At 37.0% G+C, this 520131-nt stretch overlaps 1 protein-coding gene and 1 long non-coding RNA gene across 2 annotated transcripts; one reads left to right on the forward strand and one right to left on the reverse strand.

Annotated features, from left to right (window-relative positions):
- Positions 1-12844: 12844 nt before the first annotated feature.
- Positions 12845-486108, reverse strand: LOC5569106 (gamma-aminobutyric acid type B receptor subunit 1). The gene is given in 21 exon segments (XM_021844473.1): positions 12845-13699; positions 32819-32972; positions 33039-33176; positions 33233-33489; positions 39175-39382; positions 39472-39588; positions 50598-50721; positions 69217-69359; positions 73068-73217; positions 102390-102639; positions 129340-129505; positions 207800-207863; positions 207865-207924; positions 207926-208018; positions 208215-208307; positions 208309-208386; positions 237359-237493; positions 394046-394282; positions 458822-459798; positions 485872-485966; positions 486061-486108. Coding segments are annotated over 19 exon segments (2538 nt in total). The 5' UTR covers positions 458870-459798; positions 485872-485966; positions 486061-486108; the 3' UTR covers positions 12845-13676.
- LOC110676471 lies at positions 25708-31972 on the forward strand. Its single transcript, XR_002500420.1, has 2 exons — positions 25708-26734; positions 31073-31972. It is a non-coding gene; the product is annotated as an uncharacterized LOC110676471 (long non-coding RNA).
- Positions 486109-520131: the final 34023 nt, after the last annotated feature.

Genomic DNA, 520131 nt, shown 5'->3' on the forward strand with positions numbered 1-520131 from the left:
TTTTTAATAATTGACCCCGGAAGCGGTTCCTCGGAACCCGGATACCGGTTTCAAAGTGGCCAAATGGGTTCTGAACTGTGCAGCTCAGTCATAGAATGCAATTATTTGAAAAATCATGAAGTTTGATGTGTCGCATGATAGTATTTACTCGCTTCCAAAAATGGCCCCGGAACCGGTTCCCTGGAACATCCGGAAATTGTGATCCGCGGCATGCAATGACCATGATGGCCTTGCAGACATCCGTCCTCACCGTTATAGAGCTAATCATTGTAAAAAATCAGCTGATTTCATATTGCAAATTCACTTTTTCGAAGGTGGCCATTTCGAAACACCCATTTTGATTCCGGAATAACTCCGGCACCAGGCGACCAATCCTAAAATTCTGTCCAAGCCCTCAAACTAGAAGGATATGCGCTTCTTGTGTCAAAATTTGGTTTAAAAATATCAAAAAACAAAAAAGATACAGCCCAAAACGTGTTTTTTCCAACACTCGTTTAGGGGGGTTGGTAATGGAAGGGTTAATTAAGTAAATAGAGGTATTTTGACACTAGAGACAAAAACGTGTTCCGCAGTGTAATCATTACACCTTTGCGGTTGTTCTTATTTCATTTAATTTAACAAGTTCCATGAAATTTACACGTACACATATAGTCTAGATTGACATTAGAAAAGGGCCAAAGTATAATTGAAATATATACACATCAATATAGCTGAACATCAAAGTTGATCGCAACATTCGAACATAACAGATCTGTATCTACTAGAGTGTCCATTTCCCGGCCATTTCGCTCGTCCCGGGATTCGGGACAAAAATCCAAGCTTATCCCGGGAAATCCCGGGATCCCGGGATTTCTAAAATTTTCAATAAACTAGTATTTCGGATGTTTTTCAATGAAATAAAAAGATAATGTAACTTTAATTATAACAATTCACATTTCATATAAAACTTTCTTATTCTGATTAAGCAACTAAACAAAAAACAAAATTTAGCTTGACTAATTAGGGTTTTGGTAGGGGTTTCTACAAATTTCTTTAACACTTATGAATAGAAGCATGGTAAAAAAATAATTCATAATATTAAAGCAATTTGCTTCAGACATTTAAAACTCATTAAAACTATAGAACAAAAGAAACGATCAAAGATCATTGAAGGTATTGTGGAATATCATACTAAAAGTTAATTACTGAAAATTATTGGTTAAATGCGTAAGTCTCAATTCATTTTTTAACAACTTTCGCAATATGCAATTTGCAAATGCTGAACAATAAATTGAAATTCGTTTGCTTCCTTTGGATGGGAAACGTATGAAAAATTGGCTCAATCTCATCACTTCGAAGGGGTGACATTAGGCCAAACAAACTAAAATTGATACACAATAAGAACGAATCAAAAAAAATCGTCATCCTTTTAAGTTTTCTATAACAATTTACATGATCGACATGAATGTGAGATTTGAAAATAGTTTTCATCCGCCTCAAAGTGAAATTTTCTAAGAAACCTTGAAAGCGACAATTTAAAAAGGCTTTGTTTTCAAACTATTTCAATGATTTATTAAAAATATATTACTAGCGCCAGGAATCTATTTTTTATGGTGGCTGTAGATAACTTCAAGCAATATTGAATAGAAAGTTTATACTAGTATGTAACCAAACGGTGATTACTTAGTAGCTAGCCGACCCTGGGATTGCCGGAGTCTCTTGTGTCCTGAGTTGGCCTGGCACTGTATGATTTACCCGCTTAGTTTCAAGTATTCTCAATACTGGCTAAGATATTTCAGTTTATGCTTTGGCCAAATGTAACCCCCTAGGCCTAATGTTACCCCCGACTACGGTACTTTCAAACTTGCTTTCTTAGCCTTCGACTACATAATTGTATATTCTAATATTCTACTCAATTCTATTTAATTCTTTCTATTCTAATCTGTTCTATTCTATTCAATTCTACTCTACTGAAATTTATTCTATTCTGATCCACCCTACTTGTTCTTATACATTTTTTTACAAAAGCCAATATTGTAATCAACAACTGCGCGCAAAAGAAGTGAACGGTAACATTTTCGATGTTTGTTCGACTTTATAGCGTTGACAGGTCTGTGAAACAGCGCGATGCCCAGACTCCGACGCCAGCTCATTATGTCAGCCTAGTCCTCGATCAGTCGAATTGCAGAAGTCTTTTACATGAAACTTGGTGATATGATATTTCGAAGATTTTGTCAGACTCTGCTCTTCCCAGCTCTCAACAAACTTGTTCAAATTACCTTTAAAACAAGGATCCAGCTCAAATGAAAAGTATTTTATACAAAATGCTTCCTTAAAATACATACAAACTATCATATATAAGTTGAAACCCTTATTTGGACTTACTGTGAAATAACAATTCAAATCTTCCTTTTTATGGATCATATGAGAAGCATGCATTAGGAGTCAGAATCTGTGCATAGCAATTTTTTATAGAGTTGGGAGCGCTAAGAAGCCGAACAAATATCGAAAGTGTACCGTTCAAATCTTTTGCGCGCAGTTGTTAATTAATACAGTGTCCATTTGTAAAAATATGTATAAGAACAAGTAGGGTGGATCAGAATAGAATAAATTTAAGTAGAATATAATTGAATAGAATAGAACAGATTAGAATAGAAAAGAACTAAATAGAATGGAATAGAATACAGATGTATAATATAGATACAGATATGTGATGTTCGAGTGTTTCGGTCAACTTTGATACAGTCATTGTTCAGCTATATTGAAATGTGTATATTTCAATTATACTTTTCAATATCAGTATAGACAATATGTGTACGTGTTAATTTTGAATCGTTCAAACATTACGTAACGAGGGCGTTCGGTAGTGTTACGGTTCATACATTTTCCATATAAAAGCTGTAACGTGGGGGAGGAAAGGGAGTCTTAAATTGGAAAATTCTGCGTTACATATATTTGAATCATTCCTTCTATGCAACTTGCTAAATTGAATGAAATAAGAATAACCGCTAAAGTGTAATAATTATGTATGCACCTAGCTAACCGTTAATTAAAGATGGAGCAGAATCCACCATATTCCATATTCCATATTCTTTCCATACATTTCAAAAGGGCGTATCTCCATATCCTGTCCAAGAGTTTTTCATACAAATTTGAATTCTTTAGACAATTTCCTAAAATCACTACCAGGCGTTAATTTGGTAGATATCATTTCTCGTGTATTGGCTTATTAGTAATAACTAAACATAGTATTGGCCCTTTTCAAATGTCGGTCGAGAAAAAATTTAGAAAAATGTGTTTTTTAATATCTCAAACCATATAGAAAATCAAAACTACAATATTTTTATTTTATCTCTTTGTTTAAACAAGTTAAAGTGGCATATTTCGTGTGATTCCTATCATATAAACTTCAAAAGGGCGTAACTCAAAATTTTGACAAAGGATTTTTTTCAAATTCGGCCCAGAGGTGCAGAAGAACGTCAGTAATCAACTGCCGACTGCCGTTTGGATGGTATATTTTATTTGATAATAACGGTAATTGGGGCACCGTGGTTCCATGACTCGATATTTCTATGAGTCGATGGTCCCTTCAATATCGACTCATGGAGGTTTCACTGTACATTACTTTTGGCGTGAAATTTGTTACTTATTGAAAGATCTACGATTGAAAAAAGGAAAAAAATATGTGTGGCTCGAAATTTGTTTTTGAAAGCTATCACACTTTTTGTAAAAATATGCATAAATTTTTGTGTGTCCTCTATGCCCGGACACTAAATTTAGTTAACTCGTACATGTGAACTAGTTGATGAAAATTCAAACCAATTCCATAGAATGAAGATATAACATGTGTTTTTATGGTTCATATAAATTGATTAGTGTTGAAGGCTCTTTAATCGACAAAATCAGTGTTTTCCGGGGGTCCAAAATCAAGCTAAAAACTTCCATATAAGTGTTCGGTGAAAACAGAAACATCATATTCTGTGTAACCTAATAACTTCCCAATAGGTATTATATTATGGTGTTAAACTTTTGAAATCACTCTTGGTTTCTGAAAAACGATTAGTGTCCGGACATAGAGGCTGTCCGGCCATACAGGACTCTCCCCTAAGAAAAAATATCCAAGCTTTTTTGCAATATACTACAGATGACACGCAGGCTTCGTCCTTTGACGGAGAGGCCTGTGTCATCAGCAAACAAAGATCTTTGACATCCCTGAGGTAACTCAGGTAAGTCAGATGTGAAAATATTGTATAATATTGGTCCCAAAATCCTGCCTTGAGGAACACCAGCTCTACCAGGATTATTCTAACAATATATGTTGGAAAATTCAAGTGTTTTGATTTTACAATCAAGCCTGCATGCCAAATATTGTCGAATGCTTTTTCTATGTCTAGAAGAGCATGACCAGTATAATTTCAGATTTGTTGGAACGAAGCATAATTGTTACACGTAAAAGTTGATGATTTGTCCAATGTCCAAGTCGGAATCCAAACTATTCATTGGCAAAAATTCAATTTTCGTTGATGTGGACCATCATTCTGCTCAAAATGACCTTTTCAAAAAGTTCGCTGATGGAGAAAAGCAAACTGATTAGACGATAGCTAGAAACTTCTGCAGGAGCTTATCATTTTTCCATTTGTCAGGAAAATATGCCAACTCAAAACATTTGTAAAATATTTCAACCACTACTTTCTGGAAGTTTCTTAATGATGATGTAAAAAATACCAACATCTCCAGGGGTTTTAATATTTTTCATATTTTTATTTTTCTCACTTCTTCCAAATCAGTCTCCCATGAATGTTCTATAACGTTCTCTTGATTGACAATGCTTTCAAAATCCTAAGTAACTTAAATTGAACTAATTTTTTTTTTTTTTTTTTTTTTTGTATGGTATTCAGTTGGAGCTGCCTGACAGCTTAACTTGTCAAGGCTGAACCCTCGGTCTGGCTTTTGCCAAGTTTCCCCTCTACCAGGACCAATACTCAGACGGACTAGGCAATGGCGCCCACTTGAACACTGTTTTTTATTAGTATTGTGACGTGGTAGTTTTTGAAAAGTACCCATATTCCCTTGCTTCTGAGAAAAGGAAGCATTGTGAAAATCAGCAGCTCCATTAGAATTTGTTTGAAATAATAGTGTAGAATTTGTTTTAAAAAGTAGTGGTGTACTAATACTGTCTAGTCGAAATGATTTTGAATAATTTGTCATTCAAGTGCTATTCTGATTACTCCTGTCTTTTACGTAAGATTAGAGTCTTAAATGTCAAGTGCCGTCAAGTCTTAACAAAATTAGGCTGTTCAGTAGTAGTTCTAGTGAATTTCATTTTTGTTGTTAAAAGTATTTATTGGTCATTACGTTCATATATCCTTAAAGAACAAAGTCGCTTTCCTTGTCTGTTCAACAATTTTTCAAAACTAGCAAGTGTACCCTAATGATCGATCTCAGCGTCTTACTTTCCATAGTCATTTTTATAGTGAATATTGACGAGTAAAGTTACCTTAGGCTTCTATTACAGTCTCCTACAAGCTTCACTTTTCGGTGGCAAATGCAATGCTTCACAACGCCTACTTTCTACTTGTAAATTTTGCGAAAATGAAGCTGGAATTAGATTATTTATACCGCTGTTACAAAAGAGGTATTTCTTATTATGGCAATGTAAAAACCATATTAAAATAAGATTGTCGCCACTTATTTCTACTCAGTGAATCTACTAGTCATTTTTCTAAGAGTTCCTAAGTATTCCCTACGTCGTATATGATAACGATGTATCTAGCTAGCTAATAGTAAGAGTGGCTACGGATCATTCTGGTTAGCAAAAGGCAAACTGAACGTCACCAATAGTATTAATGTCCACTTCGAATAGATTAATTATTTGAAATGGGCATCAATTCTATCAATGACGCAGAATGTCCGTTGGATCACATCCGAGATATTATTGCGTCTATGCCATATGAATTATGACGCGGCTTTAAGCAAAAATGCCAAAATGTGATACCACCACTACAGGTTACGCCTTTGGTTTCCATCATATGGGCTAATGGATTATGCCCTCCCATCGCGGCAAGGTCGCATAACCAAGGGGAAGGAAGTAACTTGAATTGAACTAATGAGTCCTAAATTAAAATTTTGAGCGCTTTCAAACTGCATAGCAAGTTTTTGAGCTTTTTTGCAGTTAGGGTAAGTGTTCCCTTAGTTATGGGTGTTCCAATAGTTGCGGTAGTGCCGTTTTCACTGATTTTAATACATTATCCACAGAACCGACCCTGCCAATCGTCGTTTTGGCTTGTTGATACTCGGAATAGTTGAAAAGAGCGTTCAAATTGCTTCAAAACTGATGAAATATCACTAAAATTGCTAAAACTTTTCTTGCTTGTACCAATAGTTGCGGTAAAGTGTTCCTATAGTGGAGGATTCCATAAGAAAACAACGGATACCGCAATTATAGGAACACAAATTGAAAATTTACCACCACTAAAGGAACAGTGTATCAATAGTGGAGGTATTAGTTTTCACTGACATGCCGTGGATTACTGCGATGAAATCATTTTTCTCATTAAGTCAAAGGTCGTTACTTCCCGTTGCAATATTAACATGTACATTAATTGTGCTTCTTGAATTTAGGCGGTTAAACGAAGTTCAATCGTGCTTAGTACCACTATTGGTCCATCTACCCTAGTTAGTAATTATTTGTTTTCCTCTTTCAATGCTAGAATTGGCTTCTGAGGTTTTTATTTTTAAATTTTAGACAATTCCCAAATGAGCTTAGAGTCATAATCGTTCTCATAATGCATTTCAAATTTCATCCATGTCTTTGTTTACTTTTAGGGGTCTATTTTGTAAATCGAGCAGATTCATGTGACTCGTCTGTAATCACTGTCGATCAAAGTAAGCATGCGTATTACAGATGTCACCCATCGACTCCCATAGTAATCATGTCACATAGAGTGACAACTGTCGAGAAACTCGAGTGACAGAGCCGAGTCGAGCGAATTTTTTGGTCGACAGTGACTTAAGTCGAGTCATTTTGGTCGACTCGACTTATAAAATAGACCCCTTAAATTCATATTTAAAAAATAAACAACAAAAAAAATATAGAAATATTAGACATTGTCTCACCCTTTTAAACAATTACGTAATTAAAGATGGATCTGTTTTGGTAAAAATCATTGGTTGAAATGTGCTACAATTTTCGGGATCCATATACGATTAAAACTTTGTAAATTGCTTATATAAGATATTTCTAGAATATTGTGGTCTTCACATATGAAACCAAATGAGGATAGAATCTAATCAGTACAAAAGCTATTTCTCTTACATGCCTTACGCAAATTAAGCTGGACATCACTGCCATCATATAAGGCTCGATGCATGCTTATTGATAGTCAGATCGCTTCAGCTGACTTATTAACCAAATAACCGAACGGGGTTCACTCTATCATCGCAACGCGACTATACAATCAAGAAGGCACTTAGAGATTCCGGTAAGGGAATCACTCATTCTCAATATTGTAAGTTCGGTCAATCGTCAGAAAATGCTATTTCGCATAGGGTATTTGCTATTTCGCATAGGGTATTTTACCCTACTTCGGAAGTAGAGCGCATCCGAATGCCAATCGAATGCAACACTTCCGAAGTTGGGTATTTCGCATAGATTCTGAGAACTCGACGAGTGTAGTACACGACACTGAAGACGGCCTTACAGTTGAGGTCGAAATACGCGTATCTGTCAAACGATACAAACTCTGGTATATGGTATAGTACTAAATTCGGGTTTTCATTTACTTAAATTTCCTTGTTCGAACACGGCGTGAGGATTTTAACAATGGAAAAGTTCGGATATTTTCCCTAAAACTATTACAACAGAAATTATCAAAGTATCAACTTTATTCGCTTAAATGAAATGAGTTCACCTTTCTCGGAACAACCAATCATAAAGTACATTTGTATTAAAATTCAACAATCATCCAGCATTTTAACTAGTACATTAACTGTTGTGGACATCCTTTGACAACATTTTTGCGTGAGTTCGTGGATTTGTGAATGCATCTTACTGGCTACCAAACGTAAATATAAATCAATAGCAGTGAATCCTATCGTTGTGACATTCGATTTCTTAAATACACCTATTTCAACAAACTTGCCATGAATCACGTAATACATATTTCTCTGTGTAAAGCCAAGTAATTGAAAAGGTTTATTTTCCATTGAAAATATTTAAAATTCAACAATTATAATCCCTAAGAGCAATTTGCATCCATTGTCATATAAACAGGTTTGAATATTTTTTGGCATTATTTGAAATATCGTTTACTTGCTTTTTTCTAGATCTTTCGTCGTTTCTTACACAATTTTAAAAAGATCGTGATTATAACGAAATCATATATTGGATTTAAAGTAAAGTCACATGCTTAAACCATTGTCTTAAAACATTACCAATTATGAAAAATCACATGGCGTTTGATACGGGCTCAAATTATCAAGCACCTTTTATTATACTCAATTCTACCCTGGATAACTATGAAACTTACACACAATTCATTTAATTTAATGTTGTGATACTCATGATAATAAATATATAATACTGTTTTCAACTTGCCTGATCGAACATTGAATCTATAACTAAAACAGTGTTTAGCCATGTAAACAATCCAATCGAATGCTTTTCATTCGGCAATGAAATAATAAAACTTGCAGTTTTTCAAGTTATTGAACGTATAAAATCGTAGTTGATTGATATTCGGTGGGATTTTAGAGAATGACAGTCATGGTTGCATGAAGAACAAGCTATACAAAGAAGCAAATATTGTCATATTAGAAACTCAGTTATCCCAGAGACGGCCGATAGCTTTCACAAAATTGTTCTCTTTGACAACCATTTCCTAAGATATATATGTTCTTATATGTCCACTAGCGCTGCCTAGTGACAGAATGTCCCAAAGTAACATACATAGCTGAACATCAGTTAATATAACTGGAATATGCATAAGAGTAATTTTTTTGGGTCTTATTCCGCAAAAATGTTTGTTAGAAGTGTTCTTCTCTGTCAAAAAAGGAATCGATGTTTGAAATGAAGATGAGGGGTAAATAGAAACCACCACACTTAAATTTAGAAATCGAGCTTGGTAATGAGTATCTGAGAATCCGGAGAACACAACAAACTCCAATTTATAATCTGGAGAACATTCATTTTAATTAAATTTCGATCGATTGGGTACTAAATTTTTAGCGCAGAGCATTTCTTGATTCTATTGATTTGTGCTATTGAAAATTTCCAGTTTTTACGTAAATACAATTTACGTCACTTTTTTACGAGTTAACACCATTCAATTCAATGGCTCAATGGTCTGTTGATGATTACTTAAATGACATGGTGAAAACTGGGCTAGCGTATTGGTATAATTATAAGAAAGCTTTGCACACACTGAATCATAAACGAAAACGACCAATGAGTCTTAATTGATCTGCCACCTCCAAGAATATGACCATTTTAGTATTCATTTTCAGCATCGACCATGCTTTAATTGGTGGAAGGCACTTCTCGTAGTGCTAGCATCGATTCACACCATTTGTTAGATATACAGTCAATAATCGATATCTGATGAGACCATCGATTCACGAAAATATCGAGTCATGGAACAGCAATGCTTAGGAAGCTGTAGTAATAATCATGAAATTTTGTTTTTAGTATGGTGCTACGAGTCGATATCGAGTCATGGAACATCGACCCATGGAGGTTTTCTCTGTAGTTAAATTGCGCTAAAAACATTCATCAACAGCGCATCAGAAGTAGCCATCGGATTCGTGAAAAGTAATCGACGAAACGATTGGTTTGACAAGAAGAACCAATCGTTGCTGCAGCAGGGTTGTCGTCAAAATGTGGAGCGATACAAACAGATGAGGAGAGTTCAAATCCATCTCTTCCTAGATAAGAAGAATTGCTTAGAGGAGATAGAATGTGAAGAAATTAAGCACAACTATGTCACTCTCTGGAACGTCGCACCTTTGTCGCGCAAATATTAGTACGACGAGAGTGATGTGTCGACTTCCACGAAAAATAAATTCAAGAATGCTACAAAACAGGTCTGAAAAAAGGTCTACACAACGGTCTAACAGAAGTCTTCACAGATGCAGAGATTTCCACTGGGGTCTTGTAGACCTTTGCGGTTTTTGTGGACCACAACGAGGTTGCGCGAATTGTCACGGGATTTCGTAGACCTTGACAGATCTTCGTGGACCTTCACGAATTTTCGTGAACTTTTGTGGACCTTTGCCGATTTTCGAGAAATATTATACACCATCAAGAACTTCTACAGGAATTCAAACCTTTAAAGGCTTTTACCGTCTGTAGATCTTTATAGATCTTTGCGGAACTTCTAGGGCCTAGAACATTGGTAATGAAAAAGTTGGAAACCATCAATAGACCACTATTTAGGTCGAATAAGGGTATGTGCCATATTGAAAAACAGATTCATAGACCATTGTTCAAAAGTCAGACTCCATACATAGAAGCGGCCAAAATTATCAAAAATGATTTGGTGCATTGATTAGGTTTACGGTTCTTAGGCCTTCATTAGATGGTGTTCTTCGAGGTCCTTAAACATCCGGAAAGCCCAATATATATTATTCTATTTTCTTGTAGGGTTAAGGCTAAGTAGCCCGACATTCGTTTTAGCAACAATAATGACTTTTCAGCTTGCAATTTCAAAGTGATAAAACTCAATCTTGATACAGTCATCTCGCCCTTACTCGATATTGAAGGACCCATCGAGTTAGGGAGGTATCGAGTTACAGAACACAAAACCAGTGTAACTGCGATTCAAGGGACCATCGAGGTAGCCATGAAAACCAACTTTTACTGTGGTTCTCTAACTCGATATCGAGATACGGAATATCGAGTAAGGGAGAGTTAACTGTAGTTTATATTAACTTGAAAAAAGTATCTCTATACGCGCTGACATGTATAAAGTATGCGGATACATTTTCAACCAACTGATTTTATAAGATTCGAAATCGTGAGATGGATTAGCAACAATCATCAACGACGCGTGCAAATTTCAATGACGGCCTACTTCGCCTTAAGGCTCTTCGTCACATTTAGCAGCTGTCAATAGATTAGTGCCCTTGAAGTTTTTAAGGCCTATTATCGATAGAGTTGTTGAAGGTCCTAGACCATTTGTACAACCTATCATGTAATTGAAAAAAGATTACAGGTCTGTGACATATTTGAAAACCATCTAAAAATCACTGATCACGCTTGTAGATCTTAAAGCCTACATTCGATGGATTCATTGAAAGCTCTAGAACAGCGGTAGAACCCAATACAGTATTTCGTTTATTTGTATGAATGGTTAAAAGTTTATGTCATTGTATGAATGGTTGATTGTTATGTCCTATGGCCTACATTCAATGAAGTCCTTTCGAATCATAAAGATCAATATAGTAGTCCACTTTCTTGTTTGAGGGATAAAGGCTCTGTTCCATATTAATAAGCTTTTAGTCCACATTAGTTACGCATGAAGATCTTAATACCTATACTCCATGTTGCTCTGTATCTGAGTACTAATGTTTGCAGATATGAAGAACTCTATTTCCTGATGTTATGGCACGTTTTGAAAATTATATGATTATCAATTTTTTATAGGCGATATTTGAAAAACAAATACAATGTATTACAAATTGTGAACAGATTTCCTATATTTCAAAGAATTCTTAGATTGAAATTTGCACAAATTATTAATCACAATACGAAGAATACATGAACTTGACTACTTATTTGTTCCAAAGAAGCACAATTTATTAAAAAAATCAGATAAATTACAATAAATAAATTACAAAATTAAGGGGTCAATTTTGTAAATCGAGCGGATTCATGTGACTCGTCTGAAGTCATTGTCGATCATAGCAAGCATGCATATTTCAGATGTCACCCGTCGACTACCATAGTAATCCAGTCACATAGAGTGACAACTGTCGATAAACTCGAGTGACAGAGCCGAGTCGAGCAAAAACTTTGGTCGACAGTGACTCCAGTCGAGTTGTTTTTGGTCGACTCGACTTATAATATAGGGCCCTAAAACCCCTTCTTACAAATTAAACTCTCTCTCTTTGTCTGTGATTGTTCCTGCGTATCTATATAGAATAGGACGGCAGTGTATGAATGGCCTTTTTATGCCTAGTGGCAACGTCCGCGGCTACATACCAAAGCCATGCTAAAGGTGTCTGTGTTCGATACCCAGTCGGTTCAGGATTATTTCGAATGGGATATTTCCTTGTCTTCCCTGGGCATAATTTACCATCGTACCTGCCACAATATACGAATGTAAAAATTACAACTCTGGCAAAAAGCTCTTAGTTAATAACTGTGGAAGTGATCGTAAAGAACAATAAGCTAAGCAGATGCCCCAGTGGGGCACAGAAAAGAAGAAGAATTGTGTGATATATATACCCTCAAAATCCATTATAAAAAACATGAATATCGGGCAATAGAAGATTATTATATTGGATACATTTCAGACGAACAAAATTATATTTTATTAAATTGGTCAAACAAGTTGGAAAAACGTGTTACTTCAACATGGAACACATGTTAAAAAAACATGTTTGAAAAAAAAAACGCCAATTCGCCTGGTTTTTTTCGCACAATGTGTTCAAATTCCTAGATTCATGTTCAATCAGGCAATACTTTTTTTTTGTTTAAAAATCTATTTGATAGCTATAAATTATAATAAGATTATACTGTGCGTTGCTTCTTTCCAACGAAATGTAGTCGTTACAACAACAATGTATATATGTTACAAAATTACACTTAGAAAGATCTGGCAGAGAAAAATATTTTACATTGTAGCTCAAATTGACTTTTACTCTGAAAAAATAAATTCCATTTTATGAGCAAAATATAGGTGGTATGACAACCACCGAATTTATTGTATTTTTTATTTGACTTAACAACTTCGGAGCTACTGTTATGGTTCGTTGAATTTCCCACATGTTGATTGTTTTAGTTCGATAATTTGTTTTCTCCGTCTTTACTTTCTTTTTACTTGTCTATATATGTACACGGCTCTCGTCCGGTTGCGCAAGTAATTCAATAAACTCCTCTTATCAATTACTATACAATTATTAATGATATTTTTTTCTAAATTTCATTCTATCTATTTTGTTTGCTACTAAACCTAATTTGTTTCTATAAACTTTCACAAGCCAATATTAGTTCATTTGCACTACTCTGCCGATTTCGCTCTCTGGTATAAAATAAGTTCCACATTTTTTTTTACAAACTTGTCCTTATATTTTCAAAACGAAACTTATAAATCTATTTCACTTCTTTTGTAGTTAGTGAAACACCATCATTAAAATTTCTATTTACAAAAGATCATCTAAATATCTGCAGAAATAATTTGCTTTCATATCTGTCACTAGGACTCGTTTGGTTTTTCCAAACAGTTTTCGAATTATTTCTCAAATACGCTAAAATACAATTGTACAAAACTTTAACATTTCGTAGAAAAAACAGGACGAAAATGATGTACAACAATCCGATGAGTGATGCGTTACTATCTATGCAGTACGTCGAACATTTGAGTTATGAGATTTTGTCTCCGGTGTCCTCCGCGCTAATGGTTGTTCGATGACTTTATTTATAAAAAATGGTAAAGTCTTACTAGTAACTATCACGTGGTTGTGAATTGACTTAATTTTCATATCCTTTCATCACGAAGGTCTGCAATGATAGTTGAAAAATAGAAAAACAGATTTACTTATTACTACTTTAAATCAAGCGGCTTGGATTAGTTGCGTATGGCACTCAGACCCTTTGATACATCATAAAATAATTATATTATTTTATATTTAATGACCCATTTAATAATCTATCACTATCACGACTTACTATTCTAACATGTCTGGAAAAACGTAAAACTTGTTAATCCGACTAAAGCCTGGAAGAATGGAAGATGGATCGAGGAGGCAGCACCTGCTAGTAAAATGGACAAGTTCTTCAAATACGGTCGCGAAATGATAAGTTCGATCACTTAAACGATAAGTTCTTTGAAAGTCTTTCTCTATGGAGAGTGCCCAAAATTGGATGTTAATAGTGAAAAAAATTAGATGAAAATAGCGAGCACATAATAGGTAGTTTCATTAGACGCGGTAGCTTTGGAGTAAAGATATTTGACTTATGGACATTTGGCCGAATTAACTTCGACTTAGTTTTGCCCTCTTAGAATAATAGGCTGTTCTTTTACATTGTTTCGCATTATTACGCAAATATGCCTTATTTGGCTAAACGTCCTTATAGGTTAAATGTTATTTTATTATACTCAGCGACAGTGAGATCAATATAAGTTTTCCAGGATAAAAATCTTTTTTAATTCTTGGACAGAAACAATTTTGCCGAACGTCAATTTTTCCAAAACATACCTAAATAGGTTATCTAGTCAAAAACTTCAAATACAGTAAGCATGTTAGTAATGAAAAATGAAAATGCTAATAATCACTAATTAAATAGAAACAAATGTCTATTTGAAAAAAAAAACCTAATTGAGAGTAAATCGAAAGCATTGAAAATGTTGGATCAAAACATTAGAATCTGTAGTATTCATTTTTACAATGACATTTGAAGTAATAGCATATAATAACCAGAAAAAAAAGACGGATTAAATTTTTAGTAGCTCTGGTAATTTTTATTGAGACATTTATCTATCTAAGAACAGCCTTCTAATAGAAGAAGGGCGAATTTCTGATAGAATCAGTAGCAGCTGCAAGCAGAACAATAAGGTTGAGGTACGCCAAAGCTGACTAAAATAACGACTTACCTAGGTGCCAAAGCTAGGTTATCAGCCATAAAAGCTCATAAGCTCTGAAACGTCCCTGAAGGAGTTCTCCAAAGGTCAAGTAAATTTGGAATCTCCGAAGAAATTCAGGGAAAGAATGAGTCGCGGCCAAAGCCAAGCTTGAGTGAGCATTCAACATAAACCGTGGCACTCCCAAATTATTTCGAAGAAGTTCGTGGGAAATATCGAACTTCCGTTGAGTTCGGTCGATGGCACCTTCCCTAATCTGAGGATCACGGTTTCATCTCACTTTCGTTCGATCCGTAGATTAGTGTAGAAGTGCCGTGGTTTATCTGTCGAAGAAGCCGTTGAATGTGAATTAAAGTAACGTGGTTATATTTCATAATTGTAAATTGTCCTTTATTCCTTTGTTGTTGTGTAGTACAAAGTCCAAGCTAGGGAAGTGCTATATGGTTGTCATTTTGTTCGCCTTAAGGAAATCCATGCATGTACTAATTGTTGCGTGGACAGCTGCGGCTATCTTCTTCTCTACCAGCGACGCTTTTCTGCCGTTCGAGTTGGAAAGTTCTGGCGATCCAAAACCCTCCAAAGGAAACGGTCCGCCATTACACCGTTTTGAGCCACCGCCGTAGTCGTCAAGTGCCACTGCACACTGGTCCAGGAAGCTAATTTAGACGGACATGAGGTTTTCGTCAAGATTTATTGATTTTAGAGCCATAGTTTCTTCTGAGAATATGTTCAGAATTTTCAGTACTTCAAAATGTAAGGATCAAAAATTTTTTTACGGTGATCGCAAGAGTGACGTATACGCCAACTTTTTTATTTTAACGAATCATAAGTTGGTATGTTCAGCAAAGTTGTAGCAAATGATCATAAAAACCCTTTTGCCGAATAAACTTTTTCTCGGTTTTGCTTATGAGCCGATATAATTAGGTATTTTTAATAAAAAAAATCATTTTTTGCTCTTAAGCGTTTTATTTTTTAGTTTTTTTAGCCTACTATGTTCTACAAAGTTTTTATACTTATCATTTGCTACAACTTTGCTGAACATACCAAAGTTGTATTTTTCATGGTTTTCATGTTATTTGAGTTTTTCATCTTAAAATTAGCTATTTTGTATGCCTTGTATCTCAACTATGAGCACCTCAAAAAAATATATCTTTCCACCAAATGATTTTGCAGTCTTTCAAGTACCTGTGAGCAAAATTTGGAGAAGACGATATTTTTCTATCTCGTTTAAAATCGATTTTACTAATAGACGATATGAGATAAATCCATATTTATTGAATATTCATATATCTTCAACTCACAAAAGTCATGGCTACCTAAGCACATCAAACCAAAGGTAACACGTGTATTTATATAGAAATATCAAGTACATCGTTTTTCAGTTGTTTTCGATTAACTTGGAAGCTTCTGCAAGAAATTCATCATTTTTTTCCTATACCAGTATTTAATCTATTCCTAAGCAAGATCATCGAGTTGGAAGTCGAGTGAGGACGCCTCAGAGTCGTTTTTTGCCGACCAAAGGGCGAGGATAATTTGGGCGTCTGGCCAGTAAAGCGTCCGTAAAATGTTGAGGTTGGGTGGTTGTTACCCAGACAACCAGAAGTCGCATAACAGTTTACGAACCTAGTCGCTCACTCATACGAATGGCATCACACCCGCACTGAATGGTGTATAAAATCGTTTGATTGATGAGTTTCATCGCATAAAACGCTATTATATGAGTTCACACGTGCATTTCATTTCGTCCCGTATACTCGTAAAAAGTAAGTCGGATCAATCCGTAGCAGCTGTCAAATCAACTTTGTTATCATAAATTAAATCGCATAAGAGTACATATTAGTTCGCAATAAAATCAACACATTCGTATTGCATGATGATTTTCATCATATAAAATATGCACGCATATCGCCATAACTTTTGTACGTAATAGTAGTGTACGGAACAAGTTGCAGAATGATGATTTGTACAGCACGAGTCTTAAATTTATCCTACGAGGCTAGACTACTTGAGGGTATCAGAAATGATATCGGAATGCATTAACTATCATTTTACATTTTCTGAAAAAATGTTGTGTAATGGTTCATTATGCAACTCAAAACAGTTGCGTAATGAGGAAGCGTTGCGTAATGAATCATTACAGCACTGGTTTCAGTTGCGTAATGACTATTCCCGCACTGCATACTTCAGTGCAGGAAAGTAGGCCGTTTCATGACAGATTGTCATGATGAAAAACAGCCTATTACGATTAGAAATTGCAAAAAGGCCTTTTTGCGACATCTTATATAGGAAACTTTGCACATAACAGCATCGCATAACGCAAAACGTGATTTCGTTATGCGTACAATCTGGTTGCCTGGGTAGAAAACCAAAACGTGCGCACGTATTTTATGACCGGCCCACCCAACCCCTTGGTGAAATAAGCTCACGAAGCTTCCGACGAATCGGATGATACAGCACGGATATAGCGCATGTATAGCGCGGTAGAGAGAATAAATAGAGAGCAGATAGAGATAGTAAACCCCAGAAGAGTAGAACGATAGAGTAGGAGAAAAAATACATGTAAATAATACAAATCAATACACCAAAATTAGCATGCAATGGATTACCTGCTTTGCTCTTGTCCACAGTTGACCAGCAGAAGTTTTACCATTTTGTTTTGTATGGGGAAAGGCATCTAACATCAAATATATTGTGATTGGAAGCTTTAATAGAAAAAAAAATTGGTAGGCGTGATAGCTATCATCATCACGCATAACCGGTCCCAAATAATTTTTCGAAAATAATTCCCAATTTTGAGAAATAATTCGTTAGATGCATTTCGCCATACAAATATTTTTCGCGTTACCTTATACCTTACCTTACCTGTTACCTTTTACGTTACCGTTTTGTACGGTTTTTCGTGCATAGATACTAGCGCATGTGCGTTATTATTTGGTGAGTAGCGAATCAGGTCACGCATGTAACCCATTATAATAAAATTATTCTTTAAATGATTTTTTCTTTGAACTTTTTGTTTGTAGGGTAGGTGTACCAGTTATGGACATAGTGGTTCCCTATTTCGCCATATGGTATTACTTGAATGTTTTCACATTTTGAAAGATTTTTTGTCTTGTAGTAGTAAGATTTGTAGAAAAGAAATGAGGTTGTTACGCCTTTTTGAGCAAGTCGCGTGTTGTTGGTCTACTCAAATCGGCTTTTCCTCATCAAACGCTTCATTAAGCAAAAGCAGATGAAGCTAGAAACCAAATAAACAAATAAACAAATAAACAAATTTAAGATATATCTCTATGTTTGAACAGTCAAAGAGATTTAAAATGTGAAAGTTATCGAAATTTCTCGTATGGCCAAACAGGGAACCACTATGGCCATAACTGCTACACTTTCCCTAGTTATGAATTAGTCCTGAGAATGACTTTGTAGAGTACGAAAATGTTGTCCTGTTATTTCGTGTGAGTTGAATGTTGTTTGCTTGACGCAATAGATAACCTGCTTTTCTCTTGCTCACAGTTGATCAGCAGAAGTTTTCTCGTTTAATTTTGTATGGGGAAAGGCATCTAACTTCAAATTTCTCGTAAATGAAAGCAATAACCTAAAAAGTATTTGGTTGGCGTGATAGTCATTTTCATTACAAACATATTTTGAAAATTGAAATATCCTCTATATTTTGTAAAGATTATTTGTATACATGAATGTTTGCAGCAGGTGTGCAAGCAACAAATAACGTCTCATTTTTGTAGATTTTCTGGATAATAGCTCCTACGGATTAGATTTTTTTGAATTGAAATTATAGCTACAAGTTTAACAGATATCTTTAGATTATAGATTTTTTCTCAAGAAATTTCGAAATTGATCTGTAAGAATAGAGTGCTTTACAAGCATGACACAAATTCAAGCTGAACTAAAGTTTGTTTGTATACAACAATTGTTATCAATCTGGAAAAATATAAAAAAAATCTTAATTATAATGTCATTAAATCATTCAATGTGCGTTTGATGAGATTATTATAAAGACCATTTATCAAGGATGGAATAAAATCTCTAGCGATAAACAACACGGTATTTGAACGGTCTAAGAGGGCCGTCGTTCTTGCAGCAGCATGATTTGAACACTTCACTACGCGCGCATTGTACCGACATATGGAGCATCCGATGCACTGTTTGCCGTGGGACAAAGAGTTTATCGGATGTTGTTACAAGTAGCGATCAACTTGAATCATGGCGCATTCGTTCGATTATTTCTTACTAAAAAACCATGCCTGAATGATTTTAGAATTACAAGCAATATATCTGAAGGGAAATCAACAGATAAAAATATAATTTGTTTTTTCTCGGTAACCACCCCTGTTCATTTTACCACCACTTCTCCTATTTGGAATTGAAACGTAAAACATTACTGCAAATACAAGAAGTTATAAAAATGCGATTGTCTGAAGTTTGATTAAATAATGAATGACAAGGATGGAAATCTAGTGATCATGACAAAATCCGTTTAACATTTTGTCGTTAGGATATCACAACAAACTACGCTCCGCGATTAAAGGCTCCCCCAGATCTAAGCAACTTTTTACGGCGACAGCGACAAAAAATCGTCGCGATTTCGCTGCATGCACTGTTTGATAAGTGCATCTAAGCCACAGCGACGCGATTTCGCAGCGATTCGCGTCGTGTCAGTCAAGATGGTTTTATAGAAGAGTGCTTGCAGCGACACAACAACGAAATCGCGACGATTTTTTGTCGCTGTCGCCGTAAAAAGTCGCGTAGATTTGGGGGAGCCTTTAATCGCGGAGCGTAGTTTGTTGTGATATCCTAACGACAAAAGGTTAATCGGATTTTGTCATGATCACTAGATTTCCATCCTTGTCATTTATTATTTACCGTTTTGACTCATATTCCGAACACTTAAGGCCAGCTGTGACTTCAAATGCATCTGAGGGGCACAAATTAGTCGATATTTGTGAAAATTTTAATTTCTTCGCAAAGCCTAACTGTTAGCTGTTGGGTGTGCCGTTAATAATGTTTATTTTAACTTATTTAGTATTGTTTTAACGCAGAAGTATGGAACAACATTTTGATTCAAATGCCGAACACTGTGTTCATTCTGTCTCATATTCCGAACACCTTGATTCAAATTCCAAACAGCACAAATAAATTGTATTCAAATGAATAATTTCGCAAATAAATTTATCTGAGCTAGTTCTACTGACCTCGAACTAGAGAATCATCACTACTCCTGAGGTCTTAAATAGATTGGAATATGTTTAAATTGAATTGCAATTGACTGCCATTTCGTAGTAATTTGATGACATATTTCAGCGAAACATTTTAACCTTGTCGCCATACAAAAACCAAGTGTTCGGAATATGAGTCTGTTCGGAATTTGAGACAAAACGGTAATCAAACTTCAGACAATCGCATTTTTATAACTTCTTGTATTTGTTTTACGTTTCATTTCCAAATAGGGGAAGTGGTGGTAAAATGAACAGGGGTGGTTACCGAGAAAAAACAAATTTCAATAAATGTTTATCACGCACGGACGATTCAGAGCATAAATCATAGTGTTCGGGTTGATACGGAGGTCAGTTGGAGTGAGCATATCAACTAAAACTAAGGTTTTAGAAAAACACGTTTGAAAACAAGAGCTAACGTAACTTTTAGCTCGAATGTCTTGAGGTTTTTTAGTGATGCAAATATCGTTGTGATATGATGTCAAATCTGAAACTTTTAGATTTCTTTTTGAATGGGTTACAAGCATTTATAGATATATTTTCGGGAATGCAATGAAAATTTTAAAAATATTAGTTTTGCTCGGGTTTTTTGCATGATGTTCATTTTGCCACCAACAGCTGTTCATGTTACCCACATAGTGCAGGTAAAATGAACATTTCAAACAAGCCAAACCTCGAATATTCAACAGCACAAATCTGAAGAACCAGACAACCGTTTGTGCTGAAAATTTAACTCACTGGCCACTCGCCATCATTCATTCATCAAAAGTCACCGAGACCATAGACAAAATTGGATAAAACACATATCTAAGAACCCGAGCAGGAACGAATAACTCACACCTATCTTATCAAAATATTGTGTAAAACAACTCACAATACCTCATTAAGGTATTCTAGAGCTAATCAGGACTGATTGAGGTTTCGAACTACTATTGAGAATTTTCACATTTAAACGATTTTTTTAAGTATTGCAATACTGCTGTGAATCGCAAGTCAGTTCAGTTTTCAGTATATTTTCCAATGCTCGTTCAACTGCACTAATGATCTGTTCGAAAAAAAAAATGGAAAAAAACGGCAAGTAAAATAATACAAAGCAATCGCATATGTGTTACTGATACAAATTTCCACACCGTGTAAATGTAAATGTAAATGAACCGTGTTTTGATCATCATTATATTTTTCTCGGAGAGATATTGTATCGAAAAGCAAATTGTGAAAGTTTCATAAGATTTAAACATGTTCCAATCGTCTGGAATTTTTTGAATATTTGTAAGGAAAACGAGTTTGGAAACTTCACAGCCCGTTCACTCAATGTCTACTTTTTACAGATGGGACTGACTTGCGATTTACGACAGAATACCTGATGCTATTATCTTGTAGAACAGTGATTCCCAAAGTGGGCGAATTCGCTCTCTGGGAGCGATTTTCAGGCTCAAGGGGGCGAAAACTTGTAAAATAGATTTTAGGGGGCGAAAATCCGGAAAGGGGTCGAAAAATCTAACAAGTGAGTAGGTAGATGTACCAATAGTGGAGGTACTAAGCACGATTGAACTTCATTTAACCGCCTAAACTTAAGAAGCGCAATTGATGTACATGTTAATGTTGTAACGGGAATTAACGACCAATGTCTTAATGAGAAAAATGATTTCATCGCAGTAATCCACGGCATGTCAATTAAAAATCCTCCACCTCCACTATTGGTACACTGTTCTTTTAGTTGCGGTATATTTTTAATTGGTGTTCCTATAGTTGCGGTATCCGTTGTTTTCTTATGGGATCCTCCACTATAGGAACACTTTACCGCAACTATTGGTACAAGTAAGAAAAGATTTTGCAATTTTAGTGACATTTCATCAGTTTTATAGCAATTTGAACATTCTTTTCAACTATTCCGTGTATCAACAAGATAATACGTCGATTGACAGTGTCGATTCTGTGGCTAATGCAATAAAATCAGTGAAAACGGCACTAACGCAACTATAGGAACACCCACAACTAAGGGAACACTTACCCTATTTGAAAATAATTACTCATAACCTTTGAAGGACACACATCTGAAGGTTAATCAATTCCAAACTTAACTATTTCTAGGACTATTTTACCTTAGATCGCTATATCTCTAATCATGGTTGTTTTAAAATAATATGTTGCCTGTTAATGATTGTCAAACACAAGAATGGTCGGTATATGAGATTATCGCTAGGTCGGAGTGATTAGTTACAGATAACATGTAAAACACACAACATATTTTGAAGTACAAAATATGTATCAGAGAATTTTTAGAAATTTGCAAAAATATAAAATGTAAAATATTTTAAATAAGGAACTTTTATTGTATTGGAACTTTGAGGTTGAGAAGCTTATATTTCTTTTATCAGTATCCAGCTCTTTACGAAAAAAAAACTCTCGGTACCGATTTTAATATTTTGTTAGGTATTATATTATTGTTCAGTTTCCAACTTCTCTTCCAATGCTCTTTCAGCTACACTAATGAAATAATATAATTTGTTCGGAAAAATTATGAAAAAAACAGCAAGTCAAATTGTCCCATAATGAAAAGTAATAGCATAACAGTCCCACTACAGACCTTCGCATCGTGGAACAGAAAAATGTAACTTGTTTTGATCATCTTTATATTTTTCTCAAAAAGATATCGTAGTGAAAAGCAGGTTGTGAAAGTTTCATTAAGATTGGAACATATTCCAATCCTCTGGAATTTTTTGAATATTCGTATGGAAAACGAGTTTGAGAACTTCACAGCCCATTTTCTCAATGCCTACTTTTTACAGATGGGACTGACTTGCGATTCACGGAAGTATATTACATTGAAAAATGAGTTGAAAAACATTCAAGATTTTCATATATTTTTTCAGGGTTTTTCCGTTGGATAAAAAAAGCGTTCCCAGAAACGTCGAACATTTATTATTTACAATTTCTGAAAATTATTGCAAATTTTTTTGAAATAGCTAGATAAAACAGCATGAAAACACAATTAACGAATCATATTACATATAGTTGTGACGGAACCTTCCAAAAACGCACTTCAATCAATACAGTTCACCCAAATATAACATATTCATGTAAAAAGGAGCACAAAAGGAAAACTTTGCAGTTGGTCCTGTTTTGAAGAGATTCGCCTTAAACTACGTCACAGGTTGGCGCCTATGCATACACTACATTTGAAAAAGTTGTCAGGGGGGCGATTTCAGATAAATATTGGCCTGAAGGGGGTGAAAGTAGAAAAAGTTTGGTAAGCACTGTTGTAGATTATGCGAGATGTTATTTGAGGTATTTTATTCATTATGCAGGGCTCTTTCATACATAATTATGCTGGTAAGTAGCTGGTAAGTATTGAGACTTATCTGGTAGAGTGTACCTTACTTTGGTATTCGGGAAGACAAAAATGTTTGCACCTGAACCGTTAATGACTTCGAGAAAGTTGTTAAATATTTTTAGACATTATTTTAAGTGATATAAAACAAGGATAGCTCTTTTATTGTGGGCATATGTGCCAGTTGAATTATTAACATTGTACTAACCATTATGAATGATGAAACTTGCATATAAATTATGATAAGTCCTCTGGAGCAATCGATTGTTGCTTCCGGAAAGTATTTTTTTCGATTATTGATTACTTATTTTTCCATAGATGAAACGCGAAACAAATATGTTAGAATGGCAGTGACGTCGTGCATATTAGAAAAAATACAACATACAAACCTTTGTCGAAAACCATTCGAATGAACTTTCGGAAAGTTTTTAGTCATTGATTTAGAGTACAGTTGAATAATGCGTCAAATAAATTTATTAATCTTTTTTTTAAATGAGTACAACAATGTTTCCACAAACAAGTTTAATTCGATATGTATTATTTTACGTCTCAAATATTTTCATTTGGGTTTTAATAACTTATTCACTAGTTTGTATCATATCACAAAAACAAACGATTAAGGGGGTTTGGAATAGGTGCCCGTTATGAAAAACTTAAAAGTGCATTATTCCAAAAATAGTCGTGCATTTTTTATACAAACATTTTTGAAAAGAGTCGTGCACTGTAAATTTCAGATATTTTGTTTGGATATTTTCTTTTACACCTAATAATCCATGAAATCGAAAAATTTCATCATTAAACTGAACGGTCTATTAAAACTAATCCCTGCACAACAAATATATAGGAATGATTTTATGCTTAGATAAGGCTAGGATTAGGCGCTTACGCGACCTAAGAGATTCTTGTGCAACGAATTGCTTCAATAAGTTGGTAGGAAAGTGATTGATTTTGTTTTAAATATCATACAATATGTTCGTTGTATAACATTCTGTTTTGTTTCAATGAATGATGGATTCAGCATAAACATTTTTATTGAGAAACGATTTCAATTTGATATATCTAATTCGATCAAATGCAACATGCATGAACCTTGCCATTACGGTTCGTACAAGAAAAATTGCGCTCTGAGATATTATTTTGAATTAAATCATTGAATTTATAAGAACATTACGGCAGGTCAAGTTTCACGTGGAATTCAGAAGAACAACTGAAATGAGCTACATAGTTCTGTTATCTCGGTAAAAATGTGTGCCTGTTAGTAAAAGCAAGGTGGTTGTTTTTAAAGGCACTAATTGGCAAAAGTTCCTTAAAGTTTTAGGATTAGATTTTCCATTGTGATTTGATAAAATGACTTAGCACAAAAATAGCATTCAGTCCAACTCTGTGATAAAATAATCCCAATTTTGCTAAAATAAAATGATGAACTTTTTAATTCTCTGGTGAAACATTGTCCACCTCAATAAATATTCATGTTGTTACCACTCTTGAGCTCTCATATGGTGTGCGAAAAACATATAAAGACAAACAAAATGAACTTCTCACAGATTCACACGCACGGGAATCATACACGACATAGCTATCGTTTATTGAATCTCTGTCTGGGCTCATGTAGATAGGCTCTTCACAAGAACAAGGTCGGTTTATAAATATTTAACTTTCGTATTTTCCATAAGAGTACTGCTGGATGGAAACGAAGGAAACAGCTTAACTGAAAGGATACACATTTCCAGATTACAGTTTTGACATCGGGAGTGCATTCCAGGTAGAAAAAAATGTAATACAGAAGCTAGTTTTGCCATTTAAATAAAATGACAGGACGGTAAGATTTAACCAGAGCTGCCAGATGATTTGATAGAAAATCTGTATCCACGAGGTTAGAAAATCTGTGTCCATACAAAATTTGTTGAAAGAAAATCTGTGTTCCATACGAATCAAACCTGTGTCAGAATAAAAAAAATCTGTGTAATACAGATAAATCTGTACATGGGGCAGCCCTGGATTTAACACATTAAATATACACACACATATTCCAGCTGCTTTTTTAGTATTTTTTAGTATTTACTGAGTTCTCAACAATAGAAGTATACTCGGTAAGCTTAGTTACCTATAATTTCTGTCCAATTCACAACCGAGCATACTAAGTAAATTTTGTTGCTGACAAAATAAAAAAAATGTTAGGTTAAATTAATTGTAATACAGTAATGACCCGATTTTGTCCACCCCCGATTTTAGCATCCTTTTTTGCCCGATTTTATCAGCCTAAAATTGATATTTATTTTAATCAGAGTAAGCACGTCTATACTGGCAATATTGGGTGCATAAAGTCAATTATGACCTTGGCCACGTCTATACAATAATTTAAAGACCAACATTTTTAAATTTGAAATTTTTAATAACCATCCAAGAAAATGATCAATGTTACCTTGGATTACGGTCCATAGAAAATGAAAGTACCAAGAACAATGTATATATTAATAGAATCGTTAAACTAAGTCCTAAAGTTAAAATAAAACTTGAAACCAGTCGATTTTTTCCCTATTTGAGCTCTTTCCCGATTTTATCAACCCTAAATGCAGCATGGGGCTAACAAAATTGGGACATTACTGTATACAAAATTGAGTGTAATAATTATAAACAGCTTCATACAAAAGTATTTTTTTTTCAACTTATGTTTAGCTGTTGGTGATGTTAGAAGAAATTTGCCGAATATTTGAAAAATAGTTTTTGAAATGTCCACGTAGACATTTAGGGAAGGGTCTAAAGCGAGGTTGTTGTGTTCACGGTTCCAAAGGTTTTAATAATTTTGAAAAATCTCAATGATTCTTTTTCACAACTTAGAGGATGACATAAATTTAATCGAATGCATAACCTAACCTAAAATTCTCTTTTGCAAGATGTTCTTCTAAAGTTTGAATTGTTTTAAAATATATAGGATGGGGACGTTTGATCCATCAACTAATAAACAGATATTTTATTTGATATGCAATAGTAATTCTTTTGGAAACACCTTATTTCTTAAAATTGTGATATCGCTGGTGAAACAATGTGTTAAATATAATTTATTCACTTAGCTTCATTAAACAGCAAAAAAAAGTTAGATTAAGTCTTTCCAATTTCATAGAGCATTATTTTGTAGCACTTCTAGAACTTGAAATTTGAAAAAATATGGATAAGTACGTATTTGTGTGTGCAAAAAATTGTACAAAATTTAAAAAAAATCGTTTTTTTTATACCGCCTACTTTATTTACGTTGCAGCAATGGTTTGACCATGAAAACACGAAATTCGATGAAAAAAAAATGCAAAGTTTAGCATATTTTTAAAGAAATCTGTTAAACGTGAGCGGAAATAGTAACAGTTAGATGCAGAAAGAAATGCAATTAAATAATTTTAATGAATGTTGCTTACCCTATTCAGGCAGCACGCATCTCTACTGTCCAGAGCGAGCCCTCTAGCAAATTGGTCACACTGAGAGAACGGGAGATGACAGCGTGAGCAAACTGCCAATGCAGATGAGTAGGTATGAGAAAAACATCTACGAATTGTCATTCTACTGGATAAACGTGTTCTGGATTCCTCAAACTATTTTCTCTTAAAATACTACATAAAACAATTAATAATTAGTGAATTTTTGCCTATACCGTAAACGAAAATTATAATTTGTTGTCAAACAGCAACAATTATACGGAAATGGGGATTTCTTCCCTGGGGCCCTACGAAGGTTCTTCTGTCTCGAGAAACGAATGGAAAAGGATTTGGAGCTGGCATCCACACTGAAGCAGAAAATGGACGAATATTTGCAAAAAGGCTATATCCGGAAACTTCAACCCCTCGAGCTGAAGCAGGACTACCAGTGTACTTGGTATTTACCCGTTTTTCCTGTCTACAACCCAAATAAACCAGGAAAAATCCGTATCGTGTGGGACGGGGCGGCGAAGAGCTTTGGAACTTCTCTCAACTCGGCACTCATAACAGGTCCCGATCAGCTGTGTTCGTTGTTTGCTATATTGCTTCAGTTCCGCGAACATGCTGTTGGTGTAACTGGAGATATAAGAGAGATGTTTCACCAGGTGCTAATTCGGAAGGAGGACCAACAAAGCCAGCGGTTTTTATGGAGAGACGAGAGCAACGAAATCCAAACCTATGTTATGAATGTCATGACATTTGGGGCTAGCTGTTCGCCAGCATGTGCGCAATATGTTAAAAACATTAATGCTGATCGATTTGCTGTGGATTATCCCGAAGCGGTAGATATTATCAAACGTAAGCACTACGTCGATGATGCGATGTTCAGCACTGAAACGCCAATTCAAGCTATTCGGTTAGCTCGGGAGATTCGTCAAATACACTACGCAGGTGGCTTTGAGATACGAAATTGGGTGAGCAATTCAGATCAGGTGTTGTCTGCCTTACATGAAGATAGCACGAATGAAAGAAGTTTGGACTTGTCCGTGAGCCCGATGGCTACCGAGAAGGTATTAGGAATGTGGTGGTGTACTGCATCGGACGAATTCACCTACAAAATCAAATGGAACCGTTATGAACCTGATCTCCTCACGGGCAAGCTGCGTCCCACAAAACGCCAAATGCTGCAGATCCTTATGTCCATTTTTGATCCCCTTGGGCTTATTTCAAACTTCCTCATGTATTTGAAAGTACTCCTGCAAGATGTTTGGCGATCCGGTATCCAATGGGATGAGCAAGTGGATGATACACTCTATGAAAAGTGGTGCAGATGGCTTAAGGTACTACCAAAGGTAGAAGCGGTTAAGATTCCTCGATGGTTCCAGTCGTCGACCCACAATCGCCCCTGTACAATACAACTGCACACGTTCGTGGATGCAAGCGAGAATGGAATGGCTGCATTGATATTTCTCCGATTTGTACATAAAGATGCTGTTGTATGTACACTCGCAGCAGCAAAAACAAGAGTTGCTCCCTTAAAGTTCCATTCGATTCCCAGATTAGAACTTCAGGCCGCACTAGTTGGAGTTAGACTTGCGCAATCTGTTTCGGAATCTCTTTCTTATTTGATTGCTCAGCGATTCTTCTGGACCGATTCTCGCGATGTCCTCAGCTGGATAAACTCCGACCATCGAAGATACAGCACCTTCGTCGCATTTCGGGTCAGCGAGATTCTTGACATTTCGGAATCAAAGGATTGGCGATGGGTACCATCGAAGCAAAATGTAGCAGACGATGGCACTAAATGGGAAGCTCAACCTGATTTATCTTCAGAATCACGGTGGTTCACCGGACCTGCTTTCTTGCGCCTTGGTGAATCAGAATGGCCTACCACTCCTACAAAAAAGTCAAATACGAACAATGAACTACGGCCTTGCTTTCTTGCTCATCATGAGATACGCCCAACTCTGGTTGATGCATCTCGCTTCTCAAGCTGGAAGCGACTCAACAACGTGGTTGGTTTGGTTTACCGATTTGTAACCAATTGCCGTTTAAAAGCGAGTAAACAGCCTACAATCTCCGGACCGCTAACCATGAGAGAACTTCAACAGTCGGAGAGTCTTCTGTTCCGACAAGCTCAATACGGGGAGTATAGTGACGAAATAGTGTTACTATCAAAAAACCGCGACCAAGCTCAAACAAACCCTCTTCCAAAAAGCAGCCGACTGCACAAATTATCACCGTGGATGGACAACGATGGTGTTTTGCGTATGCGAAGTCGCTTATCAGCTTGTCAGTATATTACCGAAGAAACAAAAAAACCCATTATCCTGCCGAAAGATCACCCTGTAACCACCTTGCTAATAACCCACTATCATAGAAAATTTAATCACCAAAACCACGAAGCCATAATAAATGAATTACGTCAGAAATTCGTAATACCGCGCCTTCGCAGTCGCTACAGAACCATACGAACGAAATGTCAAAGATGCATGAATGAAAAATCTGTTCCACTACCTCCAATGATGGCGGATCTTCCACCGGAAAGGCTTGCAGCCTATTCACGCCCATTTACACACGTAGGAATTGATTTCTTTGGTCCCATGGAGGTAGTTATTGGGAGAAGAAGAGAAAAGAGATGGGGAATGATTGCTATTTGCCTAACGACACGAGCAGTACATGTGGAGTTGGCGAACTCCTTGAGCACCGACTCATGTATAATCGCAGTGCGAAATTTTATCTCAAGACGTGGAACTCCGAGAACCATTCGAAGTGATCGTGGGACCAACTTCATCGGAGCCAGTCGCATACTTGACAAATTGCAACAAATGACTTCGGACGATCAAGTATTCAAGGAATTTGTGAGTGCAGAGACAGATTGGACTTTCAACCCTCCTTTGTCACCCCACATGGGTGGCAGTTGGGAACGTCTTATTCGTAGTTTAAAGAGGAATCTGATGGCAATTTGCCCGACTAAAACACCATCAGAAGAGGTTTTACGGAATACGCTAACGGAAGTTGAAAATACCTTAAATTCGCGCCCTTTAACTCACGTTCCAATCGACGACGACGAATCCCCGGCCCTCACACCCAATCACTTTCTACTGGGGTCTTCTAATGGCGTTAAACCTTTGGTACCGTTGAACGATAGTGGAGCATTTCTGAAGCAGAACTGGCGGATGTCACAGGCTTTAGCAGGACAATTTTGGAAACGGTGGTTATCTGAATATCTTCCGGAGATAACTCGTCGAACCAAATGGTACGTGGACACTAAACCGATCAGTTTGAATGACGTCGTCATCATTGTAGACCCTAGTTTACCACGAAACTGCTGGCCAAAGGGTAGGATCATTGCTACCCACGTCAGCAAGGATGGCCGCATCAGGTCAGCTACAGTCAAGACAGCAAACGGAGTATACAAAAGACCGGTAACTAAATTGGCGGTTCTGGACGTGCGACGCGATGGAGAGTAAGTCAACTTGTAATAGGTTGCCATACCCCGGGGGACTGTTGCTTACCCTATTCAGGCAGCACGCATCTCTACTGTCCAGAGCGAGCCCTCTAGCAAATTGGTCACACTGAGAGAACGGGAGATGACAGCGTGAGCAAACTGCCAATGCAGATGAGTAGGTATGAGAAAAACATCTACGAATTGTCATTCTACTGGATAAACGTGTTCTGGATTCCTCAAACTATTTTCTCTTAAAATACTACATAAAACAATTAATAATTAGTGAATTTTTGCCTATACCGTAAGTTAAAACTATAATTTATTGTGCCATGCAATCATGCCTTACATTTGATCTATCCTTATAGTGAATTATCGTGAATTTGATACCCCACTTAACCTCCTACGTAAAAATCCCATTATAATTAGCAATCACGATTGGTAAGTGGAATTAAACAAATAGAGTTTCTTCGTAAAGCTAATTAACTACGTTTACAGCTCTAGTTTATCGCATTGCAACCTTAAGGAAATCACAGGCATACTAAGGGAAACTAAACGTGAGTACAAGATGATCATAAATTTAATGTTAAGTAAACTCACATCTATAACTAAAACATCGCACAGAATTAAATGCACTCAAGAAAGAGAATTACACAAACCTACATATATATACAATTCAAATCTAAGAGTCATGCAAAATATCATGCAAACTTAAATCTATAGTATGAATCAAAATTGTATATCTAATACTAGCTTATTGTGAATGAATTCGCAGGAAAATTATAACTCTCAGTATCCCAAAGACTCTACGTGTCGGATTGAGTTCATAATTTTGGAAGAAATCCCCATTTCCGTATAATTGTTGCTGTTTGACAACAATGAAGGTTTTTCAAATTCACTAAAAAGAATACAAATTGACTCAATAGCTATTTTTGAATAACCCTTTGAACACATACTTGTCTTAAATGAGCGGAATATGGTGCAATGAAGGTAAATCTAAGTCGAAAATTTTGCCCACCTCAGAAACACTTGAGAATTTATTTTTGCAAAGCATTACACAGGGGTGAAACACTATAGCCATAACTGGTACACTTTCACTAATTAATGATAATTTTCTTCGATCTTTGATTTTGTGTTTTTGTGGATTCATGGGTAACACTATGCTTCGACTGAGGACATGCCCTATCCGTTCCATCCTTGTGTCTCGTATTTCTCAAGCATCTCTTCAGAAAATATTCGATTGGAAACTGATTAGAAAAATAAAGAATTCCTCCCGTTCTTGAAGGTATTCTTCAACTTCCTCCGTTCTGAAAGCGTTTTATCATGTATACGTACAACTTTTCTTCCCGAAATAATAGACACAGACAAACGGGAAATATAAACTTTGCTCTGCGTGAACCACGATGGAAAGCGAAAAGTCAGTTGACGTGTGGTTCTGCGGTGGAATATTCCGAAAAGTTACTCGTTATGAGAAATTTGCCACTGTTGAATTTTGTTGTCACTTTGTAACGAGAAAAACTTTTAACAATATAAAAAACGGGGCGCTGAAGTGTGGGAGAAAAATTGAATTTTTCTTTTCTGGACACTTGTTTCGTTTGTCTGACATTCGCTAAATATGGTTAGGCAGTAATACGTGTCGACGGTCGGTAGTGACCATGGAATACTTGGTGAACGTGATTCGATATCCGTCAAACAATCTAAAAGAGCTCAATAAAATTGTTGGTTTAGTTGTATGTCGGTTGGTGTTTTTTTCGAGCATGTACTGTACTTTTAACAGTAACAAATAAACAACATGAATGTAAAGAAAAAGTTTTGCGAAACAATTTAAAATACTATCACAATTATTTGAAATTAATGTTCAAAGAATGAATAATTTGAATGAAATCTTGATTAACAATGTGTATAAATACGATTTTTTCCGAACAGGAAATATTCATGGTTTCGTTAAGCATAAAATTGTACTTTTAAAAAAATAAATGATTTTTTTTACACGAAACAACGCAAATTAAATTTTATGGACAGTTCATCAACATGACAACGAACGTTGACGATGAAAAAAAAGCATTGTTGTTTTCGTTTAAGTCGTCAATAAAATTGGTATTCCAAAATGTTCTAAGTTTGCAGAATTTGTACTGTTAAGGATGCACTTGCTGATTTCATTAAAGGCCGTCCATTTAGTACGTCATGCTTGTAGAGGGATGGTTTTTATCAAAGTATTGTCGGAACCTTTAAAACTCTGAACCAAACGGGCGGGGTGGGGTGGTGTTTGTTTTAATTTTGCCAGAAATATTTAGTTGATTCGTCCTGATACAGGTACAAACATTAAGTACAAAATAATTTGTTAGGCTGTGTTTATATATGAAGTGGTTTTGAACTACTCTTAATAAATACCCATATAAAAACATCTTTTTGAAAGAACTTTCAATCTACACTACTCTACACTAACAGCATAATTATATTCTAATTAAGCATATTCTATTTGTACTACAAATAACTACCAGAAAAATCGTTTTCAGAATGGCTAACTTTTGAAGAATTGGTAATTATTGAAACACCTCCTCCGATGGCACTATCGTAGTCAGAAGAAGTCGTGAAATCTGTCTGTATCATGACCATTAAAGAATCCTTACCTTGCGTTAAACCGCTCGCGGCCGCTACAGTCAGCTGATTGTTGTTAAATTGAGCATTTGCAGTGTGTGGATCACTGAGCTGAGTATGTCCACTTTTCACTGTCGATTCCTTCTCAGTTAGTCGTTGTTTCAGTATTCGAATTTTTTCTTCTTTCTGGAAATACAAAGAAATAAAACAGCTGAAACCCATCTTAAAATAGCTAATTTGGCAATGTCGTACTTGAGCAATCAATTTTTGGAGATCATCGTTCTCCGTTACAAGTTTCTGATATCGTTCCTCGTCCTCTTTAGAAATACCAGTTTCGTTGCTAAATTTCGATTCTACTTTGTCTTTTGGATGCCTCAGGACTTCGATTACCTGAAATGAATTCAGTTTATTACGAAAAGTGTATATTTAAGGTCTCTATTTAATACCTTTGGCACAAATATTAGTAACATGCTAAGAAAACAGCAGAAGAGGACAGCTAGTGCAACAAACGCAAAAGATGCATCCTGCTGGGAGGCGATGACCATTGCCACCGGGGCAGTAATTAGACATAGTACAACAACGTTATAGATGCTCATACCCACGTATCGTGAGTCGTTGATCTGTTTTACTTTTAGTGAACGGGTTTCGTAGGCGAGAAACAGGCCAAACACAAGTATTAGTCCTTTGAAGCCGTAAATTACACCTATAAAAGAAATATAGAAGTTAGCAGAATGATTGAAAGCTTTAATAAAAGTGAAATAATACTAATAATTAATTTCCATATGATTTGAGACCAGTATTAAGTTGCAATGTTGCCCAAGGAACAAAAGCTTAAAATTTATATTTTGCAATAAAAGTAACAGATTTGTTTATTTTGTTAAAATAGATAATAATGTACTAAAGTAACAACTTGCGAACTGAATACAGTCAACTCTACACAGCTTCTATAACTCGATGGATTTTTCGGTCCCTTCAATATCCCATACATGATGCTCTTCATAAGTCGATATTTCTATCGAGTTCTATTCGACACCGAGTCTCTACTAGTCGATGTCATGTATGAGGAAAATTTCTCTCCATACCTCGATGTCCAGCTAAAAATCCTGTTTATACAAAAAACATGGTTTGGAAGTGAATAACGACTTGGTACAACTTGAACTAAGATATGAAAGAAAAAAAAAACATGAAAAAATATTGATTTTCAGTAAAATAAGTGATTTAAATGAGTAATTTTGAGAATTTCGACCATTTTTTTTAATATATTTTTTGAAATGCTATCAACTAAATAATATTGCTTTCATACAAAAGTGATTATAAAACTATTGGAAATATAGAAATTTGATCCTTTGATTTTATCATTTTTCGTGTCGGTGTGTTCTACAACTCGATAATTCTATAAGTCGATGGTCCCTTGAATATCGAGTTATGGAGAGTCGACTGTAGTTGAACTGGCAATTATGTTGCAATGGTTTATTATTTCGAATGCTTGTATTGTTTATTCCAGAATACGTTGTTTTATTATTACAGGGTGATTGCTATTTGCTGTCAGTAACATAAATGATCATAGAAAAACGATGCTTAAATAAATTTTATTTTTCAGTGTATATGCCGTTAAACATGTTATAGTTTAATCAAAAATATAATTAATTTTGTTTTATATCAAAGAAAAATATAATTCATTTTGTTATTTTCCATCCTAGAATTTTTTTTTTGTGTGGTGTTCAGTTGGAGCTGCCTGACAGCTTAACTTGTCAAGGCTGAACGCTCGGTCTGGCTTTTGCCAAGTTTCCCCTCTACCAGGACCAATACTCAGACGGACTAGGCAATGGCGCCCACATGAACACTGTTTTTTTATTAGTATTGTGACGTGGTAGTTTTTGAAAAGTACCCATATTCCTATGCTTCTGAGAAAAAAAAGCATTGTGAAAATCAGCCATCAGCAGCTCCATCAGAATTTTTTGTTTGAAATAGTAGTGTAGTAGTGTCATTACTAATACTGTCTAGTCGAAATGGTTTTGAATAATTTGTCAATCAAGTGCTATTCTGATTACTTCTGTCTTTTACGTAAGATTAGAGTCTTAAATGTCAATTGTCGTCAATTAGGCTGTTTAGTAGTAGTTCCAGTTAATTTCTTTTTATTGTTAAAAGTATTAATTGGTCATTACGTTCATATATCCTTAAAGAAAAAAGTCATTTTTAGTCAAGTCATTTTTATAGTGAATAAAGTACCTTAGACTTCTATTACGGTCTCCTACAAGATTCACTTTTCGGTGGCAAATGCATTGCTTCACAACGCCTACTTTCTACTTGTAAATTTTGCGAAAATGAAGCTGGAATTAGATTATTTATACCGTTGTTACAAAAGAGGTATTTCTTATTATGGCAATGTAAAAACCATATTAAAATAAGATTGTCGCCACTTATTTCTACTCAGTGAATCTACTAGTCATTTTCCTCAGAATAATATTCCCTACGTCGTATATGATAACGATGTATCTAGCTAGCTAATAGTAAGAGTGGCTACGGATCATTCTGGTTAGCAAAAGGCAAGCTTATCGTCACCAATAGTATTAATGTCCACTTCGAATAGATTAATTATTTAAAATGGGCATCAATTCTATCAATAACGCAGAATGTCCGTTGGATCACATCCAAGATATTATTGCGTCTATGCCATATGAATTATGACGCGGCTTTAAGCAAAAAGTGCCAAAATGTGATACCACCACTACAGGTTACGCTTTGGTTTCCATCATATGAGCTAATGGATTATGCCCTCCCATCGCGGCAAGGTCACATAACCAAGGGGAGGGACAAACCGATTGACTCGGTGAACAATTACGGGTTCTCCGACATAGCCGGAAAACCATTACCCGGAATGCAAGTTACCGGAAGACCATTTACCGGAAAACTATTTTCCGGAATGGACCATTTACCGGAAATTATATTTCTACAATGTTGACTTTTTTTATTTGCGAACCTTCAACCGTCATTCAGGTCAGTATGTTGACTGAAAAATATTTGGATTGATCATCAAAGATAATGGACAAGGAAGATCCTTCTTTCGAAATATATAAGAATCGAAGATGAGTCTAAGCTATCTACATTCTTGATCATATTTATATGTACCACCTTCAAATATTTGTATTTCATTGATGATTTACCCTTCTATTTAAAATAAGCTGTTCTTTCAACATATCTCTGAAGCTAGAATTATAATACGTTTGGTTGTGCTCCTTTTCTTCGAGTGTCAGTTCACCGAATGTCATTTCAGCAAACGTCAATCACCCGAATACAAATCCCTCGAAAAACCCTTTTCCTCGAATTGCCCATTTTGGGTCATCTGATATTCCTCCTTCTTTATTTGGTTGGCGGTTCTTTCGAGTTACGCCGATTTCGGCATTTTTGGCAATATGTGTTTAGTCGAAAATGACCAAATATCTTCTTCTTATGATCGTTTATTGTTCTTTCTAGCTAAAATGAGATTTGCACTTTTGTGAGTCGCTTCTCTCGCAAGATTAGTATGTTTTATATTTTGATATATTAAAATTGGACTCTAAACTGTTTTAGCTTAAGCAAATAAAAAAACTTCAAAACCCCAAACATTTTTAAATGCTGACATGTTCCATTCACTCAAATGTACCCCACCTTGTTTGATAGTCGATTTTTACGATTTATGTTTACGTCGTTATTATTTGGCAGCACATATGTACAAACAAAACAATTCTTCTCATTTATTCTATCCTTGCCTGTAATGTTTCGTTTTATGGCCTAAATTTTAAGGCATAGTTTTCCGATCTAAATCAGGCGATTCTTTTCCAAATTATATCACAAACAAATTACACCTGCAATCAGATTTTCGTATCGTAATATTTGTTCATAATCCATAGCACACATATACGTAGCAGTAAAGTTTAGTTATACAGCAAGATCAAGCTGGTGGGACTGAATGTCTCCGATTCATATGGTCGGTGTTCAGACCGGGCTAGATGACATGTTAGCGTTCTAAAGATACGCCAATGGCAAGGTCAATTCCGATTTTTCTGATAATATTTTGAGGCAGATGCATAAGCAAATAGATAAGTTCCAGTACTACAGCAAACAATGCAAATATTTTGATATTTCGAAAGATCCCGTAAAAAGACCGTAAAAAAAGAAGAGGCGATGTATGTGCCTATTTTATGTGATGAAAGTTAACATACTACGCGAATGTGTAGATTTTATTACGAACTATTCTGTAATCTTATCAGAATTAATTTATGATAACGAAGTCAATTTGACAGCTGTTACGAATTGATTCGATTTGCTTTGTACGAACGAAACGAAACAAAATACACAGATGAAGTCAAAACACAGCGTTTTATGATAGGAATCTCGTTCCTCAAACGATTTTCGTCAACGTTTTGTGCCGATATGATGTTATTGCCTAGAATAATCACTGTGTAATATCCTTCCAAATGAATTCCTTGAAGAAATTCAATTAGGTATCCTATAATCGTGAGAAATTTAAAAACAAATCACTGGAATACTGTCGACATAATCTTTGAAAATAAAACTTTGATGAATCATTGAAAAATTCCATAAGCTATCTGTATATGATGGCAAATAATTGGCTAGGATTGATATAGAGTCCAACAAATGTTTGACACTGTTAACATTTGGTCAGAGCTGAAACCTATGGTAGTCTGAAGATTCATGCCTAGCCAAATATTTGCACTTTTGGCAATGGGTGTACCAATAGCTTTAAAGTAATTTCTGAATGATTCCCTAAAGCAATGACTAGAGGGATTCTTGCAGTGGTTTGTAGATAAATGCTCGGAAAAATGGCTGAAGAAATTTTCAAAAAAAAAAAAAAAAAGTGAATATATCAGCAGTATTTTTAAGCGAACCTCAAAAGAAATTCTTATTTCTGGAATTTGATGATTGTTTCATGATAGTTTCTTTAAAAAAAACCTGCAAGAATTAATGGAAGAATCCGGCAAAAATCCCAAAAATAAATTTGAAGGATTCCTTGGCGGAGTTTCAAAGGAATCAATTCAAAAATCACTGGAGGAATCCCTGAGACAACAAATATATCTTTGAAGAGAATTTAATTGAAATACTTTTGCTAACACACTTGGTGGAATTCATGGTTGAAATTCTGGATTGTTGTCTTGGAGAAACTTTTAGTTATATTCCTCGAGGATTGTAGGAAGAATTGATGTAGGTAGGATGTGGAAGAATACCTGATCTAATCTAATCTAATCTAATCCCTAAATTAATTTGTAACATTAAGTTCATGAAGGAAACCTCGTAGATATTGTAGGATGATACCCTGAATTTTTTGTGAGAAATTCCTGGGAAGCGAGTTAAATTTTAGTTTTCCAATAGAATCATCTCGACTTACGCAAATAATCAGCTTGTATGTTTGCAAATAACCCTGTTTCTCAAATGACATGATAATGATAAATTTATTAATTTGTATGCAAAACCAATAGCCAGACAATATATGGCACTTGAAAATTGAGTTATCTAGGTGGCACTATAATCAACTTTAAAAATCTTTCCAAATGTAAATCAAATTTATTCAGCTTACCCTTTTCAGTTTTGCACATTTGTGTTCATCCCCGAGTTGTTGTTTTTCAAATGTTTAAAATTTATTGAGAGATCGGCGGAAGTTGCTGCATAATTTCTTACCTCAGGGAAATTGCAAATGGCAAAAGTTCAAACTGCACATGAATACCCAAAACTGCCATAACTAAACCAATGGGGATAAACCGTAACCACAATGCATGTAAAACGATTATTAATTGAATAAAAAAGTTGAAGCGGGACAAGTGTGACGAACGGGAGATGGTCAATGTATAGCAGGAATGGAATTCGTTGTAACCAACCGACACCGACACCACATAAAAGGTCAAAAATTACGATATGTTTGCCAAGCAAGTGCTATTGGCTAACGGCCAACACGTATCAACACCTCGCAGTGCTGAAAGCATGATAACCGGTGTATAATGACTCTACGGTATGAACATAAATCCATTGCTCTACGTTTGTTTATAAGCCTGGCACATCCTTGATGAGAAAAAAATGCCGCCTCATCATATCAACAATGTGTAGCACATCAAATTTAATGACGCATTAAATTCATGTTTTATCATACGGCTATGATTTATGCTATTTAAAAAAATGAACATCCTTTAAATTCGACTGTATATTTAAGCGAAATAATACTCACACAGTGTTTCAAATTATCAATTATTCGAACAACATTTCAACTATCGTCTTTTTTATCGTTATCTGTTTCCGGTTTGTTATCGTGCTAATTAAAACGATACTGCAGTGCTTCCGGCAAATCAATGGTAAAAACAAACATCAATCAACTATCAATATCAATTAACGCTCTTACCTAGCCAAACCGAGTTGTTATGGCTTTCGCAATGTTCAAGCTCCGGTCGAATTTTCACATCATCATTGCTGGAGATGGGGTCCTCCAGGGGAAACGTTTCCAAGCGCCGTTGCAATGGATCCTGAATCTGCCACGTCAGCAATATAACCAAGTCCACTGCTAGCAGGCCTGTCACCATCGTGTAGAGTTTCCAGGGTTCCACTTTTTTCTATAAAATCATGTCACGAATAAAAATATAATGTTTGCTGGGTAGTTGGGTAATAACCAAAAGGGAGGAAAGGGGACAATTTATCTTACTTTTGGATCGGTTTTTGTTTTCGTTGTGAATCTGTGTACACGCCACACTTTGCTGAACATTGCTCCGTATGCCAACGTGAAGCCCATCGACAAGATCCAGGTTCTTGCCTGACAAATCTGTGGAAAACAATGAAATAATAATTATCTTTTGAGGTGTAGTCAGTTGTCAAATTAAAATTGATTTATACATCATTCGCGATTATTTTATTTTATGTTGAAGAATACTCTTTAAATTATTATTGTTTTACTCGTTTCTTCATCCAAGTATTTTTCCATGAATGAAAGTTATAAGCACATCATACCTAAACTACCGTGATTCGCAAGTCAGTCCCATCTGCATTTTCGTCAAAATTGAGTTGAGTTCAGTTTTCAACATATCTTCCAATGCTCTTTCAGCTGCCCAAATGAGATAATAAGATTTGTTCGGAAAAAGTAGGAAAAAACAGCACGAAACGCGACGTGAAACAAGACATAACACTTATAGTTCTTACTATCGTCAAAAAAGCTAAATTTTTAAACTTTTTTGACGATAGTAAGTACTATAAGTGTTATGTCTTGTCTGACGACGCGTTTTCGTGAATGTCGTGTTGTTCTTACGTTAGCACAAATCACATAAATTTATAGTCAAATTGTCCCATAATGTAAAGTAACCGCATATCAGTCATAGTCATAGTCATAGAGCATCTTCGTGCTAGCTACACGATATACATATGCAAACAGGTTGTTGACAACGAAATTTCTTAGTTAATAACTATGGAAGTGCAGCTTTACTATGAGCAAAAGTTGAAAAGCAGGCTCTGTTCGGTCAGGACGTGAAGCCAGAAAGCAGACGGGCAACAAAACAAATCTTAAGCTATCAGTACACACTTTGCCAAGTGTGCAAATATTTGGCTATTTGACGTTTCAGACGTATGCCTAATGTTTGTTGTTTGCCTATGGACAAATATTTGACAAACTCTTAACTAAACTTAACTCGAAAACTGAACATACTTCCAAAGTATATATATTGCCGTATCTGCAAGTATTGTCATTTACAAAATTAGACAAATATTTGTACAATAATATTTTGCAAATATATTTGGTCAGTACACACATGACAAATAAATTTGGCAAATATTTGCACATATGGCAAAGTGTGACTGATAGCTTTACTAAAAGAGAAAACCTTGAATTGGTCAGATTTTTTCAAGAAAAGAATATAGGAGTTCTTGGCCTGTATTCAAAAACTTCAAAATTTTAATTTCAAATCTCAAAGGATCATCCCAGAAATCTTTAAAAATTCGACCAATAACACAGCGTAACAAAAAATATATTTTTGCGTGTCTCAAGGATCAAATTATGTGTATCTAGTAGATTTGTGGTTGCTGTATCTGATGCCGTTCTCAGAAACGATCCAGCACGTCACAATTTTTGGCTACAGGTCGCCAAAGTTGTATATAACAATGGTTTCATTTATGTTTACATGACATGTAAGGTATGATTCATCAAACTTTTTTGTGATCTAATCCAACAAGCATGCATAATTGGACTTCAAATTCCATTTCAGATATAAATTTGTTGAAACTGTATGGTTAATTTCAGATTAAATCGATTTTTCAACATGCTTGCAGTTTCCATACGAAATTCTTATTATTTTCTCATATGATAAAATACAATACTTTTTAAAACCATCAAAAAATAACTTTTGAACATCGAGAGTACTATGTTCTTTGTTTAAAAGTATTTTTACACACATGAAGTTTAAATTTTATGGCAAATTAAGCAAATTTATTGCCATACAAGCTGTTAAGCTTACATGCGAGTTGGCTGAAAAAGTCAAATTTTGTATCTGTCAATAGGTCAAAAACTAGACGTGCTATGCTATTATTTAAGACGGCAATGGTGCTTGAAACATAAACGTGTTCCGCAGTGTATTTCATTGACGAAGCCCTAAATTATTATTGTTGGCCGGGATTGCCCAGTAGTGTGGCCCATAATCATTGAAATATAAAACTTTTGAGCTTCCTAAACTTCATTCGTACCCCATTAAGCTATTGCGAGAATTTTAATGAATTGCACCAAGTCTAACAAAAGCTCAACGAGCTTGACGTTTGTATAAGAAAATGGAAAATTGTAATGATACAACCAGGGCTGGGAATGGTAATAGTAGGTAGGCTTGAATTTTGCGAAAGTCACGTGGCTTTCCTGACTACAGTAGTTTGAAAGCACGAATCTCATCAAGTCTCGATTACTTTTTCAAATCGACGTAAGTAACTTTTATACGGTTTGGAGAAAATTATTTAGGAAAAATCACAACCTGTCTTCTAAAACTGTTTTAAAATAAATCACCCTTTTAACATTTTTTTGCCGAGTACATCGCTCAAATTTTGCATACACTCAGCTCGCGTCCAAAAACTAGGTAGTTTCTATTATTTCCCACAAAAATAATTATAAGAAAATGATAAGCCGTTTCATTCAGTTACTTTCGACGTTTTTCTACCAGTATAAAATCGGCTCAAGTAGTGTTTTGTTTTGATTCGTGGTTAAGTCACTTTGTTTCTCCATACAGCGGGCGGCGAAAGTAGTGATTAGGTTGCGAAAGTTGAAAATCTTACTTTCGTCGTTTTGTAAATCCGGAAATTAAACGTTCAAAAAGTGAAAAATCGAGGTTGGCTCAGAGTGGTACGTGTAGAATTCCGCCTGCGAAACACGTAGGATCGATAAAGTAAGTTTGTTATCTTTTCTGACTTGAGACTATTTGAATAAGTTTTCGAGAAGTAGCCTATTTTGGGTGCATGAGTTTTCTAAATCTAAAGTGTCATTAGAAGATGGAAATGCGGGAAATAGAACATTTTTCTTCAGTAATTTTGGGTTGCCCTTAGCAACGGGTGTTTTGCTGCTCTCAAGGCAATTTGCCTACAGCAACGATAGGCGTGAATTTCACTGGCTTCGCTGACTGTGATTGGCTTTGCTTGGCTACTGTAATGTGAATCTCAGAATTTTTCCCAACTCTGGATACAACAATTATATTGTTGGCCGTATTTGGCGCTGTATTAGAAGAATTTCTTTTGTCAGTTGCTTGAAAAAGATTAACTTGATGAATTCCGCTCAAACTTTCACAGTAGCTTCAGGAGGTCCAAATGAATCAATTTGGGGTGTGTAACTTGAGATTTTTCAGTTAAATTGCATATAAGAATGGGCTACTAAATTTTCTTACTAGTAATACTCTAGGTTAGTTAGTATTTCGAAGGAGCATCTAAAGTAATTCTCTAAGGAATGGCAAGAAAGATGTTTGAAGAAATTTTAAAATTCGTTGAGTAGTTGCTCACCGTGAAAAAATACTCGAAGATATGGATTTACATTTTTTGACGCAACCACAGATTCTTAGAGATGTTCTCAAAAATATTTTTAGACGAACTTTTGGTGGATTTTTTCGATATTTTGCATTAAATATGAGGCGTAACTCCTGATAAAATCCTAGGAGAATTACTCGGATCAATGTCTATAAAAATATTTTGAGGTATTGAGGTATTGTTTATTGACAAAACTTCTGTAAGTAATAGGTAGTTGATGTTGAGTTATAAAAGAAACATGTCAAGCAAAAACAAAACTTTTATTGACCAGTTTTTGATTCCTAATTGAACATCATGTGATGGCCACAACTGATTGATCTGAATGACATGCTTGAATAAGTGACCCGACCTTTATTAGCAGAATGACAATATCTTACCACCGCAGCAAACAAGAGAAAATTGAAATATGTCAATGGATGCTTGCTGTCCAACAGACGGAATAATTTCACCTCGGGGCCGAAATTGCACCAGATTGATACCGTTTATTCGAGCGGAAAATTAATTGAACAACACCTACGCAAAATGCAAATCCGGTGTACGTATATCGCTTTGCAGCATCCCATGGCCACCACAAAACGCAGTCCACAGATGGATTCGGTTGAGTAGCTCTTCATTTAACATACTGACACATAAAGGTGTCTGTCGAGTTTGAGAACAACAGCTCCTCTACTCTATTCTGGTCGGTGCCACTATCGATATTCAGCCAGAGAATCGAATAATCTCGTTTGCACTGCATTTGAATACCTGCTGATGTGGTTTATCTACTTTGGTCGATGATTTAATCGGCAGTGATTTAATTGAAATTTATTTTCGTCAATATTGATATTTGTGGGCGGTCAAATAAATTTGAAGTATATGGCAGTGAAATGAAGGGGGAGAATGGGTTCGAAATTGATATGTTCAAGTTGAGTTATCGAATAAATTTCGTGATCGAAGATGAGTTCACTTAATTTAACGCTCTTTTAAAAAAATTGTTTTCTTTAGTATTGAGATTCTCATCTCAAAAAGATATTACTGTCTAGTCTAGTCGTCACATACCCAGCCAGTCAACAAATCCCAGAAAATCTAACATTTATTTGTCATTATAAATAATCGGGAGTCATCAAATTATCAAAGTGGCTAGGCCTGCAATGCTGTGATGGTTTAATTTTATGTAAAATACAGTGTTTTCCTCTCTTATAAACATATCCGGACAAACAGTCTGTAGTAGATTTTCTTTTACAATTTTTCATCGTAATTGGATGTTTTTTCATCACGTATCTTTGTTATGGAACGGCCTACTTTCTTGTACTGAATTATTTGGTGTCGTAAGAGCCAGAGTAAGAGTTTCAGAAATAGTTTTCAAAACTTGTTGAAGAATGGTAAACGCATCTCGATATAATTTCTGATACCCCTGATATGATGATATGATATCTTACGAAATTGCAAAAAAAAAAAAAATGTTATATGCAAGTCGTTGCCGACTCGGTAAGTATAGTTGGAACTAGAGAGTCTTGTTTCCCTGACTCAAAAAAATCCCGGGATTTTATTTTTGAAAATCCCTGGATTTCCCGGGATCCCGGGACAAAAAATAAATGCTTCCGAAACGACTGTAGAACAACCGGAGCGGGTATTGAAGCTATTTTTAATTTTAGCAGGTTCATAATAACCGAACCTATTTTCAAAGTTTAAGTTGAATTATAATAGACAAAAACAATGCTGTCTTAGATTTCATTAATCAATATTTCAGTTGAAGTCAATGGGCATTTCTTCGTCTTCTTCGTCTTCTTCTTCTTCTTCTTCTTCTTGGCATTAACGTCCCCACTGGGACAGAGCCGGCTTCTCAGCTTAGTGTTCTTATGAGCGCTTCCACAGTTATTAACTGAGAGCTTTCTTTACCAAAGTTGCTATTTTCGCATTGGTATATCGTGCGGCAGGTACGATGATACTTTATGCCCAGGGAAGTCCAGAAAATTTCCATTACGAAAAGATCCTGGACCAACCGGGAAACGAACCCAGACACATTCAGCATGCACGCTCAAAAAAGAGTTCTGGAAAACGTGAACTGTCAAAAATACACCTTGAACTACCACCAACGTTCACATAAACATGATCTAGTTCACGGTGTATTTTTGCTTGTTGACGAGTTCACGTCTGCTGTTCACGGATATGAGAACGGATTTTTTTCTGTGTGGCTTTGCTTTGTAGCCGCGGACTCTAACCACTCGGCTAAGGAGGGGAGGCCAAAGGGGCCGGGCATTTATTATAGTTAATTTAAAACGAAAAACAATCGTGATGCAAAAATAAATGCAAAAAAGATAACAAACGTTTTAAGTCCCGATTGTAAAACTATGTAAGAGAATTAACGGTCGTTTTAAATGGCAACACAAGTAGCAACATCGTCCCCATGACTATAGGCCTTTTCACATGACGTTTCAAATCAGCTGATCCGGAACCTCTTTGACAGTTCTTCTATGAAAATGACAGGCCCGTGTTAGCACCGGTACTCCACCGATGTAAACAAATACATAGACGGACCTGTCACATGAAAAGGCCTATGTCCCCATGAAATATTTCAAGATACTGATATCTACCACTTATTGACGCAATACGCTGCAATGTGATGGATTTTACTAAGGTGGCGCAGATCACTGATGCGTGCCACTAGTCCTCTCTTTTATTCTCTCGCTGTTCTTATGCAGCGCAAATAGTGACGTCACTATTTGCGCTGCATAAGAACAGCGGGAGAATAAAAGAGAGGACTAGTGGCACGCATCAATGATCTGCGCCACCTTAGTAAAATCCATCACATTGAATACGCTGTGTGTCGGCGCTAGTGGTTTCAACGTGCTTCAGTTTGAATATTTACATATGCTTGCAGAAGATTTTTGTTATAGCATAAACATTTTTTATCTGTGGTATAGGTATAGGTGATACCAATCACTCTCAAATTTCACCATATCTTTTAAATTTTACTCTTATGATTACGCAACTTTTTTACATTGTTGTGTCATATGGAATCTTCATGCTTTTAAATTATTGGATTGATAGCCACCGGCATGTAACTCCTGGTAAAAAGGAAGGTTCATCGGGCAAACTAAAACTGTTACGGGAAGATAAAACGGCATCGATAAAATTTTAATATGATGACAAATTTAACCATCAAAGAATTTGTCAAATTTTGACAAATGGAACGTACCGCAGAGAAACCTGCTATAGTTTATTGAGAATTACGTTACTAATATACTAGAAAAAAAAAAACAAGTTCGAGCACAAGTGGCCTTAAACCTAAAAAAACGCTTATTGACTAGGCTGAAAAAACTAAAATACATTATCAGAAAAGCATGCTGCTTGTTTTGTGCCATTATTTGAAAATATTACAACAATACTTTCTAGTTCAACATGTTGTTTCGGGAAAACCCGGGATTTTTGAAAATATCCCGGGTTTCGGGATTTTTTAGATCCCGGGATTCCCGGGACAAGACCCTCTAGTTGGAACTGTACGACTCGTAAAAATAATTATTCTGCAGAAATCGTAACTTATGTGCTCCAATCCACTACTATTCTATGATGTTATGAAAATATAAGATCTTACAAAGTGCGTTTGGTTGAAAAATGAATAGTATTTCCGAAAACTCATAACGAAAGCTCTTTTTTTTTCATAATAAAAATCCTCATTTTTCATGTACAAATTATATGTTGGAATTTTTTACTATTCTTCTGAAGACAGAGGTTTAAAAACACCAATAATATTCCACTAATCTCTGACACTTGGTCACTCTAGTAATTTATCATTTTATACACATATTTGCTGAAATACCACCCTTTTACTTCCAGCATAAAAGTAACGTGAAAAGCATGCTTAACGTTGCACAATGGTCGAAAAATAAATGAAGTTTGGCCAAAATTAGTTTTATCGCCTTAATCGATGAAATATGTAATCTTAATACGTTAATTGGCGTTTTTATTGTTTCAGAAGGGGTTATTCACATATTACGTAATTTTTCTAAAAAAGATTTTTTTTATTAAAATTGTTATCAAACTTGGCTGAAAGCACAAATTTTGTTTGTATTTGACCAAGTTTGATCAAAATGTATATGAAATAAATATATTTTAAATAAACTTTGTATGAAAAATATCGTCAAAATAATTGTAAAATATTGACTTATTCAAATAGCACTAACTTGCAAATCAGCTAATTTCTGCAAAAAATTTAAACGTTTTTTGTAAGATCTAAGGATGCATTTTGATGTACAACATTCGAAATGGCGGCGACATGACGCGACAAGAGTTGTTTTTCATGTTCAAAATCATCAAAATTACTAAAGTGTAATATTCAATAGTATTACCCAAGTAACAATGAAAGCTGAACAGCAAGAGTATTTGCTGAATATTGGCTGATCAATGGTGTACAAGTGACACCGTGACAGCTGAACAATAATTTGAAGAAAAGCTTATTAAACACTCTTATTCAACAGTATACTCAAAGCTGAATATTGAGTTGAACAAACTATTTTTCATCTACAGTTTTAACTTTTGTTCAGCCAACCTGAATGATATTGATTAAAGGTTATTTAAAGCTTTAATCAAATCAACAGCCATTGTCGAAAAATTGTTCACCTGTAGGTTGACAAAAAATATACATACCGAAATATATACCTACATTGGGTCGAACACCAAATTAATTATTATAAAACTGTTTCATCGAACAACAAAATTTTCACATCCCGAAGCTGACATGCTGTAAACGCACACGGGCCTATCATTTGTCGAAAAAAAATCCTGAATCGATGACCTTGTGTAACAAAAAGATAGAACACTACATTCTATGACGCAGATTTCTTCGTAACATTTTTAATTAACTGTACGAAATCGAAATCATTACCAACTTGCGTTGACAATAATTGAATAGCAGTAATTAAAAATTACCGAGGATTATATTTTGAAACAAAAATCACAACACACTTTGACAGCTAACTCAAGTGTTTTTGCATAGCGCTGTTATCACTTCTTCAGCCTCAATGCAGCCTTTAACAAAGCCCTTATTCAGACAAGTCAATAAGTTATTCCCTTGCTGTCTCATGTGGAGCAGATGTCAAGGTAAGTGGTTATAAATCAGCGAATCCCAGTTCAAATCTCAATGGCACATATTTACTAATCTTCATCTTTGAATTCCAGCACTTTTCTACACTATTAGCGGTAAGCTCCATCGAAGTTAATACCCCAATCGCGTATTATCCTCGATTTTACCATAGTAAAATCGAGGATAATACGCGATTGGTGTATTAACTTCGATGGAGCTTACCACCATATGTGTTTGAAATTGTTAGTTGCGTTGATAAAACCCAAAACTAATATGAACCTGTAAATACTTTTTAATTTTTTTTTGGTTAATTGTTGAATAATAGATGAATAAGCGATCGTTAAGCTTTCGAAGGTTGCCATCTGTTCTAAAAATAGAATTATCGTTATTGAAAGAGGCCTGAATAAGCGCATGCTAGACCTTTATTCAGCCTTCCATATAGCTTCAATTAAGCTTGAGGCTGAATATAATCACCAGAATTAGATGTTTAACAGCTGAACAACAGTGAATGCAGGCTATTAACAGCTTTTGTTCAAACAAAGGCTGAATTGAATTGGCTATAAAAGCGTTTGAGCAGCTTCAAATTGTTACCTGGGTAAAACTTCAACTAAATATTTTTCAACTTAATAGCCTGACCATTGTGCATTGGTTGAGATGGATAAATAAACTATATTTCTTTAATAGAGAACTAAATTCCCAGTCAACATTTTGGTTGGTATATTTTTTGCTATACATCATTATATATGAATCAAATCACTCGTATAAAATGCATGAAATCGCTATATACACACCACAGTGGAGGCCATATACGCACTTCCCACGACTTTTTCAGACTTTCCATGGTCAGCAATACGATGCCACAAAATTCGGATAAAAATAAAAAAAAGTCTCCAGTGAGACTCGAACACCGGACCTTTAGAACCCTATACCTGTACTATACCACTACACCACAGACCGCTACAAGAATAAGATGTGATTATTTGCCAACATGAAAAGAAGTTTGCTATACAGCCCACCGCCAGAAGATACCAACCTCGGGTGGCAAATTTTGCTAAGTTATTGCGATTTCATTTGATGCTAATCTGCATTGCACATTGGTCCCAGAGCCATATCTAGGAAGACAATAATGATTGCGCCTAAACCGTCAATTTTAGATATATGGTGTCTTCGGCAAAGTTTCTCCATATTTTTCAGACATTTTTTTCACTGATGTGAAACTAGGGTGACCCACATGGTTTACGAGATCAGCACATAAACTTTTTTGCTGACGCATTTAGGCCTACATAATGTTCTACAATGTTTTAGAACAACCGATTTGGAGCAACTTTGCTGAAGAACCCAAATTTCTATCTCTTATGGTTCGCGAGTTATGACTTTTTTTAAACAAGAAAGTTAGGGTGGTACTGAAAAATCAGTTTTTTCTTAATAACTTTTTATACGATAATTTCTCACAAAAACATTTTTGCGAGCACTTTTAGAACTTTTGATTGCGCAACTTTTTGCCGAAGAAACTACTGTTCTATCTCTTATGGTTACAGAGTTATAAGAAATTTTCTTCGAAAAAATGGTTGTTTTCAAATGCCGTTATCTCCGAAAGGCGCAAACGGATTTTCAATCTTTTATCGTCATTAGAAAGATTATCTCTTTCTCTGTTTATAGTGAAAAAAACTGTGAGGAAGTTTTTTGTTTGAAAAGATTGACAAAATTTTGAAAATAATGTGTTTTTAAACGAAAAGTGTTTATAACTTGAAAAATAATCGAGATAGCTCTTTGGTGCCTTCAGCAAAAATGTGCAAAATTGAAAGTTTTGAAAGTGTTTCATACAAAGTATTCATAAGAAATCAACGCTTTACGATATATTCACCATAAGCCGAATATTATATGGTAAAGAAGGCGAAAAAAAATATTTGCTAGAATAATCGATTACAGCCAATCTGTCATAAAACGGCCTACTTTCCTGCACAGAAGTATGTATAAAGTGCGGGAATAGTCATTACGCAACTGAAACCAGTGCTGTAATGATTCATTACGCAACGCTTTTTCATTACGCAACTGTTTTGAGTTGCGTAATGAATAATAACACAACATTTTTTCAGAAATTGTAAAATAATGGTGAATTCATTCCGATATAATTTCTGACACCCTCAAGTGGTCTTCTACGAAATTGCAAAAAATGTTGTACGTTACTCGTTACAGAACTCGATTTTCACAGCACTCGTCGTTATTATCCTACTCGGCAAGCCTCGTAGGATAAGTTTACGACTCGTGCTGTACAGATCATCATTCTGCAACTTGTTCCGTAAACTACTATTTTCGAACAACCCTTTTCGTACCTGCTTCCAAAACTGCTAAACCATAAATATTGAATATTGCAATACTAAATTATATCAAAATTATACATAAAAACTGATATACAAGAGTATCAAAAATATATTCCAGATAATCGAGTCTAAAATTCCGGATAGTCGAATCCCGGATAATCGAGTCACCGGATAATCGAGTCCGACCTGCATTTAAGCTGTTTATTGTTCACATATATGACTGAGTTCTACAATATGCAGCAGTATTGGACTATGCTAAATCTTTTCATATTATTTAAATATGGTGATAAAGTACACGATGTGTCTGCTCTTAGATTAATCTAAAATATATACTCTTTGTTATGGATACTCAAGTCAGAGATTAATTGAAAGCAAACATTCAAGTGTTATTACTACTACAGTGCACCTTACCTTGGGATAGTTGTCGGCAGTGACAAACTGTCCATCGATTCCGAGTAGTATCACCGAGACTAGACAGATGATGACTCCAAACAGCATTATCGTGTTGCATACTGGATGTGATGACTGGATGACTCTGCGGAAGATAGAAAATGGACATTTCAATAATGTAATGATTTCGATGTTGCACTATTGGATGTTTGCGTCTAAAAAATGGTCAATAATATTGGGTTTTCCATTTTTGTCAAAGACACCAACACGTTAATGCTACCATTGGACGATTTGCCTTAGACAGCCAGTGGACGAGCACCACACTAGACAACGGACTAGCATGCATCGCCCAGTGGCACAGTCGGAAAACGTTCCTGACGAATTGTTTTTCGGACTGTAGCGGGAATCGAACCCATACTGCTTGGGTCGATGCGGTTAAACGCTTGGTAACTCTAAACGCACAGCCACGAAGTCCACAATTTGCAGATGATTAATTAAATAATTATTTTTCAATGTTGTATGTTGTATGATTTCGAAAAAATTCTTGCTCGGAGTTATGTAGGAATAAATAATGTTGTAAACATGATTTGAGTTAAATTTGGCAATGTAATATAATACCAATTGTGTCTGTTATTGGATTTTTGTCAGTTTCTGATGTTTCCAAGAATACTAGAAATTGCTTGCCGATAGTAACTAATGTGGTCTAAGGTCATATTCGCATTCACTATCCAATATGTGGAGAATGAAACTTAAATGGATTTGTCACATTATTATTTTTTGTACAGATTCTAATTGGACATATCTTCGAAGGTACTTCACCGTAAATGGTAATCATGTGCGATCATAAACATATTTACCATTCATGACATCGAGAAGATGCATTTTTGTGTTTTATTCAGTATTCAATTTGGCCACTAGGATGTGGCACATGCAATACCTCGCTCCAATTGTACACCCAAAAGTTGAATCCGTCATTATAGGCGTTTTCTGCGTCTATTGATGGCGGAAAAGTGTTCTTCTGAGCGACATGACGTTTTTGAGCGTCTATTGATAGGCAGATAATCCGGTCATTGAGTCGAGCAGTTTTTGCGGTACAAATGGGGAAGTACAACTTGATATGCTTTTTGCACCCCACATACCAACAAACGGGTTTAGTGCTGTGGTGTGGTGTGCGATCCTCACGCCCATGACCAGGGATCGATTCTGGGTGTAATCGCATCTGTATATTTTTATTCATGTGCGTGCATCACCAACACATGTATTAAAAATAAAACTTCCCACACATATTCCCTTTTGGTGCATGTATTGGTAGTATGGAAATACGCAAAAAACCGAAAGGGTGCAAACCAGATTTGAACCATGAACATCGGATTGACTAGCACACTCTTTATCTACTGCTCCAAACTTACTACTGAAATAAGTTGTAACCGAAGTCGATCTGGTTTTATGTTTCATGTGCATCGTATGATTGGTCATGCTATTGATAAACATGTGAACATGTGTTATCCCCAGCAAAATAAAGATATACAGTCAAGTCTCCTGTAAAGCGTTAATCATCGTATGTTGAACATGTTTAATGTATATTCCTATTAATTTGTCACCAACCAGAGTAGCCACATTCTCTATGGACCGATGCACGAGTTCACTAATTTGACGTTTGAGCGGTGCCGAGTTCACTGGTTTCCATGGTCACATAAATAACACGGCACCGCTCAAACGTCAAATAGTGAACTCGTGCATTGATCCATTGTAGAACTTACTTAAGGACTGTTCATTTTATAAAGTGGACATTAGGGTGCGGCTTGTTTTTCAAAAGTTCTCAAAACCAAAAATTCGTGTGCTCTACTGAATTCATATCACACTAAAAGAGAAACCTCAAAATCTGAGCCAAAAATATTAACATTTAGAGGTGGCGCAAGCGTGTTGGAGGTGAATTTTCAAGTTATAAAAAATGACCTACAGTGAAGTAAACATAACTTTTTTATTTTTCAACCGATTTCAAAACTTTTAGCACAATTTTCTTTCAAATTAAATTTATTAAATTTTTGTATAACATCGAATTTGTCTAAAATCAAACCTTGTCTTCGTTAAAAATACTTTTATCCAAATTTTTCCTCTATTTGCTAAAAAAATCTTTTTTGTATGACCATAACTTCATTAAAACTCAATCGATTCCGAATCTTTTTACATACTTTTGAAGCAAATTTATTTGTTTTCAAACTGTACATACAACATTTTTTCTAAAAAATATGTTTGTCTTAGGTATTCAACAAAAACTACCCAAAAACATGATTTTTCAATGAAAATATCAAATTTCTTTGGATTATTTAAGTTTTTTGCCGGAAATAACATTTTTTCTATAAAACTTAAATATATAAAGCATCTTACCTTAATTACGAGTTGAATAGTGCATATATTTTCTAACATATGCAAACATAATTTTGTTTCAAAATTATTTAAAAATTGTTGCAAAGTCCTTCCCAAAGGTTTAACAAATAAGAAAAATCAGTTTCAGCTTAAGAGACAATATTTAACTGCTAAAGATTTGACAAAACTGGCATTTTTCATTGAAAAATAATGTTTTTGTGCAGTTTTTGCTGAATAACTTGGTCAAGACGTTTTTTTAGTGAAATGTGATAAATGAAAGGTTTGAAAACAATTAAATTAGCTTCAAAAGCATGTAAAAAGATTTGGAATCGGTTGAGTAATCATGAAGTTATGGTCAAACAAAGTTGAAATTTTTAGTAAAATGAGGAAAAATTTGGAATAAATTACTTTTAACTAAAACTTGTTTTGATTTTAGACAAATTTGGTGTTCAACAAAGTTTTTACAAATTTAATTTTGAAGGTATTGATGCTAAAAGTTTTAAAATCGGTTGAAAAATAACAAAGTAATGTGTTCTTCACTGAAGGTCATTTTTCTAACCTGAAAATTCAACTTCAAGACGCTTGCGCCACCTCTAAATGTTAATATTTTTGGCTCAGATTTTGAGGTTTCTCTTTTAATGTGATTTGATTTCAGTAGAGCATACAAATTTTTGGTTTTGAGAACATTTAAAAAATAAGCCGCACCCTAGTGGACATCTTGTGCATGCTATATCTTTAAAATTTATCAATAAAATCGTAATCGGTTTTCTGTATACAGTATCGTTCGACTATTATATTATTGCACGATGGTGTTATAACAAAAAAGCCATCAAAATAATTATAATTCACACGAATAAGGAACAATGTTTAGAATGGTCAACCTTGTCAGAGATTGGTAGGTCTGGAGCCAAGTATAATAGTTGAGTATAGCAAAACACAATTCATTCATAAAAATTCGGATTTTTGGTATGTGAAAAATATTGTTTAAGTTTGAAGAACATCTCTTCTAGGAAGTTTTTGTAGAAACTTCTTTGTTCTTCTTTGTAAGATCTTATATTTCCATATAAGAGGAAAATAATAGTTTTACGATGCACAGACAACCGATTATGATTTCATTGATAAACTAGCTAACCCAGCGTGGCTAGTCACGTTCCATCAGAATTTTCAAGCAAAAACCTCTTTCAAAGAATAATTATGTTTATGTTCAATTGCAAAATTATGACATGGACAGAGAAATTTCTCTGTTGATAAATATTCCATTGGTGTATGAATAATAAGCTGAGACACGCATGATATTAATGAACGCAAAATCGCCCAAATTTAGGCTCTAACCATACTCCATTAGACTGATGCAAATTTTGAAGTTTTTGCTCCCCTATGCTTAAACGATGTCAATTATGATAAAAATGATCCTCCCAAAATTTGAAGTGATCCGGAAAAAATTTGATAGTGCACACGCTATTTGAAGTTTATATGGAAATTACTATGGAAAAGACAAACCTTTTGTGTTTAGTCCTCTAACTGCTCGTCATAATAATCTATGGAAAAGTGAACACACTCATCTCAAGTGAAATCTTCCCAGCTACAACTTTGCCGAAGACCACATTTTGTTGGGACGTAAGGATAATTTGTTATTCTTGATTCCAAAGTCTAAACCATGCTGAGATGATCATTCAATTACTTACTCCCGCCAGGAGCACCACTGTTGCCTGCCGAACAGTGGGAGAAGCTTACTGAAGGCAAACCCACTCCATGATGATGAATAACAATTTTTCCTGACGTCCAATCAAAATGTGGTCTTCGGCAAAGTTGTAGCTGGAAGAATTTCACTTGAGAAGAGTGTGTTCACTTTTCCATAAAATATTATGACGAAAAGATAGAGGGCTGAACACAAAAGGTTGGCGTTTTCCATAGTAATGTCATTAGGCTTATTTTAGAGTCAGTTGATATAAAAAAGGCACTTAATGCAACAATGATATGCTCTTGAATAAACTAAAACATATTGGGAAAGTTATTGCCAAAACTATTTCATTACTTATCCAGAAATCCCTTCCTTCAAATATTTATTCTTCTTATTTTTCGCGTTATGAAATTTATGAACATACCTTTTGGAGTTGCGTTATTGGAATATTTTTTTGCACTGAAGATCTTGATATATTAATAAATAAATAAATAAAATATTTAGTACAAATTTACCCTTCCTTCAAACATTTCAAAATAAAATGTAACCATAAATATAAAAACTGAAGATTTAAAATTTAAATGAATTTCGCCTTCTTTTATGCATAGGCTGTTCTTTGGAGCTATATTGTTTTTAGATATTGTTTTTTGTTTCCAACTGATATAAAAGCAACAATCGATAACATTGATCTGCTCAAGTTATCAGCGAAAAGAGAAATCGATTACTGCAGTTACTCCGATGATTCTGAACGCAATTTTTTATGTACTTTCGTTTTATTATGTCACAATAATTTTTGGCGTCCAATAACCTAATGTTTTAATAATAAATTTTGCCTTCTTTTAAAAATAGGTTGTTCTTCATATAAGATTATAAGATAAAATTTAGTAAAGCTAAAACAAAAACATTTTTTTATATTACTGTTTTATCAATTCTTGCAAGCAACGCATTTAGAATGATCATTCTTTCGATAATGTTTTGATGTACACTTTCAAAATTTCAAAATTTTCCCTTCTTTTACTAAGTAATTTTCTTCAAGTGTTTCGTTCCAACTGGGACAGAGCTTGATCCACGGCGGAATGTTCTATGAGCGTCCCCTTTATTATTAATTACGAACATTCTTTGCCTATTTACTATTTTCAAATATGTATATCACAACAAGCTCAAAGACACCCTATTTTCTGGGATGTAGAAAAAATATTGTTCGGAAAAGATCTTCACGAGTTTTATTTAGTTATGCGGCTTGGCAAACCTCTGAATGAACACCAACACCAAAAAAACCACTTAAGGGTATAAGAAATCATTTCGTGACGCGTTCACCATTATTTTGCGATTATGTTGTGCACATAAGTTTTTTGAGAAGTATTATTTATGTATATCAATTCCAAATATATAGAAAATCTGGCTTTGGTGTAAAATTTTGAGTGCGATAATTAAGCCTTATTGTAATTTCTGTAAATTCCAGTTAGGTACTATTGCATCTTCTTTACAAAAAAATATAACGGTAAATGTAAATGACTGCTAATAAGGGCGGTTTAAAATTTAAAAAAGTTTGAAATTCCAATCCTCATATTTTTCTTAGGGGTCGTCCATAAACCACGTAAACATTTTTCCTGACTTTTCAGTCACCTCCTCCCCCCTCGTGCTTTTGTGTGGTTTTGACGAATAACTCCAGCTCTCCCAATGATTATGTGTTTCTTTTGTTCATGAATGAAACGGAAATTTGAAAAATGGGAGAAGAGATATTTATGAATTGGTTTGCTATTATTAAGCGAAATGTGAGATTATAGTGTGGCAAACTTCTGCAAAAATCCCTAACAAAATTAGCTCAAAAAAGATTTGTTTCTACTGCAGTGTTCCTTATTATTGTTTGAGGAATTAGTTTTCACTTAGAGATAATTTTGTATTAACATTACAGTACTATCATGTGGGGAACATTTTTTTTTCAAATTTTGTCATAGTAATTTCCGTAGAAATCTTAATCGTCTTCAAATCGTTGTTGGTAAAGAAGATATGAAATATTGAATTTTAAAACTTTTTTTAAAATTTTAAACCATCCGACTGCTAATGAAACCTTTCAGGTTTAGTTGATTGTGGAATTTTCTTTGAAACACAAATGGGTGGACCGTGGTCTTTGGCTAGATACCCCCTCCCCGCTAAATGATCACATGGTTTATCAACGGCCTTTATTTTGATAAGTAATTGTTAAAAGATACATAAAACATCCATGTCATGATAATTGTTCCACTTCTAATATTGCGAAAGAATTACGGTAATCCAGTTTGCTGTATGCACACTTAGATGTTTGATAACATCGTCAAATGAATCAAATCCCACATATCCTGGGTCTCCTACTTCGAGGAGTCTCATACCGTCCCCAACCATGCGACTAATGGGAGACCAAAATGTAAATAAATGAAAAGTTAATCAATCAGCAAACGTCAACGATAAAATTCTGCTTATGAAGTGCCCGACTGTTATAGTCAAGTGTGTTTATTTGTATCTCCCTAATATATTACCCAATCCAACACGCACGGCATGAAATTCTATTTCCACTGCAAATGTATAAGTCATTGCCGATAATATAGATATACAAACATATAGATTTTGACTCTGGTATAAGTAAGGAATTCCGGCAGCACCGCGTTGGTCCTTTAAATATATTTATAGAACGTATCATCTCACCCCCTCTCGCACTTGGCTATCCAACGGGTGTTGTATTTTGCTCCTCTTGCAGGTTGTCCTCCGTGACAAGATGGTTCCATTTTGTCTGATGTACAACACTCTGTACATGAGAAACTGTGCTAGGCATGTGGTGAGGGTTTAAGTTAGTGGATCCGAAGGTTGCGGTTTCGAATCCCAGTCTTCATTGATTTTTTTTTGTTTTTCATATTTTGGTGTCAAGGCAAATTTCTTGTGGCGGAGCCTTGGGGCAATCGGGTATATGGGGTAGCTAAGTGGAATCAACATGTACATCGCCACGATTAATGCGTTATATATTTAGGGTAAGTTAGGTTAATGAAATTGAAAACGTGTTCTTTTTTCTCTTATAAGCAGGTGAAATCAACTCACCTGTAAAAAATCTGAACTGCCGTAGCAGTTGAATGAAATGTAATATGTTGTTAACAAAATGTTAATAAAATCTTAAATGTGTTTTACCAAATTAGGATGATAGTGTTGTCTAACACAAAACACCTAGATATAAGAAATGAATGTAATGTTTGGAATGATACTAATAAAGAAATAAAAAAACATGTACATCGTAATGTTCTGAATGGCTTCAACGGATGACGCATGAGTTTGGATACTAAGTTCAAATAATGACTTATTCAGTAGGTACAAGAATTTTGACACTTTTGACCTATTGAGCGGATTAAAACCGCTCGATAAAGGCAATAAATACATTATTTAGAAAAGAGATAAATTAACTTTATATAAAATGAGTAGTAGAAAATCGGTAAAATAGAATGGTGTTTGATTTTCGATGATGTTAACTGCCCATACTCGCAAAACAGTCCCATATTAAATGGGATTTCATATATAAATGGGACTGTTATGCGAGTATGGGCAGTTAAAAGTAACATTGTTACTTAACTTCAATAATAACTTAGCTAAAGAAAATTGTTTTAAAAAGAACAAAATGTTTATGATTTATGTGTGGTTTTTTGTGTATTCATACACTAACAAAAAAGGCCATTTGAAATCACAGATCTGACCGTTATTTTTTTAGTTTCAGTTCAGTCATTTAAAACGACAATATTTTCACTTGTCCCACTAGTTTCTAAAATTTTCAATATTTACCCTGAACTTTGGCACAAAAATAAAATTTAAATATAGCATAGATTTAGTAGGAAACAATCTGAAAAATATAGTAGATCTTATTCATTTTATTTTTTTAAGAACCCTCTCTATACGATTTCCTTTACCCATTTGTCACACGGTACCTTAATTCGATAGTCACTCAAGCAAATGGACTATCGAAATACAGGGACCGGAATCTATTATGATAATTCGTCACAAGAAATCGGGTTGAATTTCATAAATTTGCCTGAAGAACCAAAAAATAAAAACAAAATATATAATCCGCGCCTATCCGAACTCGAACCAAGGACCTCCCGATTCTCAGACCAGTGCTAACTCCACGTAGCCATCGACGGCTTGATGGGAGAAGTGACAAAAGCAATATATAAAGCGTTTTATATTGCAATATTCATTCCATTCCTCTGACATGTCCACCATCCATTTGCCGCGTGACCATTTGCCTAAGTGTGCGTTTCCGATGCCATCATTCGTCTTCGGATTGGTTGTGCAATTGTGTGGGTCGGGCGTACACATTTAGATTGCTCGAATTTTCAAGTCCAATGTGCTCGATTTCAATTGACGGGTTTGCCCGTCTACGCTTAGGAGGCGAATCTTACCATCAATAGGTGGATTTAGCACCTAAAACGCTAGGAGGGAAATCCGCCATCCGATTTATTTTGGGTGTATAGCTTGTTCATTTTTTTCATGGAGCCACTATTATTAATACTCAAACCGCTTTTTTTTTTGCTGACTCATGGCTCACTTTGCCAGAAAACTTACTTAAACATTGAATAATTCTCGATAACTTTTTCAAATCGACGTAAGTAACTTCTATACGGTTTTGAGAAAATTCATTCAGAAGAATCAAAACCTGTCTTCTGAAACTATTTTAAAATGAATCACCTTTTTAACATTTTTTCCCCGTGTGCTTAAATTTTGCACACAATGAGCTCGCGTTCAAAAACTAGAGAGTTCTTATTATTTCCTACAACAATTTTTATAACAAAATGATAAGCCGTTTTATGCAGTTACTTGCGACGTTTTTTTACCAGTGTAAAATCAACTCAAGTAGTGTTTTGTTTTGATTTGTGATTAAGTCACTTTGTCTCTCCATACAGCGGAGCGACAAAAGTAGTGGTTAGGTTACGAAAGTTGAAAATTTTACTTTCGTCGTTTTGTAAATCAGGAAATTAAACGTTCTAAAAGTGAAACATCGAGTTTGTTCAAAGCGAAACGTGTAGAATTTCGCCTGTGAAACACGTAGAATCGATAAAGTAAGTTTGTATACTTTTTTGACTTGAGTCTGGTTGAATAAGTTTTCGAGAATTGTTAGTGACACTTTTGCATGGCTGACACACTTGCCTTATGAACTGTTATGTACATTCGAAAAATAATTGGCTACGAGAAGTCAATTTTCAGCTATTTTCGTCACTCTGTATTCACAATGCTTCTGTCGCTATTCATTGCTTTCCGGATCCATCAGAAAGGCCGTATGTCAAAAAGTTGATACTGTTGTGGAAGCTGAAATGAAATCTAATCAGGATTGAAAAGCACATGACAGTTTCCGCATAGCGACCGAAATGGACAATACGGTTCACGTACATAGAAGCAAACTGAGGGTAGATGTACCAGTATTCGCCTTACCGAAGTTTATGCCATTTTATGACACAAATAGACATAAAACTTGTAGTTTTTTTAATTACTTTAAAATAATGTGGCAGCATCCTTAGAAACCTCAATATTTGTTGAAAATCATTTTCCTTAAATTTTTTGCCTTTCATTGTTGCTACCCTCCATAAAAAATCAATGTAGGTGGCGAATTTGGAAACCGAAATTAAAACAACGAATACGGATGCAGGTAATTCAGTATGTGCTATCCCAATTTTCAATATGAAAACAAAATGTCTAAAGAGTTCTCATATTTTTCCTGCGAAACATGGATTGGAAGCTTTCGTTTAACGTATCGACAATATGCAAAAGACTTGATTGATTTAAATATTTTTCTAAGGGTGGCGAATATGGATACATCAACCCTACTGATACTGACTATTTTGTGTCTGCTGCAGTTGAAAATTGTACTATACTGAATGGAAGCTCAAGTGTATATAATATCTGATCCAGGAGATTATTGGATTGGACGGCAGACTGACGTTGCTAATCAGATGCACAAAGCCACTGAGCAGATCTTTGTTGCAATTCCACAGCGAGACAGCTGCAAATGCTGGGGAAGGTATGAATATTAAATTGTCATTTTAATTAAAACAACTTTCCTTGACGTTAAGAAACAGAAGTGATGAAATTTTCATTAGGTTGACGAAGCTAATGTATGCATTTAGTAACTTAAAGGGAGTTGCATTCAATTCTATTAGATTTACACCTTATCAATTAAGCGAATATTGTTTGTCCTCGTATTTATCATTTGTATGGTGAAATTTATTCTTTGAAAATAAAAAATATATACACTGTCCCCTTGGCTAATCTATCCCATGCTCTATGCAAACTTATATAGGAGCGTAATACAGATATGTTTAGTTAGACAGTACTATTAAAATTAAACATGTATTTGTAGAAATCTATGCTATGCCGGATCGGTGCATTACAGTGACAACGTCTAACTAATACAGAAAATTAGTATGATACTTAAATTTTTGTTTGAAATATATTTTTCTAATATTTTTGCAATGTTATAGTCGAAAAGTTCTTATAATTCAAATAGTTTTTGTTAAATAGCCATAGAGCACCAAAATAAACTGATATGTCAACGATCAATTTCTTATTTTTACTTTAAATTTACTCTATCATGTAAAATTCAGGCATCTCTAGTTGAAAATTCAACGAGGTGCTGTAATAATATATGAGTTTAATTCAAGTTTACTTTGTTTTTCAGTGTACCGTGATGAATCAATACCCGGACGCTTAAGCAGTGAAAAATGATCTTACACCGATTTCAATCCATTTTTGTTTGATTTTATGAATGTACCACCATGTCGCATATCGTTTGGACATTATTCTTCATGATAATGACAAGTATTGTTGTTCAAATAAAGAAATAAATACTAAAATGATTATATTTGTTACACAAGTCTTGTTTTTAAATCCGGACATATGAATCGAAAAGCCGGACACTTTTGAATCAATTTCCGGACACTCGTACTCTAGCTAGCTAAATTGAAATAAATTTCCAAGAAATGTATTCAAATGCGGTCATTAGACTACATTTAATTAAACTTATCACATAGAAACACATATAAATGCTCTCAAAAATTAACTGTGAGAAAATTTATTATTTCGGTTACTTACTCTCTTTGGCTGCAGTTAGCATCAGATGACCTGCACTAATAATTATCATTGAAGCATTTTTTCCGCAATTATCTAATTTTCATTTAAACATACACTTTTCCAAGCTTTCCTTTAGATTTAATTCGCATTTTTCTTTTTAAATAGTTATTTACTAACGTAAAATATAACTCGAATGCGTAGCGTCCGGATTTAAAATCATGGTTCACTGACCCGGACACTCATTTTTCGCTCGAAAAATATCCTTATACACTACTTTCTGCCGCTTCGACAATTGTTCATCTACTAGTTTGTACACTCTTTTGTTATCACAAATCCACAAACAATTCACTTTTCAATTATTTTTCGTTCACACAACGTTTCTCTTCTTTTGCTGGCGAGGTAAACCCACAAAACTGCACCACGAAGATACGTTGTCAAACTGGGGTCACAATTATATTTTTATTATTTTCAATTTTCTTTCAATGATTACTAGATGAAAAATCATAGTATAGTGTCAAGCAATGTTACACAAATCAGATGTAAATAATTAAAAGCACATTTTAAATCAAATCTATATGGAAATTATTGAATGTTATTGGAGTGTCCGGATATTGGTAACGTCCGGATTTTGATTCATCACGGTAACTACAATGGAATTTAAATATTTTTATCTGTCTGGAAATCGAACCCATACCTGTTTGACGACACTAATCGTACGGTCCCGAAGCCTACACTATAGGATTTGCTTCCAAAATTCATGCACAATTTCTTCAGCATTTGAGATGCTTCTCAAAGATTTTGATATTCAATACTTTACAGATTAATTGTTGGGCCTTTTAACAATTTCATCTGCTAATCACAGAAAGGTTCAGTTGTAAAAAGATGCAGAGGTCCTTTATACAATTTTTCGAAATATTCCTTTAGTATTTACTCCACGGATTCATTCTTACATTTATAAATACTATCTTCTAGATAATATACACTACCCGTCATAAATACGGACTCACTAAAATAAGTATTGCAACACTCAGCTGAATATTGAATCACCCTGAAAAGTTTAGCATCACCTCATAACAGGTAAATTCACATTGCTATATCTCGAGATCCTTACGACTTGCAAAGAAGCGATCTTCAGCAAAGTTGTTCAGGGGATCAAGGACATCCGGAAGGCAAATAGTTTAGTTCGCGATTTTGCCGCTAGGTGGCGGTATTGAGCATGTAAAATTGAGCATTTTAAACTAGTTCTAGCATGTGTTTCACAAGAGATAGAAAATTCTGGTCTTCGGCAAAGTTGTTCAGAAGATCAAGGACATCCGGAAGACAAGCAGTTTGGTTCGCGATTTTGCCGCTAGGTGGCGGTAGTGAGCATGTAAAATTGAGCATTTTAAACTAGATCTAGCTTGTGATTCACAAGAGATAGAAAGTTCGGGTCTTCGAGAAAGTTGTTCAGAAGATCAAGGACATCCGGAAGACAAATAGTTTAGTTCGCGCCGCTAGGTGGCGGTAGTGAGCATGTAAAATTGAGCATTTTAAACTACTTCTAGCTTGTGATTCACAAGAGATAGAAAGTTTGGGTCTTCGGCAAAGTTGTTCAGAAGATCAAGGACATCCGGAAGACAATTAGTTTAGTTCGCGATTTTGCCGCTAGGTGGCGATAGTGAACATGTAAAATTGAGTATTTCAAATAAGTTCTAGCTTGTGATCCACAAGAGATAGAAAGTTCGAGTCTTCGGCAAAATTATTCAGAAGGCCAAGGACATCCGGACGACAAACGGTTTGGTTCGAGATTTTGCCGCTAGGTGGCGGTAGTGAGCATGTAAAATTAAGTATTTCAAACTAGTTCCATCTTTTAATCCACAAGAGATAGAAAGTTCGAGTCTTCCAGTTCAATCCAGATTGATTCGAAGTTTTGCGTCTTCAGCAAAGTTGTTCAGAAAGTCAAGGGTAAGAAGTGAAACACTTGAATATCAATAAAATTGGACATGAGTCACTTGGATATGGAGCTTATCAAATCTGAAACACTTGAATATAAAGTGAATGAGACCTGAATGCCTTAAATTTATTTCAAAAATCAAACATTAATCACTTTGATATTGAACTAATCAAACATGATGAATCACTTGAAAATGAAGTGAATCAGCCCTAACCAGCTTGAGCATGGAGTCATATCTGAAAAAGTGGAAAATGCACATACATTCTAGATGAATCAAACCTGAACAACTTGAATATCAAGTAATTCGTACTTGAAATAGGTGAATATGAAGTGATTCAGACTTGCAGCACTTGAATATAAAGCGAATCAAACCTGAAGCACTTGAATATGGAGCGAGTCCGACATGAATCACTTGGATATGAAGTGAATCAAACATAAATCACTGTAATAATCCTAAATCGCTTTAATATGAAATAAATCAGACCTGGAACTCTTGTACATGAAGTGAATCAAACTTGAACCATTTGAAAATGAAGTGAATCAAGCATGAATCACTTGAAATCATTTGAACATTAAGTGAATCAAACCTAAAACAGTCGTATATGAGTGAATCAGGTAAGAATCACTTGGATATGGAGCGAACTGAATCACTTGAATATGAAAGTGAATCTATTCTGAATCACTTAATTATAAAGTGATTCTGATGTAAAACACTTGCGGGTATGGAGCGAACAAAACTTGAACCTTTTGAATACAAAACGAATCTATCCAGAGTCACTTGAACATGGAGTGAATTTGACATGATTTTTCAATTCAAACCTGAATTACTTGAATATAGAGTGAATCAAACTCGAAGGACATGAATATAGAGAGAATCGGACATCAATCACTTGGATATGAAGTCAATCAAACTTGAACCACTTGTATATGAAGAGATTCTGACTTAAATAATTTGAATATGATGAATATGAGTCCTGACTAAATCACTCGCACATGGAGTAAGTCATACCAGAATCACTAGAATATGAATCAGAGCTGATACACTTGAATATAGAATTGATCAGACCTGAATCACTTTAATTTAATATGATTCCGTCCCTAATCACTTCAACAACCACCAGCTAGTGACCAATCGATTAAGTTTTTAGCTTAAACGGATGTTTGGTTCTCCAGATCCGTGCTCTTGAAAATTTGAAGTTTGGCTTCGATTCATCTTCACCTTAATTTTTTATTATTTTGAGGATTTTTTCGGTTTTCTTATGTGATTTGCCTTTGTACATGCTATTTATGATTCGAAAATCATTTGCACATGGTCTGCGCGAAAAAAAAAAATAGCGCGAATACGGCATTATTCGAGTTGATCGCAACTTGTAACAACATCCGACAAACTCTTTGTCCCACGACAAACGATGCATCGGATGCTTCATGTATCGGTAAAACGCACGTGTAGTGAAGTGCTGAAATCATGCTGCTGTAAGAGCGACGGCCCTCTTAGACCGTTCAAATACCGTGTTGTTTGTCGGTAGAGACGATTTTTTTTCATCCTTGGAGAGTTGGCTTTATATGAACTGGAAGCCAAGCGAAATAATTATTTTATAACACATTTCATCGACAGATATTTAACAATACTAGAGATGATCGACAGTCCTGAAAAACTAGTCTTTTTTTTGTTTGACTCAGATCTATCAGTAGAAATAAAAGAGCCATTAAAAAAAGTTGAAAAATAATTTACAATGGTTTCGGCTGAAAGACTTGGCACGCGACCGTGTTGTTCTGGTTGATTGCTGTGAAAAAAAGCAAGTAGGTATTGTTTGACACGGGTATTGTTTCACTAGACACTGTATTTTGCTGTCTTGAACTGTAATATGGAACAGAAAGTGATAATTTTGAATTAAAAAAATGAATGAATGATAAAACAAAAGCTCTATTTTTATGACATCCGACTGTTAATTTGCATAGTCAAAAACACACCACCGTTGATCCGCTTCGTCCAGTTTTTTATTCTCAGAAAGTGCTTCTTGCCGCTGCCACTTACTGTGAGAGGATAAAAAATGACGGATAGAAAATCGTAAAAATAACAGAAGGTTAAATACGGTCTTTACCCGTCAAGTAGAGCAGAATATCCGCTATCTTCCGCAAAAATGCGACGAGAGACCGCATAAGCTTGGCAATTCTCGTGTTCAGTGAATCGAAAACGAAATTTATTTATTGAGGAAACGGATGCATATTTCACTCCACTGTCGAAACTGAATCGAGTGCATTGGTGAGCGGTTGCATTGTCTGTTACCTAGAAGAGTTGTGCTGTCGCTGAGTGGAAAATAGAATTTGAAAATAGCTTTATCGAGAAAAGCAAAAGAAATTAGATGGCGAACATTGCTGCATACTTGACTATTAGATCAAACCGACATGGATTCGAACCCTGTCGCCAAAATAGCTGTTCATCAAGTGGGTTGAATAATAATAAGTTTTTTTTCTATTATTAAGCGGATTTTGGAGCAAGTAGGCCATCCCTATTTATAACAACGAGAAAATATACTGCAACTTATTGTGTAATAGTAGTTTACGGAACATGTTGCAGAATGATGATTTTTACTGCACGAGGATAATTACGACGAGTGCTGTAAAAATCTAGTTCTGCAACGAGTTACGTACAACATTTTTTGCAATTTCGTAGAAGACCACTTGAGGGTATCAGAAATTATATCGAAATGCATCCACCATTATTTTACAATTTCTGAGAAATGGTTGTGTGCAACCGCAATTGATGGTTGTGTGCAACCGCAATTGAAAACAGTTGCGTAATAAGAAAGCGTTGCGTAATGAATCATTACAGCACTGGTTTCAGTTAGGTAATGACTATTCCCGCACTGCATACTTCAGTGCAGTCTACTACGATGAGAAATTGCAAAAAACATTTTTGCATTTTCCGATATTATTTTTGATACCCTCAAGTGGTCTTCTACAAAATTGCAAAAAGTGTTGTACGTAACTCGTTGTAGAACTCGATTTTACAGCACTCGTCGTAATTATTCTACTCGGCAAGCCTCGTAGGATAAATTTACAACTCGTGCTGTAAAAATCATCCTTCTGCAACTTTTTCCGTAAACTACTATTCTCTTTGAGTTTCAGTTAAAGTTACGTAAAACTTGAACTGTGTAATAAATACAATCAAGCATTTCAACGAAATATTTTGTTTTGAACGCAGAAGGGTACGCAACCTGTTCTAGCTGTTTATGTGTCAGTTTGAAAATATATTGTGCTATAGCTGTAATATGTTTTAAAAAAAATGTTAATAATAGTTCAATTTAGTTCAACTAATTTGGGAAGATAGTGTAACCGAACACAGAACACCTAGTTATAAGAAATGGATGTAATGTTTGAACATATATAAAGAAATGGAAAAAAAAAAATATTTAACATAAAACTTTATTTATTAATCGAATGCCGTATGGGTCGCATACTTGTCCCATTAGACTGATGAAAATTTCAAAGTTTTTGCTCCCCTATGCTTAAGGTGAAGATGAATCGAAGCCAAATCTCAAATTTTCAAAAGCACAAATCTGGAGAACCAAACACCCGTTTGACCTGAAAACTTAATCGATTGGTTACCACCAGCGAGTGACCAATCGATTAAGTTTTCAGCTTAAACGGATGTTTGGTTCTCTAGATCCGTGCTCTTGAAAATTTGAGGTTTGGCTTCGATTCATCTTCACCTTAAACGGTGTCAATTAAGATGAAAGTCATTCTCCCAAAATTTGAAGTGATTAGGAAGAAATTTGGTTGTGCACAGGCCATTTGAAGTTTCTATGGAAATTACTATGAAAAGACAAACCTTTTGTGTTCAGGCCTCTAACTGATCGTAATAATAACTAATGGAAAAGTGAACAAACTCTTCTCATGTGAAATCTTCCCAGTTACAACTTTGCCGAAGACCACATTTTGATGGGACGTAAGGATAATTTGCTATTATTGATAACAAAGTCTAAACCATGCTGAGATGAACATTCACTTACTTTCAGAGCAACACTGCTTTTTGCTTTAGAACATAGTAGCCTGGATTACTTTGATCTATTCTACCCAGCAAGATCACCACTGTTGCCTGCCGGGCAGTTGGTTTAGCATGCAAAATGCATACCCAGTTTATGTTCATAATCAAAAATGGTATGCTAGAAGTCATATCGCAGAGAGAAAGCGTGAAAATCTTCCAAAATCTATGAATTCGGTTTGCGAACAATTGATCGTTAGCACACATGCCGAGCGATTCATTTTTCGCGGAGCGAAGTTTGTTGTGATGGCTTGACGATGCATCATTTGTTTTATCATGATCACTAGATTTCCATCCTTGATTATGAATAGCAAATTATCCTGACGTCCAATCAAAATGTGATCTTCGGCAAAGTTGCAGCTGAAAGGATTTCACTTGAGAAGATTGTGTTCACTGTTCCATAAAACATTATGATGAAGAGATAGAGGGCTGAACACAAAAGGATGGCGTTTTCCATAGTAATCTCCATATAAACTTCAAATGGCCTGTGCACAGTCAAATTTCTTCTGATTCATTTCAAACTTTAGGTGGATGCTATTTACCATAATATCAGTTGTTAAGCTTAGGGGAGCAAAAATTTACAAATTTGCATCACTCTATTGTCCCATAGTGCTAAAAAAACGCGTTTTTTGGATGATATTTAGGGTAAATGTTCCAATAGTGCAGATACTAAGCAGGAGTCAACTTCTTCCAACACTTCAAAATTCAAGTAGCGCAATGAATGTACATATTATTGTTGTAACGGGAAGTAACGACCATTTACTTAATAAGAAAATTGATTCCATCGCAGTAACCATCGACATGTCAGTGAAAAATAATACCTCCACTATTCGTACACTGTTCCTTTAGTTGAGGTAAATTTTTAATTTGTGTTCCTATAATTGCGGTATCCGTTGTTTTCTTATGGGATCGTCCATTAGAGGAACACTTTACCGCAACTATTGGTACAAGTGAGTGAAGTTTAAAAATGTTATCGTGATATTTCAACCATGTTGTTCAATTAAATCAGTGTAAATGGCACTACCGCAACTATAGGGACACTCCCAAGAGGCTTTCAAACTAATACTTTTCAAATTTATTTTCAATTTAAATGGCACAGTGATTATGAGAATATGAGGGATTGATAGGATTTGGGCAAAGTTAGGGAACAAATCTCTTAAGGTTCACTTGCACGCTTGCCCTTAATACCGCTAGAACTAGTAATTGTAATTTAAATCTCATTCAAGACGAATTGTGACTCAAAAGCCATCGAATCCATCTAACAATGTGACAATGCATAGTTAAGCTAGGAGTTGTCCACTTCAACCTCAGAGATGCTTTGGCATAAGTGAACACGTTTAGTCGTTTGATGTCTTTCGAAAGTACCTTCAATACCTATATGAACAAAAAAGAAAGTTTTGTTTGCTCGCAAAAGTACCCACTGTAGAATGCTTCATTCTTGGAGTAGATATATAAATGGATGTAAAATAGTAGTTGTTGATGCTGATAGTGTCGCGTGTGGAAGGATTAAGTTTATTATCCGCGTGAAAGCACTTACCTCCGGTGTCGGTGCCATATGTTGAACACGATGAGAGCTATCGCCACCAGAATTCCACAGCTGGAGACGGTGCTCATGCAGATGAAGAGGGGCAACGAAACGGTCCGCAATACCCGTCGCACGATTGTCCTGTCCTGTGGAACCTAGACGACAGAGGAAGATATGCGGATGAGATGAAAGGCTGACGGTAGAATATTGCTCTCGTTGTTCATAATGCTGTCTTTTAGATTCATATGCTGTCTCATGTATTCTTTAGTTTGGTTCCATTCGTTGCATTGAAACCTGACGCTGACTCATTTTGAGACAGTTGCATATTGTTATTTCATGTAGATTCTTATGACATACAAAGCGTGAAATTAGTGTAAAAAATTTAATTGTCTTTACATAGAGTAATTTAACTTAAATCAAAATAAAATTATGGGGACCATCTATGAACCACGAGTTCGCTAATTTGATGTTTGAGCGGTGCCATATTCACTAGTTACCTTGGTAACGTAAATAACACGGCACCTTTTAAACGTTAGACATCATACATTTTGACGCCGTGTCAAAATCGAACGGTTTTCCAAATTTTGCAAGATTTTGGCAATAATCATCAACATTTTCTATAATCTAATCAAAACCAAGGTTGCAGAACGACTTTATAATTCAATTCACAATAAATTGGTACACAAGACAAATACACGGACACTGTACGACGTGTAGTTTGTCAGCGACATCACTTTTTGTATTGGTGCATTTTTTAACAAAATTCAACAAATCTGTAATTTTTGAATCAATAATTTTCATACCGCTTTTTGAATGGTTATCGATAATTTAAATAATTTGTAGTTCGTCACAGAAAAATTGAAAAGAGTCAGTTGTGAAACGGCAAAGATATAACTCTCTGAGCTGTCCATTTTTTCATGGTCGACGTAACCACAAGCACTATCATTTCTGGGAAAATCCGTTTTAGTGTTCCCAACTGCGTTTGTTGAATCTTTCATCAATTTCAATCAAATAATCTATGCATTAGCTAGAGATTGAAATTCAAAAAGTTGACTGGGGGACTGCTTTTGTCATTTGCAAACGCATACATAATTTTATCCGTCCAATCAGTGAGTTTGATGATGGATGAATTGACGTAAACACCAGGGCACTGTCATAGCAACCTGGTTTATACGCTAAATTATCCGAATAAACACTAGGCAAAACGGGTGTTTCTTCGAATAAGTTTTCCTCTTCAAATGTTTCAGAACAAATGAAAGCTGTTTGCATGTCCTACGATGTATTATTAGGTAAAGAATGCATATAAATAAAAAAAATGCATTTTTGTCATATTGGCACTTACGTCGACTATGCGAACATTAGCAGTGAATTTGACCATTTTGTTTGGGGAAAAGGCTTTGGTGCATTTTTTTTATGTCCGATACTGTAGATGCTCTCAGCCTCCTGGAACACCCAACAACTTTGAAAGCTTTTCGTGAATAAGGCCACTTCTGGAACGATTATCCTCAAGCGAAGAAGTTTTCGTACCATAAGTATCTGAATGCAACCATTCACTCCCATTCCGATAGCAAAATTTCAAGCAAGATAATTCTGCTTGGAAACTTATCTCATTTACTGCAATTTTGCAGTCACACGACGGCCGCCCAAAGAGCTCATACGATACTCATCGAACTGTTCCGGGGATCTGAAGCAATTCATTCCCATGGATATAAGGATTTTGTTATTGCCACTATATCTGCACCTAACGATAGCAAAGTGAACTTGAGCATCCTTCTTCCAGGATCTCTATCGCTATCTCGCGTTCGAAGAAAAGCGATCTCATAGATGCTGCAATTATCCAAATCCCCTTTGCGCAGTTCTAAACTGCACGGATAGCGGAAAACTTTCGCAGCCCCATTGAAGCTGAGACTTTCTCGGATTCATACTTTTCTATGCACTTAATGGCGAAGGCAATTTCACCGCACTCTGTGCTGCGAACGGTAGTGGTAGGATAAAGCAATCGAAATATAAATCAGCTTCGGGCTATTTTTCATTATATTATCGTTGTCGTTCCAGAGATACAAAATGGAACAAAGGAAGCGTTTGTGAGCACTTTTTACTATAAATTGTGGTCACTTTTTGTTTTTATTGTTTAGTACATTCTACAAAGCTTGTAATAACAACAAAGGCAGACATAATTTATATTATTGTCATAAAATAAACAAGGGCGTGAGATCAACGCGTTATGAATGGTTTTGAAATGAATACTCATCAAGTACATTATACATTGAATATTTTTTGCGGAAACTTGGCTGCCATCGGCTCATATCGTCAGAATTCCAATTTTGTGTCGCTTGTTGTCAGAAGAATATGGTAAACCTAGACGGCCCATAACTGCATATTTGTAACATTCGACAAAAGTAGGCATTGAGTAAATGGAATACTAAGGGTGCGTTTTATGGCAGTATGGAAGGAAACTAAAATTTCTAAAAATATTGAAAAAAGTGCTTATATCAGGCCTAAAGTTTGTACACACAGAAAAAAATCCGTTCTCATATCCGTGAACAGCAGACGTGAACTCGTCAATAAGCAAAAATACACCGTGAACTAGATCATGTATCTGTGACCAATGATGGTAGTTCACGGTGTATTTTTGACAGTTCACGTTTTCCAGAACGCTTTTTTGAGCGTGCAGCAAATATAGCATATTGGGTGAATAATCAGAAAATAATTCTGATAGAAATTTCATTGCTACTACATTACGAGACCCATATACAATCTCAATGTGACTATTATGCGGTTATAATTACTAATGTGACAAAACAACTGTATTTTTCTAGAATTTTCTAGAACAATCTCACCGATTTTAGTAAGTTGATCGAAAGTGTTTATCATTTGATGACTCTCCACGGCATTAACTCGAAATTGACAAAAAGGTCGAATGTGACTGACATACAGTTATGGGCAATAGAGGTCGTTCTATGTAGCTTTAATTTGAAGTTAAAAAACTTTATAGTCTGTTTTAAATTTAAGATTTTTAACAATTAGTGCATCGCTTGTTATGAATTAAGAGGTCACCAAGCCAAGAAACAACTGTGTAAGAGCACCTCCTAAGCAGTTGAGCAATGGAATTTACTCAATGAAATGAACCGTTTTCTAAATTATGTTCTACAATTTTGACGTGTATAACGAATGAAACCAATGCAAACCTCATTTTTTGTACAACATAGTATCAAGTTTTCAATGGCAGGTTTTTACCTCGATGTAAGTGAAATACAGTTCCATCATTTGGAGTTAAATAATATGACTAATATCATAGTAACCATGAAATTTTGTTTTTAGTATGGTTCGATATCAAGTCATGGAATATCGACTCATGGAGGTTTCACTGTAATTATTATTTTGAGGGAATATGTTGTTAAGAAAAATTAAAGTATCACAATTTACATTAACTTAAATTATATTGCCTTCGTTAAAAATATAATTAAAAATACATATCTCGCTTAATTCACGATCTCGTCCTAAAAGTCGTTGGTAATCAAGTATGTAGCTTGTTACTGAGCAAACGAATGGTTTTACAAATTATTTAACAATGTTACGATGAAAATATCCTCTATCTTCCAGTGAAGATAATATACATCTTTGTCAATTAATTTATTAAAAAACAACGAGCTACACACTTGGTTGCCAATGGCTTTTAGAGCGAGACCATAAGTTATGCGAGATATTCAAGCGAATTTTATTCTATTGTTCAGACACCATTAATAAATATTTGTTAAACCTATTGTTTCGCTATTTTGATTGTACAACGTTTTGCAATAAATTTGAATGTTCTTCATAAACAGCGCCTTCCCAGGAGGAAGCCGCAGCACTTTGATACTCACCTTTCCACCGTCCCATTTCTCCTTGTCAAACCAGGTGAGATTGTCGGCTTGTGTATCATAGTATCCTAATTTGTAGTACTGCCCGTCAATCATCTGTTCTATTTGCGTTAAAGCTATACGATCACCTTGCGAACTAAACGCCACCCATCCCTAGAAGACAAGAAAAGAGACGAGAGATTGTTCATATGTGTGAAATTATATTCATACAAGCTGTTGTTGTTTCGTGATAGCGACTATAGTGAAATGTGTCAGATGTCAGTTATGATGAAAACCTTTTTCAAGAGACAAGCATTTCTTGTGAGACGTTTTCTTATATTTTATATGCACCTACTACTGTTATTCATAACAGCATTGATGATTTATTCTTATGGAATATTTCTTATTCATTCTATCTATCAAGATAAAAGAAATTCGAAAAATGAATAAGACGATACTAGATTAAAGCATACACATAATTCATATTACCGTTTTGATTCATATTACAGACACTTATTAATATGGTCTAAGTCTAGGGGTGGGACAGCCTACTGATCTTGAGTTAGATCACGAGTTGCTTTTGAGCAACTCTGAGTAACTCGATTTGCTCGGCTGCTTGTAAGCATAGCAACCATAAGCGTGGGGTTGTTTGTTTGGTACTGAAAAATGTTCGCGTCGTGTCGTATGCAGTCGGCAATCCTTGTCAAAGGTCTTTAGCTGAGTGGAACATTTGAATTTCTTCCAGCATAGTTCAAAAACAATTGAACTTGCACTAGAAAATGTATTTGGACTAGTGTTAGTAGCGCTCACGAAGCTTCAACTCTAATTATTTTAATTAGGATTTTCCTGATTAGGATTCTGATCAATTGTCGTGATGATTTCGCCATTGAACCATCTATTGAAGCACTTACCTAGAAATGTAACGTTCATCTTGAAGTATCAATAGAAAAATAAAAGCCATGCTGCCATTAGTTTATATAGTTGAAAAAAAAAAAATTGGGACAAATATACAAGTCAATTCAAAACTATTGTTCTCGTATCTTTCGAAGCTTTTAACAATACGATAGAACGATATAGCGTTTTATTCGAAACAATAATCTATATGAGCAGCGTTTATCAAATGACAAAAAACATCTCTAAACCGACATTTGTTGAAACCAGATGCAAAGTCGTAGCATATTTGATAATAGGAATGCTTTTCATACATTGATTACTTAGATTGAATAATTTCCGAGCAAATGTGAGTAACTCAAAGCTGCTCGATGCGCATAGCCTGCTCAGAGCAAAGCTGTCCTCCCCCTAGGTCTAAGTGAAGTATAACTCATCAAGCAGCTTATTAAAGTAATCGGTATGATTCCTCCTATTTAAGCCTCCAAAACACTTTACGTTTGAATGATGGGTGAAGATTTTGATTTCGAAACATGCATGGTTTTAATTAATGAGAAATGTATTACATTCAATAATTCTTATTACAGAGGCTTCCTTGCTTTTGCCCCATATTCTGGACACATTTATTCGAATTCCGGACAGCTCATGATAATCATAGATAGAAAATTCAAATAAAACCACTAAACAGAAGTTAAAGGCAAATGGGCATTTCAAATGTCCATTAATATCTATATAATATAATAATTAGCATTTTATGAGGAGAAAAGTGAGAACTTATGAAAGGCAAAAATTTAAACATTTCGTTTGAAATGTTTCCCATATAACGTCCGGAATCCGAAACTGTCCGTAATATGAATAAAAACAAACATATGTGGGCTTCGTGGCCGTGCGATTAGTGTCGTCAGGCAATGAGCGCATCGTGTCATGGGGTGTGGGTTCGATTCCCGCTGCAGTCATTGAAACTTTTCGTCAGAAATGTTTCTCGGCTGTACCATTGGAGCATGCTTGTCCGTTGTCTAGTGTTAAGTCTGTGCAGCTAAATGGCTGAAAACGGTGTCTGTGTCTTTTTCAAGAACAGTATTCTCATTACATACCTTTATAAATAAGAATTGGTGTGTGTTTATATACCACAAGTTGGCCTAGTAACGGGTCAGTGGATTTGAAAAATTCTTTTTGCAATTTCTCATCGTAATAGGCTGTTTTTCATCACGCCAATCTGTCATGAAACGGCCTACTTTCCTGCACTGAAGTATGCAGTGCGGGAATAGTCATTACGCAACTAAAACCAGTGCTGTAATGATTCATTACGCAACACTTTCTTATAACGCAACTGTTTTGAGTTGCGTAATTAATCATAACACAACGATTTTTCAGAAATTGTAAAATTATGGTGAATGCATTCTGATAGAATTTCTGATACCCTCAAGTGATCTTCTACGAAATTGCAAAAAAATGTTGTACGTAACTTGTTGCAGAACTCAATGTTTACAGCACTCGTCGTAATTATACTACTCGGCAAGCCTCGTAGGATACATTTACGACTCGTGCTGTAAAAATCATCATTCTGCAACTTGTTCCGTAAACTACTATTATCTTTTGTATTTGTCCAGATCTCCTAAGTGAAAAGTTTAGGAAAGTCACTGGTAAAGTCGGAAAACGGGATAATACTTATGTGTCATTTTGTATGGGAGTTTTATGGCGTTTTTCAACAGGCTACTTGATGGCAAGACAAAGTTTACCAGGACAGATAGGGGAACATGGTCCAATACGAACTGATGGGGTAAAATGACTCACCTCATTTAATTATACCTAGAACGTTTCAATTTGTATTCTTTGCAAAACGATGTTAAAATATGATTACTCAAGGGTTGCCGCTACAACCCTTGGCCATAAACTCATAGATTTTCCTTAATTTCCTGGTGAAATTCTAAATTTCTCACTTTTTTACCTAAATATTAAGATTTTTCCATGATTTCATTAAAGAATAAACGTTTCCCTACCACAGAGCAAACTCATGGAGAAACATGGTTGCTCACTACTAGTTCTCCATACTAAATGGCATTCTACGGGTCATTCGAGGAACAAGCGTTCGGGGAACTGACATTCGGGGAAAATTAGCACAATCTTTGGAACTATATGGCCACCCCACCGATACTAGATAATGTACTAACGAGGTGATTGTTCAAACTTCTATTCTGCGCTTTTCCTCCAGCCAAGGTGTCGAATGATTTATTAGTGTGGACTTTAATGTATTCCAAGTGACATCAACTCTCTTCTCTGCTGTTCTCAAACGCAACCTGAACGTTTCCAGTATGTGGGTGCAATGTGATGTACCTTCACTACTGGCCTACAAGCAGTGTCGTATATCATATTAATGAGTGTTGTAATGCTTCCCACCATAAATTATCCTTTCTTCTGTTGTAGTGGTTGATTAAATCTAGTTTTATATCATGCAGAGGATGCTGTGCTGCTGAAGGACGCTTTGGACGGTATTTCGGAATGTACAAGCCAATATAATGAGAATGATGATGCCTCAATGTAAATACCAACCAAAGATCAGATGCACAGAGGGGTTTTCGTACCAATATGAAGGTCAAAATCAAACTATTATGTATGTTCTTGGATCGTAACGCAAGAAAACAATTTACTCATTTGAAACGTTTAGTTAAAAGAAGTGTTGAGTTCTAGGGGCAACCATTCGACTGTTTGGCGGAATTTCCTTACCACAAATTTAAATGTTTTTACGTGTCAATAATATGCTTATCAATTATTTAGTTGAATATTTTCAAAATCAATCAATCAAAAAAGTACTGTAAAAATCGAGTTCTGCAACGAGTTGCGTACAACATTTTTTTGCGATTTCGTATAATATCAAAAACCATATCTAATTGCGTTCACCATTATTTTGCAATTTCTGAAAATTGTTTTGTAATGATTCATTACGTAACTCAAAACAATTAAGTAATAAAAGGCCTTGCGTAATATTCATTACTCAACTGATTTCTGTTGCATAATGACTATTATTGCACTGCATAACACAGTACAAGGAAAGTAGGCCGTTTCATGACAGATTGGCGTGATGAAAAACAGGCTACTAAGACGAGAAATTGCACAAAATATGTAATTCTGGATGATAATTGAGAAGTTCCAAAACGTATGCTTTTTGAAGATATTTTCTTTTCAAATGGGGCTTAATTGGTAGGTTTTATAAGTTTTGAACAAAGTTAGAGAACAATTTGCTTAAGAGGAAAATAACCATCATCGTTTTACTATTTTTCAAAACCAATTATTCCGCCCAAAATCGGTTTAATGCTCATGAATATCTATCACTGCATTGTGCTTGCCATCCGTAATGCAGTAATAGATTTCTATGAAGACCTCTTTAAATTTGAACGAAAAAACTGGTGTTTTTCATTTTTGATGATCGCTAATGATTGAATGATGGATTCTTGAACCTTAAGGTGGCACACTTGCTTGAAATTCCAGTAATAATCATACCGTCAGTGCTGGAAAAGTTCCCATCACGAAGCCGCTCACGAGTGTATACCAACGCATAACAAACATCGCAGACTCGGGAACTGGCTAGGTGTGAGTAAGTCCGCACCCGTCTGCTCGGGAGAACATGTCAAAAGAAGTAGCAACAAGCTCGGGAACGTTTACTCGCGAGCAACCGAGCAAGGTGTGATTTCTTATGGTTTTGACAGACAAATTAATTGTATAACCATCATATCGACAGCAAACTACGAGTTTGTAGTTAAAAGCCCTTGGAAACCATAAATCTCGGAGGGGAAGCAGCTTTTTTCCCAAAAGCACAATATGACTCTGAACAGCTCCGAACAGGTTCGCGAATCACTTTTAGCTTCAGTTACTCGGGAGCCGACAGATGCGAGTAAACCAGCACTCTGACGCTCGGGAGCGTTTTGTTTTGTTCCAGTTCAGAAGAAATGTTCGTCACTTTCCATCACTGCATACCGTTTTTATTCATATTACGATCAGCTTCAAATTCCGGACACTTTCACGTTTTTGTCGTTCAAAAGTTCTCACTTCAGAGTCTTGTTTTATTAAGCATTTTCCAAAGACATCTATAAAGGTTTGTAATGTCTAGCTGCCTTAGATGTCGCTTTAGTGGTTTGACGATCTCAATTGATGATTTTACTTCTCCAATTATGGTTTTTATGAGTTGTCCGGAATTCGAATCAAAGTGTCCGGAAGGTACCCAACCAGACGGAAGAAACAAGATTATAACAGAATGTGTTCGCCTGATATGATTTTTTTATATCACCAGTTGAAAAAACATGTACCGTTAGTAGTTAAAATAACAAAAATTCTAACAAAATTTGCACCAAATTAAACTAAAATATAACAAACCCTGTTACAATTATAACAAAATTATTACAGAATGTGTTGCAAGGACGTTACAAAATAACAAAATTATTGCAAACTGTGTTACTGTTTATGACATCGGATGTTATTTGCAACAAACTTATAAATACGGTGTCAAAAATATAACAAATGTTGTTATAAATGTGTAAAATAAAAATATAACAAGTTTAGAACAAAGCCATCTTGATAACAAATTTTTATCAACTTCTGTTATTTTTAACTGTTGCTGATAGGAATGTGTAATAATCTTGTTATGTGGTTCTGGTCGGGTAATCATAAGCATAAGCATTGATGACCGTACAATTCGTAGTTGAGCAATTCTTGCTGAAACCAGGCCGCCATCGGCACCCATCGGCACCCACCGTTAGAATTTTATGTCACTGATCGCTAGTTTTCGATAAAACTTAAGGGTGGTCCTTTTGGTTTTCTCAAATTGGTGGACCCCTCGTACGCCAGATTGCTAAACAGTTTGCGAAAGAGCCCATTTTTTGATAAATATTGGGTGCTTCTTCACGTGATATGTCTCATATTTCGCTTGAAACACATAACAACTTAGTGGCATTGTGTAGAGAAAACATACAGCCCATTTAAAATTAAAAACAAATTGGCGGCCATTTTAAATCTCGCCGCCATCTTGAATTTTGTTAGAAAATCGTTTTTTCACCATTAGCGCACCGCTCCACAGTGGCGGGCCTTCATACAAAGGTCGGACAAAACCTCAAATGCATCCCAAATCGCTTGATTATGGTAGTCTAATAACTTTCTTCGATACCTGATATCATTCCGTTGGAAATAATTGTCAAATTAAAAATTCGATTTTCTAGTGAAATTTGTCCAAAGTAAGTTTTTTCATCCAATCGAATAAAAAGGCTAGTGTTGCAAAAAAAAATTGATTCTAATACAAAAATTTGAGCATGAGCATGATTGACCGGCCGCAGATGCTACTCCGTTGTTGCAAGAACAGCTGTACTTACACAGGGAACCAACAAACGCTACTCGGGATCAGTAGCATCCTCAATGTGTAAGTACTGGTGCTCTCATTATTATAATAAACAATAACGGCGCCGGCTGCGTCCGAATGCAGGTCAATTTAGGGATAGGAGGGAAATGTTGACGTGTTACTTGCTTCATGGAAGCCGAGTAGTCCTCTGCACTTCCACAAGTAAACACTGGGAGTTTGGATATGGGGGCGTTTTGGTAAACGATAAATATATATATATATATATATATATATATATATATATATATATATATATATATATATATATATATATATATATATATATATATATATATATATATATATATATATATATATATATATATATATATATATATATATATATATATATATATATATATATATATATATACAGGGTGTTTGGTTGCACTTTTGATGCATTTTGAAGGATTTTAGGTCATCTATTAATTACATAGAGGTGGACATAATTCTACTTATGACTTGTCATTCACGCCGTTGTAAAAGTACAACACTACCAAGTAAACCTCGCCCGTGATACACAGCACGAGCGAGGTGAATTCTTATGTTCAATAAAGTAATTTAGATATCGCACTAATGCTCAGCGTGAACTGTTGGAGCAGCAGGATGAACAAAATTAGTGACCGTCTATCCTACTACAGCTTGGTTTTCTGTATAAGGTTGCTCACAAATTATGTTCAATAGATCAATAATCTCTCAATTAACTATTTTTATAAAATCAAATAATAGATCTACATGTAATATTTCATATAATTTGCAGTGTCGTATCCATAAAATTGCTCAGGGGAGACGAACGACGCAAAAAAGTGGATATTTTTACAAAAATTGGGATGGCTTAAGACGGTTCAACCAAATCATTTTGTTTTTCTTTTATCCAGTAAAATAATAGAATAACTGCATAAAATTAGAAATTTCTTTTGAAATTGAGACTTTGGCAGTTTAATAGGTACTTTGTGCAGTCACAACAATAAAAAGTCACAATTTGTAGATCAGTACTTTTCTTTAAAAAAGCCTTAAGCCTTACAATGTTTGAAATACGAAATCAAATTTTTTTGAAAAAAAAAAAATCAAATAATTCATTAAATTCCAACATTTTTACTTCATTATTGAACTAATTTATGATAGATTGAACGAAACGACACAATTTTATCAAGCAGGGTGATGCGGTTCTTGTACAAGAATAATAAAATATAAATAAACCTTTTGTTATGCTCTAAATCAAATAGTAATCAGATCAGTATTCCAGTTTGAGTTACTGAGTCTTATTTTTTTAAATTTGAATTAAAACCAAGAGAAGTGTTAATTTTGAACGATAACATTTGAAATATTTGCAGTTTGCTCTAATAGATGGAAAATTAGAAATCAAATTGAATATAATTTAACAATTGAATGTATTTAAATGAACTTAAAACAGTCACAGTCACAATTAGAAATTGAAGCTCTTTCCAAACTTTAGTCAAGTTTTAATCATCAAGTTAACTGTAACACTAGCGATGGCAAAATCATTTGAAATTTGACTCATGGAACATATTCACGACATAAATGTGTATGATTTTACACGAACTAAATTAAAACAAAATACCTGCTGGAAACCCACCAAAATGAGAATGTGTCATTTTTCAAACAAAAGCTCCCACAGCAATTTACAGATGCTTATGGTCGTCACTATGGCAAGCCTGTAAAATTTCGTGAAGGGAAATATCCTTCATCATTTTAGTAACAGAACCTCCGAATTGTCAACCCTCCGAGAGGGCGAAAGTGTAAACACGACACGTAGCAAAAAAATTTTTGGGATGAACAATATTTCATTAATAGTATGTCTCACTATCAAGAACTTTGGTGATCACCAAAGCCTCTCTTAATTTGAATTTCACATCCAAAGGTTTAATTTTAAAAATAAAATTCAATTCACATTTTCAAAACTGAATAAGCCAAACATACTTTTAAGAGCGTTTTTCGTATTTCAAGTAGTTTCACACCAAAAACTTACTCCAAAGTCCACTAAGGTGGAGAGGGAGAGAGGGTTGACCATCAAACACACCCCCTCCCACTGATCACTTGTTTCTGTTTTGTAGACAATATGATCTTAATTTTCTTTCTGGCGTTATGTCCCAACTGAGACAGAGCCCTGCTCCTCAGCTTAGTGTACTTATGAGCACTTACATAGTTGTTAACTGAAAGGTTTTCTCAGTCAAAGTTGCTGTTTTGTATGTGTATATGGGCAAAGGCATTTTAAATATTTTATATGGAACAAAGTCCACGAGACCCCTCCCAGCTCTGAAATTCTTTGGAAATGAGCTACAAGGACAGCCATAAACGCACTGCAATATTAAATAAATGAAAAAAAACTTATTAAATGGTATAGTGCTAGATTCGGGTTTTCTTTTATTTATAGGTATTCCACTAAACAGCTCGAAGATTTATTACATAATATTCTTAATTTTTCTCATGATCTCAATTAAATGCTTTTCACACAATTCAAAAGCATGATTACTGCTTCCAGATGAAAATATTAATTTAGATAATTTTCAAGAGTCTATCCTGCAATTTCCAAGTTGTTCATTAGAAAATGACCAATTAACTATGCTACGAATTGTAATATGAAAACAATTAATTCCTGGTTTCGTTAGACACCAAAAATATGGAATAGATTCAGCGGGTAAAACTTTTCTTTGGAAATCATCCAAGAATTTCTCCACAAATTCCTTCAGGAATTCTTTCAGTTAATGTTCTCAGGAATTTCCCAGGGATACCTTCAGACTGAGACCACTTGAGGAATCTTTCGTCGGCCAATACCAGGCTGGTTTTCGGGAGGGCCGCTCCGACAACGAACCAGATATTACCAGATACATTTTGCAAATGAACTTAGATAAATTCTTGGAGTATAACTAACAGACTCACCATCTATTTGGATTGGAGACGAGGTGTCAATGTCGTTTGTGAATTTAGATGGAAGCAAGGAGACGCACTTTGGAATTCACTGTTCAACATTGCACTCCAGGGTGATATTAGGAGATCAGGCGAGCAAAGAAATGACACTATCATGACAAGGTCACATCTTCTTCTTCTTCTTGACATTACGTCCTCACTGGGACAGAGCGTGATTCTCAGCTCAGATTCCACAGTAGTTAACTGAGAGCTTTCTTTGCCAAAGTTGCCATTTTCGCATTCGTATATCGCACGGTGTGCTGATACACACATATTATCGAACTTGCATGAACCTCCGATCTTTTTTCACTAAAAGTTAGCCTTGGTAATCAAAAAAAGCTTGCGGCATATTAAAAAATCTTTCATCGGCAAAAATTTGAAAAAATTTCCTCTACCTGAAGGAATTCCTGGAAGAAACCATGAAGTTAATCCTAAAGAATCCCTGAAGCTATTCTTAGTAGAATTTTAAAGTTATTTCTTACCATTGTACAAATCATTTAAAAAAAAACTTTTATAAAACTTGGCAGGCTAGAATCGGGTTCCAACGATAGAACAGTTGAAAAACACTCTACTCAAAAATATACTTGAAGTAATATAAGAGAAACGTCGAATTAAAATCTTCAGAACATCACTACAAAATTGATATTTCTTAGAGTTAGTGAAAATACCTTCTATAGCTATTGCTGTGAAAAATGAGTTTGAAAACATTCTGGGTTTTCATATATTTTCCGGGAATTTGAAGGAAAAAAAAAACATTCTCATAAACATTAAACATTTATTATTCACAATTACATACATATTTGAGTAATTTAAAAGGGGAAAATCATATTACACATATTACATTTCAATATTTGAAGTGGACTGAAAACTGATTTAGTAGCCTGTGTAGTTCGTGGAGGAAACCTTGGACGTATTTTTAGAGGAATCCTTAGAGAAACTCTTGGAGGTATTCTTGGTGGTATTTCTGGAGAAAATGCTGAAGGAATGTAATTTAAGGAATTCCTGGAGGGAGCTCTGGAAGTATTTCACGAGCAATCCTTGTAAATATTTCTGGAGGCATTCAAAGAGATATTCCTGATAGAATCTTTGGAAGAATTCCTGTTAAAATCTATCGAGGAAATTCTGAACAAATCCCTAGTGGAATTCCTAACAGAAGGAGTGCTAGGTGAAATCCGCGAAATCCCCGAAGAAATTTTAGAGAAGTTCCTAGGTTCATAGGAAATCCCTGAAAAAAAAAATTTCCAGAATTTACCAAACAATTTCTGGAGAAAATCCGGGAGAAATTTATAAAATAATTCTTGAAGGAGTATCAGGGGTAATCCCTAAAAATATTGCTGAAGGAAGTTTTGCAGATATTCCTCAACGAATTCTTGGAGATATTCAGATGCTTCAGAACCTCGAAAACCTCCTCCACTGATCTGCGATCGATTTAAATAAGGCCGATATCGTCCACAAGACCAAGGACCATATGTGACCGTAGGCCTTCCTTAGCCGAGTGTAAGTAAAGCCATGCTGAAGGTGTCTCGGTTCGATTCCCGGTCGGTCCAGTATCTTTTCGTAATGGAAATTTCCTTGACTTCTCTGCGCATAAAGTATCATCGTACCTGCTACACGATATACGAATGCGAAAATGGCAACTTTGGCAAAGAAAGCTCTCAGTTAACTACTGTGGAATCTGAGCTGAGAATCACGCTCTGTCCCAGTGAGGACGTAATGTCAAGAAGAAGAAGAAGATGTGACCTTGTCATGATAGTGTCATTTCTTTGCTCGCCTGATCTCCTAATATCACCCTGGAGTGCAATGTTGAACAGTGAATTCCAAAGTGCGTCTCCTTGCTTCCATCTAAATTCACAAACGACATTGACACCTCGTCTCCAATCCAAATAGATGGTGAGTCTGTTAGTTATACTCCAAGAATTTATCTAAGTTCATTTGCAAAATGTATCTGGTAATATCTGGTTCGTTGTCGGAGCGGCCCTCCCGAAAACCAGCCTGGTATTGGCCGACGAAAGATTCCTCAAGTGGTCTCAGTCTGAAGGTATCCCTGGGAAATTCCTGAGAACATTAACTGAAAGAATTCCTGAAGGAATTTGTGGAGAAATTCTTGGATGATTTCCAAAGAAAAGTTTTACCCGCTGAATCTATTCCATATTTTTGGTGTCTAACGAAACCAGGAATTAATTGTTTTCATATTACAATTCGTAGCATAGTTAATTGGTCATTTTCTAATGAACAACTTGGAAATTGCAGGATAGACTCTTGAAAATTATCTAAATTAATATTTTCATCTGGAAGCAGTAATCATGCTTTTGAATTGTGTGAAAAGCATTTAATTGAGATCATGAGAAAAATTAAGAATATTATGTAATAAATCTTCGAGCTGTTTAGTGGAATACCTATAAATAAAAGAAAACCCGAATCTAGCACTATACCATTTAATAAGTTTTTTTTCATTTATTTAATATTGCAGTGCGTTTATGGCTGTCCTTGTAGCTCATTTCCAAAGAATTTCAGAGCTGGGAGGGGTCTCGTGGACTTTGTTCCATATAAAATATTTAAAATGCCTTTGCCCATATACACATACAAAACAGCAACTTTGACTGAGAAAACCTTTCAGTTAACAACTATGTAAGTGCTCATAAGTACACTAAGCTGAGGAGCAGGGCTCTGTCTCAGTTGGGACATAACGCCAGAAAGAAAATTAAGATCATATTGTCTACAAAACAGAAACAAGTGATCAGTGGGAGGGGGTGTGTTTGATGGTCAACCCTCTCTCCCTCTCCACCTTAGTGGACTTTGGAGTAAGTTTTTGGTGTGAAACTACTTGAAATACGAAAAACGCTCTTAAAAGTATGTTTGGCTTATTCAGTTTTGAAAATGTGAATTGAATTTTATTTTTAAAATTAAACCTTTGGATGTGAAATTCAAATTAAGAGAGGCTTTGGTGATCACCAAAGTTCTTGATAGTGAGACATACTATTAATGAAATATTGTTCATCCCAAAAATTTTTTTGCTACGTGTCGTGTTTACACTTTCGCCCTCTCGGAGGGTTGACAATTCGGAGGTTCTGTTACTAAAATGATGAAGGATATTTCCCTTCACGAAATTTTACAGGCTTGCCATAGTGACGACCATAAGCATCTGTAAATTGCTGTGGGAGCTTTTGTTTGAAAAATGACACATTCTCATTTTGGTGGGTTTCCAGCAGGTATTTTGTTTTAATTTAGTTCGTGTAAAATCATACACATTTATGTCGTGAATATGTTCCATGAGTCAAATTTCAAATGATTTTGCCATCGCTAGTGTTACAGTTAACTTGATGATTAAAACTTGACTAAAGTTTGGAAAGAGCTTCAATTTCTAATTGTGACTGTGACTGTTTTAAGTTCATTTAAATACATTCAATTGTTAAATTATATTCAATTTGATTTCTAATTTTCCATCTATTAGAGCAAACTGCAAATATTTCAAATGTTATCGTTCAAAATTAACACTTCTCTTGGTTTTAATTCAAATTTAAAAAAATAAGACTCAGTAACTCAAACTGGAATACTGATCTGATTACTATTTGATTTAGAGCATAACAAAAGGTTTATTTATATTTTATTATTCTTGTACAAGAACCGCATCACCCTGCTTGATAAAATTGTGTCGTTTCGTTCAATCTATCATAAATTAGTTCAATAATGAAGTAAAAATGTTGGAATTTGATGAATTATTTGATTTTTTTTTTCAAAAAAATTTGATTTCGTATTTCAAACATTGTAAGGCTTAAGGCTTTTTTAAAGAAAAGTACTGATCTACAAATTGTGACTTTTTATTGTTGTGACTGCACAAAGTACCTATTAAACTGCCAAAGTCTCAATTTCAAAAGAAATTTCTAATTTTATGCAGTTATTCTATTATTTTACTGGATAAAAGAAAAACAAAATGATTTGGTTGAACCGTCTTAAGCCATCCCAATTTTTGTAAAAATATCCACTTTTTTGCGTCGTTCGTCTCCCCTGAGCAATTTTATGGATACGACACTGCAAATTATATGAAATATTACATGTAGATCTATTATTTGATTTTATAAAAATAGTTAATTGAGAGATTATTGATCTATTGAACATAATTTGTGAGCAACCTTATACAGAAAACCAAGCTGTAGTAGGATAGACGGTCACTAATTTTGTTCATCCTGCTGCTCCAACAGTTCACGCTGAGCATTAGTGCGATATCTAAATTACTTTATTGAACATAAGAATTCACCTCGCTCGTGCTGTGTATCACGGGCGAGGTTTACTTGGTAGTGTTGTACTTTTACAACGGCGTGAATGGCAAGTCATAAGTAGAATTATGTCCACCTCTATGTAATTAATAGATGACCTAAAATCCTTCAAAATGCATCAAAAGTGCAACATCATAAGCAAGAAATGCATACATTGAGTTCTCGCTGCACGCGCAAACGCACCCCCCATCTGCTCTGCACCGTAGCTCAGCTACTAGTGCGAGGAATTTAAAAGGATCAGTCTTTATGACCACACTTTCGCTACTGCGATGATCGTGCGGCGATCGCACTAAATCTATTTATGCGACTGTTTGCATACCAAACGCCGCGAAGAGAAGAGAAAATGACGCATGTTGCGAAGCGATTTCATTTTCCCTTCGCTTCGGCACGACCGACATCTGTCGTTTCCGAGCACTTTATCCACACGCGGAGGCATCAACACACGAACGGACGAACAAATAGGGTAAACAGCCGTCAATTTTTTTGATTTTTTTGCTGTTTGAAGCACAACTTTCAACATGATATTGTGACGAATTTACAAGAGATACAGTTTTGCTGTCAAAGACACTTTGGTAGCTAATAAGTTAATGCATATTTAGTAGAAGATTTTTTTTAACATTAATTACGATAATTTTAATAAAATTCATGAAAATACGTCGAAAAATGCTGATTTTTTCGTCACTTTTTGCAAACTTTTCGTAATTTGAGCCTTTGAATCATTTTCTACAAAATTCACGTCCAAGAAACTAAGATAGACTAGATCATAAGCTTTCGATTCATGCGCTGAGATTAAATGTATGACGCATAGTTAATTAGAGATGAGGTTTCAAAGATGACCTAGTTGAAAATCTTAAAATCGTGAATAACTCACTTAGCAGTGATTTGCGACCCTATGTTCCATGGGCACTTTTTCATATCTTATGGAGATCTATCGACCCTCAAATTATTAAAAAGTTGGAACCAAACACCCTGTATATATATATATATATATATATATATATATATATATATATATATATATATATATATATATATATATATATATATATATATATATATATATATATATATATATATATATATATATTTTTTTTATCTTTATTAACGAGATTTTTAGCCCTGGGCTAGTTCATCTCGGGACCAACGGCTTTACTTCCCTTCCGAAGGAAGTCGTCACTGAAATTTTTTGATGTGACTATCTCGGGGATGGGATTCGATCCCAGGTCCTCGGCGTGAGAGGCGTGTGTTCTAACCCCTACACCAGGTCCGTCCCCACGATAAATATATAATTTGAAATGAATGCGCCTAACCGGATTCACGATATTACTCGATAAACGAATTGAACGCCGAATAAGTGTTCGTCATTCGCCCTCATAGGAGCAAGCGACAAGATCAAAGGATCAAACATTACTAACGCGTTCCACGACCCGCGATACTATTCCACCGTGCCACGCGAGCGACGCGCGACATGTTCGATCCTGCCCTCGTCACCCGCTTCCGAAGAAGCAAGCGTCAAGATCGAAGGATCAAACAGAACTCAATTAATTCTAATACAAAAATTTGTGCATAAATCAGAATTAGAGATATAAATTTAATTTCCTCTTAGGGTCCATTCACAAATTTCATAACGCTAAAGGGGGTGGGTGGGTGTCCTCATGATGTTACGGCTCATACAAATTTGTAGAATATTCATACAAAAAGTGTTACGAGGGGTTGGGTGGGATTGTGCGATATTTGCCAGAAAACCATTCGCCAGAAAACTATTCGCCAGAATGACATCTGCCAGAAAACCATTCGCCAGAATGTACCATTTACCAGAAAACCTTTTGCCAGAATGTACCATTCGCCAGAAAGTACCATTCCCCAGAATTATTTTTCTTGTCGATTTTGATTAATTAATTCAATATCAATTGAAATATCTCGGAATTCAAAGATGACCGTCACAATATTCGACTTATGAGACTTTTGCACATCTTCAAGAGCAATAAATTGAACTAATAGTACGGTAATAATCTCGTTCTTCTCATTTTAAGCTTTCTGCTAGTGCACGCTGTTATTCTGCATCTCTTGTGAGATTTTGATACAATATTCTAAGCTGTTTTACACAGTTTAAACTTCGAGAAAATTACATTTCTTTTCACCGCGAGCTGTTCTTTGTCAGAATATTGTATTCTACTGAATTTCTCATACAAGTACCAGATAATTTTTGCTTTTCAATGGGAAGTTTATTGATGTTGTGCTACTTTCTCCCGAATATCGATACCACGAATGTCGTCTCCCCGAACACCAGTTCCGCAAATGCCATTTCCCTGAATACCCCGTTTGCTCAAGTGGCCTATTTCCTCGAAAATGTGTTGGCTCTCATAATTATCATAACTTATTGTACATTTTAGGGTGATGAACGGTTCATATGATATGTACCCTTCTTTTTTGATCAGCGGTTCTTTAAAGTTTTTCCGAACTCAGCATTTTTTCTTGTTTTCTTTATGTAGGGTTCAACCCTGGGTTTGATTAATGATTAGATTATAATACGATCAGAGTAGGCATAGACTGGGCGAAAAAGGGGTTTCAGTTAGAAACAGTGTACGACAGAGCTTGGCAGGAAGAATAAAAACGTAGTGCGTGGAACTTGTTGAATAGTGAATTCAGTGGCTGTCCTGCATCCTCCAAATCTCCGAATACCCATATTCTACAATTGGCGACGAAGATAAAGGTAGGAAAACAGTTAAAAAGATAAAAATAGTGAAGGTTGCATTGTGATTTGGAAAAAAAAATCAAATTTGAAGCGTGATCTGCTTCCCGCTATCGTATGAAAAAATGGAGTATCGGATGAAGTGCACATAAATTGTGGAATTTTTGAGTGAATTTTACCTGAATTATGAATAATTAATTGATAAATGTAACTAAAATGTAATATTTCCAAATGCAGCAGTTTCATGCATTGAATTAAAAAAAATGAAATGAAGAGACCAAATTGGTGATTGAGAAGTGAAAAAATCAGCTGTTCCTATGGTAACAGAATCACCCTCTACCACCCACTTACGTACCTGAGTTGATCAGTTGATAGTATGTGTGGGTTAACTAGACCATCATGTTGCAGCAACGAAAAAAAAAAAAAAAATATGCCGTCTTCTTGCCAGTACTTCACTGTGTTGGCTATTTTTGTTCACTTACCTATTCCTTTTCAAGAGCAAGACTTCATTCTCAGAACTGTGTTATTCACGAAAAAATGGTTCAAAAGTTTGGTTTTCTTTCTAAACACTATCAAAATTGTTGACAAACTTGAAGGAGGCGAACGGCAAATCGACAGGGTGAAATGTTGAGCCTACCTGCTTTTCATGCGTAACACGTTCGTGTATGTGTATTGGTGATATGAATGTATGAATGACATAGATTTTTTTTCTGGAGTGATGTATGTTTCTCCTCGATCTGTCATATATGGACTTGGTTGTGTTGATGGTTTCTAAACAACATTAGTCATCAGAAACTGTCATTCATATAAAATACTCAAAACAAAACAGAATCGGCTCGGAATACTCTATGAAAAATGAAGATGGGTAGAATCATGAATGAAAGGTTCCGCTAATTGACACCAAGTTATGTCTGGAAGAATAACGGTTGCGGTTGATGAATTGAGATGCACTGTTGAACTATGAACGATATATTTGGCTAAAATTGATTTGAAAGAATTGAAATTTATGCGTATTAATGGCAAAGAGTAAAAACAAAGAAATAAAGCACTAAAAAAAAAAAAAAGGTTTTCTGATTGTTTTTTTTTGTATATATATTTATAATCGTAAATTAAACGTTTTATTTGTTTGTTGTAAAATGTTCATACGTAAATTATGTATTGATATTGGTTGAAACCGCAGCAATAAGGGATTATGACAAAACACTTGTAGCGTGTTGTTTTGTAAATTAAGATGCGAACCAGTAGCGTTCAGGAATATTCGTTTGAACCAGTAGCGTTCTAAGGATACAAAGAACCAGAAGCGTTCTTAGGATACAAAGAACCAGAAGCGTTCTTAGGATAAAAGGAACCAGTAGCGTTCTAAGGATACAAAGAACCAGAAGCGTTCTTAGGATACAAAGAACCAGAAGCGTTCTTAGGATAAAAGGAATCAGTAGCGTTTTTAGTATGTGTGAAAACGTTGAACGTCAACTAGTTGCGATTCACAGGATGTATTCGACCAGTAGCATTCTTTGGATGCAATGAACCAGAAGCGTTCTTATGATACAATGAACCAGAAGCGTTCTTAGGATGGTGTACTGTAAGCGTGAACCAATAAGGATTCACAGGATGTATTGAACCAGTAGCGTTCTTAGGATGTAATGAACCAGAAGCGTTCATAGGATTTAGTGAACCAGAAGCGTTCAGAAGCTTGTATATTATGAACCAGTAGCGTCATAGGATCAACATAAAAGAATTGATTGAGCCAGTTGTGTTCAAGGACTAATGTGTATACCGGTACGTTTATTCTTCATAATTGATCATAGAATAGTATTTGAACCATAAGCGCTCGATGGATGTAATGAACTAATTGTGTTAAAGGGATTTGTGAATAAACCAGAAGCGTTCATAGGATGCTATGAACCAGAAGCGTTCATTGGGTGATGTTATACAAAAGAATGTAGGGTTTTATTTCATCACACTGGTAGCATTACTTTACTGATAGGGAGTAATGTTCAGAAAAATAAAAATGTTTGTTTATCTTATGTATAAAAGCCAATTTAAATGCCTTCATCCGATGCTTCTAATTTTGGTATTGAGTATTAAGAAAATATGTCCAAATAATTATGAAAAGATTTTTTTTTATATCGCGATATTACAGATGGAAGAGATTCGTCAGATCCCACCTTTTCGTTGCGAAACTATCGAGAAGGGCAAAATTTCTCGTGAATGGGAATCTTGGAAATGGTCGTTGGAATGCTATTTTGAAGCATATGGCGTCACCGATCAGAAATTGAAGCGTGCTAAGCTGCTTCATCTGGGAGGCGTGGAACTCCAAAGAATTTTTCGCAGTTTACCTGACCACGATAAAACACCTTTAGTTACTTTGGAGCCAAAAGTTTACGACTTGGCTATCGAGCTGTTTGATTCATATTTTCAAGCTGGTCGACAAGATGTCATTGAGAGACGTAGATTACGAAAGATTAAGCAGGAACATAATGAGAAATTTTCTCATTATGTGATCCGTCTTCGTCAGCAAGCGCTAAATTGTGGTTTTGAAAAGTATTCTGCAGAAGTTGGAGAAATTTTGAAAGAAATTTATTTGATTGATGTCGTTGTGGAGAACTGTCGATCAGATGAACTTCGTAAAGCTATACTCAAACGAGATCGTACTCTAAGAGAAATAGAGGAAATCGCGGCAACAATCGAGGACACAGATCAGCAGTTAAAGGATTTGAAGGAGAATGGCAACATTGTACGTGATACTCCAGTGTTCGGAATTGATAACGCTCGCACGGTCAAACCTGCGAGTAAGAGACTTTACCTGGATGAAGGTAGGAAAATTCTATTCGTGATCTTAAAAACAATTCACCCAAATTTGCTTTTTCAATAATAATAATTTATATGTTATACCCTAGGAAATGATCGAGCTCCCTTCAGAAGTTTTCCGAAACGATCGGTATTTCAGGAACCATCACGAGGATCATCGTTCCAGAGAAAAGAGAAGGTTGTTTGTTACTCTTGTGGTTATCAGGGGCATCTTTCAAAGTCTTCAGAATGTCCAGCAAAAGGGCGCACATGCCGGCGTTGCCGAGGGTTGGACCATTTTGAAGCAATGTGCCGGAAACGCAAGCAGTCTTCTGAAGTACGAGGAAAACCGAAAAAAGTTTTCAATGTTCAACATGTACCGGAAACCAACAATCCATGCGATGAAGAACAAGAAGAAATTTCAGAGAACTCAACGAAGGTATACTATGCTTTTTATGGTGGAAACGAAAGCAATACCTTGGATTGTGTCATCGGAGGCTTTTCTCTGAAAGTTTTGATTGATTCTGGAGCTGACGCGAATTTAATCCGAATGGAAACATGGAACATGATGAAGCAGGAAAGAATTCAGGTTCTAAAGTCATCAAAGGGATGTTCGCGAGTGCTGAAAGGCTACGGAAGCGATAGACCTCTCTCTATTGTTGGGACTTTCGAAGCCAAAGTTACTATCGGCCGTAAAACCACTGTCGCTGAATTTTTTGTCGTAAAGGGTGGACAAAAAGATATAATTGGAGATCTTACAGCTAAAAGGTTGGGAGTGTTGAAAGTGGGTATTGAAGTGAATAATGTCGATGCCAAAGTCAAACCATTCAGCAAAATAAAAGACGTTCAGGCTTCCATTTCAATTGCCTCAGATGCTAGACCTGTTTTTCAACCGTTACGCCGAGTTCCAATACCAATGGAAGAAGCTGTGAACAGAAAAATAGATCAACTTCTGCAACGCGACATTATTGAAGTGAAGCAAGGACCGGCCACATGGGTATCGCCATTAGTTATCGTGGGAAAAGCATCTGGTGAGCCAAGAATTTGCCTGGACTTGCGCCGAGTAAATGAAGCTGTGATACGTGAGCATTTTCCTATGCCAGTTGTCGATGAGTACCTGGCGCGACTTGGCACTGGGAAGGTGTGGAGTAAACTTGATATTCGAGAAGCGTTTCATCAAGTCGAACTAGCAGAAGACTCGAGGGATTACACAACGTTCATCACCAGTCGTGGATTATTCAGATTTAAGCGGCTTCCGTGCGGATTGGTGACCGCGCCTGAAATTTTTCAGAGAATTATGGAAGAAATGCTTTCCGGATGTGAAGGTACATATTGGTACTTGGATGACATTATCGTTGAAGGAGAAACTAAAGAGATCCATGACCTGAATTTGCAAAAGGTAGAATAAAATATCTATATTGAACTGTAAAAAAAAAAAAAAAATATATGTAAATGTCCTAATAAATTTTTTAGGTTCTTCAGAGGCTCAAAGAGAGAAGTGTAGAGTTAAACTGGGATAAATGTGAGTTCGGGGTTAACAGGTTAGAGTTTTTAGGGCATCGTATTTCTGAGGAAGGTATTAGTCCATCGAATGCGAAAGTTAAAGCTGTGTTATCTTTCCGTCCACCTTGTACGGAATCTGAAGTGCGCAGTTTTCTCGGTTTAGCAAACTACTTGAATAAGTTCATCCCGGATCTAGCTACACTAGATGAACCTCTTCGTGAGCTTACGAAGAAAGACGTGAAGTTCGAATGGAGCGATAAACACAAAGAAGCCTTCGAAGAAATCAAGAAAAAGATGGCGTCAGCAGCTAAACTTGGCTTTTACGCAGTAAAAGATAAAACTATGGTGATGGCTGATGCTAGCCCAACGGGTCTTGGAGCAGTGTTGTTGCAAGAAAATGACAAAGGCGAGCCTCGTGTTATATGTTTCGCGTCCAAATCATTAACAGATACTGAACGTAGATACTGTCAAACCGAACGAGAAGCTCTGGCGTTAGTTTGGAGCGTAGAGCGTTTCAGCATGTATTTATATGGCAAGAATTTCGATTTGATGACAGACTGCAAAGTTTTGCAATATCTTTTCGCACCACGATCACGTCCATGTGCACGGATCGAACGATGGGTATTACGTTTGCAATCCTTCGATTATCAAGTAGTACACATTCCAGGACCTCAAAACATTGCGGATTGTCTCTCTCGTTTGGCAACTGTTGCATCACATGCTTTTGATCCTGAAGAAGAATTGATGATCAGAGAGATAGCAACTATGGCAGGATCAGCAGTAGCGTTGAAATGGAATGAGATCAAGCATGAAAGTGAGAAGGATGAAGAAATAGCAGAAATCATTCAAATATTGAAGAGTGGTAATCAGCAAGATTTACCGTTAGTTTACAGAGTTATTGTTAACGAATTGTCAAGCATTGATACTGTGCTATTGAGGATGGATAGAATTGTAATACCAAATACTTTACGAAATCGTGTACTACAAATTGGACATGAAGGACATCCGGGAATGAAGATGATGAAAAGTCATTTAAGAACAAATGTTTGGTGGCCGAAGATGGATAACGAAATCGAAAAATTCGTTAAACAATGCAAAGGGTGCACTTTAGTATCGGCTCCGAATCCACCAGAGCCAATGATACGACGAGAACTGCCGACCCAACCGTGGTTGGATGTAGCTGCTGATTTCTTGGGCCCACTTCCCGAAGGCCAATATTTGCTGGTGGTTATTGACTACTACAGTCGATTTATGGAAGTCAGTGAGATGAAGGAAATAACGGCTTCTGAGACCATTAGAGAGCTGGCCGCAATATTCGGACGTTATGGCCTTCCGACGACGCTACGAACAGACAATGGACCACAATTCAGCGAAAGATGTGATGAATTTCGAGAATTCTGTGATTCTAGCGGAATAACACTCATCAATACTATTCCATTTTGGCCTGCCATGAATGGAGAAGTAGAAAGGCAGAATAGATCGCTACTTAAAAGACTTAGGATCGCTCAAGAGCTCGGAAAGGATTGGAGGATAGAGTTGCGCAAGTATCTTTTGACATATCATTCTACAAGTCACAGTACTACCGGAAGTTCACCGGCTGAACTTATGTTTGGAAGGAAAATTCGAAGTAAGTTGCCTGTAGTTCCAGCCATGGCATTAGATGATGGGGAGATTCGTGATAGAGACAGGGTAGTTAAAGAAAAAGGAAAGATATATGCAGATATCAAAAGGAAAGCTAAGGATAGTGATATCGAAATTGGTGACCGTGTTTTAGCAAAAAGAATGAAGAAAAATAACAAATTAGATGCAGATTTTTCACCAGAAGAGTTCGAGGTAATTCGGAAAATGGGAGCAGACACAACAGTTAGATCTTGCCAATCCGGAAAAGAATATCGACGTGCCGTTACTCATCTGAAAAAGGTTGAAGTGTCTGAGTCACCAACAACTTCCGGTACCAACAATCTTCAAGGCACTGAAAACATTCAAGGTCGAGCAAGGCGTAATAGAACGGAACCTGCTAAACATAAGGATTATATTTCGCATTGAATTATTAAAAGCTAGGTGGGATTGTAGGGTTCAACCCTGGGTTTGATTAATGATTAGATTATAATACGATCAGAGTAGGCATAGACTGGGCGAAAAAGGGGTTTCAGTTAGAAACAGTGTACGACAGAGCTTGGCAGGAAGAATAAAAACGTAGTGCGTGGAACTTGTTGAATAGTGAATTCAGTGGCTGTCCTGCATCCTCCAAATCTCCGAATACCCATATTCTACACTTTATCGTACTTTCTAGTTCATCACTCTGTCTCTGAAGATTGTTTCTTATCCATTTTTAACTGCATCTATTTTGGGTCCATCCATAAACCACGTGATCGTTCAAGTGGGGGTGTAGAAGGGGGTGTTCTATCCTAATACCACGACCCATATAAATTTCGGGTCATTCGGCAGAATGAAATGCGGGGAAAAGTGTCAACTGGCGTTCGGGGAAATGATATTCGAGGGAACGACATTCCGGTAAGAATAGACCAAAAGGTTTTTAGCGATAATGGTCACCTACATTTCAGTACATGGAAAAGTATTCAAAATAGAGTAATTGCCTATCGCTAATCGATATGGTTCGGGACAAATAAGAATTCTCCATTCTTCATATAAAGGATGTTCTTATTAAATTTTCAACTGTCTTATTTGTATGAAAGCTCCTGAAAGTTGTTATAGTAAATGTAACTTTGGTTCGAGAGTAGAGGCATCAATTATCGTAATTCATCGAACAGATGGCACAAATAATTGCAACGTATATCGAAATTTCGTAAATATCTAATGAACTGGCCCTTAAGAAGCAACACAACTTTAAAGAACAGCTTATGATGAAAAGAAGGGAGAACCACTTGTGATATATTCTAAACCATAACTCTGTAAAACTTTAAATTAAATTGAATTGAATTCAATTGAAACTGAAAAATTCAGAAAGAAAATCGTATGGAATGTACTAATTATAGAAAAAAAAATGTCTCATCTACATCTGTATAACAATAGTTGCAACGTATATTGAAATCTCGTATATATTCAATGAAAAAGACCTTAAGAAGCAACAAAACTTTGAAGAACAGCTTATGCTGAAAAGAAGGTAGAATCTCTTGTGAAGTCTTCCAAACAACAATACCATTTTACTGGGACAACATATATTAAAAAATCCTTACTTTATTATCCGTCATGTTGAATATCAAATCTTCACATCAGTTAGCAGTATCTCTCATACATAGTGGAGCAGCTTTTAATTACAGTAAACCCTCCATGAGTCGATGTTCCATGACTCGATATCGACTCATGGAACCATACTAGAAACAAAATTTCATGGTTACTATGATGGTCCCCTCAAACGGTTTTCAAAGGATCTCTGTTCCATAACTCGATATTTCCATGAGTCGATGGTCCCTTCAGATATCGACTTATGGAGGTTTGACTGTAATTCAATTGCTATTCTATTTTACGTTTTCTTCTTTCTAGTTCCACGTTCCCTCAGGAATAAGTGCTGTCTTTTAAATTCATATTTATAAAGCTTAAAATGTTGATGTTGATCGTTGAATGCTCGAGAAATCGATATTTTTTTTTAACCGTAAGGAAGTCATGTGTACCTAGTCCAACAATTAAAATACTAGAACAATAGAACCACATTACCCAAAACGGATATTTGAAGCTGTCTTAGACACCTTAGACAGCTTCAAATATCCGTTTTGGATATTGTGGTTCTAGTGTTCTAGTATTTTAATTGTTGGACTAGGTACACATGACTTTCTTACGGTTCAAAAAAAAATACTCATACAAGAGACTTTTTTGAGTATATTAACAAAAATAACGAAGCTCTGGCTCGATTATTTCTCGTACAATTGCAAACTTAATTTATCTGAAAAAAAAAAATAATAAATAAATAAACATAGGGGATGTTCCATTCTGGGGAATAGTACATTCTGGCGAATGGTACTTTCTGGCAAATGGTTTTCTGGCATATGGTACTTTCTGGCGGATGTCATTCTGGCGAATAGTTTTCTGGCGAATGGTTTTCTGGCAAATATCGCACAATCGTTGGGTGGGTGTCGAAAATTGCCATTTTCAGCGTTATGAAATTTGTGAATGAACCCTTAGTAATTTCAGTAAAGTTTTAAACGAGTTATGACGCATTATTCAGATTTGTATGATGAAATAATAGAAATATTAGTAGTAGAACGCTAATGGCGCTGTTCTCACAGAACTGAATTAGTTTATTATCACCTTTAACTGTATCTTTTCATTGTTTATTCGATGCTATGTTGTAGTGGATGTTTTTTTTTTAAATTTATTTGACATTTTGAGGACCGGTACTCAAGCTGTCAGCGCGTGGCAAACTAGATGTTGGTAACACGAACAGTAGCGACATTAGCATTCTTAGGTTAATGCTTCTACTGATGAAATAGATAAATTATAATGAAAAATGAAAATGGAATTTTCACCTCTAGGGGCAAAGAGGGGCAAGAAAAATTATTGCGCGTCTAAAAGTATGGATGCTTAGCTACTTCATAGTGGGTGACTCATTTTCTCGAAACACTTCACATAAAACGGACGACGTATTGAAAATTTACCAGAATTTTGAAGAAAGATTGTAAAAAAACATTTTTTGCTACAAATAACAATTTGATATGTTAAAATTTTTGTAATTATATTCAAATCAAAGGCTTAAGACGACGCTTTCAAATGAAGCCTATTGAGCTTAAATCGGTTATGATTTCATTGAAATACAGCTGTTTGAAGTTTGCTCTGTGAACCATAGTTGATGAGTTTTAAGCAGACCAATTTTGCTGACTTTCCCACACTTATGATGCTGCCAAAAATCAAAAACTGAACAGATCAATCTCAAATTTTGAGAAAATGTAACTCAATAGTATAGAACTTTTTTAAAAATATTAACAAGTGATTTTGAGAACATGATTTTTTGAGGTTTTGTCCAGCCATGCGCAACTGTGCGCTCGCTTTGAATTCTGAGATCACCATCAGAAAGCTGAGGAAAAATTGCGTAAGATAGGCTACAGCAGCAACGGTATTTTCCCTATGAAATGAACAATTTTCTAAATCATGTTCTACGATTTTGACGTATATGGCGAGTGCAATCAATGCAAACATTATTTTTATTACAGCAAGGAAACATGTTTTCAATCGTTGGTGTTTAATTCGAGTCGAGTGAAGAATTACAGCATAATTTTTTGCAGCATTAATCGCATTAGATTGTCAAGTCTTCTCCAATTCCCTATACTCTACCCCAACCCTTCCTATCCTTTCCGATGGTGTTCAAGCGGTCCGCATAGACTATTACGGCCATTACCTATCCCTGCCCCCGGCTTTGGACTGACTTGCGCTCTCATTGCCCCACCAAACGCTGCAAAATGAAAATTTTAAATGGGAGCTATACTGCCCATACTCGCATAACAGTCCCATTTATATAGGCAATCCCATATAATATGGGACTGTTATGCGAGTATGGGCAGTATATGCTTTCTCTATACGATGCCACTAAGTTTGCTATGTGTTTCAAGCGAATTAACATAACTTATCAATGTACATTCATTTGTAATCTAGTTACCATTGCCAAAATAGTAAAAATAACGAAAACAAAAAAGTTTCTTCAGTAGAATGACTTTTCTTCGCGGTCAATGTGATTTTCTTAATAACGTCGAAGAGCACACTCACAATGTTTAGTGAAAAATAATGTATCAAAATATTGGTTTTAAAGTAGTGTTTACAATATAATTGTTAACGAAGTGGTAGTTTACGAGTTTAGTGGCACCATGTTCTAGAAATATGCAGTAAATATCTGTTTTAAGTGTAAAGAAGTGTCTGTCCGGTTTTGGATCCAGATGGTTTTAAATCTGGACATTGAAGTGAAATCCTATATCTTGATGGTGTTTTAATATTTTTGCAATAAAAATCATGACAAAACATTAATTTACACCAAAACATGCCAAATGAGTGTTAAGAACAGTTCAACGCATCGTGAAGTGTAGTAAAATTGAACAAATCATTAATAGTTGCAGTTCAAGCCTCAGGCGTTTCAATCCAGGTAACCAAATCGCAATCTTTTATTAAATTTCAATGTTTAAACTATTACAGCAAACATGCATTCCACAAGCTATTAAAAATGTGTTAAATTCAGTCGATTTCAAAACTTCTACAGTCGACTCTCCACAACTCGATGTTCTATAACTCGATATATTCTATAACTCGATGGATTTTGCGGTCCCTTCAAATTCCCATACATCATGCTCTCCATAAGTCGATATTTCTATAACTCGATGTCTCCACTAGTCGATGTCACGTGGGAGGAAAATTTCCCTCCGTTACTCGATATCCATCTAAAAACGCTTTTTTATAACGGGAAACATGGCCCATTTCTGGTTTGGCAGTGAATAAAGGACTTGCAAGGTGTAATAAAAGTTTAAAAACATAAAAATAAAAAAATATTTTTTTAGTAAAAGAGAGGGATTTTTCGAGCATTTTGAAATAAGTTCCCAAAGATATTTTTTCAAAATGCTATCAACAAAATAGTACTGTTTGCTTACAGAAGTGGTCATAGAAGCATTGTAAATATAGAAATTCGAACCTTCGATTTTAGAATTTTTGGTATCGATATGTTCTATAACTCGATAATTCTATAAGTCGATGGTCCCTTGAATATCGAGTTATGGAGAGTCGACTGTATGTGATTGATTTTCATAAATTCATGTTAAAATGTAGCTGTCCGGAATTTGATGCAAAAGTGTCCGGATTTATAGGCATTACTTGCTGCAGGTGTCCGGATTTAAAGACAAGACGATCCACATTGTTTTAATTATTTTAACTTTAAAATCTAAATTATTATCAGAAAATTCATCATATTCACTAAGATCTGGAATAAAACTATTCAGTTGATACAAAGGCTTTAATAAAATACCAAGAATACTCATTAAAACGAGGTTTAAACATATGTGCATGCTTAAGTGTTGTATGTTGAATTATATGTTGAATTATTCATGTCGCGGAATCAAAATTTTACCCACCAAAGTTAAGTGTTTTGAAGGCTCAATAACGCGAAAGAATCATACAGAATATTTATTTTATATGCTTTTGGATGAGTTATACATCACTGAGGCCTTGATGTTTTTGTAAGTAAATTCTGACCTGAAAAAAAGGTCCCACTGTTTTTAATGCTTTTTGACTGCTGTTGAAGGAAAAATATTAACAAACTCAATAAGATTTTTGTATTTTAGGATTGTTACCGAAATGAACGGACACAGTAGTTTAATTTCTCAAAACAACTACATATTTTAGGGGCCACAAAAATGTGCATATAAAAAATTGATCATGGGTCAGTCACAAAACCTGTTAATTTCAATGTTTCTGTGGATTTTTTTTATGTTTACCGTGTTCAAAAAAGATAAATTTAGCTCGTGGTTATGAAACGGTGAAAACAGTTTTAATAAAAGCAACCGTTCGGTTTTGACACGGTTAGATTTTGGCAAAATTATGTTTTTAGTATTTTGACAAAGTCTAACGGGCACTGAACAAATCAACCTATCTGTACTGGGTTTGTTTTGTTATTACAGTCAAACCTCCATGAGTCGATATTGAAGGGACCATAGACTCATGGAAATATCGAGTCATGGAACAGCTATTCTTCAGGAAGCTTTATGAAGGAACCATCATAGTAACCATGATTTTATATTTTTTGTATGGTTCCATGAGTCGATATCGAGTAATGGCACATCGACTCATGGAGGGTTGACTGTAATAAAAAAAATGCACTGTTCAGCCACGAAAATCCTTCGCAAGTGACGTTAAGATTGGTAGAGCTATCTCATGAAATGATATAATGTGGCTAATACAATAGAAAAAAAACAAACATGCATACCGAAAAAAGACATCGCTAAGGGAAGAAGATACTTGTTTTTAAAAACAATGACCCATTTTTGAAGAGGGTAGCCTAAAGGGTGGAGGGTGTCTTGAACGTTGAGTCTCGACTGAGTACAAATAATAGGGTTTGGTGAGCGTTACTTCGTTATATGGGGAGAGGACAATCTTGATATTTAGCTTTAAGATATTTGTTTACGATGTCTATTACTTTTTATTTCACTACAGCACCCTATCGATTTTAGCAACACATTTTTTATTTTTCCCAAAGTTTTCCTTGTAAATTAATCTACAGACATGTTGGGATTAGTTCAATTCGTTACTCACTACTCAATACTAAATTATCCAATGGACCGCAGTTTATGTGGGCTTTTTTTAGGCTTCCATGTTAAAAATTGAATGATTTAATATGTGGTCATCATTATGATGATCAAAGTATTGATAAAAGCAACCCTGCAATGCAGATGGTAATGTAAATTTTCAGTTAATTACTTTGTATGTACTCACGGAACACGAATCTGGGAAGCACGTTCTGTCCCATTTCAAACAATTTCATCCTGTTGTGTGGATTTTCCTTGATGCTACATCGCAATCACAGAGAGGGTTTAATGTTTATTATAATTATGATTTTAATGTTCACTGATAAAATTAGAAACAGACAGTCTGTAAAGTAGGGAAGAAGCACTTACTGATTACATATCGGGCAACACGCTTTGTTATCCTACATTCAAGCCATAACACAAAAGGCATGGCTTGAACAACAAAGTTTGTAATTAGAAATCAACATCGGGTAGCCTACAGTTATCTTCGTCCCGCACAAATGCTTGTTATACTACCACCCAACCCATTTGAATTGGTATTGATATAAGATGACAACACTTCGCTCGATAGTATCATCTTCTCTACGACGGTATGATTGAGTGTTGAGATGCGTAGGAATAGATATGGATGTATCAAAAGGAACTTTTAGTTGTACTCACCGAGACACCTAGAAATTGTGTCGAGTTCATTGCAGCATAGATAGTATTTGCAATTTCTTTATCAGTGTAGGTGAAATCTTTGAGATTCTTCCCCACGTTCATTTCCTTGAGTTTTTGCATCGTTTTGTTGAATGCTAAGGCCACACTCCACACAGCATCATACGCCAGTGGTGCTTCTTGGTATCCTTCCGGATAGCGGTTATGGTCGATGTCATAACCTTCCTCTATGAGCGCAGCGTTCAAACGTTTTCTGTAACGATAGACATCAATGACATTTTTAATAAAACCTAGAATAGTTATGAAAGAAAGGAAATTAACAGTTGTCCCAAATTCTGAAGTGTGCCGAAAAGTACTTAATTTCGGAACACGTATGCTCTTCTACACCTTTCTGATTCTGGTTTGTGGTGTGGTTGGATTTTTCTATGGGTTGAGTCATTCAGAGTATATTTTGCTGTTATTTTACCTTAATTGTGCAATTGGAAGCCAAAACTGATGCTGAAGACTTTTGAAACGCCTTGGAAGCGAAAACTGGACCATTTACGAACAATTAATGGGAACAAAAATTATCGAACTCATTTCGATTGGAGCTTGAAAACTTATGACAGTGGTAACGTGTCACAGCCTACCTGATTGAAAACTATGAACCCATACGCACCAAGCTAACCACGTTTTCAGTCACAGTTATTATAGGGTAACTTACGGCTTCGGCACCATTCAACTATCGGCAACCAAATTTCAAACACCAAATTCATAGTATTTTTCTATCAAAACACGCCAATGAAAACATTAAGATGATTTTTTGTCCTATTAGTTTTCATAGAACGCTATTTTTAAGGAAAGGACGGTAAGAAAGATATGAGAGATTGGATTTTCCAACATTTTCAAATTTTGAATTGCCCCAATGGAGAGTTTTTTGACCTATGTATAAGAAGGGACACATACTCTGCCCTTCTACGACTACTTGTCCCAGGGCAGCAGAGACATGGGCAGCAGGGACAGGAGTCCAGGGGCTTGACGAACCCCCCCTCTGCGAGTCGGGTGGGAGCTTAGAAAGCATTTCTTAAGCGAAAAAAACTCCATGCATCCGTATGGATTACCACCTTTTGGCACTTCTCTCGAGAAGTGACCGAGCTCCTCCCAGTTAGCTCAAGCAGAGGATGCCTAGGATGTGGTGGGGGTTCAACAGTGGGCTCTGTTGGATCTCTGCAAAAAGCCACATATCCGCAAGCAACTCCGTACAAGCGGCCTGGCACCGCTTTCAAAGTGCCTTAGCCCAACCATTGGAGTGCCATCCGGCACATCAGGATCGATGCCAGTAACATCCTGATTATGGTATACTGGTGAAGGCGTTCAACAACGGACAAGCTACGGATCACGGATTGGATGGCGTTATTGGGCTGACAGTCGGGCCATTCTGCTCCCTGATTAAGGAAGGGTGACACCGACCTGAAACGGCGAGTGGGCTCATGGTTCGATTGCCTCCGTCCCGTTAAAACCTTGGCAGGCCTCCGGATACGTTCGAAATCTGTCCATCAGTTCTGATGAGTACGTAGGTTCGGATGGAACATTCCCGATCTACGCCGATCTGGCACTGTACCCGGCCCCCATAAGGGTCCGTGTCAACCCTCGCATGGCCTCAATGCTTGCAGGTATAGTTGCTTGCAGGTACAGATAACCATGGGATCGTGAAGGCGACTACGTACGGCGGATGGAGATAGCGGCTCGGAGGGGGGACCCTGAAGAATGGAAGTAAGCGTAATTGAAGTTGAGGAAGAAGTGACAAATCCGTTTGTCAAGAGTGGATTGGTGAGGACACCGCCGCCGCAAACCCAGCAGCTGCAAAAGCAGCCAACGAACGAGCAGCAGGCTCAGCAGCAGGGTCAGCAGCAGTATAGCGTGTGGACGAAACCACCACAACCACCGAGGGTAGAGACAGCGAAAAAGTTGGTGGACGAGCTGCACGAGTATGTGGATAAGAGAAGTAACGTGCACAAAGACATCAAGGCGTTGGTGATTAAGCTCCAAGGCGCTCTTGGTTCAGCTGTAAAGGAGTGGAAAAACGTAGTGCAGAGAGCAGAAGCAGGGGAGAAGGAGTTGTTAGCGGTTAAAACTGCCTTAGAGGCATGTCGCGCAGCGGAAATGCGAAGGGAGCCGACACAGCTACGAGGGAGGTCAACGCGGCGAGAAGTATCCCCCCAAGGGTGCAGTCCACGCCCTTCTTCACACCGAAGAGGCCAAGGGCATCGCCTGGAGATGTCAGACCAGGTGGTCCCAAGAGACACAAGGATGTCCGTGTCACTGGAGCTAACCACCACCAGAAGCAACCGACGTGGTAAACAGCCACACTGAATGGCAGGTCGTTGGCAAAAAGAATAGAAAGAAGGAGAAAGCGAGCAAGAAAAAACCGCCCAAAAAACGTAAGGTCGTCAGGACGAGGAATAAGAGCGAGGCTCTCATCGTCAAAGCGAGTGACGACTCGTACGCCGAAGTTCTACGCGCTATGCGAATGAACCCGGATCTTAAGGAGCTAGGGGAAGACGTGCAAAAGATCAGGCGCACTCGTAATGGAGAGATGCTCTTTGAGCTGAAAAGAGATCCCAAGGCAGGCACATTTCGTACAAGGAGCTTACCGAGAAAGCTCTCGGAAACAAGGTGGAAGTAAGAGCCTTGTGCCCGGAAGCGACTCTCCTGTGCAAAGACCTGGACGAGATTACCACGGAGGAGGAAGTAAAATTAGCCCTGAAGGAGCAATGCGAGCTAGGAGAGGTCCAGATGACCATCCGTATCAGGAATGGGCCTGATGGCAAGAAAGTAGCATCAATTAAGCTGCCAGTAGATGCAGCTAATAAAGCGTTGAGAGTGGAGAAAGTATGTGTGGGCTGGTCTGTGTGCCCGCTGAGCGTTTCCCAGCAACCGGACGTGTGCTTCAAGTGTCTGGGCTTTGGTCACTTCGCACGGAATTGCCAAGGGCCGGATAGGAGCAAATTATGCAGAAGGTGTGGCGAGGAAGGTCACAAAGCAAAGGATTGCTCGAAGCCTCCGAAATGCCTAATTTGCGCTGCTACGGGGGATAACGAACACCCTACAGGCGGTAGTAGATGCCCAGCCTCCAAACGAGCGAGAGCAACGAAGTCCCAGTGGAGGTAGTGCAGATCAACCTCAACCACTGTGATACGGCACAACATCTTCTGCGGCAATCTGTTGCGGAACATAGATGCGATGTTGCGATAATTTCGGAGCCATACCAAATTCCACCCGGAGATGGAAACTGGATATCAGACGGAACCAAAACTGCAGCGATATGGACAGTGGGAAAATACCCCATTCAAGAAGTGGTGCACTGCGCAGATGAAGGATTCGTTATAGCCAAAATCAACGGTGTCTTCATCTGTAGTTGTTATGCACCTCCACGATGGACGATCGAACAGTTCAACCGGATGTTGGACAAACTGACGGAAGAGCTAACCGACCGAAGACCAGTGGTAGTAGCTGGAGACTTCAATGCTTGGGCGGTCGAATGGGGCAGCCGCCTCACGAACCCAAGGGGGAGCAGCCTTCTGGAGGCCCTAGCTAAGTTGAACGTCGATCTCGCCAACGACGGTACCACCACCACCTACCGTAAGGATGGTCGAGAGTCTATCATCGATGTCACTTTCTGCAGCCCAGGAATGATACGTGATATGAACTGGAGAGTATGCGAGGATTACACCCACAGCGACCACCAAGCGATTCGGTACCGCTTTGGGCGCTGTGTGCAGATGGAATCGAGTGGAGCCCAGATATACGAGCGGAGGTGGAAAACAGAGATTTTTAACAAGGACGTGTTCGTGGAAGCGATGAGGCGTGAGAATAACTTAGTAAACCTAAGCGCAGAGGAGTTGACTGCAGCCCTATCGCGGGCGTGCGATGCAACTATGCCGAGGATGGGGAAACCTAGAAACTGTCGACGACCAGCCTACTGGTGGAATTCGACGATCGGTGACCTACGCGCACATTGCTTCCAAGCTAGGAGGAGGATGCAGAGGGCTAGCAACAACGTCGAAAGAGAAGAAAGAAGGTTGCCCTATAGGGCGGCAAGGGCCGCACTCAACAAGGCAATCAAGCTCAGCAAGAAAGCGTGCCTGGAAGAGCTCTACCGCAATGCCAACGAAAACCCGTGGGGGAATGCCTACAAAGTGGCCATGGCAAAGATGAAAGGTCCAGCAATACCACCCGACAGATGTCCGGAGAAAATGAAGGTTATTATCGAAACTCTTTTTCCGACGCACGAGCCTACGGTCTGGCCACCTACACCGTACGATGAACATGGTGTACACGACGAAGAGACCCGTGTAACGAACGAGGAACTGGTCGTGGTATCGAAAGCCTTACCAGTGAAGAAGGCACCGGGTCCGGACGGGATTCCAAACTTGGCCCTTAAAACGGCAATCCAGGAGAATCCAGACATGTTCAGGACTACACTGCAAAAATGTATGGAGGACGGAAACTTTCCCGACATTTGGAAGCGACAAAAGCTGGTGCTGCTACCAAAGCCAGGTAAGCCGCCCGGCGATCCTTCTGCATATAGGCCGATATGCTTGTTGGATACTGTCGGAAAACTGTTGGAGAGAGTGATTCTTAACAGGCTTACGAAGTATACGGAGAACGAGAACGGTCTATCGAACATGCAGTATGGATTCCGGAAAGGTAGATCTACGATAGATGCCATCCGAATGGTAGTGGAAACCATGGAGACGGCACAGAAGCAGCAGAGGAGAGGGAACCGATATTGTGCGGTTGTCACTCTTGACGTTAAAAACGATTTCAACAGCGCCAGCTGGGTAGCAATTGCCGACTCGTTGCACAGGTTGAGGGTGCCTAAGTATCTATGTCAGATTCTGAAAAGCTATTTTCAGAACCGGACACTGATATATGAAACAGATGCCGGGATCAGAAATCTGTTGGTTACGGCGGGCGTTCCACAGGGATCCATCTTGGGTCCCACCCTTTGGAATGTCATGTACGATGAAGTGCTGAAGCTGAACCTGCCCAGAGGAGTCAAGATTGTCGGTTTTGCGGACGATGTAGTGCTTGTAGTGATCGGCGAATCACGGGAGGAGGTGGAGGTACTGGCAACGGAGGCGATAGATGCCGTGGAAAATTGGATGCGAGAGAAGAAGCTAGCGTTGGCCCATCAAAAGACTGAATTGGTTATGATCAGTAACCGGAAGGCAGTACAAAATGTGAGCATCATGGTCGGTGAGTGCATCACAAACTCGAAGCGAGAAGTGAAACACCTGGGCGTGATGTTGGACGACCGTTTGAATTTCAACAGTCACGTCGACTACGTCTGCAATAAGGCGACAAAGGTGATATCGGCCTTATCCCGAATTATGCCTAACAATTCTGCGATTACCAGTAGCAAGAGGAGGCTACTGGCGAGCGTGTCAACGTCGATCATCCGGTATGCAGCTCCAGCGTGGTCGGCGGCACTGAAGACAGGACGAAATCGTGCCCAGTTGAACCGTACGTTTAGGTTGATGGCAATGCGTGTAGCGAGTGCGTATCGAACGATATCATCGCACGCCGTGCACGTAATAGCCGGAATGATTCCTATCTGCCTTCTACTGGAGGAGGATAGCGAGTGCTACAGGGATCGAGCCACAGGGAGAGGCCGGAACAGAGCGAGAGCCAACACGCTTAGTAAATGGCAGCAGCAATGGAACAACGCAGAGAAGGGCAGGTGGACTTACCGACTGATTCCAAACGTGTCGATATGGACCACTAGAGCGCACGGCGAGATTAATTTTCAACTGACGCAATTCCTGTCTGGTCATGGCTGCTTTAAGCAGTACTTACACAGGTTCGGCCACGCAAGGTCACCGTTGTGCCCTGAATGCCGAGACATAGAAGAAACACCAGAGCACGTAGTCTTTACTTGCCCACGGTTTGCACAGCAGCGAAGCGAAATGACTGCCATCGTCGGAGACGACGTGAACGTGGAAAATATCGTCCTAAAGATGTGTAGTAATGAAGATAAGTGGAACGCGGTGAACCGATCTGTTGTTCAGATTATGTCAACACTACAGCGGACATGGCGAGAGGAGCAGCGTCAGATGACGTAGGCAGCCCTGCCGAACGAAGAAGGGCGCCGGACTGTTTTCGACACTCTAAAAGAGCGGACGAAGGGAAAGTGATACTGCTCGGTTCCGGGAGATATTCCTTTGCCGGGGAACTCTCCGCCGGAGTAGGCTAGATCCACCGCCGGGGACTAGCTGAGTAGACGCGACGTAGCACCGGTCCCGGGTCGTAGGAGCACCAGTGAACCGGAAGTTAGCCTCCACCGGAATCGCTGGACTGACTCCGGCACCCTACCGGTCGGCCCGTAAAAAAATTGAAGAGCAGCAGTAGCAGCAGCAGAAGAAGAATCGGTCTCGGAAGAACTTCCATTGCCGGGGAATTCTTCGTCGGTGTAGGCTAGGTTCACCGCCGGGGACTAGTTGAGTAGACGTGTCATAGCGACGGTTGAGGGTCGTCGGGGCACCAGTGAACCGGAAGCTAGGCTCCACCGGAATCGCTGGACTGACTTCGGCACCCCTCCGGTCGGCTCGTATCGTAGAAGTAGAAGAATCGGTGTCGGGAGAAATTCCACCGCCGGGGAACTCTCCGTCGGTGTAGATTAGGTCCACCGTCGGGGACTGGTCGAGTAGAATACGTCGGAACGCTGGTATTGAATAGTCGGGGCGCCTACGAACCGGAAGTTATGCTCAACCGGAATCGTTGCATGGAAAAAAAAAAAAAAAAAAAAAAACTACTTGTCCCATGTTCTATGTAAACCTTATGGGCCGCGGGACATATTTATGCGTAGAACGGCAGTAACTGGAGTGTGCCAATTAACGAAGTACGCTGTTCAACAAATTGAGACCTATTTCGGCGAATATCAAGAGTTGATTTTTGCGAGGGCCGCTCAACGATGGATCAAATGTTTACTCTGCGACAAATTACAGTCAACCCTCCATGAGTCGATATTGAAGGGACCATCGACTCATGGAAATATCGAGTCATGGAAACAGCAATGCTATGGTAAGCCATTTGAGGAGACCATCATAGTAACCATGAAATTTGGTTTTTAGTACGGTTCCATGAGTCGATATCGAGTAATGGAACATCGACTCATGGAGGTTTAGCTGTAGATATGAGTTTTTAGGATACAACTTACAGACTCACAATCTGCTCGTTGATTTTAAGCCGAAATACGATTCAGTAAAGAGAAATGTGTTGTGACAGATAATGATCGGACATGGTTTTCAAACAAAACCCAATGTGCATAAATTGTGGATGGTACTTCAACATGCTTCGTAATCATAGATGGATTGAAGCAGGGCTGGATCATCGAAACGCGATCGCACATGTTCCTGGGTTTCAAAGACAATATTTATCAATATCATCAAAATCAACTGGCGAGACGTAGAAGAGGTATTCGTGCACAGTGAGGATTAGACTTACCATTAACCCCTCTACCGGCAGCTTCATTTTTTTTACCGTCAACAGAATATTCAAATCGCGATAACTTTTTAGTTTCTCGATATTTTTGCACCATTTTTCGCAGGTTCTCAAAAAACTCTTGTAGTTTTAGAATCTGTGTCAAAATTGATCATTGGTCATCTAGATCCGGAGATATTCCAAAATTCCTTGGGGGACCGACGCGTTAACTATTTTTATCGTATTCGGATATTCACTCCTCGAAATGATACATTAATGCGAGTATCTTATGAAAAAATGAAGCAATTTGGTGCAGCCGTCTTTGAGTAATGAGCATTTATGTTTCTGGTACCACGCTGGACAAATAAAGATCTTGAAAACTCTAAAAAATCTCATATCGTAATTTTCAGATTTCTCCAAGAATACTAAACCGATTTGTATGACTTTTTCAGAGTAGCTCCTTATTACCTGGCAGTGTATAGTACATATTTCATTTTTTTGATAAATTGAACAAAAACAAAATGGCTGTCAAATACATTTTATATGGAGAATATCTTCAAAACTAGATCACGAGTGATTAATATCGACACGGATTCCCAAACTAGAAGAGTTATTTGAGATCATGTGAAAAAATGGTGCAAAAATATCGAGAAACAAAAAAGTAATCGCGATTTGAATATTTTTTAGCGATAAAAAATGAAGATGCCGGTAGAGGGGTTAATACTATTAAGACGAAGACCGTAGACAGCGTGGATCCAATTGTGATGTTGGTAGTGAAGTCATATTAGGTGGTGAAATATTTGAATTTGTTGAAGAATTGGTGTATCTTGGTACTTTAGTGGCGTGACGTGCGAAAATGATATTACTCGCGAGGTAAAAGTAATTATCTGAGGTTCTGTAGTCTGTAGCCGAAGATAAAATTCGTTATATACAGTAAATTGGAATCGATTGGCTCAGGACCGAGTCCATTGAAGAAGTTCAATCGAAGTAGATTTAACAAAGCCATTTTTAGCCAGTAAGTAAATAGATTTCTGGTCCTTACATACATCTCAAAACCGATTGCTCTTCTTTTCTTCCGGAGAAATACGTTATTGTTATCTTAAGGTGTCTGCAGCGGACTTAATCTTTGCAATCCAAATAATAAGTTCTCTGAATCGCGCACTTTCATTAGCGTATCCACACTTGCAAAAAGTGGTGAAAGGACTGCGTATTAATATTGTAGAAATCTGTTTAGCCTTAGGTTGGACATGGTGTATATTATCTTATTTTATTATGTACCATTATGTACTATTAATTATTATAATATATTATGAAGCACTTTTATTCGCATTTTTGCACTAATGAAGCCGAATTTGTCAGCCCAATAGTGAAAGAAATATACAATACTAATACTAGAAGCATAGCTAGGCGTAGCTCGGATTTTTTTTCTAGAAAGGTCCTAGAGGAGGGGAGGTGGGGTTGTCTACGTGCTAGAAAATACTTGTTCTACAGAAGTAATGTCGGACGCAATAATCACGATTTTCACAAATTTAGTAGTTTGAGAAGTATTGTATTGATTTTATTTATTTGTTATTTTGTTTCACATCGCGGCACATTAGTGATATTTGTAAATTTCAATTTTCGCTATGTAATAGATTTATTCTTGTAAGCCAGTCAAAAATTCTTCAAGAATCCTAGCAAAAAACTCACAAGGAATATCCTTTGTGATTCTCCCACGAACTTTTCAGGTATGTGCTTTGAAGAGATTCCCCTGAGAATTCCTACTGGAATTTCTTCATGAATTATTTTCGTACTTTTCAGTGCTTTCTCCAAAAACTTTCATACCAGTTTTCACTGAGTTCGTCCTGGGATTCTCACGAAAAATTATTCCCAGACTTTCTGATCTCACCAAAAAAATTACCGAAGAATCTCTATGAATCTATTGAAGAATTCCGTCAGAGAATGCATTAGAGATTCTTTTAATCATTTTTCCATGAAGGTCCTCTACGTACCTACCTGTTGCATATAAATTCCAATTGTTAGTTTAAGGGTTTATTCACAAATTTCATAACGCCAAAAATGGCCATTTTTGACACCCACCTACCCCTTTGTAACGCATTTTGTATGAATGTTTTTCAAATTTTGTATGAACTGTAACATCTTACGGACACCCACCCACCCCCTTCAGAGTTATGAAATTTGTGAATGGGCCCTAAAGTACCCTCCAGTCGTTCATTATTAATTTGTTTAGGATTTTAGTAATTCCTGATACTAAGGATTTCTCCAAAAAATAGTACAAATAATTCTAGGAATCTCGTCTTAAATGTCTTCAAGATCACCAAGCAAGGATCTTGAAAAAATGTTCTTCAGAGAGTTTGCCAACAGTTTTTACAACTTTGCTTTTGAAGTACTCGCCAAGGTTTCTCTACAGGATTGTTTGAAAAAACCGCAGCAAAAATTATCCGGACTTTCTGCAAAAAAATTAAATGCTTTTTCCTGGTGTTACTCTAAAAATTTCTCGTAATAACCCACAAGAATTTCAAAAGCAATAAAAAGAAATAAATTGGGAAAATGTTATTCATGATTTCTCGGAGACCTTCTCCACAAATCGATATGCATTCTTCCACAGATAATTTTTTTTTGGATTTCTTTCAAATCAAGCAGTAACATCCTGAATTCCTTCAAAACTCTCTCGAAAATATTTGTTATTGTTTCAAAAATATTCACATTATTCACTGATCGGCTCAAGGGATAATCGGGATCCGACTTTTGATAAGATCGTTCCATGATTTCTGATACGAATGCCGAAATACGAAACTGCGACCTTTCTGCGGCATCTCAAGTTCTGTCTCGTCAGTTTGATCTGACCCGTGGAAGAGGCAGGAGTGTGAAGTTTCTTTTAAGTAGTTTCGCGGTGTATTTTGTATAGGTATGAAAACGTGGAAAGTTTCATAGTGTTCAGCGTAATAATTGTTAGCTTTCCCTCTCGATAGGTAGTGCTATAAGACATCAATTAGCTAGTTTGTGCGGTACTGTTGGTGGTCTTGATGTGAGATAAAAAAGGTAAATTTGATTAACACACCGAGGACGAAGCCTCCAAATCAGTTGGAACGCTAAATTCAACCCACTATATCTCAGCTGTCCTAAGTCCGATTTGTAAAATTTTGGCACCTCCAGAAATGTATGGGCTTCTAGATTCATGTCAGACTTTTAAAATATTTTTGGGAACTACTGTTTGATTTGTAGTACTTAAAACGTCGGAGCAAGTCCTAAAAAAATTTCTAACCGGCAGTAATTTGTAGATAACTTAGAATTTATAGCGATATCCTATAGATTTTTTTATTGTATGATGATCGTATTAGTGTAACCAAACAATTGGCATTGAATTTTTGATTGTTAGCCGTTCAAAGAACTACAATATATTCACAAAACTGCGTAGAATACAGAAAAAATGCATTTTCAACTATAACTTGAAATTTATCGCGATGACCCAAACATTTTATGATCTTAAAATATACTCATATTTAAGGCCATCCAATTTTCAGAGCACTGATAGTAAATTTCTGTTGGAAAAACTACAATATTTTCACAAAATACTGAAAAATACAGGAAAATACAGGTTTTCTACAGTAATTTCTTATTTATCGCAATGACTCATCAGTTTTATAATTTTAAACTCTTTGTATGTTCATGAGAAACAAAATTCCTGAACATCGTTGATCGCTGTTTGTTCAAAGAACTACAATATATTCACAAAACTGCGTAGAATACAGAAAAAAATACATTTTCAACTATAACTTGAAATTTATCGCGATGACCCAAACATTTTATGATCTTAAAATATACTCATATTTAAGGCCATCAAATTTGCAGAACACTGATAATAAATTTCTGTTGGAAAAACTACAATATTTTCACAAAATAGTGAAAAATACAGGAAAATACAGGTTTTCTACAGTAATTTCTTATTTATCGCAATGACGCATCAGTATTATAATTTTAAACTCTTTGTATGTTCATGAGAAACAAAATTCCTGAACATCGTTGATCGCTGTTTGTTCAAAGAAATACAATACTTTCACAAAATCTTGTACAATACAGAAAATTCTGAAATTTCTTCTGCAATTTATTGATTGTCTCTAGACCTTATCAATTTAAAGACAATGCTTCAATTGTTAGATATAAAAATAAACATATTTTAAAATATTTTTTATGTTTTTCAAAGAACTACAACATTTGCACAAAACTGTGAAAAATACAGAAGCAATACGATCCTAACAACAGTTTGAATTTTTTTTGCAATGATCCATGGGCTTTGTGATTACCGTATAATACTAAAATATTCTGTTGCTACCGAAGTTTGAACATTTTATCATCTGTATAATTTTCTAAATTGTTGTAAATTTTCAAGAAAAATAAGTGTGCTCAAAAATCATGTATAATACAGAAACATTTAAAATTTCTCCTGTAATTTCGAAATTGCCGCATTGGCTTATAATCTCCACAGTTTGAAATTTTTCAGATTCACATATAAATTGACAGAACGTAACGACCGTTGAATGACAAAACGTCGAAAGGAATAACACATCGAAAAGAAAAAAATATTGAATTATTTATTCTTTCGGAAGAGAATTATTCTTCAAAGATCATTTCGTTCTATTCCAATTCCCACCTTTCGACGTTTTGTCCCTTCGACGTTTTGTCAGCCAACTGCAAATCACTGGTTGCCTCCAGACCATATCATTTTAAGGGTTTGGATCATACTTATAAATAGGGGAAGTGGTGGTAAAATGAACAGGGGTGGTAAAATGAACACCGTGCCTTTTACCGAGAAAAAACAAATTTCGATGAATTTTTAACACGCACTGACAATTTAGAGCATAACTCTGAATGTTCGAGTTGATACGTAGGTCAATTGAAATGAAAATATCAACGAAAACTTAGATTTTAGAAAACCACGTTTGAAAATTAGAACTGACGTAATATTTAGCTCGGAAGACTTGAGGTTTTTCAGTGAGGTGAATATGATGTCAAATCTGATACCTCTAGAATTCTTTTTGAATGGGTAACAATCATTAATGGATGTATTTTCGATGGGGCAATGACAATTTTCAGAAACATTTGTTTTGCTCACGTTTTTTGCGTGATGTTCATTTTACCACCAATCGCTGTTCATTTTACCAACACAGTGCAGGTAAAATGAACATTTGCATCGCTTTTTGATAGCGATGAAAATATGTGAAAATTTAGCTATTTTAGTCTGAGGTTGTGCGATAGAACTATACGAATTCCTCGTTTTTTCTATCAGAAGCAAGATGATTTCCTTAAGGTGTTCATTTTACCACCCCTTTTCCTAAAAGTAAATATATCTACAGAACATTTTTGGTGATTTCTAAAGAACTAATACATCTACACAAAACTGTGGAAAATACCAGAAAAGTTATATCGTAATAACAACCTGAAATTGACCACAATGTTCCATGAATTTTATGATTTGAAAATGTTTAATAACATGTTATCATTTAGAGTTGGCAAGCTTGTATAAATTAACCTATGAAGTTTCGTTAGAAAACTTCAATATTTTCACAAAATACCATGTAATACAAAAATATACTATTTCTGCTCTTGTTTCATATTTATCAAGATGACTAATAGATATTATTTTTCAAAACCGTTATTAAGTTTTGAAAAAAAACAAACAAACTTTCTCAACAATTATAATGGCTACAATATTTTCACAAAATCACGAATAATACAGAACAGTCTCTGTCTATGGTTGCGTTTTCATAGTAGTTGTGTATACGATTTGAAATTTTCTCAACGTTATAAATATAAAAAATAGAGCAGTTATTAATTCTGTTTTCTGAGCACGACAAACAGTTTACAAAATTGGTAATATAACAATTTCTATTTATTGATAATATTTGCACAAATCATATCTATGTATTATTATGTATTATAATAGAAATATATCAGATTTCCGTTGCAGTATAATAATTGTGGCAAAGAGTTATCATTTTCACGTTTTTTATATTTTTTCATATTACATATAAACCATAAATTGACTGAGCAAATTTTATAGTTTCTCCAAAGCGGTTTAATGCTTTAATTCTCAAAAAATTGTAAATAATGCAGAAAAAATGCCTTCAACAATCTTACTTCATTTTTACCGCAACGACCCATAGATATTGTGGTTTTAAACTATTCTCATATTTGAGACTTACAACTACAAGTTGTAGCTAATCCATTATTGTCACAATGACATCATTTTTTAATTTACTAATAATAACGCAATTAATGATATTTTACTTACATGGATGACGGTGTTAAAAAAAGTGGATCGCTAGTTTGTGAATCCTAGTTTGTCCTTATATGAAGATTCATGTGCGGTTATTGAAATGTACTTGGAATCTATTGTTTGATTTGTAGTACTACAAGCACTGGAGCTAGTCTAAAAAAAATTAGCGTTTGTTTGTACACAACTTGGAACTTATCTAACAATGAAGTTCGAATTTATATTACCAAACATTTTTCATTGTAATTTGTATATTTAACGAATTACAACATATATATTAAACTGCGTAGCATATGGTAGAAAAAAATAGTTTCAGCTATAGTTTAAAATAATCGCTATTACCCATGAATTTTACAAATTATAAATTTTCTCATATCTAGTGTACTTTGATATTCATTGCGATGACGCATTGATTTTAATAATTCAAACCATTTCCATGTTCACGAGAAAAGAATATAAATGAAAATTGATACGTGTTAGTTCAAAGAACTAAAATATTTTCAATAAATAATTTATTCAAAACTAAGAACTCTTTTGTAATTTAACAATTTTCGCAATGACAATGAAAACTTTCTCATAAAAAAACAAGAACATTTTTGATGCCATCTGTTTAATAACCTATAATAAGAATTAAGAATAAAAATATAAAGGTAAATATTTCAAATATGCAGTTTCCCTAATCACTGTCTCAGCTAGGGCTTGATTGAAAAACCATTTTCATGCCACTTCTTCAAATCCATTTTTATTTTGTACTAATAGCATATACTTTGAAATACTATGTAGTAAGTTTATCAGTAAGAATTGATTCAACCAGCGTCACTTTAATAAATGTTTGAACATGACACATCTTCAAAATTCTGCTTCATTTTATTCTTAAAAGAACTTAATATGCTACCATTTTATTCTTAAAAGAACTACAATCACGATAGAATGTTGAATACAGTGAAAAAACTTTCTTTTCCTATTGCTATGTTTACTGCATCTAAGTATTCCTATTTCCGCTCACGGTAAACAGATTTCGTGACGAACATACTGAATAAAAAGCATTACATAATTAGAATTTTGTTATTTATCCTGCTATTTTATATGGTCAAATTATACCTACTTCAGCAATTCAGAATTAGTATACATAATATCGATATTTTTTTTAATGAATGAGCGGTTATTGAAACATACAAAATACCTACTGATCCAATAGCCGCTCACGACGTCTTGTGTTTTTGATATGAAAAATAATTTTATCACATAAAAAAAAGTCGGACGACTTCAATTGAAAGTTGTTAATATTGCTAGAATATGTCCAAGCAAAAATATGTAAACATGTTTACATGTTAATACACTTTGGAACCTAATGTATATATCTAGTTTTCACTACAAAATATTCACTTGAAACCATTTAATTTATTAAGCAAAAGAACACATCTCGTGTTTTGTTTAAAAATGGTGTTACTGAAATGATTAATTTCTTCCCATCAATTTTTTCCTGAGCGAATTACTTAGGCGAAAAACTTTCATTTTTGATTCAGCAAAAACTGGTTGGATTCATCATCGTCTTTTGTAGTTGAGTGACAAAACGTCGAAAGGTGAGAATTTACAGGGAACGAAAAGCTCTTTGAAGAATGATTCTCTTCCGAGAGAATAAATAATTCGATATTTTTTTCTTTTCTGTATTATATATGATTTTGTGGAAATATTGTAGTTTTTGGAACAAACAGCTTCTAGTAATTTTGAGCACACTTATTTTTCTTGAAAATACACAACGATTTAAAAAATTATATAGATGATAAAATTTTCAAACTTCGGTAGCAACAGAATATTTTTGTATTATACGGTAATTTGTGAATATATTTTAGTTCTTTCAATAAAGTTTTATCGATTATGTTGTGCAAACTTGACAACCCTATATATGAGAATATTTTAAAATCACAAAATCCATGGATGATTGCAATAAATTTCAGTTGTTAGGATCGTAATTTGCCTGTATTATTCATAGTTTTGTGAAACTGTTGTTTTTCTTTGAAAAGCATCAAAAATGTTCTGTAAATATATTTATTTTTATAACTAAAAATACTTCAATTTTTTTAATTGATCTAGAAGGCAATCAATAAATTGCAGAAGGATTTTAAGAATTTTCTGTATTATACAAGATTTTGTGAAAGTATTGTAGTTCTTTAAACAATCAACTATCAACAATGTTCAGCAAATTTGTTTCTCATGAACATACAAAGAGTTTAAAGTTATAAAATTGATAAGTCATTGCGATAAATATAAAATTACTGTAGAAAAAGTGTATTTTTTCTGTATTTTTCACAATTTTGTGAAAATATTGTAGTTTTTCCAACAGAAAGTTATTATCTGTGTTCTGAAAATTTGTTAGCCTAAATATGAGAATATTTTAAATTCATAAAATTTATGGGTCATCGCGATAAATTTCAAATTTTAGTAGAAAATGTATTTTTTCTGTATTTTACGCAATTTTGTGAATATATTGTAGTTCTTTAAAGGGCTAACAACCAAAATTTGAATGTTAATTGTTTGGTTACACCAAAACGATCATCATTCAACCAAAAAATCTATAGGTTATCGCGATAAATTTAAAATTGTGTACAAACAATTGCAAAATTTCAATTTTTTTTAGGACTTGCTCCGGTGTTTTTAGTACTACAAATCAAACAGTAGATCCTAAAAATATTTCAAAAATCTGACATGAATCTAGAAGCCCATACATTTGTATTGGTGCTAAAATTTTTGAAATCGGGCTTAGGACAGCCGAGATATAGCGGGTTGAATTTAGCGTTCCAACTGATTTTGAGGCTTCGTCGTTCGTGTAAGTGGCGAATGTCTTAGGCGGACAAGTGTTAAAACGCTTTCCGAACAAAAGCTTACCCCGACGAATAGCCGTTCGACGGCTTTACATTTAGCAGTATTTGTCTCCCGCATCAACCCACCTCCCGCTCGGCACACCGCGCCCCTATTCACCACACTTCTGACTCCACATGCCAGCGTCAAAGCATTTCCTAACTGCCGGCCGGAGTTAGAAGGGAGTTGCGCTGTCACCATCGCACTCCACCAGAGCATTTTTCCACCTCCAGGGAAATTCATCGTGTCGACGACTGAGCCAGTCGCCTTTGTTCACCCGCTTGGGTAGGCAACGCGAAGAAAGAGGGACACGTGCCGGCAAAGCAGAAGTCCGGCCGAACAAGCAGCCGGTAAAGCAGAAGCCGCTATTTTCGAAAGCTCCGGAGCGTAACATGAAAGTTTAAAGGTTAGATAGAAGAAAATCCGCACAGCAAGAAGAAAGTGGAAGGGAGAAGAAGAGGAAAGGTTGTAGTTGTTGCTTTTGTTACTCCAAGTCGGACTGCTTGGGATTTTCAGTTCTACATTTTGGTCCTGAAGCGAGAAAGAGAATTGTGGTTGGGACGAACTTGGCCGGTGATGATACCCGTCGACAACGTGTATTCGTTATCGGTAGAAAGTCGAGTTGTCGATTATGTTTTGAGCTGGTCAGAGGGTAGCGTTTTCAGTACTTCGATTACGTGGAGTATTTACTAGGTCGATCGGTAGTTTAAAGGAAAACAGGACTCACCCTGAGGTTTGAGTTTGTCGGGAATTTAAATTGACAAGTGGTCTTCTTAGGAGGAGTGATAATTAATAATCTTTTCTCTAGCGATCAATTAGAAAATAGTTAAAACTTCTATAATGATATTTCCATTTAAAATAATTCGCAAGAAGTTCTATCGGTTACTTCTTTAGAAACTATCCTTGAAATCTATCCTTCCTTGACTTCTGGTTTTCTAGAATTATGCCGGAAAGCCTATATAAATTCCGCCCTCATATCACACAAAAATTCAAACCAAGAACAAATTTATTTATGAATATCCTTTAAATCTTATAAATCTTTTCCTCTTCTCAGATTCCTTTACCGCTATGCTTATTCCGGAAGCAAAAGTTTTCCTGGCGTTTTTTCCCTCTGAAAATTCAAAGGCAAGAAACATTTCAATAACAATTTTCTTTTCATTTCCCGCAGGAGCAAGCGTCAAGGTCGAAGAATCAAACACAACTAACCGATTGGATCCGATCAGGATCAAACACAACTCAAGATGCGGTGAATATTAAAGTGGTTCAAAAAATCGTTTTTGCTCTACACCACTTATTCGATTCTAAGTGTTCTTCCAAAATTTGAGCTCATTTGGTTGAAAACTGAGACTACACAAGGAAAAGCAAGCAATTCGTTCAATCAGTCAGAGTGTCTGCCCAAGTGCTCTTGAGGATTAGAACAACGCTGATACTGCTGGATGATTTTGGAGGGGGCCAGGCCCCCCCTGGCCCCCTGTTCATACGCCAAAGACTAGAAATCGAATAAAATACACCGAGGCAAGTTTAAACGGGTGGGGCAAGACGAAATGCAATGTTTTGAAAATGATGCCAATAAATTTTAGCAGAATTTTCTTCCCTAACAGTTTATTTCATCTTTCAACTTATTGTTCATGGAATTGAATTTCAGGTTACTATTAAATTTCACTACGATACATTTCCATTTCATCTTACCCCAGTGGTTTTAACTTGCCCCGGTTTCCTTATAAATAACACCCAGTAGATAAAGAGACAATGTTGACGAACAGAACAACCTCAGACTGGAGCACAGGAATAGAGCTCTCAGATCTAATACTCACTGGTGAGACGAATACAACAAAAACCAAAACAACACATTCTGCAACAATTTTGTTACTTCCTTCAGGTCGGGTTAGTATCTTGCTACTTTTGCAAAAACTCTGGTAATGACATAAACAGCGCACCTGAACAAAAAAAAATAGCAGAAGTAGTAAAATTAACTGCAGTAATTAGCATCAAATAAACCTTACACTGTCTTATCGCTTATTATTAAACATAAATACTCATAAGATAAGCATCATCACTTATTGATCTCGTGATTTATGTGGGCATGCTAGATTTTTTTTTGGCATCAGATAAAATAGCACTTGAGGGGTTTCGCTTTGGTTCATCGCTTCCATAAAGAATAAATCACTGCTCATAAATCTACTCTGCTTTATTGTTTGGTCTTTGATATCATTCCATGTTTGCATATGTGATTGGTTTTATGATGCTGTGTGGTCGGAATAGAACTTCGTTATCAAATCAACAGGCCAATGAAAGCATATTGCTGGATACTCACCAATCTCTACCACTCAAATCTTCGGCAGAGTCCACCCAAATCAAATTAGTGCACAGCTGTGACGAGTTGTTTGCTAAAGGTACCGTTCAAATATATATAATGTTCTCTGCATCGTCGCCACACAGACGCTGTTGGGTGTGCTGGGTTTATATACATCAGTTCTTCGATTTGAACATGGCTTAATTTTATCATGATGTATTAAAGCTCGACTTTTATTTCGAAGATATTTCCTAAACACAAATGTTGAACAATTTTCGTTTACGATCCCAAAAGTCAAATAACCCCTGTACAGTATTTTAGTATAAAAATGTATCATAAAGAATAAAGCTTAAATAACTGGCACGATGTGGCTAGCCAAGTTTTGTACAACTTCGAGTGATATTAGACAATTTGTTTTCAATGCACATCATTCTCGTGTACCAAATGTTTTTTTATTGTCGACAAAAAAAAAAATTACTTTGAATATTCTACAAAATTTTTCCACTTTCTTACAAAAATCAAAGTTGTAGTTACTTTAAATATCTTTAGTGAGTCCTCAACAATAAGTTTTTTTGTAATGTTTCTAATAATAAAATGTTTACAAAAACTTCCAAAATAATATCTCTTAAGGCACATGCATTAATTTATCCTTTCATTCTTTATATCTTTCTTCAAAACGTAAGGTATCGAATTATTAATTGTTTGAGATATTCTAGCAAAGACCATTATGGCTAGGTAATATGGATTCCTCCAAAAAATTCTAAATAAAAGCTTCAAGAATTATTCAGTTTATTAAAACATAATACGGATTTCCTCTCGAGCTTAAGAATTTTATTTTAAGGAATCACTTTGAAAACATTCTTTTTATTCCTTGTCAAATTCTTTTGGTTTCAGATTCTTCAGTAATGCCTTATTATATTCTTTCAGAAACTGCTGCTGATCTCGGTACATTCCTATGCATGACTCCATAACCTCTTTCAAGCCTTTTAAACCATTTTCAGCAGTTTAAAGCCGTATTAAGCCATTTTAAGCCGTTTTAAGCCATTTTAAGCCATTTTAAGCCGTTTTTAGCCACTTTAAGAAATTTTAAGCCGTTTTAAACCATTTTCAGCCGTTTTAAGCTATTTTGAGTCACATTTAAAATTTTTAAGTCATTTTCAGCAGTTTTTAGCCATTTAAAGCCGTTTTACCCATTTTAAGCCATTTTAAGGCGAAGATGAATCGAAGCCAAACCTCAAATTTTCAAGAGCACAAATCTGGAGAACCAAACATCCGTTTGAGCTGAAAACTTAATCGATTGCTCACTGGCTGGTGGTGACCAATCGATTATGTGTTCAACTGAAACGAGTGTTCGGTTCTCCAGATTTGTGCTCTTGAAAATTTGAGGTTTGGCTTCGATTCATCTTCACCTTAAGCCATTTTAAGCCGCTTTTTAACCATTTTAAGCCATTTCTAGCAGTTTTAAGCCGTTTAAAGCCATTTTAAGCCATTCGAAGCCATTTTAGGCCGCTTTTTAGCCGCTTTAAGCCATTTTTAGCTGTTTTGTGCCGTTTTAAGCAATTTAAAGCCGTTTTAAACCGCTTTTAGCCATTTAAAGCCGATTTTAGCTAATTTGAGCCGTTTAAGCCGTTTTAGCCATTTTTACCCATTTTATGCCATTTCAAGCCGTATTAAGCCATTTTATGCCGTATTAAGCCATTTTATGCCGTTTTAAGCCGTTTTAGCTATTTCAAGCCGTTCAAAACCATTTTAAGAAACTTTAAGCCAGTTTAAGCCATTCAAAGCCACCGAAAAGCTAAACATTACATATATTTTGCAATTGGATTAAATGGACAAATTGATGTGAAGTTTTGCGAAAAAGTTACACGTCTTCTCAGTGAGAATCGAACTCACGACTCCCTGATCTCTAGTTAGGGCGCGTTACCCCTACGCCATGAGAGGACTCATGGACGCAGAAGTTAACCAAGTTGCTGGTGGGTTCGATTCCCGCTGCAGCCATTGGAGCATGCTTGTCCGTTGTCTAGTGTTAAGTTACAGTCTGTGCAGCTTAAATGGCTGAAGACGGTGTCCGTGTCTTTTTTTTAACCCGTTTTAGGCCATTTTTAGCCGATTTAAGCCATTTTCAGCTGTTTTGAGCCGTTTGAAGCAATTTAAAGCCGTTTTAAACCGTTTTTAGCCGTTTTAGCTGTTTTAGCCATTTTTACCCATTTTATGCCATTTCAAGCTGCAGTAAGCCATTTTTAGCAGTTTAAAGCCGTTTTAAGCCGTATAAATCCAGGTTAAGCCATTTTAAGCCGTTTCGGCCATTTTTAGCCGTTTTAAGCCATTTCAAAACAAAATTAAGCCATTCCAAGCCATTTTTAGCCGTTTTAGACCGCTTTTTAGCCGTTTTAAGCCATTTTCAGCCGTTCTAAACTGTTTCAAGCCGTTTTAAGCAATTTTAAGCTGTTTTAAACCGCTTTTAGCCATTTAAAGACGTTTTAAGCCAGTTTGAGCCATTTTAAGAATTTTTTTGCCATTTCAAGCCGTATTAAGCCATTCGAAGCCAGTTTTAGGCCGTTTTTAAGCCGTTTTTTAGCCGTTTTAAGCCATTTTCAGCCGTTTTAAACCGCTTTTAACCATTTAAAGACGTTTTAAGCCAATCTGAGCCATTTTAAGAAATTTTGAGCCATTTTAAGCCATTTTAAGCCGTTTTAGCCGTTTAAGCCGTTTTTAGCCATTTTTACCCATTTTATGCCATTGCAAGCCGTTTCAAGGCCATTTTAAGCCGTTTTAGCTATCTAAAGCCGTTTAAAGCCATTTCAAGCCGTTTTAAATCAAAAATGGCATATTTTAGCTGTTTTGAGCCATTTCAAGCCGTATTAAACTATTAAAGCCGTTTCAAGCCGCTCTACGCTATTTTCAGGCGTTTCAAGCCGTTTAAGCCATTTTTAGCCGTTTTGAGCCGTTCTAATCCGTTTTAAGCCAATTTGAGCCATTTTAAGAAATTTTTAACTATTTAAAGCCGTATTAAGCCTTTTTAAGCCGTTTCATGCCATTTTTAGCTATTTTAAGCCGTTTCAATCCATTTTAAGCCATTGTAAGCCGCTCTTAGGTGTTTTAGTCATTTCAAGCCATTTTTAGTCGTTTTAAACCATTCCAAGCAGTTTTAAGCCATTTTGAGCCATTTTGAGCCGTTTTTAGCTATTTTAAGCGTTTAAGGGCCAATTTCTTCACCCTTGCTTAAGCCGTAAACCACGTTTACCCATATGGTTAAACTTGGTTTAATGCCTAAGCGGTGGTGAAGAAACCGCTTATAAGCCATTTAAAGCCGTTTTAAGTCGTTTTTAGGCGTTTTAAGCCGTTTAAAACCGTTGCAAGCCGTTTAAAGCCGTTTTAAGCCATATTAGGCCATTTTAAACCATTTTGAGCCGTTTTAAGCCAAGCTGCTGTCAAGCTAAATTTTTCATGAAAATGATCCGAGTATGCCTAGGAGTGTGCGGTTATTACTTAGTCACGCTAAAAAATGTTATATGACACAAAAACTTCCAACTTTCGAAACAACGTTATACTTGGTCTTATTTATGCATAAGTTTATCAAAAGTCTGGTAAAATATATATTTTTTACTAAGGTACGGTCAGAAACTATCTGATCCAGTCAATGTATTGGACTTATTACCAGCATCAATCTGCAGTAGTTTTGTGTGAAGTATGTTTAGTGTGCACTAGAGTGATGCAAATTTTGAAATGTTGGCTCCCCTATGCCTAAACGATTTATATTATGGTAAATAGCATCCTCCCAATGTTTGAAATGATTCGGAAGAAATTTGACTGTGCACAAGCCATTTGAAGTTTATATGGAGATTACTATGGAAAACGCCAACTTTTTGTGTTCAGGTCTCTATCTCTTCGACATGATATTTTATGGAAAACTGAACAACCTCTGCTCATGTGAAATCCTTTCAGCTACAACTTTGCTGAAGACCACATTTTAATAGGACTTAAGCATAAATTGCTATTTTTAATCAAAAACTGGGTTTGCATTTTGCATGCTTAACAAACTGCTCGGCAGGCAACAGTGGTGCTCCTGGCAGGTAGAATAGATCAAAGTAATCCAGGCTACTATGTTCTACAGCAAAACAGCAGTGTTGCTCTGAAAGTAATTGAATGATCATCTCAGCATGATTTAGACTTTGTTATCACTATTAACAAATTATCCTTACGTCTAATCAAAATGTGGTCCTCGGCAAAGTTGTAGCTGGGAAGATTTCACATGAGTAGAGTTTGTTCACTTTTCCATAAATTATTAGTACGAGCAGTTAGAAGACTGAACACAAAAGGTTTGTCTTTTCCATAGTAATTTCCATAGAAACTTCAAATGGCCTGTGCACAACCAAATCTCTTCCAAATCACTTCAAATTTTGGGAGAATGATTTTCATCATAATTGACACCGTTTAAGCATAGGGGAGCAAAAATTTCAAAATTCGCATCAGTCTGCACCAGTGTGCACCTTGAAAATGGTTTCCAGCGAGACAAGCAAACAAGCAACGGTTAGCACTGGTAGAAAAAGTTTTGTTCAAATTGAAAGGCCAAAATGTTCGAGTTCGCACCCCTTAGGTTTAAAGCCGTTTTAAGTCGTTTTTAGCCGTTTTATGCCGTTATAAACCGTTTCAGGCAGTTTTAAGCCGTTTTGAGCCGCTTTTAAGCGTTTTAAGCCATTTCAAGCCGTATTAAGCCATTTAAATCCCTTTAAACCTTTTTAATCCGTTTTGAGCAATTTTATGCCGTTTTAAGCCATTTCTAGCAATAATAAGCCATTTCAAGCCGTGTTAAGCCATTTAAGAAATTCTAATCCATTTTTAGCCGGTTTGAGCCATTTTAAGCCGTTTTAAGCTGTTTCAAGCCGTTTAAAGTCGTTTTTAGTCATTTTAAGCCGTTTTAAGCCATTATTAGCCGTTTTAAGCCGTTAAATCCGTTTCCAGTCATTTAATGCCGTTTTAAGCCATTTTAAGCCATTTAAAGAAATTTTAAGCCATTTCAAGCCGCTTTAAGCCATTGTTAGCCATTTATAGCCATTTAAAGCCGTTTAAAGCCGTTTATCCGTTTCATGTCGTTTTTATCCATTTTAAGCCGTTTCAATTCATTTTAAGCTAGGCGTTTCAAGCTGTTTTTAGTCATTTTAAGCCATTTAAACCTTTTTTTGCCGTTTTAAACTATTTTAAGCCGTTTAATGTCATTTTGAGCCGTTTTAAGCCGTTTAAAGCCGTTTTAAGCCATTTTAAGCCGTTTTAAGCTATTTTAAGCCGTTCTGGCCTATCTAAGCTGTTTCAAGCCATTTTTAACCCCTCTAAGCCATTTTAAGGCGTTTCTGGCCATTTTAGCCATTCTAAGCCGTTTTGAGCCGCTTTAAGTCGTTTTGAGCCGTGTCAAGCCAGTTTAAGCCCTTTCAAGCCATATAAGCCCATGCCGTATTATGCCGTTTTGAGCCGTTTTAAGGCATTTTTAGCTGTTTAAAGTCATTTTAAGAAATTTTAAACCGTTTTAAGCCGCTTTTAGCCATTTTAAGCCGTTTTAAGACGTTTTAAGTCAGTTAAAGAAATTTTAAGCCGCTCTAAGCCATTTTAGGCCATTTCAAGCAATTTTAAGCCGCTTTAAGCCGTTGTTAGCCATTTAAAGCCGTTTTTAGCCGATTTAGCCATTTTTAGCAATTTTTAGCCATTTTCAGTGGTTTCAGCCATTTGAACGGTTTCAGTTTTAAGCAATTTTATGCCGTTTTTAGCCGTTTTAAGCCATTTTAAGCCATTTTTAGCCGTTTTATGCCATATCAAGCAGTTTTATGCCGTTTTTTGCCATTTTAAGCCGATTTAAGCCGTTTCAATTTATTTTAAGCCATTGTAAGCCGCTCTAGGGCATTTCAACCTGTTTTTAGTTATTTAAAGCCATTTAAGCCATTTCCAACTAACAATTTTAGCGCTATAAGCCAAGATTATTTGCTATATGCTGTATAACAGTTGAATTGTCAAAAATAGAACGATTAGCGTTAATACAGCTGTAACGCAAACGTTTTGCAGCTACAAATCTTAGCTGAATAAATTTCATCGATTATCGCTTTTGCTGCTTTCACTAAGCTGTAACTCAACACCGTAAAAGATAGCAACCTAATGATGTGGAATAAAACTCGCCATCATTAATCCGGCTGCTTCTATACAATATGATTTGTTATGCTGCTCAATATATAATTAAGAAGCGCTTTGTCATCAGTTATACAGCGAGCATACAGCAGTAAGCTGTAAAACGACAACTTGTGGCACATCTGCTCAGCTTGTTGGATGTAAACATTGCGTTTGACGTTTCGCACCCTCTTACAGCCTGATGAAGTGGTGTAAGCGTGGCTATGACATCTTTTACGATCATTATAAAATTTTGTGTGTACCATTTTCGATGTAGAACAAAACGGTATGTTTTCTTTGCCCTTCGATATAGACTGTGATGGCAACAAGGACAGCGTCGATACTTGTGGATGCAGAGATCGTGAGTTCGATTCCAAACGGTGGCAGGTAATGTTGGGAACATTAAATTTAGATACTTATAATATGAATTCCGGAAGCTGTGAAACAGCTTGAAATAAATATTTAATCGATAATACAGCGAAGTTGTATAAAAATTATTCAACAGTTGCGAAATGGTTGAGAAAGCGCCTTCCGAAGATGTTACACAGCTACTTGTCGTATAACTGTCGAGATACAGCAATGATCGGTATGAATAAGAGCTGCCAACACAGCTTAGAAGTAGCTGAGTAGATTCGCCAGATTTGTTGGTAAAAGGATCGCATAGAAGCTTTCGTTCGTATGTACAGCGCCTTTACTCAGCATAAAGCCGTATAAAGAGGGCCTAGAGAATGTTTACATTTGCACTAAATGTTAGTTGGGTTTTTTGCCGTTTTAAACGATTTTGAGCCGTTTTAAATCATTTCAAGCCGTATTAAGCCATTTGAACCGTTCTAAGTCGTTTTCAGCCAGGGGGTCAGGGGTCGTTTTTAACCGTTTTTAGCCGTTTTAAGCCATTTTAAGCAATATTAAGCCGTTTTTAGTCATTTTAAACCGTTTTAAGCGGTGTTAAGCTGTTTTTTGCCATTTTGAACCGTTTGAAGCTGATTTTTTTTGCCATTTTTAACCGTTTTAAGCCGTTTCAAGTCGTTTAAAGCCGTTTTAGGCCGTTTTAAGCGGTTTTAGCCAATTAAAGCTGTTTTTAGCCGTTTTGATCCGTTTTTAGCCGTTTTGATCCGTTTTAGGCCATTTTAAGCCATATAAGCCATTTTAAGAAATTTTAAGCCATTTTAAGCCGTTTTAAGCCGTTGTAAGCCATTTTAAGAAATTTTGAGCCGTTTTTAGCCATTTTAAGCCGTTTTAAACAATTTTTAGCCATTTAAAGCTGTTTTAATACGGTTTATGCAATATTAAGTCGTTTTTAGCAATTTTGAACCATTTTAAGCCGTTTCAAGTTATTTTAAGCCATTCAAAGTTGTTTTTAGGCGTTTTAGCTGTTTTGAGCCGTTTTTAGCTATTTTCAGCTATTTTTAGCCATATTAAGCCGTTTTATGCCATTTCAAAACCGTTAAAAGCCGTTATTAGCCTCTTCTAGTCGTTATAAGCCATTTTCAGCAGTTTTGAGCCATTAATATTTGAATTCCAAAGGATTACATAACAAAAATAAAGGAAAATAGTTATCAATTTGCCTCCGGAATACGGCACCAGATGAAATAGTTGAAAAGAGAAGTATGTAGCATCAATAATTTATATCTCAAATCTATCTGTCATTTATTCATTGTTTCAACATTTTCCAATAATAAAATTGTGCAGTTTTTGTAATAATTGGTTATAGGAAAAAACTTATACTTGTCAAGTTTGAGCATTTTATATAACAAACGGCTTTCACTACTATTATTCTGAACATAACTGTATGTTTCCAATCATACAATAACTAAAATTTCCAATTGGTTGCCTTGTGGTCTGATTTCAAAATTCACATACATGTTTATTGGAACATCAACTATACTGTGGAAATAAGATATGGAGTAGCTTACCGAAAGTCTTCCGACGACATTCCTGAGATGGTTTTCTGATTGTTTTGATTCCACATGAGCGCTTCAGTTGTCAGGTGCCCTTGGGCTGCCATCCTCATCTCTTCTTTGGTACATGAAATGTTTTCGTTCCTGAGATTTACTTCGTACCAGTTATCTTCGTACCATCCTGGAAAAAATAAGAATAGAAGACAATCGAAATTAAATGGTTGAATCTTATTAAGATGTTCAGTTTGATGTTGTTTGTTAGTGAAAATCCAATCCATAAACTGCGTAACGAATTTTATTATCCCTTCCCGTGATTCTAGAGTCATCAAGTTTGCAATATAATATTAGGGTTGAATCACTGGCTTTGGCCATGGCACCTGTTGTATAGTGAGTTATGCGTAAATCAAATAATTTTGTAATTACGTAGTCATGTCAACAACAGAAATACATGTATTAAATCCGCAGACTGTATCAGAAAAATAATAGGGACAAGTTTAAAATTTTAGCCCCTTTACCTTAATTACCAAAAACCATCTTCGTATTGAAATATATTTAGCGCTGAATCACATAAGTGAAACCAAACGCAAAGGTCAAATGTTAAAATTTCGTGATGTAAAACCGGGTGCTTGGGTTAAGCGGAATATTACATCAGAGATATTTATTATATGGGAAGCCGTAAATAAAGTTAGGTAAGCCTTTTGGATAGCTTCGAAGTTGGTAAACGTCGTGAATTGTTTTGACTTTATAAGTAAGAGTAATGCAACCATATACCTAGTGCAAACGCCATAATTTTCAATTTAAGCAAATCTAACAACTAACCACATAAAAAACCGCATGTATCGAATAAAAGCATAAAATATAATTTATATAAATCAGACAAGTTTTCTGCACTAGTTTGAATTTAGCCCGAGTTATGCTGTTCTCAGCTGCAAGTCCTAGGCCGTGTCCGATACATATGTAGACTATCACAGTTTGTTTGCACAAAACCTAGCCCTCGAAAACGCGACTGTTTGCATGTTTGCACTGGCTAGAAGACAGTCATAACCAAATAACAGAGGGGTGGAGGAAAAACATTCAAACTGGGATAAAAATATAAGTTTATTTCGAAGCTCTGCATAGTGGCCAAGTAGAAAGAACAGATAAAAAAATATCCAGTGCACTCGGTTGAGAAAGTTTTGCTCCTCTGGGGAGAAGAAACACCACATTCCCTCGGAGGTAGCTTTGGGAAATGGTTGACACTAATAAATCCCTATTACACGTTAATGTTTGCTCAGTGCATTTGGATAAATTGTTTTTAATTTTAATTTATGGCCAAACACGGCGTAGTACTCCAAGTCTTAAACAGATTTCTATTCTATGATTCGTAATGTACTTCACTACTAAATACCCCAAAGCAGAATAAAGTAATCTTTGGCAAGCAATTCGCTTCAGTGAGTGTCAAAGCAGTCCATTTTCTAATGAAATTAAAAAAAAATCATTAAAATAAAAGAACCCAACATGAATTTTATTTCTTAGGGTAAATATTGAACTTTGTTTTGATAATTTACAAGATTTATTTTTTAAAAGTTTTGATACATAAATTATTTGTTCCAAACATTTTTGAAACGAGTGTATTGTACCTACACTCCCTTACACAAGTTTAGGATCACCCCCTTAAAAAGAATCTATGACATTTGGTCGAAAGACATTAGGTTGAATGACATTTAGTCGAATGACGTTTGGTCGAAAGTACATTTGGTCGAATGGACATTTGGTCGAAAAAGTTTAATCGAAACAGAGAGCATATGACACTTGGTCAAATCGACATTTTGTGGACATGTGATCGAATCGGGAAACAGTTTCACGTTTAATAGTTTTATCGTCAAGAGTAGCATTTTGTCACAGAGTGATTGAATAATTGAAAAAAGTATCAGACATTTTACCAACAATCTATATGCGGTTAGCAAACTTTTGTTATTTTATTTGATAAATCCTACTCTCCCAACATGTTGATCATCCTTCTGCGTTTTGACGGTTTATGCTGCCCTTACATTCAAGCTTGTTCTGCGAGATAAGCTGATTTTAAATGGAAGCAAGGCGACTTTTGCCACCTTAGTCAACTCGTTTTCCCTTATCCGATACATAGAATAAGCACAATTTTCTTGTTTAATTATTTAAAACTTATTTAAAAATCTGTTATTCACTCAAGGTCATCAACACTGTCAGCAAATTCATATATTTGCTTGAGGAACGTTATTAAGCTGGAAGTCACAAATTGTGACTCACAATAAGCTAATTGATCATAAGTACAGTTACCGATATTTAATAATCACTTCACCGTAAGCTTTTCCCTTAAAGCATTTTTTCCTGCCGTTATAAGTCTGATTTCCGCATTCATAAATCTCAAATTCATAATTTCATAAATCATAAATTCAAAAAGCTGCAAAATCTGGAATTCAAAGAAGGATTTCGAGCACTCTCCAGGAATGCGTCATCAAATGAAAACCAATACTTCATTACGAATAACAATGACAATTCGAAAGAATAATAAATTCAAATGATCATCATGTTCACATCGTTGAGTAATTAATTACTCGTAGAGCAGGTTTTCAAAGAATGATAATTTTTTAAAAGAATAAAATAACCACTAAATATATCAGTCAATGTACAATAAACTTCCAAAAAGTTCATTTGAACAATAATCCAAATCCTAGATATGGGTATAACGTCAAATCACATACAAAATATGTATTTGTTTATTCAACAACGCTTAATAATTCAGATATTCAAAAGAATACGTTATTCGACCAACTTTGCAAATATTTAGAAAACAATCATCAGTTGCTCCAAATGATCTTTCAATAAACCATTATTTTTAATGTTTTCGACAAAATTTTCTTTCAACTAAACGTCATTCGACCAAATGTCATTTGACGAAATGATCTAAAGCCATTCGACCAAATGTCCATTCAACCAAATGTCCCTTCGACCAAATGTACTTTCGACCAAATGTACTTTCGACCAAACTATGGAAACAAAGTTTTACGTTTAGTTTGACTATCGTCGAGAGTAGTATTTTGTCGCTTATACAAGAATGATCGTATAGTTGAAAAAGTATCAGCAATTTTATCAACAATCTATATGCGATTAGCAAAATTTTTGTATTCAATTTGATAGAGGCTCTTCCCACGTATTAATCTACCTTTTGACGTTTCATGCTGCTTTCTCGTTCAGGTACACACTTAGTTTAAATTACTGGGGTCGGTAAAATTTTACTGGGTTTTGAAACTACCGAAAACGTCAGTAAAATGAAAACTGTCGCCACGCGTAATTGAAAAGCAAATTTCACTATGTTTTATTTTTTATCAATAAATGATATAAAAAGAAAGCTCTCTGCAAAATTTCAGTGAAAAATCTCTGTTTTTCGATTTCTGACATTTTTTTTAGTTTACTGACTTTTTCGGTAGTTCAAAAACCCAGTCATTTATACCGAACAGATTGAGTGTGTATGTTCTGAGATTCAAGATAAGCTGATCTTAAATTGAAACAAGCCAACTTTTGTCACCTCAGTCTTACGCGGTGCATAGAATTAGCACATTTTTCATTTTTATTAATCCAAAGCTTCTACTGTAAACCCTGTTATTCACTCGAGGTCATCAACATTGTCAGCAAAACCATATATTCGCTTGAGGAATGTTATTGAGCTGAAATTCACAATAAGCAAATTGGCCATAAGTAGAGTCACCGACACCTAAAATTCACTTCGCCATAAAGGTTTTGTTTGAAGAAATTTGTTCCTGCCGTTTTAATTCTGATTTCCGCATTCAAAAATGTTACCCACGACCCGGAAGGCAAAGAAAGATCCCGAGCTCTCTCTCCGAATGCTTCCATCAGATAAGCTGATCTTCATTACGAAGAACGATGATATTTCAAAAGAATAAAAAAAGAAGAACACATTATGTTCACATCGTTGAGTAATAAAATAACTTGTTGAGCAGTTTTTCAAAGAATGAGGATATTGTAAAAGAATAATAAATTCACTAGAGCTAAGTATTTCATTTAATGTACAAAAAAACTATTAAAAAGTTCATTTGGATAATCATTGAAATTTTAGATTTTCGCATAACTTTAAATTACAAATAAAAAGGTGTATTAAATTTTAAAATAAGACTACAGCAAATGTCCCATTTTTATTCAACAACAGTTAATGATTCAAATTATTCAAAAGAATACGTTATCGTATCAACTTTGCTAAAAAAATATCAATTTTGCCAAATGATCTTTCAATGAACCATTTGGAAATAGGCTTTCACCAAATTTCCGTTCAACTTAACATCATTCGACCAAAATAAGTGTTCTAAAGCCATTCGACCAAATGTCAATTCGACTAAATGTCCTTTCGACCAAATGTCATTCGACCAGATGTCATTCGACGAATTGTCCTAAAGCCGTTTTGTCCGTATCTCTTTGATTATACGTCCAATTAAAACTCTCTATGACTCGTTCTAAAGGAAATGTTACGATCTCATACTCTTGTTCAGGAGCGTATTTTCAATTATCTGTGGATCAGCTTCTAATGGGAACAATGTGTTAAGTAGCTTCAAATAACCAAATAGTTTAATGACAATGCACCGAAATATGAATCGTTTAGCACAAAACTGAAGACCAAGCAAAAACGTATGTGCAAATAGCTTCCGATCATGTAGGAACATTTCAAACCAAACAATACTGCTTAAAACTACAGGAGATACACAAAATGATTGAGATAGACAAAATTTTAAATGATCATAACTTTATGAAATATGGATGAAATTGGATGCAACCAGAAGTTGTCGACGGAACATTTAGTCTAGTTTAGGAACTTGCTCGGTCATGCATATTGACCACTAGACACCGGAGATGTTCCGGATTTTCCGAGGTCATGTCTAAATTCAATTTTTTTTCTGTCGTGTGTATTTTTGCTCGGTGAGAAGTTGTATACAATTTTCTAGATACTAGAACTGATAGGAAGATGAATGCCACTGAACGCATTAAGATTCGTTGACAAAACTCCCATACTTCCTAGAATTCTTGCAGAATTTATACCAATGTTGATTGGTATGGAAAACTCTAACAATAAAAAAATACTTTCAGAGATAAGAACCTTTTTTTGGATTTCTTCAGAAACTCTTAAACCTCTCCATAAAATTCTGTTGATCATAAATGAAAGATTCCTCCAGAATTTTATCCAAGGTTACTACATACATTTCACCGAGAATTCCTAAACAATTCAAAAATATTTGCCAAATAAATACCAGAAGTTTTCCTAAGAATATTTAAGGAAGGATTTACGATGTAATATCTTAAGAAATATCCTTGGGATTCCGCAGATTTTATTTTGATAGTGTTCTTAGAGATATTCATAGATACATTGAAGATCAACCCAAAGTACTTTTGGAAGAGTTTCAGTATTTAGAGAAAATCTGAGAAAACATATTCTACTGAATTTACAGGAATAATTCCTGAAGAAACATAAAATTTTAGGTGCTTTTAATTAAATTCATCGAACTCTTGAAAATTTCAAATTTCTGAAATATCTATATGATTTTTTGCTAAACTTTTTAAGAAGGTCTTAAATTGAAGGGCAGAGCTATTCAGGCTCTTCCATGATTCACTTTGACGTTTTTTTCTTGGCTGAATCATCTGAAACTTTGCAAATAGAAGCATAAAACCCCACTGCCGCATTGAATCAGAAGTTCTAAGAATAGGATCCGGTCCTAAGGTAAATTTTTGCAGGAATTGTAATGAGATCTGTTTTATGTAATACCTGGAGTCATTTCTAGAATAATCGGAAAATGAATATTTGGAGAAATAGCAGGGAAAATTTCTAAAAAAATCCATTTAGGCTGAAACATTCTTAAAACTTTCTTGAAGCAGTCAAACCAGCATTTCTTGAGAAATTGCTAGGATGATCTCCAAAAACTATTCGAAGCAAATTCCTTAAAAAAATCCTTGGAATATTATTTTGGAATATCCCTGCCGTAGTCGATGCTGGACATATTCTTAATGAAATTCCTGTTTCGATATGAATTCTGTAATAATTTAAGATGGGAAATGGAATTTATGGAAGAGTATCTAGAGTTCTTGGGAAAGTTCTCATAGGTTTCTTCGAACAAACATTTTGATTAGTCACAGGTTGCATCTCATCAAGGTTTTCCTTGATAAATTATACGAAAATGGATTTTTGAAAGGGCTTTGGATTACTATCGAGAAATTGAAGGCAACAACTTTTGAAATTTATCAGTATACATTTCTAGAAAAAAAATGTGTTGAGGGATTACTGAGGAATTTTACAGGGGGACCAAAGCAAAATATTTTTGAAGTGAGTTTCAAAATAATAGGAATCCTTAGGCAAAATCATTGATGTAATTTTCGATCAAGTTTAAGATACAACTTATTGTATTTAAAACAAATGTATGCAAGGATTCCACAGATAAATTATTCGAGGTGTCTAGAGAGATTCATTGTGAATTTTTTGAAGAGATTTCATAGAAATTTGTGAAAAAAGTCATAAATTAATTTCTGGAATAGGAAAAAAAATGAGAAGCTAAAAAAATCTGGAGATATTCCTGAGAAATTTGAACTACTCCCCGAAACGAGAATATATTAGAATAAATTATTGGAATGGGTATTGAAGATGTTGCATGAAAATCTTAAGAAAAATATGTTGAACAAAATAAAGAGGAATCTTAGAAGGAATTCCTGACCAATATTTGGAGTTATTCTTTATTAAATCCTTAGACAAATTTCAATGTGAATTCATTTCAAGATAACTCAACAGATGTTACCACAAACCTTTCAAGTTTTTAAACATTTTTTGGCGGGTTACTCACAATCTCTATTACGGATTACTGATAAAGCCTTTGAATGATTTCTGGTAAGATCTATGGTAGAAGTCTGATTTAGTTTACTTCCGTCATCGCAAGTCAGTCAAATCTGTAAAAAGGAGGCATTGAGAGAATGAACTGAGAAGTTTCCAGACTCTTTTTCCATACGAATATTCAAAAAATTCCAGAGAATTGGAACATGTTCAAACCTTAATGAAACTTAAATATAAAGATGACCAAAACATGCTTCATTTTTGTGTTACACAGTGCGGAAATCTATAGTGGAACTGATATGCGGTTACTTTTCATTATGGGACAATATGACTTGCGGGGGACGGACCTGGTGTAGTGGTTAGAACACACGCCTCTCACGCCGAGGACCTGGGATCGAATCCCATCCCCGAGATAGTCACCAAAAAATTTCAGTGACGATTTCCTTCGGAAGGGAAGTAAAGCCGTTGGTCCCGAGATGAACTAGCCCAGGGCTAAAAATCTCGTTAATAGATAGAAAAAAAAAATATGACTTGCTGTTTTGCCAGTTTGCTCACTACACTACAATAACTTTTGGTTTAAAATACTGACATCTGTATCTAATCTATATTTTTTCTCTCACGATGAATATTTATATTTCATTTAAAGGCTTAAATGATTATTTTATTAGGTTATCGATGGAATTGCAATTATGCAATATAGTATAGTTCTCAGTGAAAATTTCTTCTTAGGTTATTATAACAAAACTAAGTTATTGAATATCAAAGTTTAGTTTCTTATATTGAAATCGATTAAGTACGTATCAAAACTCAATCAACACTCTGAAACTGTATTATCAGTTGGAGTATCCTTCTGCCCCAAATCATTCTATAATTGGATAAATGCGAATCACTCATCTACTGTTTCGCACTAATGACAAAAGCTAATACACCGTTCATTCATTGCGCCTCATTGTTCAGCGGCGAGACACCACGTTGATCGTTATCGCAATGACCAACATAAAACGATGCAATTTTGTCCTTGTTAAATCGACAGAATCGCATCAATGCCTACGTTTACTGCTGCATAGACATGTAACAATAAAAGTTCCGATGATGATAGCTTGCCATTTAGCGATTGCACTCATGAGGAGAAAAGCGTTACATTACTCACGCTTGTTGTGTCAGTTGACAATAACCATTCATAATCAAATCCATTGTGTGATTGTGGGATGGCACAGTTTATGATACCGGTAGTAACCAAAATATTTGTTTTATTCAATTATAGTTCAATCTCATACCGAATCATTCGAATTCAATTGAAATCAACCAGGACTACGAAGGTACTCAACGACCAAGAAGATTGTGTTGGAAATTTATATAGTAAGGACATGATTTTGTATTTTTGGAGGCAATTCAAGGCGTGAAATGTTCAAATGCACACTCATATTTTATATACAGTCAAACCTCCATGAGTCAATATTTGAAGTGGTTCATGGAAATAGCGAGTCATGGAACATAAATACTTTGGAAAGCTCTTTTGAGGAGGCCATCATAGTAGCCATGAAACTTTGTTTATTTTTGTATGGTTTCATGAGTCGATATCGAGTAGAGGAACCAACATTGGGAATGGTAAAAGCAGTAGGCTTGAATTTCACGAATCTCACGTGGCTTTTCTGACTACAGTAATTTGAAAGCGTGAATCCAGGTGGGATCCTAGTTGGATTCTGGTAAGATCCGGATAGGATTCAGGTAGAATCCTGGATACGGGTAGGATTCTGGAAGGATTCTGGAAGAATCCTGGTAGAATCCTGGTTGGATCCGGGTAGGATCCTGATAGGATCCCGGTAGGATCCTGGTAGGGTCCTGGTAGAATTCGGGAATTACCATGGCGCACCATGGGAATTTTCAACGTTATATCAAAAAATTAAGCAAGCAATGAATGCAACTCAGAATTAGTTTTTCAGTTGCAACACTTGTATGTTCACAATTATTTTGTTTTGATTATACAGTAGAAGCTCGTTTTAATGACAACTTTTATGGCGATTGAAGCTTTCTATAGCGACATTTTCTGATCCCTTGAAAAATATTTTGATGTTTTAACTATTCTCTATAACGAATTTTCTCTTTTACGACGGTCCCCTTCAATCGTCGCTATAACTAGCATCAACTGTACACTAATACTACTGGAAAATCAGAAACCTCTCAAGCTAAGCTCAAGAATTTACCTAAAGTCCTGTGAAAACTTACGCAAGGCTACGCTTAATTGTAAACCAATATTTTCTTAGTAGACTCAAACCTAAATTCTGGTGTGTATCGTAGCTGTGCTGACTGTATGTACATACATATCCCGATCGTCGTATATTAACTATCTTATCTAGACTATATTGAATTCAAATTATAAAATTATTATGAAGATGTCGATTATTACTTTTGAAATAAACACCAACTGCAGAAACAACGTTACATTTGCATTTCAAATTTGATGGAACATTTTTCAGCAATCTCAGAAACTTCACAACACTAAATATAGTTTTCAATTTTATTTCAGGCTTTGCTCGGGATGTGAGCATAATAATGCATTATACGCCTATATAGGCATGCATGTATGCACGTGAAGCTTAATTGTTGAATGGCTGATGTCTATATGTTAACACATATCCTACAGGGTGTCTGGTTCATTCAACTGTTAAATGTGATGACACATAGGCATGTACCTACATGCATATATGCATCAACTGGAATTGTGTGTCGTCGGTTGCGTCCGACAAATGTTTTGTGCAAATTGGTTGATATCATAGAAAACTGCCAGCAGCAGACTTATATCCACTGTTTTCGTAAAGCAAAATGGATTTGGCCTACATAAACAGTCGGTGACAAAAGCAGGTAACTGAAAGTTGTTTTACCAATGCTCATTTTAAAGGTATTGCATCTCAGCTGCTAGCGTTTGTTAAACAACACAACAACAACCTCCATCGAACAACACTTTTAAAATTGTATCAAGATGTGTATTAGTCAAATGTGATGTATTGATGTAATAATTTAAACCAATGGTTTCCAAGTATCAAGTGGTTGTTAAAGTGGATGTATCGGAAAATGCGATGAGAAAATTTTGCGTATTTGTCGGAAGACAGATGAGTGGTTCTCACTGAAACCATTGGTATATATCGCTAGAATTACATTTTTTTATCATTTTCAAAAATTAAAAGTATGGACCGTGGTCCTTGGCCAAACCCCTCCCCTTTGAAATGACCACGTAGTTTGTGGACAATCCTCAAACTGTTTGCGGAGAAGCTAATTTTTTATATATCTTAGATATTTCTATACACGATATATATTTCCTTTGAAATACATCGAAACGTGCCACTGCTTAGTGGCACATTTCGATGTATTTCGATGTATATCGTATAGAGAAATGATGTAGCTTTCATTCGGAGTTTAACAAATTTGCTTCAGTCTGTTTAAGTAAGGACGTAACACCAGGAAAAAGAAAATATGTAATAAGAAGAAGAGCAAGCGTAATCAATTTTTAGTGGTAGCTTGGAAATTCAACTTGGTGAGTGCTAAGAAACATTCCTCAATACCTTAATTTCGGGTAAAATTCATATTTTTTCTCGGTTTTTATGGTCTATTTTCTATATGTTGACAATGCTAGCAACTGAATGCAGGAAAACGAGTATGACGGTGCACTCATTGAGCGACATTCCCAAGTAACATTGATAGCTGACTAACAGCTTATACAGCTATGTTTCAACTGAATAAATTGTTATTCAGTTACCAATGTATCCTGGGTTGCCTCATGTGCCGAAATTTTTTCACACATGTGATTATAGTATTGAAAATCAGTTCAGAAAAAAAAATCGGGCGATCTAATTTCGAAGTGAAATTGATCACCGGTTAGTGCGATTATTGTTGGTTGTATGACATTTGCCAGAAAGTCATTTGCCAGAATCAATTTGCCAGAATGGATCATTTGCCAGAATACCATTTGCCAGAATGGACCATTCCCCAGAAAGTCATTCCCCAGAAAGACCATTTCCCAGAAAAAATACTTCATTACTTTGCAATACTTAGGCATGTAAAATCCTTCGAATTATTATGCTTTTCAGCGTACGATACCCGACCAGAATCACATAACAAAATTGTAACACATTCCTATCAGCAGCTGTTAAAAATAACAGAAGTTGATAAAATTTTGTTATCAAGATGGCTTTGTTCGCAACTTGTTATATTTTTAGTAACACATTTATAACAACATTTGTTATATTTTTGACATGGCATTTATAAGTTTGTTGCAAATAACATCCGATGTCATAAACAGTAACATAGTTTGTAATAATTTTGTTATTTTGTAACATCCTTGCAACACAATCTGTAATAATTTTGATATAATTGTAACAGGGTTTGTTATATTTTAGTTTAATTTGGTGCAAATTTTGTTAGAATTTTTGTTATTTTCACTACTAACGGTACATATTTTATAACAACTGATGATATAAATAAATCATATCAGGGGAACACATTCTGTTATAATCTTGTTTCTTCCGTCTAGTCGGGTATATATGGAAATTATGTTATAAATGTTATCTTACATAGAAAATCTTTGTTTTGTAAGATTTTTAGATTTTTGTTTGATAAAATGTTTTTAACTAATAGTATTACAGACTAAAAAGAGCAGATAGCTGTAGCTGTAAATATGTAGCTATTCAACAAGACCAAGCTGAGGGACATGGGTTCAAATACCACCGGTCGATGATCTTTTCGGATTAGAAATTGTCTCGATTCCTTAGGGCATTGGGTATAATATTTGTACCTGCAAAACGATGAGTAGGGGGAGATCCCCCAGTGCCGGACAGCACCCAATACCGGACAAAGTCGAAACATTGAGAAATCATGATCCAATCAAGATGGTGTATTAGAAGAAAAGGAAGCTATTATGGAGAGTAATGTTTGCGTAGAATAACACATCCTTGAAATATGCATGACTTTTCAAAAATGTTGAGATGTTTGAAAATTGTTAAAAATTTGCCGTATCGCCCTAAATTTCAGACTAATTAGTAATTATTTTGAATATGGCAAAATAATTTAGATCACGCAAGCATGATCAGATATAATAATAATTTGAGAGTTTGAATGTATTTTGTACCATATTTAAACTAAATATGGTCAAACTTCAATTTTGGTCTAGCACCTCCTGTCCCCCAGTTTCGGACAACTTGATTTGTTACATGATATATTTGTAGTTTTGGCACCAGTGTCTCAAAATAAATTCATTTTTCGTGGATTTCATCGATTATGGTATCAAAGATGCAATAAAAATAAGAAGAATGAAAATTCAAAACAACGCGTAAAATGTGTTGTTTTTCATCATATATGAAAGAGGTTTTTTGTTCATCAACTTGCAGACTAAGTAAAGCTCAAATTACTCTTGCGAATGTTGCAAATGCATTGAATTGACAATAAAATACTATGCCTGGAGTAAAAACATTCAATGATATACAAATTTTCAGAATTCGAGGCATTTCCAGATCGTGTCCGGTATGGGGAGCCACCTTTTATGATGGGTCAATTTGGTACTAAAATGCATCATCAAAATACAATGTCAAAATTCATATTCATGTTTTCAAATATATTTTTGTATGCTACTAAAATCATTATATTTATCATAAATGGGCACCAAGACCACATAAAATCAATAGTTTCTTAATAATGATTTTAGCGGCTTAGGTGTCCGGTACTGGGGGATTTCCCCTTACGTGAAAAATGGTCAATTGGCAATAAAAGCTCTCAGTTATTAACTGTGGAAGTGCTCGTAAGAACATACAGCTGAAAAGTAGGCTCTGTCCCAGTTGAGACGTAACGCCAGATAAGAAGTTGAAGTATTATAAACTTCCGAAGTTTCTAAGAAATAACTATTTTTTAATGTTATTATGATCATCTTTCAGACTCAACTCATCTTTCAGATTATTCAAGCTATTATAGGCAACTGTATTTTTAACATTGTCATCATGATTTTCCCTTCTTTAAATGTTATGTTGTTCTTCAGGGCTAACAAACACATGGACTTGATTCATAGGAGATTTACCCTTCTTTACATCATTGACTGTTCTTCATATTTACTGAAAAGGTGTTTTGCTGCTGCCTGCTGCTAACAGAAGCAATGAAAGTTATATAAACAATATAATGTCATCTCAATTTTCAAAAATTAGAGTAATTACAAAAAATTAAAGAAAGACTGCTAGCAATAAAATGTCTGCAAAGAGGGTTCAAGTGAAAATAAAAAAATGTTAAAATCGGAAAATAGAGAGTCACTGACAATCCTAACAAAAGAAGCTGTATTGAAAGTGAGTTTATCATGGAATGTTAACCATGACGTTTATCAAATGTGTAATCTTCAATGGCTCAAGTGATTTCTTAAACATAAATCTTCATAACTGACTCGTTTCGTACAGCAAGTAGCTGAATATGAAATAAAGAAATCTGTGAGCTTTTCGGTTGCCACCGTGCATCATGGTCACGCGGCAGTCCTCTTTCTGAATATCTCAAGTACCAGATAGCAGAAATAATGAAGATTGAAAAGTTTTTCGGTAGCCTGTCGCAAATTGTGTAAAATAATTTAAAAACAAAAAAACACGTGGTTCATATTAAAGAATAAAGATAAGATTAAAAAAGTTTAACGTTTTTTCAATGACTGAATAATGTATATACATTTATGACCGAAAGAACGTTTGGCTGAGTCATTAGATTTATACCGTTAAAATAATTTTTGGCGAAACTTGTCATATTTCAAACATATTTTCCCTTCTTTCAATAAAAGGCTGTTCTTTTAAGTTGTTTTGAGATATTTCTTAAAGATACACTATTCAGCCAAAGACAAATTAAAGACCCCCATGTCCCTTGCAGTTGCCCAAAATTTTATGGCTCATAAGGTAATCTAGAATGCCGTGAAAAGTGTACTGCGATCTGTCAAATTTGGGTACCTTTTGCCCTACCGAGGGATGCAGTACTAGAAGTGGTACCAATCTGAGCCTGAGTGGGACGGACCTGATTCAGCAATACCCATTCGACTAAACTAATTCATGCCAAACGTCTCAGCTCTTTTTTCTCATGTCAGCTATAAAACAAAAACAAACGTAATCTTACGTCAATTCTGCCATACACCTTTCACGTTGTGAAAATTGCATAAAATTTAATGCGAAGGCTTGTAACAAAATTGACTAAATTACAAGGATCGATCAATCGCGTTGTTTTATATTTATTATATTACGGTTGTTAAGAAAATTTTCCATTTTACGGTAGCCTCCGAGTTTTACCGCAGCTGTCAAAGTTCTACCGCAGGCTTAGGAATCATTCTATCATTCAAGCAAACAATTCAGTCATAGTATTCTTGAAAGAGAAAACGTTAATAAAAATAGCAACAACAATCCTCAAGGCGGTAACCAAGGTGTCATTGAAGCCTACTGATGATTTAGCAGTGCAAATCAGTAATGTGACAGCTGCGGTAGCTTTTCGTTGAACCGTAAAATGGAAAGTTTATTCTAAAATTGTAATAACATTACAATAATATGAATATTATTTGGCGCAACATTCCCGACGCGATTGATGTACTGCAGAAGTGACGCCAAATTACAATTCAGTTTTTGCTGTAGCGGTGCAGTGTTAATAGTCCAATCCTCTTGTTGAATTAATCTGAATATTTGCTATACAATGTTTCATGATCTAAGTACAAATAATATGAATAAATTCAAGATACCAAAATAGCAAGCTTCGAAAAATTTTTGGTAGCCTTAAATTTTCTATAAATTAGTCGCTCAAGGTTGAAAATGAATTACAAAAAATGATTCTGGGGAATGGTTTTCTGGCAAATGGTCCATTCTGGGGAATGGCTTTCTGGCGAATGGTACATTCTGGCAAATGGTTTTCTGGCAAATGTCATACAATCATTATTGTTAGTTTTCGAATCAATTTTATGAACTGGATTAGGGTACCTGAATCAGAATATGCTTGCTTAATTGTTAACAACACAATATTTATAAAAAAAACTAGAGGTCCCGGCAAACTTCGTTTCGCCATCAAGTAGGCTATTAAAAAACGTCATGTGACGTCTCATACTAAATTACAATGAGCCATTTCACGAAGCAGGTCAAATGACAGGAGGCCTGTGATTTTTCAATCATCGTCGTCAGTATTCGCGATGATGATGGTTGATGACTGTGCGCCTTTCTAGCGTAGCTTTTCATCCAGGCGAAAACATAAATGGAGAAAAATTATCAAAATATTTCTGATCACAAAAGTGCCTTTTTATGTGCAATATGGGTAACAATGAGGTAGCTGATACAATAACTAGGTGTAATGTTGCAGTAACGAACATTTTTGAATCTCATTTTTGTCATTTATACAAATTTTCAGAATTCGAGGCATTTCCAGATCGTGTCCGGTATGGGGAGCCACCTTTTATGATGGGTCAATTTGGTACTAAAATGCATCATCAAAATACAATGTCAAAATTCATATTCATGTTTTCAAATATATTTTTGTATGCTACTAAAATCATTATATTTATCATAAATGGGCACCAAGACCACATAAAATCAATAGTTTCTTAATAATGATTTTAGCGGCTTAGGTGTCCGGTACTGGGGGATTTCCCCTTACGTGAAAAATGGTCAATTGGCAATAAAAGCTCTCAGTTATTAACTGTGGAAGTGCTCGTAAGAACATACAGCTGAAAAGTAGGCTCTGTCCCAGTTGAGACGTAACGCCAGATAAGAAGTTGAAGTATTATAAACTTCCGAAGTTTCTAAGAAATAACTATTTTTTAATGTTATTATGATCATCTTTCAGACTCAACTCATCTTTCAGATTATTCAAGCTATTATAGGCAACTGTATTTTTAACATTGTCATCATGATTTTCCCTTCTTTAAATGTTATGTTGTTCTTCAGGGCTAACAAACACATGGACTTGATTCATAGGAGATTTACCCTTCTTTACATCATTGACTGTTCTTCATATTTACTGAAAAGGTGTTTTGCTGCTGCCTGCTGCTAACAGAAGCAATGAAAGTTATATAAACAATATAATGTCATCTCAATTTTCAAAAATTAGAGTAATTACAAAAAATTAAAGAAAGACTGCTAGCAATAAAATGTCTGCAAAGAGGGTTCAAGTGAAAATAAAAAAATGTTAAAATCGGAAAATAGAGAGTCACTGACAATCCTAACAAAAGAAGCTGTATTGAAAGTGAGTTTATCATGGAATGTTAACCATGACGTTTATCAAATGTGTAATCTTCAATGGCTCAAGTGATTTCTTAAACATAAATCTTCATAACTGACTCGTTTCGTACAGCAAGTAGCTGAATATGAAATAAAGAAATCTGTGAGCTTTTCGGTTGCCACCGTGCATCATGGTCACGCGGCAGTCCTCTTTCTGAATATCTCAAGTACCAGATAGCAGAAATAATGAAGATTGAAAAGTTTTTCGGTAGCCTGTCGCAAATTGTGTAAAATAATTTAAAAACAAAAAAACACGTGGTTCATATTAAAGAATAAAGATAAGATTAAAAAAGTTTAACGTTTTTTCAATGACTGAATAATGTATATACATTTATGACCGAAAGAACGTTTGGCTGAGTCATTAGATTTATACCGTTAAAATAATTTTTGGCGAAACTTGTCATATTTCAAACATATTTTCCCTTCTTTCAATAAAAGGCTGTTCTTTTAAGTTGTTTTGAGATATTTCTTAAAGATACACTATTCAGCCAAAGACAAATTAAAGACCCCCATGTCCCTTGCAGTTGCCCAAAATTTTATGGCTCATAAGGTAATCTAGAATGCCGTGAAAAGTGTACTGCGATCTGTCAAATTTGGGTACCTTTTGCCCTACCGAGGGATGCAGTACTAGAAGTGGTACCAATCTGAGCCTGAGTGGGACGGACCTGATTCAGCAATACCCATTCGACTAAACTAATTCATGCCAAACGTCTCAGCTCTTTTTTCTCATGTCAGCTATAAAACAAAAACAAACGTAATCTTACGTCAATTCTGCCATACACCTTTCACGTTGTGAAAATTGCATAAAATTTAATGCGAAGGCTTGTAACAAAATTGACTAAATTACAAGGATCGATCAATCGCGTTGTTTTATATTTATTATATTACGGTTGTTAAGAAAATTTTCCATTTTACGGTAGCCTCCGAGTTTTACCGCAGCTGTCAAAGTTCTACCGCAGGCTTAGGAATCATTCTATCATTCAAGCAAACAATTCAGTCATAGTATTCTTGAAAGAGAAAACGTTAATAAAAATAGCAACAACAATCCTCAAGGCGGTAACCAAGGTGTCATTGAAGCCTACTGATGATTTAGCAGTGCAAATCAGTAATGTGACAGCTGCGGTAGCTTTTCGTTGAACCGTAAAATGGAAAGTTTATTCTAAAATTGTAATAACATTACAATAATATGAATATTATTTGGCGCAACATTCCCGACGCGATTGATGTACTGCAGAAGTGACGCCAAATTACAATTCAGTTTTTGCTGTAGCGGTGCAGTGTTAATAGTCCAATCCTCTTGTTGAATTAATCTGAATATTTGCTATACAATGTTTCATGATCTAAGTACAAATAATATGAATAAATTCAAGATACCAAAATAGCAAGCTTCGAAAAATTTTTGGTAGCCTTAAATTTTCTATAAATTAGTCGCTCAAGGTTGAAAATGAATTACAAAAAATGATTCTGGGGAATGGTTTTCTGGCAAATGGTCCATTCTGGGGAATGGCTTTCTGGCGAATGGTACATTCTGGCAAATGGTTTTCTGGCAAATGTCATACAATCATTATTGTTAGTTTTCGAATCAATTTTATGAACTGGATTAGGGTACCTGAATCAGAATATGCTTGCTTAATTGTTAACAACACAATATTTATAAAAAAAACTAGAGGTCCCGGCAAACTTCGTTTCGCCATCAAGTAGGCTATTAAAAAACGTCATGTGACGTCTCATACTAAATTACAATGAGCCATTTCACGAAGCAGGTCAAATGACAGGAGGCCTGTGATTTTTCAATCATCGTCGTCAGTATTCGCGATGATGATGGTTGATGACTGTGCGCCTTTCTAGCGTAGCTTTTCATCCAGGCGAAAACATAAATGGAGAAAAATTATCAAAATATTTCTGATCACAAAAGTGCCTTTTTATGTGCAATATGGGTAACAATGAGGTAGCTGATACAATAACTAGGTGTAATGTTGCAGTAACGAACATTTTTGAATCTCATTTTTGTCATTTTCTCAATGTCCCCGTTTGGTAAGATGAGGCGTTGTTAAGAATCACGCTGGATTTAATCCCAGGTCTCCTGTCAATTGACGCCGCAGCGACGATCAGCTGTTCCGAAACGTCTCGTGAAATGGCTTATTCCATTCACACTCGTTTTTTCAACTTTCCCGGTAAATATCCTGAGCTTTTTATATATACAAACACGTCGGAGCACTGCAGGAACAATTATGAGAGAATTGTCAAAATCCGATAGTCAATCTCTAGCTATTTCGTGACATACAAACACCATTTCATTTTTATTTATATAGATAATAAATTATTGCAGTTTAAGAATACCGCGGAACACGCCTAAAAGAAGGCAATTTGCAAAGGTGTTTTCAAACATATGGCAGAAATCAAATAGCACTTTACGGAACAAGTTGCAGAATGGTGATTTTTACAGTAAGAGTCGTAAATTTAGGATAATTACGACGAGTGCTGTAAAAATCGAGTTATGCTACGAGTAACGTACAACATTTTTTTGCAATTTTGTAGAAGACCACTTGAGGGTTTCAAATATTATATCGGAATGCATTCACCATTATTTTACAATTTCTGAAATAATGTTGTGTTTTGATTCATTACTCAACTCAAAACAGTTGTGTAATGAGAAAGCGTTGCGTAATGAATCATTACAGCACTGATATCAGTTGCGTAATGACTATTCCCGCACTGCATACTTCAGTGTAGGGAGTAGGCCGTTTTGAGTTGCGTAATGAATCATAACACAAAAAGTTTTCAGAAGCAGATTGATACGAATTTTGTTCGTGAAATCTGTTTTGGGGATATATTTCAAACATCCTGACAATTATTTAGGTAGATATTATGTTTAAATCCTTATTTAATTCCTAGAAGTTCATGGATGTTTGTCAAAACCACACCATTGGGGAAAAGCTCTAATTTTCGAGGAGAACACAAGTATTCTGTGCCAATTTTCTGATTTTCATACAAAACTGGCCTAAATCGTTCGAATGAGTCGGAAATGGGTGCTCTTCCCTCACATGATTCTAAAATTTCGCATAATTTCATATAAATAAACACTAAACGCAAAAATACACAAATCGAACACGGCATATTAAATTAACAAGGCAGGCTCTTTACTAGTGTCTACATCAATGTTGATTGTAAACATGTGACGTCATTCCTATCGTATGATAAACCATCTGGACTACTAGATAAATTTTTCGTAAATTTATTCGAGGTGGATAGGAATGACGTCATTAAGTTTTCGGATTATATCACCTTCCTAATATTGTATACCGTGCAAATCGACAATACACGGAGACGGAATTCAACTCAATTTTGGGTTGTTTCAACGCAATTCCGTAGTTGAGCCCAATAACTCAATTTTGGCTAAATTTCCAAGGTCCCCACTAGGTAGTTTGGCTTTAATACCATTAGAAAAATATACTCAATTTTGGGTTGATTTAACGCACAATTGAGTTCTTTCGACCCAAACATAAGAAAAGTTACATATACCCAAATTTGGCTTATTGGGCCAAAGTACCCCCATTGGGTAGATGCAGCTCTCTCTATTTTTGACAACATTCGTGTGGGAGAAAGAGAAAACCGAGAGATTTTGGGTTGAAACTATAATCGATATACTTAATTTTGGGTAAAGTAAACTCAAAAATTAGGTAAAAATATTTCTCCGTGTAGGTACGACAAACAACATTCATTCACTGCAGGTTACATTGATATTTATGCTCCATTATGAAGAAATAAAATCGTGTGAAACAATGATCAATTCCATCGTACCGTTGATTGGTTCACTTAAATTTAGGTATTCATTCAACTGCTTAAAACCAAAATGGAGTCAAAATCCAGGATGGATGCAAAATTTGTTCACTAAAAATTATTGTCCTATTTGAAAAAGGATGTTTGTGTTTATTGCACTCGCCATCTACGTCAAAATCATAGAACATGATTTAGAAAACCGTTCATTTCGTAGGGTAAATACCATTGCCCGCCTAGTTTTTGTGGCTGCTTTTATCAATTTTTAACAGCTTTCTAATAACTACCGAAAAACTAAACATTACCTATACTTTGCAATTTGATTAAATGGACAAATTGATGTGAAAGTTACGAAAAAGTTACATGTCTTCTGCGTGAGAATCGAACTCACGACTCCCTGTCCTGAGATCGCGGCAAGCCGTGCGCGCGGACGGCTGCGTTTCTAATTTTCTGTCACATTTACTTCGATTCCGCTTTTTTTTTTCATTTGGCTGGCGAAAAAACAGTATCGGCTTATGGTACGAAAAGATGGTGAAATCGCCAGTGCTTTGCGGGAGTTAGAAACAACCAGTCTTGCTGGGGGAATTCAAAGAAACAATTTGATGAGTTTGTTCCGATATGTGGAAAATGTGCCAGTATTATTCATTTGTTTGCCAGAACGTCTACCGCACGGACCCTATGACCTTTCCCCTGCCATTAGCATTCCGAAATATCCCGCAATAATTATCATTATTGTCTAAGAAGCAGGGATTAGTCCCAAATCTCAGACTTTGGTAACGGACAGGAAGGAAGCAACCCTCATACAACAACGGTCTAGGACTGTACCACCTACGAATTTTAGAGAATTGCTTAATGCAAATGCTAATATAAATACTCTGATTCTTCACTCGACTCGAAAAAAACACCAACGATCGAAAACTTGTTTCTTTGTTGTACAAAAAATGATGTTTGTATTCATTGCACTTGCCATATAGGGAGCCGGATCCTATTATTGGCACTTTTGATTCACTTCGGAAGTGGAGATTTTGAAAGCTACTGAGCCACAATATGCGTCGTATTGAAGTGCTTCTTGTTACATTTCAGATGATTCGGCCGAGAAAAACCCCCCATGTCAAAATGAATCATAGAAGTGCCTAAGTATCTCTGCACCCTACGTTGAAATCGTAGAAAACGATTTGGAAAATTGTCCATTTCATTGTGCAAATACCATTGCTTACCTAGTTTTTGTAGTTTTTTCTCAGCTTTCCAATGGTGATTTCAAAATTTGAAACGAGCAGTGCGTTAATGGTGAAAAAAACGATTTTTCTAACGAAATTCAAAATGGCCGCCAATTATCTTTAGCTTCAAATAAGAGCTGTATCCTTTCTCTATATGATGACATTAAGTTTGCTATTGGATACAAGGGAAATATGAGACATATCGCGCGAAGAAACACCTAAGATTTATCACAAAATGGGCTTTTCGCAAACTGTTTAGCCAGCTGGCGTACGAGGGGTCCACTGATTTGAGAAACCCGAAATGACCACCCTTAAATTTCATCAAAAGCTAACGATTAGTGACATAAAATTGAAATTCTTACGATGGGTGCCGCGATGGTGGCCTGGTTTCAGCGAGAATTGCTCAGTTGTTACCTGGAATGCAGTAGGTGTACCTACAATTTCCATTCTGTACACTAGAAAATAATTTCAACACCTTTACCTTCAGAGAGTTAGTCTTGTCGAGACTACCTAAGCAATCACTAGCACGCTAATTCGTCTTTTTTGTATTAAAGGGCTATTAAGGTGAAGATAAATCGAAGCCAAACCTCAAATTTTCAAGAGCACGTATCTGGAGAACCAAACATCCGTTTAATCTGAAAACTTAATCGATGGGCCACTCGCTGGTGGTGACCAATTGATTAAGTTTTCAGCTCAAACGGGTGTTCGGTTCTCCAGATTTGTGCTCTTGAAAATTTGGGGTTTGGCTTCGATTCATCTTCACCTTGAACTGCTAGTTTCGGGCATGTCAGCTATGCAATAGCACTATATCAGCACGCAGGGCGAATTAGACTGCTATTTGGTTACTTGGGTAGTCTCATATTCTTCTTCTAATTCTTGGCATTAACGTCCTCATTGGGACAGAGCCTGCTTCTCAGCTTAGTGTTCTTATGAGCACTTTCACAGTTGTTAACTGAGAGCTTCGTTTGCCAAAGTAGCCATTTTTGCATTCGTATAATCGTGTGGCTGGTACAATTATACTCTATGCCCAGGGAAGTCAAGGAAATTTCTATTACGAAAAGATCCTGGACCGACCGGGAATCGAACCCAGACACCTTCAGCATGGCTTTGCTTTGTATCCGCGGACTCTAACCACTCGGCTAAGAAAGGCCCCTGGGTAGTCTCCTGTAACAATGTTTAATACAGTAATAACCTAAGGTTTTGTTAAGCGCTGTTCATTAAACATGCTATGTTCCTGTTGGGAGCTAGCACCTGAAAGAATAAATACAATGATCGTAGATTTCCGCAGTTTTTAAAGGCGACAAAACGACTTCAACTGTCCTGATTTTAGTATTATCCTTCTTCGGTGAACTTTGACCTAATTTTCAATCGAAAGCTTCACAGACTTCGAGTGTATGGAATAACGTTTGTTATTTAGACATTACTTCCTTCAATTATTCTTTAACTTATTGCAAGTGAAGATTATGATCATGACATTCGAATAATTTCAGTATGATACGTTGAACTCGGTGTTTTATGACCCACGTCTACCCCCTTTCTGTATTCATACGTGCGTTTAATTTAATCAATACATTGGTTTCTACATAATTGCAAATACCACCCCTGCTATCTTCCAATAAGCGTGGTGCATCTAATGTACAACTCTACGCCTCAAAGCAAATTTGCTACCCAAAGTAATTTCATTTGCCTCCGACAAGGTGTGCGTCAACTGTTTGTCGTGTGCAATATGGTTTGGATATTCAACAAGTTCCTCGTCTAGGAAGAACATTTCAGTCCGCGTCTCTCAGTCAAAGGCAATTTCGTGTGTGCCATCATAGAGAACCACCATGCTTTGTAGCCGTATCGTTCCCTAACGCGGGAGAATGGGGCAGCTTAATGGTATACAATGCTCTGCAAAGGACTCTGTCGTTTAAAACAAAAGCTGCGGCAGAAGCAGTGGCGACCAGTGTAAGTGCTTCTAAAAGGGAAGTGCATAGTTTCAACGCATTACAGAAACTTGTCAGTTTCTGTATGGGTGCATTAGTTTATAGATATGCCGCGCTGCAAATTGCATTATGATGCAAACAAGCCTCATAAATTTTAATATGTTATTAAGTTGTTTGCAGCTGGCACCACACTATACAGATATGCCTCATTTGGGTTAATAAAATACTAATTAGCGGTGAAGTTAGAAAGCGGAACGTGACAGCTGCTGTTTCTGTCACAGAGTCATTTATAATCCTGGTCCTATGCTGCAATCGTTGACCCTGTCACACACAGCATTTATATGCACTGTACGCTCCCTTATCAACTGGTGGATAAATTGCAATCATGCAATTATCTTGGGAAGCGCATTAGAAAGTAGTTAACGGTAAAATATGTCTAACTACTCAACATTTGTTTGTACTTTATAAGTAACTTTTTTCATTTTTCAGCCATTAACGAAATGCTGAATATAGATGTCGTCCGCTCGATGCAGTAAAATACGGTAGGTTTAGAATTAATACTGTGTCTTAGCACAAAAAATCTGCTTCATCCCATTTTAAACTATTAAAAACTTGCGGTGGGAAAAAGTTTGTGGCGGCGCATAAAAAAGACCTGACTGTACCCTTGGCATTGAAAGCATTGGCCTTGATTGCATTAACCCAACGAGCCTCTCTATAATTAAACAAATATGCTTATTTGTATGGGGATGCATGAAGGCCAAAGTGAAGGATTGTTCTAGAAGGTGCCAACTAAGCATTTCCGGTCATTTGTCTTATCTTTTCTACATTTTAAGTTAATTGTTAGTGTTACGAGCTGCGATAGGAATTTAAACTCTTCTGATCAAAATCATGAAAACATGTATATTGCATCGGTCAGAGTACACCGTTCTGTCACTCTATGGAGAACGAAAATGAATAACCATGCGTTTCCATAAATTTGTTCTGAAGGTATGTGAAGCGATGCGCCCTCTAGTTGCTTCAGAAACTAGTGACCAGACGGGACAATCACGAATTTGAGCCATCCTGCAATATCAAGTGTCCCGGAAAACATTCCGGATTTGATTAGTTGACCAAAAATATTGATTTCTTTTTCCTTGATTTCGAAATAGTATACTCGTTATACTGATTTTCGATAGAGCTAAAATTGTCAAAATTTTCGGCTGTTCGCCTACGAAATTTACGAAGAACTTGCGAAGGTGTTGCAACTCAGATGTCCACCAAGCATGTTTATAAGGCTATCATCTACGTCGTCTACGTGGGAAATATTCGTGAAGAATTCCGAGCAGTCCTCAGTCGTCTAACCGTGAAATAGTGAACTCCAATCGATGGAGGAGATTGCAGTATTGGGTTCCACGTAGTCGTCTGTTGGACGGATCGGCTGGCTGAAAGCGGGTTGCAAATGATGATCGTTTGCATTGATACTAGGCTTACCAGAAGAATATTTAAGATATAAGGACATTTTGCTCTACTGGTTTTGAAAAAGGAGGACATTTAAAAAAAATCCAAACCAGACCAAAAATAAGTATTGGAACAAAAAAAAATATTTGTTTTAAAAGACAACTTATAATAGGGTAAAACTTTATTTTGCATTAATAATACAATAGATCGTGTTGTTTCTACTACTTTGGCATTTTTTTTCATTAAAATAACGGCTATATCATTTAGAGGAGAAGAATGCAGCGCGGGCTGCAATGCTGCAGCATGGTACGCGACAAAACGTGGAACGATACAGACTGAAGCGGAAACAGCAAACCCGCCTATTCCGGGACAAAAAGTGCCGCCTGGAAGAGGTGGAATGCTAAGAGATGGAGTTTCTGTACCGTTCTCAAGAAACGCGGAAGTTCTATCAGAAGTTCAACACATCCCGCAAAGGCTTCGTGCCGCGAGCTAAAATGTGCCGGGATAAGGATGGGAGCATCTTGACGGACGGACACGAGGTGATCGAAAAGTGGAAGCAGCACTACGATGAACACCTGAAGGGCGCAGAGAACACAGGCACAGAAGGTCAGGACAGCGAAGGCGATGGCTACGTCAGCACAGCGGACAGTGGAAACCAACCAGCTCCCACGATGGGGGAAGTTAAGGATGCCATTCAACAGCTCAAGAACAACAAGGCCGCTGGCAAGGATGGTATCGGAGCCAAACTCATCAAGATGGGCCCAGACAGTCTGCATCGACTGATAGTCAGAATCTGGGAAACGGAACAGCTACCGGAGGAGTGGAAGCAAGGCGTTATACGCCCTATCTACAAAAAGGGCGACAAACTGGAGTGAGAAAATTATCGTACAATCACTATCCTAAACGCCGCCTACAAAGTGCTATCCCAGATTCTCTTCCGTCGTCTATCAGCTATAGCAAACGAGTTCGTGGGAAGTTATCAAGCAGGTTTCATCGACGGCCGCTCGACAACGGACCAGATCTTTTCCGTGCGGCAAATCCTCCAGAAATGCCGTGAGTACCAGGTCCCTACGCACCATTTGTTCATCGGTTTCAAGGCGGCATACGATAGTATCGACCGCGTAGAGCTATGGAAAATCATGGACGAGAACAGCTTTCCCGGGAAGGTCACAAGATTGATCAGAGCAACGATGGACGGTGTGCAAAACTGTGTGAAGAACTCGGGCGAACACTCCAGTTCGTTCGAGTCTAGACGGCGACTACGACAGGGCGACGGACTTTCGTGCCTGTTGTTCAATATTACGCTTGAAGCTGTCATGCGGAGAGCCGGACTTAACAGTCGAGGCCCGATTTTCACGAGATCCGGACAATTTGTTCGCTTCGCGGACGACATGGATATTGTTGGGAGAAAATTTGAAACGGTGGCAGATTTGTTCACCCGCCTGAACGCGAAGCAACAAAAGTCGGGCTAATAGTGAATGCGTCGAAAACAAAGTACATGCTGGTTGGCGGAACTGAGCGCGACAGGGCCCGCCTAGGAAGCAGTGTTACGATAGTTGGGGATACCTTCGAGGTGGTGGACGAGTTCGTCTACCTCGGATACCACCAGGACCTGGAGAGCGTGGGTCACAGTCGAGGATGGAGAGAAGCGGCCATGAACCGAGTGAATTGGCGAAATATTGGAGGCTTTATCAAGATGATTGATGTAAAGCCAAATAAGTAAGTAAAGTAGTAACGGCTATATCATAATTTAAATTTCCAAATTTGAACCTTGATACTTTTGATCATGTTTGACGTTCGTTTAGTCGAAAAAAAAGCTACAGGAGTTATTCCTATTTGATTTGAAATATGAAATTTCGGAAACGGAACGGAAAGCAGAATACAAACAAAATTTGAGTTTAAACCAAGTGACAGAATCATAAAAATAATTAAAAATAAATACATTTTGAACTTTAACAAACGATAACATTTAAAATTTGAGTACACATGTGTTTCTGGCCTGAACTTAAGGCCCAAGTAAAAATGGTGCAAAAGTCAAAACTGAAAAAGCAGTTTTCTCTTTTGAAATAGACAATTCGAAGATAATAAAAACACACAGCGCTTTTATTTGCCAAATAAAAAGGCTGTGTGTTTTTATTTTCGTCAATTTGTTGTTTTAAAAGGAGAAAGCTGCTTTTTCAGTTTTGACTTTTGTGTCATTTTCTCTTGCACCTTAAGCGTATTATAATACATTTGATACAGGGCTTCAGGACCCCATTGCATTTCGAGAAATTACATAAATCCACCAAAAAAGTTTGAAGGAAACAAAAAAAACGTAAGTATGCACCAAACATATCTTCGTGGAGGACTCATGTTTGACGAAAAGCCACGTTAGCGAATACAACTATGATAGAAACCAAACAATCCTTAGATTTTTTTTTTAAAATCAACTCAGAAAAAATTTATGTGTTAATCTTAGAAACGCAACGAATTTTGATCTGTTTTTTTAAATTGACGGGTAGTTTATTTGATAAGATCATATTAAAAAAGTATTTTTGTATAATGATCTCTAAATTTGTAAAATATTTGGACTTGTTCTTGTTGCTTCGAGCCGTAAAAGTTATTTATGCAATAAGTTGCAAAATGATGATTTTTTCAGCACGAGTGCTGAAAAAATTGAGTTTGCAACGCATTGCATACAACATATTTTTCAATTTTGAAAAAATGCTGTTCAGGTTACATTATTTCTAGAGACAGAAGGCAATCCACATGAACAAATATCCACTTGTAGTATCGGCTAAGAGTTATCAATCACGTTGGCTATGATACTGATACTGCACAGAACTATCACCAATTTTCACTCTCCCATCGGTATTAGGGGAACACGGGACAGTATGGACACCCTAAGGAAGTTTCCTATTTTGACTGTAAAGACACGAATATTATACAGTTTTTCATGTGCAGTATGCTTTTTAGAGTTGTCAAGCATTTGTTAAACATTGTTGGAAAATTTTGAAAAAAATATTTTGTTTGCAAAAATGAGTTTAAAAAAAGCTTATATTTGGTAGTCACCACCAAGCTAGCGGTATGCTAGTGTATGAAGTTACATTTCTTTCTCGTAAAAGTGTCAGCTCTACTTTGTCACCCGGTGTCCATATTGCCCCAACAGTATAGGAAATTTTCATATAAGTTTTTCAGTGTCTCAAAGTAACAGAAAAAAATCTACTATATTTTTGAATTTAGCATTAATAATTGAAGATTCAGTCAAGAGCTACATTTTCGGTGTGAATGTTATAATTTTTGAACCCAATTAAATCATGCTCCATTTTTCGATTAAAAATCAATGTTTAAAACAATTTTTCCGAAATTTTAGTGGACAACTTACTCTTTCGACAGGCAATTGAAATATTGTTTGCATCTAAAGTGTAAAATTATTCGCATATGCAAAGATACAGGGGGTGTCCATTCTGCCCCGGGTGTTCATACTGCCCCCGGTACCCCTACATTTGAATTTCATTCGAAACAGGTAAGACGCTGAATTAACATGCCATATTTTATCCACAGTAGTTCCTCACTTTGGCAGATGAGACCCGAAAGAATCGCTGCAGAAAGAACTAGATTTTTTGTGAGTTAATTTGCTAACTTAATCAAAATAGCTCTACAGAGTCTGATTTGGATCGCTCAACGGTTGAATCAAAACTTAGTTTGATAAGTTTTTGAATAATCCAGAGCAATTATGGAACAGACGTGTCCTAAAACTTATTCAATGGTTAAAGTGTTACTTTTCAGCACCGTTAACAGTACTGAAAAGTAGAACTTTTTAGCACTGTTTCGTCTCGTAGGAAAGGTAGGCCATTAGGTTGTTAATCTCCTAAATGAAAAGTAGACTCATATGCAACGTAATTGCAAAATATTTATTTGTTACATTATAACGTTTTTGAAAAGATTAGAACGGTTTGTGCCTCTGTTGAAATCATTCCAAATTTATTTTTTCTCCCTTCCAAATTTCTGTTAAATAAATGGATCAATGAATGAATAACCTATTATCATTTTTGAGGATAAAATAAATGATGTTAGGTTGCATGATAAGTTTGTTCAAAATCAATAAGACAATTGTAATTTACTCGTAAGATAAGAGCAAAAATGTGTATAGAAGGGTCGCTGTTGATTGAACATGCACAGCGAAGGGTCAAGAAAGAGTTCATGAAGGTATCTTTTTAAAAGATCATTAAACATTATGTAAAAAAGAGACCGAAGTACTACTTCACATTCGATTATAAGCTCGTAGAAAATATACGTCAAACGGGTATTTAAAATTATTTCCAATTTGAAAATTCACAAATATGCAGAAATTAATGAGAATAGAAGTAAAAAATTCTTCATCCTTTCTTATTAAAGCCTAGACTATTATAAAACTAGAGATTCTAAATGTTCAGAACATTAATGGATTTAAAATTTAATATTCGATTAATTTGAAAAAAGGAGGACATTTTCAGTCCAAAAGAGAACGGAAGGACACATGATCAAAAAGGAGGACATATGCTCTCAAAGGATACCATATGGTAAGCCTAATTGACACGAAGAAGCAGTGTCAATTCAGAACTAAAAACAATACCGCTGGCTTTTTATTCGGTTCTATACAAATATTTGTTATTAGTTGATCGGCCATTGGTACATCGACCCTACATAATTGGGGCGCCCTGAATTTGAATATGCATGCTAGATTCTTAATAATATAATATTTATGGAAATCATTAAATATCGAGGATATCGCAAAAACGACTAAATGTAGGCAATTTTTTAAAGAAATTCTTATATGTTCGATGATGTTCAGTTATTTCAACAAAATTAACAATTTTGTACGAACTTTGATTATGAACTCTATTTTGGGGGTATAAACATTCTCACAAACTCTTAGGCTGATACCTTGTTCAAATCCTTGTTTAGGACTATAAGTTTATGTACATCTTTAAACATCATTCCTTCTTGCTTCTCTCTCTGCTTACTTGCGACTTCGACATAGTGGTATTAACTGAAACCTGGCTCCACTCCGAAATTGCTTCCAGTGAACTGACTTGCAACTACGTAATCTATAGATGTGATCGTAATTCTCTCACCAGCAATCTTCGAAGAGGTGGCGGAGTTCTAATTGCAGTGAAATCTGAGCTGAATTGCAAAGCCGCTAATCTGACATCTTCTGTCGATTTGGAACAAACTATCGTGCAGATTGTTTTACCACATCTTTCCGTGTATATTCGTTGCGTTTATATTCGACCGAACAGTCATCCTGATATTTACACGAAACACGTCGAATCTGTTGATCAAATACTGAAGGAAGTCAACGCCCACGATATTATTTTATGCCTTGGTGATTACAATCTACCTAATTTGACCTGGCGTTTTGATGAGGATCTTTCAGGGTTTTTACCAACCAACGTATCAACCGAACAGGAGATTGCCTTAGTTGAACCTATGTTGTCGACTGGTTTGTATCAAATCAATGACGTTCTGAACGTGAACGATAGGTTACTTGACTTGGTTTTCGTAAGTGATCCATGCATAATTGATCTCTTCGAGTCACCATCATCGCTTCTTAAAATTGACGCTCACCATAAGCCAATCATTTTATCGTTGGACGCCCGTTCTCGTCACGCAAGACTGCAATCATCTCCTGAGCTCGGTGCTGACTATGACTTCTCCCGTTGTGACTACCACGCTATTAACAACTTGATCGCTTCTCAGGATTGGAATGAGCTTCTTGACCAAGACTCTGTTGATAACTCAGTAGCTGCTTTCTACCACGTTATTAATCGAATCATCAGCGAAACTGTTCCCGTCAAAGCTAAGCGGTCTACGAATTCGTTCAGGCAACCTTGGTGGACACCGCAGCTTCGTAACCTCCGCAACCGTTTACGAAAAGCCAGAAAAAGATTCTATCGTAACAGAAATCCCACCTCCAATATCTCAGGACTACGTAAACAGCCTTCCATCGTACAACATACAGCTCCATCGAGTCACGTTTGACGGTGATAGTATTCGTGCAGCACTCAGCAAAGTAGATGCTTCAAAAGGTCCCGGACCCGACCTTATTCCGCCAAGCTTCATCAAACAATGCGCTCAATCGCTTGCGACGCCGATTGCATCGATTTTCAACCGTTCGTTGATCGAGGGAGTCTTCCCCGAAGCGTGGAAGCTCGCGTCTATCACTCCTATACATAAATCGGGGAGTGTACATGACGTGGAAAACTACCGACCAATATCTATTTTCTGCTGCTTGGCGAAGGTCTTCGAAACTTTGCTACACGATGCTTTGTATCCAGTTGTGCAGCCCGCGTTTCATAAGGTACGCTCTTCGAGGTCTGCCATGGAATGATCCTGCTCACCTGCCTCCATATGAGCATCGCTGCGCGCTGATAGGTGTGCAGTCTTTGGCTAACCGTCGAACTCTGCTGCAGAGATTATTTGTCTTCGACGTTATCACCGGCAATATTGATTGCAGCAGTTTGCTGGCAAATGTGCAGTTTCACGCGCCAGCTCGTCAGCTCCGGAATCGACAATTGCTTTGGATACCTTCCCATCGCTCGCTCTATGGGTATAATAATCCGCTAGATTCATGTTGTAGATTGTTTAATGACGTTTGTGATGTTTTTGATTTTAATATTAGTAAATTTGTGTTTAAGAATAGAATTAAGTAAACCTAAGCTCAGTCTGTGCGGCATAATGTCGAAGATGTTGTAAAAAAATAAGTATCATTCCGAACATGATTCTGGAATTTTACAATAATTACATTGAAAAACATATACTTATACCCCACAATTTCACAACACACAATTTGACAATAGTTGAACCAAACAACGTTCATTTAAAACATTGCTTTTGGTGCTTATCATTTAGAAGTAGAATAGTGTGACGGGGTTACCAATTTTACCTTACCGATTAATATCACCCGAACTTATGGTACAGGTTTCCATGTCATCGTTTTATGCTCAAATGAAATGGTGATGACAAATAATGGAAAGATTATAGTTTTTTGTACTTTACGGAACTATTTATTTTGTGTGTGAATTAATTGAATTTGTTTTATAAGTTTTAATAAGTTAATTTACATCTTAGATTTGTTTGTAAGGAGCGCAGCAAAAGGATTTAAAACAAAATAATAAAATGCCAGTGGCAGAATTATTAAGTCCCATGCAATTGAATATTTTATTCGTTTATTCTTTTATTTATGTTCTTCTGCTTTACGTAAACTTTTTACCATCCAGAAGCAATAGCTTAATTTGCTCCATCACGCCAGTTCCACTCTCTCCACCTTTGGCTGCTTGCATTTATATAAGGGAGTTCTTGTGACATTGTGCACCATTTAGCCACCACTAAACGGTGAAAAGTTCCTTCCGAGTGAATGGAAACGAAAGCCGGTTTTGTAGTTTACCCGTGACGGATCGCCGAATAAATTATAAAACTTTGCAATTGCAAGGGTGCTGGTGACGTGGTTGGTGGAGGTTAAGGTCCCATCAGAACTTGAACAAACACCACAGCTAACCAAGGCACCAACCAAAGACGAAGGCTGAACCGCTTTGACCGGAAAACGTGCAAGCAGTTTTTCCATTCCATTCAAGCGTTGATTTTTCATTGGAAAAGCAACGGCCGTCGCCTTTTGTCAAATCGGTGATGGAATTGTTATTAGGCATTTGCACGCTACGATTGAACTTGGAAGTATTTTTGAAAGCAAAATATTGCTCACAAATCCTTTTGAACTTGACCTTACAGTCTATGTGAAGTGTAAGCACACCTAAACCATATTTGAAATTTGGCAAAGTTCTGCTTATGCTTGTATATAGAAATATAGTCATACTACTATACGGTTTCCCCCCTACCGGAAGTTTTCTTTTGTGGAAAATTGGTGCATGTAAACAATGTTGGTCCCGTAAAACGGGGTTTAAATTTTCAATTTTAGCGTTCCGTAATAAATGGACGCTGTCTAGGCAAGGTTATTGCTGTTTTAACTGACAATAAAATCTCCGAAAACCACAATTTGGTCAAATTTATCAAAGATACCCCGTTTTCCTAACAAATCTGATTTTTCAATCATCTCTGAAATAAAAACAAATCGGGGCATCCCGTTGAAATTGGTCACTTGTCAATGCGATTATGGTTGGGTTTTATAACAACTTTAGGGATATTTGTACATCGACAAAATTGTTGCTGATAAATACATGCTATTGGTAAAGTAATTAAAACTCTATGCAAACGAACCGCCAAATTCTGTTTTCCAAAGTCTGCTTAGACAATATCCCTAGAAGTATTCAAATAAATTTCATTTCCCTGTAATACTCTGCGGAGAATTTTTATGTTCACGTGCGATTGTTGTAAGCACGGTACATGAATCACATGTAGAATCCAAATATGGCTATTTGCTTCTTCCGACTTTCCACTGATATATGGCAATATTGGGAAATGTGATCCACACTATAGAAAAGGGTAGGTACAACACTTTCGCAGTACTTTCACAGAATAGAAGCTGCACAAGGCTGCTTCATGCCTTCGTTGGCTTTCAAATGAGAAGCACTGCCTTCACAGCACAGATTTTTATACCAAAGGCTAGATTTTGACGGTGATATCGCAACTAGTCAAATCACACATCTAGAGCACGAAGCAAAGGAATGAAGTTCTGACAAGTCCTAGTGTGTATGTGATTGGAAACCATAGTGGAGCGAGCAAACTGAATGTGTACTCGACGTGCACAGCTGTGGAAGAAATCGGACGTTCATCATATGGGAAATATATTCCATTTTCATTGCGGTAAGCGGAAAACCGTGTATGCATATGTAAACTATATACGGTACGTCACGAATTTAGCAATCATGCAAAATGCATGCATTACGATTCAGAGGCTAGAGAAAAATATTAATAAGAATGCAAATGAAGTTTAAAGTTAATTTCACTGAATTTTCATTCGAATATAGTTCCAACAGATGCATCAGAATTATATGGGACGTTGTTACTAAGTGAGCACGTCTAACAAAATGGCTATTGAGAAGTGAAAATAGAAAAAAAAATAATAACAATTTTTTTCTATATTAAACAAGACTGTAACGAACTGTAATTTATACAGAATCTATACTCATTGTGTTTCATTGAAACGGTGTTATCCCTACCAGAGTATTACTACAGAATTGTAGTTCATTTATATCATACATTGTTGAAAATCACAAAACTTTGTTTCTAACTCTCACAGTTGGATAATGCAATACAATCAGTTATATTAAGAAAGCCTGTACAAAAAAGAAAATCAATGGAGATTACAATTATGATACAACCTGCTATAAAAAAATCAAGGGTAAATTGCTTCATTCGTCGTTAGTTTCAATTTATGTTAAGAAAACGTATTTTGTTTTGCAACTAGAGTTATCATGTCTATTACGGCTTAAACCTGGGAGGGAGAAACCAATACACAATTTCTGTACGTCATAGTGAGCCGAGATTCCGCTGTCACGAACTGTCACTGTGAGCCCAGATCTCAAACATTGGACTAACATGGAAAAAGCGCGTAACTGATTAAAACACATTTTCGCATTTCATCAAAAGTGACAAAAATTGAATGAAAATCAATTCATACACAAAATGTAAGTAATGTCACGTGAGCACCTTCCAACTGATTGAATATAAAGCATTGATAAACGCATCGTTTTACTTTTTCCAATGAAAATTATTATTTATTGCATAGAAAACTGTAGCCCTTTTTCCATGTTTGTCAGGAAAGATCGAAAGTACACAACAAAAGAAAACTAGCGGTTTTCCCCAAGCCTGCCTTGATTGTTGTTGGCAAGCTTAAGTTATCTTGCAGTTCAAACAAACGTTGTTCTATATTTCGTGTGTAGTATCGGTGCCTCCCTCCCAGGCTTAAACCAGCCGAAGATGTTATGAAAAAACCTGAAGTTTGAATACAGTAATCAGAATAATATTCAATGTTGGATTGGTTGAAACTTTACCAAACTCACAGCACAGTAATTCATCGGATGAGTAAATACGTCATAAGTCACATTTTCTATTTCGTCTGTCAACTACTTGTACGCCCAATAGCAAACGGTTTTCTGCGAAATAATAATCATACGGCTTGATGATTAATGTCTTCATGTGGTTGCACGTCACCAGAGTATCACTTGATTCATCATTCTTTGTAAGGAGTAAAAGAGTTTCAGAATAAAGCGGTAACACACGGCGTAAAATAAAAGATTCTTGTTCTTGTCTGGTGACAGTGCACAATGAATCAAATAATAAATATGTGAGGTAAAGGTGTGTTTCGAGAAAGGTTTTTCAAATTGCTTGAAGTTGAATTTCCATTATGATTTGCAGCGATTTTTGTTGAACGTCAACGTTTAACAAGGTTTTCTTATGGAAATGAGAGCTAACCAAGATTTCTAGCATTAAATTTTCTAGTTGCGTGCTAACCTAACAAAAGTATTTTATTGAATTATTATATATGAAGGGTCCAAATGGTCCAAGTGATATTTTCGTCGGTTAGGTATTCTAAAAACGAAAAAAAATCTACTTTTTCCAAGCTTACCAACGACAGTTTTAGTCATTTTAATAGAAAACATAAAATAATTTCTGAAAGAAAGGCTTCTTTTTTAGTTCCCATGATAAAAAAAAATCTGACGAAAATTTAAGTTCGTTTTTCTTAACAATAGATTTAATACAAATTTACGCAGCAAGATACATAATCAATATTTTGCATTGTCACCGTACATGCATATGGTTGCAATGAGTAAATCCTTAATACTGTTATAAACTCATTTTAATTTCGTGATGACTTTGGGGGTCAAAACCCCTAGAGAAAAAAAATAATGTCGGGCTTACCGCAAATATTTGTGAAATTCAACACTGAAATCTACAAACACCAGTAGGCTGTATCAATAGTTACTTTTTTCTATGTTTGGCTTTCTTTTCAATACACCGTAAAAGGCTTCGGACGAGCTGTTATTCAAACATAAATGCAGTTACACTTTGAAGAGTTTATTGATGAACATCCTAAGCTTTGGTTAATTGAACATTCGAAGCTTTTACAATCATTTAGTTGGCTCAGAGTTGAGCCAAATTTTACAACCTTCAGGGCACGTGAATTCTCGGAGAAGCATTTTTTTTGGTTTGATTACGAATAAATTTCTAGAAAGGCTATGTTGGAGGTTCCGATGCTATGCTGGAAAACCACAAATATTCGTCTACAGTTGCATTAAAATTTGCACTGTTGATTTCCTCCCTTATTTTGCTCGATTCTCAAGCACAGAGTATCTTCGTACCTGTCACACTTTATACACCTGCAATATGGTCAATTGACATAGAATTAATAACTGTGGGAGTGTTCATAAGAACACTAAGCTGAGAAGCAGGCTCTGTTCCAGTTGGAACATAAACACAGAAAGAAAAATAGCAGATACATCAGACTCCCAGCGATATAAGCTCATATTAAAAAAAAGTATATCTGTAGTGGACGAGCGAAGCTAAAATTTGCATATTTCATTTCATCCTTTTTAAATGTTAGTCTAGAAACATATTTAAGTTTTTCTAATTTTGTTTCCGTTTCAACTTCTTAAACCTCCCTAGAGTCAAATCCTGGTTGCGCTACTGCTTATTGCATACCTTCTTTTTTCATTTCAAACAACACACTAAGCCGTTCTCATAGAGGACTTTAGCCAAAAATAAGGACGTTTCAAGTTATACTGCAGTTAACTCTCCCTTAATCGATATAGGGTAAACAGGTATAATACGCCCCCCCCCTAAGGAAAAACTGCTCTATTGCATTGGCAAATGCATTACTTCTATAGTTGTTGGTGTCAAAGTGTTATTTACTTGTTATTTAGTTGGTCATGCTCTGCACACAACTTTCTCTTGCCAGGAAGCTTCTTAAAAGAGTACAAGACGTTTTCTGTAAACGGTCCAAATTTTGACGTTTCAAAACAAACCGGGCAATACGCCCCTCCCGTAGAAAATGTTCCGCAGCGTTGTAGAAATGTTTCCAAGGAGAATTCCACCACTTGCTAAGCTTAAAAGGGTCCATTAGCAGTCGTCTTCCGGTAAAAGTTTTTGTACTAAGTACAATATTAAAGGAGCTTCATTTACAACAAGGCTTGCCTATCGGATCCAAAATTTTACGCCAAAGAGCTGATTTTCGATATTTTTGGTATTTCTATTGGTTGCTCATACTTCCTAAAGATCTTATATGCGCAACATCATTTTTTCGCGGATATTTAATATATGTAATCATATTTACGTGTTACAGAAGCCTCAATCCCTTGAAAATAAAGTGGGGCGTGGGCAATACCGCGCATTATACCAATTTACCCTAATGCTTCGCGACTAAAAATGGATGAACCAACGTGCGAAGTTCGATTTTTGACCAACTTCGCCGCGTCGCGAGTCATTTCGCTATAGTGCGCATCTATGCCCTCCGACGTGTGCATCATGCGCACTATTGAGAACCGAGTTGCGACGCGGCAATGTTGGTCTATAATCAAACTTCGCACCTTTTTTTTTTTTTATTGATTTATTCAGTAATTATTTTTTTTTTTTTATTGATTTATTCAGTAAACGTTACAAAACTTACAATACATTAATCCATCGTTTAAAACTATTTTCATACAATTTCCTATTATTCCATCGTTGTTCGCGAATCTGACAAATCCCGTTTTGTTTTTTTCAAACTGTATGCGATGATTCCTAGAGTAGTGAGCCATAATGCTACTTTGCTCTGAAGTTGATTATTTTCTATTATTCTACCAAGCATGTCTATGGGATCATTAATTACTATTTTTAACTTATTTTTTATGGTGTTTGATATCCAATTCCAAATAATGCTACTATTTTCACAATTTTTAAACCTATGTTCAATGGTATCTGTTTTTCCGCAAATATTACATATATTATTACTGGTACCTTTCACTTTTTTATCTAATAGTTTTTCTTTGGTAGGAATTATATCGTTTAAAACTAAAAATACAAAGTGTTTAACTTCAGAACTGATAAAATTTTTGTTTATGTTTTGCCATATTTGATCCCATGGTCTATTTGGGAATTTCGTTGTAATTTTAGGTGTAATGCACTGTTTACTTAGAAAGAAATTATAGATTGTTCTACAAGTTGTAATATTAATCTGATTCTCTAAAATTTGAGCCTCACGAATCCAGTCACGCGTGTTTCTGGTTATCGATTGACTAAATTCTTGTAAAATCATAAAACAGTCTTTTCCATTATTTTGGCCAGAATTCAATAGATTTTTTATAAACAACGATTTAGTTTTGCTTTCAACGTCAATGAACCCTAGTCCACCCTTATCTACATCGAGATATAGCTGATTAAGACTTACTCTAAATATTCCGATTCCTTTAAATAAAAAGTTCCTACAAGCTGTTTTGATTTCTGCTAAATGAGAATTATTAGGAGGAAAAACTTGTGACAAGTACCACAATTTTGAAAGAATCAAATAATTTAAAATCCAAGTTTTTTGGAAAATGTTGAGGTTTCTTTTTTGATGGATATTAATTAAATATTTCATGGTCTGTATCATTTTTGAATAGTTAAAATTTACCGTTTCTCCGAAATTTTGAAAAATTTCAACCCCAAGGATATTGAGCGATTTCACTTCTGTCAAAAGATGCGGTCCAGTGCGACAATTATTTAATCTCATGAAAAAAGATTTCTTGACATTCAATTTAATTTTAGCGAAATCGCTAAATTTATTGATGATATCTAAAATTGTGTCAAACTCTTCATCATCACGGACGAAGCGATAACTTTGTAAAAGATATTGCCTATGAGACAACCTCTAATACTATTTCTTATTTTTGGAATCAGTGGTTCATGTACAAAATAAACAGAGCCATACTCAGGGGGCATCCTTGTCGGACTGATGATCTGATTGGAATTTCATTGGTTAGAAATCCGTTGAATAAAATTTTGGATGATGCTTTTCCATACAGATTCTTCAAGCAGGTTATAAATTCTATTGGAAATCCAAATTTCTCCAAAACCAACCAAAGAAAATCGTGATTTACACGATCGAAAGCTTTTTCAAGATCGAGACTTACTATGGACCCTTTGAATCGTTTTGAGTTCGAAGCTTTGATAGTTATGTTCCTGATTTGCATTAGATTTGTAGTACATGATTTATTGGGCATACAAGCCGATTGACCAGGGCCGATAAGAGATTCGGTGATAGGTTGCATGCGATTGTACAAAACTTTTGTAAAGATTTTGTAATCACAATTCAACATACTAATTGGTCGTTTATCGTTAATTGAGCATGATTCTTCTTTTTTTGGTAATAAAGTAATTATACCTTCAGTAAATGAAGGATCTGGTTCTGTTCCAGATAAAAAACAGTTGAACAATTTGACCAAATCGTGTTGTAGTTCCTCAAAGAAAACTGAATAGAATTCATACGTAAGACCGTCCGGTCCTGGGCTTTTTTTTTTGTTGCTTGTTTCAGTACTATTTCGATTTCTTTAATTGTGATAGGAGCATTAAGACGTTCGCGGTCGTCTGCAGTGAGATGTTTATCAATGACATTGAAAAAGTTGCCTGATCCAGGATGGAAGACGTTATCCCTTTCGAATAGTGACTTGAAGTGATTCTCTAGCGCTAACTTAACTTTTCTTGCTTCAGTTGTTACAGTTCCATTTATATTTAACTTCAAAGGTCCATTTTTCCTATTTGCTATGTGTTTCGAAATTTGAAAAAGGCTTAATTTTTCATCTTCCAGAACATTGTTACTTTGAACTTTCAGTTTCAAATTTTCCAACCTTGACTGTTCAATAGCCATAAGTTTTGATTTAATAAAACCTAATTCTTTTGCAACATCGCTACCTTCATTTTGTTTAGCTATAACTTCTCTTAAACATCCATATAGGAAACTTTTCGAACTAGTCACTTGATTGTTCAACTCAAACGCTTTAGATTTAAAAAAAGACTTTGTCTTTGTTTTCAAATGATTATTCCACCATGTGCAAAAATTTTCATTGTACGTTACTCTCCTTTGAGTTTCTCGGATTACGTTTGTAAATTCATTTTTGATGTCTTCATCGCGTAGCAAGGAGGGGTTAATTTTCCAGTAGCCTCTGCCAAATACTGTAACATCATCGTTTGAATGAATTTCATACTTAACAATCAAAGAATGATGATCAGAAAACGCTGTTGCTAAGCTTTCAAAGCTGCGAAATTGTTCCAAGAAGGAATCAGGACCATAAACCCTGTCCAATCTGGACATTGTTCCACCTCTAAAGAAAGTGTAATGGGGTTTTCCTTGAGTAGTGTTCCCGATATCTTTAAGATTGAGATTTTCAACTAACTGTTTGAGACCTTGACTTATTTTCTTTACCGATCCGTTTGAATCTTTTTTGAGTAAAATACAATTAAAATCACCTAAAACTACATTACTCTCGTTGCTCGACAAATGAAGGATTATATCTTGGGTAAATAATACATCTCGTTCCTTACGGTAACCAGATCCGGAATGGGCATAGATATTAACAAAATTAATTCCTCCGACGCTTATGGAAATAATTCTACCGTTCGAATTCAACAAAATGTTGGAAAAATCCACATTTTTGCGCACTAGAACCGCTGTTCCCTTATTATCATCGCTAATATTTACAAATGCTACGTGGCTCGGAATGAAATTAAAGTTTTCAAAGGCGACTTCTTGTAGGAAAATGACGTCAACATCATTATTCTTAATGAAGTCCCTCAGCAAATTTTTCTTTAGTGTGCTGCTGATTGCATTTATGTTAATAGACGCTATCTTTCTTGAAAACATGGATGCTCTTGAATTTAAAACTTTCTGTGAGCACGCTTGATGCTGCTTCACTTTTTGTTACGTTTTGGTTTACCTCCGTGCTTCCCAGTAGAACTGACTGCTTTAGGTTGTATTTCTGTCGTTGATGGGGCTCCATTGTTTTTACTGGTGACGTGTATCTCATCCATATCTGAACCTTCGGAAGAAGTGTTCATCGAGCGTTTGTACATCGCTCTGTCCCTCTCGCTGGTCTCGTCGGCCATGTGCTCGACTCGATCAGCCCCGTGGACAGCTTTACTTACGTTGGCTTGCTTGTTGCTGGTGTCTTTCACGGAAGCTTCTGAGGATGTCGCCGCCGATGGTGGTAGCGTTCCATTGTTGCTGTTGTTGTTCTCAGATTTCGGTTTTGGAGTCAATGTCGTCATAACAGCCATCTGGTGCTGCAGTATCGATGACAGGCCGAGTGGGCCTCCCCAGCGACGACGCACCTGGTGCTTTAGAGGTTGACCCTCCAGCACCACCGCCACGTGTTGCCGCCGCAGCTAGCTTCGGACAGTTAGATTTTTCGTGACCTTCACTTTTGCAGTAGAAGCACTTGTTTTTCAGCCCGTCATAAAAAATACGAGCTCGGAAATGTCCGACATAGAGGTGAGCTGGAATCTCTCTGGAGACCTCCATGTGGACGCCACGCACACCCGTAAAAATGTTAACATTCACTTCACTGGGGAAACGTTCGCGCACGTGTTGCCGTATTGTACCGTATTGACCTAACACATATTGGATTTCACGGTCCTCGATTTCGGGTGGCAGGTTAAAAATTCGCACGTATCGGAAGATACGGCACGCTTGATCCACTTGTACCTCGGTCACTGAACCGTCGTCATAACTAAACCTGTAATTTTCTTCTGAGTCCGCGATGAAGGCAGAGAACGTTGGTTCATCGATCACTTTCACATAGAACTGACCACCATTTTCGTCTTTGTAAATGGAGTGGATATCCGCTGCTGATAATTTCAGGTTTCCGAGAGAGAACTTGAGCACTTCCAGATGAGACGGCACTTTACTACCGGGTCCGAAAACGAGTTTTACGGTATTCTTCCTTACACTGTTGGCCATGTTTCCGATTAACTCTTTCCTCGGGGAAAGATTCCGCTAAGGAAAAAAAAAAACACAAAAAAAATAGAACAAAAGCCAAAGAGGACTATTGTTCAACAATATTCTTCGGGAGCAAACGAGTAACTACGTCCTTATCGGTTGAGCGATTGTCCGAGAATGCCTTGGTTAACCCATTTTCTAACGCGAAGCAGTATATTCAGTATCTAGATATCGAGTTAGAGAACCATTGTAAAAGTTGGTTTTCATGGCTACCTCGATGGTTCTTTGGATCGCTTTTGCATTGGTTTTGTGTTCTATAACTCGATATCTTCCTAACTCGATGGTCCTTTCAATATCGAGTTAAGGAGAGTTAACTGAATTTCAAATGGCATGCTTTTTTCAACACGCCGTTTCCTTACAGTACCTATCCATTTAGTATTCATTGCTTTTTTCAACTTGCTCCCTTTTACTTCGAGCAAACAGACCGATTGGCCAATAAACACAAATTTAATAAAATTAAAAGTGTATAAATCAGTGCGCATCGTACCTTCGTGCTGTGCGTACACGAATTCTCTCTGCTCTTGGAAGTTTTCTTAAAAACTACCTAAAGCAATAAAACAGTACTTTTCAGTGCTACAAAAACAGTACTTTTCAGTGCTAAAATTAAAAACGGTACTTTTCAGTGCTACTAAAACAGTACTTTTCAGTACTATTTTTTCTACTATTGAGCCCTTTACGATCCTTGTTTGGACCCGTGCCTTCGATTTTTCGTTGGACCCGTTGGCGAAAGCTAGCGGTGGTAATCCTTCTTGGACACCGTCTTGGGCAAAAACCTTTCGAAGGTCACGTCTTCTTTCGTTTATCAATTAAACATGGTATCAACAACAAATAAAAGGAAGGGTGAATCTCTGAATTCACTACTTCCTTCCAAAAAAGTGGGTTTTAAAACTGTCACTACACGTGGCAAGAATGGAAGAAAGGACGTTTCCCCGGAATGCGAACTTTCTTCCAAGGGTGAAATGAATAATTGTATCGAAATGAGCAATCAGTTCGATGCTCTAGACAAATTTTCCGAACACCAAATCGAAGCAGCCTCTAGCCCAGGCTCTTTGATTCAAGTGAGGAAGCAAAGAGTGCCGCCTATCGTGGTCAGTTGTTCCGAATTTGGGGGATTTAGGCAGGAGATCTTGAACTCCATTAGGGGAATCAAGGTTTCCTTCCAAATCGCAAAGAAAGGAGACTGTCGCGTTTTGCCGGAAACTCTTAAAGATCGTGAGCTTCTTCTCAAACATCTTGAAGAGAAGAAGCACAAATTTTTTACTTATGACGACAAAACTGAACGTTTGTTCAAAGTTGTCTTGAAAGGTCTCTCAAGTGACTATAAATCACCTGAAGAGATCAAAAATGGAATAAATGATTTACTTGGATTTTCCCCAGTCCAAGTAATCATTATGAAAAAGAGAACCCAATCTGGCATTGTTCGGAAAGGGCTTTCTCAAGAATTTTATTTAGTTCACTTTAACAAAAAAGAACTAAATAATATTAAAGCTTTAGAAAAAGCAAAACTTTTGTTTGATGTCCGTGTGACATGGGAACATTTCCAGAAACCTGGAGGAAATTACCAGAACCCCACTCAGTGCCGTCGGTGCCAAAAGTGGGGTCATGGTACAAAAAATTGTCGCATGGATGCTAAATGCATGATTTGCGGAGGTTCTTCTCACGCCAAAGACGTCTGTCCAGTGAAGGAAGATACCACCAAATTCATATGTTGTAATTGCGGGGCTAACCATAAGTCCAATTTTTGGAATTGTCCTTCACGCAAAAAGGTCATTGAGGCTCGTGCCAGGCAGATGAAAGATAATATCCGTTACGATAACGGTCGTTTCCGGAATTTGCCTGGTAGAGTATCGAACAATGCTCATTTTTCAGTTAACGATCGCTTGATCATGAATCATACCCATCAGGAAGATCATAATCATGCTCATTCACAAACTAATTTTAATCCGTCGGGTAGCCGTTCGAATCCTTCTATTTCGAATGTATCTACCCACGGTAAATCCTTTGCCGATATCGTAGCAGGAAATTCGAACTCCTCCCCTGTTCGATCCATGGGTACCCATTCTACTTGTTTCAAATCAAATGGAAAAAACCCTACCGCCACAGGTAACTCCGCTTCTTCGTCTACCGGAAATTCCAATGGGAAATCACATGACATGTCAGCCTCTGATTTTAATTTTCTAACTGAACAATTGAATCTAATGATTGATGCAATGTTCAAAGCCACCACTATGACTGAAGCAGTCCAAGTAGGTGTAAAATTTACAAATCAAATTGTTATTGGATTACGTTTTTCTAATGGATCCAAATAATAATTTAAATATTTTAAATTGGAATGCTCGTTCTCTGAATGGTAAAGAGGACGAGCTGTTTAATTTTCTTACGGTTAATAACGTGCATATAGCAGTTATTACCGAAACGTATTTAAAACCTGGATCTAAACTCAAAAGAGATCCTAACTTTTTTGTTTATCGTAATGATCGACTTGATGGGGCATGTGGGGGAGTTGCAATCATCATTCATAGGCGTATAAAACATCAACTGTTTTCATCATTTGAAACTAAAGTTTTTGAAACTTTAGGTGTTTCTGTTGAAACACAGTTTGGTAAATATACTTTCATAGCTGCCTATTTGCCTTTTCAATGCTCTGGGCAGCAAGTTAATTTGCTCCAAACTGACTTGCGTAAATTGACTCGCAATAAGTCAAAATTTTTTGTCATTGGTGACTTTAATGCCAAACATCGGTCATGGAATAATTCTCAAAGTAATTCCAACGGCAGAATTTTATTTGATGAGTGCTCTTCAGGATATTTCTCAATTCAATACCCTGATAGCCCCACATGTTTTTCCTCTTCTAGAAATCCATCTACGATTGATTTGGTCTTAACCGACTCTAGTCATCTTTGTAGCCAACTAATTACTCATGCTGATTTTGATTCTGATCATGTCCCTGTTACATTTCAAATATCCCAAGAAGCGATTCTCAATCCTATCAGCTCCACTTTCAATTATTTACGAGCCGACTGGAATATATATAAAACGTATGTTGACTCTAATCTTGATGTTAACATTTCTTTAGAAACTAAACTTGATATTGACAATGCTCTTGTAACTTTAACAAATTCCATTGTTGAAGCCCGGAGCATTGCAATTCCAAAATGTGAAGTAAAATTTGAATCCGTGATTATAGACGATGATCTTAAACTCTTGATCCGTTGAGGCAATTTCAACGCACTCGCGATCCTGCTATGAAAATTATATGGCAGGATTTGCAGAAAGAAATCAAAAAGCGTTTTGCTCAATTAAGAAACAAAAATTTTGAAAATAAAATTTCTCAATTGGACCCTGGCTCTAAGCCCTTTTGGAAATTATCTAAAATCTTGAAAAAACCTCAGAAGCCTATACCGGCATTGAAAGAGGAAAACAAATTATTACTAACTAATTGCGAAAAAGCTCAAAAACTTGCTATGCAGTTTGAAAGTGCGCACAATTTTAATTTAGGACTTACTAGTCCAATTGAAAATGAAGTTACTCAGGAGTTCGAAAATATTCTCAATCAAGAGAACGTTTTCGAAAATGCCTGGGAGACTGATTTGGAAGAAGTGAGAACTATTATTAAAAAATTCAAAAATATGAAAGCTCCTGGCGATGATGGAATTTTCTACATCCTCATCAAGAAACTTCCAGAAAGTAGCTTATCATTTCTAGTTGATATATTTAACAAATGTTTTCAATTAGCATATTTTCCTGACAAATGGAAAAATGCTAAGGTTGTTCCAATTTTAAAACCAGACAAAAATCCTGCAGAAGCTTCTAGCTATCGTCCAATCAGTTTGCTTTCCTCCATCAGTAAACTTTTTGAAAAGGTTATTTTGAACAGAATGATGGCCCACATCAACGAAAATTCAATTTTTGCCAATGAACAGTTCGGATTCCGCCATGGACATTCGACCACTCATCAACTTTTACGTGTAACAAATTTGATCCGTTCCAACAAATCTGAAGGCTATTCTACTGGTCTTGCTCTTCTAGACATAGAAAAAGCATTCGACAGTGTTTGGCATGAAGGTTTGATTGTAAAATTAAAAAACTTTAATTTTCCAACATACATTGTTAGAATAATTCAAAGTTATCTGTCAAATCGTACACTTCAGGTTAATTATCAGAACTCCAGATCTGAAAGACTTACTGTAAGAGCTGGTGTTCCTCAAGGCAGCATTTTGGGACCAATATTATACAATATTTTCACATCTGACTTACCTGAGTTACCTCAGGGATGTCAAAAATCTTTGTTTGCGGATGACACAGGCCTCTCCGCCAAAGGTCGAAGCCTGCGTGTCATCTGTAGTCGATTGCAAAAAAGTATGGATATTTTTTCTTCATACTTGCAAAAATGGAAGATTTCTCCTAATGCTTCCAAAACTCAACTAATAATATTCCCACATAAACCAAAAGCTCTTTATTTGAAACCTTCAAGTAGACATGTTGTCACGATGAGAGGGGTTCCAATAAATTGGTCAGATGAAGTTAAATATCTAGGGCTCATGCTAGATAAGAATTTAACTTTTAAAAATCACATTGAGGGCATTCAAGCCAAATGTAACAAATATGTAAAATGTCTCTATCCTCTTATTAATAGAAAATCAAAACTTTGTCTTAAGAACAAGCTTTTGATATTCAAACAAATTTTCAGGCCAGCCATGTTGTATGCTGTACCAATATGGACTAGCTGTTGTAATACCAGGAAGAAAGCTCTGCAAAGAATTCAAAATAAAATTTTGAAAATGATTCTGAGGCTTCCTCCCTGGTATAGTACCAATGAGTTACATAGAATATCCAATGTTGAAACATTGGAACAAATGTCAAATACAATCATTAATAATTTCAGGCAAAAATCGTTACAATCTTCTATTGCCACGATTAATGCGTTATATGTTTAGGTTAAGTTAGGTTAAGTATATTAAAAACGTTTTTTTTTTCTCTTATAAGCAGGTGAAATCAACTCACCTGTAAAAAAAAACTGAACTGCTACGGCAAATGAAATGTAATATGTTGTTAACAAAATGTTAATTAAATCTTAAATTTGTTTTACCAAATTAGGATGATAGTGTTGTCAAATAACACAGAACACCTAGATATAAGAAATGAATGTAATGTTTGGAATGATACTAATAAAGTTTATTGAAAAAAAAAAAAAAAAAAAAAAAAAAGTGTATAAATCAGTTGTATTATCTGAACGTCGCAATTTTAAATAAAAATGTCAACGTCACACAGATTAGAAGCATTGATTTCTTGTTTTGAGATGTACATACTTTTTTACAATAAACTCTGCACAAAAATGTTTAGCTAAAAAAAATCTTGTATAGAATTGTGTGTAAATTCTTGTGTGTAATTGAAAATATGCAATTAATAAGTTGAAGGTGTCCGGTCATTTGGTCGAATGCTATTTGGCCAAACGGATCGTTTGTCCGAATGCCGTATGACCGAATTACGATAAAAAAATAAATAATCAAATTGCTTATACGCAGATTCGTAGCATTCATAAAGGTGGCCCAATAACTGTTCAGATAACACAGCGTAACAAAAATGACATTTTTGCGTGTATCAAGGATGAAACTAGGTATCTCTAGTAAATTTGGGGTTGCTGAATCTGATGGAGTTCTCAGGAATGTTCCAGCACAATTTTAACCTACAAGCTACCAAAGTTGTATAAAACAGTGTTTTCATTGACCTTTACATAAAATTTAAAGTATGATTTATGTACTTTTTTGTGATCTTATCCACCAATCGTGCAATACATGACTCATACTTTCATTTCAGATATAATTTGGTTGAAATTGCACAATTAAATTTAGAATATATCAATTTTTCGAACATGCGTGCAGTCTCAATACAAAATTATTCGTTTCTCTTATATGGCAACATACAATACTTTTCGAAACCATCGAAAAATAACTTTTGAGCATCGAAAGTATTATGAACTTTGTTGTCAACAATTTTTCTGCACATGAAGTTTGAATTCTGTGCCACACAAGGCAAAAAAAATAGTCAATTTTTGCATTTTCAATAATTAGAACGATCCGTTAATACAGGACAAAGTTGTGAACTCTACACATCACGTCAAGACTCGAAGCTAAGGTTCATCTCTGGGTTACCAACAATGTGCTAGGGTTTGAAATGTTTTTTAATATTTTCATCAGAAATTTTATCTTCTTTTAAACATAGGCTATTCTTTAAATTTGTACTGGTTTCATTACTATTGGCTATAATTTATCTTGCGAGTGGATACAGTTACCCGACACTGAAGAAGACTGCGTGGTATTCGAAATACGCGTATCTGTCAAAAATAAGCATTTAGAGGCGGATTTTAAAGGTACAAGGTACTCCATCTACTTTTAAGTCTCTCTATTGAGATTCTGCTCAGAGGATTCGAATACATTAATAAGAATAATTTATCATATATTTCAATTGATGTTTATCTTCTTTAAATTATCGGTAGTTCTTTGTAATTATATTGATACAACAATTATTTGCATTACACTTGCTCTAATTTTTATTAGAGATTTTTCTTTCTTTTGATCATAGGCTGTTCTTTTATATTTAAATATTTTTTATAGTTATTGAAATTAAGGCTTATAGCAAACCGATACCGTATTTGGGAGAAATTGATCAGTAGGGTGAAACTGATCACCGTGCCACCGATTTTTAGAGATATTTTTTAGCAGATGTTTTAGAGAGATTTTTAAGCACTAAAATTACATTTGATAGAAAATTTCGGTAGTTAAGCCAATAAGGCTCACCTTTGAACTTATTTTGCTGCATTCAGTTGTTTGGCATTGTCAACATTATAGAAATCAGACAAAAAAAACGTGATAAATGATCAATTTCACCCGAAATTACGGTACTACTACTTACTTACTTATTTGGCTTTACATCAATTATCTTGATAAAGCCTCGCCAACAATATTTCGCCAATTCACTCGGTTCATGGCCGCTTCTCTCCATCCTCGACTGTGACCCACGCTCTCTAGGTCCTGGTGCACCTGGTCAATCCACCTAGCACGCTGAGCCCCACGCCTTCTTGTTTCGACCGGATTCGAGATTTGAACACCATCTTAACAGTGTTGTTGTCCGGCATTCTTGCATCATGCCCTGCCCAGCGTATCCTTCCAGCTTTAGCTACCTTCACGATGCTGGGTTCAAATTACAGTACTACTGAAGGACGAATAAGTCAAACACCGTTTTAGTTACTGTCAAAAGCTAACTACAAACGCAAAGCAAAAACCTATGCTGGCAGCTATTACTACTGGTAGAGAAGTGAATATTTAGGATGATCTTCTTTCAGAATTGACTGTTTCTTGAACTAACACTAAAGAGCTGTTAACCAATGATTATTTATCCTTCTTTAGGAATAAACTGTTCTTTAAAATTCATTACAAAAACATGCTAACTGTAGTTCACTGTTGTTTCCAATTTCGGCCAAACGGCATTCGGTCAAATTACCCTTTCGGTCAAATGGCGTTCAGCCATATAGCACTCCGCCAAATGACCTGGAACCCGAGTTGGAAAATAAAAACTTCATAAAAGTATTATCAGGTGAATAATAAGTAATATGTCGTAATAAGCTTTTTTGGAACTTTGAATAATCAGTTGACCAATTTAGTCCTATTTAAATTGTATCTCAAAACAATTGATATACGATTCAGCATACTGCTGATAAATACTGGTTTACGTTTTGTATCAATACTATTAGAAATTTTAATTGTAAATGTGTCATCTATGCTGTTTTGTCCAAAAAATCATGTTCGACTAAAACTATTCGGTCTACCGACACATTATTTTATCAAATGTTTTAAAATAAGCATTTTTTGAGTTGAAACACGATGGGTGCTATTCATATTTTGTATCATATTTTAATGAATCTGTGCTGAAATTCTCATGATAATCAAAATAAATCCTAACGACGGTTAAATCTAAAATACATTTCTGTGCGACCATTTACATTGGACATCAGGAAGATAAGTCAAACAGGTTTTGTAATATATCGGAAAAACAGGATGGTGATGTTTTGATCTCCTTTATTGGGATAAACCAGCCTAGAGCTGAAAATCTCTTAAATAAAAATAATAATAATAATTGATTTCCCTAACTGTAGTATCTTTAATCTAGTAGTTTCCGAGCTAATAATATACTGCGTCAAATATTTGGTGTGGAAATTCCAAACATTCAGTCCTACTTTGTCCTTCAAGATTTATTTGTGAATGGGTTTGACTATATACAGGACAGCAGGGATGAATTGAAATGATGCTCATGCTACTTACGAAAACAGCAACAACCATTCAGAAAGACCTGAATGTGTTCACCGTTCGATTTCAAAACGCATATTGGCACAACTTCTAATGCACACTGTATGTTTGCAATCGGGATATGCAGAGAAGTCAATTTTCTACCACTTCAAGTAAAATGACAATCGAGATGCACTAGAGAACGTGGCATCTCTGGTTGTGAGCAGAAGTCTGTTAGAAATGCACACATAAAATAAGAGGGTTTATGGCTTGATAAATTATTGGATTATTTCGTTCGTTTGTAATGCCACCTGATTTATTAATGGTATTTGTATTCCAACACCCATCGCATAGCTTTGTTATTGTCCGGTTGGAATGTAGAACACCCTTCGGAGGAGACAAGTGAATCCGATGTCAACAAGTTGGAAACGAAAAATAGAATTATCTTCCCTTAGATTTAATATTCGCATTCTGCAAACATGTTTTCTCAGCCAACCGGAGAAACGGTCTTTCAATTGCTTTGGTTTGAATAATGCTGAGGCTGCTACTTTTTGAGTAAGCTGAAGATCACCATGACAAACTTTTTGCCACATGCCGACACAGAAATGGTCGTACCGACGGACCATCACCAGTACCAGAAGTACCTCATATAACGTACACAGCAAAAAATAAATTGTAGTATAACGTCTTTTCAGTCTATAAATCGAAAGAACCGGTTTAAAAAGTTATCAAAAATGTGTTAAAGTTTGACCGGGATTTGAACCCAGGTCTAGCGAGTGAGAGTTTCGTCCGATACCTCTCGGTCATCTCAAGGAAGTGAATTTAATTTGCTACATGATTTATGTTGCCACTCGATTTCTTGATATTTCTGGCGATCGAATCTATAAGTAATCATAGAGCGGAATATAGTTGTAAAATGGATTTGATCGAATTCAATTCCGTCCGACCATTGATACATAGCCAAAAAATACGGCGGCCGATATTTGTTTTTGCTGTGTACACTCTGGTGACGCAGTCGTGGGACCAGCATGATGCCGGTAATATATGTGCATAAATAACCGTTTTTCTCGTTGGTCGTATCCACAAAAGCTGCCCTAGGCAGAACCATTTCGAGGGTGCTCAGTGTCCAATCACGACACGCACGGGTAAATATGGCAGACCTCATATATTCACCTCCGAGCGAGAAGTCCTGCGAGTCGACAAGGTGAATGATGAGAAATTTTTCATTTTCACAATTTTCCGCCATGCTCACACTCGTTTTTAGATAGTCTCTAAGTGTGCTGGTCTGCACTTGAAATGTGAAATGTATGTGCCCACATTCGTGCACACATCGGATTCCGATATTTGGTTAGTTTTAAAATGAGTGTTGAATGTTTATAAAATTTGTTGATTCTTTCGAAAGAAAAAAGGTTGATATGCAACAGCGTTCAAAAAAAAAACAATTTTATTGATTTTCGGAACACTGCCATGATAAATTTTCTAGTTTAAAATATTTTTTGCGCTCAAAGCTCATAATTATGTTTTGAATGATTTACAATTCAAGATATATTATTATTATCGTCAATGGAATAATTTTAGTTCAATGAATTAGCTAGGGTAAGACTGCTATCAAAATTAAACTTTTTAAATCTTTGTACTGACTAGTGGCGCAACCAAGGGGGAGTTTTGGAGGTCACCCGCCCCAGAGAAAAATAAATAAATAAATATCGGGCTTACCGCAAATATTTTGAAAATTCAACACTTCAATCTACAAACACCAGTAGGCTGTATCATTTTTATGTTACATTTTTCTATGTTTTGCTTTCTTTTCAATACACCGTAGAAGAGTTTTTTTGAAAACGTTATTTTACTATGTTTGTCAAATGCGGGCTTCGGACGAGCTATTATTCGAGCATACATGCAGTTACACTTTGAAGAGTTGATTGATGAACATCCGAAACTTTGAATGATTGAACATTCGAAACTTTTACGATCATTTAGTTGGCTCAGCATTTAGCCAAATTGGACGACTTTCAGGGCACGTGAATTCTCGGAGAAGCAAATATTTTAGTTTCAATGATTACGAATAAAATTCCAGAAAGGCTTAAAGGGGGTGGCGGTTCCGTTCCTATACTGAAAAAAAACACACAAATATTCGTCTACAGTTGCATTAAAATTTGCACTTTTGATTTTTTTTTTTATTTTATATGGTAATCTTCATCTGACAAATATGTCTCCATGAAGTGTGGTGGGGAAAAGCAGATATAAAATAAGTAGTTACTGTGTACAAATATGCATAAAAACCCCACAAGTTCTTAACATAAAACTACAAATAACAGCTAACACTTAAAAATAACTAAAAGGTGAACAATGATACAAACAAAAATTACAATACACATGTTAAAATTATCTCCTTGATTGATTATTCGCTCGACGCCCAAATTCTGTGGCTCTTACGTCAAATTCAAAAAAACCGTACACTTCGTTGAATTGAGACATCATAAACCTGATCGGATCGTGTTGTCCATAACGGCTATTTCGGTTGCCCAGTTGCAAAAAATTACGACGTCGTAGATTTCGTTCCGGCACATAAATATTTAGTTCAGCTAGTAAATTAGGAGCATCGATTTCGTTTGTTAGAATCTTGGCAACAAATATTGCTTGCATGTTTGATCTTCTTTTCTCAAGTGTGTCGATGCCTAGTAACATACACCGTTGTTCATATGGTGGAAGATTTGAAGCGTCCCTCCATGGTAGATATCGAAGACATAATCGTACGAACCTCCGCTGCACAGCTTCAATACGGTCTATCCAATTCCTGTTGTAAGGACACCATACCAACATCGCAGACTCTAAGATGGAACGCACTAGAGCACAATATAGTGCCTTTAAACATAACGGATCACGGAATCCATCAGCGATCTTGAAAATAAATCCAAGTTGTTTGTTTGCCTTGGAAATGACACTCTCCAAATGTGGTCTAAAATTAAGCTCCTTGTCCAATATTACTCCAAGGTCTCTGACTTCATTCAAACGATCTAATGTTTGGCCAGACAGAGAATAGTCGAATATAATCGGATGTCGTTTTCTGCAAAATGAAATAGTATTACACTTGGCAACACAAAGCTCTAGACAGTTCCGTTTGCTCCAGTCCTCGAATGAATCCAATATTCTTTGCAACTCTAAACAATCCTCCAGTCTAGTGATAACCATAAAGATCTTCACGTCATCCGCATAAAATGATCGCTTCCCACGTGGCAGTACGTACGAAACATCATTGATAAAGAGTGAGAACAACAGCGGGCCGAGGTTACTTCCTTGTGGAACGCCCGAAAGTATAGCAATTGCGTTAGAATATTCAGCACCAATTTTCACTTTTACCGACCTTCCTGATAAGTACGATTCGAACCAGGGAATGAGTGCCGGCGAAACACCAAGTTTTAAAAGTTTCTGTAGTAAAATGCCATGATCCACACGGTCAAACGCAGATTTAAAATCCGTATACACAGCATCTAGTTGTAGTCCAGCATCCATCGTTCGTATGCACAATGAAGAAAATTCAACAAGGTTTGTACTGACGGATCGTTTAGGAAAGAAGCCGTGCTGCGAAGTTGAGATGTAATTTTTACAGGATTCAAAAAGTAATGTGTTAATGATCAATTCAAGTAACTTCGAACAAGCGCTCAGCGAGGTAATCCCACGATAGTTCGAAATATTACTTTTGTCACCTTTTTTATGGACAGGAGTAAGGAACGACTGCTTCCATGCTGAAGGAAATACCCCTTGTTGTAATGAAGAATTAAATAGCTTAATCAGCGGAATAATTAGCGCATTCCTGCAGTTCTTTAGTACAGATGAGGGAATACCATCAGGACCAGGTGATACAGAGTATTTAAGTTTACCCAATGCAGTTAGTACATGATCTTCAGTAATTACAAACGGACTAAAACTGAAGCTATCTGCAGGAGTATCACGAATTGCAGCAACTATTTGCGAAGGTGTAGCTGGAACAGACGAGAATGCATTCCTGAAGTGTTCAGCAAACAACTCACATTTTCTTGAAGCCGTATCAGTAGTGATATCTCCGAAGTACATAGATGTTGGCAGACCATCCTCTTTGCGTTTAGATTGAACGAAAGACCAAAATCGTTTAGGATGAGATCGTAGACTTTGCTGTGTGCGATCAATGTAACGAGCATACAGGAGACAATTATAACTTTTATATTTCTTGCTAGCCAATTTAAAACAACGCTTTAGTCGTGGAATTCGATTACGACTATACAATCGCAGAGCAGCCTGTCTACGGCGTTTCAGTTTCCGAAGATGTCTATTGCCCCACGGCGGATTTGAACGTGGACGCTGGAGTGGAACATGAGTTTGTATTACTCGCTGTAATTCGTTGTTGAATCGCCCGACTAAATCATCAATGCTTAGTTCTGAGGACAAAAACTGCCAATCAACTGATAATAGTGCGTCATTCAACAAATTGTAATCAGCACGCCGAAAATCGTGCTGAACATTCATTATGTTTTCAAACCTCAACGGTAGAGACATAGTAACCGCAACATCGAGAGCAGGATGAGCCTCATCAGTATGAACAAATGTGTCCAGAGCTTCACATACGTTACAATTTGGCAAAGTTTCATCATTAACGAGCACTAGATCCAAAATTCTATCATTTGCATTTCTTATAGGATTAACCTGTGTGAGGCCATGGAAACTGAAAGTATCGTATAAGGCGCAACCGGAAGCCGTAAGACGCGAAGTAGCATCAACCTTAAATCCGCCATCCTCCGAAGGAATCCAACGCAATTCGGGATGATTATAATCTCCAAATTGTAAAGCAAAATCACCATAATTGAGCGCAGACATAATAGATTGAATAGAATTTGCATGTAATTGAATAAGGTCTAAATCATTACTACGATCAGGTGGCAAATAGATGACTCCAATGCTGATGAATTGACCATGCAGCTTAATTTTAACCCAAAGTTGTTCTAATGTATCACTGACCGAAGTCGAGTCAGCAAAACAGCAGAATCGAGATGAAACGGCAATCAGCACTCCTCCGCCCCGGGACTGCTATTCCTGGAATTACGGTCATTTCGAAAGACTGCGTATGAGCCATCAAACAGTTGTGTTGATAAAATCCCATCATCTAGCCATGTTTCTGTTAACACGATTACGTCGTAATCTGAATCAGCAACAGCAAGAGAAAACCTATCGATTTTCGTACGGAGGCCTCTTACGTTCTGATAATAAATACGCATGTTTGACCGAGAAGTTATAGAAGGGTTGTGATGCACTGGAGTCAGTACTTCATCTACTGGAGTGGCGGTGTTTTGGTCATTATGACTAACCAGGAAGCTGGAAGCCAAACGAACATCAGAAGAAGAATCACTGAGAAAGCACGTATACTTGCCTGGGGAGTCAGGCTTGGGGACCCCCGCTCCTCCTTCAAACAAGCCTGTGGGCACTCCTTGGAGGACTCCCACTTTTTCTCCTACCACAGAACCGGGGAGGCTGGGTATGTGTCCCGGTAGTCCATTTATTGTTGGATTCATTCCATTGGAGTATTCTGCATTGTAACAGACTGAATCGAGTCGCGGGGTGTAACAGCGGCGTTGGATGCTGGAAATGGTACAGTTTCTTGATCTGGTCTCCAAAAAAACCTGCCCGAGTTGGTGTTTTTGAATTCTCGGAAGAGCACACCTTTCGGCCATGTAGTTGCAGAAAGGGCTAAAGCTTTGAGATTAACAGGAATGCCAACTTTGAAGGATATGAAATTCATTGAATTAATATCCTGATCCTTTTTGACAAGCCTGAAGACTTCAATGTCACCAATAGACAAACGTTGTCGCACTAGATGTCCAACCTGCTCAACAGTAACTTCACGCGAAATTCTGGAGAGATAAAGCCAAAATTTGGGCACAGATTCGGGAACAGTAGCAAAACCTACAGTCGGGGATACTGAAGCACCGACACCGCGTTGTAAAGTTCCGTTATCTCTACGATCCGAATTTTCGAATAATCTGCGGCTTCTAGTCACACCCGAGGCAGCAATAGGTCGCCTACTAGGTGTCATCGAACTGGAATTGATGAGTGCTGTAAAGTTGGATCGTAATTCTGATTTCAGTTCGTGCATTATTTCCGCTTTCAGTCGACCAGCGAACTCATTTTGCACACTTCTTTGAGCCTCTTGGCCTGCCATATAAGCAGCGTTGACTGTAGGGCGAAAACGCATATCATTCATCAGCTTCGCACAAGATGGACACATCCAGAAAATCTGAACATTATTCATGATGTCATTGATCAACTCTTCACGCAATCCACAGCATCCATAATGAAAACAGGCCTTGCAGAAACCTCCGCAGGTGATTTTAGATTCACCAATTTCAGTAGCGCATGAATGGCAAACAGCAGACATACTGATGGTGATTAGTATTTGGAGCTCGAGGAAAAATACGCCTGCGGTTAGTCAACGTGCATCAAAGATAGTTATCAGCTTCCAATTTATTCCACGAGGTATCGCTTCAATGAAGAATAAGCGTGTGGCAGCGACAGAATAGCAGTGTCTTTAGATCAGTGTTTTCAATATAAACACGAAAATTCAATTCACAAATTACACGTTATAAGCACTATAAACTGAAGAACCTTCTTCAAATCCAGATACTACGGCTGGAGATCGTTCACTCAATAATAGTTATAGTAATAAAAAACCAAGAGATGTACAGAAAAAAAAACGAATTAAAATAGTACTAAGTAAAGTATCTTCGTACCTGTCACACTTTATACACATGCAATATGGTCAATTGACATAGAATTATTAACTGTGGGAGTGCTCATAAGAACACTAAGCTGAGAAGCGGGCTCTGCCCTAGTTGGAACGTAAACCCAGAAAGAAGAATAACAGTTACAACAGACTCCCAGCGATATAAGCTCATTTTAAAAAGGTATGTCTGCAGTAGACGAGAAAAGTTAAAGTTTGCATATTTCGTTTTGTCCGTTTTAAATGTTAGTCAAGAAACATATTAAATTTTTCTAATTTTATTTCCGTTTCAACTTCTAAACCAAAAGAGACAAATCTCGAAAACTTATTCAAACAGACTCAAGTCAGAAAAGTGAACAAACTTACTTTATCAATCATATGTACTTTGCAGACGAAATGTTACACATTCCGCTCTAACCAACTCGATTTTTCACTTTTGGAACGTTTAATTCTAGAATTTACAAAACGGCGTAAGTAAGATTTTCAACTTTCGCAACCTAACTATTACTTTCAGCACTCCGTTGTATGGAGAGACAAAGTGACTTAGCCACGAATAAAAAAAAACACTACTTGAGTCGATTTTACACTGGTACAAAAACGTCGCAAGTAACTGAAAGAAACGGCTTATCATTTTGTCATACATTTTTTACGGGAAATAATAGAAGCAACCTAGTATTTGAACGCGAACTGATTGCATGCAAAATTTAAGTGATGTACACGGTGAAAAAATGTTAAAAAGCGGATTCATTTTAAACCAGTTTTAGAAGGCAGGTTGTGATCAGGCTTCTTCCTTGCTCTTGACTTATCCTCTTTCTCCCCCTTTTAATGATCAACTACACAAGAGAAGCGATTTTACCCACACACAAACTGAGCGTACTTGATCTGCGGGATGAAGAGTTTACAGGTTTGTCTTTGCTTATTTTCATTCCCTCTGTGGTAAAGAGTTTGTTTTGACAACCTCAGTGCTTAAAAGAGAAAGAGGTTATTTTCTCCCTTTCTCAGTTAGGGGGAGAGCATTTTTTCCCATTTCTCAGTTCGGAGAAGAGCACTTCCAGACAGCTCTTCGTTGTCTCTTTATAGCTCTTTGCCCAAAAGGGCAAAGAGGAAAGCAAAATCATGCTCTTGCGTTTTTTTTTTCTCTTTTTTTTTTCTTTTTTTTTTCTTTTTTTTTTCTCTTATAAGCAGGTGAAATCAACTCACCTGTAAAAAATCTGAACTGCTACGGCAAATGAAATGTTATATGTTGTTAACAAAATGTTAATAAAATCTTAAATTTGTTTTACCAAATTAGGATGATAGTGTTGTCTAATAACACAGAACACCTAGATATAAGAAATGAATGTAATGTTTGGAATGATGCTAATAAAAAAATTAAAAAAAAAAATGCTCTTGCGTTGACGGAGAAACCAACCTCAGTTCATCCCAAAAGCAATGATGATGTGTTTGCAGAGCCTCACAGTAAGCTAGAGCTGTCAAATGGAAGATGTGCGTTTGGATAGAGCCAACGTTTCTCCCCACTCTCTCAGCCACGGATTATTCAACCAACATCGAATGCCGACTCATAATTGTTGTGAGCGTACGAGGTCGCTCCAGCTATCAGTTCAAGATGAGCAAAATAAAGCCTGGTTGTGATTCTTCGTAATTGATTTTCTCAAAACCGTATGAAAGTTACTTACGTCGATTTGAAAAAGTAATCGAGAAATCCTGGTTGCGCTACTGGTACAGACATATGCTACAATGCCAATGTAAGCAAAATTTCCTGGATTTTTTTTAAACAGCTCTTTTTGCACAATTCGTGCCATTTTTAATTTTCAAGATGTGTCCTGCATTATCTTCGTTTTGCGTTTGTTACAAAAAGTTAACTATGGCTATTTGTCAGCTATAAAAAACACAAATATTGAATTTTGATGGCGAATAATGAATTTTAAAGGAAATCAATATATTCCATCACGCTGAAGGAATAGAGGGAGATGCTCGTAGATGGGCTTTAGGACATTTCGTCGAAAGAAATTTGGTCGGATGACAATTGGTTGAAAGTACATTTGGTAGAAGTGACATTTGGTCGAATAGCTTCAGAACATTTTGTCAAAAAATATTTGTTTAAATGACGTTTGGTCGAACGGACATTTGTAACGCTTGGTTGAAGGATTGTTTGATCCAACAGATAAATGTGAACCGAACCGAAATTTTTGCACAATGGATGAGCATCAAATCTATTTTATGGCTAAGTAGCCCGTTATTCGTTTTGGCAGCCATGTTGTTGAGCCATTGCAACCCGCAATTTCAAAGTAATAAAACTCAATCCTCATAGTTGACATTGAAATGAAAAAGTATCAGCATATGTGCTTACATACAGAAATTATGCTGATACTTTTGAGCTACATCACTTCAATACCCACTGATTTTCTTTAATTCGGAATTGTGACATGATTCAGCAACAACCATCAACGATGTGTACACATTTCAATGATGGCCTACTTCGGCTTAAGCATAATTTTCATCTGAATTAATAATCAATAAAGAATCTATCTAAGTAATAATTATTTATTAACAACGTTTTCATCGAGGTTAGTAAATGTACTACTGTCTATGTAGAGTAAATTATTCTTGTCAATTATCTTATTCTTCAACCGTTGCTGGATAGCAAGACGAACCAGTTTTATTTCACCAGATGAATAATAAAATTTAACTTTTCCAAATTTACCTATGTTGGTTTTTTTTGAGTTTATTATTCTTTAAAAATGGCATCATTCTTTGAAAAATTTCCCACCAAATATTTTAGTTATTTTTGTTTCATTATTATTCAGTAAATGAAATACCAAACTTAGTTGAATTTATTATTTTTACAAAATTTCACCGTTCTATATATGTAATTGTTGATTTTTATCTAATGATATTCAGTGTGAGTATTCGGAAACTTTTCTTATTTTCAGATCTTAAAGCGAATAAACTTAGTGAAGAATAAGGAATGCGGGGATTAGACTTGGAATGAGCATAGAATTATTTGGTAACCCCGAATTGCAGGGGCCAATTCTGATGACCATTGCATATACGAAACGCTTATGACGAAGTGCATCAAAACCCAGACAACCAGAAGTCGCATACAAGTTCACGTTATAACTTGTTAATTCATACAAATTACATCAAACCCGCAAAAAACGGTGGAAAAAAACGTCAGATTGATGAGTTTCCTCGCATTAAACACTTTTTTTCTGAGTTCATTTGTACATTTTGTTTCGTACCGTTTACTCGAACAAAGTAAGTCGGATCAATCCGTAGCAGCTGTAAAATCAACATTTGTTATCATAAGTTAAATCGCATAAGATCACAATTTAGTTCGGTAGAAAATTTATACACTCGCATAGTATGCTGTTATTCTTTACATAATATATGCACGTATCGCCTCCACTTTTATACGTAGAAGGCCTGTGAAATTTTGCAAATACAAAGCCTCCAGATAATTTCGTTATACATACATTTTGGTTGTCTGGGAAGTGCCATGTATATGATACGTTTGTCAGTTAAAATATATTCGTAGAGCAAATATGATGACGATGGCGACGATTTAGAAAAATGATAAGTTGATAAATAATTCAAAAGAAAAAAAATTAGTTGCTTTCATTTGAGATCAGCTTGTCGCGGTTCATCCGACTCGCAGAATCAGTGAGAAAAAAATATATCAAGAAACGTTAAAAAACGCAAGTAACGCAATCACTGTTTATTAACGACAAAATGTCGCTCTGTTAAATAATCTTTAAAATCCCTATTCAAATGCCATTTCGATCAAATGTCATATGCTTCTCAAAGCAACTAAATTCTTTTCGACCAAATGTCCATTCGACGAAATGTCCGTTCGACCAAATGTACTTTCGACGAAACGTCATTCGACCAAACGTCATTCGACTAAATATCATTCAACAAAGTGTCATAGATTCCGTAGATCTATATATTCTAGTAAAAATTTTATTATAGGGTTGATATGTTGTATTTTGACCACTTGCTATATCACAGTGAGCCGTAAGTTGTGAGACGAATCTGGAAACTGACTGCAACAGAAATGAAAACGATACGACGGATTGAGAATACGGCAAGATGCAGTTTCATTGCATTATTTCCAATAAAAAAATCAAGATTTATCAAAATCTTATTGTACAATGCAAAAGTCATTTTGGGAAAGAATTGTTTGACATCAGTTTGTATCAGCATCATTAACTGCAATACTGGGAAAATTGCAGGTTCTCAATCATCAAAGCGCAATACGATGGAGCACATCACCCTAACCGATAATGACCAAATATCACCTTGTTTTAATTGCTCGTTGTTCTTTGTAGTCCACCATCCTATCACTGAAGACTATTATAGCACCTATAAAAACTGCAACACTTTTCGGGAAAACGGGTCATTCGGGGATCAAAATCACATAATCACACTTATTTTTGTTTAAAAAACGTAAATATTTTATTCTATTTATGAATATAATTGTATCATCAGTCTAGAACAATTTATATGGTTAAATAAGGTACGATATTAGGCATTAAATCAAAAAAATATATATATTTTGCTCTTTTGCATCTCAGCATAGGTAAACCACTAAAAGTTTTGTTTGAATTTTGCAATATTAATTCTTTTATATTTTTTATACCGGAAAAAATTTTTAAAACCTTTCAGGTGGAATAATTTAAATTTTCTATAGTCAATTTGTCAAATTTAAGCTAGGAATGAAAAAAGGTAGAGGAAAACAACATTTGCGGATATTAAAACTCATTCAAATTCTCGTAAGCAGTGTGCCAATATATGATAATAATACTTGATCCACTTACCCCACCCCATTAAAAAGTAGGGGTAAGTGTACCATGTCCAATATATCTGTATTTATTTATATAAATCACATATTTTTCATTGTGATTCATTCAATTAGAACTGAAATGTCCACCATGTGTTGAAAAAACTAATAGTATTCGATTTTAGACATAGATACAATGGATTTTTGATTGATGGAAAACAATTTTAAAATTAATTGATTTTTGCAGCGAACAAGTTTGCCTGTGTTAGTGTACGTGTAGTACCAGTTTTAAAAAAGTATCAGTGTGGACGTAAGAATATAACCTAAAACGAAGTAATGGTGTGAAAATTGTGGGCTTCCTGGCCGTGCGGTTAGTGTTACCAAGCATTTAGCCGCATCGTGTCAAGAGGTGTGGGTTCGATTCCCGCTTCAGCCCGGAAAACTTTTCGTCAGGAAGGTTTTTCGACTGTACCACTGGGCGTTGCATGCTAGTCCGTTGTCTAGTGTGGTGCTTCCTTCAAAGGGCAAATCGTCCACTGGAAGCATTAAAGTGTCGGTGTCTTTAAAAAAAAAAATATTCAACATATTCAAGTATTTATGCTTAATATGAACAAATGATCCACTTACCCCACTGATACACTTCCTCCACTGTACCTTATATAACTTTCTGATAATGCAACCTTAAACAACTTAATTATTATATATTATTTGAATTGGATCATTGATAACAAACATAGTACAGAAAATGGAAAATATTCGCCTCCTTTTCCTGATCAGAATGAGAGTGTGTCTTACGACTGTATAGCGTGGAAACACACAGTGATCGGTGCCTAACAGTGGCTGGTGTGTGTCTGTCTTTTTTCATTCGTGTCTCTTTATCTTCCACGAGCGATAATGTCATGCATGTTGTGTGAATGCAAGCGGATATATGGAATAAACTTATGGCTCGTGTGTTAATGATCGTTATATTTTCCAAAGCCTGGGAAACGGCATTCAGGAAACGACATTCGGGGAAAGTAGCACAATCATTGTGAACACCAATTCAATGGAGGCACTCATTCACTGCAAAATAATGATTTTTGATGACGATTGAGGATTGAATCCAAAATCAGATACATATTTCCAGCATGAGTTACTTCCAAGTAAGCATTCAACTGAACTTAGCGCTTTGGTGTTCAGCAAAGGCTCTCATAATTACATTTAATATCTTAAATAACTTCCCGCAATAGATTGTTCAAAGTTATAACAGACTTAATTTACGTTTTCCAATACCGTCAGAAATAAATTTATACAACAGAGTACGACTGGTAGCAGCATTCACATGGTTCGTCAAGGGAAAATGGCTCATAATGCCATTTGTAGTTTTTTGTGTTTTTCCTTTCTCTGTTTCCCGTTAAAGACACAATGAAAAACATTGATATTTATGATTTTTTTTTTTGTTACAATTGATACAATTTTCAGAGACCTTAAACTCTGAAAAAAAATAAGCTATTTTGAATATGGGATCCGATGTTTCTTAGGATACCACAATGCGAAGTATAATTATGCGTTTTATTGTTTTTTTTTTTATAAACAACGTTCATTTAAATAAAACTTTCTCCATATGATATAAATTATTTTAAAAACAACTATGATCTGTTTGAAATCATAATAACTACGATATACATTTTTCGACCTTCATAATGATGATTAGGTCAATTTACTAAGAAAATAATATAACATGAACTTTAGACTGTTAAATATTAAGGATATCATACTAACTGGTTGAGTTATCTCTAAGAACTGTGAAAATTACAATATTGTTTTTGAAGATTTTCAAGATCTTTACACGGCCAGATTGTCACCAGAAACATTAATGCACATTACTCAAAAATGTTTGCACCAATATGTTTCATTTTCACAACTTACTCTCATCATAGTATTGTTTTTAAACCAAACAATAAAACTTTGGAAAAACTGTCATTGAGTTATTTACGTGGGATCTAGATATGTGTTGGTCCCTAATGAATTTCGAAATATATCTGGAATCAGATGACCAAAATATCGATACAGATTCTAAGAAGAACAGTGCTTTGGGAACTTGTAAAAAACTGGTGCAAGACTAGCAAGAAGAAATTATCGCGTTTTTAATATACTTGTGGAAATCAATCATACTCTCCATAAGCTTCATACGTGATTGATTAGCTTTCTTAATTTTTCAATGATCGAATGACATCTAACAATTAAGCTTCAACCATGGTTAACCATTACTCATTTGGCCTCCACTTCAAGTAGCACTGACTTTCAATAAAGAAAAAATAAAGTAAAATAGGAAAAAAATGATTAAATTTGAGTTCAATTGGACATTTTAATTTTTGTCGACAATTATGAAACGTTCATTTATATTTTCTACTACTTCTTCAGAGCATCCCATCCAATGCTCCCCTACGTATATCTTTAACAAAAGCGAACCGAAGTGCCTGCTAAGGGATGAGTAACTTTATCACTGGACCATCCTGGCTCGGTTCTGCACCTCTGAAGGAAGCCAAGAGGCTGCTGTATTCGCCGTAATTTCATTCACCCATTTTTAACTTAATTGAGTTTCCCATAAGCAAATTGGAGGAAAACAGTTTAAGTAAATTGGAAAACTTTGAAGCTGCCGCTATCGGACTCGAAGTGATAGAATTTGCCTCCTGCTACCCAGTGAACGCAACAGGTTATGGTTCAATCCATAACGCGAAGGAGAATGGTGCATATGAAAAACAGTGCCGTGAAGTTGCAAACAAATAAGAGTTCAATAAAACATAAACTTTGCATGGTATAAAAATAGAAATTCAAAGTGATTTCCAGATGCTTCTTTGCATTTCACCTTCTTTTCAGTAGGTTATTTGCAAATGGATTCACTTGATCACGTTTGAACCTGGTTTTGAAACTGATGAAGTTTAATACCCAAATTTGCTTGATTAGAAGAAAACTATAATTAACCTATCAGAGACCGGTTTCCCGGAGATATAGAACTGAAAAATTACCCCAGACTAAACTGGTACCATTGTCTATTCTAGTTCTCATAATGCGTCTTATTTAATTCTCACATGCCCGTGGTCGAAACTATCAAAACCAGTTGGGTTGGAGTCATGATTACATCAATAATTTAGATGAAAGTTGACAAAAAGAAAATTGCGCTAATTTTTACTCGATCTGACCCAGTGACCCAACGGAATAACTCCGAAAAGGCAGACATTTAATGCATTTATAATAATCTTCAAAAAACACTAGAAATCCGTACAAACAAATATATACCATAATTTGTTATATTTATTGAATATATTTCTATTTGTTTATTTTTAACAATTTTATAATAAAATGCAGTACCTACATATCTGTGCGTTCTAAAAATTTATAATATTTGGAAATATTCCTTTTTTCTAGACTTGCGATTACCGTTAAGTCACCAGTCGCCGTGCGGCCTCCATTCATCGTGCACATATACAGATCCTACAGAATATTCATACAATTTTCACAAATTATTTGTTTAATTTTAACGTTAGAGTATCAAATTTTTAATAATTTCAACAAATTTTTATGAGATTTAATACAAATTAGAATTTTTTATTGTTTTTCAGTCGAAACACAAATGCACGGTAAATGGACCCTTTTCAATAGTTATGGTTACTACCCGGGTAGAGTAGAATTGCAAAAGAATAGCAAAATTTACCATTAAAATAGAATGTTTGAATAGCAAAATTTGTTCTTTGTTTGTTTGAAATAAGAGATAAAATAACAAAAATAATAACTAAGTTTGTATGGCATAACAACTAAATAATATTATATTTTGCCATTGTAATAACAAAATAATAGCAAAAATATAGGCAACCGTAAATAACAAAATATGTTATTATTTAGATATTGATAACAAAATAATAACTAAATAAGCTATTCACGAGTAGATCAAAGTAATGGCAATTTTAGTTCTTTGGCTTTACCCGAGTAGAAGAGAATTGCAAAAGAATAACAAAACTTACCTTTAAAATAGAATGTTTGAATAGCAAAATTTGTTCTTTGTTTGTTTAAAATAAGAGATAAAATAACAAAAATAATAACTAAGTTTATACGGCATAAAAACTAAATAATATCATATTTTGCCATTGTAATAACAAAATAATAGCAAAAATATAGGCAACCGTAAATAACAAAATTTGTTATTATTTAGATATTGATAACAAAATAATAACTAAATAAGCTATTCACGAGTAGATCAAATTAATGGTAATTTTAGTTTTTGGATTTTAATATCTAAATTTAGCATGATTGAAAAATAAAGTTTTTGCTTTCCTGTAAAAAACATTTGCTTTTTAAATCTTCAATGAATATCATACGAATAGTAAAACTGAGCTATTATGGCAAAATATGATGTTGGTTTGTTCTCATGAATTATTTAAATAATGTTTTTGAATATCAAAGTAATGACATATTTTACTGTGATGGCGATGTTTGTTATTCTTTAGATATTTCACGTTTTTTTTAGTATTTGTGCACGAATAACAAATTTTACTATGATAGTATATTTTGTTATTGATTAGTTATTACATGACTTTCAAGTATAACATAACAATGACAAATTTTGCAATGATTGTATGTTTTGCTATTGATGAGATATTTATGTCATATATTAATAACATAATAATGGTGAAACTAGATATGATTGCAAAATTTGTTCTTATTTTACCATTATTTTGTTATTCACCTCTACCCGGGTAGTACCGTGCATTATTGTAAAAGGCATGACATTATTGGGTAATATTGAATTTATTGTTATGTCATGATTTACCTACTTTATATTTAGTTTTTGAGTGAATATGAAATGGGTTTGACTATACAATCAAATCTCCTATAACGATTTTAATAAAAACTAGTGATTTTACCATCTTTTTTTCAATTTTTTTTGACCTTTATTGTAAATTAAGATTTGAATACCCTTAAAAATGAGTGCGCACACGACTAGATAGTGACAAAAGCTCTCTATAGCGACATTTTTCGGTCCCTTGAAAAATATTTCAATGTTATATCTATTCTCTATATCGACTTTTCTCTATGACGACGGTCCCTTGCGATGTCGTTATAACAAGCTTCGACTGTAGCAACATGATAACAAATCTTGTTACCTGGTTATCATCATTTGATAACTGATTTTATTTTCACCTTGGCTATTCATTTGGGGTGAATGAAAGAAAAGTCTCTTGGGTGGTTAATCATCCTAGCGGTAACAAAATGATATTATCCTAATGTAATTATTAACTTATGGCAAGGGATTGAATATTGACGTGTTGCGACATAAACCCAATTTTTAATTGCTTTTTTTTTAATATAAAAAGCATACATTTTTCTGTCTATTGCTTCAAATATAAAGTTTTGTTAGAATTTTCATAAAACTAATAAAAACAAAATCGTAACTAAATGTGTTATCCCGTATATCAAACAGTATTAATGTTTTGATACTTTTCCAACTAGATGAAACGGGATAATTTTAAAAGACATAGATTATGCGATTGTGCTACTTTTCCTCAAATGGCCCGTTTCTTCGAAGCCATTTCCCCGAATGATTCGTTCCCTCGTAAAGCGATGCAGCTCAAAAAAGTGCAATAATAGTCTCACGTGTTGAATTAGAAAGATCGGTAAACTACCAAAAAAGGAGATATTTGATCATTCTCGACTAAATACATATGGCCAACAATACATTTTGTTCACCACCTTGAAATGCAAAAGGTTATGACAATTATGAGTGTTAGAACTTTTCGGAGAACTGAGCTATTCGGGGAAACGGGGTTTTTGGGGAACTAGCATTCTGAGAACTGGTTACGACATTCGGGGAGCCGCCATTCGAGGGAAAGTAGCAGAACCAGATCTTGCAATCCTACGCTACATGTCTGTATGATTCAATAAAAATCACTTATGAACCTAGAAGCTCATTCTTTGATTTCTGATTAGTAGCGATTTTTAAGCATTTCCCTCTAAAACAAATTCGTTACACTTTTCAATTTCTCAAATTAAAACTTTTTTTTTATAATACTTCATTATTTTATTGAATATTTAAACAGTTAATCCAATCAATCAATCGAACTCTTTGGTTTATTTGAAAAATTTAAGTAAAACATGATACCGATGAATGACCTCCAATTTTGGCTCAAGCGTTCTCAGAAGCAACTTATTTAGTTCAATTTTATATTCTGTAAAAAATGTAAAATTTTATAGGAAGTATAGAAAGTACGTTCGATTGCTGGACTAACCCTCAAAATGGGTCTTCCCAAGTTTTAGTAACTCAGCTTCAATTTTATGTTATTGCATACGTAATTTTCCGAAAATATTTCCATTGAATCTGAATTATTTTAGGTATTATATGAATAATTAGCTTATGAAGATCAGTATTTCGGAAATCCACCAAAACTAAGCAGAAGCATATACTGTCTACGGATCAAGTTTAACTCTGTTTGAGAAACTAATAATTGCTTGGAAGATAGATGAGTAAGACAATGAACTTTGAACTACTTCTAAAAACTGTTTATGTTGTTTTTTTCCCGGTGTTGAAAATTATGTGACAATTCTTCATTTTCTGAAACACGGGACAATTCGAGCATTTTCCATAAGACGACGGGACAGTCCGTCGAGGGGATGAAAACGGTACTGTCCCGTTCAATACGGTTCGTATGATCAGCACAATTATAACTGGGTGTGATATGTTTTTGATAGATTTAGGGGCCTATTTTGTAAACCGAGCAGATTCATGTGACTCGTCTATATTCATTGTCGATCAAAGCAAGCATGCATATTTCAGATGTCACTCGTCGACTCCCATAGTAATCCAGTCACATAGAGTGACAACTGTCGAAAAACTCGAGTGACAGAGTTGAGTCGAGCGAATTTTTCGGTCGACAGTGACCCCAGTCGAGTCATTTTGATCGACTCGACTTATAAAATAGATCCCTTACACTTTATTTTGTTATATCTATTTAACAATTCATGTAGCTTTTTATGTTTAAGTTATTTTAACAACATACTGCATCAAATTTGTAACAACCTATGTTCGATAAAATCTTTATATCATTATAACATAAGCTGATATAACTTTGTTATGTACCCATAGTCGAGATACTATCAAGCTCATCCTTCATTTTTATGCACTCTAAAAATTACCAGCATATGGTCTTAAAATAATAATGTATAACTTAAGAACACATGAAATACAAGTTCAAGAAATTCAAGTTTTATCTGTAGTGGTGAACCGCATTCATTCAAATATGTCCTTTAACCCTCCACAGTTAACCCTTTTCATTTTTCATTTATTTAGTTAACATCTAAACAGATAACACTGAATCAACAATTTCACACCACAATACTCGGTTTGTGGTGGCATCTCTCCATCCTCGGTTCTGCCCCACGCTCGCCAAATCGATATGCACTTGATCCGCCTATCTAGCTCGCTGCGCTCCACGCCTTCTTGCTTTGGCCACCTTCTGGATACTAGGTTCGCCGTAGAGTTGGGCGAGCTCGTGGTTCATCCTTCGCCGCCACACACCGTTTTCCTGCACACCACCAAAGATCGTCCTAAGCACCCGACGTTCGAAGATTCCAAGTGCTTGCAGGTCCTCCTCGAGCATCGTCCACGTTTCATGCCCGTAGAGGACTACCTGCCTTATGAGCGTTTTGTACATGATACATTTGGTGCAGGTGTGAATCTTTTTTAACCGCACCTTCTTGTGGAGGCCATAGTAGGCCCGACTTGCACCGATGATGCGCCTCCGTATTTCCCGGCTAACGTTTTATTGCCAGCCGTCAGCAAGGATCTAAGGTAGACGAACTTGTCGACCACCTCGATCGTATCCCCGTCTATCGTAACACTGCTATCTAGGCGAGCCCTGGCGCGCTCGGCCCCACCAGCTAGCATGTACTTTGTCTTGGTCGCATTCACCACTATTCCAACCTTTGCTGTCTCGCGTTTTAGGCGGGTGTACAGGTCTGCCACCTGTTCAAATGTTCGGCTGATAATGTCCATATCATCCGCGAAGCAAACAAATTGACTGGATCTCGTAAAAATCGTACCCCGGCTGTTGAGCCCGGCTCTCCGCATAAAACCTTCTAGCGCAGTATTGAGCAACTGGCACGAAAGTCCAGCACCTTGTAGAAGTCCTCGGCGGGATCCAAACGAACTGGAATGTTCGCATGAAATCTTCACACAATTTTGCACACCTTCTATCGTCGCTCTTATCATTCTTGTGAGCTTTCCGGGAAAGCTGTTTTCGTCCATGATTTTCCATAGTTCTTCGTTATCCCTTTTATATGGGAAATCGAAAAAGTTATATAATATTTCATGTGGTGCGAAAAAATCATTCAAAATGAATAATTTATGGGCTATTTTCATGTTTTTATTTATAACCAGCTGTCACTGCTATGTGTGTTTTTTTTTTTTCAAAACAAGCACAATTCCCGTAAATTTATCACCTTTTTTACATCATAAACCTTCTTTGCATAGAAACTAAGCATAAGACTCTACACAAATCGGACGATCCATTCTGAAGTTATGCGCAAACAAACTTTCATCATCCATTTTATATAAACTCCCGTGCAAAAGTTTGGGTTAACCCCTCCAAAAACATACAAAAGTGTTCTGTCCATATCTCTGTGATTACGCGTCTAATTGAAACTCTCTAAGCCGCATTCGTAAGGCAAAGAGTTATTCTTACTTCGTATGTATTTTTCCAAAAACATTTTTTGAATTTTGTACAATAAATTTTAACTTAAAGTTGAGACAATTTTCAAAAAACACACTGAAAAAAACATAGCTAATTTCCTCAGCATTGGATCGACCAAAATTTTAAAACAAGCAGTCATTCGAATCGTAATCTTATATTCTTTGAAGAGCACTCACGAATTTTTTGCGGAAAAATCTGAAAACTATTCAAAATCAATGAAACAGTTATTCAAGTCATCGTGCAAAAGTTTGGGTTCACTCCTCAATATGATGCAAATCGTGCAAAAGTTTGGGTTCACCTGAACCGCACGCATATCATTTCTGCCAATATCTCAGCCATTTTCAACCGATATAATTATTAGTTTTTTCAAACGCAAATAATGGCACATACATGATTGGTTTGATATTTCACAGATTTTTCGTGTTTTAAGTAAGTTCAGGTGTACCCAAACTTTTGCACGATACACCATACTGAGGGGTGAACCCAAACTTTTGCACGATGACTTGAATGACTGTTTCATTGATTTTGAATAGTTTTCATATTTTTTCTCAAAAAATTCGTGAGCGCTCTTCAGAGAATATAAGGTTACGATTCTTAAATCACAGAGATATGCACAGAACACTTTTGCATGTTTTTTAGGGGGTGAACCCAAACTTATGCACGGGAGTGTATGTGGCATTTAGTTGTTTTATCATTGGAACTCAATTTTTTTCCACAAAAATCACATAAATAGATTTATAATATAATTAGTACTATAAAGACTGATTCGAATGCGTGTTGTAAAATGTGAAAATAAGTAGTGTACAAATATGTGAGAAATAATACAAAATCAAGCTGCCTTATTCTAAAGATCCTCTAACTCAAAATCACCAAACTTTATTATGGACTTGAAAATGAATTTCAAATATCGCCAAAAGTTATCTCCTTTTAAAATACATTTAATATTATTTAAAGCAGATACTTTTCAGATCTCAATAACAATCGTCAAGTTTTTTTTCTATTACAATTTAAAAAACGAGCGCGTTTAAAGGTGCATACAAGAACATACGAAACATTTAGGTGTCAAGTCTCTCAATGGTCTAGGGTCTCTTACAAAGCTTGAGTCAATTTTTGTTTTCCAATTGCTTTCGCCCCCTCTTTATCTTTTTCGCCCCCCCCCCCCCCCAATTTAGTTTCACAAGTTTTGGGAATCACTGATTTACATCATGTGCCCTTCAGTCAGATTGTGAATCACGTCAATAGTAACTTTATTTTATTTTTTTTAGAGTTTATATGCAAACTTTTATGTTCGAAAAGTAACACTTCTTAAAACATTGAAAATTATTGTATAAAAAAAAATAAATAAAAAGTATGGCCGACATTTTCTGAATCAGACACTACCGTATTCGAAATTCGACACAAATTTACGTCATTTGGCTCGCATCTTTTATATGCTCCCAAAAGACTTAAAATCACACGACTTTTTGGAAGTGTGTATATGATCATACAAACTACGAAACAACTAATGTTACACGTGACGTAAATTTCATATAAAACAAAATACTCGAAATGACTTATTTCTACTTAAAAATGTGTCACTCTTATTAAATTGCGGCAAGTGTGAGAGTTACGTCATTTATGCCTTACATTTTCATCATTTTACTCGCTTTAATATGTCGGGCATCTATGACGTAAACTTACACGTCTTCTTCTAAATGAACAGATAAGATTTTTTTTCATCTATCGAATGGATTGAATTCAATTCACGCAAACATAAAACACATTCATTGTTCGGTGAACAACAGCGTGCTTTTAGACGGCACGTTTACACAGTACACGATGTCTGCTTTTGGATTGATATCATCGACACTAGGGTGCGGCTTATTTTTTAAAAAGTTCTCAAACCCTGAAATTCGTGTGCTCTACTGAATTCAAATCACAATAAAAGAGAAACCTCAAAATCTGAGCCAAAAATATTGACATTTAGAGGTGGCGCAAGCGTCTTGAAGGTGAATTTTCCAGTGACATTCAGTGAAATGAACATAACTTTGGTATTTTTCAACCGATTTTGGAACTTTTAGCACCATTTTCTTTCAAATTAAATTTATGGAATTTTTGTAGAACATCGAATTTGTCTAAAATCAAAACTTCTCTTAGTTAAAAATACTTTTATCCAAAATTTTCCTCATTTTACTAAAAAAAATCATTTTTGTTCGACCATAACTTCATTAAAACTCAATCGATTCCGAATCTTTTTACATGTTTTTGAAGCAAATTTAGTTGTTTTTAAGCTGTTCATACAACATATTTTTCTAAAAAATAATTTTGACTTAGGTATTCAACAAAAACTACCCAAAAACATGATTTTTTAATGAAAAAATCAAATTTCTTTAGATTATATAAGTTTTTTTTGCCGAAAATTGCATTTTTTTTCTATAAAACTTAAATTTATAAAGCATCTTGCCTTAATTACGAGTTGAGTAGTGCATATATTTTTTAACATATGAAAACATATTTTTGTTGAACAATTATTTAAAAATTGTTGCAAAGTCCTTCTTAAAGGTTTAACAAATGAGAAAAACCAGTTTTTAGCTTTAGAAATAATATTTAACTGGCAAAAATTAAAAAAAGACTGCCATTTTTCGTTAAATAATCATGTTTTTGTGCAGTTTTTGCTGAATAACTTGGTCAAGACATTTTTAGTGAAATGTGATGTATGAAAGGTTTTAAAACAATTGAATTAGCTTCAAAAGCATGTAAAAAGATTTGAAATCGGTTGAGTAATCATGAAGTTATGGTCAAACAAAGTTGAAATTTTGAGTAAAATGAAGAAAAATTTGGAATAAATTACTTTTAACTAAAACTTGTTTTGATTTTAGACAAATTTGATGTTCTACAAAGTTTTTACAAATTTAATTTTGAAGGTATTGATGCTAAAAATTTAAAAATCGGTTGAAAAATAACAAAGTTATGTGTACTTCACTGAAGGTCATTTTTTATAACCTAAAAATTCTCCTACAAGACGCTTGCGCCACCTCTAAATGTTAATATTTTTGGCTCAGATTTTGAGGTTTCTCTTTTAATTCGATTTAAATTCAGTAGAGCACACGAATTTTTGGTTTTGAGAACTTTTGAAAAATAAGCCGCACCCTAATCGACACACAATTTGATTTCATAGTTATAATATTTACTGCCTTGATCAGTTCACTTTTGATTTACGATTATGCATATGCATTTTCACCATGCGCAGCATACAGATTAGTGCAATCAGAGTACCGTAATTTGGAATGAAATTGATTATTTTTGCTGTTTATAAATTACTGGATTCTATAATGTTGTTAATGCTAAGCAACTGCATGCAGAAAAAATAAGTACAACAGTGAACTTAATCGGCTAATGTACCATAATTTTCACACAAATTTGATATTTTCCAGTGCTGAATACAATCTCTAAAATACAAGTCGAGATATCTCAGGTAAAACTGATCACTTGTCAAAACGATTATTGTTAGTTCTGAAAACAACTCTAATAGCTTGATTTGAGTTTCCTGAATTGCTGCTTGATATATTCTTAACAATGCAATATTTATAGAAATAAAAAACTAATTTCAAAACTACCGCAGAAAACGTCTAAATGTAGGGCAATTTCCAAAGGAATCTCCTGATGTTAAACAGAGAATCAACTATTTCATCAAAACGAGCGAATCGGTATGAATTTCAATGGTAAAATTTGTTAAGAGATATATTCCAAACATAGTCACTTTCATGTAGACATAGTGTCAAAATCCTTGTGTAAAACTAGCAGTTTATAGATGTCTGTCAATACCAGACCGCACATAATTATGGAATTTTACATTGTTTACCGCTAGCGCATGACGGCTCACCATAGTAGCATGTCCGAAAGAACTTGAAACTATTGAGAACCAGAGCTACAGGTCCAAAGCCCTGATAAAGGTGGATGGTTGTGATGGCTATGACCGTGGTCATCATGTAAAGAACAAGCGGACGATGCTGTATCGTGTCAGCACCGAGGAGGCAGCCCCTCTAGCACGATGTAGGTAGCGCAACCCTGGTTAGGTGGCCTATCGAAGACTCTTCACCAACCAAGAAAGGCAAAAGTAGAGCAAACGGATTGTTTTTACGGCAACAGACCCGGCAACGAATAAAGGACAACGATTGGAAAGTTGGATCTTGGAACGTGAGAACTTTGAATGAACCCGCGCGTGTTGGGCTCCTGGCGCGTGAACTGCGGAATGTCGGCGTGAACGTGGCAGCTATCCAGGAAATACGCTGGCCGAGAACCGGAGAACGCGAATTCCGAGCGGTGGACCCCATCGCCAACACTTCATTCAAGTACCACATCTACTACAGCGGTGGCGACAGAGCAGAACGTGGAGTTGGCTTCATAGTGAATTGGGAAGCAGATGAAGCGAATTATTCGGTGGAACCAATAAACGACCGAATCTGTGTGTTGAGAATGAAGGCCAAGTTCTTCAACTACAGCCATGATCAGCATATATGCGCCAACGAACGATAAGCCCGATGACATGAAGGATGAGTTCTATGAAAGCCTGGATAAGGCCTACGGAGAGTGCCCAAAACAAGACGTCAAGATAGTCATCGGCGACGCAAATGCGCAGATCGGGAAAGAAGATTTTCTTCGACCCGTCATTGGAACGGAAAGCCTTCATTCCGTTACCAATGATAATGGCCTGCGGCTAGTAACCTTCGCTGCTGCTAGAGGGATGGCAATCAGCAGTACCTACTTCGCACGAAAGAATATCCGCAAACACACCTGGCGACACCCGAGTGGCGATGCCTGCTCCCAAATAGACCACGTGCTGGTTGATGGGCGACATTTCTCAGATGTCATTGATGTCAGGACCTTCCGAGGCCCTAATATCGACTCGGATCATTATCTCGTTGTAGCTAAAATTCGGGCGCGGTTATCCAGCGTCACGAGTTCCGCAACACACAGAACGCTACGCTTCAATATACAACGCTTGTCGACTGATGGAGTAGCTGCGCAGTACCGTCAGCAACTAGACGAGCAGTTGGGAAGAGTCAACGTTGCTGGAGACGTCGACAGCCTGTTGGAACCCTATCCACGAAGCTGTGACAACAACGGCGCGGGAAGTGATCGGCACTGGTCAACGACGAAGACGGAACGACTGGTTCGATGAAGAGTGCCAGAGGGTGACAGACATGAAGAATGTCGCCAGAAGCCGTATGCTTGTGGCCGGTACCGACAGAACAGAGAGTGGTACAGGGCAGCGAGAGCCGAAGAAAAGCGAATCCACCGCAGAAAGAAAAGGCAGCACGAAGAAAGTTTGGTAGCTGACGCACAAGAAAGCATGAACCGGAATGATATGCGGAGATTTTATGCAACGGTCAATGGTGCGCGGCACAATACCGTACCAGTGCCCGCCATGTGCAATGACCGAGAAGGGAATTTGCTGACCGATAAAACGGCGGTGGCTGCCAGGTGGAAGGAGCACTTCAGCAATTGTTGAACGGTGAGAATGGAAATGTAGCGAGGAACAGGATGAACATAGATGATGACGATCAAGCTGTGGACCCACCGACCATAGGAGAGGTTAAAAAGGCTATCAGCGAGCTGAAGAACTGTAAGGCTGCTGGGAAGGACGAGATCCCGGTCGAGCTTCTCAAGCACGGAAGCGAGCAGCTTTACCAGTCGATCCACCGAGTACTTCTGAAGGTATGGGAGGACGAAGAATTGCCCACCGACTGGTTGGATGGCCTCATCCGCCCTATCTACAAGAAAGGGCACAGACTGGAGTGTGCCAATTACAGAGGAATTACCCTGCTGAATTCGGCGTACAAAATTCTGTCGCGCATCCTGTTTAACAGACTGAGACCGCTCGAGGAGTCCTTCGTCGGCGAATACCAAGCTGGTTTTCGTGAGGGCCGTTCGACAACGGACCAGATGTTTAGCTTGCGAATGATCCTAGACAAATTCGGGAGTATAACTTGCAGACTCACCATCTGTTTATTGATTTCAAGGCGGCGTACGACTCAGTGAAAAGAATGAGCTTTGGCAGATAATGTCTGAAAATGGTTTTCCGGCGAAACTAATTAGGCTGATACGTGCTACGCTGGATGGTTCGAAAATCAAGTGTTCGGATCGCAGACGAGGTGTCAACCTCGTTCGTGACGTTAGACGGATTGAAGCAGGGAGACGCACTTTCGAATTTACTGTTCAACATTGCACTCGAGGGTGCTATTAGGAGATCTGGCGTGCAGAGAAATGGCACTATTATCACAAGGTCGCACATGCTCCTTGGCTTTGCGGACGATATAGACCTGATTGGAATCGATCGCAGGTCAGTGGAAGAGGCCTTCGTGCCTCTGAAGAGGGAGACAGCGAGGATAGGCCTGACCATCAATTCTACCAAGACGAAGTACATGGTTGCAGGTAGAGATAGAGTCAGGCATGGTGGTGTAAGTGCTGAGGTAGTGTTTGATGGGGATGTGTTTGAAGTTGTTGAAGAATTTGTTTACCTTGGAACACTTGTGACATGTGACAACGACGTTTCCCGCGAAGTGAAAAGACGTGTTGCGGCTGCGAATAGGGCCTTTTACGGACTACGTAACCAGCTTAGGTCCCGCAGCTTGCAAACCGAAACAAAATTCGCCCTGTATAAAACATTGATTCTTCCGGTGGCTCTCTACGGGCACGAAGCGTGGACGTTAAAAGAGTCAGACCGGAAAGCTCTCGGTGTTTTCGAGCGTAAAGTGCTGCGGACAATACTCGGTGGGAAACTCGAAAATGGTGTGTGGCGCAGACGCATGAATCACGAGTTGTATCAAGTGTACGAAGATGCGAATATTATCAATCGTGTAAAATACGGCAGACTTCAGTGGGCTGGTCACTTAGTGCGAATGTCGGAAGAAAGAATTGCGAAAATAATATTCAGCAGGGAACCAGGTAGAGGTCGGCGGCTTCGAGGAAGACCACGAATACGCTGGCTGTACGCAGTGGAAGAGGACCTGGCGACCCTAAACGTTCGGGGCAACTGGAGAAGTTTCGCCCAAGACCGACAAAGATGGAGCTCTACAATACGCCCGGCAATGGCGTGATGCTACGCTGTAGCCATCAAGGTTCAAGGTTACATTGTTTTTATAGAAATAAAACATTGTTTTACACAAAAATCTTCACAGCAGACAATTCGTACAAACAGCAGTCATATACAATCGGTTACATCGATATTGGTGCTCTATTGGTAAGTAAAAAAATCGTTTGACATGGTGCTCAATTTCACCCGCATTGACGGTACCATGTAATGTAGATGTAACAAATTATGCAACATATGAGATTTATACTTCCGTTACCACTTACGGATAGCCAGTTACGTTACAGTTACGTAACATGAGTATGAAATGATGCAGCAGATATTTTTAGATTCAATATCACTAATGGAAGTTTCATGTGATACCTACCGCTATAATGGATGACACGAGTCAACTTTTTTTTACTGTATTAACCATATCGTTCGACCGATTTTCGATGAATGCAGTTTGCGTGTAAAAATAGACTCAACTTTGATTTCAAAGTGTTCATTTCTTTTGTATCGGAAAAAAAAATTGATTGGTTGGGGTTAATGTGATAAAATATTTTTCGCCAAATATTCAAACATTAAAGTTCACAATTTAAAAATGCGAAGTAATTTTGTTCGATTGAATGTATTAATTCAAATAACTTCAGGTGTTTTACAGAACACAGCCAACTAAGGCCTTCCTACAAATATTTAAGTTCTAGTTTGATGCTTTCTTCTGAATTGAGTTTTAGATGAATATTGCCGAAATTAGTGACGCACGGTTATCACCATTGTTTCTAAGCATAAATCGAACAGTAAATAATGTAGCCTAGATGAAGCGATATTTTTTTTCGATTTTGTGATAACATAAGGAAAATCAATCAGTGTTTGTTTTATATCATACCACTTATTGAAGTAACAATAGCTTTAAAAAGGATGTTTTTTAAATAATTGTAAAAGAGCTTATGAAACACTAATCTGAGACTATCGAGCTAGCAGTTCGATGCCGTGAAGTGATTCCATCAAGAAACAAACTAGAATATCCTTTCAAAAATCTGCTTAACATCCGGTATCAGATTGCTTCTGATCCTGAAAGCATTACTTAAGAAAGACACAAAGCGCAAATCTTCGAATCGAATGCTATTGTTGTGAATTGAAAATTATATCAACAAAATCGGATTAGCGACGCTAACGAACATCAATTAATGCAAAGCGCACAGATTATATCGGCACTCTTGACTGTCTGGCCGGTGAAGATTCCCTTGAAAGTATCGAGGATTAGTCAACATCAGTTAACCTAAGCTTTTCCTGCTGCCCATCGTTTCGGTGCATGCAAGCTAAACGGTATTGATTCCATCGAGGGATATTCTCTAATTCTGTCATCCGCATCATTTATCACAGATTTTGCTTGTTCATTGCCCCAGAGCAAAAAGTTTCTGGTGAAAAGTTGCTGATCAAATGGAGCGTATGACAAAAGCTCCGGAGGGGATGGCTGGGGGGGAAAATATCAGCAGGGATTTTTCAGTGCACTTACCTATAAAAAACCACACGTACGCCCTGCCATAAAGTTGCTGTTTGTACATTTCACACAGGACCCGCCCTGGCTGCGACTACGTAAAATAGTCCAACGATGATCCGAGCATCCTGTCGGCGAAGGTTTTCGCACTGCATCGGTTGGATCGGAAAGGAATGATTGTCTCGTCACTATCTCGATACCAGCATCCTTACATCGAGTTTCTAAATCCTCGACAGTCTGAGCGGTTGTTTCCGGGAGCAGAATGAGCCAGCAGAAACGATTGCCAAAACACGAACAAATGAAACATGGTATAATCAGTTAGTAAGCGGATGTGACCCAGTTCAGAGATACAAGATTTGGCGTGAGAAAACATTTTTTTTGTCACAAATCATTGTGTACATGACAAGGAATATGTATGTAGATGATAACTTACCGATATGAACACTTCTTCGGCTTGTTGGAGGATCGCTACTCGCGACCATCCAAACTTTTGCATTAGCTTAATTCTAGTAGGATTATGTACAGTGGGCAGATGGATGCGTCCTAAATAACGTAGGAAATCTACTTCTATCTGATAAGGCAGGACTAGATGCACCATAACAAAGCTGAAATGAAATAAAAGAAGCAATATTTTATTTATAATGAATGTTTATTTTAATAAAATAATGATTTTATGTTTGGCGCAAGTTATTATTTTAGACCACCAGCACTATGATTACCGAGAAACTACGTTTGGTGTTCTCAGCTTCATTCTTGCATCTGTTTACAATCCCAACAAGAGGCTTGTAACAAAATATAATAAAGTTTATCAGAATATGATATGCATATCATATTATGATATATTTTTTTAGGCTCCATTATCCACAGAACATATTAAAACAGAATATAACATAATGTGTTTTATTTCTCTTGCATATTTTTTTTTTGTTCATTTTTAACAGTTTTATGACAAAATTAAATACATGCTTATGCATTTCAATAATATACAATATTTGAAAACTTTTTCTTTTTGACTAACCATTGTTTGATATTATACACGGGTAGAAATCGGAATCCAAAATCATGATTATGCACCCGATATCAATTCCAGTGTGTTTTCCATCTTATGAAAATACACTGATTTGGACTCACGATATCATGAGTTAGATTGCGTAATATTACGTAATGCGACCACAAGTTTGCAGCTGAGTGCTCGAAATCATGCATCGAATGCTCGAAAATCATGATTCGCGCATCCATTTCTGATCTATTTATATTTCTGTCAGTCAACCCGAAAAATTAAAACAAAAAAAAAAAGGAAGAGCAGGATTCGAACCCAAGAACCTTCTGATTGAGAGCCACGTACTTTACCACAGTACCAATCTATCGTGATGGATGATGGGTGATCGATGCGAATGACTTGAAGCAAAGTGCACCGCTTGTGTTGTCGCTCTTGATGTTACGTTTATGAAGAATCATGATTTGACTCCAGGAACCATGATTTGTCGACCTGATATTATGGCTTAATCAATTTATGAATTTCATGACTTGTAAATCATGGTGTGGGAATCAGATTTTATCCGTGTTATGTTGTAGGATTGCATACAATTTGGAATTTTTGATTTACAAAGCAATATATATTTTATTGTGTTTGATCACCATTATTCATTATTTTAACATTAATACAAAATCTAAATCTTTATTGTTGTTGATCAGATCATGTAACCTTTTGATAAATATATACTAAATGAAGATGAAAATGAGTTACTTTGTATCATTTGGGAAGAATGAAAAAAAAACCTCTTTAATTTGCCTTTGAGTAGATTAAGCCATTTGTTTTCTAATCTTGTATTTATTTTGTTCTCTAGTTTGAAGAAGTGATGACTAGGATTCTGACGCAAGAACAATATCAGGGTAATTTCTTAACTTTATCAAGGGACCTGATTTAGACTGAATAAAGGGGCGCGTCTGTGGAGAGTGTACCCACCACATTCTTCAAAGGGTATAAATAAGGTAACACGACATGCACTAAACAAAGGACACGGGATATACTACAATAGATCAAATATTGGTTTATGTTCCGAACAGAAAAACAAATCATGGTCTGTTTGAATTGTCATATAATTTATCAAAAAGCTTGTAACTAAATGAGTAACCCTGTATATTAGACAGTATTATAATTTTAATAGTTTGTATTATGTAAATATTATGACTTGGTTTAATATGTTTTTGATGAACTAAAACACATTTTATTATATTTATGTTACTATTCATACTCTTTTTGTTATAATTTTAGTTATTTTTACAAATTGCATTTGGCCGAATGCCGTTTGGCCGAAATTGAAAACGAAAGTGAACTACAGTTAGCATGGATTTATAATGAATTTCAAACTTATTCAGCTTATTCATAAAGATATACATGATATACATTAATAAGCTTTTAGTGTTAGTTCAAGAAACAGTTAGTGCTGAAAGAAGAACATCATAAGCAGTTGTGCATTTCTATGCTAGCGGTAATAGCCACCAGCAGATGTTTTGGCATCGCGTTTGTAGTTAGCTTTTGACAGTAACTAAAACGGCTTAAGACTTAATTTTTAAAAGAGATTTTTCCTTCTTTTGATTATAGGCTGTTCTTTCATCTTTGAATACTTTTCGTAGTTTATTGGAATTATGGATTATAATACGCTCGTAAGAGTCTTATTAAAGAACATATTATAAGGCCAAAGGGTTAACTTAGCTGAGATGTTATTCTCCTCCAAGACTAACTCTCACTGTTTTTTCGTTATGAAAAGATGAAGCTTAAACTCGTGGTTGCTAGAACTATGAATTAATTTATTTAGTACGATTCGGAGCATCAAAGCAAACCGATGCTACAGAAGAACGACCGTTTAATTACTGTCAAAGGCTGACTACAAATGTATTGCGAAAATCTCTGCTGGCAGCTATGGCCGCTAGCAGAGAAGAGGGATAATGCCTTACATTTAGGTTTTTCATCTTTCAGCATTGCAAACATGTTCATTATTGTTTTTGATTTCGGCCAAACGGCATTCGGCCAAATGTCATTCGGGAAAATGGCATTCGGCCAAATGTCATTCGGCCAAATGACCCTTTTGGCCAAATGGCGTTCGGCCAAAAGGCATTCGGCCAAATGGCATTCGGTCAAATGACCCGGAACCTGTAATGCATATAATCATTTTATCAATACAACTACAAAGAATTGCCGATGATTTAAAGAAGGCAAAATTCTCAATTAAAATATAAGCTTAACTATTGCCGATAGTAATGGAACCAGTATAACTAAAAAGTGTAGCCTATGTTTAAAAAAGGTTTTTTTTTTATGAAATCATTAAATACACTTGAAACCTTATTACACCGTTGGTAGTTCAGTGGCGAATCAGAGCAGGGCAGACAATCTTCAGATTCGTCACCGTGCGGTGACGAAATAAAAAAAGACATCTTCATCCAGTATAATAACTCTGACAGGTCATCGTCTCGTCATCGACGAAAGAATGCACGACTAACTTCAAACCAAAATCGTCAACGAGCAAATTTTACTTCATTCCGCTTGCTACTTTTACTCACAAGAAGAAGGCGTTTACTGTATATTCGCTTGCTTCGCACCAACCAACGAATGCCATCACATAATTGCTTGTATTAGCAAATGAACCCACTCTCCTCAAGATTCTACAATAGCTCTGTTGGTAAGCGCGGGGAGTTGACGATTCAGAGATCGTTTGATCAAATCCAGACGGGTTTTGTTGTTTTGTTTTATTTTTTCAAAAAAATGCTCTTAATCTGACGAAGATACGATTCATATTTTTAGTCGACTCAGTGCTCCCGAACGAAGATTCGCCCCGTAACGAAGGAATCGTATTTGTTCGTCATGACGCCGAGCCTGTGTGATCGGATCTCTGCGGCACATCGTCATTCGACGCTGGTTGAGTGACGATGACGATGCTTCTTCTAGTTTCGTCGCCGACTTTTTACATTTGACGGTGACGATTGTCTAGCCTGCTCAGAGTCTTAAGGCGATGAAGTTCAGAACTTTGTCCTGAATTAAAGGGTCAATGTTATCATTCTTTTTGAGCTCTAAGTGACCGACGTTCACAATAACGCGACGGTAGTTCACAGTGTATTTTTGACAGTTCACGGAATTCTTTTCGAGCGTGTTAGAAAACAATATTTTCTTATTTTCATTAATGACTAAGTTGTTCTAAAACAAGATTTTAGGATAATTGTATGTTCATATATCTCAAGATGCAGAACAGATATAAAGCCGGTGTTTCGGACAAGTTGTTCGTTAGGATAAGGACTAAGTGCTACATGCTAGACTACTTTCACATTTCACCACTAGTAGTCGCTAGTAAGCATTGAAAATTTTGAACTTATACAGTCAGCTCTCCATAACTCGATATTGAATGTACCATAGAGTTAAGGAGGTATCGCCACAAAATCAGTGAAACTGCGATCCAAGGGACCATCGAGTTAGCCATGAAAACCAACTTTTAGCTAGGTTCTCTACCGTGCGGGATCGAAATCCGTACACCTAAGAAATTAATGTAAATCCGTCCACTTCATACAAAATGCCTACTATTTATATGAAGTGTACGGATTTTGAGTCTGTAGAATTATGTCCGGTTCGCGTTGCGCTGCAGAAAGAGGCGAGGTGTGCGGGTGAAAAAAATAACGCGTCAGTAGTGTTTGATCCGTTGAGTCTGTGCTTCTCCTTTATGGGCGAGCGACGGAATCCGGATCAATTGCAGCTTTCGACCTTGACGTTTGCTCCTGCGGGGGCGGGCGATGAGGACAGGATTAAACATGTCGCGCGTCGGTCGAGTACAATGAAAAAGTGTCGCGTTCGATTAGTTCTTTTGATCCTTCGACCTTGACGCTTGCTCCTGGACAGTGCGTCAAGAAAGCCCGAGCAGTCGTCAGTTGTTTTCCCTCTCTGAGTGCTCTTATATAGCCGAGCAAACGAGTGAAGCTGAAAGTGGATTGTTGCTGCTCAGTCAAGGATGACGGATCAATTGCTGAGCTCGTTTCATGCTACTATTTCTAATCTATAAAATATGTATGACTTCACATTTAATCGTTACTGTTCGTTCGGACCAGCTCTCGAAATAAAATTTCCACAGCAGTGTTATTCGGTTACAGCAGGTTGAAACTAAATGTATTCAATTAATTTTCTTACTATTATTTCCTAATTATTTTCACTTACATTTTATAGTTTGCGTTTAGTTATCCTTTTCTTTACAGGTTTCGTTCGCTCGGGCTTGATCACCAATCTGTGAATCATCTTCAATAAATATCAACTAGTTCACAATACGTTTTCTACTACTTACAGCCATATCCGAAACTCGAAAACCAATTCCGAACTGCTATTTCTCCTTCCACAGCACTTTTCAATTCTAGTTTGCACAATTCCGTAAAACAACTAGACATTTGTCTACGCGCTCGAATTCAATTCATCTAACTTTACAATGGCTACGATACAGTAACTTTTTCTCTATTTACAAAATAATCTTCCTCCCCAATATTTACATTTTGCGCCGGGACGAATTCAACACCCGACAGTTTACTTACTCTAATTCGCCTACCTACTACACGCTACCAAACCGACACCTTCAGTTGGGTGATGGTTGTTCGATGTTGGGTGGTGCGAACATACCCCCTCCCCGTAATTCTGGGGGGGCTACTCCAACACCAGAGTTACGCTCCTGAATTTCTAGCACCGCCAGCTTTGCCACCGGACGCCTGAACTCTCCTTTCGCCGTCTTCACCAACGCTTGCCTCACTCGGCCATCAGCGCCAGGATACACCTCCCTAATGACTCCACGTGTCCAACACTTCCTCACTCCTCCTTCGGCTATGTACACCAGATCCCCCGGCCTGATTGGCTGGGTCTCTGCATGCCATCTCGTGCGGTTGTTGATCGCCGGCACGTATTCCGCTATCCAACGGTCCCACATCCGATCGGCCAACACCTGTGACCGCTTGTAGAGGTCTCGCAAAGCCTCCGCATTCGCTGTCTTCGAAACCTGATCTACAGCCATGTCTACACCTTTCACGAAGTGATTTGGTGTTAACGCTTCCCCTGCCTCGGGTCCCAATCCTGCGTACGTCAACGGCCGTGAATTCACAAGGTCCTCTGCTTCGGCCATTGTAGTCAGCAGGACCTCATCCGTCAACCTTCTGCCATCGTTCAACACCGCCAGTGCTGCTTTCACGGATCGGACTAACCGCTCCCAGACGCCTCCCATGTGGGGCGCGCTTGGTGGATTGAAGTTCCACCGAGTCCGAGCATCCGTCATCGCTTCTTCGCATTCTCCATCTATTTTCCGAATTACCTCCTTGCTCGCTCCCTGGAAATTTGTCCCGTTGTCGGAATAGAATTCGACCGGTTTGCCTCTGCGACACACAAAACGTCGAATCGCCATCAGACACGCCTGCGTCGTCAAGCTGTGTGCCACTTCCAGGTGAATCGCTCTCGTTGTGAGGCAAGTGAATAGGCAGATCCAACGCTTTTCGGATCTACGCCCAACCGTAACCATGATCAGACCGCAATAGTCCACGCCGGTGAAGCTGAATGGCCTCCACCCAGGAGTAATTCGCGCTAGTGGGAGAGGTGCCATCCGAGGAACCTTTGGAGCGCATTTCCTTGTCCTACACCACAAGCAAGCCTTCACCACCGCCTTTAATTCCGCTCGGAGGTTCGGAATCCGAAAACGCTGTCGGACCTCGTTGACCACAGTCTCCGAATTCGCGTGCGCCGCTTGCTGATGGTAATATTCCAGCAACTTCCGGGTAATGGGATGCTCTTTCGGTAGAATAACCGGAAACCGGAGTTCGAAAGGGAGGAACGAACCCTGTGCCGCTCTGCCTTCCATCCTCAGTACACCATCATCGTCTAAAAACGGGCTGTCGCTGTACAGACTGCTGCACTTCTCGATCGGTTGCCACTCGCTGCGTGGTACTTCACGGTTCTTCACCAACGTCTTCACTTCTTCCTCGTAAGAATCGACCTGTGCCGACCGCCAAAGATAGGCTTCCGCTCGCTGATGCTCTTCTCGCTTTAGTGGAACTGCCACCGCTGGTATGGTTCTCTTCACCAAGCTGCGCACTCTAGGTGTTGCCGGAATCGCTTCGATCGCCAGACCCTTGCTCTTCCGGTCGCAGTTGGATATGAACCGGTAGACGCATGCAACCGCCCTGACCAACACCTTCCAACGGGAAATGCGCGACACATCGACCATTGGCTCTACTATCGAAGTGTCGTGAAGCAGATGACACGCCCGTACCTCTTCAGGAGTATTCGCTTCTACCGCTTCTTGATTTGTCCACCGTTCTTCCGGCTGGTAAAGAAAACTTGGACCTCGAAACCACGGTCCATTCGAGTCCAGGCTACTTCCACTCTTCCATTTCGTCAGATCGTCCGCGATGTTGCTTCTCGTCGATATCCAACGCCACTCGCTATGCTTCGTGAGGCTCAAAATCTCGCCGATCCGGAACGCCACGAAAGGCTTGTACCGCCGCTGCTCTGAATGGATCCAGGAGACTACGGTTCTTGAATCCGACCAAATGAACCGTTGTTTGATGTCTAGCGAGTGCGTATCGACGACCATCTGCAATAATCTCGCTCCGATCACCGCCGCTTGCAGCTCTAGCCTCGGAATGGACATCATTTTCAACGGAGCAGCCTTCGACCTCGCCATCACCAAAAAACAAGCCGGCCCATCACTTGTGAGCACCCGGAAATATGCCGCTGCACCATATGCGTCCTGGCTGGCGTCGACAAGCACGTGAAGTTGAAGCGTACCATAATCCACGGACCTCGACCCATGAAAATAGTAGCGCGGAATCTTCACCTGTTCAATCTCCGGGAGACGAGCTATCCACCGATCCCACTTCTCGCAGCTTCCGTCGTCGATCGGTTGATCCCAGTCGCTGCCGCTTCGCCACAGATCCTGGATCAGCATTTTCCCGTGGATCACGAATGTTGCCAGCATTCCTAGCGGATCGAACAGACTCATGACGCTGCTCATCACCACCCTCTTAGTCGGCCGACGATCGCCAGAGAAATACGGCACCAGATCTTCTCGAAGCTTCGCCAGAAAGGTGAATTCGTCGCTAACTGGATTCCACACTATTCCTAGCACACGCTCCAGATTGGATTCTTTATCCTGCAGGATCTGCACGCTCTGGTCGGATGTGCGCTCCCCGATGCCATGGAGAAACTCTTCCGAATTCGACACCCAGTTTCGGATCTCGAAACCGCCCTTGGAATGGACGAATTTCACTTCTTGGGCCCTCTTCACTGCTTCTTCGACGGTGTCCGTGCTGTCGAAATAATCGTCCACGTAATGATTCTCGACTATCGCTCTAGCCGCTTCCGGAAACTGTCCGGCGTATTCCTCTGCGTTACGGTTCTTGACAAACTGCGCCGTGCAAGGAGAACTCGTCGCGCCAAACATCGTCACGTCGATAATGTAGATTTTCATCTCTTCCGACGCGCTGTTGCGGAAAACGAACCGCGCTCGCTTGTCTGCTGCGCGCACTCGCACCTACTACTCGCTCACGGAATTTCGCTAGAACATTGGGAAGCGAAGTCAACATGTCCGGCCCCTTCAACAACTTCGAGTTCAGCGACACACCGTTGACCGCCGCCGCCGCGTCCCACACCAGACGCACTTTCCCCGGCTTCTTGGGATGCACTACCACGCTGATCGGCAAGTACCACACCTCTTCTGGCTCGAATTGTCTTAACTCTCCTTCTGTTGCTACGTGTATGTAGCCCTTCATCGCATAGTCGTTAATCAACTAGCTTACCTTCTTGCACAGCTGATCGTCTTTCGCTAGCCGCCTTTTCAGACAACGGAAACGCTTCATCACCATCGGGTAGCTGTCGGGGAACCGTACTTCGTCCTCCTTCCACAATAACCCCGTCTCGAAGCGGTCACCAATTCGCACAGTTGCATTGCTGAGAATCGCCTTCGCTCGCTTATCTTCTTCGGATTCCGGCAGCATCGTCACGGAAATCACCGACTCCTCCAGGGTGTAGTGGCTTCGTAGCATGTCGTGCAACTCCTGGTTCGAAACCGTTTCGCAGTTGTGATGGCCGACTATTCCAGACTCGGCTCGGCTTGCACACGTAGGACCGTAGATCGTCCAACCAAGCTTCGATCGGACGGCGATTGGTTCATCCGGTTTACCAATCCTCTCGATTCAAGAGGCGCGTACAGATGGATGTCCTTCAGTCCTATCAAGATTTGCGGGACTCCTCGATGGAATTCGGCCACCGGCAGACCTCGCAGGTGGGGATGGCCGTTGACGACTTCCGACATAGCGACCGTTTGCTGCGGTAGCTTCAAACTTTCCACCGTATGGGCGGCTTTGATGCGGAAACGCTGCGTCGATCCTCGGGCTGAAACGAAGATCTCCACCTTTTGCGAATCCTTCTCCACTCGGGACACGCCAGCTGTCCAAGTAACTCGGAGCGGCTGCGTCACACCTCTGGCTTGCAACGCGATGGCCAACGACTTCTCCAGCAACGTGTATGACGACCCTTCGTCAAGGAAAGCAATGGTGTCTACGGCCAGCTTCCCGTTGTAGACAGTGATCGGTATCATCCGTAAAATCACCGACTGGCGATGCAGATGCACGTTGCAATTCGTGCTAACCGTTTGGTCGAAGTGCAGCAGCGGATTGTGGCGTTCGTTACACTGGTTCACGTTGCACCGGAAGTTCAGTTTGCATCGTGCGCTCCCGTGTTCGTTGAGGCACAGATAGCAAAGCTTCCACTTCCGTACCGCTTCCCATCTTTCAGACAGACGCAACCTCTTGAAAGTGTCGCAGTTCCGAATCCGATGATCGCAGCGGCCGCAAATCCTGCATGGCTTCTTCTCCCTTTGCGGAACATGGTGGACTGCTCCGCTGTCTTCAACGTTGTGCGTGTGCAGAAATCCGGCTTGCTCATTCCTTCCCTTCTTCTTCCGGAACGCTTGATCCGATACAACTGGTGCCGACTCGCTGTACGGAGTGATCTCGCTGGCATCCTTAACGATTCGCGAGAGAAAGTTGGACAATGTCCGGAGCGTAACGACTTGGGCTTTCCTCCGGTACCGCACCCATTCCAGCTGCGTGCTGGCAGGCAGTTTTTCCGTCAACTCCTGGATGAGCATCGGGTTGATTAGATGCGCTGTCAGTCCCGTTGCCTCCAAATGATCGGTAAGCTGCTGAACGACGACACCGAACTGAATGAACGTCGCCAATTTATCCGCTTTTGGCGACGGAGCCTTTCGCACGTTCGAAAGAAGCATATTCAGCAACTGCTCAGGCCTTCCGTACAGCATCCGCAAGGTTTTGATAATTTGCGGCACTGCACTGGGAAGCAGCAACCTGCTTCTCACCGCATCCAGCGCTTGACCCTTCAGGCACTCTTGAAGTCGTGCGAGATTCTCGACATTGGAAAATCCGCACGCTGTAGTGGACGTCTCGTAGGCATTGATGAACATCGGCCATTCTTCGAGCCGCCCCGTGAATGTCGGAAGCTTCTTCGACAGGAACTGCCGAGCGGATAGTTGGGCCTTCGTTGGTCCACGCATGACGACTTCGGGACGCATTCCGAAGTCTTCCTCCTGCGACGAGCTCTCTTCTTCTGAATCCGAATCTTCGGACTCCTCTTCCTCGGATGTTTCGTTGGCTGGATACAATCCTCGAGCCTCTTCTTCGACTTCGACGAACTGCTTCTTCTTCTTCTTCTGCAACGCTGGATGCCCTAGTGGAGTTCGCTTGTCGCTTACAGCAGGTAGCGAGGTCAAATCCTGTAGTACAGGAGGTGCAACGCCGGACGCTTTCGGTGTGGAGAACTTGCTGTAGGCTCCACGGTAATCCTCACGGTCTGATTTCATCGGTTCGGCCACTTTCCGGACTGATTTGCCCGACTTTCGCTTCTCAGGCTCATCTTCATCCGGCTTTTCCATTCCCGACTTCGCTTGCTTGGACTTCCTGCCTTCCTGTTTTTCTCCATTTTCAGCTCCGAATGCTCCTTTTTCCCGTTCTGCTACCTCTTTCCTTGCCGAATCGACCTTAACGCTCTCCAGCTTCGCTTGCATCTGCTTCAGCATTTCGTCGCGCTTCTTTCGGTGGGCTTCTTCTTCTGCCACCTGCAGTTCCATTTACTCCTGCTCGTACGCCAACTCCATATCCCGCTTCTCCTTTTCCGCCTGCTGACGCAGCAGAAACAGCTTCTTCTGATGCTCTAGCCTCTTCTTGTGAAGTATTTTCCCCAATTCGATGGCCTGCCTTTCCTTCTCCATTTCTTGCTCGAGTTTTTCCAACTCCTCTTCTAGGCCGGGTGGCCCCTCTTTGTCCGCCAACAGGCGCAGACACTCTTCGCACGACCACGAAACGTCCCTCACATCGGCCGACACACCAGCACATCCGAAATGGTACCACCGCTGACAGTGGTCACAAAACACCATCTCGCTCTCGTCATCATCCGGACGATGGCAACCCGCGCAATTGAAACCTGTCCTTTCAGGATCCTGACTTGGTCTCGACATTATAAAATTTTCAAGAATGTTCGTTCGGACCAGTTCTCGAAATAAAATTTCCACAGCAGTGTTATTCGGTTACATCAGGTTGAAACTAAATGTATTCAATTAATTTTCTTACTATTATTTCCTAATTATTTTCACTTACATTTTATAGTTTGCGTTTAGTTATCCTTTTCTTTACAGGTTTCGTTCGCTCGGGCTTGATCACCAATCTGTGAATCATCTTCAATAAATATCAACTAGTTCACAATACGTTTTCTACTACTTACAGCTATATCCGAAGGGGGCCCAGATAGCCGTAGCGGTAAACGCGCAGCTATTCAGCAAGACTAAGCTGAGGGTCGTGGGTTCGAACCCCACCGGTCGAGGATCTTTTCGGGTTGGAAATTTTCTCGACTTCCCTGGGCATAGAGTATCTTCGTATCTGCCACACGATATACGCATGCAAAAATGGTCATCGGCATAGTAAGCTCTCAGTTAATAACTGTGGAAGTGCTCATAAGAACACTAAGCTGAGAAGCAGGCTCTGTCCCAGTAGGGACGTAACGCCAGAAAGAAGAAGAAGAAGAAGCTATATCCGAAACTCGAAAACCAATTCCGAACTGCTATTTCTCCTTCCACAGCACTTTTCAATTCTAGTTTGCACAATTCCGTAAAACAACTAGAAATTTGTCTACGCGCTCGAATTCAATTCATCCAACTTTACAATGGCTACGATACAGTAACTTTTTCTCTATTTACAAAATAATCTTCCTCCCCAATATTTACATTTTGCGCCGGGACGAATTCAACACCCGACAGTTTACTTACTCTAATTCGTCTACCTACTACACGCTACCAAACCGACACCTTCAGTTGGGTGATGGTTGTTCGATGTTGGGTGGTGCGAACAGTTACAATGGTGGGACTTAAATATGATTTTTCAACAAACTATGAATGGTTCGTCACTGTGAGTGACGACATAAACTCTGATTCATGAATTATTTATGTATAACATTTCAAAACACCCCTTTCTTTTTACCATTATTTTTGTATTTAAAAAAAACTTTGAATGGTTCGACACTACTAGTGTAGATTTGCGAAAGGTTCAATTTATTCAACAAACTTTTGATGGTTCGCCACTATAAGTGTCGGCATAAGAATGACAGTGTTCTATGATGTTCCAGAACAGTGTTTTCTGTAAAGTTGTTTGTTTGCTTGACAACGTGCTAGATTATTTCGATATTGTTCCACTAGGAGGCACTAGTGACCTTTAAACATTTAAAACTTATGTATCTTCTAATGAAGATCAGTGAGAAGATTTGTATTTACGATAAAGTAATTTGATATGCCAAGGACTATGCGGCACATGTCCGATTAGTTCGATATTTGGTAAGTAACAGTCGCTAGCCACGCGGAAGCAGAAGCCACGCGTAAGCTTCTGGAGCAAAATTTTATGATTCCCAACTGGTTAGTCCCGGTCTACGTTGCATAAATTATCAAAAACAAACAAAAAAGTATGTAAAGTTACGATTTATGCAACCTTGGGCTGTGAATACTCAGTCGGGAACCATTGTAGTTAGTACCCGTGCTCAACATGTGCTTAGGCGTCTACAATCGCTGAAACGAACAAGCAATATCTAAACCACCTCACACTTCCAAATCTCCGTTTTCTGGCTAGAGAAAATTATAATAATACATGAACTCGATGTAACTCGAGAGAGTCGAACTAAGGAATAATTTTGTCGAACTTAACAGTTGTCTAAATTGATTTATTCTTGAGTATATTAGTTTAAAATAATTGTTGCTCATAAGCTGCTGAGCATTGCTCTTAGCCGAACTAGAAGTTTTACCAATACCATCAGTTGTTCTGCATCCACAGATAAGAGTTCTTTTTGTTACTGTCTTCTGCCTCTTAGCGACAAAATATCGAACTAGTCCATAATTCTTCTCTATCTCTACCTTTATAATATTAAGATAGAGGAAGACATCTCTAATTTACGGGTTACCCAAAGTAACATTTTCTGATCTAGCGCCATCATACAGTGAAATTCACAACTTATCTAGCTTTCGCCTTATTCCAAACCTTTACTCAAGAATGTATGGTTGTGTATGATACTGTTTTTGAGGTATACAGTATTGGACAAAAAATTTGCAACTTTTTCGATTTTCCTCACAAAATGATCAACTGTGGTAAGCTTAATCTCAGTTGTTTATGGACCGATTGGAATGATTTTTTCACATATAATCAGATATAACTTGAATATCGACATATATTTTTTATTATTTTTTTCAATCACAACTTTGCTAAAGATATCATGAAATTCAGTTCATATTATTCCAGTTCCAATCACTTTAGATAAACCGTTATTGTTTTCAAACTCGTGGTTGGAAAAATCACTTATAAATATATGTTGAAATTTAAGTTATTTCTGAAGCACTGTAAAAATTTCATTCAAATCGGTTCATAAATGACTCATCGAATCCCCTACATTTGATTATTTTATATGGAAAATTGAAAAAGTTTCAAATGTTTTGTCCAATACTGTACTGTGGTTGTTATGTTTAATACTTTTTCCATAAAACTGCCTTCCATTTATGTCAGATCATTATGGAAAAATCTGTAAACAAACTTCAAAAAGAGTACCTTCTGACCCATAGAAAATTTCACATCACAGGGATATTTCAAAAAAAAAACATTGGTTGGATTTCCGCTTTTTCCGTACGGTCCGAGAATGCTTTTTAAATATGCGAATACTAATACAGCTCAAGGCATATTTATGATAGGCCTAGCATCGCCTTTAATTAGAACATCGAAGTAGCTTTAATTATGTCTAACTTTCCTAAATCTCTATAGATATTTATATTTTTTAAGTGAAAGTGTTTTAACTTGAACAGTATTTGAATAACCAATACATTCATAATATTTGTTTTGAATTGAGCTAAACTTTTGAAAAAGATACTTATGCATCACTTGAACCTTTACACAGTTCGAACAAAACGTGTAAATTTCTGAGAAATATAATGCACATAATTGAAGCGTGGTATATTACGCATTTCTTTCACTACTGGACTATCTCAGAAGTTTAAAAATGTGTGAAAACGCTGTTAAAAGAGCGCGATTGCATCAAGTCGAGTCTGTGCCTTCAGCGGGCTTATTTTTCGCAATCCAAAGAATAAGTGCTCTGAACACACCAACATGATTCGATGCATTCCCGCACTTTTATTTGCATTTTCGCACTTATGGAACCGCATTTCGCAGTCCAGTAGTGAAAGAAAATCACAATATCATGGATATTTACATAATATGTCATGTAAACTTCAATTATATGTCATGTAATCTTCATTATTTTTAACAATGTACAACACGTTTGTTTTTTAACAGTGTACAACACCTTTTTCTAAGGGGCCTTCCTTAGCCGAGAGGTTAGAGTCCGTGGCTACAAAGCAAAGTCATGCTGAAGGTGTCTGGGTTCGATTCCCGGTCGGTCCAGTATCTTTTCGTAATGGAAATTTCCTTAACTTCCTTGGGCATAGAGTATCATCGTACCTGCCACACGAGATACGAATGCGATAATGGCAACTTTTGCAAAGAAAGCTCAAAGTTAATAACTGTGGAAGTGCTCATAAGAACATTAAGCTGAGAAGCAGGCTCTGTACCAGTGAGGACGTCAATGCCAAGAAGAAGAAAAACACCTTTCTCTAAAGTTCAATAGAAGGAGTAAAGAAGAATAATGATATGCCAAAACATGTGAAATGATATTCTCTCCGAAAGACAGATTAATGCCTAAAATAAACCTAGCAAAGCGTGAAATACCGTTTTCAATCGATTCATATGTTTAAAAAGACTTGAATCTCAAAAGAATATGCGGTGCCAATAAGAACGCCCGAGTTTTTAACTGAAACTAATCGCCCGGTAAACTCACCAACAGGTGTGCTTTCAGGTTTTTCGGAGTTTCTATCTCTAAACCACACTGTTGCACTCCAAAGGAAAATGTCTCTTCCGGAATCCACAAATTGCCAACCCAAAAGCTGCGCAAAATTCTACCGCAGCACGTGGTGCACCGCAGTAGAAAGCTATTTCCTGCCAGAAGCATGAAAAACTCAAGCGGAACACCATGACACTAAAAAAGTATCGCCAGGCTAACGGAAAGATATCCTTCTGAGATGTCAACGAAGCGTGAAATGCTTAAAAATTCGTTAACCACACAGTGCTTTTTTGGGGAGACGAATTTTTCGTTCAGGGTCGGCCCTACTGATTAGTTGAAAGCAGATAAGGGGCTCTTTTTTATTTTGATATGTATAGGCGGGAAAATACCATATATTTACAGACGAGGAAAACCGTAGAAAATTTAAACACGAAAATTGATTTTTTAAATTTAGTAATTATAATTGTATAATATATATTTTTTAAGTTTGAATGGAATTCGGCCAGATACAATTAATTTAGCTCTAGTTGATAGAGTAAAGGCCCAAACGCAATGACAGCGGAACAGCAACGGAAGCGGAACCGGTTCATCCAGAACGGATTACACCATCTCGACTAAGCTGTTAACGGATGAAAGTGAACCAACACTGAAGCAACAAGCATGTTATAGTTCATGTTGGTTCGGAACCGGTTCGCTTTTCGTTGCTGTTCCGCTGTCATTACGTTTGGGCCTTAAGTACTGTACCAGACAGTATAGAGTACGGTGGTTTTTTTTTCATACAAGCCTTAGAGTCTTGTATCTTAGTTTTTAGTACTCCAAATTAAACAAAATGCACAACGTGGCTTCAAAAAATTTACTCAGTTGGTATTTCACATTTTTTCGTTAATAAACTTTCAAGTTATCGCCAACTATCAATTTCATTACCCCAAAAAGCTCGGAACGAACTTTTAATTTTCAAATGGCCACAATTCGAAGACCACTATATCAATCAATTTTCCTATGAATTTTAAAACAATGTGGTTAGTTGGTCTTACAATCATCCCCTCTGATCCCTCTCCTTTTTCAGTATAACGAAAAAACCGTAGACTCTGGTATATTTCCGGATTTCAGTTGTTAATCTTGGATATCCTTGAAAAATAAAACGCTTAGTTTAGAATGGGTTTTTGAACAAGGCGGCAGTGCTGGGAATGTTAATAGTAGTAGGCTTGAATTTCGCGAAAATCACGTGGCTCTTCCCAGAACTGTAGTTAAAAAACGTGAATCTCATCAAGTAGCCTATGTTGGGTGCATGAATTTCCTAAATCATTAGTGTCATTGAACGCTCTAAATGCGGGAAATTCAGCGGGAAATAGAACATTTTTCTACAGTAATTTTAGGTTGCCCTTAGCAACGAGTGTTTTGCTATTTTCAAGGCTTTTGCCTACAGTAGCGATGGGCATGAGTTTCAGCGAAGCGACTGTGATTTGCTTTGCTTGACTACAGTAGAGTGAATTTCAAGATTTTTCCCAACCCTGCAAGGTGGCATCCACGAATTACGTAACGCTCTAGTGGGAGGGGGAATTAGGCTCAAGCGTTACGGCTCATACAAAAATGTAAAAAAATTCATACAAAAAGTGTTATGGAGGGGGTAGGTGGTCAAAAATTTTCAATTTTAGCGTTACGTTAGTTTTTCCTTTTGACCTTAACCATATCATGTGACATATCAACTTACATTTGCCAAAATTTAAAGAAATAAGGAGTATTACCGGATAATTGGTGGAGGCACGTCGACGACTTTTCCAGCGTTATCAAGGGGAACGATCTAGCTAGAATTTTGAATACCATAATGAAAAGGAAAGGGGTGGAATACTACCTTTTTTGGATCTACAACCAGGGTAGAAAGTTCATCATTCAATTTCGAAATCTATAGGAAGCCTACAAACACCCAGCGAGTCATACACATCGAATCATTCGTTTCAGCATAAGATGGCAGCGTTTCACCACATGATCCACAGGATGCAGACTCTACCCCTCAGCGCAGATGGAAAGACCAAGGAACTGGAATATATCTACGATATGGCAAGAATAAACGGATACAAGGAAAGGACGATAAAAGCAATTTTCAACAAAAAGGAAAGACAGCTTCTTCGGAGTGATTTGGCGACACTCGTCCCTATCACCGAACCCATGAAGAGAGTCTCCGTCCCATACGACAGACACATCAGCAATCAGCTCCGCCCAAAGCTAAGGAATTTCGGAATCGAATGGGTGTTTTCCTGCAGAGACAATTAACTTAAGACTTCGTTAGACCCTACCAAGGATCCGATAAACACACAGAACAAGCTGGTGTTTACAAAATCAGTTGTCCTCACTGCAGCAAGGTCAACGTTGGTCAAACAAAGCGGTCTCTCGATATTAGATTCAAGGAAAACTCAGCGGAAATTGAAAAAGACGATAGACAAAGGGAATGTGAGGCATCCCTAGATCTAAGGTATCAGGTATCAGAAGGCCTTTCCTCTTTTTGAACTTTTGTCAATGCGATATCTAGTTGTTGATTTCTTTTGCTGTTTATTAGCTTGGAAATAGGGCTCAAATATCTATACGAAACAATATACACTTGATAGCAATGAGGAAGTCATGTCCGTATTACAATATTATTCTTGACGCCGAGTAAACTCAGCACTGCTGGTCTGTTGTTGACATTACCGATTTTTATGGGAAAAATATTGTCCATCAAATCTGAGCACAGGACTCGATTCCTGAGGTCATTCTGCACCTCAGGACCAATTTAAAAAAAAAATCCCTAGGTGGAATCTCGATGAATCTTGATTTGAAGTTTTTGACTTAAAAACTCAATATAATCCATATTTAAATTTTGCGATAGCGCTGAAAAAACCTACAAAAACGTTCAAAAAGTTGGCCAAACAGTTTTCAACTAGTATAAAATTGGTACCGTTGTTATAATAAGAAATATTCACAACTAACTTAACTAACCGGAGTGGCTTAAGTATGTTTTTTTTTGTTCATAGTTTACTAGTTTAAATTTAATTGATTGTTGTTTTCTATGTTGAACCGATTGAAAGGTAAAAACAAATAAATTAACAATGTTGTTATTTCAAAAAAAGGATCTTAGAAAAAATGTAGCACAACAATAATTAGAAGATAAGAAATGTGAATATTTTAATAGTCGATAAGTATGAACCGTTTGTTTCAAATCTGGTATGAATTGGGATGCTCTGGTACGCTAACGTCAATGTTAGAATGAACATACGCGGATGTTTTCCACTGGGCCGCTGACCCCACCTGATTGATGTAACTTTTTCTTTCGGCATTCACACAAAATAACCAGCTCACTGAAGTTTGCCTATTTGATTCGTTCAGTAGTTTTTGCTCCTGTTCTCAAATAAATGTGCTAAGAGAGCCAAGAATAAGCGTTTTATACAGGGCAAATTAACAATAATGTTTTATTTAGGTATGCTTGCATTCACCGTTGATCTCTTCGCTCTATTATTGAAAACTGATTTAGTTTACGAAACACTTTCCTGTGTTGTACGATAATGGATCACGAGTTTTGGTGAAGATGTTAACGAAATCCATTATGAAGTCAGATTAGCCTTAATCAAGCAACAGTGTAGAAATGTCGCTTCCCTTTGCAATTTGCGGGTCCCTAAGCTGGTTACGTAATCCGTAAAAGGAGATATTCGCAGTCAGAACACACTGACACGTTAATGCTTCCAGTGAGCATTATGCCCTTTGAAGGAAGCACCACACTAGACAACGGACTAGCATGCAACGCCCAGTGGCACAGTCCGAAAACATTTCTCACGAAAAGTTTTCCGGCCTGCGGCGGGAATCGAACCCACACTCCCTAGCACGATGCGGCTAAATGCCTGGTGACACTAACCGCACGGCTACGAAGCCCACACGAGTTTTTACTACACGGGAAACATTATTATCACACATAACAAGTGTTTTATGGCTCTTCAACTAATTCATCTACATCTCCATCAAGCACTGCTTCAACACCAACACATATGAATATGAACCTGCTTCTTTCTCTACATGCAACCATATATGTTTGGGTAGGGTAAATGGCATAACAAGCTCATCCTAGTTGTCCATCTTTAAAATAAAGAAACTCTGTTTCACTGCACTGCCATCGATTCCAATAAAGTAATTGTCTAAAAATATGCGATAAAACGCAGTATTGAATTGTAAACTCGGAAACTCATCTTTTTTCATTCCATGTCATTTTTTATTCTTACACTTTATTGTATTGGTCAGCTCAATCAGCTTTAAGTCTTATTTTCAATTTTTTGATATTACCTGCAACAGCTAGATTTTCGTAAATGGGTCGAACGCCACTTTGAATTCAATAAACAGATTGACGATGAATTATATTAAATTATATATTTAGACCGATGGTCGTCTATGGACATGAAGCTGCATGAGGACCTACAAGCACTTGGAGTGTTCGAACGAAGGATGCTGAGGACCTGCTTGGCGATGTGCAGGAGAAATGGTGTGTGGCGGCGGAGAATGGACCACGAGCTCGCTAGACTCTACGGCGAACCCAGTATCCAGAAGGTGGCGAAAGCCGGAAGGGTCAGGTATCAGGTATCAGAAGGCCGGCTCCAGAGGCACGTTCCCCGCCATTTGGAAGATTTGTGCCATTGCCATATTTGAGCCTATTTCATCATCTACCCGATGGGAGAGGAAAGGGAAGGGAAAGATGGGAGGAAATTGGAGTGGGGTCCCTTGAAGAGGGAAGATCGCATAAGCGAATTGAGAGCATGTAACTCCATACCACAATGGGTTCGAACAGCGCCCTAAAAAGGGCACTGCAAAACGCATGAGCGTAAAGAGAGCCTATAGCTCATTACCACAGCGGGTTAAGAATAACCGAATGTCCTGAAGATTCAGGCTTCTGAATTCAGTTTCACTTAATAAATGTTTACCAAGTAATGGGAATCGCATTTGCGCAAAAACTGGACAGTTACATATCAGGTGATACAAAGTTCCATAATCGGAGTCACAACTATCACACACAAATGAGTCAACACGCTGAATATTTGCCATGTGATAGTTGAGTCGGCAGTGGCCTGTCAACGCTCTGACCAAGAGACTGCAATTCTGCTTTGACAGATTTTTTATATACTTCGCCACCCTTGGAGATGGCTCAGTAATGTACAATTTTGTTTGACGACACGACTCCAAACTATTCCAATATTGCTTGTGCTGAGTTGTGTAACCTTTCACAGAAGGTTCCAATGATTGTACCCGTCGATCAACCAATAGAATTCACTTCTTTTGTAAATAGTTTTTTTGTAAATAGTTTTTGTATATACCTAATTTAATTTGCTAGTTGTTAGAATCTTTTTTGTTGAAATATATTGAATTTGTGGTCATGAAATAAAATAAAGAATATAAATAAAATGAATTAGAAAATGAAATAAATAAATCTAGTGTAAAATTCCCTATCCTTTCCTACCCCTTTTTCCTTGGTGTCAGATGCCCTTTACAACCCTATTAAAATTTGAATTTAAATACCCTTTCCAATATCCCCCTGACACCAAAGACCGTGTGCACCAACCATATTGAACGTTGGTTGCACGTCACCACAATATGAATCCCAGATCCAGAACATCATCTGGAATAAAAACCCCATGCATCGATGGATCGATCTCTTATTCGTGTAGCAAAATAGCCAGATTAGTGCCCTGCCCACGTGAGCGTTTGAAAAATCTACCCGGTATTGAAGCTACTGTGTTGCAGCCCGTTAGTGAAGCCGTTAGTGGACCGTTCGTTCCACGTGTTAGTGAGAGTCGACCAAAGTTAGTGGGTGCATCTACCGAAGAGAAGGCGTCAACCAGAGCGTCCCGACGGCCACCAGCCAGAGCGCGTCGGAGTCTAGAGACGGCAGAAATTGCGCCAACCCCAGCCTGCGTCGCATCATTAGCGGCAGCGGAACATCGTGGTTACCCGAGCAGAAAAGGTGTGTCCATTCCAAAATTTCCTTCACTCTTTCCCATGTATATACCCCTTTGAATTCAAAAATAATTAAATTAAAGAACTTTTGTTAAATTAGAATATTATATTTTTTTTATGACCACATTCTCCCTTTTCCACCAACTTGATTGATTGTTCGACTGGTGCAAAAAGCTTGGGAAGTGAGTCCGCCCTAAAGTTTCAATTTCTCCCGGATAGACCCTGAGGAGCAAGTGGCAAATCATTTAGAATAACCAATTTATTAAACCTCTAGAATAACTAAATTAATTCCCCATTAACTATCAGAAAACTATCAGTTTCCACCCAAGAGTTTATCTGAAGCTTCACCCAACACTTCGAAATTGGAATAGCCGGCTCAGGGCCAATGAAGTCATGCGATGCTCCATCGCGAGCTAGCTCATCAGCCAATTCATTTCCAGCGATGGAAGAATGGCCAGGTACCCATACAAGGTTTACAGAGTTGACTGAATTCAGTTCCTCAATTTGAGTTCGACATGCGATAACAAGCTTCGACCTTGAATTGGCCGAAGCAAGAGTTTTTATAGCAGCCTGACTATCTGACATACTTTACAAACAGCCAGACGTCCACTTCTCCTGTGAAGGGAGTTGTGTAGAAAATTTCCTATAAGCAAAGTGACAAGCAATTGTGAGATCACTCGAAGCAAGGACAATTGTGTCCCAACTCACCGGAAGTGGAAACATCCGAATTACTAGGATTTCCAATGGACGGAGAGAATCCATGGAATTTGGTCACAACCAATTCCCAGTGTATGTAGCGAATATCAGATAATAATTCATCATCTGATACATGCCAATTCGTCAAGTTGTGACTGATTCTGTTCGAGCAGAGCATTATGTCTAACACTTCTTCTCTAGCAGATACCATGAAGGTTGGGCGATTCCCTACAATAAGTAATCCAAGATTTGAACTACTTAAGCACTATATCAGACTGGAGCTTCTCAAATTGATAGCTGAACTGCTCCAGATGATGTGATGAGTATCAGCATCACTGCCCACAATCAGCAGAAGGCCTTTTCATAGGCAGTGAACGATAACTCGTTTGAAATCATCCATTGGGGATGGTTCATCATATGGTAAATACACCACATAACGAAAGACGTATTTCCTATTGAAGTCACCAACAGAAATATCAATTGTGACAGCACATACATCTCTGGTTGTTAACTCAGAAATGAGTGTAGCAACGATAGCGCTATTTACGAGCACGCATGCACGAGGCATGGCACGCGAGTTTGCCATGTTTCTGAAAGTAGCAAAAACTGGGTCCACAAGGTTACCTAGATAAAAGTTCACAAATGTAAGGTTTTTGAACTAGCGCCATTTGAGCTGTAGCATTTGCATAAGTCTACAAAGATTGATCATTGCTGATATTTTATGCTGAAGATTGGTCTAACAAAGTTATCCTAACCGTAGCCACTACCCAAACTAGGCAGGATTAAGCTTTTCGCAATCTCAGAACGAAAAAGACCAGCAGCGAAAAAAACATATCGGTATCTCTTAAAAGTCGCCAAAGGCGAAAAGCATAGAACACACTGTGTGATACGCATAATGCGTAACCATCGAGGTGAAAATTTAAACTAAGTTACAACGTATTAATAATCCCACTCTTATTTAGCCTCAGGCTTGAGACTGAAGAAGGGCATCCGATTATCTCGGAGAAACACAAGGTCACCTGCACCAATTGCTCCGGGTAGCACAGGAAGGGCATAATACTGTAGAGGGCGCCCTGGTACTCCACAGGCTCCGTTTGGGGTTAGGTTTTATTTAGACCCCCTAACCATTCATTCTTAGGCACGGTAAGCTTAAAGCCGCATGAATTAGGGGTCACCTGGGAGGTGGACTTTTACCACCGGAACAGGCAGTCCGTAGTGTTAATTCTTAGCCAATTGAAACAACCGCTACCGACACTACGCGGCTATCTGGCTGATCGGGAAAAGGAAGTTAACATTGATGATTAACTCCTGACATGCCCAAACAGCCGTTAAATTATATTAAATTATATATTTAGACCGATGGTCGTCTATGGACATGAAGCTGCATGAGGACCTACAAGCACTTGGAGTGTTCGAACGAAGGATGCTGAGGACCTGCTTGGCGATGTGCAGGAGAAATGGTGTGTGGCGGCGGAGAATGGACCACGAGCTCGCTAGACTCTACGGCGAACCCAGTATCCAGAAGGTGGCGAAAGCCGGAAGGGTGCGTTGGGCAGGGCATGTTGCAAGACTACCGGACAACAACCCTAAAAAGATGGCGTTTGCGTTGAATCCGGTTGGTACGAAAAGGCGGGGAGCACAGCGAGCGAGGTGGCTTGATCAGGTGCAACAAGATCTGAAGAGCATGGGCTAAAATCTAAGTTGGAGGGACACAGCCATAGATCGAGTAAATTGGCGTAACATCGTTAACAAGTTTTCGGTCAAATCGAAATTCCACCATGGGTTCCCTCTTGTAGTCTTCACAGGCCATAGAGGACATGCTTTTTTAAAAACTACCATAATGTAGGACGTTGTAGTATCAACGGCATCATCCAAATCACTTGAATTATCAATGGACGGAGAATATCCGTGGAGTCTGAGCAGTTACATTTGAATGTTCAAAGAAGATGTAGCGATGCTTAGATAATGATTCCTCATCTGATACATGCCAATTCGTCAACTCGTGACTGAACGCAGAGCGTAATGTCTAACACTTCTTCTCTAGTAGATACCATGAAGGTTGAGTGACTAAGTAATCCAAGATCTGTACTATTTAAGAATTCCATCAGACTTGAGCCTCTCAAATTGATATCTGAGCTGTTCCAGATGATGTGATGAGCATTGGCATCACTGCCCACAGTCAGCGGAAGGCCTTTTGTTACGCAGTGTACGACAACTCGTTTGATATCATACATTTGGGATGTCATCATGTGGTAAATATACCGAACAATAGACGTATTTCCTATTTCCTAGGTCACCAACAGAAACTTCAATTTTGACAGCACATACATCTCTGGTTATTATCTCAGAAATCAATATAGCATCGATTGTGTTATTGACGAGCACGTATGCACAAGGAGCACGCAAGTTCGCCATTTCATGTTTACTTAAAGTAACAAAAACTGGGTCCACAAGATTACCAAGATAGAACCCCTTACAAAAGTAAGGTTCTTGAACTAGCGCCACTTGGGCTGTACCATTTTGCATGAGTCTGGGGGTACGGTACGGTAAACATGAAGCCGCAACACATCATTAATTAAAGGTCACCTGTGAGGTGCACTTTTACCACAGGAAAAGGCAGTCCGTAGTGTTAATTCTAAACTAATTGAAAAAAAAAACCGCTACGGACACTTCGCGGCTATCTAGGCTGATGATTGATTAACTCCTGACGTGCCCAATCAACCTCAAAGATTAAACAATACTCAATTTATGTGAACGAATCATGGAAGATAAAATAACGTTTTTAAAAATAAACGAAAAACCGAATTTAGTACTATACCATTTAATTCCACTTGAGTTTGTATCATTTGACAGATACGCGTATGTCGACCTCAACTGGCCGTTTAAACTAGGTATAATCATAAGTCCCAGTTTTTGCAGAAACTTAAATTTAAGAGCTGTTAGGTACATCAGGGAACGATTAGTAGGTATCAAGTTGGAAAGCCATGTATTGCCGTTGCCTTGGGCTTTGTTGAGTAGCGGCGTAGGAACCTGTTTGCAAATTTCATGACTTTCCGAAAAATCCAATTTCCAAGGTGAAGAAACCCCTTTGTAAAATATGGATACCCGCCATTGTTATCGTATGACCCTTGTAACCCGACAGCCCGAGTTTCCCGGGAACAAGTAAAAATGGCTTACGCGCCACTCCCGAGGGAGACCATTTACCGAGATTGAAAGGTTGCCCGACCGAACTGAGACCCTTCAGGGGAGGGTTCTGGTTTTTCCCAAATGAAGCTGGCTGATCAGGAAAACAAGACTCAAACACCTCGAACGAACCTTCGTTCGATTAAAGAGCTGTCCCTTGGTTGAATTCGGAGTCAACCTCTCCAGTAAAATATAAAAAAAAAAAAAAATTACCAAAAACAAAAACTACCCGAAACGTGAAAATCCCTCTACATTTACCTCTCTAGACTTCTCCCAACAAAAAGCTATTCATAACAATTTTGGACTGTAATGTACTCATTTATTGAAAACGCATCTACTTCAAATTCAAACTTCTTCCTCTCTATTTCTCGCTATAATTAATCCATTTCTTTACTTCTGTGAGTTATGTTTGATCTTTCGATCTTGACACTTGCTTTTGCCGGGGCGAGCAACAAGAGCAGGATCAAACATGTCGCGCGTCGGTCTCGTAAGTGAAAAAGTGGCGTGATCGGTGAGTTCGGTTGGAGTAAGTGAAAAAGTGTCGCGATCGGTTAGTTCTGTTTGATCCTTCGACCTTGACGCTTGCTCCTGGGCAGTGCGTCAAGAAAGCCCGAGCAGTTTTTTTTCCTTTTCGGGTCGCGCGCCTATTTTTTTCCTGAGTGCTTTTTTATAGCCGAGCAATCTAGTGAAGCTGAAAGTGGATTGTGGCTGCTCAGTCAAGGATAACAGATCAATTGGTGAGCTCGTTTCATGCTACTATTTCTAATCTATAAAATATGTATGACTGCACATTCAATCGTTACAATGGTGGGATGTAAATATGATTTTTCAACAAACTATGGATGGTTCGTCACTGTGAGTGTCGACACAAAATCTGATTCATGATTTATTTATGTTTAACATTTTTTTTTCAGAACACCTCTTATATACCTTTATTTTTGTAATTAAAAAAACTTTGAATGGTTCGACACTACAAGTGTAGACTTGCGAAAGGTTCGCTCTATTTAACAAACTTTGGATGGTTCGCCACCGTAAGTGTCGGCATAAGAATAAGAGTGTTCTATGATGTCCCAACCAATCGAGTTTTTTGTTTCTTTTCAAATGAGTAAAATATATTTGTTCATTAAATTTTGAATGGTTCGTCACCTCAAGTGTCGGCATAATTTTCCTCTACATAGAAATTGTTCATATCAAATGAAAATATTTTATTCACGTATAAGCATGTATATATCTCACAAATCATTGTTTATCATGGTCTACTCGCTTATCAAAGTGAATCCTGTGACCCAACGATCCTCCCCATTAACAAACATCCCTCCCAGTGACCTTTGTGGAGATGCAGAGGCAAACACGGTCTCCAAATAGCAAAGGTTACACACTAACATCCCCCCCCCCCTAATCCCACCTGACTGCAAGGACGTGGCCGGCGCCGTTATTGACCCTGTATAAATAGAGGCACTGAATTATGCACACTGGAGAAGATTATGGACAATCCCAGCCGAACTTCTAGTTGATTCTTTGTGCATTTTCACTGACTTCGGCCAATCACGGAATAGCAACCATTGATATGTGTAGTCAGTCTAAGCTAAGCTATAATAAATCCATTTCTTTACTTCTGTTTTACCGACAATTCCATATTTACACTCTTAAAATCTAGGCCTATTCTACTACTGCATTCCCTCTTTACTCTAGCTTCTCTCTTTCTCTCTTCTGTTCAATTTATGTTGCCGACTACCGACGCATAAACGGAACGAACGGTAGGGCTGAAATGAACGGTGTGGCAACGCTAGCGGTTCAACTCAGGCTAGGGGCGAAATTCACCATGCGCATGGGATAGAAAAATGAGTACTCACGGTTTGAATCTACTTGCGTGGAGGCATCGACGGTTGTTGCTGTTGCTGCGGCACCTCACGTGGCCGACACGCGGATCTCCTTCGGACTTCGCTTCTGCTATTCGCTCATCAGGTTTCCGTTCTCAACGACGCCTCACACGGGATTCGTGGACTTGCTCGACGGGGTACAGCCGTCACATCGGTGGTCGTCACCAACGATGGCTCAGTTGGTAGCGTGCGTGACTCTCACGCGGGGGTCACCGGTTCGAAACCGGTTCGGGACGCTCAACGGAACTTTGCTAATAGTTCACACGGGTTTGATGTATATCGGTCTGAAACCGTCTTGCTCGCTGTTGCTGCCCTGCCAAGGGCGCGGGTTGACGTACGCTTGCCCTCTCCGGCCGACGTGTACCGCCGGGAAACTCCTAAGCTGGAATGCGGGGTCGAAAACGGTCGCTAACTTGGGGGTGTGGTGTGACGGGCCTTGCAGCTTGCCACGGATCTATTTGATAGGAGCGTCGCACAATACGGGACATTCAGAACTTGCACCTAGCACACTATTCAACACCTGAATTACCTGTCGCATCAAATGGTCCACACTCGCACTATAACCGCCAAAATATCACACAGAGCTCTACTAGCACTTAACTCTGAACTAGCTAAATCTACTTGAGGGAATATTTTGGAGAAAGATCTAAATCAGTAAAATTCAAAGTCTTTTCACGTTCACTTTTAGTTCACCTGAACTATCACACCACGGCGCGGTTAAACTAAACTTGGACCGCTCTCGCCTCTTCCGCAGACCAAAACGAAGTGAAAGAGTCAAGTTCAAGGATCCTCAGAATAGGCGCGAGATTTGCAAATCTTCGTCGCCGGAAATTACGCGAAATCTACGAAGTAGAATTTCGCGAAGGTCAAAAATCGCATTCACGCATACTACTTTCTCTATCCGTCGGGAGAAAGCATTCAATTTCCCTAAGTGGGCACGATCATCCAACTCGCTGCCCACCGAAGTTTTTTAAAAGACCTAGGGGGTCAACGATACTTGAACCCAGGTCGACGCCCGAGCCTAGATCACGGTCTTCTGCATAAAGATCGCTTGGCTGTCGATTTACGCTCAGCGCCAGAATCGAACAGGGAGCTCATTCTTCAAATGGTATGCGGAGTGGAGCAAATGAACCAATGAATTCGAATTCATCATTTCACTCGAGGTGAGTGATATTTACAAGGGGTATTTCAATGGTTGAATTCAACCTATGGTATTTATCTGTACAACTTAAACTAATATTCATTTTCAATTCATTATCAAATTCAATTACTCGTGGTACCGCCACACCCTCTGTAAAGAGATGTTCTGCTACCTTAGATTTGAAATTGTGAGTCATCCCTTTGTCTATTGCCTTCTGAGCCTCTTCTATCTCCGCTAAGTGTTCCTTGAATCTAACGTTTAGGGACCGCTTCGTTTGATCTTGCTGCAGTGAGGACAACTGATTTTGTAAACGACAGCCTCACTCAGTGTGTCAATGATGGCTCTTATCGTTCCTTCCTCGTATCCGTTGATCCTTGCCGTCTTGAAAATATATTCCAGTTCCTTATTCTTTCCGTCTTCGCTGAGGAGTAGAGTCTGCATCTTGTGGACCATGTGGTGAAACTCTGCCATCTTATGTTGGAACTAATGATGTGAACGATGTGTAAAGGATGACTCGCTGGGTGTAGGCTTCCTATAGATCTTCCCTGATGACAAGTAGATCCAAAAACGGCAGTTTTATCTCCTTCTCCTCCTCGTGGGTGAACTTGATACCCTTGTGTATGCTGTTAATTGTATCCAAAGTTCTAGGTAGATCGTTCCGTTTGATAACGCTGAAAATATCGTCGACGTATCTCCACTATTTATCCGGTAATACTTCTTGTTTCTTTAAATTTTCCTCGCCATGAATAGCCCGCACAATCTTTCCAACCTCATGTATGTCTTGACCTTTCCTTTCCATGCTGCATCAGTCATTTGGGGTAATAACCAATCCTCAAGAAGATTTAGGGAAGAATTTGAAACATTATTGAACCAAAATAAAATATTAGCTTCAAACGCACGAGTTCGTTAAATTTTGTACAAAAAGTTGCTTTTATGTCGAAATGTCCATATTAGTGGAAAGGAGGACCCAGTTTAAAATACATATAATATAGAATAAAAATTTGAGAAGCAGATGTAATTTAAGAGCTTCAATTCAAGTTTTTAATTAAGCAAAAGTGCTCACGGCGAAGCGATTCAAAGGAATATTTTGCTTTCGCCGACCCTGCCTTCGCTCTGAGGAGCAGAAAAACAGAACATGATAGGGGAAAAAACGGTGTCTGTCTGCGTCACAAGCCCAAAGCAGTATGTATTTGCGACCTCCAGACAGCAATCAGTAGCAGGAGAAAACCAGAACAGGATGTAGGAAAAATATGTATAACATCACTTACCACAACTAGGTTCCACATTTTCGCTGCTTCGGCTACTGTCGTACAAACCGTACTGCAGCCCGCTAGGAGCATCAACTTCTGAGGTGCATTGTACAGCAAATTGTACATAACACTAGCCCCGAGCCCGGGCTCACACTGCAAATAAAGAGAGGAAAACACGAATAGGTTAGTAAGATTTCGATCCTTCGGGCTTAGCCGACACTGGTGAGCACTGCTAAAGTTAAATGATCATAGGTTTTGTTTTGTTTTTTGTTCCCCGCTCAGTAATTTCACGGACCACGGAACGCGATGGACGGTCAGATTTTTTCACTCATTCAACTTAATTACTAGGGCACTAAAGTGTTAATTTTCCGCAGCATGGGCAACCCTTAATCCGTGTTGAATTCCAGGAGAGCAGAATTGCCTCACATGTTTTCTGTCGGTAATTCAATTTCTTCGTAATTGTATTAACCTTTTTCATGCCAGCTTCTACAAAAATCAATGTGGCCAGGTATATCTGTGCTATTTATATATAAGGGTGGGTTAACTGTTATATGGAAAGACGCAACTTAGAATGGGTGAAATGAGTGAAGAGTACAATCTCAGTAGTAAAGGAAATACGATCCGAATTCAGATATTTTGAAAGTTATTTGAGTTTTTCTTCGGAATTGAGATGAGTTTTTAAGATTTCAGTGAGAATCCGGGATATCAGTGGGGATTTTAATTATATTCTAACGATTATCGCAAGAATAACTGCAATCTCTACATTCACATGAATTCCAGTTCACACCAATCGTCGTAATCAATTCAAAGGCTTTCAGCAAAACTCCAGATTTCCACATACATATTAGTGAATTATTTGAATCCCAAGAATAATAAGATTCTGTGTATTTTAGGATGTGCCTCACAACTTACCCGAATAGAGCAAGGTGCTAAACTGTCTCTATATAACAGTTTAACGGTAGGTTGTGCTGAAGCTGTGTGAAAGACAATCCTTGAAGAATTCAAACACAATAGTAATTCCCGTAATAAAATTGTTCTATTGTACAGAGGGCAGGAGGCATTGCCCCCTTGCTACGCCCTTGCGTGCATGACATCGAACATCATCATCAGTATTAAAGTACACGTGAAAAAACTTTAAGAGCACAATTTTTTGATGTATTTGAAAATAGGCTGACAAAATAGGGTCAAAAAGCTGACTAAATCATGGGCAGACAAAATCAGGGGCTGACAAAATCGGGTCATTACTGTACAAATTTTTCGTCCGACACTGCAATGTCCACAAGGAGAGTGACTCTTTTCTTATAAAGACATACCATATAATAAAGCAGTTTCATAGGAGTACATGTGAAGGGCGAACACAAAATTATTGCGACACCGAAAATGTCATGCCAATTTGCTTATAATGTGTGGAATCAAACCAAAATTTTAGGGTAGTTTTATACATATATTAATTCAAAAATCAAAAGAAAAATTAATAGATGGAGCCTTGAGTGTAAAATTGAAGGCATTTTCGCTTGATGCCCTCCATCAAAGTCTTAACAGTGTCATCTGGTACCGTAAAACGGGGTAACTTTGATAGTTTTTTCGAAGAAAACTTGAATATTTATGCATGCTGTTTGAAATAATTATAATTTAAATTTTTAAAGCAAGTACTGGCAGCCTATCTATCGATTGCAGTCGATAGATTGCCAAAAGATTTATTTTGAATGGATATATAATATTTCATATAATCGAAAGTTGGTTTTCTGTTTTGGGGTAACTTTGATAATGGAGTATGAATCGAACAAAATTGAACGAATTACGAACATTTGTAGGGCATTGCATATCTCTAGGCGTTTAACGTTATATGGAAATTTCTGACTTAGATTACGAAAATGGTCCCAGTTTGTGAAAATGCTTCTCGCTAAAAGATTTGAGACCGTATTCAAGTTCTATGATAACTAGGCTGTCAAAGAGAAGTGGCCAACTATTTAAAACTACATCAAATAGTGGTCGTAGAACAGATTGTTTGTAAGCGTTGCAAAAACGCTAAAATCTTGTAATTTTTTAATATTTGCATAAAAGTCCTCAAATGCACTTGATTCCAACGAAAATAGCTTTGACATGAAGTGTCATACTAATACTCTTTACTTTTGCATTCGTTTTCCTTAACTGATTGACAGAAACTTCGTTATTTCATTTAATATGTTGGGGGTCTCGCACTATCAAAGTTACCCGCATTATCAAAGTTACCCCGTTTTACGGTACCAGTTTCTCAGTTTTTTTTTCCATTTTCTTAACATGTCCTCCTCATCTTTGACTGTCTTCTTGCTCTTCCGAAGTTCCCGCTTCATTATGCCAAACGTCCTTATGCGAAACGTCCTTATACGAAATGTCCCACCTCCGTCCAATGGAATTTAAACATTATTAAACTGATAATTCTTATGTCCACGAGAGCCATAACCCCATGTTGTATCGATGTTCTACGATCGGGCAGAAATTCTCAGGATATATTTTGCACAATTTCAGAATGGTATAGTAAATAATTAAAACTGTAGTTAAAAGTAGTAATACAGCCATTCCATGAAAAACCGATCTAGTGGGTCACCGAATTCCGTGAAAATTTGCTATTTTATTTCTTATCCGAAATAAGGATACACGTGTTTTTGGGTTTTTTTATTAGGGTGACCATTTCCAAAACAGGGTTACCAAAATTGCGATTTTAAAATTTTTTATTTAAAAAATATATAACTTTTGAACCGCTTGACCAATTCTCAATTTTCTTGGACGAAATGAAGGCTACTCTGACTTCTCAAGAAAAATATAAAATTTCACAAAAATGGGTTTTTTACATAATACAAAATAAAAAAAAATCGTTTTTTTGTTTTTTGAAGATCTATTGTGCTGAGACCTACAGTGTGTGCCGATGAAAAATGACTGATTTTCTATTTTCAAAAATATATATCTCAAAAACTAAATAACATACATTGCTAAAAATTTGACAATAAACGTAAAATTTTCTAAATTTTCAAGAAGAAATGAGAACAGCAATAGCCCCTTTTGTTGCAAGGCCTACAAAAAACGGATTTTTTTTTATTTTTTATGATAAAAAAAAAATTGTAAAATTTTACATTTTTCTTGAAAAGTCATAATCTGTAACTTTCATTTCGTCCAAGAAAATTGAAAATCGGTCAAGCGGTTCAAAAGTTATAATTTTTTTAAAAATAAAAGTTCTGCAAAATCGCGATTTTTCTGGTCACTCTATTTCGGAAATGGTCACCCTAATCAAAACATCCAAAAAACGTGTATCCTTATTTCGGATAAGGAACAAAATAGCAAATTTTCACGGAATTCGGTGACCCACTAGATCGGTTTTTCATGGAATGGCTGAATAAATAACAAACGTGCTATACCTATAGTAAAACTGAATTGATGAAGCCAAAATATGATATGATTGTTGTTCGTTAAATAAATTCAAGTTGAAATTCAAATAAATATGGTATCTGGGTGTTAAAATGTTTCAAATTGAGAAAATCTGGTTTACATACAATAATAATCAAAAAAGAGGTATTAAGAATAAATAAGGTATAAGGGGTGGAACTTCTCTTACATGTTTGACAAGTCACAAAAACGCCAAATGTCGATATATTAGTAATCTTCTTTTTTTTCTATTTATAGGAGGGTACAAAATGTATTAAAAGTCTGGCCTGTTGGATGTGGGATTCCCGTTAGACGTGTTTAACCACTAAAAAACCTATTGCTCCAATGTTATCCTTCCCTCCCCCGTAACTACCTCACGCAACTTCTTCAGGGAAGCCCTGTACGAATGCACTTCTGTGCTCATGCACTTCTTTGCTCATGCACTGCATCAGTCTCAGCTTTTGGCTGTTCTGCTAATTCGCTGTTGGAGCCTAATGTCGTCAAGAACGCTGCTCACTACGGCATTTCTACGGTGTGTCTGCGACTACACGTTTTACCCAAGTGGCGGTTGAAATCTCGCCGGGGCTTTGTACAGCTTTCTGTGCGACGATGCATTTTACTCTTGGGCTGGCCTCACGTCAGAGCCCTGCTGAACATCTACTGGACGCTCATGTGCACTTCGCTACTCTACGACGAATCGTTCTCCCCAGCTGCTTTTCGAGCTCTCCTGGTAGACCAGTTGGATACCGCGGTCGGTCCAGCGATTCCAGTTGGAGGATGGCTTCCGGTTCACTGGTGCTCCGACGAGTCATGACTATAATACGTTACATACTACTCAGAGTAACCCTCGGCGGTGGATCTATTCTACTCCGACGAAGAGTTACTCTGCGGTGGAAAATCTTCCGATCCAATGATATCCGGACAGATGCCGAGGTCGGTCCTGTAATTCCGGTGATGGGAAGCTTTCGGTTCACAGGCGCTCCAACGATCATCTGTCGGTGCACAACGTGATCCACTCCACTAGTCCTCGAAGTTGGACTTAACTTATTCCAAAGCTGGCAGGGCAGATGCCGAGGTCGGTTCTGCGATTCCGGGAGAAAAAAACTTCCTGTTCACAGGCGCTCCGAAAACCTTTTGCAGGAGCTACTACGCGATCTACTCAGCTAGTCCCCGACGGTGGACGTAGTCTACTCCGAAGCTGACCGGACAGATGCCGAGGTTGGTCCTGCGATTCCGATGGAGGGAAGCTTCCGTTTTGTGAAACGGAAGTGCCCCGACGATCATTTTCCGGTGCTGTTTCACGATCTACTCAGCTAGACCCCGGCGGTGGACTCAGCCTACTCCGACGTAGGTTGGCCAAGTGCCAGGGTCGGTTCTGCAATTCCGGTTGGAGGAAGCCTTCCAGTTTGCAGGCGCCCCGACAACTTATTACCGGTTACGTCTGCTCTACTTGATCTAGTCCCCGACGGAGGATCTAGCCTACTCCGATCGCAACCCGGAGCTCTCTGGTTTTCACGCCATCTCGTTTGCAGCGACGACATGTTCTGCATTATCCCTCTTTTCACGGCATTCCAAGTGAAGACTCTGCGTGTCCGAACTGTGCCAGGAAGAAGTTAACTTCTCCATGTTTTCTAGTCGTCCACACCGAAACGTTAGGAATGAGCCTGTGGGTCCACCTTCCTTTCTCCGAGTTATTCCACTGCTGTTGCCATTTAGCCATTGTATCCAGTCAGATGGGCATCATTCCAGCGATAATCAGTGCGGCGATATAGTGCGGTAGGCACTCACCACTCTAGCCATCAGCCAGAACGTACCTGCCAGCTTCTCTTGATTGCATTTGGTTGTCAATGCTACAGCCCAAGCCTGGACTCCGTATCTCAATATGGACGATGATACGGTCGCCAAAGGTGCCTCGTACTGCTTCTTGGTCCTCCGATGTTGGGCATAATCCTAGCTACAGTGATAGCTGATTTCGCTGCCTTTTCGCAGGCATAGTCTACGTGGCTGTTGAAGTTTAGCCTGCCGTCGACTATTACTCCAAGGTACTTTAAAGATTGCTTCGCTGAGATTGGGTGTCCTCCGACGTTGATCTCGAACTGCTGAATCGCCTTGCAGTTTTTGACCAGCACCATCTCCGTTTTGTGATGAGCCGACTGCAGCTTGATTCCAGTCATCCATGATTCAATGATGCTTAGCGATTCTGCCGTTAGCATCTTCATCTCATCAGCAATCTCGCCAGTTATCGCAAGAATGGCGTCATCTGCAAACCCGATGATCTCGATTCCATTCAGCAGTGTCAATGTTAGTACTCCATCGTACATCATATTCCACAGTGTTGGACCATGTATGGATTCCTGTAGTACTCCCGCCGTTACTTTGCTGGACATCCGTCCCTGGTTTGTATCGTTATCCAGTATTCTGAAAGTAGCTTTGTAGAACTTTACACAGTCGGGGACCCACAGGTGTAGGGCTGCGGCGATAGCCTCCCAACTGGCACTGTTGAACGCGTTCCCAACATCTATCGTTACCACTGCGCAATATAGATTGCCTGTCCTCTTCTGCTTGGACGCTTTCTCCGCGCACGCGATGAGCATCCACCGTCAAAGTCTTTGTTCGGAATCCTAACTGCCTTTTCGACAATCAGTTCTCGCCTTCCGTGTAGATCGTCAGCCTGCCGGGGATTCTTCTCCAGAAGTATACCAAGAGTATCTGCTGAGTATATGGGTCTTTATGAAGCAGTATAAAATGCTATATGTGTTCGGGAAATTGTAAGCTGCATTGTGTGATAGTGGCTATCTACACAATGTTGTAGATTGTAGATAATTAAAACATTTCAAAATATTTTTATCCGCATTTTTTAGCCTCAGCACATTCATTTAAAGAATTAGGAAACAATAGTTAGGAAAAGATGCAAATCACTGAGTACCTACATAATCAAATTTAATTAGAATCGTAATGCAAACAAAACCTTTGTCTTGTTTTCGATGTTTGATATTTTTTTTAGAAAATTCTCATGTAGAAAATAATGGAGATGTTAAGGGATTATCCCTTTTTCTAAGCTACTTAACTCATTCGGTCTATGCCTTAAGTAAATTCGAATTAAAGTCAAAGGGTCTGTTTTGTAAATGCGTTCGATCACATTGTTAAAATGTTTAGAAATAGGAATGATTCCTTATTTGGGAATAGTTTTGGTGCTATTGATTCTTATAAGCACTACATGAACGGAAAATATTATAACTATCAGTAAACGCTTAGCCAAATTTGCAAATATTGGACTAGGCGTGACTCGACAGGCAAACCTCGATTTCGAATCTAACAAAATCTTTGCAATTTTAAACATTTATTCGGCTATGTAGTAATCAGAGCCAAATATTTACCATCGTGTGGGTAATTATTACGTAATTTCTAAGCTCTTTTCGACTTACTGTACAAATGTTAAGTGTCACGCATAAAGCAGTGGGGGTTATGCGTTCGACTCCCGCTTCAAACTGGCATTTTTTTAGTTGGTAGTTATTGTTTTCGACTTTGTAACTGGGTGTTACATGCAAGTCCGTCGTTTAGTGCGAAGCTTCTTTTGCAGGGAAAATTAATCACTTCATCAATTCAAAAAGCTCGACGAAATTCTCCTTAAATATGATGGGTTATTCATAAGGATGTACTGCACAAAAAAAATGCAAATTTCTAGCTTTGATCATATTGCATATCAGTACGAAAACAATTCAAGATAATTGAATGATGCACTGCTTTCAAATAGAATGAACATAGGTATATGAATAATTTACCGGTGTACCTTGGAATAATTCAACTTAGAATGATATTGAAGTAGCATCAGCTTTAGATTGAACAAAACCTATGTTGTTATATGGGAAGCATAAAAGTTATTAACCTAAAAGATAATGTTTTGCTGTTGGCATTGAAATTACTTAAATACTCATGATTATTTTAAAAATATCTCACTGAATCTTGAAACTGAAGTTAAACTTTTTTTATCCCTTAACTCCGGTAGTAATTTATATTTATTGCCAGACTGTTTCGGTATACTAAGTGTCTAGATTTTGTATTTTGAATGGTTTTATGGAAACCTGACCATTACCCATCGTGCGGTTCTACAAATATCTCATGGTTTAATTTAGCCAGTAAAGTTTTTTTTGCGGCATGTAAATTAAAATGAGCAAATCTGATTCAGATTCTAGAAACTTTTCAACTGAATTATATTTGTTTTCATTTACAAGCCCTCTAATCAAAATCTGGCCATGTAACTCTCAATCAGATATTTTGTGTTGATGCAATCAAAATGTAGATTTATTTCTGTGGCATTGATTTCTCCAAAAGGCCAGAATAATGGTTGCGAGAACAATTTCTCCTGATGAATGTCTATGGTTGATGAACATGAACTGTGACGATGGCAGCTAGTAGCATCAGTATGCTAGAACATTGTGCAGTTAGGTTGGTTGCTGAATACACGATTGTAAAAACGACGACCATTGCATTGGTTTGTAACAACGGTCGTTGGTTACAATTTATGTGTATACACATCACGACTTTGGCTATCTCTTGTGACGATACACAACAAAAAACAGTCTCTGTTGAATACCGTTTCGTAATGTTCATACGCCTATTCCAGAGCACACAATGAATGCCTATACTATGCACTACTCTCAGACCGTCTATAGCTATGACAATTTTCAGTCGTTCTTCGGCTTTGCTCTACGAAGTCTGATAGATTTAATTTGGAGCGCTTGAATGAGTTTTGCGTTGTTGCTGGGCCTTTTCGCTGACTAATCCCACTTTAATCCTTTGGGCTTTCATGATTCGATTCTTCGGGCTACCAGTGGAGTTGAACTTATCTGTAGGTTTGCGGAGGGATGTTACTATGTACCGTAATACGGTGATTCTTTGAAAAGGCCAGCAACCTTGATATATGTGTAGTGTTTTGCAAGTGATATTTTCAAAAAAAATCGTGGAGTGTTTATTATTTATCATTCCCTTCTCAACTTAGTGCTCTTATGAGCACTTCCACAGTTATTAACTGAGAGCTTTCTTTGCCTTAGTTGCCATTTGCGCATTCGTATATCGTGTGGCAGGTACGATGATACACTATGCCCAAGGAAGTCAAGGAAATTTCCATTACGAAAAGATCCTAGATCGACCGGGAATCGAACTCAGACACCTTCAGCATGGCTTTGCTTTGCTAACCATTCTAACTACTCGGCTAAGGAAGACCTCCTATTTACCTACTCACAGTAAATAAAAGTAAGATTTTCATTCCACGTTGAAAAAATGTGATATCTCAACATCTTTCATGTGTATTTGAAAGCATTTCGTTGATGGAATCACATGTTTGTCTTTCATATACTTAATTCCCATCTGGTTTATTTTAGGGCTCTTTACATGCGCTTTTTAAATCATAGGGTTCGTCATTCGAAAGAAAAAGTAATCAATCACTTTCTCTGAAAATTTGACAATATTTCATGAAAAAAAAAGCAAACCCAAAAAGCAACGAATAATCAACGAGAGAATATGAACCGGGACATTCGGCGAAGACCACAGAGACGTTAAGAGACTAGCGATTGGAAGCTCGGTACGTGGAACTGCAAATCTCTCAACTTCATCTGGAGCACACGCATACTCGTCGACGAATCTATGACATTAGGTCGAAAGACATTCGGTCGAATGACATTTAGTCGAATGGCGTTTGGTCGAAAGTACATTTGGTCGAACGGACATTTCGTCGAATGGACATTTGGCCGAAAAGGTTTAATTGCAACAGCATTTTGTCGTTCATTTATTTATTTATTTATTGCTACGTCTTGGATCAATGCCTTAATCCACCAGACTGTTAACTTAAATACTTAATCCTATGTTTAAAAGTACATTTGGACACATTAAAATCAAAATAACATCCTACATCATTGAATGCCCGCAAACAACTAGACATAGGGCAGTTCTGTCCATATGTCGTTCTATGCGGTCGTATAACCAGCAACTGCCTCTCGCGGAGCTGCCTTGTCGGTACGTAAAACCTGAGTTCGTTGGTCAGTTCCGAGCAGTCGATGTTATTGGACAACAAGTCATACACAAATAATCGCTGAATCTTAGTTCGTCTGGACGTCAATGTTTCCAAATCTATCAGTCTACAACGACTTACATAGTCGGGAAGATTCGTCGGATCGTTCCACGGTAACTGCCTTAAACAATAGTGGATGAAACAGCGCTGCACCTTCTCAATTCTGAGCATATGCGTTGCATGGTATGGAGACCAGACGCACACTGCATATTCCATGACGCTCCTGACCAGCGAGCAATACAGAGCCTTCAGCGTGTACACATCGCGAAACGATTGCGAGTTTCGTCGGATGAATCCCAACACAGCAAATCCTTTCGCCGTCACGGTGCTTATGTGTTCAGTGAACTTCAACTTACTATCTATTATTACGCCAAGATCACGAATGGAAAACACGCGCTCGATGATGTTGTTACCGATTGCGTAGTCGTGGGTCACGTACGTTTGGCGCCGCGTGAAGGTAATAGTTTTGCACTTGTCTATGTTCAGTTCCATACCATTCTCTGTACACCATGAAATCAGCTCATTTACGTCAGATTGTAATGCACAGCAATCGAGAGTCGAAGATATTTCTCTATAGATCTTAAGATCATCCGCATACATCAGCTTTCCAGATTTTAGACGGACGGCGAGATCGTTTATGAATAAGATGAATATTAGCGGGCCGAGAACACTTCCCTGCGGAACTCCGGATGATATATCATATGAATGAGAACGTGCACGGCCAACTTTCACATGAGCTTTTCGATCGGTCAGGTAGGATCTAAGCCATTCGGTTATCCAGTCAGGAAGCCCAATATGCTTAAGCTTGCTGATTACAAGTTCGTGAGGAACTTTATCGAAGGCTTTCGCAAAGTCGAAATAAATTGCATCCACTTGACGCCGCTTCTCGACGCTATTTGACAAAACATTTGTGAAACTCATCAGATTGGAAACTGTCGATCTTTTCTTTACGAAACCATGCTGAACATCGGAGATTATTGGACGAACTGCGCTGTAGAGACTCCTGTGTATAATCTCTTCGAATACCTTTGCGATACCGCATAGTATTGAGATGCCTCGATAATTTTCGACAGAGTGAACACTGCCGGACTTGTGAATCGGAGTGATTGAAGCCATTTTCCAAATCTCAGGGAAAACTTGTTCACGTAGAGAGCGATTGAAAATTACACTGATTGGAGTCTTCAATGAGTCTGCGCACTCTTTGAGCAATGTCGGAGGTAAGCAGTTTGTGCCTGCACCTTTAGTGACGTCAAGCTTTTTCAACGCAGATGAAACTTCGTGTTGAGAGATCGTTATCATTGGTAGACTTACGTTAAAAGATTGAATATTCTGCCTCACCGATGATGAGAACGTAGGGGAGTGGTTGTTATGCACGCTGCTGAAGAAGTCTGCAAATAAATTAGCGGAAGCTTCTGTAGTTTCGGCTGTCGTTCCGTTGTAAGGAATTCGGTTGATGTTTTTCAGCTTCTTGATGTACGTCCAAAAAGATTTCGGGTCCCGTTTTAAGTTGGATTCCATACGGTTTGTATAGCTCCGAAAAGCGTTTTCTTGGCATACACTGTATCGCGTTTCGAGGGACTTGAGATTCTCTCTGTTGTCGTGAGATTTATTCCGGAAGTAACGCTTTCGTGCTTTGCGAACGATGTTCCGGAGGTGTCGTAACTCTGGTGTCCACCACGGTAGCTTCGAATGCACGGCAGAGCACCTTCGTCTCCGTGGTACGTGATGGCGAATGATGTCGAAAACCTTGTCGTAAAACAATACAGTGGTTCGGTCGAGAGGTGCATCGCCAAACGTTTCATTCCAGTCAACTGCCACTAGCATGTCATTCAGTGCTGCGAAATCACAACGCTTAAAATCGAAGTCGTCTACATCAGCCTCTTCAACAGGGGCGCGAGTTCTGGTTTCAATTTCGATTCGGAGAACAAACGGCTTGTGATGAGAGTCAACTTTCAACAGAGAAGATGGAGGATCGATGAGCTCCACGAAGCTAGATTCACTCACGAATGCTAGGTCAAGAATACGTCCATTCATATTACGAAGTGAGTTGATTTGATGTAGTCCAGAACCGATCATGGATTGGGTGAACATTATTTCCGATTCTGAAGAAGCGTTTCGCGGCAAGTAACTGTTGCAATCATCATCGAAATGCCATGTCAGATGCGGTAGATTGTAATCGCCAACGATACGCAGGATAATTGAATAATGGGAAACAAGTATCAACTATTCTACGAACAATCTACAGTTGTGTTCAGAATAATAGTAGTAAAAGCCGATTTTCATACAAAATGCTCAATTTTCGCATGCTGTAGATTTGGATTCGGCATCGTAGCGGTGCAGGAAGTGTGTTGGAAGGGATCAATGGTGCAAACGTTTAGAGGTACCCATACCATCTACCAGAGCTGCGGCAACACACGTGAGCTGGGAATAGCTTTTTTAGTGATGGGTGGTATGCAGAGGCGCGTGATCGGGTGGTGGCCGATCAATGAGAGATTGTGAAACTTGAGGCTCAAAGGCCGGTTCTTCAATTTCAGCATAATAAACGTGCACAGCCCTAACTCCGGAAGCACTGATGATAATAAAGACGCGTTTTACGCGCAGCTCAAACGCAAGAACAACAGCTGCCCAAGCCACGACGTCGAAATCTTTATAGGACATCTAAACGCTCAGGTTGGCCAGGAGAAGGAATTCATACCGACTATTGGAAAGTTCAGTGCCCACCGGCTGATGAACAAAATCGGCTGACTAATTGATTTCGCCGCCTCCAAGAATATGACCATTCGTAGCACCTACTTCCAGCACAGCCTTCCATACCAATATACCTGGAGATCACCACAGCAGACAAAATCACAACTCGACCACGTTCTGATTGATGGACGGCACTTCTCCGACATTATCGACGTCAGGATCTATCGTGGCGCTAACATCGACTCTAACAACTATCTGGTGATGGTGAAACTGCACCCAAAACTCTCCGTCGTTAACAACGTACGGTACCGACGGCTGCCCCGATATGACATAGAGCGGCTTAAGCAACCGGTTGTCGCAGCTGCATACGCGCAGCACCTCGAGGCTGCATTACCGGAAGAGGGTGAGCTGGATGAAGCCCCTCTTGAGGACTGATGGAGAACAGTAAAGGCAGCCATCAACAATGCAGCTGTGAGCAACGTCGGGTACGTGGGACGAAGTCGATGGAACGCTAGGTTCGACGAGGAATGTAAGCAGATTCTCGAGGAGAAGAATGCAGCGCGGGCTGTCATGCTGCAGCAAGGGACCCGACAGAACATGGAATGTTAAGACGGAAACGGCAACAGCAGACCCGCTTGTTTCGGAAGAAAAAACGCCGCTTGGAGGGAAGGGAGTGCGAAAAGATGGAACAGCTGTGCCGGTGTCAAGGAACACGTCCCAGACAACCAGAAATCGCATGAAAGTTCACGTTACAACTCGTTCATTCATACTAATTACATCAAACCCGCAAAACACCGTGGATAAACTCGTCAGATTGATGAGATTCCTCGCATAAAACACTTCTTTTCTGAGTTCATTTATACATTTTGTTTCGTCTCGTACACTCGTACAAAGTAAGTCGAATCAATCCGTAGCAGCTGTCAAATCAACATTTGTTATCATAAGTTAAGTCGCATAAGATCACAGGTTAGTTCGGAATAATATTTATACACTCGCATTGTATGTTATTATTCATCACATAATATATGCACGCATATCGCCTCCACTTTTGTACGTGGAAGGGTATTTTCGCGACATCTTATAAGTGAAATTTTGCACATATAAAGCCTCCAGGTGATTTCGTTATACGTACATTTTGGTTGTCTGGGGTAAGTTCTATCAGAAGCTCAACGCATCCCGCAACGGCTTCGAGTCGCAAGCCGAGATGTACAGGGATAAGGATGGGAGCATTTTGGCGGACGAGCGTGAGGTGATCGAAAGGTGGAAGCAGCACTTCGACGAGCACCTGAATGACACTGAGAGCACAGGCAATGAAGGACGGGACAACATGGAAACTAACCAGCCTCCACTTTGAGGGAGGTTAAGGATGCCATTCACCAGCTTAAGAACAATAAAGCTGCTGGTAAGGATGGCATCGGAGCTGCCCCATCTTCAAGAAAGGCGACAAGTGAGATTGAGAGAACTTCCATGCTAAATGCGGCCTACAAAGTATTATCCCAGATCATCTTCCATCGAGTTCGTGGGAAGCTATCAAGCCGCTTCGTTGACGGTCAATTTGTTTGCTTCGCGGATGATATGGACATTGTCGGCCGAACATTTGAAAAGATTGTAGACTTGTACACCCGCCTGAAACGCGAGGCAGCAAAAGTTGGACTGGTGGTGAATGCGACCAAGACAAAGTACATGCTAGCTGGTGGGGCCAAGCGCGACAGGGTTCGCCTAGGTAGCAGTGTTACGATAGACGGGGATACGTTCGAGGTGGTCAACGAGTTCGTCTACCATGAATCCTTGCTGATGGCTGACAATAACGTTAGCCATGAAATACGAAGGCGCATCATCAGTGGAAGTCGGGCCTACGGTGGCCTCCACAACAAGCTGTGGTCAAAAAAGATGTACACCCGCACCATATGTACCATGTACAAAACGCTCATAAGGCCGGTAGTCCTCTATGGGCATGAAACGTGGACGATGCTCGAGGAGGATTTGCAAGCACTTGGAGTCTTCGAACGTCGGGTGCTTAGGACGATCTTTGGCGGTGTGCAGGAAAACGGTGTGTGGTGGCGAAGCATGAACCACGAGCTCGCCCAACTTTACGGCGAACCCAGTATCCAGAAGGTGGCCAATGCTAGAAGAATACGATGGGCACGGCATGTTACAAGAATGCCGGACAGCAACCCTGCAAATATGTTGTTTGCGTTGGATCCGGTTGGTACAAGAAGGCATGGAGCGAAGCAAGCTAGATGGTCGGATCAAGTGCGCATCGATTTGGCGAGCGTGGGGCAGAACCGAGAATGGAGAGATTCGGCCACGTACAGAGTATTGTGGCGTGAAATTGTTGATTCAGTGTTAGGGTAAACAAGTATAATACGTCCCACCCCCAAGGATAAACTGCTCTATCGCTGTAGCAAATGCATTACTTCTAATGTTTTTTGTGTCAAAGCTTTATTTACTTAGTTGGTCATGCTCTGAATACAACTTTCTCTTGTCATGTAGCTTCTTCAAAGAGTACAAGACGTTTTCTGTAAACGGTCGAAATCTTGATGTTTCAAAGCAAACCAGGTAATATGCCCCTTCCGCAGAAAAAGTTCCACGGCATTGTAGAAATGTTTCCAAGGAGAATTCCACCACTTGCTAAGCTTTAAAGGGTCAATTTGCAGTAGTTTTCCGCTAATAGATTTTGTAATAAGTAGAACAGTAAAGGATAGGCTTCATTTATATCAAACTCTTGATGTGATCTACATGAGATGGAAAGCTCAAGTCTTCGGCAAAAATGCTCAGGATATCAAGGACATCCAGAAAGCAGACCTTTAATAAAAAAAACACTTGTGTTCAAAGTGAGCAAATAAAATTGAGGATTTCAAGGGAGTTATATCTTTTGATCCAGATAAGATAGAAAATGGGAGTCTTGAATGTCCAATGATCTCTATGAAATGAAGTGAATCAGACCTGAAACTCAAGAGTATGATGAATCACATCTTGAACATGACGATTAAGATGATTAAGAGATGAACTAGACATGGTTTGCTAAAAAATAAGTTAACCAATCCAGAATCTCTTGAAAATGAAGTAAATCAGCCTTAAAGTTTTTGAACATAATGTGCATCAAACCTGAATTATTTGAAAAAGAAATAAATTAGTGGAAAATGCAGTCAACCAAAAATTTATGTCTAAAGTCTAAAGTCTAGTACACGACACTGAAGACGGCCTTGCAGTTGAGGTCGAAAGATGCGTATCTTTTAAAATATATACACTTTAGTCGAATTAAGCGGTAATGAATAACTTAAACTTGAAATTAATCAAATCTGATTATTCACCTTAAATTCCTGTTGGAAAGATTGGAAACAGTAGGTTTTTTAAGAGCGATGGCAAGCGCATGAGCATGAATGACTGCTTCATAGTTGCAATACGAGTCAGCCATGCTCAATACGAACATCAGGAAAGGGAAGGAATGTTAATTTAGTCAACCATTGTTACTATAGACCGAATATACCGCTGCATCTCTGCAGTTGTCATGTAAAGGATATTGGGTTATTAGGATAAGGTGGTGATAATGGTGACGTGGTACAGTGGGGGACCGAAATCCGTACAGGCTAAAAATCCGTACACTTCATACAAATAGTAGGCGTTTTGTATGAAGTGGGCGGATTTAGATTAATTTCTTAGGTGTACGGATTTCGATCCCACACGGTACATGATTTAATTATGCATTACAGGATTCCAGATTTTACTCCATTACGCATTGAATGCAAAATGAGTGTGCTTCCGGTCCCTTCGCTCGCTCCCGCTGGAGCAAGCAATTCAATTGATGGACCAAAAACTATTCTTTGGAAACAGTAGATTTTTTTAGTATATTTAACTCAAAACCGACCAAAATATTACGTATACCCCTTTGCGTAAAGGCCCCTTAATTTTGAATTGCTACGATAAATGAAATGAAAGAAGTTGTTAACAAAATCTTCATAATAGCTTAATTTAGGTTAACCAAATTAGGATGATAGTGTTGGCTTGCACAGCACTACCCAGTAAACATTTTGGCTGGTATATATTTTGCTACACATAATTCTATATGAATCAAATCACTCGTATAAAATGCATGAAAACGCTATATACACACCAAAGTGGAGGCCATATACGCACTTCCCACGACTTTTTCAGACTTTCCATGGTCAGCAATACGATGCCACAAAATTCCGATAAAAATAAAAAAAAGTTCCCAGTGAGACTCGATCACCAGACCTTTGGATTCCTAACCCAGTACCATACCAGTACACCACAGACCGCTTCATGAATAAGGAGTGATTATTTGCCAATATGAAAGGAAGTTTGCTCTACAACACACACGCTTTGTTCTTTGAAGCCCACCGCCAGAAGATACCAACCTCGGGTGGTAAATTTCGCTAAGTTATTGCGATTTCATTTGAAGCTAGTCTGCATTGATATGTGATCTGTCAGTTTATACAACTTGACGCGATTCTAGATTATACTATTTACGGCATGGTTTGTTGTCAACAAAGTTTGTCGACAATGAATCGTAGTGGAGAATTATATACAATTTGTGTTAACATTTATTCGTTATGATTTGGCATATTGTGCGATTCTGATTTTTGACGTATGAATATGAGATTTTTGGCACACATTCTTATACGATACGTGGTTCACTGGGTAATAAATTAATGTAATGTTTGAGATAATACTAATGAAAAAAACTTTGGTGAAACGGCCAAGTTTACATAGGGTCTAGGAATCACCGTGTTGCATATGAACAAATTGTCTGAAAAGTCCAAATGTGCTTTAAAATTTTTAAAACAAAATATAAGTTGCCAATGAAAATACTCAATCTGAAAAGTTGTTTGTATGTGACGGTTAATGAATCATGGAGTTTAAAAACTTGATTAAATAGCTTTGAATGATTATTTTACCTATTTAAACACAATAACAAATATACCCATTAATGTGTCTTCTAAAGTACATCATTAATGTTCGCAAAAATGAGTACCACAATTTATCACCGTTTTCGGTATGGTTCTCGCTTCCGTGAGGCGCGAACCGTTGAACATCATCAAGAGTGCAAAGAGCCACTTGAGGCAATATTATGTTGAATGTGTACTCAATTTCAGGAAATTCAAACAAAATATCAACCTTGTTGGTTGTTGGGTAAGCAATATTTCAAAAAGCCGCTCCATGGCTACGTTTCCAGTCACCTCAGGCATGCAAGTGGCGAAAGAAAAATGTATGCAAATTTATTTCGCCTCTGACTTTATTTCGACCGTACATTTTAGGAAAACGGATGGCACGCAGGTGGTAAATTGGAAGGAGATATTTTTGTCTTCTGTTTTCCAGGCGTTTGACTTTCCGACCGTCACGAGACGTGATGGTAGAAGCCAAAAGGCTCCCAGTGGAAAGCCGCCAAAATCAACTGGAGAAGGTTAAACGTATCTCTGCTCTGCCGTTATCGGAATTATTTTTTGATTTGCACTTCATGGTGGGCTGAACATTTGCACTTGGGACGATGGCGAAAGTTGTGTTGTTATATTTCCATCAGAATTAATTTTGTTTTCATCCTGAGAGAATAATGCGAGCAATTATTAACTTATTGAAAGATATTAGATTTAACGTATTTCACTGGAAGAGAAAGAACAGTAAATTAGGTTTTCCTTTTGATCTTCTGACCCCGGCAGGTGTCGTTGAGTATATAACTGAGAAATTAGAAATGATGAACAGAACAAGGGATGACAGCTTTCTTTTCTATAAATTTTAAAAGTTTGAATTAGTTAGCCAACAAATCTATCTGATAGTGCGCTAAACGGAAAAATAATAACGGTGCTTTTTTCATATTGTACTCCAAATTGTTAAACCTTCAAAATAATGTAGCCCAAGCTTAGTTGGTAGACTCAAACACAACTCAAGCGTGAAAAATTTCAAGCATAAGAAATGAGAATTTGAGATTATCGCAACACTAGACCCAGAAACACATATAATTCAAACTAATTTGTTGAAAAAAAAAAATAGTATCTTGAGTTGGACTTGGAAAATATCAGTAGCATCCTCAATGTGTAAGCACTGATGCTAAAAATCTAAACACATCGAATATTAGATTTGAGTAACTTATACAAATGAAGTATTTCTTTTTTTTTTAAATTTTACACAGATTGTGCAAAAAGCAAAACCATATAATCAATGTTCATATTTGTTGAACAACGATTTTTCTGCATTTATTACGTTTTTTAAATGTGGAAATATTATGGAGCGATTTCAACATATTTATTAACATTAATCAAATTTTGGGAAATTGCGAAACATTCTTACTCGATAAATTTCTCACTAAACTGGGAAAAGAGCATCAGCGTGGCAATCCAAAGAAATGGTTTCAGTCCAAGCATGTTTATACTAAACACATAAATGCCTAAACAACTACAACTGGTGAACAGGAAATCGTTAGTTCGATTCTCACCGAGAGAGAAGACGTGTAACTCATTTGTGCAAATTTCACATCAATTTGTCCATTTAATCCAATTGCAAAGTATGTATATGTAATGTTTTGTTTTTCACCGAAAAAGTTGTTAAAACTTCCACTCGGATGGTAAGCCGTAAAACCATGGATGATAATTAAAAAGTACATAAAAGTAACGAAACAGTGAAAGAATTTCAAAAACAACAATTTTATAGCGGCGATAGCAAATTTTTTTTTACAGGGTGGAGCTTTGTGCCACAAAACGTCTAGCTCAGGGATATTTATAATCTAGAATTTCTCCTCGTGGACAATTTCCAACATGAAAATGATGCCTCAAAATAATTTCCCTGAGTTTGGCCGAATTCTCAGAGAATTTCAAGTTTTTTTCAGGTTCAATATTCACTTGCAATTCCAGGTTTTCCAGGTTTTTCGAGGTTGTAGACATCCTGAAGTTATATAATAATTAGAAGTAGGAGAAGGGGTGGTAAAATGAACACCTTAAGAATATCATCTTGTTTCTGATGAAAAAAAAACGAGAAATGTGTATAGTTCTATCGCACAAGATCAAATATTAGGATGTTATCTAAAGCAGCAACATGAATTCAGGCTAAAATAGCTTTATTTTCACAAATTTTTATAGCTAGCAAAAAACGATACAAATGTTCATTTTACCTGCTCTATGTAGGTAAAATGAACATCTGGTGGTGGTAAAACGAACATCGGCAAAAATCGTGAGTAAAACTAATATTTTAAAAAATTTTCATTGCCTTCCCGAAAATACATCTATTTATGATTGTAACCCATTTAAAAAGAAATCTAAAGGTATCAGATTTTACATCATATAATAACGATATTCACCTCACTGAAAAACCTCAAGACCTCTGAGCTAAAAGTTACGTCAGCTCTAATTTTTACACGTGGTTTTCTAAAATTATAGTTTTCGATGATATTTTCACTTCAATTGTCCTCCGTATCAACCCAAACACTATAGTTTATGCTGTAAGTTGTCGATGCGTGATAAAAATGCATTGAAATTTGTTTTTTTCTCGCTAAGAGCCACGGTGTTCATTTTACCACCCCTGTTCATTTTACCATCACTTCCACTAAGTTTTTTTTATCATGATCATGAGCATTAGGTTGTGGCTTATTTTTCGAAAGTGCTTAATACCGAAAATTCGTATGCTCTTCCGAATTCAAATTATATAAAATTGGAAACCTCAAATTTTAAGATTTAGTAGTGGCGCAAGCTACTTGAAGGTGAAGTCTTCAGTGGAATCTTCATAACTTTGTTATTTTCTAACCAATTTTGATGCTCTTGGCATCATCCTTTTCAAAATTAAATTTATTAAAAGTTTGTAGGACATCTAAATTTCCAAAAATCAAAACAAGTCTTAGCTAAAAATAGTTTTCTCCTAATTTTTCCTCTTTTGACTAAAAAAATCGCTTTTGTTTGACCATAACTTCATGAATAATTAATTGATTCCTATTTTTTTCATGCTTTGAAGCAAATTTGAAAGTTTTTAAATGCGTGATACAAGAAACTCATTTAAAATTAGTTTTGACTTAGTAATTTAAGGAAAACTGCCCATAAACACAAATTTTCAGCGAAAAATACAATATTTTTCAAATTTTTGTCAGCGTAACGTTTATAAGCTTAAACTGGTTTTTCTCATTTGTTAAACTTTCAAAAAGGTCATAAAGAAAATTTATATAACAACAAAATTTTTTTTTTGAAATTAAAGAAAAATACGCACTATTCAACTTGTAGTCAGAACAAGATGCTTTATAATCTTCATTTAAACAGTGAAAATGTGATTTCTGGCAAAAAATCAACAAATCGATATCAAATTGATAGTTTTGTTTTAGATTGTTTTAAATCACTAAGTCAAAGCAATTCATTGGTGTAGTAGGCCTTGAACTGGCGGGACGTTCAAATTGAATATGTTGCTGATACGATTAGAAACGAAAAAAACAAAAAGTTTTCAATTACCGTTTTGACTCATATTCCGAACACTTAAGGCCAACAGTGACTTCAAATGCATCTAATGGGAATAAATTAGCTGATATTTGTGAAAATTTTTATTTCTTCGCAAAGTCTAACTGTTAGCTGTCGGGTGTGACGATAAAATTGTTAATTTGAACTTGTTTAGTATTGTTTTTACGTAAAAGTATGGAACAACATTTTAACAGGTATAAAATAGATTGGAAGACGTTAAAATTGAAATGCAATTGACTGCCATTTCCTTGTAATTTGATGACATACACTCCCGTGCAAAAGTTTGGGTTCACCCCCTAAAAAACATACAAAAGTGTTCAGTCCATATCTCTGTGATTACACTTCCAATTGAAACTCTTTAAGCCGCATTCGAAAGGCAAAGAGTTATTCTTACTTCATATGTATTTTTCCAAAACCATTTTTTGAATTTTGTATACTAAATTTTCACTTAAAGTTGTAACATTTTTCCAAAAATACACTAAAAAATCTTATTTAATTTCCTCAGCATTGGATCGACCAAAATTTTAAATCAAAATGTCATTAGAATTGTAATCTTATATTCTTTGAAGAGACCCCACGAAATTTTGGCGGAAAAATCTGGAAAGTATTCAAAATCAATGAAACAGTAAGTCAAGTCATCGTGCAAAAGTTTGGGTTCACCCTTCAGTATGATGCAAATCGTGCAAAAGTTTGGGTTCACCTGAGCCGCACGCACATCATTTTTGTCAATATCTCTGCCATATTTCAACCGATTTTAATAGTTTAAAGCTTTTTTGAGCGCGAATAATGGCGCGTACATGATTGGTTTGAGATTCCACAGATTTAAGTAAGTTCAGGTGAACCCAAACTTTTGCACGATACACCATACTGAGGGGTGAACCCAAACTTTTGCACGATGACTTGACTGACTGTTTCATTGATTTTGAATACTTTCCAGATTTTCCCGCCTAAATTTCGTGAGGTCTCTTCAAAGAATATAAGATTGCGATTCTAATCACACTTTGATTTAAAATTTTGGTCGATCCAATGCTGAGGAAATTAGATATGATTTTTTAGTGTGTTTTTTGAAAAATGTTACAACTTTAAGTGAAAATTTAGTATACAAAGTTCAAAGAATATTTTTGAAAAAATACATACGAAGTAAGAATAACTCTTTGCCTTTCGAATGCGGCTTAGAGAGTTTCAATTGGTCTTGTGTTCACAGAGATATGGACTGAACACTTTTGCATGTTTTTAAGGGGGTGAACCCAAACTTATGCACGGGAGTGTATTTCAGCGAAACATTTCAACCAAATCTCCATACAAAAGACGAGTGTTCGGAATATGAGTCTGTTCGGAATTTGAGACAAAACGGTATATGTTTTTACATCCCTCCTAATACAAGTTTTAGTTTGTCAGAAATTAAAAGTATCTTAAATGAAATCCCATCACTATTTTATATACTAAGAGATTTCAATGCGCCCGGGGTAGTGGAAAAACTGATAGTAGAGGTTCATTAATTATGGATTTGATTGATGATTTTAATTTGAATATTCTTAATGAATAATTGATTAGTAGGATTGCTGTGCTTTCTAATAATCAGTCCTGTGTTGATTTATCTTTATGTTCAAATAATTTAGCAATGCAATCATCTTGGAAAACTATTCATGATCCAAATGGTAGTGATCATTTACCAATTTCGATTAAAATGCAAACTTCATTTCATTTATTTAGTTAACATCTACACAGATAACACTGAATCAACAATTTCTCGCCACAATACTCGGTTCGTGGCCGCATCTCTCCATCCTCGGTTCTGCCCTACGCTCGCCAAATCGATACGCACTTGATCCGCCCACCTAGCTCGCTGCGCTCCACGCCTTCTTGTGCCAACCGGATCCGAGGCGAACACCATCTTTGCAGGGTTGCTGTCCGGCATTCTTGCAACATGCCCTGTCCATCGTATCCTTCCAGCTTTGGCCACCTTCTGGATACTGGGTTCGCCGTAGAGTTGGGCGAGCTCGTGGTTCATCCTTCGCCGCCACACACCGTTCTCCTGCACACCGCCGAAGATCGTCCTAAGCACCCGACGTTCGAAGACTCCAAGTGCTTGCAGGTCCTCCTCGAGCATCGTCCACGTTTCATGCCCGTAGAGGACTACCGGCCTTATGAGCGTTTTGTACATGGTACATTTGGTGCGAACGTGAATCTTTTTCGACCGCAGCTTCTTCTGGAGGCCATAGTAGGCCCGACTTCCACTGATGATGCGCCTCCGTATTTCACGGCTCACGTTATTGTCAGCCGTCAGCAAGGATCCAAGGTAGACGAACTCGTCGACCACCTCGAAAGTATCCCCGTCTATCATAACACTGCTACCTAGGCGAGTCCTGTCGCGCTCGGCCCCACCAGCTAGCATGTACTTTGTCTTGGCCGCATTCACCACCAGTCCAACTTTTGCTGCCTCGCGTTTCAGGCGGGTGTACAGGTCTGCCACCTTTTCAAATGTTCGGCCGACGATGTCCATATCATCCGCGAAGCAAACAAATTGACTGGATCTCGTAAAAATCGTACTCCGGCTGTTAAGCCCGGCTCTCCGCATAACACCTTCTAGCGCAATGTTGAACAACAGGCACGAAAGTCCATCACCTTGTCGTAGTCCCCGGTGGGATCCAAACGAACTGGAGTGTTCGCCTGAAACCTTCACACAATTTTGCACACCTTCCATCGTCGCTCTTATCAGTCTCGTAAGCTTCCCGGGAAAGCTGTTTTCGTCCATGATTTTCCATAGCTCTACGCGGTCGATACTGTCGTATGCCGCCTTGAAATCGATGAAAAGGTGATGCGTTGGGACCTGGTATTCACGGCATTTTTGGAGGATTTGCCGTACAGTAAAGATCTGGTCCGTTGTCGATCGGCCGTCAACGAAGCCGGCTTGATAACTTCCCACGAACTCGTTTACTACAGGTGACAGACGACGGAAAATGATCTGGGATAATACTTTGTAGGCCAAAAATGCAAACTTCTGAAGACAATGAAGTGTTTCATAAAGCTTTTACTTCGAATCTTTGTAAAAATGTTAATTGGAGTTAATTTTCTGATGTTACTTGGATTTCATTAATCAATATTGATTGATGTTTCAAAAGATTTTTTACATTTTTCTTCTCTTCTACAAAGTTGTTAGATATCTTAAAAATCGTGTTTTTGCTGAACATCGCACCTCTCCAACTCTTAAAGTAAAGAAATTCTCGGTCAAATTCGTTTTAATAAGGCATATTTGTTTGATTGTTAAAACCAGGGAGGGAGAAACCAATACAAAATTTCTCTACGTCACAGTGAGCCGAGATTTTGCTGTCACTAACTGTCACGGTGAGCCCGGATCTTAAACAATGGACAAACGTGATAAAAGCGCATGATTAGCCTAAGTATATTTTTGCATTTCATCAAAAGTAGCAAAATCGAATTAGAATCAATTCATACACATTCAAAAGTAACGTCACGAGAACACTGTTTATTCTTATTGAATGTAATGTATTGGAATGTGGCTCTTTTTACTTTTTTCATTAAAACTGACAATTAAACGCATAGAAAACTGTGGCCCTTTTTTAATGTTTGTCCAGAAAGATCGAAGGTACACAACAAATGAAAACTAGCGATTTTCACTAAGCCTGCCTTGATTCTCGTTGGCAAACTGGAGTTATCTTGCAATTTGGAAAACAATTGTATCCAATTTCGTGTGTAGTATCGGTGCCTCCCTCCCAGGTTGAAACCCATGCAAAGACGATTATAGACAAACAAATTATTCAACTGCCGAAAGGGGAGATATGCTACTTTCATATTTTGTAAGAGTTGTCTTCGCCATTTTGCACCAAAGCCAGTAATAAGGGCCTGAATTACCCCTTGAGAAAAGAGTAATTCATGAATAACTTTGTTACTTCACAAGATAGCGTGACGATATGTTCAGAAAAAAACAAGGGTTTTTTCATGACACGCAACTTTGTAGAAAACACAAAAAATGTTAAAAATCTTGGAAAAAGGTATGATAAAAAATAAGATGTTGAGGTTCAATTCACATGCAATGACATGTATCTCAAAAATATAACAGATAGAAAAATCGTGTCTTCGACAAAATTGTTTCAAACGACCAATTCTACAACTTTGTCAAAGACATCATATGTCTTTCTAAATGTTATGAATTTTTTTTCTATCTCACTGTTAGGTGGATTGATCACAAAACTTTTTGCATCAAAAGATGCGCATTAATATACCAAGAAACTTCTCCCAACAAACTATATCGCTAAAATCAATAATACATAGTGCGTTGGTGTCAGTCTATTTGTCCTATAGTCAATCATTTTCCATGGTTCAAAAATATGCCAGCAAGTAGAAGTTTTATTTGTTCTTTTTCGAGAATGATGTCAAACCATTATATTTGTAACAGGCATTTGTATCGTATCAACATAAAAGATTCCAATTTATGAAGACATCGATCATACAGAATTTCAATGTTACAAGATCATTTCTCCATGAAATAAATTAATCGACAATATAATAAATTTCAGTCAACCTACTCCTGCATCTGTACGTAATATACTTGGTACTAAATGTTATCCTATAATTAAATTTTTGTTTCAGTTTATAAATGAGATCTCATATTTGGTTTGATAACCTTTGTGTTTTTTTACATTTATTTTCAGATGTCACGTTGGATTCGATTTTGATTCTCTCCCCACTGGCTTTCGATGACACTCCTTACTTAACGCCGATTGTTATTCTTCAAGATTATGGCTTTTTTATGGTTTAGTACCGTGTGAGCCTTTAGTTTTAAGTTTAAGTTTGTAACGTTTATTGAAAAGATAAAGAGGTTTTGTGCCTCTTTGAGAATTTACAATGGAAATCACTCAAAGGGGTTTTCCCTCTTTTAAACTTGTAGTAAAAAAATAAATAAATAAATTAGTCAAAACAAATTTTAATTAAATCTGTTGTATATTACAGTTCGAAATCAACTAAATTTGCATCAAAATATAAAAAGATTTGGATTCATGAAGTAAAGTATATAATATTAGTTTTTCCGTTGTGTGTAGAATAAGATTGGAGATGAATCCCTAGCTATAGAAATTTAATGAAAATATGGATAAAAATGTGAATAAATCCTTGGTACTTTTTTTTAAATTCTTGGTAGAAAGTCTACAACAAACTTTTAAACGATTTGAAGGATGAACAAATGAACAAATTCTCCGAAAATTATTGAAAGATGAATGATTTTAAGTATTTTCAAAATGAAATTCGGTGAGATTCTCGATACAAACTCTCTATGCTTAAAATTCCAACCATAAATCGAAAAGAAATCTATCAAAAAGTTCTTTCGTAAATCCCTGCACTTTGAGTAAAAATCAAAATATAGAAACAAAATTGAAAAAAAATACATGTCTTCAATATTTTTAAATCGATTCATTTAATTATCCAATAGTGAATTACAAATTACTTCAATTGCTATTCGAAATCCATTGAAAAAAAACTGAGGAAAATATTTATTTTAAAGTTACAGATAACAAGCATATTTACAAATAAATGCACTAAGACAGAAAATCATTTTTCAACAAATCATGTTGTCATCTTTAGCACATAGTTGATAATTTCCAATTCAGATATCTGAAATATATTAAAATATATATCCGACATTTTGAGGACAAAATATAACCGAATATGGAACGTTTCAACAAATCATTTTGTCATCTTTAGCACATAGTTGATAATTTCCAATTCAGATATCTGAAATATATTAAAATATATATCCGACATTTTGAGGACAAAATATAACCGATTATGGAACGTTTGAAAGTTTTTGCACAAATTTGAAACGTTTTGATTGAAGTGATATTGAAAATTTTGTTTTTTTTTACTATAATTTATCCAAAAACCGATTTTTTTTCAATTGAAAATGATAATTGCTTTCCATACAACACATACAATCTATCAAATTTGTGTGACACATGGTGTTTAAAGTAAACCGTTTTAAGATTAAGACATAAATCGTATTTTTGACGTTCTAAGACTTTGCCGAAGACGCGAATGCTCTAGCATGCGTTTCCAACATAGCTCCAAAACTATGCTACGAAATTTTCAATTACCTTTTGTCATTAAATTAAAAAGCAAATGAATCAAAGATAAGTTTTTATATCTTTATTAATGAGATTTTTAGCCCTGAACCCTGAAGACCTCAACCCGAAAAATGGTCTCTTGAAACGTTAGAGGTTTTGTCTGGCTAAATTCTGTTGCTGACCCAGTGTGCAATGTGACTCTTTAATTTACTTTAATATATCTGTTACATGCAGTAGGTACAGTGCCACCAATCTCAATACTATGAAGTTTGCTGTCAACTTGAAGTAGGGAAGGCCAATAGCACCTCCGCCAAAATGCATTTGCATAGAAGTGAGCAAACAGCAATCTTTCATGCGGCTGTGTTTGCCGAAGCATATTGTTCAACCTTACATCCTTACAGAACGTCCTTGTGAATTCTTCTCTATCAGACTAAGGCACTCTTGAAAATGGAATAAATTACACGTTGTTGCTTTATATACCCACCGTTACTCAATGCAAATGCACGCCCCAGTAGCTCCTCAGAAATTCTGCTGCTATTCTCGGGTCATCCGCGCTGCTCATAAGATTTGAGTCGACTTGCTGACTGGAGTTCAGCTCAAGTCGTCTCGATTCAAAGGCATTCAAATAACGAACGATGCAGCGCTGCTTATGCTACCTTGTATCCCCATTCAATTCAAACACAGGCATTCACATTAAATAACGAGGATATTAAATTGATTTTCATTGAAAGATTGCCTAACGTAGCAGGTGACACAATTTATTAGGTGCACTACTTTACAAAATATTTTGTACATATGTAACAACATTTCTTTCACTTCTTTGAAATGACCCGAAAGACCCTATGGTTAAAAGGTCAAAAATAAATAAAACGAACAAACAAACAACTTCTTGAAAAAGCAGTGCAATATGACTCAGCTACGAAGACTGTGGAGCCTTCCTTAGCCGAGTGGTTAGAGTCCACGGCTACAATGCAAAGCCATGCTGAAGGTGTCTGGGTTCGTTCCCGGTCGGTCCAAGATCTTTTCGTGATAGAAATTTCCTTGAGTTCCCTGGGCATAAAGTATCATCGCGCACCTGTCACACGAGATACAAATGCGATTACTGGCAATTTTTGCAAAGAAAGCTAAGCTTAGAAGCAGGCTTTGTCCTAGTGAGGGCGTAATGCCAAAAAGAAAGAGAGACGAAGACTGTAAATTAATAACCACTACATCTACATATATGTCACGGTGCGAATGAAACTGTTATTAACGAAAATAAATGTACAGCAATTTGACACCCAGCATTCGAAACATATCGGGTAAGGGTGCCAATTTTGGCCATAGTGGTTCCCTATTTCGCCACACGTGATAACTTGAATGTCTCCACATTTCGAAGAGTTATTTATGTTGCAGCAGTGAGATATAGGATATATATTGATGGGAAGGCATTCGAACAGATTAAAAATATGAAAGTTGAAAATTATATATGCCGAAAGTCATTTTTCTCTATGTCCAATAGTTTCGAAGAAATAAATGAAAGGATTGTACCCCGTTTGGCATAAAGCTGTTTGGTATAATAGCCATTTGGCATAATGGTCATTTGGCATAATGGCCGTTTAGCATAATGATTGACTTAGAATGAATATCGGCATTTTCGAAGCTTTTACCGAGATCAACACCACCGACCCAATAGCAAAAATTTTTCGTAGGCTCTCAATAAGCGTGGTGGTCGTTCAGGGATATTCCAAGCTATGATTGTCAAAAATTGTAGAGAGCATAACTAAATAACATATTTGAAAATAGTAAATTGACAAAGAAAGTTCGCAGTTATTAATAATGGGAATGCGCATAGAATATTTCTCTTCAGATCAAGCTCTGTTCCAGTTTGGACGTAACATTTGATGAAAATTACTTGGTAAAAGGGAAAATTTATTTTCAATATATTAAAAACTCTTATCCATAAATCTATTATCTATTATTGTAAAAATAGCCTAATTACGAGAGCAGGTTATTTTTCGTTTAAAATATTTAAGGCTCAAACGAAAAAAATTCTTCTCACAACATAACTCAAACGAACAACATATTTTTGAAAAAAAAAATTGTGGCAAAATTTTTGAACGATTCAATATAAATTTTAATTTTGAAAGTGTTCATCAAAAGCACTGTCTATTATCGAAAGAAGGAAAAATTTGTGATTGAAATAATACTTTCTTTCAACATATCTTAAAAGGATAACTTGTGTTTGCCAAAAAAAAAAATATGATGAATATTGGCAGGTTCTAAAGAAATTATCATTCCAACAGCACGTCTTGCAAGAATTTATAAATGACAAAAAATAAAAATGGTTAACATTTAGCTTAACTAAATAATAAAATTTAAAACAGTATAAATATAAAGAACAGCCTATTATTAAAAAAAGGCAAAATTAATGATTAAACCAATAGAAGATTTGACGCCAAAAATTATTGAGGCATAATAAAACGAATTATAATTGCGTTTTTCCCTGAATGATGTTTCTCTGAATGCCGGTTCCCAAAATGACCCTTTTCCCTAAAAAGAGGTGCAGTTTAAATAGGTGCTGAAGTAGGCTTCAGTGGCTAGATGGCGAACGCGAAAGAACCGCCAATCAAAAAAAGAAGGGTGCATATCAGATGGCCAGTTCGTTCACCAGCCTGATATGTATAAAGTTACGACAATTATGAGTGCCACAAACTTTTCGGGGAAGTAGGCCATTCGGGGAAGCGGGATATTCGAGAAACTGGCATTCGGGGAACTGGCGTTCGGGGTAACGACATTCGGGGAACCGACATTCTGGGAAACCACAACCCATCGATGTAACTGCAGTAATCGATTTCTCTTTTCGCTGATAACTTGAGCAAATCAATGCACAGTGGACTTTTCTGTAAAAAAATGTCTTTAAATTCAATATCTCTGGATGCCGCTGAAATAAAATTGATCTTTTTACCGCAAGAGAAAGATTTTTTCATGGGCTAAACGATAGTGAGGTGAGTGTTCACTGCACGTTGTTTTTTCGTACGGTTTTGACCTATTAAAAGTCATTTTACCCTATTTTTAATGGAAGTGACACATTCATAAATCAATATCTCTGGATTCCGCTGGAATAAAATCGATCTTTTTACCGCAAACGAAAGATTTTTTCATGGGCAAAACTAAAGTGAGGTAAGTGTTCACTGAACGTTATTTTTTGTACGATTTTGACCTATTAAAGGTCATTTTACCCTATTTTCAGTGGAAATGATATATTCATAATTCAATATCTCTGGATTCCGCTGGAATAAAATCGATCTTTCTACCGCAAAAGAAAGACTTTTTCATGGGCAAAACGATAGTGAGGAGAGTGTTCACTGCACGTTATTTTTTCGTACGGTTTTGACCTATTGAAGGTCATTTTACCCTATTTTCAATGGAAATGATATATTCAAAATTTAATATCTCTGGATTCCGCTGAAATAAAATCGATCTTTTTACTGCAAAAGAAAGACTTTTTTCATGGGCAAAACGATAATGAAATGAGTGTTTACTGCACGTTATTTTTTCGTACGGTTTTGACCTATTAAAGGTCATTTTACCCTATTTTCAGTGGAAATGATATATTCATAATTCAATATCTCTGGATTCCGCTGGAATAAAATCGATCTTTTTACTGCAAAAGAAAGACTTTTTCATGGGAAAAACTATAGTGAGATAAGTGTTCACTGCACGTTATTTTTTCGTACTGTTTTGACCATTTTACCCTATTTTCAATGGAAATGATATATTCATAATTCAATATCTCTGGATTCCGCTGGAATAAAATCGATCTTTTTACTGCAAAAGAAAGACTTTTTCATGGGCTAAACTATAGTGAGGTAAGTGTTCACTGCACGTAATTTTTTTCGTACGGTTTTGACCTATTAAAGGTCACTGTACCATATTTTCAATGGAAATGATATATTCATAATTCAATATCTCTGGATTCCGCTGGAATAAAATCGATCTTTTTACTGCAAAAGAAAGACTTTTTCATGGGAAAAAACTATAGTGAGATAAGTGTTCACTGCACGTTATTTTTTCGTACTGTTTTGATCTATCCAGCTTTTTACGCTAGCTTGCTATAAACATTGAATCACCCCTTTTTGACAAATCCTGCCCACATTATAATATTTTTATGGTTTAATCGAAGCAAACCTTGCGATTTTGAAAAATTTTCTTGTTTATGCAAAATAATGTCAAAAAATGGATCCTTGATTGAGGTAACGAAAATCTAATTGATTGATTCCTGATTCCATGTTTTTACCATTTCAGGGAGTAGGCAGTTACCAAATGGACTGATTCCTGCTAATTCCCAATAATAACTGTGTTCGGATAAACGGGAATAAACGGTGCGGCGTTAAACCCCTTGACAGATTGTTAACAAAACGAACGCAAGGAGATAGATGTTTTTCTACCCACTTAAAGTTCGAACAAACTGAACTATGTGAATGTGTTGGGAACTGTACGAAGATTTTGATGCCAAACAAGCTTTAGAGATTAAATTCTTATGGTTTTGTTTAAGTTTTTTCTGCAAGACCGAGCTTGGACGACCCTTGAATGAATTTTTAGAGTTCAGGGGATATTCTCGCTTGACGAATAGCTCGAATCTTGGCCAGTACGGATCCAGGTCATTTGGATTTAAAGGTGCACTTTTGTATACATTTTAAGCACACCTCCAACTATGGTCATGTTTTCAGGATCCAATAAATGACTGTCCCCCGTGAATGATAGACTTATAATTTCAACAAGCTTATTCCCCGGCTATGATTTAAGTAAAGAACTGCATGTTTGAACGATATAAAACGTGCCTAGGGTCAATATTCGACATCTCAGACCACCACTTGTAGAAATTTGAAAACTTGCATGTTTAATTTCCCTATTTTCTCCATAAAATGCACGGAAGGTTATCAAATATATAATGGTCGAGCCGGATTTGCTAATGTTGGTTGATCGTGTTGGCCAGAGTATTTAAACAAACAACGATGGACAAAATGCTATCTTCAAAATTCTTTATCTCTAATTAGGCCAAAAACGCTTTCCTAGTGTTGATTCCTAAAATGAAAAGAATTAAGTTTGTATTTATAAAAATATAAATATTGCAATACAAAACAAACAGATGCAGAGCAAATCCTGTGAAAAATTTTGACATTCCAATCAACAACCGTAGAGCATGGCCTACTAAGACTAAACTATAAAATCGGTGAGCAAGAAATGTCAAAGTCGGATCACCCCCGCACTTTTATAGCTAGCGCAAAAAGCTGGATTAAAGGTCATTTTACCCTATTTTCAATGGAAATGATACATTCATAATTCAATATCTCTGGATTCCGCTGGAATAAAATCGATCTTTTTACTGCAAAAGAAAGACTTTTTCATGGGCTAAACTATAGTGAGGTGAGTGTTCACTGCACGTAATTTTTTTCGTACTGTTTTGACCTATTAAAGGTCACTGTACCATATTTTCAATGGAAATGATATATTCATAATTCAATATCTCTGGATTCCGCTGGAATAAAATCGATTTTCCTACCGCAAAAGAAAGACTTTTTCATGGGCAAAACGATAGTGAGGAGAGTGTTCACTGCACGTTATTTTTTCGTACGGTTTTGACCTATTGAAGGTCATTTTACCCTATTTTCAATGGAAATGATATATTCAAAATTTAATATCTCTGGATTCCGCTGAAATAAAATCGATCTTTTTACTGCAAAAGAAAGACTTTTTTCATGGGCAAAACGATAATGAAATAAGTGTTTACGGCACGTTATTTTTTCGTACGGTTTTGACCTATTAAAGGTCATTTTACCCTATTTTCAGTGGAAATGATATATTCATAATTCAATATCTCTGGATTCCGCTGGAATAAAATCGATCTTTTTACTGCAAAAGAAAGACTTTTTCATGGGAAAAACTATAGTGAGATAAGTGTTCACTGCACGTTATTTTTTCGTACTGTTTTGACCTATTAAAGGTCATTTTACCCTATTTTCAATGGAAATGATATATTCATAATTCAATATCTCTGGATTCCGCTGGAATAAAATCGATCTTTTTACTGCAAAAGAAAGACTTTTTCATGGGCTAAACTATAGTGAAGTGAGTGTTCACTGCACGTAATTTTTTCGTACGGTTTTGACCTATTAAAGGTCACTGTACCATATTTTCAATGGAAATGATATATTCATATTTCAATATCTCTGGATTCCGCTGGAATATAATCGATCTTTTTACTGCAAAAGAAAGACTTTTTCATGGGCTAAACGATAGTGAGGTGAGTGTTCACTGCACGTAATTTTTTCGTACGGTTTTGACCTATTAAAGGTCACTGTACCCTATTTTCAATGGAAATTATATATTCATAATTCAATATCTCTGGATTCCGCTGGAATAAAATCGATCTTTTTACTGCAAAAGAAAGACTTTTTCATGGGCAAAACGATAGTGAGATGAGTGTTCACTGCACGTAATTTTTTCGTAATCAATTCTCTTGACTTCGCTGAGATTATTTCATAACCAAATTAATGGTTTGTTGAACAATCCCGATACACGATTTATTTGCATGAGTTTGTTCGACTGACGGTCATATTTATTATTATGTTATGTTTTGTTAGAACTGATTTTCATTTTTCATGGAAATTCCGCTGAGATACAAACGAACTTTTTACCTCAAAAGTAACTAAGTTTCACGAGTAAATTGGTAATTCTCACCTCAATATTGTTTTGCTATTGAGAATGTCTTTCTTTTGAGGCAAAAATATCGGTTCTTTCTCTGCAAAATTTAGAGATATTGATTAAGAAGTGTATAATTTCTAACAAAAACAGTAATATGACAATCGGTCGGACAAACTCGTGCAAAAAACTCGTTTGCCTTGAATACTCATCCCACCATCCATTTAAATATGAAATAATCTTTCTTCAGAGGCGAACAGATCGTTTCTATCTCAGCGGGATCTATACATATAAAGACACGGACACCACATATACAGTAAACTCTCCCTTACTCGATATTCCGTATTTCAATATCGAGTAAGAGAAGCTAGTACAAGTTGGTTTTCATGGCTAACTCGATGGTCCCTTGGATCGCAGTTGCACTAGTTTTGTGTTCTGTAACTCGATACCTCCCCCCTTCAATGTCGAGTAAGAGAGAGTTAATTGTATAAACATCTAATTTCCATAAAAATAGGGTAAAATGACCTTTAATAGGTCAAAACCGTACAAAAAATAACGTGCAGTGAACACTCACCTAACTATCGTTTAGCCCAAAGAACAATTTTTCTTTTGCTGTAAAAAGATCGATTTTATTCCAGCGGAATCCAGAGATATTGATTTATGAATGTACCACTTCCATTAAAAATAGGGTAAAATTACATTTAATAGGTCAAAACCGTACGAAAAAATAATGTGCAGTGAACACTCACCTCACTATCGTTTAGCCAATGAAAAAATCTTTCTTTTGCGATAAAAAGATCGATTTTATTCCAGCGGAATCCAAAGATATTGAATTATGAATATATCATTTCCATTTAAAATAGGGTAAAATGACTTTTAATAGGTCAAAACCGTATGAAAAAATAAAGTGCAGTGAAGTCTCACCTCACTATCGTTTAGCCCATGAAAAAATCTTTCTTTTGCAGCAAAAAGATCGATTTTATTCCAGCGGCATCCAGAGATATTGAATTATGAATATATAATTTTCATTTAAAATAGGGTAAAATGCCCTTTAATAGGTCATAACCGTATGAAAAAATAACGTGCAGTAAACAATTACCACACTATCGTTTCGCCAAATAAAAAAAAATTCTTTTGCGGTAAAAATATCGATTTTATTCCAGCGGAATCCAGAGATATTGAATTATGAATATATCATTTCCATTGAAAATAGGGTAAAATAACCTTTAATAGGTCAAAACCGTACGAAAAAATTACGTGCAGTGAACACTCACCTCACTATCGTTTAGCCCATGAAAAAACCTTTCTTTTGCGGTAAAAAGATCGATTTTATTCCAGCGGCATCCAGAGATATTGAATTTAAAGACATTTTTTTGCAGAAAAGTCCACTGTGCAATGTTATCGATTACCGCCCTTTTGTCAGTTGGAAGTTGAAAAAATATCTAAAAAATATACACTGATGGGCAAAATAAAGTGCCCACCTTACCAGTTTTCGAATTTCTCTCATTGATTTGGTTCAAATTAAAGTTAACACACCTAAATCTTTTGTGATATTTTATTTTTGATGTTCTTTTAAAGTTGCACTTACGAAATTTTGATAAAAAAAAGAATTTTACTCAAAGAAAAAGAAAATCAATTTGTATTGAAAAAAAAGTAGTGACAAAAATAAGTGCCCACTTCTTTCTTGGCCCCAGAAAAGATGATTTAAGAAAAATAAAAAGCAATCTAATAGTTAATGTGTCCTCCTTTGGCCTTAAGGACTTGCTGGAGGCGCTTCGGCATGCTTTTCACCAGGTTTTATAGGTGTTGTGGATCTAGTTCTTCCCAGGCGCGCTCCAAGGCTTCAAAATAATTATTTTTGTTGGTAGCACCAGTTTTTTCAACCCTGGCATCGAGAATCGCCCACAAATTCTCGATGGGGTTGAGGTCTGGGCTTTGTGAAGGCCATTCCAGTGGTTTAATCCGACAAGATCGGAAGAAAGACTTGGTCTTCTTTCCAGTATGCTTCGGGTCGTTGTTCTAGAGAAATATGAATTTCTCTTCAAAGCCCGTCTGGATCAGCGAAACCTACAGATTTTCCCGCAAGATGTTAATGTAGGAATCTGCCGTCATTATTCCGTCGATTTTCACGAGGCTTCCTACTCCACCCCATGAAAAACACCCCCAGACCATCACAAAAGATTTAGGTATGTTAACTTTAATTTGAACCAAATCAATGAGAGAAATTCGAAAACTGGTAAGGTGGGCACTTTATTTTGCCTATCAGTGTAGCTCCAACGAACAGCCTATGTATAAAAGAAGGTGAAATTTATATAAATTTCGAATCAGCTTTTAAACCTATATTTATGGTTACATCATATTTAGAAAAAAAAAGTTTGAAAGAAGGGTACATTTGTGCTAAATATATCAAAATCTTCTGTGCAAAAATCTATTCCAATAACGGAACTCAAAAAAAGAATTAATATTTGAAAGAAGGGTAATTTCTGGATAAATAATAAAATACTATTAGCAATAACTTTCCTAATATAGTTTAGTTCATTCATGATTGTTGAATAAAGTGACACTTTGTATTAATTGACCCCACAAGAAGCCTGATGTCATCAGAAAGATTTTTTTTTTCTATCTTTATTAACGAGATTTTTAGCCCTGGGCTAGTTCATCTCGGGACCAACGGCTTTACTTCCCTTCCGAAGGAAGTCGTCACTATAACTTTTTGTCAGTGACTATCTAGGGGATGGGATTCGATCCCAGGTCCTCGGCGTGAGAGGCGTGTGTTCTAACCACTACACCAGGTCCGTCCCCTATCAGAAAGATTCAATTGAAACGTAAAAACGAATGTCATCTTAAGAAATTCTTGGTTTCAGACTCATTATGCCAAACGACCATGTCAAACGACCATTATGCCAAATGACTTTATGCCAAATGACCATTTTGCCAAACGACTTTATGCCAAATGACCTACCACCAAATTAAAGAATGTAAGCAAAATCATGGTTTTTGTCATATTGGCACCAATTTAGCCTCATGAGATTAGTTTCACATCTTTTCATAACCACTGTGCCATTTAAAAAGAAAATAATTTCAAAAAATATTAGTTTTGGAGCTTCTCAAATATCATCCAAAATAACCTATTTTTCGACACTATGGGGCAAGTGTGCCACCGAATGAACATCGCATGTAAGTCTACTTGTAATGCATTTTCTTTATTTCCTATTCCTATTACTTACAAAGCAGACGCTAATCGATAATTTAAAAAAATATTATTAGTTTACCGTAATAAAGGGAGGCTTTATAACAAGGTTCAAAACATGCGTAAGTCCCTATTACTCAATTCGAATTACTAAAATAATTATTTTTGTCTTTACTCAATACAATATATGTATTACCTTTATATTATGGCGATTATGTATAATATTAAACTAGATCAGCACTAAATAACGGTAAAATAATGATGTAGATATGAAAAACGGTACTTCATAAGCCGAAAAACATGTTATTATTGAATATTTTGAGAAAAAATCGCTTTGAGGGGCAAACATGTCAGTTATTCCCCTACTATATTTCAGAAACTACTACTGGTGCCTCATTTTAGTTTATTATTATGATTTTGTGGATGATGTTTACATTTTTATATATTTCACCCCAATAATTTTTGTTTACCAAATAGGTGGCACACTTGCCCCAATAAGTATACATTTCAACCAAACTGGATTTCGTGTGTAAAACTTAATACTTTTTTCGTTCAAATGCCACAATAAGTTACACATTTGAATAGTTTCACGATGTACAATACGTTATAAAAATCTGTTAATAATTGATCTTTCACCATGCTATTTAGAAACAACGAAATCTTATAAAAATCCACTCGAATTTGGTTGTCTTTGCTCAAGTCGATGTAAATACGTGTAAAATAGAGCAATTTTCATCATATTTTGACCATTGTATTGTGAACTATGAGGGAACATATTGTTAAGCTCAAAGAGAAAATATATCTTGTAGTTTTTATAAAAAGCAGGGGTGGCACACTTGCCCCTATGGCATACTTGCCCCAAAGTCCGCTATTGCATGTTCAATGTCCATTAACGTTTGATCAAAATTTGATTCCAATCGGTGATGGTTTGTATTTATTTTTTTTTTGTAGACACATGGTATGGAATAACTAATATACAATTCAAAATAGATCATAAATTTTAGTGCTCAAATTTCGTTCTTTGTTAAATTTACCAACCTCCTGTATCGAAATCGTTGACTTATTTTCCGTATAACCCATAAAGTTGACTCTGTAATGAACTTGTATCAAGTTCATGTATTTCTAAAACTGAACGAAGAAGTTTATCGTTTCCCCGAATCATACATTTTTCCATTCTAACCCAGTCGCGGTTTGATTCATACCTGCCTTGAGAATATTTTTTTCTCTAATCGCGTGTAGGAAAACTCGCTTTTACCTGACTTTTTGGCTTCATCAAATTTTCATCTCTGTTTAACCTTTTCACTTAACACGCTGTGATGCTCGAATCAGGAATAAGGCATCTCCACAGTTCTCGGAAAGTTTCCCACTAAATCCTTCCGAGTGTGAAAGATGATGGAATAACGGATGGGAAAAAAAGTATTCAGAAGCGCACAGCACTCAATGTGGAAAAGTTTATATTCCAAATGAGGCTTTTCTTTGTGGAGAGGCACCATGTACTTAAACGAGGGCGACCCACGTTCGACTGTAGACTGGAATTTCCCCTTCCATAGCTTTTACGCCTGTTCACCCTAAGCTTTGAAGTCTGGTTTTGATACTCAGAGTTTTCTATTTTGTCAGATTACCACCGCCGTATTTCTACGAATAAGTCGCTGGATGTAAGATTCTTTAATGCAGCGGCCATGATAGCAGAATTTGAAGAAGATCGTAATTGATGGGGTTCGACTATTATCGGCAATCAAATTTCAAACGCCAAATACACAATATTTTTCTATCAAAACACATCAGTGGAAACACTCAGATGATTCTTTGTTCTGCCCGATTCCTGCTGGCGAGATTTTCGAGACTAAGCATACGATATCGCCGGAGATTTCATCAGTTCAAATGAGCACGTCTCAAAATGCGACTGATTTGGAGCTGCCGAAGAGATTCACCAGCAGTTGTTATGGGAAAGTTGCCGGAAAAAGTGAGGCTGCCGACAATAGTCACACTGACAAGGGATGTTCGCAGCGTTGTAAAAACGTTTCCAAAAGCATTTTGACAAGTCTGTCGGTGTGAATCGATAGAGGATTGAGCAACGCATAAATGTAAATAGACAAAATTACAAAAGAAGCACGGCATCGGCTTAAGCTGCTGAGAATACGTAAGCTCCCCTATCAAGTTTTAAGAAAATCGACTTTATTTTTTTTTTACAGCATTTTTCATTTTATACAGAAAATGTTACATACATCGTTTGCGCCCCTCAATTGAGTTTGGCCAAAATTTCGAGCTCATTGCACATATACCAACCGGCTAGTATTTGTGCATTTACCCAAAAGGATACAGGACATTCTCCAGAGGAAAGGAACCATCGAATGCACCCTTTTTATTTAATTCTTTTGGGAGAAAACATTGCGGTGTTTCATCAAACGCGGATCTTCCTTTCCTGGAGCAGTCATCGTGTTGAATTTGGGGCAAATGCGCGTTTTTGGAATCTTCACAACAGCCGCATGGTGTGTCATATCCAATATACCATTTCATGTATGCAGGGCCGGATTTACAAATGTGGGGGCCCAGGGCGATTGTCTTGTTGGGGCCCGTTTCCCAGAAAAAAAAAACCTTTTGATACTTAAGAACATACTAGATATTTTTAATGTTCTTTGTAAGCTTTCCATTATCCGAAGTCAAACTGTTTCTAAAAATTAAAAAAATGCCTAATATCCATTATGAATGTAAACCAATTTCAAATTCAAATTGATGTACCGTGATGAATCAAAATCCGGTCGGCACCAATATCCGGACACTCAATCAATATTCGTGAATTTTATGTAGAAAATCACTCAGATTTAATTTAATTTCATCATTTAACTTTAATCTGCAAGCTTTGCAAAATATACCTACCGTAAAATGGGGTGTTAAGGACTCGTGGGGTTTTAAGGGATTGAACTTCTCAATCAAGTTCGACAAATCGCAGAAGCGTGGAAAATCGATATATAAGTCATCTGAAATGTTCGATTTGTTCGGTGGATTGTGAGCTGCATTATGTAATAGGAATTATCTATTAATATGAAGTATTGTAGTTGCTAGATATTGAAAACTTTTTAAAACATTTTTGTTCGAATTTTATGGGCTAAATACATTCATCTACAAAACCATGAAATATATTCGAGAAAAATTCGCGAGTAACGTAGAAGAAAAGTAAATTTAATTGAGATCATAGTCCAGACAAAAACTTCTTAAAATTATATCTGGGTTTTGATTTTTAGAAACTTTTATGAAAAAAGTCTCGTTTTGAAAATAAGTGGGGTGTTAAGGGATTATGCATTCTAACTTTTCTAAGTTACTAAACCCATTTGATTTATGCCGTTATGTATTTCAATATAGCTTTGGGTTGTTCCGTGAACTTAACCTGCATGGAAAGTTAAGGGATCTATTTCGTAAGTCACTGAATATCACCAGAAAAGACTTATCTCAAAATTTGGTAAAATTGTTAGGAAAATGTAGATTAAAACTGAATTGGGGATACGACTGTGATAATTATGTTCTAGGTTATGGCTTTCAATCTATTATGCTCAAAAGCGGATTTCAAGTTTTCATGTCCGAAACGTCGGATGAAAACTTAAAATCCGTTTTGAGCATAATAGACTGAAGGCCATAACCTAAAAGATAAAAACTTTTTAATGTGAATATGGGGTTTTCATGATAGTATTTTCAAAAGCTGTTCCATCGCATTGGTGAAAAGTTTGGAAATAGGAATGGTTATCTTATATGAGATGGTTTTGGAGTTATTTATTATTTTAAGCACTACCTACGTCCTAGATAAACAATAATAATATAAAGTTATTTCCGATCTCTTTTTGGAAATCTTTTAAGGCTTCGTGGTCATGTGTTAAGTGTAGTCGAGCATTGAGTACATTGTAGTATAGTGTGCGCGATTTCCGCTTAATATTGGAAACCTTCCGTTAGGATTTTTTTTCCGATTATGCCATTGGGTGTTACATGCAAATCCGTTATTTGGTGTGGTGCTTTATTTAAAAGGCAAATTGGACACTTACTCTATTCAAACTGAGAGCTTGTTGAAATTATCCTTCTTTTGACAAGTCATGACATAGTTGCTCTGCACTATTCTAGGATACGAATACTGCATATAAGTATACAAATCCTTTCAAGACAAATGTGCGATGCACTTACAGCTTGGTTGAAAAAATAATCAATATCTATGAGAGATTTAGCAGGTAAAATAAAACGGTTAACGTTTGCAGGAGTTCCAACTTGAATTATATTGAAGTATTATCATCTTTAGGTTGAACACATCATCGATTTTGACCAAAATAATATTTTTTTTGCTGTTGGCAAAGTATAGTTCTATTTACAAAGCTCAAATTCCTTAACACCCCTTTTTGCATTTTCGTCAAAAATCACACATTTTTATGAATATCTCAGAAATCTGCCATAGGATCATCTTCATTGTAATTGGCTCTTGAAATACACGCCGGGAGAATGGTAGGACTGTATTTTGTTCAATTATTGACATACTAGAAGTTGCTCGAAAATTAGGTAGAATTTTTTTTTCATCCCTTAACACCCCATTTTACGGTGTATATAAATAAAAATGGAGTGGTGTTTGTATGTCACGAAATGGCTTCCGAATGGGTCAACCGATTTGAATGATTATTTTTACGTTTTGTTCGTCAAGTGTTCCGACGTGTTTGTGTGAATATAAGTCCCAGGAAAGTCGAAAAACGAACGTGAACGGAACTATCATTTTGTATGGGACGATCCATAGCGTTTTTCAACAGCCTACTGGATGGCAAGACGAAGTTTGCCGGGACCACTAGTTAAAAATAAAAACAAATTCGCTACTTCAGTTTGGCACTACTCCTGCGTCTTACAAGTTTTAGCTGTTTAGTTTTGGACAGGCTTACCGGTATTAGTTCATTCGCGACAGTGTGAATAAATTTCAGTTTTTCTAGTTGTTTTTTTTTTTTCAAAATGGTGAATGTGATGGTAGGTTGTATCGTTTATTGGGCGAAATATGTGATTTTATGTGTAACTTAAGTGTTTTAAGAGTAAAAAGATGCTGTCCGGCTTTGTGAGCTAGTGTTTCTATTGCCGGACATACACTGCCGTGCATAAGTTTGGGTTCACCCCCTAAAAACATGCAAAAGTGTCCATATATCTGGGATTACATGTCCAATTGAAACTCTCTAAGCCGCATTCAAAAGGCAAAGAGTATTCTTGCTTCGTATGTATTTTCCCAAAAATATTCTTTGAATTTTGTATACTAAATTTTTATTTAAAGTTGTGGCATTTTCCAAAAAAAGCACTTTAAAAACATAGCTGATTTCCTCAGCATTGGATCGACCAAAATTTTAAAACAAGGTGTCATTATAATTCTAATCTTATATTCTTTGAAAAGCACTCACGAAATTTTTGCGGAAAAATCTGAAAACTATTCAAAATCAATGAAACAGTTATTCAAGTCATCGTGCAAAAGTTTGGGTTCACCCCTCAGTATGGTGTATCGTGCAAATGTTTGGGTTCACCTGAACTTGCTCAAAACGCGAAAAATCTGTGGAATCTCAAACTAATCATGTACGCGCCATTACTTGCGCTCGAAAAAGCTCGAAAAAGCAAACTTTTGCACGATGACTTGACTGACTGTTTCATTGATTTTAAATACTTTTCAGATTTTCCACAAAAATTTCGTGGGGTCTCTTCAAAGAATATAAGATTACGATTCTAATGACATTTTGATTAAATATTTTGGTCGATCCAATGCTGAGGAAATTTGCTATGTTTTTTCAGTGTGTTTTTTTTTAATGTCACAACTTTAAGTAAAAATTAAGTATACAAATTTCAAAGAATATTCTTGGAAAAATACAAACAAAATAAGAATAACTCTTTGCCTTTCGAATGCGGCTTAGAGAGTTTCAATTGGACGTGTAATCATAGAGATATGGACTGAACACTTTTGTATGTTTTTAGGGGGTGAACTTTTGCACGGGAGCTAAATGCAATTTTTTTAGGGCGTATTCGTCAACAAAAAGTAATTTGATGATTTCCTTCTTATTGGTACCTTAATTCAAATCATGCTTACTCTATTCATGTTTCAATATTCAAGCTGTTGAGCATACAGATTTACTTAACAGTTTTGAGTTGAAGGAATTGATGTAGCTGGTAGCAGGTCTTTTTCGAAAGTCTTGGTCTCTATTTTAATGCAAGTCTCTAAAAAGTCTGTATTCCCAATGGAAAGTCTTTTTTATTCAAAATGGTCTCTAAAGTATCTTTTTCTTATTCTGCTTGCAGTGAATCGTAATGCAAAATTCTACAGGCTACAGAGAAAAATTTAAATCTTCAACACGGTTTTTCAGTAGATTTTTTAAGTATTTCGTTTCACATGTCTCGAGGAAAAATTCCAAGTAATCTTCTAGTGACTTGAAATTTCATCTGGAATAATTCCAGGGACTCATACAAGGATCTCTATAGAAATTCTTCTAGAGATCCCTCTACCAATTCTCACTGAATTTTTTCCAGCGATTTTTCAAATGATACTTATAGGATTTACTCCACGATTCCCTCCAGGAAACCCTTCAGCACTCCAACGATACTACCTGCAGTAATTTCCTCAAAGATTACCTCGAGTTTTTTTCAAAGACTTAAGATATTATTTCACTAATCCTTCAATCGATTTCTTCAGTTGTTATTCTAGGAGATCTTACACAGGTTTTTTGAAGATATTCTTAACGTAAATCTTGGAGGATATACTAACGAAATCGATTGAACAATCACCGGACCTGGAGGACTTAAAATTCTTTGAAAATATCTGAAAGAATCTCTTGAAAAAATACTGATGGAATCTCTTAGGTAACTTCTATGGCATTGTTTGGAAAAATCCAGGTTTTATTCTTGAGATATCCCAAACAAAATACTTGGAGAAGTTCCTTTGTAAAATTTTTTCGTAATCTTATTATTTCTCGTGATGTCAACAAAATCTAATTTTGCATGGTCTTATATGTTGTTTTAATTATTTTACTTGAGTTTAATTGTATAAGTTTCGCCAATTATTGTGGATTAAAAAAAAAAAATCTATCAAATAATACGATGCAACTTCAAAAAGTATGCATTGATTCTAATTATTCGTGAAAGTTTAACTATAAATATGTTTATCGAAATTTGTGGGGGCCCCTTAAATGTGGGGGCCTGAGGGCCATAGCACCCTCAGCCCCGCATAAATGCGGCCCTGCATGTATGGAATCGGGTCACTGAGTTATTCTTCTTCTTGGCATTAACGTCCTCACTGGGACTAAGCCTGCTTCTCAGCTTAGTGTTCTTATGAGCACTTCCACAGTTATTAACTGAGAGCTTTCTTTGCCAAAGTTGCCATTTCGCATTCGTATATCGTGTGGCAGGTACGGTGATACTCTTTGCCCAGGGAAGTCAAGGAAAATTCCATTTCGAAAAGATCCTGTACCGACCGGGATTCGAACCCAGACACCTTCAGCGTGGCTTTGCTTTGTAGCCGCGGACTCTAACCACTCGGCTAAGAAAGGTCCCGTCACTGAGTAATACAACATTTATTTTAAATTTTGCAGCACTCCTTCAAACTTAAGCAATCATCTTGGTCACTGGAACCGGTACAGCGTCCTTTTTAAGAAGTGACACATTCAATATCAAGATTTTTCAAATGATTGCATTTTATGGCTGGGTTGCACAGTGGAAAACCCTTTCGGCCATTTAGGAACCGGTTTCCGAGAAACCTATTCTGAGGCCTAGTTTTGAAAATCAGTAAAAACTGTCATGCGACACATCTAGCTTGATTATATTGAAAGAAGTTACATTCCTTGGGCGATCTAAAAGGTCTAGGATCTTTTTAGTCACTTTGGGACCGCTTTGGAATCAATCTTTGAAGATGAGTAAATTCTGTAATATGGCACAATAAACCTCATGATTTTGCAGATTGTTATATTCCGTGGCCCAGATAGCCGTAGCGGTAAACGCGCAGCTATTCAGCATGACCATGCTGAGGGTCGTGGGTTCGAATCCCACTGGTCGAGGATCTTTTCGTAAAGGAAATTTTCTCGATTCCCAGGGCATAGAGTATCTTCGTACCTGCCACACGATGTACACATGCAAAAATGGTCAATCGGCAAAGAAAGCTCTCAGTTAAAAACTGTGGAAGTGCTCATAAGAACACTAATCTGAGAAGCAGGCTTTGTCCCAGTTGGGACGTAACGCCAGAAAGAAGAAGAAGATATTCCGTGGCTGAAATGTATAGTGTGTTACCTATTTATGCCCCATTGCACATTGGTCCCAAAGCCATATTTAGAGAGATAAAAACGATTGCGCCTAAACTGTCAATTTAAGATATATGGTGTCTTCGGCAAAGTTTCTCCATATTTTTCAGACATATTTTTAGTGATGTAAAATTAGGGTGGCTCACATGGTTTACGAGATCAGCATATAAACATTTTTGCTGACGCATTTAGGCCTACACAATGTTGTACAATGTTTTAAAACAACCAATTTGGCGCAACTTTGCTGAACAACCCCAATTTCTATCTCTTATGGCTCGCGAGTTATGATTTTTTTAACAATCAAGATAGGATGGTACTGAAAAACAGTCAAGATAACTTGATAACTTTTTATACAATAATTTCTCGCAAACACTTTGTTACAAAAACTTTTGGAACTATTGATTGCGCAACTTTATGATGAAAAATTACTATTCTTTCTCTCATGGTTACAGAGTTATCAGAGATTTTCTTCGAAAAAATGGTTGTTCTCAAATGCTGATATCTCTGAAAGGCGCAAACGGATTCTCAATCTTGTGTCACCATTAGAAAGATTTTTTTTCTCTGTTTATGGTGAAAAAACTGTAAGGGCGGTTTTTGTTTGAAAAGATTGACGAAATTTTGAAAATAATATGTTTTTAAACTAAAATCGTCCATAACTTCAGCAAAAATGAAAAAAAAAAAATCATGAAAAAAAATTCTTTGTAAAAAATGTGAAAAATTGATAGTTCTGAAAGTGTTTCATACAAAGTATTGATAAAAAATCAACGCTTTAAGATATATTCATCATAAACCGAAATTGATATGGTAAAGAAAGCGAAAAAATAGATATTTGCTGAAACAAACGGAATAACTGTATGTAAAGCCATTTAAAATTGAATATACACTCCCGTGCAAAAGTTTGGGTCCACCCCCTAAAAAATATACAAAACTGTTTTGTCCATGCCTCTGTGATTACGCGTCCAATTGAAACTCTCTTAGCCGCATTCGAAAGGCAAAGAGTTATTCTTACTTAGTTATTCTCTGCGGAAAAATCTGAAAACTGTTCAAATTCAATGAAATAGTCATTCAAGTCATCGTGCAAAAGTTTGGGTTCACCCCTCAGTATGTTGCAAATCGTGCAAAAGTTTGGGTTCACTTGAGCCGCACGCAAATAATTTTTTGCCAATATCTCTGCCATTTTTTAACCGATTCTAGTAATTCATAGCTTTTTCAAACGCAAATAATGGCACGTACATGATTGGTTTGAGATTTCACAGATTTTTCGTGTTTTAAAAAAGTTCAGGTGAACCCAAAATTTTGCACGATACACCATACTGACGGGTGAACCCAAACTTTTGCACGATGACTTGACTGACTGTTTCATTGATTTTTAATACTTTTAAGATTTTACCGCAAAAATTCCCTGGGGTCTCTTCAAAGAATATGAGATTACGATTCTAATGACACTTTGATTTAAAATTTTGGTCGATCCAAAGCTGAGGAAATAAGCTATGTTTTTTCATTGTGTTTTTTGAAAAATGTCACAACTTTATGTAAAAATTTAGTGTATAAAATTAAAAAAAAAATCGTTTTGGAAAAATACATACGAAGTAAGAATAACTCTTTGCCTTTCGAATGCGGCTTAAAAAAAATCAATTTGACGTGTAATCACAAAGATATGGACAGAACACTTTTGTATGTTTTTGAGGGGGTGAACCCAAACTTTTGCACGGGAGTGTACATTAGCCTGGGACACGGTTATATGAAAAATTTAGATTCTTGTTCCAGTCCTTTTTTTGGATTGCATTTTGGTCCTATAACAACTGTGCAAAATTTCAGGTCGATCGGTGAAACTATATTTTAGCGCCAGCCGTTCAAAGTTTGCATGGGATTTACTATGGGAAAACTTACTTTTGCAAAGAAAATTCACCAGAGGTCGCCCATTAATCTCAATAAAAATTCTGAACGCAAATCACGATAGATGTTTTTACGATGAACAACATTGTTGAAGACCGCAAAGCAATCCGATGCTTGTGAAATAAGTTATTAAGCATGAACTATTCTGAAATTTTGCCCGATTTTGTAATTAGTGTTATTTCTTTACGTGCTAATCAACGTCGCCTTGCCAATAGGTTTTCATTGAATAACTTTTTTCGTAAGTGTCGGATTGTTTTGCGTTCTGGGGCAATATTCTTCATCGTAAAAATACCTGTCGAGGTCTGTGTTCAGAATTTTTATAGAGGTCAATGGGTGCCATCAATTCTTACAGCACGTCAGATAGAACTTGAATTTAAACATATATTTTTGCGCACTTATTCTAATCACGAGCTCAAACGCAATAACGGTTTGACTAAAGTGAAATTTTTGTTGAAAAAGTATAAACGATTTATCTGAAAATAGGATAGCCCCACACAAAAACTGTGTTGGTCAAACTTGTTTATATAGTCTAAATATACAACTTTGCTGAATTCTTTCAACTTTTTGAATTACGTAAATTATTGAAATTTGTCAAAAAATCACTTTAGTCAAACCATTATTGCTTTTGAACTCGTGATTATAAAAATAGCTCAAAAATATGTGTTTGAATTCAAGTTATACCTGACGTGCTGTAAGAATTTCACTCAAAGCGGTTTGTAAATAACTGGGATATGTCATACCAAAGTTGACCATTTTGTATGCAAAGGCAAAAAGTTGCAAATGTTGCATGCGATGCAAAAGTTTCTAAAATCATTTTGTTTCATGTGTCGCACAACAATATTTACTCATCTTATGGTGAAGATGCATAAACGCCAAACTTCGAGTTTTCAAGAGCACACACCTAGCGAACCTGACAACCGTTCGAGCAGAAAATTTGATCAATTGGTCACAAACAACGAGTGACCAATGAGTTTGATTTTCAGCTCAAACAGTTGTCTGGTTCTCTGGATTTTTGCTCTTGAAAATTCGATGTTTGGCTTCGATGCATCTTCACCTAAAATAATTTACCCCGGAAACGGAAGCGTTTAGCTCGGGACTAACGATTTTTCACCTCTATGATCAAATTGATTTTGTTAATTGGAAACGTACCAATATCAATTGTACTTGTAAGTTGTGAATAGAACTGATTGGTTAGGTAGATAAGGCCGGGATTCAACTCATGATCTTCTGCTTAATAAGCCAAAGTAGTAGCCATTGAATGTTACATTCTGACAAAACATCAAACCGATATCTAAAATCAACACTTTTTAAGATTAAATCACGAGTCGAAAACTCAAGGTAAACATCAATGGTTTCATCATGGCTGTACTCTAGGGTGCGTCTGACTTTTTGAAAGTTCTCAAAACTGAAAATTCGTGTGCTCTTCTGAATTCTTATCACACAAACAGAGATAGTTTGAGCCAAAACTTTACTGAAAATGATGTTTTATAACTAAAAAATCCACCTTTAAGTAGCTTGCGCTCCCATATTATATTTATTTGTTTATTTGGTTCTATATCAATCAATTGGACAAAACCTCGCCAAAAATATATCGCCAATTCACTCGGATCATGGCCGCCTCTCTCCATCCTCAACTTCCAACCGCGCTCTCCAGGTTCTGGTGCACCTGGTCAATTCACCTAGCTCGCTTTGCTCCTCGCCTTCTTGCTCCTACCGGATTCGAAGCGAACACCATCTTTACAGGGCTGTTATACGGCGTTCTTGCAACATGCCCTGCTCAGCGAATCCTTCCAGCTTAGGCCACATTCTGGATACTGGGTTAGCCCCTCTAAATCCTAATATTTTGGTTCACCCCCTATAAATCTTAATATTATAGCTGAAATTTTGAGGTTTCTCTATTTATGTAATTTGAATTCAGAAGAGCAGACGAACTTTCGATTATGAGAATTTTCGAAAAATAAGCCGCACCCTACTGTACTCGTGGTTGGCATAATCACGATAATATCTAAATTAATATACACATTGTTTATAAATTCAAACAGCATATGCCGAATGTAAATGTATTCTTTACTGCACAGCAACAGCATCACTGATTATACAACGAGGACGTAATCGTAATTCGCCACTATTATTCTTAAACACTCATATTTGAACAAAGCGCATGAAGAGAAAATTGAATCAACTTCCACATCAAAAGAGATAATCCGTTCCATGGAAAGCTGTGCGATGGAGGCTCAGGCAAGATGAAAACCAAAAATTCATTAAACTTCCAACACGAAACTCCAACACTTGTGCAGTGGCTGTATAGTATGTGTAAGTGTATACTGCCGCGCTGTGTTTCATATTACGTGAATAATCCCACAAGTGTAATGACGACGCAGTTCATGGAAGCATGTACCATCAGTCAGCCAACATCAGTAGTTAGTGCCCACAATCATCATCATCATCACCATCATTACCAAACCAGCATCAAAGCGTCCATCAACGGCATCCAGGGGAGTGAGTTTTACAATCAATTAGTTTTTCATTTAATTTAATCCTCTACCACATGTTGTCTGCGTTTGGATTTCCGGAAATTTCGAAGGATTATGAATCTGCTTCCGGTTTTTCCCGTTTCCCGAGGCGAGGCACTTCAACTATATGGCTGAATGGTTTGTCACTTGCACAATTTCAACTGCCCAACTGAAGCCAGTGAAATATTGTGAATTGGAGCATACGAGGGTCGTTTTCCCGATCAATGGTTCGTTAGTTGCCCAGGGAGAACAAATTGCATGGAAAATGAATGAATACTAAACATGAATAGATGTGAACAGAAAACCTCTCATCTGTGTGCTAATTGATACCATGAAAATGGAAACCGCGTTGATTAAAATTCGGATAGTTATTTGTGGCTCTAAGTTTCGTAGCAGCCTTTTTTTTCTCATTCTGTAATTACGAGCTATTCAAACTTACACCGAGCACCTTTATCTGTAAACTACCGGTACGGTCAACGTACGATCTCAATCTTTGTTATAGTGTCTTTTTCGGCCCATTTTTATTTAAAAAAAATCGTTAAATCCTTTTTTTAGAGTAGCCAAGATATTTCTGTGATAAACAGCATGAATGCCTCCTGAGTAGACTCCCTCAAAAAGTTACACATAAAAACAAAAAGATACAATAAAAACTTTCAAACAACTTGCAAAAACAAAACAGTGTGCTTATCGATTCATAAACTATTGGCTTAAATGCAAGGAACGTCGATAAATTTTCATGGATCTCAACTTTGTGAGCAGTGCAAAGGACACTTATTTCCCGTATACAATGTATTGTGTGTGAACTGTTTGTCGGTATACTTAAAAGTGTATTTAACTATATTATGAAGTTTTACTATGTTATTTTCTTAGCTTCAAATTGGATTGTAAGCAAGGCGGTGGAAGAATCTAATTTTTGAGCAAAGTAACTTACCTACACAGAAAAAAATAAATAAATTACAATGTAGTGTAAACTGAAGTCTACTGTAAAAATAAATCAAATTCGTGTGTTGTTACAGCATCATGTAAATTTAAACGAATATACATTCAATTTTCAACTAAAAATGCTTGAATATTACATTGTCGGTAAATTTAAAGTGAATTCGATTGAAAAATAATGGATTGGTCGTTGAAATTTAGGTTTATTTCGATGCTCCATATATGTGCATGAAAATAAACTTAAATTTACAACATATTTTTAGCTGTGTAGATAACTTTTTTTCTTGCTGAAGTGATAGAGGGAGATCTCTTTAACCTATTAAAACGTTTGACACCCATTAATAATACAATTTTTACTTAATTCCACGAAAGTGTTCATTTTGCCCCGATACTTTTTTACCGGTCTTGATTTTGATCCAATTTTCTAGCCCGTTTTTCAGACATTTGACATGATTTTTCTCACCATGAAGGGATGCAGCATTTCGTACTGATTACGAACTTGGGAACCAGCCGAGGGTAACTGGAAAATATTGCCATTTTATAGTCTGCAGATAAGCATTTGCTTAATGTGTCCATTGTGCCCCTAATCCCTCTATAACACATTTTTACATGATTTCATACTGAAATTTACATGACTTCATGTTTACATTACATAAATGAAGTTTACATGACGTGTAACCCTCATTTTTTTAATAGTATGTATTATCATACATAATGCACCATAAAAACATAAAACATGACTTACCATTTTGAAAAAGATGTTGTATATAGAAAATCCGTTCTTGAGTCAAAAGTCAAATGTAAGTTTAAGAATTTATTTAAACACCCAACAAACTTAACAGCCTAATTATAACAGGAAGGCATGATTAAGCGCTCTACGTCGCCAATCAGACGACAATCTTTTAGTGACAGACTTAGTGAGTTTTGCTGTATTATGTATTATATTCACGTATTGTATGATGTATGTTAATAAATGCTTTAGCGCACATTGAAAAGGTCAAAACTCATCGGCCAAAACGTAGGCAACGTTATTTTTTTTTTCTTCTTGTCATTATGTGGCAGGTACGATGATACTTTATGCTCACGGAAGGCAAGGAAATTTCCATTACGAAAAATCCTGGACTGACCGGGAATCGAACCCAGGCACCTTCAGCATAGCTTTGCTTTGTAGCCACGGACTCAAACCACTCGGTTAAGGAAGGCCCCACACAGGGAACGTAAAAAACATCGTTTTTCGATTACCAGACTGACAAGCCATCCTAGAGTAACATTCAAGATCCAGTCGAAATCGTCATTATCAAATTTAAAATGAATTTTTTATGGAATATGTTATTATTTGAAAATTGTACATGTGAAATAAGTCACCCTCGTACTAGTTACAAACCAACCTTTCACATGTCTAGTTTAAAAAACTATCCGGAAAATTTGTTTTAAAAAAAAAACATCCGGAAAACTAGTTCTGATTCAACATCCGTTGGATTCAGCAAGCCTCAATGGATAATTGTGCGATTCGTTCCAGTTGATCACCGCGACTTTCTACAAAATCTTCTGACTCCTTGCGTTTTTTACGTAATTTGATGTCATTTTGCTCATTCATCCTTATTCTGCGAATTAGATGAATCGCAACAAGCTATTTTTAAATGGAAGCAAACCTCGAAAACTTATTCGACAGGCTCAAGTCAAAAAAGTAAACAAACTTACTTTATCGATCCTACGTTATACACGTTCCACTCTAAACCAACTCAATTTTTCACTTTTAGAACGTTTATTTTCTGGATTTACAAAACGGCGTAAGTAAGATTTTTAACTTTCGCAACCTAACCGCTACTTTCACCGTTCCGTTGTATGGAGAGATAAAGTGACTTAACCACATCGAAACAAAACACTACTTGAGTCGCTTTTACACTGGTACAAAAAAGAAATAATAAAAACTACCTAGTTTTTGAACGCGAGTTGATTGTATGTAGAACTTTAGCGATGTACACGGCGAAAAAATGTAAAAAAGGTGATTCAATTTTAAACAGTTTTAGAAGACAGGTTTCGATTCTTCTCAATTAATTTCCTCAAAACCGTATGAAAGTGACTTACGTCGTTTTGAAAAAGTATCGAGAAGTTATTTTTTGTCAACTTATTGGACTCGTCTCACGTCACGCTATCCACAAGATACAGGGAATAAGCAAAATGATTGAGATAGGCAAAATTAGGCCCAATTTCAAATGATCATTACTATATAAAAAAAAAAGATGAAATTAAATTCATCCGGTAGTAGTCGAATGCAAATTTGGTCTTGTTTCAGAACTTGCTCGGCCATGCATATTGACCACCGAGCAGCGGAGATGTTCCGGATTTTCCTAGGTCATGTTCAAATGGCATTTTTTTTCTGTCACTTATATTCTTGTGTGGTGTGAAATTGTATATATGTTTACAATTTTCCTATATACTAGAATTGATATCATATCATATGGGCATTAAACTTCAAGATTTTTAAGGTGGTGCTGGTATTAGGAAAGTAATTGCCACTAATATTTAACTATTTATCCAGAAATTACCCTCCCTTCAAATATAAGTTAATGCTTTGAGTTGGGCAATAGGAATAAATTTGTGCATTAAAACTTTTGATATATTTAGCAACAATTTACCATTCTTTCAAACATTTGATGTTCTTTCGAAACATGAAGTAACCATTGTTGTAGGCATAACAACTGTTGATTTAAAACTTAAATAAATTTCACCTTATTTTATACATAGGCTGTTCGTTCCTTGGAGCTATATTTTTTAGATATTTTATTGTTTTTTGGAGGTAATCGATAGCATTGATCTGTTCAAGTTATTGGCGAAAAGAGATTGATTACTGCAGTCTATCGATGACTCTGAACGCTATTTTGATGTCCTTTCGTTTTATTATGTTGAAATATTTTTTGGCGTCCTATCTGCTATTGCTTCAATAATAAATTTTGCCTTCTTTCAAACATAGGCTGTTATAAATAATAATGAGTTTAGCTAAATGTTATACATTTTTATATTTTGCTGTTTGTGGAGTTTTTGATTATCGATGGGAGAAGAAGCATCCACGCACAACTTACCCAGACAAATTCCAATCCACAAATGAGTCAGAATTTTACGCAGAATGAATGCAAGTTTGCAGGTGACAGTTGCTCTTCACTCAGAAATCCGATTGCTGTGATCAATCCTATTGCCATACTTCAACGCAGTGGATTCTATATCTCACACTGTTTAATCTACTCTTGCATGCCGTGCTGTTAGAATGATAATTTCTTTGGAACCTGCTTATATTTCAACATATGTTAAGTGCTCTATGAACATTCCCTTAATTATCAATCTTTCTACAGCCGTTCGACCCAATGTATTTTCGACCAAATGCCATTAGACTAAACGATGTTCGATCAAACGTCTTTCGACAAAATGTCCTAAAGCCCTTCTAGGTAGCCATGAAAACCAACTGTTTGAAATTCTACAACTTAATATTGAGAAATATATTATCGATTTATGGAGTGTTCACTTTTTCCTGTGGCTTAAAAGCACCAGCATTGTTATTTTCTTATTACAGTACAAGAAAAGTCAAAAGCATGAGCAATTACGGGGTTCACGCCATCGACTTCTTTCACAATTTTTTGTAATTGTCAAGATGTCATCGAAAACAATTCTAAGTTGTAGCATTTAGTGAGCTAACAATTGCCAATATTCGAGAGCTCCTCAAAAACGGTTTTGATTAAAACTAACGAGGGGTCCATCAATTTCTTGACTAGAGCTTTCTATCGATATTTCTTCTGAACACTATAGAAGACCAAATGCAATAATACATTTCTGGCTAGATCTTCATATATTGTGGTGCAATGGTTCATTGTAAATGTATGTTGAATATCACCCTCACCCAGGTCGTACCAAGAACTAAACCCACAAACCTTCATCATGGTTATACTTTGCCACGCTTTTGTCAACCTATTTTCACACAATGATTGTATTAAATGGGATATATTTCCACGGCACTTCGCAACAGGTCCATTGTGAGAACAATAAACTCCAACAAACTGCCAAGTAAAAAACTTTTTCACTTACTTCAAACGTTGTTAGGTAAGGAACTCCTCTCCAATACAATGGTAGTTAAAATTCTGTGGATGTCCCCTAATTAAAATCATAATTTTATTATTTGTCTTTCCTAAACATTTTCGCGGAAAGTTGTTAACTCACGTCTTGCTTGTAGCCGGTCTTGGTGCAATACGGCAGCAGGAGCGTTTTGTATTTATGGGAAGTAGCAGACCAGGCAGGATATTTTAGGCATTTACTCTTTATTGAAAATTTCATTATTCGAAGGCACTCGGAGCTTCTCATTTGAGACGTCTTCCTTCCTGTTCAGGAGAGTTGAGTATTTTCATTTCCAAAGAGATGCAGCACGGAGATTGTTTGACGATGTGGCAATTTTCCCACACCGTGTTGCAAAAGGTTCCCTTCCGAAAGATGCTCATTTTAGATAATTTTATTTGAACAAACATCTAATTTCGCCGGAGGGTTTGTGACTTTCACCGGGCACCTTGCCGTTCCTTCAATCGGTGTACTTTCTGTTCTATCTTATGGTGTGGAAGACGAAAAAAAAAGTATCTTCGTCGGCTATTTGATGTCAGACATCTAAGAAAAGAAGGTCTTCGATAGCTTTTTACATTGTTTCTATTTACGTTTACCTTCATTTTTCTGTAGGCTGGACGTGAAAGAATTTAAATTTAATAACAGTTTTCCAATATTTTGGTTGAATTATCTGTCGTTCTCCTCTAAGATGATGATGAATCCAAGGCACACCTCAAATTTTTAAGAGCACGAGTCTAGAGTGCCAAATAACGAATCAAGATAAAAATTTGATCGATTGAGCATCACCAGCCAGTAGCCAATCGATAATATTTTCAGATTGTTTTGGTTCCCTTGATTTGTGCTCTTGGAAGTTTCAGAAATGAAGTACATATTATAAGATTTTGCACATTTTTGGAGTTTCAAATTGGACCTTTCTTAACGGATTTTTATTATTGATTGATCATTGATCAGCAAGACCAGCAACGTTTGTTAACTATTTCTCTAGCTAGGTGCCTTTGAAAACGTGAGGAGGGGTACAAGTCGGCCATATTAGGATTCCAAAATGTTAAACATTCAATAAGTTAAACACGTTAACATTTAACGTTGGCAGATTTATATCTGGTGTTAAAACTCGGTGTTCGAACAGTTAGAAAAAAAAATTTCGTTATTTCCTTTTTTTATGAGCCTGGTACATTGTTAATTCTAGAAATGCTGCTTATGTGATGTAGTTGGCTGAAAATAGTGCATATTATTAGGGGTTCGTTTTTTTTTAAATAAGAATTTTCATTAAGGTACGATTGAATAAACTAAAACTAATTCCATAATTTAATTGAAGCTCCATTAGTCATCACATTTGAAGACAAACTATTAGTTCGTCGCGACGTTCATTTCGATCTTCTTATTATCAAGGATATGTACGAGTAACGAAAAAACACCAAAAATAAGTAACAGAGTTTATTGTACTTCAAGGCATGGTCATGAGTAAAACATTTGTAGGATACAGGTATGAAATAATGGACGATTACCCCATTCTCCCTATTCTATATAACTGTGAGCATGTTTGTCAATATAACAAACCTAGGTAAAAAAAATACTGTTAAGCTCATTGAACAATTGATATGAAAGGTAAAACTGCTCATTATTCGTGCATTTTTCTTGAATTATCATCAACAGCTTAGGTATCATATTCATTCTTCTACCCACAAGGAAAACGGTGAAAGTTTTAATCATCACTGATGCAAGAAAAATCCGCTTTGCTTCTTCAACCGTGCAGGATGATAATTTTCTTTTCCTTTGCGTTTGGGTTACCGATAATACCACAGAAGTCATCATGAAGTTCAGTTGAGTCTTCAGCATTCATTTAAATTGAATTCTATATGAGAAGTGTATCTTGACTAGCGTAAATGTTCCATTAATTGAAATAATACTGGTTTCAAAAAGCAGTAAGTCTCTACCTTAAATTGGAGGTCTCTTAAAGAGTCGCTTATTATACAGCTACTTGCTTTGTAGGCCGTAGTGGACATGTATATGATAAACAATTTATTATTCGATTCTTGTATCATCAAATTGCTTATTTGATTTTCTTATCATTCAAATCAACCATTTTTACGAGACTCCATACTTTTCCCCTTAATAACGCCAAAGTCACGCATAGCCTTTAAATTTTGCGATTTAAATTTTCTTACAAGGAAAAGCGATTGAACCGAAGGTCGACTAAAACGGAATTGAAACTGTAGCTAACGAAACTTGTGCAGGGGAGAGTTTTTTGCTTCCCAGAGGTTAAGATGGTATGTAGCTTTAATTTGCACTCCACACTAGACTAACACGTGAACAATCAAAAATAAAAATCAAATTCCATGCAACAAACGGTGGACGGCTTTAGAGACTTATTCAAAATTTAAAATTATTTCCGAAGAGTATTTCATGAGGCACCGTCTACAAATAACGTAGGGGTAGGTTAAACTGTTACAGTTCATACAAAAATATGAAACTATTCATAAAAAAAGCGTTACGAAAAGGGTTTATTTCTTTTTCGATTCAGTGTTTAAAATACATTTTAGTTCTAACTACAAAGATCACGAGATATAAAATTTCAAAGATTTATATCGATCAATTACTGGATCAGTCTAATCCTTACCATTGCTACACTTATAAAACGAAGATATTCTTCGGGATCCAGAGAGGGATGCTCTCAACTGTCGATGAGCATATTATGTGGATCCTTTCTGAAAGGTGTGGGTGGGCTGAACGATGTTATAGCAATGCTTTCGATCAGATTACTTTTCGGCTTGCTAAAATTAAGCCTCAGGTAAAAAATGTGAAACCATTCAGGGTTTGATTGAGGAAACTGTGTTAACATCTAGGCAGTGATTAACATGATGACCTAATTGGTTGTAGTTTATTGCAGTTTTCAATTTTTAATTGATTCTTGGGTTACTAAACAGATAAGTGTGAATACAAATTGATAATGTTTAGACTACTTAAAAATTACATACAGTAATGCTCCACTGCCCATGTTTGCAAAATCTTCGTAAGCAAGACCAAAATGCATTTTTTCATCGCTATACATTATATACTCTATAATTCACTCGTTACATTCACCTTGATGTTATTTTTGAAAGAATTTTGTTTTTATCTAGCATGAGCTTTAGATACTTAACTTCATCTGATCAATTTTTTGAAATCCCTCTCATCGTGACAACATGTCTACTTTCAAAAGATTCAAATAAAGAGCTTTTGGTTCATGTGCGGATATCATAAGTTGAGTTTTGGAAGTTTTAAGAGACTACACTTTTTTTTTAAATTTATGGAGTATGCTTGACGATTTCTATGTCAAATCGGTCAGTCACAGAACTCGACCATCTTTGATTTGTAGTTAATTTTGCACATGTTTTCGGTATGTCATAATAAAACTTAAATTTTAAATTACACAAAAACCTTAAATTTAATATTTTTAAAATTTCACCACAGAATGATAGGAAACAGATGTTTGAGACAAAGTTTCTTGAAGGAGAAATTTCTATTAAAAAAGTTTTTCGAAGAACAGCTTTTGGTCGGTTTTCAAAATGTTTTCTTTTATGCTCAAAAAAATATACGTTCTGATGAAACAATATGCGTCATGAAACTATTCTAAACGTGAGAGGAAAATATCAACGTCATATGCAGCCCAGATTCCGCTTTGACGAAACGTCAAATGCAGCCCGTCGTTTCTATGGCTGAAAGAATGAAAAGTAATGCATTCAAAACAAACTATTATTAAAAACCTCAGCCAGCGGAATAGTTTTTCCGAAGATGCTGATAAATATAAACACAAGATTAGTTATTAATAATGTCTGCTACGTTTGCTGGCATGGAATTACACTCAAAATGCCATTTATGCTTCGGTGTGATACAAACGCAATAGTTTTTTTTTGCTGAGATGGTCATGTGAGAGCTTGAACGGCTTGCGCAAGAATGATGTACACACTGAATGGAATAAGAAAAAACTAAGCAACCGCAGAAAAATAAGACCGTCTCCGCGAGTCTCGTCTCAGTTCTAAACCATAATGATTATCATGAACACTTCTTTAAAAGTAGCTATTTTTAAATTATATCAAGTTCAATGCAAAATATTATCAATTAAATTATTAAATAGGGCATTTTCATTAGTGATTCGTGATTCTCCATCAAGAACAATACGTTTTCGAGAGTATAGGCCATATATATCTCCACTTACTTTGTTTTTTTGATAAAGAATCACGAATAACTAATAGAAATGACCTATTTTTTATTTATTTATTTTTTTGCAATAAACTTGATATAATTTATAAATAACTACTTCAAGACTAGTGATCATCATAATCATTATGGTTTAAAATAATTTCATGATTCTTATCGTATCATCAGAACGTAGTTACAGTCGCCTCACCACATCTCGATATTGAAGGGACCATCGAGATAGGGAGATATCGAGACAAAGAACGCATTTTTAAGGCGAAGTAGGCCGTCATTGAAATTTGTATGCGTCGTTGATGATTGTTGCTAATTCATCTCACGATTTCGAATCAAAGAAAATCAGTTGGTTTCGCACTGACACACCTGAAAAAGTATCAGCATACTTTATACATGTTAGCGCGTACATTGATACTTTTTCAAGTCAATATAAACTATCAAGGCTGAGTTTTATCACTTTGAAATCCAAGCTGAAAAGTCATCATTGTTGCCAAAACGAATGACGGGCTACTTAGCCTTAATGAATACTAGATTAAAAACCACTCCGTTACCAGGAAAATAATAAACAAGCAGACGTCACTTCGTGCTCCCGAACTGTTTTGAATCATATAATTCGGGTATAGTAACCTTTGATAATGGGAATATCGACATACGGAGAGAAAAACGGGAACGAAAATCATCCAAGAACACATCGAGATAGGGAGATGTCGAGATATAGAGGATATCGAGATACGGAGAGTGAAAATGTATGCAGAATGAAGGGACCGAAGAAATCATCGACATAGGGAGAGATATCGAGATATAGAACATGAGATGTGGAGAGTCGACTGTATATTACAAAAAAAAAAACAGAATTTAAAAAATCGACCAAAAGTTTTCTTGGGAAATTTTTTTTGTTAAAAAATATTTCCATTATGAAACTTTGTCACAAACATCTTCTTCTCTTTGGCGTTAAGTCCCAATGGGACTGATCCTGCTCATCAGCTTAGTGTTCTAAGACCACTTCCACAGTTATTATTTGAGAGTTTTATTTGTCAAAGTTGCCATTTTCGCATTCGTATATCGTGTGGCAGGAACTATGATGTGCCTAGGATAGTCAAGCAATTTTCCATTACGAAAAGATCCTGGACCGACTAAGAATAGAATCCAGACACCTTCAGCTAGTGTAGGACAAAATTTAGATTCTCCAGTCCACTTTTTGGATTGCATTTGGGTACCATAACAACTGTGCAAAATTTCAGCTCGCTCGGTGAAACTATATTTTAGCGCCAGCTGTTCCAAGTTTGTATGGAATTTACTATTGGAAAACTTACATTTGCAAAGAAAAATCGCAAGAGGTCGCCCATTGAATCTTATAAAAAATATAGGGTCAACTTGCCAATCGGTTTTCATTGAATAACTTTTTTCACAAGCATCGGATTGCTTTGCGGTCAATCACTTTATTACATATTAGAGTTGCATTATCATTCGCTCTGGATGGCGTTTGAGTTCATTTCGTGCAAATATTCGATAGTCCATAATTGATACACTTTTATGACGAATGCTAGGAAAGCTATGACCATAATTGGTACAAATACAACGCTTTTTAAAATCAATTTTTAGAAGCTTAAAGTCAATTTAGTACTAAAACTGTTTAAATCAACAGATTCGCAAGGCTTTAAACTAGTAATTAACACCAACAAGTCTTACGTTTTAGAAACGCGGTAATCCATAATTGGTACGCCTACCCCAAAATATAGATCGCAATGATCGTGACAATAGAAGGTTGCAACGATTATTGTCTCAAATTATTAATAAATTTATTTGACATTTGTTCCAATGTTTCAACATTGGATATTCTATGTAACTCATTGGTACTATACCAGGGAGGGAGCATCAAAATCATTTTCGAAATTTTATTTTGAATTCTCTACAGAGCTTTCTTCCTGGTATTACAACAGCTAGTCCATATTGGTACAGCATACAGAATGGCTGGCCTGAAAATTTGTTTGAATATCAAAAGCTTGTTCTTAAGACAAATTTTTGATTTTCTATTAATAAGGGGATAAAGACATTTTACATTTTTGTTACATTTGACTTGAACTTTCCATGTGATTTTCGAAAGTTAAATTTTTATCTAGCATGAGCCCTAGATACTTCATCTTTCCAATTTATTAGAACCCCTCTCATCGTGACAACATGTCTGCTTGAAGGTTTCAAATAAAGAGCTTTTGGTTTATGTGGAAATATTATTAGTTGAGTTTTGGAAGCATTAGGAGAAATCTTCCATTTTTGCAAGTATGAAGCAAAAGTATCCAAACTTTTTTGAAATCGACTACAGATGACACGCAGACTTCGTCGTTTGGTGGAGAGGCCTGTGTAATCCGCAAATAAGGATTTTTGACATCTCTGAGGTAACTCAAGTAAATCATATGTGAAAATATTGTGCAATATTGGTCTCAAAATGCTGCCTTGAGAAACATCAGCTCTTACAAGAAGTCTTTCAGACCTGGACTGCCGTGAATCGCAAGTCAGTCCCATCTGTAAAAAGTAGGCATTGAGAAAATGGGCTGTGAAGTTTCCAAACTCGTTTTCCATACGAATATTCAAAAAATTCCAGAGGATTGGAACATGTTCAAATCTGTATGAAGCTTTCACAATCTGGTTATCACTACGATATATTTCCGGGAAAAATATAAAGTTGATCGAAACACGGTTCGGTTTTGTGTTACACGGTGCGAAAATCTGTAGTGGGACTGATATGCGATTACTTTTCATTATGGGACAATTTGACTTGCTGTTTTTTCCTAATTTTTCCGAACCAATTATATTATCTCATCAGTGCAGCTGAAAGAGCATTGAAAGATGTGTTGAAAACTGAACTCAACTCAATTTTGACGAAAATGCAGATGGGACTGACTTGCGATTCACGGCAGTGGAGTTCTGATAATTATCCTGAAGTGACGGTTTGACAGATAACTTTGAATTATTCTAACAATGTATGTTGTAAAATTGTTGTAAAATCAAGCCTTTATGCCTTGAGCCTATCAAATAATCGAATAAGTAAAAAAAAAAAGCCTTTATGCCAAATACTGTTTAACGCTTCTTCTATGTCTAGAAGAGCAAGACCAGTAGAATAACCTTCAGATTTGTTGGAACGGATCAAATTTGTTACACGTAAAAGTTGATGAGTGGTCGAATGTCCATGGCGGAATCCGAACTGTTCATTGGCAAAAATTTAATTTTCATTGATGTGTGTTCAAAATTACTTTTTCAAAAAGTTTACTGATGGAGAAAAGCAAACTGATTGGACGATAGCTAGAAGCTTCTGCAGGATTTTTGTCTGCTTTTCAAATTGGTACAACCATTTGCGTTTTTTCATTTTTCAGGAAAATATGCCAACTGAAAACATTTGTTATACACATCAACAAATGATAAACTACTTTCTGGAAGTTTCTTGATGAGGATGTAGAAAATTCCATCATCGCCAGGAGTTTTCATATGTTTGAACTTTTTAATTATAGTTCTCACTTCTTCCAAATCAGTCTCCCATGAATTTTCGAAAACGTTCTCTTGATTGAGAATGTTTTCGAAATCCTGAGTAACTTTATTTTCTATTGAACTAGTAAGTCCTAAATTAAAATTGTGCGCGCTCTCAAACTGCATAGCAAGTTTTTGAGCTTTTTCGCAATTAGTTAGTAATAATTTGTTTTCCTGTTTCAATGCCGGTATTGGCTTCTGAGTTTTTTTTTTTATTTATTTTAGATAATTCCCAAAGGGCTTAGGGGCAGGGTCTAATTAAAATACTTTGTTTTCAAAATGTTTGTTTCTTAAAAGTGAAAATCGTTTTTTAATTTCTTTCTGAAGATCCTGCTGTATAATTTCTTTCCATAGCAGGATCGCGAATGCTTTAAAATTGACTTCTTCTCACGTTTTTGAAACGGATCAAGGTTTTAAGATCATTGTCTATAATCACGGATTCAAATTCACATTTTGGAATTGCAATGTCCCTGGCTTTAACAATTGAATTGGTTAAAGTTTCAAGAGTTTTGTTAATACCAAGTTTTGTATGTAAAGAAATGTTACCATTGAGATTAATATCCACATATGTTCATATATATTTAAGTTGGCTCGAAAATATTTGAAAGTGGAGCTGATAGGATTGAGAATCGCTTCATGGGATGTGCTGCCCAGAGCATTGAAAGAGCAAATATGCAGCTATAAAAGTATATTTACCAAGCTGAGTTTCAACAGAAACACCTGAAGTTTCAAAAACTTTAGTTTCAAATGACGAAAATAGTTGGTGTTTTATACGCCTTTGAATGATGATTGCAACTCCCTCACATGCCCCATCAGAGCGATCAGTACGATAAATAAAATAGTTTGGATCTCTTTTGAGTTTGGATCCAGGTTTCAAATAGGTTTCAGTAATAACTGCTATATGTATGTTGTTAGCTGTTAGAAAATTAAACAGCTCGTTATCTTTACCATTCAAATAACGAGCATTGAAATATTAAAAAAATATTGAGATTTATTGAAGTATGTATATATTGACTCAAAATTTATTATGAGTTTGTAAGAATATGAAGAGTTTTCCTATTTGCAAAGTTTTCTTGTTTCGTACGTTTTGACAAACCTTGTGCAAAAATTTGAGCATTCTCATTTTACTACTAAGATGCTGCCAGTGGGCTATCGTGCTTGCATGCGATTTGCTTTTAAATTCGAAGCGCAAATTTTAAGCACGAACCAGCACCAGATTTTCATTAGTACATATCCATTGTTTCACTGCATGGAAATGGAATCATCCCAAACCGTGGCTAGAGTGTCGATATCGTCTGGATGTGAGTGCGAATGTAAATTTCGATTTAGATGCTAACTATTGATAGTGCTGCTGTGGAATGAGCGTGTGGTATTCCACAGCAAAGAAAGCGAACACGGAATGCCATTTTACAGCGCTACTTTCAGGTCAAATATAAGCTGAATGGGATGGTCAAATTCATACGATGATTTTCATGTGAATTTTTCAAATTCCCGGAACTGAGCATCCCCATTGAAAAATATACCTTTCTGTATAGGTTCTCTCTATAATAGATACCTACAGGCAGCACATTCAGGCATTCGTGTGTTGAATCGAACGGATCCTCTACCGCGATTTTTATCACTCGAGAAGCACTTTTATTTTGTGGATTTGGTGAAATGTCCAGCAGCTTAAAACCTCATAAGTACGCTATTTAATGGTGATGGTATCGTTCACCCTTGAGGAAACAACAGATTGAACACTTTATCACCGTGGAGCTTCATTCAACCAAATTTAGGCACATCATATGAGTTATGTATATTATTATTATCTGTCAAAAAAAAAAAATCACTTTAATTAAACCGTCTAAACGGATAGTTTTGAGCTCGTGCTTGGAAAATAATCCAATATATCCAATTAACTTTAACAATCTATTTGAATCTGTCCAAACATAAATCAGATCTAACCCGTTAAACCACCTAGCAGTACACCACCCACAAGATATTGGTTCGCAGTATGATACGATGAACTAACTACCACGATATACCTCCCCGGATGAGCTGCAGAGAACTCTGATACCTAATCCCTGCCTGCCCATCTCTGGCTCCATCCCGTACTAAATTTGGTACTTAAGAAGTTAATTTAATATAAGTACTAAACATTCTTTCAGCTCCGTCAGCGTTATATCGCGCCTTAAATAAATTAAATATACAAAAAATCTCTAAAGTTATCCATTTTGTAAGAAAAATCGGAAAAGTTGGATATACCTTGTTTAATACTATATATAATTGACTTCTGTTCACAATTTATGTAGCAATCTCCCCACGGTGTCAGTCTTTGACACCTCCTATTTTACGACACGTTCATAACAGAACCAGTCATGGGAGAAAATTCGAATACCCCAGATAAAGAAAGAGGAAACCCCAACAGCAGAGTATTGGCACACTATAAAGGCGATCTGGCGTTGTACGTTCTGGGCTGCGATAAAACACGCTTAATAAAAACGAAGAGTTGTAAAAATGGCGAAATTGGATTTTTGAAATGTTTCTTCATACTATCATCGGTTTTCTCGTAGTGTATCGATTTTTCCTTGGAATGATAAAAACAGACACTAGAGTGGCAAGCCTGAACCACCAAACTGACCTGGAAAGAAACGGAGAAAAAGGAAATGAGATTCTTGCTTGTCGGTTGATGTTTCTAGGAATGATAAAAACGATACATTCGGAGGGAACATGTTCGAGTTGTAAATAGCAATGTAGGAGTCTTCTTCGGTGGTAAGAATCGACCTGTTCACAATTCTGAGCATTGTGAATTCATGAAAGTTTTTTGAAAGTCGGATGATTTTTGCGTCTAACGCTTACCCCAAGAAGTCTTAAAGATAAACCTCGAAGTGGGTCGTCTTATAAATTTGTACGTATCATTAATGATTGTTGCTCATTATCTCATGATTTCAAAGTAATGAAAACCAGTTGGTTTCGCACTGAACAAGTATATTTTCTGCATATACAGTGTTGGACAAAACATTTGCAATTTTTTCGATTTTCCATACAAAATGGTCAACTTGGGTAGGCCAGATCTCTGTTATTAATTGACCGATTTGAATGAAAATTTCACACCGAGTCAGACATAACTTGAATCAACATAAATTTGTGAACGATTTTTCCAATTACTAATTCAAAAGTAATAACGGATTTATCAAAATAAATTTTTTGACGGAAAATTATAAACGATTTATCTGAAAATAGAAAAGCGCTACATAAGAACTGCCTTCAGCAAAATTCTAAATCTCGAAATTTACAACTTTGCTCAATTTTTTAAGTTACATCAATTTTCAAAATTTGTCAAGAATTCAATTCAGTCAAACCGTTATTGCTCGTGATTGGTATCATCGCTCAAACATATATGATAGTAGACTGGCCCAGCCCAGTATGGAAGAAAAATAAAGTTGTTTGATTCCACGGGGCACCCCCCAGGATTATTCCTTAGGGTTAGAGAAAAACTTCCTGAAAAATTTAGCTCATTTAGCAAACATAGCGAACAATATTGTAGAAGGTTGTATCATGATTAAAATTGAAAAAGTTGGTGCTTTAACTATCTGAAGTAGATTTGTTAAGCACATGCAATACTGCTTTGAATATCTTGATGGTAGCCACTAAGCGCATCATAGCCACCTATGACAATGAGCGAGCTGCTGCACAAGGCGCATGCATATAAGTGACTGTACGGGAGTGCTGATCTATGCCTAACATTCAACAGCTGAAAGGGTAATGAAAATGAGCTTAAATCCAGATACAACCTTCTGCAATTATGTTTATTAGGGTATCAACTAGTGTATTTGTCATTCTGGGCTCAATTGAATACGATCAACTAGTATACGGAATGAAATAGCGACATAGCGACATCGATTAAGTTTTCAGCTTGAACGGATGTTTAGTTCTCTAGATTTGAGCTCTTGAAAATTTGAGGTTTGGCTTCGATGCATCTTCATCTTAATAACTACTGCTCATAAGAACACTAGGTTAAGAAGCACGCTTTGTACCAGTGGGGACGTAATGCCAAAAAAATTGGCGATTTTAAGACCCTTAAGGGTTCCCTTCCTCCATGGTAAGCTTTTTGTATAAAAATTGAAAATAATTTCTATGGCGCGTAAGAAATGCCAAACCCTCCTCCCCCATAACGTGTCGGCCCGCGAAGAGTTTGATCACTGGCCCGTTGATTATTCTACTTGTATCAAGTTATACCAAGAATCATTATTAAAACTATCGATTGGATTTCCAGCTAATATTTCAATATGGTGATGATGTTTTCAATTTTTTTTAAGGTTGATTGAGTTCATCAACATAATGATGCCACCCACTCGACATAATTCTTTTAAAGTCTTGAAAACTGATACTTGAGGGAGGTTCAAAATCGTAACCTGAAAACATAGAATTGATTTTATTTACAAAAGTAATACTCTACATGGTATTTCTATAACTAATAAGTGATAATATGACGAATTTTTTTACGAAATTGTAGCAACAACTTTTTGATAAAAATCATTTTTATAAAATTGTAAACTTTATTTCCAAGCTATTTAGTGTATTATAAAAGGGAAAAGCTTTTGTGTTAATTCTGGTTTATAATCAAAAGAGTATTAATTCATCAATAAACTGCAAACACTCTTTAAAAATATTGTTCAGTCAAGATATTGGACCTTTATGATTTAACCCCTCCTTTTCCCATACAAAAAAGCTCAATTATTTTCTTACAAAAAGGTATTCAAAATGCTCTTGTACTGGTTCGAATGCTTTAAATACATGAATAACAATACATAACAAGTGTGACTAATAAAAAATATCGACATTTTGTTGGCAAACATTAAATTCGCATTGAGTGCTGCAAGTCATCCCGCAGAAGGACATTTAAAAAAAAATCACCTTTTTTGATGACTTTTGATATGACAAAATAATTCGATGCAATCTTCGGTCATCCCATTCTGTAGGCATTAAAAGGCCGGCCATTAAAAGCTCTTTTAGAAATTTAGATTTTTAGATGACGTTTAGATCATGGTTTTGGTTGATTGAAGTTGAAAAGTGTTGCAAGCCACCCCGTTTGACGGTACCTGCTTTGCTCATGTCCACAGTTGATCAGCAGCAGTTTTCTCCTTTCATTTTGTATGGGGAAAGGCATCTAACTTCAAATTTCTCGTAAATGGAAGCATTATTCGAAAAAAATATTTAGTAGGCGTGATAGTCATTATCATTATGTACGACCGGTACCAAATATTTTTTCGAAATTTTGAGAAATAATTCGTTAGGTGCATTTCGCCATACATAGACACTAGCGCAAGTGCGTTACTATGTGGTGAGTAGCAAATCAGGCCAAGTATGTAACCAATTAGGAAGACAGTATTACTTGTACACGTTCCATACAAAGGTATTATTGTTGATATAAATTCTGATGAATCTGATGATTGAGAACGAATTCTGATGGATAAGATAATGATTGAATACGTAAACATTGTGTTGCTACCCCCTCCAACATTATTATCGATATGAATTCATTCAACACATAAAAGCTCAAAATCACAATTTATTTCATTTTGTAGTGGAAATATGTTTTTTGACCAAAATTATAATCATTTCTCACACCATGCGTGCTTTTTACATATTTGGACAGTTATCTCCTCTCTTCTCTAGCTTCTCACAAACGAAAAAGTTGCCATCATTATGCATTTAAATTGGTCGGGGTTCTGCTAAATCGCACCAAGTGCCATTTTTTCCCAAATTGAGTTTTTCACACCAGAGGACTCAAATAATGATAGCCTTTCTACCATAAAAATATCAAGTAATTTGAACAGTCCCTCGTAATCTTATATCACAAATTTTCTTTGGAAGGACACGTCAAACTGAAATTTAGTTCAGCCAGAGCGAACCATAAGCCAACGCACGTCATCAGAGGAAATTCATTTTTCAGATAAAAAGCTAGATTTTTCCAATATTTTCAATTCAATTCAATTTCTTTACAATTTATCCATTCCAAGCAACTCATAGAAACAGAGGCCAGTGAAATTGGGCAGCAATTGATTAATTAAAATTTAATATTGTTTCGTTGGCGTTGATCTATTTTCTTTGAAATTTTATCCAGCCAAACCGCAATAAGTACTGTTTATCTGAAATTCACCTTTTGACATGAAGTGAAAACATTGACATGCAATAAATAGTTACATTTGCTTGTTATACAGTATGTTAATCGAACAACACAGAAGCCGTAATGAAATAACGAATTAATTTAATCTGATACTGTGTGAATAACTGAGATGGACTTGGTGCGCTTTAGTTGTTCTGAAAATTGCATTATCGCCATCAAACCCAGTCAGACAGAGTGCACATAGCTTGTTTCAAGTTTATCACCATTCATTCAAGAAGTAAAGATGACCTAGTGGTAGTTCACTAGATTACCACTCAGAAGGCACGAGTTCGAATCCCGATGAAACTTTTTTTTCTGTTGTTCTATCAGGATGGAAATGGAAATCAAACAACTTTTAAATTATGTGGTTATTTTTATATTGCAGTAAAAACATCAGCTGGTTAATGTACAGCTGAAATGATGGTCATTCCTAGTGAACACATCAAGCATTGAATTGTGAACTTGATCAGCAAAAGTGCATCATATGGGAGCAACTTGGTGCGCTTTGACAGAGCAAATTCATGGTTTTCTTCGATCATTAAAATCTATGTATGAACACGTGAGGATCTTGATCCAATACAAACGAATCCTTCCCATCCATAGTACATAATTACTTGTGATATGGATTCCAACATGCATGGTGATGATAAATTTTCTTTTGTCTCCAATTTTACTAGTGTTGTTGAAAACTATGAAACACATCCAACCATACCGAACCAAGAACCATATTTTTCAATTTTTGTTCAGCCAGAGCGAACTGAGTGCTTCATATTTTTTAATAATATCCAACTACATGGACAATTTATGATGATTTACCTGTATATTTAATTTCGGTTTACTTATTGGACATTGTAAGTCGCATGTGAGCGATAAAAAAAATAAAATTAATCGTCCGCGATAAACTAGTACACGATAAGACTTTAAAGTTAAATATCTTGGGATAAAGTTTTTGGCACTTGGTGCGGTTTAGCAGAACCCCGACCAATTGTACGGCCAATTGTGGTGTGTGATATCTTACACTAGATCTTACATTCATTTTTGCTGTTAAATTGCGTCCTATATTGTTTTTCTCACGCATAAAAATGTTGTGACATTGTACACCCTTTGCGTGTTTTGAAATTGCAGAATACGTGGTTGAAGCAAACGTTTGAATATTCAATCAATGTTTGGAATTAAAAAAAAAAAAAAAAACAAAAAAACTGACATCACTTCCAATCAGTGAGAGTTGCGTACCCCATTCATAAACAATGTTGGCTCAGTGAATTCGCGTTCCGGTGTTGTTTTTTGAGCACAAATTGGTGAACATAAGTGATTTATTTATCCCAGAAGCATGGTGCGAGCAAAATCAAAGTGTTTCGAGTATCGCATCAGATTTAGAACCGGCACAGGAAAGCCAACAAGCAACAACACGATGTATGAAGAAAAAGTGATCCGATAGTGAGTGATATTTTACAACACAAAACGCAGCAATAATATGGCCCGGTTACGTGCCGCATTGAATTCCTGCGTACGTTTTATTTATGTGCTACTCACACGTTAGTCATTTGCAAAGGAACTTGATCGGCTGCCCATTTGAAAACTTCTACGCTCACCGCTCGTGTGTGTTCATGCGTAAGCTGATGAAAACGATCTCTCCGCCAGTACTCCATCAAAAGTTGTTATCGTTCCTACCGTTCCGAGGACGTCGCTAGCAGAATTTTATGATCCCTCCTAATAACTCAATGTGCTATGCCAACTCATTATTCGTCCGAGGTGTGGTTTATTGTGAAATGCTTCCTCCTGTGGTCAAAGGCTCGACATCAGGAGCAGTTTTTAAAAGGGGCTGTGTTTTCGAACCTTATGTAATGGAATTTGTAGAAAATTCGTTAAAATCGCAGGTGGTAAACAAAAAAAGGTTTTATTTTACGCCACTGGAAATAAACAAACAAACAATAACTACGTGTTTGCTAAGCTTAGCTTAGACTGACTACACATATCAATGGTTGCTATTCCGTGATTGACCGAAGTCAGTGAAAATGCACAAAGAATCAACTAGAAGTTCGGCTGGGATTGGCCATAATCTTCTTCAGTGTGCATAATTCAGTGCCTCTATTTATACATGGTCAATAACGGCACCGGCCACGTCCTTGCAGTCAGGTGGGATTGGGGGAAGGAATGTTAGGGTGTAACCTTTGCTATTTCGAGATCGTGTTTGCCTCTGCATCTCCACAAAGGTTACTGGGAGGGATGTTTGTTAATGGGGAGGATCGTTGGGTTACAGGATTCACTTTGATAAGCGATTAGACCAATGTAAGTAATTGTTTGTGAGATATAAACATGCTTATATGTAAATATAATATTTTCGTTTGATATGAACAATTTCTATGTAGAGGAAAATTATGCCGACACTTGAGGTGACGAACCATTCAAAGTTTGTTGAACAAATACCTAAATGTAACATTCCTAACAGTCTTATTCTTATGCCGACACTTACTGTGGCGAACCATCCAAAGTTTGTTGAATAAAGTGAACCTTTCGCAAGTCTACACTTTTAGTGTCGAACCATTCAAAGTTTTTTTTTTAATTACAAAAATTAAGGTGAAACGAAAGGGGTGTTTAAAAAAATGTTAAACATAAATAATTCATGAATCAGAGTTTATGTCGACACTAACAGTGACGAACCATTCATAGTTTGTTGAAAAATCATATTTACGTCCCACCGTTGTAACGATAAAATATGCAGTATTATACATATTTGATAGATTAGAAAAAGTAGCATGAAACGAGCTCACCAATTGATCCGTCATCCTTGACAGAGCAGCAACAATCCACTTTCAGCTTCACTCGTTTGCTCGGTAATATAAAAGCACTCAGAGAAAATAGGCGTGTGACCCGAGAGGGAAAACAACTGACGACTTCTCAGGCTTGCTTGACGCACTGCCCAGGAGCAAGCGTCAAGGTCGAAGATCAAACACTGCTAACGGACCGCGCACTTTTTCACTTCTAACAACCGACGCGTGACATGTCCTAGCTTCGGCTGGACATACAGGGTGTTTGCTTCCTGGTTGTGCATATTTTTAGGGTAGATAGAGGACCTTGAGACATGAAAAAGTGTCCATGGAACATAGGGTCGGAAATCACTGCTAAGTGATTTAATCAACATTCGATGTTTTAAAACTGGCTCAAATTTGATTTTCGTTATCTCACTAACCACTTATCAAAAAAATAATCTGAGCTCATGAATGGAAAGCCCAAACCTTCATGCTTCAAAGCTTTTTGGACGTACAAATTGTATAAAATGTTTTAAGTACATTAATTTTGACATCTTCGAAGCGGACACCCAAAAAATACGCTTTTTTAAGGTATTTTGCTAGTTTAATGTATGGCAATACCGTTTTAACAAAAAGTGTTCTTCTAGAAAACATTGATCATAATGTTTTCTATCAAACTTCCTTGGAGACCAACATTGGTTGACTTACCGTTTGACCACAATCGTTAGGTCAAAATCATGCATAAAACTCATCGAACAGCTAAAATCATCGCCATGATTTCATTAAATTGTGCCTTTGGCAGCCCTTCCTATTCGCTCCTTCTCTCGCAGCGTCGATTGTTGAATTCGTTTTTGAATCTTCGTTGGACTGGTGAAACCCATCCAGAATCATAGTTCCAGCTCCAACCCGATTCAGGTTCGACCGAACAAAAATTAGCCTGACGTTGGTTTATTTACATTTTCATCACCGACAAAGCTCACAAGGAGAGTAATGACATAAAACTTCTGGCGTGAGAACGAACGCTGGTATTGTTTTAGTAAGGTGGTAATCGCATCCTCAAATTGCGTTCGTATCTCCGCCGAGGGAAAACAGTGGTGCGGAAGGTTGTTTCTAAAATGCGCGCAACGGAGAATTACTTCTATGCGCAACAATAAAGTTCTCGGCTGGTGTGAGCTGAGAGCGTATGACGATGCGTGTGATTTAAAATTCCTTGCTGACTTCATATCCTTGCACTTGCAGTCGTGCTGCGGTGCAACACGGTTGGCGGGAGGGTATGCATGAGTTCGGAAGATAAACTTCTCCATGCCATGAAACTGCATGAGATTCATTTTAATATTCATAAGAAGTGTTTGATTTTTTTAGAACAGATATTTTAGGGGTATCAAATTTGCTTCCTTTCTCCGGCATTACGTCCCAATTGGGACATTGCCTGCTTCTCAACGTCTGTTCTTATGAGCATTTCCACCGTTAATAACTGAGAGATTTCTTTGCCATTTTTACACGTTTATATCATGTGGTAGGTACGAAGATACTTTATGCCCTAGAGAATCGAAAAAAAAAATCTTTTCAAAAATTCCTCGACGACTCTCAGCATGGTCTTATTGAATAGCTGCGCGTTTACCGCAATGGCTATGTGGGCCCCAAGAAAATATGGGCGTTCAATAATTACGCAAGCACTTAGCCCCCCCCCCTTAGGGGGTGTTGGGTGAGGCTGGAGTGCGTGTATAAAAAAATTACAATGGAGGCTTTATACGATTGAAGCTAAAATTACGTAACGTGTAAATCAATTATTTTTTTGATTTGTGGGGTTGAACTCATATGCATTTCCATGACGAAATTCCTAGAGACTTCCTGGTCGAATTCTCTGGAAACCATAAGTCAGGAAAGGAATACCGATTAATTTCAAGGATATTTTTTATGAAGATGCTGATGGAACTTCTTGAGAAATTCTTTTTTTTTTTCATTCGAGATGTTTTGATTATCCTGCAATCATTTACCTCTAGAATAAATATTATGTTTAATCACTAATCTTTCGTTGTTCCGTTATCCATCTGTTGTTTTTACCTGCACCCACAAATGTTTCTCCTCCGTTCGCATATTTCTTGAGGAATTTCGTATAATAATCTCTACTCCAAAATTCAACACTTTCAAGAATCTTAAGATAAAAGCAAAATTGCGGAATTCTTATATGCCTCTTATTATTATCTTATATGAAAGTACCTCGTTTACTAGCTGTTCTACCCAGTCGTTGAGCAATATTTACCTTATACGTATGTTTCTCATTCCTGAAAGTCCATCAGGAACTCCTCAACTAACATTCAAAGTAATGCAAGAATTTCTTCCAAGATATTCACTAGAAAAAAGTTGGTTTAGAACTTGCGCAAGTAGGAAAAAATGATAATCAATTTTCGAGCTGTTTAGTAGAATTCCTATGAATAAAAGAAAACCGTAGACAGACCCAAGTAAAATTGAATGAATCTGTAGTTAATCAAGAAAAATGTTTTCTACACCAAACTATTCGACATTTAATTATAGTAAATTCTGCACAACCATTTAAGCTTGACCGTCAAGTATTTATGGAGATATTTTAGGAGAACTTCAAGCATAATTTGCAAAAATCTATATTAGATCTGCTGATTTTTTAAATCCTCGAAGAATTGCTAGTGCTGTTCCTCCTGGGATTCTTCCAGAAGTTCCTCCTGGGATTCTTCCAGGACTTCCTCCTGGGATTCTTCCAAGAGTTCCTCCAGGGATTCTTCCAGGAATTCCTCCAGGGATTCTTCCAGGAATTCCTTCTGGGATTCTTCCAAGAGTTCCCCTTGGTATTATTCTAGGAGTTCCTCCTGGGATTCTTTCAGGAGTTACCCCTGGGATGCTTCCAGGAGTTCCTCCTGAAGTTCTTCCAGTCTTTCTCCTGAGAATCTTCAACGCTTCTTCCAGGAGTTTCTCCAGGAGTTCCTCCTGGGATTCTTCCAAGAGTTCCTCCTGAGATTCTTACAGGAGTTTCTCCTGGGATTCTACCAGGCGTTCCTCCTGGAATTTTTCCAGGACTTCCTACTGGGATTCTTCCAGGCGTTCCTTCTGAGATTCTTCCAAGAGTTCCCCTTGGTATTCTTCTAGGAGTTCCTCCAGAGATTCTTGCAGGAGTTACCCCTGGGATGCTTCCAGGAGTTCCTCCTGATATTCTTCCAGGAGTTCCTCCTGAAGTTCTTCCAGTCTTTCTCCTGAGAATCTTCAAGGCTTCTTCCAGGAGTTTCTCCTGGAGTTCCTCCTGGGATTCTTCCAAGAGTTCCCCTTCGTATTCTTCTAGAAGATGCTCCAAGGATTCTTCCAGGAGTTACCCCTGGAATGCTTCCAGGAGTTTCTCCTGATATTCTTCCAGGAGTTCCTCCTGGAGTTCTTCCTGGAGTTTCTCCTGGGATTCTTGCAAGAGTTCCTCCTGAGATTCTTCCAGGATTTTCACCTGGGATTATACTAGGCGTTCCTCCTGAAATTTTTTCAGGACTTCCTACTGGGATTCTTCCAGGAGTTCCTTTTGGGATTCTTCCAAGATTTCCCCTTGGTATTCTTCTAGGAGTTCCTCCAGGGATTCTTGCAGGAGTTACCCCTGGGATGCGTCCAGGAGGTCCACCTGATATTCTTCCAGGAGTTCCTCCTGGAGTTCTTCCAGTCTTTCTCCTGAGAATCTACAAGGCTTCTTCCAGGAGTTTCTCCTGGAATTCTTCCTGGAGTTTCTCCTGGGATTCTTGCAAGAGTTCCTCCTGAGAGTCTTCCAGGATTTTCTCCTGGGATTCTACCAGGCGTTCCTCCTGGATTTTTTCCAGGACTTCCTACTGGGATTCTTCCAGGCGTTCCTTCTGGGATTCTTCCAAGAGTTCCCCTTTGTATTCTTCTAGGAGTTCCTCCAGAGATTCTTCCAGGAGTGCCCCCTGGGATGCTTCTAGGAGTTCCTCTTGATATTTTTTCAGGAGTTCCTCCTGGAGTTCTTCCAGTCTTTCTCCTGAGAATCTTCAAGGCTTCTTCCAAGAGTTTCTCCTGGAGTTCCTCCTGAGATTCTTCCAAGAGTTCCTCCTGAAATTCTTGCAGGAGTTTCTCCTGGGATTCTACCAGGCGTTCCTCCTGAAATTTTTTCAGGACTTCCTACTGGGATTCTGCCAGGAGTTCCTCTTGGGACTCTTCTTGGATTTCCTTCTGGGGTTCTTCCAGTCTTCCTCCTAAGATTGTTCAAGGCTTCTTCCAGAAGTTTCTCCTGATATTCTTCCAGGAGTTCCTCCTGGAGTTCTTCCAGTCTTCCTCCTGAAAATCTTCAAGGCTTCTTCCAAGAGTTTCTCCTGGAACTCTTCCTGGAGTTCCTCCTGGGATTCTTCCTAGAGTTCCTCCTAAGATTCTACCAGGTGTTTCTTTTGGAATTTTTCCAGGACTTTCTACTGGGATACTTCCAGGAGTTCCTTCTGGGATTCTTCCAAGAGTTCCTATTGGTATTCTTCTAGGAGTTCCTCCAGGGTTTTTTCCATGAGTTCCTCGTAGGACTCTTCCAGTAATTCCTCCGTTGGTTCTTCCAGTCTTCCTTCTGAGATTCTTCAAGGCTTCTTTCAGAAGTTTCTCCTGGAATTCTTCCTGGTGTCCTCCTGAGATTCTTCTAGGAGTTCCTCCTAGGATTCTTCCTGGAATTCATCCTGGGATTCTTCCAAGAGTTCCTCCTGCGATCCTTCCAAGAGTTCCTCCTGCGATTCTTTCAGGAGTTCCACCTGGGATTCTTCCAGGAGTTCCTCCTGGAATATTTTCAGGACTTCTTTCTTGGATTTTTCCAGGAATTCCTTCTGGGATTCTTCCAAGAGTTTCTCTCGGTATTCTTCTAGGAGTTCCTCATGGGATTCTTCCATGAGATCCTTATAGGATTCTTCCATAAGTTTCTCATAGGATTCTACCTGGAGTTCCTTCTGCGATTCTTCCAGGAGTTCCTCTTGGTATTCTTCTAAGAGTTCCTTCTGGGATTCTTCCAAGAGTTCCTCTCGGTATTCTTCTAGGAGTTTCTCCTGGGATTCTTCCATGAGTTTCTCATGGGATTCTACCTGAAGTACCTTTTGCGATTCTTCCAGGAGTTCCTCGTGGGACTCTTCCAGGACTTCTTACAGGAGTTCCTCTTGGGGTTCTTCCAATCTTCCTCCTGAGATTCGTCAAGGCTTCTTCCAGGAGTTTCTTCTGTAATTATTTCTTGAGTTTCTCCCGGGATTCTTCCAGGAGTTTCCCCTAGGATTAAACTTAAACACATAGTTTCAAATGTAATTTTTAATATTGAAATTTACAGAAGTCTTTGAGAAAAAAAATATACCTGGCTAAGAAATTTCCCACAATTTTTTTCTGAAATCTTTTATCAAGAAATTCTCTAAGATTTATCATCAAAGAATCTTTGCAAAAAAATCCCTAAATTAATTCCGAGAGGATTCCAGATATAAATGTTAAAACAATCCCTGTATGAATTCTCAGAGGATATCTATAGATGAACCCATGCTGGAACACAATCACGAATCCTCAGAAACGTCCCTGAATTAACCCTTAGAATAAATCGTGAAGATATCTCCGGTGATATTTCTGAGTTATCTTTAGAGAAAATCCAGGAGGAGTTTAATTTTATCCCATGAAGAACTCCCAAAAGAGTCACAGAAGGACCCTTGGAATTCCAGAAAGGAATCCCTGAAGAATTCCAGGAGGAACTCCTGCGAGGGATCCAAGACAAACTCTCGGAAGAATTCAAGGAGGAACTCCTATAATAATTCTAGTTTGGATTCCAAGAAGAACTCCTGGAAGAATTCCAGCAGGAATTGTCGGAGGAATTCAATGAGAAACTTTCAGAAAAAAAATCAACAGCGACTCTCGAAAAAATTCAAGGAGGTACTTCTGGAAGAAATCCATGCAGAACTCCCGGAATAATCCCAGGAGGAAATCCTAGAATAATCCCAAGAGGAAACCCTGGAAGAATCCCAGGAGAAACTCCCAATAAAATCCCTGGAAGGATTCCAGAAGGAAATCCTGGATGAATCCGAAGAGGAACTCTTGAAAGAATATCAGGAGAAACTTATTGAATAGTCCCAGAAAGAACTCCTGTAAGAATACCAAGAGGAATTTCTGGAAGAATCCCAGAAGGAACTCCTGGAACAATCTCAGGAGGAACCCCTGAAAGAATCCCAGGTGGAACTCCTGGAAGAATCCCAGAAGGAACTCCTGGAAGAATTCTCAGAGAAGGACCTGGAATAATCCCAGGAGGAACTCCTGGAAGAATCCCTAGAGAAACTCATGGAAGAATCCCAGGAGGAACTCCTGGATGTATCCTAGGAAGAATCTCAGGAGAAGTTCCGGTAAAAATCCCAGGAGGAACCCCTAGAAGAATACCAAAAGAAAACTCTGGAAGAATCTCAGGAGGAACTCCTGGAAGAACCCCAGATGGAACTCCTGGAAGAATCCCGGGTGAAACTTCAGTAAGAATTCCAGGAGAAACTCCTGGAAGAAGCCTTGACGTATCTCAGTAGGAAGACTGGAAGAACCCCAGGGGGAACTCCTTGAAGACTATCAGGAGGAACTCCTGGAAGAATCCTAGGAGGAAATCATAACAATCCTAGGAAGAACTCTTAGAAGAATACCAAGAGGAATTTCTGGAAGAATCCCACCAGGAACTCCTGGAAGAATCCCTGGAAGATTTCCAAGAAGGAAAACAAGAGGAACTCGTTGAAGAATCTCAGGAGGATTTCAGGAAGATTTCCAGGAGAAACTTATGTAAGAAGCCTTGGAGAATCTCAGTAGGAAGACTGGAAGAACCCCAGGAGGAACTTCTGGAAGAATCCTGAGAGGAAGACCTGAAAGAATCCTAGGAGGAAATCATAAGAATCCCAGGAAGAACTTCTGTAAGAATACCAAGAGGAATTTCTGGAAGAATTCCAGGAGGAACTCCTGGAAGCATCCCAGGAGGAACTCCTTGTAGGATCCCATTAGGAACTCCCTGAAAAATCCCAGGAGGAAGAATCTCAGGAAAAACTCCTGACAGAATCCCAGGAGGAACTTCTGGAAGAATCCCAGGAGGAAATCCCTGAAGAATCCGAGGAGGAATTCCTGGAAGAATTATTATTAGCTTTATTAACGACACTTTCAACCCGCGGCTGGTTCGTCTCCGTCCTGGAAGAATTTTTGGAGGAAATCCTAGAGAAAAACTATGAGGAACTCCTGACAGAATCCCAGAAGGAAAACTTGGTAGAATCCCAGGATGAACTCATGGGAGAATCCCAGGAAGAACTCATGAAAGAATCCCATAAAAAACTCCTGGATGAACCCCAGAAGCATTTCTTGAAAGAATATCAGTAGAAACTTCTGAAAGAATTGCAGGGATATCTCTAGTTAAATCCCCAGGAGGAACTTCTGGAAGATTCCCAGGAGGAACTCCTGGAAGAATACTTGAAGGAACTCAGAAGAATCCCAGTAGGGACTCCTGGAAGGATACCAAGAGAAATTTCTGGATGAATCCCAGGAGCATCTCCCTGAAGAATCCCAGGAAAAACTTTTGGAAAAATCCTAGGAGGAACTCCTGGAAGAAGCTCAGGAGAAACTTCTGAAAGAATTCCAGGAGGAACTTTTGGAAGTATTCTTGGGAGAACTACTGGAAGAATACCGAGAGGAACTCCTTGAAGAATCTCAGAAGGAACTCCTGGAAGAATCCCAGGAAGAACTCGTGGAAGAATTCCCAGAAGAGTGTAGTGACCGGCCCTCTTATAGAGTCGATCTTCCTTACAATTCAGAGCATACTTTTCCGATCACGATTTTCTTGAAATTTCAAAAGAATTTTCATAAAGGGATGGTACACAAATTATGTCACGCTAAATTTCAACTTTTTAGACCCCCTCCCCCCCCTTTGTCACGTTTTTTGTATGAGTCCTCCGGAATTTTGGAAGGCTTGTCACGCTTGGCTTGACCCCCTCCCCCCCCCCCCTTGGAGCGTGACGTAATTTGTGCATGACCCCAAATAACTGACGCAGTTGCTCGATCATTATCAGCACACATTTATTCTTCCCGAAAAACATCAACAAACTGGATCCTTTTTTATTTGAAAATATCTGCCTACTATGATTTGAATTGCATTGCATTTCTATACTGACTGTTGTTTGCCCTCGGACATATTTTGTTTCAACTATATTTTGCTTCTAGCCTCTCATAATCCCTACAAGGAGGACCTGGGAAAATTCCAGGAGGAACTGCAGGAAGAAACCCAAGAGAAACCTCTGGAAGAATCCCAGGAAGAACTTCTGGAAGAATACCAAGAGGAATTTCTGGAAGAAACCCAGGAGGAACTCCCTGAAGTATCCCAGAAGGAACTTCTGGAAGAATCCCAGGTAGAACACCTGGCAGAATTCCCAGAGAAGGACCTGGAGAAATCCCAGGAGGAACTCCTGGAAGAAACCCAGGAGGAACCTCTGGAAGAATTCCAGAAAGAACTTCTGAAAGATCCAGGACGATTTTCTGGAAGTATCGTAGAAAAAACTCCTGGAAGAATTCCAAGAGAAACTCCTGGAAAAATCCCTGGAGGAACTCCTAGAAAAATACCAAAAGCAACACCAGGAAGAATCCCAGGAGAAGATTATGGAAAAATCTCAGGAGGAACTCCTGGAAGAGTCCCAGGAAGAACTCCAGGAAGAATCCTAGGAGAAACTTAGAAGATTCCCAGGAGGAACTCCTAGAAGACTACCAAGAGGAACTCCTGAAAGAATCCCATGAAAAACTCCTGGAAGAATTCCCAAAGGTGGACTTGAAGATATCCCAGGAGGAACTCCTGGAAGAAACCCAGGAGGTACCTCTGGAAGAATCCCAGGAAGAACTTCTGAAAGAATCCTAGGAGGATCTCCTGGAAGTATCATAGAAATAACTCCTGGAAGAATTCCAAGAGGAGCTCCTGGAAGAATCCCTGGAGGAACTCCTAGAAGAAACCCAAGAGGAACTCCTAGAAGATTACCAAAAGGAACTCGTGGATGAATCCTAGGAGGAACTCCCTGAAGCATCTCAGGAGAAACTCCTGGAAGAATACCGAGAGGAACTCCTTGAAGAATTTCAGAAGGAACTCCTGGAAGAATCCCAGGTAGAACTCGTGGAAGAAATCCCAGAGGAGTGTAGTGACCGGCCCTCTTATAGAGCCGATCTTCCTTACAATTCAGAGCACACTCTCCCGATCACAATTTTCTTGAAATTTCAAAAGAATTTTAATAAATAACTGACGCACTTGCTCGATCATTATCAAAACACTTTTATTCTTCCCGAAAAACATCAACAAACTGGATCCTTTTTTATTTGAAAATATCTGCCTACTATGATTTGAATTGCATTGCTTTTCTATATTGGCTTAAGAGTTCGTTTGCCTTCGCACATATTTTGTTTCAACAATATTTTGCTTCTAGCCTCTCATAATCCCTACAGGGAGGACCTGGGAAAATTCCCAAGAAGAAACCCAAAAGAAACCTCTGGAAGAATTCCAGGAGGAAATCCTGGAAGAATACCAAGAGAAACTCCTGGAAAAAACCCAGGAGGAACTCCCTGAAGGAACCCAGGAAGAATCCCAGGTAGAACACCTGGAAGAATTCCCAGAGGAGGACCTGGAGAAATCCCAGGAGGAACTCCTGGAAGAAACCCAGGAGGAACTTCTGGAAGTATTGTAGAAACAACTCCTGAAAGAATTCCAAGAGGAACTTCTGGAAGAATCCCTGGAGGAACTCCTAAAAGAAAACCAAAAGCAACACGAGGAAGAATCCCAGGAGGAGATTATTAAATCCCTTGAGGAACTCCTGGAAGAGTCCCAGGAGGAACTCCAGGAAGAATCGTAGGAGGAACTCAGAAGATTCCCAGGAGGAACTCCTAGAAGAATTCCTAGAGGAACTCAGAAAGAATCCCATGAAGAACTCCTGGAAGAAATCCCAAAGGTGGACCTGGAGATATCCCAGGAGGATTTCCTGGAAGAAACCCAGGAGGTACCTCTGGAGGATTCCCAGGAGGAACTTCTGAAAGAATCTTAGGAGGAACTCCTGGAAGTATCCTAGAAAGAACTCCTGGAAGAATCCCAAGAGGAACTCCTGGAAGAATCCCTGGAGGAACTCCTAGAAGATTACCAAAAGGAACTCGTGGATGAATCCTATGAGGAATTAAGAAGAATTCCAGGAGGAACACCTGGAAGAATACCAAGAGAAATTTCTGGAAGAATCCCAGGAGGAACTCCTGCAAGAATTCCCAGAGGAGGATCTGAAAAAATCCCTGGAGAAACTCCTGCAAGAAACCCAGGAAGAATTTCTGAAAGAATCCCTAGAGAAACTCCTGGAAGATTCCCTGGAGGAACTCCTTGAAGAAATCAAGGAGGAACTTCTGGAATAATCCCAGGAGGAACTCCTGGAAGAATCCCAGGAGAAACTCTTGAAAGAATCCCAGGAGGAACTCCTAGTAAAAACCCAGGAGGAAGTCCTGGAAGAATCTCAGGAGAAACTCCTAGAAGAATCCTAGAAGGAACTCCCTGAATCAGCCCAGTAGGAACTCCTGGAAGAATCCTTGGAGGGACTCAGAAGAATCCCTGGAGGAACTCAGAAGAATCCCTGGAGGAACTCCTAGAAAAATACCAGAAGGAACTCCTGGAAGAATCCCATAAAGAACTCCTGGACCAAAGGTAAACCTGGGGATATCCCAGGAGGAACTCCTGGAAGAATCCCTGGAGGAACTCCTTGAAGATTACCAAAAGGAACTCGTGGAAGAATCCTAGGAGGAACTAAGAAGAATTCCAGGAGGAACTCCTGGAAGAATACCAAGAGGAATTTCTGAAAGAATCCCAGGAGGAACTCTCAGAGGAGGATCTGAAAAAATCCCAGGAGGAACTCCTGCAAGAATTCCCATAGGAGGACCTGGAGAAATCCCAGGAGGAACTTCTGGAAGAAACCCAAGAGGAACTCCTAGAAGATTACCAAAAGGAACTCGTGGATGAATCCTAGGAGGAACTCCCTGAAGCATCTCAGGAGAAACTCCTGGAAGAATACCGAGAGGAACTCCTTGAAGAATTTCAGAAGGAACTCCTGGAAGAATCCCAGGTAGAACTCGTGGAAGAAATCCCAGAGGAGTGTAGTGACCGGCCCTCTTATAGAGCCGATCTTCCTTACAATTCAGAGCACACTCTCCCGATCACAATTTTCTTGAAATTTCAAAAGAATTTTAATAAATAACTGACGCACTTGCTCGATCATTATCAAAACACTTTTATTCTTCCCGAAAAACATCAACAAACTGGATCCTTTTTTATTTGAAAATATCTGCCTACTATGATTTGAATTGCATTGCTTTTCTATATTGGCTTAAGAGTTCGTTTGCCTTCGCACATATTTTGTTTCAACAATATTTTGCTTCTAGCCTCTCATAATCCCTACAGGGAGGACCTGGGAAAATTCCCAAGAAGAAACCCAAAAGAAACCTCTGGAAGAATTCCAGGAGGAAATCCTGGAAGAATACCAAGAGAAACTCCTGGAAGAAACCCAGGAGGAACTCCCTGAAAGAACCCAGGAAGAATCCCAGGTAGAACACCTGGAAGAATTCCCAGAGGAGGACCTGGAGAAATCCCAGGAGGAACTCCTGGAAGAAACCCAGGAGGAACTTCTGGAAGTATTGTAGAAACAACTCCTGAAAGAATTCCAAGAGGAACTTCTGGAAGAATCCCTGGAGGAACTCCTAAAAGAAAACCAAAAGCAACACGAGGAAGAATCCCAGGAGGAGATTATTAAATCCCTTGAGGAACTCCTGGAAGAGTCCCAGGAGGAACTCCAGGAAGAATCGTAGGAGGAACTCAGAAGATTCCCAGGAGGAACTCCTAGAAGAATTCCTAGAGGAACTCAGAAAGAATCCCATGAAGAACTCCTGGAAGAAATCCCAAAGGTGGACCTGGAGATATCCCAGGAGGATTTCCTGGAAGAAACCCAGGAGGTACCTCTGGAGGATTCCCAGGAGGAACTTCTGAAAGAATCTTAGGAGGAACTCCTGGAAGTATCCTAGAAAGAACTCCTGGAAGAATCCCAAGAGGAACTCCTGGAAGAATCCCTGGAGGAACTCCTAGAAGATTACCAAAAGGAACTCGTGGATGAATCCTATGAGGAATTAAGAAGAATTCCAGGAGGAACACCTGGAAGAATACCAAGAGAAATTTCTGGAAGAATCCCAGGAGGAACTCCTGCAAGAATTCCCAGAGGAGGATCTGAAAAAATCCCTGGAGAAACTCCTGCAAGAAACCCAGGAAGAATTTCTGAAAGAATCCCTAGAGAAACTCCTGGAAGATTCCCTGGAGGAACTCCTTGAAGAAATCAAGGAGGAACTTCTGGAATAATCCCAGGAGGAACTCCTGGAAGAATCCCAGGAGAAACTCTTGAAAGAATCCCAGGAGGAACTCCTAGTAAAAACCCAGGAGGAAGTCCTGGAAGAATCTCAGGAGAAACTCCTAGAAGAATCCTAGAAGGAACTCCCTGAATCAGCCCAGTAGGAACTCCTGGAAGAATCCTTGGAGGGACTCAGAAGAATCCCTGGAGGAACTCAGAAGATTCCCTGGAGGAACTCCTAGAAGAATACCAGAAGGAACTCCTGGAAGAATCCCATAAAGAACTCCTGGACCAAAGGTAAACCTGAAGAAGTCCCAGGAGGAACTCCTGGAAGAATCCCTGGAGGAACTCCTTGAAGATTACCAAAAGGAACTCGTGGAAGAATCCTAGGAGGAACTAAGAAGAATTCCAGGAGGAACTCCTGGAAGAATACCAAGAGGAATTTCTGAAAGAATCCCAGGAGGAACTCTCAGAGGAGGATCTGAAAAAATCCCAGGAGGAACTCCTGCAAGAATTCCCATAGGATGACCTGGAGAAATCCCAGGAGGAACTTCTGGAAGAAACCCGGGAAGAATTTCTGGAAGAATCCCTAGAGGAACTCCTGGAAGAATCCCAGGAGGAACACCTTGAAGAAATCCAGGAGGAACTTCTGGAATAATCCCAGGAGGAACTCCTGGAAGAATCCCAGGAGAAACTCCTGAAAGAATCCCAGGAGGGACTCCTAGAAGAAACCCAGGAGGAAGTCCTGGAAGAATATCAGGAGAAACTCCTGGAAGAAGCTTAGGAGAAACTCCCTGAAGCATCCCAGTAGGAACTCCTGGAAGAATCCTAGGAAGGACTCAGAAGAATCCCTGGAGGAACTCCTAGAAGAATATCAGGTGGAACTCCTGGAAGAATCCCATGAAGAACTCCTGGAAGAATTCCCAAAGGTAGACCTGGAGATATCCCAGGAGGAACTCCTGGAAGAATCCCAGGAGGAACTTTTGAAACAATGCAGAACTCCTGGAAGTATCCTAGGAAGACCTCCAGGAAGAATTCCAAGAGGAACTTCTGGAAGAATCCCAGGAGGAACTCCTAGAAGATTACCAAAATGAACTCGTGGAAGAATCCCAGGAGGAGATTATGGAAAAATCCCTTGAGGAACTCCTAGAAGAGTCCCAGGAGGAACTCCAGGAAGAATCCTAGGACGAATTCAGAAGATTCCCAGGAGGAACTCCTAGAAGAATACCTTGAGGAACTCCGGAAAGATTCCCATGAAGAACTCCTTGAAGAAATCCCAAAGGTGGACCTGGAGATATCCCAGGAAGATTTCCTGGAAGAAACCCAGGAGGTACCTCTGGAAGATTCTCCTGCAAGAATTCCCATAGGAGGACCTGGAGAAATCCCAGGAGGAACTCCTTGAAGAAACCCAGGAAGAATTTCTGGAAGAATCCCTAGAGTAACTCCTGGAAGAATCCCAGGAGAAACTCATGAAATGATCCCAGGAGGAACTCCTAGAAGAAACCCAGGAGGAACTCATGGAAGAATCTCAGGAGAAACTCCTGGAAGAATCCTAGGAGGAACTTCCTGAAGAATCCCAGTAGGAACACCTGGAAGAGTCCCAGGAGGAACTCCAGGAAGAATCGTAGGAGGAACTCAGAAGATTCCCAGGAGGAACTCCTAGAAGAGTTCCTAGAGGAACTCAGAAAGAATCCCATGAAGAACTCCTGGAAGAATTCCCAATGGTGGACCTGGAGATATCCCAGGAGGTACTCCTGGAAGAATCCCAGGAGGAACTTCTGAAACAATGCAAGAACTCCTGGAAGTATCCTAGGAAGAACTCCAGGAAGAATTTCAAGAGGAACTCCTGGAAGAATCCCAGGAGGAACTCCTAGAAGAATATCAAAATGAACTCGTGGAAGAATCCTTAGAGGAGATTATGGAAAAATCCCTTGAGGAACTCCAGGAAGAATTCTAGAATCCCTGGAGGAACTCCTAGAAGAATACCAAGGGGAACTCTTGGAAAAATCCCAGAAGGAACGCCTGGAAGAATCTCAGTAGGAGGTCCTGGAAAAATGCCAGGAGGAACGCCTGGTAGAATCCCAGGAGAAACTCCTGTAAGAATCTCAGGAGGAACTCTTAAAGTATTCCTAGGAGGAACTCCAGAAGAAACTCCTGGAAGAAGCCTTGAAGATTCTCAGGAGAAATACTGGAAGAACTTCAGAAGGAACTCCTGGAAGAATATCAGGTGGAACTCCTGGACGCATCCCAGGGGTAACTCCTGCAAGAATCCCTGGAGGAACTCCTAGAAGAATACCAAGGGGAACTCTTGGATGCATCCCAGAAGGAACGCCTGGAAGAAACTCAGTAGGAAGTCCTGGAAAAATTCCAGGAGGAACGCCTGGTAGAATCCCAGGAGAAACTCCTGGAAGAATCTCAGGAGGAACTCTTAAAGTATTCTCAGGAGGAACTCAAGAAGAAACTCCTGGAAGAAGCCTTGAAGATTCTCAGGAGAAAGACTGGAAGAACTTCAGGAGGAACTCCTGTAAGAATATCAGGAGGAACTCCTGGAAGCATCCCAGGGGTAACTCCTGCAAGAATCTCTGGAGGAACTCCTAGAAGAATACCAAGGGGAACTCTTGGAAGAATCTCAGAAGGAACGCCTGGAAGAATTTTAGTAGGAAGTCCTGGAAAAATTCCAGGAGGAACGCCTGGTAGAATCCCAGGAGAAACTCCTGTAAGAATCTCAGGAAGAACTCTTGGAAGAATCCCAGGAGGATCTCCAGGAGAAACTCCTGGAAGAAGCCTTGAAGATTCTCAGGAGAAAGACTAGAAGAACTTCAGGAGGAACTCCTGGAAGAATATCAGGAGGAACTTCTGGAAGCATCCCAGGGGTAACTGCAAGAATCTCTGGAGGAACTCCTAGAAGAATACCAAGGGGAACTCTTGGAAGTAGGGGGGTCCGTAGCCTTGAGGTAACGCTTTCGCTTCATAAGCGGAAGGTCATGGATTCAATTCCCAGCCCCTCCAAAAAATAACCCGTCCAGCCACCAGAAGACGCCGCACGAAGGACCGTGCTTAGAAGGGGAGCACATCCATCCTCCGTCAGTTTCAGATGGTGACTGAGACAAACTGACCCACTTCGCAGGCAGCTAGCCTCAAAACGACTCAGGAACACGGCAAAACGAACCACCGCGAGAGCAATGGACTATGGCTTATGGAAATCGATTGGACCAACAGCAGAGCACTCTCCTACCTGCTCGGTGTGAGAGCAAAAGAGCAGAAGAGAGTGAAAGCAGATGTAAATATAGATTAGTTAAAAATAGAACTGTATCGGTAAGGAAGATACAGATAAAACTGATTCCGGCACAGTAGTGGCCACGAGCACGGAGCGCCTTAAAAAAAAAAAAAAAAAAAAAAAAAAAAAAAAAAAAAAAAAAAAAAAAAAAAAAAAAAAAAAAAAAAAACTCTTGGAAGAATCCCAGAAGGAACGCCTGGAAGAATCCCAGTAGGAAGTCCTGGAAAAATTCCAGGAGGAACGCCTGGTAGAATCCCAGGAGAAACTCCTGGAAGAATCTCAGGAGGAACTCTTGGAAGAATCCCAGGAGGAACTCCAGGAGAAACTCCTGGAAGAAGCCTTGAAGATTCTCAGGAGAAAGACTGGAAGAACTTCAGGAGGAACTCCTGCAAGAATCTCTGGAGGAACTCCTAGAAGAATACCAAGGGGAACTCTTGGAAGAATCTCAGAAGGAACGCCTGGAAGAATTTTAGTAGGAAGTCCTGGAAAAGTTCCTGGAGGAACGCCTGGTAGAATCCCAGGAGAAACTCCTGTGCTATACACATATCGACCCAAACACATATTTCCCTTGTCAATCAGCGCAAGCAATAAAATGCATATTATGTAGGTCAGGTCCGCGTAAGTACGAACGATGGCCTCGGTGCAACATGCGTAAGCAGTTTGCATCGAGGCACTCGAGTGCGCCACATGTTTTGCTGATTGTACTTTAGCCACGCTGGTGGTCGTCCGTTTGGACGATGCGCTAAGGCTCAGGTTTCAACCCAAAAATGCTATCGCCGAAATATTGTCACCGCCGTCCCAGGCGTCTCCCTCTATCTCTTTCTGACATTGTAACCAAATTGTAACTGATCAATTGTAAAGGCAAATAAAAGGAACCCATGTCAAAGGAACAAGGCAGTCTTGTTCTGACTCCAATACTATGCGTTTCAATGTACTCTGTACATACCGAAACATCCTTTAGCACCCTGGTCTCCGGGTACTGCTACTCCCAAGGGTAGTAATTAGAAGTCAAGAACTAATGTCAAAGAACTTAGTCTCCGGACAGACTATGTTACTCCTGTAAGAATCTCAGGAGGAACTCTTGGAAGAATCCCAGGAGGAACTCCAGGAGAAACTCCTGGAAAAAGCCTTGAAGATTCTCAGGAGAAAGACTGGAAGAACTTCAGGAGGAACTCCTGTAAGAATATCAGGAGGAACTCCTGGAAGCATCCCAGGGGTAACTCCTGAAAGAATCCCAGGAGGAACTCCTAGAAGAATACCAAGGGGAACTCTTGGAAGAATCCCAGTAGGAATTCCTGGAAGAATCCCTGGAGGAATTCCTGGAAGAATCCCTGGAGGAACTCTTGGAAGAATCCCAGGAGGAAGTCCTGGAAGAATCCCAGGAGGAACTTCTGGAAGAATCCCAGGAGGAACAGCACTAGCAATTCTTCGGGGATTTAAAAAATCAGCAGATCTAATATAGATTTTTGCAAATTATGCTTGAAGTTCTCCTAAAATATCTCCATAAATACTTGACGGTCAAGCTTAAATGGTTGTGTAGAATTTACTATAATTAAATGTCGAATAGTTTGGTGTAGAAAACATTTTTCTTGATTAACTACAGATTCATTCAATTTTACTTGGGTCTGTCTACGGTTTTCTTTTATTCATAGGAATTCTACTAAACAGCTCGAAAATTGATTATCATTTTTTCCTACTTGCGCAAGTTCTAAACCAACTTTTTTCTAGTGAATATCTTGGAAGAAATTCTTGCATTACTTTGAATGTTAGTTGAGGAGTTCCTGATGGACTTTCAGGAATGAGAAACATACGTATAAGGTAAATATTGCTCAACGACTGGGTAGAACAGCTAGTAAACGAGGTACTTTCATATAAGATAATAATAAGAGGCATATAAGAATTCCGCAATTTTGCTTTTATCTTAAGATTCTTGAAAGTGTTGAATTTTGGAGTAGAGATTATTATACGAAATTCCTCAAGAAATATGCGAACGGAGGAGAAACATTTGTGGGTGCAGGTAAAAACAACAGATGGATAACGGAACAACGAAAGATAAGTGATTAAACATAATATTTTTTCTAGAGGTAAATGATTGCAGGATAATCAAAACATCTCGAATGAAAAAAAAAAAGAATTTCTCAAGAAGTTCCATCAGCATCTTCATAAAAAATATCCTTGAAATTAATCGGTATTCCTTTCCTGACTTATGGTTTCCAGAGAATTCGACCAGGAAGTCTCTAGGAATTTCGTCATGGAAATGCATATGAGTTCAACCCCACAAATCAAAAAAATAATTGATTTACACGTTACGTAATTTTAGCTTCAATCGTATAAAGCCTCCATTGTAATTTTTTTATACACGCACTCCAGCCTCACCCAACACCCCCTAAGGGGGGGGGGGGCTAAGTGCTTGCGTAATTATTGAACGCCCATATTTTCTTGGGGCCCACATAGCCATTGCGGTAAACGCGCAGCTATTCAATAAGACCATGCTGAGAGTCGTCGAGGAATTTTTGAAAAGATTTTTTTTTCGATTCTCTAGGGCATAAAGTATCTTCGTACCTACCACATGATATAAACGTGTAAAAATGGCAAAGAAATCTCTCAGTTGTTAACGGTGGAAATGCTCATAAGAACAGAAGTTGAGAAGCAGGCAATGTCCCAATTGGGACGTAATGCCGGAGAAAGGAAGCAAATTTGATACCCCTAAAATATCTGTTCTAAAAAAATCAAACACTTCTTATGAATATTAAAATGAATCTCATGCAGTTTCATGGCATGGAGAAGTTTATCTTCCGAACTCATGCATACCCTCCCGCCAACCGTGTTGCACCGCAGCACGACTGCAAGTGCAAGGATATGAAGTCAGCAAGGAATTTTAAATCACACGCATCGTCATACGCTCTCAGCTCACACCAGCCGAGAACTTTATTGTTGCGCATAGAAGTAATTCTCCGTTGCGCGCATTTTAGAAACAACCTTCCGCACCACTGTTTTCCCTCGGCGGAGATACGAACGCAATTTGAGGATGCGATTACCACCTTACTAAAACAATACCAGCGTTCGTTCTCACGCCAGAAGTTTTATGTCATTACTCTCCTTGTGAGCTTTGTCGGTGATGAAAATGTAAATAAACCAACGTCAGGCTAATTTTTGTTCGGTCGAACCTGAATCGGGTTGGAGCTGGAACTATGATTCTGGATGGGTTTCACCAGTCCAACGAAGATTCAAAAACGAATTCAACAATCGACGCTGCGAGAGAAGGAGCGAATAGGAAGGGCTGCCAAAGGCACAATTTAATGAAATCATGGCGATGATTTTAGCTGTTCGATGAGTTTTATGCATGATTTTGACCTAACGATTGTGGTCAAACGGTAAGTCAACCAATGTTGGTCTCCAAGGAAGTTTGATAGAAAACATTATGATCAATGTTTTCTAGAAGAACACTTTTTGTTAAAACGGTATTGCCATACATTAAACTAGCAAAATACCTTAAAAAAGCGTATTTTTTTGGGTGTCCGCTTCGAAGATGTCAAAATTAATGTACTTAAAACATTTTATACAATTTTTACGTCCAAGAAGCTTTGAAGCATGAAGGTTTGGGCTTTCCATTCATGAGCTCAGATTATTTTTTTGATAAGTGGTTAGTGAGATAACGAAAATCAAATTTGAGCCAGTTTTAAAACATCGAATGTTGATTAAATCACTTAGCAGTGATTTCCGACCCTATGTTCCATGGACACTTTTTCATGTCTCAAGGTCCTCTATCTACCCTAAAAATATGCACAACCAGGAAGCAAACACCCTGTATACTAAAATTGGAACGATAAAGAGAAGATTAGCATGGCCCCTGCGCAAGGATGACACGCAAAATCGTGAAGCGTTCCACATTTTTGCATTTCGGAAGTTCTCCGGACACTTGGTTCCCCGGGTGAAGTGGTCTGGTTACAAAGCAAGGCTTGTGACACATATCATTCTCCAAGATTTGATGAATAAAGTGTGTAGGAGACTATTTCAATCGTTTTTGGTCACATTGGCCACATTCCGAAAGTCTTCCGAGCACCTGGTTTCATCAAGAAAGTGGCCATGAACCAGCTATGAAACAAGGCTTGCGACATATCAACCTTCGGGGTTCAATGAATCAAATGTGTTGGAGACTATTTCAATCGTTTTAGTTCACGATGATCGACTTACGGAAGTCTTCGGTCCCTTATTCCCTCGAGAAATTGGCCATATTTTGACGGGTTAAGAAGCAAGGCTTGCGATATATTAATCTCCTAAATCCTTGGATCCGAATCCGAATAAAGTATGTTGGAGACTATTTCGAACATTGTCATCATATTGGCCACATTCTGGAAGACTTTTGGGCATCTGGTTCCATCGGGTAAGTTACCATAAATGGGCCAGTTATGAAACAAGGCTTGTGACACATAAATCTTCAAGATTTAATGAATGACTTTGACTATCAAGATTTGATGAAAAAATATACTTCTGAGTGTTTTCAATCATATTGTCAACATTCCGAAAGTGTTTAGGGCATTCTCAGGGTGTTTGCTACCAGGAAAAACATGGAATTATCAGGGAATTTCATTCAACCTAAAAAAAACTGGAATTCTCAGGGAATTCCAATCACAATCAGGGAAATTATTGTGAAGCAGTAATTCATGGTAGAATATGTCCACGGCAAAGGATTTTAGCGTCAAAACTATTAGGGTTCATTCACAAATTTCATAATTTCGAAAATTACCATTTTTGACACCCACTCACCACCTAGTAACGCTTTTTGTATGAATATTTTTGAAATTTTGTATGAGCTGTAACATTTTTAGAATACCCACCCACCCCCTACAGCGTTATGAAATTTGTGAATGAACCCTTATTAGCAAGAAAATTCTCTTCAATCTAAAAAAATCGCTATCAAAACACTATTTTAGCTGTTCAGTGAGGATCCTTTCGAGTATGAAATTTTATCGACTTACCAAATCATGATTGCCGTTTTCAATACCTTTATATTTGTTCGGTAAAGGATTAACAGGGCCGGTATCAGATTAGTTTTTGAAGGAATGCTCTTTGTTTTTATGCAAGTCTCTAAAAAATCTCTATTTTAGATGAAAGGTCTTTTAAGTCTCTCTTTTCGTAATCTTACTTGCAAACAATTATGATGCAAAATTGCTTCTCATATTTCTTAAGAACCGCTTCAGTGGTTTCTCCAGGGATTTTATCTAAAATACTATCAGGGACTAATACAGGGTTCTCTCCATAAATTCATCAAGAAATTCCTCTACCAACTCTCAGTAATTGTTCGATGCCTAATGGAATTTCTCCAGAATTTGCTTCAGGAAATCTTTTAACACTTCAACATTACTACTTCCAGAATTTTTTTCAGGAATTATTTTGCATAATTTTCCAAAAACTTTCCTAGGACTTCCTCCAGATGTATTTTCACAAATTTTTCAACCAAATTCTCCAGTCGTTACCCTAAGAGATCTTCCAAAGATTTCCACAGATTTTTTTTCCAGGAAACCCATCAAAGGTTAATTCCAGAGTTATTGGTAAAATTAGATGAAGGGTTTTTTTAAGAAACCCGACAAGAATTATTACGCCCTTTTCTCTACGATTAATCCAAAGAATTGTTCAAAAAATTCCTCGAGGGGTCATTCGAGTGAATCTAATCAGAACATTTCAAATAATTCGTTGAATTCAATCTGTGTTTCATTAATCAGTTTCCCTAGATTTTTTCTAGGAATTTCTCTAGCATTTCATCCAAGGATTACTGAAATACTTCCAAAAATTTTTCAATAAATCACTCAAATAATTCAAAAGTTCATTTAAAGTTTCACACCAGTTAACGTTATAGCACATTTTTCGAGAAATCCTTTAATCATTACTCCACATTTTTCCTAGGGATTTCAACCTAGGTTTTTTTAGGAGTTCCTTCACGAAATCATGCGGTATATCATCCAGAGATTTTTTTTATTATCGTAGCGGTAATCTTTCTATTATCTTAGCAATAATTCTTCTAAAAATCCTTATTCGTTAAGAAGAGTTGTGTTTGATCCTTCGACCTTGACGCTTGCTCCTGCGGGGGCCAGCGATGAGGGCAGGATCAAACATGTCGCGCATCGGTCGAGTAAAGTGAAAAAGTGCCGCCTTCGATTAGTTCTTTTTGATCTTTCGACGTTGACGCTTGCTCCTGGGCAGTTCGTCAAGAAAGCCCGAGCAGGGTCGCGCGTCTATTTTCTCTGAGGGCTTTTATATAGCCGAGCAAACGAGTAAAGCTGAAAGTGGATTGTTGCTGCTCAAGGATGACGGATCAATTGGTGAGCTCGATTCATGCTACTATTTCTAATCTATAAAATATGTATGACTGCACCTTTAATCGTTACAACGGTGAGACATAAATATGATTTTTCAACAAATTATGAATGGTTCGTCACTGTGAGTGTCGACATAAACTCTGAATCATGAATTATTTATGTCTATTTTTTTTCAAAACACCTTTTTCCTTTTACCTTTATTTTTGTAATTAAAAAAAAAACTTTGAATAGTTCGACACTACGAGTGTAGACTTGCGAAAGGTTCACTTTATTCAACAAACTTTGAAAGGTTCGTCACCTCAAGTGTCGGCATAATTTTGCTCTACATAAATATTGTTCATATCAAATGAAAATATTATATTTACATATAAACATGTTTATATCTCACCAATAATTATTTATCATGGTCTAATCGCTTATCAAAGTGAATCCTGTGACCCAACGATCCTCCCCATTAACAAACATTCCTCCCAGTAACCTTTGTGGAGATGCAGAGGCAAACACGGTCTCCTAACAGCAAAGGTTACACACTAACATTCCTTCCCCCAATCCCACCTGACTGCAAGGACGTGGCCGGCGCCGTTATTGACCATGTATAAATAGAGGCACTGAATTATGCACACTGAAGAAGATTATGGCCAATCCCAGCCAATCTTCTAGTTGATTCTTTGTGCATTTTCACTGACTTCGGTCAATCACGGAATAGCAACCATTGATATGTGTAGTCAGTCTAAGCTAAGCTAAGCTAAGCTCTAACAACCGACGCGTGACATGTTTGATCCTGCCCTCATCGCGCGCCCCGCAGCGTCAAGGTCGAAAGATCAAACACTACTCACAAACAAGAGAAGGAGAGAGCGCAAACGATCAAATTTTTACAAAATTCTGACTTGAGTGACTAAATTTTGAGCAGGATTATTATAGAACATCTTTGACATCATCCGAATATAAAATTTAGAGCAGGATGTTCAATGATTCTTGAACTAAACTCTGACGTAATTGTGTACGCAATTCTTTCGCATGATCATTATAGAACGCTAAAAGTGAGTCTTACTGATTTTTTGTTCGTTTTAACAAAAATGTTGTAAATAGTTTAGCCCGCTGCGAAATATTATTTCTGAGATATGGCCCGCGATTCAAATATGTTAGGCAGGTCTGCTATAAAGTCAAATAAATTCAAAGGAATGTGTATTGCGAAAAGGTCCTGAACCGACCGGGAATTCAATCCAGACACCTCCAGCATGGCTTTGGTTTGTATCCGCGTATGTTATCATTAGGCTAAGGAAGGCCCATATTGGTACTGCGTGAGCAATATTGTGCAATAATATTCAGGATCGCAATCACCTAGAAAGCTCGCTCTACAATGGATGCGATTCCATATTGATGGTGGATCGTGTAAGTAAACTAATACTCGGTAGTTGCACCGGGGCGCAGCTGTGTAACCAGAATTTGACTGCAGGGAACACAAGCCACATTTAGTATCGAGAAAATGACACATAACAATATAGTAAAGTGTGCTGGAATCATTGCTCGGGAACTTGAAACATTCCTTGTACTAAGGTTCAAAGAAACTTGCTGCTCTAGACACACAAAAAAGAACAAATCGATTGGTGGGGTGAGAAATGAGGCAAAAAGCCAATCGTCTTCTTTTCTTTTATTATGCCTGGAGCTCTGCAGCCGATGTGCCGTCAATTGTGTTATGTTTGTTGTGTTGTCTTCAGTCCCGAGAATTTGCCAGAAGTGGAATATATACTGGCAAATCGTAATTCACGGTCCCTTCGCGTGGTTTTCAAATGGAATGGTGGCCTCCCTAGGAGTATTGATTTCACGTTCCGGAAACTAACAATTTACCAGCAGCTGCGGATATGAAAAACAACAATCCAGAGTGGGTCAACAACAAAAAGGCAACTTAATATATTGGACGTTGGAATGAAGTCGGAAAGCTGTATAACGTTGCAAAATATATTTTTATTACTATCATATTTCTTCTCAGCAAAATAAGTTTGAAGATGTTCAAGCACTGTTGTAAAGAGATGGTAAAGCGATTGGAAAACGACGGATGACGTTCCTCCCTACGATAAAATACTTATCAAAAAGTTACCTTTGATCTCTTGGCATCATTTTAAACTAGTTCACTGATAACTTAGGTAACAAAACGCCAAATGCCAAATTTTACTAAGGACAAAACTTCGAAAATAATGGAATATAAAAATGATAAAACTTCGAGAACCAAAATGCCGAATTACAATACGTTCAGTAGGAAATTTTCTGAAATTTTAGACTGAATATCGAAGGTTTTACGAAAATATCCTGGACCGATCGGGAATCGAACCTTAAGCATGGCTTTGCTTTGTAGCCGCGGACTCTACTACTCGGCTGAGGAAGCCCTCGCATCTTAGTTATACGAGAGGAATATTCATGGTATACTCTGATAAGCTACAAGATTAATAATCAAAAAATTAACTCTCTGAAACCTCAAATTACCATCCAAAGCATACTCAACTATGCTCTGCTGAAAATTTATTAGCATCATAGTACATACTACTAGTCTGCAGCACTTCATTCCGTGCCAACAGAAGCAATAAGCCATGGTGAAGTGTCAATATTTGAATCCGTCTTTCATTTGACCCGGACCGGCCAACGGAAGACAATGGGAAATAAAATAAACAGAGATTTAATGATGCGTCCTATTGGCAATTTGAATAAAATTAACATTGAGGATTTCGCCGTCGTCGACCATTGAAACTGTTACAGCAGAAAAGGGATAGTCCAGACTTCACGTTTCTTATACAATTATGTCGTTGCGCAGGAAAGGAGGTTCATTTTAGCTCTGTCTTCCAGACTCTGAAGCCGAACAATTCACAGCTGCTCTTGATGTGCTACGCTAGCCTCAAATAAGAGAAGGAAAAAAAAACGAAAGTATCCGGGGTGGTGCACTAGGGTTTATAGTTTTTCACTTTTCTTTTCCCATTTAGCACCGTTGGGAAAATTGAAACTAGCTGCTGGAGAGCAGAACAATGTCACCGTCATCAAACTGGGCAGCAAAGCAGAACAGTTTCTAGTACTTGACGGGTGCTACCAGATCACTCATTCAGATAGTTTGAATGGAAAAAAATGACGGGACATGATGGCATAACGAATTTTTCATTGTTCTAGGTGTTGTATCATCTAAGAAATGGAAATACAACTGAACATTCATTGATTCCATTTCTTCAATACCAATTTAGTATTAGACTCCAAAATTTTGAAAATAGTGTAAGGAATCTTAAAAATTACACAATTTCATATCATTAATTTTTAAACAAATCATAAATAAAATTTTTGACCAAAATGATTAGATTTTTTAAGCTATTTATTTGTATGATGTTTTAAATTTTACAGTCATTTTACTGCTCTGTGCTATTGCTCAAATTTTTACATATGTTTTCGAATATTCGAATGGGATTTCCATAACCTGTTTTGAAAAAGTTTTCAATATTGAACAAATAGAAAAAAAAAACAAAATAAGTATAAGCTTAGATCTGAATCACGTGATATTTTCAAACCAGAAGATTCAAGGTGATGCAATCAGAATTTTGTAAGCTAACGAAAACAGTTTCAGAAAAATTGAAGCAAAATTCTATGGTGTTTCAAACTGAATCCTTGTAAGTTTGAGCCTATTCCATCATCTACCCGATTGGAGGAAAGGGAAGGGAAAGATGGGAGGAAATAGGAGTGGGGTCCCTTGAAGAGGGAAGATCGCATAAGCGAAATAGGAGCATGTAGCTTCATACCACAATGGGTTCGAACAGCGCCCTGAAAAGGGTACTACAAAACGCATGAGCGTAAAGAGAGCCTATAGCTCATTACCACAGCGGATTAAGAATCACAGAATGTTCTGAAGATTCAGGCTTCTGAATTCAGTTCCACTTAATAAGTGTTTACCAAGTAATTGGAATCACATTTACGCAAAAACTGGACAGTTACACATCAGGTGACACGAAGTTCCATAATCGGAGTCACAACTATCACACACAAATGAGTCAGCACGCTGAATATTTGCCATGTGATAGTTGAGTCGGCAGTGGCCTGTCAACGCTCTGACCAAGAGACTGCAATTCTGCTTTGACAGATTTGATGAATACTTCGTCACCCTTGGAGATAGCTCAGTGATGTACAATTTTGTTTGACGACACGATTCCAAACTATTCCAATATTGCTTGTGCTGAGTTGCCGCCCAGCACTTCGAAATTGGAATAGCTGGCTCAGGGCCAATGAGGTCATGTGATGCTCCATCGCGAGCTAGCTCATCAGCCAATTCATTTCCAGCGATGGAAGAATGGCCAGGTACCCATACAAGGTTTACAGAGTTGACCGAAATCAGTTCCTCAATTTGAGTTCGACATGCGATAACAAGCTTCGACCTTGAGTTGGCCGAAGCAAGAGCTTTTATAGAAGCCTGACTATCTGAACAGAAGTATATGACTTTACCCATTACGCGCTGTTGTAGCGCTGATTGCACTCCACACATAAGAGCAAATATTTCCGCCTGAAAAACGGTGTAGTGTTTACCAAATGAGTAAAACTGATTCAGCCTTAGCTCACGAGAATATACACCTACACCAACTCTACCTTCAAGAAGGGAGCCATCAGTGTAACATACTATATTGTTTGATGTACTTCTTTCCAAATAGCCAGACGTCCACTCTTCCCGTGAAGGGAATTGTGTGGTAAATGTCCTGTAAGGAAAGTGACAAGCAATTGTGAGATCACTTGGAGCAAGGACAATTTTGTCCCAATTCACCAAAAGTGGAAACAACGAAGTGTGTGTAGATCTACGATTCACTGGATTTTTCTCGTTTTTCCATAAACGACAAGAAAGTGCTTCTTGTTTAACATGTATGTGTACTGGCACAACGTCGAAAAGAGCCTCGAGCGCTGCCGTGGGAGTCGTAGAGAACGCACTAGACATCGCCATCAAGCACATCCTTTGGAGATGGCCCAATTTTGACTGGATTGTTCTCACTTCGCCCTTTTGCCACCTCTTGTGTGGTGGTCCATATGCCAATATTGGTCGAACAACCGTTGTGTAAATCCATTTGATATACTTGAGTTTGAGGCCCCAAGTTTTACCAAAGGTTCGCCGGCATTGACCGAAGGCCATGCAAGCTTTTTTGTCTCTGAAATCAATGTGAGATGTCCAAGAAAGTTTGGAATCTAGAACGACTCCGACATACTTTACCTGATCATACATTAACCTCAGTGTCAAAAAGGCGTGAAGGTCGAATTCCATCGCGGTTTCGTCTTTCCGTAAAAAGAACAATAGATGTTTTATTCGGGTTAACCGAAAGGCCATATTGGTGACACCAACTATCGACTACCTGAAGAGCACTTTGCATCAGGTCGAATAGGGTGCTTATGTACATTATCAAAGCTAGATAGTCGTCGGCAAATCCATAAGTTTGAAAACCGCTATTATTGAGTTGTCTCAATAGCGTATCTGCTACGAGATTCCACAAATGTGTTGACAAGACTCCCCCTTGGGGGCATCCGCAAATACTCAATTTTCGAATCGCTGCTTGACGCTTGTCGAGAAGAGATGTCGGTTTTTGAGCATTTGATGAATCCAATTGGTAATCATTGTAGGTAGCCCATGGTTTCGTGCGGCTTCCAATATGGCATCGACAGACACGTTATCAAAGGCACCCTCAATATTATGCCTGCAAGAGAGCCTCCACAGCTATTGTGGCACTGTCCCGGATGATGTCCAATAGCTCTGCGGTGTACGCCAGCAAGCGAAAGCTTCTGGCTAGTGTCGCCTCGTCCATACTGAGGTATGGTGGCCCAGCTTGGGGCACGGCTTTGAGTACCAATAGCTACCGTAGCAAGCTAGAGAGTACTTATAGGCTAATGTGCCTGAGGGTTGCGAGCGCGTACCGTACCGTGTCACACGATGCACTCTGTGTCATCACCGGTATGATGCCTATTGGTATTCTTATCATGGAAGATATAGAGTGCTTCGAAATGCGCGGCACAAGAGGCATACGCAGGACTGCCAGACTGACCTCCATGGTCAAATGGCAGCGTGCGTGGGACAGTTCCACCAAGGGAGTGTGGACTCACAGGTTGATTCCGAGGTTAGATATCTGGGTCAATAGGCGCCATGGGGAACTAACATTCCACCTAACACAGGTCCTTTCGGGCCATGGATGCTTTAGACAGTATCTACACCGTTTCGGTCATGCGGGTTCTCCCGAATGTCCAGTTTGTGCAGGTTTAGAGGAAACGGCGGAACACGTTTTGTTCGTGTGCCCGCGTTTCCGCACAATGCGTGACCGCATGTTTGCCACATGCGGTCGGGACACGACTCCGGACAATTTGGTCCAGAGGATGTGTGCAGACGAGTTTGGCTGGAATGCCGTTTCATCGGCTATCACCCACATTGTCTCGGAACTCCAAAGGAGGTGGCGTGTGGACTCGAGGAGTGACTAGTGCAGACGCTAATCAACAGGTGGTCCAAGGGTTCGCAGTCGGCTACGTAGGTCATACCGGTGCTCTACGGTCGAAATCGACCCTTACAGCGATTAAGTGGCCGCGGGGAGAACATCCTGGTAGCGCTGCTGTCGTGGCGCCGGCCTACTGGGTGGATACGAGCCTCTGGTTGTTCGGGGCAGGTGGAGGCCCCTTCGTCAGCAATCCCAGCTGGTGCTAGCTGATAGGGCCTGAGCCTTCAGTAGGTCAAATTGCGAAGCCCGCAGTATCAGTTCTTGATACCTGCGGTGCAGCTGGGCGCGGGCTTAGTGGTCGACCCTGCCCGCTTTCAGCGGACAACGGGAGGTGAGGACCACCCGGGAAGCTGGCAATGCGCCAGCATGCTACCTTGGTGGACCCCCATAAGCGTGTCATCGATGTTCGTTGCTGCATGGCTACGCAGCTAACCTGGAGGATGCGATGTGCAATAGCCCCTCTCCGAAGCAATGCCTTCTTGGTGGTCCCGGAGAGACGAAGGGTTTGGCGGCAATGGAAATGGTTTAGTGGGTCGGGGGTGTAGTCCTGTTTACTGCTTGTACGCAGTAAATGGTCCCCAACCCCACACTCCCGGACCTCGGTCCGGAGTCTGTTGAGCAGATTATCCCCCCATTGCTTAGAAGGAAAAAAAAAAAAAAAAAAGGCACCCTCAATATCCAAGAAAACACCCAAGCAGTATTGCTTCTGAGCGAATGCTTTTTCGATATCGCATACAACTTTGTGTAAAAGAGTCACAGTGGACCTTCCAGATTGGTTGGCATGTTGATTCACATGAAGAGGCATGTTTGCCAAATAAACATCACGGATGTGATGATCGATAATGCGTTCCAGACATTTCAGAAGAAAAGAGGTCAGACTGATTGGTCTAAAACTCTTCGCTTCTTCATACGACGCACGTCCTTCTTTTGCGCCAGAATCTGGGAATATACCCGGTAGCAAAACTGCTTACAAATCCCTTTTGGGGCAGAACAGGATAAATCTCATCCGCTCCTGGAGATTTGAAAGGAGTAGAACTATTAAGTGCCCATTGAATCGATTCAGTAGTTACGATACTGCGAGCCAAGGCCAGAGACTCGTAACTACATGAAAAGACATTTGGTTCATCCGTAGATGCTAAAGATGCTAAGTAAATTCACCATTAGGTAAGCGAATTTCGTTCACTTGGAAATCCTAAGATTTTGCAAGGATTTTGTTCAGCCGACTGACTTCACTCAAACTGGAAACATTTGTACAAAGGTTTTTAAAGCCGGATCGTTCAGCAGAACGAAGAGCCTTCTTGTAAGCCTTGCGAGCCGACTTGAACGACTCTGATCCAGCTGAACGGCGTCTGATCCTTCTACATTATTTCCTGAGTCTAGTCAGATCGGAATTCCACCATGGGGTCCCTCTTGTAGTCTTCACAGACCGCAAAGGACATTCTTCTTCAAAAGCTTCCATAATGTAGGATGTTGTAGTATTAACGGCATCATCCAAACCACTTAGATTTTCAATGGACGGAGAATATCCATGGAATTTGGTCGCAACCCATACAGTGTAGAGTTCCCAGTTTGTTGACCGAGGATTCCTAAATGGCAAGGTCTACGCAGTTACATTTGAATGTTCAAAGAAGATGTAGCGATGATCAGATAATGATTCCTCATCTGATACATGCCAATTCGTCAACTCATGACTCTTCTCTATTAGATACCATGAAGGTTGGGCGATTGCCTATGTTAAGTAATCCAAGATCTGTACTATTTAAGTAATCCATCAGACTGGAGCCTCTCAAATTGATATCTGAGCTGCCCCAGATGATGTGATGAGCATTGGCATCACTGCCCACAATCAGCGGAAGGCCTTTTGTTACGCAGTGTGCGACAACTCGTTTGAAGTCATCCGTTGGGGATGGTTCATCATGTGGTAAATATACCGAACAATAGACGTATTTCCTGTTGAGGTCACCAACAGAAACATCGATTGTGACAGCACATACATTTCTGGTAGTTAACTCTGAAATGAGTGTAGCGACGATTGCTTTATTAACGAGCACGCATGTGCGGGGCATGGAGCGCGAGTTTGCCATTTCAAGTTTGCTGAAAGTAGCAAAAACTGAGTCCACAAGGTTACCTAGATAGAAGCTCCCTCTACGAAAGTAGGGTTCTTGAACTAGCGCCACTCGGGCTGTACCATTTTGCATGAGTCTGCAAAGATTGATCGTTGCTGTTCTTTTATGCTGAAGATTGATCTGAGCTAACCTAACCGTAGCCAAACTAGGCAGGACAGAGCTTTTTGAAATCTCAGCGCAAAAAAGACCAGCAGCGAAAAAACCAGATCGGTATCTATTGAAAGTCGCCAAAGGCATACAAGCACAGAATACACTGTGTAAACGCAGAATGCGAAACCATATAGGTGATAATTTAAATTAAATAGCAACATTTTCATAATCCCACCCTTATTTAGCCTCAGGCTAGAGACTGAAGAAGAGTAGCCGATTATCTCGGAGAAACACAAGGTCACCAGCGCCATTGCTCCGGGTAGCATAGGAAGGGGATAATACTGCAGAGGGCGCCCTGTTACTCCACAGGCTCTGTTAGCGGTTAGGTTTTATTTAGACCCCCCTAACAATTCATTCCTAGGCACGGTATGCATTACACCATAAATTAGGGGTCACCTGTGAGGTGGACTTTTACCACCGGAACAGGCAGTCCGTAGTGTTAATTCTTAGCCAGTTGAAACAACCGCTACCGACACTACGCGGCTATCTAGGCTGCTCGGGAAAAGGAGGTTAATATTGATGATTAACTCCTGACGTGCTCAAGCAGCCACCAACCAAACTGAATCCTTGTAAGTTTGAACAGAAAAAAATGTTTAAAACTCTTTTTAGATCTGCTCGGAAGTGTTCTCAGATATATTTTTGGATAAATATCAGTATTTACTTCTGGATGAACCACGTGATGAATTCCTTGAGGAATCTTTCAAATAAATTATAAAGCATACTTAGATGCATTCATTTGGATGAATTTAAAATAATCTTAAAAAAATATTAACAAAATCGCTAAATTATTTCCCAAAGAAATCCCTGCTCATATTGGCCGAACCTCCACAGTGTCTTTCGTATTAGAACCTTATTCAAAAATATTAGTATCTCCTAAACAACCACCACATGAAATCTTGGGTTTTTTTCCTTCATTTGGTGCTAAAGTAAAAATGAATTTCTCAAAATTTACCCAAAAAACATAATTATCAAAAATGTTTGCTATAAATCACTAAAAAGTAGAAAATTCTTATGGACCAATAAGAAGAAAAAAATAATTCTTGCAACATAGACAGACAATCTATTGACGACATACATAATCAAAGACTGAAAGAATCCCAATTGCAATTTCTTAAGAAAAACCTAGAACAATGCTTGGGAAACTTCCTGATTCGATTGATTTGGACACCTCCTGTACATGTCCTGGATGGATTTTGAATTGTGGCCTATAAAATTTAAGAAATTGTTAAGATCATAAAATTAGTTTTCATTAGAAGCAAAATTGAACTCTGAAATGATTGTTACCACTAAATTTAAAGAATTTGAGCACGTGTGGGCGAAAGTGCAATTGTCTGGCGAGACACATATTTTTGTCTCCGTATACTTTCCTCCTAACAATGCGTGCAAAGAAACATACGATAAATTTTGTAGTGTAGCGGAAAATGTTATGTCTAGTTTACCTCCTGAAGTTAAGATTGATATTAACGGTGATTTTAATCAACGCAACATTGATTTTATACCAGATATGGACAATGATTATATATTACTCCCAGTCATTGGAGAAAGTGAATTGCTCCAGTTTATATTTCACAAATTTGCAAACTTAGGTTTAATCAATAGTAATCAGATGGAATAACAAAAACATGTTCAAAAGAAAGTTTTGAAATTTGTTGAATGCATGCTAACAATGTAAATTAGAAAATAAGGTAGTTCTTAATTGACATGTACTTAAATGTAACTTAAAAAAAATCTAAACAACCATGTAAAAATCAACAAAACTGTTATCTTGATCTTTTGCTGACGAACGTCTCTGTTGACTTTTGTGTTAATGAGGCATTGACTCCCCTTTGTAGAAATGAAGTGTTTCACACGGCAATAGAATTTTCTCAGTTTATTTCTAACACAACCCGAAAGACAGTAAGTTAAAGGGTCACTTGAATAAAGATTTCTAACACAGATTTCTATATTGACAATGAATTTGAGGAAGTATTCTACTATAATTCAGTAAACTATGACAACATTAGAAATAAATTAACTGGCAATCGATTTTGAGAAGCAAAGATGATGATAATAATTCAACAAAAGTTTTCTACAACTGTTTATACAAAATCATATTAGAAGAAGTACCAATCATTAAAAGAAGGTGTAATGGTTTTTCAAAACTTCCTGTTTGGTTCAGTAAAGAAATAATAAATTTGCAGAATCGTAAACAGAAACTACATAAAATTTACCAAAAGCATAAAAGTCAAGAGAATTTACAAGTATATTTGAACATGAGCGAACAGCTCAATTCAGCAATGCGATTGGCATATGAGAGCTACAACCGCAAAACTGAGCAAGATATCAAAAACTGTCCAAAGAATTTCTTCAGCTGTGTTAAATCTAAACTAAAATCCAATAACTTTCCCTCTACAATGTATTTTAACGAAAAGGTTGGCCATACCTCACAAGAAATATGCAACTTATTTTCAATTTTTTTTTCGGGAGGTATACACAACATACTCTGAAGCTGATCGTGATTATGAATATTTCGATTTCCATCCTGAATTTCCTAACGATTGAATGGTTTGAAAAACTTGGATGCAACCAAAGGAAATGGACCGGATTGGAGTTCCACCAATCTTCATGAAGACTTTTGCAACTGAATTCACTACTCCCTTATTTTGGCTCTTTAATACGTCACTGGAGTCTGGAGTCTTTCCAAAAATGTGGAAAAGCTCATACTTTGTTCCCATTTTCAAATCTGGCAAAAAATCTGATGTAATTAACTATCGTGGCATTGCCCTTATTTCGTGCATTCTGAAGCATCATCATCCCGAAGGCCATCATAAATGAAAAAGTATTCATCCAAATCAAAAACAGAATAAATACAGCGCAGCACGGCTTTTTGAAAGGGCGATCGACAACCACTAATTTGCTCGAATTTGTAAACTATTCGTTGAGTGCTATGGAAAATGGAAATCATGTAGAAGCTTTGTACACAGATTTTAGTACCCACGCTTATATTTAAACTGCAAAAAAAGGGTATTGAAGCTAAATTGCTGAAATGGATTAAATCATATTTAACCACTCGCGAGCTAATAGTAAAATTCAAAGGCAATAGGTCAACTCCCATACATGCCACTTCACTGGTTCCACAAGGCTCTCATTTAGGTCCACTTTTGTTTATACTGTTTGTAAAAGATCTTTCGTTTATTCTTGACAAAATAAAAGCATTAATCTATGCTGACGAAATGAATCTTTATTTGGAAATAAAAAATGCACAGGACATACATACTTTTAAGAGGAAAATAACCATCATCGTTTTAAAAATTTTCAAACCCAGTTTTTTCGCTCAAAATTGAAGCAATGCTCAAGAAAATCTATCATTGCATTGCACTGGCTATCTGTAATGCGATGATAGATTTTCATAAGAGTTCATAAGAGTTTGTACGAAAAAACTGGTTTTTATTTTTTGATGATTGCTGATGATTGAATGATGGTGTCTTGAGCCTTAAACACGAAGTACAAATCTTCCACACGTGGTGTCAGAAAAGCCTACTACAACTGAATGTAAAAAAAATGTAACCTGATATCTTTTATCAGGAAAAGAAACATTCTTAATGTAACAATAACTTTGAGCAATCAATATGTTGAAAAATGTAATAGAATCAGTTACTGGGGCATAATTTTAGATTCAAAACTTACTTTTATTGATCACTATAACACTATGATAAATAAAGCTAATAATACGTTAGGCTTCATTAAACGCTTCGCTTATAACTTCAATGACCCATACACAATAAAAACATTGTTTATTGTCTCTGTTAGATCACTACTTGAATATTGCAGCATAATTTGGTCACCTTTTTCAACAGTACACGATGAAAGGATAGAGTCGGTGTAAAAACAATTTTTATTATATGCTCTTCACAAATTAGGTTGAACAGAATTTCCATTACCATCTTACAGAGCTAGATGTATGTTGATTGATATTCAAACACTAAGAGAGTGTCGTGAATATGCAATAATTTCATTTATAAACAATATTGTATCCCATAAAGTTGATTCACCAGAATTATTATCTAAATTAAACTTTTATATACCATCCAAACGTTTACGCCAACGAGAACTATTTGCAATCAACTATCACCGTACTAATTATGCAAAATTTGGGCCAATGAACCAAATGATGACTACTTATAATAAACATTACAATTAAATCGACTTAACTTGGTCCAAAGCGAAGCTAAAACAATACTGTGGCAATTGAATGTAGTAGTGTAACTAGCGCATAAGAAACTCTCTGTAACGGTCTACAAACAGGATTGACGACAATAAATAAATAAATAAATAAGAAAGTCTTGGATGAATATTTAAGAGTCATTTCTAATGAAATATTATTTTGATCAACTCTTAAAGAAATATTAAAAGAAAAACATGAATAATTTTGCAAGGAATTCTCGACTCTTAAAATGATTCCTGTAAAATCTTGAAAGAATCCATAAACAAATTCCTCATGTAAATCCTGATCGAGTTCAAATGGACTAGCTTAAGGAATTTCCCGATAAATATGTAGGGCAATGTCTAAAGAAGACATAAGTATGATTGTTAATCCCAAACTAAAAGAGGTATAAATGACATTTTGAGCGGTTTTGATGTCTACCAAACAATTCAACAGTTTCCAAGCTTTGTTATGGTATTTTAGGTGATTTTTCCATCCAATAGGAAAAATAACATAATTCGTAGAAGATTGATTTGTTTTTCCGGCACCCATACAATCTGTACGGAAAAAAAGCTGAATAACTTCAAAATCGATTTACTCAAAACTCAATTATTGGATGAATCCTTTTTTTATTATTAGTATATTGGAATATTTTCAAAAATGCATGAATTAAATTTTCTTGTAATCTTTTGAAGCAAATTTTGCATAGATGAATTATTGGGGAAAACTTTACATCTCTGTAAACGTTTCAGAAGAATTCCGCAAAAAAATCAGGAGGATCTTAAGAATGGATCCTTATAAGAATTTCTCATAAAATGTTTGTTAGAACTTTGTGTAAAGGAATAGAATTATTTTCGAAACAATTTACGGAAAATCGTTATATTTATCACTTGATGAATTCAGTGTTCTAGGCATTTTGATTTAAAGAAACCCTCTGCCTGGAATGTCGTAGGATTGTTTCTATTGCTCTAATTGTGTGAAATCAATACCCTTTTATGCTTCTATTTTCGATCCCAACTTTTCAGGGAAACTTAATCATAAAGCTAAGAAAATGTACCGAGATTAGGAAATGTTTTATATATTTAAACAGTGTGTACGATTAAGACATCGTACAACTATTGTCTACAAACGACAGCTAACCTTTTAATCCTTCGAATCATGCCAACGTTAACTCGTAATACTGCGTGTTTTCTCTTCATAAGTAGTGTATCCGACAATCGACACATTTCGTGGTGTCATAAATTTATCATTATACCATCTATTCCTAAAACTCAGTCACGAACCACCAAGCACCCATCGTCGTAGTGCTTAAGTAGTCGTTTTTGAGGTTCTGCACCGTATATCCTTCACAAGGAATGTATAGGCAGAGAAAGGACAAGCTGTCGCGGCAATGAAGGCAGCTCGACGTAAACGACGCACCAGTTATAACAAAATATCGCATAGGTACCTCTGCTGGGTTGAAGTGTGAAAATTTTCAGAATGTTCACTCTACTTGTAGGATGACGGCTCGTATGATACTATTGGTGTGACGTGATAAATATTGGTAGGTGATTATCCATAACCAACCACGGATTCAGCGTGATTCGATTGGATGGTTGCATTTGAGGGTTGTGTGAAAAATAAACGCTGTCAGCAAATTCACAATTTTGTAGTAATGATAGCGAATGAATTTTAATGTATTTAAAGTATTCTGAACTACATCTTTATATGTAGTAGCTTTATTCAAAGCAAACTCGATGCGAGGTAAAATATTCGGTCGGTTCAAACTGTTTTTGTCTTGTATTAATTGATTGTCTAACCATGGATAAAGCGTTAAAGTTTATTGTTTCACATTGTTTACGCATGGTTTTTTGAATTATGCGTCGTAATGTATTCCATCATACTGGAGACTATCAAATTAGTATGTGTTACCTGCTCAAATATTCTGAACATGTAGGAAACGGACAGCGATTATGAGCAAAAGTTAAACGCATCTGTCACTGGAACAATATTAAAATCGTCACGGATGAACGACAGAAAATTTTGCGGTGTAATAGTTGCTCCTGTTTCGTTTGTGGTATCCTTTGGAGAACATACTTTTCATACTCCTCACATGCGGAAAAACTTAATCCTTGTGGGGACCTAAAAGTACACCGGTGATGGCACATGATAAAAAGCATGAATGAAAAAACTTTTTCAAGTGTTCACTCCTCCCAGCATGTCGCGATATTGTGGCTCAGCAAATACCAAGAACTGGATGAGCCTATATTTACGTAGTACAGACTAAATTATATACAAGCAAAACCTAGCAAAGTTTGGTGTAACAATCTCAGCTCTACTCAAATTAATAAGCTAAGCAGTTGGCTCTATCAATTACGCCTTTTCCCACGATGTCAACAAGTCGGTTAAGGGTTTCAATTTTTTTACGACAAAACTTGTTAAAAGTATTAATGAAAAAAAAACTTGCCGACGTGAATAATCCACCTAGCTTCTATACTGCATATCAGTAGTATGTCAATTAGTTTGTTCATTATTTAACATGCTTCTTGCACTTTGATTTGATTTAAAATGATATGATTGTATTATATTGTTTAGACTCCGCTGTGAAAACTACTATTTGAAAGTATTTTTTTCAATAATATGAATGAATTTGAAAATTTTCACTTTCTTCAAAAAAAAACTCATAAACATAAAAAATAAACAGAAAAAGAACATTTTGGAGGGGGGTGAAAACCTTTCTATTCTGCACAAAAGGCAAAAATAAAACTCACACAGCAGTGGCGTAATAACTATAAAAGCAACAGAAGCCGGACCAACAAAGTATATGCAGTTGTGAGAAGCACACTGATCATAGAATGGAAGAACATTGGTATAAATATATTTTCATTTTTACTTTAATACACAGAAGGATGATATTAATGATTGACATAAATTACTCGCATATTTTTCCTTATCTGATTGACTACATTTTGAAAAGCAAAAGTTATCATAAAATTACATTCACACTATGTTTCGTCCGTAATAGTTGAACGGAAAGCTTCACATAAAAATTCTTGTTTCACCTTTTCCCAATGTGCAAGGACAGAAGCGAAAGTTTTGTCATGACTGTGTCGCCATAAATATATTCCAACCCGAAAGAATAGCTCAACGTAGCACTAGCCAACCTCTGACTGGCAAGACGCTTATTAAAACACGGTGGGAAGTAATTTGATGAACACGTTTGTCACGTGCTGCTGACATTAAGTTATAAGGTGAGGGCGAGGCTTTAGCAACCAAAAAAGAAAACCGTTCAGAGTCAACTGCGAAAACGCTAAATGGTGGGGTGATAGAAAGCAAACCCAACTTAAAGTTAGTATGAACAAGTTTCTTATCTCCCCTTCAAATCCAGGATCGTGTTTGGGCGCTGTTCGTGTTCCAACACCTCACCTGTTGTTATTTTTACACTGCTTCTAATTGACGGACACACGTGAACAACTTCCTTTGCGGAAATTTTGGCAGTTCAAAGTTTTCAGCTTTTGATGTTAACTGTCATGTAAAACTGATGAATGGTTATATGTAAACATTTCGTATCCAGCATCTTCATTGCTATTTTTTCAATGACACCACTTATTCAAAACAACAATTGCTGGGATCAAAAGCAGAAACCTAGTTTTGAGAAAATCAACTTTAAAGTGTGATTTTTCATTCCATTTAGCATTTTAAAGAAGGCATATCATTCTGATTATGCCAAATGTCCATTATGCCAAACGCCCGGATGCGAAACGTTCTTATGCGAAACGTCTTTATGCGAAATGTCCCATCCGCATTCTGCACGAGACGGGGTGTATTTTTTCGTAGGTCGGGAATCAAAATGATTTTATTTTTAGCTTAAACCTTGACTCATAACATGCATATAAGAAAAGTTTTTTATGACTTTGAAACATTCTTGTATTTTTGAAAATTTTTATTCTTATATAACATACAAATGCCTGGGGTTCATTTAACGTGTAATATAAAAATTCGTATCTTGTATTTTTTTCTACGATCAACCTATCACAGAAAAAGAGCTTGTTGGCAATTAAATAATTTCAAACCTGTTTTCCGTTAATGACACGGAAAATAAAAAAAATCCAGAAAAATAATTAAAATTTATTATTATTAAAAGTACCGTTAAGTTTGAATTCTTATTATGGTCAAAAATCAGTAACTAGAAGAGGCTTCAAGAAAAAAATAAAAGGATAGGGATGTTCAAACATCAAAAATATAAAAATCAAAAACCAAAATCATAGATTTGCGAATAAAAATAAATCAATGCCCAAAACGGGTTTAGAACGATTTTAGATAACTAAAAATGATCTTTAGATCGAAAATAAAATTGGGGTATTAGAGGGCTATTTATGAACAATGTATGTAACAAAATCAATGTTGAAGGTTGATTTTGTAATTCAATGTATGAATAATTTGACTTCAAATGTGAGAAATTAAATGATCATTTAATTTCGGTATGCTTCGTTTGTAGCAACATACATTGTATTGAATTTTCACTGCACTGGTCTATAGTGAATCCTCCATGAGTCGATTTTCCGCTACTCGATATCGACTCATTAAACCAAACGAAAATTCAAATTTTGTTTACTGTAATGATCCCCAACACAAACCATCTAAAGAATATGCTTATACTAGAGAAGCACGGAGAGCATTTTGAAATTATTTATAAACAGCACAATGGCTATTATATTCGAAGTAATTCGAACAATGTTGTAGTCAGCCATTCCATGAGTCTAGCCATGAGAGCCATCTACTGAGTCACCGAATTCCGTGAAAATTTACTGTTTTGTTCCTATTCCCAAATAAGGATACACGTGTTTTCGGATTTTTTGATTAGGGTGACCATTTTCGAAATATGTGACCAGAATAATCACGACTTCGCATTTTTTTTTTTTTTTTAATTATTACTTTTGAACCGCTTGACCGATTTTCAATTTTGACTTTTCAAGAAAAATATACAATTTCACAAAAATTGTTTTTTACATGAAAAAAAAGTGTTTTAAAGGCCTCGGGACCAAAGGGGCTATTGCTGTTCTTATTTTTTCTTGAAAATTCAGAAAATTTTACGTTTACTGTCAAACTTTCAGCGATGTAGGGGAAGCTGGTCCAATTCGGACTCTGTTCTATTTCGGACCATCAAACATTTCTCAATACTGGCGCTACTGTAAAGATCGTGTACCGTTTTTCTGCTCACCATTCAGCTAAGATCTAACACAATAAATTTGATGCCTTTCAGTTATTTCGTTTGCTTTCTATATTAGTTTATTGTTTTGAAGTGCTCAGGTGTACTGTCGGTTAGCGTTAAGTCCAAGCATCTGTAAGTGACCATAATTCTCCAATCTCTGTTATTTTGTAATTGATCCTCCCTAGCCTAAGCTTTCATTTGACCATATTTTTCGATATGTCTGTGTACTTTTTGTGCTCAACTAGTTTAAAAATCACAAAATGTGTGCAGGTCCAATCCGAACCTTTAATCATGGTTCAATACGGACCTCTAAATAAATCAGTTTCTTGAAAAGCTCTCCGTCAATATCACAGTCAAGCCGTTTCCAAAATAGTTAAAAATGCGTTACAAAAAAAAGTTTACTCAGTACTGAGAATACAGTATATAGTGTACTTTAATCCATGAATATAAGTCGATGCTTCTCCAACTTGATTTTCCGAGACTTCGAGTCTGTTTGCTGTATGTTTCAGTTTCCCATACAAGTTCACCTTTCCAACCCGATATTTGATCGCAAAGTTTTAATGTGTTGAAAATTTTACAATATTCAACGTTAAAATGACTTTTTCGAATGTATTTTCCCAAATTAAAAAAGCTCTAAAATTAGAAAATATGTGTACTTTATCTCGAGTCAGGAAAAGTTGACTGTACCCAATTTTGAACAAGTTTCTGATGTATTTTTTAATGAAATTCATATTTCACTTGAGCTTGTTCTGACTCGAATTCGTTCGAAATTGCTCACACATTGAGTTTATTTTTTATGCTTGCACTAACAGAAAAAAGTGATACCAAACAAATCTGAGTTATATTTTGTTACTTACATTGCAAATAACAATAAAATATACGGTAGTCCGAATTAGAACATGGGGGGTTCGAATTGGAACAGGGTTGGTCCAATTCGGACCTTTTGTAGAAGTTGTTTAAACATGTCTAGTCATGTCCTGGTAGGAGCTATCACAAAACTCTCTGGGAGAAAAATGTGCGCGCTTTATCACGCTTTCACGAAAACGTAAAACATGCAGTTCATCGTGCTGAAAAGATATGTCCAAAAAACTGTTACTAGGTCCGAATTGGACCATAATCCCCTATGTTTTTTTAGTTTTTGAGATATATTTTTTTGAAATTAACTGAAAATATATCAGTCATTTATTAGACACACTGTAGGTCTCAGGCGCATTAGATTTTTTATTTAAAAAAATGGAATGAATCCTAAACTTTCTTCGACTTTTCAGAAAAAATATATAACTCTGAAAAAAAATGCAAGAAAATATATAACAAAATTTAGTTTTCTAGGCTTTTTTAAGTTTTTTGGGTTTTCGGTTTCAAAAAAAAATTGTGAAGTTTTATATTTTTCTTGAAAATTCAAAATCTTTAGCTTTCATCTCGTCCAAGAAAATTTAAAATCGCTCATGCGGTTCAAAAGTTACGATTAAAAAAAAATATTTGCAAGTCGCGATTTTTCTGGTTACCCTATTTTGGAAATGGTCACCTTAATCAAAAAATCCAAAAACACGTATCCATATTTCGGATAACAAACAGAATAGCAAATTTTCACGGAATTCGGTGACCCACTAGATCGGTTTTTCATGGAATGGTTGTATACATAATAAAATATGGTGTTATAGGTGTAAAGAAGTTTATCTTTTAATCGAGCTAATTATTTGAATTATTTTTTGGAGAAAATCGAGCTGTAATTCAATGATAGAAAGCAAAACGGTTTCAACTATTATGCAACAGTTTAAAGGTAACAGTTTTCATTGATTCGATTTTATTTGTTAAAGATTTTGTCCCATACGCTGCACATCAGTGATATTTGCAAATTTCATTTTTCATATTTCATGTAATCCCGTAAAAAAGACATTCGAGAGTTTTTTCAAAGAACTCACGAGAAATATACTCAGGTATACAACCATGTGCTTTTAAGAGGTATTTCTGAGAATTACCACGGTGATTTCTTCATGAATTATTTCCGTACTTTTTCAGTGTTTTCTCCAAGAACTCCCTTACTGGTTTTCATTGAGCTCCTCTTGGGATTCCCACGGAAAATTAATCCCGGGTTTAGTAGTTACCATTATAAAGTTTGTTTTTTTTTTATATTTATTATCTTACCTGAAAATGTTTAAAAGAATTTCTATAAAATTTCCTAAAAAATCTCTTGAAGAATCTTGAATTCCGCCAGAGGATGGCTAGGATTTGTTTTTTTGAAATATTTCTCCAAGAAAGTCCTCGTAAGGACGTATTATTATATAAATTCCAATCGTTAGTATGAAACATCATCAAATTGTACATTTATAATTTGTCCAGAATTCTCTGGAACTACTAAGGTGTTCTCTAAGAAACAGTATAAGAAATCTTGGGAGTCTCCAAAATTGTCTTCAAGATAACCAAGCAAGAATTCTTTTCATAAATTCTTTAGTTTTTCCAGCTTTGCTTCTGAGGTTCTTCCTAAAGTTTATCTTCAGATTCCTTCAATTATTTATTTTTTAATCTCTCGGCACCCCTTCAAGGATTTCTCGAAAAAATCGCAGCAAAAAATTTCCAGGATATCCTGCACAAAAACAGCAAACGATTTTTCCAGGTATTTCTCTAAGGATTCCTCCTAATATTCCACAAGATTTTCACTTGCAATTAAAAACTATTCATTTGGGAATTTGTTCTCAGCGATTTCTCAAAGCAATTCTCCGCAGAACTATCTGAATTTTTTTCACAGATAATTTTCCAAGTGTTTCTTTAGAGTTCTCTAAAAATCAGTTTCAAAAACCTCTCGAATACAATATTTTAAAACTTCTTCAAAAATGCCTACCTAAGAAAATTTTAAAATTCTCACATTCCTATAAAGTTTCTAGTGAAATAAGTTCAACTGTTCTGAAAATCTTTCAGACCGTTGAGTGGTGACGTTTTAAATATTGTTTTCTATAGATTTACTAAATAAAGGACCGTTTTCAGACATTCCAATTCATTTTGGTAGGTTTTGATTCAGGTATACTGAAGAACTCTACTGTTTTCAGGCTTTCGGTATTTTTAGGTGATTTTCCGTCCAACAGAAAAACATACATAGTTCGTAAATGGTTGGTTTGTTTTTTTATTGGCTCCTATACAATTTGTATGGGATGAAAAATTGCACTTCCATGTCGATTTTCTCAAACCTAGGGTTTTGCCACTTACACCCCTTTGCTTCTAATCCACTCAATTTTAATTTTAAACCATTTCAAGCTCAAGCTGAGAAGCAGGCTATGCCCCAGTGAGGACGTAATGCCAAAAAGAAGAAGAAGAATATCTTCTTTACAAATAAAAATAGAATGGTGTTTGTATGTCACGAAATACCTTACGAACGGATCAGCAGATCTGTATGATTCTTTCTTCGTTTTGTTTGTCACGGATTCCGACGTGTTTGTGTGTATAAAAAATCCAGGATATGCACCGGGAAAGTCGAAAAAACGAGAGTGAACGGAACTGTCATTTTGTATGGGACGAACCGCAGCGTTTTTCAACAGCCTACTTGATGGCAAGACGAAGTTTGCCGGGACCACTAGTTTGATAATATATAATTTTCATTTTTTAAATTATCTTCCAAAACCTGTTGTTCGTTTATATCCTATTCTAGTTTATATCTTGGTGGATCTCATGGGGACGCACGGTAGCTTATGATCTCAAAGCAAGAAGTTTTCATTATCAACTCCGATTTCGCTTCGGTTGAATTATGAAACGTCGATTATCATGTTAAAGACATCCTTTTGTAGCAGACCGTGATATAGAAATCCGTGCTGCAAAATACCAGACTGTGTGCTTTAAAGTAACTTGTTACCTTTTGTACCATTATCATAAATCATGTGAATAATCTAAGTCGGGTTTGAATTTTCTCGTATTTGCTGTCTTAACTGGTTTGCATCTGATGAAGCTTACTTTTTTGCGATAAATTTGTTACATATCAACAAAACAGCAATATTGGTTGAAGGTAATCCGTAAAACAAAAAAAAGAGGAGCCCGAATTTAATGTTCACGGTTGGTTGTATCCAACTCGAGTGAGATTCGAAATAAATGTTGCCTTCGTCTGTTCTCTCAATTCATGTCCAAATCTTATACTCGAGTCGTATCCATCGTACATTCGTGGGTAATCGAATTTTATTCCCCATTATTTTATTATAGATTTGCCTCTTTAGCCTGTTTGCGTCTCCCGCTGACTGGAGGATAAATTGTCCCTTGTTATATCACATTTAGGAAATGACTCCAATCTCAGTGTTTGTCCCAAAAATCGTATTTCCACCGAGAGAAGATAAAAGTAGATACGGACAGAGGAAGCCTCGGTTGTCAAAGTTGATAGAAGACAATAAAAAGAAATCTCTCCGTACGACGTTGAATACGGTTAGCAGAAGGATGGGCGTATCTCGTACAACAAGTTCATTAAATGATAATAATGTGTCGGTACCTATCAACAGCCATTTAGCGTGATGTTTCAGTCAAGATCTATTCCAAACGTACATGCACAATCCCGTTGAAGAAAATAAATGTAACGTGAAAGGCGAGCTTAGCACTAAAGGATTTGATTTAACTTAGTATTCATACCCTATTCGTTTCGTGCCTTGAGGTAAAATAGGACTACATATTTTTTTATTAGTGTAATTTTTGACTCGCATATGAATACTTTTAAGACATCTTGAAAAAGAGTTACAAATATTATGCCGAGTTATATAATTTTTGTAACTTACCATACCGTAATTAACTATGATGAAGATAATTCCGCTATTTAATAAAGTATCGATGTTCAATAACAGTAGTTAACGGAACAAGTTGCAGAATGATGATATTTACAGCACGTGTCGTGAATTTATTATACGAGGCTTGCCGAGTTGGATAATTATGACGAGTGCTGTAAAAATCGAGTTCTGCAACGAGTTACGTACAACATTTTTTGCAATTTCATAGCAGACCACTTGAGGGTACCAAAATTATATCGGAATGCATTCACTATTATTTTACAATTTCTAAAAAAATGTGTTATGATTCATTACGGAACTCAAAACAGTGGCGTAATGAGAAAGCGTTGCGTAATGAATCATTACAGCACTAGTTTCAGTTGCGTAATGACTATTCCCGCACTGCATACTTCAGTGCAGGAAAGTAGGCCGTTTCATGACAGATTGGTGTGATGGAAAACAGGCTATTACGATGAGAAATTGCAAAAAATAAAATGTATGCTCTATTCGTTTTGCTATTGACGAAATTTACATCATTCAGAATCGGACAACACCTCATCTCAGTAAACTTTGATATAACCGCCGATTTGTTATGTTTTTGGCGTCCTTATAAATATCAATAAAATTTAAATTCTATAATATCCTTTTTTTATAGATAATAATATTTATAAAGCGATTAGTTTTAGATTTACTAGCCATCCAATCCGATATCATGGACCTAATAAATAAGGTCAGTCTCACGGTATATTAGAAAAGCGCATTTTTTCTGTGTTATTCACAATTTTGTAAAAATATTGTAGTTCGGTAAATAGAAAAACATCATCAGTGTTCTGCAAACTTGTTAACGTTAAATATGAGAATATATTAAAAATCATAAATTGCATGGGTCATCGCGATAAATTTCAAGTGATAATTTTCTGTATTCTACGCAGTTTTTTAAATATAATACAGTTCATTAAATGGCTAACAATCAAAACCTCAATGCTAAATGTTTGATTATATCCTTACGATCATCATACCAGCTAAAAATCTCTAGGTTATCGTCATAAACTTCATGATGTGTAAATACAATCGCAAAATTTCGATTTTGAGTGTTTGCTCCGATGTTTTAAGTACCGTCAAACAGGGTAACTTTGACAGTTGTTTTTTCGAAGAAAACTTGCATATTTATGCATGCTGTTTCAAAGAATTATGATTTATATTTTTAAATCAAGTACTGGCATCCGAGCTGTCGATTGCAGTTGATAAATTGCCAAAAGATTTATTTTGAATGGATATATGATTTTTCATATAATCGAAAATCGATATAGTGGAGTATAATTCGAAAAGTTGAGTGAATTACGTAACATTTATAGGGCGTTGCATAGCTCTAGGCGCTTAACGTTATATGGAAATGTTTGACTTAGATCTCAAAAATGGTCCCAGTTTGTAAAAAAGGTTTTCGCTAAGAGAGTTGAGATCATATTCAAGTTCTATTATAACTAGGCTGTCAAATATAAATGACGAACTGTTCAAAACTACATCAAATAATGTTTGTAGAACAGATTATTCGTAAACGTTTCGAAATAGCTAAAGTTGCATCCATTTTTAATACTCGTATGTTGAGTCTCAAATGTTCTCGATTCAAATGAAAATAGCTTTGACATGAAGTGTCATACTAATATTCTTTACTTTTGCATTCGTTTTGCTTCACTGATTAACAGATATTATCTTATTTCGTTTAGTATGTGGTGGGTCCCGCACTATCAAAGTTACCCGCATTATCAAAGATACCTCGTTTTACGGTACTACAAAAAATATGTAGTTTCTAAAATGCTTTCAAAAAATTCACATGAATCTAGAAACTTGTAAATTTTTGTAGGTGCCAACATTCTTAGAACTTAGGACCGCCGGGATATGGTGGGTTGAATTTAGCGTTCCAACTGATTTTCAGGTTTCGTCGTCCATGTAAGCAGATCCGGATTCACAACTCTGGGGGAACTGGGGTCACAGCTTTAAAATCGAAGCAATATTAATGAAGCTCATTGTAGTGTTTTTGCTATATCTTTATATATATATATATATATATATATATATATATATATATATATATATATATATATATAAGTGTTTTTAATTTTTGATGATTACTCGTGATTAAATTATGGATTTTTTAACCTCAAACACTTATAATTTTGAAGTGAACAAACCATCCCAATAATGAAAATTTAACCTTTTTTTTCTTATTCTACTTTGTGCTTCTATTGTAATTAATCCAATTAATCGCTTATTGTTTTGATTCGCTGATATTTAATGTGTGGAATCACCTCTTCGAAATTTTATTTTTTTGATTAGGTGCAAAAAAGTTAGTACCACTCAAAAAGAGGATCAAGTGATTGTTGTGTTAAAATCGAATTGAGGTTAGCTTCTGCGTCTATGAGGACTCTTGTGGTGTAAGGGTAATGCGAGCTATGAACAGGGAGTCGTGAGTTCGATTCTCACCGAGAAGACGTGTAACTTTTTTTGTCTACTAAATGCGATTGCGACGTATATGTGATGTTTAGTTTTACGGTAGTTGTTCAAACTTCCTCCCGGCTGGTTAGTCGTAAAACGATGAAATCATTATTAAAAAGCACCATTTAATCAGTTTCTAATAGTGCTTAAAAGTTTGATTATAAATATTTTAGTCGTGATTTGTGGGGGCCATGGCAACACTTTTTTTGGGTTAGTAACTACCAAAAACCAGTACATCAGGCATATCTGTTAATAGAAATCGAAGGTTATGATATGAATTTTTCGGCATGAACTTGCACGTAGAAGTCAAGGCAACATATTTTATTAGAGATAAAAAAATTTTGGTTACATTTTAAATATATTTAAAAAAATATTATTTTATAATAAAATTAATTACCAGACCCAATAATCATTTATTTTTGTGCTATTTTAGTTAAAATAAATTAAGAGTGTGACCAAAAATTTCTATCCCTAATGTTTTTTTGAATTCTACAAGCAAGTTCATGCCGAAAAAATACATATCATAACCTTTGATTTTAATTAACAGACAGGCAGTACGTACGGTTTTTTGGTAGTTACTCAACCTAACAAAATTTTAGGTGTTGTCATGCCCCCACAAATCACGACTAAAATGTTTTTAATCAAACTTTTAAGCACTATTAGAGACTGATTAAGTTAGGCAAATTTGTGATACACTGAGAGGCAAAATAAAGTGCCCACCTTACCAGTTTTCGAATTTCTCTCATTGATTTGGTTCAAATTGAAGTTAACACACTTAAATCTTTTTTGATATTTTATTTTTGATATTCTTTTAAAGTTGCACTTACGAAATTTTGATAAAAAAAATAATTTTACTCAAAGAAAAAAAAATCAGTTTGTATTGAAAAAAAAGTAGTGATAAAAATAAGTGCCCACTTCCTTCTTGGCCCCAGAAAAGATGATTTAAGAAAAATAAAAAGCAATTTAATAGTTAATGTGTCCTCCTTTTGCCTTAAGGACTTGCTGGAGGCGCTTCGGCATGCTTTTTACCAGGTTGTGTAGGTGTTGTGGATCTAGTTCTTCCCAGGCGCGCTCCAAGGCTTCAAAATAATTATTTTTGTTGGTAACACCAGTTTTGTCAACCCTGGCATCGAGAATCGCCCACAAATTCTCGATGGGGTTGAGGTCTGGACTTTGTGGAGGCCATTCCAGCGGTTTAATCCGACAAGATCGGATGGCAGTATGCTTCGGGTCGTTGTTCTAGAGAAATATGAATTTCTCTTCAAGGCCCGTTTGGATCAGCGAAACCTCCAGATTTTCCCGCAAGATGTTAATGTAGGAATCTGCCGTCATTATTCCGTCGATTTTCACGAGGCTTCCTACTCCACTCCATGAAAAACACCCCCAGACCATCACATTTCCTCCTCCATGCTTCACCGTTCCTTGGATGTGGCGCTCTGCACCACACACGAGCCCGCCGCTTTCGGTTAAACAGCTCGAGCTTCAGGAGCGCCACATCCAAGGGACGGTGACGCATGGAGGTGTGATGTGATGAAATGTGATGGTCTGGGGGTGTTTTTCATGGAGTGGAGTAGGAAGCCTCGTGAAAATCGGCGGAATAATGACGGCAGATTCCTACATTAACATCTTGCGGGAAAATCTGGAGGTTTCGCTGATCCAAACGGGCCTTGAAGAGAAATTCATATTTCTCTAGAACAACGACCCGAAGCATACTGCCAAGAAGACCAAGTCTTTCTTCCGATCTTGTCGGATTAAATCGCTGGAATGGCCTCCACAAAGTCCAGACCTCAACCCCATCGAGAATTTGTGGGCGATTCTCGATGCCAGGGTTGACAAAACTGGTGTTACCAACAAAAATAATTATTTTGAAGCCTTGGAGCGCGCCTGGGAAGAACTAGATCCACAACACCTACAAAACCTGGTGAAAAGCATGCCGAAGCGCCTCCAGCAAGTCCTTAAGGCCAAAGGAGGACACATTAACTATTAAATTGCTTTTTATTTTTCTTAAATCATCTTTTCTGGGGCCAAGAAGGAAGTGGGCACTTATTTTTGTCACTACTTTTTTTTCAATACAAACTGATTTTTTTTTCTTTGAGTAAAATTATTTTTTTTTATCAAAATTTCGTAAGTGCAACTTTAAAAGAATATCAAAAATAAAATATCAAAAAAGATTTAAGTGTGTTAACTTTAATTTGAACCAAATCAATGAGAGAAATTCGAAAACTAGTAAGGTGGGCACTTTATTTTGCCTCTCAGTGTATATGTTTTTTGCTAGCTGTACGTTTTATGAGTGTTTTCTGGTAAAACTAAATTTTTAGTATTTTTGGAAATTTATTTTTTAATTCAAACATGTACATTGACTTTCACAATCAATTTTACTTCGAAAACATTACATGTCATCCCATTGAATTTTGATTACCAGAAACCGGCTCCATAAAATAGGGGGTTTCTTAGTGTTTTGAGTAAAATATATTTTTAGTGCAATCCAAAAATATTACTTCTGCTCAAACATCTTCACTTGACTTCTACAGGTAAATTCATGACGAACAACTACATATCATAGCCTTAAATTTTGATTTACAGATTAAAAAAACTCAGAAAATACGTTTTCTGTTTTTTTTTTGGGTAAAATAAATTTTGAGTGTCATTGGAAATCTATATTTTACTCGATCGTTTTCATTTGACTTTCATAATCAATTTAATGTCGGAAAAACTGTATGTCATTACACTAAATTTTGAGTTATAGGCAAACTGGTCCAAAAAAAAAGGTTTTTCGTAGTACATGAAGTGAAAGAAATTTTGAGTTTAATCAAATATTTTAATTTCTGCTCAAACAGGTTCAGTTGTTTTCTACAAGTAAATTCATACTGAAAAAACTACATGCTATACCGTCGATGGGGGTGACAATGGGTCTAGAGGGTGAGATTGGGTCAAAACGGAAATATATGATTTATGAAATATTTCAGCTAATAACGCTGATATTACTTAAATTTAAAATTCATATGTTAGGGAACATATTATTACGCATAATTCATCGCAACATCCATTTTTAGAAATAGTAGTTTTTGTTTACTATATCAATAAACTTGTGTGTTGAAACTAGATAAAATTTACAACAATAAATTTCTCCTGTGCAAATTATCACGCATGAAATAAAGCCTTTATGGTTGAAAGTCTTTCCATTACATTTCACACGTATTTTCCGGAATCTGTTTGATTTTCTCACAAAAAAATCATTTTTTTCGGTACGGTGTCTAAAACATTAAAAATGGGGGTGAGATTGGGTCAAGCAAGAACGATAGTAAATGAAATTTCAAGTCAACTTTTTTGACATTTTACGGTGCCGGGTGTTATCTTTTTTCATTAAGATGTGTTTATTCTTTCTAAATACAGCATTTATGAAACATCAAACAAGTCTATTTGAGGATACCGTGCATTGAATAACAATGCAAAACATTTTGGCAACTTCTCAAACCAGCAACAATGTTTCGTGCGCAGCAACATCGTAAAATATTATCAAATGGATTTGTTTTTTGGAATTTAATTATTTATCAGTGTTTTCATATTATAGAAACATTTCACGGAAGTACAAATGAGTTGGATCGCTGAAATACCGGTATTATGACGTCAACATCTGCCTGAAATCGTGGAAAGCCGCACCGAAATTTAACTATTTGCGAAGGTTTAGAATAATCACTGTTTCAGTACACCTTTGGGGAAACTGAGTAGGCTTTGTGGCAATGGGGATGAGACTTTGAAGACAATTTGAGGGAAAAAACAAGAAAATTTATGTAAACTTGACGATAAATGTTGGATTTACATATTTTTTCTCATAGCTCTTCAATTATTTAGTATAATCATTCTTTTAAGTGGCTTTATCATACTTGCGAAACATCTTATATATCTTTTCGTCTTGTTTGCATCGTATTTCATCAATATTTATCAGCTGTGAATGGTTTTACAATCATATTCTCAGAAACAAGTTATTTCAATTACACTGACCCAATGTCACCCCTCTATGGGGTGAGATTGGGTCATTTTTCATTCACTTGTGGTGCCGCTGTGAATAAATATTTTTCTTTAATTTTTTGAACAGTTGTCATTGTACCATCAAAGTACATACACACCAAATTTGAAGTTAATTGGAGTTAAATTGCGATAGTTATTCAATAAATCAATCGTACATATCCATTTTTGACCCATTCTCACCCCCAACGACGGTAGTCTTGAGTTTTTATTCACAGACAAACAAGCTCGGGAAATAAGTTGTTTGTATTGTTTTCTGGTGGAATACAATTTTTGAAGCGTAGTCAAAAATGTATGTTTCTACCTTACAATCTAAACTGAACTTCTACAAGAAAATTCATGCCGAAAAAACTACATGTCATAGTCTTCAATATTTATTTACAGACAAAAGATCAGAGGAAATACGTTTTCTGAGTGATTTTCTGGGTAAAATTAAATTTAAGTGTAATCGGAAATTTATGTTTTTTACTCACTTTACTTGGCTTTCACTATCAATTTTGTGTCGAAAAACTATATGTCGTCGCTTTGAATTTTGAGTTACAGGTAAACGGGTCCGAAAAATAGGGATTCTCGTAATATTTTAAATAAAAGAAATTTCGAGTGTATTCAAAATTTTCTGTTTTCTGCTCAAACATGTTCACTACACTCAAGTACACTAGCAAATCAATGTCGAAAACACTATATGTCACCGCATTTAAATTTGTTTTATTGTTAAATTTGTGAAACAAAGCGTTTTTCAAAAAAGTTGGAAATGCCGTTTGCTTTATAACTACTTCAAAAACCTAAAAATGAACATCAATTTTGAATAGTGTTCGGTTCTATTGCTGAAAAAAAATGAAATCGCTTCGAAAACGACAGAAATATGCATGGTCAAAGTTGCACTACCAACTTTCTGAGGGAGATTGGGTGCACAGATGTTAAATTTGCAGCACAATTGGTTATCTGGTTCGTTAGAGCACAAATCTCTATGAAATTCGAGGTTTGGCTTCGATGCATCTTCATCTTCACTGAGAGCTTTCTTCGCCCAATTTGTAAATTTCGCATTTGCATATCGTGTGGCAGGTACGACGGTACTCTATGCCCCAGGAAGTCTAGAAAATTTCTATTAAGATAAGAACCTATACTGTCAGAGAATCGAACCCAGATACTTTCAACATGGCTTTACTTTATAATCGCGCACGTTACCACAAGCATAAGGAAGGCAGCCAAATAACGTTCAACTGATTCATTCAAAAATATGCATGTGTATAATTGTTCCATCTTTGATGATGAGTTTCATGATGTTAAGAAGAGGTTATTCAAAACGAAAAACGTATAAATATTTATTTTAAACAAACTCATTGATCTGAATCGATGAAAAGTCAAGTTAAATTGAATTTCGGCTCCGCAAAGCGTTAAACACGATTGAGCCTCAAATAAATGTACTAGTTAAAAAAAGTCAAGTTAATTTTGTCACTCACAAGATTCTCCCAATAATTAGGAGAATGGATGGATGAAAAAAAGGAAACCATCTCAACAAAACCTAATAGTAATACACATATTAGTATCCCACCAGATTACTAACAAACGCACGTCTGCTCGGCTTGTAATGACTTCCAGTAGAAACTGTTTGCTGCGAAAAGGAGACGGCTGAAGCATTTTACCAACTGTTACATTGGCTATCCCATGGGATTGACCTTTTTTAATGGAAAGCATGATATCAGCCACAATGATCGAAATAAGGGTCAGGTCCCTTAACATCAACCAACCGAATGCAATCACAAAAAATGGTAAGTTTACCAGTTTGACTTTAACTAAATTGTTGTTTGCTTAATAGCGATCAGAATGTTTCATACAATATACATGAGCATGAGTATTGATGACCGTATACTTCGTAGTTGCTACTCCGTTTATAAGCAGAATAATCGAAATTGCAGAAGGAAACAACAGGCGGAGCTTGGGAGTAGCCTGCTATCTTCAGTGTATAATTTCGAGAATTTCAAATATTATAATGTCAATAACGGCGCCTCACGATCATCGAGGAAGGGCAGCAATATTAGTGTAACATCCATTATACTTAAACCTCAATTTACGTCACTTTTTTACGAAATAAATTCAATTTACGTCACTTTATTTACAAACTGCGTAAATTGAGTGTAGACAATTATGTAATGGAATGACCTCCAGTTGGGGAAAATCGTTGGAAACCTATGTAATATGGGATTTTCGGAACGGGCACAACAAGAGGATGACGAAAATAGATGTCCGACGCCATTTTGGAATCCAAGATGGCAACCTCTAGTTGGGGAAAATCGTTGGAAACTCATACAATATGGGTATTTTCAAAACAGACACGAAGAGGGGATGGCGAAAATCGATGTCCCACGCCATTTTGGAATCCAAGATGGCGACCTGCTGCGTAAATTGAGTGTAGACAATTATGTGGAAAAATATGTGATGGAATGACCTCCGGTTTGGGAAAATCGTTGAAAACCCATACAATGTGAGAATTCTCTAAACGGGTACAACAAGGGGACGATATCCGACGCCATTTTGAAATCTAAGATCCAAATCTATGTTATATGGGTATTTTCGAAACAAGCACGACAAGGGATGACGAAAATCGATGCCATTTCGGAATCCAAGATGACGACTCCCTGTTGATCGCATTTATTCTACACACTGCACCCCACAAACGTCATTCAGCATTCAGAACATTGTGGAACGAAACGCAGAATCAAAACAAAACAGCCAAAGAGGTATCCAGAAATATGATTTTCTGTTCTTCATAGGGAAGCTAAAAGTTCAAATTAAAAATGAACCCCGGTGGTTTGCATAAGGTAGCGGACAGATTTCAGAATTCAATGAAACTTTCTGGGTGTGCAGACTATGTGAAACTAAGATACTTTACATACTTTGTTTTTTCAAAATCGATCTAGACTAACATTTGGAAAGGGTCAAAGTTTATTTTTACTTTTTTTATAAACCCGTATAACTCGAAAACGGTAAGACCTACAAAAAAGTGTTGTATGGAGGACTGTCGTGCAATTTCCTGACGTTTTAGAGAAAAATATTGAAAAAATAAAAACACATTTTCTACACTGAAAAAAAAAATATTCAAAACTTTAAAGTCGATTTAAAAAAAACGGCCATTTCAGATTTTGATCATCCTTAAGCAAAAAGTTTCGTAATTAAATTTACTAAAAGTCGTCCATACATTGCAAATTGGGCATATTTTAGGGAAAAAAGTTTTTCTAACTTCGATTTTTTTAAGTCCAAAATGATTTTTTATTTTTTTTTATTTCGCTTTAAATAGTCTAGTATGATCATATTTTCAAGTGATAAATGAGTTTTAATCACAAAATAGATTATATTTGTTTTATTGGGAGTAGTTAAAAGAAATAAAACGGAATTATACAGTTTTTTTTAATTAAATTCAATTGATCTCAAATCGACTTTAAAGTTTTGAATAATTTTTTTCAGTGTAGAAAATGTGTTTTTATTTTTTCAATATTTTTTTCTAAAACTTCAGGAAATTTCAAGACAGTCCCCCATACAACACTTTTTTGTAGGTCTTACCGTTTTCGAGTTATACGGGTCTATAAAAAAAGTAAAAAAAAACTTTGGGACTTAAAAAATTCGATGTTAGAAAAACTTTTTTCTCTAAAATATGCCCAATTTGCAATGTATGGACGACTTTTAGTCAATTTAATTACCAAACTTTTTGCTTAAGGATGATCAAAATCTGAAGCGGCCGTTTTTTTTAAATCGACTTTAAAGTTTTAAATATTTTTTTTTTCAGTGTAGAAAATGTGTTTTTATTTTTTCAATATTTTTCTCTAAAACTTCAGGAAATTTCACGACAGTCCCCCATTTTTATTTTTTTTTTATTTCGCTTTAAATAGTCTAGTATGATCATATTTTCAAGTGATAAATGAGTTTTAATCACAAAATAGATTATATTTGTTTTATTGGGAGTAGTTAAAAGAAATAAAACGGAATTATACAGTTTTTTTTTTAATTAAATTCAATTGATCTTAAATCGACTTTAAAGTTTTGAATAATTTTTTTCAGTGTAGAAAATGTGGTTTTATTTTTTCAATATTTTTTTCTAAAACTTCAGGAAATTTCAAGACAGTCCCCCATACAACACTTTTGTGTAGGTCTTACCGTTTTCGAGTTATACGGGTTTATAAAAAAAAGTAAAAAAAACTTTGACCCTTTCCAAATGTTAGTATAGATCGATTTTGAAAAAAACAAAATATGCAAAGTATCTTAGTTTTACATACTTTTGACATCCAGAAAGTTTCATTGAATTCTGAAGGGGTGCTGCCAATCACGTGTCGAGTTGGCGTGAAATCCGTCAGCGTTCGAGTTAGCGGGGGTTCACACTATCTTTATACAGAACACATATTTGTTAATTTATTAGCTTCCCACCATTTAATCACAATACATTCAAAACAGAAGTTTTGACATGACAAATATGAGCTGTCCCATTAGTTCAGGTACGTTATACATTTTAAGAAACTGCTAAACATATATTTTTCGCCTCAAAATGAGTATTAATCTTTGATTGGACGATTTCAGCAACGACATCATGCTTCTAGCTCAATAAGATCTTGAAGTATAGAAGTTTCGAAGAAATTTCAAATCTCAACTATAAATAGTCTTTGGTAGAGGTCAAAATAGCCATAGCGGTAAACGCGCAACTATTCAGCAAGACCAAGCTATTTCGTGGGTTCGAACCCTATCGGTCGTGGATCTTGACGAGGCGGAAATTTTCTCGACTTCCTAGGGCATAGAATATCTTCGTACCTGCCACACGATACCTACCTTACCTTGATACCTTGATGGCTACAGCGTAGCATCACGCCATTGCCGGGCGTATTGTAGAGCTCCATCTTCGTCGGTCCTGGGCGAAACTTCTCCAGTTGCCCCGAACGTTTAGGGTCGCCAGGTCCTCTTCCACTGCGTACAGCCAGCGTATTCGTGGTCTTCCCCGAAGCCGCCGACCTCTACCTGGTTCCCTGCTGAATATTATTTTCGCAATTATTTCTTCCGACATTCGCACTAAGTGACCAACCCACTGAAGTCTGCCGTATTTTACACGATTGATAATATTCGCATCTTTGTACACTTGATACAACTCGTGATTCATGCGTCTGCGCCACACACCATTTTCGAGTTTCCCACCGAGTATTGTCCGCAGCACTTTACGCTCGAAAACACCGAGAGCTTTCCGGTCTGACTCTTTCAACGTCCACGCTTCGTGCCCGTAGAGAGCCACCGGAAGAATCAATGTTTTATACAGGGCGAATTTTGTTTCGGTTTGCAAGCTGCGGGACCTAAGCTGGTTACGTAGTCCGTAAAAGGCCCTATTCGCAGCCGCAACACGTCTTTTCACTTCGCGGGAAACGTCGTTGTCACATGTCACAAGTGTTCCAAGGTAAACAAATTCTTCAACAACTTCAAACACATCCCCATCAAACACTACCTCAGCACTTACACCACCATGCCTGACTCTATCTCTACCTGCAACCATGTACTTCGTCTTGGTAGAATTGATGGTCAGGCCTATCCTCGCTGTCTCCCTCTTCAGAGGCACGAAGGCCTCTTCCACTGACCTGCGATCGATTCCAATCAGGTCTATATCATCCGCAAAGCCAAGGAGCATGTGCGACCTTGTGATAATAGTGCCATTTCTTTGCACAATCTCCTAATAGCACCCTCAAGTGCAATGTTGAACAGTAAATTCGAAAGTGCGTCTCCCTGCTTCAATCCGTCTAACGTCACGAACGAGGTTGACACCTCGTCTGCGATCCGAACACTTGATTTCGAACCATCCAGCGTAGCACGTATCAGCCTAGTTAGTTTCGCCGGAAAACCATTTTCAGACATTATCTGCCAAAGCTCATTTCTTTTCACTGAGTCGTACGCCGCCTTGAAATCAATAAACAGATGGTGAGTCTGCAAGTTATACTCCCGGAATTTGTCTAGGATCATTCGCAAGCTAAACATCTGATCCGTTGTCGAACGGCCCTCACGAAAACCAGCTTGATATTCGCCGACGAAGGACTCCTCGAGCGGTCTCAGTCTGTTAAACAGGATGCGCGACAGAATTTTATACGCCGAATTCAGCAGGGTAATTCCTCTGTAATTGGCACACTCCAGTCTGTGCCCTTTCTTGTAGATAGGGCGGATGAGGCCATCCAACCAGCCGGTGGGCAATTCTTCGTCCTCCCATACCTTCAGAAGTACTCGGTGGATCGACTGGTAAAGCTGCTCGCTTCCGTGCTTGAGAAGCTCGACCGGGATATCGTCCTTCCCAACAGCCTTACAGTTCTTGAGCTCGCTGATAGCCTTTTTAACCTCTCCTATGGTCGGTGGGTCCACAGCTTGATCGTCATCATCAATGTTCATCCTGTTCCTCGCTACATTTCCATTCTCACCGTTCAACAATTGCTGAAAGTGCTCCTTCCACCTGGCAGCCACCGCCGTTTTATCGGTCAGCAAATTCCCTTCTCGGTCATTGCACATGGCTGGTACGGTATTGTGCCGCGCACCATTGACCGTTGCATAAAATCTCCGCATATCATTCCGGTTCATGCTTTCTTGTGCGTCAGCTACCACACTTTCTTCGTGCTGCCTTTTCTTTCTGCGGTGGATTCGCTTTTCTTCGGCTCTCGCTGCCCTGTACCGCTCTCTGTTCAGTCGGGTACCGGCCACAAGCATACGGCTTCTGGCGACATTCTTCGTGTTTGTCACCCTCTGGCACTCTTCATCGAACCAGTCGTTCCGTCTTCGTTGTTGACCAGTGCCGATCACTTCCCGCGCCGTTGTTGTCACAGCTTCGTGGATAGGGTCCCACAGGCTGTCGACGTCTCCAGCAACGTTGACTCTTCCCAACTGCTCGTCTAGTTGCTGACGGTACTGCGCAGCTACCCCATCAGTCGACAAGCGTTGTATATTGACGCGTAGCGTTCTGTGTGTTGCGGAACTCGTGACGCTGGATAACCGCGCCCGAATTTTAGCTACAACGAGATAATGATCCGAGTCGATATTAGGGCCTCGGAAGGTCCTGACATCAATGACATCTGAGAAATGTCGCCCATCAACCAGCACGTGGTCTATTTGGGAGCAGGCAACGCCTCTCGGGTGTCGCCAGGTGTGTTTGCAGATATTCTTTCGCGCGAAGTATGTACTGCTGATTGCCATCCCTCTAGCAGCAGCAAAGGTTACTAGCCGCAGGCCATTATCATTGGTAACGGAATGAAGGCTTTCCGTTCCAATGACGGGTCGGAAGAAATCTTCTTTCCCGATCTGCGTATTTGCGTCGCCGATGACTATCTTGACGTCTTGTTTTGGGCACTCTCCGTAGGCCTTATCCAGGCTCTCATAGAACTCATCCTTCATGTCATCGGGCTTATCGTTCGTTGGCGCATATATACTGATCAGGCTGTAGTTGAAGAACTTGCCCTTCATTCTCGCTTACCGGTTTCCACCGAATAATTCGCTTCATCTGCTTCCCAATCACTATGAAGCCAACTCCACGTTCTGCTCTGTCGCCACCGCTGTAGTAGATGTGGTACTTGAATGAAGTGTTGGCGATGGGGTCCACCGCTCGGAATTCGCGTTCTCCGGTTCTCGGCCAGCGTATTTCCTGGATAGCTGCCACGTTCACGCCGACATTCCGCAGTTCACGAGCCAGGAGCCCAACACGCGCGGGTTCATTCAAAGTTCTCACGTTCCAAGATCCAACTTTCCAATCGTTGTCCTTTATTCGTTGCCGGGTCTGTTGCCGTAAAATCAATCCGTTTGCTCTACTTTTGCCTTTCTTGGTTGGTGAAGAGTCTTCGATAGGCCACCTAACCAGGGTTGCGCTACCTACATCGTGCTAGAGGGGCTGCCTCCTCGGTGCTGACACGATACAGCATCGTCCGCTTAGCTAAGAAGCAGGCTCTATTCCAATTGGGACGTAATGCCGTAGAGAAGAACATATTTGATTTGCTGAACAACTTTTCCGAAGACACTAATCATCTAGCTTATCAGGATCTTGAGATACAGATGATTGCAGGAAATTTGATACTAGCGCCACCTAGCGCATTAATTATGACATTTTTATGTTTCACAATTGCTAAGTTCTGGTGAAAGTATTGTGTATTTCCATTGACACGTTCTCAAGCCAACTTATATAGATTTCATATGTGTAATGTGGGCCCAGATAGCCGTAGCGGTAAACGCGCAGCTATTCAGCATGACCATGCTGAGGGTCGTGGGTTCGAATCCCGCTGGTCGAAGATCTTTTCGTAATGGAAATTTTCTCGATTCCCAGGGCATAGAGTATCTTCGTACCTGCCACACGATATACGCATGCAAAAATGGTCAATCGGCAAAGAAAGCTCTCAGTTAATAACTGTGGAAGTGCTCATAAGAACACTAAGCTGAGAAGCAGGCTCTGTCCCAGTGGGGACGTAACGTCAGAAAGAAGAAGAAGAAGATGTGTAATGGCGCTTTTTTCTGTACTAATCGTTTCTGGTCAATTATTAAGCTTCGAATTAGCAAATATTGCATCACTAAGCGGCAGTTCGGTGCAAAACAAAAGCATAAGAGATTCACCGAAACGCTGGACACGGCAATAAATTAATTTCAAGTACCCTCATGCTTTACGACTAATTGAATTTCAAACGATGCTGCCGCCGTTTGGCTGCGGGTGTAATTAGGGCAGCATTAGCGGAAAACCAGAAATTATTACCTCGGTTAGCTGGTCTGGTCATCGTTTTTGGCTAGCCGATAGGTTGTGTTAAAACCGTGGGTCGTTAAATTTGATGCGAACAACTTAAAGCGGCACTCTAAATCGGTCAGTTGTGGTCGAAAAAAGTTGTTGTTTGTTGGTTTCTATGCTTACCACTTGATTGCTGGATTACAAGATATTGTACAGTCCATAATTATGCGACAGTCCATAATTATGAACGATATTAATAGAAAATCTAGCAAAGCTGAGAATGATGTGCCATTATTTATAGCGTTATTCTCTTCCCTTACCAAAAATGACGCAATCAGCACACGATATGCAGCACCTATGACTCACAGTCTTGACAAGCGGTGTGGCGAAAATAATAACCATCGACTGATGGAACACCTTCTTTAGCCGAGTGGTTAGAGTCCGCGGCTTCAAAGCAAAGCCATCCTGAAGGTGTCTGGGTTCAATTCCCGGTTGGTCCAGGATAATTTCGTAATGGAAATTTCCTTGACTGCCCTGGGCATAGAGTATCATCGTTCTTGCCACACGATATACGAATGCAAAAATGGCAACTTTGGCAAATAAAGTTATCAGTTAATAACTGTGGCAGTGCTTATTGAACTTTAAGCTGAGAAGCAGGCTCTGTACCAGTGAGAACGTAATGCCACGATGAAGAAGATGATGAAATACCTTGAAGAAAACACATTACTAGACAAACGCCAGAACGCCTTCCGGGCTGGATATGGTACTGGACTGAGAGAGTGGAGACAGCTGGCTTAGCTTGCGAGCTCCCAAAAGTCAAGGGAACCTGTCATCAACTGTCACTGGTAAACCGCACATTCGAAGGGCAGAGCGTAAAAAACCGTCAACATTTGGCCAAACTAAAACTGGATATGATTGAAAATTCAGGTTGTTTTCCTGTGCTCTTGCTTATAAAATCGTTGGTTATTTCAATATTGTCGATTGGACGCAAACTGCCATTTATTTTTTTGTAATTTTATGATCTTTTTGATAACAAATGGAATGTGATTAAGGTTTTCACCAAGTTTGTGCTCTCCGAACCATTATGCACAACCCAAACATGAGAAGAAATCAAAGACGCCAAGAAAACAAGCCAGTTGTCAGTGAGCTGTCTCCTCTCTCTCAGATACTGGAACCTATATTGCCTCACTTGGACAACATCTAAACGACGCGTCGCGACGACCTGGAAAAATAGGAATGCTTGATCTAGCAAAAGCATGCAACAGGACTTGGACATCAAATATATTGAACCATAGGAAATATCCGGGAATATGCTAAACTTGGTGAAGAACTTTTTATCAAACCGGAGCTTCAGGTTAATAATCGGCAATCTTCGCTCTAAATCGGTCAATGAGGAAACATGTGTGCCTCAAGGATCGGCAATAGCAGTGGCCCTCTTTCTGATCAGCATAAATAGTGTCTTCGGAATACTCCCTAAAGGCGTACCAAATTTCATCTATGCATATGATGTTTTATTAGTAGTGGCCAGAAAACATAAGCGTCGGTGAACGCCGCACAGTGGCGGCCTTTCATACAAAGGTCGGACAAAACCTCGAATACGTCCTAAATCGCTTGATAATGGTAATCTAATAACTAACTTGGATAACTGATATCAGCCCGTTGGAAATAACTGCCAAATTGAAAATTCGATTTTCTAGTGAAATTTGTTCAAAATAAGTTTTGTCATCCAATTGAATAAAAAGGCTATTATAACAAAAAAAAAAAGTTATAGTGCAGAAATTTGTGTATAAAACTAAACAAAAGATACATGTTTAAGTTTCTTGTAGTGATTTAAGTATAGTTTTAAACGAGTTATGACACATGATACAGATTTGTATGATAAAATAGATAAATTATAATGAAAAAAGAAAATGGAATTTTCACCTCTAGGGGCAAAGAGGGGCAAGAAAAATCATTGCACTTCAAAAAGTATGGATGATTTGCTGCTTCATAGTCAGTGCCGGATTTGGGCTTCGGGGGGCCCGGGTCAGATCTCTTCACGGAGGCCCTTGGAACAAAATGACCGGGAAAGCTTAGTATTATGAAAATAAGATATTCGGAAAACTAAAAAAAAATGTAATGATACTCGAATTTGACTATACCCACATCACTTCGTAAATGTTGGTTAAAACAAATCATCTGTATAAAATACATGTCATGGATGATGAGAATGAATTTTGACTGGATCGTCCTCAATCAAGTCCAAAATAAAAATTGTTCCTGTAGAAATCAAGACTGTATAATTTATAGAGACTCAATAGCAAAGATTATGTTGTTGTTATAATTTTGCTACAGATATTTCCATTTAATTAACTTGAACGACTGTCGTTATTGAAGCAATAAGCAAATCGTTAAGTATTTTATTTCATTATGTAGACATCTTCTGATTTCCTACCATTATTGTTAGAAAAAAATTATCTATCGCGACTGGATAAATCAATATGCTTTTAAATACTCAATTTGATTTTCGTAGCGGTAAAAAGTAACAAACGCTTGTCTAGCGTGGCTTCAATCAGACATTCAACTAGTCTTTGTGGACAAGGAGCAATTGCTTTCAGCAAAGCACATGAGGTCCACTATCGCGGTCAACTAACAACTTTCAGAATTAACAATATGAACCGTCCCCAAAGCTAAGTCTAAGTCTAAGTCTAAGCTTTATATTTTAATGTCCCTGATATTGACAACAGTTTGAAAAAACTATGTACACTTAGGCCTTAAACCTGGTTTAATCGTATGGGTAAACGTGGTTTACCGCTTAAGCGAAGGTGAAGAAATCGGCCCTTAGACAACTTGCAGATGATGCTCTAGTATCTGTAAATAGCGATCGAATATCCGGTGAAAACCATAGCTAAATTACCTCGATAATCTTCCCATTTAAGGTGAAGATGAATCGAAGCCAAACCTCAAATTTTCAAGAGCACAAATCTGGAGAACCAAACATCTGTTAAGGCTGAAAACCTAATCGATTGGTCACTAGCTGGCGGTGACCAATCGATAAAGTTTTCAGCTTAAACGGGTGTTCGGTTCTCCAGATTCGTGCTCTTGAAAATTTGAGGTTTGGCTTCGTTTTATCTTCACCTTAAGTTAGTAATTCAAGAATCGAGGAAAATATCATTGTATAAAAATTCTACAGATTTGGGTTGAAGTAATATTAAATTCTAAACTCTTAGTTAAAATTGCAATATTCTAACAAATTATGTGGAGTTTGTAGTAAATTCCAAGCTTTTAGTAAAATTTGTTATATTACAACAAAACCATGAAAATATTAATGCAAATACATTCAAATCTGGCAAAAATGGAAAAGACTACAGGAGAATATGGAAATATCTAATTTCAAGGATTTCAGATGAGTTTGATAGAATAGTAGCTTTAGTATCGTGATAGTAAAATCAAGAAAATATATTAATTGTAGAGAATCTTCGTCTTTTCAAGATCATTCCTGGACAAAAGACTATAATTTTGGCAGTATATTTTCAAAAAGTTGTAAAAATTTGCTATTATTGATCCGCGAAAAGTTCTAAAGTTTTTGGTATAACCTTGATGATTTTCATTAGCGAATAGAAAAATTTTCATTGGAACTGGAAAATTGAAACAAACATCCTGTTTAATTTGCTATTCACTCTAAAAAACCATAATCTCATGTCATAAAATCTCTGTTAGAAATGGTATCAGAAGTGTATTTTAAATTTAAAACCATTATTGTAAAAATAATTCATTGAATAGTGAAAACTTTTTTCACTTCTCGGGAGGCCCCCTTCATCGGGGGGCCCGGGGCATTTGCCCCCTCGGCACCCCTCCAAATCCGGGCCTGTTCATAGTGAGTGACTCATTTTTTCGAAACACTTAACAAAAAATGGACTTCAAAATTTTGAAGAAGAATTGCAAGAAACATTTTTTACTACAACTGACAACTTAATGTGTTAAAATTTATGTTATTATATCCAAATCAAAGGCTTGAGACTACGTTTTCAAATGAAGCTTATTAAGCTTAAATCGGTTATGATTTCGTTGAGATACAGCTGTTTGAAGTTCGCTAGGTGAACCATAGTTGATAAATTTTAAGCAGTCCAAGTTTGCCGACTTTCCCGCACTTGCGATGCTGCCAAAAATCGAAAACAAAACAGATCAATCTTAAATTTTGAGAAATCGTCACTCAATAGTATAGAAGTCTATAGAAAATATTACCAAGCAATTTTGAGAACATGAATTTTTGAGGTTTTGTCCGGCCTTGCTCCACTGTGCGCCGTCTCACGCTGGACAAATCGAATTGGGATTAAACTTTCAGCTTAAAAATCAGCTCGGAGAAACATTCAGTCATACGAAAACCTATGATGATAGAGGGGAAGGCCATTCCAAACAAAAAAACTTTGAAAGTCTTAAGCTAAGTACCGTTTTGTCGCAAATTCCGAACATTCGGTTTTTGTATGGTGTTTTGGTTGAAATGTTTTGCTGATATATGTTATCAAATTACCTGAAAAGCCTTGCCATTTAATTTACGTCTTCCAATTTAATTTATAGCTCGGGAGTAGTGTTGATTCTCTAGTTCGAGGTCAGTAAAACTAGCTTAGATAGATTTGTTTACGAAATTATTCATTTCAATACGCTTTATTCGTGATGGTCGGAATTTGAATTAAGGGGTTCGGAATACAAGATAGAATGAACACTAGACTGATGCAAATTTTGAAGTTTTTGCTCCCCTATGCTTAAACGATGTCAATTATGATGAAAATGATCCTCCCTAAATTTGAAGTGATTCGAAAGAAATTTGGTTGTGCATACGCTATTTGAAGTTTATATGGAAATTACTATGAAAAAGGCAAACCTTTTGTGTTCAGTCCTCTAACTGCTCGTCATAATAAACTATGGAAAAGTGAATACACTCATCTCATGTAAAAACTTCTTAGCTACAACTTTTCCGAAGACCACATTTGGATGGGACGTATGCATATTTTTTTATTTTTGATAACAAAGTCTAAATCATGCTGAGATGATCATTCAATTACTTTCAGAGCATCACTGCTTTTTTGCTGTAGAACATAGTAGCCTGGATTACTTTGATCTATTCTTCCCACCAGCAGCACCACTGTTGCCTGCCGAACAGTTGGTGAAGCATGCTACATGCAAACCAACTTTATGATGATGAATAACAATTAATCCTAAGGTCCAATCAAAAAGTGGTCTTCGACAAAGTTGTAGCTGGGAGGATTTCACATTAGAAGAATTTTTTCACTTTTCCATAAAATATTACGACGAAGAGATAGAGGGCTGAACACAAAAGATTGGCGTTTTTCATAGTAATCTTCATATAAACTTGAAATGGCGTGTGCACAGTCAAATTTCTTCTGAATCACTTCAAACTTTAGGAGGTTGCTATCTACCATAACAAAAATCGTTTAAGCATAGGGGAGCAAACATTTCAAAATTTGCATAACTCTAATGAACACAGTGTTCGGCATTTGATTCAATATATTGTTCCATACTTTTGCGTTAAACAATACAAAAAAAAGTTCAAATAGATATTATTTTCGACACAACCCAACACTTAGACTTTGCAAAGAAATTAAAATTCTCACAAAGATCAGCTTATTTATGACTATCAGTTGCATTTGAAGTCACTGTTGGCCTTAAATGTTCGGAATATAAGTCAAAACGGTTTTCTCAAGAAAAGTATAGAAATTCTTGACTGAATGGGTCAAGAAATTTTCTACAGAGAGACATTTGTTCTCAATCACAGATGTGTGATTTTCTAATTCTGATAGATTTGGGGTTGACGAATCTGATGCCATTCTCAAAAATGTTCCAGCACGTCACAGCTTTTAGCTTCAGTTCGCCGAAGTTGTATAAAACACTGGTTTAACTGATGTTTACATAAAATTTAAAGTTTGATTTATCAAACATATTTGTGGTCCAATCCACAAAGCATGCAAAATAGGACTTCAACTTTCATTTTAGATATAATTTGGTTGGAATTACGCGATTCAATTTTAATTAAATCGATTTTTTCAACAAGTTTGCAGTCTCCATACAAAATTTTTCTTTTCTCTTATATGGCTTAATACACTACTTTTCTAAACCATCACGTTAGTAGTGCATATAGTCAATAAATAAACGATATTAACGCCCTGGAGAATAAAATAAAATAATAACCATCGCTAATGTATTTAAAAATGTCTCAAAATTGTCAAGAGGCTTTTTCATTGCGACTACATATCAGCGCATACCTTTTAAAACAAGGAAGGAGATGTTCTATATAAATTTTCATAATTAATGTGAGTGATATGATGATTAAATTTCCGGAAAAGGTCATGTTTGCACATACATGTCTCTACACGAGCATTTTATTCTATTAAATATCGTCCCATCTGAAATGTGTTGTAAAGAATGGGGTATAGGGGAAAGTGCTCCAAGACACCTACTACACTAATGATTTGCTTGTTTTCCGATTCTGGAACTCAAATTCCAAATCTATTGCAAACCACGATGCTATAATGTATACCATTTGAAAGATATATAGTTTTCTGTAGTTATAAGAGATCTTTCAAAATAAGTCTAATGGAAAATTTCAGGTCAAAAGTTTAAAGATTGAAAGCATGGTGTGAAAAACGCCATCAATTGTGGAGACTGAAGTGTAAACAGATACACCTACTAAAGCTCAAAGAATTTATTTAACTGGAGAAGTATGTAGATCAAAATAGACAATACACTTACACGTCTTAACCAGTTGGGCCGTATTATTCCTGTTTTCCCTATAAAGAAAAGCAGTGTCATCAAACGCATGTTCATTCTGCCTTCCGGCGCGTAAAAATAATCACGTTACATATTCAATGGCAAATTCTTATCTGACTAACGGACGGACGAAATGTGGAGCTCCCAAATTTGCTATTTCGTGTGTGGTATAGCCGCCAAAGCCGAGGCAACAATTTGGTAACAAGGCAAGAAGACGAACTTGGTGTACGAAAGCATCGGTTTTAGCACGCCTTCCATCCAGTCCGTATATACCCATTAGTTGCTCAGGAAAAGGTGAAAGAGCCCAAAATTCCATTACCTTCTTTTGGCAGTCAAGAGTCAAGAAAAGTACGGGAGAGCTATAAAATAAATTACTTGGAGGCTAATTCATTGCGCAAACTTTCCCATTAACATTTGGGCCGTTGCCATTCAAATATGGGTGATTTGGTGGATTTGTTTGTTTTCTCACATGAATCGATAGGGACGCATGGCTCAAGCTAAGTCAACCTTTCTAAAATACACATCAAGCAAATATTGGTTGAAACACTGCAATCGAAATGCTCCAAAATGGGTGCCCACTGATACGATCCATCCGAACAGGAATAAGCACTCTTAAAAAGGACAAGCACGTTTTTGGTTTGTTTGTCAGATTCTATCAGCAATCGCTTAAACTATGGTTGATAGGGAATAGAAGCCAAAATGCGTCGTCAAGCAAAACCATTTCAACAAACTGCCCATGTTTGCATTATCGAATTAGGGGCCGTACGACGTGGACAACTAAAAGGAATGCCGGGGCTACCCGACCAGCGATTAACAAAAGAACTATAACAGATATTCTTACTAAATTAACACGACTATTTCTAAAAAAAAATGAAGTACAATTTCGGTTAGTTATTAGTTAAAATAACAACATTTACTCAACGTTAAACAAAATTGCAACTAAGTGGAAATTCAAACAAAATCACCACTCATTATATTTGACGATTTAGTGTGATACATTTTACATGTAAGGGTCAAGATTTTGCAGATAAAAGATACGGGAGAAAGTTTAAGAATGTACTTGAACGGGTTTGAATGCATTTTATGTCAATTTAACGGTGTTTAACGTTGCATATGCGTTACAATTCACAAGTGATCACTGCACCTGTTTGATCTAATACTTTCCAATTCACTTTTACAAAGTGTGTTGCAAATTTGTTTTAATAATATAGTTTTGAAACAAACTTTGTTATTATAACAAATTCCGTTTCAATTACATCATGATTTTCTCTTCCAACTCAGAATAATTCAAAGAAAAATGAAACAATGTTTGTAACAAATTTTGATGTGCTTCAAATAGAAAATTGGTCTTATTCGCTGGTAGGGTGAGGGCTTATGAAATGTGAAATTAAGAAACAAATAAATAAAATCTTTTTTTTCAAATCTGATCATCAAATCAAGAGTTCTGGTATGTTTGCCTGACGAAATGTTTGACGAAAGGTACAACTCCACCCTCTTTTCTTGAACCAAATACAATTAGTTTACTCAAATGAGGTCAAGTATCTTGGCATCACACTTGACGCAAAACTAAATTGGAACACCCATCTTCAAACAATCATAAATAAAGGTCTCAATTCACTCTGGGTTTGCTCAAAGACCTGTGGTAAAACATGGGGTCTAAAACCCAGTATGATCATGTGGATCTATAAAACAATCGTTCGGCCTAGAATAACCTATGCTTCCCTTGTTTGGTGGCCTAAAACAAAGGAAGCTACGGCTAGAGCTAAGCTGAACAAAATTCAACGTACTGCCTGTATTGCCATAACCGGTGCAGTTCGTAGTACCCCCTCGTTTGCCCTAGATGCTATACTCAATCTGCCCCGGCTGGATCAATTCATAAAGCTGGATGCTGAGAAAAGTGCTCTTAGGCTAAAACGATCAACAGTCTTACTGTCAGGGGACTTAACAGGTCACCTCAGTATATTAAACGAATTTTCGATAAATCCTATTGTTGAAAAATGTAGTGACTGGATGGAAAAAGTGGTAAACTATGACTCGCCATTCACAGTGGTCTTTCCTTTTCGTGAGGAATGGGAAGGAGGTGGACCCATCATTTCACCAGGATCTATTAAATTCTACACAGATGGTTCAAAAATGAATAATCTGACAGGGTCTGGAGTATACGGACCGAAAACCAAAATCTCTGTCTCTCTTGGACAGTGGCCTACAGTATTTCAAGCAGAAGTCTATGCAATCAAGGAATGTGCGCAGCTGTGTCTGAAAAGAAATTACAGACATGCTACCATCTGTATTTTCTCTGATAGTCAAGCAGCGCTTCAATCTTTGAAGGCTTTTACTTGCAACTCAAAACTTGTGTGGGAATGCATTCTTGCACTGAAATCCCTAGCTGAACGCAATCGAGTTAAACTATATTGGATCCCAGGACATACGGGTCTAGAGGGTAACGAAATTGCCGATCAGCTAGCAAGGAATGGATCAACCAATATGTTCATTGGTCCAGAGCCATTCCTTGGCATTTCAAACTCTGCACTAAACACGGAATTGAACAATTGGTTGTTCGGTCAAATACAATCAAATTGGAATACAGTTTCCAATGCGAATCAGTCCAAAAGGTTCGTAACAATAAACACGACACAAACACAAAAACTTATAGGTCTCAACAAAAGGGATCTCAGAACATACATCGGTCTAATAACTGGTCACTGTCCAAGCAGATACCACTTATACAAGATCGGTGTCGTCCAAAACACAAATTGCCGTTTCTGTGACGAGACGGACGAAACCTCACAACACCTTCTCTGCTCTTGCAGTGCACACATCCATCGTAGGTTCAAAATATTTGGCAAGCACTACTTACAGCCAGCTGATATTTGGAACGCGTCCCCCAGGGAGGTGGTTAGCTTTATTAGGCTGATCACGCCAGATTGGGGGAACTACAACACTGCAACCTAGGACTTCTGCCCATCAATGGCAGATGGTTCAAAGTTCAGTCAAATGCGCAAAGTATTCCGGAGGCACATTTGCTACTGGAACACATTGTGTACATAGAGTAATAGGGTATATCACAATAGTCCTAAAAAATGGACGCAGTGATCCCACACCCGACAGAAGAAGAAAAGAAGAAGAAGATGTTTGCCTTTACATTGGCATTATTACTAACCTTCATCCAGCCAACATACTTTTCACATGATGAAAACACACTAAAATGTACCGTAATCCGGGGTATCATTGATCAACGGGGTAACATTGATCGGAATGACCCATTTCATAAAAAGTTCGCATTAGCATTTATTGATGGAACATTTCCAAATCATGAATGGTGCTTCTCTTTCTTATATTCATCAGCTGATAAAAGTGAAGATTTTTGCGAAAATTGCGTTTACCTTATGCGTAAATTTGGCAACTTTTCGAAACAATGGTTTCAATGGTTAAGGATGACACTACCAAACTTTCATGTCTCACATAAGTTCTGTAAACGATATGATCAAGGAAAATGCGGTTCTTACCTAAAACGGCATCGCCGAAAACGATTCCGTTGTCAAAACTTTCATAAGTATGTTCAATTAGGCAACATTACCGAATTACTGTTAAGAATGTAACTTTCCCTTAGGAAATTGCCTACCTTTAGGAGTATTCCGTGGTTCGAGATGTTTTTAATTTTAAAATAAGGTACCGTGGGGCAAGTGGGTAATGGAATTCGCATAGTTGAGATTCTTCAAATTCTAGAGACTTTAAATTGAAACAAATGAGGACGTGTATATTTTTTAGCTTGACTCCCACTAAATGTAAGCAGCATGCTGAAATTAATTTTTATGAAAAATTGAAGAAAAAAATACAGAAAAAGTTTTTGAAAAATGCGTCCTTACTTTTCACTTGCCCCAAAAGTGGGGCAAGTGAAAAGTTTACCGTTTTGAACAATAATTTCAAAAACAAACAGTTATATTCACGATTTCTATTAGCTTTAACATTTGTTAAGGCTTCCCAATGAACAATAACATATGTAACATGTAAACAAAGAAAATTCTTTTCACTTGAATTTTCTTCTGTTCAGTTTTGTTAGTTGAAACGATTCGACAGCACTATAACTGAAACATTTCCAATGTTAGTTCTTACATTATAGGACAGCAATTGCATTTCTGCTCTGTAGAATTTCCACCGCTCGTTATTTGTTTTTGAGAAAGCCGAATATGACGTCGTTATCTTCGGGAGAAATCAAACATAATCCTTCAATAACGTATTTAGAATCTTTTTTATGTGGATAGACCTATACCCCATTTTTATGTTTTGAACTAGCTTACATAGACATTCCACGAGGTTTCCGTGTGTTCTCTAATATTGCAACTTTTCAGTCAACGTCTTCCTTTTAATTGGCTGCCCGAAGTAGACATATTAATATTGTAATGTTTGACAACATCTTTTAGAGAAGTTCCATGATTTCTAATAGCTTTTAACGCTTGAGTATAGTGTTTCTTGAATTATCAGCACGTTATGTTTTTCTCTGATAATTGCGAACCATGTTTACTTATGGCTACTTAAGTACGAAAACTCAAATTTAATCTCTAATGATAAACTTTTCACTTGCCCCACCTGATAAGAAAATTAACGGTGTTTAAATTTAGTTATTTTTAGGTCTACGTCGAATTAATTCTAAAACTTTTTCATTGCAGTTTGAAACTGTCACAGAGGACAACTAAGAAGTGGTACAGGAAATTATTTTCCGCAACTTTTTTCCACTGAAAATATTAAAATAAGATTGTACGCCGCCAACTTGTTACGGAGTAACAGTTGACAGGATAACAATTTTTCGCTTTATTATGCAAAAATGGCTGAAAAATCTCAGAAATCTCTTACCTATCGTAATGTTCTGAATGGGCTCAAAGGTTTACGCATGAGTTTGAAACGTTAATTCACATATTCAGTAAAATATATCAATTGTTTTCACTTACCCCATTTACCCACTTACCCCGCGGTACCTTAACTCAAAAAGTAAATGACTTGTAAGCATTTGGCCATCATATTCGGCTTCAGGGGTCATGATTTTAGTAGTTAACGACATTTTCAATATTACCGAACGTTGTTTACATAGGTGATCAATGTTACCCCATATCAGCTAAATAAAAAAATCACTTAACACATTTTTTTAACATGCTTAAACCTTTTAAAAAACAAAATAAAGTATATAGTCACGAGCTATGGGTGGCAGTACTTGTTTTAAAAATATAAAATTTGCAATTATTGCAATTTCGAACCAAATATTTAAGGAATATTCAAATAAATGATCTATGTTACCTCTTTTGTTGCTGGATGGATTTTGTTGAAGTTTTCAAAACTTCCCGTAAAACTCTCTAGTTTATAATCAAAAGAAAAACTAGGGAATATGATCCAATTGGTTCCGGAGTTATTCCAAGTTGTCTTGGGTATCAAAATTTGGCAAATCATTCATTCAACGAATATCTCAAAAACAATTAAAGAACGATGCCCTCTCACGCGAATCTTGGCCTCAAAATGTGCTGATTCGTGAATTTGTAGACCTCCGTTCAAAAAACATGCCAGCCATTTTCAGAATTTCCCCAAAACCAGCTTTAAATCCGGCAACGAGCGACTCTGCAACCAATGCTTCATTTCCTACGACAACGAGTTAGAATCGTCTGCTGCCGAAGCGGAATGCATAACACGAAGCCTTTTGGAAGCCCTTTCTTACTCAAACACAGTCGTGCCAGCAACCAACGACGTTTTCCGTTGTAATTCGTTCACACATCAACAATGTTCCAGCCATCCAAGTCATTCCGCTCCTGTGTTTGGGTATATAGAAGGGGTCTTCCAGACCGCTCTCCCAGGGAAGTATAGTAGAACCTCTTCGCTGCCTGACGTTGGCTCATGTTTCAACTCCCAACGTCAAGTTCGGCTGCCTCGATCACGCAGCCTACATTCAACAGCCGCATTCGTCGACTCTGCAACACTAGGCGGACTACAACCGAGACGCACTCTGGAAAGCCTGATGGAAGCCCCCAATCTCTTCAACCCAGTCCGGCCGTATGCAGTCTCCGTTCATCATAGCCGTCTCGGTCCTGTGGTTGCATGTAGAGAGGGGGTCTTCCAACAAGCTTGCACAGGCAAGTACCAGTTTCGTAACTGATCTTCGTTGTGTGATTCAGTTCCCCTCACGCAGCCTACTGTACGAACAGCTGGGCGTGACGTTACTCCTGAAAGCAATTTTCTACACAACCGATCGAATCTTCAGCCAGGACGCACCGTAAAAAGCTTTTTGGAAGCCCCTAGTTCCTCTAACACAGTCGTGCATAATCTTGCCAGCGCTCATCACAGCCGTCCTGGCCCTGTTGTTAGTAGGTGTTCGGGGGTCTTCCAGTCTGCTTTGACAGGCAAGTACGACTATCAGAACGAACTTCCGCTGTCTCATATCAACTCACTTTTCTGTGCTGTGACTGATGGGACACTCGGTAATATGATGAGCACAACGGAATGCAACCAAGCCGAAGCGCCACGCTTAGAACAAATTCCAACGTTGAACCTTGGGACTCGGAGTAACTGTAAGTCTATGATGAACCAACATCGTGCCGACAATGTAGTCATGTACTACCAAAATGTCGGTGGTATGAATAGCTTGTTGGAGGATTACCGCTTATCTGTTTCTGACAATTGCTACGACATAATTGCTCTAACCGAAACCTGGCTCGATTGTCGCACCACATCCCACTCAGTTTTCGGTTCCAACTATGAAATTTTTCGCTGCGACCGCAATCGAAGGAACAGTCGGAAGTCATCAGGAGGTGGCGTCCTGCTAGCCGTAAGCCGAAAATTAACAGCTTATCCAATCGAAAACGATTCATGGACCTGCTTGGAACAAGTTTGGATATCCATAATATTAGCAGACCGCACGCTGTTTCTATGTGTTATATACATACCACCAGATCGCGTACGTGACAATGATCTCATCGAAACTCATTGTCGATCAGTTCTGGAGGTTGCAGAAAACGCTCCTGCTAACGACGAGGTCATCGTGTTGGGTGATTTCAACATGTCTGGCATTTCTTGGCGGTCATCCGGGAATGGTTTTCTATATCCAGATCCCCAGCGTTCAACCCTGCATCCGGCTGCAACAACTCTCATCGACGGTTATAGTACAGCTACTCTTGCTCAAATCAACAGTGTGACCAACGAAAACAATCGGGTTTTACATCTTTGCTTTGTCAGTTCGATCGAAGTGGCTCCACCAATTCATCGCGCCCTCGCCCGTTAGTGAAGTCAACCATCCACCATACCCCTCTTGTTATTTCCGTCCAAAACCAATTGATTTGCGAGTTTACTATCGTTCCCAAGGCTGTTCACTATGAGTTCTCAAAAGCCGATTACCACGGTATTGCTAATCTGCTTTCTAGCCTGGATTGGGACACTATTCTTGACGCCGAAGATGTGGATGCAGCAGTGGAAACCTTCTCGAATGTGCTCTCCTACGTTATCGATCGACATGTTCCGAAACAGGGTTTTCAGGACAAAACGCGTATCCCCTGGATGACCAACGAGCTTCGGCGACTAAAAACTTCGAAACGAGCCGCCTTACGACAATACACCAAGCATCGCACTCCTCAGCTAAAATGCCGGTACCTCAGATTGAGCAAGGAGTATAAGTGCGTGAGTCAACGCTCCTACTCACTTTATCAACGTGGAATTCAACGAAAACTGAGAGCTAATCCGAAAGCTTTTTGGAATTTTGTGAATGAGCAATGTAAAGAGTCTGGCTTGCCCTCATCAATGTTATACAACGGTCGATTGGGATCATCAACTTCAAAGATTTCATATTGATGAATCGATGATAGCCGATGCTGCTTCCCAACTTAAAACATCATTCAATCCAGGACCTGACGGTGTACCTCCAGCTTTTCTTAAGACAAATATCGATTACTTACTGCACCCACTTTGTCGGCTGTTCCGATTGTCATTATCATGTGGAACTTTCCCTTCGCTCTGGAAGAAAGCACATATGTTCCCGGTTCATAAGAAAGGATGCAAACGAGATGTAAATAATTATCGTGGAATAACATCGCTGAGTGCAGTTTCGAAGTTATTCGAACTAGTAGTCACGGGACCACTACTTTCCCACTGCAAACAGTATTTGAGCGATGATCAGCACGGGTTCATCGCTGGTCGCTCTTCAACTACCAACTTGTTGTGTCTCACTTCATACGCAACTAAAAGTATGACCCAAAGAGCGCAGACAGATGTGATTTATTCTGATTTGTCCGCGGCCTTTAACAAGCTAAACCATGCCATAGCGATCGCAAAATTAGAAAGGCTTGGAATTAACGGGAATATTTTACAATGGTTTCATAGCTTTTTGACAGACCGCCATCTACTTGTTGCCATTGGAGACTGTCACTCCGACACTTTCTCTGCATCATCGGGTATCCCTCAAGGAAGCCACCTGGGCCCCCTGATACTACTGCTTCTCCTGTATTTCAACGATGTGAATTTGGCGCTTAAAGGACCACGATTGTCTTACGCGAACGATCTCAAAATATTTCTCCGCATACGCTCCATCGACGATTGCCGTTTTCTGCAACAGCAACTTGACGCCTTTGCCAACTGGTGCAGTGTGAATCGTATGGTAGTCAACTTTGACAAGTGCTCTGTGATAACCTTCTTAAGGAAAAAGCAACCGTTTGTCTATCAATACACTTTGCGTGGAACGGACAAAGAACGAGTAGAGCATGTTAAGGACTTGGGAGTACTTTTGGATTCCCAAATCACGTACAAACAGCACATTTCGTACGTAGTAGACAAGGCATCAAGAACATTTGGGTTTATTTTGCGCTGTGCCAAAAACTTCACCGACGTTCATTGTCTGAAGGCACTTTACTCTTCCTTAGTCCGTTCCTCGCTAGAATACTGCTCAACTGTATGGAGCCCATCCTACAGCAACGGCGCAGAAAGAATAGAATCCATTCAACGGCGTTTCCTTCGATATGCCCTTCGAAGACTACCCTGGAATAATCCTTTTCGTCTGCCCAGCTATGAGAGCCGATGTCAGCTGATTCGTTTGGAGCCACTTTTATTCAGACGGGATACTGCAAAGGCTCTTCTGATCGCTGATGCACTGGGTAACCGGATTGACTGCCCATCTATATTGGAACAGATTAACGTCAACGTTCAACCTCGGGCTTTGCGTAACAGTGCAATGCTGTGACTGCCCTATCGTAGCACAAACTACGCAATGCATGGAGCTATCAATGGACTCCAACGAACCTTCAATCGCGTTTCGTCACTCTTGGACTACCACTTGTCTCGCGAAGTACTCCGTAGTAGATTCTCAGAATATTTTAGAAGATAGTTGTATTTAAATGTATGTTGTTGCTTTAATTTGTTTGTAAATTTTGTTCGCTTTTATTGTTTGATTAGTGACGTTTCATGTACTTATTTTTTTATAATCATTTGGGCAACTCAGCCTGTTGATGAATACCAATAAACATAAACATACAACAATTCGGTTTCCCCAGATGCAAAGGAGTGAACGACTGTCTTGCGCAACTTTCAACAGAAATCCAACTGGCCTATGCTTAAAAGAAGTATGGAGTATGCTCAAAAGTAGTGATTTAGTTTGCATAGATGTCCTTTCAGACAAACTCCACGATTGTGGCCTTTCATCATTATTCAACAACTACTTGTACAATTTGTTGTCTGAGAAACGTATGAGCTCACGGTACTTCAAAAACTTCACGAATTAGTGACATGGGTCTCCTCCAGGGCTCATACTTAAGTCTCCTTCTTTACAATTTCAATGTCAGACACATTGATGACTGTTTCGTGGAAAATTGCTCGCTTAGACAGCTTGCGGATGATGCCGTTGTTTCTGTAACAATACCAGGGACGGATGATTTGCAAAGACCACTGCAAGATGCTCTAGACAATTTTTCTACTTGGGCCTTAGAGCTGGGTATCGAATTCTCTCCAGAGAGTTGGTTGTCTTTTCTAAGAAGCGTGATTCTGCTAAGGTTAAGCTTCAACTCATGGGTAAAGAGCTTGTTCAGGTTATTTCACATATGTACCCGAGCAACACACATGTTATAATTGTGTATTATCAACTTATATATGACTAATTTTGTTAATATATCAGTTGATAATACACTATTATAACATGTGTGTTGCTGGAGTATCTAGGTGTCGACTCTTAATGCACCTGGGGAAAGCACGTCTAATATTTGTATCAAAAATGCCAGCAATGAATCTACTTCATGCGTGCACTCACTGGAACATAGAGGTGAGTCCACAGATAAGATCTGATAAAGCTATATCGAACAACGGTTCTGTCGGTCCTCGAATACATTAGCTTTTCTTTTCAATCCACCGTGAAAACACACATCCTAAAGCTAGAGCGTATCCAGTATCGCTGTATTCAAATCGCGGTAGGATGCATTTCCTCAACTTATACGATGAGTTTAGAGCTTCTGGTACATGAGTCTGGAGGTTAACCACTAATATTTGCAAACAAGTACGGTTAAGTCAGCAGTGACAGAACTTGTTACATTGATGGGCAAAAATGATTCCACTTGATTTTGTGTTTATAACGAATTTTATAGTGCCGCCTATAAACTTCAAAACCTATGTTCAGTATACGTCGCAAAATTAGCGGCTATACACTATGCATTAGAGCGAATTACCTCTCTTGCGTCTGATCGATATTGCGGTTATTCGGATAGCCTCTGCTGCATTGAGGCTCTACGTTCAATGAGCACTACTCGTATTTCCTTCGCCAAATACGATCTCCATTGAGTGCTTTATCGAATCACATCATCACCTTGGTATGGGTCACTTCACATTGCTTGATACCGGGCAATGAGAAAGCAAACTTACTCGCCAAAATGGGCGCTATGGTAGGCGATATTTATGACCGTCAAATCGCTATAAATGTTTTGGAAAAAGTCGGCAACAAAAATGATGCAATAGTGACTTAGGTAGGTTGTTGCATTCTATTCTTCCTCAGGTATCCGAGGTATCCGTGGTGTAAAAGGTTGAACATGAGTCAAGATTTTATCAAGGTAATGTGTCGGCTGATGTTCATCCACTACTCTTAGGGATCGCACCCATTGGCGTAGGAACAGGGGGGGCCAGGGGGGCCAGCCAGCCCCCCCCCCCCCCAGAACGATCCAGGCCCCCACCAGAATTTTGGATGCTAATAAATAAAATAAATATAAAAAAGTACAATTTATACGATTTTAACGTTGATAAACATTTTCTGAATCAATTTACATGACTCTTATCATTCAAAAATAACTCTTCATTAGCTACGTTCGTTCATTTTGTACAACAATAGTGGGAAAACCTCGCTAGTCGTACACAGCATCAGCGTGGTGGTTCAGACTTCGGTGAATCGCACGACAACCCAAGGATTAACCGTTCGGCTGTCGCTCCATTGGTTACCGCTAGAACCAGCTTGTTGTTGTGTGATAAGCGTAATGTTTCCATTGCAAAAAATACCAAGGTGTGTAATTGCCTAATTATTTGAAATTTGGTTCTTAAAATTCGTATTTTGTTAATAATTCAAGCAATGCTTTTTCCGATGTTTCAGCATAAAGCAGTATTATGATATCCCACATTTTGCGGGAGGCGTTGGATATCGCACCGAATCTTACAGCAGAAAACACAATTATATGGCCTTTGATCAGCTAGAAATCTAAACCATGTTTATTAGCATAATTGTTTCTTAAACATAGAATCTACTCACAATTTCAGTGACATATTAAGGGGAAATGCATCCATTCCAAACATCAAACCTCTACACTAAGCTTACTATTCTATATCTGTCTGCACGTCTTATACTTGTCTATAGCTGCAGCTAGATAGAATAAGTTTCTAGGGATGATCGAAGAAAATCAAGAATTGTAAAATTTAAAGTACGCAACTTTGCGTAAAATCATGGTTCTATACTCTATAGAATGCCCGACTTGAGGTTTCCAGTGATGATGATTACCCTAATATGAATTGACTGAAGAAATCAACATTAATTGAAAAAATAAGCAAAATTACTAAAGGAATTTCTTAGACAGTAGTTAACGGGAATTTTTGGTGAAAATTCATAACAAATGTTTTCAAGGAATTTCAACCTTCAGATAACCCAATTTAAACTGGTGTGAATAAGTATACCAAAATGGACCATTGGTTCTATTCCAGCGGGTATTACTTTCTTTTATTTTGCTTAAATTTTTCAAGATAATTTAACTAGTTTCCTACAAATTTGTAGCAAAATGTCTAAAGCCACTCTTCGATATTCCTGTAAGAATTTTAGTATAACCGAATTCCATAAGGAATACCAAAAGGTGGCTTCACAGCTTTTGCTATAATTCTCTTGGAAATTAGTCAAATAATATTGTGAGATTTGTTCATACTGTCAATGTGAATTCCTCCAGGAGGACATCCGTTCCTTCTATGTAAACTTTTTATTCTTAAATTGATTCCGAAGCATGTTTCCGGATTGAACTATAAAAAGTTCATAGTTTTCCCTCGAATTTGTTCCATAAATTAATTAATTCTGTCAAATCTTATACTAAGATATTTCGCTGAAAATTATATTAAAAATGTATCTGTAAATTACTTTCAAAAGTTCTCCCAACAATTTTATTACAAACTAGCAATCCCTGCAAACTTCGTCTCGCCATCAAGTAGGCTGTTGAAAAACACCATGAAACGTCCCATACAAAATGACAGTTTCGTCCACTCTCTTTTATTTCCTCCTTTCTCAGTGAATATCCTGAACTTTTCATGCACACAAACACGTCGGAACCCTCAAGGAACATAACTATAGGATATACATAAAGTATTTCATAAGGAGCTTCTTTAAACCATTTCTTTAGAAATAGTTTTATCAATTATTGACAGCATCCATATTCTGAGATTGAATTCTTGTTCAATACTAAGTCGGAATTCTTAAAGGCTTTCTGGTGGGGTCAGACAAGGAATTCTGATAGGTTCGAAGGATAATAAAATAAATTTTAAACTTCGTTTAAAAATCTTTTCATATTTTAAAAAGTAACACTTAACAGAATCTAATGATAAAAGTTAAATCCTAGAACTTTAAAAAAATGCAAAATTCATATACTTATGGTTCCTGAAAGTCAGATCTTGGTGAAGGCCCATAAGGAATTTCTCTACATTTTTTTTAAGTAATGCATATTTCACTCCAAGATTCAGTATTCCACCAGTATTTTCGTCTTAAACTTCTACAGGGTAATAATTTAGAACATTCACACAAAAAAGTTTGTTTGGAATTTCTGCAAGTATGAAATAATTGGATTATACTTCAAACTGTTCGCCATCATCAAACTTCGGAAATTATGCAAAAGTATTCGAAACAAATACATTCAGAAAAAAATTAAAATAAAAAGTATTGAAATGAAACAAGATTTTTTGAAGTAAATCCTCAAAAAAACACTTTAGATTTTTTGCGAGGTATATTGTTAGGAATTTCAGTGAAAATTTTCAAAAATTCCACGTTGAATTCTTGAAATTTCTGACAAGAATTTAGTATTTTTTTCCCAAATTTAATCCTGGTTAAAATTACCGAACCATTTTTAAGAAGTTCTTCCAAAAATTTTGTCTGTATGTGTATTTGATTTAAATTAGATATGTATATGGAGTGATTCGTGAAGTTATTTCTAAAGATTTCTCTAAAAAATATTGAGTTATTTCTGGAGTAATTTTTAGAGCAGAAATGGAGAGTAGATAGATTTCTAGATGTTATATATGGAAGAATCGCACATTAATTCGGAAAAAATACAGGGTCATTTCTAGAACCTGAAAGAATACGTGATGGATTTTCTGGATAATTTTTTGAGAAGTTCAAGAATGAATTGCGAAATCCTTTAGCAAATTTGTTGGAAAGTTTCTAAAAATTTTCTCCAGGAGAATCACTAGTGCTGATTTAAAGAATCTTTGGAAAATTATTGGATGGATCTCTTTTTTATAGAAGGACACAGTAATATAATTCTCTGAAGAAATCCCTCATCAACTTGCTCGGGTAACTTCTGAGTATTTTCACGGATTTTAGAAAAGATCTAAAGAAACACTTAGAGAATTTTCTGCGAAAAAATGTTTAATTGTGGTGAGACTCCTAGAATTTCTCGAAGAAATCCTCAGTAATTCCAGAAAATCATTTACAAAAAGCACGTAGAGAGTCTTCTTGGAGAAATTTTAAAAGAATTTCTAAAGCATCTCGATGAAAATCCTTCGAGATTTTTTTTGGAAAACTCAGAAAGCCTAAAGTAACATCTGGAAAAATATTGAACAATAACTGATCTCGGAAATGATTTCCCGTGGGAATCACAGGAGGAACTCAGTGAAAACTAGTAATGGAGTTCTCGGAGATAGCAGTGAAAACGTACGGAAATAATTCATGAATTGTGGGAATTCTCAGAGGAATCCTTTAAAACACATGGTTGAATATCTAGAAATTTTATTGAAGAATCACAAGGAATATTCATCGTAAGTTCTTTAGAAGAAATCTTAAAATTTTATTTTTTTACTGGATTAGAAAAAGAAAGAATATTTTCCGTAGTTTAAATATAAATTATCAAATATCACTGATGTGCAGTGATATCAGACAAAATAACAAAGAAATAAAATCTATGCAAACTATGTAAATAGTGAAAATCGCGATTATTGCGAACGACGTTACTTCTATGAAAAAAAAAGGGATTTGGTAGGCCCCCCCTAGGCCCCCTCCAGAAAAAAATCCTAGCTACGCCAATGATCGCACCTCTATAGAATAGGGCTCTCAGACAGTAGTTGTTGTGGTTGCGGTGCAGGATACAGAGCAATCAGTCAACCAGATAAGGAAGACATTAGAGATGTTCTGGATAGGCTGTTGAGGTCATGATGCTAATTTACAAATTTTTGAAGCAAATTGATGTCCTTGTTTGATATCCTACTTTGGTTTTTCTGTAAGTCCAACTCGCCCTACGTTTGGTTTTCGTCTGTTCACCTTGTCTTCTCGGATTACATCTGTTTGTACCATTACAGGTTGCCATGTCTACTCCACGGTTGACCTGCAGCAACAACGCGAAACGCTACACCCACTGCTGAAAGTCAACGAGTATCCCCTTAAAACCTATCCATCCCCGAAAATTATTGTACTCCCTAACCTCGACACAACCGAGAGTTTTACGGTTCCCCAAAGCTTACATAGAACGATAAAAACCAAAGGTGATCTTGAGCTTGAGCTTAGTTGGCCGCCCGTGGTTCCTACTACAGTATCGCCAGATCAGCTGCACTTACACAATGAACCAACCAGATGACTTCTTGGGCCTAACGGACACCCTCAGTGTATAAGTGCTGGTGATTTTTAGGCAACAATGGCGCCTGCCACGTCAGAATGCAGATCAATAAGGGGAAGGAATGGATGATGCATTAAACTGGATCCCACAGTATACCGGATATATCCCTACATCTACGCCAGTTCATGCGGGAGGGTATAGGGATGGTAAATTTATGGCAGAGAGGCTTGCTGTTTTGTTAGCAGATTGTCTAAGTATCAGGCGTAAGGAAAGACGTACTACAATGATAGAAGAATGGAAGCATAGGGAAACGGTTTTTTGTCCGTCTCGGATTCTAATAAATGCTATGAACTGTGATAGATCAACTGTGTTATATTAAGAGTGGAAGATAGAAGCAAGTGCAAGATATAAATACAAAGTACGAGGAAAGGAACGGGCCTGGGATTCAGCTCATGACCTTCTGCTCATGGAGCAGAAGCGGTAGCCATTAGACCACCAACCAAAGGTGATTTTGTACCAAAAAAATTGATGATTGATCGGAACTGGTAAGAATCGCACTAGGATCCAGATGAATAAGGGATGGGAGTTTCCGCTAACTCTCGAAGTGCAATTTTAGCAGATCTTATATTATTGATCAATAACGACGCCGGCCAAGTCCTTACAGTCAGTTGGGATAAGGAAGGAATGTTAGGGTGTAATGATTGTTGCTTCTAGAGATCGAAAATACCTCTGCATCTCCACAATCACCACGGGATGGATGTTTATTAGTGAGGGAGGAAAAGATCTGGGAGTCACCTTTGGTCGGTGATGCGATCCATGGACAAGGGGAAAAAAACGAATTATACTTAAAGCTAGTTTTGTATTTTTGTCTCGAGAAGTTTTTGGTAGAAGATCTAAAAAATTCGTCACTGTCTGCAGTGTCGAACCATTCAAAAGATTTTTGTATTAATGACGAAAACAGAAAAATATATGTATATATTTTAAATTATATGAAAAAGGAATTATGCCGATACTTGTAGTGACGAATCATACATAGTTTGTTTGAAAATTACATATGAGTATTACTGTGCATTTTTGTCTCGAGATGAAAAGTTTTTGATAGAAGGTAGAAGTTTTTTTTTAAAAATACGTCAACATTCATCATGTCGAACAATTCAAAAGATATTTTTAGTAATGTCAAAAAGAGAAAAATATATGTATTTTGATGCCGACACTTGTAATGACGAAGCATTTTGCTTGAAAAAAAAAGTGTTATCATAAGCATGAAACAAGCTCACCAGTTGGTAATCCGTCCTCGACTGAATACAAATATAATTTCGCACTCACACAGCGCGAACAGCAAAACTTCTCGGCGTCCCAAAAACGAACCGTCTTGTTTGGGCTTTTCAAAGCAATGCCCAGCAAAACGCTCGAAACAAAAAGCAAACTCCCGGCGACCCGAAAACGAACCGGCTCGCTTGGGCTTTCCAAAACACTGCCCGAGAGAAAAAAAAACAATCATTCCGCTTGAATGGATCAACTTTGACAAGTTATTTTCACATTTTCCAAAGGAGGGAAAAAGAGCGATTTTCTGATGACGTCACCGTGCAATGGACAATAAGTGAATTGATTTGCAAAGGGTATATTCTGATTCGATACCATATTCGGAGAGGGCTATTCATAAACCAAAAACAAAAAAATCGTGGGACATCACAATCAGATTTTTTTTAATGTTATCATTCATTCTCTCGGTAATAACTTGGTGATAGAGCGTTCAAGAGCAGCAACCTTTACAGACCACAACCATATCGAGCCATTCAGCGTGTCAGCGAATAGTTCAATGCACGGTGAAATTCTTGACCTTTCGCATTTAAAGAAATTTGAAAACAACTGTGCAAGTAGAGGGTGACCCATTTCGCACAAAGACGTTTCGCATAAGGACTAATGGCGCTTGAGCCTGGGAAATAAACGATTAAGTTAAAAAAGAGAATGAAAACTATTTTAAAAACATGTTAAAAATAAATTTGAATTTCCGCAAGAAAAGATAAAGAATTATCCCGAGAATGATAAATGTTACCCCGGCTTACGGTGCTTCAAAGTTAGAAACAGCTCCTTACTAACTTAGTTATACCATGTATTGACAGATTATTTTTTATAGAGTTGAAACAAATAAAAGAGCAAACTCTGGAAAGAGATGACATTTTCACTTCAAAGAAATTAATTCCAAGACACATACTGCTGCCCTGACCCCATTCTACTGTCCACCTGATGTTCCCAAGATAAGTTTTACTAACAGAATCAAAAATGTATGAATCTAGCAAACACCTAACCCTACACATTGAAAACGTGAGCGGAAGGAAAAATGAACGGACTGGGCAAACAAATAACACAGCATCCTTCCCGATCCTGCCTTGAATCACACTTGGAAGTAGCTAAAAGGGCTGAAAAACGAAAGCTGAGTGGCACTGGCTACCGAAAATAAAATATTTATTATGCGTCCTGATTCCACTGGGGCATGGCGTTCTCAAATGTGTAAAGCTGACGACGACGACGAGACTCTTTTAGGGGATGCTTGCAGCCCTCCCACAAATTGGGTGACTTTGATTTTAACCTTTCGTTGGATGGAATGTCCTTTTTACGTCGGAGAATCTATTCAATACTTGTCTGATCGGGTAGAAATTTCATGACCGGCAATTAAACTTGCAAATTTATGCGGTTTTGTCCCAAAAGTTTCCGGAGTGTAAATGGGAAGTTTTGTCGTACGGTACGTTTCGCAAGAATGAGTTGATCTTTCGGAGAATATAAACACTGACCGCAATTTACTACCTTAGTGATATGGATGGGGTAATTAAAGTTTAACTCATTTATGGTCTGTTGTGAAAGCTGGGTCACCAGCTAACGTATGCATTTAAAAGAGTGACTTTTTAACGAGCCAGAAGAGTCTATGCAAAAATTGACTAAAAAAAGTTAGAAAGTTGGGATGGATCCCATAAGTTTTTAAATGGTATCATATTTGGAATGAAATGAATTAAAATAACTCTGTAATGATTCCTTCGAAAAACCATAGTTTTGGAAGGAGGTAGTATTTATCTAAATCACAGACCAACATATGTAAGACTTAGAACAAACCGCGATCAAAACCAGGGTCACGAGGACAAGTGTGCCCAATGCTTAAATCATTGTGTTAGGCCAAGGGATCAACAGATGGCGGTAATGTTTATACGTTGAACGCTATTATGGATTCGACAGAAACATTGTTTTTCAATATATTTTTTCTCAATCTTCAAGCGTCACGACTAATACTTGAATAGTGCGCTGTGTTCATAAACATCGTAAGAATGCAGCGCCACATATGTCATTATGACAGTTATATCGGGAACGAGTCACACGTCGCGTATCCCACACGCGCGTTCCGATTTGGTGGGCGCGCGACAATAACAAAAACGATGCGAGCGATGCTAGACTAGACCACCACTAGACTTAACACCTAGCATATATTTGAATTGACCGTTAAAAGGTACAATGATGAGAGTGTGACATAAGTTTGTTTGTCTGTATGTAAGTTTTATTTTCAAAGGCAAAATTATGCAGGTCATTTTAGATAAAGCCGCCATTTTGGAATATACTTGAAAGTTGTAATTTCATTTCATTTAGCTTCATCGAAGGGTTAGACAATCTCCCATCGAATATGTAATTATCAGAGGTAACTTTTATCATTTTTATTGTAATAAGACAGTTTTCATCTAATCAAAGCATGACTTACCTCGCTATCGTTGCTATGAAGTGTCAGGTTAAATCCCGGTAAAAGATCCTCCTTCTCGTTGACATCCTGAAGAGCCAGTTTAGCAGCTGGCATACACGCCTGACCTCCTTGCCAGCCGCCTTTACCGTTGATGGGGAATATTCCACCGATATGTAACTGATTATATCCACTCACTACACTGATATTGAACACCAACACTAGAATGGACACATTTACCAGGGGATAAAACAACATATCCTGCAAAAACAGAGAAAGAGAAGAAAGGCCATGTCAAGCTCTTGCGGAATAATCAATTATGGCAAAGTGATAATATGTCCACAAATGTAATTATCATCACTTTTGCTGTGTTCTCTTTCAACAGTCTACTTGCAAGCAATAAACACGTCAGTGGCTCTCTTGAAACAATGATTACACATGGTAGTTTGTCTCGGTTGTAGAACAAACCATCGCAACGCACTACGTACCTCTACTAATGGCAGGATGCACCTATAAACGATGATAAAGTGCCATGAGCAGTGCTCTCGACACACATTCCATCTTTGTACCAGCTGTTATGATTCCCTTCAATACTACAAAAAGCCACTGAGCCTGTCCATGAGAGTACTCTAATTGATTATTATTCGATTCAGATCCTTACGAGATCACGTATTTTAATTCATTATGCTATATGGCTCTATCTGACGTTTTCAATTCATATTTCACCAACGCAACCAAAAACGTAAGGCAGGAAAGTGCAAACCACAAACTTGGTCGTATTCTGAGAGCTAGAGTACCCATCTGTGTTATTAATATGGTAGGAAAGCATACACCCTTTTCCTCGGCACATGATAGCACACCTGACCAACAGCCCATCATCACGATATCAGTTCCAAAGCATCAGGCACGCTATGCTATGAGCAATCCACTCAGAATTTTCCCTCTCTTCGTCATGATGGGAAAAGTACCATTTATGGCTAGAGGCTTACGAATATGGACGACACTAGTGACTACTTCCTATCGGTCTACGGGATATATACACGTTAAAATCATCAACGTTTTAGCAGAGGACCAGTCATGCACGTGATGTCCGTAGGTGTTGCATGTTGGTGAAATTGTGTGGTAATGGAAAAATGTCATGTCCCTACTTTATGGCCCGATTGTATTTACGTTACATGATGCCACTTCTACATAAGTGACAGCAACATATTTCGTTCGATTAGGCTTGATCGATTCGGGTGTTTACCCTTTCTAGGATGCCAACAAAAAACCAGAAGTTTATACGTTTTTGACTTTGGAAGAAATGCGGTTTTCTTCAAATGAAACAAAAATAATCTTTTATGATTTGCTTGGGTTAGAGCCAAGTAATAAATATTTCTTTTTTACTAATGTTATTTTACTTCCGCATCACTAAGTTAAATTTAACAAAAGTGAATTGATAGTGAAAAGTGCGATTAAAAACTAATAATTTGAATTGAAAAACTATATATATGGATGAAAACCAGCCGGCAAATTATTTACGTATGTGTTTCATTGTATCTACTTTTTACATTAAATTCACATTACATGCTCTCAGGCCGGGATAAATAAAAAATGTCTTATTTTCAGTGTTAGTTTTTTTTTTTGTTTCAGCTAGTTTTAAAATTTTCTCATTCTATTGCATGAAATAACAGGTGTTATTGAACGTTTTTGACACATAATAATATTTAAGTAATTTTTACTGTAACAGTGTAGCCATTCAAAATATAATATTTTAGTGCTTTTCATGGATGAAGTAATGGAATATTTTTACAAACAAATTGTCAAATCAGATAGGAACAATTTACGTTTGATTTCAAGATTCAGTGTTCTGAAAATTGTTAATATTTCAGTTCATCTTTTCTATTAACATCAATTTGATATTTTGAAAGACCACAAGATCTGTAATGAATTTGTAACTAAAAATCAAAGCATAATTTTTTATGGCGCTAGTCCAAAGCTCTGAACAAGATATTGGATAGCAAAGAAAACGTAATGCTTCTGAAGCAGTTCACCAGAGGTACACGGAAGATACGGCTTCCACGAAGAAACTGTTCCGATCTGTCTCAGAAGGTTACGGTAGAAGGTGGAAAATAGTAGGTTTTGCAATTTCTCATCGTAATAGGCTGCTTTTCATCACGCCAATCTGTCATGAAATGGCCTACTTTACTGCACTGAATTATGTAGTACGGTAATAGTCATGCGTAATGAAGCATTAGCAATGAACACAACTATTTTTCAGAAATTGTAAAATAATGGCGAATGGATTCCGATATGATTTCTGATACCCCAAAGTGGCCTTCTGCGAAATTGCAAAAAATATTGTACGCAACTCGTTGCAGAACTCGATTTTTACAGCACTCGTCGAAATTATTCAACTCGGAAAGCCTATTACTACTAAACTACTATTACGCAACAGTTTGCAGAACAACAACAGCACGTGCCGTACATTTTCCAACGAGGCTTGCCGAGTGCTGTAAAAATCGAGTTCTGCAACGTGGTGCGTACAGATTTTTTTGGAATTTCGTAGAAAACCACATAATAATTGTGAATGCATCCTGATATGATTTCTGATACCCCCAGAAATATGATCGGGATGCATTCACAATTATTGAAGTATTTTTTGCAATTTCTCATTGCAATAGGCTGTTTTTTATCACGCCAATCTGTCATAAAGCTATTTTCCTGCACTGAATTATGTAGTGCGATAACAGCCATTACGCAACTGGAAACAGTTGTGTAATGAATACTACTCAGCGCTTTTTCGTTGCGTAGTGAAAAAGCGTTTTGAGTTGCGGAAAAAATCGTTACACTACTAGTTTCAGAAACTGCAAAATAATGGTGAATGCATCCCAAAATGATTTCTGATACCCTCAAGTGGTCTTCTACCAAATTGCAAAAAATGTTGTACGTAACTCGTTGCAAAACTCGATTTTTACAGCACTCGTCGTAATCAAACTTACGACTCGTGCTGTAAAAATCATCATTCTGCAACTTGTTCCGTAAACTACTATTTTCACACTTTCATTTCACTTTATAATTATTAAATTTCTTTATATCACTATTCACAGGTAATTACTATTGGTATACCTACATTATAACCATAATTTTCAGCCACCGCAATATCACCATTATTGCCATCTTTTTCATCATTACCATCACATCTATAGATAACTACATGATGAAGTATGTTTGTATATGAACATCTCACTAATGAAGAATATCATATATAACTAATAAGTCTATCAACACTCAAAATAATCATTTTCATTGGAACAAAGGCAGAATTCATGTTGCTATCACCATAAACCTCAAACCTCTTTTTTTTTCTTTATAAACATTCACACAATCACTTCTTTAAAATATATCGCCATTATCATATTTCAATTTGTTAAATATATTATCGCAATCACTTCCAATGCCATTTTAAAAGTTTCATCACCACACATTTATTCAAATATCATTATTAGCACCCTCACAATCACTAATTTTATTTTTTTGTAATGTATTCGAATCCTCTAGGCAGAATCTCAATAGAGAAACAAAAAAGTAGATTAGAGTGGCTTATACCTTTTAATTGTTCCCTAATTGCTTATCTTTGACAGATTGGCGTATTTCAACTACCACTTGCAGTCTTCTTCAGTGTCTGACACTGGTAGTCGAAATACGCATATCTGTCAAAAATAAGCAATTAGGGCGGAATTAAAAGGTACAAGATACTCCAATTTACCCAATTTTATGTTGCATTGTAAAACGATTGATCACACGTTGGCTTCAAAACTTAACAACCATTACTGATTAGTACTAAGGATGCTACAGCTCGTGTGAACGAACTGAAACATCAACAACCAGTACTAGTTTATAAGTAACTACTGAGCCCTGGCAGTCCCTCCGTTCTAAGAAGACCTGATAATATGCCGAAACATATTGACAGATCCTCCGCCTGAATGCAGCCGTTTCATGATAAATCATGAGCCGTTGCCATAGAATTGGGAAAGTTATGTGTTTCACATACAGATATTATTATGGTGCACCTTCTACTTTGGGACCGTCAAACCCTGTGTTCGGACAAACGGCGCAGAACTCTATCTCTACCACAACTATCACCATCTACATCATTTTAGCCATCATTCGTCAGTATTATACACAACGTAGGACATGCCGTACTGTACAGTTTCTAGTTAATAAAAGTATAACCGTTTTTAAGTGTTTCACTCCGGAGAAGAAATGTAGATATTAGACCCTCGTCAATCTACCACTTGTGCGATCATAATGGTGCCGTGACCTAAAGTACGACAACTCTTCGATGGATCAATAGTGAAACAACAATTTGTTGCCTATTCTAATGGCGAAAACGTCTCCACGCATAACAATGATCATCCGTTGAATAAGAACAGCACCTGACCGTATCTACTATCTGTTTTGTTCGTATTCCCTCTACACACCATTGGAGATCGTCGATTTGTCGCCCTGGTTTTGGATGCTATCGATTGGAGGTGAATGTTTTAAAGAGCTTCCTACAGCGTTATTCCAGAGCAATCGTATGCACTGGCGGGACGCCACGTCCCCCGTAACCACCAATCTGCCATGTATTTGGAGAACAAGACTGCCATGTTGCATGAAGTTTCGTTAGTTCACATGGCCCCATGCGGCAATTAGCTCATCGAAAATCATTTCATCGGGGTCTTGCATGGTCCAGAGACATCCAGGATGCAGTATACATATGACGGATCCTCTCATTGTGTTGAAGCTATTGCTTCAAGGCGGGGTGTATGTTCGGACAAACGGCGCAGAACTCTATCTCTACCACCACTATCACCATCTACATCATTTTAGCCATCATTCGTTAGTATTATACACAACGTAGGACATGCCGTACTGTACAGTATCTAGTTAATAAAAGTATAACCGTTTTTAAGTGTTTCACTCCGGAGAAGAAATGTAGATATTAGACCCTCGTCAATCTACCACTTGCGCGATCACCCTGTGATCTTGGCAATGGATATCTGAAAAATCGGAGTATACTGCATCAAAAAATAATGTTGGTACGATCTCTCAGCAAAACACAACAGTACGGTCAAAAAACAATCTACAGTTCGATCATACGAAAAAAAAACTTGATAATTGATCATTTTTTTTTTCAATGAATTTCTACGCATAACAGTCCCACTGACTGCAGTGGCCAATTATGTGCTGAGCATACTGCAGTAGATGGCCGTTCTCACGTACAGATTGTACCGAATATAGAGGATGTAAATCCTCAAATCAATATTAAGGCACTTAATGAAAATTCAAGTGACATGTGCCAAACGGAGCCACATGTGGGGAAGTAAGGAAAAACGATTTTATAACTTGGGATGGAAAACAATGTTTCCTGTAAGTGAGATAATGAGAAGATGTATGAGTTAGTGAAAGAAAGAGTTGATGAATATGTAAGAGAATTTATTAAATTTAATGAAGGTGATAAAATACTGAATGAATCTTCTAGCTGCCAGCTTCACAGAAACTCATTCATGATTTCAAGGTTGTTTTGCGGAGTAAATATTCAACTTTCCAAGAATTCACAACACAAATCTTCGCAAGATCTGATTTTTCTTTAGATTTATTCTATAAAAGCATGATGTTTAATAAGTCGCAAAATAAATTTTAGTGGCCAAGTGATTCGTTTAAACTATTTTTATTTAGACTTGGTTTGCTAAATCATAAAGTTTGATGTGCCACAAGCCACGGACTCGAAATTTAAGTGGTTACTGATGTTCTAATCGGGATTACCTCAGTACTTCCCATGATAAATCCGGAATCATCGTAATTTTTGAATCGGTCATCGATTCCGATAGCGAGACAGTTATGCATGGAAATTTAGCAACGAGACAAATTGACTTGGTTTGCTTTTTATTGACTTTGAAGTAAATTTAGCGATCGGTCCTGAAAATTCGACGGAAATTCTAACGGATGAAAAAACGGATGAGATTGAAAATATTAATCAAATTTGACGTCAGGCACGCAATTGTTACTGTGAATGCACTCTAAATATATAAGCATAGAACAGGTTGTGTTCCACATGGGATGTAAAGCCAACGTAAGAAAAAGATATTCAAACGATTTTCCAAAACCACAGCCAATTATAAAATGTGTACCGAATATATTGTTCAAGAATTGTATAGTGTAACAGTTATGCGTATAATTACAATAGCGAGACAGTGCAAATTCAGCAACGGGACAAATTGACTTGGTTTGCTTTTTATTGAGTTTCCGAACAAAGTAAATTTTTGGTAGGTGTTTTCTAAAACTATACGTAAAAATAAACTGTTTGATGGCAAAAAGTCTACATACACAAAAAGGAACATTGGACAGTAATGCGTATAACGGCAGTGTACTTATTTCAAAGATATACAACATGCAACATTTGCATTTTTGAGTTAAATTTTGAAGAAATACCGAAAAAATGATCATCATAAACTAAATCCATACTAACCTATTGAAACGAAATGTGCTTCACCAAGTTTAACTCAACGAAGGAAATAACTTCTGGCATCTTTGTGCCCTTAAACGATACGGGTTCAGGTATGGACCATACTCCTCTACACAAAATAACAAGCAATGAATCGAGGAAGTGATATTAAGTTTGCTTCTACTTCCTTTCTTGTAGTCGTCTTGCTCTGAATTGCCTGAACCAAACATTAATTAACATCTGGGTAGTGGGAGGTAAAATTTCTGCCCAATTAACTTCGCTATTTTTCGTGTCCAAACAAGTTTCGCTCAGAAGTTTTTCAGACGAAGTTCGTTAATGAAATAGATTTGCTTATACAATTGCACAACAGCGCAGGGTCGACAAGAGCACAAAATGATCTTTTATTCAATATTGACAGCAGGAAATCCATTCTGATAGCTTTGAGCAAAGTATTACGACACCTTTGAGATAAATTTCTGTCTTACTACCGAACGGATTGAATCGTTGCCGTTGCTATCCTCCTACAATGTCATATATTGAATCCTATCTAATCCCTTCCTTAAATCCAAACAACAAATTCCTACACGACACGATGTCTTCTACCAGTGAGCCAGTGACAAGCCAACCATGTCAGTGTCCTGAAAACTTTTTCATCCTGCCCCGAAGCTCTGGTGTCGTCTGCCATATTTATGTTTCCCTGATGAGGCCTTGCTCACGTATTGACGTAATGATGGATGGGTTATGAGAGAAACATCTTCTTGATACCATAGCCTGCAACAAACACGATTCTCCCTTCCGCTTTGCCGTTCTCCTCGACGTCATCGCTGTCCTTGGTCTACATCTGTCTTCGTCACTGTACATAATTTATGATCTCCTAGAAAATGAATACATAAGGCTTATCCACTCGGGCAGCACTGCTCACATTTATTGCTATTGGTTAACGCCCGTCCAGATAAAGTACAGCAATTTTAGTGAAGGGTTCTTTTAGCACTTCCATGACTGCCAAAATTAATGGTCCCGTACTTTTGGTAAATTCAGTAACATTTCAAATCAATTGGCTGCTATCTATGAGAATCATCAGGATTATATGTAAAGAAAAGCAATACATATCTAAAAATTATCATCTCTTTCAAATTTTCATCAATAGCGTAGCAATGAACTCCTAGTCAGCTCAGCTTGTTGCTATGTTAAATATATTCTATTCATTTTGTATTGATATAGAATTTTATGATTTAAACACACGTGTCAGAGATAAACTAGTACAAGAACAAAAAATGTCAACGTCATATGCAACCCAGATTCCACTCTCACGAAACGTCAAATGCACTCAGTCGTTTTAATGGATGTAAAAGTGAAAAGTATTGTATTCAAAATAAACTGTTATTGATGGTGATAAATCTAAACACAAGACAAGTTATTTTTAATGTTTTCTAAATTTGCTGGCATGAAATTTCACTCAAAATACTATCTATGCCAACAAGGATTTTACAGCAGTCATATCTCAGGCAGGTCATCGACTCTCCTCCGTCCATACAATATTGGTACCAGAAATTTATCTTAAAAACATCAGCGCTTACAGTTATGATATACTTGTTCTGGTAAATAACATGATGTGTACGATTTGTACGATTACTTTTAACAATTATAACAAGATATGTTGAAATACAAATTTCATTAGTTTTACAATCATACCTTCATGTGAAACATTGTCGAATGCTTTTCCTATGTCGAAAATAGCGAAACCAGTTAAACGGCCTTCAACATTTGTTGGAATGAATCAAAGTAGGCAAAACGGAATCTATGACATTTGTTCGAATGGCGTTTAGTGTACGTTTGGTCAAACGGACAATGCGTCGAATGGACATTTGGTCGAATCTAAATACAAAGTTCAATTTTAGTTCGATTATCGTCGATCATTAAATAATTGATGGAAATATTATACATTTTGCCAACCATCAATATGCGGTTAGCAATATTTTGCTATTAAGAATGGTGTAGTGGTTAAAATACAAGCCTCTCACGTTGAGTATCTGGGATCTCATCGCTTTCCCAGATAGTCACTTATTATCGTAATGTTATAATGACAAGTTTGTTTAGTTATTTTCCGTCAAAAATGTTCGGTGCCTTCAAAGCAGCCATTCAAAGTTCCCACCGCAAACTCCGTTATTCACCCAAAACCATCGACAACGTCAGCAAAGCCATACATTTGCTACAGGAATGTTATTAAGCTGGAAATCACAATAAGCCAATCGACCATAAGTAGAGAAGCGCATCCTGTTGCCGACAGTTGAGAAGGTGAAATTAATCAAAAAGCATTTTTTTCCTGCCGGTTTAAATCTGATCTCTAACCCAAAATTGAAATTAAACGCTCTCTCTCTCTCCGAATGCTTTCATCAGGGTTGATCAAATCATTATTTTCACATCGTTGAGCAATAAAATAACTTTTTGAGCAACGAATGAGGACATTTAAATAGAATCATAAATTCACTAGAACTAAACATTTCAGTCAATGCGTATAAAACTACATTTAAAAAGTTCATCTAAATAACCATCGAATCTAGAATTGTTTGCATAACTTTTAATCACAAACACATAGATGTATGAAATTTAAAATTTGGAGTACATGAAATATTCCATTTTTTATCTTACAACAGCTGATAACTCGTATAATTCAAAAGAATACGTTATCGCAACAAGGTCGCAAAACATAGAAAACAATATATAATGCATAGATAGGGCGATTATTTCTTGATTAACCGTAGGCTTACCTCATATAAACTTTTGATCAAATTTTTCGAACCATGCGCTCCATTGCAATGTATGGACGACTTTTAGTAAATTTAATTACGAAACTTTTTGCATAAGGATGATCAAAATCTGAAATGGCCTTTTTTTTCAAATCGACTTTTAAGTTTTGAATCATTTTTTTTTCAGTGTAGAAAATGTTTTTTTATTTTTTCAATATTTTTTCTAAAACTTCAGGAAATATCACGACAGTCCCCCATACAACACTTTTTTGTAGGTCTTACCGTTTTCGAGTTATACGAATTTATAAAAAAAGTAAAATACTTTGACCCTTTCCAAATGTTATTCTAGATCGATTTTTGAAAAAACAAAATATGCAAAGTAGCTGAGTTTCACATACTTTTGACATCCAGAAAGTTTCATTGAATTCTGAAGGGGTGCTGCCAATCGCGTGTCGAGTTGGCGTGAAACCCGTCTTTGTTATAATATTGTCTTTAAATAACGGTGCCTAACAAAATTATATCATAATTAGATATGCATATCATATTCTGATAAAAGATTATTATATTTCGGTTATGTTCCTCTAGTCGGGAAGTGATTCGTGTCGGATTCATTGCGTATTCAAGTGCATGAGATCTGATTCACTTTATAGGTCTAAATTACTTCATATTCATGTATTCAAGTAATCCAGGTCTGATTCATTTCGAGTTTATGTCATTATTTTTTTAACTGCATTTTCAAGTGAGTCATGTCTTCCATACATTTCAGAACTAATTAACTTTATTTTCTGATGATTCAGGTCTGATTCACTGTTTATTCAAATAATTTAAGACTGATTCACTTTATTTTCAAGAGATTCTGAATTGGTCTAGTTAATTTTTAACAAATCATGTCAGATTCGCTTCATTTTAAAGAGATTCGACTGATTCACTTCCCTAGTGATTCGGGTTTAGATCATTGGATATTCAAGACTTCCATTTTCTATCTTATCTGGATCAGAAGATATAACTCGCTTGAAATCCTTAACTTCATTGGCTTACTAGTGGAACCAACCGGATTTTTTTAAAGGTCTGCATTCCAGGTGTCCATGACACTCTGAACAACTTTCCCGAGGACTCGAGCTTTCTATCTACTGTGGATCACAAGAGAGAACTAGTTTAGCATGCTCAATTTTAAATGCTCACTAGCACCACCTATCGGCATTTTTTTGCTGTTTGATCATGCTGTAGATCACTTAGCAACCGTGCTCCATATCACCGCCAACCTAGCAAACAAAAGCTATCTTTGACTTCGCCTTCCTTGTGAAAAATCTTACCGCGTTTGGCGTTCCCGCATTTGATATTTGCATTTCAAATGCACACAGCAATACAACACCCTTGGTTTTGCGAATATCTCAGGAGTCTTAGAAAGATGACGTCTTCGGCAAAATTGTTCAGTAGCTCAAGGGCTATAATTATTTTAGCCAAGAAATTCGGGATTTTGTCACTAGGCGGCGCTAGTGAGCATGAAACTTTTGTTTCGCAGATCTCATGATCCTTACCACTTAGAAAGATGGCGTCTTCGAAAAAGTTGTTGGGTAACTCAAGGACTATCATTGTTTGAGCTAGTTGATTCCAAATTTTACCACCAGGCGGCGCTAGTGAGCATAAAACATTGTTTCACAAATATCTCAGGAGCCTGATCACTTAGAAAGGTGGCGTCTTCGACAGAGTTGTTCAGTAGCTCAAATTTTTTCTTTGTTTAATCCCTAAAGTTCGAGATTTTGTAAAATAATGATAGTCCCTGAGCTTCTGAACAACTTTGCCGAAGAGTCCTGTCTAAAAAGTCAAGACCCTGCAGTATTCGCAAAACAAAAATTTCATGCTCACTAGCGCCGCCTGGTGGTAAAATATCCCATTTCTTGGCTCAAATAATGATAGCCCTTGAGCTACTGAACTACTTTGCCAAAAACACTATCTTTTTAAGTGGTCAGGCTCCTGAGATATCTGCAAATAAAAACTCATGCTCACTAGCGCTGTCTAGTGGCAAAATTTTGAATCAACTAGCTGGAACAATGAAAGTCCTTGAGTTACCGAACAACTTTGCTGAAGATGCCATCTTTCTAAGTGGTCAGGATCCTGTAGTATCTGCAAAACAAAAGTAAAACTTCGATGCCCACTAGTGCCATCAGATAGCGCTTCGCCTCAAGAACAACTTTACTGAAGATCCCAAGTTTCTATACTATCTGGATTTTGAGATATACTGATTTCAAACTGTGGTTTACTCGAACCGTATATAGTGCGTTCATTATTATGCGACTTTCATGTACATTTGTTGATTTTATCGTATAATAGGGGGTCATACTGTAAATTAAAACTGTCGAGTATTGTTCTTAAGAAGATTCTTGAGAAATACATTTTGATTTGGTGTCGATAGATATCTTTGTTGCAAAATGATAGCATATGAATCACAGCTGTTGTACAAAGTACAACAGCGCGACAGCCCGAAGTTTGAAATGCTCAATTTTACATGCTCATTAGTGTCACCTAGCGGCAAAATTGGGAACCATACTGTTTGCCTTCCGAATGTTCTTGATCCGCTGACAACTATGCTGGATGCCGGTTCCTCGCATATCATAAGAATCTCGAGATATAACCATGTGAATTTATCTATTTTGAGTTGATGCTAAACTTTTTGTGGTATGATTGCAATACTTATTTTAGTGAGTCCGTATTTATGGTGGGTAGTGTATGTTTTGTGTTTTTCTGCCAGTTCTTAAATAATTAAAGGTGAACCTGATAGAGTTAACAATCACTTCACAATAAATTAGAAATATAACAGGGTCATAATCAAAAAAGTCACTGCCAGAGTCGGTTAGGATCAAATCAATCGTAGAAGAATTTCTAGAAAGGTAAAAACTAGTAGGGCTATCAAGAATCAAGAAGTATTCTTTCGAGCTCTCGTCAAATAAAATCCTACTGTTGGAGTTGCTTTGAGAACAGTTACACTAGCGATTTTTGATCATTAATAGAAAATCAAAACTTTGTCTTAAGAACAAGCTTTAAATATTCAAACAAATTTTCATGCCAGCATTGATGTATGCTGTACAGGTCGGGCTCGATTATCCGGAGAATCGATTATCCGGGGACTCGATTATCCGGAATTTGTTTTTTGATGTTCTTGTTTTTCAATTTTTATGCATAAATCTGAGATAATTTGGTATTGCAATATACAATATGGATGGTTTTGCAGTTTTGGACGTATTGAAGAAAAGGGGGGTTTCAAAAAGTGCTTTTTTGTGTATGCTGGTCAAAATTTACTGTTCCTAGAAATAATTTCTGGCTACGCCACCGCATCATATAAATAAAACTACAAAAAAAGATAATATTTAAGTTCTTTTATCGAGGATTTATTTTTTTTTTCTTAGTGATTCGATTATCCGGAGGATTCGGTTATCCGGAGTAAAAAAAAATCGATACTCCGGATAATCGAGTCCGACCTGTACCAATATCGACTATTTGTCCGAGCAAAGTCGAATAACTGGATGATATCAAAATGAAAACAACTTTTATTATCGCTGTAATCATTTTGATACTATGTTATCATTGATAACCGAATAATAACAAAATTTGTTATCATTGTATCCGTGACAGACATTTTTGATAATCGGTTGATAACAAAATATGTTATCACACATCTTTCCTATAACATTTTATAAAGCATGTGTTATTGAACAAAGTTGACTTTTCGTCATCCAAATTATTCTAGTGTAAGTTTAATCCAAAACATTCATCTCTCAACATTTTTCCTTGATTTACGACCATAAAATTCAAAAATATATGATGATGCAAATTTAGTTATCAACTTGAACTCAATGATAACATAATTTACTATTACTTTGTCATTCGACAAACAAATTTGAGTTCTCATTTTTGTTATGTTGGTTGTTAATTCAGCCAAGGTTTGTTATCACCTTCAAGAACAAACAAGATTGTTATCATTTTGCTAGAGGAAGGAAGAACCAGGAAGAAAGCTCTGCAAAGAATTCAAAATAAAATTTTGAAAATGATTCTGAAGCTTCCTCCCTGGTATAGTACCAATGAGTTACATAGAATATCCAATGTTGAAACATTGGAACAAATGTCAAATAAAATAATTAATAATTTCAGGCAAAAATCGTTACAATCTTCTATTGCAACGATTAATACGTTATATATTTAGGTTAAGTTAGGTTAAGTAAATTGAAAGCGTTTATTTTTTCTTCTCTTATAGGCAGGTGAATTCAACTCACCTGTAAGAAATCTCAACTGCAACGGCCAATTAAATGTAATCTGTTGTTAACACAATGTTAATAAAATCTTAAATTTGTTAAACCAAATTAGGATGATAGTGCTGTCTAATAACACAGAACACCTAGATATAATAAATGAATGAAATGTTTCGAATGATAAAGAAATAGAAAAAAAAGATTTTTGATATTGAGGTCTACGATGAGACAAATATTGGTTTATTCCGAATCTGTTTGAGGCATGTGACCTTGCTCTCCAGTGTCTAGAAAAGGCAAATAAACAGCTGTGATGAAAAATTTACCAAACTGTGTTTCAACCATTTGGGTGTGTTTCAATAAATTTGGTTCTAAGTAACGATCAGTTCCATTCGTTATTTAGAACCAAATTTATGTTGAGCATGTTTTACAAACGAAACAAAAACAAGTTTGGAGCCAAGATTCGAAAGGATTTCCAGTTATATAAATACCTACATCCAAAAATTTTGTTATTTTCTTTGAAAACATAAAGCAGTGTTCATTATCTTCTCTAAACTGTTTTTTTTTCGCTTTGATGAATGCTTGTGGCTTTTCAAAGCGTTGTTTGTATATCGGAACATACACTTGCAGGTGGAATTGAAGGCAGAATAAAAAATCATCAAAACGGAAGCTTCAATTTGCTCGACACCCTTCTGGTGGTTGTGGCAACCCGAGCAAAGTCGAATAACAACCGCATAACATAGTGATAACAAGATGTACAGCATGATTTCATTTTGTTATTTTTTTTTTTATCAATACGAATACTCTTGTTATCAACGAATTTTGAGCTGTCAGATCGAGGATGCAATCGACGGGTGAATGACGTCAAATGTTTGTTATCATAATTCGATTTTTATAACTAAATGATAACATAATGAGTTATCAATGAGGGAGATTCGCTGGATAACAAAACTTGTTATCAATGTGTTTCAAATGATAACACAATGAGTTATCTATATGATATCTTCAGTATAAACTTTTGTTATCACGTTTGTTATGTTGCCTGCTTATTCAACCAAAATGATAACAAACTATGTTATCAAATGCTTGTTATCGGATAACACAACTTGTTATCATTTTGTTACCCAACTTTGCTCGGGAATGGAACAGCAGAACGAGTCATGCCACTCAAGGAAACTGTCCTGAGACGACGTAGGAAGTTTACCACCACTTTACCGCAATAAACGTTTCCCTTATGTGTGCAAGAACTCGCTTTGTGTCTATAATTCACTTTTTACTACCTCAACAAAAAAGAGAACGAATAAACGTTTCTGAATATTTCAGCTTGCCCATAAAAGCAACTATGTATCACGATACGATAAGCAACAGCATGATCGTGATGACGGCAATCCAGAAAATCTTTATTGATATCTACTCACGAAATAATTGAGGTTATCGTGAAATATATTAGACGCAAAACGTCAATACAAAATTGATATTTCGGTATCATGCCGCACTAGCTTTCATATGTGCACCATAAGGTGCAACGGAACTAGAATTAAGGAGACATATGGCTGCTCTCAACACGTTCATATTTTTCACACAGCCTTAATGAGTTTGCCGAGCAGAAATATTCAATAGCATTGAACGATTCAATTTGCCCAAAATAAATTATTAGACGTGTAATGAAAGACACTTGAGAGGCTGATTACAAACTCTTTCAGATCAGAAATCAGATAAAATCTTAATCAGATGATATGAAACTTTGTGTTTCACAATATATTGATGACAGTTTTTGGTTACCATTTTCTATACTTGAATCTGACTTCAAAATTAGATATCAATTGTGAATCGACTCATGTAACAATACAGAAAAAGAATCTCATGTTTGCTCACTTCAAACAGGATTAACAGGATACATTTATCAACAGGATCAATTACAAGTAGGATTGTTGAACAATCAATATACAAACATTATATACACTTTGCAATATGATTAAATGGACAAGTTATAGTGAAATTTTGCGAAAAAGTTACACGTCTTCTCGGTGAGAATCGTACTCAGACTCCCTGTTTCGCAAAATTTCACTTAAATTTGTCGATTTTATCCATTTGCAAAGTATATGTAATGTTTAGTTTTATGGTAGTTGTTCAAATTTGCACTCAGCTGCTCGGCCGTATACGATAAATCTTAATTAGAAAGAAATCAATATACAACTGGAAACTTATTTGGGTGGACTTACGTCTTTACGACCGTTTTATTATTTTCTCATGAGGTTTTTATCGGCCGTATCTTCTAAAATTCGCACTTCCACAGATATTAACTGAGAGCTTTCTTTGCCAATTGACCATTTTTGCATGTGTATATAGTGTGGCAGATACGAAGATACTCTATGCCCTTGGAAGTCGATAAAATTTCCTTTACGAAAAGATCCTCGACCGGTGAGATTCGAACCCACGATTCTCAGCTTGGTCTTGCTGAATAGCTGCGCGTTCATCGCTATGGCTATCTGGGACCCGCACTGCGTTGCGTTATGGCAATAACTTTTTTTTTTATTTTTATGATCAATTTTCCAGCAGCAAAATGCAAACCGAATTGCAAAACGATTACGAGCAATGAACACTTGGTTGCTCTGAAAAGTAATTTGATATTAAAAGGTATGAAAACGATACCCGTTGGCAAGCGGATAGACTTCACAGACTCCATTTATTGAGTATCTGTTTTTTTTATTTGAGAAGATGTAAATGTCGCTCTACTGTTCCAAAACATAATATATCTGATAGATTTTTCCACAAATACATAGAAACTTAGCCTCAAATACCCACTGTGGCTGGTAAACTTTAGCAAGCATTCCTTCACAACTAATTAAATAGTTATTCCAAATTAAATTGATATGTTCTAAAAAACTAATTGGAACTTCACAGTTACAACGAAAATTTAAATGACTGAAACATGATTCATATCAATGAAGGGGAAAAATTGATATCGAGCACCCGCTTTCACCAGCCCATCAGTGCCCCGAAAGGAGGTGAACGCATCGTAACATTTACCCGGTAATATAAAACTCCTCGGAGCCCAGCTGTGTCCGTGACAGAAAACCATTGGGCGCCAGATAATAGCAGATTGCGTTTAGCATTTTGTTTCGCCTCGGTTGTAAAATGGGCTCGTTCGATGGTTCTTGTGTCACATTCGTGCCCCGTTACCAAAGCTTCCCCGTTGACAGTGGGTGGAAAATGTCCTAAGGTTTCTGTTATTATGCTTATTGATATTACTATTTTGTTCTGTTGAGATTTCCCTAACAATCCTAGTGGTGGTGCGATCCGACAGGTATCAGGCGGAACAATTACCGGTTGTCAAGCAGTTGGGAAATGGTCACGGCAGTTGTAAAAGATCCGGACCATTAGCCGTAATAAAATAATATTGTCGGAGTGTTAGGGGCAGAATTGGCACCAAAATGAATCTCCAAAACTCATTATTTTTCGCCTAAACCAAGTTTCCTATTTTATTCCTAAATTATCTATGGATTAATATATGACACAAACTACTTATTTGATGATGATTTGATGCCTGTGCTGTTTTATAATTTTACGGTTAAAATTACACCGAATATCCAATGTTGAAACATTGGAACAAATGTAAAACAAACAAAAAATATTTATAATTTTAGACAAAAATCGTTGCAATCTTCTATTGCAACAATAAATGCGTTATATATCTAGGTTAAGTCAGGTTAAGTTAATTGAAAGCGTTATTTTTCTTAAAAGCAGGTGAAATAAACTTAACTGTAAAATTCTGAGTTGCTACGGCAAACGAATTGTAATATGCTGCTAACCTTTACGTTACCGGCCTCCTACAAGGCATTTTTAAACAGCTACCATTTCGTCAATTTCCATTCGATTTTTTTTTTGAAACTACCCTCAGTTTACTTTAAAAAGGTTTCAGTTATTTGTCATGAATGGACAATTCTGCATTCGGAACCATGCCGGAGATATTCCGGGTTGTATGTGATTATTTTTTCATTTATTTCTGCTACAACACTAAAGTTTTTATGTAAAACGTGAGATAATGGTCGATTTTCGTCATTTCAACATAATTTGAATAAGTGGACCGTTCCGGAACATCGTAGCTGGTTCCGTCAGGGCCAGTTTGGGGACATTTCCGTTTCATGTCCAAAACATACTGTGCGACGTCTCAATCTTCATGAAATCAGGAGAACATGTCAATGAAGGAAGAATAAACTAAATATCAATAAATTTGACCACTCCAGAGCACCTGACACAGGTTCCACCAGGGCCTCTTTGAGGACAATTCTGTTTTTTGTCGGAAACATACCGTGCGACGTCTCAATCTTCTTGAATTAGAAATTATATGTCAATAAAGGAAGAATAAACTAAATATCAATAGATTTGACCACTTCAGATCACCTGACGCAGGTTCCGCTAGGGCCTTTTTGAAAACAATTTCGTTTTTTGTCGGAAACATACCATGCGACGTATCAAACTTCGTGAATTCGAAAGAACTTGTCAATAATAGATGAACATCACGGTACAAACAGATGTGGCCACTCCAGATGTCCTGGCACAGGTTCCACGAGGGCTTCTTGGAGCACATTTCCGTTTAATGTCCAAAAACATAGCGTGCGACATCTCAATCTTCTTGAATTCTGAAGAACTTGTCAATACATGAAAAATAAACACGGTAATGGAAGATTTGGCCACTTAAGAGCTTCTGGCACAGGTTCCACGAGGACCTCTTTGAGGACATTTATGCTTTTTGTCCAAAACATAGCGTGCAACGTCTCAATATTTGTGAATTGGAAAGTACATGTCAATAGAAAAAGAATCAACTTATTATCAATTAATATGGCCACTCCATAGCTATAAGCACAGGTTTCGCAAGGGCATCCTTGGGGACATTTCTGTTTTATATCCAAAACAAAACGAGTGACGTGTCAATTTTCGTGAACGTTTCAATCTTCATGAATTCGACAGAACATGTCAATTAATAAGGAATAGACCCTGTGTTTCCACTCCTGAGCATCACGTACAGGTTCCAGGAAGCCCTATTTTATGGCATTACCGTTATTTGAAGGAATAATTGAAGATTGACCTCGCTACAAACAGATCTGGCTACTCCAGAGCACAAGGAATAGGTTTCGTCGAAAACCTGTTTTGAAAATATTCCGTTATTTGAACAAAACATGATGTGCCACGGGTAAAGCATAATAAAATTTTGAAAAGTATTCAAATAAATCTAGGATAAAATACATACAAGCTGATGTGGCTTCTCTTCACTGATGCAGTCTTAGGCAGGATCTTTCTGAACAGATGTTTTCCACGATTTTTGGATAATCTGTTATGCAGATCTTTATGAATACGCCAGGAATACACTGTTCAACTAGTTAAAACTCAGCAGAACGCGATAAGAAAACTAATAAGGAATCCACCAGAACTTTGTTTCTAACATTATCAGAAATCCAACAAGAATCCTTAAAAGGTTTTGGCTAGATTGTTACCAAGAATCTGTTGTAAACTTTGAAGAAAATTTTCTATTAATTACTCAGGGTTCTCAATAAATTTGTTGATAAAAACTTAAAAGGAATTTGCTTTGGAACTCCTTATGAATACACCATAAAACAGTCTTATGATTAATGAAATCCCTTTGGCTTACTGACCTTTGGCATATTTACTGCCAATAATTGTTTTAACAGTATAAAAAAAGAATAACCTATTGCCCGTTTAAAGAAGAGTAAATTCGACCAAACGTCGGTTCCGTCAATCGTACCGCTTATTCATGAAAGGAGGAATTCCACTTGCAACAGAATAACATTTTTGCTTAGAATATGTTAAGGATTTCATCAGAAATTAAACAATAATCTAGCCAGCAATTATCTAATTTGGAACCCATTCGAAATTTCATCTATTACCCGCAAAGGATTTTCCTACAGATTAGTGTTCGTTTCATCGAACACTCTACGGGGGAGAGCGATGCAATAGAAATCAGACGTGTCCGGTTCGCGCAGTGCGAAGAAAAATTGGTGTAATCCAGTCATAAATGTTTGGTCCATCGATTGTATTGCTTGCTACAGCTAGAGCGAGAGTTGGGACCGGAAACACCCACTAACTCAATGTACTTTCCAAGACAATTGTGAAGATGCAGAGGTATATTAAGTCTTTGAACCCTCGATTCGTGCTCTTTGAGAATGGTTCGCTAATCCCATTCATTACATCTTTGTGCATCTTAGACTGCTCCGGCCAATCACGGAGTGCAACTACGAAGCGGTCATCTATGCTTGAGCTCATGCTCATGCCAGAAGCAAAGGTTTTACTTACAAATTCTTCATGCATATTTGCTTTTTTTTAAGCTTGAAACTTAATAAGCCAGTTCATTCGCCCTAATTCAAATTGTATTGTGTCAGGCGCTATGGAGTGGCCAATTCTATGAGTACCGCCGTGCGGGGTGACATTGGGCCTAGAGGGTGACTTTGACCGCCTCTTTCGATGCATCTCATGACAATAAGAAACACCAAAAACCTGATCCTTGATCATCTCTTGGCTATTCATAACGTATTCTTGAAGCTTAACGCATTCTTTTCTTTATTCTAGCATTAGCTTTCCGTAAAAATATTGGCCCAAAGTCACCCTTATGGACCAATGTCACCCCGCACGACGGTATTTAGTTCATTCTTCCTTTAACGACATGTTCTTTTGAACTCAAGAAGATTGAGACGTCGCACGGTATGTTGGGACATAAAACGGAAATGTCCCCAAAGAGGCCCTTGTGGAACCTGTGCAAGGAGATCTGGAGTGACCACATCTATTTGTACCGGGGTTTTTCTTCTTTTATTGTCATGTTCTCCCAAATTCATGAAGATTGAGACGACGCACGGTATGTTTTCGACTATACACGGAAATGTCCTCAAAGAGGCTCTGGAAGAACCTGTGTCAGGTGCTTCGGAGTGGCCACATCTATGGATATTTAGTTTATTCTTTCTTTATTGACATGTTCTCCTGAATTGAAGAAGATTGAGACGTCGCACGGTATGTTTTGGACATGAAACGGAAATGTCCCCAAACTGGCCCTGGCGGAACCGGCTACCATGTTCCGGGACGGTTCACTTATTCGAATTATGTTGAAATGATGACAATAGACTATTATCTCATATTTTACATAAAAACTTCAGTGTTGTAACTGCAATAAATAAAAAATAATCCCATTTCCAAAATTTGGCACCCTCGTGACCCCAGTGCAATCCGGAATATCTCCGGCATGGTTCCGAATTCAGCATTCTCCATTTATGACACATAACTTAAACCTTTTTAAAGTAAACTGACGGTGGTTTCAAAAAAATCGAATGGAAATTGACGAAATGGCAGCTATTTGAAAATGCCTTGTCGGAGGCCGGTAACGTAAAGGTTAATAAAAGTTCAAATTAGAATGATAGTGTTTCACAACACATAACACCTAGATAAAAATTAAGTAAATTATAAGTAAATCGGCACAAAGGTTTGCAAGAGATCCGAAAGCCATATCCCCGAATGACCCGTTCTCTCGTATAGCAATGCAGCTCAAAAAACGTGCAATAATAGTCTTTAACGAGCAGGCGCAAAAAGCTATGTAATAGCAAATTTTGATATGGACATATAAAAATGATATTAACTTGATAGATATAAGAGATAAAAGATCTGAAAATAATATTTAAAATTTACTCTTGGAATACTATTAGCATATCATATTATAAGATCTCACCAATATCAGCGAGCTATTCCTTAGATCTTCCAACATCAAATTTAGATATGGCTCAGAAGTTCCAGGAATAAAATTTTGATATTATCTTCAGATCTTTCATCTCTTATGTCAATCAAATCAATATCTCGATTTAATGGTCAGAACTTTGCTTCTGCTCGGGTAGTGAGATAGTGTTGAATTAGAAAGATCGATAAGCTACCAAAGAAAGATATTTGATCATTCTCGACTGAATACATATTGCCAAAAATACATATTGTTCACCACTTTGAAATGCAAAAGGTTATGACAATTATGAGTGTTGGAACTTTCCGGAGAACTGAGCTATTCGGGGAAACGGGGTTTTCGGGGAACTAGCATTCTGAGAACTGGCGTTGGGAGAACGACATTCGGGGAATCGCCATTCGAGGGAAAGTAGCAGAACCAGATTATGCAATCCCAAGCTACATGTCTGTATGATTCAATAAAAATCACTTAGGAACCTTGAAGCTCATTCTTTGATTTCCAAGAAGCAAGCGTTTTTCTAAGAATTTCCTAAAAAAAATCGTTACACTTATCAATTTTTCAAAATAAAACGTAATTTTTTCTAATATTTCATTACTTTATTGAAATATCCACTTTTTAAACAGTTAATCCAATCAATTGCGTATCAGAAGTAAACACATAATTGTTCTTCTTCATTTTAGGTATTATATGAATAAGTATCTTATGATGATCCGTATTTTGAAAATTCGCTAAAATTTGGCATAAATATGAGTAAAGAAACGCAAAAAAATAAGCAGAAGTATATACGGCTCAAGTTCAACTCTGTTTGAGAAACTAATAATTGCTTGGAAAATAGATGAGTAAGACAAGAAACTCTAAAATATTTGTAAAAAGTGTTTGTTATGTTGTTATTTTTATTTTTTTTACTGGTGTTGAAAATTATGTGCCAATTCTCCATTTCCTAAAATATGGGACAATTCGAGCATTTTCCATATAACGACGGGACAGTCTGCCGAGGGGATGAAAACGGTACTGCTGTCCCGTTAAAAACGGTACGTATGGCCAGCCTATGTATAACTTTAGTTTTAGTTAAATAACTATGTCAAACATTTTTTTCTGCAATAAAATGTGTTACACCAATGCACATTGGTCCCAAAGCCATATCTAGGAAGACTAAAATGATTGCGCCTAAACTGTCAATTTTAGATATATGGTGTCTTCGGCAAAGTTTCTTCATATTTTTCAGACATTTTTTTCAGTGATGTGAAACTAGGGTGGCCCGCATGGTTTCCGAGATCAGAATATAATTTTTTTGCTGACGCATTTACTGCCCATAAAAGCATAACTGTCCCATATTGATTTTCGAACCAACATCTTTTTTTATCGCAATATTCATGTTTTAATATGCACTTCACTTGGCATATGAATATTTATACACTTTGTTCGATAATGTTGTGGAAAAATATGAAGTTGGTGCAGTCCCATATTGAAAAATAAAGGTATAACAGTCTCTATATGAACTTTGAACCCCAACAGCAACTGCAAAACTGGAATTATGTTCAACTTTATATTTTTTACTGATCCATATTAGCAAATTGAGTATTCTGTAGGGTGGAGCTAAATGAATATTGCATTCAAAAATTCACTAGAACATTATAAACATTTGTATGAAAATGCAAACTTCAAACTCTGAGCGCTGTTTCCTCAATGCCTACTAATTCCATATGGGACAGTTATGCATTTATGGGCAGTTTAGGCATATACAATGTTCTACAATGTTTTAGAACAACCGATTTGGAGCAACTTTGCCGAAGAACCCAAATTTCTATCTCTTATGGTTTGCGAGTTATATATTTTTTTTTAAACAAATAAGTTAGGGTGGTACTGAAAAATCAGTTATTTCTTGATAATTTTTATACGATCATTTTTCGCAAAAATTTCATTCCGAGCACTTTTAGAACTTTTGATTGCGCAACCTTTTGCCGAAGAAACTACTGTTCTATCTCTTATGGCTACAGAGTGAAAAAATAGTTGTTTTCAAATGCCGATATTTCCGAAAGGCGCAAACGAATTTTCAATCGTTTGTCGCCATTAGAAAGATTATTTTTTTTCTGTTTATGGTGAAAAAACTGTGAGGACGTTTTTGTTTAAAAAGATTGACAAAATTTTGAAAATAATATTTTTGTAAACGGAAATTGTCTGTAACTTGAAAAGTAATTGAGATTGCTTTTTGGTGTCTTCAGCACAAATGTGAAAAATTAAAAGTTCTGAAAGTGTTTCATACAAACTATTCATAAAAAATCAACGCTTTAAGATGTATTCACCATAAACCGAATTTTATATGGTAAAGAAAGCGAAAAAAGATATATTTGCTGAAACAACCGAAATAACTGTATGTATAGTCATTTCAAATTGAATATATATGTATTGACATAATATTGATCACAGTAAGCGAAATCTAAGGAGTAAGGGGCAGAAAAGTTATTTTCTTAAGCTGTTTTAACAGTGATCCATGGAACATTAATACATAAACGAAGTCTTGTTATTTCACGCGATATAAATTTTGTCCAGCTAATCTTTGACGTGGTCGGTTATAAATTGCTACTGCTTCGGCTTACTAAGCAGAAGGTCATGCGTTCAATACCGGTCCCTTTTATTATATTATCAACCCTAAACGATAACAAAACGTATACTCTGAAGAATTCCTTCAAATTACCAAAACCATACTTCCCGTAATATCCTCTCATAGAAATAAAGAAGTATCTGCAATCATTCTATCTGGGCATCCAACTTATCCTATTTAATTCAATTAAGTCTATTAAATCTGCCACAACGAACTAGTCAGGGCAGCATTCGCCTGTTGTTCTAGGCAGAGTTGATTAAAATCAATCATATCAGCTGATGGCTGATGTTCTAAAACTATCACTGTCACTGGTGAGCTATCAATATCCCTTTGATTAAACAACCAACAGCAGTGATGCGACATCGCACTCTAGATCATAATCACTGCGGATTGAGTGATCACGTGGTAATTATCCATGCTATTACTGTTTTTTCAGTGACTAACAAATAGTTTTAAGCTATCTGCAACACTGTTAAAAATAGTTATCAAGAAAAAACAGATTTTTCAGTGTCACTCTAACTTATTTGTTTAATAAAAAATCATAACTCGCGAACCTTACGAGATAGAAATTTGGGTTCTTCGGCAAAGTTGCTCCAAATCAGTTGATTTAAAACATTGTAAAAGGCCTAAATACGTCAGCAAAAAGGTTTATATTCTGATCTCGTGAACCATGCGGGTCACCCTAATTTCACATTATCGAAAAAATGTCTGAAAAATATTAAGAAACTTTGCCGAAGACACCATATATCTAAAATTGACGGTTTAGGCGCAATCATTTTTGTCTTCCTAGATATGGCTTTGGGACCAATGAGCAATGAGAGAACAATAACGTCAATTTCATTATCACAAAATTTCTTATAGCACCTTCTGAAAAGTTTGGAACCAGGTGGAAGTTGAGCTTTTTCTACTAATATTCTGAACAAAACTGTAGACCAAAATACTCGCCAAGAAAACAAGATAGTTCGACAATCTAACGTCTTCATACAAAAACGCTGTACCTGACATACTTGCTAGCTGGTTGTACTAATGATAGTGGCATTCCTACAGGGGATTATTAAGGATTGAAATTCCCCCGGAGTCAAAAATTTCGGAACAATTTTTTGGTACGACACCCTTTAATGTTAAAAAAAAATGTTCAGCTGTGCCACCTTTGACAGTCTGTTCGACTTATTCAGTCTTGCAGATGTAAACTGATTTACAACCATAGCTTTGCAGCCATTCAATGAAAAACCGATCTAGTGAGTCACCGAATTCCGTGAAAATTTGCTATTTTGTTCCTTATACGAAATAAGGATACACATGTTTTTGGATTTTTTGATTAGGATGACCATTTCCGAAATAGGGAGACCAGAAAAATCGCGACTTTGATTTTTTTTTATTTTTAAAGCAATCATAACTTTTGAGCCGCTTGACCAATTTTCAATTTTCTTGGACGAAATTAAAGCTAAAGATTTTGACTTTTCAAGAAAAATATAAAATTTCTCAAAAATTGGTTTTTACATGAAAAAAATCAAAGATTTCCGTTTTTTAGTGTTTTGAAGGCCTCGGGACCAAATGGGCTATTGCTGTTCTCATTTCTTCTTGAAAGTTCAGAAAATTTTACGTTTCCTAAAAAACTAGAAATTTTTGTATTTTTCCATGCAAAACATTTTTTTTTTGAGTTTTACATATTTTCTGAAAGGTTGAAATCTTAAGCTTTCATTCTATAAAAAAGATTGGAAATCGGAAAAATAAAAAATCTAATGCGCTGAGACCTACAGTGTGTGCCGATAAAAAAGGACTGATTTTTTTATTTTCAAATAAATATATCTCAAAAACAAAAATACATAAATCGCTGGAAATTTGACAGTAAACATAAAATTTTCTGAACTTTAAAGAAAAAAATACAACAGCAATAGCCCCTTTTTCCAGAAGCCTTCGAAACACATTTTTTTGTTTTTTATTCATGTAAAAAAAAACATTTTTTGTGAAATTTAATATTTTCTTGAAAAATCAAAATCTTTAGCTTTCGTTTTGTCCAAGAAAATTGAAAATCGGTCAATTTTTTTGGTCACCCTATTTCGGAAATGGTCACCCTAATCAAAAAATCCAAAAAAAACGTGTATCTTTATTTAGGATAAGGAACAAAATAGCAAATTTTCACGGAATTCGGTGACCCACTAGATCGATTTTTTATGGAATGGCTGTTTGTGTTTACAGTAAGGTTTAAGGCCTAGATGCCAGCTAGAGTAGACACTGCTTGCAAAGCAAAAATCACAAGTACGCTAGTTATATAGTGCAAGTTGTATGTTGTATATTACGATGAAACGTCAATTAATGTTGTTGTGTTTTGACATTGTTTTATTTCCGTACTTGGTTTGGCGTCTGGACGAAACCAAAAGGGTAAATGATTTTGTATTGTATTTTATGATAAATTTTAGTATAGAGTGTCTGTCTGGAGAACTGTTTTCTTCTCCAGCGTCCAACAAACTATCGTGACGAGATGAATTCCCTTCGCAACACATGAATTAAAAATTTTGAATTCTTTGATGGTCCCGGATTCGGTTTCGAATCTGTCATATGTATTGGTAAATTTTTCCAGAAGGTGTCCCAGCCAGCATATTAGCTTTTTGTGTAGATTTTCTAGATGATACAATCTTGAAAATTGCAGTAGAACATAAATCAGACGCATTTAGATTCGAGAAACGTGTTTCAAACAAAATTGAAACCAACCTTCAACTAGTTGACTGTTTTTAAGCATGAAATTACCGTTTTCGTTTAACTATTGTTTTCTTTTCGACTGATTCATATCTGAATAACACCATTACAAAATAATCAATTTAAAATGCTTTTTCTTTTACAACTTGTTAATACTAAACCAAAGTTCGTGCAATTTATGGATTCACAAATTAAATAGTGTATCATACAAATTTATAATAACATATTTCAAATTTTGGCTTACCGATGTCCTTGTTCCTGTTTAGATGGTTCAAAAACTAAGGGGAAACCCCGAATTTCAGTTGCCCTAGCTACAAATTTTTGTTTACCATCGCCAACACTTCATTCAAGTACCACATCTACTACAGTGGTGGCGACAGAGCAGCACGTGGAGTTGGCTTCATAGTGATTGGGAAGCAGATGAAGCAAATTATTCGGTGAAATCTGATCAGCATATATGCGCCAACGAACGATAAGTCCGATGACATGAAGGATGAGCTCTATGAGAGCCTGGATAAGGCCTACGGAGAGTGCCCAAAACAAGACGTCAAGATAGTCATCGGCGACGCAAATGCGCAGATCGGGAAAGAAGATTTCTTCCGACACGTCATTGGAACGGAAAGCCTTCATTCCGTTACCAATGATAATGGCCTGCGGCTAGTAACCTTCACTGCAGCTAGAGGGATGGCAATCAGCAGTACCTACTTCGCACGAAAGAATATCCGCAAACACACCAGGCAATACCCGAGTGGCGATGCCTGCTTCCAAATAGACCACGTGCTGATTGATGGGCGACATTTCTCAGATGTCATTGATGTCAGGACCTTCCGAGGCCCTAATATCGACTCGGATCATTATCTCGTAGTAGCTAAAATTCGGGCGCGGTTATCCAGCGTCACGAGTTCCACAACACACAGAACGCTGCGCTTCAATATACAACGCTTGTCGACTGATAGGGTAGCTGCACAGTACCGTCAGCAACTAGACGAGCAGTTGGGAAGAATCAACGTTGCTGGAGACGTCGACAGCCTGTGGGACCCTATCCACGAAGCTGTGACAACAACGGCGCAGGAAGTGATTGGCACTGGTCAACGACGAAGACGAAACGACTGGTTCGATGAAGAGTGCCAGAGAGTGACAGACATGAAGAATATCGCCAGAAGCCATATGCTTGTGGCCGGTACCCGACAGAACAGAGAGCGGTACAGGGCAGCGAGAGCCGAAGAAAAGCGAATCCACCGCATAAAACGGCGGTGGCTGCCAGGTGGAAGGAGCACTTTCAGCAATTCTTGAACGGTGAAAATGGAAATGTAGCGAGAAACAGGATGAACATAGATGATGACGATCAAGCTGTGGACCCGCCGACCATAGGAGAGGTTAAAAAGGCTATCAGCGAGCTGAAGAACTGTAAGGCTGCTGGGAAGGACGAGATCCCGGTCGAGCTTCTCAAGCACGGAAGTGAGCAGCTTTATCAGTCGATCTATCGAGTACTTATGAAGGTATGGGAGGACGAAGAATTTCCCACCAGCTGATTGGATGGCCTCATACGCCCAATCTACAAGAAAGGGCACAGACTGGAGTGTGCCAATTACAGAGGAATTACCCTGCTGAATTCGGCGTACAAGATTCTGTCGCGCATCCTGTTTAACAGACTGAGACCGCTCGCGGAGTCCTTCGTCGGCGAATACCAAGCTGGTTTTCGTGAGGGCCGTTCGACAACGGACCAGATGTTTAGCTTGCGAATGATCCTAGATAAATTCCGGGAGTACAACTTGCAGACTCAACATCTGTTTATTGATTTCAAGGCGGCGTACGATTCAGTGAAAAGAAATGAGCTTTTGCAGATAATGTCTGAACATGGTTTTCCGGCGAAACTAATTAGGCTTATACGTGCTACGCTGGATGGTTCGAAATCAAGTGTTCGGATCGCAGACGAGGTGTCGACCTCGTTCGTGACGTTAGACGGGTTAAAGCAGGGAGACGCACTTTCAAATTTACTGTTCAACATTGCACTCGAGGGTGCTATTAGGAGATCTGGCGTGCAGAGAAATGGCACTATTATCACAAGGTCGCACATGCTCCTTGGCTTTGCGGACGATATAGACCTAATTGGAATCGATCGCTGGTCAGTGGAAGAGGCCTTCGTGCCTCTGAAGAGGGAGACAACGAGGATAGGCCTGACCATTAATTCTACCAAAACGAAGTACATGGTTGCAGGTAGAGATAGAGTCAGGCTTGGTGGTGTAGGTGCTGAGGTAGTGCTTGATGGGGATGTGTTTGAAGTTGTTGGAGAATTTGTTTACCTTGGAACACTTGCGACATGTGACAACGACGTTTCCCGCGAATTGAAAGGACGTGTTGCGGCTGCGAATAGGGCCTTTTACGGACTACGTAACCAGCTGAGGTCCCGCAGCTTGCAAACGGAAACAAAATTCGCCCTGTATAAAACATTGATTCTTCCGGTGGGTCTCCACGGGCACGAAACGTGGACGTTGAAAGAGTCAGACCGGAAAGCTCTCGGTGTTTTCGAGCGTAAAGTGCTGCCGACAATACTCGGTGGGAAACTCGAAAATGGTGTGTGGCGCAGACGCATGAATCACGAGTTGTATCAAGTGTACAAAGATGCGAATATTATCAAGCGTGTAAAATACGGTAGACTTCAGTTGGCTGGTCACTTATTGCGAATGTCGGAAGAAAGAATTGCGAAAATAATATTCAGCAGGGAATCAGGTAGAGGTCAGCGGCTTCGGGGAAGACCACGAATACGCTGGCTGTACGCAGTGGAAGAAGACCTGACGACTCTAAACGTTCGGGCAACTGGAGAAGTTTCGCCCAAGACCGACGAAGATGGAGCTCCACAATACGCCCGGAAATGGCGTGACGCTACGCTGTAGCCATCAAGGTATCAAGGTAGGTAGGTATGTGCATAAGCAAAGTGCTTTTCAGGTAGTCGAGAGTCGGTGTCGCCAATATGGCCTTTCGGATAACCCGAATAAAGCATTTATTTATCTAGAAATCCATCTACGATTGACTTGGTCTTAACCGACTCTAGTCATCTTTGTAGCCAATTAGTTACTCATGCTGATTTTGATTCTGATCATGTGCCTGTTACATTTCAAATATCCCATGAAGCGATTCTCAATCCTATCAGCTCCACTTTTAATTATTTACGAGCCGACTGGAATATATATGAAACGTATGTTGACTCAAATCTTGATGTTAACATTTCTTTAGAAACTAAAATTGATATTGACAATGCTCTTGAAACTTTAACAAATTCCGTTGTTGAAGCCAGGAGCATTGCAATTCCAAAATGTGAAGTAAAATTTGAATCCGTGATTATAGACGATGATCTTAAACTCTTGATCCGTCTTAAAAACGTGAGAAGAAGGCAATTTCAACGCACTCGCGATCCTGCTTTGAAAATTATATGGCAGGATTTGCAGAAAGAAATCAAGAAACGTTTTGCAGATTTAAGAAACAAAAATTTTGAAAATAAAATTTCTCAATTGGACCCTGGCTCTAAGCCCTTTTGGAAATTATCTAAAATCTTGAAAAAACCTCAGAAGCCTATACCGGCATTGAAAGAGGAAAACAAATTATTACTAACTAATTGCGAAAAAGCTCAAAAACTTGCTATGCAGTTTGAAAGTGCGCACAATTTTAATTTAGGACTTACTAGTCCAATTGAAAATCAAGTTACTCAGGACTTCGAAAATATTCTCAATCAAGAGAACGTTTTCGTAAATGCCTGGGAGACTGATTTGGAAGAAGTGAGAACTATTATTAAAAAATTCAAAAATATGAAAGCTCCTGGCGATGATGGAATTTTCTACATCCTCATCAAGAAACTTACAGAAAGTAGCTTATCATTTTTAGTTGATATATTTAACAAATGTTTTCAATTAGCATATTTTCCTGACAAATGGAAAAATGCTAAGGTTGTTCCAATTTTAAAACCAGACAAAAATCCTGCAGAAGCTTCTAGCTATCGTCCAATCAGTTTGCTTTCCTCCATCAGTAAACTTTTTGAAAAGGTTATTTTGAACAGAATGATGACCCACATCAACGAAAATTCAATTTTTGCCAATGAACAGTTCGGATTCCGCCATGGACATTCGACCACTCATCAACTTTTACGCGTAACAAATTTGATCCGTTCTAACAAATCTGAAGGCTACTCTACTGGTCTTGCTCTTCTAGACATAGAAAAAGCATTCGACAGTGTTTGGCATGAAGGTTTGATTGTAAAATTGAAAAACTTTAATTTTCCAACATACATTGTTAGAATAATTCAAAGTTATCTGTCAAATCGTACACTTCAGGTTAATTATCAGAACTCCAGATCTGAAAGACTTCCTGTAAGAGCTGGAGTTCTCCAAGGCAGCATTTTGGGACCAATATTATACAATATTTTCACATCTGACTTACCTGAGTTACCTCAGGGATGTCAAAAATCTTTGTTTGCGGATGACACAGGCCTCTCCGCCAAAGGACGAAGCCTGCGTGTCATCTGTAGTCGATTGCAAAAAAGTTTGGATATTTTTTCTTCATACTTGCAAAAATGGAAGATTTCTCCTAATGCTTCCAAAACTCAACTAATAATATTCCCACATAAACCAAAACCTCTTTTTTTGAAACCCTCAAGTAGACATGTTGTCACGATGAGAGGGGTTCCAATAAATTGGTCAGATGAAGTCAAGTATCTAGGGCTCATGCTACATAAGAATTTAACTTTCAAAAATCACATTGAAGGCATTCAAGCCAAATGTAACAAATATATAAAATGTCTCTATCCCCTTATTAATAGAAAATCAAAACTTTGTCTTAAGAACAAGCTTTTGATATTCAAACAAATTTTCAGGCCAGCCATGTTGTATGCTGTACCAATATGGACTAGCTGTTGTAATACCAGGAAGAAAGCTCTGCAGAGAATTCAAAATAAAATTTTGAAAAATGTTTCTGAGGCTTCCTCCCTGGTATAGTACAAATGAGTTACATAGAATATCCAATGTTGAAACATTGGAACAAATGTCAAATAAAATAATGAATAATTTCAGGCAAAAATCGTTGCAATCTTCTATTGCCACGATTAATACGTTATATGTTAGGTTAAGTTAGGTTAAGTATATTGAAAACGTTTTTTTTCTCTTATAAGCAGGTGAAATCAACTCACCTGTAAAAAATCTGAACTGCTACGGCAAATGAAATGTAATATGTTGTTAACAAAATGTTAATAAAATCTTAGATTTGTTTTACCAAATTAGGATGATAGTGTTGTCTAATAACACAGAACACCTAGATATAAGAAATAATGAATGTAATGTTTGAAATGATACTAATAAAGAAATTAAAAAAAAGCATTTATTTACGGCACCGATGGAATACGACTTTTGCATCTTCTTAGATTTGAGATTAGCCCATATTGGATTCAGGGTCATAAACATCGGAACTCAAATTGAGGAACTGAATTCAGTCAACTCTGTAAACCTTGTATAGGTACCTGGTCATACTTCCATCGCTGTAAATGAATTGGCTGATGAGTTAAACCGTAATGGTACATCGCAAGACATTATTGGCGTCGAGCCAGTTATTTTCTGAAGATGTTGAATGAGAAGAATTTTTTCAGCAATATCAAGAACATATGTTCGTTCAAGGTGAAGATGCATCGAAGCCAAACCTCAAATTTCCAAGAACACTTATCAAAAGAACCAAACAGCATCTTCACCTTAAACAGAGATTTTTTTGTGGATTATGAGAAAAAGCTTTGAAAAAAAATGCTCAGATAAATGTTCTTCAAAACCTTAGAACAATATATGAGGATTTTCAAAATCATTTATGGAAGTAGCTTTGGAGAAATTATTTCTTGTTTAAACAAACTGTAGAAGTTCCTTGATAAAATCCTGGCTAAATTATTGTCACGAAAATCCATGAACACAAATGTATTTTATTTATTTTTTCAAATTTTAATTTTGAAAGTTTTTTTTTTTTTTTTTGTTATTTTGTTGAATTACGTTTCAACTGGGACAGCGACTGCTTCTCAGTTCGGTTTTCTTGTGAGCACTTCCACAGTTATTAACTGAGAGCTTTTTATGCAGGTTGAATATTTTTTCATGTGTGGCTATATATCGTGTGGCAGGTACGAATGTACTCTATGCCCTGAGAAGTCGTGAAAATGTACGAAAAATATCCAACGACCCTCAGCTTAGTCTTACTGAATAGCTGCGCATTTACCGTTACTGCTATCTGGGCCCCTAATTTTGAAAGTTTTTGAAATACAAGTATTTTAATAAGATTAAAAACTTACGGGGACTTTGTATCTTCTTTCTTGCATTAAGTCCCCACTGGGACAGAGCCTGCTTCTCAGCTTAGTGTTCTTATGAGCACTTCCACAGTTATTAACTGAGAGCTTACTGTGCCAATGACCATTTTTGCATGCGTATATCGTGTGGCAGGTACGAAGATACTCTATGCCCTGGGAAGTCGAGAAAATTTCCAATCCGAAAAGATCCTCGACCGGTGGGATTCGAACCCACGACCCTCAGGTTGGTCTTGCTGAATAGCTGCGCGTTTACCGCTACGGCTATCTGGGCCCCATAACTGGGGACTTTGTATATTTTTGGCATTTTTTCTCTCTACGTCATGGGAGTTTTGCGGTCAAATAATGAATATCTGAGGGTGAGATAAGCTTAAAGCAAAACATATTTGTGCAAATTTTAAGTCCATTAGGTTGTTGTGTAGGGATTCACAACGAGCTGAAATTACAGCAAGTCAACCTTATTAAACAGTAATTATGATTATTCTTGCAGTGGTACTGTTTTAAGATACGAGGCAGATCAGTGTAGTTTCCGATTGATGTTTGCACTGCTCTATCTTAAATACAGTTTTGGACAATATATGGTCGGCGTTGAATCAGAGTGGACCAAGTACAAAACTTGAGAAAATTGGATTATTCTTTCATTAGATGCAAAATTACCTTACCTCTATATCACTCTGACCAGATTTGATGAAAGTTGTAAACTGCGAGAGATATGAAACAAATTTTCTTTGGATGATCAACAAAAATCCATAAAAGTATGCAGTCAGAGTGTACCAAGTGCTTATTACCATAACAGCGAAAAAGATCAGCACGCTGATGAATGCGAGGAAATGAAAAACATTTCAAATGATTTGCCAGATTTTTCAACATCGAATGATTCATCGTCTCATCCATCAAGTGAAATTCATAAATATTATTTTAATCGCTGCATCTGATTTTGATTTTTGACCACTTACCATATTCGGGTGGGTGGTCAGAAATTGCAACAACTTTGTGCAGACAGAGCGGACCAAGTGTCAAAAAGCAATAAACTGATTGATTATTGCATTTTTTTGAATCGATTTCAGATTCCGATAGAAGTTTTTGGTAGCTCTATGGTGTCTGTATGAAATGTCCTAGAACCCGCTCATTGGACCAGTATATTTTGGCCGGCACTCAAGATTTTCACTTGGTCAAAGCAGCAAATCTTTAATTTTCAAGCTATTGTAATGCCACTAATTTAGGGCTTAAAGATATAGATTATTGAAGAATTTATGATACTGATGTCAAAAGATTATGATAATCTGTTAATCTTAGAGATATGCACCCAGTTTGACCATGTAAGCAATGAATGATTGTTATTTTCCTAGAAATTGTTCAGTCAGAGTGAACCAAATCACTGAACGGTGGTCTTCAGTTCAGTCAGAGTGGACCAAGTGCACATAGTCCATCAAAAAATCATTTTATTAGAGGTTTAGATTATCTTTTTTTCATGATTATCACTTCACACTATATTGTTTGAAAGTAACACAAAGATGTGTAGAAATATTGAGCCAAAATTTTAACGAGGTAAAAAATTGCAAAGTGTTAGACTTTAGGCCCATTTTTCTCAAAATATTCAAAATGTGACTTGGTCCACTCTGACTTAACGCCGACCATATATGCAGCTTTGCTCAGTTTGTATGGACAATTTGAACGAAACCGAAAGAGTTGGATATATTTTGTCCAATGCTGTATTCATTATATTTAAAGCTTTTATAACATGTTTGCCACTACACTACTAGATCATAGTACGAAGTAAAAGCCCTTCCGTGATGTGGATAGAATTACTCGTTGCGCGAACAATACATGTACCTACAGGAGATGAAAACGGCATCTGCACAAATAGTGCTGCGAGGAAGATAGATAGCAAAGTTTCACAAACTCTTTTTCTCGTAGATTTGCGTGTGTAAAAGTTTCTAAGAAAGAGCCTCGGATTATTCGTACACGATCAAATTCAATGGATAAAGTAAGGATATAGAATAAAGGACGCACAGGAAAGACTGGTAAAGATAACCTTTCTCTTACTTTGTTTGCATTCAAAACACACGTACACAAATAAGTACTTTTTATTCTCGCAGCATTACTCACTGCGGCGAACGTGGGATCCGTTCCAGGCAACCTTCTGCCATGGCGAAAACCACCATCATCTTTGGTTTACTTTCCGCTTACAGAAAACCATAGGAAAACTGGTACGCGTTGGAAAAATAAATTTAAGAAATAAATTCATCCCACTTGCATCGTTTCGTTGCTGTAATAAGAGCGAGTGAATGCCTAATATATTCTTTTGGTATAACTACCGTGAGTTATTTGCTTGCGTCCCTGGTTTTTCATCACTTTAATAGTTTAAGGATCTGGATTATAATGGTTCCAATTCTTGATACGGTACACATTACTTTGATTTCTTATTAATAACTCGTGTAATTATTTGTTAGCAATCAAATTACTATAAATTGAAAGCTGTTAATAGAAATATTTGAAACTTTGACTACAACTCAACTGCATCACAGTATTATTTACTATGGACTGTGAATACTAGGGTAGCTCATCTCTGGACTTCTTTCAATCTTTAATATCATACGTGACTATCTCGAGCTCCATTCAATCTTGTATTTGTCTTAAAATAGTTTAGCGTTAATTAAATCAAAGTCATTAATTTACATTTTTATTTTTTTTTAATGTTTCGGTGGATTAAGTTCATTTGATAACTTGTGATTGTCAAAAAAATAAATACCTTATTTCAATATTTTTTCTTTGAATTCGTTTTTAACTCATATAATCATGTAATCACATCTAAAACCATTATAAATAAGTTGATCCTCAACAAAATATCGTTCATGAAAATTTCGCAAAGAATTCGTTCGTTAATTATTTATAACAGAAATATTCCTGAACAATCTCAAACTGTTTATGAACAACCGCATTCGTTCCAATCGACTTCTTATGTAATTCGACTAAGAGCAGAAAAAAACTTCGATTGCCATGAACCTTCACTGCAAACAACATATTTTTGGAAACTGTATCAATGGCATCTGTGCCCAGAGTCCCGACTAAATTCAATTTCCGCCCGTCGTCAACTGTCACCAGTTCATTTCCGATAACCGTGCTCATGACACTACTGGAAGATTTGATTGCATCTGATTTTGTGAGAAGTCACATTCAATTCAGTGATAACCCCAACTTCGATTGCAGTTTGATAGGAGTGATTCATGTTCACTAATTTTGCGTCCAATTATTTATTTAATTATTTGCTCCTGATGGGACAGAGATGGAAAAGGAAAGATGTTGGTCAACATAAACGAACTCCTAAAAGATTCTTCATCTCATCTTCATCAGGATGCTGGAGTCGGTTTTATTTCATAAGTGTTTCCCAGGTATTTGATTGAAATCGAAGTTGCGTAAAAAATTGACAGTCACCTACATAATATAAAAAACAATGTTCCATAACCAGATTCACCACAATCACACATAAATGAGTTAGCACGCTGATTAATTGTTAATAGTTTAGTCGACAGTGGAAACGTTTAACGCTTCGACCAGAAGAGTGCAATTTTGCTTAGACAGATGTGTTTAATACTTTGTTATCTGACAAGATATTTCAATATATTTATACAATTTTCTTTTCGTTACTAACAACTGACCACTAAACCAAATTTACAACAATTTGCACAACTCAAAATCATGTTAAAACGATTTTTGCACATTTTTAAAAGAAAAAAAAACAAAATCCTAAATTAAGACGACATGAAAATAACGAACTGCAGATTAGATTTGATCACATAACTTGGTATTCAACCTTTAACCATAGCCTCCCTTGCAATTTGTCAAAAAAATGTACACGATCAACCGAAACAACTCAATTTATATTTCCAAAACGGACAAAAAATTTATTTTAAAATGTAAAACTTTTGCATCTTAAGATTCTGATTACATATCATCAATCAATCATTGAAGGAGGTATAATATATGCCGAAACGTCAAACGATTGAAAAAAAGACGTGTTAGCTAACTTAAGGCTGACATTGCGTATAAAACCTACACGGAGAATAATCAGCCTAGTTTGAGATAAACAAATACGTTTGTTGGATAAATAACTGGCAAATGTTAAGTGCAAATTTAATGTTCTCAAGAAACAATTTTGATTTGGAATATCCCGGTTAAATGGTTGTTTCTATTACCAGTATTTGCACAAAACAATAAATAACGTTGGGCGCTGTTCACTAATTACGTAACGCTCTAAGGAGAGGGGAAGTAGGCTCAAGCGTAAGGCAATCAGCACACGCTTTGCCGAATGTGCAATTATTTAGTACGGCATAGATCATCACACAAATATCGGTTTTAACAATGACAAAATCTTTGCGATGCCAAATATTTGTTTGGCTCTGTATCAAACCAAGTCAAATTTGCCATATAGAGGGTGCCGGAAAGTATGGGCACGACTTTGATAGCGAGAATCACAATATATTTTCAAACAAATAAATATTTTTATATTTTTGTTTTTTTTTTCTTGGGGCATTCATTATAAATGCTGCCTGTGGAAATTTAATTTGAATAAATAAACTTTTACATTGATTTTTATTTGATTTTAGAAAATCAATTCTTATCTAGCCAGCATAGATCCTACTTTTGTGATTTGTTGGAACTTAACTAGTATTAAATGATTTTATCAAAACCCTTCAATGCGGTGGGTCAAGTACATTGTAACAGAGACATTCCACAAGAATTTTTGTTTTATATTTTATTTGGCCTTGCTTGAAAACATTTGACAAAATAGTGAAATTCTAAAAAAATCACTATTTTTTCTCTCCACAAAAGACAACTTCAGGAAACCATGGCTATTCAGGTATTTTCAATATTAATAAAATTAATTTCTTGCGTTATTGTAAACTGGCTGGTGCAAGAACAAAATATCAACTGAACTTACCAATATATTTCACAATCATAACAAACGCTTCAGTTCCAATATTATTGGATTGGTCGAACTGTGCTTTGTTAAACAAAAATCATTATCACGGAAAATTCGGCTTGTGGAAGTGAAATCCAAAAGTTGTGTAATGCTGTCCGAAAAAAAAATCAAAAAATAGTGAACATTCTTAATTCTAGGAGAAGTTATATAGTTCTTAAATGCTGATCAATTGGTGTAAACAATAGATGAAAATGGGAGTCACCAGAGTATTCGTTTGAGAGCAAGGTTGACAAGAATAATTTGGTGGGTTCGTTCCGAAACACTCTTGAAATGTGTGTGTGTGTGTGTGTGTTTGTTTTCCATCGATACTTTTCATGATTTTCTTAAATTATTGCATATTGGGAGGGTCTTTATATCATTCCAGAGAGCGAGTAAAGCTAAGGCCCTAGGGAGAAATACCTGTGTCTCATCCCAAGAGAAGTAAGTAGAAGCAACACATGAAGTGTGCACTAAAATTTTTAGCAACAACGCCACTCCCAACGATTTTGTCTTTCTCCCTGAAATGAAACGGTTTGTACGGGTGTCCCAGTTTCCTCTATTAAAAATTCAAATATTTCCGTTTATCATGTTATTCATACGTGGATAATCTGATCACCGTAATATTTTGAATTATCATAAAACCCAAGTCTGCATGGTGAGCTTGACCATTGTAATGTTTGTGTCATATCACCGATATGCTGCATATATTATGACTGACAATAAAATATTGTAAAAAATTTCAGTATTTCCAGGATGCTTTTCAATACTGGCTGTGCAAGCACTTAAAGTAGAATAGAATAGAATAGAATAAATTAAATTAATTCATTTCAAATATGCTTATGTCAAATATCTATACTTTTGGATAGGCTACAAAAATGTTATATTTTGACATGTTTTAACGGATACACACGGACTTGGTTTGGACTATTCTAAAAACCAACCACAGCTTAAATCGGATTTTTAGTGACTGTTCAAATTTCATATACAGTTATACCTCGATATAACGTAACTCAATGTTTATATTCGTTACTTTATATGAAGGTTACGTTATATCGAAGCAAAACATTTTTTTTATTCTAAATTTCGTTAAACATGTATTGTTTGATGAGAAAATGGTAAATGTAAATTGATGTTATGGAACTAGCAGGCATTTTCAGTTTATCTTAAAGAGACAATTTACACCGTCTTCAGCCATGGGCTGCACGGACTAAACATAACTAACATTAGACAACGGACACACGGAACGACCAGTGGACCAGTGAAGAATTTCTCGTTTGACGAAAAGTTTTCTCCGACAGGGGCGGGAATCAAACCCACACTTCGTAGCACAATACGCCTAAACGACTGACGCCGCTAACCCACATATTTTTCGATATTTTTCCGTATTTAATTTTGTTATAGTTATGTTTTAATTTTCTTTTTTAATTATTACCTCTCTATTGCAGTAATTTTTAAAGAAATTTATTCAGGAAAAATCTTTGGAGGAATCCTTGAACACTTGGAGAAACTATAAAAGAAATTCATAAATGAGATCTTTCAGAAATGTTTAAAAAAGTTAATGTTGAGCAGCTCATGAACATTTCTAGCAGGTAATTATGAAACTTCAAGAATTTTGTTATGAGGAACTCGTGGTAAAACTTCTAAAGCATTTTTTTAATTTCTTGACAGAATTTTAGAATGAATATCCCAACTCTTTAATAACTATTTTTTTTTCAGAATTCATGAAGAAATCACTGAAAAACTTCATTGAAAACTAGAACTATCTTTAAGGGAATTGCAAAAGATTCTAAACAAATACGTGGTGGAATTGAGTGAGTAGTTGAATCTGGTACATGCTCCTCTGTGGGCGAGCGAAGGAATCTGGATCAATTGTGGCAGATGAAAAAAATAACAAAGCGCGTTAGTAGTGTTTGCTCCGTTGCATACTACAAAGAAATCAGGATCATGTTCGGTTCGCATAATAATTCACTATCAGTATCGGTCATCCGTATATATGCACCGTATTCATTTCAAATTTTTCTTCATCGTTTACTAAAACTAATCCTTTTCCTTATCAAATCTCCCAGTGTTTTCTTGTGGAAGTGCAGAGGACTCCTCAGCTTACATAAAGCAAGTAACACGTCAACATTTCCCTCCCATCCCCAAATTGACCTGCATTCGGACGCAGCCGGCGCCGGTATTGTTTGTTTTAATAATAAGAGCACCAGTACTTACACATTGAAGATGCTACTGATCCTGAGTAGCGTATTTTGGTTTCCTGTGTAAGTACAGCTGCTCTTGCAATAACGGAGTAGCAACTGCGAGTGGTCAATCATGATCATGAATACGTGGTGGCATTATCTGCAGTATTATAGGAGGATTTTCTGAGGGATCTGGAGAACTAGCTCAGTTTTGGACGAATCCCTGAGTATATTTTTGTAATGAAAAAAATCCATAGAAAAATTTCTAGACTTATCGGCTTCAAAATTACTTGAAGAACTCAATGAAACAGAAGAGGAAGAAGAAGAAGAAAAAGAAGAAATTTTTTTTAAGAAATTCCTGATGGAATACTGAAGGATTTCATTTCACATATAATCTTTGAAGAAACTTAAGTAGTACATAGAATGGAAAGTTCTGCAAAAAATTATAATGAAATTGCAGGAGAAATGCCAAGAAATTAGATTTTCAGGTTTTTGTGCGAATACCTGAACGTTTTTTTTTTTTAGGAATAATGTGTAGAGCATTCCAGGAATTATAACTGGATTGTTGTTTAAAAGGGCCGCTGGAAGAATTCATGAAAAAATGTTGAAATAACTCATGACTCTCTAGACTCCGGATAAATATAAGGTATCATATGCGGAATGGTTTGAGTAATTCATAGTTGAATCCTGGATATCCTGGAGAAATTACTTGGTGAAATTTTTATATAAAGGCATAGTTGAATTCATAGATATATTGAAAAAATTTATTGGAGAAATACGAAATAGTTGAATTTGAAATTCCTAGAATCCGGAAGTCCTTGAAAACAGCTCTTGGACATATTCTGAAGTAATTCCTGAAGGAATACTTGAACCATTTCTTAGTGCAATTGAATGCGAACTTAAGTCAATATTGATGAGATATTCCTAGAACTCTTAGAGGAATCTTTGAAATCGCTTTAAAAAAATCTGTTAGAATCCCTGGTATTATTTCTGAAGAAAACCTTAGAACTTTTTATACATGAATTTCAGGAGGGTTATTTAGTGGAATTTCTGAAATATGCTTGTCGGAATTATTCTTTTTAAGTTTTATACATGAATACCAGGAGAGTTTAGGATGAGTCCATGAAGAAATTATTGGCGGAATCTTCGGGAGCATTCTCAGAAAAACAAAATCAGTTATAATAACACAGGGTGTTTCAAATTAGTTTCAATTTAAAACATATTTATAACACAATTTGTTTTAAAAAATTGAGAGCAATTGCTTATAACAAATTTTGTTATTATTCTGTTACGGAAAATAACAAAATAAGTTATATGTTTGTTTCATTTGAAACATTACATTTTTGTTTAGATTATAACATATGTTGTTACAATTTTGTTTAGTGTAGAGGAAGTTGTGTTATAATTTTTGTTATTTTATCTATTAACCAGCCAAAATTATAACATATTTTGTTAGAAAAATTGCCTAACTGAATAACAAAATCTGTTACTACTCTGTTGTAATCCACTGGTCGGGTTATCATAAGTCTAACCCCGTATACTTAAAAGAATTTAATTACATTAAGTTTTGTTTTAAGAAGCATTTGAAAATTGACTTCCTATGCTTTGCCATGTAAAAAAATCGGAGCTTCACGCATAGGGTCAACTGTGGTAATTGCCTTCGTCATCACAAATGACAAAATGTTGGTTTTAACATTAGCTTATAGCTCACTCGATATCGATTTAGGACTGTATTCAGTGATAGTAAACGCTTGCATTGCTTTGATTAATTATTGGTTAAAGTGTAAATCTGTGAAAATGTTTATTGCAGTTCATGAACCATGTTTTTAATAAAAATTGGAAAAATAAATGGGAGCCACAAAAAGTTACGTTATATCGAGATTAAAATTACGTTATATCGAGTTACGTTATAAAGAGATTACGTAATATCGAGGTATGACTGTTCTTAACTTTATAATTTCCAATAAAATAAGTGATAGTCTGATCATTTATTGTATCGGCAATGGTAAATATTTTTGCACATACTTTATGACCTACCACAAATTCCTTACAATAAAGTACGCGATTTGTGCAAAACTAATAAGAAGATCTTACAGAAATGCAACACCATCAACAAACAGGTAGCGAAAAAATCGCTTAAAATTCTAAATCTACTCTTGATAAGTAACGGAACAATATGTGTGAAAATCAGATTTTTATCTGCATTACACACTTAAATTAAAAACTCAATTTCTCATAACTCACGCTGGAGATTTTTCATGCGTGAGTTCTCAATCACGCAACTCAGCAGTCAAAAAATCATGTATGAATTGGCTCACCTTCTTGACTCATTGTCTCGTATTTCCACAGTTTACTCACACACGGCAATAATTTCTTGTTAGCCTGGTAAAATTATAGTAATCCTTTATAATGTAAACAACAACATTTGGGTTACACGAGTTTTTGACAGGTTTTGAGACTGAATCATTTTTTACGGTTTGAGTTGATTGAGTGATTTTGGATCAAAATCTCAAGCATGAGATTTGCGAAGCAGATCTCTAATGAGTTTGCTCTCACGGGAGAGCGTATTGATTGAGATATGAGTGTGAGTCTATCAACACTGATTGCGGTAAAATAATTTAAGTGTGTAGTGTCGAAATGGCAGTATAATAAAGTCGTGCCCATACTTTTATGGACACCCTATAGTGTACTGATAGAATTACGGTTTACACCAGAATTTTAAATTTTTCAAATGACAAATGACTTTCTGGCAATTGTCATTCAACTGATGATATAAATGAAATTTTTGTACTTTTCTACGATATTCCAAAATCTTTATTCAGGATTTCATGAAAATTGGATAAAAATTGCATTAGGTTCCATGAAATCAAAAGATGTTCTTGAGTTATATTTGTTTTCGGTCGGATGATTGAAAGGCTTGCTTGCTACAATCATGAGTTTCTAAAATGTTTAAATGGATGTGACGAAAAGTTTTTGTTGAAAAAAGAAATAGAGAGGAATCACTAGGCGATTCTTTAAAACGACGGTCCACAGAAAGGAAACAGAAAAGGGAAAAAACAATAAAAATTACAATAAAATAACATTTGGTTCACTTGAAAAACCTGAAGTTCATATGAACAAATGACAACTTGGAAAAATTGAATGGAATCGTTCTGGTAGGCTCCAGTCCCACATAACATCTGGTTCATGTAATATCGATTTATCAAAAAAGTCAAATCAACATAATATCAAAAAAAATACAATCAAATGGCTACATTTTAGGCAAAACTCACACTTGGTCCATGTTTACATGGTAATACATTTGTTAAGAGAAACATTTTAGCTTGCCGTTTTCTTTGTCCCAGAAAGCTGGTTTTATTTGTGAACAGTAATAAAATTGTTGTAGCACTCCTAATATCGATTATTCAATAAATTGCTATGAAGCAAGTCGTATTCCAACAAATCAAACGAAATAAATTTTACATCTGACCCATCCTTATCGCTGCTTCTGTCAAGGTTGGCCATAAAACATTCAACATGCTCAAAGATGTGATATACTTTAGTAGGTGTATAAGTATATAATATAGTACACCTGAAAGCAAGCTCATTTATACCCAATGCTGGACATGCAGATTTTGATCAGCCTTAGAGCTTGTGTTCCATTCTTCCCTGAATTTGTTATTTCCTCCCCACGCATCAAATCCGCTGATTCGTGTACGACGAAAGCAGAATAACAAAGAAACTTGATGGGTGAATTGTTAGTCAGATTGAGGAGATTTTCCTCCGAACCATCATCGAACGTCAAACCAGCCAGCAAGGACAAGGACAAGGCGATTGATGACGGAAAAGCCTAACGCAGGTCGATAATGGCCCACGCTTTTCGTCTTTCTTCACCTGTGCGTGATGTTTCGCCGATTAGCATGCTTGATGTAGCTTTGTCGAAACTGTTGTTGATTTTCCCCTCCGAAAAAGCCAAACCTAATCCAGGCTTGAATATCGAGACAATGGTGCCTATCGATATGTTCCTGACGATTACCATGATACAGTCATTTTGAGCGGAACGTGCTCGAGGAATAAATTGGTATTCTGGGAACATGAACCTTTGTCTTCTTGTTTCAAAATTGAATTCATTCCGAACATAATTTTCTTATAATTTTCTTGCTTAACATAAATACGAACAAAAATTAATTTTAATCTACGAACATTGAATTGTCTCGTCATTTCATTTCCATTTTTTCATATAGCTCTAGCAGCACGGATTGATTTACACAGTAGTAAGATTCAACAAATATCTCTCAATGCACTACTCGCTAGTCGCAATGAATAATAGCAACCAAGCAGAGGCTCTTTTTAAATTAAGCAAAGTATTGATATTTCAATGCTACTCTTCTAATTGCAAATGATGGGAATAGAGCCTGGGCTCGTGAAATCATATCTTACGAACCACCAACATACAAAATTATATAATGGAAAGAAATTCCATCTAATTCAAGTCTCACAAGGCTCCCATCTAGGTTCTCTATTATCCATCTGTACCTCAATGAAATTTCTTTCATTCTTATACTTCTATGAATAAGAGAACAGAATTCATAAACTGATATATTTAGTTTTAAGTGTTTTTGTAAAATGAATTCGAAATGCAATAATTGAAAATGGTGTAACCTTACATTGCAAATTAATGGATATAAATAAATAAATAAATATTTGTTGCCCAGTGCATTGAAAAGGCAGAGCATTTGAAATATCAGACAGAAAGACCCACAAATTCAAAGACTTTGGTTTCAAATGATGAAATCAGATTGCTTTTTGACGCCTATAAATGATGATTGCAACTCCACTCTATGCTCTGTCCAGTTGATCATGAGGATGGACAAAAAAGTATGGATCTCTTTTGAGTTTGGATCTCAGTTTCAAATAAGTTGCAGTAATAACTGCTGCATGTATTTTAGCTGTTAGAAAATTGAACAAATCATCCTCTTTACGATTCAAAACAAAAAAACAAGCATTCCAATTCAAAACATTAAAAAAATGTGGATGCAATTAAATCATTTGATTTAAAAAAAAACGGGAATTACCTTCGACAACATTTGCATAGCAATTGCCTTGGGTATTTCCATTCGAATTAAAAATATTCGAACTGTTGGGAGAAAATTCTCTGGCATGATTATAATTTACCTGATAGGCATGATTATTAAGCAAGTGGTCGTTACCTGAATAATGAGAATTGTTGGAGATTCTGCATGGGGAATTCCGGCTAAAAAACGTTGCCGTCCATCTGCCGTACTTGCTTCAAACGCAAACGAATCGCGCGAAAGGCAATCCAAAAAGTTAGACTAATGGTTGCCCCCGCCATTTGCGCATACGAAAATATTGGTATCATCTTTCATAGGACAGACGTCCTTAGCGTGGGTAGAACCTCCGAAAATCATGCATTTAGCATCCATGCGGTAATGTTTGGCAACGATGGAATTCTGGAAATTTCCTGTCGGTTTCTGGTAATGTCTCCATGTCACACGAACATCGAACATAAGTCTTGCTGTCTCTAAACCTTTAATATTATTTAGATCACTTTTGTTAAAGTGAGCTAAATAATATTCTTGAGAAAGCCCTTTCCGACGAATGCCAGATTGGTTCTATTTTTCATAATGATCATTTGGTCTGGGAAAAATCCAAGTAAATGAAGGTTTTGGAATGGTATTATGTTTTAGATTAAAATTGAATGATTAAGAACTTGCGTTAGAGTAATACAAACATTTCAGAAGACAATATTTTCATACCGTTATTTTGAAAATAATAAGGTAATTCTACAGGAGTAATAACACTCCTATCATTTAAATCCACTCATCAGCCAGTACTCCAGTTTAATGATTCAATTCGGCCAACCAACATCATTTCCGCATCATAAAACAGGGTCATGCCGTCATAAATGTACATTGATGGCGGTTTCTATTAACAATGACGGGGATCGAATTATTCCTCACTGACGAATCAATCAATTAATCTTGTTCCGCGGTTACCAGCCCAGCAACACGAAAGACGTGGAATTTTTCCACCAAACTCACATTATGCGGAAATTCTCGCACCGTGAGCTGTGCAATCCATTCCATTTGTTCACTAGGTTTCTGCTTATGAAATTATGTAGCCTCTCTTTGTTGGCTGCCAACAATAGGCTCAGTACTTAATGATTAATATATTTGAGTTCATGCTTCAAGCTGGTTTAATTATAAATGGTATACAGCACATCTGTATAACGGATGCTTCATTTGGATTAACAGCATGGAAATGATAGAATGCTTGTGATACTATCCCGTATCAAAAACTAATTTAATAATAACATGTTAAGCCTTCGGAAATTATGGATAAGTTGGGGATTTTGAATTGCGCAACGACGGTTGATTATCTACATCAACATTCAAGAATGACAAAATATTATATTGAAATTCGGAGGTGGTTCAAGTGGTATTTTGTCCAAATTAGCTAAAACAAAAATATGTTTGTTCATTACACATGCAGTCTGACCATAAACACATAAATAGGAAATCCAGCAATATGCGACTGATATGCGTTTATGTACATTGTACATTCCTTATTAAAAATCTTAGGTTGCATTTGCTACTATCTCTTTTTTACTTAAAATCTGCTCCAATAGAGTATCAATTTACCTGCCTTTTAATGGGATTCTGGACAAAAAAATCAATATTGTCCCAGAAAATCTCTAGTCTTTTCGGAATTTCTGTTGAAATAGAAGTAAAATTTTGTTAATAATATACGATTTTTACAATTGAGAAAGTACCATTTTAAGGAAATAAGGCATTTTAACATTATGCAAATGTGTATTTTAAGTATCGTGTTGTATTGGAATAACTAAACCTAGAATTAACTCTAATACTGATAAGTTATGATTATGCATAAGTATTTTTGGATTTTTTTTTTCAATTTCTTCAATTGAAAAATTTTCAATTGCTTTCGAGTATGATACAGATTAAAATCATTTGCTACATCAAATCCAGTTCCGACCGTTCCCCCCCATTTGTCACGTTTTTTTTATGATTCCTTCGAAAATTTTGTAAGGCTTGTCACGCTTGGCTTGACCCCCCTTCCCCCCCTTGGAGCGTGACGTTATTTGTACATGACCCCCTGCACCTAAACTAGATGAATGAGAATAGGTACCGCAAATAGCAAATTATGAGAATATAAGACAGAAAATCAATTAACCTTCCAGTCGTCGCGCGGCTTGCCACTGTCAGAACCACCACGGTGCTGTTGTGAACGAAAAGCGAGGTTTTTTCAACAGTGTTGTACAAAATACAACAGCGCGACGACTGAAGTGTTAAGTAAGTTGGCAAAATGTGTTAAGGAATGAAGAAACTGTTGAATATGTCGTTAGAATGTTCTACAAAACTTTATACGAAATAATACACGACGATATACCCTTAATAAAAAGAAGAAGGAATCATAACTCAAAGTACCCTATATGGTTTAGTAGAGAAGTCAAAAATTTAAAGAATCGTAAGCAAAAGGCACATAAAATATACAAAAAAAATAAAAAAATGATGAAAATTTAATTACTTTTCAAATATTTGAGACCAATTAAACCTTGCCATTGATACCGCATTTGAAGAGTATAATGAACGAACTGAGCGTGAATTGAAATCATGTCCTAAAAATTTCTTTAATTACCTCAAAACAAAAACCAAATCTGACAACTTACTATCTGAAATGCACCTTGATGATAAAATTGGTGTGAATTCATTTCTTCCGGAAATCTTGATATTGTAGATGCACTAAAATTCTAGATGTCTCCAAAGGTGCTGGACCTGACGGGATTTCACCTGTATTTTTGAAAATATTATCAATCGAACTCACATCTCCGCTATTTTGGCTCTACAATATGTCTCTGCAATCAGGTAGTTTCCCTGAAACATGGAAAAGCTCTTTTTTGCAATTTCTCATCGTAATAGGCTGTTTTTCATCGCGCCAATCTGTCATGAAACGGCCTACTTTCCTGCACTGAAGTATGCAGTGCAGGAATGGTCATTACGTAACTGAAACCAGTGCTGTAATGATTAATTACGCAACGCTTTCTCATTATATAACAAATATTTTTTTCAGAAATTGTAAAATAATGGTGAATGCATTCTGATATAATTTTTGATACCCTCAAGTGGTCTTCTACGAAATTGCAAAAAATGTTGTACGTAACTCGTTGCAGAACTCGATTTTTACCGCACTCGTCGTAATTATCCTACTCGGCAAGCCTCGTAGGATAAATTTACGACTCGTGCTGTAAAAATCATCATTCTGCAACTTGTTTCGTAAACTACTATTTTAGTGCCGATCTTTAAAAGTGGCAAAAAATCTGACATACGTCATTATCGTAGGATAACCATTATCTCTTGTATTCCTAAGATTTTCGAGGCAATTGATAAATAAAATTTCATTCAATATGGTGGAAAACAAAATAACTCATACTTAGCATGGTTTTTTGAAGGGACGCTCAACATGCACAAACTTGCTGGAGTTCATTAATTATTCTTTGACAGCCATGAATAATGGTAATCACGTGGAAGCTCTCTATACAGATTTCAGTAGATCTTTCGATCGCTTTGACATACCAATGTTGCTTTTCAAGTTAGAAAAAATAGGATTTCAACCGGACCTTCTTAAATGGGTAGAGTCTTATCTTACTAATCGTCAACGAATAGTTAGATACAAAGGAGTAAAATCTATTCCAATTAAAGTTACATCGGGAGTTCCTCAAGGGTCTCATTTAGGGCCATTATTCTTTATTTTATACGTTAACGACATTTCCTTCATTCCTAAAAAAGTGAAAGCTCTCATATATGCTGATGACATGAAACTGTTTCTTGGAATAGCAAACGATGAAGATATACATACTTTTCAAAATGAAATTGATATGTTTTACGAATGGTGCAATAAAAGCCTTCTCCAATTGAACGTTAGAAATGTAATTCTATATCCTTTAGTAGAAAGCGTAGTATACCTAACACAACAGTCTACCTAGGGAATCAACTAGTAGAAAAATGCGTAAGAATAAGAGATTAAGGAGTGATTTAGGATTCCAAAATTACTTTCATAGATCACTATAATACATTTATCAACAAGGCAATCAAGATGCTAGCAGTTATAAAACGGTTTAGCTATAGTTTTCACGATCCATACACTACAAATACATTATACATAACCTATGTGCGTTCAATTTTAGAATACTGTAGCATAGTTTGGTCACCATTTTCATCATTGCACATTGTTTGCACTTCGAAAATTAGGTTAGACAAGGTTACCTCTACCATCTTATGAAGCACGATGCTTGCTCATTAACATTCAAACATTGAAGAAACGTCGCGAATTCGCAATGGTCTCGTTTGTAAACGATATAGTTTCACATCGTATTGACTCGATGACACTTTCGCCAAAATTGAATTTTTATGCTCCTGCAAGACAACTGCGAAGTCGTAGTATTTTTTATACAAACCATCACCGCACAAATTATGCTAAATTTGAGCCTTTAAATCAAATTATGTCTGTTTATAATAAACATTGCGAAACCATTGACTTTACTATGACGAAATCGGAACTAAAATAAAAATTTATGTCAAATCAAAATTCGAACTAGATTAAGAAAATAACGTTTTAAACCATATAATATTAAGTTTGAAATTGTAACAAAAAGGTCCACTTCTGATTGACGACATGGAATAAATAAATAAATAAATAAATATTTTTTCTTGAATACATAAAATTCCGTAATTTATCAAATCCCGGGATAGTTGTCTCCAGGCATCAACATTTCAATAAAAAAGCGTAAATAACTTTGTAAGCAACACATTCTTACGTCGTGTTTAAGCCCTGTTAGCAAGGAAATTTTCCTCTTTCCGAAAGTGGGTAGGATTGCGTAAGAAGATTTAAATGCGTTAAAATAAAGGTGTTATTTGCAAGTTATTAATGTACATATACAGTTGCCCATAAATCGTTTATACTTCAGTTCCCAAAAACCCTCAAACTTCCAGATAACAAAGAAGGACTGTTCTATTTCTCCAAAATCTGTCGTGACTGAGCAGCTTTCGCATCTAATCGAAATGGAAATTCTTTCAATTACCCCCGAAATTTCGAGGCACTCCGCTCCACGGCAACTGATTATGAATAACTTTTGGACGGATCGGAACAGCTGTGGTTTTGGAAATAAAAATGTCTGCATCCGTTTTCCAGCAATCGTACACGCGCCACCGGTCGAGGCCGGATCCTGCATGGTTCATTGGTCCGCTCGCAACATCTTTTTGATTCCAATTGTGAATGGCGCACTCATCCAACCCTCGATCATTGACGACATTTTTCCGCGACCCTCATCATCCACTCTGTTTTCTTATGTAAGGCAGTGGTTCTCCATCTTGCATGGCTTGCGCACCACTGTAGGCCAGTTTTCCATATTTGGCAGTTATATTTGATTGTTACTTCTTATTACTTAGATTCTGAGTTTTTCTTTCTATTGGACTATCCTTTTGATTCAATTTACTTTGCAACGCAACCAAATTTTATTTTTTTCTGATTGTGCTTCATTTATAAAACTGCGGAACATATTTTTGTCTCAAGCACCAAAATACCTCTATTCACTTTATTTGGGGTTAATGAATCCATTGTCGTTTTCAAAAATATAATTATTCAGCTATTTCAGTCAATTTGCATGAACGTTTAACAGCTTGTGAGGCAATTAATTTTCCTTATTTACTTTATAATTCAAAGTTAACGTGATACGTATCATAATACTTTTGATGCTCAAAGTTTATTTTTTGTTGCTTCAGGAAGCTATTGTTTCTTGTCATATGAAATAAACGAAAAATTAAGTACGGAGACTAGACTGCAGGCATGCTGAAAAATCGATTTGATCAAAATTCAAACACGAAATTCAAACCAAACTATATCCCACATAAACTTCAAGGTCCTATTCAACATGCTTGGTAGAAAAAAAAAACACAAAAAAGTTAAAAAATAATTAACGACCAGTACTTTTAACAATTTTGGCTTCAGATTGTGAGATGCTGGAACATTTCTGAGAGCAGCACAAAAATTAACCAGCTTAAAATTTACTAGATACGCATTATTTGATCCTCTTTCAAAAATATTTACTTCCTTTTTCCTGAAATGGTTAAGTTTGACATGATCAGCCAACAAACTTGTTTGAGAATCACTACTCCATATTTCCTGCCTTTTGTGGGGTTTGCTTTTATTTTCCATCATTTGGTGATATTGGATTTCGACTTGTTTTCCATTTAAGGGATATCATAAATAATGAGGAATGGTTTCTGCTGTTTCTTGGAATCGATTATTTTAGGCAGATTTTCTATATTGCTGATGTATTTGTGACAACAATAAAACTGGCATTTGTTTGTAATAGATCTGCTCATAAATTGAAAACATTCAGTAACCGCACATCGTTAGCCAAAAAAAGTTGGCATTGAAACTGAAACAAATAAGTCTTTTCATCTTATTCGCTCAATAGTAATGTAAAAAACGACTAAACTGGGTACGCGGGGCATAGTGAACAACCTGCATTATCATTGTGAATATTTTTTGTTAAATTTATATTAAACTAAAATTGGTTCAGTATAATCAATACTATCAATGATACAGATTTAAACGGAAGACATGTTTACTCTGTGGAAAAATGAAAAACGTGTTCTTTGACCATATTTTGGCTTTTCGCTATAAAAAACAAGCCCTTTTAAAATAACTTTCTAGGAACAAAGATTACCGTTACTGGGTATTAACCTAATATAATGATACTTTAATGCAGGCCTGCCCAACCTTTTTGAACCGCGAGCCACATTCCAGAAATAAAATAGCGTGACGGGCCAAAACATTTAAAATTCTTTAAAAAAAAGAGATGATTGTTTTTAAGCAGAATACCAAGGATTCAGTAAGAATTCCACTCAGAATTTAATTATGATTTTGTGAAGGAGTTGTATTTAAGATTATGTCAGTATTTAGTTCAAGAATCGTTGAACATCCTAAACTAAATTTCATATAAGAATCATGTTAAAGATGTTATAAGAATCGTACTCAGAATTTTATCAAAATCCCACCCATCAGTGTTTTTACATCCAGCTAAGGGTTGTATAAGAATCCTACATGACATTTTGAAAAAATCTAACATTTAAAATCCTGTTATGGAATCTGCAAAATATTTGTCCAGGATATGAAACAGGCTAAGAATTCGGTCTGAAATCCACACATGATTACGTGGAAACACTGTCAAGAATTTTGTAAAATTTGGTTCAGAGGATTTTGAAAAATTCTGCTTATAGATTGGTGACAATGTTGTTTTAGTTTTCCGTTATAATAATGTACAGGATTTTGTAAGAATCAAGCTTTTGCGGTGATATTGAGTATAACTTATTTAGCCTTTTCATATCATATTTATTTGAGCATGGTTGAAGTTCAGAGTCACCCATTAAATAATGAAGAAAATTATGGCATAGTGTTGTCGAAATCTCAATTAAATTATTTTAGTGTTCAAAAAGTATGATTTTTCGTTATGCACCTCAAATTGATTCTCGTAAGCTAAATTTAGGCGTAGAATAATTTTAATGCTTGTTAACTTCAAAGAAGACCATTTTTGTAGTACCAATAATAACTAATTAATCATGAGTTGAAAAAGTTGCTACAATGTTAATCCTTGTGTTTGTCATCACAATTTTTATTGAGTTTGTATCCCTATCCGAAAAGATAGGACAAACGATTTTGAGTGCGCTAGGTTTATTACTTGTTTTGCGTTTGTTTCGATGACAATTAAATGCACTGAGTATTATCGAAATATTGGATAATTTTGCATCATTTATTGTATCAAGTAAATTTAATAGATTTCAAAACTCCATACTAAATATTAGCGTGAAATTCATTTATAACTTTCATTAATGATCTTTGGTATGTTCTAACTTCAAATAAATAGTACAGTCTTCGGGCCAGATATGGGAAGAATCTTCAAACTCTTCGCGGGCCGCACAAAATGGCATCGCGGGCCGTACGTTGGGCAGCCCTGCTTTAATGGTATACGAAATCTATTCACATCTATTAACGATTTGACTTAAAAAATGTTTTTGTTTCGTTGTTGAATGCATCAGCAAATCCTTCTTTTTCTTCTTCTTGGCATTAACGTCCTCATTCGGACAGAGCCTGCTTCTCAGCTTAGTGTTCAATGAGCACTTCCACAGTTATTAACTGAGAGCTTTCTTTGCCAAAGTTTCCATTTTCGCATTCGTATATCGTGTGGCAGGTACGAATTGTACTCTATGCCCAGGGAAGTCAAGGAAATTTCCATTACGTCAAGATCCTGGACCGACCGGCAATCGAACCCAGATACCTTCAGCATGGCTTGCTTTGTAGCCGCGGACTCTAACCACTCGCGTAAGGAAGGCCCACGGTTCAAGATGCTTTTAATTTTGAAATAACTCAAGAAGTAAATTACATGTTAGAGTTGGCTTCAGGGGCTATGATTTCAGGGGTGATTAAAGTTACCACATATCAACTAAATAAAAAATCGCATAACACAGTTTTATCTGAATATTTCAGTGTTTTGGCTTGCAGAATCCTTTTTAAAAATAAATTGCTTCGAGGAGCAACTATCGTATCGCGACTCCGTTTGATTTAAAACGTTATCATTGGAATAGTAACTCTGTTGCTTTAATTTTACTCTATTCATTCTCTGTAATCCTATATAACGACAACCTCAATCGTCAAAGCCTCATCTACTGTCTCAAGAATATGAACAAACAGTTCACCGAAGGTTCTTTAACACTACACCAGTAACTTTCGACCAAACCGCTTATCACAGTGGTGGTATCATATGGTCTAATCACCCATCATCCATCATAAAAAAACATTCCCATCCCTAAAGAAACTGAATGAATTGAAGAGATATTCTCGGTTGTTTTATAGCTTTTGTTACCCACATAACTCGAGTTGCAGTATGAACAAAATGAATATTTTGCTGTTAAATTGAAAGGAAAACTCTCGTTGAAACCAAGGCACCATATGCACACATCATTGGAATTCAATTTTTGCTAAAACTAGATACAATTTGCAAAATTTACTGTTTCTTCACGTGATGAGTGAGATTTGCTTCAAAAAGTAGGTGAGCAATGGTATTTACCGATTTAAGTAAATGGTTTTAAAAACATTTCCTTTTTTCTTTTTTACTCTTTTGAATTTGGCTACTTTAATCAAATCATCGAAAAATCAGATTTATCTCATTGGCATCGTCTATGAGTAACTAAACATTTTTCTTCTATTTTTGTCTTGATTTTAGGTCCTCGTTAAAAAAATCCTGCTTCTCAGGTATTCAATTATGTCATTTTTGTATCAAGATTATACATAATGCATCAGCAAACCCAAAAATGTTTAAGCTCAATATTCTATTTTTTTCCACAAATTGACATTATTGAGTTCGAAAACATGCCGAATAATTATTCTGATATCCAAAAAAACTATCATAGATGAAGATAAATAAAATAACACGAAGAACAAGTATAATAATTCAGCCAATGTTTGGAACTTAAAATGTCGTTCGTGTAAAAGACTTTCACTCCAGAAGTCATAAAAATAGATTGAGATATGGAAAACTTTTGGCTATCCGGTAATTCTAGATGTGAAAATTGTATCATCCGGTCTATTTTTTATCGCATGGGATAAAAAAAAAATTATGTTCAATCCGTTTTTTATGTACGAGCGTATTTAGACCTATCAACGATGCTTTGAAGAATGTTAGTTTTTGCCTAAATGTTTAGAAGATGCTTAATAAGTTGCTTAAAATGTACATATTCTCTAAAAGTTTAGCAAAAATGTTAAGTTTTACCGTGAAACTTAAGCAACAATAAATGTTTATATAATATTTTCAAAGATAATTATGTTATCTTAGTATTATAAAAAATTGATATTTTTAAGTGTACTACAATTGACGTAATTTTGGAGAAATTTTGAGAAATATTGATCATTTCACTGAAATGGAACTTTTGTCCCACCTAGGTCTACAGTTTAGACAATTTATCTGTGAAAAATACTGTGACTCAAACTTTGTGCCCAGTATTGGCCAAATTCGATTAATTCCAAAAGTTTATTAAAACCCAATACACTTCACTATGGGCAGTTTCCATATAGCCCTGCGGCCAAAAATATGTTTGTGTCTTATGTCATATAGGATGCATAGCTACTTGGGCACTTCCATGATTCACTTCGGCATGGGGAGTTTTTCTCGGCCGTGTGAAACTTTGCAAAAAGAAGCACTTCAACAGGACGCATGTTGTGGCCAAACATGAGATCAGTAACTTTCAAAAAAAAAATCCCACTGCCGAAGTGAATCAAAAGAGCCAAGAATAGGATCCCACGGTGCACCCCTGGCCGTTATTATCAGAAAAAAATCTCCATCAAATCTGTGCTTACCAGCCGTTTTCTATAGCTAAGCTGCATGTCTGGGCAAAATTAAAAAAAAAAAAAAAACGTAGGGCCCGTTGCGAAGCTACGCCCTTTTGATTGTATAAGTCCACAAATTCAAAGGAAATCTAAGATATGTGAACGGATTTGTATTGGCCGTGATTATCAAAATCAATATACCATCGAAATTTGGTTCAAATTTGGTGTTTTTAGTTATTTGTAACTTCTAGGCGAAGTTTTGAATGAAAAGATCAACAAAATATGGAATACGTTCTACTTCTCAAGAGAGGTTTAAGTTGAGTATTGATATTTAAAGAAGACATGTAAAATTAAACTCTGCAAGAGTTTCGATTTTAAAATCAATGAATCCAAACATATTTCTTACTTTTCTTAAGCGTATTTCAAGTATTGAGGCTTACTCTTTACGAGTTGGCTTGAGAATGGGTTGATTGATTTATACAATTCTTTCACTGGGGACGGACCTGGTGTAGTGGTTAGAACACACGCCTCTCACGCCGAGGACCTGGGATCGAATCCCATCCCCGAGATAGTCACTGACAAAAAAATTGTTGTGACGACTTCCTTCGGAAGGGAAGTAAAGCCGTTGGTCCCGAGATGAACTAGCCCAGGGCTAAAAATCTCGTTAATAAAGTTAAAAAAAAAAAAAAAAAAAAAATCTTTCACTATTATATTCATCCAGGAATCTTATGTGTTTGTGAGATCGAAAAGACCAGCCACAGGTAAAATAATTGATTTGTGAAAAATCTAAATGTTGTAATGTATACTACAAATGACCCCAAAAGTATTGATAGTGATCTAGAGTGCCATAGTTTGGCCAATAGTGCTTTACTCAGCCTTTGAGGTTCAAGTTCTGGGGCAGTACAAAGTTAGCCAGGAAGCTTGTTGGGTAATAACTATATTTAATGACTATTGATAATAATACAAAATTGGCTCTGTAATGCCTTATATTGCTTGGGCCTACGGCATGTAAGTTCAATGTGTCATTGAAAACATTTGAACATGCTCACCGGTATTATAATGCCTAATTTTAAATAGATTAAAAATTAGTGCATTTAATAGTTACACTTCAGAAAAGGTGTAACTTAAAATTTCGACGATCTTTTCATTCAAAACTCCGCCCAGAGGTTACATATAACTAAAAACACTTACTTTGAACCAAATTTTTATGGTTTATTTCTTCCTAGAATCACGACCAATAAAATCCGTTCAAATATAGTAGTCAAATAGTCTATTTTAACATGTATTATTAGAAAACAATTTCAAAAAATATACTTATACTATATGAAAAGCATACCAAGTCAATTTGTCCCATTGTTGAGTTTCTATCCATAACTGTCTCGCTACTGGATTTCTACGCAGATCTGTACCACTATGTATATCTCAGGACCAATTTCAATTAAAGTGCTAGATTTATAGGTTTTATCAGGCTGTGTAAAATCATTTATACATCATTTTGTTACTTTGGCATTACATTCCACGTGGAATATTATCTGTATCATAGCCTTGCGTTCTATTGCTATGGTACCTACAAGGGATAAACAAAATTATTGAGATAGGCGAAATTTTGCCCTAATCCAAATGATTACAACTTTTCGAAAAGGATGACATAGGATGTATCCCAAAGCATTCGAAGACAAATTTTATCGTGTTTAAATCATATGCTCGGCCATACATATTAGCCACCGGACTCCTCAGATGTTCCGGTTTTGCGAGATCGTGCCTAAATCACATTCTTTCTGACGCTTGTATTTTAATGTGTTGTATAAGTTCCTAAAGCTCTGTTCCAATTTTAGCACTAAATGCTTAAGTTTAGACCAGAAACACATATTTACCCTCCAAAATGTGAAGTAAAATTTGAATCCGTGATTATAGACGATGATCTTAAACTCTTGATCCGTCTTGAAAACGTGAGCAATTTCAACGCACTCGAGATCCTGCTATGGAAATTATATGGCAGGATTTGCAGAAAGAAATTAAGAAACGTTTTTCAAAATTAGAAACAAAAATTTTGAAAATAAAATATCTCAATTGTTTGTAATTTGGAAATTATCTAAAATTTTGAAAAAAAAACCTCAGAAGCCAATACCGGCATTGAAAGAGAAAAATAAATTAACTTACTAATTGCGAAAAAGCTCAAAAACTTACTAGGCAGTTTGAAAGCACACACAATTTAAATTTAGGACTTACTAGTCCAATTGAAAATCAAGTTACTCAGGACTTCGAAAATATTCTCAAACAAGAGAACGTTTTTGAAAATTCCTGGGAGACTGCAAAATATGAAAGCTCCTGGCGATGATGGAATTTTCTACATCCTCATCAAGAAACTTCCAGAAAGTAGCTTATCATTCTTATTTGATACATTCAACAAATGTTTTCGATTAGCATATTTTCCTGACAAATGGAAAAATGCTAAGGTTGTACCAATTTTGAAATCAGACAAAAATCCTGCAGAAGCTTCTAGCTATCGTCCAATCAGTTTGCTTTCCTCCATCAGTAAACTTTTTGAAAAGGTCATTTTGAACAGAATGATGGTCCACATCAACGAAAATTCAATTTTTGCCAATAAACAGTTCGGATTCCGCGATGAACATTCGACCACTCATCAACTTTTACGTGTAACAAATTTGATCTGTTCCAACAAATTTGAAGGCTATTCTACTGGTATAGCTCTTCTAGACATAGAAAAAGCATTCGACAGTGTTTGGCATGAAGGCTTGATCGTAAAATAAATACAAATAATTTTCCAACGTACATTGTTAGAACAATTCAAGGTTATCTGTCAAATCGTATACTTCAGGTTAATTATCAGAACTCCAGGTCTGAAAGACTTCCTGTAAGCGCTGGTGTTCCTTAAGGTAGCATTTTGGGACCAATACAATATTTTCACATCTGACTTACCTGAGTTACCTCAGGGTTGTCAAAAATCCTTGTTTGCGGATGACACAGGCCTCTCTGTCAAAAGACGAAGCTTGCGTGACATCTGTAGTCGATTGCGAAATATGTAGTTTGGATATTTTTTCTTCATACTTGCAAAAATGGAAGATTTCTCCTAATGCTTCCAAAACTCAACTAATAATATTCCCATATAAACCAAAAGCTCTTTATTTGAAACCTTCAAGTAGACATGTTGTCACGATGAAGTATCTAGGGCTCATGCGAGATAAGAATTTAACTTTCAAAAATCACATTGAGGGCATTCAAGCCAAATGTAACAAATATGTAAAATGTCTCTATCCCCTTATTAATAGAAAATCAAAACTTTGTCTTAAGAACAAGATTTTGATATTCAAACAAATTTTCAGTCAGCCATGTTGTATGCTTTACCAATATGGACTAGCTGTTGTAATACCAGGAAGAAAGCTCTGCAGAGAATTCAAAATTAAATTTTGAAAATCATTCTGAAACTTCCTCCTGGCATAGTACCAATGAGTTACAAAATAGAATACCCAATGTTCAAACATTGGAACAAATGTCAAATAAAATAATTAATAATTTCAGGCAAAAATCGTTACAATCTTCTATTGCCACGATTAATACGTTATATATTTAGATTGAGTTAGGTTAAGTGAATTGAAAACATGTTTTTTTCTCTTATAAGCAGGTGAAATCAACTCACCTGTAAAAAATTTGAACTGCTACGGCAAATGAAGTGTAATATCTTGTTAACAAAATGTTAATAAAATCGTAAATTTGTTTTATCAAATTAGGATGATAGTGTTGTATAATAACACAGAACAGCTAGATATAAGAAATGAATGTAATGTTTGGAATGATATTAAAAAAGAAATAAAAAAAACATATTTACCCAATTTTTAAATGTTTCTCGTTTGTTTGAAGTCCAAACAAAATTTTCCGATTTTTTGTGATTTTGTCACACCCTTTGGCTTAAACTCCAACTATGTTTTCCGTGTCCTTTCCGCAATGTCAAGTACGAACAATCCCAGTGTTAAGAAATCAGATAGAAACGACTCCTGTGGCATTTTTGTCGACTAAGCGAACGTCAAACATCATTAAAAGAGTCAGGGTTAAAATTTGTTAAATTGAAGTTTAAATGTGATACAGCCGTTATTTGAGCTGGAAAATTTGCCGAAGTAGCAGCAAGAAATGGCTCTATTGTGTTATTAATTAAAAACAAGATTTTATTCAAAGTTTTAGGTTACTATTGAAGATAACGATTTTCCTTGAAACTAGAACCAATTGAAAATTTAATATCGGTAGACTTATAAATATCGTTTGAAATCTTCCACAATATTACCATTTCTGTAAAACTGGTTCTGGAAAATATGGTCAACCATGTATGTTTTTTTCTAAATTTAATACATTATCCGGAACCATATTCAACTGAACATCATACTTTAAGAAGATGCTTCCGGGAGCATGTGCAGAACCATTAGATACACTGATTACTCTATAATAGGTTTCAGGTTACCTGGCGGAGGTGTCCAATTTGGAACAATCGGGGGCCATGTCAATATGGGTAACAAAATTCAAGATTTTTTAAAACAATGCTTTCGGAAGCATTTTCGGAATAACCGGCTGCCATGACCACTGTATAGTAGGTTCTTCGGGGAAAGTGGCTAATTTCGGATGCCTCCGGAGTCATATCAATATAGGTATAATTTCAAAATGTTTGAAGATATTGCTTCTGGAAGTATTTCCACAACCACCGTCTACTAGTGAGGTCTCTAGACTGATGTTGATATTCACGAAACTAAGAGATTGTGACAGGAAAATTTTCAACCAATGTGAAGAAAACATATATATTTTTTTATAATTAATAAGAACAAGTCAATGTTCATCTACAATCAATTGAACTTTAATCTTGCTAAAAACGTATACATCATTTCATCTGAGTAAATTGTCAGTTTATAGAATATGCATGAATTGACGTAAACATTTGGTCACTGTCATAGCAATCGCTACACTATCGGAACAAACACAAGACAAAACATGTATTTGTTCGAATAAGTTGGTGTATGTACTCATATCTATCCGCTTTCAATTCAATAATTATAATTCAAATATTTTCGAACAACTAAGTGTTATTAAATTAAAAAATGCTAAATCCATAAGAGGCAATTGCTCCCGAATTCATGACTCTGGCAAAATATTTTTATTTTATATATCTCTCTCTTTTGCTCTCTTCCTACCTTTTAATTTTTCTTAACCTTCCAGTCGTCGCGCGGTCAGAACCACCACGCTGCTGTTGTGAGCGAAAAGCGAGCTATTTTCACCAGTGTTGAACAAAATACAACAGCGCGACGACTGAAATGTTAATCTGACATACGTCTTTTTACAACTTTGCAACTTGCATAGCAATGATGATATGAATCATTTTAAAATATTCAATTATCCCCTGAAATGATCTATGAGTACTTCTACAGTTATAAACAAAGAGTTTTATCTGCCAATTAACCATTGCATTTACCACCCCCTAAAAAGCATACAAAAGTATTTTGTCCATATTTATGTGATTACACGTCCAATTGAAACTCTCTATCGCGCATTTGAAAGACAATGAGCTATTCTTACTTTGTATGTATTTTACAAAAACAGTTTCTGAATTTTGTATACCGTAAAATGGGGTGTTAAGGACTCGTGGGGTTTTAAGGGATTGAACTTCTCAATCAAGTTCGACAAATCACAGAAACCTAGAAAGTCGATATATAAGTCATCTGAAATGCTCGATTTGTTCAGAGGATTGTGAACTGCGTTATATAATAGGAGCTGTTTATTAATATGAAGTGTTGTGGTTTCTAGAAATTGAAAACCTTTCAAAACATTTTTCTTCAAATTTTATGGTCTAAATACATTTATCTACAAAACCATGAATTATATTTGAGAAAAATTAGCAAGTATGGTAGAAGATAAGGAAATTTAATTGAGATCATAGTGCAGACAAAAACTTCTTAAAATGATGTCTGGGTTTCGATTTTTAGAAACTTTTATGAAAAAAGTCTCGTTTTGAAAATAAGTGGGGTGTTAAGGAATTATCTATTCTAACTTTTCTAAGTAACTAAACTCATCAAATTTATGCAGTAATATTTTTTAATATAGTTTTGAGTTGTTCCGTGAAGTTGAACTGCAATGTAGTGTTAAGGGATCTATTTAGTAAGTCACTAAATATCACCAAATATGACTTATTTCAAAATTTGGTAAAATTGGTAGGAAAATGTAGATAAAAACTGATTAATATGAATATGGGTTTTTCATGATAATATTTTCAAAAGTTGTTCACATTGGTGAAAAGTTTGCATATAGGAATGATTATCTTATTTGAGATGGTTTTGGAGCTATTTTTTCTTTTAAGCATTACCTAGGTCCTAGATAAAAAAATATAATATAAGGTTATTTCCGAGCTCTTTTTGGAAAATATATAGTGTGCGGTATAGTGTGAGCGATTTCCGCTCTATATTGGAAAATTTTCGTTAGGATTTTTCCCGATCATGCCACTGGGTGTTACATGCAAATTCGTTATTTGGTGCAGAGTTGCTCGCTATCAATAACAACGCTTAAAATTTGCGGATTTGTACAGGCCGACTGAGATACAATTCGAATCATTCCATATCACATCAATATCATGTTGTCTACTTCATCACTAGTGCACTGATGGCGATGTACTATGGATATCACTGATGGGATAAGTGTAGCCTAAAATTAGGCAAATAAAAGGGCAATTTATCAGTATGATTTTTTTGACAGTGCTGCAAACAGATTGAAATTACGTATTGCTTACTGAAAAACCTTAAAAGCAGGGATAATTACCACATGATCACTCATTCTGCAGTGATTATGATCTAGAGTGCGATGTCGCATCAATGCTGTTGGTTGTCAAATCAAAGTGATATTGATAGCTCGCAAGGGATATTGATAGTTTTAGAGCATCAGCCATCAGCTGATACTATTGATATTAAGCAACTCTAATTTGGTGTGGTGCTTTATTTAAAAGGCAAATTGGACACTTACCCTATTCACACTTAAAGCTTGTTGAAATTATCCTTATTTTGACAAGTCATGATAAGATTGCTCTGCACTGTTCTAGGATACGAATACTGCATATAAGGATAAAAATCTTTTCAAGACAATTGTGCGATGCACTGATAGCTTGCTTAAAAATAGAATCAATAGGTATGAGAGATTTAGCAGTTGAAATAAAACGGTTAGCGTTTTCCGGAGTTCCAATTTGAATTATATTTAAGTAATATCATCTTAAGATTGAACAAGGCCTTCAGAGTTGAAGGGACACATCAACGATGTTGACCAAAACAATATTTTTTTTTTGCTTTTGGCAAAATATAGTTTTATATACAAGGCTCAAATTCCTTAACACCCCATTTTGCATTTTCGCCAAAAATCACACATTTTCATGATTATCTCAGAAATCTGCCATAGGATCGTCTTCATTGTAATTGGCTTTTGATATACACGCCGGGAGAATGGTAGAACTGTATTTTGTTCAATTATTGGCATACTAGAAGTTGCTCGAATTTTAAATGGAATTTTTTTTTCATCCCTTAACACCCCATTTTACGGTACTGAATTTTTATTTAAAATTGAGACATTTAAAATAAACACACTGAACAAATATGGCTGTTTTTTCAGTAATGCATCGACCAAAAATTTAAAGCAATGTGTAATCTTTATATTTTTTGAACAGCACTCACGACATTTTGGCGGAAAAATCTAAAAACTATTTAAAATCAAAGAAACAGTTATACAAGTCATCGTGCAAAAGTTTGGGTTCACCCCTGAGTATGATACAAATCGTGCAAAAGTTTGGGATCACCTGAGCCGCACGCAAATCATTTTTGTCAATATCTCTGCCATTTTTCAACCAATTTTAATAGCTCACAGATTTTTCAATGACAAGTGATGGCACGTACATGATTGGTTTGAGATTTCACAGAATTTTTGCGTTTTAAGTAAGTTCAGGTGAACCCAAACTTTTGCACGATGTCTTGAATGACTGTTTCTTTGATTTTGAATAGTTTTCAGTTTTATACAGTAGTATACAAAATTCGAAAAATGTTTTTTGAAAGATAACTACGAAGTAAGAATAACTCCTTGCCTTTCGAATGCGCCATAGAGAGTTTCAATTGGATGAGTAATCACAGAGATATGGACAAAATAATTTTGTATGTTTTTTAGGGGGTGAACCCAATCATATGCACGGGAGAGTATATCATGTGGCACCCAGATACTCAATGCCCTGGGAAGTTGAGAAAATCCGAGAAATCCGGTGCTCCAAAAAATTCTTCGAACCCATGAACCCCAACTTGGTCTTGCTAAATAGCTGCGCGTTCACCAATACGGCTATCTATCCCTTGCAAATACGTTCAGCTAAAATTTTCACTATTCTTTAGTTTACATCATTGATTTTTTTTGGATATGAATTCCAGCCTGGTATTAGTATGAGATGTAATTTTATTTTTCTAAGATCGTTTTTTTTAGTAAGCTTTCGAGCAGTGTATAAAATATTACGATTATGTAGTATATTCCATTCAACGTTTACCTTGTGTTTCCATGAATTCTTTATTTTTGCTAAAAACTCTAACATACCGTTTCAATGACCTTAACATAAATGTTTATAATGCAATGATGTACAAGAAAAACCTATCAGAACAAGGCATATTTTCGATTAATGACCATCTGATCGCCCATAGTGCACTTCAGATATTTTTTTTTCAATGTGCATAGCTGCGACCTCACATGAAAAATCAAATAAGCTGCTATTTTTATTTTGTTCCGTGCGATGAAAGTAAGTGGACGAATTGTCCTTTGGAGGAAGCACCTCAGTATACAACGGACTAGCATGCAACAGTCGATAGACATTCTTCGTTAAAAGTTTTCCGGTCTGAAGCATCAATCGAACCCACACTCCTTAACACGATGAGGCATAGCCACGAAGGCTCAGTATTTATGGCATCACGGCTGCAAAAATAAACTGCTTAAATAAATATTTTCGAGACAGGAATTTATTAGGTATACCGACTATGAAGCAATGTTTGCAAAAAAAAATCCACACTAAATTTCGATCAGACATTAGCCCAAAATAAGGTAAATTGTAATATTCCAAATAAATTGAGATTTTCGCTAAATTAAGAAGAATCTTTAAATTTCAATACTTTTTTGCGTGATCAAGCATATTTCGCTTACTTAAAAGAAAATTTAGGTATTTTTTTTAGAAGAATTAAGTTTAGCGTTTCTGGTTAGCGATAATTGAATTTTGCTAATACTATATATTATAGCCCACCTATAATATAGCATTCGTTAACTACAAAATTTTGTTACATTCAAATGTGTGGTATTCGATCATATGATTATCTAACTAGAGCCAACAGTAGGGCTACCACATTGTTGTATTCCAAGTATGACTGATGATGGAGATAAAATCTTTTATACTTACACTTCTGGATGCTACTCTAGCCGATGAAGATCTACCGTGGTTACCCATTATGCGGCCGCTTATCTTTGCGCAACACTCCAGAATTACAATACATGCATTTAACACACTTTCATTCGCATTGTATTCACTTTAACTGTTTGTTTTCTTAGCATTAATAAGTTGTTTTACCAGATAATAACACTATTCATAACACCAACATGAACTTTGTTAATCTAATTTAACAGCAACAGGGTAACACTAGTTAAATGATTACTATTTTATTCTTCGTTAATCCCGAAACTAACCACACATTCTTCAAGCATCAAATATTTCAGGTGAAATACTATTACATTGAGACAAGTACGTTTAATCACTTTTGCACTAGAGGGAATAGAATATCCTTCACTTCCTTCTCACTTCCCCTGTTTTTTTTTTCTTTGATGCAAGCCAAGCATTGCAAACTTTCATCATCCAAAGCAAAGAAAAAATTTCCACCAGGGTACACTAGACAGAGCACATTTGAGCACACCTGAACGGCACATTGAGCTTATATTTCAACGGCCTGATTTCCTTCACATTGTACCATCACTCCAAGACTAACTCGTATGAATCATTTGCCATGAGCTTGAACCGTTTCCATGACTTTTCCATTTGAACCCACACAGCTAAACACGATTTTCCTTCGTAATGGAACTCAGATCACTCAGAGAAGTTTTCCCTTTTTAGAACTCTCAGCAAAGCTCAGTCAATTCTGGCGCTCACCAACACAACTCTGACCAGTTCATCCTCTCCCAGCCTAGCAGATGGATAAGCACATGACTTTTTCACTCGTCCTCGACCGCTTCGAAAACAGGACCACTTTTCTCATGCTGGAGCTGTTGCATTTCGTAACATCGTCGGTGTTTCCTTTCGTCTTTGCTTCAGACGGAGGCTTGTTGGCTGACTGGCAACGGTTCTAATGGTTTGCCATAACGCATAAAAGCTCGGAGATGGCCTTCCTGGAAAATGAAAAAAAGAAAAGCAAAAACACTCACATTAATCATTTTTTCCACCGAAGAAAATGTTTGCCCATCTTCCCGGTGCGATGCGATCTGTTCCCTAAAGGATGCCCATCATTGGTCAGATTGGAGCACAGAAAGATTCAATTTTACGCAATTTGTTTTTAGCCTAGATTAAAGGATAACAGACCAGTTGAGATTTTTATGATTTAAATGCCCGTGAATTAGGTTCTTTTGATTCAAATTGTGTTTCCACCACTCGATCTTGATTTCCAAATGTAAGATAGGTTTATGAGATGCCTAATGGGTTTAAACTTCTAACTTCAAATATATTTTAGTGTAATCCAGAACACTTGGCATCGCATAATAGTAGCTTATGCAACAAAGTGAAGAATGAAGATTTTGTCAGCATGAATCATATTGAGATTTCTTTCGCGCCATGTGATTCATTTTTAATATTCATACCAAAAATCTTATCATAGAGGGAGGGTCGAAAAAACCTTGAAAATGTAATTAATGCATAGCCCCTAAACTGCCCATAAAGGCATAACTGTCCCATATGGAGAAAGTAGGCATTGAAAAATTAGCGATTAAAATTTAAATTTGGTCTTTTCATACAAATGTTCATAATTTTCTAGTAGCATATGCCATATTCTCATTGAAATACCGCATATAATACTTATCATACTTCTATTTATCAACAAAAAACATAAACTTAAACACAATTCACGTTTTGCAGTTGCAGTTGCAATTGTTATGTGATCCTTTTTCTTGCAATATAAATGAATTATAAGTATGTCTGTCCCATTAGCGGTCATGCACAAATTATGTCACGCTCTAAAGGGGGAGGGGGCTGACCGACTATGGCTGGACCCAAGCATGACAAGCCTTACAAAATTGTCGGAGGACTCATACAAAAAGCGTGACAAAGTAGGGGACCGAAAAAGGTCAAATTTAGCGTGCCACCTGTACTCGAAAGGGGCCCAGATAGCCGTAGCGGTAAACGCGCAGCTGTTCAGCAAGACACCAAGCTGAGGGTCGTGGGTTCGAATCCCACCGGTCGAGGATCTTTTCGGGTTGGAAATTTTCTCGACTTCCCAGGGCATAAAGTATCATCGTACCTGCCACACGATATACGCATGCAAAAATGGTCATTGGCATAGTAAGCTTTCAGTTAATAATTGTGGAAGTGCTCATAAGAACACTAAGCTGAGAAGCAGGCTCTGTCCCAGTAGGGACGTTACGCCAGAAAGAAGAAGAAGAAGAAGTACTCGAAAAAAATGCGCCATTTCTTCCGGTGTGTAAAAAATTGATGAAAATCTGGCCCAGACAACCAAAATGTACGTATAACAAAATCACCTGGAGGCTTTATATGTGCAAAATTTCACTTATAAGATGTCGCGAAAAGGCCTTCTACGTACAAAAGTGGAGGCGATATGCGTGCATATATTATGTGATTAATAATAACATACAATGCGAATGTATAAATAGTATACAGAACTAACCTGTGATCTTATGCGACTTAACTTATGATAACAAATGTTGATTTGACAGCTGCTACGGATTGATTCGACTTACTTTGTACGAGTGTACGAGGCAAAACAAAATGTATGGAACTCAGAAAAGAAGTGTTTTATGCGAGGAAACTCATCAATCTGAAGAGTTTATCCACGGTGTTTTGCGGGTTTGATGTAATTAATATGAATAAACGAGTTGTAACGTGCACTTTCATGCGATTTCTGGTTGTCTGGGGGTATAACTAGACTGGAATGTATTGTTTACATGTGCAAAATTTCATAACAATCGGTTCAGTGATTACTGAGATGGCATCGAAACAAGAAAAAAATCGCCGGAGAGTTTTGCGCGCCGTCATGGAAAATTCGACTGCGAGCATGAGATGGATCGGAAGACAACTGGGAATCACCCATACAACTGTCTCTCGGGTGGTAATAGTAGTTTACGGAACAAGTTGCAGAATGATGATTTTTACAGCACGAGTCGTAAATTTATACTACGAGGCTTGCCGAGTAGGATAATTACGACGAGTGCTGTAAAAATCGAGTTCTGTAACGAGTGACGTACAATATTTTTTGCAATTTTGTAGGAGACCACTTTAGGGTATCAGAAATTATATCGGAATGCATACACTATTATTTTACAATTTCTGACAAATTGTTGTGTAATGATTCATTACGCAACTCAAAACAGTTGCGTAATGAGAAAGCGTTGCGTAATGAATCATTACAGCACTGGTTTCAGTTAGGTAATGATTATTCCCGCACTGCATACTTCAGTGCAGGAAAGTAGGCTGTTTCATGACAGATTGGCGTGATGAAAAACATTACGATGAGAAATTGCAAAAAATCTTTTATGAAGTCCCAGACGACCAAGCGGCGGGCTGGAAGTGGAAGAAAATCAAAGACAGCTGACTCTGTGAAGGCCCGGAATGTATTGGATTAATTCAAGCGTAATCCGAACCTTTCGATTCGCGACGCGGCTCTGAAGGCCAGGTGCTCCACCTGGTTCGTTCAGCAAACCATGAAACAAGCTGGGCTTCGTGTATTCAAGGTCCGGAAGGCACCGAACCGGCGTGATCAACAAAACACGGCGGCCGAATCTCACGCAAGGAAGCTGTATCGAGAATGGTTAACAAAACCGAAATGTGTGGTTATGGATGACGAAACCTACATCAAGGCAGACGTAAAGCAGATACCGGGGCTGGAGTTCTACATTGCCAAATCACGGTTTGATGTTCTGGAAGACATAAGGAAGAAAAAATGAACAAATTCGTCAAAAAATACTTGCTCTGGCAGGCCACATGCCAATGCGGCAAACTGAGTAAAGCGTACATTACAATGAAATTTACCGCACCGAATGCCTCCAGAAGCGTATGTTGCCATTCCTGCAGTCTCACGGAGCCGAGGCATTATTTTGGTCAGATCTGGCATCATGCCACTACGCGCAATCGACGTTGGATTGGTACAGAGACAAAAACGTTGTTTTTGAACCAAAATCCGACAAGCCCCCAAATTCACCAGAAATTCGTCTGGTGGAAAGATTTTGGCCTATAATGAAGTTCGAAACACATCCAAGATGCTCGAAAACGAGCTGGAATTTAAGAAAGCATGGATGAAAGTGACCAAAAAAGCTCCACCATTGCACAAAATGTAATGAAGGGTCTAAAGGGAAAGGTGCTGGCCTTCAGCGAAGGATAGGGCATTGAATTAAGTAACTTTGCCGAAACATAATCCATATGTATTAGTTCTTTTCCTGAAAGTATCAAGAAAATTCGACTACAAATATTTTTTTGTCGAACACTTTTGTCTGTTGCATTTTTTTCGAGTACAGGCCGTATACCATCCTCGGAAAATTAACCTGGTTCTTGCAAGCTTTATGAAGTGTCATAGCAAGGGGGAGGACAGCGTTGCTCTGAGCAGGCTATGCGTATCGAGCAACTCTGAGTTACTCACATTTGCTCAGAAGTTAGCGAATCTAAGCAGCCAATATGAGAAACATTCCTACTATATAAGAAATGTCTCGACTTTGCTTCAGGTTACAACAAATGTCGGGAAAAAAGTTTATTATTTCATTTTTGATAAACGCAGTACATATCGATTATTGTTTCGAATACAGCGCTCTACCGCTCTATCATATTGTTAAAAGTTTCGTAAAATACGAGATCATTAGTTCTGAATAGTGTTTTGTATAAATATAGCACATAACACTTTTCTCAAATCTAATAATCGTTTAAAGGCGCCACCAAACTGGCTCGTATAATTGTCGCAATTCATTTCCATTGTATTAACTAATCTACTGCATAGCATTAATTTTCTATGAATACTTTAAGATCAACGTAACAATGCAAGAAAAGTGCTCGTGCTCGCTATGAATTAGTGGCGAAGATGTCACGACAGTTCAACAGAATCATAGCAAAATTGGTCCTGATTTGGGGTAAAATTCATTCAAATGAAGCTAATTTAAATCTCCCACTCAGCAAATGACCTCTGGCAAGGTTTGCCGACTGCATTGTGACACGACGCGAAAATTTTTCACTACGAAACAAACAACCCCAAGCTTATGGTTGCTATGCTTACGTAGAGCCGAGCAAACTGAGTTACTCCGAGTTGCTCAAAAACAGCTCGGGATCTAGCTCAAGATCAGTAGGCTGTCCTACCCTTAGTGTCATAGTAACCTTAGTAAGGACTTTGGGTCTTTTTCGACCTATTTCAAAATTCAAATAAATATAACTTTTGATTGAAATAACCCAGCAAGTTTTCTGACAAATATTTTTTGTCTAGTTGAAACAACTTTTTTGAATGACCCCTCAGGGAACTTCCATGAAAAAAGTTACAAATTGTCATTATTGACCCGAAAATTCTAACAGTTCGCAGAAATCAGTGTGTCGACCGATTTCAGTTGATCTTAAATAAAAGGCACACATGTCTAGTTGCAGAAACCCTCCTGGAAACTCAGAGTTGGTCACTGTGGCCACCGGGAACCTGTTCCATCTGAAAAAAAAAGTCTCTTAACCCAAGATCGGTCGCATGCGTGTACTGAGTACACGCACCCTGAGGAAAGGTCGCTTTTCATACACAACACGAGCGAGTGGGTGCTAGAGATGCCTGAATGCGCGACCGCTCTTGAGTTAAGCGACTTTTACTTTGACGACCTGTAGTTTTGTAACCAAACGTGTAATCTGAACCGTCCATTATGGTTGAATAGGTATTCATGTGGAATGTGAATGGAAATTATCAAATCGATCCATTATAAATAGCCGGATCCGGTAACCAGTGCCGGATTTGGGCTTCGGAGGGCCCTTGTCAGATTTCATAAAGGGGCAGCACATTTTGGGATTCCACAAACTAACGTATTGAATTTGAGTTTTGAACGAAATGGTCGGTCCAAAAATATGAAGGGCCTAAATGCAAAGTAGTAACTGACACTTTCAGTTGTGAGCTATATACAATTTGCACACAAAAATTAAAATGAATGCAAAATTGCTGAAAATCTTCAAAGCCGTTTTTCTCTAAAGCTCCTTTTGATTCTATTTAGTACAAGTTTTCAGTTTGTCTCTGGTTGCCGCATTCTCTAAAAAAAATGATCACAGTACTGGCCAGAATACAGTACACAAGGCCGATTGACCTGAAAATTGAACTGCACGTTGAAAAAAAAACTTTGTATTAGATTTGCAAATTAATCATCAAATTCTATGCAAAAGTATTTTAGTTCCTAAAATCCACCATAATTTTGACAGAAACGTCCAAATTTGGATGCTTAGATATTTTGAAAACAAACAATTTAGGATAAGTATAACCTTCTACAAAGCTTTGCATTTCATCTAACTGAACAAATTTGCAGAAGCATGCCTTTTTTTCTAAATATTTACATTTCAAAAATATTCCGATTTGAAAATTTTGACATTTTTCTCAAAACAGTATTTTTAATAGCTTCCAAACTCATGAATGGAATTTAATTAGTTACTCATAAATCTAATAATAATAATGCAGGGATGCGCATATATTTTAAAGTTCAACGCTCCGTCATTGTAATCATCGTCATCATCGAAACTTTAAAAGCAGTTTTTCTGTTCAAAACAGAAAATCATTCGATGAAAATGTGTTCACTGTGTTGCGGTTGGAGAATTGAATACAATGAACACAATTTCTTACGAAGATGAACCAGCCATAGGGCTGAAAATCTCCTTAATAAAGATAATAAGAATAATAACAATTTCTTGTAAATTTTCTTGATTTTGAACGAAAAAACTACTTATGAAAATTCCGAAATCAATGACAGATCCTGCCCCCTTAAAGAAATGCTCCATACGTTATCTACGCATTTTTCTCGTCTCTTCCATCTAGCTCTGCAAGTTGGATCATTTCCAGACCAATGGAAACAAAGCTATGTGTACCCTGTCTTAAAAAAGGGAACAACCGCGAAGTCTGCAATATCGTGGAATAGTTGCTCTCGCATGCCGTTTTGAAGTTGTTAGAAAAAGTTGTTTACAACTTTTTGTTCCATCACTGTCATCATTACATTTCGAAGTACCAACATGGTTTCATGCCGAAATTCTCAACTAATACAAAGTGGGTCTGTCATTAAGGACCTTGGTATGTTATTAGACTCAAAACTGGTTTGCCGACTTCATTGCCTCTCAAGCCTCTAAAACTATTGGTTTTATTTTCCGCGTCGCTAAAAGCTTCAGAAATATTCAATACTTAGAATTATTGTACTATTCGTTGGTAAGGTCTATTCTTGAATATACATCCGTTGTTTGGGCACTATCAAAATAACATATTTCGTATTGAGGCAACTTAACGGAAATTTCTGCACTTTGCTCTGCGACACCTCCCATGGAACGATCCAATTAACTTGCCCAGTTATGAAGGTCAACTTCGATCGAACTCCTTCCTTTTCTTGAACGGTGCTCGCACAAACTACGGGCATCACGAACCATTTAAAAGTATGTGCCGATCGTTCAACCGTTGTTTCAATGAATTTGATTTTCATCTTTCCCTTCCAACTCTTCGTAAAAAATTTCATCTGGTTTTGGTGAGCTAGGTTTATATTAGTCATAGTTATTAAGTAGATTTAAGTAACCTTGCTATCAGTTGGAACCAAATGTAATATTCTGTTGATATGAAAAGAAGAGGAGGTTTTGCGCCCATTTGAGGAAGGGCCCAATATTGCTCTGCTCAAATGGGCTTTTCCCTGCTCCAAATAAACAAATTTGCCAAAAGGATAAATGAATGGTTATTCTGGTCCTCTTGAAGCACCAGATTGGCCACCGGGAAACCCGGGTATTATGGTACTACAGTCGCCTCTCCACATCTCGATATCGAAGGGACCATCGAGATATGGAGAGATCGAGACAAAGAACAAATTTTTGATGAATACTAGATTGAAAAACACTCCGTTGCCAAGAAAGTAATACACAAACAAACGTCATTTTGCGCTCCTAATTTGTTTTGAATCTCAAAACTTTGGTCTAGTAGCCTTTGATATTGGTCATATCGACATACGGAGAGAAAATTGAGAACGAAGAATCAACAGAAACACATCGAGATATGGAGATATCGAGATAGGAGGATATCGAGATATGGGGAGTGAAAATGTATGCAGACTGAAGGGACTTATGCAATCATCGACATAGGGAGAGATATCGAGATGTAGAACATCTAGATGTGGAGAGTCGACTGTGCTAAGTTTCAGTTCCAAACTTCATAATTTTAAATACCAGTCACACTTCTAGTTCAATCATAGATGCATGACCACTTTGGTTCTTCGTGACCACCGAACAATCCAGGAATGACCACCGGAAATGCCCGTATTGTAGGACATTTCAGGTTTAGCGTTAGCGTAGTTACGGTATTGTGGGACATTTCAGGTTTTGGATCAGAATCAACTTTCCCTTCCATACCAAGGTGCTCAAATTGCTTGCTCTTCCAGCTTTGATTTTTGTCTTGCATCTCCATACATTCAACGCAATGTGCACTGGGGCGAAATTAATCCCATACAACGAAGAAGATTAAAGAATAAAAAAAATACCTATCTCCTAAATTTAGGTCTCCTGAATTTGAAAATGATATCAAAATTCTTACTACTCGAGTGTTTGATCATTTTATTGCAAAATTAAACTTTGAAAATATGCAGTTTATGCCTAAATGTACACAATTAATTTAGAATGCCGAATCTCGACTAATTTTAACCGAGATTTGCACAGCCATGTAGTCAGCTAGAAAATTTTCTGAGATCTCAGGAAATAAAAGCCGAGTACCAGTTAAATGTGCTTCGTTACTAAGCAACCGAACAATTTGTTAGCTGAATCTCGGTTAAAATTGGGATACCGGGATTTGCACAGCCGAGCTCGTGAAAAAATCACGGCAATTTCTCTTGAAATAAGCACATTATTTGAGGGGGACGGACCTGGTGTAGTGGTTAGAACACACACCTCTCACGCCGAGGACCTGGGATCGAATCCCATCCCCGAGATAGTCACTAAAAATTTCAGTGACGACTTCCTTCGGAAGGGAAGTAAAGCCGTTGGTCCCGAGATGAACTAGCCCAGGGCTAAAAATCTCGTTAATAAAGATAGAAAAAAAAAATATTTGAGAATAAACGGTGTTATGGGCAAAAAAAAACTATACTTGCCATGCTGTATGATATAAAAAAAAAGTTCAATAGTTCATACTTAAGTTTACACAAAATTTTGAACACTCAAAGTTGACATGTAGGCCTAGCACCAACATTTCCAAATATACTGCTTACACCTTCAAAAAGTGCGAATATTCCTATGCAAAACTGACCCTAATAAAAATGAAAAACCAACATTGGGTATCTATAAACTAAAAAAACATGAAATGTCTATGGTGCCTATGAAACCTTCAGCATCCTTGGGAGGAAACGTTTTTTGGTACCGACCTGATCAAATTCGCCCCAGTGATCAATTTGCCCCCAGATAAGATAAGATAAGCGAAATAATTATTAATATTCGGAAATATGAACATTGTCGTGCCAAGTGAGTAAGAATGAAACTCTATCTCAAATGATAGTCCATGTTTGCACAAAAGCTTCAAAAAGTTCGCACGCTGTATTAATTATTATCCAACCACTGCTAACTGATGCGTGCATCACTCCTGATAAGTATTGTCTACATCGTCTAGTACCGGTGCTCACTGGTGGGGCTTTTGGGATAATATTCAGCTTTTCAGTGTCTCACAGTAATTAAGCTACGGGGAACTGAAAATGTTTCAAAATTATGCGGTATAATTAACACCAGCCACAGGCACTATGCGCCGCACCTAAATGAGCACCATTGGTACTGATGAGCAGACAAAGTTTGTCCCTCAAAATTCACGGAAGAGGTTATTAACCGGAAAGGATTGTTCGCATAAAATTTGTGTTTCTAGGGTACGTTATGTAAGCTGCTCTAATTCAGCTCATAACATGTCTTTGACGAAAACAAAAAATGAATAACGAAAAATATGATATTTTTTTGTTATTTGTACAAATTGCTAATTATAGATCAGTTTCTCTAGTGAAACTTTATGTACAGTAAGCAAAAGTAAGCAGCATGTTAAATTAATACGTTATATCTTTATATGAAATAAAGAATTGAGAAAATTTAATCCCATATTTCCAGTGGTAATGGCTCACACTAATCATGATACAATTTCCTAGCTCACGTTCACGAAGCCATTCTGGTTGCAAACGTTTCTCACTTCACATTAATGCTGGTCTGAAGTCTGCTCCACGTTACACACCACTGCGATCCAATTACTCGGTTTGAGATACCCGGGTTCCGGTTATGCGATCTCTATGATTTACATTTGTCCTCATTTCTGCCTCCCACGCCGCCGCCAAATTCGTCCTTCCTGACAATGCTTGCGAACTACCCACCAACCATTCCGCTACAACAGTTTTCGTTTCCTTCCCGCTTGTTTATTTGATTACAGAGAGGCATCGTGTTACTTTTATACATCAAATGAGTTTTCCAACACAATTTTACCTTCCCGTGTCATGCACAAGAACCGCGAAGCACTTGCTGAGCTTGTTCCAATCATCAGTGGTTATTACCACATTTGCGCGCACCATCACGATAATTGGTATTATATTCGATAACGATCTTTTCGAAACACGAAAAAAGATCTTCGGGCACCCTGAAGGCGCAAAGAACAGAACTGACAGGCTATATAACAGCCATTCTCAAACAACGATCGGCGGACTATGAAGTAAATAAGTAGAAAAATCTTGGTGAACACAATTCAAAAGTATACTGGCACTCAATACTTTTTTTAATCCAATCGCAAAAGCAACGCCAAACTGTTTCCTAAATCGATTGGAAAATATTGTACTGTCTTAGAAATTCGTTTAATTTCAAAAGTATAGTTGCTTTGCAATATATTCATGGAAGTAGCTCATTTCGCAGAAAGACGGTTCACATATATCATTTCAGACAATTGACATGATAGACTCATCGTATAAAACATAACAGACAAAACGCAGCTTTTATTAAAAACTCCTTGAAAGGAAAGTTTTAAAAAAAATAATGTCATTTGGATCTTCGTTCTGATCCAGGGCTGTACTTCATTATGTGTGGCCCGCGGAGGCTTTGAAGATTCTTCTCATATTTGGCCCTATGACTATCCTACCAACTTAAAGTAAGATCATATCAAGGTATTTTTTATTGGTTTTCAGTTGAGTTTCAAACTATCATTTAAGCTCGGTAAATATTTAGATTAATTTTACAAATCTTTTCAAACGTTTAAATAATACAAAATCATAATTTCAAAATTTAATCGTTTCTGAATGTTCCGCAGCAATATATAAGCACTGTCGATTGAAGTTTTAATCATTATATTTAAACAAATTTGTTTATAGCATTAATCTTGTCAGGATTACAACCATATTTTTTTACTTCGACTCCCATTAATTTTTGATAAATAAAGCCAAAACATAAGTAATTTTCGAAAAATTAAAAAAAACCTGAATCACTGGCAAATATTCTTGGAAATGGATATTACCAACTCCTGACAGTGATTTACGCAATATCCTTGGTAGGATTATAAAAAAAACAAAAATTGCTTCCAAGAAAAACATGGGCGAGATTCTCACAGAATTTTTAACCAGGATTTTTATCAAATTATATACGTAATTTTGTGAAATTCTGGACAAGATTACTTACTATTAAACCCTTGGTCAGACAGAATAAGGCATTAGGCAAATTTATTGCAAAATTATGAATTCTTTTTTTTTTTTTTAATCTTCAACAGCATTTTCAAAAAAATCAAGGTAGAATTTCAAATGAATATTGAACAAGATTCTGAAGGAATCAAATGCACGATTCTTGAAATCAAGGACAGAATTGTCACCTAATACTGAACAAGATGTTGACATTAGCTTGAGCTAGTTTTTGGCAGATTCCATTCTAACAAAATCTTATGCAGGATTTCTCAATGTAGCATTCTGGGACTAATGTTGTACAATATTTTCACATCTGACTTACCTGAGTTGAATATTTGTTTGCAGATGACACAGGCCTCCACATCAAAGAAAGAGGCATGCGTGTCATTTGCAGTAGACTGCAGAATGTTTGGGTATTTTTTCTTCATACTTGCAAAAATAGAGTATTTCTCCCAATGCTTTCAAAACTCTACTTAAAATAATCCCATATAAATCAAAAGCGCTTCATTTGAAATCTTCAAGAAAATGTGTTATCACGATGAGATGAAGTTAGAGTAAAGTGGGGCAAAAGTTCGAGTGGGGTAAGGGTTTTTAAGATTTCTAGCTCAATTCAAAACAAATCTTATAAATGTCATGGTGGTTCGAATGCTATTCAAGTAAGAGACTTTCAATCCAAATATCATAAAAATTGATTGAGATTTGGAAAAGTTATGGCTATTTGTTGTTTTTCGACGTGAATATTGTAATTTTTGGTCAAACTTTCGTTGCATGGAACCAATTGAAGATAAAATCTTTTTCAATATTTTATGTAAGGGCGTTTCTAGGCCTATCATAAGGTTGCATTGAGGTGTATTAGTTTTTGCATAAATGCTTGAAAACAATTTTTGGCCCAGAGTGGGGCAAAAGTTCGAATCAGCGGGGCAAAAGTTCGACCCATGTATAAAATCACGGAAAATTTGCAAATTGACTAAAATCCACATATTATCTTCAAATTTAGTTAAATTTGTCTGATCGTGCGAAATCTGTCACCAAAAATTAACATTTCTACTTAGTTTTGCGAAAAACTGCTATTTTTGATTATATTACAATTATTCTGGTTTTGGGCAATTTTTTGATGAAAATTTAGTGTGTATTTTTCGTCAAACTTAAGTATACGGCTGGTGTAAAGTATGCCTGTCATAAAAGGATCGATATTTTGTGTTTTAGCCAGCGAACTTTTGCCCCACACTAGATTCGAACTCTTGCCCCACCGGTGGGGCAAAAGTTCGAATAAGACAATCAATTTTGAAACTGTTATAACTAAAAATGGGTAAATATTTTGACATAAATTTGTTCAGCAAAATTATAGCCAATATGTTTAAGGTTCACTGGATGGTATTTGTTTTGTTTTAACTGCTATTGTTTTCCTGATGGACGGCACTTCTCCGACATTATCGACGTCAGGACCTATCGTGGCGCTTATATCGACTCTGACCACTATCTGGTGATGGTGAAAATGCGCCCAAAACTTTCCGTCATTAACAACGTACGGTACCGACGGCCGCCCGGTATGACCTAGAGCGGCTTAAGCAACCGGATGTCGCAACTGCGTACGCGCAGCACATCGATGCTGCACTTCCGGAAGAGGGTGAGCTGGATGAAGCCCCTCTTGAGGACTGCTGGAGAACAGTAAAAGCAGCCATCCACAATGCAGCTGAGAGCAACGTCGGATACGTGGGCCGGAGTCGACGGAACGATTGGTTCGACGAGGAATGTAGGCAGATTCTAGAGGAAATGAATGCAGCGCGGGCGGTCATGCTGCAGTAAGGGACTCGACAGAACGTGGAACGTTATAGACGGAAACGGCAACAGCAGACCCGCCTCTTTCGGGAGAAAAAACGCCGCCTGGAGGGGATGGAGTGCAAGGAGATGGAACAGCTGTGCTGGTCTCAAGAAATACGTAAGTTCTATCAAAAGCTCAACGCATCCCGCAACGTCTTCGTGCCACGAGCCGAGATGTGCAGGGATAAGGAGGTGATCGAAAGGTGGAAGCAGACGAACACCTGAATGGCGCTGAGAGCACAAGCAATGAAGGACGGGACAACGGAGGAAATGCCTTCGTCAGTACTGTGGGCGATGGAAACCAACCAGCCCCCACTTTGAGGGAGGTTAAGAATGCCATTCACCAGCTCAAGAACAATAAAGCTGTTGGTAAGGTTGGTATCGGAGCTGAACTCATAAAGATGGGTTCGGAGAGGCTGGCCATTTGTCTGCATCGGCTGATAGGCATAATCTGGGAAACAGAACAGCTACCGGAGGAGTGGAAGGGAGTGGTAATATGCCCCATCTAAAAGAAAGGCGACAAGTTATATTGTGAGAACTTCCAAGCGATCTCCATTCTAAATGCGGCCTACAAAGTATTATCCCAGATCATCGTCCATCGTCTGTCACCTGTAGTGAACGAGTTCGTGGGAAGTTATCAAGCCGGCTTCGTTGACGGCCGATCGACAACGGACCAGATCTTTACTGTACGGCAAATCCTCCAAAAATGTCGTGAATACCAGGTCCCCACTTTTAATTGATTTCAAGACGGCATACGATAGTATCGACCGCGTAGAGCTATGGAAAATCATGGACGAGAACAGCTTTCCCGGGAAGCTCACGAGACTGATAAAAGCGACGATGGAAGGTGTGCAAAATTGTGTAAAGGTTTCAGGCGAACACTCTAGTTCGTTTTGATCCCGTCGGGTACTACGACAAGGTGATGGACTCTAGTGCCTGTTGTAAAATATTGCGCAAGAAGGTGTTAAGCAGAGAGCCGGGCTTAACCGCCGGGTACGATTTTTATGAGACATTGTCGGCCGAACATTTGAAAAGGTTGCAGACATGTACACCCGCCTAAAACGCGAGGCAGCAAAAGTTGGACTGGTGGTGAATGCGACCAAGACAAAGTACATGCTAGCTGGTGGGGCCGAGCGCGACAGGACTCGCCTAGGTAGCAGTGTTACGATAGAAGAGGATACGTTCGAGGTGATCGACGAGTTCGTCTTCCTTGGATCCTTGCTGACGGCTGACAATAACGTTAGCCGTGAAATACGGAGGCGCATCATCAGTGGAAGTCGGGCCTGCTATGGCCTCCAGAAGAAGCTGCGGTCAATAAAGATTCACACCCGCACCAAATGTACCATGTACAAAACGCTCATAAGGCCGGTAGACCTCTACGCACATGAAACGTGGGCGATGCTCGAGGAGGACCTGCAAGCACTTAGAATCTTCGAATTTCGGGTGCTTAGGACGATCTTTGGCGGTGTGCAGGAAAACGGTGTGTGGCGGTGAAGAATGAACCATGAGCTCGCCCAACTCTACGGCGAACCCAGTATCCAGAAGGTGGCCAAAGCTGGAAGGATACGATGGGCATGTTGCAAGAATGCCGGACAGCAACCCTGCAAAGACAGTGTTTGCTTCGGATCCGGTTGGTACAAGAAGGCGTGGATGATGGGGCCCAGATAGCCGTAGCGGTAAACGCGCAGCTATTCAGCATGACCATGCTGAGGGTCGTGGGTTCGAATCCCGCTGGTCGAGGATCTTTTCGTAAAGGAAATTTTCTCGATTCCCACGGCATAGAGTATCTTCGTACCTGCCACACGATATACACATGCAAAAATGGTCAATCGGCCAAGAAAGCTCTCAGTTAACAACTGTGGAAGTGCTCATAAGAACACTAATCTGAGAAGCAGGCTTTGTCCCAGTTGGGACGTAACGCCAGAAAGAAGAAGAATCCAATTATTCATAAAAAATAAAAAAAAAATCTCAATCTTCAAACAAATTTTCAGGCCAGTATGTTGGATTAATGTGAATTAGCTGTTGTAATACCAGAAAGAAGGTTCTTCAAAGGATTATACATTTTGAAATTAAACACTTTAAACACCTCGTTAAAAAAACTTGACGCAGATTACAGTGATATGAAAAATATGAGAACTGAATGTTTAACCCCTCTACCGGCAGCTTCATTTTTTACCGCAAAATTCAAATTCAAATCGTTATAACTTTTTTGTTTTTCAATATTTTTGCACCATTTTTTCACAAGTTCTCAAAAAACTCTTCTAGTTTTAGGATCTGTGTTGATATTGATCATTGGTCATCTGGTTTTGAAGATATTCAAAAATTCCTTGGGGGACCGACTCGTAACTCGAACCCCCCATTAATTTCTCAGGCTACAGAATTTTTATCGTATTCGGATATTCATTCTTCGGAACAAAACATTAATGAGAGTATGTTGTGAAAAAATGAAGTAGTTTGGTGCAGCCGTGTTTAAGTAATGAGCATTTAGGTTTCTGGAATCACGCTGGCCAAAAAAAGATCTTAAAAACTTCAAAAAACATCATATCGTAATTTACAGATATCTCCAAGAATACTGAACCGATTTGTATGATTTTTTCAGAGTAGCTCCTTATTACCTGGCATTATATAGCCCACATTTTATTTTTTTGATAAATTGATCAAAAACAAAATGGCCATCAAAGACATTTTATATGGAAAATGTCGGTCCCCCAAGGAACATAGAAATATCTTTAAAACCAGATCACCAACAATTAATATCGACAAGGATTCCTAAACTAGAAGAGATGTTTGAGAACTTGTGAAAAAATGGTGTAAAATTATTGAAAAACAAAAAAGTTATAACGATTTGAATATTTATTTTGTGGTAAAACATGAAGCTTGGTTCCCAACGACCTGTGAACCGATTTTTAATGATCTTCGACCCATATGATATGATGTTTACTAGATTCTGTGCGGATGTCATGTTCTTAGGGATGTTGAGTTTTTCTCAAGACAAGCGTGAGTTAGGAACGTTGTTATTGCAAGGTCGACAAAACAAAACCTTCCAGGCAACTTGACAATGCTGTATCTCGGTCAAAAATCGTCCGATCGACGAAATTTTTAAACCCTCGGATTTCATTAGCTCCCATGCTGACGTGTTCAAATTTTTGTTTGTTCGAAACTGAAAAACCTCTAGAAACATGAAATTCGCATAGAATCAAGTAAACATATGTTGTAATTCTCTATTGCCACGATAAGTGTATTATGTAATAAGGTTAAGTTTATCAGAAAGCGATGTTTTATATTTGAGTAGAATTCAATTCACCAGCAAAACTTCCGAACTGCAAATGAAATGCCAAATGTTGATGATAAAATGTTAATAAAAGCATAATATAGTTGTACTTAATAAAATAATAGTGTTGTCTAACATAAAACATTAAGATAAAAAAAATGCAATGTTTGAAATTATACTAAAAATGAGATTTACTAAAAGTTCCATACAAAACAGGTAACATTGAAAAAAAAGACTCATTCCTCAATATGCAAATGCGTCCAAGCTCAAAATTAAGCTAAGCTTCCTTTCGCGCAACGTATGTATTTATGTGAAATGTATTTTGAAATAAGTCTCAGATTTATGTTTATATGATACATTACTAGCAAGTATTAAAAATATAACAGATTGAGAACGCCTGCAGGACTGTGTGACCAGAAGACGACGACGAGGATGAAGAATGAGGGCGATGGGGTGGGAAAAGCACCGAATGAGAAAAGGGTGTGGTGGATGCAAAGTTCACCTTCTTATTTGGAGCTCGTTAGGGATAATGTCTTTGTCTACGAGAAGGCGTCGTTAACAATCGATTGGCAGGATATTTGGTTCAAGCTCCGAAGCTCAACCGTTTATTTATAGAACGAACGTACGATGAAAGTAGGGAAGCACTTGTGTCGTGAAAAAATGCTCCCAATACCTGGTTTGGTCCTTGGAATGTGGCGAGAAGCTTAAAGTAAAACTTGGAACTTGACTACTCGTGCTCTAGCTTGTTGCGATGTAACTCGTCGTATTTTATAGCTACTCTTTCCTATTTCCTCAAGGAATCTCGAACTAACTTGGGTGACTTGAGACGGTAAAGCTATTCCCTTACCTTGGGGCAAATGTTCCCGCTCGAGTAGCTTGTATGAAACGAGAAGAATAAATAAACATGAGTAATTGATTGGACGGGGTGCTATCGTGGCGTGATTGAGTTGTTTTCGAAGCAATAGTTAGGTTCTTTAAAAGTTCAATGTTATCGTGAAAGCAACACTGCCGCCGAACAAAAACTGATATTCGATACTGGATACACAAAGGAGGAAGTTTTTTCTTTAGAAAAATATCAATCGCATCATATTGAGTTAATTTAAATGCTAAACACTCAGCCTTTTAATAGCGTTTTTTTATGCTAAATCATCCATTAGCGCCATCAAAAAGGAGTAATTTACAAAATCAAACTCTTTAAACATAGATAACGTTCTTGGCGAGGCTGTCTACCATTCTTCAAACAAACATTAGTTTTTAAGATGATATCAAATAAGCCATATTGAATCAGGAGCTCGAATAAACGAACGCGTAGTTATTCAGCATGACTGCTGTGTGAGTTAGAATCCCGCCGATCGAGGATCTTTTCGAGTTGATTTTTTTCTCGAATATCTCTAGAGCATTTTCGTGCTTATGCTCCTGGTATTATAAAAAAGTTAATCCAAAACTTCTTGCAGAAGTTTCTTTAGGAATTAATGCTGTGACATCCTTAAAATATTTTTTCCTAATAATTCATCCAAATATTGAAACAAAGATTCTCCCAAGGATACATTAGATACATAGTTCATAGATTTTTTTAGGACTTTATTATGCTTCCTTCGGGTTTCATTTTTACAATTAAAACTCATGTATGAATATCTCTAAGAACACTGCCAAAAATAAATCTGCAAGATCCTAAGAAAATTTCTCAAGATATCACTTCCTGGATGCTATAAATTTCATCAAGGGATATTCTTGGAAAAAATCTTGAATAAACAATTGAAGGACTTCCTGAAAGAATTCCTAGAGAATTTTATAAGTAATTCAGAAACTTATGGATGGATTTTTTCAGGAATTCTATGGTAAATGCACACGGGGAAAAATGCGGCACTCCAAACAAGGAAAAAGAGTCATGATTTCGGGAGGAACGTGTATTTTTATGTTATGAAAATACACCATGACTAAATGTCATGAAATCATAAATCATTTCTTCGTAACGCCAGCAGTGCGTTACTTATTTTTAACGACGGAAAGTGTCAATTTAAATCATGAAATCATGAAGCATGTATGCTGCAACCATGAATGAAATTTTCAAGGATTGTGGTACCTGTAATTTATGATTCTTATTTTTGATATGAAAAGTGGTAATTTTGGTCATGAAATCATGAAGCAGGGTCTAAAATCATGAATACAGTTCATGAAAACATAAGCACTATTCATGAATTAAGCTACCTTTAATTTATGATACCGATTTTGTGAAAAGTGGCAAGTTGAGTCATGAAATCATGAAGCAGGATCATGGAATCATGAACTCAGTTCATGGAAACAATCATTATGCGCCAATCAAAATTCCAGTTTATATTTGTCATAGGTAAACAAGTAACATGAAGGTTGTAATCGTTTCGGCCTTTGCGTCGGTAGTTTCGAAAATAAAACCGTGTCGGAATATTTTTTAGGCAACCAGTCCTTTGCCCAGGAGAGATGGGTTGTTAACCGCGTCACATAAGAAGAATAAAACCTGAAAAATATTTCAAAAATGTCAACCGTAACGAGTTCCACCAATAATGCCACATCTCTAGCAGGAACGCGAACATCCAGTGATTAGGTTAGTACGCAAAACGTACTTCCAAACATCAATTTAAGTAGCAAATCGTTCCGGGGCTCGCAAAATGCTGAACGATTGTTTGGTGATGAGACAGTTCTTTACTCTGCGGAGGTAGAAAGTAGAACTGGAACATCCAGCATGTGTGAACCGTTCTATTGTAAGATGTGGGGGAACGTATCATATCCAAAATGTTAAAATCTCCGACGAGCTTATCAAGCAATATATTCACTTAACGATGAAAGCTTACAAGTAAATTTCGGAACATCTAACAGCACCGATAGATTATTTGGGTCGTGAAACAATTTGGAATCCTTTTCTCACACACAAAAACTGTTTTTTTTTATTTCACTCGAAAACACCACCAAATTCTTGAATAATATTCATGCTTTCATGGCTTGTAGTCATGAAACCATGAAACATAAAAAATATGATTTCATGACTTTTTGTTCATGAATCCGACAACGATTTATTTCCGTATGTATGCATATTGGATGCATCTTTTTTTTCACCTCCCAAGAAAATAACTGTTAGGAGTTTCTAAAATAAAAACACAGAGAAGCTCTTATACGAATCTCTGTTAGAGTTTTTATGATTCAAGTGTTGATTCCTGGAAAATTTATTGTGTTTAAGTCTGAAATGACAGAAATGCCCAAAGGAATTTCTATATGTTAATATATGAATATATTAAAGGAATGTTTACAGTTTTTTACAAAGACCTCCTTGAAATAAAATGTGGATAAATTCTTAGATGAAAAATCTTTAATGAAATTCTTCCAAAGCTATCGATGGAAGAATCCTTGATGGAGTTCTGGAACATGTTTGGCAGATCGCCTTTAAAAAATACTAGGAATGTCTTAAGAAATATCTTATAAAAATAAGAATTAAATTTCAAAGAAAATCTGAGTCAGGGAACTCGGAAATAATCGACGGAATCTGTTGAACAATTCAATGTTTTATTGGAGGAACTCTTAGAAAAGTAACAACAATAATATATAATAACAATAAATTATAACATAACAGAATTTCTTGAGTTGTTTGGAAGAAATTGGAATCTTCAGAATCCTTGAAAGTACTGCCTGAACGTGTTATATCCGGTGTCTCTGGCCGCCAGGCTCACTATCAATCAAATTTTCGAACTTTTTACAAAATTGATTTTTTTTAAACCGTTAATGGACATTAGAGTTATGCAAATTTTGAAATGTTGGCTCCCCTATGCCTAAACGATTTATATTATGGTAAATAGCATCCTCCCAAAGTTTGAAATGATTCGGATGATATTTGACTATGCACAAGCCATTTGAAGTTAATATGGAGATTACTATGGAAAACGCCAACTTTTTGTGTTCACGCCTCTATCTCTTCGACATAATATTTTATGGGAAAGTGAACAACCTCTGCTCTTGTGAAATCCTTTCAGCTACAACTTTGCTGAAGGCCACATTTTGATAGAACCTAAGGATAAATACTATGTTCTGCAGCAAAACAGCAGTGTTGCTCTGAAAGTAATTGAATGATCATCTCAGTGTAAATTTGTTATCAATAATAACAAATTATCCTTAAGTCCCACCAAAATGTGGTGGGCAAAGTTGTAGCTGGGAAGATTTCACATGAGTAGAGTTTGTTCACTTTTCCATAAATTATTATTACGAGCGGTTAGAGGGCTGAACACAAAGGGTTGGTCTTTTTCATATTAATTTCCATATAAACTTCAAATGGCCTGTGCACAACCAAATTTCTTCCAAATCACTTCAAATTTTGGAAGAATGATTTTCATCATAATTGACACCGTTTAAGCATAGGGGAGCAAAAACTTCAAAATTTTCATCAGTCTAATAGACATTCTACTCAGTAAAAAATAAACCTAGGGTGCCGGTGACATTAGTGGACTACCTAAGCTATAAAAAATCATAACAAAATAACGAAAAGCCTTAACCGAGATCTTTTGGCGTCAACAGAAAGATTTCAACCTCTACTATATGGGAAAAATCTAGAAAGAGTGATAAAACTAATTTTTTAACATAAAATCGCTTGAGCCACTATTGGTACACGTGTTCCAGTAGTTGCGCTAGTGCTCCAGTAGTAGCCGTTCGGGAATGATACAAGGAAATTGAAACAAAATGGTAAATTTTTACATAGGGAAAAATCCCTCGGAATAGCAATTAATATCTTTCGAATGAAGCATAAAGATCATCTCTAGGGCTTTTCTTTATTTTTATACTTCCATTTTAAAAACTGCTTCCATCCGTTGATCCACTATTGGAATACGACGGCAACTACTGGTGCAAGGGAGCAAATTTTTAGCATAAACTTAATTATTTATATGACTTTTTGATAAAATAAAAAGCTGAAATTTGGCAAATCGACTAAACTAGAGACGATCTATCCACCAAAAATAGCACATGTCGTTTTTATCGAAAAATGTTCGTTTTATTCCATAGTCCAATCTACTGGTACATTACAACCATTGGTACCGGCACCCTATAACGTTTTTGGACTCCACTTTGCTAACTGTGAACGAAAAAGAAGGATGGGTGTCCTTCATAGTTTGACGTTTCATACAAAAATGGTGCTGGTATTGTATATAATGATCAATTTGCATAAAATTCATGAACGAACTTACAAGTAAAACAAACCTAAAAAAAAACCATCTGAAAATGGAACAAAATATAAGCTGGAATATTTCTGCAAATATTTGGAATAACTATTTTCTTTGCAATAGAGCGATATTAAAAACTGAAAAGACAATAGATGTCTCTTTTTCAGTGGCAGAAAAAACGAAATTCTGAAGCAAAGAAAGCACCACGGAGGTTGAACTAAAGACAAAAAGTTATCGATTTACCGCAAAATGTGGTGTTAAGGACACGTGGTGTTTTAAGGGATTGAACTTCTCAATCAAGTTTGATAAGTCACAAAAACGTCGAAAGTATCGGTAATCTGAAATGCTTGATTTGTTCGGAGGATTTTGAGCTACATTATGTGATAGGGGATGTATATTAAAATAAAGTATTGTGGATTCTAGATATTGAAAATTTTTCAAAACATTTTTGTTCGAATTTTATAGGCTAAATACATTTAACTACAAAACTATGAAATAATAATAAGAAAAATATGTGAGTAACTTAGAAGGTAGGTATATTTAATTGAGATCATAACGCAAACAAAAACATTTGAAAATGTTATCTAGAATTCGACTTTTGATAATTTTTATAAAAAAGTCTCTTTTTGAAAATAATTGGATTTTTTTCCTACTTTTTCCAAGTTACTGAAATCGTTCGATTTATGCCATAGTAAATTCCAACATACTTTTGGCTTGTTCCGTGAAGTAAACTGCATTGTAAAAGCTTAGGGGTCTATTTTGTTAGCTACTGAATATCACTAAAAATGTCTAATCTCGCAAATTGGTAAAACTGATGAGAAAATATTGATAACAGCGTATTGAAGTGAACATGGAATTTCTCTTGATAGTGTTTCAAACTCGTTCGATCATACTGATAAAATGTTTGGAAGCAGGAATGATTATTTTTTTTGGAAATGGTTTTGAAGCCATTGCTCCTTTAAGTGGTAATCCTATGGAGTGGTATATAACAATAATATTTTGTAATTTTTGAGCTCTTTTTGAGAAACTGCGAGGCCTTGTCGGGCACTAAACCCATTGTGATATAGAGTGTGCGTTAAATTTCCGCTTCATTTACTTCAGTATTTTTTCGACCATGCCACTGGGTGTTGCAAGCAAATGCGTTGTTTAGTGTAGTGTTTTATTTACAGGGCAAAATGGTCATTTCCCCCGATTAAACAAAAACCTTTTGAAATTATCCTTAGGTGGCATCCATTTATTACGTAACGCTAAAATTTTTGACCCCCTCCCCCTCTGCAACGCTTTTTGTATGAAAAAAATGTATGAGCCGTAACGCTGGAGCCTACTCCCCCCTTCCACTAGAGCGTTACGTAATTCGTGGAGGGCGCCTTATATGATAGGTTTTTCCCGAAGTTGCTCTGCACAGCTTCTGGGATTTGTAAACTGAAAGTACAAAGGTTATGATCCTGTAGCACATAAGTACAAAAATCATTTCAAGACAATTTTACAATGTATTAATAGTTCCCAAATAAGATTGAAAACTAGGAAAGATTTAGCAGGTAACATAAAATGGTTTGCGCTTGCAAACTGAAGCCTTTGTGTGAGAAGTTTGTGAAATATTCAAATATATTGCGGCATTTTTAACAACTAATTAATGTAGCATCCAAAGCTAAGAGGCAAGCAAGATGTTCATTTTAAAAATAGTTCCGGGCCGAATGCCGTTTGGCCGAGCGCCATTTGACCGGAAGGGTCATTCGGCCGAATGCTGTTGTTGCGTTTGCTATACGCAAGCAACGGAGCAGAGTTCAGTTCACATCTTGGTTCACATGTTGCAAGAATGACATCTTACCTAAGTTGACTCTTGATTAAAAAAATATAAGATTCTTTAAAAACGTATTATAATTCTAATTTACTAATTCTAACAAAATAACTAACATAATAACTAACAAAAATCCTTTTCTATTGAAAGAACAGCCTATAATCAAAAGAAGGGAAAATCTCATAAACATTGAGCAAGTGTAATGCATATAATCGTTATATCAGTAAAACTACAAAGAACTGCCAATGATTTAAAAAAGAAAAAATTCTCAACCAAGATATAAGTTAAATTATTTCCAATTGTAATAAAATCAGGGCCGAACTTCATTTTTCCGAATGCCGTTTTGCCGAATTACGGACAAAAAAATAATCAAATTTCTACAACGCTGGTGTGGTCCAATAACTGATCAGCTAAATAATTTGATGATTTTTTTAAGGTGACGAGACGTCATGTTTGTCTATAAGTGCTCCAAGAAAATGATAAAATCAACATGTTAATTCAGGACGGAGTTGTGAGCTCTCGAAATCGCGTCAAAACTCTAAGCTGATGATTGATTTGTCTCTTGGTTACCAAGGGTTTTAAGGAGCGTGACTTCTAACATACTTAACTTATCAACCGGTGAACTGAAAACACTCGGTCTAGGAATGCAATCCAAGCAATGCCAGAAACGCCATCGGAGGAATGCTCCAGCGTCCAGTGCAGAATTGATACCCGTAGATGCCTCAACGTGGAGTACTTAAGGGAATGGGTAGACAACGAGTGACTAAGATTAAGTTGCTGAAAGTTCTTCCATTAGGAGGAATGCCGAATCACTAATCGATTGCGTCCTGAATCTGCGGAAACGAATCTGATTTCGGAGACGATTTTGATGATTCTATCATTTTGGATCCAGTAATAGTTTTTCTCTATCTGAATGTTTGAAATGTTTTGAAACGCCATAAATAGCGTTCAAAACTTACACCTGGTGATGGGAGTGTGCAAATAGTATCTAGCACATGAATAATATCATTAGAATCTAAAAATCGTGCAATGGTCAATAACAAGAAGCATAAATTTTGTGTCGTGTGGATGTATTGCAAGTTACTCTGTTTGACGGTACTGTTAGTGGGCAAAAGTAATATGTAATAACTGAAAGATAAATCTTTAAAAAGGTGATCTAAAAATAAATCCCATTTTCATCGGACAATCTGCCAGGCTATCAATTCACCGTAACATTAAATGCAATTAAGCTGTAAATTTGATATGCCGATAAAACTGTCAACGACTTTCTACCGAAGAACGAAAACAATTAAACCCTCTTACCCAGGAATGGTAAAAACTTTCTCGTGGAGCATGCGAGTTATTGAAAAATAAATGATTGTAAAAACCCCTTCGGTGCTCCACAGAAAATAACTCAAGCGCTGCCAGAATGCACAACAGGGAAAAATGTGAGACAAAACGGCTGCAACGCGACCCAACTGAGAGAGAGGAAAAAAACAGCGGAAAATCAACGTCAAATATGGGTTAGTTATGGGAAGCTAACTAACCGTATTTCCACGCGAGGTATTTATGCAAACCACCATCACCAGCAAGCAAGCACAGGAAGGTCATAAGTAAACAACGATTTCATACACACTATCAAACGGAAAAGTGATGATTCGCTGGCTTCCGACCATGCCCAATCCCACCCACGTTTCCTCTGTCCTCTGTCGGTCAGGGCCACTCACTTTGCCACTTTGATTTCTTCACCCGGCGTGAAGCTTAGCGTCAAGTGCCCTCGACAGGACGAAGCGAACCAGCATTGCCCGTAATAGTGCTGTTACCCACCCACCTCTCAGCCAGTTCGTCCTTCTCCCCATGTTTTGTACTACAGAGGTTTCCATGCGATGTTCCTTTTTAGCACTAGGTGTCTCCATCAAGGCTATTCGACGAAGTCTGTAGGATAACATGATTTCAGATAGACTAGATCTATTTTTGTGTTCCAAGGATGGTGCGGTGGTCAACTCTTCTATTGTAAAATTCAAGTTCTACCCCCTATGTGTCGCTTTGTTGTACCAATACCAGTGAATCAATTGTCACCCAACACGCTGCAACAAAGCAATTGTCACCTCCTATGCTTGTTGCAACAATTTTATTCCGCAACATGAGTTTATCATAACTTGAACAGAATATGACAAAGATCGATCACCACAGCTTCGCATTGCAATTTTCGAGAACTTTCTCCGTGTTGGTAAACATTGACACATTATCAAACAGCATCCATAAAACGAAATAGGTTTTGTGTTTAAAATAACTGATTAATCGCGAGTTGGAAAGGTTTCAACAATGTTGCGCTCTGTGATTGTCATGACAATTTTGCTTTTGATTGTGTCCTTATCTGCAACAGTTGTGACAAACGGTTGTGAGCAAGCTTGTTTTATTGTTTGTTTTTCGTCTATTTTGATGATAATTTGATTCACTGTCCAATACTATGGATCGCTTTGAACCGTCCAGTGTGAAAAGTTGAACTTCATGTGCAGAAAATGGGTTGAATGTGTTTGCTGAAACTCCATGGAAATTTGCAGGATTTTGCAATGGCTCAGGAATTTTCATAATTTCCTGGTACCCGCTTGAAATTACACTAAAAAATTTTCCGGGCTCCCCAATAATCGCTTGGTATTAAAAGGAATCCTCTGGACCGAGATGAGTATCTTCGAAAGTCAACTGGCGATTCTCAGGAAGCTCAGACTTCACTTACATCTCAGTAAGGACGTAAAGTATCTAGACGTAATTCATTAGGAATTCTACTAGGACTAGAAGTCAGCTGCAGCAGAACTCGCTTCTCAACTTTATGTTTCATGATCACTTTCAAAGTTATTAACTGTTAGCATTATTTGTGAATTTTGATATTTTTGCACTTATGGTACACATGGAAGTCAAAAATATTTCCATTAAGACAAGTTCCAGAACTGTCCGCGATTTGAATCCATACACCTTCAGCATGGCTTTGCATTACCGACTTTACCATTCGGTTAGGGATTCTCAATTCCTCTAGGCTCTCGCTTAGAACCTTCAAAATGCGCGAGTTTAGGCATCCACTATCAAGTACTAGGAATTCTTTAGATTTTACTAGGAATCTAGAAGGTTATTGCACAATGGTTCGAAGGCGGCCAAAACCTCAAAAATCAAGGTTTTTTCACCGAACGATAATATTTTCCCGACTTCCTGTGGTTTGAATCCAACATTTGAAATAGATTCATTGGATTTCGAATGTTCGTGGTTGTGTTGCATCTTAATGGTTGTGTGCATCCTGGCTTTGAGAACAATTGTAGATTCGGTAGCGTGGAAAATAATCAAAACTTTACCTGTGATTTCAACTCAGAAACTGCAGGAAACTGGTTAAAGTTGGAATAATTGTGGTGCGTTATCGGCATCTCATGAAGTTTTTGTGTATTTCGTGCTGCAATTATCCAAATTAATCCATTAAATTATTTGGATCATCAAATCAGAAGTCGCATCCATTGTTTTCAAAGTGATCTAAACGAACTATTTACCATATACGAAGTGTGTTTTCTCTTTAACGGCACTGGAAAGACTATTTGGTTGTGAAATCACGACCACAGAGCGGAGCGGTCCGCGAATGTAGTGTATGGTCATCATATACTTGGTCGTAGGGGAACTGTGGGTAAAATGAACAGGGGGGGGTAAAATGAACAGGTTTGTGTTTTACGGTAATTATGCTATAAATCTTTGCAAAATATAGCACCATACTTGATCCTCAGACTAAGGAACTATTTCGACAACTCTAGCGCGATCTAGTTCTGTCAACAGCTGGAAAAGTAAACAAAAACAAAGTACGCCTCTCCGTTTGCTCATGTGATGTAAATTTTAACTCGAAGAATTTAAGGTTTTTTAAGACTAAAACCATACAAAATCTATTGAATTGCGTAGCACATCATATCTTTGAAGTATTTATGATAAGTAGATGGAAATTGAAAGTATTTTTATCTTCAAAATTCTTAGAACAAATGATTTGAAGATGTTGATTCTTTGGGGGTAAAACGAACCACTCGAGATGGGGGTAATATGAACACCACGGCAGGGCGAATACTACCGAATTTTATTTCAGATTCCGAGAGTTTTCCGGTGAAAATACAAAGATAGACATGGACAGCCATCCAAATGGTCGAGGATAAACGTTCCATCGATTCCGGAATGTCTGTGAGTAATGCATTGATCATGTACCAGATGCCGAGAATCATACCGCAACCCGTTCGATTTGAAAGGTGTTCATTTTACCCCCACTACATGTTCATTTTACCCCCAGCATGTGTTCATATTACCCCCATTATATGTTCATTTTACCCCCAACTATATGTTCATATTACCCCCGTTACATGTTCATTTTACCCACATGTTTGAAACATTGACTCTGTGGAGAGAAATTTTCAAAATGATAATAATGTTGATAAATAGTAGTTTACGGAACAAGTTGCAGAATGATGATTTTTACAGCACGAGTTGTAAATTTATCTTACGAGGCTTGCCGAGTAGGATAACTACGACGAGTGCTGTAAAAATCGAGTTCTGCAACGAGTTACGTACAACATTTTTTGCAATTTCGTAGAAGACCACATGAGGCTATCAGAAATTATATCCGAATGCATTCACCATTATTTTACAATTTCTGAGAAATTATTGTGTTAAGATTCATTACGCAACTTGAAACAGTTGCGTAATGAGAAAGCGTTGCGTAATGAATCATTACAACACTAGTTTCAGTTAGGTAATGACTATTCCCGCACTGTATACTTCAGTGCAGGAAAGTAGGCCGTTTCATGACAGATTAGCGTGATGGAAAACAGCCTATTACGATGAGAAATTGCAAAAATTATATTTCCATCACAATATTTCAACTTGTTACATTGCATAAACATCCTTCTTCAATTCTGAGCAATTGAAAAAGAATCTGACAGCTTCATAAGCAAGAAAACAAAAAAATTGCTTAGGGTGTTCATTTTACCCCCAGTTCCCCTACAGCTGAGCTACTGTTAGTTGTTGCTGTTGTTTCGCTGGGAACCGTACTTGTGTTGCTGAGATTCCTGGTGTGATAGTGGTATGTCTAGACGCAACAAAAATAGAGGTCTGTTGAGTGACTCTCCCGACGAACTTGGAAAAACAAATACTCAACGTCACAAACAACCAAGAATGAACTCTAGTGAGAAACGTGAAGCTATACCAAGTGAGAACGATGAAGTGAGAAATTCTTTGAACGATCTACGACAGCTGATACGTAACGATATCCTCGAAGCAAGTGATAGAACAAACTCAAGGATCGATGATATGTCGTTCCAAATTAAGCAGTCGGTATCGAAACTTGAAGCTGAAATGGAAACTATCAAAAATTCGCAACAGTTTATCTCTGATGAATTTGAGACAATGAAAGCATCAATTATCAATCAGAAAGAAAATATAGTAGCGTTAAAGAAGGAGGTATCACAAATCAGAACAGACTGTGATACAACTCATCAGCATGTTGAAGAACTTAATTATGAATTAAATGCTCTGAAACAAATCAGCTTGGAAGGTCACATGCTGGTTTCCAACGTGATCAAGGTGGCGGATGAAAATCTGGAAGAACTATTAGCTAGAATGTGTACACTGTTGGATATCGCATGCAGCTCTGAAAGCGTCTTGAGTGTGAGTCGCCTGTCTTCATCAAATCAACAAGGAATTCAGCCAATCTTAGTTCGCTTTACTTGCGTGTCGATGAAGGAAAAGCTTATGAAAGCCGCACGGGAACGCCCGATCTTCTGTGACGAAATTGGCTTAGGGGTTAAGCAACGCATCTATTTCAATCATCGCCTCACGCCTGCAAACCAACGACTTTTAGGAGCAGCGCGTAGGTTTAAAAAGCAGTTTAGTTACAAATTTGCTTGGTTCACAAATGGTGAAATATTTTTGAGAAAGGATGAGTCCTCAAGAGCAATAAAAATTACTGATATCCGCGATATAAATGGATTGCATTAGTAATATTGTACCTAACAGAATTATATTTGTATTGTTAATATTATGGATTACTGTCCTAATTTACTAAATGAATTAAATATTGAATATAAGCTTGATGTAATCGATGTATCTGATATGAATTTGAATATACTATGTTTAAATACACGCAGCTGCAGAAATAAAATGGATTAGTTAACACAAATGGTACTAGATTTGAAAAAAAACTATTCAAGTTATTGTTTTCACCGAAACCTGGCTACATGATGGCGAATTTTGTAACATTATGGACTATACAGCTTACCATTCGTGTAGAAAAGATCAAGGAGGAGGAGTTTCTATCTTTGTTTTGAATAGTTTGAAGAGTCAAATGATTTTAGAACTCAATTATGATGTAAATAATTTCCTGATCATTGAGTTATTAGACTTGAAAATAAAAGTAATGGGCGTCTATAATCCAGGAAGGAATGTTCATTTGTTCCTTGATAAATTTGAAGAGCTTATCTCGAGCGTTGACGACTTAATTGTCTGCGGTGAATTTAATCTTAACCTTTTGGATAGCTCTAATGAGCTAGTTGAAAACTATCGTTATAGAGTGGAAAGTTTAGGCTTTATAATACTGAATAGCTTGAATCCGTTGCATGCTACCCGTCTATCGAATACCATTTCCACTACCATCGATCATTTTATCAACGAATTATCTTGATAAGAGAATGCATTTGATAACAAAAGACACTGAATGTCACCTATCAGACCATAAAACTCTAATTTTATCTATCGAGGTTCAAGTTTCCAAACCTGAAATACAGGAAATAAAATACTGTGTGAAGTATGAGAGATTCCTCAATAACTCATTTGTTCAAATTGTAAATGAATGTGACAGTTTCAGTACCCTTACGCAAAAACTTTCAAGCATTGTTGAAAAACATAAAGAACCCTTGGTGATTAAAAAATCATACAAAATTCGAAAACCATACATTAGCAATGAGTTACTACTTGAGATTGAACGTAAAAATCATTTATATAAAAGCTTTAAAGAGGCAGCGCCAAACTCACCGTTAAAAAGTGAATTGCACAGTAAATACACAAGATTGCGAAATCGAATAAGAAACAAAACTAACATGGCAAAAGAAAATTACTACAAAACTATGATCGAAAGCCATAAAGGTGATGGAAGAAAAACTTGGGAATTATTAAAGCAGTTAGTTTTTCAACAAAGCAAATCAGGCCCATCTCATAATACAGCTTTACAGGAAAGTGGAGTAATGCTCATTGATGCTAAGGAAATATCTGATTGTTTCAATAATTATTTTATAAACGTTGGCAAAATGTGTGCACCTCAGAGAACTTCATATGCATTCCATTCTTTTATGCCCCAAGCAGTTGAGTATACATTCAATTTCGTTAGAGTTGAAGAGGATAGTATCATAAAAGTAGTTGAATCTCTCAATTCCAGTGCTGCTAGTGGACTCGATAGAATTTCCGTAAAGTTTATACAAAAGTGCAGAGGTTATCTAATCGGCAAAATAACAGAGCTAGTAAATGAAGCGATTCATACTTGCGTATTTGATGACACCTTAAAAATAGCAAAAATTATTCCTGTATATAAAACAGGCAGTAAATATGATAAAACTAATTACCGTCCTATCTCAGTTTTACCTACGCTGTCGAAAATAGTGGAAAAGGTTCTGACTCAAAAAAATTCGAAATAATCTAGTCCACACTAATCAGTTTGGTTTTGTACCGAAATCATGCACTGAATCAGCAACTCTAGAACTTATAAACTTTGTAGTGAAAGGACTAGACGATGGTCAATTTGTGGCGTGCATATTTATAGACCTAAAAAAAGCATTTGATTGCATTCCTCATGAAATCTAGCTAGAAAAATTTAAATATTATGGCTTGAGTGTTTCAGCTATTCAACTTATGACATCATACTTCTCGAATCGTCGACAAATATGCTGTGTGAATGGAACATTAAGTGATGCCAAAGTCATTTGTACTGGAGTGCCCCAAGGCTCAGTTATGGGACCTTTACTATTTAACCTTTTTATCAATGATTTACTGCAGTTACCATTCAAAAGGCTTACTTCAATGTTACGCTGATGATGCTGTTAGTAAATATAGAGCAAATAATTTGAATTTGCTCCAAGAAATGATGCAACACGATTTGGAGTTAATGCACCAATGGTTTTCTGCCAACAAAATGTCTATGAGCACAGAAAAGACCAATTTCATATGATTTACAACATCCTTTTACACTCCCAGTTTAACCCTTTCTATAAATAATGAGCCACTGCGACTAGTACAGCAAACAAATTATCTTGGATTGATAATTGATAATCGCCTGAAATGGAATAATCACATTAACAAGGTAAAGAAAAAAAATTTGCCCTACATTTTTGCTATGAAAAAAGTTCGTAAATGTCTTGGAGTACAAAGTTGTTGGCAAATATACAGTTCTTATATCCTTTCTCAATTGACATATTTGGTTTGCATATGGGGTTCCGCAGCAAGCACACATCTGAATGTATTGAAAGTTCTTCAAAATCGAGCCATAAAATCTATAAGAAGGTTACCCACACTATTTCCCACTATTGCACTTTATACCTATAAATATTTATCTTTGAGTGATCTGTATAGATTTAGTTTGATTTTCACTATTTATAAGATCAAAAATGGAATTATTAAAAGCAATATTGAAATCATACCAGCAACTAATATACATTCATATGCTACCAGGAATAGGGATAGGTTTTATACCAATAGACCTCGTACTGAATTAGCTTCAAGACACATTTTTTATGCAGGAATAGTGAATTACAATTTATTACCCAACAACATTAGAAATGAAACAATTGCACTGAATTTCAAAAGAAAACTAAAAACATATATTGTTGAAAACATGTAAATAAAATTCATTAATGAATAGAATTAAGATATTAGAGTAAGTTAAATTATAAGATGCTCACATCGCCTAATTATATTTCCCAGCTAAGTAGCTGCGCACAGTTTGTACAAACTTTTCAGCTATGTATTGAAATAAAGCAAAAAAGTGTCAAGGTTCATTTATGGACCCAATTTTTAAATTAAAGTTTAAACATGATACAGCCGTTGTTTGAGCGGGAAAAATTGCTAAAGTAGTTGCAGTAAGATGGTTTTTTCGTGTTATTGAATAAAAACAAGATTCCATTAAAAATGTTAGGACCCAATTCTGCACACCGTCCATCGTTACTCTTATTAGTCTTTTGAGCTTCCCGGGAAAGCTGTACTCGTCCATGATTTTTCATAGTTCTTTGCGGTCGATGCTATCATAAGCCGCTTTAGCTCGATGAACGGGTGATGCGTTTGGGCTTGGTATCCACGGCATTTCTGGAGGATTTGCCGTACAGTCAAGATTTGGTCCGTCGTCGAGCGGCCGTTGAAACTAGCTTGATAATTTACCACAAACTAATATGCTACTGGTGATAGACGGTGAAAGGTAATCTGGGACAGCCATTTGTAGGCGGAATGAGCCTTTTCGAGATACGTTAAGCTTCTCGTAGAACTTTCGCGATTCTTATGAACGATGAAGATGCTCCATTTCTTCACATTCCGCTTCTTCCAAGCTACGCTTTTTGTCCTGGAATAGGCGGTTTTGCTGCTTTGGTTTCCTTTTATATCGCTTCACGTTTTATCGCGTTCCTTGCGCAGCGTTGCAGCCCGCGCTGCATGCTTCTCCTCCAAAACCTGCTTGCATTCTTCGTAGAACCATTCGTTACATGTCCTCCTGTCCACGTACCCGACGACGCCCTCGGCTGCGTTGTTGATGGCTGCTTTAATGGTGCTCCAGCAGTCCTCAAAAGGGGCTTCGCCAAGCTCGCCCTCTTCCGGCAACGCTACATCAAGATGCTGCGCGTATGCGTCGGCGACGTTTGGTTGGGCCAGTAGCGCTAGATTATACCGGAGCGGGCGTCGATACCGTAAATTGTTGATGACGGATAGTTTTGGGCCGCAGTTTCACCATCAGTGGTCAGAGTCAATGTTAGCGCCACGTTAGTGCCGTCCATCAATCAAAACGTGGTCGATTTGTGATTCCGTCTACTGTGGTGATCCCCAGTTGTACCGATACGGGAGGCTTTGCTGAAAGTATGTGGGTGCTACGAATGGCCATGTTCGAGCTGTGCGTAAAATGCATCCTTGTCATCATCAGTGCTTCCAGAGTGTGGGCTATGCACGTTTATGATGCTGAAGTTAAAGAACCGGCCTTTGATTCTCAACTTGCACATTCTTTCGTTGATCGGCCACCACCCGATTACGCGCCTTTGCATATCACCCATCTTTATAAAAGCTGTCCCCAGCTCACGTGTATTGCCGCAGCTCTGGTAGATGGTATGATTATCTCTAAACGTTCGCACCATCGAAACCTGTCCAGCACACCTCCTGCGGCACTACGATGCCGAATCCGCGGTCCTTCAGCACGTCGGCGAGCATGCGTGTGCTTCCGATGAAGTTGAGAGATTTGCAGTTCCACGTACCGAGTTTCCAATCGTTAGTCCATTTCCGTCGCTGTGGTCTTTCCGATTGTTCTGGTCCGTATTCTCTCGTTGATGTTTCTGTGCTGGTGTATTTTTACGGTTGGCTTGCAGGGCCTGACACTATTTCCCTAGATTCACCCTAAATGTTCGGAAGGTCATAGTGCGCAGTTTAACTTATCTGGCACTCGGACGATGATCAGCCGCCCCTGACATGGGGAACAGACGCTGTTGTGAGCCGCTCCTAACATGGAGTACAGACGCTCCTGGTTTGCAGAAGCAAAAGCAAACCCTCCCTTCCTTGTCAGCATTACATCCCATGAATATTACGCATTTCAGTTCAAAATCATGATTAACTATTTTCAAACCTCCCGATTATGAAATTATAGACCAAATACAGGTCGCTAGCGGGAAAAAAAAATCCGAGGAACCTACCTACATTCGATGTTTATAATCTGCTGGTTCAGACATAGCGTGACGCGTCAAATGGTTCAAGAAAGGACCAATCGCATTTTATGGAACACCGCAATGTTATCTCCCATAATTATGAAGACATAAGAGAGCAAAATCACGATTGTTTTTTCCACAGGATAAGGCCGCGTGTAATTTTGAGCAAATGCGTTAATATCTGAACTGCCCTAGATGATGTGAGGAACATTAGCATCACTGTCCACAATCAACGAAGGTTTTTTGTTAGGCATTCCATGTTTGCTGCGGCATGTAAGTTACAGAAACTAGGTCCACAAGGTGACCTAGATGTACGTTCCCCTAACGAAAGTAAATTTCTTGAACAAGTGTCATTTGTTCTGTACCATTTTGCATGAGTCGTTTTGATCATTACTGTTCTTTTATGCTGAAGATCGATCTGAGCTTTCCTAACCGTAGTCACTACCCCATACTAAGTAAGAGCGTTTTGATATCTCATCATGAAAAATGCCAGCAGCAAACAAAAAACAGATCGGGTATCTATTCGAAGTCGCCAATGGCAAAAAAGCACAGATGACACATCCGATTAACTCGGATAAACACAAGGTCGCCTGCAGCATTGCTCTGGGTAGCACAGGAAGGGCACAATACTCCACAGGCTTTCCACACCGTAGTGTTAATTCTTAGCTAATTGAAACACCCGCTACCGACACCCGCTTGGCTGCCTGCCTAGGCTGATCGGGAAACATAAAGTGTATATTGATGATTAACTCTTGAAATCGATGCTTCATTACCTATCAATGGGAATGGAGTAATGCGACAAGCACTATACACTAAGGATACGGGTAATGCCACAATAGATCTAAACACTGGTAGCAGTGGCGCATCCGAACAGAGAGAGGAAACTCTTGACGTGCCCAAGCAGCCTACAAACTTGAACATGGCTTTGCTTTATACTCGTCGAGGTTAACAAAAGGCTAAAGAGTTATTATCTGAATTGACAACTATTGGATATCCAATAAAACAATTTTTCTTTCGGCTATGCCTCTTCTTCATATCCTTAGAAGATAACGTTTATAATTTATTCGCAACAAAGTGACAAAATACATTGTCATTCCTTGCTGTGCGCTTGAACAAGCCAGTTCAGTTTTTGGCAGTCGGTAGCTTTTTGGTTTTTTCTTCCACCGCCCGTGTGGTTTTTACCAGTGCAGTATTGTACCGTAGTGCTTTAAACCGCGCATCGTGAAGGAAACGAACCAGATTGGCAAGGGTTAACTGGTATCGTGCCACGAGAAGATATTATCATCATCATCCCCCGGTGATTGGGTCCCCCGTTTGCATCAGCAGCGAAAACGACGACACGTTTTTTCTGCCTACCTACGGTGTAGAAGACCAGCTGCGGTCATCGAACGGGAACGGATAAGTATCAATTGTATACCTACTCCACATCCTTTTGAATTGCTTTCGCATCTCCGTACAAACAAGGTTGAATTCAAGGTTGTTTTTCGGTTCACTTCTGTCTCTCTCCCGGTGCAAGTTTTGCCCGAATAGGGGAGGCTTGTACAAAACAGCCCACTGATCGGTTAAGTTTTTTTTTTCTCTCGATATTTTTTTTTTTTTTTTTTAGTTTTATTTTTTTGCACGTATAGGGGAGGTGTGTACAAAATAGTCCACTGATAAGTTAACTTTAAGCTATTTTTTTTTTTTACTTTATTGTTTTTTTTTATTATTATTTGGTTGTGGTTGATTTTTATCCCACATGGACGAATCGGATGGAGGCGATACGCCTCCTAAAGATCTCGTTGCTCGAACGCGGTTTTATCAACCGTCTTCGGCTGGGCCTTGGGTTGTCTATTTCCGGCGCAAAAATAAGATTTTGAATGTGCTCTCGATCTCTAGAGAGCTGACGCGTAAATATCCTGGGACCGTTATTCACCAAGTGAAGCAATCCAAGCTGCGTGTAACTGCACCTAGTTATAAAGCAGCGAATGAGATTGCTCAGCATGAGGCTTTTACTGTGGAGTATTTTATCTACATACCTGCCAGAGAGGTCGAGGTGGAAGGGAAAATTATCGACGCGAGTCTGACATGCGAAGACATTAAGACTGGCAAAGGCGTTTTTGAGAACCGGTCCATTCCTGATGTGGCTATACTGGATTGTAAACAATTACAATCAGTTTCCATGGAAGGAAATAAAAAAGTGTTTTCGCCGTCAGCCTCGTTTCGTGTGACTTTCCCTGGTTCCGTTCTCCCGAAATTTGTTTGCATTGATAGTGTTTTTTACCCAGTGCGCCTTTACGTGCCGAAGGTATTCAATTGTACCAACTGCAAACAGCTTGGTCATAGTGCTAGCTTTTGCGACAACAAGCCCCGTTGTGGCAAATGCAACCAAGCTCATTTAGAAGATGCTTGCACACAGGAAGCTGAAAAATGCAGCTACTGTAGCAAGGATCTGCATGACTTGCAGAAATGCCCGGCATACAAAAGGCGCATTCGAAATGAGAGTCGCTCAATTGTGAAGCGCTCCAAGAAGACGTATGCGGAAATGGTGAAAGCTTTAAATCCGCCTGCAAAAGAGTCTTCATCAGCCATCCCAGTTGGTAACTCTTTCAAGAGTTGTCCTCCGATGAAGCGAACGACGACGAAACCGATGGGGGAGATTCTTCGGAGGTACACGCACCCGGTAAAAGAAAGTCTCCATCTTCTCCGGGACTGCGCCGTAAGGTATTGAAATCTTCCCTCAGAAGTTTGCCTAATTCCAAAGGAGGTGGGGCAAATTTGAAAATCCCGAAGAAACAGGTCTTTGATGCTTCCGTTCCGTGTTGCAGCAAAGATCTGCCGCCCCCGCCTCCACAGATAAAATACACTTCAAAAAGAAGCTCTAGACAAGAAAGCAAAAGAAATGCTACTGAAGTCCCTCGCTCTTCCTCGAAAACCCCCCGGGCTAAGCGAGGACTGATAACTTTTACGGCCCTTGTGGATCGCATATGTAATGCTCTCGGAGTTTCAGACTCATTCAGAGGCATACTCGACCTTTTTCTCCCGCAATAGAAGAATATCTCAGGGAATTGACTATCTCGTGGCCCCTCCTTGCTTCGATCATATCTTTCGATGGCTAATTCATCAAGTGAGGTACAAGATATGATCACTGTGCTACAGTGGAACTGTCATAGTCTAAAACCTAAATTAGACACATTTAAGTTTTTGCTTCACAATTCCGATTGTGATATATTTGCACTTTGTGAAACATGGCTTTCTTCTGAAGATGATCTTAACTTCTACGATTTTAACATTATACGCCAGGATCGAGATGATAATTACGGGGGTGTGCTTTTAGGGATCAAAAAGTGCCATTCATTCTACAGAATCCCCATCCCGACTGGTCCAGGCATAGAAATCGTTGCTTGCCAAATAAACGTAAAGGGTAAAGATCTTTGCGTAGCTTCTGTTTATATTCCTCCAAGAGTTTCAATAAACCGCCGTCATCTTTGGAATGCAGTGTCCATGCTCTCATCCCCAGTTCTAATACTGGGTGACATGAACTCACATGGTACTGGATGGGGCGAATCTTATGACGATTGTAGAGCGGCTATTTTCTATGACTTATGCGACGATTTCAACTTGAACATTTTGAACACAGGTGAAGTGACACGTATTTCATCCGACGGCAAAGAAAGCCGTCTTGACCTGTCTTTAGGATCAAGTTCACTATCATTCGATTGCATGTGGAAGGTTATCGATGATCCCCCATGGTAGTGATCACTTGCCCATAATAACCTCTATCAGAACTAATTGTGAAAGGTCAGAACAGTCAATTCAGGTTCCTTTTGACCTCACTAGGAATATCGATTGGCAAAAATTTGCATCAGCGGTAACTTTTGGTATCGAATCATTCAACACTCTCCCACCGTTGGATGAGTATCGATTCCTAACAGAATTGATTTATAAAAGTGCATTAGAATCCCAAAAGCAACGAGTTCCAAGTGCATCCTTCAAAAGACGACCAGCCACACCTGGTTGGGATGATGAATGCACTCAGTTGTATCGAGAAAAATCTAATGCCTTTAAAGCTTTTCGTAGATATGGTACCTCAGAACTTTATTTAGAGTACTGGAAGCTCGAAAAAAGACTGAAGAATCTTATTAAAGCGAAGAAGCGTAGCTATTGGCGACGTTTCATCGATGGCCTCTCACGAGAAACTTCAATGACGACGCTTTGGAGAGTGGCTCGCAACATGCGAAACCGCTCATCCTCAAATGAGAGTGACGAATACTCCAATCGTTGGATATTCAACTTCGCAAAAAAGGTCTGTCCAGACTCAGTTCCAGCTCATCCGCCTTTTTGGGAAACTCCAAGAGACGATTCTTTGGACAGACCATTCACTATGCTGGAATTTTCTATGGCTCTTCTTTCATCAAACAACTCCTCTCCGGGACGCGATATGATTAAGTTCAATCTTCTTAAAAATCTCCCCGATATCGCTAAAAGACGGTTGCTTGACCTGTTCAACTCATTCATGGAGCACAACATTGTTCCACCTGAATGGAGACAGGTCAAAGTAATAGCTATTCAAAAGCCTGGGAAACCAGCGTCTGATCATAATTCGTACCGCCCGATCGCTATGTTATCATGTTTAAGGAAATTGTTAGAAAAAATGATCCTATCCCGACTCGATCACTGGGTCGAATCAAACAACATGCTTTCCAGTACACAATTTGGCTTTCGCAAGGGCAAAGGAACAAACGATTGTCTAGCGTTGCTTTCATCAGATATTCAACTAGCCTTTGCGGACAAGGAGCAATTGGCTTCGGTTTTCTTGGACATTAAGGGCGCTTTTGATTCAGTTTCCATAGAAATATTGTCAGAAAGCCTGCACAATAGTGGACTACCTGGAATGTTGAATAATTTCATGTACAATTTGTTGTCAGAAAAACACATGAGCTTCACTCTCGGTCAACTGACAACTTCCAGAATTAGCTATATGGGTCTTCCCCAAGGCTCATGTCTAAGTCCCTTGCTTTATAATTTTTATGTTAAAGATATTGACAACTGTTTGGAAGAACCATGCACGCTTAGACAACTTGCAGATGATGCTGTGGTCTCTATGAAGGGTCCACGAGCGGAAATCCTGCAAAGACCATTGCAAAATTCCCTTGATAATCTATCCACTTGGGCTAGAAACTTAGGGATCGAGTTTGCTCCGCAAAAAACTCAACTGGTTGTATTTTCTAGGAAGCGGAATCCTGCCCAACTGAAGCTTAAGCTTTTGGGAACAGACATCGACCAGTCTTTGACTTCAAAATACCTTGGGGTCTGGTTTGATTCAAAAAACACTTGGCGAACTCATATTAGGCATTTAACGGAAAAATGCCAACAAAGGATCAATTTTCTACGAACAATTTCAGGAACATGGTGGGGTGCTCACCCGGAAGACCTCATAAAACTCTATAAAACAACTATTTTATCTGTTCTAGAGTATGGCTCTTTCTGTTTTCTCTCAGCAGCAAACTGCCACCTGATTAAATTGGAACGAATTCAATATCGTTGTTTGCGTATCGCCTTAGGGTGTATGCACTCAACACATAATGCGAGCCTAGAGGTTCTGGCAGGGGTTTTACCGCTACAGAACCGATTCTGGGAGCTCTCGCTAAGAATACTTATTAAGTGTGGAGTGAGCAACACACTCGTTATCGAAAATTTCGAAGAATTGCTCAAACTGAATGCTCAGTCAAAATTCATGAGAGTTTATCTCTACTACATGTCATCTGACATTAGCCTTCCATGTTACAACCCCCCACGTGTACGCTTCACCAATGACAGTTCCTCTGTTGAATATGATCTGTCCATGAAACAAGCTATTCATGGAATTCCAGATCAACTTCGATGTATTACTATCCCACGTATTTTTAACGCAAAGTACCAGAATGTCGATTCCTACAGGAGATATTTCACTGACGGTTCCCGTATAAATGGATCCACTGGCTTCGGTGTCTTCAATGAAAACTCTTCCGCCTTCCGAAAACTTCAGGAACCTTGCACGGTTTATGTTGCTGAGCTGGCAGCAATCAACTTCGCTTTGGGGATGATCTCAAACATGCCCGCAGACCACTTCTTCATCTTCTCGGATAGCCTCAGTTCTATTGAGGCACTCCGATCGATGAAACCTGTAAAGCATGCATCTTACTTTCTTACAAAAATAAGAGAGCAGATGTGTGCACTGGTCGAAAGATCATATAAGATTACCTTTGTATGGGTCCCCTCACATTGCCTAATTTATGGCAATGAGAAGGCGGACTCTCTCGCAAAGGTGGGCGCTGAGGAAGGTGAGATTTATGATAGACGAATTTCACACGATGAATTTTTTCATTTAGTACGTCAAAGTTCTCTTCACGGTTGGCAAAGCGATTGGCTCAATGGCCAACTGGGACGGTGGTTACATTCCATAATTCCTAGAGTTTCCTTGCGAGCCTGGTGGAAAGGTTTGGACGTAAGTCGAGATTTCATTCGCGTGATGTCAAGACTTATGTCCAACCATTACTCGCTAGATGCACATCTACACAGGATTAACCTCGCGCTGAGCAATATTTGTAACAGGTGTGGTTCCGGTTATGATGACATCGATCACGTAGTTTGGCAGTGCCCGGATATGGACGCCTCCAGAGCGCAACTTTTGGATACCCTTGCGGCCCGAGGTAGACAACCCTATGTTCTAGTTAGAGATGTGTTGGGCACCCGCGATTTCATTTATATGGTCGCAATTTACGATTTCCTTCGCTTGTCTTATATAAAAGTTTAATTCTCTTGTGTTCTCTTCTCCAGTTTTTTTTTTTCTCTGTGTTGTCCCTTTTGTGTTGGATTGAGGATCCTGGCCATCCGGCAGACGAATACCGGCAAGAAGTTGGTACCAACGCCATGACACGACAATAGAGCTACCACGCTATACCTCCCGGATGAGCTGCAGAGAACCCTAAACCCAATCCTTACCATGTCCTTCCCTTTCAAAATTGTGACCATTAACCTCGAGTTGCCACGAGTACCCTGGCTCCATCCCATACTAACTTTGGTAATGAAAAAGTAAATAAATTGTAAATAGTACAAAAATGAACTTCGGCTCCGTAAAGCGTTACACGCATTTGAGCCCCAAATAAACGAACTAGTTAAAAAAAAAAAAAAAAAAAATACATTGCCAAAAAATTTGAACACATTGAAAACGTTTTCGCTTCGAGCAATGAGGAATCTGTATAAGCAAAAAACAAATTGAGGAAAACCTTAATTGAACCACCGGATAAAATACATGGAAACCCCTGCCGTACTGTGCAGCATTGAACTTGTTTTACCATAGCTACAAAACCACCTCCAGGCTTGGGCGTAAAGGTTGTATGATAAAAAGGACAGAAACGACCATCCGACCAGCTAGCTGGGTAAGGATGGAGCACACAGTTTTAAAGAGAGCAAATAATTCATGAAACTACCCATCTATCCCTGACACTCACCCATACAATAAAAAAGACACGGCCAAGCGGCAACCAGTCAGCCACCCACCATTTCGTCATGCTCATCGTCCTTAAACCGGTGGCTATGGTACGAACCTGGGCAAGGACCATTCGCAAGCCAACTCACAATGGATGGAAAGATTCGGGGAAGAAAATGCACCACGAAGACCACGTCGAAGGGTAGAACAACGTTCAAAACAATCATCGCCGACGCCGTTATTACAGTGTGGAGAACAATTGTAAAGGGTATAGAAAGAAAAGGAGAGATGCCATCCCCAAAAAGTGCGATACTGAACGTTACAAAAAAGGGATGCTCGGCACATATGGAAATGATATCCTATGTGCTATTCACAATGGAACTTTCGTAATATTTTTGCCTTTTTCACTGTAAATGGAAATACAGTGTTGCCGTTTGTATCACTGACCAATGTGCATATATATGTAGCATATGGCACAATACACTATGATGCTGTTTGGGGCATTACCGGACACTTCAAAAAAGGTTACCCAGGTCCAGAAAACATCCATTTTGAATAAGATGTTTAAGTTCAAATTTGATATTTATAAAATTTATATTTAATTATGTAACCATTAACGCTATGCCTAAAATATTTGAAACTGAATTCTTTTAGTACATTTCTTATAGATTCCATTAAAAAAATCGTGAAGATACATACCATTTCGATTCAAATTCCGAACATTCCACTTTTATGATGATTTTTCATTATAATCACTCAAATTTCTTTACAGGATAATATTTTTTTCTATTATTCGAGTCCTCTACATTGGAAAGTCATGAAAATATCAAATCTTATATTTCAAATCGTAATTTGAGACAAAACGGTATATGAATGAATTTGAATCGACGCAATTGAGAAAAAAATAACACTTCAAACAATCACCAAATGTATAAATGAACTTCAATTACTAACAAATCTTTGTGGCTGAATCGATTTCAATTATCACGTGTGTATCGATTAATCTACTAAACACCCAAAGCTCTAAAGTTCTGAAGATATCTTTGAGAACGCCTTTTCTTCTTCTTACTGTCCCAAATGGGGTCATCCTTAATCGAGTCACGGTGTGCCAGAAACCATTATTACGCAAAAAAAATGTCCAAGAATTTGGCACCAACCATTCGAAAGATATAGCATTCAAGCATCTTCTCCGTGAATTTCAAAATATTCTAATGAGGGATTCGAAAGTTATCGTGATTTGAAGGTTTTGAGCTATTTTGGAAGGGATATTCACATACTTCAAAATATTTCAAAGCGGTGCATCATTACTATTTTGTAAACCAGCCAAGAAACCATCAGCTTTGCATTAAGCATTCAAAACATTTGATGTCGAAGCATATTCTCTGTAAATTTGAAATCATTTCTTCGAGAAAATCAAAAGTTAAAGTGATTTTTGTATTTATCATTATTTCAATGAAGTTTATATTAGAGCTCATATATATGCCTTTGTTATGAAAGAGTACATTATTTACTAAAAAAAATGCCCATAGGATTGACACTCGGCATTCAAAAGATATAGTAGTTAAGCATATTCGCACTTAGTTTTGATAATGTTTTATCGGAAGACAACATAACTTTGAAGTTTTGTACCCGTCTTCAACATATATGTATTTTTCAATCGTCTAAAATTCTTGTAATTAAACATTTTGTTTACCTAGACTCCCAGTGATTTCTCGTGGAAGTGCAGAGGACTCCAATGGTTTTCTCAAATATAATAACACGTTAACATTTCTTCCATAACCCAAATTGACCTAAATTGCCTATTACGCCGGTATTGCTTAGTACAAGGAATGAGAATTCCATTACTTACATACTGAGGGTGGTGCAACTTATGCTAAGTAGCATCCGTTGGTTCCTTGTGCAAAGATAGTTTATTTATTTTTCTACCAATTCATTTATTTGAGGCTCAATGGCGTTTAACGCTTTACGGAGCCCAAATTCATTTTTGTACTTGTTTACAATTAAAAAACTTATTAAGTACCAAGTTTAGTACGGGATGGAGCCAGGGTACTCGTGGCAGCTCGAGGTTAGTGGACACAAATATTTTCAGAATGGGCTAGGTTGGGATTGGATAACAGGGTTCTCTGCAGCCCATCCGGGAGGTATTTCATGGTTGCTCGTTAGTCGTATCATGGCGTATATCAACGTCATATAAGTTTTCGATTGCCGGATGGTCAGGAACAGCAATCCAACACAAAGGGGACAAAACACAGAAAAAAAAAACTGGGGAAAAGAACGCAACAGCATTAAACTTGTATACAGCACAAGCGAAGAAAGTCGTAAATCGAAAACATGTATACGAGATCGCGGGAGCCCAACACATCACTAACTGGAGCATAGGGTTGTCTACCTCGGGCCACAAGGGTATCCAAAAGTTGTGCTCAGGAGACGTCCATATCCGGGCACTGCCAAACTACGTTATCGATGTCATCATAACCGGAACCACACCTATTACAAATATTGCTCAGCGCGAGGTTAATTCTTGACATCACGCGAATGAAATCTCGACTTACATCCCAATCTTTCCACCACGCTCGCAAGGAAACTCTAGGGATTATGGAGTGTAACCACCGTCCCAGTTGGTCATTTAGCGAATCGCTTTGCCGTGAAGAGAACGTTGACGTACTAAATGAAACAATTCATCGTGTGAAATTCTTCTATCATAAATCGCACCTTCCTCAGCGCCCACCTTTGCGAGAGAATCCGCCTTCTCATTGCATTATATTGACAATGTGAGAGGACCCATACAAAGGTAATCTTATATGATCTTTCGACCAGTGCATATATCTGCTCTCTTATTTTTGAGAAGAAATTAAGATGCATGTTTTACAGGTTTCATCGACCGGAGTGTCTCAATAGAACTGAGGCTATCCGAGAAGATGAAGAAGTGTTCTACGAGATTTTTTTTTATTTCTTTATTAGTATCATTCCAAACATAACATTCATTTCTTATATCTAGGTGTTCTGTGTTATTAGACAACACTATCATCCTAATTTGGTAAAACAAATTTGAGATTTTATTAACATTTTGTTAACAACGTATTACATATCATTTGCCGTAGCAGTTCAGATTTTTTACAGGTGAGTTAATTTCACCTGCTTATAAAAGAAATAAAAAACGCTTTGAATATACTTAACCTAAACATATAACGCATTAATCGTGGCAATAGAAGATTGTAACGATTTTTGCCTGAAATTATTCATTATTTTATTTGACATTTGTTCCAATATTTCAACATTGGATATTCTATGTAACTCATTGGTACTATACCAGGGAGGAAGCTTCATAATCATTTTCAAAATTTTATTTTGAATTCTCTGCAGAGCTTTCTATTACAACAGCTAGTCCATATTGGTACAGCATACAACATGGCTGGCCTGAAAATTTGTTTGAATATCAAAAGCTTGTTCTTAAGACAAAGTTTTGATTTTCTATTAATAAGTGGATAGAGACATTTTACATATTTATTACATTTGGCTTGAATGTCCTCAATGTGATTTTTGAAAGTTAAATTCTTATCTAGCATCTAGCCCTAGATACTTAACTTCATCTGACCAATTTATTGGAACCCCTCTTATCGTGACAACATGTCTAATTGAAGGTTTCAAATAAAGTGCTTTTGGTTTATGTGGGATTATTATTAGTTGAGTTTTGAAAGCATTAGGAGAAATCTTCCATTTTTGCAAGTATGAAGAAAATATATCCAAACTTTTTTGCAATCGACTACAGATGACACGCAGGCTTCGTCATTTGGCCGAGAGGCCTGTGTCATCCGCAAACAAAGATTTTTGACATCCCTGAGGTAACTCAGGTAAGTCAGATGTGAAAATATTGTATAATATTGGTCCCAAAATGCTGCCTTGAGAAACACCAGCTCTTACAGGAAGTCTTTCAGATTTGGAGTTCTGATAATTAACCTGAAGTGTACGATTTGACAGATAACTTTGAATTATTCTAACAATGTATGTTGGAAAATTGAAGTTTTTTAATTTTACGATCAAACCTTCATGCCAAACACTGTCGAATGCTTTTTCTATGTCTAGAAGAGCAAGACCAGTAGAATAGCCTTCAGATTTGTTGGAACGGATCAAATTTGTTACACGTAAAAGTTGATGAGTGGTCGAATGTCCATGGCGGAATCCGAACTGTTCATTGGCAAAAATCGAATTTTCGTTGATGTGGGCCATCATTCTGTTCAAAATAACCTTTTCAAAAAGTTTACTGATGGAGGAAAGCAAACTGATTGGACGATAGCTAGAAGCTTCTGCAGGATTTTTGTTGAATTGGAACAACTTTAGCATTTTTCCATTTGTCAGGAAAATATGCTAACTGAAAACATTTGTTGAATATATCAACTAAAAATGATAAGCTACTTTTTGGAAGTTTCTTGATGAGGATGTAGAAAATTCTATCATCGCCAAGAGCATTCATATTTTAGAATTTTTTAATAATAGTTCTCACTTCTTCCAAATCAGTCTCACAGGCATTTTCGAAAACGTTCTCTTGATTGAGAATATTTTCGAAGTCCTGAGTAACTTGATTTTCAATTGTCTCTAACTCTAATCTTAATGTTAATATTCCTTTACAAACAAAACATGATATTGACAATGCTCTTGAAACTATAACAAATTCCATTGTTGAAGCCAGAAGCATTGCAATTCTAAAATATGAATCCGTGATTTTAGACGATGATCTTAAAATCTTGATCCGTCTTAAAAACGTGAGGAGAAGGCAATTTCAACGCACTCGCGATCCTGCTATGAAAATTATATGGCAAGATTTGCAGAAAGAAATCAAGAAAAGTTTTGCACAATTAGGAAACAAACATTTTGTAAATAAGATTGAAATTTGATTGAACCTCAATTGAAATTTTGAAAAAACCTCAGAAGCCAATACCGGCATTGAAAGAGGAAAACAAATTATTGCTAACTAATTGCGAAAAAGCTCAAAAACTTGCTATGCGGTTTGAAAGTGCGCACAATTTTAATTTAGGACTTACTAGTCAGTCCTAAATAAAAAAAAAACGCTTGATTCTACCATGTCTGTAGTTGGAATCAGATTGTTGTAAATTATTTCTGTCAAATGTACCAGTAATGTGGTGGACTGTACCGTAAACATAGTAAATTGGTCTGAATTTCCAGGGTAGTTTTAAGAATGGGCGTAGTCAGCTAAAATAGTTATTTTTACCACAGAATTTTTCCCGTGTAGTTCCAATTTTTATACCGTTTTAGGAGAGCTTTGGCAGCACTGCTCTGCAATCGTAACATGCAATGTAATTGCATGGGTAGCGGTTAGATGAAGAAAATTGCAGTGATGAGCATCTTCAACGTCGCCTGGTTAATGTTACTGCAGTATGAATGAAATACAATACCTCGAAAAATACAACTAGTGGCTCGTGACGTGTACTTTAAATCATAAATTGCAACATTATTTTTTAATATGTGAATCCTTGTTTCAGATGGATTTGGGCTAGTCTTGCTGCTGCATCCTGAAAGTACGATGACACTTTCGTGGGAGCTCAATATTTGAGATGGTTTTATGTAACCGCCGGGAAAACAACCAGTCTCACACACAACCACACGATTCCTACGCACATTCTCACTCAAATACTTATACACACATAAAGTAATGAAATCTTACTTGTTTCGCTGGAGCGGCGAGATCCGCAAGTGTCGCGTCTCGTTCATAAATCATCCCAGCACTATAGTGAGGACACTTCAATGAATGATGTTAATTTATATCACTGATTCCACGTTCAGATGTTATCAAAACGAACTTCCGCTTCAGGGTACCACTCGCTATATGCCACCAACGCCTATTACCGGAATCACATTCTAATTCAAATGTTTTTCACAATCCCATTCACGAGTGAAAACCTCATGTTCACACCTCTACTATTGAGTGGGCTGGTTTGAAGAGAAAAAAAACACTTGCTGTTCAAAGGCAACGAAAAGCAACAGCTTTCACACGTCCACAACAGTTGAGATCCCAAAACTAACTGACTGGTGTAAGGTACATCTTTGGAAACGAACCTTAAAACAGGATATTCATCCGCTCTCTCATGGAAGGACATGCGCTTTCCGGTCAAAACAAATAAGAGTTCCGCACGGTTAGTTTCACCTGGGAACTCATCTGCAGGGCACTCAGCGAACATGTGATTTTGAACACATGGATGAGAGTGAGAGAGGAAAACAACACATCGTCCACAGATGAGTTTCTTTGTATGTGTAGTGAACATGAAGGGCCGAGTGGGCGGTAGTTCGGTCTCATGTTGATGACTCCAACTGGAAATGAATGATTTATGCGATTGGTTTGTCAGGAAACGAAGGAAGAGTTACGGCTAGTAGGGATCTACAAAACGCACCAGGACTATCATGTTATCCTTGATCCATGTTCAAAACGAGCGTACGCATTAAACTTAGTGCAAAGACAATGTGTGTGGATGAGATTAAAAATTTCACACTTAATGAATGTATGACACCAAAATTATATTTGCTCAAACTAATTGAAACGAATTTTGTATGTTTGATAGATGACTAAAGACGAATTCCATCCAGAATGAGTCGAAATAAATAAAAATCGTACTCGATAGTCTTCGATTTGGATTAAATTTTGCACATGTTTTTGGTATGGTAGAATAAGTGTTTTCCAAAGAAAAATTGATCATTTTAACTCAAGCGTAACTTTTGAAAATGGCCTATAATTTTTTGCATTCAACTTATTTGAAAAATTCTAACTCCGAAACTGTTGATTTTAGAGAAAAAAGTTCAATGAAGAAGTTGTAGTGCACCGTTTGGACTATAAGAAAAAAATATACACTGAAAAAATATTTATTTTCAAAAAAAATCAGAAATAAAATTTAAATTTTAAATTACACAAAAACCCCATTTTTAATATTTTTTAAATTTTCACCATAGAATCTTGATAGTAAACAGATGTTTGGGACAAAGTTTCATGATGGAGAAATGTTTAATAAAAAAGTTTTTCTAAGAACAACTTTTAGTCGATTATCAAAATTTTGATTTTTTGTCAAAATAAATACGTTCTAATGATACAGTAAGCATCTTGAAAAGATTCTTAGCCATAATGATTATATGAATAATTTCTCTAGAAGTAGCCATTTTCGAATTATATCGAGTTTTATGCAAAAAAGTATTGTTTAAATATTAAAATAGGCAATTTTCATTAGTTATTCGTGATTCTCCATCAGAGAAAATAAGTAAGTGGAAAGAAATATGGTCTTTACTCTCGAAAACGTATTATTTTTGAAGGAGAAACGCGAATAACTTATGAAAATGGCCTATTTTCATTTTTAAACAATACTTTTTGCATAAAACTCGATATAATTCGAAAATGGCTACTTCTAGAGAAATTATTCATATAATCATTATGGCTTAGAATCATTTCAAGATGCTTACTGTATCATCAGAATGTATTTATTTTGACAAAAAATCAAAATTTTGAAAATCGACCAAAAGTTGTTCTTAGGAAAACTTTTTTATTAAAAATTTCTCCATCATGAAACTTTGTCCCAAACATCTTTTTACTATCAAGTTTCTATGGTGAAAATTTAAAAGATATTAAAAATGGGGTTTTTGTGTAATTTAAAATTCAAGTTTTATTATTGATTTTTCTATGAAAATAAATAAAATATTTTTCCAGTGTATATTTTTTTCTTATAGTCTAAAATGGAATCCGTCTAAACCTTATACGGTCAGTTTTTTTTTTCAAACAAGGAATACGTACCGCGTAACAAAACTCGGTTGAACCGCGTAAAACAACTCAATCATGAGAAAATAAGACTTTTTATATACTTAGTAAAAAATGTCCTAACTGTACTGAAAATTTTCAAAGTCTGCAATTTCAAACATTGCAAAACAAACGTTCCCAAGGTTTGGGAACAATTTACGAAATATATAAACTTTCTTTTTCAAATTTTGGGATAAACCATGGGTTTGGTACTAAAATTGGGGCAGGGCTTTAGGACCCTATTAAGTTTTTTTGCAAAATAAGCATAAAAAGAACAACAGCGGAAATAAAACCAGATCAGTGTGTATTAAAAATTTTCGAGGGCAAAAAGAACAGTAAAATGATAAAGTAGTTTCCACACATAATCATTTAAATGCCTTGTATTTTGTTTTTTGTTTTTTTAATGTTGGCGCAAGCGACTTGAAGGTCAATTTTTAAGTTATGAAATATGACCTTCAGAATACCAAATGTGTTTAAAATTAAAACTAGTCTTAGTTAAAAGTAATTTTCTCCAAATTTTTCCTCTTTTTACTAAAAAATCATTTCTGGTTGACCATAACTTCATGAAAACTTAACCGATTCTTGTTCTTTTTGCATGCTTTTGAAGCAAATTTAGTAGGTTTTAAATTGTGAGTACAAGAAATTAATTTAAAAATTGTTTTGAATTACTTATTTAGCCAAAACTGCCCAACAGCATAAATTTTCAACGTTCCAAATATTTTTCAATTTTTGTTATTTTAATACCTAAACTGAAACTGTTTTTTCTCATTTTTAATCCTTCAAAAAGGTCTAAGAAGCAATGTTTCATAAATTTTATAACAAACATAATTTTGATTTTTTTTTAAATAGGGAAAGTGTACCAGTTATGGCCATAGTGGTTCCCTATTTGGCCGTATGTAAAATTCGGATAACTTTCAAATTTTTAATCTTTTCGAATGTTTTAACATCAAGATATATCCTATATCTTACTGCTAAAACACAAAAAAACTTTTCAAAATATTGAGATATTCAAGTTATCACGTATGGCGAAATAGGGGACCACTATGGCCATAACTGGTACACCTACCGTATATGCATTTTTTAACTTTAAGTTATAACAAGATGCTTCAAAAACTTTAGCTAAACAGTAAAAATTCAATTTCCGGTAAAAAGTAATCAACGATTCGAAAAAAAATGATTTTTTTCATTGAAAATCATGTTTTTGGATAGTTTTTGTTGAATAACTTAATCAAGCAGTTTTTAATTAAATCCGTTTCCCAGAACCGAAAAGCCCCCAAACATCTAAAAAAAGCCTAAAAAACTAGAAATTTTGATATTTTTTTTTCACGTAAAAAAACAGAGTTTTATATTTTTTTTTCTGAAAAGTTGAAATCTTAAGCTTTTATTCCATAAAAAAAAGATTGAAAATCGGTTGAGCTGTTCAAAAGTTATGTTTTTTTTTAAATAAAAATCTAATGCGCTAAGACTTACAGTGTGTGCCGATAAAAATAGACTGATTTTTTATTTTCAAAAATATATATCTCAAAAATTTAAAAAAAAAACAATCATCGCTGAAAATTTGACAGTAAACGTAAAAGTTTCTGAACGTTCAAAAAAAAAAAATAGAACAGCAATACCGTGAACGTACCATATTTGACGCAGGTCCAAACTTGACGCATTTTCTAATTAATGTTATCATGAATTAATTCTAGTTCAGACTAGCACTCAATAATTTATGGCTTAATCTATATTTACATGTTATTGAAGGATTCCAATCGAAAAAAAATTATATTTGATTGATAATACAGGTATGTTCCGTTTTTATCAACACGATCGGTGATTTTCAGTTGACAAAAACGGAACCGTGACAAAAACGGAATAATTTTCTTAGACAAAATATTTTACAAGTCTGTATAGAAAATGGCACTTTAAACAGGAAAGTACACATTTTCGTTGAATACATGCATAACATTGATGTATAGGGGCTGTGAGGATCCTTTCAATTGTTCATTCGTGTAGATTCATAATGGAATTTGATTGCAGTCTCCAATCAATAAGTATGGTTTTGCGATAATTCCTTAATAGTTATAGTCTTACTTTTGGTCAGAATGTCAATAGATGTCTTATGGAATATTAAAACAATAATCACATATATGTACTATGCATTTTGAGATAAGTCATATTTGTATAAATGACGAAAGCAAAAGTGTGTCAAGCTAATCATATTTTTTTGTAAAGAAAAATTTAACAATTTCTTTTTTCTCTTTTTTCTTGATCCTTCATCTTCTTCTTCATATCATTTGTTCCCAACTGGGAAGGCTGTTTTTTAAACACTTAACAGATTAACTGAGAGCTTTTTTTGCCATATGTACACTTGTCGAGAAAACTTCTAACCTGAAAACATTCAACGAGAAATAACTTAACCGATAACACAGCGGAACATTTATTTCTCAAAGTACAACTTTTCACTTTATTTGATATCACTGAATTTATTGCCGCTTTTAAAAACGTACTAGCTGGCTTGGTTTAAAACAATAACTTTTGTAAATGCATTACTTATCGATTTCATCCAACTTGCAAGCAAGTTTAACGACTTGTATGTAAATCTATGTGCAAAAATTTACAGCATATATTAGTTTTTGGATGCTAATTATTACGAATCAGTGAAGTTTGTATTACTTTCGTTGATTCAATAGATGAATTATTTTGAAAACTTTGTAACTGGCATGTAAAAAATTCATATCAAATTGATGTTCCGGTAATTTCGATCAAATTATGTCTAACACTAAAGTTAAGATCCTATTTTGCAAGCTCGATATAAATAATTGCCAAACGATTAAAAACCATAGTTTAAATTCCATTGAAACATCAATAAAACAAGGATTTTTTATAGCTTTGACAAACTTTAGCAAAAAATTGTGATGCGCTTGTAAATTTATGTGAGCGGTATAAGATTCAACATTCTAAAATTTAATGGAGATACATAAGAAACACACGAAAAGGTTTTTTTTTTTATTTCGCAATGTAACATGTATTTTTAAACTGAAAACTTAACTAAAGTTTTTGTTGTTTATTCAGTAGAACTTATGTTGAACAGGTTCATCAAAAACATACTCAACAACAAGCATCCTTGCCAAAGCATTGAAGCTTTTTGGTTGGAAAATGTGTTGTTAATTGTTTCAATAAATTAGATGCATTATAGGCTAATGCTTGTTTGTATAAGACTCTTCATAAATGTCTTCATTTCTAAATGGAGAAGAGATGAGTGTCTACTCGAAGGTCAGGATCCCAACAAATTTGGAATAAGAACGTGCGTGGTGTGGTAACGTCAGGTACACAGCTTCTTAAATTTTTAATCATTTCAGCCCTATTTCTTCTTCCTGGATGTAAACTTATTTAATGGAGATTCATAAATTTTCTTCAGATTGCTATGTTCTACTGATTTTTGTCCTCACCCCCTTAGAACTCTTGCTATAATCCGTGAAATTCTATAATGTTTGAGTCAAAAGAGATAAAAAATAATGAAAGTTTCTTTATCCAAAATATAGCTGGTCGATAACTAGTCTTTTCAAATACGAAATAAACTCGATCTTATACCGTGTGTCGTTTCTCAAACATTTATGGTACTTGAGCAAAAGCAAAGTGCTTAGATAAGTGTACTGTAATCTGTCAACCTTGGGTAACGAATTTAAAACTAGAACGGGTACCCAGATTGAGCCTCATTACAGCGTCTTTATTTCGTCTCTGGTCTAAAGGTTGCCGCCTCTTCTTCTATGACAGAATATTTTGAATTTATTCCCTAGTTCATCTCTTTTAACAAAGAATTGAACATTGTCTGATGGAATATGCCAATAACATTTACATCGAATATCCTATGATGAAAAATAAGGATATCTGCAGCTCTGAAGGTACTTAATTTATTTTGAATACGTACTTAATTCAACTAAGGGATCGTCCATAAACAACGTGGTCAGTTATGGAGGAGGGAGGGGGGTGTCTGGCCAATGACCACAGTCCATACTAATTTTAAAATTATTGTATGGACAAAACACCACAAGAGGGGAGAGGCCCGAAAATTAAAAAAAAAATACCATGTGGTTTATGGACGACCCTTACAATCTTCAGCTGTCGCTAGGACGTGGCCGGGACAACTCTTCACTGTTGAAGGATGTGTTAAGTTGTCAGTAGCCCTAGTCAAGCTTGAACACTCTGTTTAAACAGAAGGAGGCCGAGAAGAAGGCAACCCTCATTGAATGGTATAGGACTTGATACCTACAATACATGTGCACAACACTAACATTATGTCGAAAATCCAATTCTGAGACATTCAAAAAACATTTGATTAGCTTCAAAATAAGTCTTTAGACTATATTCTAAGCATTCAAAAAAAAAATAATTTTCAATATTTTTATGTTGATAAAAACGGAATAGTTTGTTGACGAAATCGGAACGTGACAAAAACGGAGCGTGATAAAATCGGAACGTGACAAAAACGGAACATACCTGTAGTTAAAAAATAAAATTTATTTGAAAATGCATCCGACAAGTGCGTCATTTTTTTCATTCCTTAGTGAATGTGCTAACTATTGTTGATCAATTTTCGTGAAATTATTGTGCTGTTTTACAGCAATATCATCAACAACAGTCAGTAATATTCTTTTATTCATGAATTGACGTCGAAAGTTTTCTACTTTTAAGCTTCAAGACATATTTTTGTATGAAAATCTTGTGCGTCAAGTTAGGCACACAATGTTCCTAATTATTTGCTATTTTGTTCAGCATGTTTTTTTTGGATCGAAAATAGGAAAATAAATATTTATGGTGCTTGCATTCAAAAAATCGGTCCGCAGAACAACCCAAGGCTTAATGTAATCACATGTAAAGGGTCATCCATAGATTACGTCACGTTTAAGGAAGAGGAGGAGGTTCAGAGAAACGCAACGATTCATACAAAATATTCGAAGTTTCCATAAAATAAATGTGGCCAAGGTTGAGAGGGGTTGAAAATTGTACAATTTATCGCGGTTTATGGACGTCCCCTAATGTTTCAAGGAAGCTCCAATAAATGCGTCAGGAGGTGAGGTGTAGGTTCAATGGTTTGTTTCGTATAATTTATACAATAGGGGGTGTCCACGAGATACGTGTCACAAAAACATACCATTTTCTACAAAAACCCCGCCCATCCGCCCTACTTCACACTTTTTATATGGAGCCTTCAAAAAACTTGTATGATTTGTCACATCTTGCAGAACACGTCCTTCCCCCTTATAACATGACGTACTTAATGTATGACCCATATATGGTTATCGATCTATTTCGAGGCCTATACTGCCGTTGGTTCTACGCATATTTGTCCCGCGATCCATAATGGTGACATAGAACATGGGACAAGTAGGCGTAGTTCACGTGTTATAAGTAACGAAGATTATCAAACGGCCATTTTTGGAACCGGTTGTTTTCGTTCCAGTTTTTGACCAATTTGTCCTTATTTTAGCAACTACCTTCCCCGTTCCAGCGCAACGTAGTTTTCAAACCTTTCCCTTGTTTGATATCACGACGAAAATACATTAAACTAAACAATAATGCTTAACTATGGATTGAACTCAATCGCCGGTTTTATTTTCTACACTAACTAAACGCATAGCAAAAGTGACTACCGGATGACGTCATTCAAAACTTTTTCCAAAGCTTCTAACTTTTATGTCCTCTCTAAAACTCTTTTTTCAACTAATTGAAATATTGAATACTGAAACTCTTGTATATTTTAAACTTTAGCAATTATTTGAAAGTGCGTCAAATAAGGAACATAGTGCGTCAAATTAGGCACATTGTAGAATTGATGCGTCAATTAAGGAACCTAATGTGTTCCACAAAAAGTCAATCAAACATGAAGAAAAAATCGTTCAATATTTTTTTACTGATTTTTCCCTAATTCTATAATAGTTGAGCTAGCATAGGTTCAAATTTCAACAAAATCGGATAGATTTAGACGATTTGACAAGTGTTTGAATTTAGAATTTTCTTAACCGCGTCAAATATGGTACGTCTACGGTAGCTCCTTTAGTCCCAAGGCCTTCAAAACACAAAAAACGGATTTTTGTGAAATTTTATATTTTTCTTGAAAAATTAAAATCTTTAGCTTTCATTTTGTCCAAGAAAATTAAAAATCGTTCAAGTTATAATTTTTTTTAAAATAAAAATTTTGCGAGGTCGCGATTTTTCTGGTTATCCTATTTTGGAAATGGTCAACCTAATAAAAAAAATAAAAACACGTGACACCTTATTTCGGATAAGGAACAAAATAACAAATTTTCACGGAATTCGGTGACGCATTAGATCGGTTTTTCATTGAATGGCTGTATTGTTAAAATAATTATTAGCGCTAAGCTAAGTGATCATATTTCAAACATAATTTTGCCTTCTTTCATTGAAAGGCTGTTTTTATTAGTTGTTTTGTGATACAGTTAACTCTCCCTTACTCGATATTCCGTATCTCGATATCGAGTTAGAGAACCATAGTAAAAGTTGGTTTTCATGGCTAACTCGATGGTCCCTTGGAACGCAGCTGCACTGCTTTTGTGTTCTGTAACTCGATACCTCCCTAACTCGATGGTCCCTTCAATATCGAGTAAGGGAGAGATGACTGTATTTCGCAAAAATGCACTGTTCAGTAATGTTTCTGTTCGACTAAACAAATTCGTGCCAAACGTCTCATCCACAAATTACGTAACGCTCGAGGGGGAGGGGGAGTAAGCTCAAGCGTTACGGCTCATACAAAAAAATTGAAATTTTTCATACAAAAAGCGTTACGGAGGGGGGGGGGAGGGCTAAAATTTCCAATTTTAGCTTTACGTAATAAATGGACGCTGCCTAAGCCATATAGCAAAAAAAAGGTAAACGTACGTCAGTTCCGCCACACATCTTTCACGTTGTGAAAATTGCATAAAATTGTAAGCGAAGGATTGTAACAAAATCGACTAAATGACATGGACCGATCTATCGCGTTGTTTTATACTTGTTATAATATTATGATGTACTGCAGATACCAAAACGACAAGTATCGAAAAATTCGGTAGCCCTCAATTTTCTATAAATTTGTCGACCAATTGATATCAAGGTTGCAAATTTGATTTTATTTTATTTTATTGATGTACAAGGGGGTCAGGCGCCAAGTCTCCAGCATAAGTTTGAAAACTCATACCGTCCATAATACACCGGGGGATTTGGAGTTTTGGAAGTAGGCAACGCAATATCTTTGACCAGAAGGTTCTTTAAGTTTTCCTTTTATTCTAGACTTCCCTTACACGTATGAATGATGCAAGGTAGAAAGAACATGAATCAGTCATACATATAACGGTAGTGAAGTGTTTTGCCTAAGGATATGTGAAAGAAGGGATTTTGTGTGGTGTTTTGTAAATCTCTCTGTGGAACAAATTTGTTGTTAGTCAAATAATAAGTTAATATGATTTACCTTTCAATAAGTAATAAGAATGATTACAGAAAAATTATAGGGGGGCTGGGGGCAAGAAGGACACCTTAAGTCAAATCATGGTTGATTAGCACAATTTTTGAAGATTATTCCAGTGTAGGGGCAAGCTCACCTCTTGTTCTAAATGATGTTATCGATAGATTTCAAAAATATATGAAACACATGATGATTTGAGATTTTTGAAAATGTCCCTTCTTATGAGGTTTTTAAACGAGGCACGGGGCAAGAGTGCCACTCGTATGGGGCAAGAAGACCACCAGAGCAAAATGCCACAAATTTTGTATATTATTATTTTCCTACCTAAACGATAAATACTACAGATAGTAAAGATAAAAACTGAGGGATAAAAGTTGACTTATAGTTAAAAAGTAATTTTACGAAAATAATTTAGTTCTCATCTTATTTGACTGTAACAATAATAGTAAACATTTTCAGAAACCATTTTGAATGTCCAAAATGGTTTATTTTGATTTTATTTAGTAATAAACATTGATTTAATGCAATATTAAACAAGAAAAATAAAAGTTCATTTGATTTTATATGAGAAAATTGCGGTGTCCCTCTTGCCCCATAAGACATACTGTTTTTATATATGTAAAACTTAATGTCAAAAGGACTTTTTCGAAAAAATTTCCTCACAGTTATATTAAACAATTGAAAATCATCAATACTGTGCGGAAAAATCAATATGTTTTGTATTTATTGGGAGTCAAACCTTGTTTTCCAGTCTTACATTCTTATAATATTTCGCATTTTTCGCGTTGGTGAGTTAAAGACATTTTTCTAATTTTTTGTACTAAACATTTTTAACTGTAATATTTACACAATCCTCAATTAGTACTCAATTTATTCTTATCCTGAGTTTAACATCAAAAAATTGATTTGAACTACGTGAAATTAGAGGTGGCACTATTGCCCCGGGTGTCGCTCTTGCCCCATGCCCCCCCTACTCATCGTCAGAGGCGCGTCCACGTTCGAAACCATGGTACAGTGGTCCAGATAGCAAGTTTACGCGGACATGAACTTTTCGACGTCATTTTGTGGTTTTAGAGTATACGTTGCTTCCCAGAAGTGTCTCGAAATTAGTTGTACTACAATTCGTACGAAAGGGATTTTTTTTCTGCACTAATCGCAATAGTGTCCTATACACCAACTTTTTTATGTTAAAAGATAGCAAGTTGGTATATTCAGCAAAGTTGTAGCATATTTTAATACAAAAAACTTTGTAGAACAAACTTTTTCTCTATCTCTTATACTTTCTGAAATAATTGACTTTTTATATAAAAAAATGAAGAAAATCATTTTTTACTCATAAGTCATTTATTTACAAATTTTAGCAGCCTACTATGTTCTACAAAGTTTTTGTACTATTATATTCTACAACTTTGGTAAATATACCACAGTTGTATTTCATCTGGTTTTCTTATTGTCTTATTGTTCTTCTTCCTGGCGTAACGTCCCAATAAGATTGTAATTTAAAATCATGCCGTATTAAAAGTCATAAATGGTAACATGTTACAAGAGTTGAGAGGCATTCAATTTATTTATCTTGAGTTTTTGATTTATGTATAGCAGTAATTATTACAGTAGTTAAAGTCGTATTGAAATCAGTCATAGTAACCATGTCAAAAAAATACAATTGTTAAAGATCAGTAGGCGTTGACGCGCACTACAACTTTGCTGAATATACCAACTTGCTATCTATTAATTTAAAAAAGTTGGCGTATAGGACACTATTCCGATTAGTGCAGAAAAAAAATCCCTTTCGTACGAATTGTAGTACAACTAATTTCGAGACACTGCTGGGAAGCAACCTATACTCCAAAACCACAAAATGACGTCGAAAATTTCATGTCCGCCTAAACTTGCTATCTGGACCATTGTAGGACAAAAAAAAATATATGGTGTGCAGTGAAAGTATAAAATTTTTTATGCCTGGACTGCAGATTGAAAATTACTATATTTGAGGGGCTTAAACGCAAAGGGGTGTTAGTGACATTTTAATCGGCTTTAAGTTGAGTCGAATTAAGGAATTTCTAGCCACTAACCCCTTCATTTTCATGCCAAACGTTAACACAAGACTAATTCTACATTCAGACTAGAGCTGATACAGTGGGATTCCGTTTTTGGCAACAAAGTCAAAATTTTCAGTTGCCAAAATCGGAACCCATTTTTTTAATTTCCAAAATACCGTTAGGATGTTCTTAAATCTTTGTTTTGCAACCAAATGATGGCCAGACTTCGAAACAGTACGAATATTGATGATTTTTTTTTAAATTTAACATTTAAGAATCTGCAATCGCAATCATCGAAACAGGAAAAGCAGTTTTTCAGCTCAAAATTAAAATTTCTTTACGGAAAATATGTTCACTGTTTTTCGGTTGGGAAATAGGATATAGCCAACATATTTTCATTTAACTTTGTAAATTTTTAACGAAAAAATTGGTTTTGTAAATTCCAAAATTGATGATGGATCCTGCCCCCTTGAAGAACCAAGAGCCCGATAGGAGTCTTCAGCTGGTCATTAGGAATCTACAGGGACTAGGACACTGAAGTAGTTCGCTAAAAATCGACAGGATCTTGCTTTGTACTGTCAGGATCTTGTTTTGGATTCAGATATGAATTGATATCTGTCCAAGCACTGAGATCGGCTCTATCAGTTTTTTTTTTGACTTTATTTGTGTGAATTTTAACTCATCCGGCTAGTTCTTTACTCTGGCTCTATCAGTCTTGAAGCAGCTAAAACGACTTTTGGTTCTACTTCTCCGACGTTTCGGCGTATATTTCGCGTGAAATGGAACCGTTTTTCCATGTGGTGAGTGGTGATTCGTGGAATGCTATATAAGTGAATGAATTTGTTTGTGAATCATCAGTTTTTATTCAACCATCGAGCAATAAACATCGGTTAAGAAGTAAAGTGAAAGTTTTCTTTGGACAGCCGAAAGAAAAACAGTCTTTTTCAAGGCTATTGAGTTGTTTCGAAAATTATTCACTCAGTCGAGCTATCGTCAGCTGCTGTTCCCGCTGGCACTCTCTTCAGAGGAAGGAGTTGCCCATCCGTCAAGTGTCCGTGATCGGACATTTTTGGTCCATTCGAGCCGGATCCCCGAGCGATCCGCATCTGCGTGTCGTCAATCTGACGATTGAGACACCCGCACCGATACAGTCCGCTTACCTCTGTCGCCAATCTGACGATTGCGACAAAATTGTTGCTGAGACGATAGCCGACGGAGTCATTGGAAAAAATATTCCTTGGTTGTCCGAGAGTGAATCGAACGAAGTGAACGAAAGTAAGTCGCGCGCGAGTGTGTCACAGTGCTTGTCCGATATTTTAACCCGCAAGTAAACCGCGCGCGAGTGATCTCGGCGTGATCGCCAAGTGGTTTTTCCTGGACGTGTCCGAACACGTTCTGTTGTGTGGTGCGAGGGAGCGCATCCCAGTACCTGTCGAACTGCGAGCAAGTGAACGGCGTGATCGCCAAACCAAGTGGATATTTTCTCGAACGTGTCCGAACACGTTTCGCTTCCAGCTGGAATATTGTCCGTTATCTGTTTAACCCGCAAGTAAGTCGCGCGCGAGTGATTACGGCATGATCGCCAAACATCTGTGTATGAACTTGAAGTAAACCGAAAAAGTTTAAACCCGAAAGTAAATCGCGCGCGAGTGGAACAGTGGAAACCGAGTTTGTCCGATACTTTTAACACGTATTAGTCCGCGCGCGAGTGCCACAAAATGCCATTGAATCGCACACCTCCAAAAAGTGAAAAGAGAGACAAGATGGAAGACATTACGACCCTGGTGTTACAGCGTGGACAGGCGAAGGCGCAAGTCACGAAGATTCGCAAGGCGTTGGATGGAATGGCTGGAGCTGGATCCGATCCTCCGAATATGGCTATGCTGGCTGTGTACTCCAAGAAACTGGATCGATTCTACGAGGAGTATCGCCAGTA

The sequence above is a fragment of the Aedes aegypti genome, chromosome 2, assembly GCF_002204515.2.
Source record: "Aedes aegypti strain LVP_AGWG chromosome 2, AaegL5.0 Primary Assembly, whole genome shotgun sequence".
NCBI lineage: Eukaryota > Metazoa > Arthropoda > Insecta > Diptera > Culicidae > Aedes > Aedes aegypti.